Source organism: Chiloscyllium punctatum, chromosome 2 (genome assembly GCF_047496795.1).
Source record: "Chiloscyllium punctatum isolate Juve2018m chromosome 2, sChiPun1.3, whole genome shotgun sequence".
NCBI lineage: Eukaryota > Metazoa > Chordata > Chondrichthyes > Orectolobiformes > Hemiscylliidae > Chiloscyllium > Chiloscyllium punctatum.
The window spans coordinates 38,660,549-39,143,589 of NC_092740.1; the positions used below are offsets into that span (position 1 = coordinate 38,660,549).

General features: G+C 41.7%; 4 protein-coding genes and 1 non-coding gene across 6 annotated transcripts; 2 read left to right on the plus strand and 3 right to left on the minus strand.

Annotated features, from left to right (window-relative positions):
* Positions 1-28,082: 28,082 nt before the first annotated feature.
* On the minus strand, positions 28,083-144,726 carry jmy (junction mediating and regulatory protein, p53 cofactor). The gene is made up of 10 exons (XM_072596183.1): positions 143,569-144,726; positions 129,399-129,572; positions 84,711-84,861; positions 76,940-77,109; positions 71,666-71,831; positions 69,927-70,114; positions 51,403-51,489; positions 45,558-45,650; positions 35,293-35,857; positions 28,083-33,840 (listed from the first exon to the last, which is right to left on the minus strand). Exons 1-10 carry the CDS (start codon positions 144,478-144,480, stop codon positions 33,530-33,532), a joined length of 2,817 nt encoding a protein of 938 aa, XP_072452284.1. The 5' UTR covers positions 144,481-144,726; the 3' UTR covers positions 28,083-33,529.
* On the minus strand, positions 51,014-51,116 carry LOC140453550 (U6 spliceosomal RNA). The gene has a single exon (XR_011952428.1). It is a non-coding gene; the product is annotated as a U6 spliceosomal RNA (small nuclear RNA).
* A 40,260-nt stretch (positions 144,727-184,986) lies between the features above and the next one.
* On the minus strand, positions 184,987-200,186 carry bhmt (betaine-homocysteine methyltransferase). Its single transcript, XM_072596231.1, has 8 exons — positions 200,060-200,186; positions 198,698-198,830; positions 197,586-197,704; positions 195,724-195,915; positions 190,426-190,573; positions 188,634-188,816; positions 186,384-186,612; positions 184,987-185,254 (listed from the first exon to the last, which is right to left on the minus strand). The coding sequence occupies exons 1-8, from the start codon at positions 200,099-200,101 to the stop codon at positions 185,062-185,064; spliced, it is 1,239 nt and encodes a 412-aa protein (XP_072452332.1). The 5' UTR covers positions 200,102-200,186; the 3' UTR covers positions 184,987-185,061.
* A 151-nt stretch (positions 200,187-200,337) lies between these two features.
* On the plus strand, positions 200,338-349,976 carry dmgdh (dimethylglycine dehydrogenase). Of its 2 annotated transcripts, XM_072596204.1 has the most exons (17): positions 200,338-200,567; positions 201,480-201,657; positions 207,572-207,670; positions 209,929-210,093; positions 226,021-226,225; positions 288,405-288,653; positions 293,372-293,570; positions 299,218-299,387; positions 304,790-304,943; positions 314,151-314,316; positions 315,857-315,987; positions 317,522-317,739; positions 322,245-322,402; positions 327,964-328,023; positions 332,546-332,680; positions 347,211-347,322; positions 348,956-349,976. In XM_072596204.1, the coding sequence occupies exons 1-16, from the start codon at positions 200,449-200,451 to the stop codon at positions 347,277-347,279; spliced, it is 2,475 nt and encodes an 824-aa protein (XP_072452305.1). In that variant the 5' UTR covers positions 200,338-200,448; the 3' UTR covers positions 347,280-347,322; positions 348,956-349,976. The 2 variants fall into 2 exon arrangements, with proteins under 2 accessions (XP_072452305.1, XP_072452298.1); XM_072596197.1 differs by lacking the exons at positions 347,211-347,322; positions 348,956-349,976 and adding an exon at positions 337,855-339,779 and having other exon boundaries at positions 200,339-200,567.
* A 113-nt stretch (positions 349,977-350,089) lies between these two features.
* On the plus strand, positions 350,090-430,532 carry arsb (arylsulfatase B). Its single transcript, XM_072596216.1, has 8 exons — positions 350,090-350,450; positions 364,970-365,156; positions 367,737-367,927; positions 373,187-373,394; positions 390,607-390,850; positions 399,190-399,260; positions 426,350-426,478; positions 430,230-430,532. Exons 1-8 carry the CDS (start codon positions 350,202-350,204, stop codon positions 430,493-430,495), a joined length of 1,545 nt encoding a protein of 514 aa, XP_072452317.1. The 5' UTR covers positions 350,090-350,201; the 3' UTR covers positions 430,496-430,532.
* Positions 430,533-483,041: the final 52,509 nt, after the last annotated feature.

Genomic DNA, 483,041 nt, shown 5'->3' on the forward strand with positions numbered 1-483,041 from the left:
ATTAACTGTGAAGGAGGAGAGTAGAATTGGAAGCAAAAAAAGACAGTAGGTGCTAGAGAAACTCAGCAGGGATGGAGAGAAAAACAGGGTGGATATTTCAAATCCGGTACCCTTCATCAGAACCTTCTGACTTGAAATGTGAACTCTGTTTTTCTCTCCACACCTGCTGAGTTTCTCTAGCACCTACTGTCTTTGTTTGCTTCCAATTCTATTCTCCTCCTTAAAGAAACTAGACGGTACCAATATCCAACAATAAAGTCAGAGTGGTTGCCAGGCAGCAGAAGCTCACAGCTTTCTTCTGCAGGTTTTCATCCAACTCTGTCTCCATCACAACATCACGCCTGGTCTTGGACTAGCTGACACACCTCTTCATTCCCTCAGGAATTCGCTTAGAGCCTACAACTTGCATGCTTCTGCCAGGTTGCTCTGTGCACAGGGTTACATACCTATTTCATACATCTTCACAGGATGCATCTTTTGGCTCTTATCATTATTTCTTAAAAGACACTTGTTTTGCACATACTTGAAGGCTGCCAGCCTCAATGGCATGCATTGCATTTTAGTGCAAATGCTCTTCAGAGCTTTATTACTTGCTGTGAGCCAATGTGGCTACAGTCAGTCCTGGAGGCTCAGGCATTATTGGTGCCAGTGGGCAGTTTAAAGTATGCCAGGAAAAGTGGAAACCTCCAAGTCTGGGAATAAGCATCATTGGACCAGGCCATCGAGGGAATGATTAGAGTGAAAAAGACAATTCAGGATAGAAGGATGAGATCTCATACGGTCTAGGAATGGACAAGGACCTCTGGAAGTGAGGGTGTTGGAGTAAAGTGGAGGTGAGGGGCAAGGGGTTGGATGGGCGGGGGTGGTGTTTCATAATTCATACCCACTCTGGCCTCTAAATGCAAAGAATGTATGGCAACAAGAACATGATGGTTTGCAAAACCAAAGCTCTTGAGCTTGTTCACTGGTTATACAAAGGGACTGAATAGAAACATGATGGAGAGACTGAAAGGTGCTCCCAGGTTGTATGAGCTGGACTTGAACTTCCTTTAATTGTCTCACCTTCTTTTAGTGTTCTGGCAAGCAGCCTCTGCTTCAGTTAAAGAGCATGTGAACCTGGTTACTTTTGCATTATTTGACCTTTTCTGTTGTTGAATAAATGTTTTCTTACCCATCTGACGATACACTTGAGACCTTTGGGTGATCTCACTTTCAAGTATCTGCATATTACAGGATCTATTGACCATTTGGGAAAAAGCAGCAGGCAGTGAGAGGGTCCAATAACTGTACATGATGCTAAGGTTAAGTAGTTCTTAAGGCTTCAGTCAACACCATAATATTTAGATATTGTGCAGTGAAGTGTCTCGTAATGGGCGGCAGCTTGAGAAGAATTCTGAGACACCTCCGTTGACCCTTCCATCACCGGTAAACTCTCCATGTTTTGCGTGTGCATAGACTCCTGAATTGTTTGAGCATCTGTAGAGCAGTGTTGAACCTGAGAGAGGCAGCCCTTTGTACAACTTTCTCAGCACTATGAGGGAGAGTGGACAATGTGAACTTCTCATTGTGAATCTCCCAGCCGTGAATGGTAGTGTGCTCCCTTGAAAAGCTAAAACACAAAATAAACCTTGTCCTCAGAGACATTTGAAATCATCACTGATTCTGTACTCACTATCTCACACAAGGTGGATATAACTCTGAGATAATGTGTGCAGGCCAGGCCCTAGCACATGCTTTTATCCTCAGCATTGTCAACATTAATGTGCAATCCCTTGGCTGTAGTCCTCACTGTAATGTTCAGGGATACCTGATGTCTGCTGTAATCTGGAGATAAGAAGTCAGTTGTTTGGTAGAAATGACCAATCTTTGGCCATTACAATGTCATTCATACTTGAGCTGTCTGGAGGATATTCAACTCTCAACATTGACAAACTCTCTGCAGCTGACATTTTAAGAGAGCAAGTGCATTTACACTTACAAAAGCTCAAAATTATTTACAATAAAGTCTTAACTGTGCAAATTTGCCTGTGCCATCTATGTGCCCAAAGTAAATTTATTTTTTCTTCTGTTCTCTCTAACCGTATCTAAATGGGGTGGAGGGAGCCTGCTCTGTTGTTGGCCCTGTTGCTTTGGACCCAGAAGATGTTTGACTAAGAGGCCCCAGACGTACTGAGATTCTCCTGCCCAGGCACAGCCTCACCATCTTTAGCTTGGACTTCTGCAGCCTTTGACATCATTAGAACTGGGGAGTGGAGGGTCTGTACAGTGACCTGGGAGTGTATCCTGTGTGTGATCCCCCTCCCTATGGGTGCCAGCTTGTACCACTCTAACGTTTCTTTGTCCCAATGGCAGTAGGTCACCTCCACCTCTCCTGTCACATGATGTAGAGCCCGGATACATAAAAAATGAAGGGACACTTGGAGTGAGGTCAAGACCTCTCAACCCCACTTGAATCTTGTAATTAATGCTGAGCAGTTACTCCTGGAGTAATGGGCTGCAGTTCTGTGCTAATATACAGGAGCCTCTGAAGGAGCAACACCTTGCATTCCGTGGTGGTTGCCAGTTTCTCCTTGGAGACAGCCAGACATACACATGCCAGAAGCAGTATATTGGTGTACTACTCCATCTTTTGATCCAGTTTACCAAATGCTTCTGACAAATCTTCCTGTGCCTGCACATTTTGATGAAGTCGTTAATGGCTGAGACTATGGGATTGTTTTCTGCCTGGTCTCTGACAGTCTGCTTGGTGTCAGAGAGCTGGAGGGTTTCTTCCTTAAACAGGTACAGAGATGTGTCAGTGATGTGCTCACAAGATTGTGCCCACAAGACTAATGAAGATAAAAATATCCACCAAAGTGAAAATCTCGAAGCTAGTGGACAGCACAGGTTGAAAGGCTTGCCATTGCATCCTCTAAGGGCTCGTGGCTTTGTTCTCGATGGTGGAGGTGGAGCTGAGGGTCTCTGCCACTAGCCTCTTAGGGTGGACATAGCTGGGTGCCAATAGTGCTTATATAAGCGAAGACTGAATTGATTGTGTATGAGGGATAGAACAAAGTAAGAATGAACAAACGCTGGTAATGGGAGGGCAGGGCAGCACTGCATAATGGGAAATACTGGTTGATTGTCCATGCAACTGCATGTCCATGTGTAAATCCCATGTCTGGTCCCTAATCACCTTTCCCCTTCCGTTTACCAGTTGTTTTTTACTGTTTATGGGCCAGTGCAAAACTTAGGCATTCCCTTTTATTTGAGCTGCCAATGTGATAAACGTGTTTTTCTTTATTCACTTGTGCATCATTCTCAGACCTGTATTTATCGGCCATCCCTAATTGCCATTGAGAAGGTGGTGGTGAGCTGCCTTCTTCAATCACTGCAGTTCTTTTGGGTGGGAGGGAATTCCATAATTTTAATCCAGCAACAGTGAAGGTACAGCAATGTGTTTCCAAGTCAGTAGCTTGGAAGGAAACTTGTAAGTGGGGTGGTGCCCCCATTTTCTGCCACCCCTGTCCTTCTAGATGAAAGTGGTCAGTCATGGGTTTGGAAGGTGCTGTCTAAGGATCCTTGGAGAATTTCTGCAGTGCATCTTATAGATAGTACATGATACCAACTACTGAGCACTGGTGGAAGAGGAAGTGAATATTTGTAGGTGTGAGACCTATTGAATGGGCTTCTTTGTCTTAAATGGTGTCAAGCTTTTTGAGTGTGTTGGAGCTGCACTTATCCAGGCAAATGTGGAGTATTCCTTCACATTCCTACCTTGAAGATGGTGGACAGGTTTTGCAAGTCAGGAGGTGGGTTAATTGCTGTAGAATTTCTAGCCCCTGAGTTGCTCTTGTAGCCACTATTGGTATAACTAGTCTGGTTAACAATAACTCCCATGAAGCGGATAATAGTGGAGTCAGGCATGGTAATATCATTAAATTTTAAGGGGTGATGGTTAGATTGTCTCATTGGACGTGGTGATTGCTTTGCACTTGTTTGGCATGAACATTACTTCCCAGTTTTCAGCCTAAGTCTCGATATTTTCCAGGTTTTGCTGGATTTGGACCTGGACTGCTTCAGTGTCTGAGGAGTTACTAATGATGTTGAATATTATGTAATCACCATCCCCACGTCTGACTGTATGAGGGAGGGGTGGTCTTTAAAGCAGCTGACGATGGTTGGGCCTAGGACACTGCCCTAAAGAACTCCTGCAGAGATGTCCAGGAGCTGAGAGGACTGACCTCCAACAACCATCTTCCTATGTGTCAGGTTTCACTCCAACCAGCAGAGAGTTTTTCTCCCTGATTCCTATTGTCTCTGATTCGGCTAGGACTCTTTGATGCCACTCTACTGTGAGTTGAGGAAGTATAGCAGATATCAATCCAGTGTTCTTCTGTGGACTACAACTGCAAACGTGCTGCTGTTGAAGAAAACAACAACAAGTCTGCCTCTGGAGACCTCTGTGATACTTCACTTGTCCTTAATTTGTGTATTTAAGAGATTACTGAGTCTCAATCTGCGAAAGCATCCAGTCCCACCCCCTACCCCCAACCCCCAACTGCTCTAGTAGTCCCCAGCATCACAGATACCAGTCTTCAGGTAATCTGATTCGCCTCACATGATAGCAAGACACAGTTGGAGACACTGGATTCTACAAAGGTTACAGGCCCTGACATCATTCTGGCAATAGTACTGAAATTGTACTCCAGAACTTGCTGCTGCACTAGATCATAGAATGGAATCATAGAATACACTACAGTGTGGAAGTAGGCCATTCAGCCCATCGAGTCCACACCAACCCTCCAAAGGGTATCCCACCCAGACCCACTCCCTAACCCTGTAATTCCCATGACTAACTCACCTTACCTGCACACTATGGGCAATTTAGCATAGCCAATCCACCCTAACCTGCCTGTGGGAGGATTCTAGAGCATAGGAAAGAAACTCACACAGATATAGGGTGAATGTCCAAATGCACACAGTCACCCGAGACTGAAATCGAACCAAGGTACCTGCCACTGTGAGGCAGTAGTGCTAACCACTGAGCCACTGTGCTGCCTTAAATGTCTATTCCCTCACTGGGAATCAAACCTGGGCTGCAGTGGTGAGAACATCTAACCACTAGTCGACTAGGGAAGCCAGCCAAGCTGTTCCTGTACATTTATAACACTGGCATTGACCCAACAATATGGAAAATTGCCCAAGTATGTCCTGTATATAAAAAGCATGACCAATCCAAACCAGCTGATTACTGTCCCCTAGATCATCAGTAAAGCAATGGAAGGTTGGCAAGTGTTATCAAGCAGCACCTGCTCAGTGACGCCCAGTTTGGGTTCCACCAAGGCCACTCAGTTCCTGATCTCATTATAGCTTTGGTTCAAATATGAACAAAAGAACTGGTTGCCAGAGGTGAGGTGAGAGTGACAGCCTTGACATCAAGGCTGCATTCAATGGAATGTGGTATCAAAGAGCCCTAGCAAAGTGGAATCAATGGGAATCAGGGTAAATTTAAAGGGAGGAGAAAGTGAGGACTGCAGATGCTGGAGATCAGAGCTGAAAATGTGTTGCTGGAAAAGCGCAGCAGGTCAGGCAGCATCCAAGGAACAGGAGAATCGACGTTTCGGGCATCAGCCCTTCTTCAGGAATGAGGAAAGTGTGTCCAGCAGGCTAAGATAAAAGGTAGGGAGGAGGGACTTGGGGGAGGGGTGTTGGGAATGCGATAGGTGGAGGGAGGTCAAGGTGAGGGTGATAGGCTGGTGTGGGGTGGGGATGGAGAGGTCAGGAAGAAGATTGCAGGTTAGGAAGGCGGTGCTGAGTTCGAGGGATTTGACTGAGACAAGGTGGGGGGAGGGGAAATGAGGAAACTGGAGAAATCTGAGTTCATCCTTGTGGTTGGAGGGTTCCCAGGCGGAAGATGAGGCACTCTTCCTCCAACCGTCGTGTTGCGATGGAGGAGTCCAAGGACCTGCATGTCCTTGGTGGAGTGGGAGGGGCAGTTGAAGTGTTGGGCTATGGGGTGGTTGGGTTGGTTGGTCTGGGTGTCCCAGAGGTGTTCTCTGAAACGTTCGCAAGTGGGCGGCCTGTCTCCCCAATATAGAGGAGGCCACATTGGGTGGATGTAGGCAGGTGCTGAGGAAGGAGATGGATGTAGGCAGGTGCTGAGAAAGGACGGAGACAGGCCAGACACGACCAGCTATCCTTAGTAGCCACACACACAGATGACAAGCAACATGAATTCGACTGGGACAACACTGCCATTATAGGGCAAGCCAAACAGAGAACAGCCAGGGAATTCTAGAGGCATGGCACTCATCCACAGACTCTCTCAACAAACACATCGACCTGGACCCAATATACCGGCCACTACAGTGGACAGCTGGAACTGACAACCGGAAGCGGCAGAGACAGGCCACTATAAATGCCGGAGGAAATAGCACAGAAGCGCTTCACAGGAGGCTCCCAAGCACTGAGGATGTCACCTAGACAGGGGACGAAACGTTTGCAAGACAAATTCCCAGCTCGGCGAACAGAACCACAACATAGATCAGTTGGGCCAAATGGTCTCTTGCTATCCTGTATAACCTGTGTAATCCTATGATGGTGATCTTTGTAATTTGGTGTTTTTTGATAAGTGAAGAAACATGATGAAAGGCAGATAGTGTTGTTAATGTGAGCATGTATTTTCCTAAAAGCACACTATCCCAATGAAGGCTAAAAAAAAGGTCCATTACAAAACAATTGTTTACACTATTCCTCTAGGTTTTAAACTGTGCAATTGCTAAAGGTGATGACATCTGGAGAAAGCTTAAAAAGATCTGTTCTTGGCTGTAAATGATATTTCAAAAAGTCTATTATGTATGCATTTCTGTATTTCAATCTGATAGATAATGTCGAACAATCTCCAGTGAAATTTAATGGTTACTTTCATTTTAATTCCCATACATTGATCTAAGTGTTATAGTAAATTAGTCCATCTATAAAAGTGGTGACTTTTGTGACCATACCATAGGTTTAAGAGGTATATTTTGTCCTGTTTCTTTTTAAGTTGTTTTTTCCCTTCAAGCTTTTTTTTTAAAAATTGGATGGGTGGAGTCAGGTTCCCACGGAACCCGGGTTTTAGTTTAACTTTCAGCAGTTGTCTTTTGTCTGTGTTCAGGTTATGAGCAGCTTTACCATGGTCTTCATGACCAAGAAGGCAGTGCCATTGAGACATGGCTTCCTCCATTTCTGTGAAAGTGCTTGCAGGTATCTTGGAGGATGCACCGGCCTGCACCCTACTCCAACTCAGGTACTGACACCTTGGTGGGTATTTTTCTCAATGCGAGTTGTGAGCGCAAGCTGGTGAGCACACCACTGCCATGTCTTTGGAGATGGGCAAAGGACTAAAGGCCCTTGGAGGATGGCAGGAGAGTAGGCAGATACTCAGCCCCAAGCAAGAGTGGACTCCAGGGTGCTGGCAATTCCTGACTTCACTGAAATGTGTGAACTGACACAGTGGGCAGATTTCTCAGGGACACTGGGCAAGTTATTACACAGGTTTCAGGTATGCACACATCTGTCTGTCTGTATGAAGGACCTGCTCTCATCACTGTAACCACAGGTGCTTAGCACCAACAGCAAGGTGACAGGATGGCATAGGACCTTGAATTCAATTCAAGTGACCTTTCCTCACAAGGTGATAGGGTGATGCCAATAAGCACCCCACCAGCAACCCCAAAAAGATTCTCCCTCCCACCCCAGCCAGATAGTACTCAGTACATTATGGAGTTCGACCTCTAACCTGCTCCTTTTCCCCTGTGCGAATTCATGCCAACAAGGATGCCTTTGTGCCAGAGACACTCAGCATGTCCTCAAACTTACACATCCAAAACTCCAAGGCCAACTTATTTGACTGTTGGGCAGGCTTTCTCTGGCCTGGCTCTGCACATCAACCTCATGGGAGAAGAGATGACAGGATTCTGAGAGTGCATATAGGTCACCTCATTACAAATATGAAAATGTATTCACAATTATATGTTGGATTTTCTTCATCAGCTTTGTGAACAAATGTCTTTCTATCCATAACCGCAACATGAAAGGTCCAGATCCTAGTCATCTTTAGCATTGCACAATGTTTTATTTGCTAAGGTGTAAAGTGAACAGCTTCTATGCCATGTGTGAGCAATGAAAACTTTTTTAAAAATATTCTTCAATCGTGGGATGTGGGTGTCACTAGTTGGGTCACCATTTGTTGCCAATCCCTAGTTGTCCTTGAGAAGGTGGTGATCAACTGCATTCTTGAACCACTGCAGTCCATGTGTTATAGGTGGACCCACAATGCCCTTAGGGTGGGAATTCCAGGATTTTAATCCAGTGACACTGAAGGAATGCTGAGATATTTCAGGATGGTGAGTGGCTTGGAGGGGAACTTGCAGGGGGTGGTGTACCCATGGGAGTTTGGTTGACAACTAGAGTCAATCTTTACAGACCCTAATGCATCACTGGTGCATCACTGCCATTACTGGAATTGATAGGATTGATCCTTGATGCTGCATGATGTGGTGAAGAATGTTTGAGGGAAGGATTTGGACTATACCAGCAGGTTAGTACCTAAGGTTCATACACACCATGTAGTGCCTGCAGGTGTGTATCAGCTACAGTTAGGGGATCTGTGTAATGCTGCTATCCTTTGAAGGGCCTCATCACTCAAAATTGAATCCTCTTCCCTCACAGAATGAAACTCTTAGCCCTCCCACACAGGGTGTGATTGCAGCCATTTTCACTCCCATTCTGCACTTGCTATTTCCATCACGATGGAAGCAAACAGCAGTCGCTCCTCATGCAGTGAGTGTCAGGCTCGATCTCTTACCCTTGGTAAAACCCCAACATTCATTTCACAGAAGCCCTCCTCATAAACTACTCAGGATTTGAATTTCCCATGTTCCCACCCAACTCTTTTACCTTAATCTATATCTGCCCACTTTATGCCCCTCCCTCCTCAACTCCTGGTACAGCGAGTGAACATACCTTTTCTAGAATGGTCTGTCTGCCATGGAAGCCAGGGCACTACTGACCCTCAATGATCCTTCTTTCTGCACTATCTCCCTCCACATTATCAATGCTCTGTCATCGTCCCCTCCTTATATATATATATCATCCCCCTTCACTATTGTAAGCTGCTCTGCATCAGAGCATTCTGCCCCAATCCCCTCCAATAAATTTCCCAGCTTTCCCCTTGCAGTACTGGCCCTCTTACAACTGCCAACCACCCCCCACCCCCCAGGACAGACTGTGACCCACTCCATTGAAATACCTAGCTAGACAGCTCTGACAGATGAATGTCCAAACCGATGACTGATATCTGTACAAACTCCCCAACTGTCTCCTTGCAACTCCCTGAACTGATCATAAATCTATTCTGCGGATTGCAGAAGTATGGAGTTCCTGACCATGACTACCTCAAGCAGCCAAGTAACCATGCCCAAGCTGCTCGACCAATATTGAGGCTGCCCTTGACTTACTGTGCTGGGGGTGTCTCCATGGACTTGACTGAGGTCCACTACCTGTAAAGTTTGACATATGATCACTCTGATGCCCATTCTGCGTGTTGGGCATGTGATGCAAGTGCATTGATACAGCACTGTGGTGTAAAGCCACATGTCCACTCCCTGATCACTGCTGGCAACTGTAACCAACTGCCTGGCTTTTGTCTGCACTGGGCCTGGCTTTTGTCTGCACTGACCAGCAAGGCAAGAAAATGTAGTGAGCTTTTAATTTCTAGCTGCAATTAAAAGACCATCAAGGCAAGGCAGAGACGCTGTCAGCTTCCAAGTATATGCAAAGTGAGTGACTGAATGAAGAGTGCTGAGCTGGGTACTTGCCTGGAAACTATCCTGGCAGCAGCACTGCAATAAAAAGCACTGTGTTCCAAAGTGCAGCTGTAAAGTGGTCTGTAAGTGGTTTGGAGATGTTCCATGATGGTGTAGTGAGGTTGGTACATGTTAGATGTCAATGTCTGTGGACGTGGGGTTCCTGTGGGTGTTGCCCATGGAGAGTGCCCTGAGGTGATGGTGCCTGTTGTCCATGACGGAGGTCTGGAGGAGCAATGCTGAGCTGGAGTCACCAGGTACCCACTCTGAAATCTCTGTCAGGGATTCTCAACATCTAGTTTCTATTGGGCAGAAGTGAGTACTGCAGATGCTGGAGATTAGAGTCAAGATTAGAGTGGTGCTGAAAAGGTTCAGCAGGTCAGGCAGCATCCAAGGAGCAGGAAAATCGACGTTTTGGGCAAAAGCCTTTCATCAGCCCTTCATCCTGCTCCTTGGATGCTGCCTGACCTGCTGTGCTTTTCCAGCACCATTCTAATCTAGTTTCTATCAGGCAGGTGGAGAATGGGAAACTGTATATTAACAAGGCGACAGTAGGTGATAATGAGTGATACTGCATTAGTGGTGCTGGAAGAGCACAGCAGTTCAGGCAGCAAGATTTCGCTGCTCGTTGGATGCTGCCTGAACTGCTGTGCTCTTCCAGCACCACTAATCCAGTATTTGGTTTTCAGCATCTGCAGTCATTGTTTTTACCTTGATAATGAGTGATAATTCATGTAGATACACCTCCCACTGCTCAGTAGTGAGTCTCACTTGGTCTCAACATCAGGAAGGTCGTCATTGGATATATCACCCAATTGTCCTGAATTTCTTACTGCAATGACCCACACTGTTCAGGTGAAATACCATCCATTGTTACTGTCAGCAATTATAAAAGTTAATGGGTGGAATATTGAAGACCTGTGAAAGTATAAAACCCTATGGGATTCAGGGATGGGCCACTATGAAGGGGATGGGGGTATTTTGTTGCTCACTGACTTGGTCAGACTGAGGCTACTGGAGGAGGAGGAGGAGGAACACTCACTCTCACCTTCCATCTTGCTGCAAATCTGGTATGGAATGGGTGTGGGCACTTGGAATCGACAGGGTAAGTAACTCACCCTGTGAACGGGGTGGCTGCAATAATGACAGCGCATTGGGTTTGGAAAGGAGAACAGCATTGGACAGAGGCCTGTGAAAAGTTGATGACACAGGCAGGGAGGCAGGCTGCCTACTCCATGTCTATCCTACAGCACTGACCTCTGGGTATTGCACCTCCCTGGCACAGCCACTACTGGACAATGTTCAGTCACATCTTTGAGCACAGAGTAAGCTGAACATTAGGAGCAGGAAGATGGGACAGCTCATGTACAGCCTTCCTGGAGGTAGAGGTGGAAATGCATTTGGTGCCTAGACGGAGAGACTCTCAAACACATGCAAGTTAGTTAATGTCATGAACATCTATGGAGAAACAGCTATTTACAAAATAAAACCTCCTTAAGCTATGCTTCCAAAGTGACATTTTCATCTTTCTCTCCCTCTCACTACAGCGCAGTGCACTCCCTGGTTCCGTAGCTGGGGGCATAGTACATGCAAATGGCATTGGTTCCTGTGAAATCTTGCCCCCTCTCCTCCTCAGTCAGAATCCTCTTGTAAACCTTTCTATCCACCAAAACTGGAGTTGAACCATTCATCTGGAGAACCAGCAAGAAGTATAATCACAGACTGTTTATCACCAACAGATACTTTCAACCAGTCAACCAGTCAAAAGCGAATGTGAGAAACAATCCCAGGTTAAAGGAGGGGCTCCTGTTGCAGTCTTCTAGTTACACTGACCTGTTTTCTTTAAACAAAGATTCAGGAGCTCACATCAGAGCCCTCGTGTGCTGTCTGTTGGACAAATCAACTCTCTGGTCAGTCAGCACCATTATCACAGAATTGTGACTCAAAGGAAAAGAGATGGTGTTTCATATACAGAGGTGTGCTCTTCATCATACCCTTCTGCCTGAGGTCACACGCACTGATCAGGTACTGATCATGTAGAGCCATTGACTCTGTTAAAGCCTAAAACTGTAAGGGAAAGGAAGAGGTGATCAAAGAGAGATGCAGTGTCCATAGGGAAGGAATAGGAAAAGATCTCATGGTCATTCCATTTACAGGTCCCATTTCAAGATGAGAAGGAAGACAGATTGGAGTGGGTGCAACCTGGGTAATCTCAACCCTCAGACATTTAGATTGCCACTGCTGTGTTGGATTAGTACTCACTATCTATTGACTATCCCTCCAGGACATTGAAGGTAGGTGCATTCTAGCCTTTTGGGTCTTCTGTAAATTGTTGACCACCTGCTAGTGTGAGGGCAGCATGGTGGAATGATACAACTATTCAGCTTTGGCAGGTATATTTTTGGAGAGAGGTGTGTGCACAAAACCCAGCCATTGGGTGAGTGGTGAAGAGTGAGTGTCATGTTATAAAGACAGTACAGAAACAGACTTTTCGGCCCAATTAGCCATGCCAATTAGGTATTCCAAACTAAACTCGAATCATTTACCTGCCTTTGGGCAGCTATCCTTCTAAATCTTTCCTACAGATGCCTTGTAAATGTTGTAAATGTACCAGCCTCCACCATTTCTTCTGGCTGCTCATTCCAAACACGCACCACCCTCTGCTTGAAGAAAATTACCTTTCAAGACCCTTTTAAATCTTTCCTCTCTCACTCTAAACCTCTAGTTTTGGACCCCCCCCCCCCCCCACAATACCACCCTGGGAAAAGACCTTTGACCAATCATCTTATCTATGCCCCTTATTATTTTGCAAATCTCCACAAGGTTGCCACTCAGCTTCTGATGCTCCAGGGAAAGTGTCCCAGCTTTTTCCTACAACTCAAATGCTCCAGTCCTACCAACATCCTCTGCACCCTTTCAAGTTTAACAACATGCTTTCTATGGCAGGGTGACCAGAATTGTACACAATATTCTAAAAGTGGCCTCTCAATATTCCTGTACAGCTGTAACATGTGTCCCAATTCCTGGACTCAATGCTTTAACCAGTGAAGGCAAGCATACCAAATGCTATCTTCCCCATCCTGTCAACCTGTGATGGCACTTTTAAGGAACCTGCACCCCAGGTCCCTCTGTTCAACAACACTCCTCAGGACTCTACCATTAACTGTGTAAGTCCTGCCCTGGGTCGTCTTACCAAACACTAACACCTCACATTTATCTAAATTAAAATCCCCCTGTCACTCCTCAGTCCATTGGCCCATCTGATCAAGATCTCATTGTACTCTGAGGGTGGCAGTGTGATGCTTGAACAGTGCGAGATGTGAAATAGAAATGCATGTAGACACCTTGAAACCCAAATAAGCTCATTAATTTTTTCCGAGCAATAGCCAAGTTCTGGCAGCTACATTCTGGCCATAAACCACTCCTGCCATCTGCTCTCATCCCATTTAGAGACCTGGGCTTGTGTGCTCCTAGCACTACCCACACCCACCCCTTTGACCTTCTTATTCCAGGGATACATGTGCAACTGGATCTATATTCATCCTAATTCATTAGATTGAATGGGTCAGAAGCTTGAGCTAGAAATGTTCAATAACATGTTCTCCATTACTGTGCCTTGAAGTAGTTACATTCATAAAACCCATTAATTTTCACTCATTACAGTGTAGACCACTTTTCTACAGCTGGCCTGACTAGTTTGTCTGAGAATTGTTCTCTATCTGACATTCTCCTTCGAAAGGTGGAATCCATTGCTGCAACTGTCTTTTTTTCTTTGTTAACATTCTCCCACACTACCACCGAACAGCGGAAGTGCTTATATTTTCCCCAGCACCCATGTTGTGTGCGTGCAGGTGTAGGACACAGTGAGGAACAAGAAGTGCATAAATCTTTATTTCTATTTCACCAACACCCACCAGGAAACAAGGAAACACCAGTGTGGCCAGTGACAAGCAGCACCCTTCTCATCAAAGGGTAATACTGTGTGGCAGTGTCTTTTATAGGGATTGTGAGGTGGACTTGAGGGGCTGAATGGCTTAATCCTACTCCTGTATCCTATGGTCTTATGGACTGCGCTTTTTTTTAAAAGGAGGAATAAGCCTACACGGGGTGCAGTTTCTTCACAACATGGTTCGACATCCTGTGGTGCACAGAGGATGGTGCAGTGAAACAAAGTGCAGTATTGATTGGCCCCAAACTATCGTCTCTGAAGGGGATTAAAGCAAACATAAACTTCCCAGCACTGTATTGCAGAGCCTATAACAGGGACTGTGTGAAAGTGAATGGCCTTTGTAATAGAGAGGAGATGGTATTTAAAGCACAGATCATGACTGAACAAGGAACCACAGTTTATATTTAATTTAAACCTTGATAAGAAAATAAGTCTGATTGTGGCTGAGGAACAGATGAAATCAGTGACTAGAGAGAAGTGTTTGTGGAGGAGCTGCCTCTGTCTTCATGACTTCTTTTCCTGATGCTACCTGAAAAAAAAAACTGATTCATCTGAGACGTCACGTTAAACAGATTGTCGGACAGCTTGGAGGTGTCTGGAACAGTGGTTCTCATGCTTTTTGACAGAAGTTTTTAAATAAATTTGACTCCCTCACTTCACATCTAAATTATTGTGTATAAAACTTAGGGTATAAAAATGCTGCCTGCGAAGAATGCTTCAATAATGTTTTTTAAGAAAACCAGAGCTTATTTAGCTTATTTCCAGATTCAGTAGTATTTATGCTATTCACAGAGCTCCTTCATGCACACTCTCCTCTCGATGGGAAAACTTACTTGTGGGGACTATGCTCTGGTCCTAACTCACCACTGGTAGTCCACCCATACAGCAAGCTGCCTGCAGGCACTTACCAATGCTCACACCTTCACAGAACCCATTTTGAGAATCACCGGCTTAGAAATGGTGGAGTGGTCATCAATGTCAGCAATCCCTGGTGTTGGAGAGGCTACATTTTGAGGCTGGCTGTATTGAGGTGAGATGCTCTTAGCTGTGGGTTCATAAGTAATGTATAAGCCCTACTTGAGTCTTACAGGGCCTTTCCCAGAGCAAAGACATCAGTTATACCAGATATTGTGATGGACTGTTGTCTCAATTGCTGTCTCTCTTACTGGTCTCTCTATGTCTGCTCTTGTTGATTGGAAGGTTGTAACAACCATTTTTGATGATGAATTGTGGTCATACTGGTCGTAACTGGACATCTCTTACCTAGGGACTGATGTTAATGGAAAGGCAGATTTTCCTCATGGCTTTTGCATAGTCTTTGGATCATTTTCTTTGCACCCCATTCCTCAGAGGCCTCCTGGCATAGTTCTGGGTAGAGCAGCTATTTGGACATTTGAGTTGGGCACCCTGATATTTCCTGCCCATCTCAATTAATATAGCTTGTTTTTTTTGCAACTGCAATTAGAGACCAGGTGCAAATGTGAGAAAGCAACAAAAACCTGCATCACATAAGTACCTATTTACAGCAGGAGTCCAAAACCTTGGCCAAAAATTTAAATTTTAAGAAGCATCTTAATAGAGATGAGAAATTGAGATGGAAAGGTTTAAGGATGCAATTCTAGCAATGGTCTTCCATAATGAAGACCATTAAAATTAAAATGAAGACGCTCAAGGGACAGATGAGCAGATATCTTGGAGCTGTGGAGGGATAAGGGAGGTATGAAGCCATTGAGAAACTTGTGAACAAGGAATGAGAATGTGATATTTTCTAGGCTGTGATCAAATGCATTCAGTCAGCATAGGGGTGATCTGTAAATGAGACTTGCTGCAACTAGGGATCTAGGCAACAGACATTTGGATGACATCGAGTTTAGAGGAGGTAAGATATGGGATATTGGCTCAGAATGCCTTGAAACAGTCAAGAAGTAACAAACAAAATTGATGTTTCTAATGATGTGATGCAGGATCCAACTTGGATGAAATTACGGAGGTAGATGTAGATTTGTAGGTGGCAAGAATATGAGGTCTCATGATCAGATATGACAGCAGGTTTGGGTTTAGCTTAAACCAGGGAGAATGTTGGAGTGACAAGCCAGGGGACAAACTAGGTTCATAGTAAGGAACCAAAGCCTAGATTTTCCTGATGCTGTGGGACATGGGGCAGGTCGAGAAAGCCACCCATTCCATTGATGTGGGCAGCAACTTAAAGTTCCAACTGGAAGCCATATTCTAACACTTCCAGATCTTCTGTGAGCCACTGCATTTTAACATTTTCAGGTGTTGGAATTCATATTGATATACTGTAGTGCTTGCCTCCCTACCTTAGCAGTGCCCACCCATTGCTGGATGCACATAATACTGGCCCTCTGTCTGAGCCTCCCACTTGTTAGTCAGCCTGCTATCCTTGGTTGGCCACCTCCAGGAAGTATGCAACTGAAATCCTGTCACAGTCACTTCTCATTTTCTGACCTTGGATTAAAGCGGATGTCAAGATTCTGACCCAACCTGAATATTTCCAGCATTACTCAACTGGAAAGCATCCTGGTTGTGTTTAATTGGAAGAAATTGTACGTCCTCCAGTACTACAGCAGCAGTGCAGAGTTGAAAGTAGTAGTGATTAAAGTAGATGACAAATAGGACAATGGCCAAGGCCAGATCTTTGGGGTTATCAGAGGTAATAGAATAGGAACAAGAAAATAAGCAATTACAAGTGATGCTTTAGCTACAATTAGACTGCGAAAAATAGAAACGAGTGACACCAGGCCCAAACAACTAAAGAGGGAAAGCACTGGAAGAGGATAGTGAGGTCAACCATGTCGAAGACTACAGTCAGACCAAAAAACGATGGAATTACATCCATAGCTTAGTCAATGACATGTAGAAATTATTTTTATTAAGATCCATTAAGGGGATATGGGCTTTGCTGGCTGGGCCAGCATGTATTAAGACCATACGACATAGGAGTGGAAGTAAGGCCATTCAGCCCATCGAGTCCACTCCGCCATTCAATCATGGCTGATGGGCATTTCAACTCCACTTACCCGCATTCTCCCCGTAGTCCTTAATTCCTTGTGACATCAAGAATTTATCAATCACTGCCTTGAAGATATTTAGCGTCCCAGCCTCCACTGCACTCTGCGGCAATGAATGCCACAGGCCCACCACTCTCTGGCTGAAGAAATGTCTCTGCATTTCTGTTCTGAATTTACCCCCTCTAATTCTAAGGCTGTGTCCACAGGTCCTAGTCTCCTCGCCTAACGGAAACAATTTCCTAGCATCCACCCTTTCCAAGCCATGTATTATCTTGTAAGTTTCTATTAGATCTCCCCTTAATCTTCTAAACTCCAATGAATACAATCCCAGGATCCTCAGCCGTTCCTCATATGTTAGACCTAGCATTCCAGCGATCATCCGTGTGAATCTCTGCTGGACATGCTCCAGTGCCAGTATGTCCTTCCTGAGGTGTGGGGACCAAAACTGGACACAGTACTCCAAATGGGGCCTAACCAGAGCTTTATAAAGTCTCAATAGCACAACGGTGCTTTTATATTCCAACCCTCTTGAGATAAATGACAACATTGCATTCGCTTTCCTAATCACGGACTTAACCTGCATGTTTACCTTTAGAGAATCCTCGACTAGCACTTCCAGATCCCTTTGCACTTTGGCTTTATGAATTTTCTCACTGTTTAGAAAGTAGTTCATGCTTGTATTCTTTTTTTCAAAGTGCAAGACCTCGCATTTGCTCACATTGAATTCCATCAGCCATTTCCTGGACCACTCTCCCAAACTGTCTAGATCCTGCTGCAGCCTTCCCACTTCCTCAGTACTACCTGCCTGTCCACCTAACTTCGTATTATCAGCAAACTTCGCTAGAATACCCCCAGTCCCTTCACCCAGATCATTAATATATAATGTGAACAGTTGCGGCCCCAACACTAAACCCTGCAGGACACCACTTGTCACCGGCTGCCATTCCAAAAACGAACCTTTTATCCCAACTCTGCCTTCTGTCAGACAGCCAATCCTCAATTCATACCAGTAGCTCACCTCGAACACCATGGGCCCTCACCTTGCTTAGCAGCCTCCCATGTGGCACCTTATCAAAGGCCTTTTGAAAGTCTAGATAGACTACATCCACTGGGTTTCCCTGGTCTAACCTACTTGTCACCTCTTCAAAGAACTCCAATAGGTTTGTCAGGCACGACCTCCCCTTACTAAATCCATGTTTACTTGTTCTAAGCCGACCCCGCTCTTCCAAGAATTTAGAAACCTTATCCTTAATGATGGATTCTAGAATTTTACCAAGAACTGAGGTTAGGCTAATTGGCCTATAATTTTCCATCTTTTGTCTTGATCCTTTCTTGAACAAGGGGGTTACAACTGTGATCTTCCAATCATCCAGGACTTTCCCTGACTCCAGTGACTTTTGAAAGATCTCAACAAACGCCTCTGCTATTTCCTCAGCCACCTCCCTTAGAATTCTAGGATGTATCCCATCAGGGCCAGGAGATTTATCAATTTTAAGACCTTTTAGCTTTTCTAGCACTTTCTCTTTTGTAATGGCAACCATACTCAACTCAGCCCCCTGAGTCCCTTTAATTGTTGGGATATTACTCATGTCTTCCACTGTGAAGACTGACGCAAAGTACTTATTAAGTTCTCCAGCTATTTCCTTATCTCCCATCACTAGGCTTCCAGCATCAGTTTGAAGGGTCCAATGTCTACTTTTGCCTGTCGTTTGTTTCTTACGTATTGAAAGAAACTTTTACTATCATTTCTAATATTACTAGCTAGCCTACCTTCATATTTGATCCTCTCCTTCCTTATTTCTCTCTTTGTTATCCTTTGTTTGTTTTTGTAGCCTTCCCAATCTTCTGATTTCCCAGTGCTCTTGGCCACTTTATAGGATCTCTCTATTTTCTTTAGTATTTTCTTTAATACATTTCCTGACTTCCTTTGTCAGCCATGGCTGTCTAATCCCTCCCCGGATAATCTTTCTTTTCTTGGGGATGAACCTCTGTACAGTGTCCTCAATTATACCCACAAACTCCTGCCATTTTTGCTCTACTGTCTTCCCTGCTAGGCTCTGCTTCCAGTCTATTTTCGTCAGTTCCTCTCTCATGCCCTCATAATTACCTTTATTTAACTGTAACACCATTACATCAGATTTTGCCTTCTCTCTTTCAAACTGCAGACTGAACTCTACCATATTATGATTGCTGCTTCCTAAGTGTTCCCTTACTTTAATATTTTTTATAAAGTCTGGTTCATTACATAGCACGAGGTCCAGAATAGCCTGCTCCCTTGTGGGCTCCATGACAAGTTGTTCCAAAAAGCCATCCTGTAAGCATTCCATAGATTCCCTTTCTATGGATCCACTGGCTACATTATTTACCCAGTCCACCTGCATATTGAAGTCTCCCATGATCACCGTGACCTTGCCTTTCTGACATGCCTTCTCTATTTCCCGGTACGTGTCACGCCCCTGGTCCTGACCAGAGTTAGGAGGTCTGTGCATAACTCCCATTATGGTTTTTTGCCTTCGTAGTTCCTCAATTCCACCCACACAGACTCCACATCATCCGACGCTATGTCATTTAGTACCATAGATTTAATTTTGTTCTTAACTAACAAGACAACTCCGCCCCCCTCTGCCCACCTTCCTGTCTTTTCGATAAGTTGAAAATCCTTGGATGTTTAACTGCCAATCCTGACCCCCCTGCAACCACATCTCTGTGATGCCTACCATTGCCCATCCCTATTGTCCTTAAGAAGGTGAGCTGTCTTTTTACGCCAAATGGACTGCAGCAATTTATGTACAGCCCCAGTATTGTTCCATGATTTTGACCGAGCAACATTGAAGGTTATCGTTCTAAGTCAGGAAGGTGAGTAGTTGAAGGGGAACTTGCAGATGGTGGAGTTCCCACATATCTGCTTCCCCTGTCTTTCTAGATGGAAGGACACACATACATACAGCATGGAAACAGGCCCCTTGGTCTAACTTGTCCATGCTGACCAGGTTTTTCAAACTAAAATAGTTCAAATTGCCTGCATTTGCCCCTCATCCCCCTAAACCTTTCCTATTCATGTAGTTGTCCAAATTTCTTAAATATTTTAATTATACCTATATTTACTTCTTCCTCAGGCAATTCATTCTATATATGGGCAGTCCTGTGTGTTAAAAAGTTGCCTCTGTGGTCCCTTTTAACTCTTTCTCGGCTCACCTTAAATTATGCCCTCTAGTTTTATACTCCCCTATTCTAGGGAAAAGATGGTGGCTCAGTGGTTAGCACTGCTACCTCACAGCGCCAGAGACCCAGGTTCAATTCCCACCTCAGGCAACTGACTGTGTGGAGTCTGCACATTCTCCCCGTGTCTGCGTGGGTTTCCTCCGGGTGCTCCGGTTTCCTCCCAGTCCAAAAATATGCAGGTCAGGTGAATTGACCATGCTAAATTGCCTGTAGTGTTAGGGGCAGGGGTAAATGTAGGGGAATGGGTCTGGGTGGGTGCGCTTTGGCAAGTTGGTGTGGACTTGCTGGGCCGAAGGGCCTGTTTCCATGCTGTAAGTAATCTAATCTAATCTAATCTAAAAAAACCTTCACTATTCACTTTATCTATGCCTCTCCTGATTTTACAAACCTTTCAGTTCACCTCTCAACCTCCTACGCTCCAGAAAAATATGTGCCAGCTTATCACGCAAACACTCCAGCCCCAGTAACAGCCTTGTACATCTTTTCTGCACTCTTTCCGATTTAATATATCCTCCCAAAGGGAGGGCAACCATAACTGTACACAGTATTGCAAAAATGGCTTCACCAACGTCCACAATATGACATAGGTAAAAACGAGGACTGCAGATGCTGGAAACCAGAATCTGGATTAGAGTGGTGCTGGAAAAGCACAGCAGGTCAGGCAGCATCCAAGGAGCCTCTATTGCTCCACAATATGACATTCCAACTCAATAGTCTGACCAATAAAGGCAAGTGTACCAAATACCATTGTCATTACAGAAGAAATTCAAAACAACTGCAGATGCTGAAAATCAGAAACAAAAACAAAAAGGTCAGCAGATCTGGCAGTATCTGTGGAGAGAAATCAGAGTTAACATTTTGGGTCCAGTAACATTTCAGTATGGACATTATTTATATGGCTGGTCTCATTCTGCTTTTGGTCAATAGTAATCCAGCATGTTGATTGAATTTCCCTTCTATGATGCCAGCTCCCTTGAATGTTAAAGGACTCTGGTCAGATTCTCTCTTGTTGGATTTGGTCATTGCCTGAGATTTGTGTGACATGACTTTAACTTGTCACTTATCAGCTAAAGCTAGGTTGTTGTCTCGGTCTCACTGCATTTGGACAAGGACAGTCAATACCTAAGAATTATGAATAGTACTGAACATTGCAGAATTATCAATCTACATCCCAGTTCTGACATTATAATGGAGGGAATATCACTGATGAAGTAACTAAACATGATTGGGCCAAGGTCAATTCTGATGAATTCCTGAGTGATGTCCTCAAGTAGAGAAGACTTTAAAAACTACGATTAGTGTGAGTTATTATTCCAACCAAAGATTTTCCCTGACTCCCATCAATTCCAATTTTGCTTTCGCATTAAATGCAACCTTAATATCAAGGACAGTAATTTTCACCTCATATCTGGATTTCAGCTCTTTTGTCCATGTTTGGAACAAGGTTGCACTGAGGTCAGGAGTCAAGTGGCCCTGAGAGAACCCAAAGTTGTGCTGTTCGATAGGCTAATGATTGAGAGTAGATGATGGGGCAGTAATTGATTGGGTTGGCTTTGTACAGGACATACCTGGGCAATTTTCTACATTGGTTGGTATAAATTGTTATAGGTGTACTGAAGTAGCTAGGCTAGGGAACACAGCGGGTTTGGAGCACAAATCTCCTCTACTATATATGACCTTTACAGATTCCCTGGAGACTATTCCCTGTTACCACATGGAGTGAATTAATTGGCTAAAAACCGGTATGTGTGATGCTGGGGGCTTCCTTTTGCAACTTTACTCGACCATCATTTCAATACTACGAAGGAAAGATGGACACCGAGATCTTTCAGCTACTTGGGCCAGCATTTTCAGACTCTCAATATTTTCAATCTCCACACATTTCTAATATGTAGTACTACAGTTCATCTAAATGAAACACATTGCTACCACTGTTGATGATGGTGCTCGTATTGAATGCTGAAGGTGGTGGATAGGCTGTCAACCAAGCTTTTTTGTCTTGGACATTGTAAATCTAAGTGTTCTTGGTGCTGCATGCATTCAGTCAAGTGGAGTGTATTCCATTGCATTCCTGGCCTGCGCTTTGTAGATGGTGGACAGCCACTGGGAAGTCAGAAGACAAGTTACTCAAGAGAATTCCCAGCCTCCAACTTGATGATGACTGATGTTTGGGACTAGAACACTGCTGTCTAATGGAATAGTGATAAAATTCTGGGCCGAAACTATCTTTTCTGAGAGATGACACTTTAAAAAAAACCTTTTGGTATTGTGAAAAAAATTTCCTTTAATCTGTTAATTTGTTCCTGAAATCCAAAATTAGTCACAAAGAAAACTGGTCATAGCTGTGGACACAGCCTCAATGAAATAAATTATGCTCTAAGTCTGATGAAAGTAATGGGTCAAGAAAAAGTTCAGAGGGTCATTTTTTATAAATAAATCTTTGCTATCAAAAATGTTCAAAATGTAGCTATTTTAACACAAAAAGCACAATTTAGGGAAATATGAATAAAGCATTTAAATGTTCAAGAGTCTAGATTGTTTAAATCATTCAGGTTACAATGTACATGTACATAAGGTACAAACTCTTTCATTAATTCAGATTTCAGGAATTTGCTCTCTGCGATGACTATTGTTGGTTTAAGAGTTGATTCAAATACTCAAAAAATGTGAATTTTTTAAAACCAACATCACTAAGCAAAAGTTAGGCAGTGTTTGTTTTGAGAGAATCTTTCCAGAATTATTTTTCTCCTTATTTGGTTGCAAACTTTAAAAACAAATGTCACTTTTAGGAGATCAGGTGAGGCCAGTGAACAAGTAGGTCTTTCTCAAATGCTTGGATGTAACCCATTTACATTTTGGCCTTTAGGTTAGCCAGGCTGCTTTCCTGGTCTGCCTGTTGTTATTCCAGCATCAGTGGGATGTGCGCACAGACAGCATGTGAAATCTCCATAAATACACTGACGGAAAAAGTGAAGATCCATTTGGCAGTTCCTCAACAGATGGAAGCCTCCATAAATTCCGTGGAATTAAGTAAAATAGTTACTCAAGAAAAGCTAGACTATGGAATAACAGTCTAACTCTGAGTATCTATTCAATTGATCACTTTCCTCTCATCCCTAACTACACCCCTGCAAGACTATTTACATCCCTCAGACACTTACCCGAGACCCCATGGGATTCTCCTTCATTCTGCATCAAAACCCCCATTCTCAACCACTATCATCCCTTCAGGACCTGATCTCCCCCTTCCATGCCCTCAATCCAGATGCAGTGAGACTGACCCTCTTCCTCCAAGTCACCCCTGCTAAACCTGATCCACCCAACGCAGAACCTCCACTGGAGCTGATGTTTCCTACCCACTCCAAACCACTTAAACATTGCACTTGCCTGTCCTGTCCCCCCATCTCCTCCCAACTTGGCATCCTGTCTGGTTTCTTGCATTCCATACCTTACTCTCCCGAAAATAGCTGTCTGGACCTTTAAGTGTTAGAATACTGTGAAAAAGGAACATTGCCTCCTATGACAGTTCTGCACAACAAAAGAGTTGTCAGAATGGAAGAATGGCTGGGCAACTGCAAATATAGTGTAAAAATATGTGGTGCTCCTCCCTCTAGTAAAAAAGGATACTACATGAGATTGTCACTTTTCTCCATCCTATAGTTAATTTGTTTGCATTTTGGTCCTTCAGTTTCACCTATATTCTTGCTAAGAGAATCTCAGTACTACAGTTACTGAGGACAAGTTCATTACCACAATGTCAGAAAGACGAACAACTCCTAAGAATCAACTCCAATAAGCACAGGCAGTTTTACAGATGTACATCACAAACAGGAAATAAATATCATACTTTATTGAATGGAACAAAAAGTAATTACTTTCAGCACCAAAATTGTGAATACAATGTTAAAAGAAATGAATGCAATTATTGAGGCTTTCAGCCTTAAATATGCCAGTAAAATTTAATAAGAAATATTACTGAGGTTAAAGTGACAGAAGTCAGTCTTAAAGCATAAAGAAGCTAAATAAAACAAGATAAAAGACAGTAAGCAAATCAGTCAGAATAAGTATTTTACATTTCATTATATTTTTATATAAATGCTTAAGCTTAAAAATTCACTTATACTTTTTTGTTGCTCAATAAATACTTAATTATTTAGGATTAATATTTAAAGCAACCTTTTTTTTGCAGTGGATGTTTTAATTATAACCAGAGTATAATTTGCTCTTTAAATATGATGTTAAATTATTTAAAATATTGTGCTCGTGTGTTTCTTTGAGTGAGTTCAAATATTGCACAAAGCCAGTCAACTCTGTCTTTTCTCATTTCATTAGCATCTGAAAACTATAGAACCAAGCAGCTTTTAATTGGCTGGATCTGAAAATGCTGTACCCTGGATATTACAATAATTATGTAGAACTGCATCATACAAGTTATTGTTTCTTGGAAAGTTATATGGTAATGCATAAAACAAAAATATTAAATCATAATGCCAACAGGTGGTCTAAGTCTGCGTGAGGCAACACCATAAGAATACTGTACCTGCTTTGTGAACATGTCAAAACAACTCTAGAAGGGAATAATGAAACCACACCAAGTCGTCTACTCCAGCCACAATTAAAAACAAACGCAAAATAATGCCGACCAGTTTTTCAACTAATTTGTCAACTATATGAAAAAGACAATGTTGTAAAATGAATTGAAAAATGTCATACTTTAGAATAATTGCATTACAGTATCTTGACCTAGATTTGTTACCTAGATTAACTGCTTACAAGTTGCTTTCATTGTCAGTCAAAACACTACACATTTTGTGCTAATTTATGTATGACAAACCTTAGACATGGACATATCAGAAAGCATTTGATTATTTTAAACCTGTGATAAGTCGAAGTGCCAAAAGAATTTTCTTTCTCTCGGGGCATTGCCATATTTGTAAACTCCAACAAACTAGTATGTTCACAGTGAGCATGAGTCAAAGAGAACACATATTATTTCTAACAATACATATATTTCCAAAGGATTCAGCTTGAATTACCGGTCCTAAAATTCTCAGCAGCCTTTAAAATTTATTTAAATTGGTTAATAAATCCATGACAAAATCTAATTATTATTAAGGAATATTACTTCATCTGAAATGTTAGTAGTATCATACTTATACATATGTTGCTATGGAACTGAATTTTAATTTTTTTAGAATGTGAAAAGAGGAATAATGAAGATCTGTCATTGCATATTTTTCTTCCTACTCAACACCAAATTATCTGAAGGGAAGTAACAAAATACAAAAAGAACCAACATCTACATAATCTACTATTGCAATGCTCTTAGCATTAAAAGAGAAAATCAGTGGCCACTATCTAAATATGAATCCACCAGTCTTTCTTCCAAACTATTACATAATATGCAAGATCCAGGTTTTAAGGTGCATAGCACGAAGCATACAATTTCATATTATTGTCTCATATTTCCTGAAATCAGTCTCAGATAAATTCACAGGTACTCGCAATACTGCAAAAATAACATTTCTGCATTTGTATCTTGATGCAAAGTATTTTATTAAACATGCAGATATATAACTTTTCAACTATTTAAAAAAGACCAGGATTTATTTCTTAAAGTATTAAAGGAAAATGCACTTGATATTGTTATGGAAAATAACTAAATTAACTCCTAAAATTGTCAAGACATTTAGGAGACAACCAATCCTGCCAGTCAGAAGTTACGAATCATTTTAAGGTGCCAGAGAAGATCACCTTATATTGATGGATAAATATACAAACACATCTCACACTGGTTTTAGTTTCCTAATAGTAGCCTGAAGATTATTTTACTTAACTTATCTGAATACTTAAAATAAACACCTGTTTCTACAGAAGAAATAAATTAATTTTGATTTTTATATGAATAAAATCAATGATTCATTTTTGTGGGGCTGATTATTACAAAATGAATTATTTCATTCATTGTAATATTGTCACCTGAATCCTGTTAATGTACTTCATTATTTGTTCATGTTTGTAACTATAATTTGACATATCAGTACACACTGTTAAACAGCAATAATACTAATCAGTGTTTTTAAGCTCAGCTGTTAGATAAAATTTATCATTTCATTTCAATCTTAAAGAATACGAAGAACAAGGACCTTAGAATTAAATTCCGATGCCTACTGTTTAGTAAAAGTGAAAAATACAGTATGTCCACATGTAAAAAAAACCCATCAAAAGCACCATCAGATTTAACAGCACAAGTCTGTAAACTTGGTATACTTTCAAGCATATGATTGTGTTTTTTCTTCATTCATTCTTTCCCCCAGTGAAATTTTGTACGTTGCCCCAGATTTTTAAATGTTATTAAAATAGTGTTTCATGTGTCTTGGGAGACAATGTGACAACTGCAGAATGCTTCATTCGACAATGGACTTTCTCCATACTGCATGTCCATTGCAGTAAGATAAAGATGCAAGTTTAATTCATAACATATTACCTCCAGATAGCTCTGCATGTTTCTAGTTCTATGAAATGCACTTATTGACACTACATGCTAAATAAGCCACCTGATGACAATTTTATTTCGAGCCAAGTGGTTCACAAAAGATATTACATGAAATATTAAGTTAAAAATCACACAACACCAGGTTATGGTCCAAGAGGTTTATTTGGAAGCACTAGCTTTCGGAGCGTTGCTCCTTCAGCAGGTGGTTGTGGGTTGTCCAGGTTATAACCTGGTGTTGCGTGATTTTTTAAAACTTTGTCCACCCCAATCCAACACCAGCATCTCCAAGTCATGAAATATTAAACAATAACTAGATGAAAAGCTACCATTTATTCCATTTGTATAACAAATATTTCTGACCCAGATGGTTGCTAACAGTGGGAAATGTAACCAGAAGAATTCATTCACTTCTTTGAGATATTAAAGGACCTCTTCCTACAGGAAAAGTAGCAATTCAAAAGGAGACTTGCTCGCTAAGCAAGTGACATAGTATCGGTTCTGTTATTAATATTTAATAAGTCAATTTATTTACCCATCATGTGATGTCACATATAATTAAACAGTCTGAGATAGTTATGCATGTAGAACACTATTCATTCTCTCCTAGTTCATTAATCCATAGAGTTCCTACCATCACTAATTCAACCATTCATTAAATGTAAAGCTTTTTGTCTTCACTAAAGAACATTTCAGATAGCGGAATGGGACTATTTGGCACCGCCCTTTTGGCGCCGATCATTTGGCCCCGCCATTTTGGCGCTCATTACTTTAGCGTTGAGCTGTTTTGGCACCAATTCAGAATTTAAAGAGAGTTTTGTAGCGCCCGTAAGAAATTCGTTTTTATTGCATTGTAAGAAATAAATCAAATTCTTTTTTATTCATTATTTTTAACCTATTCATTATAAAAACGAATTTCTACATTTTGCTACATTTATCAAACACATATAGATAACCATCATCTATAATTTTGGTTTGTCTCTCTTGCTTAGATTGTTTTCAGCCATTTCTGGTATGGGCTCTACAAGAAAATTATATTACAGCTTTCCAAAGTGAAGACAGAAGGGCTTAAGTATCATCAAGGCAGTAGATGACTATTAACAATTGTTAAATGAGAAAATGATTACAAAACGAGATTTGAAAGTTGAGAAAAGTACATTGGGTTGTTAGTCATCCTCTCTTCTTTAACCAAACAAGACTTTTTTAAAATTCTGAATTGGCACCAAAACAGCTCACAGCGCCAAAACGGCAGGGCCAAATGATCGGCGCCAAAACGTACCCAATTCTTCAGATAGTGATTATTCTTCGTTTAAACAAGTAACATGCCTAAAATTGTTTCTTGCCAGCTTGAACCTGTGCCCCTTTCTACTAACCCAAATATATATACATAATTTCAAAGCTTAAGAGGCTGCCTCTTAGCTCAATTCTTTCTCCAAGGCTAAAAAGCCCATGTTTTTACAGATGTTCTTCATAACTTAATCCTTTGTTGCAGTGAAGGTTCTTTATGTCTCTTAACTGCTCTGTCATTATTTCACCGACACAAAATACACACAATGTTTAAAGGAAGCATTTCTCCTTTCCAAATTTATTTAAAAGTACAGCCCAAAGCAAAAACATTAAACCAACATCTGATAAAAAAAACTCAGCATCACTCATCCAGGTGTACACTGATATCAAATTATAACTGCAACATGCTGACCTATGACAGGCAGCAAGTGGAAGCAGCAAAATAGGAATTTTTCTCTCTAAGGCAATGAATCTGTGGAATTCTTTACCACAGGAGGTTGTCGGGGCAAGATCATTACGTACGTTCAAGACTGAGACAGACAAAATAGTAATCAGTAAAAGAATCAACGATTAGGAGGATAAAGCAGGAAAGTGGAGCTGATGATCATCAAATCAGCCATTATTTAATTGAATAGCCTACTTCTGCTTCGATGTTTTATGGTTATGCCACACATGGAATATAATTCATATGATTTAATTGAGACTCAATTTTAATGTCGTACAGCCATTACTATAAATACTAAATCTGTTTCTATTTCACATTTACTAAATGCCAAAGATTGTTTTTAAATGATAAGTTGTAGGTTTTAAAAAGGAATCTGTTAAATACCATTGAACAAATGATAAGAGTGTCTTTTTTTTCTGCCAATTTGCATCCCTTTCCTCTATGCAATTATTGTTTTACACTGAAAAATAATGAATTAGCCCATCATACAAGATATGGGGCCATATTTGTAACTTTGGTTCAGATAATCTAAATTTGTTCTTTTTATGGTTATAATGATAAATTATTGCTGGTTGAAGTGGAACATTCAATGTTTACCATGTTTGAATAATAAGCCAATTCATATCATTGATCAAATCACATACACAAAGATAGAAACAAGCTTCTTCGAAGCCAGCGATATATCCCCCAATTTATTAACATTTTCAGACATGGGACATTTTTATTGAAGTGTTATCATACGTTTATCTAAGGAAGGCTGCATTTAGTGAATTTACAAAAAAAAGCTTCAACTAGTAACCGTACTTGACAGTTAACAGATTAGGAAGCAGGTTTAAACAGCCTGAATAGTTTGCAAGAAACTATGATTTTAAAAAAGTGAGGGAACAACACTGAGAGAACCCAATACCCTGAGTTTTATTCAATCTTGACCAGAACACTGTCTCCACTTAAAAGGGGTATTTTGAAAAGGACACTGCAGAAAACTACATCTTGACAAAAAATATGGTTAGAGTACAGGCTCCTTATGCTGATGACAGAAGGAATTAGAAATTATGTACTCAAATGCAAATTAGCTAGATTTCCTTAAGAAAATATGTTGGAATTGTATTGACAAACTTGAGAAATGACAGGATAAGTGTTGAATATAGATTAACCGGTAACTTTGGGCCCATGGTTTCCAAAGTTCTCCAACCAGGTGTTCTCATCATCATAAGTTTGTCTGTCTCAGATAACTGTTAGAGATCTACTGCTATGATTAGTTATCAATTTTATTATCATACTATCACCCAACTATCAGAAGGTGAACTAAAAAGATTGCGGTCTTTGTTCAGCATTTGCATATTCTCTTTGGTTAATCAACTTTATTTTTCTAGGAAATGATCAGTTTAATGTTTGGAATTTTACTTATTAAAACTATTTGAGTTCACTTAGTTTTATCCAGTTTGAAATTTGCTTTACATGGCATTTCAAAACAGGAAACAGAAATGAAATATATACAAAGATTTAACCGAATTGTGGGAGTTTTAAAAATTAAAGCTCAGATGGAACACAGTCATTAATGGAAAAATAAGCACTAGCATAAACAAAATATTAATCAAATAGTGATAAGGTTTATTTAAGCCTCATCTCTCTGCAGTTAATTTTGCCCTCTTACACAAACCCACAGATTACTACTGCAATCCAATTCTTGCATGTAGTTAACGTGCAGCACTTTGGTTAATTGACAGAAATAAACTAAAGGATTAGAACACATGCAAGTAATTACTAACCAAACAAATAAATTGTAACTATTAAAAATGTCAGTCAAACCCAAGCTATGTCATAAGCATTGAAAGAACTGCATATGCTGTAAATCAGAAATAAAAACAGAAGCTGCTGGCAAAGCTCAACTTATCTGGCAGCATCTGTGAAGAGAAATCAAAGTTAACATTTCAGGACCAATAACCCTTCCTCAAAACCTATTTTGTGCTGGACAATGGAGGTGCAAGAAAAGCTCGCTTAATTTAAACTAATACAAATGAATACTGTACTGGAAAGTATCACGCAAGTGAACCACACCACTGCAAAACTTCAAAATGCTTAAAACTGCATAAGTACCTGTAACTAAAACCTAACAATTGCAAAGTTAATATTACGAGAAACCAAATTATGCAGTCATTATGGTTAAGTCTGAATTTACGCCAGATACACATTTCAAATGATTTAATGCATGATCCAGGCTTTATTATGGAAGTTAAATTAATAGCTTTCCTTTCCCGTCTTGAACTGTCCCAAGCGGTGTTTGTAAGCCGTCAGTATTCTCAAAGTCCCAAGTTTGAATGTAATTTCATAAATTTTAAACCCAAGATAATTGCACAAACTCTTCTACTAAATCTAGGATAGTATTACAAAGCATGCAAAAAAAAGCTATATAATGATTCACGTTGACAGAATAAGCAAAGCAACTTTCTATAAAGTTGCTTTTATGTTGAAACTGCTAAATGGGCATTTTCAAATGTATTTTTGGTAAAGAAAGATCTTATCCTTATGGAAATAATCCTATGCACAGTATTCGTCAACCATCTCTGAAGTCAGTCAATTTGCTTTTAGAAATAGGATAACCCTGGCTGAAACTAGACAGGGGCTTAAATCTATAGATATAAATTTTTAAAAAGACAGTAGTGTCAGGAACAGTTTAACATGTCGAGTATTTTAAAATACATATTAAGAGCTAATAATTTAAATTGGTTTTGTCATGAATAAAATGAAACCTGATTTAACAAGCAATGTATTTCTTAAACATACAGAATGCTTGTGAAAATAAATAGCTATGTCAGTTTTATGCTAAATGATCAAATGATTCTTGCGTATACAAACACTGAAACTATAAAACAAACTCGAAATGCGTTCTTAGTACTAATGCCGAACTCAAAGTATAAATTAAAAACTTGTAAGAAGCTACAACTTATCTTTAGAGATAAAATTAATAGCAAAGCAACTGATACTTTTATATCCACATTTCAGAAATTGTTACGTTTTCTTCATTTTTAGTCTGGGATGTCTTTAATCAGTGCATTAAAAGTATACAATGTGGCACAACATTTACTTTGTTTGGATTCACAATTCATTGCAACTCTGTTCAATGCCCTGACAAGATTGTGGTTATTTCTTCCTCCCTAGTTGGTTGTTCATACTAATTTAACTGATAATTATTTATAAACACACTGTTTTCAATATTTTACTTCCATGTATAACCAGAGATAATTTGAAATCATGCCCTTTTTACAAAACATAAGAATTCTATTTGAAACCACATCTGCAGTAGTTTATTTGGAAAGTCAGAGATTCTTCTTCTTCATACATCATGGTTTATTGTCCACTATTGGTATGTAAACGTCTATATCAAAACTCCCAGATAATCTAAATCAGAGGAAAAAAAACTAATTTTAACTGATCAGAATTCGATTTACCCAACATTGATCCCAGTTTTCCTTCCTTGACAACAAAGTAGTTCTACAGTCTACGGTATACATATGTAATAAATAAAATAAATACAAATCTCAGTGTTACTTAAAACCTACATTATAGACCAGCAATTCCTATTGAATCTAAATTCTCCTCACATATTTTCACACATTTTCTGAAATGATTTAATTCAATGTCATTTAAATTAGGGCTATACAAAAGCTCATTCTCTAAGATTTTCTGCACTTAATGCAATGCTGATGTTCACTGATTATAGCGGAATTATTCTATCTTAACCATTTTACACTTTCCTCTTTTTGGTCACACCTACATTTTGCTCCATCCATATGGGATCTGACTAAAGCTTCAGTCCTCAAATAAATGGTTTACACCCACAAGAGGAGTATCAGTAAGGAGCCCTCTGAGTAAACTTTTAGATAATTAAACATATATCAAGGAAACTGATACTGTAGGTCAGCACTCAATTGAACACAAGGCGTAGTGCTTTACTAGGTACAAATTAAGTGCATTCTTCCTCTGTAACAAAATTTAGCACACAGTAGGAACCAGAATTCTGCATTTAAAATATCCACATAGTGCACTTTTGTCTCCAGCCACACGACTGAATGTTTCAAAGCCATGCTTTTTGTTGTATAAACTAGAAGCCTAGTGAAGGACTGAGGCACACAGCAAAAGACATGGCCAATTTTGAAAGTCATAAAGAAAACCATAAATCAAGATGCAGTTGCCAAGCAAGACCAAGCTTTAGAAAGTTGGGAATTATCTGAATTTTTTTCACCATTGAATTGACTCAACCGAAACTCCTCAAAAATATTTTTCAGGCATACATAAGGCAATCTGTTCATGCACATACAGATGATTTAAACAAACCTACGTTAGTCAGCCTACAACTTATTTGAATTAATTTACATGACTTTTCTGTATAAATTGCTTTTAAAATCAATTTGCGATGTAATTTTATATAACTTTAATTTCTGTAAAAACTATTAATTTGCAGTAAATCATTTTATCTGCTACCCCTTTTGGCCCATTTTATTAATTTCTACAATTTTAAAGTACCAACCACAGTAAACTAATGACAAATGGTAAACTACTCAAATATACTTTTGCAAAGGTCAACCTAGGGGTATAAAGTAAAATACACGAAAGCAAAAATGTGTAACTTTACAGTGCACAAGATGAAAGACTCCAATTTGCAGAACAAACAGCTAAAACTAACTTGCATGTATACTTTGTGTCCATTTATTAAGGCATCTGGACTCTCACCTTCCAAAATTTTGCTGGGTGTACAGAAATCTTTTTCTAAGACTTTGATGAAAACTCCTTTGGTAGAGGGAGACTGAGAATAAATTTACAGTCAGGCCATGTTTTAAGGTCAAATTGTACTCTCCCTTATTTGTACAGAAGGAAAGTGGAGTGTTTTCAATTATACTGATATTTTCTTTAGCATGCTCAATGAACATATTAGATGGTAACAGTTAAACCTTCATGCTGATTATGCTTAAGTGGGATCTGAATAAAATTTACTGTGATACTCTGTCATAATTACAAAATAAACTTACATAATGTCACCTTTCATCAACTTGTGAAGAGGGTTTTGGAAATTTTAAACATTATTTAGTATACATACTTATTAGTTTAGATATTAAAATATTTCATTTTAGGCACAGCTTCAAGGGAAATACCTCTCTACCACTCATTGACCACCAGCTCTGCCACAGGACCACGAACAATTAATTGCACAGTGGAAGGAAGGACAAGGTTATGTTTAGAACACACAGGCCTTTTAAACTTGGTCTGTAAGAGTTAACTCTCCCAGTCAGTGTAAGTTAAGCCTTCATCCTCATCATCCTCAGATTCTGGTGACGCCTCTTTAATTCTCCGTAAAGCTTCATGGATGCTGCGTGTTAGAGGATCAGCATCATGCAAATCAATGGAGGATTCTCTCAGGGCTTCTTTCCGAACCTTCTTCAACTTTACGCCTTTCCTAATTTGTGCAAGTATATTATTGCTGTCATCTTGATTTGGAAATGGAGGCAGAGAACGCAGGTCAACTTTTCTCAAATGGAAGCTGCCTCGCTTCAGAGAAGCTAGAACTTCATCCATTGGTGAACTCACTGCAATAGGATCAAGTTGAAACATCATTGAGAAACAATCACCCAAAAATCATATGAATGTCTTCTGACATATATCCTCACTAAGCAAACATTTTTAAACAATGAGTGAAGAAAATGCAGTTTCTTTTGTTACACAGTCAATATCCAGTGAACAAATATGCAACTATATGGTTTTGCTGAGCAGAATACAATGCAGTGGGATAGAGAATCATCCAAGTATCTGTGCATACCTCTCGTTATCTCAATAAAAGAGAAAAAGATAATAACTCATCCTCCTCCTAAACTTTATTTGGTTCACCTAGTATTCATTCAGGCATTTAAATGGTATGTTGTCTCAAGCTACAAGAATGATCCCAGTCTCATCAGAATCTGTTACTTTTCAAAAGGTATACAGGCCACTTGGGTAATACAGGTTGTTCTGCTATAACATGCAGAATTTGCTATTCAGGTAGTCCTAGGATAACACGCGTTTCAGCAGTGAGATTTGGCTATAACTGATGAATTAGAGAACGGTATTTTTGAGAAGGCTTACCTCCATTAGTAATAGTGTGATTCCAGCGGGGATCGGTACATGTGCTTCATTCTGTGCATGTGCCGATGTCCGTGCCGTCCTGCGCCTGCGCTGGTGCTCACATAACATCTCCATGCCATTCCACACATGCACAATGCCCGCGCAAAATTTCTGCGCATGTGCAATGTCAGCGCCAGTCCTTGTGCTGTTCTGCACATGCATCGATGTCTGTGCTGCTCGCGCATGTGCCGGTATTCACCGGAAGTGTCTGCGCTGTTCCGCACATGCAAAATGTCTGCACTGGTCTTCGTGCCGTTCTGCACATGCACCGATGTCAGCTGCTGACAGAGCAGCTTGCTGAGCAAGATACTGTACATACAGCAGCATTCTTACATTTTTAAAATGTACTGTGTTAAATTTACTTTTGTTTCATTAATAAATATGATTTCAACCTTCAATCAGGGTGTGCTAAACTCTGCATTAGAAGTTTGGGTGATTTTTGAGCAACTATGAGTGATTTGTTTGCTGGTCTACTTTAACCGTACTTTTCCCATAGGCCCCACTATTTCTATGGAGCAATTTTGTGTTAAGTGAGGTTTCGCTGGAACGCAACCACGGCGTTTATAGGAGAACTACCTGTAATGGGATTGATTAATTGGGGTCACAGTTTTGAAAAGTGCGAACTTTTAAAGCGTGTCCTGGCTGTAACATGATTACATCGCCAATACTTTAAACATTATTTCTAAAGCACGAGTTTCCTATGTTGCAGGGCTGTACAAGAACATAACCATCGTGTCATAGAAGAACTACCTGCTTATACGCTACCCAACTGTAGTACGATAATCTCAGAAAGCATTTATTCATTCTAAAATAGAGGATGATTGCAAAGTAAAAATAAAAACAGGTGGTTAACATTTTGAACTGTAAAAGCCAATAATTACCTCTCTGTTTTTTCAGCTCATCACTTGATGCTGTTTTCTTCAATTTTTTTCTAGCATTTAATAGCTGCTTGCTGTCAAATAAATGAGGTATCGGTGAACTAATAGGTTGTGCTGTTTCTTTGCAGTCACCTGACTGAACAGGTTTCTCTATTTGTTGCTGAACATTGACTGATTCTTCACAAACTGGCATCGGAGGAGGTGGAGGGGGTAGAGGAGGTGGTGGAGGTGGTGGTGGAGGAACTATATCAATGTTACTGATTTCTTCTGTCGAAGGGCTTGGAAGTGAAATAGGTTGCAGTAGTTCAGGGGTGGCATCATCTCCTGACTGTGAAGAAAAACATTCCTCTTCTTGTAATACGCTTTTAAATTCTGTTGCTCCAGTGGACCTTGTTCCCTTCTTTACAGTTGAAGTTTCTTCTTCAGTTGTTTGTTGTACTTGTAATGTTTCTGGAAGAGTGTGCGTTTGGTCTTTGCCAAGGTAAGCCACTGGACTTGTATTATCTTTTCTTCTGACATTTGTGAAATGGAGTCTTGTGGATTTAAGTACAACTTGCCCAGGGTACCTCTGAATGATGAATGAAAAGAGAAACCAGTAATTTCGTGTGCCATGAAACTAGAGAATAACTTGTATTTTCAAGCATCTTCAATGTAATAAAACTGAATTCACAAACCCTTTATTATATCTCTCAGATTTTCAAAAAGTGCTCTAGAAACAATGGAGTCACTGTCGCTAAGTAAGTGAATTTTGTCAACTGCAAGGTGACAAAAACAGCAATCGCAGTAACGTCATGAACAGCAACGGATATCAAGTTTAGATTTTAGATTAGATTCCCTACAGTATGGAAACAGGCTCTTTGGCTCAACAAGCCCACAATGACCCCCCCCAAAGAGTGACCCACCCTCCATATTTACCCCTGACCAATGCACCCCACACTATGGGCAATTTAGCATGGTCAATTCACCTAACCTGCACATTTTTGGATTGTGGGAGGAAACCAGAACACCAGGAGGAAACAGACACAGGGAGAATGTGCAAACTCCACACAGACAGTTGCCTGAGGCTGGAATCGAACCCGGGTTCTTGGTGCTGTGAGGCAGCAGTGCTAACCACTGAGCCACCATGCTACCCCAATTAAGTTAGCTTTTTTTGGTAGTGACTGAGGTAGGACAATTTGCCAGAACAATTACTACTCTTTTTGTATAGTGCCACCTGACTTGCTGAGTATTCCAACATTTTATGCTTTATTTCATGTTTGCAGCATTCACAGAATATAGGAATAGACAAGTTGGAAAGCGCACCCCATACCCTCTCTTAATCATGTCACACAATATCTCGAGGCAAAAATATAAAAAACACCTGTAGATCATTTAGGAAAACTCTGGGAATTTCATTTCCAATGCTGAAAGTGATTAGGTTCCAAAAGACCACAGTAACTGGACAATACAATCCCAAAGTGTTCGGTCTTATTTCTATACATACAAGTTTATCTTCTATGATATCAAGTCGAGATTTCTCTTGAAAGCTTGCAGTAAATTAAGATTTTTGCTGTATTTTCTACAACGAGCAAGGAACTAGACTGGGCTACTCAGCCCTTCAAGCCTAATTCACCATTCAATAAGAACATGGCTGCTGATTTTAACCTGAACTCTACATTCCTGAATATCCCCAAAAACCTTTCATCTCTTTGGTAATTAAGAATCTATCTACCACTGCAGTAAAAATATTTAAAGATTCTGCATCCACTGCCTTTTGGGGAGGGGAATTCCAAAGATTCTTAACTCTCATAAAAAATGTTTTCTCATTCCAGTTTTATATGGGCAACCCCTTTTAAACTATGAACCCTAATTCTAAACTTTCCCCACAAGGGGAATCATTCTTTCAACATCCATCTGGTCAAGTCCCCTCAGGATGTTAAATGTTTCATTTATGTCACCTTTTACATTCCAGTGGATTTAGGCCTAGTATATCTAACTTTTCCTCATAAGGCAATCCAATAATTCCAGGTGTTAGTCGAGCAAAACTTCTCATAACTGCTTTCAATGCATTAACATAATTTTGTACGTGTGGTGACCAGTACTGGACACAGTACTCCAGTTGTGGCCACACCAATGACCTGTACAGCTGAAACGTATGCCCCCCTACTCTTGCATTCAATTTTCGTCACGATGAAATATAACATTCTGCTTTCTTAATTACTTGCTGCCCCTTGCACACTAACCTTCTGTGATTCATGGACTAAGACATCCACATCTCACTACACCTTACAGCTCTGCAATCACTCATCATTTAGATAACATTTCTTTATTCTTCCTACCAAAGTGGACAATTTCACACTTTTCCATATTGCACTCCATTTGCCAGATCCTTGCCTATCTGGATCCCTTTGTGAACTCCTTATGCCCTCTTCGCAATTCACTTTCCTACCTACCTTTCTATCATTAGCAAATTTTGCTGTCATACTTTTGATCCCTTCATCCAAAATATTCATATAAATTCTAAACAGTTGATGTCCCAGCACCAACTCCTGTGGCACACTACTGGTGATATTCTGACGACCTGAAAGGCCCACTTACTCCTACTATCTGCTCACTATTAGCAAGCCAATCTTCTGTACAGGACAATACGTTATCCCCTACACCGTGAGCTTTTATTTCCAGCAATGATATTTGATGTGGTAACCTTATCAAATGCCTTGTGGAAATTTAAATACATCCACTAGCTCTGCTTGATCTACAACACAGGTTACTTCTTTGACAAAACCCTGTTGACTCTGTCTGATTACCTTGAACTTATCAAAGTTATATCCTTTAAACTATAATTTTTAATAATAGCTTCTATCATTTTCCATTTGAAAGATGTTAAGCTAACTAGCCTACAATTCCCTGTTTTCTGCCACCCTCCCTTTTTGAATAAAGGACTTCCTTAGCGAGTGTAAATTAACCTTCCTGAATCCATCATTTTTGTAAAATGAACTAATATCAACGATCTACTGGTTACTTCTTTTGAAACTCTAGGATTAAATCCTCCCAAACCTGGGGACTTGTCAACTCTTAGTTCCAACAATTTACTCAGTAGTACTTCCCTGGTAATTGTAATTTTGGAATTTCTCTCACCGTTTCAATTTCTGATTTATGGCTTTTTCCAGGATACTACTTGTATTCTCTCTAGTGAAGACAGACGCAAAATATCGGTTTAATTCGCCTGCCATCTCTTTACTCCTCCATTACAATTCATTTTCCACATGAACAACACCTACTTTGTTAACTTTTCCATTTTAAAGGTCTGTAGAAACTTTTCCTACCTGTTTTTATATGTTTGCTTAGCTTTCTCTTATACTCTTTTGTCCCTTCTTATTCATCTATTAGTCATTTTTTGCTTTTTAAAAATATTCTATCCAATCTTCTAACCTGTCACCCATCTTTGCTGAATTAGGTCTTCTTTGAATTTGATACTATCTTTGACATGTTCAGTTAATCATGATGGCCGGTCCGTCACTTATAACTATTCATATCTGTTGGAATGTGTATCTTTTCTGGAATATTCCTTCAGACGTTTGCCATTGCATCTCTATTGATTTATGCCTTAACCCAAATCGCCAATTTACTTTCACTAGTTCTGTTCACGCCCTTGTTTACATGCAAAATAACCATCTTGGACATACTTCTCTAATCCCTTAAACTGTACATAAATTTCAATCACATTATGGTTGCTATTACCCAGGGGCACTTTCACTATGAGCTCAGTCATTAATCTCCTCTCACTGGTCAAATTAGATATAGTATAGATTTCTCTCTGGTTGGTGCTATAGCATGTAGGTCTAAGAAACTGCCCTGAAAACATTCAATGATTCTTTCCTCTAGACTACTTTTGATCATATGATTTTTTTTCCAGTCTACATGCAGGTTAAAATACCACATGATATTTGCTGTATCCTTTTGACAAACCCCCATTATTTTTCCCTAGTTACCCTGTCCTACCATATGATTTCTGAAGATGCGCTTAATTCTAAAAATGATGTCCCCATTAAGTGAATTTCCTCTGGACATGACAATTAAATGAATTTAATGTACTCCCTCCAAATATACATCATTGCCCCAGTATTGGAGCAATATGTCTCTCAAGACTGCAGTGGGGCTTTTTTTTGGTGAGGGTGAGGATGAGAAGATCAGTGATATCATGTGAAGACATGAATATATAGGACCATAAGAACAGCAGTAAACTATGTAGCCTGCATGCAGACTCCAATTACATCATGGCTAATCATCTACCTCAATGCAACTTGCTTGCACTGTCCCCACATTCCAATGACATTAGTACTCAATCGGTTACCACAGTTGGCTGGACAGCTCATTTGCAATGCAGAGTGATGCCATCAGTGTTGGTTCAACTCCCATAATGGTTAAGTTTACCATGAATAAATCTTCTTTACAACCTTTCTGCATATCTGAGGCATGGCGACTCCAGATTAAACCATCACCAGTCATCTCTCTCCAATGAGAAAGCAGCCTTATGGTCCTAGAGGGCTATGGTGACTTGACCTTTATCTATTCAGAAATGATTTCAGTCGCAAACATGCCCAATAATTGAGCTTCTCCCCTTTTTTGGATAGAGAATTCCAAAGATTCACTATTCTGAGTGATCAAACACTTTCCCACCTCAGTCTTAAATGGTTTACCCGTTATTCTGAGACAATGACCATTGGTTATAGACTCACCCTACAGGTAAAACATCTGATCTACATCCAACCTAGTGCTCTGTAAAAATTGAGAATGCCCTTTTTGTGCATTCATCTTCAATAAAAAGTATAATCGAATATTCATTTCCCAACTTTGGTCACCCTTTAACAGAGTCTCTGTAATAGCAATTACATGTCACACATTTACCTCTATGGATATCTTCAAATGATCCATAGAATTTCCTAAACATTGTCTTTTTAATAGCATTCCACATTCTGATCTTGTTTCCTAATGGCCTTCAGATTGTCTGGTTTATAATTTCACTTACTAATTTTTCATTTTCTGTTAGCAGTTTTGCTTTCCTCCAATCTGAAATTTCTGAGGCTCCCATCCCACTGTTAACCTAGCTGAACTGCTTCGCAAGTGCAGCAGCAAATTTCCCCACAGAGATGTTAGACCTGGGTCCTGCTACACTGCAATCTGAAAATCTCCTACAGGCTTCAACCTACCCCAAAATTAGGTTCCAATTCCTCAGAAGTAAGATGTCATCCTTCCTACACTAATCTGCAATCCACGTTTTCAATCCTATGGTAACTAGGACTTGGCACTCAAGAGAAATTTGGAGATTATGCAGTTTTTTAGGTCCTTTTTAACCTCACTCATAGCTCCTAAGAATATGCTTTCAAGGTTTCCTACCTTCATTGGTGCAACATGGACAATGACCTTTGAAGATTGACCCTCCCTCAGAAGAATGTGCTGCAATCATTCTGTGACTTAATGGTATGAGGGAGGCAATAAATAATGAGAGTCACATAGCCTTTGCCTGTCTATTTCAAGAGAGATACAGCAAAGATTACAGATATAAAAGGTCACCATTTAAGAGAAGATTCAACACTGGACCAGGGTGTCAACTAAGCCTTCTATAGAATACAATGGGAATCTCTCAACAACAGGTTGAGAGTTCTCGGCCTTTTCTCGTTGGAACGGCGAAGGATGAGGGGTGACTTGATAGAGGTTTATAAGATGATCAGCGGAATAGATAGAGTAGACAGTCAGAAACTTTTTCCCCGGGTACAACAGAGTGTTACAAGGGGACATAAATTTAAGGTGAAGGGTGGAAGGTATAGGGGAGATGTCAGGGGTGGGTTCTTTACCCAGAGAGTGGTGGGGGCATGGAATGCGCTGCCCGAGGGAGTGGTAGAGTCAGATTCATTGGCGACCTTTAAGCGGCATTTGGATAGGTACATGGATGGGTGCTTAATCTAGGATAGAAGTTCGGCACAACATCGTGGGTCGAAGGGCCTGTTCTGTGCTGTATTGTTCTATGTTCTATGTTCTATGTTCTAACAAAAGGACTGAGAGTGTCCACAAATATCCTCATGAATAAGGCAGCTGTCATCACCACACTCCTGCACTGTAGTGAAACATAGACTGCGTCAGTGACACAGTGCTTGGGCAATCCAATAGGAATATCTGTGCCACATCCCCAGATTCAACAGAAAGAATGCCAATCAAAAGCTAGTCTCATTCTTCAGGCCAGCTCCTTGAATCTTCAGGCAAAACCCTGACAAAATTAACTTTGGGTGTTGAGATGCTTCATAAGCATCTTCCTTGCAAAGTGTTGTTTTCTCAACTTTAAAACAAACAAACAGTCAGTCAATGTTCCAGGGAAAGGTGTAAAAAAAACACTTCAAAGACAGACTGAAGTTTTCCATGAAGCCAGACAGGACAGACATTAATAACTGGGAAGAGCATGCTATCAACTACTCAAAATGGCAGCAATCTGCCCTTGAAGTTACATCATGAGTTGCATGACAATGCCTTAGTGATGAGGGAAAGTAGCAGCATAGAAAGCAAGAAATCTGCACACCAGATGCCACTACTTTGTGGATGTCAAGCTCAATGTGCATGAATATATCTGGGTCAACAATGAATTTGTCAGCCACATGAGGACCTATGGCAGAAACCTGGGACCCAAAATTAGTCGCAAACTGAACAAGCAATGAAGGCTCAGAACATAGAAAAATACAGCGCAGTACAGGCCCTTCGGCCCTCGATGTTGCGCCGACCGAAGCCTACCTAACCTACACTAGCCCAATAACCTCCATATGCTTATCCAATGCCCGCTTGAATGACCATAAAGAGGGAGAGTCCACCACTGATACTGGCAGGGCATTCCATGAACTCACAACCCGCTGAGTAAAGAATCTACCCCTAACATCAGTCCTATACCTACCACCCTTTAATTTAAAGCTGTGTCCCCTAGTAACAGCTGACTCCATACGCGGAAAAAGGTTCACACTGTCAACCTTATCTAAACCCCTAATCATCTTGTACACCTCTATCGAATCTCCCCAAAACCTTCTTTTCTCCAATGAGAACAGCCCCAAGTGCCTCAGCCTTTCCTCATACGATCTTCCTACCATGCCAGGCAACATCCTGGTAAACCTCCTCTGCACCTGTTCCAGTGCCTCCACATCCTTCCTATAGTATGGCGCCTAAAACTGTACACAATACTCCAGATAAGGCCGCACCAGGGTCTTATACAACTGCAACATGACCTCAGGACTCCGGAACTCAATTCCTCTACCAATAAAGCCCAGTACGCCATATGCCTTCTTCACAGCACTATTTACCTGGGTGGCAACTTTCAGAGATCTGTGTACATGGACACCAAGATCCCTCTGCTCATCCACACTACCAAGTAGCCTACCATTAGCCCAGTAATCCATCTTCTTGTTACTCCTACCAAAGTGAATGACTTCACACTTAGCTACATTGAACTCCATTTGCCACCTTTCTGCCCAGCTCTGCAGCTTATCTATATCCCGCTGTAACCTGCCACATCCTTCTTCGCTGTCCACCACTCCACCGACTTTCGTATCATCCGCAAACTTGCTCACCCAGCCTTCAAGCCCCTCCTCCAGGTCACTTATAAAAATGACAAACAGCAACGGTCCCAAAACAGATCCTTGTGGAACACCGCTAGTAACTGCACTCCAAGATGAACCTTTACCATCAACTACTATCCTCTGTCTCCTTCCAGCCAGCCAATTCCTAATCCAAACCTCTAATGCACCCTCAATGCCATACCTCCATAATTTTTGCAGTAGCCTACCATGGGGTACCTTATCGAACGCCTTGCTAAAATCCATATACACCACATCTACTGCTTTACCCTCGTCCACTTCCTTGGTCACCTTCTCAAAGAACTCAATAAGGTTCGTGAGGCACAACCTGCCCTTCACAAAACCATGCTGACTATCCTTGATCACATTATTCCTATCCAGATGTTCATAAATCCTATCCCTTACAATTCTCTCTAAGACGTTGCCCACAACAGAAGTGAGACTCACTGGCCTTTAGTTACTAGGGCTGTCCCTACTCCCCTTCTTGAACAAGGGGACCACATTCACTATCCTCCAGTCTTCTGGCACTATTCCTGTAGACAACGACATAAAAATCAAGGCCAATGGCTCCGCTATCTCCTCCCTAGCTTCCCAGAGGATCCTAGGATAAATGCCATCAGGCCCAGGGGACTTATCTATTTTCACCCTTTCCAGTATTCCCTCACCTCTTCCCTACATACCTCAAAGCCATCCATTCTAATCACTTGTAACTCAATATTCACATCAGCAACAACGTTCTAACAACAATACTGATGACCTGTGCTTCAGACTAGCCATACACTTAGCAAATCAGCTACAATACTGGCATCTACTTAATGCAGAAAATTACTAATCCAGCAATCACAAATGACATAACATCATACTCTTAATCATCAGTAAAGTTTTTTTTTAAATTTGCTTATTAAATGGGAGTGGATGAGCAAAACCAGCACTTATTGCTGAATGCTCTTGAACAAAGAATCTTGCTCAGTCATTTGAGAAGACATTTAAGAGTCAACCACATTGCACTGCATCTGGAGTCACATGTACGCCAGACCAGGTAAGGATTGCAGATTTGCTTCCCTAAAGGATATCAATAAGCCAGATGGGCAATATAGTCTCCACTAGACTAGCTTTTTAATTTCAGATCTTTGTTGAATTCAAATTTCACCATTTGCCATGTTCCCAAAATAACAGTCTGGTACCCTGGATGACTAGCTCTGTGATACACCACCACCTCATCTGAAAGTGATGGAAGGTGGAGTCAACAGTCATATAGAAGTGCATTTACAGAGCAATAACTTGCTCACTAATGCTCAGTTTGAGTTTTCCTGGGCCTCTGAGCTCATTATACTTTGGTTCAAACTTAACAGTGTTGAACTCCAAAGTGAAGGGAGAATAATGGCTTTGATATCAAGGCAGTATTTGACCAAATGTGGCATCAAGAAACCTGAATTACAAAATGTACTGAGTAACTCACCTTCTGACTTCCAAACTCCTTCCACCATTTGAAAGGTGCAAGTCAGACTACTTACCGATCACATGTAAAAGCGTAGCTCAAACACCAAAATGCTTGACATGATTGAGGACAAAGCTACCTGCTTGTTCGGAATCCATCCACTACCTTAAATGTTCACCTCACCATGACTGCTCAATTCATTAATAAGATACACTTCAGAAAACTGCTAGGCCTCATTGACAACATCGTTAAACCTGCAACCTCCATCATCCAATAACAGAAGGGCAGAAGACACACTGAAACATTACCACCTACAAGACCTGCACCTAGCCACATACAATCCTGACTTAAAACCATAACTGCCCTTTTTTTTCCACTGTCACTAGGCAAAAATCCTGGAATCCTTTCCTAACAAACTGAGAGTGTAACTACAGAAGGAATACAGAAATTCACAGCAACATGGAAAATAGGAGCAGGTATAGGCCATTCAGCCCTGCTCTGCCATTCAATATGATCATAGCTGATCATCCAATTCAGTACATGTTCCTGATTTTTTCCCCATACCCTTTGATTCCTTTAGCCTAAAAGAATAATATTAATCTTCTTTTTGAAAACATTTCAATATCTCGATCTCAACTACTTTCTGTGCTAGAGAATTCCATTGTCTCACCACTTTCAGGGTGAAGAAATATCTCCTCATCTCAATGTTAAATTCCATATCCTTAAATGGTGATGCTTGTTTCTAGATTCCCTGGTCATTGGGAACATGTTTTTTGTGCTTATACCGTCCAGTCCTGTTAAAATTCTATAGGTTTCTGTGAGATCCCCTCTTATCCTTCTAAATTCCAATAAATATAATCTTTACTCATCCAATCACACATTTCAGGTTTGGCTTAAGGAGGCAACTATCATCTTCTCAACTGCAATTAGGGGTGGACAATGAATGTTAATGAGGCGCACACACCATGAAAGAACAAACAAAATATACTGTGTGGGATGTGATATGCACAGTGATACCACTGCAATCAAAGTCAAAGTCAGTCAGTCAATGGAAGTAGTCTCCTTTCCTTCTTTACCCTAGATGAACAATTGTGTGTGAAGAACATATGTTATACAGAATAAGAACTTCACAATTACCAACACTATTAGTTGTGTTGCCATATTAAAAACCAGAAATTAAAGATGCTTGAGAGAAGAGTGCAATACAGTCAAATACTTCTTTATGCTCATGCTCTCCTCACCTGTTTAAAGTTACGGAGCCTGTCCAATGTTTTCTGTCGCTCTTGGCTAACCCATTTACTGTTTTTCTCTTCCTCTTGTTGCTGATTACGCATCTGAAACAAACCAATGCACAAATGTATAACACAGAGCTCAGACAATAAGCAGAAATTTACTCATCACATAATCCAATCCACAACTCCTAAAATAATCTTACTAGTATATATGTCACTGAACCTGATCTTTAAATCCTGAAGAGCTTTTCTAAAAACAAGAAAAATGCTTTGAAATAGAATTTTTGTTCAAGATGATGAAAGTTCATGAACTAAGGAAGAGGCCTGTCTCTATAGAAGTAGAAAAAGGCTTGGTTTAGCACTCATCATCAGCATGAGCCACACTGAATTCAAATAAAATCTCACTGTCTTCAGAGTAAAATAGCATCAGTTCTCCCCACAGAATACGTCAGAAATGCACTGATGGGACATTCTTCCCTTTTTAAAAACAGCCAAGCTATGAATGTCTTGACTGTGAGCTGCCAATTTAACACAATTAAGATTCAATTATGGGAATTCTTCAACAAAACCATTTTAGTTAGTAGACTACGGAGATTCTTATTCCATTTGCCTAGGTTGATTTTGAACCAGAGACACGCTAACAAGATAGCTGTTTTTGGATTAGCAATCTGGAAACTTGGTCAAATGATTTAAAATTCCATAATTGGAATTTAAATTCAATTTGATAAAGTCTGGAGTTTTAAAAAAAATAAGCATCAGTAATGGTGACAACACTACTGGATTTTTTAATAACGTTTAAATTATTTTTAAAAATAGCTTTGACTTGATTAAGGAAGTAGGAATTTAATTATATTATGGTTTGACCGTAATTATCAAAGTTTCTGCAAGTGCTACATGGCTAGGTCAAAAATAGGGTTGATGATTTTATTTGCTGTTCTATGGCTCAAGCCAATGCTTACTTAAACTGAAAATGTTTTTGAAACAAACACAGCTATACATTAAAATGTTTCAGATCTGTAATGTAAATTAATAGGCATATCTGTATCAGTTTATGTGACTATTTTGAGTTTTAATTTATTTCAGGTATCAACAGTTACTGTGGAAGCACATTTGATTCTTGTAGGGAAAGGATACTGATATTTTCCCAAAGTTCCAGTAACATCTGAGCCATTTGAGATTAAAGTTAACCATTAGGAGGTGACACTAATATGTCTGGTATGCTGTATACAATTATTCATTGCTGCCATTCTTGACTTTGATAATATTTTTGGAATTCGTAAACTAATAGGGACTAGCTGTTACAAATGGAACTACCTTATAAAATGACTGGTGTGTCAAAGAATGAATGTGATGTTCAGTAAGAAGCAATGTCATTAAGTTGACTGTTACAATGAAAGAAACCAATCAGGAATGGACACATATTGTTTAGCCAATCAACTGACTATAAACTGTTATTGCACTTTCATGCACCAATGGTGATACTCCACCGATGATACTACGCTCAGGAGAATAGTGAATTTTGAGGATGATCCTGAGTGACTTCAGGGGGATAGTGACAAGTTGGCCAAATGGGCAGACATCTGACAGATGAGTTTCAATGGAGAGAAACGTGAGATAACACATTTTGACAGAAGAAACAGAAACAAAACAGGCTCAAATGGTAGAACTTTTAGGGGAGAACAGGAGCTGGGTTATCTTGAGGTTCATGTACAGGATTCTCTGATGGTGGTCAGACAGGCTGAAGGAGTTGTTCAGAAGGTTTATGAGATCTTTGGGTTTATAAGTAGAGGATTAGAGTACAAAAGCAAGGAGGTGATGCCATACCTCTACAAGTCATTGGTCAGATCACATTTAGAGTATTGTGTTCAGTTCTGGACATCTTATTTAAGGAAGGATGTCAGAGCCTGGAGAGAGTTCAAAGGAGATTTACAAGAATAATTACAGGAATGAGGAATTTTAGATGCCAGGAAAAATGACAGAAATTGAACTTATTCTCTTTGGAGTAGAGAGGAGACAATATTCAGGTATTCAGTATTATAATTACGATTTTAACACAGTAAAGAAGGATATTCTGTTTCCACAAGTTGGTAGTAACTAGGGGTTGCAATTTCAAGATCATCAGCAAGACAACTAAGAGTGAGAGGAGAAGAAATATGTAATTATTAGGATTTGGAGTGTGCTACCTGGGAGAGTTGTGGAGGTGAATTGCATAGGCGGTTTCAAAATGAGTTTGTTATATATTTGAAAGTGATGAAGTTAGAGAGCTACAGAGATAGGGCCAGAGAATGGGACTAGCTGGGTAGCTCTTTTAGGAGTTGCGCAGCTACATAGGTCAAACGGCCTTCTTCTGTAATGTAAAACTCTACAATTCTAATAAGACACTTGGAGTTCAAGATGTCTCTGATCATGCATGGTAGCAATATATAGTTAAGATTAACAAGGTCAGGCACTTAGAGGTTTGATGCACAAGGAGGAACATGGAAGACAGACAAGACCACCTGTCAGTAGAACAAACAAGAGACCTTAAAGCGACTTACATCCAGTCAAAACAGAGTTGCTATCTGACATCCCACTATAAACTATAAAACTACTGCTTTTACTAGGTATCATTATTTTGTTTTTGTAATAAAGTTATGAAGAATTCTACAAAACTTGTGAAAAATATTTGTTCAAAGTTTGAGAAGATTTGTAGCTCGGGTGCTCGTTGTTGTGGTTCTGTTCACCAAGCTGGGAATTTGTGTTGCAGACGTTTTGTCCCCTGTCTAGGTGACATCCTCAGTGCTTGGGAGCCTCCTGTGAAGCATTTCTGTGAGGTTTCCTCCGGCATTTATAGTGGTTTGTCTCTGCCGCTTCCGGTTGTCAGTTCCAGCTGTCCGCTGCAGTGGCCGGTATATTGGGTCCAGGTTGATGTGTTTGTTGATCGAATCTGTGGATGAGTGCCATGCCTCTAGGAATTCCCTGGCTGTTCTCTGTTTGGCTTGTCCTATAACAGCTGGAACTGACAACCGGAAGGGGCAGAGACAAACCACTACAAATGCCGGAGGAAAGATCACAGAAGCACTTCACAGGAGGCTCCCAAGCACTGAGGATGTCACCTAGACAGGAGACGAAACGTCTGCAACATATATTCCCAGCTCGGCAAACAGAACCACAACAAAAATATCTGTCCTTACGTTGTGTCATGTAACTAATCAGGTCTAATGAACTTTAGTTGGCTCTTTTGAAAGTCAATCAAAATTAGAATTCACATAGGTCTTACAATTAAAGTTGAAGTGTATCCCAAAATCTTATACAACTGTTCCAGGACCCATCAGTAAAATTCTTTAGGTGAAAAACAGTCTATGATCTTTATCCAGTCTGGTCTCCAGATTCACAGCAATTTGACTGCCTCTTAACTAACTTTTGAAATGGCAAGGAAGCAACACAGTTATAGCTCAACATATTATAGAATTGTTACAGCGCAGAGACCATTCAGCCCATTGTGCCTGCACCTGTTCTATTACCTAATAGCAATCTTCTTCCTTTTTCCTACATCCCTGCCTTCCATTTTGATCCAAATCATCATGCAATGACCTTTTGAATGCCTCAAATTGAACTTGCTTCTACCACATTTCCAGGCAGTCGATTCCATTTTTTAACTACTTGCTGTGAGAAAAGTCTCTGCTACACATCACTCTTGCTTCATTTGCATATCGCTTTAAATTTATGCCTTTTCTTTTTCCTTATATGGGAGTACGGGAGCTTTTCCTCATCTACTCTGACCAGCCCTCTCATGTTTTTGAAAATCACCATCAATCTCCTCTCAGCCTTCTTCTCTCCAAGGAAAACAGGCCCAACTTTTTTGATCTATTCTTATAACAAAGTTTTTCATTAATGGAACTATCCTTGTAGAACTCACATTCTTAAGGGCAATTAGGGATGACTAATAGATTTTTTTAGTGACATTCACATCTCATGAATGGACAAAAAACAAAGTAAGCTAACTTAATTTTTTGTAATGGGAATAAGTTAAGCAGCATTTCAGTCTTTTAAACAGTTTTGGAACAAATTTATTACTCATCTGTCATTTCATGTTTAGATGTTAAATTTAACTGGTCCATCTAGTTGTTTTAATTTCAAGTAGCACAGGGCAGATACACAGCAGATTAAGTGAAGGATAAAACCCTCCTTGCTGTTTTCTCAACTCAAAATTTGGAACAACTTGCATCAATTTTGCACCTTTAAAGGAAGTAAAATGGTCCAGGATGCTTCACAGGAGTGTTAGCAAACAACATGACACCAAGCCATATCAAGCTCCCACACTAGAGGTGTGACATTTCACCTCCCACATTAAATTTTGAACAACCTGCCAGTTTCAAATCCGTAACCCATCACAGCCCCAAGGAACAATCTGGAAAAATCTACTCCAAACAATTAAAACTGCAATCCTACAAACACTCACAAAGATTGCACCTGCATTTTATTTCTTTAAGATCATGCAAACAAATGTATCTTTGCCATACATATTAACATTTTCAAAATTTTTCTTCAGTAGCATAGAGTAGCAGTGAGAATGAAGAAAAGCTATTTCCTAATCAACCTATTATGATGCTCTGGAGCAGGCAAGACTTCAACCAAGTTATTCTAGTGCAGAGTTACACTACCACTGTTCCACAAGCACCCGCTACTCAAAAGAAGATATTTTTCTAATTAACCTGTTCAGAGATGTTATTACAGAAGAACCTCCATTACCCGAACGAGATGGGCAAGCACTATTTCGTTAGGTTAACTGATTTCCTCTGGGGCTCGGAATTTTCTGTTAAGTATGCTTCCCGTTTAGGAGACTAGGCAGCAGCATACCGTGTGCCAGCTCCCGCCTGCACCCCTCCCAAGCCCGTCCAACCTCGCACCCCCCCGTCAATCCCCCCAACCCCGCCCCCTTTCATTCCCACCCACCGGCTGACTCACCCCCTTCCCCACCCCAGACTGGACTCCAACAGTAAGACTCCTGCTGCCTTTGTGGGGCAAGTCTCCAAAAAGCGCGTGCGCACACACACACAACTGCAACCCTTTGACAAGTTCCACCTCTGCCCTGTCCAGGATAATGCTGGAGAGATTATCTGTGGAAGGGGGTTTAGAGTTCACCCCTATGTAGAACTCCAGGGAAAAAGTGTGGGAGGAGAGGGAGAGGGCAGGAGGTCAATCATTTGGAGACGGTGCCTGGGCTCCGATCCATGTCCAGGACTGTTCTCGGCAGCACTTCAGTGAGCCAAGTTCGTTTTTTATCATTGTAGCTGTAACCAAAAGACGCTACCAGGGTTGAAACAGCTCTTGGATGTAATGTTTCCATCGGGACCTTGAGATCTCCTTCCGATAATCCAAAATTCGGATAATTGATATTTGGATAATCAAGGTTCCTTTGTATACACTGCCAAAGCAGCTGGGACTTCAACCAGGTGTCCTAGCTCAGAGGTAGGACACTTCTACTGCACCATCAGAATCCTTCAAACTTGCATGTTATCTTTACGAAGAGGCCATGCTAATCTCTGTATCCTTCCAATTTTAGTATATGTTCTGCCAAAGGAGCACAGGACAACATTCCTGGCAGCTGCACGTGCATGCTTGCAGTGATAACAAGAACACAAATAGCAGAACAGTTTTAATCCATTGACCTCTGGATAATGGGCTCAGCACACTCCTGCTACGCCATGTGTGCCGATATATTTTCTAAATTAACTGAATGCAGATGCGATTACACATCCTTGGAACAGGTAGGACTTGAACCCAGGTCTTTTGGCACAGAAGTAAGGATTCTATCACTGCACCACAAGAGCGCCTACTACACAGAGAATATTACAATGACAATTTAACACACCTGCTTTATAGCATGATGACTCCTGTACTCCTCTTCATTTTGTCTGTGCTGCTTCATCTTGTCTTTATGGCTTTCGATACAGATTTCCTATAATATTGAACATTAAGGAAAAATGAATAAGAAACTAAAGATCCGATCCTAAGTAATCTAAACTAATACCTTCAAAGACATTGTGTTATGCAATCTTTAGGAAGGAAGAGGATTCTAATATAAATATCTTGCTTGAAGCAATGGTCTTTATCTTGGAAATTCCTTTAGCTGTAAATAAGAACGAATATCAATATGTATGAGGCAATCACAAAACCAGCAATGCTTAAAGCAACAAATCAAAAGGGATTAACTTTAATATTTATACAGATTTTCTTTTAAAATCTGGCGGACCTAATTACAAAGCTAACAAGCCATTAGCAAAACTACAACTGAGAGAAACATTTCTATTTCACAAAGCAATGCAACAGATAACGGAGAGATGTGGAAGAATTTCATCAATCAGCTGATCTAATAATCTACAGTGAGGTGAGAAATTGATTCAGCTTGCAAATCTTTGCCAGATCTTGGACATAAGAGTAGAAGTAAGCCATTCAACCCATAAAAAAGCTTCACCATTAAATGAGGTCAGTGCTGATGGTAATCCTTAACTCCATTTTTCTGCCTCCCTGCGCACCCCCCCATAACCTTTGATACCTTTACTCAATTAAAAATCTGCCTCACCTTGAATACAGAGGGCCTCAATTATCCGAAGAATAAGGGCAGGGAGTATTTTGTTTGGTTAATCGAATGTCAGATAACATAGTTTAGCCAAGCATCTGGACTTTGCCACCTTGCCAGATAATCCAATATTTGGATAATCGAATGCCAGATAATCAAGGTTCCTCTGTATACTTAATGGCCCACTCTTGACAGCCCTCTGTGGTAAAGAATTCAACAGATTTAATACCCTGAGGAAAGTTCCTCATCTCTTAAATGGGTGATTCCTTACTCTGACATTATGCTTTCTCATCCTAGCCTCTCCCACAAAGAGAACAACCTTTCAGCACATACCCTATCCAAACACCTAAGAATCTTGTATGCTTCAGTAAGATCTCCTCTCATTCTTCTAAGGGGTAGTTGAGGTCGCTGTAGTCCTAATGAATAATAGGGCTGCTCTCTCGAGACAGAGAGAGAGAGATGACTGGTGGGGATTCAAACTGAGAGTCACCATACCCTAACCAAGGGGAGAGGGTGAGAAGGAGAATCCTTCATTGTAACGTCAGCCAGTGAGGGAATTGAACCAACACTGTTCGCATCACAAACTAGCTGTCCAGCAACTAAACTAATTAACCCCCTCAACTCCGAAGTGTATGGGCCCAAACTATTCAATCTCTCTTCAAAAGAAAATTCTTTCATACCCAGAGTCAACCATGTGAAACTTCTCTGGATAGCCTCCAACACCAGTATATATTTCCTTTGATAAGGGGGCCGAAAGAATTCACAATATTCTAGATGTGATCTGATTAGTGCCTCGTACATTGTAGATAGACTTCCATATTTTTTATACTCAATTTCCTTTGCCTTCCCTATTACATGCAGAACTTGGAAGTTTTATTATTTTTGTATAAAGATCCACAAATCCCTCTGTGTTGCAGCTTTTTGCAGTCTTTATCTATTTGTTATATTCAGCTCTTCTACTCTTCCTGCCAAAGTGCATAAGCTTACATTTTCCTTCACTATAACCCCTACCACAAGGTTTTTGTCCACTTACTTGATCTGACAGACCCCTGCAGACACTTTGTGCTATGCTCATCATTTGCCATCCCATGTTATTTTTGTGTCAACAGCAAACTTGGTAATAAACACATACACTTCCCTCATCCAAATCATTCATATATATTCTAAAGTACTGTTGCCCTGGTACAGACCCATGTGGCACTCTACTAGTTACCAGCTGCTATCCTGAAAATGCCCTCCTTATCACAATTTCTACTTTCTTTTATTTAGCCAATCTCTATTCTAATATTCTACCCCCAATACACGGGCTCTTACCTTACTCAGTAATATTACATGCAACACTTTATCAAATGCCTTTTGGAATTCCAACTGTATTAGATCTATTGATTCCCCTTTATCTATCCTGCTTATCAACTATTCAAAGAATTATAATAAATTTGTCAACTAGGTTTTCCACTTCAGGTGCCATGCTGACTTTGCTAGATTATAAATCTGTGTAACTTCGCAACTACATCCTTTATTATAGACTAACATTTTCCAATGACTGATATTTACCTAACTGGTCTCCATTGATTCTTTTAAATAACAGTGTTACATGAGCAGTTTTCCAATCCACTGCGACTCTTCCAGAATCATGTGAATCCATTATCTCTGTAACGACTCCCTTTAATATCCTCAGCCACAATTATCAGTCCTGGAGACTATTCATTCATCAGTTTCCTTATTTTTCTTCTCTATTGACTCTTATTACATTCATTTCCTCCCTACCTTTTGCCCCTTAATTTAGTAATTTTGGAATGTTGTTAAAGTCTTCTATCATGAAGACTGACGCAAATACTTACTTATTCAATTCCCCTGCCATTTCTGGTTTCCATTGTCATTTCCCCAGCAAGCTTTTCAATTTGGCTTCTCACTTCCTTTTATATATTTTTTTAAAAATCTCTAAGTCTGTTCTTATATTATTTGCTAGTTTGCCCTTATTTTTTTCTTCTCCTCAATTTTTTTGATCAGCCTCTTCTGGCATTTAAAACTTGTCTAATTCTCCTGGCTATTAATCTTTATTGCATCCTGTTTTTTTTCAAATTGATACTATCTTCAACTACTTTGGTTAACCACGGTAGGCTTATCCCTTCCTAGAATCCTCTTTCTTCACAGGGATATATCTTTCTTAAGAGGCATGAATTATTTTGTGAAATATGTGCCATTGTTCATAAACTGCCTTTGCTTCTAAAACCCTTTACTAGTTCACTCCAGCCAACTCTTCCCTTATTCCTTTGTAATTAGTCTTATTTAAGTTTAGCTCAGTTGAATCTAACTCAAGCTTCTCACTTTCAAACTGAAAACCAAATTCTACGATGTTATAGTCACTATGTCAAAGGGGATCTTTTACTCTGAGATAGTTTATTAAACCTGCCTCATTACACACTACCAGATTTAAAACAGTCTTGCCCTTGGTTGGATTGGCAATATTTGTTCTAGAAAACTGTCTCAAACATACTCAATAAATTCATCTTCTGCTAATTTGATTGTCCAAATCACAAGAAATTTAAAATCACCCAAGATTACTGTAATGCCATATTTACACATCTTTAATATCACCTGGGTTACACTCTATCTACAGTATAGCTACCACAGAACAGTTAAAAAACCTATAAAACTACTTCCACCAGTGTCTTCATCCCCTTGTTATTTTTTAAATTCCACCCATATGAAAACTACAGACTCCAATAAAGACCATTTCTTACTATTATGCTTCTACAATATCATAATAAGAAAGCTACATTATCACCTATTCCTTCCTGCCTGTCCTTTTGAAAAGTAACATTCTTACCTTTGATTTCCTTATAACTATATCACTTTATTGGCTTAAGATCATACCCATTAAGGAGACAAAAGTGCAAACACAAAAGACACATCAATATTTATATCAACAAAATGGATTTCTATATTCAGAAAGTAACCCTTAGCTACATGAAAGACATCCAGAATGTCTCAAATAAAATCTTTTTAAACTGCCATTACATCTTGTGACTGGAAACAAACATTTCCTCACAGAATGTGTCAAATTTTAACCTAAAAGAAATGAGTACAGGTGAGACAGAGGATCAAAGTTTGAAAAATCTATTTGTGTACACAAATCTGCATCTGTTACCCCCACTTCTGGCTTTAAACAAGCTAAATACTTTATCAACAGCCAACCCAATTAAGCAGCAGAGGTTGGCCATTTGGTCCGTCAGGTCTGCTCTGGCCATTCAATAAGATCATGGCTGACCTTTCCATGGGTTCAGCTCTTTTTACCTACCTGCTCACTATAATCCTTAATTCTTTTACAGTTCAAAAATCTATCTTAGCCTTAAGAACAATGAGGTAGCCTCAACTGCGTCACTGGTCACAGAATTCCACAGATTCACAAACCTTTGGTTGGAAAATCATAGAATCCCTACAGTGTGGAAACAGGCCATTCAGCACTGCAAGTCCACACTGACCCTCTGAAGAGCAACCCACCCAGACCCAATCCCATATGACTTGACATTTACCCCTAACTAATGCACATAACTTACACATCTCTGAACACTATGGGCAATTTTAGCACAGCCAATTCACCTAATCTGCACATTTTTGGATTTTGGGAGGAAACCGGACTACTTGGAGGAAACCCATGCAGACACGGGAAGAACATGCAAGCTCCACACAGTCAGTCACCCAAGGCTGGATTCAAACCCGGATCCCTGACACTATGAGGCAGCAGTGCTAACCACTGAGCCACCGTGCTCCTTAACTCAATCCATTTTTTTTTTGAGACAATGCCCCCTAGTTCTAGTGGAAATAACCTCCCTGCTTCTATCTTATCTATCCCCTTCATAATTTTGTGAGATTCTTACAAGATCGCCCCTCATTCTTCTAAATTCCAATGAGTATGGTCCCATTTTACTTAATCTCACCTCAAAAACCAACCCTCAATTCCGGAATTAACCTAGTGAACCTCCTCTGTACCACCTCCAGTGCATCCTCTCTCAAGTAAAGAGACCAAAATTGTACATAGATTTCTAGATGTGGCCTCATCAGCACCCTATAAAGCTGCAGCATAACCTCCTTATTTTTAAATCTCATCTCTCTAGCAATGAAGGGCAACATTCCATTTGGCTTCTTAATTACCTGCAAACCAAATTTTTGTGATTCATCTACAAGGATAGTCAGGTTCCTCTGCACATCAGCATACTGTAATTTTTCATCATTTAAATATAGTCCACTTTGCTGTTATTCCTACCAATATGGATGACCTCACATTTACCAACATTGTACTTCATCTGCCAGACCCTTGCCACTCAACATATCTATATTCCTCTCAAGACTTTCAATGCCCTCTGCATATTTTGCTCTACCACTCTTCTTAGTGTCATCTGTGAACTTTGACAAATTACACTTGGTCCCTTACTCCAAATCATCTATGTAAATTGCAAGTTATTGCAGTCCCAACACTGATCCTGCAGATATACCAATAGCCATTGATTGCCAACTAGAAAAAACACCCATTTATGCCCACTCTTTGCTTTCTGTTAGTTAACCAATCTTCTATCCATGTTAATACATTACCTGTAACACCATGCACCTTTATCTTGTGCAGCAGCCTTTGCGTGGCACCTTGTTGAACGCCTTCTGGAAATCCAGATACACCACATCCACCAGTTCCCCAATGTCCACCACACTCAATGTCCTCAAAGAATTCGATAAGTTAGTTAAACATGACCTGTCTTTCATGGACTCTGCCTGATGGGACAATTTCTATCCAGATGTCTAGCTATTTCTTCCTTGATTATAGATTCAATCATGTCCTCATTACAGAAGGTAAGATAACTGGCTGATAGTTACACGCCTTTTGTCTACCTCTGTTTCAACAGTGACGACATTTGCTGTTTTCCAATCTGCTGGAACTGCCCAGAGGCGAGTGAAATTTCGTGATACATTGTGTAGACAAGTTTCCTTATTATTTTAGCAGCTTCATCAAAAAAATGACTTGGTGAAATCAATGCAATGTCTTTACATCTATCTTAAGTGCTGACCTGAGAGATTTCAATATCAGGCACCTCCACTGATCTTCCCCGCCACACCGAAAATCTCCGATCTCAACACAGCATTTCCCGAACCCTTTCCGAATTATAAGGGTTCCCATGATGAGGCCTCCCATCTCCCTTGACCACCACCTGAGATTGCCCCGATGACTCTCCAACTTGGACATTTATCCCATACTTCTCTTCCAATCAAGGTATCAGATTCAATTTCCAACACTACACACTCATAATTTTCATTACCTCCTGCCAGATTTACCGATTGTTAGATATTCTGTATGTGGGTCAATAATTACCTGGCCTGTCCTCCTGCCCCATTCAGGTTTCCAATCTTCCCTTTGGACTCAGCAGTTCACTCAACCGACACTCTTGTTCATCCCCAGTCTCCACACACCATTCTTCCCATAGTCGTACCTTCACTGATTGGCTTGTCACTGAACTGGATGACCAGTCCATCAATAGTGTTTACAGGCTAGAAAGCGTCTATGACATAATTTCCTTGTTGCAGAGCTATACTACATAATATGTAGGTGAATCCATAATTACAGATTTCCCCATGACTTTTCCATTGACCACACTGGTTTGTCTCTGCAAGTTCGTGCCACATAAAGAAGTGAAACGAAGAAAAGGGAACAAATGGCAAAGGAAAAATTAGAAATGCACAGAATAAACAATTTGATAAACTGAGAAACTAATTAACCAGGAAACAGAAATTAGACAGCAATAGAATCTTAGATTAAGTTTGTTTGAAAGTAAAGGCCTAAAACAGGAAACCATCTCATATGGTTTGTTAAAATGGGGGAAAAAAAACAGCAAATGCTGGAAATTTAAAGAAAAGAAATTGTTGGAGAAACTCAAGAGGTCTGACAGCATCTGTGGAGAGAATGCAGAATCAACACTTCAGGTCGAGTAACCCTTCTTTGGACCCGAATTTCGCCACATATTTCTGTTTTTGATTCACATGGTTTGTTGTTGCATTCTCATTTTATGGACACTGGAAAACAGAAATAAAGTTAAATGAAGAAGAATGTTGGACAACGATAATGGAAGTGTGATATCCATAAATTAAGAACTGTGAAATGAAGTATGTACTTCACAGTAAGAAAAATGTACCAATTCTGAATAGTTGTGCTAATGTCTTTCAGGCACATCCTTAACACTTGCAATATGAAGTTTCAATTTCTCTTATGGAATTCTGCTTTGATTAAACAAAAATTAAAAATGTTTTCAAGATTATGAAGGCATAGAACGGGCCACTTGCAGTGGTAATTGGGATTCAGAGAAGAGAACACATATATAACTAAATTAGGATAAGAGAATTATTTTAAACAAATAGTGCTGAGACACTATGGAATGCATATTTAATAACCGAGATCAAATCAACATTCATAAATAGTTTTTAGTTGAACACACAAATATGAACAGAGTAAGCTAATGAGTTTGGAACAGCTGCGCACGTGGAGAACTCACACAAGCATGGATTGGCAGATCTAAACAGTGTGCTCCTGTGTCCTACTTTCTATGCCATTTCATGTCATATTCCATCATTTGTAGCAGAACCTTCTTAAACAGTATATGATTTTTAAAAATAAAATGGCTTCCAATGAAGATTAGTATTGGACATAAAAAGGTTAACCTGAGTCATACAGTCCACATTCAATAAGAGCAGCATATTTCCTTCCTTAAGGAAACTAAGGTGCTGTTTGCTTTATTACATCTACGTCACAAGTCACTTTCACTGATACGTGCCTTTTGTTTCTACTTTCTTTAGAAAATTAATTCAAATTTATAAAATGCTATGTTGGAATCTAAACTTGCACTTCTCATAATCATGTCAGAATCCTGACATAGTGTGCACATTTCAATTTGCAATTTCAAAATTTGATTTTTTTTTAAAGAAAGCTGACATTGCCAAAAACAGCTTCTTATAAATGAAGTGTCTGGATAGGGAGACCCATGGAATGTCACAACTGAAGATCCAAAGTGAATGTCAAACAACTTCAAAGGGAGAAAGAGGCAAGAGAAAGTAGACTGGATTGTGATTTTGTGTGACTACAAAGGTTACAAGGGGCTGATGACCCCTAACAAGCCAAACTCTTTGCCTAATAGACTGTCTCAACTGTAGACATAGTTTGTGGTGCTCCTTTAGAAGGGTACATGAGGACAAGGGTTTAAAAAGCCAGCTTCAATTCCACTGGCGTCTGCTAGTGTGATTGAACGTTCTCACATGCACCATCCTAGGTTTGAGCATTCGCATGCTCTGAAAGTCATAGTTGAAGAACTACCTCCCTAAGCCATACACGTGAAACAGAAAAATAGATTTTTTTTTAGATTAGATTACTTATAGCGTGGAAACAAGCCCTTCGGCTCAACAAGTCCACACCGACACTCTGAAAAGCAACCCACCCATACCCATTCCCCTACATTTACCCCTTTACCTAACACTACGAGCAATTTAGCATAGCCAATTCACCTAACCTGCACATTTTTAGACTGTGGGAGGAAACTGGAGTACCCGGAGGAAACCTGGAGGAGACACGGGGACAGTTGCCTGAGGTGGGAATTGAACCCAGGTCTCTGGCGCTGTGAGGCAGCAGTGCTAAACACTGTGCCACCGTGTCGCCTTAGATACCAACTCGCAAACTGGACAAGAAATAGAACAATAAAAGAGCTCAGTTTAACCCAGAATTCTGGAATTTACTCAGAATCAGAACTGCAGAACCTCAACTGGTTATCTCCACTGCATGCGCTGCAACATTCAACTATAAGCTCTTCACGAACCGTCCAGAGACAGATCCTTTTTAATCACAAAATTGTTTCAAACTTAGTAATTATCAACCTTGATTCTAGAAAACCTGGTTAAATTTGCTCCTTTTAAAATCTGGGAAAAATATATCCACAAGGGAGGGATCCAGTTTTTAAAAGCTAATTTTGTTAAGACCAAGCAAGGTAAATAAAGAGAGGAGCCAGTTCATCCTTCCCCACCTGGGTGATTGAAGTTTGAGGCTTCACATCTGGAAAGGTTAACAAAGTGGACAGTAAAGTGGCATAACAAATTGCAGCTCATCTGGGATCTGGTCGTATCACACACTTTAGATTACAAGTCTAATTAGCCATCACAGGGTATGCAAAGTATAATCATTTTCCAATGTTTAATTAATGAAACAAAGACGTTGTCTTCGTAATAATACAATCAGATTGATTCTGTCCTTGAGCATGAGAAACTGATTATTTATATTCTTAGTGGAAACTTCTTGTACAAAAGATATTTGGCTAAAATTTTCTCAAGTAAATTGCCCTTTAAGTTGCTTGGAACTTGTACTTTACAGACCAGTTTGTCAGTGCAAAATACTTCAGCTTCATATCAGGGAAAACCTTGCTTTATCACTCAGGAATGAGCATCTCGAGGAAGCAGCAATGAATCACTTTTGCTTTGCATTTGTTTCACTACATTCACACACTGCCATGCAAACTTTAAATAGTTTCCAGGTTTGATCAGATATGTTCTAAGCTTTATTTTTAAACTGTTGTGTGTTGGCAATGAGTCAAGTGCTAGTTGGCTTTCAATAACAAAAATAATTTCAAACACCACATGGAATACCAGTGAATGTGCGCCTGACGTGACTTACTTGGTTAAAAAGCTGAATTCATGTCGCAACTTGGCTCAGTTATCTACACAGCACTTTAAGTACCTACTAGTCTCAAACTAGTACATGCAACTATTATTGAGCTGCAAGTTCCTTGTTGTGGATGTTCAGATTTGTTGTTATTAATTTATGTAATTAATTGTCAACACCATGATGCAGTTAAATGTCTGCACGGTACATTTCTTAAACCTTTTCATAGAAAACAGAAAATCATTTATAATGCTAAAGCTTTCTCTTCCCATGCACAAAATTCCAATCAGTACTATATACAAATTCAGAATTTTGTCAGTATTATATACAAACTCAAAAGTTATATGTGTCTCTTGTACATTACAGTATAATTCAATTGAAGTCTATCAATCTGAGAAAGGAATCTAAAATCTATCTGCACTTTAATATTTATATATAGCACTTCAAATTTCTTCTTAATTACTGGGTGCACACCTTAGATCTTTTGAGAATTCTTAGTTATAACCTTTTAACTTGATTGATTTCAAGAAGCTAGAAGTTCAGGCTGCAGTTGTTGCCCATGCAAATGCAGAGGATGCACTCACTGCAATGCATGCAACATCACCGAATTCCGCCAGTAACTTTGCAATAATAACTTTTGTTTTCATTCAAGGCATGTGGGCTTCATTGACTGGGCCAATATTTATTGTCTATTCCTAGTTACATTTGAGAAAGTGCTAGTGAGCAGCCTTCTTGAACTATTGCAGTCTACTTGTAGATATTCTCACAATGACATCAGGGAGGGAGTTCCAGCAATCTGATCCATTGACATTGAAGTAATGATTGAGTGTGGTTCGGTGGAGAACTTGCATGCTGTGGTGTCCCCATCTAGTTGCTGCCAAGTCCTTCTGTATTTTGATGTATTCTGTATTTTTCTGTATTCTGCATGTTTGGAAGTTGCTTTTAAGGGGCCTTGGTGAATTTCAACAGCATTTCTTGCAGGTGGTACACACTGCTGCGACTGTGTCAAAGGTAAAGAGAGTAAAAGACTGAGGATGTGGTGCCAATCAAGCAGACTGCTTTGTCCTGGATGGTACCAAGCTTCGTGAGTGTTGTAAGAGCTGCACTCATCCAGGTAAGTGGGGAGTATTCCATCATACTTCTGACTTGCTTTTCAAATGGAGGATTCCTAGTCTCTGACTGCTTTTGTAGCTACAGTATTTATATGAATTGTATAATTCAGTATCTGTTCAACAGCAATGCTCAGGATGTTCACAGTTGGGGAAATCAGTGATGGTAATACTATTAAATGTTATGGGGTAATGATTAATTTTTTTTTGTAGATAATCATTCCCTGGCACACGAATGGCATAAGTATTACTTGCCACTCACCCAGCCCAAGTTGGGTTATTGTCCAGGTCTTTTATCATGAACTGTTTCAGTGCCTGAGGAGTTGCGAATGGCACTGAACACTAGGCAATCATCAGCATGCACACTCACTCACTCCTAACCTTATGTTGGAAGATCATTCATGAAGTAGCTGAAGAGGTCTGCGCCTAGGACAACACCCTGTGGAACTCCTGCAGCTATGTTCTGCAGTGGGAATGACTAACCTCTAATAATCATAATCAGATACTCTTGGGCTAGATATAACACCAACGGGATTACAGGGTGACCTGGACAAGTTAGGTGAGTGGGCAGATGCATGGCAGATGCAGTTTAATGTGGATAAATGTCTGGTTATCCACTTTGGTGGCAAGAACAGGAAGGCAGATTACTACCTCAATGGTATCAAATTAGGTAAAGGGGCTGTTCAGAGAGATCTGGGTGTTCTTGTCCACCAGTCAATGAAGGCAAGCATGCAGGTACAGCAGGTCGTGAAGAAGGCTAATAGCATGCTGGCCTTCATAACAAGAGGGATTGAGTATAGAAGCAAAGAGGTGCTTCTGCAGCTGTACAGGGCCCTGGTGAGACCACACCTGGAGTACTGTGTACAGTTCTGGTCTCCAAATTTGAGGAATGACATTCTGGCTATCGAGGGAGTGCAGCGTAGGTTCACGAGGTTAATTCCTGGAATGGCAGGATTGCCTTACACGGAAAGACTGAAGCGACTGGGCTTGTATACCCTTGAGTTTAGAAGACTGAGAGGGGATCTGATTGAAACGTATAGGATTATGAAAGGACTGGACACTCTGGCAGGAGGGAACATATTTCCGTTGATGGGGGAGTGCCGAACCAGAGGACACAACTTAAAAATACGGGGTAGACCATTTAGGACAGAGATGAGGAGAAACTACTTCACCCAGAGAGTGGTGGCTGTGTGGAATGCTCTGCCCCAGAGGGCAGTGGAGGCCCAGTCTCTGGATTCATTTAAGAAAGGATTGGATAGAGCTCTTAAAGATAGTGGAGTCAAGGGGTATGGAGATAAGGCTGGAACAGGATACTGATTAGGAATGATCAGCCATGATCATATTGAATGGCGGTGCAGGCTCGAAGGGCAGAATGGCCTACTCCTGCATCTATTGTCTATTGTCTATTGAGTGGGGATTTAGCCCCCTAATTCCCAGAGACTTGAATTTTGCTGGAGCACCTTGGTAGCACACTCGGTCAGATGTGGCCTCTCATCTCATCTATGGAATGCACCCCTTTTGTCAATATTTGAACCAAGGCTATTATTAGGTCAGGAGCTGAATGGCCCCAGCAGAACCGAAACTGAGTGCCAGTAAGCAGGTTGCTAAGCAAGTGTTGCCTCAAGGAACTACCAATGATCCCTTCCCATAGTTTATTAATGATCAAGAGTGGATTGATTGGGCAGTAATTGGCCAGATTGGATTTGTCCTGTTTTGTGTGCCTAGGCAATACCTGCACAATTTTCCACATTGACAGGTATATGCCAGTGTTGTAGCTATATTAGCTGCGACAAGCTCAGGATCACAAATCTTTGATACTATTGCTGAATGCTGTCAAGGCCCATAGCAATTGCAATATCAAGTGGCTTCAGCCATTTCTTGATATCACATGGAGTGAATCAAATTGGCTGAAGACTGGCCTCTGTTGTGAGAATTACGCCAAGATGGATCACTCATTGGGCTCTTCTGGCTCAAAATGGTTACAAAAGTTTATTGCACGAATGTGCTGGGTTTCCCCCTTCACTGAGGTTAGGGATATTTGTGGAGCCTCCTCCAAAGAGTTGCTGAACTATTTACCACCATTCAGTTTTGGGAAACATTAGAAGCAATTATTCAAAAAGAAAATTGTCACGTGGGAAAAGGTGAGTTTATTTACAGGAGTCAGTGTGGATTTTTAAGGGAAAATCTAATTTGTCATTTTGTTTTTTGGAAAGATAACCCAGAAGCCTGACGAGGGAAAAGTTGATGTGGTGTACCTGGACTTCCAAAAGGCATTTGATAAGAGTGCCACACAAAAAGCATGTGAGGAATATTATAGATCATGGAATTAAAAAGGCAGAGGAGAAATGTGGAAACAGGATTAGCTGATGGCTATATTATGACACTGTGGTAAACACTTCTGCTAATGAAACCAAGCACACAGAAAAGCTGACCTTGCCTCATTAAAGTATGAGTGACAGAGAACTACCCAAACGCCTCTATTTAACAAAAAAATCAATTTTATTCTTTAATTCTAAAGTGAACATTAAACAACTATTTATAGCTCTAAGCCTCCCTTCTCTCAAAGGTTTGTTATCTACCTCCCACTGTATAACAAAAATACTGATCCAATAAAGCCCCTATTAAATTTACAGCAACTCAATTTTCAAATCCAGACAGTAGCTGTCAACTCTGGTGTCAATATTCCTCTCTTCGTAGATCACCCTGAATCGGCTTCTGTTTTCAGCTGCAAACATGTTTCAGACTAAAAGGTACCTTTGATAGAGTGTGTGGTGAATAGCAGTCTTTCAAATGGCAGATGGTGCCCGTTCTGGCTACCTGTCCAAAATGTCTGCTTTTTACACCCCAAACAACAGATCATCTCATTGGTTCGATATTGTCAAAATAGTAAAATTCAAATTTGATTGGGTTTTAGTATCATGAGGCATAATTTTAACTGATTGGTTAAATTTGAACTGCTGTGAAAACAATTGAGGTATCTAGGTTCCAGTTAAAGGATACATCTTTCACTTCTCCAGTACACACTGTGCCTGCTAGTCAGTCACATGAAGGTGCTTGCCAACCTTCACTCTCTCTTAGAGGTACAGTACATGCCTTCAACTTCATAACAGTTTGGAACTAAAGAATGACATCTAAGGGTATTTTTGGGATGGAAGGAAGTTTTTAGAGGAGTTCCCTAGAGGTCTGTATTGAGACCCTTGCTGTATATTAATGATCTAGATTTTAGTGTGCAGAGGACAATTTCAAAGTTTACAGATGACAACATTTGGAAGACTTATAAACTGTGAGGATGACTGTAGAATTTCAGAATGACAGACAAGCTGGTGAAGTGGGTGGATAGGTGGTAGGTGAGTTTCAATGCAGAGAACTGCAAGGTGATGCAAAGATGTATTAGCCCACAGAACATGAAGAGACCGTATAAAACAGAGGATATTTTTCTAAAGGGTGTGCAGGAGTAGAAAAAAACTGAATGTGTACATGCATTGAAAGATAGTGGGACAGACAGAGGGGGCTGTCAATAAATAGGGGATTGAGAAACAAAGGACACAGCAATAAAGCTTTTAGAAAACATTGAGTACTCAGGATAAGGCATGCATTGCCTCGAAGTGTAGAGTAGGCAGGTATAATTCAGGCACTCAAGGGACATTGGATGATTAATTAAATAAAAATAATGTTCAGGATATGGGGGAAAGGGCAGGAGAGTGGCACTAAGGTAAAATGCTCAGACAGCCAGTGAAGACCCAGAAGGGTGAATGGCCTCTTTTTGTACGATAATAATTCTATGATTCTCTGATGTGGCTTACAGCTGATCTGTTGATTGTGGAATTGCTTAGCTCCATCACTTGCGGTTCATGCTATGAGGCACACAAGTAATCTTGTGTTTGTTATAAACTCACCAGGATAACCCCTCATTTCTACACTTGCCTGGTGCTGCTCCTGGCATAGCCTCCTGCACTCTTTTACTGAACCAAGGTGATCCCTTGGCCTAATGGAAACGGCAGAATGGATGCTATGCTGGGCCAGGAGGTTGTAGATCAAGTACAACTTTGTTGCTATGGTATCTCATAGATGCCCAGCCTTCAGTTGTTAGATCGGTTTGAAATCATTCTTATTTAACATAGTGGTATTATCACACAACATGACAGAGAGTATCCTTAGTGCGAAGATGAGATTTTGTAACTACAGGAATCTGTGATGGTCACACTCATTGTTAGCTGGGGACAGATGCTTCTATAGCAGGCAGATGGTGAGGATGAAATTGTGCTTTGCCATCTTTGTTGGTCCCTTCACCCATAAGCTGCTGAACTAGTCCAGCAACTATGTCCCTTAGGACTTCACCAGGTTGGTTGGTAGTGGTACAGCAAAACCGCTTTTCATGATTGACATTAAATAATTCCAACCAGCACACATGCTGATTCCTTGTCACCCTCAGTGCTTCTTCCAAGTGGTGTACAACACAGAGTAGTAGTATAGCAACGAGTCACCAACTCTGATGGGTCTGAACTGCCAGTGTGACAGGACACATCAAGAGACAATGATGGCGTTGTTATCTGTAAGGTATGGTTCCTCGAGTAGGACTACACGAGTCTGTTTAGGCTACATTGTACCTGTGGGTCTGTGTTCGCTAAGACCAGAATTGAGACTGCCTGATTCAAACTCAAATAATATACTGGAGAAAATCAAGAGACCTGACAGCATTTGTGTAGAGAGAAACAGAGTTAACATTTTGAGCTTGGTATGACTTCTTCAGGACTTAAACTACCTGATCTAGCTGGACAAATGACCTTTAAAGGTCATTAAGGAAAGAAGAGTTTTGCCCATCTGTCTGGGATAGTCACATTTAAATCCATGTTCCAGAGATGAAAGCTGATAGCTCAAATCTATTATCTACCATTTTCCAGCATGTCTCTTCTTTATGGAAAATATACTGATTTTCAGAATGCCAAATTTTACTGTCTTACTAAAGGTTGCTCTATATGCACAGTGAGGCCGATGCAGCCTAGCTGATTGCAACCTATACCACTAGGAATCCTGTTAGCTTAGCAAAGCCACATGCATTCTCCTCAGGATTTTCTTTGAAAGACTCTGGTTTCTTTGGCATAAGACCACTCTCACTTTCTTGATTTCAGTGATAAATGGCACACTGCTGTATGTTACTAATTTTGTCTGCTCTCACTGACAAAGTTAGAGTGACAATGACCTTTAAAGCCATTGGCAGGACTGTCGACATCCTATTGGGAGGCTACAGGTTAGAAAGAAGTAGCACAGTTCAGTCACCCCATGGTGAAATACAGGAGCCTCACACACTGCTCCATGCTGCAGGCAAGAGAGCTGCTTCCTAAAAAACTTTTGTGGGTAGGGTTTTATTGAAACTATTCCTCCTCCTCTGCTTTGCACATGGCTGTCCAAGACAACAACTGGCACTTATTTTTCAAGTCATGCTGCAACTCAAAAGATATGGCATGACAGCCTCCATTTCAGCATTTTCTGAAATGTCTGGCCTGCCAACTCCTGGGACTTCCTTGTCAAGATCTAACAGCATTCTCTTAAAAACCCAAAACGATTGCTTAATTTCTCCGATAATAATGAGCATAGATCTACCACTATATCTGCACCAGCAAAAGAAACTCAAGAGTACTTCATCTGAAACTTTTAACAGCAGGAGGCAGAACTACTCATGCAGTGGAAGACAAATTCAGTCAGGAGTGATTTTGAAAGGAGATTGTTAACTGCACCTGCAGAGACCAAATATCAGCTTCTGCTAAATAAATGTTAGAAGTAGAACAATACCAGAAGTTGCTGGAAAAGCACAGCAGGTTTTCCAGCATTTGTGAAGAGAAATGACAGTTGCATTTTGGGTCTTGTGACCCTTCCTCAGAACTGATGGTAGCTAGGAAAATGTTGGTTTGTGTGCAGAAGATGGGATGGGGAAGGGGGTAAGGAGTAAATGATAGGTGGGGATAGAGCCCAAAAAGAGAGAGAAGAACAGTTGAACCGATAAAGGAATGGATAAAATCCACAAACAAGACTGCCTGGGGTTATTCCTGATGAAGGGCTTTTGCCCGAAACGTCGATTTCGAAGCTACTTGGATGCTGCCTGAACTGCTGTGCTCTTCCAGCACCACTAATCCAGAGCCATGGTTTCTGCCTGCCCCAGCCCCACACAACTTAATTCTTCCTACTTTGACTTGGACTTTTCTCCCCAATCCAGTCCCTGCCCACTTATGTCCGTGATTCCCCTGATGTTTTGCCAGTTTCAGAATTTGCAGTTTGCAGATTCCAACCACCTTCTCCTTACCAGAGATGTACAATCCCTTTACACATCCATCCCCCATCAGGATGGTCTCGTGGCTTTCCGCTTCTTCCTGGACCAAAGGCTTGAACCATCCCAACTACGACCACCCTCCTCCGCTTGGCCGAGCTCGTCTTCACCCTTAACAACTTGTCTTTTCACTCCTTTCATTTTCTTCAGGTCAGAGGAAGGGTCATGGGTTTGCGCTTGGGCCACAATTATGCTTGCTGCTTAATGGGGTATGCGGAACATTCCTTGTTTCAGTCGTATTCCAACCTCACCCAAAACTCTTTCTCAGACATATCTATGATAACATCAGTGCTGCTTCCCTCTCGAAGCCAGAATTGGAAAAATTCATCGATTTCACTTCCAATTGCCAACCCACCTTCACTTTCACCTGGTCCATCTCTGACTTCTCCCTCCACTTCCTCGATATCTGTTTCTATTTCTGGGGATAGACTGGCCACAAATATGCACAATAAATCCACCGACCCCCACAGCTACCTGGATGATACATCCTCACGCCCTGCTTCCTGTAAAGACTCCATTCCATTCTCCCAGTTCCTCCATCTCCGTTGCATACGTTCCAATGAGGCCAATTTCAACAAGGGACACTCCGAAATGTCACTTCCTTCCTCAACCAATGATTCCCCAGCACCATTGACAACAGGGTTCTCAACCAGGTACGACTGTTCTCCCATACTTCCGCCACACCCCCTTACCCTGCATTCACCGAAGATGTAACACCTGCCCATTTACCTCCTTCCTCCTCAGTACCCAAAGCACCAAACGTACATTCCAGGTGAAGCAGCATTTTACCTGCACTTCACACAATCTAGTCTACTACATTCACCGCTCACAATGTGGTCTGCAGGGTCCCAAGTGGAAAATGAGGTGATGTTCTTTCAGCTTGCGCTGAGCTAACCGGGTCAACATTTCAGACTCAGGCTTGCTACAGTGCTCCAGCAAAGCTCAGCACAAGCTGAAAGAACATCACCTCATTTTCCACTTGGGGACCCTGCAGACCCTTGGATTCAATATCGAGCTCAATAATTTTAGGGCATGAATGCTCCCATTACCTCACCCCCAAACTCCACACACAAGGCCTTATCACATAGCCTGCCATTACATACTACCTATTGTTAGCTACTAACAGTTTCCATTGACAGCTATTCACTCTCCTAGCCAGATCCGTTATTCATTCCATTGTCTGTCGAATTGTTCTACTCTCTATCTCCCCCTTTTACTCCCCTCCCACCAACTCTATCTTCTACATATAAAACAACATTTTCCTAGCTACCATCAGTTATGAGGAAGGGTCATCGGACCCAAAACATTAACTCGCATTTCTCTTCACAGATGCTGCCAGACCTGAAGCGCTTTTCCAGCAACTTCTGTTTTTCTTTCTGATTTACAGCATCCACAATTCTTTCGGTTATTAGTGTTAGAGGTGCGTTTGATGCGAAAATTCACCACTTGACATGCTTCTAGTATACATGTCAGGCACATGTTAGCATCTCTGCAGTCAGTACATGCCCGATGAATAACACCAGAGGTAACCAGATGCTTTACAGCCAACCTTTTTTTGCAATTCAGGCATCAGAGTAATATACACCCAATTTTGCCTTTTAGAATCACTTTCAATAAAAAAAACTAAACTTGCACAGTATTAAAATAGCAAATTCAATTTGCAATGAAACTAAGCCAGCACTGCTGCAAGTGGTATATTCACCTTCTTGTTTCTGAGGTAGGCCTTCTTGGCTGAAATGCGACTGCGCCGAGCCTCCAGTTGCCGAACCTTCTGCTGAAGCTTCAACAGTTCCATTTTCTGTGGGATCACTGATGCAGTCATATCCTCTGTTGCTTGCATGGCTTCCATGCTTTCATAAGTGTCATAGTAAACAACTTCCTCTCGTTTTTCTGCAATGAATGCCAATAGGTGTCATTACAAATGATTTACTCTCAAACTGGATTAGGAATACAAGAGCTTTAGTTTTCCTCTGATAAAGATACTATCCTCCTCTATTTCAAAGTCAGCTTTGTCAACCCTTCCTCAAGAACCTACTCTCAAGCTCTCTTTCTTTACATGCTTCTGTCAAATCTCCAACTTCCCTTCACGCTGCAAAATCCTCGAACATCTTGTCACCTTCAAAATTCATGTGCAACATTGCTGTAGCTCATGCTTAAAATCCCAAAATTAGGCTTTCAACCCTGCCATAGTACTAAAATGGCCTAAGTCAAATTCACAAATAATTATGTTGTGTGACTGATCATGGTGCCACTATTCTTCTTGACCTTCTTAAATCCTCTCCCTAATTTGACACAGTCAAGCATCCATTCCTCACCAATGCCTGGTGGACAGTAGTTGCATGCTTCAACTCTGTTACCTAGTCTGTCATAGCCAGGGTATCTCTAGAAATGTTTTTTTCTTGCTACCCTTGGAGTCCCCATTGGATTCATTATTGACCCTTTATTCACTGACATGAAAACAATATTTACTAATCGAATCTGGGTGCTACTGGTATAGCTAACATTTATAACCTAGCCCTAGTTATTCTTGAAAAGGTGGTGCTGAGTTTGGTTTACTGAGTTAAAGACCCTTGAAGTATAATTACCAAAGTTGCATTATGAAGAACACTAGTAGGAATATTCTTTCTGAACTCTTAACTTGGCCTGCAAACTATATTCTCATGCCAAACTGTAAAACCATTTCCAGGGCCCATTTTCTCAATCAAACCTCCAATTCATTTTAGATACACTTCATACAAATGTGACTCTATTAATTTTGAAGGAAAATCTATATTAGATTGGCATCTCTAGCATATCATATGCATAATTTTTCAAATATTTTGAAAATATCAGCGGACAGCAAGTATAATGACTATGTTAGATCATTTATTCCAATTATATTGAACTGTACCATTATTAAAATGTAAGTCAACAATTGTGACTCTCTTAAAAGAGAACATTTATCATTTTATGAATCAAATTTCAACCAAATAAAACTTTAAAATAAAAATGCCATTTTACATGTTTCATCCTCATTGTTATGTTCACTCCCACCAAACAAAATTAATTGTCAAGGTCGGAAAACCTCTGCTTTGCACTTTTCTTAAAAGCAAGATAGACATAAGGGGAGAAAAGTTTGATATATTATCCCATGCCTTTGCTAATGCTAGCATTTGTGAGATAGGCAATAGAGCTGTGCTAATATCTCTCTTGTTTGTTCTCTGCAACAAGGGTAAATATTTTCTACATAGCAAAGCAACTATAACGAGCAATTTAGTAGTGTGGGACTTATGGAAAACAAATCCATGCACTCAAGAAATATGTCTTCCAACATGTGAACTCAGTTAATTTAATTATTTGAAAAGGCAGTAGCAGCATTATGAGAACCAATAAGATGGTCCCAACTATTTAAATCATTTTACTTATACTACACAACCTAGTTCAAGTCATTTTCCACCACACCTGCAATGAGCCTCTTAATGCTTTCAAGTTGTGCTGTTAATAGCAGCTCCTCACATTTCAGAATCTCAAACTGCACCTCATACAACTGAAGCTGCATGTCGTAATAGTCTGCCTCCAGCTGGTCCAGCCGTGCTATGGCATCTGTGCCACTCTGAAGGCTCTGCATCTGTTTTAAAGAATATGTAAACAGACAAAAATGTTATACTCTACTTTGCAGCAGTGAAATGATTACAAATAATGTTGATCCAACATTCACAACACTATGCTCAACCATGCTAGCATAAGTCCGCAAGTAAACACAAGAGAAATCAACTAGGTTTCTTAATGCACATTTTGGGCAGAATTTAATCAAGATGGTTAGGAGGGATATGCCACGTATGATGAGGTTGCCACATAAAAATTTGAATTTGACTGAATGGCAGCATTTGGAGCAGGGAGACCATCTTCTCATGGCACCTGAGCACTGACAGGACAGTTAAACCTAATTTCTCAAATCGGATTGGGGGTTCTCACTAGCAATCAAGGTGGCGTTTATCCATCCTGCCATTAGGACCAATGTCACCCTTAAATATTCTATTCCTTTATGTTTAAGAAGATGACTCCATATAAAAAGCATCACAGATGTACTGACAATGAACAACAATCGAACATTATAGCCAACATGGTAATCACTTCAGGGCGAACAATTACATTTGAATTAAACAAACAATGTACACTTTACCAACATTACAATCATATTGCATGCTGAAACCATAAGTTTTAAATACAAATCTGCATCAAGTTCTCCCTCTTTTAGTCAGTTTTTACTGTACTTCCTCACTCATCAGACAAAGCTGGCTTCAATCAACTATCATATTAACATCCTTAATTATGATCACATATATGCTTTTCTGCCTCACTGTTAGACATATTTGTAACTAATGCATCATCAGTTTCATCACCCTCTATTTTCAGAATAACATGGTTTCATTAGGACAAAATTGTCTCTTCTATTGTACACAACTTCAGAATCACTGACTGTAGGTATCAGGAAAATTTAGATTAAATGAGACTAGATTAGGTTCCCTACTATTTCAGCCCAACAAGTCCACCTTCTGAAGAGTAACCCACCCAGACCTATTCCCCTACCCTATTCACCCCGGACTAATGCACCTGACACAATAGGCAGTTTAGCATGGCCAATTCACCTAATCTGCACAGCTCTGGATTGTGGGAGGAAAACTGAGCACCCAGAGGAAACCCACGCAGCCATAGGGAAAATGTACAAACTCCACACGAACAGTCACCTGAGGCAGGAATCAAACTCAGGTCTCTGGTGCTGCTCTTCACTTAATATTCCCTCCTTCCACTTTTTGCGCACAATTTACATTTATTTTTATGAACAGATCGTTTTCACTTAAGATAGAGGTTGCTTTCCTGAAAATCACAACTTTACATGAAAAAGTGTTAAATAAAGCACCAATTTGATTAAAATCAATATTAAAACTGGAGTTTGGTTCCAGGATCGTTTTACCAGAGAAAAATATTAAACCATTATACCTGTATCCTGTTAGTTGAAACACAGTATCAACAATTGCTAAATTCATATACTTCCTACATAAAATAACTTCTAATATACTAAATTAAAAAAGTATAAAAATGTATGATTCCACAGCACAGTTAGAGTGACCATCTAATGACAAATTATTAGTTGGTACTTGCAGTGACAACCTGCAGCCATGAGATGGAGCCCATGACCTCAGTTCAAATTCACAAGGGAAGCAAAGACTGAGAAGCAAATGAGCACTGCTGAAAGACCAAACCTGCAGCCTAAATGCAAACATTTCCACATAGGAGTCTTCAGACTTCATGGTATTACACAAGTTTCTTTTCCACAAATGCTGCTAAACCTGGAGTTTTTCCAGCATTTTCCCTTTTCATTTCAGATTGCAAACATCCTCAGTATTTTGCTTTTACATTGATGCAGTACTAGATAGAGTCACAGAGCTGTACAGCAAGGAAACAGACCCTTCAGTCCAACTCATCCATGCCAACCAGCTATCCTAAATTAATGTTAGTCACATTTGCCAACATTTGGCCTATATCCCCTCAACCCTCCATATACATATATCTATCACTTTAAAATGTAGTAATGGTATAAGCCTCCACCATTTCCCCTGGCAGCTCATTTCATACACACACCACCCTCTGCATGAAAAAGGTGCCCCATTGGTCCATTTTAAATCTTTCCCCTCTCACCTTAAACCTAAACCCTCTAGTTTTAGACTCCCTTACCCTGGGAAAAAAACACCTTGCCTTATTACCTGTCCAAGCACCTCATGATTTTGTAAACCTCTTTTAGGTCACCCCACAGCCTCACATGCTCCAGGGAAAACAGCCCCAGTCTATTCAGCCTCTCCCTATAGATCAAACTCTCCAATCCTGGCAACGTTGTTTTAAATCTTTTCTGAACCCCTTCAAGTTTCACAATATCCTTCTGATAGCAGTGTTTCAAAAGTGGTCTAGCCAATGTCCTGTACAGCTGCAACATAACCTCACAACCCTTATATTCAATGCACTGACCAATAAAGGCAAGGGTACCAAACATCATCTTCACTATCCTGTCTAACTGGGACTCCACTTTCAAGGAACCATGAACCTTCACTCTAAATTACATTTGTTCAGCAACATTCCCAGGACCTTATAATTAAGTACATAAGTCATGCCCTGATTTGCCTTTCCAAAATGCAGCACCTCACATTTATCTAAATTAAGTTTCAACTGCCAACCCTTGGCCCATGTGATCAAGATTCTGTGGTACCATAAGGTAACCTTACAGTTCACTGCACCTCCAATTTTAGAATAGAATCCCTAATGTGGAAACAGGACCTTTTGCCCAACAAGTCCACACCGACCCTCCAAGAGTAACCCACCCAGACCCATTCCCCTATTCTATTACCCTATATTTACCCCTGACTAGTGGGAGGAAACCAAAGTACCTGGAGGAATCCCACGCAGACATAGGGAGAATGTGCAAACTCCACAAAGACAGTCGCCAGAGGCTGGAATCAAACCCGGATCCCTGGCACTGTGAGGCAGCAGTGCTAACCACTGAGCCACCATACTGTCCCCGCACGTTTGGTGTCATCTGCTAACTTATCAATTATACCTCTTATGTTCACATCAATACATTTATATAAACGACAAAAAAAATAGTGGACCCAGCACTGATCCTTGTGGCATACCACTGCTCATGGGCCTCCAGTCTTGAAAAACAACCATCCACTCTCTTTCTACCTTTGAGCCAGCTCTGTATCCAAATGGCTAGTTCTCCCGGTATTCCATACAATCTAACTTTGCTAACCAGTCTACCAAAAAGAACTTTGATGACACCTTACTGAAGTCCATACAGATCACATTCACTGCTCTGCCGTCAATCAAGCATACAAATGACGCCAAAACAAGGGGAGAAAGTGAGGACTGCAGATGTTGGAGATCAGAGTCAAAAAGTGTGGCCTTGGAAAAGCATAGCCAGTCAGGCAGCATCCGAGGAGCAGGACAGTTGACGTTTCAAGCATAAGCTCTTCATCAGGCATGTGGGGGGGTGCTGCATGGGAACTGTGAAACAAACAGAAGGGGGATGGAGCTGGGGGCAAGGTAGCTGGGAATGTGATAGGTAGATGAAGGTGGGAGTGACGGTGATAGGCTGGAGTGAAGGGTGAATCGGACAGGTGGAAAGGAAGATGGACAGGCAGGACAGTTCAAGAGGATGGTGCCAGGTTAGAAGATTGGATCTGGGATAAGGTGGTGGGAGGGGAGATGAGGAAACTGGTGAAATCAACATCGATCCCGTGTGGTTGGAGGGTCCCAAGGCAGAAGATGAGGTGTTCTTCCTCCAGGTGTCAGGTGGCTAGAATTTGGTGGTGAAGGCGGCGCAGGATTTGCATGTCCTTGGCAGAGTGGGAGGGAGCACTGAAATGTTCAGCCAAAAGGGAGGTGGAGTTGATTAGGGAGTGTGTTCCAGAGATGTTCTCTGAAACATTCCACAAGTTGGTGTCCTGTCTCCCCAATGTGGAGAAGGCCACATCAAGAGCAGCAGACACAGTAAATGATGTGTGTGGAGGTGCAGGACAACCTCTACTGGATGTGGAAGGATCCGTTGGGGTCTTAGATGCAGGTGAAGGGAGAGGTGTGGGTTTGAGAGTGGAGGGTGTTTGTGGGGGGGGGGGGGGGGGGGGAGATGGACCTAACAAGAGAGTCACAGAGGGAATGGCCTCTGTGGAATGCAGATACGGGTGGGGAGGGAATTGTCGCCAGAGATGTATTTCCCTCCCCTGCGTTCCAACCCAATACCTCTCCCGTCACCTCCATCCAAGGCCCCAAAGGATCCTTCCACAGTCGACAGAGACTTTCCTGCACCTCCCCACACATCATCTACTGTGTCCATTGCTCTCAATGTGGTCTCCTCTACACTGGGGGACAGGACGCCAACTTGCAGAACATTTCAAAGAACACCTCAGGGACACGCACCGAACTACCCCACTGCCCAGTGGCCAAACACTTCAACGCCCCCTCCCACTCCGCTAAGGACGTGCAAGTCCCAGGCCGCCTCTAGCCACCTGACACCTGGAGGAAGACTACCTCATCTTCCACCTTGGGACCCTCCAAACCTCACGGGATCAATGTTGATTTCACCAGTTTCCTCATCTCCCCTCCCATCACCTTATTCCAGATCTAACCTTCCAACCTGGCACCATCCTCTTGAACTGTCCTACCTGTCCATCTTCCTTCCTATCTATCTGCTTCACCCTCTACTTCGACTTATCACCACCACCCCCCACCTTCATCTACCTATCATATTCCCAGCTACCTCACACACATTCCTTCCCCCTTCCTCCCACCGCTGCCTCGAAAGCTTCTTCGCAAAAAGTAAACTCTCCTGCTCCTTGGATGCTGCCTGACTGGCTGTGCTTCTGCAGCACCACACTTTTTGACACCAAAATGAAAATGTCAGCACAAAATATCAAACAAAAGGCCCCAAAAAGCAAAGGGTATTAAAACAAAGTAACGTTAAGCAGAGTAATGTTAATTGAGGACTAGCTGTACCATCAACATTACACTGCTACAAAAAAACCAAGAGAACTGCGGATGCTGGAAATCAGAAACAAAAATATAGATTGTTGAAAAAAAACTCAGCAGGTTTGGCAGCATCTGTGGAGAGAAATCAGAGTCCATGTCTTGGCTCCAGTGACCCTTCCTCAGATCAATTTTTTTGCTACAATGCTACAAACTTACTTCATCTTTGAGTGTTCGTTTTTTCTGTTCCAGACAGATCTCTTTCGCTCGCATCAGCTGTAGTGTTTCCTTTGCAACTGCGTACCGAAGTTTTTCCATCCTCTCAACTGCCACGGCCCAGGCTGCCTTCCCACATTTCTTCTGGTCAGCACGCATCCGATCATACACAGCTAAAAGAAAATCAGTTCATTCAAAATAAGATCAACTAGGTAGTGAAGCATCTACTGTTTGTGCCTCATTTTGGACCACAGCCTAAAATGACAGATCTTGTCTAATTATATTGCAATTGTCAAAATGCTGTTTACACCACTAGCTTCTTTGGCAACTCTGATATACCTTTTATTATTCATTCATAGGGAAATGGGCACCGCTGGCTGGACCAGCATTTACTACCAATTCGTAAATGCCTTTGAAAAGGTGATGGCAAGCTGCCTTCTTGAACTGCTGCAAGCTATTTGGTGTAGGTACACCCATGTTTCCATTATAAAGGGAGTTTGAGGATTATGATCCAGCAAATTTATTCAGTGATTTGTTCAGACTGTACACATTGCTGCTACTGAGCACTGGTGGTGGCGAGAGTGAATGTTTGTACATGTGGTACCAACCAATCAGACTGCTTTCTCCTGGATGAGGTCAAGCTTCTCAGATTTGTTGGAGCTCCACTCATACCCAGCCAGTGAGGAGTATTCCACCACACTGCTGACTTATGCTTTGCAGATGCCAGACAGGCCACAGGGGAGTCAGATGGTGAGCTACTCTCCACTTATTTCTTAATGTCTGACCTGCTTTTGTAGCCACAATACTTGTATGTGTGATCCAGTTCAATTTCTGGTCAATGCTATTCCCAGATTAGTCAAAAGGTAGAAATTGTTATCAAAGCAGAATATATTAAAATATCTTAAATTTTATTTTTGCCTATCTTAACTTCAATTTATACTAATGCAGCATTTTGAAACAGACAGACATTTCTGCAGCTGAGAATGTGACTCGAATGGTTTTTGCCTCCATGATACTGTGGGCAAGGATGGCACAAATCAGCTGTGGAACATTCTTTTGAGAACACGAATAGCCAGAGGATGCAGTCCATAGTGGTACCAGGCACATAGGTACAAAGGGTATGTGGTCCTCCAAATGGAATTTAGGAACTAGGTAGAAAATTGGCAAGCAGGATCTCTAAAGTAATATTATTTAGATTATTCCCAGTGCCACATGCAGGTGAGCACAGAAAGAAGTTAAGTCAGATGAATGCATGGCTCAAATAATAGTGCAGGAAGGAGGGTTTTAGATTCCTGGCATAGTGGAACTGGCTCTATGGGAGATGGCATCTGTACAAACTGCAGAGGATCTAGACACTTCGCTTTTGCTGATGGGAAGAGTTAAAATTAATTTTGACAATCAGCAATGGTTTCAGGGTCACCGTTAAGACTCATAATTCCAGAATTTTATTGTATTTAAATTCCACCATCTGCCATGGCAGGATTCGAACCCAGATCAAGAATATTACCTGGGTTTTTGGATTATTAGTTGAGTGATATCATTAGGACGTTGCCTCCCCAGGTTAAACTATATGTATGCGAATGCACAATACTATTATTTTAAGCAACCTCTTAAAGCATGTTATGACACATGTCTATGACAGGTAGGACTTGAACACAGATCTTCCAGCTTAGAGGTAGGAACACTACTTCTGTGCCACAAGACCCTCTAGGTACAGTGTATAGTTAACAAGAATGGGAGTTACAGGCACTGATTGCTTTGTGGGTGTTGCAGTGAAAACAGAAACTGGTTTAAGGGAGGGCCTGTATATATACTGGGACAGTAGTAACATAAGAAGCAGTGAGAAATAAGTGTTCCTAGACTGTGTTCAGAACTTCTTACAGCAGCATATACTCAGTCTAACAAAAAAGGAGACACTGCCAGACTTGATTGTTGAGAATGAGATGGGTCAAGTAGGTCATGTGACAATGGAGGAACATTTTCAAAACAGTGACCATTCTATCATTAGGTTCAGGATGATAATGGAAAATGACATCGCCAATTAATTATTCTTAGTCTGGATTAGCCGAAGAGATGACTTCAATGCAGCAGACAGACTGCAACTGAAGTTTAACAAGAGAAACAGTAGCTGAACACTGCACTACCTTCAAAGAGATGAATCAGGCACAGTTAAGGTACATTCCCTCAAAATAGATAGTTAGATCGGGTAGAGAGATGTTGATAAATCATATGACATTTTGAGTTTCATTAGTAAGAGTATAAAGGCAGGGAGGTTATGATTTTATCACATAGGACACATTAGATATTAGCTGGAGAGTTGTGCATAGTTCTGTGTACCGTATGAGAAGGGTATGAATGCACTGGAAAGAACACAGAAGAGATTTACAAGAATTGTTCCAGGGATGGAGTCATACAGCATGGAAACAGACCCTTTGCTCCAAATCGTCCGTGTCAACCATGCAGGGTGACTGCCACTGAACAAAGTACTCCAAAAGCAGTCTCATCAACATCCTGTACATCCACAATATGACATCCCAATATAAATCAATGCTCTGACCAATGAGGGCAAGTGTACCAAATGCCTTCTTCACCAAACAAAACAAACAAGCCCAAAAGAACTGCAGATGCTGCAAATCAGAAACAAAAACTAAAATTGCTGTAAAAGGTCAGCAGGTCTAGCAGCATCTCTGGAAAGAAATCAGAGTTAACCCCTCTTCAGAATTGACATTATTTATTTGGCTTTTTTGCTTTATGTAAATCATTGTACTTATCCCATTATTTCAATGTTAAGTTACAAATCTACCTTTTCCACACCATTGTATACCTTCCCAAGGTCACTTCACAGCTGTCTCTTTTGACGGCTTAAAAGCTCAGTTTCATCCACTGTTTGTTTCCAAATAGCTTGACCTTTGGTCATGAGGGATCAAACCAGAGGCTTTTTTTCTGAACTGCCTCTGGGACCTAAACTCCATCTTTGTAATTTGGCAACCAAATTAGTTACAATACTTATTAACGTTTGGTCAGAACAGAGCAATTCTCAAAAGTTAACAATTTTGCTGAAGCTTAGCATGCTTTATATTTTGTTAAATGCTGCAATATCGCGATCAGACTGGAGAAAGTTTCAACTACATCTCAAAGTACATTGGAACAAATTATCAACGATTTATATCACTTATTTCATCCTTGAACGGAGTGGCTCACCAGGTCATTTAAAGGAGCAGTTAAGAATCAACCACATTGCTGTGGGCTGTGAATCACACGCACAGCAGACCAGATAAGGACAGCTTACTTTCTTCTAAAAAGGGCATTAGTGCGCTTCTACACAGGAACAGGAGTAAACCATTCAGCCCTCCAAATCTGCCTTGCCATTCAATTAAATCATGGTTAATCAACTGCTCGTGTTGTCTCTCCTACAGCCGGGTTATATTTATGTTGGCCCTCATTTAGATCAGGCAATGGTCTATCCAGCAGTTGTCAGCTCCTGTCATGGCATGGGTGATTTTAATGTCCTTCCAATCTCTGGCTCTGATGATGATGTAGTCAAGATGGTTTGGTGCACTGGTGCTGCCTCATGCGTTGTCTGCATGACCAATACGAGACTTTCCTAGCAGGTGCTCTACTCCCATCTTAAACAAGAGGCAAGACCCAGGTGGTCAGAGGAAGTACTTCAGGGATACTCTCAAAGCCTCACTGGCAAAGTGCAGGATTCCCACAGACACCTGGGGATCACCGACCCAAGACCACCTCAAATAGAGAAGGAGCATCCAGGAATGCATGGGGCACCTCGAGACTTGCCTTCAGGAAAAAGCAGAAGCTAGGTAAAAACAGTGAAAGGAGTGTGCTGCCACACCAGTGCTCCACCCTCACCTTCTTGTGACCACTTTCTGCCTCAAGTGTAACAGAGCCCGTCATAGCTGTACAGCTACCTACAGACTCACTCCGCGAATCATCCTCATCTGCGAGGGACTGCCAATGCTGATTAATCAAACACTTCATTGTCTTTTACTCACACTATCCTCATAACTCTATACACCACTGTAGAACTAGCAATCTCTACCTTAAACATACTCAAAAACTGAACCTCTACTGCCCTCTGTGGTACAGAATTCCAAATGTTCACAATGTGTTGTAAAGAACATTATCCTCATCTTGGATTGCAAAGCGGCATTTTTGTATTATACCCCCTGGCTCTAAACTCTTCAAGTAGGCGAAACATCTTACCTGTATCTATTCGGTCTATCACTTTACGAAGTTTGTAAGTTTCAATGAGATCACCGCACATTCTTAGAAACTAGAGAATACAGGTCCAGTTTGCCTAATATCTCTTCATAAGACAGTCCCCCATCCTGGGAATAAGTCTGGTGAACTTTTGTTATACTTGCTCAATGCCAATAATGTTTTCTTCTGAGAAAAGTAACAAAAACCACAAACATACTCCAAGTCTAACCAAGCTCTTAAACAATGAGGGAAGGCTTCACGACTCCTGCACTCAAATCTTCTTGCAATAAAGGCTAATATTCCATTAATCTTCCTCATGGTTAGTTGCAACAGCATATTATGCTTCAGTGACATTTTGACAAAGCCACTAGGTCCATTTGTAGACCTAAATTTTCAACCTTTTACTATTTAAGAAATACTCGGCCTATATGTTCTCCTAGCTAAACAGATAACTCCACATTTTTGCCATATTATATTCTACCTGCTATTTTATTGCCTGTTCAGTAAATCTGCCCAAATCCTCCTGAAGCCATTTTACATTCTCCTCACAACACACAATCCCACTTAGCTTCGTATCATTTGTATGTCAGTCAGTAGTGATCAGAGGTCGAGAGCACAGAAGAGGCCTCTCAGCCCATCAAATCTGCATAAGTCAAGAATAAGCGCGTAACTATTTTAATCCCATTTCCCAGTACTTGGCCCGGAGCCTTCTATGCGATGTGTGTATCTAAATACTACTTAAAGGTATAGAGACTCTGCCTCTACTATCATCATTTGCAGTGAGTTCCACACACTGCTTTCTCACATATCCTCTAAACTTCCTGCCCCTTACCTTAACAAATAAGCACAAAACAGATAAATGGAGGCTAGCTATCCCAATCGTGATCCCAGTTCAAGTCTCTGTCCTTGCTTCTACCAGGGCCCCAGCCTCTCCAGGTCCTTCTTCAGAAATGCATGCATTTATGATGATACCACTGTACATGGAAAACTGCAACATCATTGGCACATGCACAAATGCTTCCTGTCACAGCCAACTAACATCACGGATAGGGACTAGTATTTTTCTAACTGTTTAGATGACCTGACAGCCCAACGAGTAAAATAGTAAAATTACACCAAGGTCTTACAAAGTGGGGAAACCTCAATTTGCATAATTAGTTGGTTCCCACTTACTTCAAATGGAAATACTGATCATGTATTTTCTGTACAAGAATGCCCATCGTATTTCTGTTCTAAATGTGGCATATACAAATCCATGAGTTCTCTCTACGTCCCTCTATCATTTAAATGAGCTTCTGCTTGCTCTTACATTAGTCCCAATTAACCCTTTCCCTATCTCCCTTCAAGATTGCTGGATCTGATCAATTATAGATCATAAGAACATTTTTTAAAAATTGAACTGGAGTAGTCCATTTGTTTTTTGAGTCTCCTCTAGAATTCTGCTAGATCACGGTTAATTTTGACCTCAACTCTAACAGCCTTCACTATTAGAGAGATTACAGAATGAGGGGAAACTAACAAGAAACAAAGAAGGACAGTAAGAACTTTTACAAGTACAGTAAAAAGACAGTAGGTAAAATAAATATTAGTCTCTTAGAAGAGTGGTCTTCAAACTTTTTAAGCACAAGATCACTTTTTGAATTTAAGTTCAACTCGATCTATTCCAGAGAAAATTTTAAAAAAAGAGCTTTATAAACCTAAGACTAAGTATATATAAATATTCATTTTGTTCTCTATTCACCAAGTCTATGACTGCTCATTATCTGTCAATGCCTTGAAATTTGAGTTGTAGCTTGAGCCTGCTAAGTGTATTCAGTCCATAAAAATGGGAATTTATTTCCTTGCAATACTTAATTATCTTCATGTGGGAGAATGCTGTCTCAGAGGTCTGTGAAGTCAAAGTAAATGACAGGATATTAGGACAAAGTTTTTTCCTCTGTTTACAAGTCTCCAAAAATTGCTGCCCCTTGTTCTGACTTTCAGCTCAATATCATTTTGTGAAGCAATTAATTGCATATCAACTCCATTGTTTTGTAAATCAAACACCTGATGGAATTTGGTAGCCAACCCACCAATGTCCACGTGAAGGAATGATTTAAGATAAACCATGATGATTTGTTCCATCACATCGAATTCCTGAAACCACCTGAATTACTCTGCTAACATCCTCAGATGTGCACATAAGTTTTCTGAGTGGAAACTTTTTTGCCTTTGACTTATTGTAGCATTTTCTCCAGATTCAGGAAGTGTTGCAATGTTTTATTTTTTAAACTGAGAGGACCACAGACTCAGTTTCAATTTAAATTCATTCCCAGCATTAAGTGTATGTGTTAAGTATAGGAAGCAAATAACATGTTGGCCTTTACTGTAAGGAGTCTAGTGTACAAGAATATTTGAGGAAATACAGCAAACTTTGTTTTAACTGGCACCTAAGTACTGGTACTCTTGATAAACTGACAAAAATTATATACCGCTAAGTTTACTGTAACATTGTTCTAATGTCATTTGTTTTCATCAATGTAAATAAACTTGTTCAATCGAATAGTCACACAAAATATCAACAGTTGATTCAATTCCAAGACAATTTCTTCTCAAATACCACGATCTACCACAATGTTTTTGTAATCAGTCAAGGGTGCAAGTGAGAAGCTTTTTGCTGATAAATTTTACTTAAAGCAAAGTGGTATTCCTATTTAAGTGATTTAAACTGTAAACAAAGTATGATAGCAATATGTGTAACTCCCTTATTATGTTTCTATTACTTAGTGTACATTTTTACATTGATCAATCAGCACACCTCTGGTCTCAGAGTTTGGTTACTGCTGTATGGATTTACAATAGTACAGGTTCACTAAAGTAGTTCCTGGGATCAGATGAACTTTAATCATTGATTGAGTAAATTGGGTCTGTATTCTAAGTAGTTTAGCAAAATGAGAAGTGGTCTAGTTGGGACAGACAAGATTCAGAAAGAGCCCACCAAGGCAGAAACTGAGAGATTGCTTCTCCTGCCTTGGGAATCTAGAACACAGGAGCACAGTCTCAGAATAAGGAGCTAGTCACTCAGGTGAGGAAGAACCTCAAAAAATTGTGAATCTTTGGTATTCTCTGCCTCAGAATTATGGTTGCTCCATCACAAAATATATTCAAGACTGACAGATTCTTGGTATCGATGGAGGCCAAGAGAAATGGGAAAGGCATGGGAGAGTGGAGTTGAAACCACTGATTGTACTGAATAGTCAGTAGGCTTAATGGGCTTAAAGATCTATACCTACTCCTATTAAGTATGTTCTTGTTACTCTCATCAATTCTTCTGTTACCTCACAAAAATAATTTATCTCTAAAACATTTCCTATGACAAAGGTTAGACAGACAGGATGCAAAACTTATACTTCCCCTAATTTTGAACATTCAAAATTTTTAAAAAAGCATCTAATATGCATCTAACATTGGATATCTTGATTCAGAGTATCGGTCTAAATTCACATTCCGATTAAACACTAGTATTGCTGCTTAAATTGCAGGATGCACCTATATTTGCAAAACGTAGGTACATCACCTTTCTGCGCTTTAGCTGTGATCTCAAAGTACTTCACTGTCAAATCCTGTATAGATAACACAGCCCTGTGGGCTTTCCTTTGCCAATCAGAATCTTCTTTCTTCAGACTCTCAATTCTGCGTGGACCAAGGTAATCATTCTCCATTGAAATCTGTATAATAAAATAAGCATATTGACGTTTTAAATTATAAAATGCATACCAATGCCTAGAATCACTCATCAGCACAACTGCTCATTGAACTAAACAAGTGTGAGCTAAAAGTAATTTAATAATTGCTACAAAATTCTATGACACTGATATGAGCTTTGACATTTCAAAATTGTATGCACACAAAGTCCTCCAATCATGGTATTCCTAGTGTTTTTAGCTCAAATTTTATCTTTTATAAAAAATATACAAACCATATTTGGAAAGGTAAAATCTCAGCTTATAAAGCATGCATGTCTTTCAAGGTTTAAAGGAGATGAAGGAGCGGTGCTCTGAAAGCTAGTGCTTCCAATTAAACCGGTTGGACTTTTTAAAATTTGTACATCCCAGTCCAACACCACCATCTCCAAATCAAGGTTTAAATGGATATGGTAGGAAAATTTCACACAATTTATACCTTAATTAATCTATATCAACATGACAAAAATGCAAGTATAAATTTTCAATCCATGCCACGGTTTCAAAATCATACAATATTTAGAGAGATTGGAGGATCAGTAGTAGAAGCATTCAAATCCTCATCAGAAGGTTGAGAGTTGCAGTACCAGGGCAGCTTGGATTGATATAAATATCGATCATCATCAAATTACTAACAAATCAAAAGTAACTTTAAGTGAGGAACAAACTCACTAGAGAGAAAGTGGTCGGGCAATGAGTAATAATCCAGAGTCCCAAGTTATGGATGTGAATCCGACTTCTGCAAATGGTGAAATTTGAATTCAAATTAAAAACTGAAATAAAAAAAAATCTGGAATAACAAGCTAATCAAAGGTTGCAGACACCCAATTGGTTCACTAATAATTTCTATGAAAATAAATCTGCCATCCTTGTCTATCTGCCTGACATGCGACTCCAGACCCACAACATTGTGGTTGACTCTTAAAACCCTCTGAACAAGTCACTCAATTATATCTGACAGCTATGTAGTCCAAAAATGAAATGAAACTTGATGGACTACCCAATAAATAACAAGGCATTGGAAATGAAAATGGCACACACAGCCCTGTCATTAGTCCTTCTTACTAACACCTGGGGGCTTGTACAAAAAGTGAGAGAGTTATTCCACAGACTAGTCAAGCAACAACCTAACACAGTCGTACTCAAAGAATCATACCTCACCATCATCAGATATCACCACCATCATCCCTGGGAATGGCCTGAATGACTGACCAGCAGGAAAGATCCAGCAAAGGTGACACTACAATAGATTATACTTGGGAGGAAGTTGCTCTGGAATCCTCAACATTGACCCCAGGCTCCATAAAGTTGCATGGTATCAGTTCAAATATGGGTAAGGAAACCCCCGATTATCTCCTACCTCTTCCCTTCGGCTGGCGAATCATTATTTCTACATGTTGAACATAACTGGAAGACAGATATTGAATATACTCTTGGATGAGGTCATCAACGTCTATTAATAAAAGCCACCAAGTGGCACCACTCTTGACCAAGATGGCCAAGTCCTAAAGGAAATAATGCTAGACTAGGTCTGAAACAGGTGGTGGGGAACTAACAAGAGGGGGAAAAGTAGTCCACCATATCTTCATCAACCTATTTTTCTGCAAATGTGTTTGTCTATGGCAATATCAGTGACCACCACACAGTCCTAAATTCAATTTATGCCAAACATAAATACCAATTCAAAATGGGCTACCTCTGAGCAGCATCAAAACAGAATTTAGTTAAATGATAAAGTTAAAGTCACCATAGTCTTATAAGACCATAGGGCTGTGTTGACTTCTCCACCTCCCTGATGCTGCCTGGCTTGCTCTGTTCTTCCAGCCTCTTGCTGTCATCCTCTGATTAGAAACTGACGGCCTAATAGTCACAATTCCTGAGGCAAAGAGAGAGACTGAGAAGGAGATTCCTTCAAATGGTAACCTCAGTCAGTGCAGGAACTGAACCCATGCTGGTGGCATCACTCTACATTGCAAACCAACAACTGAGCTAACTGTAGTTGAATTTCATGGCGTGGCATATATCTCTGCGCTCTGCTATTACTATCAAGCCAGGGGATCAATTCTGGTTCAATTAAGGAATATAGAGAAGCATGCAAGGAACAGCTCCAGGCATACATAAAAATCAGTTGACAACCAAGTGATGCTGTATAGAACTATCAACAGTAGAAACAGCATGCAATGGACTTGGTTAAGTGATCCCACAACTAACCAATCAGATCTAAGCTCAGTCCTCTCTTGTTGGGTGGCAAAGTGGCTTAGTGGTGAGCACTGCTACCTCACAGCACCAGGGACCTGACCTTGATACCACCCTTGGAGTGACTGTGTGTGTAGAGTCTACATGTTCTACCAGTGTCTGCATGGATTTCCTCCGGGTGCTCTGATTTCTTCCCACAATGTGCAGATTAGGTGGACTGGTCATGCTAAGTTGCCTGCAGTGTCCAAGAATGTGCAGGCTAGGTGAATTAGCCATGAAAATGTACGGTTACAGGTGTTGAGTCAGGGTGGGATCCCCTTCAGAAGTTGGTGTGGACTCCATGATCCTGCTTTCACACTGTAGGGATTCCATAATGTTAAGGTGTGGATGGTGGAAGACAAGTAAATGAATAACAGGAGGATGCGACTCCACAAATAACCCCATCCCCAACTCTAAGGGAGGAACACATTACCCAAAATGTTAACTTTGATTTTTTTCCACAGATGCTGCCAGACCTGCTGAGTTTTTCCAGCAAATTCTGTTTTGGTTTCCGATTTACAGCACCTACAGTTCCTTCGGTTTTTAATACCCTTGTCTTCAATGGCAGGAGAGCCCAGCATGTCCATGCAAAAGACAAAGCTGAAACATTCATATCGATCACCAACACGAAGGAGCAATAGATGACCAATTGCAGCTTCCTCTTGAGGTCCCCAGCATTACAGATATCAATCTTTAGCCAATTCAATTCAATTCACTCCACGTCATATCAAGAAGCAACTGAGGGCAGTGAATACTGCAAAAGCAATTGGCCTTCACAATATTGCAGCAATGGTATAGAAGAGTTGGATCTAGCCACACTGTTCCAATATAGGCAGTTCTGTATAAAGTGTGTTTCAGTAGTGCGATTTGGCTATAACATCGCTGAAGAATTAGGAAACGGTACTTTGAGAATGCTTAACTCTGTTCACAATAGCACAATTCCAGCAAGGATTGTTTCACATGCTCTGTTCGGCACCAATTTCAATACCAAAGCCTCCACATCATTCTGCACATGCGCCACCGTCAGAGCATGTGAGAGGTATTATACATTCAGCAAGTTCATCTCAAAAATTAAATCTTTGAAGGTTCATTGCTTTCTCTCTGAGAGGAGAATATTTTTGAGGGAAAAGTGGAAGCTGGAGATGAAAAAGATGAAGTCCAAGATGCAGCATGAGAGCTTTCTAATTCTCTTTTGTCTTCTATCCTGAGAAGATAGTAAGAATTGCAGATGCTAGAGAGTCATAGAAGATAGTGTGTGGGGTGCTGGAAAAAGCACAGGTCAGGCAGTATTTGAGGAGCACGAGAGTCGACATTTCAGGCAGGACCAGTCCTGATGAAGGGTCCTGCCCAAAACGTAGACCCTCGTGCTTCTCAGATGCTGCCTGACCTGCTACGCTTTTTCCAGCGCAACACTCTCCTTTCCTGAGGGGAACTGAGAGGCAGTTGCAGCTCTTAGCTTTAATGATTACAATGCAGAACACAGCAGGGTAGCAGTTCGTTCAATAAGCTATTACCTGGCACCCTATGAACAGCTTCTTCAAAGGCAGAAGGAAAAGGGCAAAACCAGATGTCTTCTTTAAACCAACCCTCAAACAATCAGAAGAAAATGAAGCACAGCCATCCACTTCTGCAACCACAACTGCACCTGAAGGTAGTGATGGTGATGACCCTCTGTCTCTGCTTTAACAATACATTTTCAATGTAATGCATTAAATTTAGTTTTGTTTTGCTAATAAATATGATTTAAACCATCATTCAGGCTGTGCTATATTTTGTTTTAGGCCTTTGGGTGATTTTTGAGTGATTGAGTGTGACATATTTTGCTGGTCTGCCCCAAAACCCACTTTTTCCATAGATGATTTTATATTAAGCGAGATTTCACTGTAACGCCATTATAGGAGAAAAATCTGTATAGCTAAAACACTGGCATCAACTCAGCAAATCTAGAAAACTGATCAATTATTTACTACGCACAAAACGTAAGACAGGTCCAAACCAATCAAACACTGCCTTATCAGACTACTCTCCATTATCTGGGTTGTTAACAGTTTACAGCAAAGAGTTCTACAAATACACCACCCTCGAAGACAAAAAAATAATCATCATCTCTACCTTAACTCATAGATCATAGAATCACTACAGTGCAGAAACAGGCCATTAGGCCGAACTCGTTCACACCGACCCTCCAAGAGTATCCCACTGAGAAAGTCGAGAGCCTTAAAACTTGTCTTTAAACATTTAGACTAAAATGTAATGCTGAATTATAGAAGACATTTGTTGCACACTAGAAAACAGACAGGCAGGAAGGCTCTGAAAAAGGGGGGAACCCAAGGAATGCAGAAGATTAAAAAAAATGTGCTCACCAAGTGATGACAGGATGCTCTAAGGCAATTAAGAACATTTGCCTTAACATCAGTGAATCTGCGTAAATTGGACACCAAGTGATAACATTGACGATTGTTCCCTTGTGAAATTAATGAAAGTGCTTGATTCTGACCCTGAAACAAAACCGGTACTATCAAAAGCCTTGTAATTGACGGTCAGGTCCTGTCAATTATAATGGATTCTTATTACGCCTTGCAGAGGGAAAAACATCTTTGGTATTACAAGTCCCTGACCCGAGTGTTCAGAAGGACATGAGAGAGAGCGAGTGAGAGGGAGAGCAAGACAGAGGGAGAGAGCAAGAGAGAGATGAGGCCGTTGAACCCAGTAGAAAATGAACTCTTAGTGCCTACCTGCTATGAATTGAATTTAATTTTGGAACTTTATGATGATATTGAGTGGGCATTACCAGTTATTAAATACTAAAAAATGTCATATTGATAAAGCTTTAACTTACTTGCTGTTCTTGCAGACCACTCTACAGACTTTATAGACTGCCCCACTGTCAATTCTAACTAATTAGATTTATGTCTTATTTGAATTTGAATCACAACCCTAAAAAGAAAGCATGTTTAATTCAAAGACTAATGAATCAGTTTAAATGCAACCTTACAGTAACATCTCAGCCTCAGGTACAGAATGATTCAGTGCTTAAAATGCAGGAGTCTGCTCCTAGCTTAGAAATTATTCTAGGCCTAACACTGAAGAGATGCTGGCAATGTGTCAGGAAGCCATTTTATAGTCAAATGTTTTCCCTCCCTTTAAGAAGCCATTTCTTAAAAGAATTGTATTTGACATGTGAGCTGTGCAAAGTTACCTTATGAACTCTCCAATTAGCTCAGACTGGTACCTCTTTATAATAGGAATTTATCTCACTAGCAGGCGCCTAACTCAGCTGGGTATGTTTTTCCCACCTGATGAATGGCTTAGGGCCTGTAGTAGTGATTACTCAAGCATACAAAGACCTCACAGAGTCATAGAGATGTACAGCATGGAAAGAGACCATTCAGTCCAACCTGTCCATGCCGACCAGATATTCCAACCCAATCTAGTCTCACCTGCCAGCACACGGTCCATATCCCGCCAAACCCTTCCTATTCTATACCCATTCAAATGCCTCTTAAATGTTGCAATTGTACCAGCCTTCATCACTTCCTCTGGCAGCTCATTCCATGCACGTACCACGCTCTCTGTGAAAACGTTGCCCCGTAGGTCTCTTTTATATCTTTCCTCTCTCACCCTAAACCTATGCCCTCTAGTTCTGGACTCCCCGACAACAGGGAAAAGACTTTGTCTATTTATCCTATCAACGCCCCTCAATTTTGTCAACCTCTATAAGGTCACCCCTCAGTCTCCGATGCTCCAGGGAAAACAGCCCCAGCCTGTTCAGCCTCTCCCGATAGCTCAAATCCTCCAACCCTGACAACATCCTTGTAAATCGTTTCTGAACCCTTTCAAGATTCACAACATCTTATCGATAGGAAGGAGACCAGAATTGCACGCGATATTCCAACAGTGGCCTAACCAATGTCCTGTACAGCCGCAACATGACCTCCCAACTCCTGTACTCAATACTCTGACCAATAAAGGAAAGCGTACCAAACGCCTTCTTCATTATCCTATCTACCTGCGACTCCACTTTCAAGGAGCTATGAACCTGCACTCCAAGGTCTCTTTGTTCAACAAACTCCCTAGGACCTTTCCATTACATGTATAAGTCCTGCTAAGATTTGCTTTCCCAAAATGCAGCACCTCGCATTTATCTGAATTAAACTCCATCTGCCATTTCTCAGCCCATTGGCCCATCTGGTCAAGATCCTGTTGTAATTGGAGGTAACCCTCTTCGCTGTCCACTACACCTCCAATTTTAGTGTCATCTGCAAACTTACCAACTGTACCTCTTATGCTCGCATCCAAATCATTTATGTAAATGACAAAAAGTAGAGGACCCAGCACCGATCCTTGTGGCACTGGAGGTCACAGGCCTCCAGTCTGAAAAACAACCCTCCACCCACACCCTCTGTCTTCTGCCTTTGAGCCAGTTCTGTATCCAAATGGCTAGTTCTCCCTGTATTCCGTGAGATCTAACCTCACTAATCAGTCTCCCATGGGGAAGCTTGTCGAATGCCTTACTGAAGTCCACATAGATCACATCTACCGCTCTGCCCTCACTAATCCTCTTTGTTACTTCCTCAAAAAACTCAATCAAGTTTGTGAGACAATTAACTTTTCTTCCTTACGAATTATTGTCTTTCACTGTTATCTGTCTAATTAAGAACATGCAATGTTTTTGTAAACTTTTATATAAAGGAAGCCACTTTGTATCAGTACATCAGAGTAGCCTGCTCTGGCACTTGAAGACCTGGTACCCTACTCTCCTGGGCTATTAGAATCTAATTGTTTAGCTTATAGGCATCAGTGTTATGTTGTAACAATGATGTTATTGGTAAATAAAAGGGATAAATAAAATTAAAATCTGTAAGAAGTTTTTAATTCCAGACTTCCAAAGAGTATGATCTTCGGCTGAACCAAGAAAGAGAGGCTTACAGGTCTGAGTCCATAAGGGTTTCCCTGGGCCATCTCAAATCTATATTTTAACACCACCCAGACACATTCCCCTACCCTATTACCCCACATTTCCCCGACTACTGCACCTAACCTACACATCCCTGAATACTATGGGCAATTCAGCATGGCCAATTCATCTAAACTGCACAACTTTGGATTGATGGAAGAAACCAGAGAACCTGGAGGAAACCTATGCAGGCACAGGAAGAACGTGCAAATTCCAAACAGACAGTTGCCAGAGGCTAGAATCAAACCCAGTTCCCTGGTGCTGTGAGGCAGCAGTGCTGACCTCTGAGCCACTGTTCCAGTGGACAGTCTCTTACTTGTCAATTTCAAACCATCTGTACAGGTTTGCTCCATTAACATCTATACCTACGAATCACAAGTCAAAACACAACCACACTGTCAATAAATTACCAAAAAGGATCAAGAGCTCCCAATCTGCAACAACAGCCACTGAAAGAATGGAAAGAGATAGAAACAACAGCTGCTTCTTGAATCAGCAATCCCGTCACCTCTACTAACTGATAAATTGATGCATTCAATATGAACTAATTGCATTTCAGTGAGTTGCATGGTAAGAAGTGATAAACCATCTGCAAATTCAGTCACCGATGACATCTCATTTCTAAAGCCAGCTAGAAAGCTTCATTCTAGACATGAGGGATTACTGATAGTCATGCATCTTTAGAAGTTGCCGATCAAAATAATGAAATGAGTGCAAGGTCAATAATTATTTTGTTGACATATTATACTTAAGATTAGAAACAATGTTGGGTAGTCTCAAATACAGCCTCTTTAAAATTCTCAATCACTGTTATATGATGGTGTTAATGTAATTTGCCCACTATAACTCTTACACTAATTGTACTTTTTAAAAAATATAACCTATAAAAAGGTAAACAATGTCTGCACTGATTTGATACTGCTAACAGAATTGAACATTAAGCTAAGGTTTACTCAACATTTGGGAATTATTGAAACTTTCAGATATCAGGTACCACCTTAGTAAATTGAAGCTACTTAGCCTCAGTTTCCCCCCATCCATCGCACCCCCACCCACCCCACACGTTTGTTAATCAACAGCTTCAAAATTTCAAAAGTATTGGCCAATATCACTTTAATGTCATTATGTAAAATAATTGTGTTTCAACGAAATGCAAAATGCTGACTGAACACTTGTACCTGTCTGAACCAACCGATTTGCTCAACATGCTATAAGTGGTGACACTGCAACTGATGCACAGCTAATAGGCATAGTTGGTGGTTGGTGCTTTTTGCCCAATTTCAATGTGGGCAGTTTTGATGTTGAAATCTATGGTTACTGATTTGTTCATACAGCACTACCATTTTGTCTTGTTAATTGTTACTCTGGGGTGTCAGGTCATGTCAGTCTGCATATATTGCCACCCCTTCTCCCTAGGTCATTTTATATCATTAGCAATGTTTCCCTTTTTACTTGTACAGGCTTGAAGTGAGGTAGATTATATGGAAACATGCATTTTCTTAAGAAATTCCATGCTGAATAACATGTACAGAAATAACCATGCGTTTCAGTTCTCAGCTCATTTATGTTATCATATAATGTTATATGCTATTGTTCTGTCAGCTAAGAAACAAAACTATGCACCTGAGATATTCATTCACAGGATGTGGGCATCACTGGCTATGACAGCACTTACTGCTCATTCCCAAGATCCTACTACGTTGCTGTGGGTCTGGGGTCACATGTAGGTGAAATAAGGTAAGAATGGCAGATTTCCTTCCCAACAGGACATTAGTGATCCAGATGGGTTTTTACAATAATTGGAAGGGATCATATTGGAGGCATTTGGTCAGCTCTCTCTCCCCCCATGTTTTATTGAATTCAAATTTCACCATGCGGACTTTAAACCTATGCCTCAAAACATCAGCCTGAGCTTTTATGTTATTACTTCAGTGACATTCCTTCTCTGTCACTCTTTTCAGCCAAAACCAGAAAGAGAGTTAGATTTTCAAATCTGAGAATGAAGCAGTTGCACAGCACAAATCAGTTTTTAAACAAATGTCATGGGTATGTTGTTACTGGCCTTACTGCATTGGAATGCAACTTCCAAAGACAATATGTTCAAGTATACTTATTGTTAAATTGTAAATTTATGCAAAGTTCGTTAACCAATCATCTAAGTTCTACGGTGGCAAAGAACAAAACTTCAAAATATGTAGATATGAAACAAAACTTGGAAACATCGACAATGAGGAAGATAAAAAGGCATAAGCAAGTTGGTGAAACATTTGGACAAGTTACAAAGGAAATTTAATGCAGAAAAATGTGGAGGATTCATTTTGTACAAGGCATGCAAAAACAAAAGGAACACTTCCAAAAGGAATAAAACAGCAAAGAATAACAATATACACATACATAAGCCATCAAAAGTGGCAGAGCAGGTTGACTGAGGGCTTAACAAAGCAAAAAATATCCTTGGGCTTAGTTAACAAAAATATAGATAATGGTGTGGCTGTCATGTCAGTGGATTGGCGATCCAGAGGTCCAGGCTAATGTTCTGGACATAAGGTGGTCATGGACTCGAATGCCACCAAGGCAGTGAAATTTGAATTCTATAATGATCTAGAATTAAAAGCTAGTCTAATGGTGACCATGAATTCACTAAAAGCCCATCCGGATCACTAAGGCAATGAAAACCACCACCCTTAGCTAGTCTGCACTGCATGTATCTCTTTACTGCCCTCTAGACAACTAGAGATAGGCAATAAATGCTGGCCTAGCCAGAGCTGCCACCATTCCCTGAATGAATTTTTAAAAACCTTCTGTAATTCTATTCAGCACACAGCCATTTTCATTCACCTTGCTCCCAATATATGAGCCAATATTGCACTGATTTTACTTCTTCTCTCAATATTGTATTGCTAGACCATAGTTTATAGATTTACAAACTCCAGCTTCACAACCTTCCATAATGGGATCCCACTTCACATCCCAAATTATCAATGGAATATCATCACAAAGCTCAAAATATGCAATCATTTCTCCAAGCGCTCTTCCTTCAATCTCCATTCTAGAAAAAAAATAAACTTCCCTGAACACTGACCCTCTGTTTGCCTCAGTTCTTCAAAAGCATTATGTTCTTGTTCCTCAAAGTCTTCATTCATTTTTAATTTTCAAACTTATAATGAGCCTGCTCAAACAGAAGAACTTCAGATTAAATGCTCCCTTTCCCCCTAGCATGTCTTGTGGGTAAGCCAGACATTAGTACAGACTAAGTAAATCAGCAGTACAAATTAAATAATACTAATGCTGAAGAAAAACCTAAAGAGATGATTGTATATTAGATTCTCTAAAGAGGACCTATATGGATAAAGCTCATCATTGAATTTTTAAGTTCAGTAAAAGGAGTCAACAAATTTAACAGATATCCCTAATATTAGGTATTGCGAATTATGTTGTGCAACTGCGATGCATTAAAATAACTAATTAGTAGTTTAAATAGATTACCAAAATGAGGTTTATCTATATTGTGTGCAATGGTAAAAATGATAAATTCAAAGCAAAGAACATACATCATTTATAATATAAAGAGAAATGTTGCTAGTTCTTTAATTGGTGTAGAAATTATCAGAGGGACGTTGCAAAGACATATATAGATGTGATCTTGTATCTTTTTAGATAAACACAGGAACAGGCCATTCAGCACCTCAAAACGATTCTGCCATTTAAGAGATCATGGCTGATCTGTGGCCTAACTCCATATCTTTAATACAATCATGGAAATCATAGATGAAAATGTGTTGCTGGAAAAGCGCAGCAGGTCAGGCAGCATCCAAGGAACAGGAGAATCGACATTTCAGGCATCAGCCCTTCTTCAGTGTGTCCAGCAGACTAAGATAAAAGGTAGGGAGGAGGGACTTGGGGGAGGGGCGTTGGGAATGCGATAGGTGGAGGGAGGTCAAGGTGAGGGTGATAGGCCGGAGTGGGGAGGGGGCGGAGAGGTCAGGAAGAAGATTGCAGGTTACGAAGGCGGTGCTGAGTTCGAGGGATTTGACTGAGACAAAGTGGGGGGAGGGGAAATGAGGAAACTGGAGAAATCTGAGTTCATCCCTTGTGGTTGGAGGGTTCCCAGGTGGAAGATGAGGCGCTCTTCCTCCAACCGTCGTGTTGCCATGGTCTGGCGATGGAGGAGTTCCGAAAAGACCACTCCCTCTGTGACTCCCTCGTCAGGTCCACACCCCCCACCAACCAAACCTCCACTCCCAGCACCTTCCCCTGCAACCGCAAGAAATGCAAAACTTGCGCCCACACCTCCCCCCTTACTTCCCTCCAAGGCCCCAAGGGACACTTCCATATCCGGCACAAATTCACCTGCACCTCCACACCCATCATCTATTGCATCCGCTGCACCCGATGTGGCCTCCTCTATATTGGGGAGACAGGCCGCCTACTTGCGGAACGTTTCAGAGAACACCTCTGGGACACCCGGACCAACCAACCCAACCACCCCGTAGCCCAACACTTCTACTCCCCCTCCCACTCCACCAAGGATATGCAGGTCCTCGGACTCCTCCATCGCTAGACCATGGCAACACGACGGTTGGAGGAAGAGCGCCTCATCTTCCACCTGGGAACCCTCCAACCACAGGGGATGAACTCAGATTTCTCCAGTTTCCTCATTTCCCCTCCCCCCACCTTGTCTCAGTCAAATCCCTCGAACTCAGCACCGCCTTCCTAACCTGCAATCTTCTTCCTGATCTCTCCGCCCCCCACCCCACTCCGGCCTATCACCCTCACCTTGACCTCCCTCCACCTATCGCATTCCCAACACCCCTCCCCCCTACCTTTTATCTTAGCCTGCTGGACACACTTTCCTCGTTCCTGAAGCCTGAAACGTCGATTCTCCTGTTCCTTGGATGCTGCTTGACCTGCTGCGCTTTTCCAGCAACACATTTTCAGCTCTGATCTCCAGCATCTGCAGTCCTCACTTTCTTCATGGAAATCATCGAGTAATACACTCTAACCCATCAAGGCTAAGCTCCATAAAATATACTAGCCCTACTTTCTTGTAAGGGGCTATAACTTTGAATGTTATGGTAATTCATTTCCTTTGCTTAAGAAAACAAATCTCTCAGATTTAAAACTAACAACTCGCATCAATCAACTATCATTTGTGGAAAGAAAAAGAGTTCCAACACTCTCCCACCTTTTGTGTAAACAAGTGTTTCGTAATATCTCTCCTAAACAGTCTGAACCTAATTTTTAGATTATGCCCCTTTGTTCTGGAATCCCCAATCTTTATCCACCCTATCTTTTCTTATTAATATCTTGAGGACTTTGATCTGATAACTCCTTAAACTTTTAAACACTAGAGGCCTAATTTGTATAATGTCTCCTCATAATTCCACTGCCGAAGTCTAGGTATTCTGGGGAGAAAACAGAGTGAACATTTTAAGCCTAGTATTGTGATATCTGGGGTCCAAACAGTTCTGAAGAAGAGTCAGCAGACTCAAAACGTTAACTGTTTTCTTCACACAGATGCTACTGGACCTACTGAGTTTCTCCAGTACTTTCTGTTTTTGTTTCAGATCCCTAGCATTTGTAGCTCTTTGTTTTATTTTGTATGGCTGGCTGTGATTAGTCACAAGTAGTAATGTATGAGCCAGCTTCAGAATGCACAGAACCTCTGACCCTTCTATTTATATCTGACAGCTAGGGCTCCCTGATTGGGCCAAATTAACAGCCCCAATCAGGGAACTCATTCTATGGGGTCCACCTAGCTGACCTTGTTACAATCAATACCACCTGTGGCTTCAAACAAAATTCAGAAAACACTGCTAGTGGAAGCAGCAGGCAAGGAGATGACAGGAAACATATCCTTCTTACTGCTTACAGATTGAATAAAATTACAAAACTTCAATATTAATCATCCAATTTAATTAAAATAAATTGAGAATTTTAATAAATACTCCCAAAACGAATAAATGTAGGCTATGCATGTTTAATGTGTTGGAATGCTGATGTAGTGGTGATGTCACTGGACTAGCAATCACAAGACTCAGGCTATTGTTCTAGTGACATGAATTCAATTCCCATCATTCCACCTACAAGTAGAATTCCAATTCAATTGATAACTCTGGAAGTAAAAAGCAATTCAGTAATTGTGACAATGAAAACATCACTGATCATTGTAAAATTCCATCAGGTTCACTACTGTCCTCTGAAGCAGAAAGTTTGACATCCTTTTCTGTTCTGGCCCAGGTTACTGGGATATTAGTCGACTCACATACTGCTGCACAACTATGTTCCCTGTATCAGTGTGGTTTTATGGATGTTTATACTTTATTTTAGCTCTAAGCCTTAAATGACAAGAAACAATAAACTATGGAAAATCTGGTCAATGTTGAATGCAAGATGCTCAGGACTACGTTAAGATTGAGTAAAATGACCTTTTTGTCTGGTCAAGTTTGAAAAGGAACTTTGGAACTTTTCCTAAATTGAGCAGTGATAGCATGACAACTAACCATGATTTTCACAAAAGTTGAGCGAAAAGAAATGTGTTAAAAGGTAACCTTACAGATCTTTTTAAAGTAACATTGTAAACCATGAACAATCTCCATTTGTCAGGATTTCAGGAACATACAGCTTGCAAAAGAGCAGTTTGCAACTAGTTACATTTAATGCCTAGAGGTTAAAATATTTCAATGAATAAAACTATTATACTAAAGTTATTGAAAGTTTATGGACCTGAAAACAGCCATTTGGCCCAGTGTGTTTGTTGAACCGATTCTGCAATGCCCAAAAAAAACTGAACTCAGGAAAACCACTGGTCACACACATATCCTGTGTCCCACACAAGTTGATAAACACCAGCTTTCAGCATCCCAACGTGCAGCTCAAGGAAGTCGAGCAAGATGACGATAGACTAAAATCAACAAAGACAACATGAGAAAACATGTCGCAATTAGGTAGAAGTCACAAGCTAATGCTCTAAACTGATGTCTCCTCTGCTTTTAAGAACTGCTTTGTATATTCAAGACACATCTTTTTCAAAGATCTTTTGTCTCACACACATCAGGACATTTTGCAAGAACACGGTTTCAAGAGGAAAACCAACTATACGACAGAAGCGTGCTGACTGGCTGACATATGAACTCTGATTGGTAAAGGCATTTCCATGGAGAATGCACTGATTAATGCTAATTGAACAGCCGGGCTTTGTTCACTTATTTCCAGCAATATTCATATTCTGTATTACCAAACAACTATCATACTGAACTTACTGAATTCTAAGAAGCTTGTGACAACATATTCTTACGGAGTGTGACCAACAGCTAGTTTGAAGTAAAAGTTCAGAATTCATTTAAAGAATCAAAGTTACAAGGCAAACCCTTACATAAGAGCTGATCAATTGCCACCCTGACAGAAAACTAAAAATCAGTCACAAATGCTGTAATTCTTGATCATTCAAAGTTGTTAACTGCATTGAAAATAGTCTTTCACAATACTTTAAGCTTAAAAAAAAGCAATGAGAATTTATTGCTAAAAATAATTGCTGAAAACAAGAATAAATTCCAATCTTAAAACACTTGAGTTTAATTAAAATTATTGATTAATACACTTTTTAAAAGACATTAAATATATGCTGAACTACCTTTGTTTTAAGGTTATTACTGATTCATTTAGTGTCAAGATTTTAAACCTAACTGTTCCACAGTCTGCAAGTCTAAACTGATGATTGCAAGAACATGTTTAAGGTTACTGCAGGTAAAACTTTTTTTTAATCAATGCCAAATTTTGAATACACTGCAAGGACACTGGTGAGACACAACCAGAAAAGAAAAAACACGTGTCAGAACCCCAAAACTCCACAGCAAAACGATAAGTGGCAGCTACTGACATCTAGAGCAGCAGCTCCTCTGATGACAACGATGTTGTAAGGGGGATGGCCACCAAAAAAAAAGTAGCATGGGAGGGAAGGAGAGGAGCACCTCCCAACCTGGCAATGTCAGACCTCCTGAGGAGCCCAGTGAAGCCAAACCTCTAGCTGTTGGGAACTATGGGGTACCCAACGCACCACAGCCCCAGGCAATCAGGAGCAGCGACTTTCTGATAATCAGATTCAGAACCGGACCCTGCTAGCTTCATTCCTGCCTCAACGTCACCGAAGTAGGGAAATGCCCCTATGGAGGAACAGGACAGCTACCTCCAACAATTCGCCCACTCCATGGGGATGCAGGGAGTCCTCCAGTGACAAGACTGTAGGTGAAAAGACATTGGATAATTCTATAAACAATTAAAAATGGGTGTTAGTATTAATGTGCATAGGTGTTAAATCTACTACGTGATGGGTTCCCACATTGGCTTACCCGACCAATGTCAAAGCAGACCTCCTGTTTCTGTAGGAGTGTGGGATACCACACCTCAGCAGCTGGAAGAGATGGTCAAGCTAATGGACCCATGGGCCTTCGATTTGGTCAGGGGAAAATGATAGCCCAGTGGGTATTCTGCTGCGAGGAGGCAACTTCATCATCTCACAGGTTAAGGTGGTGGTGGGCAGGCACCTCCTTGTAGAAAAGGTTACATACAGAAATGCTCCCGAAATTAATTAGTGAGTCCACCCCAATGGTGCCCACTGCTGCTGTTGACTTCCAAGCCAATCACTCTGGCCGGAGACTTCAATTACATCATCAATGCGGATGGAAGATCGAGAGAGGCTGACAGCAAACTGCGCTCCACATCCAGATTCCTGATGGAAATGGTTAAAATTAACAAGCTGTACAATATTTTCAGCACCCCTGTAGGTAGAGCACTGCAGATCATCGAATCCTTTTATGCCAGACTATGTGATATGAAGCCCACAGACAGAACGGCCTCCGAGTTGTTCCTATGGTCTAGAACAGAGGTCTTAAGACAACAGTACTCAGGAGAGGCTAAACTAGTCTTTATCTCTGGATGATCTAATAAAGGCTCTCAAGTCCTTAGAAAAGAATAAAATTCACAGAAGCAATGGCTTACCAACCAAGTTGTATTTGGCTCTGTGGGACTTGATTGGCCAAGACCTGCTGGAGGTGTATGACAGTATGCTTATGGCAGGCAAATCCAAGAGAAAAATATTATCACCCTCATCTACAAGCAGAAGAGAAGATGGAGGAAATTCAAAATTGGCAGCCAATATCATTGCTGAATGCAGACTACAAAATCCTGTCTAAAGGTCATCGTCAACCAAGTCAGGTCTGCTCTGGGTTTGGTGATCCACCCCAACCAAACTTGTGCTATATCAGCAGAACGATCTTGGAGATCCCCATCTTAGGAATATGGCCATCTATGTGCAGGACAGGGGTGTGGCCAGCTCCCTCATCATCCTGGGCCATGAGAAGGCCTTTGACGGGATAGCGCACACTTACTTTGTGGGCGGCACGGTGGCTAGCACTGCTGCCTCACAGCGCCAGAGACCCGGGTTCAATTCCCGACTCAGGCGACTGGCTGTGTGGAGTTTGCACATTCTCCCAGTGTCTGCGTGGGTTTCCTCTGGGTGCTCCGGTTTCCTCCCACAGTCCAAAGATGTGCATGTCAGGTGAATTGGCTATGCTAAATTGCCCGTAGTGTTAGGTAAAGGGGTAAATGTACGGGAATGGGTGGGTTACGCTTTGGCGGGTCGGTGTGGACTTGTTGGGCTGAAGGGCCTGTTTCCACACTGTACGTCATCTAATCTAATCTAATCTGCCCACATTGCCCTCACCTTGATGGCCACCTTAGCATGCAGTTGGATCAAGCTGTGTGTAGACCCTCAGTAGGCAAATAGCAAGTGTCACTATGTACTGAGGTTCTACCTGGCCCTGATATTGCAAAGGATGAGACTGGCCTTGCTACAGCAGAACGCTGCAGGTAGGTGGAAAATTCCGTTCCACATGTCATTCATTGAGAAATTTGCAAATTTGACCACCAGTCCATCAGAAAGTGGTTAGCAAACAGCATCCTCAAGGCCCTGAGGAAAAGGGAGAAGGTGTTTCCTGTGAGGTGGTTCCCCGAACAGACTGTCAAAAGTCATTTGGCAGAATACCTTATCATCAGAAATTTCTAACAATCTCCAAGACATCGCTTGGCTGGTGGCGAGAAGGGCACAACCTGTGAGATCCTTTACGTACATCCAGTCGGTCCAGCTACCATATGCTGCCCTTGAAGTGACTGCAAGGAGAGTCGAGACTGTCACACATCTCTTTCTGGAATGTGCCTTTGCAAAGGAAGTCTGGAGGAAGATGCAGTAGTTGTGTTGAGGTTCATCCTGAACAACTCTGTAACACGGAACTCTACAGTCTGTTCCCTGGAACACACACCAAGACAAACATCAACTGTGCCTGGAGAACCAACAACTCAATGAAAGATAGTTTTAGGTCTGCCCAAAACTTGTTGGTTTTCCAGAACAAGGACTTGACCCTAAACAAATGTTGCAGATTGGCGCATTCCAAGGGCCAGCACTGTGTGCTAAGGGAAGCACTAAAGCTTGAGGCAACTGCCACCAAGGCACAGTGGAGAAAGACCATCATCGGAGATCTTCCTGAAAGTAAATGAGGGTCTATTCAGTTATGGGACGCTCCCAGTGTCTCAAATGTATGTAAATATTAGTGTTAAAGAGTTGTTCAGGATGTGCAAGAAAGTTCTTCAGTTTTTTGCTTAGAGTCAAAGTCCAAAGTTTTATTTATTTACTGGACATGCAACTGTATAGAATTGAACATGCACTTGTGACAATGTATGTACATATGGAGTTTTTTTTAAAATAAGGTATATTTTTGAAATTAAAGAAAATCCTTCTGAGGAGACCAGCATGGCAAGAGGCAAACACCAGCTAACCATCCAAAGACAGAGGGGAAGAAAGCAGCTTCATAGACCCAAAGACAGAGCCAGAAAGACAGCAATCGTGTAAATCTACAAGAGACTCACAAAGTACTGTAACCTTAAGGAGCCAAATAGAATAGAGATATTATGTTTACATAGGGGAACACAGAACATAACAGTGCAGTCCAGGCCCTTCGGTCCTCGATGTTGCACCAACCTGTGGAACCAATCTGAAGTCTATCTTTCGTACACTGTTCCGTTTTCATCCATATGATTATCCAATGATCATTTAAATCCCTTAAAATTGGTGAATCCACTACTGTTGCAGACAGGACGTTCCACAAAGGTTATTGTAATTTTGTTCCTAATAAATTTGGGATTTTTTATATTAGTACTCGGCTTGAGTTCATATTGATTTAATTGCTTTAGTATTGTGAGACACCCAGCAAATTCATTCATAACATTCTGGTCAGAGTTGTCTGTAACCTATTTAAAGAGGAACCAGAAAACAGCCTGCAATATGACTGTGGTTGATATCCAATTCAGTACCCTGCTTCCACTCTGGCCCCAAATCCTCTGCTGTCTTTAGATCTAAGAACTGTTTCTATGTCCCTCTTGAAAACATTGCCTTTTGGCCTCAGCTGCTTTCTATGGCAGAGAATTCCACAGGCTTGCCACTCTTTGGTGAAAACATCTTTCCCTTATCTCTGTCCTAAATGGCCTACTCCATATCCTTAGAATGTGATCTCTGATTCAGGACATCTCTTAATTGGGAACATCCTTTTTTACAATTACCCTATCTAGTCGTTAGAATTTTATAGGTTTCAAACAGATATAAGGTTTCCATGCCGACCAGATAACCCAACCTAATCTAGTCCCACCTGCCAGCACCTGGCCCATATTCCTCCAAACCCTTCCTATTCACATACCCATCCAGATGCCTTTTAAATGTTACAAATGTACCAGCCTCCACCACATCCTCTGACAACTCATTCCATACACCTACCATCCTCAGTGAAAAATTTGCCCTTCAGTTCTCTTTTATATCTTTCCTCTCTCACCCTAAACCTCTGCCCTCTAGTTAAGGAATCCCCCACCTCCAGGGAAAAGACTTTGTCGAGTTATCCTATCCATGCCCCTCATAATTTTGTAAACCTCTATAAGGCCACCCCTCAGCCTCCAAGGCTCCAGGGAAAATAGCCCCAGCCTGTTCAGCCTCTCCCTATAGCTCAAATCCTCCAACCCTGACAACATCCTTGTAGATCTTTTCTGAACCCTTTCAAGTTTCACAACATCTTTCCAATAGGAAGGTGACCAGAATTGCATGCAATATTCCAACAACGGCCTAACCAATTCCTGTACAGTCACAACATGACCTCCCAACCCCTGTACTCAATACTCTGACCAATAAAAGAAAGCATATCAAACGCCGCCTTCACTATCCTATCTACCTGCGACTCCACTTTCAAGGAGCTATGAACCCGCACTTCAAGGTCTCTTTGTTCAGCAACACTCCCTAGGACCTTATCATTAAGTGTATAAGTCCTGCTAAGATTTGCTTTCCCAAAATGCAACACTTTGCATTTATCTGAATTAAACTCCATTTGCCACTACTCAGCCCATTGGCTCATCTGGTCAAGATCCTGTTGTAATTGGAGGTAACCCTTTTCGCTGTCCACTACACCTTCACTTGATGAAGGAGCGGTGCTCCGAAAGGTATTGCTTCCAATTATACCTGTTGGACTATAACCTGGTGTTGTGTGATTTTTAACTGCAAATCAGGAAGTTTGATAAATAATCTTGAACATTTTTGAAAAATTCTTAACAAATAATTTACATTAATCAACTTTGATGTTCAAAAGGTTAGTTGCTTGGTAATAGAAAGCTCAAGAATTGTTGAAAAAGGGAGACATGCTGTTGAAGCTTTTTATTTTGTTTTTATTAGGAGAAACACAAGTCAAATTTCAAATGGAGCAAGAGTTCCCCAAAAATAAAGTGCTTATGGGTGGCAGTCAACTCTGGTCGAAGTTTTGCCGTGGAGATCTCCACCATGTTTTCATTTAATTTATAAATGGTACACATTCCTTCTGCATGCAGGAGGTCAGATCTTTGTAGATGTTGCTTCTAACAAGCATTGATAAGCCACATTGAGAGCCTGATAGATCTGAAATTGGTTGTTAGTGCAGTTCTTAACACACACACACACACACACACACACACACACAAAATTGTGCAACAAGTACTGTCCAACTGTGGAATTGTATCTCATAGAATGGTATAATCACTACAAAGTGTGAAAGCAGGCCATTTGAGCCCACACTAACCCTCTGAAGAATATCCCACCCAGACCCCCTTTGCTACCCTATCCCTGAAACCCATGGCTAATCCACCTAGCCATCACAACTCTGGACACAATGGGAAATTTAGCATGACCAATCCACCTAATCTGCACATGTTTGAACTGTAGGAAGAAACCAGAGCACCTGAAGGAAACCTACGCAAACACTGAGCACATCCAAACTCCACACACTGTCATCTGAGGGTGGAAATGAACCTGGATCCTTGGCACTGTGAGGCACAACTGCTAACCACTCAGTTACCATGCCTCATCTAATATCGAAGACTCCTTCTCGTGTAGGTATCTTCATTAAGTGTTCACACTAGAAAAGCCAAATTTATTTTTTTGACACTATTTCTTTGTTGGTGGGCAACTAACCTAAATTCTTACTTATTCAATACCTCCCACTTAAAAATGTAGGTGTGATTGAAATTGTAAGACTTCAGAATTAACCCACATTCCTCCACTGCAACTTCCAGATTTAGTGGCTATTGTGCTTCTATTTCAGAAGCTGCTGGGTCTTTATGTTTATTAACAAAGGTGAATGCTCATGGCATCACCTTTATTAGCACCACAACATCCGTGACAGAATCAATTTATTTTATGTCCGTAAAGCTATAATACTACCTAGTTAGGAAAAAAAGGGATTTGATTGAGAAATAAACATAACTAATTAGGCATGACATGCACAGATATAAAAATTGTTTAAAGATAGAAATTCACATAGGAGTTAACCATTAAAGACCCCTAACACAGCTAGCCGGGAAAGAATATACTTAAAAGGGAACATGAAGCTAACACACACATGCAATTAATTTACTAAGTACTTGGCACAGACAACAAGATGGTGTAAACAAATGTTAATCATTGAAAAGGCGGCCTGAAAAGAGACATGGCAACATAACACCTAGGCATGAAAATATATTACTTGCAGGAGGAATACTGGAACCATCCAACTGATAAGAGATGGTCAGGCTCATTATCACAGGAATATGATTAGAAAACCAAGATTAAATAATACTCAAAGGCTTAGATATGAAGCATTATTCTTACTGATAAATCTTTAACGTAAGATTCTTTTAAAGCTGAAAGAATGAGGGACAGTCAATCCTCATACCAATTTAAACACCACAAGCAAATTGACTTGATAAACGCTCTCAACTTCATACAGGGATCTTTACTGAATAACTAAAGATGAATGTTAAACAATACAGCATCATGTGAAAATGAGGGGAATCTGTGCAGAGGATTAATATCAACAACTGCAAAGCAGGAGGAAACCAAGCAATAAGACCCTTTCACAAACTTCAGAAGTATTAGAAACTCTAAGATAATACTTCTCAAAGGTATCTTCTCTCCAATTTATACTTGGAAGATGTTAAGTAATCAAAACACACTTATTTTCATCCATTTTAAATAAAGAACTTATCTTTTCTGAAGTTTCCTTTTCCTTGCTCTGCCTGCCGTGCTCCCTCTCTCTGTCTCAGGGTTTATTTCTGAACAGACACATACTTGTGTAAGGGACCTGCAGCGCTGCTGAAGCCTCCCGCCCCAATCAATTCAAAGGGATTGACACAGCGAGTACTTGCTAAGTCTGCTCCCCGTTCAAAAGGCTAGGTAGCAGCACACTACATGTGAGTATCCCTCTCCATCCACACCCCAACCCTGTTTTCCCCAGCCCCCATCAGCCTGCCCAACCCTGCAACCCATCTGCAGCCCCCCCACCCCACCCAGTCAAATGCTACCCCCCAACTGCGCCCCCATCTTGTTCACCCCGCCGCCTGTCCTCCCAAACTCCGTTCAACGCTGCCCCCCAGTCCACACTCCCAACTCCAGCCTCTGCCCACCCCCTTGACACCTCTTCCATTCCCACCCACCATCCATGTCCCCCACCCGCCCTCCTAAACCAGTCCAACCCTGGCCTCTACCCACCCTCTTGACACCCCTTCCATCCCCACCCACAATCTGCGCCCCTGCCTGTGCCCTGACCCCGCCTGGTCTCAGCACCAACCCCTCCCATGCAGCCGGACTGGATAACAACAAGACGACTGCCGCTGTCTTTGGGAGATGATTCTCAAAATAGTGCACACACACCTTTTTTTTACTGCAATATTTTGACAGGTTCCACTTTTGTCCTGTACAGGACAATGTTGGAGAGATTATCTGGGGAAGGGGGGTTTAGGGCACACCCCTGTGTATAATTCCAAGGTAAGTGTGGGGAGATAGAGCGCGCGCACAGGCAGTCAGTCATTTGGAGACAATGCCTGGGCTCCCCTAGATGTCCTGGACTGTTCTCGGCAGCATTTTAGTAAACCGGGTTCATTTTTGATCACTGTAATCAAAAGACATGAACAGTGTTGAAACACCTCCTACTGTGACCTTGATATCATCTTCGGATAATCTGAAATTCAAATAATTGACATTTGGATAATTGTGATTCCTCTGTATTCGTATACGCTCAAAATGTTTCCATTTCACACTATTGAACTTGGCAGTATAAATTTGAAGTTAGGGTACAACTTAAGTCTGGAATAAATGGAGCATCGGTGGAGGTGAAAGCATAATGACTATAATGAGACTGTTCAGCCGGACCTCTAAGAATATGAGTTCCCTGCTTGGAGCTATTAATCTTGTGCAAATCAGGGAGACCTGGATGACATAAAAGGACAAAAACCTGGGATACTAAGTCTCCTGAATGCCTGACTCATGACAGGCAGTGTTATTATTAAAAACTATGCACTTGTCGATAAAAGGCAATTGGCAATGGGTGATTGGATGCCATTGAATATTTATTTCAGTGCTGATGAGAGTAAAGCACGATCCTGAAGAAACTAACATACAACATACGTTTTGAAGTTGGGGTTAAGTATTTTCTTAGATCATACCTCTTGGGAAGTTTTACTCATTCGAACCTGTCATCAAGGACTGGGTGCTGTATGTGGCAAGAATGAGCTATTTTTCCATAAACAACATTGTGGCAGATGAAATGCAAGGAGTAATTTTTCTGACAGCTTGTGGAGCTGCAGCTTTTTCTGTCATTAGGAGTCTTTCTTTACCTGTGGCAAGAGATACTAAAACCTTTCAAAAATTGATTGACCGAGTGAAGAAATATTACAATCCCAAGCCTCCTTTAATTCTGAGACACAATCACTTTTACTCGGCCATTCAAAAACCAGGGAAATCTGTATAGGGGTTTTCGACAAGTTAAGATGACTATCTTAAGCTTGAGGAATTTGGCTTAACACAATGAAATGCTCAGAGACCATTTGGTATTTGGGATTAACAATGAGATTATGCAAAAACACCTACTGGCTGAAGCTCAACTGTACTTCAAACAGGCACTACAACTGGCTTGATCATTGGAAAATGCAGCAAGTGGAGCATGTGAGTTGCAAAGGATTGCCAATGGAAATGGACACCCTTGCAAGTCCACCAAAACTTGGAGAACACCACGTGGTGCAGGCAACAGCATAGGTTCACTCAGGAAATATCGTGACAGGAGACAAATTTGTTAGAATTTTTTGAAAACATGATCAGTGTGTAGCTGAAGGAAGATCAGTTGACATGGTTCATATGGATTTTAGCAAGTTTTGACAAGATCCTAGAGACTGTGGGGGACTGGTTGAGAAGACTAAAGCACATGGAATTCATGGAAACTTAGCAAGATGGACTGGAAACTGGCTTAATTAGAACACAAAGGCTAGTGAAAGAAGGCTGTTTGAGTGACTACAGGCTGGCTAATAGTGAAGAAGATGGTTGTAGTTTACAGGAAAATATAGATGGGTTGGTCAGATGGGCAGAGCAGTGGCATATGGTATTTAATCTTGATAAACGTGAGAGGATGCACTTTGGAAGGAGAACCGAGGTAATGGGATATTTAATGAATGACAGGGCACTGGGTAGCTCGGAAGAACAGAGGGATCTTGGGGTAATTATTCATTGATCCCTAAAGTAAGCAAAGGATGTGAACGGGACAGTTAAGAATTGCATATGTAACACTTGCTTTCATCAGTTGTGGCATATAGTATAACATTGGAGCTGTACAGCATGTTGGTTAGGTCAAAGCTGGAGTACTGTGTAGCAGTTCTGGTCACCTCATTACCAGAAGGATGGGATAGCACTAGAGAAAGTACAGAGGAGGTTCATCAGGATGTTGCCTGGAATGGACAACTGTGTTGTAGTGAGAGATTAGATAGGCTTGGATTGCTTTCTTTAGACTGAGGAGAAATATGGGGGTATGGCAGGGTGAATAGGACAGGGTGAATAGGGAACAGCTGTTCCTCTTCATTGAGGGGTCAAAGTTTTAGGGTGGTGGTAAGATATTGAGAAGGAAACTGAAAAAAAAACCTTTTCACTCAGTGGTGGGAATCTGGAATACACTGACAGGGAAGGTAGTGGATGCTGGAAAACTTGAAACCTTTAAAAAAAAATTTACATAAGCACTTGAAATACCATAATATTCAAGGATACAGGACAAATGCACAAAATTGGGATTAGCACACCTTTAGTGGTAGTTATTGTCGGTGCTGACTCAATGGACCGAAGGGCCTTTTCTGCACTGTAGCACTCTGCGATAGAAATTAACAAAATTTAGCAAAACTGCAGAAGTCACTTTTTCACACAGAGAGAGCTGTACAGAATGTGGATTAGGCCACAGCTGGAGTACTGTGTGCAGTTCTGGTCATCTCACTACAGGAAGGATGTGATAGCACTAGAGGGAGTACACAGGAGGTTCACATGGAAGTTGCCTGGTAAGAAGCAATTGAACTATAAGGAGAGACTAGGGTGTTCAATTGGCCTCCTCCATCCTTAAGTTCTCTGCTTTATGCATTTCAGATTTCATGCTCAGTGCACCAGTCTACCTAGTGCCTCAACTGGATAACATATAAACAAGCTATTAACTCAACTCATCCTCACTGGTACTTACGCTCAATATAAGCACTTGTCCTAACCCCATGCGTCCACCCTGTTTCACTAAGGCATCAATATGAATCACTGCTAGTGACATTTCCCATGGAAAAGAGAAACTTACCCATCACAATTGTTTGCTTAGCACAGAGGCTGTCAGACCTGAAGTATTTCGAGCTTGCACAGTGTTTTACTTTTAGATTTTATAGTGGAAGTTTACTTTTGTTCATTGCTGTAATATCAAGTTAAAACACATAACTTTTATGTCAGACATCCAAACAGCACCTCCAGGTCTATGGATGATTATAACTTACACAACGCTGTGACTGAACCAGAACATTTTTTTCACAAAGAGTCTGACAAGATGCAACTAGATCATAGATAGCCATCTCACAAAATGTCAGCAATTATAAGGTAACAACACAAAATCCTAAGGAAGTTGCCATTATGTCATGTACACATGGAAAACTATGATTTCAAAAACCGTGGTCAAAAAACGTCCACTCGTTTGTTGTTGGCTAGATTTCAAAATTTAGTCACAATCAGAGTTAGAACGTGTATTAAGGTATAAGCAGGTAGAGAAAGAATTAAGTTTTGTGAAACAAAACGTTCAACTAAGCATGACTCAGATCAGAATAAGAAGCTGCAGTAAACAATGAGGTGATGGAGGCAAGAGTAATGGATTAACAAGTTGGAAAAGCATTCATTATACACAGCCAGTTAACAAGATGAGGTAGCATTCAGTATGTAAAAGTCAGTTAACAAGGTGAAAAGCCTCCATTATGTGAAACCAGTTATTCATTGTGTAACAGCAGATGGCTTAACCTCGACTACTGACACTCGCTGATTGTAACGGTCACCCAATCAATATGTATGTTGCCTTATCTGGATGCTTCTCCCTGTAAATGACTATATATTTCATTAAGAATCTGCTGTTCCAGAGAAGACCGAAAGCTCATGGAGGGCCTGGAATAAAGATGAAGGTGGTAAAACTATACTGCATCTCTGAGCATTTCTCTGCGATTCAGTAGGGAATCGGGACAATACTGGTATACTCGGCAGGATCCAAACGAATAGTTACAATGGTACAGTGTCAGCGATTGCTTGAAATATTGGTACCTCGAGACGGACGAGCCTGCAGGGTAAAATTTTTAAACCTTGGTCCCTTTAGATGTTCCTGTGTGCCGGAGATGGTCCCCTCACTCGATTGCTCTCTACTCTACAGACTTCTCGAACAGTAATTAGTGAGTTAAGCTGAGGTTTGAGACCTCCATGCTGTATTGGGGTTAAAGTCCCCTGGGTTGGTTTAGTTGAGGTTAGAGTCCTCCGCGTTGTATTGGGGTTAAAGTCCCCTGGGTCTTACTGAGGTTCTAGTCCTCAGCGCTGAATTGGGGTTCGAATTCTCTGTGTTTAACTAATATTCGCATCCTCTGTGTTTAAGTGGGATTAGAGTTCTCTGTGTTTAAGTGGGGTTCGAGTCCCCATGAGGAGTTAAGTGAGAAAGGGGTTAAAGTCCCCTAGTTGCGAAATTTGAGGCTTTGTCCTGAGGAGAGGGAGTGGTTTGGACTGCGATGCCAGATGGTCTGCTGCATGGGCTTTCTCTTTTTGTAAGTGTAATTTCAGTGAGAGGATGTAAAAACATAAAACAAGGTACTATGAAATTAAAGTTGTACTAATACTTGGGCTGTAAAAAGAAAGTTTCAATGTAACTTGCGCCACTCTTAGTGTGCTTGATATTTAAAACTTTTGGTTTATTAAAATACTGGTTTAGAAAATCCTTTTAAGTAACTGTTTGCCTTGTTTGAATTAGGCTCTCAATTCAATGTGTTTTGCGGGTTATGTAACCGGGCAGATTGTGTTTTTAAATTGAAATTGTACAACATTATGAGCTGGAGCAGACACAGCAAAGAATGCTGCATTCATCTAACCTGCTGCTGAAGCCGTATGCTCTGACACGCTGGTATCCTCCATCTGAAGCATTTCCAGAAAGATGGAAGTCTCGTCAGTTTTGTTAAGTATTTAACTGCCCTTATCCATGAATTCAGTTTTCTCTGTGGAGTGATGCAGAAAGACTGATTGAATTTTGTTCTCAGGCTGGACGTTACTGAAGGAGATTTTAGAGAACTGGCTTGTTTCCACTCAACTTGGGAGGGATGGAGTGGTGACTAAGGACTGTGGATTTAAGAACTTTTCTGGTGAATTTTTTTCCCATATGGCAAGATCCTTCAAATTCTTTTTACTCTAATGGACTTTTTTTTTGTTATAGTCATTGTATGCTATGTCAATAACTTGCTTAAAGGCTGTCAAAGTCTGATGAAAGTTATCACGAAATGATAAAAGGAGAATGTGTATAGAGTATGAACAGGTGGGGAAAGAGTTCACTTTTCAGTTTTGTGAACCAAAAGGTTCAGTTAAGCATGACTCAGATCAGATAAGAACTTGCAGTAAACAATGAGGTGCTGGAGGCAAGGGTTAACAAGTTGGAAAAGCATTCATTATGTACAGCCATTTAACAAGATGAGGTAGCATTCAATATGTAAAGTCAGTTAACAAGATGAAAAGTCTCCATTATGCGAAACCAGTTATTCATTGTGTAACAGCAGATGGCTTAATGTCTACTATTGACACCTGCCGATTGTAACAGTCACCCCATCAATAGGTATGTTGCCTTCTCTGGATGCTCCTCCCTATAAATGACCATATAATTCATTAAGCATCTGCTGTTCCAGAGAAGACAGAGAGCTCATGTCTCTGTGTACATGGGTGATTGTTCTCTCTCCCTCCAGGGCCTGGAATAAAGATGAAGGAGGTAAAACTATACTGTATCTCTGAGCATTTTGCTTCGATTGAGTAGGGAATCGGGACAATACTGGCATACTCGGCAGGATCCAAACGAATAGTTATAATCGTACGGTGTCAATGATCGCCTGAAACATTGGTACCTCGAGACAAATGAGCCCGCAAGGTAAAATTTTAAACTTTGGTCCCTCTCGATGTTCCTGTGTGCTGGAGATGGTCCCCTCGCTCAATCGCTCTATAACTGTGTCTCTGAGCATTTCGCTTTGACTGAGGTGGCAATGGGACGACAAGGAAGGCAGAGAAGCATCACTTTATATTCCATAGCTAAAGAAATTAAAAACCAAATAAGTTTCTAGGAGCACCAATGAGGGTTAAAAGGTTAGTAATAAACAGAACAAAAGCAGAATATGAGAAACCAAGAGAGGTAGAGGAGATCCAGCAGATGTAATATATTTAGATTTCCAGAAAGCATTTGATAAGGTACCATAAGTTTCAGCTCTTATCTTATTAAGTTTCCTGTGCATGAGGGCAGTATATTAGCAAGTATAAGATCAACAACTGACTAACTACAGACATTACAGTTGGGATAAGGAGGAGCATTTTCAGGATAGCAACCTGCAAACAGTGGAGTGCCATTGGAATCAATCCTTCAACAATTATTTACAATATGTATTAATGACAGAATGAGGAAAGTGAATATACTATGGTCAGGTCTGCAGGTGACAAAAATAGGTAAGAAGATAGTGATGAGGATGACTGAGTTTATACAGGAATGAAACTGAGTGGGCAAAAGCCTGGCAAATGGAATATAATGTGGGAAAGTGTGAGGATATGCAATTTTGCAGCAAGGATAAAGTAGCTGAATATTATTTTAACAGATAAAAACTACAAAAAGCTGCAGCACAAGGAGGATTTGGAGGTTCTTATGCAATAATTACTAAAAGCTAGCATCCAAGCTCAGTGGGTAACAGGGAAGGTAGATGGGATGCTGCTTTTGTTTCAAACGGAAACAAAACCGAAGGGCCTGTTTCCGCACTGTAAGTAATCTAATCTAAAAACATTAAAATAGTGAACCACCAGTTTCTGGAAAAGGTCAGTAGGTCTGGCAGTATCTGTGAAGAAGAGACATCAGAGTTATCGTTTTGGATCTGGTGGCCCTTCCATCAGTATTCTGAGGAAGAGTCAACAGACCTGAAACGTTAACTCGGATTTCTCTTCACAGATGCTGCCAGACCTGCTGAACTTTTACTGCAACTTGTGCTTTTGTTTCTCATTTATAGCATCCACAGTTCTTTTGGTTTCTATTAAAATAGTGAAGTCCAGCACTAGTCAGACCACTGCTGGAACACTGAACAGTTTTGGTCCACTTATCTAAGGAAGGATATGTTGGTATTGAAGGCTATCAGAGGCAGTTCACTAGATTGATCGGGAATAGAAGGAATTCCTTATGAGAGACAGTACATTGGGCATGCACTCACTGGAGTTTAGAAGAATGAGAGATGGCCACATTGAAACATGAAAGATTCTTCAGGGGCTTGACAGGGTAGTTGCTGACAAATTGTTATCCCTTGTGGGAGAGTCTAGAAACAGAGAGCATAATCGCAAAATAAGCAATCACACAGTTATAATAGCAAGAGAAGAAATTTCTTCTTTTAGAGCACTGCATCTATGGAATTCTTTATACAGAGGCATGCCAAGGCTGGGTTGTTAAATATATTCAAGGCTGAGATTTACAGGTGTTTAGTCAGTAAGAGAATTGAGTTATGGGGAAAAAGACAGAAAATGCCACAACTGGAGTATTGTATGCAGTTCCAGAAATCACATTATTCCTTCACGTAGAAGAGACTGACGAGGGAAAATGATTGAGATGTACAAAATTATAAGGGGCAAAGGCAAAGCTGACGTGAAGAAACGTTTCTCCTTCGCAGGGGCAATAGATTTAAGGGAAGGCACAGGTGTTTTAGAAGAAAAGTGAGGAATTTGTTTTCACCCAGAGGGTGGTGGGAACCTGGAACTCATTGCTTACTGACTAAACACCTGTAAATCCTACCCAATACTGGTCTTGACCTTGCATCGACCAAGCCCCTTAACCATGTAGGGCCATTTCTCTGGTTCCTACATCAAACTTTGTCCCCTGTAGTAAACTGTCACTCTTGCGTGGCCGAGTCTGGCAAACAGTTCTTACACTCATGATACCATTTTACCCGCGCCCCAGTGCAGAACCTTCTTACCATGAGCACTTCTGTTAGAGCTATCCTTGTAGCTGTGTGAGGGCTGGTCCTACAATCAAATAGAAACTGGGATAATTTGATATCTGGCAAAGACATAGGCGGTTTCTTCAAGTCTACCTTCAAAATATAGACTGCTCTTTCTGCCAGGCCATTTGATGATGGATGGTACGACGCTGTCCTTGCATGTCAAATCCCATTTGACTAAGAAAACTCAGATTCCCTGCTGGTAAACAATGGCCCATTACCTGGCCAGTTCTCTTCCATGTCAGGAGGCTACCTCTAACCCATAGTGTTAATATCTTTCTTTGATCCATTTAAGATAGGTGAAATTTCTATTTTCATATTGTTCCAAGTTATGGAGGGTAAAGTGAACAATTCTAATGATGGTGCATATATATGGTTAGATGCTTCCATCAAGATTTAAATATGCTACTTAAGCTGCAAACTGGTTGTTTGGTTTAGTTTAGTTTCTGTTAGCTGTTACAGACACAAGTGAGGTCAACATCTAGAAAATGGAGTTTGCAGGTCGGAAATCTTTCCTAAATTGAATTTGAGAAAGGAAATTCTGATCCTCCAGATTGGGACGTGTGGCTTTCTTGAGACTGAGGGATCAAGAGCGAAACTCGTGATGTCATCGTTGTCTATTTGGAAACTGACAGCGTTGTTTCAGGTATTATTACTTTGAACAGCAAGTAAACAATATGATGTGGGGGTGGGGGGGGGGGGGGGGGGGGCGGGAAACAAAGACAGACCTGAGGGACATCTGTGTAAATGTGGAAGAGAAGAAGGACAAAAGCTATTGCAGAGATCCAAAATGGTTCCAGATGAGTGTAGCCCCACCCTGTGGGATGACGGTGGACAACTTTGCAGGAGGGTAGGTTGACTAATTGCGTCAAGAACTGCAAACAGGATGTAGAAATGTTGTTTACATTTTGCATGGCCACATTTGGAGATCAATTCTGATTTTGAACAGAGTTATTTTGTTATTATAGCAGCGTTGGGAATCTATATGGAAGAATTCAAATATGGTGTTCCAGGAAAGATTAGGGAGGCAATAGCACATTCTCAGACTTGTGGAATAGAATCATAGAATGGTTACAGATGTGTTGAAAGCCACAATTGTATCTGCCTCCATCATACACACAGATTTAGATCCTAAAAAACTACTGTCTTTAAAAAAAGTTTTTTTTTCAAATCATGCCATTGATTCTTTTGTTGTTTACCTGAATTGGTACCTTTTGGTTCTCAATTCCCACCAACGGTAATAGTTTCTCTTTAGCTATTGTCTGTTTCTCAACTTTTTATCAAATTTGTGTCATTAACTTCCTTTTAATCAGCATTTATTTGCAATTAAGCTTGTCAAGGGCAAGAGGGAAAAAAATTTAAAAGGGACATAAGGGGCAACCTTTTCGCATAAAGGGTGGCGCGTGTACGGAGTGAGCTTTCAGTGGAAGTGATTAGATTCCATATAGTGTGGAAACAGGCCATTTGGCCCAACAAGTCCACAAAGACCCTCCGAAGAGTAACCCACCCAGACTTATTCTCCTACATTTACCACTGACTAATGCACTTAACACTACGAGCAATTTAGCATGGTCAATTCACCTGATCTGCACACCTTTGGATTGTGGTTAAAAAAAACTGGGGCAGCTGGAGGAGCCCATGCAGAAACGGGAGAATGCATAAACTCCACACAGACAGTTGCCCGAGGCCGGAATCAAACCCGGGTCCCTGGTGCTGAGAGGCAGCAGTGCTAACCAATGAGCCACCGTGCTGGTACAATTACAACATTTAAAAGGCATCTGGATAGGAATATGTTAAGAAAGGTTTAGAGGGATATGGGCCAAGTCTTGACAAATGGAACTAGATTAGGTTAGGATGTCTGATCGGTATGGACGAGTTGGACCAAAGGCTCTGCTTCTCTGCTGTACATCTCTATGACTTTCAGCTACTGTTCGCGGTTGGCTGTGACCAACTAACTGACCATCTTGTGATAAAATGTTTCACTCAGATAAATAACACCTGCTTTGATTTTAAAATGATAACTTCAGCTAGAAGACTATCCGGGCTGTTGTGGTACAATGGTTGTGTCCCTACCTCTGAGCCAACAGGCCTGGTTCAAGTCCCATCTGCTCTCGAGGCATCACAATATCTCTGAACTGTTTGATTAAAAATACCTCTGCTAGATGACTGAAGTTAAACTATGTTTCATTCTCTACCTAACCAGTGTCAATCTCTATATTACTAGCCCTCAACCAACAGACAAACAGCCAATGAGATTAGAAGTAAGCTTACATTTTAATGCTAACTCCCAGCTTGCTTTGAATGTTATGCATGGCATGACCTAAGAATGACTAGTCACAGAAATCTGTAATTTCCTAAAATTACTGACAATTCAAATGCCTTCAATTCTCTCAGATCTCAAATAATTACTTTGGCATAATTTACCAAGTTCCAATACAGGTACAAGTTTTGCCTTGATATGTATACTGAAAAATGTGTTGCTGGAAAAGCGCAGTTTCCTGAAGAAGGGCTATGCCCGAAACATCGATTCTCCTGCTCCTTGGATGCTGCCTGACCTACTGCGCTTTTCCAGCAACACATTTTTCATCCTTGATATCTATACTTGTATACTATCAATGTGCATGGAAACCAAATAAGACAAATAAACTGGGGTTTAAATTGTGTCTGCATTGGAGGAATACCACGCGAATCATACTTACTTCTATAAGAATTGTAACTGCCACAAATCTTATAATCCTCAGAACGCAACCAGTAACCCTATAAATTCAAGCTTGAAATTCCATAGTACTATCTACTAGAAGAATATTGTGTGGTTATACAAACTGCATTACTTTCTTTCAAAACGTAGAGATCTGATGTGCACTCTATCCAAGTGTGTTCAATTGGATTTTAGACAGCTCAGAAGCATAATCTGATATCAAAATTACAATCTTACAAATTATGAAATCATAGCTAAGGTTTTGAGTAAATAAATACTAATTTTAAAAAATTGCTCTATTGATCTATCAAAACTCAAATGAAGAATTTTTTAAAACTGCATTATTGAAAGGATAAAAGAGTTCTATCACAAATCTGCAGATGTGCACTATTCTGGGCATCTAAATTGCTTTGCAAAGATTCTAAGAATTGCTGCCATTGCTCACATCAGTGGATGCTGGCATGATAAGAGTGATCCATGATTCCAATAGAGCAACGTAATCTAATCATAGTTGATAAGCTTATTTGATCACTACACTTAGTCTCACCTCTATAATCTTTGCACAAGATAACCAGTTGTGCAACTAAAATATTAAGTATATTTATCTAATTGTTTATCAGAAGAAATATTAACTTCCAAAATTTCTAAATCATTGCATAAATCACTGAACTATTCAAACGTTTATTTAACATTTAGTTTAATACAATAAATCAAAAAATGCATTAAACAGAAAAAAAATGCTATTTTAAAATCAATGAGAAAAGTTAGGTCCAATAAAATGGAGGTAGAAAAATGGTGGGGCAGAGATTTAGAGAACTTAATGGAAAAATGGGATTTTGTTTAAACACTGCCTTAATTCCTGGCTACAGTCTGATAGACTGGGCAAACTAGGCAGATAAGCCTACAGCTCAAGGCCACAGATATGGAACTGCCTGCACAGGACAGCAGTCAATGGTATGAGGCTAAAAAACATAAGATCTGACATTAGGAGGGAGCAGAAATTGCAATCATTGAGGCATGAGATAATAGAGCAGTGGGGAGATATTTTCTGATCATGCTGGTTAAAAGATTTTATTACACACCTCTAGGGCAGATAAAATTTGAAACCAGACCTCCTGGTCCAGATGTAGGGGTAGTAGGGATGAGAAAGTGTACAAGGTATGAGCAGTTAGGGAAAGAGTTAAGTTTAGGGTTGCTTGACAAAAGGCTCAGCTAGCATGACTTGGATGAGAGAATAACTTGCAGTAAACAATGAGGTACTGGAAGCAAGGGTAGTGGATTAATAAGGTAAAGAAGCATTCATTATGTGAAGCCAGTTAAGGTTAAGAATATTCATTATATAACACCAAATGGCTTAATCTCTACTACTGACACTCGGTGATTGTAATGGTCACCCAATCAATATGCATGTTGCCTTATCCAGATGTTCCTCCCTGTGAGCGACTAAATAATACATTAAGAATCTGCTGTTCGAGACAAGACTGAGAACTCATGTCTCTGTGCAGATAGGCGATCATTCTCTGTCCCTCCAGGGCCCGGAATAAAGATGAAGGAGATAAAGCCATACTGTGTCTCTGAATGTTTGCTTTGACTGACACGGGAATGGGGAAATGGGATGATAGGGAGACCACACCACCATGACTGATTGCAGATAATGAATTCAGTAATTTTATTTTGAGGGAGGGGTGCCAAATGCAGAAGCTCTCTTGCTTATCCTGACCCACAATTACTGTCATAAATGATCTTCAATCTAGCTAGTCACACCTCTTTCAGTAATTGGACATCACAAACCTCAAGAAACCTGATCCGCTAGCAGGTGGTCAAAAATGGAATACAAATCCATATTAAAGGAATTACGAATTAATTTGAACTCAGAGCATTGGTCACTTTGTTAAGAAAGTGTCTCCCACCTACAACAGGGGATTAAAATTATCCCCCCATACACGTAATAAGACTGCAGCAACAGTATTTTAGATGACGCTGATTTTTTTTCCCACACATTAGATGAGAGTGCTGTTGACTGAGCCAGCATTTAGTGCCTGTCACTAGTTGCCCTTGAGAAGATGGTGGTGAGTTGTCTTGCTGAATCACTGCAGTCCATGTACCGTAGGTAAACCAACAATGCTGTTAGGGTGGCCCAGTGACAGTACCTCTGTACTGTGTCCTCAATTACACCCCGAAACTCCTGCCATTATTGCTCTACTATCTTCCCCGCTAGGCTCGGCTTCTAGTCGACTTCCTCTCTCATGCCCTTGTAATTACCTTTATTTAACTGTAACATCAATACATCCAATTTTGCCTCCAGTCACCTGGCATTATACCTGTAGACAATGACGACATAAAGATCGAAGCCAAAGACTCAACAATCTCCTCCCTGGCTTCCCAGAGAATCCTAGGATAAATCCCATCCGGCCCAGGGGACTTATCTATTTTTACACTTTCCAGAACAGCTAACACTACTCCTTGGTGAACCTCAATCCTATCTAGTCTAGTAGCGTGTATTTCAGTAATCTCAACAATGCTGTATTTTTTTTTTAGTGTGAATACTGACAAAAAAATATTCATTTAGTGCTTCCCCTATCTCCTCTGAATCCATGCACAACTTCCCACTACTATCCTGATTGGCCCTAATATTACCCCTGTAAAAACACCATCCCATATTCCCAATTCCTGCACATCCGCCTCATCTGCTCCCAGGAGGACCAATTCCAATACCGAACAATCCAAATGGCCTCCTTCTTCAAAGACCGCAATTTCACCTCAGACGTGGTCGACGATACTCTCCACCGCATCTCCTCCACTTCCCGCACCTCCGCCCTTGAACCCTGCCCCTCCAATCGCCACCAGGACAGACCCCAACTGGTCCTCACCTTCCACCCCACCAACCTCCAGATACATCGTATCATCCTCCGTCATTTCCACCACCAAGGATGTATTTCCCTCCCCACCCCTATCACTGTTCCGGAGAGACCACTCCCTCCGCGACTCCATCAGGTCCACACCCCCCCACCAACCCAACCTCCACTCCCAGCACCTTCCCCTGCAACCGCAAGGACTGTAAAACTTGCGCCCACACCTCCCCCCTCACCTCCCTCCAAGGCCCCAATGGATCCTTCCATATCCGTCGCAAATTCAGCTGCACCTCCACACACATCATTTACTGTACCGTTGCACCCCATGTGGTCTCCTCTACATTGGGGAGACAGGCCACCTACTTGCAGAAAGTTTCAGGGAACACCCCTGGGACACCCGCACCAACCAACCCAACCGTCCCGTGGCTGAACACTTTAACTCTCCCTCCCACTCCGCCAAGGACATGCAGGTCCTTGGCCTCCTCCATCGCCAGACCTGGCGACCCTGACCACACGACGCCTGGAGGAAGAGCGCCTCATCTTCCGCCTAGGAATCCTCCAACCACACGGGATGAATGTAGATTTCTCCAGCTTCCTCATTTCCCCTCCCCCCACCTTATCTCAGTCCCAACCCCCGGATTCAGCACCGCCCTCTTGACCTGCAATCTTCTTCCCGGCCCTTCCGCCCCCCCCACCCCCTCTCCGGTCTATCACCCTCACCTCCTTCCACCTATCATATTCCCAGCACCCGTCCCCCAAATTCCCTCCCCCCTACCTTTTATCTCAGTCCGCCTGGCACACCAGCCTTATTCCTGAAGAAGGGCTTATGCCCAAAACGTCGATTCTCCCGCTCCACAGATGCTGCCTGGCCTGCTGTGTTTTTCTAGCACCACATTTTTCAACTCTGGTCTCCAGCATCTGCAGTCCTCACTTTCGCCTAATATTACTCTAGTCATTCTTTTATTCCTGATATACCTATAGAAGGCCTTCGTGTTTTCCTTGATCCTATCCGCCAACCATTTCTCATGTCCCCTCCTGGCTCTTCTTATCTCTTTCTTTAGATTTTTCTTGGCTTACATGTAACTTTCAAGGGCCCTGAGCTTCCACATCTCATCCTAACATAAGCCTTCTTCCTCTTGACAAGAGATTCAATTTCCTTAGAAAACCACAGCTCCCGCACTCGACAACTTCCTCCCTGCCTGACAGGCACATGTGTATCAAGGATTGGCAGTAACTGTTCTTTCAATAAACTCCACATTTCAATTGTGCCCATCCCCTGCAGTTTCCTTCCCCATCCTATGCATTCTAAATCTTGCCTAATCACTTAATTGCTTTTCTCCCAGCTATAACTCTTGCCCTGCAGTATATTTGGCCTTCAGTATATACCTAGCCCTTTCCATCACTAAAGGAAACATAACTGAATTGTGGTCACTATCACCAAAGTGCTCACCTACCTCCAAATCTAACAACTGGACGGGTTCATTATCCAGTACCAAATGCAATGTTGCCTCGCCCTTTTTGGCCTAACTACATATTATGCCAGGGCACCCTCCTGCACAAATGGACCCATTGAAAGCGCTTGAACCATAGTATTCACAGTCAATATTTGGAAATTTCAAGCCCCCAACTGCCCTCTCACTCTTGCTCCTATCGAGAATCATCTTTACTATCCTATCTTCTCCATCTCTGGAACTGTTCGGAGGCTGATAGAAAACTCCCAACAGGGTGACCTCTCCTTTCCTGTATTTAACCTCAGCCCATACTACCTTAGTAGACGAGTCCTTTCTGCAACCGTTATAATGTCCTTGACTAACAATGCCACTGCCACCCGCCAACCCCCCCTTTTGTTTTACCATCTTCTCTCTTCTTACCGAAACATCTAAATCCTGGAACCTGCAACAACCATTCCTGTCCCTGCTCTACCCATGCCTCCAGAATGGCCACAACATCAAAATCCCACCAACCCATGCTGCAAGTTCACCCACCTCATTCCAGATGCTTCTGCTATTCAAGTAGACACACTTCAAAACAACCTCTTGCTTACCGGTGCCCCCTTGCAACCTTGAAACATTAGATTAGATTAGATTAGATTACTGACAGTGTGGAAACAGGCCCTTCGGCCCAACAAGTCCACACCGCCCCGCCAAAGCGTAACCCACCCATACCCCTACATCTACATCTACCCCTTACCTAACACTACGGGCAATTTAGCATGGCCAATTCACCTGACCTGCACATCTTTGGACTGTGGGAGGAAACCGGAGTACCCGGAGGAAACCCACGCAGACACGGGGAGAACGTGCAAACTCCACACAGTCAGTCGCCTGAGGCGGGAATTGAACCCGGGTCTCTGGCGCTGTGAGGCAGCAGTGCTAACCACTGTGCCACCATGCCGCCCATTATTTCGGGCCTCACTACTCTCAACCTCCTGTATACTCAAACTACAATTTGGGTCTCATTCCCCAGCCGAATTGGCACATTTAAGCATTTCTGAAGATATCCCAAAGCAGACCTGCTGTCTGCCTGGAAATTTTTTGACCTGGTTTAATTCAGTAATATTGAGTGTATTGCTGGAAAAGCACAGCAAGTCAGGCAGCATCCGAGGAGCAGGAAAATCGACGTTTCAGGCCAGAGCCCTTCATCAGGAATGAGGCTAGGAGCCTCAGGGTGGAGAGATAAATGGGAGGGGGGATGGGGCTGAGGAGAAGGTAACTGAGACCCCCACCTCCATCCACCTAATACAACGTATTGCAATTACCCTCATCTCCATCCACCTATTGCAACTTATCACCTTTACCACACCTCCATCTAACTATTGCAATGTCCCACCTGTCAATCTTCCTTCCCATCTCTCCACTCCACCCTCTTCTCCAACCCATCACCTTTACCCCCACCTCCATTCACCTATTGCAATTTCCCTCCCCCCACCTTACCCCAGTTCCAACTTTCCAGCTCAGCACCTGTCCCACCTGTCAATTTTCATTCCCACCTATCCACTCCACCTTCCTCTCCAACCATCTATTGCACGCCTAGCTACCTTCTCCCCAGCCCCAACCCCCCTCTCCCATTCATCTCTCCATCCCGGAGGCTCCCAGCCTCATTCCTGATGAAGGGCTCCTGCCCGAAACGTCGATATTCATGCTCCTCGGATGCTGCCTGACCTGCTGTACTTTTCCAGCAACATACCCTCAACTCTGATCTCCAGCATTTGCAGACCTCACTGTCTCCTGAAATCAGAGTACAGCAGTTACTTCAGGAGTCTGGTGTCATGCATAAAAACGACAAGTCTTGCTCAGTGGACTGGACTTTGAGTGATCAGCACCCGCTGGATATGTTAAGACTGCTTTCTTGTCACTAACATTAGAGGATCTTCCAAAATAATCCCTGGTGGCATTTACCCAGCATATTAACATGCCTGCTGCAGACTGTGCAGGTCTGTGCATAAAGGAGTATGGGACCTAAACTGGCAGACTGGAGACAATGATTAATTTTGTCATGTCTTCCTGTCAATAGCAAGGAGAGACTGTCTTAAAGAACAAGACATACTCAAGCATCTTAGACATACTGTTTTTAAAACAGTAAGAACAGCTCAGCAATAAGGCAAAAGAAATTTTCATCAGTCAAATTTAGATGTTATAAAACACAAGTATTTTGCATCAAATAAAATTGAATTATAAACTACAGTCATTAAATTCATGATATTTTGATCATTTTACTGGTACAAGTGACTGAAGGAAAAAAGTGAGGACTGCAGATGCTGGAGAGTCAGAGTCAAAAAGTGTGGTGCTGGAAAAGCACAGCAGGTCAGGCAGCAATTGAGGAGGGAGTGTCGATGTTTAGCCATAAGCCCTTCATCAGACTCTCCTGCCCTTCTGTGCCCATAAGACACAGAATTTATAGCAAAAGATTACATAGTGTCATGCAACTGAAATGATATATTAAACAAACCCATGCAACTGAAATGATATATTAAACAAACCTAGATTGTTGTTGTCAAGTCTTTCATCTTTTAAATTTACTCGACAGACTGCACTAGGCAATGGAAAATTATTCTGTTGGTACAATAAGGATATTTTTGTGAGGGTGAAGCTACAATAAGCTATAGAACAATCTAGACACACAGCACTTGGCACTAATCCATGCCCAAAGTAGATCAGCAAAACTGAATACCAACCCTAACTGCAATTATCATGTATTAGATAATGTCGAACATGATTATTTATTTTAAAAATCATCAGCGCAGCACAATAACAGAAGAAACACAAAATGGAGATTTGATCTCTAATTCACTCCAAAACAAATCAGGATATGGCAGACATTTAGCATTTTTAAAAAACCCATACATAACTGTTTGGATACATAGCTTCCAAAACTGCAAAACAATCCATCTACAAAGACAATCTCCTTCCACCTCCGTAATATGGCTTACCTCCGTATCTACATTAAAAATCACACAACACCAGGTTATAGTCCACAAGGTTTATTTGGAAGCACTATATGGACAATAGACAATAGGTGCAGGAGTAGGTCATTCTGCCCTTCGAGCCAGCACCATCATTCATTATGATCATGGCTGATCATCCTCAAATCAGTATCCCATTCCTGCCTTATCCCCAACCCTTGATTCCACTATCCATAAGAGCTCTATCCAACTCTTTCTTGAAAGTATCCAGAGACTTGGCCTCCACAGCCTTCTGGAGCAGAGCATTCCATACACCTACCACTCTCTGGGTGAAGAAGTTTCTCCTCAACTCTGTTCTAAGCGGCCTCCCCCTTATTTTTAAACTGTGTCTTCTGGTTCGGGACTCACCCATCAGCGGAAACATGCTTCCTGCCTCCAGAGTGTCCAATCCTTTAATAATCTTATGTGTCTCAGCGTTTGGAATGCTCCTCCTTCAACAGGTAGTTGTGGAGCAAGACCATAAGACACAGAATTTATAGCAAAAGATTACATAGTGTCATGCAACTGAAATGATATATTATACAAACCTAGATTGTTGTTGTCAAGTCTTTCATCTTTTAAATGGGTTGCAGGCTTCGGTTCATTAATATGTAAATCCCAGAACTTCGTTCAAGTCACCTTTTTGGGATAACTTAAGGTTTTATTAAAAAAAAAGTGACACCTCAGCTTAGGCAATGCATTAAAGGTGTGAGGTTAGAGTCTGTACCCCAATCTTGAGTTAGACTGGTTTTATTTCCAATGGGTAATTTACAAAATACTACATGAATTGACTGCCTGCAGACTGCACATTTCGTTGAGCAAAATAGAATGCATCTGCAAATACATATAAGTCTATGGGGTGAATTTGTATTTGCAGATGCATGAGTGAGTGTGAGAGACAGAGAGGCAGAGACGGAGAGACAGACAGAGAGAGAGCATGTGAGTGCACGTTAGAGAGTATGTTTATGTAGGTGCAAGCTTGGTAAAGTGTGTGAGAATAAGTGTAATGGAGCATAAGCCTGTGAGAGGGTGTGCGCGTGGGTGAGAGTGTGGGAGGTGTATGAGAGATAACAGAAGTGCATGTTTGTATTTGTGCTTGCAAGAGTGTGAGAGAGTGAGAGAGAGAGAGAGAGAGACAGACAGACAGACAGACACATGTAGTGTGACATGAACCCAAGGTCCTGACTGAGGCTAACCTAATGGGTACCAATCTTCGCTATCAGCCTCTGCTTGGCTACTTTGCGTTGTTGCATAATCTGAAGTCCGCCTTGATGGATGGTCACCCAAAGGTCAGAGGCCGAAGTCCTGACCGCTGACATGCTCCCTGACTGGGAGGGAACAACCCTGTCTGGTGATTGTTGCACAGTGTCCATTCATCCATTGTTGTGGCGTCTGCTTGGTCTCGCCAATGTACCATGCCTCGGGGCATCCTTGCCTACAGCATGAGATAGACAGCGCTGGCTGAGTCACATAAGTATCTGCCATGTACATGGTAGGGGGCGGCCCCACACGTCATGGTGGCATCGGTGTCAACACTCTGACGCGTCTTGCAATGGTTATCATCATGACAGGATTGTACAGTGTTGTGGTCTATGTCGTCCTGAAGGCTAGGCAGTTTGCTGCGAGCAATAGTCTGTTTAAGGTTTGGCAGTTGTTTAGAGAGAAGTGGAGCCGTAGGGAAGGTCCTGGTGAGGTGCTCACCCTCAACAATAACGTGTTGCAGGCCGCGAAGAACATGGTGTGGTTTTTTTCAGCTCCCATGAAGTACCAGACAACGAAGGGTACCCTATTATAGAGTCATAGAGATGTACAGCATGAAAACAGACCCTTTTGGAGCAAACTGCCCATGCTGACCAGATATCCCAACCCAAACTAGCCCCACCTGCCAGCACCCGGCCCATAACCCTCCAAAACCTTCCTATTCATATACCCATCCAAATGTCTTTTAAAATGTTGCAATTGTACCAGCCTCCACCACTTCCTCTGGCAGCTCCTTCGATACACGTTGTAAACCACGTCTGTCTCTGGAGGAGGTCATTACGGTTTCTCGCTGTGGCACGATGGACCTGACGATTGATGAATTGAGTATCATACCCAGTTCTTATGAGGGAATCCTTGAGCACCTTCACATGTCCGTCACATTTCTCCTCATCTGAACAGATCCTGTGTACGCATAGCGCTTGTCTGTAGGGGATAGCTGTTCTAATGTTTAGGGTGGAAGCCCGAGAAGTGTAGCATTATGAGGTTAAAAATAGGTTTGTGGTAGAATGAGGTACTGAGGTACCCATCCTTGATGGAAATGTATGTGTCCAAGAATGAGACAGACACAAATAGTCATCCATAATATGTCTGACGGTGAGATGAAACTCATGAATATCACTGTGTAGTTGTTTCAGACGTGTTTAAGCCGTGTCAGTGTTGACACAGATACCACCATTACACGTGAGGACATCATCCATAGTGTACGCCATAGGTACTCATATGACTCAGCCAATGTTGTCAATCTCAGACGCAGCAGGCTAGGATGCCCAGAGGCACGGTACATTGGTGAAACCAAGCAGACTCTACAACAACAGATCAATGGACACCATGCAACAATTACTAGACAGGGCGTGTTCCCTCTCAGTTAGGGAACACATCAGCGGTCAGGGATTTTGGCCTGGGATCTTTGGGTGACCATCCTCCAAGGCAGACTCCTGAAGATGCAACAACGCAAAGTAGCCGAGCAGAGGCTGATAGCCAAGTTTGGTACCCATGACGTTGGCCTCAATCGGGACCATGGGTTCATGTCACACTACAGGTGACCCCACTACACCATACACACACTCATGCAGACCCTCTCTCATTCACCCCAACACACACCCCCTCTCACAGGCCTATACTCCATTTTTCTCTCTCTTCTTCTCTCCACACACACACACACACACACACACACACACACACACACTCTCATGTGCACTCACACACACACTCATGCATGCGTACACACAAATCTATGTGGTGAATTTGTATTTGCATAATTATATTTGCAGATACATTCTATTTTGCTCAACAAAATCACACCATGCAGGCAATTCATGCAGCATTTTGTAAATTTCACATTGGAAATAAAACCAATCTAACTGATGCACTGCCTGAGCTGAGATGTCACTTTTCTTTTTAAATAAAACCTTAAGTTATCTTGAGAAGGTGACTTAAAAGTAGTTCTGGGATTTACATATTAATGAACCAAAACCTGCAACCTATTCTAAAAGATGAAAGACTTAACAACAACCTAGATTTGTTTAATATATCATTTCAGTTGCATGACACTGTACCCTTTTACTATAAATTCTGTGTCTTATGGTCCTGCTCCACAGCTACCTGACGAAGAAGCAGCATTCTGAAAGCTAGTGCCTCAAACATACCTGTTGGACTATAACATGTTGTCGCGTGATTTTTAACTTTTTCCACTCCAGTCCAACACCAGCTCCTCCACATCATGGCTTCTATATCTACATTATTTCCACCACTATCAGAACCTTATCCATGTCTTTATCACCTCCAAGCACAATTCTTCAAATATTCCACCATTTGGCTTTGGCCTCACTCTCCAATCCTACACTCAATAGCACTAATCCATTATTTCAGACCTCACCTGGCCTACACAATGGCTGTATATCTGCAAATAGATGAATCAAAATCCACATCCCAGATCTTTATCTTCTCCCATAAGTTTTTTCACCCTACTTCAAACTTGTATCACCACTCACATCCCCTGGCTCTGGTTATCCATGTACGCATCTCATCTCTAGACTCCATTACTTGCCAGCAAAGCTCAGTCTGCACTCTGTTTTGGAATTCAATACTTAAATTCCTCTGTCCTTCAACCTCAAGTTATACCTTTAAAACTCATCTTCAAAGCCTAATTCTTGTTGCAGTATTCAGTTATTTCTTGTACTTCTTCTACAAAAGGTTAAACTTTCTTTCCCTTTCTTCTCATAAGAAAAGCACCTTGGAACATTTTTTCTATGATAATTCAATAAATGCAAATAGTTATGAATAGAACACAAAATGGAAATCAGTGAACAATGCGGTGGATTTTATTCAAGACAGGTCAGTGTAAAGCACAACATTAGGTCTTATATGTGGAGTAGGTTATGCCTTTCATTTCAACACACACAATCCCTCCAAGTACTTCCATACATAAATGCCAAGAAATAGAATTAAACTGCAAACTCTTACCTTTATCTGCTGGCGTCGTAGCATAGCCAATTCTCTCATATCTCGAAACGGTTGGAGTAGATATTGGTAGAGTTCTGTAGTTGCTTCAGATAAAGCAATATAAGCATCATCTTCCTCCTGGTAAAGTTCCAGCAATTCTACCATAACCTCTGTGATTTTGTGTTTCTCCAAAAGCTGTGTACAAATCAGGATTTGATCTACTATTAGAATTTCTCACTCAGTCTCAATTCTTTATTGTACATGTTAAATTTTGTACATGGACTTTGGCAAACATTCAGGTGATTAATACAGCACATTCGAACATAAATTTCAGTCCAAGAAATGCAAGCAGTGAAACATGTAATGCCTGAAATGTGACACTTCTATTTTGCATAAGCCTGTGCTTTGCATAAAATGTAAAGTATTAGGGGTTTCTGTTATGGGTAATTTTAATTTTTACTGGTGAGACTAGAGACTCTGATGGATGCCAGAATCACAAGGCAGAATATTTAAGACAGGGCAAAAGTGAGGACTGCAGATGCCAAAATCCAGAGTTTAGATCAAAGTGGTGCTGGAAAAGCAGGTCAGGCAGCATCCGAGGAGCAGGAAAATCGACATTCCTGATGAAGGGCTTTTGCCCAAAATGTTGATCTTCCTGCTTCTCGGATGCCCCAGAATATTTAGGACAGATAACAGATGTGGTTGAACCAAGGTGTACTATCAGGCTTGACAGAAATGAAGGAGACAAACGAAACACATAACAGATATGAGAAAGCAAAAATAAAAGATTAAATGTGTGAGACCTGCATCAAAGAGCAAAAGGAATTTTGTCTCACATAAATGAGTAGTTGTGGAACTCATTTCAAGAATAAGAGGTCAAAGCAAAAACAATAGCAAATTCAAGATTTATTGGATGGAGTTGAAGGGATTATAGGGATTTAGGAACAGGGTAGATAAGTACGATTAGAACCAATGGCTCATGCAGAGGGTAAACATTGTCACGTACTATTTGAGTTTAATGACCTCCTTCCAAGTTTTAACTACCAAGTTTTTTTAAACGTATGAAAAACTTTGTACCAGTTATAATATCAGTTGCTTCAGTGACCATAATGGAAAGATGAAAAAACTAGAAAAACTGGGCCCAGCAAGAAGCAGCAAACAGCTTTGTGAAGACCACAAGTTACTAGGCTAAGTTAGCCACCTTTAAAGAAAAAAACCCTTATTGTTATAAAATCTTAAGCAACGCGACCTTTAGCATTCTGCTATCACTAATCAACTGGTTAATTCAGCTATTCTCCTAGGCCCACTTTGTAATCTGCTATAAACCACAATCTGATGCCAGCAGCGAAATTTAAAACTCATTCGTCAATTCCCAAGACCATTACAACATACAATCCTTCAAAATACTAAACATGATGCGTTCCCAGTTCAAGAAGCATCGTTTAATATTATCCTTCATATTCTGTCCTCAATTCATTTTGACTCTTCATAGGCACATCCACCTTGCTATCACATTTTAATGCTTTTGCTATAGATGCTTCTAGAAGCACCTGATGAAACTGCTTCTAAAAATTAAAGATCATTAGGTAGTACAATTTAACGTAATTATTTTAAAGAAATAGAATGTAAAACATTTAGAATTATTCATTCATTTACAGACCTGTCTTAAATTATAGCTCAGCTATCAGTCATGCCTTGCTCCCATCAATTACACTAATATAAAGAGAAGAACTTTAGCAGAATGAAGGAGAACAAGCACTATCATATAAAGACCCAAAAACACTGATCAAACTGGAATATGTCAAACAGAAACACACATACCGAAAAAGTTGCCAAAGACCACTGAATCGAGTATCATTAATATGTTCAAGACGCAGGTAGCTTTGTAGTTCAAAAGGATAGAGGGCTAAGGTGAGAATGGTGAGTTCAGATTAACTAAAGAAATATTACATCTAATGTCAAAGCTTACTAAAATAAATTAACTCTTCATTACTTACAAATTGCAATAAGCACTTTTCCTGTAATACCCTACTTCAACTCTTCAGACTCAAGGCAACTTCAAAGTGAAAACTGGGTGAGAAGCTTCCATCATTGACTATGGAGTTGGAGTCCAAATGTTAAGCATGGGGTGAATTGACGAAAGCTTATTTTTCTTAAATGGAGGTGGAAAATGCCAGCATTTGTTGCCAATCCTTTATTATCCTCGAACTGAACAGTTTGCTCAGCCATTTGTTACAAAAACGGGTAAACTTTTCTGCTTAATTTTAACCAGCAACATAGAAAACATTTATCCCATGCAGTAATCTGTGAAAATTTGAAAGGCCTAGAACTATCCCAAAGGTCACAGTTTAAAGTAAAAATTAACAACTTTATTTCTTAAAGTATAAGAGAGAATAATTAACTAACTATCTACAACTCCTTTCACCTTCCTCTTCTACAATGCCAGTCTGATAAAACCCTCAATTAAGATTTACCAAAAATTCAAATTTCAAAACCAGCCAGGTGTTGAATCTTCTCTTTGTATCTTCCTTTATCTTCTTTTATTCTTCTGAGGGATTGTGTTTCACAGGTCACTGATCGATAAAGGTACTTTCCAGAGAGCTATTCTATGGGCAATCTGTATGTGTTTCTGGATTAATGGTGCTGGAAGAGCACAGCAGTTCAGGCAGCATCCGAGGAGCAGTAAAATCAACGTTACGGGCAAAAGCCCTTCATCAGGAATAAAGGCAGAGAGCCTGAAGGGTGGAGAGACAAGCTAGAGGGTGGGTGGGGGTGGGGAGAAAGTAGCATAGAGTACAATAGGTGAGTGGGGGAGGGGATGAAGGTGATAGGTTAAGGAGGAGGGTGGAGTGGATAGGTGGAAAAGAAGATAGGCAGGTAGGACAAGTCATGGGGACAGTGCTGAGCTACAGGGCAGAGGAAATGACCTGGGAGTTGCAGTGGGAGAGGGACTCCCTGAGATTCTTGTAGAGGAGGAAAACTTCTTCCAGGCAGACATCCTTGCAAGGGGATTAGGAGCAGGGTTAAAATCAACTTGGTAAAAACAATGACTGCAGATGCTGGAAACCAGATTCTGGATTAGTGGTGCTGGAAGAGCACAGCAGTTCAGGCAGCATCCAAGGAGTAGTAAAATCAACGTTTCGGGCAAAAGCCCTTCATCAGAACGAAAGGCAGAGAGCCTTTAATCTGTATATATTGCTGGTTTGGCAGTTCTCCCTCAACTGTTCGATTTTTCCCAGTCTTATACCCCCAAAAAATCAGATTGTGTCATTGGCTTTTAATATTGTCACTATGCTAAGTACAGATTTGATTGAAGTTTGGTAGTTTTTGGGATAGAATTTAAACTGATTGGCCTAATTCAAATTTGCTTAAACTTTCTTAAAGGTATAGTACACCCACATATTCACAACACCTCCCCCTTTAAGAAAAAATGAACCAACATAATGAAAAGATGGTTTCATTTTTCTGTTCTTTAAACACATTATTCTAACACATTACTTTAATATAAGTTCACCTTAACCTCTTCCCTTATACTTGTATATACATATAACATTAAACAAATACAAATCTTATCTAAACTTTATCCAATCTGAAACAAGGAATTAAGAGGGCTAAAAAGGATTGAGATATCCTTAGTGGGCAGGGTTAAAGAAAACCCTAAAGCCTTTAATTCACATATAAAGAGCAAGAGAGTAAAGAGGGAAAAGGTTGGCCCACTCAAGGACAAAGGAGGAAAGATATACATGGAGTCAGAGAAAATGGGTGAGGTTTAAGGAGTACTTTGCATCGGTATTCACTGAGGAGAGGGTGGATGTTGAGGCTAGGGATAGATTTTTGATTATTCTAGGTCAAGTCGGCATAAGGAGGAAGTGTTACTTAGGGCAACAAGAGAGGAAATAGCTGGGGTTTTAACAGATATCTTAGCAGCATCCTTGAAAACAGCTGAGGGCCCAAAGGACTGGAGAATTGCTAATGTCGTCCCCTTGTTTAAGAGTAGTAGCAGGGATAATCCAGTTAATTAGAGACCTGTGAGCCTGATGTCAGTGGTAGGGAAGCTGCTGGAGAAGATACTAAGGGATAGGATTTATACCCATATGAAGGAAAATGGGCTTATCAGTGATAGGCAGCATGGTTTTGTGCAGGGAAGGTCATGTCTTACAAACCTAATAGAATTCTTTGAAGAGTTGACAAAGTTGATTGATGAGGGAGGGGACGTATACATGGACTTTAGTAAGGGGTTTGATAAGGTTCCTCATGGTAAACTAATAGTGAAAGTGAAGTCGCATGGGTCCAGGCTAGATGGATAGAGAACTGGCTGGGCAACAGGAGACAGAGTAGTAGTGGAAGGAAACTTCTCCAAATGGAGACCTGTGACCAGTGGTGTCCCAAAGGGATCCGAGCTGGGACCACTGTTGTTGGTGATATACATAAAATGATTTGGAGGAAGGTTAGCAAGTTTGCAGATGACACTAAGATTGATGGAGTGGCAGATAGTGAAAGGAACTGTCACAGAATACAGCAGAATATTGATAGATTGAAGAGTTGGGTGAAGAAATGGTTGGTGGAGTTCAATCCGGACAAATGTGAGGTGATGCATTTTGGAAGATGCAATTCAAGAGCAAACTATACAATAACCGGAAAAGTCATGGGGAAAATTGATGTACAGAGAGATCTGGGTGTACAGGTCCATTGTTTCCTGAAAGTGGAAATGCACGTCAGTAGAGTGGTTAAGAAGGCATACTGCATGTTTTCCTTTATTGGATGGGTATTGAGTACATTGAGGTCATGTTACAGTTTTATAAACTTTGGTTTGGCCACATTTAGAATACTGCATACAGTTCTGGTCGCCATATTACCAAAAGGATGTGGATGATTTGGAGAAGGTGCAGTGGTGTTTCACCAGGATGTTGCCTGCTATGGAGGGTGCTAGCTATGAGGAGAGGTTGAGTAGATTAGGATTATTTTCATTAGAAAGGAGGAGGTTGATGGGGACCTAATTGAGGCCTGCAAGATCATGAGAGGTGTAGACAGGGTGGATAGCAAGAAGCATTTTCTCCAGAGTGGAGGACTCAATTACTAGGGGCCACAAGTTCAAAGTGAGAGGGAAAAAGTTTAGGGGAGATATGTGGCAGGTTCTTCATGCCGAGGGTAGTCTGGAATGCGTTGCCACTGGAGGTAGTAGTAGTGGGAAGGGTAGCATAATTTAAGATGTATCTGGCTAGATACGTGGATGGACAGGGAGCAAGGGGATACAGATCTTTAGAAAACAAGCAGCAGAATTAGATAGAGGATATGGATCGGTGCAGGCTTGAAGGGCCTGTTCATGCGCTGTAATGCTCTTTGTTATTTTGTTCTATAACAGAGAATAATTAACTAACAACTATTTACAACTCCTTTCTCCAACCTTTTACCTTCCCTTTCTACAATGCTCATCAGATAAAACCCCTGATTAAGATTTACCAAAAATTCAAATTTCAAAACCAGCCAGGTGTTGAATCTTCTCTTTGTATCTTCCTCTATCTTCTTTTCCTCTTCTTAAGGATAATGTTTTACAGGTCACTGATCGATAAAGTTACCTTTAAGAGAGCTATCTGTGGGCAGTCTGCATGTGTTGCTAGCTTGGCAGTTCTTCACCCAACTGTTCAATTTTTCCCAGTCTTATACTCCCAAAACAGTTGGATTGTGTCATTGGCTTTTAATATTATCAATATACTAAATTCAAAACTTGATTGGAGTTTGATTTTTTTGGGGATATAATGTAAACTGATTGGCCTAATTCAAAATTTGCTTTTTTGTCTCCAGGCAACCAGCTACACCAGCTGTTGGACCAAACAATTCCATTATATCGTGTTCAGAACACTTGGTGCTGTCAGGTACTTCTGCTAGCTTTTAACTTTCTTAAAGATACGGTACACCCACATCTTCATAACACATTTCACAGGATGGTTCAAAGTCAAAGTCAATCACATTGTTCTGGGTCTGGAGTCTCATACGTAGGTCAGACTGAGCAAGCATGGCTAATTTCCTTTCCTAAAAGATATTACTGGACCAAAAGGGATGACAGCTGTGAAACTATTAATCAGACTTTTTTTAAATTCCAGATTTATTAAGTGGCAGAATTTGAGTTCAGTTATCATGTTGGAATCTGAAACCACATCCCATTGCCTAGCTTCTGGATTACTAGCTCAATGCAATGACCACTGAGTCATTATCACATCAAAATATGCAATAGTAAACTAGAAACCTCATTACTATTACAAAATCCTGATTAATAGGACTCTAATGTAATAGGTTTCACATTACTGATGCAATGGACCATTGATTAACGATCAGTTTAAGAAATATTCACAATCAAAATCCAAATAAATTAATGTAATAACATTCCGACTATTAACCACATAAGATCATGATTATTGACAAAATTAACAAATGATTTGATTATTCAAGAAATAGACTTTCTACAAAAAACAATGACAATGTACCTACTCGCAGGCCTTTTCCTACAGTAGTTGCAGCAGCAAATGAACCTCAGACCATTAGGTCAAGCCCACCAATAAAAGAAGTCTCCAGCATACTGATTCTATCATGCACTGCGACAGACATGGTAGTTTTTAAAAAGCAAACATAATTAACTAAAGCTGAAAATGTGTTGCTGGAAAAGCGCAGCAGGTCAGGCAGCATCCAAGGAACAGGAGAATCCTAGATTCTCCTGTTCCTTGGATGCTGCCTGACCTGCTGCGCTTTTCCAGCAACACATTTTCAGCTCTGATCTCCAGCATTTGCAGTCCTCACTTTCTCCTCGAAGGTAATTAGCTAAAGGTAATATACATGTATTCAAAAGAAATGTTGTCAAATCTCGCTTCTTTAAAATGGCAGCAAATAAAAGGCAATGATGTGCATAATCACTGCACCAAAAGCCAACCTGCCCACTCAGTTACTTCACGTTGAAGATCATTACAGAACAGGACCCACTGGAGTGGGAAAACTGCAGTTTGCATTCATCTAGTATGAATCACAACCTAAAAAACCATTGCAATTAGGGAATCACTGGTAGCAAAGCAATTGGATAGTCTGGTATTGGAATTCTCATCTTTATTTCTGTTGTCACATCATCTGCTTCTTCTACTGGTCATGTTATCAGATAGATAAATGTCTTTGTTGTGCTCCGGTTCTAATCTTTCTCCTGCATGATGACTTTTCATGGCAGACCACTGTCAAACAGGGCACACACAATGTAAAGTATTAATTGCACCTCCAGATTTACGTAGGCACCAAAACCACAGCTTCAACATGCCAATGGCTCACTGGATGAGATCATCTGTATTCATGACAGGCTTCTGTACCACTCTCTTGACTCACAGGTGGCTCTTCTCTCAGAAGTCATGAGGCTCGTTTGAAAGGGATATCTCTGATCTCCCAGAAGTTAGCAAACAATCCCTTTGATTATTTAATGGGATGTGGACATTCCAGGCTAGGCTACCAATCTCTAATTGCACACTAGAGTGTGGCCTTGAACCACGTTTAGTTCATTACTAAATTTAAAATAATGATGGAAGATAGACCAGATCTAAAAGTTGAAGTTCTAATTTGGAGAAAGGCCAATTTTGACAATATTAGGCAAGAACTTTCGAAAGCAGATTGGGGACAGATGTTCGCAGGTAAAGGGACGGCTGGAAAATGGGAAGCCTTCAGAAACGAGGTAATGAGAATCCAGAGAAAGTATATTCCTGTTAGGGTGAAAGGAAAGGCTGGTAAGTATAGGGAATGCTAGATGACTAAAGAAATTGAAGGTTTGGTTAAGAAAAAGAAGGAAGCATATGTCAGGTATAATAAGGATAGATCGAGTGAATCCTTAGAGTACAAAGGAAGTAGGAGTATACTTAAGAGGGAAATCGGGAGGGCAAAAAGGGGACATGAGATAGCTTTGGCAAATAGAATTAAGGAGAATTCAAAGGGTTTTTACAAATACATTAAGGACAAAAGGGTAACTAGGGAGAGAATAGGGCCCCTCAAAGATCAGCAAGACGGCCTTTGTGTGGAACCACAGAAAATGGGGGAGATACTAAATGAATATTTTGCATCAGTATTTACCTTGGAAAAGGATATGTAAGATATAGACTGCAGGGAAATAGATGGCGACATTTTGCAAAATGTCCAGATTACAGAGGAGGAAGTGCTGTATGTCTTAAAACGGTTAAAGGTGGATAAATCCCCAGGACCTGATCAGATGTACCCGAGATCTCTGTGGGAAGCTAGAGAAGTGATTGCTGGGCCTCTTGCTGAGATATTTGTATCATCGATAGTCACAGGTGAGGTGTCGGAAGACCGGAGGTTGGCAAACTTGGTGCCACTGTTTAAGAAGGGTGGTAAGGACAAGTCAGGGAACTATAGACCAGTGAGCCTGACGTCTGTGGTGGGCAAGTTGTTGGAGGGAATCCTGAGGGACAGGATGTACATGTATTTGGAAAGGCAAGGATTGATTAGGGATAGTCAACATGGTGTTGTGCATGGGAAATCATGTCTCACAAACTTGATTGAGTTTTTTGAAGTAACAAAGAGGATTGATTAGGACAGTGGTAGATGTGATCTATATGGACTTCAGTAGGCGTTTGACAAGGTTCCCCTTGGGAGACTGATTAGCAAGGTTAGATCTCACAGAATACAGGGAGAACTAGTCATTTGGATATAGAACTGGTTCAAAGATAGAAGACAGTGGGTGGTGGAGGAGGATTGTTTTTCAGACTGGAGGCTTATGACCAGTGGAGTGCCACAAGGATCGATGCTGGGTCCTCTACTTTTTGTCATTTACATAAATGATTTGGATGTGAGCATAAGAGGTACAGTTAATAAGTTTGCAGATGACACCAAAATTGGAGGTGTAGTGGACAGCAAAGAGGGTTACCTCAGATTACAACAGGATCTGGACCAGATGGGCCAAGGGGCTGAGAAGTGGCAGATGGAGTTTCAGATAAATGCGAGGTGCTGCATTTTGGGAAAGCAAATCTCAGCAGGACTTTGACACTTAATGGAAAGGATTAGTGGTGCTGGAAGAGCACAGCAGTTCAGGCAGCATCCAATGAGCAGCGAAATCGACGTTTCGGGCAAAACCCCTTCCAGCACCACTAATCCAGTATTTGGTTTTCAGCATCTGCAGTCATTGTTTTTACCAACTTAATGGAAAGGTCCTAGGGAGTGTTGCAGAATAGACCTTGGAGTGCAGGTTCATAGCTCCTTGAAAGGGGAGTCGCAGGTAGATAGGACAGTGAAGGCGGTGTTTGGTATGCTTTCCTTTATTGGTCAGAGTATGGAGTACAGGAGTTGGGAGGTCATGTTGCGGCTGTACAGGACATTGGTTAGGCCACTGTCAGAATATTGTGTGCAATTCTGGTCTCCTTCCTATCGGAAAGTTGTTGTGAAACTTGAAAGAGTTCAGAAAAGATTTACAAGGATGTTGCCAGGGTTGGAGGATTTGGGCTATAGGGATAGGCTGAACAGGCGGGGGCTGTTTTCCCTGCAGCGTCGGAGGCTGAGGAGTGACCTTATAGAGGTTGACAAAATTATAAAGGGCATGGATAGGATAAATAGGCAAAGTATTTTCCCTGCGGTCGGGGACTCCAGAACTAGAAGGCATAGGTTTAGGGTGAGAGGGGATAAGAGAGACCTACGGGGCAACTTTTTCACACAGAGGGTGGTACATGTATGGAATGAGCTGCCAGAGGAAGTGGTGGAGACTGGTACAATTGCAACAATTTAAGATGCATTTGGATGGATATATGAATAGGAAGGGTTTGGAGGGATATGGACAGGGTGCTGGCAGGTGGGACTAGATTAGGTTGGGATATCTGGTTGGCGTGGATGGGTTAGACAGAAGGGTCTGTTTCCATGCTGTACATCTCTATGACCCCATCTCTGTTGTTAGAAAACCATGTTACTAATTTAGCGAGGGATACAGGAATGATGCAGAATAAAAGATCAGCCATGATCTGAGTGAGTGGCAGAGCAGAGCTGAAGGACTGAATTGCTTATTCCTGAACTTATTTCTTAAGTTACATTCAGGAGTTTCAGCATTTTAACCCAGCAACAGCTGTGATGATATAAGTCAAAATCATGTTCGTTGTTGGGAAGTATTATCCAAGCAGCTGCAACTGTGCATGTTGTAGTTAACATGCAGTTCTGCCACCATGCATCAGTTGTGGACAGAGTGAATATGATATTTGTCAGGCAGGCTGCTATGCTCTAGATGGTGTCAAGCTAGTTGAGTGTTGTTGGAGAGGCACTCATCCAAGTAAGGCAGAGTATTCCATCATGCTCTTCATGTGTCTTGTAAAAATGGATAGGCTTTGGGGAAATCAGGTGGTGAGTCACTTGACCAGCCACTGACTTGCTTTTGTGGATGCAGTACTTAAATGGCTGATTCAGTTTCTTGTGAATGGTAACAAGATGTAGATAGTTTGTAATTCAGCGACAGTAAAGCCATTGAATATCAGGATTTTGTTTAGATTAGTTCTTACTGGAGATGGTCACTGCCTGGTACTTGTGTGGAACTGATATTACTTGCTTAAAACCTTTCAGTTCTGAAGAAACATATCAGATTTGAAACGTTAACTGTTTCTCTCTGCACAGTTGCGGTCAGATCTAAGTTTCTCTAACATTCTCTGTGTTTAATGTAACTTTCTATTGATCAGCCTAAGCCAAAACACTGCCCAGGTCTTGCTGCATATGAATATAAGCTGCTCCGGTATCCGAGGAATCACAAATGGTGCACTTGGATGATCATCAGCAAACAGCTCATTTCAGAGCACAGTCGATGATGAAGCAACTGAAGTGGGTTGGGCCTGAGACATTAACTTATAACAGTCCAAGGAGGAGGCTCAACACCACCTTCAAAGGCAATTATAGATGGGCAACAAATGTTGGCCTTTCCAGTCGAACTCAACAAATTCTACTGTTTCACATGTGGTCACTATAGGAACATAACAAATTGTTCCGAGATGAAACTTCAGTTCTTTATACTTTAGGCACCGCTGATGGCAAAAGGCATATTCTGTACTGGCGTACTAAATTAATAAATTAAAATGACAGTGCTATTCATCCATAGATCATTATATAAATTTTATACTTAATATGGCAAGTAAAGGAGCAGACACCCAGTTAACCAAATTGTTAATTGATGTAACAAAGCAAGAGTTTTCTCAATATATGCTGAGAAAAAAATGGAAATGTTGAAAATCTGAATATAAAAGCAGCAAGTTTTCAATTTGACAGATGCTATTGTTAACAAAAATAAATTTGGATTAAGCACTGTTCAGCCGCATTAACTATGATACTAAAAGGAAACATCAATGGAATTAAATTAATTCTAGTTAAATAGATCAAAAAACAGTGCTTCAGAATCTCAGAAATTACAGCACAGAAAGCCAGCACCTTGCCTTTAGTTCATGCATCAAGTTTTCTTTAAACAAAGGCAAATTTAGCCTCTTGAATTCAGCCATCTGACATGATCAATTCGGCCTCAAGTCCACTTTCCTGCCCATTCTCAATAACCTATCAACCTATTACCAACTAAAAATTTGTTTTTCTCTTTCTTAAATTTTCTCAATGCCCCAGGATCCACTACACTAAGGTAGTGAATTCCAGATTCATGACCCTGTGAAGGAAGTAATTTCTCTCCATCTGTTTTAAATCTGATGTCCATTATCCCTAAAACTATGGCCCCAGATGAGGAAACATCTTTTCTAAGTCTACTTTGTCAATCCCTTTATACCTCAATTAGGCCTCCTCTAATTCTTCTTTGCTCCAGAGTGCATCAGCCCAAACTGCTCAAGCTAACTAAGACGAACCCTTTATGTGTGGAATCAATCTACTAAACTTCATCTGAACTGCCTCCAATGCAACTACATCCATCCTCAAGTGAGGTAACCAAAATTGTGCACAATGCTGCAGGACCTGCCTCACAAATGCCTGGTAAAATTGCAGTCATATCTCCCTACTTTTATACGCTATTCATCTAATAATAAATACCAAAATTCCATGTGGCCTTCCTTATTACCTGCTGTACTCTCATGCTGCACATTTCTGCCATTCTTCCATGGGTACACCCAGATCTCTCTAAACTGAAGCATTCCTGAGTTTCTCTCCATTTAGATAATAAGTCACTTTTCCATTCCTCCAACTAAAATAGATAACCTCATTCTTATCACATTATATTAAAAGTGCCAAATCTTGGCCCAAGATGATTTGATACTCTCTTCCTGAGAAGGTGGTGGAAGTAGCTTCCTTGAATTTTTTTTAAGACACAGGTGGATAGATTCTTGGTAAGCAAGGGAATGATAAGTGGTAGGTAGGAATGAAGATTTGAGTTTATCAAATTAGCCATGATATTATTGAATAGCAGAATGGGCTCAAGGACAAAAGGCCTACTCTTGCTCCTAATTCTTATGGATGTTCATAAATTGAATGTGTTTTTCCTGCATGAATCAAAAACAGAAAAACAAAATAATTCAAGTCACAAAGATAGAGAGATATTTCTGTGAAACAACTATTAAACATAAGCAAATGGACACATCTATATATGAAGTATATGTATTTTTTCTTTTAACAATATAAATTTGACACATTTAATGCAAGAAACTTTTAAATGCATCAACTCATCACTGCACTTCAATTTAGTGCTGAATGCAGTTTAACACCAGTATAAGTCTATCCTCAATGGATAGTTAGGAAAGGTGAACAATAATGTTAAGATACTTGTCCATTTTAAAAGGAATACAGTAAATATTAAAAGCTACCACCATGGTTGAACCAATCCACATTAATTCATCCCCAAGATCGTAGAGGTAGCACGCACCAATTGCCAAAAAGAGACAATGTGTTTGTTGCTGAAGTTAAGAAGTTGTGTTCTGGGAACATAATGTCTAAAACAGGATATTTTAGTAGTTTTTTAAATTGTAAAATTCTTGTATTATATGGTAAAAGTACAAAATTAAACTTAATTCCACAACATGATAAATTCTGCCCTACTGATAAGGGTAAATCAATGAGACAGTGCAACAATGCAGGGAAAATCAGTTTGCATATGCTTGAAATGCAAAGTACACTACATAATATTTAATATATCATTCTTCATTCCTTCGTAAAAGGGTTAAAAACATGATGCAATACACATTTCACAGGTGGTCAGAATAGCTGGTTTTACTTGTCACTGCCAGCCTTGGGCTATTCTCTGACAATGTGGTTGTGTTTGCAGAAGAGCTTGACCTATTAAGGTTGTAGATCACATTTCCATCATGTAAATCAACAGATGACAGGCAGAAACAATTTAAAACAAAGAGATGTAAAGGTTAAAAAATGTCCACACTGGTTTGATAGAAATTAAGATTGACTTCCACAAACAATCTGATTACTTGTAAAATTTCAGGGCCATCTCCACTTTACTGGCAACTAGACCTTAAAAATTAATTTAAGATCTTCAATTTATGTAGTCCCTCAACAGAATTTTTCAAAGCACTTTATAATCATTAAAGACTTTTTTTTAAAAAACGTGTGATTATTATAATTCAGGAAACACAGGAAATAATTTGTGCCCATCAAGGTTCCACAAGCAGCAACATAATAATGACCAGACAATTTGTTTTTGGTATATTGTCCAAAGTACAAATACTGGCCAAAAGACCAGAAAATTTCCCTTCCTTTTCTTGTTAATGGTGTTTACATCCACCTAAGAGGACAAGCAGACTCTCGTTTAAACATCTACTCTGAACTACAGCATGCTTCACACTCCCTCAGGACTGAACTGGAGTGTTAACTTCTATTTTTGGGCTTATGTCCTGAAATAGAACTTGAATGCACAGCCCCTCGATTCACAGGTTTGAGTGTTACCAACTGAGCCATGAATGACACTCTTAATAGCAGACATTAAAGAAAACAAAGAAGTAGCTTGCTTTCCAAGTATAACAGCAAATATAGCAGATTGCTTTTGACCTAATTAGTAATTCATTAAATGAAAGTTGCACAATCCAATACAAAGATATATCTCCATTGTAACCTACTTGGATGGCCATTACTCATCCAACTATTAAGCCAAATGCAATAGCATTGAGAAACTAAGATTAATGTTTAATAAAGATTAAATATAATTAAGTTTTATCATATAAAATGTAATATTCTGTTATATGAAATCAAGTAGTCTCACCTCTTGTAAACGTTTTTTTGCTCTCTGCAATACCTCTTCATATCCTTTCTGCCTCAGCTCACTCAAGCTCTCATAATACTCATCCGGGTTATCGTTTTCAGTGAATAGGAGATGAGAAAGAATTTTCCACCCACAGACATCCAGAGCATGGCCAAGGTAAACTTGAAGTTGTAAGCATAGCGAGTCCATCTCTCCATCGATCACTTCAGATGCACCAAACAGGACTGACCACATCCCTGAGGGTTCCTCAGGAAATACTGGCAAACAAGGTTCTAACTCCGAATTCACGGCACAAAGTTGCTGATGAATGGATCTCAAATCCTGGAAGGAGAACAGTCCGGCCCAGCTACAATCATCCGGTATCACAATATCCTTTTCTTGGTCTTGGTCCTGATCCCTATCCGCTGCCGTGGCAGAATCGTGAAGATGAATAGTGTCCTGAACTGGGCCTAAGATATCAGCCTCACTCGGAGGAGGACCCATCGCTCTTGTATCGCCCAAAGGAACCGCAGAGAGCCCCGGTTCTCCTTGAAGTGGACTCCTTACTCCAATTTCCTTTGCTGTTGGGCTCTTGATGCTGGTCCGTCCTCGGGCTGGACTCCTGAGTGTAGCCGCTCCACTCCGGGTCGGACTCTTGATGCCAGCATCCCCTCGAACTGGGCTCCCGGCCTGGGGCCCTTGTGATTTCCGGACCCCCTCCTCATCTTCCTCTCCCTCCCGCCTTATCCGCTGGTCCCTCGCCCCGATCCTCTTCCTCTGCACCGTCCTGTTGTGGCAGGTTATGGCAAACTTTCCCTCCACCTCATTCCAAGCCACGATGAAAACAAACTTGTGCTTTTCCTTCTCGTCGAAGGCGTTGGGTCTCACAGCCACCCAGTCCGACTCCAAGTTGTCTTCCACGGCGAATGACATCGTCGATATTCTCTCTGCCCACCAAGACAACGGACGGTGGAAAATAAGGAGAATATTTCCCCCACCACCACCACGCCAGGAGACAAGAGCCGCCACACCATCCGTTACAAGTTCAGAGCTGGACCAGCCATCTTGGCTCACACCGTTCCTCCTGCACCTCCTCCTCCACAGCCTCCTGCCCCCCTGAGCCCACCATCCAGACCCGCGGGCTGCCGCCGGCTACTGCTAACTCCTATTGTAAATCGTTTTAGCTCTCGTTCCCCCCCCCCAAACCCAACCCCCCGGCTCAGGCTCGAATCGAAGTCCTGAATTCCTCCTTCCCTCCCCCCACTCTCCCTATCCTCCTCCTCCTCTTCCTTCTGTCGCTTCTCCAGAAAGATCTCCGAGACAATGCGGACTCCTCACATCACGTGTCACCATCTGTTTACAAACGGACGCGGCAGCGCTCGCGACGACGTATAACCCCAGCAACCTCGCGCCGGCAATGGAATGTTGCCGCTCCCGCCGTTCGACTGCAGGTTCCCCCTCCTCTGGCGACTGACTCGCCTCGTGGGCGCCTTTCGAGATAGCACCCGGGGGGGGGGGGGTGGGTTAGGGATGTAAGGCTTGCGTCACAAAAACCCCGTTTCCTCCCTCTACAATGTTGTTGTCTTTCCAGCCGCTCTCCACCCCCCCACACATACACACACATACAGACGTGTGACGTATGGCGCACACGTATACACGCCGAGCTCGTGGACGTGAGAGCGCCGCGTGGACACTGGGACGCGCGCATGAAGAGTTCCAATCCGCAGTCATCGGCATCAACAGCGCACCCTGTTCTGAGCTAAGCTGGAGGACCTGCGTTGGGGAAATCATGTTCCAAATCTCATGCATTGGGATAATAGGGAATATCTGTATGAGGGTGGGTGTATGTAAAAGTTACCAAGTCCACATTTAAGGACATGCAAAAGTCTTAGTGGGAATGTGAGGCACCTACAGATAGATTTGGACAGACTTAGTCAACAGGGCAGACAGAGCATAAACAAAAGTTGTTCGAGAAACTCAGCAGGTGTGGTAGCATTTGTGCAGAGAAAGCACAGGTAACATTTCAAATCCAGTGAGCCTTCTTCAGAATGTAATGTGGAACACTGTAGAACATAACTTGAAAACGTGAGAGCTTATCCATTTTTCTGGGAGAAACACTTGTACAGATTATTTCTAAAATAGTAGGAAAAACTGCACTGCTGGGGCACCCTAAATTTGAAATCTTAAGGCAGAGAGATTAGTCACCTGATTTTGAAGATATTTATCTCAATTACTATTTTGCTCTGCAGAGATATTTGTTTTTTTTTTCTTTTCCTAGTTCTAAACCAGAACTATTTGAAATAATCCAGCCAGAAAATCATCCAGCTGTACAAGTGAATTTTGACTGTCTTCTATTCAAGGTCAAAAGTCACACAACACCAGGTTATTGGCAAACAGGTTTATTTGAAATCACAAGCTTTTGAAGCGCTGCTCCTTCATCAGACGAAGTGAAGAAATGCATATAGGCACAGAATTGGTGGGCAGAGAGTTCAATGGACATCAAAAGATCATACAGATGGTGTGAGTGGAGTGTTGAATAATAAGTCTCTGCAGGTGATCAAAAGTGTCAGATGGTGTGAGTAAAGTATCCATAACTGAATAGTAAATGAAAGAGATTATTTATAATCCAATCAATTGAGGCAGAGAGATAATTACAAACAGTTAAAAATAAAGTGGTGCTAGAGACAAACCAAACGGCTGGAATAACATGACGTTTATCAGAGTCACATGCTGAGTGTCTAATCAAAATAACGTGATTCAAAATTGTACAAACTTATTAAGTAGAAAGATCATAACAAGATATCAAGGCGATTGTTTTAAAACAGGACAGCAAGGAAGTTCAAGTGTAATAAACTTCATATCATCAGTATTTGTAACTGGGCACTCTGCTTCTTTGTCAGATTTTAACAAAATCAATTTTTCTTTGGTTCAGTTTCTTGAGCTGTGCTGAATTTTCCTAAAAACATTGACTTCAAACTATTGCTGAAAATTGTTATTTTATGATTGACTACTCTATTTTTAGTCATGAGAAGTGAACAACCTGTTCAATTACTGGATCTTAAATGTACACAGCTCAGTAAGTTGAAGGCCAAAATTATGACAAGTTGTATTCATGGTGGGCAAGATGTGCAGAAATCATAGTCTGAACAGGGATTTGGAGTTATATTTGGAATACTACATCAGAAAGTGGCAGTGTGTTGAAAAACAAGTGCTTTTTTTTCAAATATGCTTTCTGTTTTTCTATTTAAGCTTCTTGAGAGTACATGTAAATTCTTCAAACAGATAACTGTCACCTTAGGAGTTTGACTTAACGCAGTAAGTGTTCCTCAGAAAGAATAGAATCCCTACGGTGTGGAAGCAGGCTATTTGACCCATCAAGTCTACACCAAGTCTCAAAAGAGGAGCATTCCAGCCAAACCCACCCCATCCCTGTAACTCTGCATTTCCCATGGCTAACCCACCTAGCCTGAAAATTCGTGGACAGTATGGACAATTTAACATGGTCAATCCACCTAACCTGCATATTTTTGGACTGTGGGAGGAAACCCACACAAACACGAGGAGAATATGCAAACTCCATACAGACAGTTGGTCAAGGTCCCTGGTGCTATCAGGTAGTAGGACTAACCACTGAACCACTGTGCTGCCGAGAAGAGAGGGACGAAAAACTATTTGCTAGAAGTAGTCAAAGTTATGAGTTTTGATAGAATAGCTGGGAGGGGGAATGTTCCTACTCACAAAAGGATTGAGAACAAGAAGGCATTCTTTTAAGGTAATTGGTAAAAGATGAAAAAGTGATGTGACGGAACCTTTTTCACAGAAGTGGTTGGAGACTGTAATTCACTGCCAGAGAGTGTAGTGATGGCGGGTTCAATCACAGTAATCAAGGGGGATATTAAGATTTCTAAGGTTTGCAAAGAAATAGCCAAAATTCATTGTTTGTGATATGCATTGTATCATTTTATGCATTTCTAGCACTTTCCTCTGAATAGAGTTTGTTTGCAAAAACGCCCTATATGTTCAGAAACAAGATCACAGAATTATAGAATTGTTATGATGCAGAAGGAGGCTATTCAGCCCATTGTGCCCATGTCAGTTTTATTATCTAGTGCCAATCTTCTGCCCTTTCCCCATATCAGTGCACACTATTTATATTCAAATAATCACCCAATACCCTCTTGAATGCATCAAATGAACCTGTTGCCATCACATTTCCAGGAAGTGCATTTAATAATCTAACTTCTCATTGCTCACTGTATGAAAAGGTTTTTTTCTGACATTATCCTTGACTCATTTGAAATCACTTTAGATCTATGCCCCCTCATTCTTTTTGTTTTTACAAGCAGGAACAGCTTCTCCCCATCTAGACCAAAGGTGTGCAGGTCAGGTAAATTGGCCGTGCTAAATTGCCCATAGTGTTAGGTGCATTATTCAGAGTGAAATGGGTCTGGGTGGGTTACTCTTTGGAGGGTTGGTGAGGACTGGTTGGGCCGAAGGGCCTGTTTCCACACTGTAGGGAATCAAATCTATCTAACTCTGTCCAGCCCACTCATAATTTTGAAAACCTCTATCAAAGCATCTCTGTACCTTCATTCCAAGGGAAACAGTGCCAAGTTTTTCAATTTATCCTTATGACTGAAGTTTCTCATTCCTGGAACCATTCTTGTAAATTGCTTCTGCAGTCTCTCCAATGCAGTCACATCTTTTCTTGTGCTCTTGTCATCCATGCCCCTATTAATAAAGTTCAGAGCATTTTATGCTTTATTAACTGCTCTCTCTGCTACCCTTCCAACCTCAATAGTCTGTGCACATCTCCACCCAGGACCCTTGTTCCTTTCCTCACCCCCACCCTTTAGAATTGTATCCCCTATTTTAAATTGTCTTTCAATGTTCTTCCTATCAAACTGCATCAGTGTTGCATTTCCCTGGATTAAACATCATCTGCTACTATCTGGAAGAAAGTGAGGACTGCAGATGCTGGAGATCAGAGGCAAGAATGTAGTGCTGGAAAGGCACAACAGGCCAGATAGCATCCAAGGAGCAGGAGAATCGACGTTTCGGGCATAAGCCCTTCATCAGGTTCCTCAACATTGATTCTCCTGCTCCTCGGATGCTGCCTGGCCTGCATCTGCCACCTATCTGCCTATTCCACCAACTTGTCAGTGTACTTATCTCCATAAATGTCCTGGAAAAGTAGTAGTGGTCAGTCTGTAAATTAATTGCTTTCAATTTCCATAAATTATTTCTCAGTTGCTCGAAACAAATGCTGACAAAAAACACTGCATCTTTCTCCAGAACTCCTTTGATTAGATTCCCTATAATGTGGAAACAGGCCCTTTGGCCCAACCGACCCACCGAATAGTAATCCACCCAAACCCATTTCCCTCTGACTAATGCACCTAACAGTATGGGCAATTTAGCATGTCCAATTCATCTGACCTGCACATCTTTGGACTGTGGGAGGAAACTGGAGCAAACCCACACATGCATGGGGAGAATGTGCAAACTCCACACAGACAGTCACCCGAGGCTGGAAACAAACCTGAGTCCCTGGTGCTGCAATGCAGCAGTGCTACCCACCGAGCCATCATGCCAGTGTAAAGGCACATTGCAGGAGATATTTGACTGTCTCTACCCCATAACATCCACCGCAGTCACTCAAGGGCAGCATGTCATGGCACAGACATTTCAGGCTTACATGAAGGATCTGACAGGAAGTGCCCTTCTCACTACCATCAAACAATGCCTTGGTGCTTATTGGAATTGATTTTGACAATCTGCTAAGGGAACAACTTGACAGAACCTACTGTCTCCTTTTCCCGCAAGGTCACGAGGACACTACGTACTGACCACTTCCTGTTGGACCTGTGGTCAGATGTGTATTTCTTTGCAAATTTCTCTATGAATGACACTTGATACAAAATGGTCCAACTACTTGGAGCATTCTGTGGCAACAAGGCCAGTGTCATCCTTCACAACATCATGGACAGGTAGAACCTCAGTATATAGTGACAGTTGTTGTTTGCACACCGAGAGTATATGCACAGTTTGATGCAGTCACACACAATGGTGCCATCAGGATGAGGACAGCGTTGGATACGTTCTTCCCATTCCCCTCCATCCAGAGTTTTGTATATGGTGCCCCTGCGAACACAATTCATCTAAGACCTCCAGATGAACTGGACGATTGCTCAGGTGACTGCAATGGTGCAAGTTCTGGGAATGGGCCAGACCTGCACCATGTACAATAACAAGAGTGCCTCACATCGCAACGAGAGGGAGCAATGCTCCCAAAAGCCCAGTTTTTGCCTCCCCTTGGTGACACACTCCTCCCAAGATTTTGCTCAGGCACCAGTCCCTGTGAGCCACCTTCCCAGCATCTTCAGGTAATTGACCTGATGGTGAAGGGTCGTAAAGGATCGGCCAGCCCAGTTCCCAAAGAACATGGTCTTGCCCTTGCCTCAATTTACTTTGGCTCCTGAGGCCAGTTCAAGCTGGTCGCAGATGCTCATGAGTCTGCGCATGCACTGATCTTTAGGAGGCCGTCATCCATGTACAGGAAGGCTTTGATGTGCTGTTTTCTGCTGCCTGGAATAGTCACCCCACTCAGGCTCATCTGTAGGAGTGTAACCCCTGACAGGGATGAAAACTCGGGAGGCAGGCAGGATTGTGGCAAGTGGAAGATTTTTAATCATGCAGAATCTAGTTAATGCAGGGAGAGGACAAAATGGGCCACAACGTGAGAAATATGTTTTTACCTTACTCTTTGGCTCAGATTAGAAGAGAGCTAAATGACACACTCTGATTTTTACGGTGAAAAACCGACGTGGTCACTATGTCCTTCCCTCTTGCTCCATATACCCAATACTATCAGACACATAATCAATGATGGGCATTCCAATGAACAGTCCCAGGTTCCCATGATCTTATGGTGTTTAACATATACTATAATCTCTAGGCCTTGGGATCTTCCTAAGCATTCTTTTCATTCACATTCCAAAGTACTCCAAAGGATCTGTCTCAGGCTGGCTTATCTCTAAGGACGGCTTAAATTCTGTTATTCATTGTATTCCATTTTTTCAAATTCAGTTACTCTTATATTTCCCATTATCCTAATTATAGATGTAAAATACAAAGGACGGTTAGTTTTAATTTACTTGCTATAAGTTTTGTAATCTTGATTTATGTTATAAAGTTAGTCATAATGTGTAAAATAGTACAGCTACTTCTACTGTCAAGACTTTGATTAATGGGCTGTGAACAATCTATTTTTTTCAAGGTGTAAAATTCTTCCTAAACCACTTCCTAAAGCTGGTTAACTTCACATCTAGGTTTAAATGCTTTTCCTTTAATATCTATTTTTAGGTTGAAAACTACCCCTTTGATTCTATGAAGAATCTTTAATAAAACCTATTGTTTAATATTGAGAGTAATTAATTTCAAAGAAAGAACTATTTACTACAAAATAACTAACTCCCTAAGCAGCTGCACTGACAAAGGCTAATCTAGCTGGTTCCTTATCAAAACTGTCCGGGATGGTTGCTGCTCAAAGCCCTCTTTGGAGTAGCTCTGTTCAAAGGTACCATTGTTCCACCTAAAGGCTAGAAGAGGCTGTTTGTCCTGTTCATCTCTTTTCAACTATTTTGCATTAAAACAAGCTGTTTAATTCTACTTTTCCCAGCTATTTTGTAAATGTGGGCATGGGCCATTTTGGTATAAGCAGGTCTGGGCCATCCCTACAGCATCCTTCCTGACGGACCCAGCAAAGGGCTGTATACAACACACAGACAAGGCAGGAGGAGGTGTGCAGCCCTGCCTGACTCCGGATCTGAATGGGAAACCTTCTAATTCCCACTCATTGATTGAGACTGCACTAACAATGTTGGTGTAGACCAGTCAGATCCAATTGCAAGTTCCATCCCCAAAGCCCATTTTGGAGAGCATGTCCCACATGTAGGTGTGTGAAATCCTGTCAAAGGCCTTCTCCTAGTCCAGGCTGATGAAGTAGGCATCCACCCCCTTGTCTTGCACATAGGTGATTGTATCTCTGAGGAGCGTGAGGCTCTCAAGAGATCATCCTGCCCAGTAGACCACAGGTTTGGTCAGGTGATTCACTGATCCCAGAGCAGACCTGACCCGATTAGCAATGATTTTAGACAGGATTTTGTAGTCTTGCAGTCAGCAGTGAAATTGCTTGCCAATTTCTAATTTCCTCCCTCTCCTCGTTCTGCTTGATACCTTTACTCATAGATTCACACATGCAGGTGTCGATACCTTTACTCATAGATTCACACATGTTACCTGCCGGAAGCATGCTGTCGCACACCTCCAGCAGGTCCTGGCCAATCAGATCCCACAGAGCTGAATGCAACTCTGCTGGTGAGCTGGTGAGCTGGCACTTACTGTAAGAACTCAAGAGCCTTGGTCAGCTCATTCAGAGGTAATGACTGGTCCAGCCTCTCCCACATGCTGTTGTCTAACAAGATACATGGTACAAGATAGGAACAACTGAGGCCCTGCTGTTTGTGGGCTTCATGTCATACAGTCTGGATTAAAAGGATTTGCTGACCCTCAGGATGTTAGACTGAGATGACGTTATGAAGACATCTCCTTACTTCGGGCTGTTGAGCACCAAGCTGTCCTTGTGCGCCTTCTGGAAGAACAAATGCGAGCACCTGTCATCCTACTCCACGGTACAGGACCCTGGACTGGAAGATTATTTTGAAGGCCTCTGAGGCAAGAAGTGAGACCTGCTGGCTCTTCACCCCCATGATATTGACCCCATCATCTGAAGCAGGAGTAGGTTCTGCATGGTTGTCTAGAGTTTGGACAATTTTCCCTGTCTCTCTCCCCCTTGCCTTCTGAACTCCTTTGAGAATAATAAAGAACCTCTTGATACTCCTCTTGACTGTTTTCCACCAGACCAATGGAGACTCAAAGAGGGGGTTCATGGTTCTCTAACCTGTGTACTCCCTTTTGAGCCCCTCACTTCTTTTTGAGGTTAACATTTTCACATTCAGCTTCCATGTTCCCTTGCCAACCAGCAGGAGACAGTTGTCAGAGAAGAACACTGTCTTGACGAGAGTGGATTTGACTGAGAACATGCGGGATAGGAAACAGGAAATCTTTCCTTGAGCAGATAGATATGTCTGTCCATGACCAGGTATATCTATGCTGCACTCTATCTGCAAGAAGGCTGAAAATGTTGTGCAGCTTGGCAATTTTAACCATTTCTGTCAGGAATCTGGACATAGTGTCCCATTTGCTATCAGTCCCTCTGGATCATCCATCCACGTTGAAGATGCAGTTGAAGTCTGTGGCCAGAATAACCAGTCTGGACAGCCAGCCATTCACTCTTTACCACTGAGATGTACATGTTAATGAGTTGTAGGGGATGCATTCCTGGACCTAGTGTTTGCTACAAGGAGGTGCCTGCCCACCACCTCCTTAATCTCAGATATGGGGAAGTTGCTGACTTTCAGCAGAATACCAAGGCTAGAGGAACGCCTATCATTCCCCCCACCCAAATCAAAAGTCCGTGGGCGCATAAGCTCGACCATTCCCTGTAGCTACTGAGATTCGGTATCCCGCACTCCTACAGAAACAGGAGGTCCACTTTGACATTGGCCAGGCAAGCCAACATGGAAGCACATTGCAGTTTTAAAACCCATTTTGAGATTTTATAGAATTTACCAGAGACCCATTGTCTGTTCACCCACGGTCTTGTCACTGAGGGGACTCCCTGAATTCCCATGGTGTTGGTGAACTGTTGGACACACTCCATACTGAGGGTGTAGCTATCTTGTTCGTCCGTGGGGTGATTGTCCTGATCCAGTGTCATCAGGACCAGGACGAAGCCAGGAAGGTCCAGTTCTGAGTCTAGTAGGAGAACTGTCATGCTGTGCTCCTGATTGCCCAGAGCTGTGGTACAGTGGGTACCACCAGTTTCCAATGGCTGGAGGTTGGGCTTAACTGGGCCCCTTGGGACATCAGCATAACTGGGTTGGGGGTTGCTCCTCTCTCCCCCGGTGCTCTGCCTCTCTTTTTCTTGACGGCCATCTCTCTGCACAAATTTGTCATGAGAGGAGCTTCTGGTGTGTCCATAGTGCAGCTGCCTCTTTCCATTTTGCTGTGGGACCATGGGGGTACAACATATTTTTCTTCTCTGGTTGTTTCTCACTGGTTTCCACTCCCCCGCCTCCTTCGTTTCCTTCTGCTCCATTGACTCCATCTGTTTAGGTAGAGGTTTAGGTGGTTGCTATGCCTCCACATTGGCTAACCTTTCCTCCTTTCCAGCCTGTTCCTTCTTCTAGTTGCCCCTTGTTTCAGTTTTCTTGCTGGAGGTTGACACTTTACTGTCCTTTGGGGGCCCTCAGCTCACATTGCCACTTTAGTTCACGTAAGCATATGTGACACTGCCCGCACCCCCCCCCCCCCCCCCCCCCACTCCCCCATCTCCCCCATCTCCCCCATCTTGGGCAGGCCCTCCCCACACAGGTTGCAGCTCTTGGACTCCTTGCAGTCCTTGGTCAGATGGCTGTCCTGTTTGCAGTTCCTGCTGAGAGTCACTTTGCAGTCCATCGCCATGTGTCCATACAGAACCCAGTCGGTTCTCCAGCTTAACAGTCCAGACCTGATGAGTGCAAAACATGGAGCTTTATCTTTGGATTCCTTTTTAGCAATATTTAAATTCACATCATCTAACAATCGTCTTTTCAAAAACTTCAAGGAATGTTAGTAATGTCACAGCACATAAACAGTTAAACACTCACTGAATTGGCAAGCATATCCTTTACTTTTAAAACAGCTGGTTAACTATGGAGTGGGAAAAGTGAGGAGACATCCTATTTCTCCTCACCCAACCATAATAAGAATCTTCAAGGCAGTGTGAAAGAAGAGCCAATCACATTCTGACAGCACATTGCGGCAAAACAGACTGGCACCAGGCCATCATATTTTCATGTTTACTCATTTAACATCAGACTGCAGTTATTAACTACTTAGCTAATTTGATGATGCTGGCTGTATTATTATTATGGTGATAGTTACATTTTTGTGTCAAGCATGCAAGCATCCCTATAATTATGGATTGTTATCCTCCCTGCCTGCAAGATATTGCATCACATGTAGACTGAGTGGTTAAGAAGGTGTTTAGAATGCATGCCTTCATTGCTCAGACCTTTGAGTGTAGGCGTTGGGACAGCAAGTTGAGGTTTTGCTCCTTCTCTAGTAGGTTCATCCACATTCTGAATAAGAACATTTTCTTGTACACACTTAACAAATTCCTCTCCATCCAAGAACTCAACACTGTGGCAGTCCCAGTCAATGTTTGGAAAGTTAAATTCCCCTACCACATCAGCCCTATCATTTTACAGATATCTGAGATCTCTTTACAAATTAGTTTCTTAATTTCCTGCTGACTATTTGGAGGCTTATACTGCAATCACAATAAGATGATCATCCCTTTCTTATTTCTCAGTTCCACCCAAGTAACTTCACTGGACATACTCCAAGGAATATCCTCCCTAAGTGGTTAGCATTGCTGCCTCACAGCGCCAGAGACCCGGGTTCAATTCCCTCCTCAGGCGACTGACTGTGTGGAGTTTGCACATTCTCCCTGTGTCTGTGTGGATTTCCTCTGGGTGCTCCGGTTTCCTCCCACAGTCCAAAAGTGTGCAAGTTAGGTGAATTGGCTATGCTAAATTGCCTGTAGTGTTAGGTGAAGGGGTAAATGTAGGGGAATGGGGCTGGGTGGGTTGCGCTTCAGTGGGTCGGTGTGGACTTGTTGGGCCGAAGGGCCTGTTTCCACACTGTAAGTAAGTAGTCTAAGTACAGCAGTAATGTTATTCCCTAATCAAAAACACCACTCGGCCTTGTCCTTTGCCACCCACCCCCTTTCTATCCTCCCTATAGCATCTATACCCTGGAACATTAAGCTACCAGTCCTGCCTTTTCAGCAAAACTTGATCTTCTCTTGAGAAGTAAGGCAGGACAAATTACTAGGGTGTCAGTGGGGGAACACTTTGGGGCCAGTGATCATAATTCTATTAGTTTTAAAATAATTATGGAAAAGGATTGACTTGATCTAAAAGTTTAAGTTCTAAATTGGAGTAAGGCCAATTTTGATGGTAGTCGTCGAGAATTTTTAAAAGTTGATTGAGAGAGGCCATTCACAGAGAAAGGAACAGTTGAAAAAGTGGGAGGCCTTCAAAAATTAGATAACCAGAGTCCAGAGGCAGACTGTTCTTGTTAGTGTGAAAGGCAAAACTGGTAAGTGTAGAGAATGCTTGATGACTAGAGAAATTGAGGTTTTGTTTAAGAAAAAGAAGGAGGCAGGTATAAACAGCTGGGATCAAGTGAGTCCCTTGAGGAAAAGAAGGGCAGTAGGAGTGTACTCAAGAAGGAAATGCAGAAGGCAAAAATAGGACATGAGATAGCTTTGGCTAATAGAGTTAAGGAGAATCCAAAGAGATTCTATAAATACATTAAGGGCAAAAGAGTAACCAGGGGAAGAATAGGGCCTCCTAAAGATCAACAAGGCTGTCTATGTGTGGAACTGGAAGAGATGGGTGAGATACTATGTGGAGAAAGATATGGAAGCTGGAGAACTTGGAGAAATAAATAGTGATATCATGAAAAGTGTCCATATTACAGAGGGGGAGGCACTCTATGCCTTAAAACACATAAAGATGGATAAATCCCCAGGACCTAATCACGTGTATCCCAGAACTTTGTGGGAAGCTAGAGAAGTGATTGCTGAGCCCCTCGCTGAGATATTTGTATCACTGACAGCCACAGGTGAGGTGCCAGAAGACTGGAGAGTGGCTAATGTGGTGCCATTATATAAGAACGTGTTTAAGGAAAGGCTAGGAATCTATAGACCAGGGAGCCTGCATTGGTGTTGTTGGAGGGGACCCTGCAAGAAAGGATCAGCATGTATTTGGAAAGGCAAGGACTGACTAGGAATAGTCAACAGGGCTTTTTTGTGTGTGGGAAATTGTCTCACTAACTTGACTGAATTTTTTGAAAAAGTGACAAAGATGATTGAGAGGGCAGAGTGGTAGATGTTGTCTAAATAGACTTAAGTGGGACGTTCAACATGGTAGACTGGTTAGCAAGGTTAGATCACATGGAATTCATGGAGAGCTCGCCATTTGGATACAAACTTAGCTTGAAGGTAAGAGACAGAGGGTGATGGTGGAGGGTCGCTTTTTGGACTTGAGGCCTTTGACCATTGGTGTGCTGCAAGCATTGGTGCTGGGTCCACTGCTTTGTGTCATTTATATGATGTGAATATAAAAGGAGTGGTTAGTAAGTTTGCAGATGACACTAAAATTTGTGGTGCAGAGGACAGTGAAGAATGTTATATCAGAGTACAACAGGACCTTAATTAGATGGGCCAAGGAGTGGCAGGTGGAGTTTAATTTAGATAAATGTGAGTTGTTGTATTTTGATAAAGCAGTTCTGGGCAGGACTTATACACTTAATGGGGAGTATTCCCAAACAAAGAGACCTTGGGGTGTACATTCATAGTTCATTGAAGGTGGAGCCAGAGGTAAACTCCTCCTCTGGGTAGTGAAGAAGGCATTTGGTACACTTGCCTTTATTGGTCAGTGCATTGACTATAGGAGTTGGGAGGTCATATTGCAGCCATACAGGACATTGGTTAGGCCAGTTTTGGAATACTACATTTTGGAATTCTGTTCTCCCTGCTATAGGAAAGATAGTGTTAAACTTGAAAGGATGCAAAAAAGATTTACAATGATGTTGCCAGGGTTGGAGGGTTGAGCTAAAGGGAGAGGCTGAATAGACTGGGGCTATTTTACCAGGAGTGTTGGAGGTTAAGGAGTGACCTTATAGAAGTTTAAAAAATCATGAGGGGTAAGGATAGGGTGGAAGGCCAAGGTCTTTTTCTTAGGGTGGGATCTCCAAAACTAGAAGGCATAGGTTTAAGATGAGAGAGGAGTGATATAAAAGGGACCTTTTCATCCATGAGGAGCAACCTTTTCATCCAGAGGGTGATGTGTATATAAAATGAGCTGCCAGAGGACATGGTGGAGGCGGATACAATTACAACATTTAAAAGACATCTGGAAGGGTACATGAATAGGAAGGATTTAAAGGGATATGGGTCAAATGCTGGCAAATAAGATAAGATGAATTTAGGATATCTGGTCGGCATGGACGACTTGGATGAAGGGTCTGTTTCAGTGCTGTTTCCATGCTGTCCAACTCTGTGACTTTGGGTAGTGAAAGAATGCTAACCAGAGAATGCTGTGTAGAGAAGACAAGTTTAATAGGAAGTATTGCATTATTTCTTCTTAATCATTACTCCAGAATCACTGGAGTCTAGAGTGAAAAAATATTTCAGAACATATTATATAAAATTGTGTTGTATGTAACTAACAAATTGATCACTTTGAAGTGCTCGTAGGAACCCAAAGCAGGCTTTACCTGAGCTGTGGGGATAACTTTCATTAGTTATAATACAAGTGAGTGCTGATAAAGGAAAGTAAGTTTCAATAGCATTCTTCTCTTCCTCATGCACCTGTGCGGCTTTGAAGATGTATTCTTGTAAGTACCCTTTGAAAGCAAACAAACAACATGTCATTACTTCAAGGTGTGGAAACAATAATGTTTACTGATCATATCGCTGAATGAAATTTCATTTGGAATGTACCATCTGCCCAAGTAAGTAAAAACTGTCACCATATTAACTCTGTAAAGACTGTGTCTTTTTATTTTGGTGGGTTTTTCTCACTGAAATGAGAAAATAAAAAATCAAGGATTTCTGCATGGTTTAAAAGCAAGTAATTTGAGATTTATTGTGAAGACAATTTGTGCAGTGTTTGCAGATGAAACGAAGCCAAGGATTGTGTGCAGATTGAGTTTTGGTTGGAACAAGAAGCTTATTCATTTGTGGGCAAGTGACCAGTCATTGATGACAAAGGCCTTCTACCTGCTAACAATCATATGATTGGATCTCAAGTAACAAAACAGCTTAAGTTTGGGAACAAGATACAAAGAACACATCAGGCCTCCACCAGCCAGGAGCTCTCTCTCCATTCTCAGCAGTAAGCCACTTTAAACCTGAATGAAAACAGTTTATTATTCCTCCAGAATGTGCTGCAAGCTATGACTTTTAATTGTTAAGTCAGAGACATTTTTATAAGTGAACCAACCACCCTATGCCACTTGAAAATTAGCTGAAGCAGTCAGGAAAGGATGGTTGAGAAGCGACATTCTGAGCAGTGCAAAAGTCATAAGAATCATCACAGCAACTCTTGTGAACAGGAACTACTGAACTGTTTTTCTGATTTTTTCCTCCATCAAAACACTGTGTGTGTGTATGTGTGTGTGTGTGTAAGGGGGACTTTATAAGAAGATGAGAGTTTAAATTTGTATTGTAGGACCAACAGGTTTTAACCATTGGTCTATAGGTAGTGTCTAATCACTTGTAATAAACAATAATTCTTGTTAAGCACAGAACCTTGATCCATGTTTTCTATCATCCTAGTTCTAAAAATTGGGTAACTTGGGGATTCTTTGCATACTTTTGAAAATCTTTAATTTTTAGGACAAATCCAGGAATAGTGGGGCTTACTTCCATGTGCACTATCCCAAAAAAGTTATGACAACCATTATATTAGAATCAAACGTGGCTTTACTGGTTCCAGTGTCCTTCAAAGAACCATCCTTTCCCCCGCCTTATTTCTCATCATTTTGGTGCCCTTCAGCAATATCACGTTTGCAGCCGTAACGCTTTTTATTAGATTAGATTAGATTACTTACAGTGTGGAAACAGGCCCTTCGGCCCAACAAGTCCACACCGCCCCGCCGAAGCGTAACCCACCCATACCCCTACTTCTACATTTACCCCTTACCTAACACTATGGGCAATTTAGCATGGCCAATTCACCTGGCCTGCACATCTTTGGACTGTGGGAGGAAACCGGAGCACCCAGAGGAAACCCACGCAGACACGGGGAGAACGTGCAAACTCCACACAGTCAGTCACCTGAGGCGGGAATTGAACCCGGGTCTCAGGCGCTGTGAGGCAGCAGTGCTAACCACTGTGCCACCGTGCCGATCTGCCTGAACTGCATGCAAACCAAAGAGGTACAGTGACAATAATAAATCAAAATGTGAACTGAGTATGTCTGAGTCAGTTCAAGCCTTGAAAATCATCCCTGTTGCAGGACAGTGTGAATGTAAAGAACACACTAGGTAGATCTCATGGGCTGTCATTGGCCGGCATGGTCATAACTGGGGTAGGTGCACCCTGAGGTTACACTCACATCTCTGTCAACCTGCAGGAATTGAAAGCACATCATAATAGCGAGCAGACAAAGACTGGTGAAGGTGTCACACAAAGAATTGATCTTAGAGAAGAGGAGGCTGCAGAGTTATCAGGTGGGAAAGATAGAGAATTCTGGATGACATTGACGCTCTGTTCGAAGACACAGCTTTCCTGCGATTAATTCCTTAAATTCTTCTGCAGGGCGATTCTTGTCCTTTGTGGCCATAAAGCATCCAGTTTATCAAGCAGGTGTCAAAGCAGTCTTATTTATGCAATCTCAACTCCTTTTTTCCAGGACATGGTTAATTGGATTCAGCCTCTATGTAAGTTTGTCCTTGTCCTTTAATAGTTTATTCCAGACAGAGCTATTGCCACTTCTTTCCATGTCTGGGTTTTTATTTTGTTGATTCTTTCAATCTATGAATAGTTATTAAAATTCTGAAGTCTTTTATATCACAAAACTTGATGGGCTCAAGGGTCTCTTCTGTATTGAATGATTTGATGATTATATGAGCACCATGCAGATAGCTTGTCTTTGGAAAGGGCTACATTAAACCTGAAGGAGATGCAAAGACAGTCAGGGGACATCTGGTGGAGCTGGGCACTATTGAGAGAAAAGCAGTCCATCTAAGGCCTAAGTACTATCATGCATCCAATATGTGACAGCATAAATCCTTCCATGGAGAAGATAGTCATTGCCATGTCCAGCAAGATATTCAGCCAAAGCAGGATAGGTGCTTAGAGTTGCATTCCATTATTCTGACCAGAGACTCAATACAGCAGTGGTTGGTGAGGAAGGGTCAAGTTGACTCAATCTCCTTCCAGTTGGTGCTTTACCTGGAGTCAGCAAAAATCATTATGCACTGACTGGGAGTGGGACCATCAGCAAGGTGCCTCAAGGATGTTATCTCAAGACAGTCCAAATGTTAACTGTGGCTTCTCCATTAATTCTACCATTGACCCCATGTCTACAGTAGCTGAGGATGAACAGGGTGCAACTTCACCAGTTCAGGAGAGCCTCAGCAGACTTTTATTTTCTTCACTTGTGGGACATTGGCAGCAGTTGTTCATCAGCATTTATTGCCCATCCCAAGTTCCCCCAGAGCCTCTAGGCTTTGGACCACCAGAGAACAGTTGCCAAAGTCATCTCTGGCAATGAGATAAAGCATTCAAAAGCAAAAACAGAGATTTCTGGAAAAGCTCAGCAGGTCTGGCAGCATCTGTGAACAGAAATCAAAGTTAATGTTTCGGGTCCAGTGATTCTTCTTTACACCATTCAGAATAAAGCATTCAAAAGACAGCTTTCACTTCAGCTGTGGGTATTGGGGTAAGCACCAGGTCAAAATAGAAAAAACGCATAAACCTTAAAAATTATACAGCATAAATACCTAACATTTTCATGGGTGATGTCAGTTGAGTTTGAAAATATAATTCGATCATTATGTTTGTTTCATGTTCATGATATTTGAAGCTTTGCCTGGGGCATGATGGGACTTTAAATGGGGAAGCACTTCACTGACTATCTGAGAACACCATTTGTTATGAAGCCTCTGAAGAAGTGACACATCTGAATTGTTTGACGTGTGCCAATTTCCATGTTTGTCATTCCAGTTGGTTCAGGTGTTTGGAGCCAGCCTGGAAGCCAGCACATCTTCATCTCTTTAACATCCACCACAAGCTGTTATCGAATCAGGATCTGTAGCTAAGGCATACCATGTACTACAGGTGAAGACGAAAACTTCTTTGCAAAACCTCGATTTGGACCGTGTGTCACTGAGTCATGTGCAGCTTTCTTCCAGTTCAGAGCTATTTGTGGATTTGAAAGAAGTGTGCCTAAGGGGTTGTTGATGCCAAGGGCCTGCAGCATCAATAGGTTGGTCTGGAAGGATTATGAAGGATATGGTGGCATTTTTTTGAGGACATCAAGAAACTTTGCATGGTCCTCGATCTGACAAAATCTGGATCAATGAGAGTGTCAGAAATTTCTTTGTGGTGTAGTTCTGTGACTCTATGGCATGCAGCACAACACAGCACATCACTTGAACGCTCCAAGCAGCAGATATTCATCTTCCACAATCTAATGGACTATTCTATTGTCACTTTTGCCTGGTTGACATTATACCGCCCCTATGCTAGACTTTACAGGTGCCAGACAGGCCTATCCTCTGTCACCCTGGAGCCATCCCTGCAGTTGCTGAGGGAGATCAAGCAGTTGTAACTAATACTTTTCATGTTAATACTGGATGTTTTTAGATGGGGATTCTGATCCTGGCCCTTCCAGAATTGCAGAGTGTAGCTGAAATCAACACAGTTCTGCCATAGTGCAGGATAATCATAGAAAATCAAACCATACCTACTTTTGCAGGTGTCACCCTATCATGCTCTGAGAATTAACTGTCCAGCAACACAGTGAGGTACTTTAATAGCTGCTGTCCAGCAGGATCTCATAGAAATCTATAAAATTATAACAGGAGTCGACAGGGTAAACGCAGGAAGGATGTTCCTGATGACCAGTGAGCCTAAAAACAGGGGTCTCAGGATACGGGGTAGGCCACTTAGGACTGAGATGAGGAGAAATTTCTTTACCCACAGAATGGTAAATCTGTGGAATTCTCAGTCAGAGATAACAGCTGAGGCCAAAAAAATTGAAAGTTTTCTGGAAGGAGTTATAGCTAAAGGAATCAAAAGAAGTTAGGAGATAGACGACACAAGGTACTGAGTTGGTTGACCAGATGTAATGATATTGAATTATCATTTAGGGGCCAAATGGTCTCCTGCTCCTATTTTCTACAGTCCCATGTTTCTTAGTTTGTAGTGTAAGTGTGGAGTTATGGTACCAAATAAGTAAGATGCCAGAGTGCCAGGCAAACTGGGTACCTGCTGGATAGGGTATCTGGTAAGTCATGTGGCAGATGGGTAGTGTGCCATGTTGCCTGGTGGATAAGGTGCAAGGTGGATATTGTGCCAGGTAGGTGATGGAGTGTTTGGGGGCGGTCAGTGTGTCAGTGTGTGGGGGCGGAGTGGTGAGAGGTGAAAATGTCAAGATCAGCAGCAGCAGTGGGGAAGGGTTGGTCAGGACCGACAAGGTCAGGCTCTGCAGATTCAGGCCAGTTCAGGCAGGGAGGATTATTGGGGCAGGCAGGATTCAGGGAGTCAGGGCTGACAGGGCTTCACGCCAGTGATGGTGCAGGGAAACCATGAGGGTAGGGTGGAATTGTATCAGGTCCAGGAGGTTTGTTTGGGGATGTGGAAGAGTGTTGTTAGGAGTGTAAGGGGTCTTCTGAAGTGCAATTAGATGGTTTGTGTGGTGCATTGTTGAGTCAGTTTAATAGTCACCCAAGAATTAGATATTGTTTTTGGTTGTCTAACATTTCATGGGTAACAAAGAACCTAACAGAAGTAGAACCTTTTAAATTCTCTGGTTTTAAGGGGTTTTTTTTGGATGTTACCAAAACCAGAGGAATTGGTCTTTGGAGTCTCTTACATCCCTGTCAATTCCCAGGGAGTCTGCTTGCATCTGAGATTCTGCAGGGTCCCGATGTGTAACTGTAATCTGCATTGCCTCAATACTATCTGGCTATCAGAATATCCAAGCCAATGTTGCTCACTATCCCAATTAGGCTCAAGATGGAATAAAAGTTAAAGACAGCCATAGTTAATCAACAGTCTGCATTGAAAGATTGCTGGGCTGAAAACGTGTTTCTTTTAAGCATTTCCTCATATTATATCCTTTCCTGAATGCTAGGTGGGAATTCACCCATAAAAGGACTAAACTACATACAGCCAGCTGGGTTTAGAACAAAGGATTACAAGGCATAGTCAGTGGCCCGGAATTGGGAGCTAAAATACAGATGGTCAATTATTGCAGTTGGAAGTTATCCAAAAGCAAGTAACCAACCCTTAAATAGGTCAGGACTGAGATTTATTATTTCAGTCCATTTTTCAGAGATAAGTGGGGCTAAGCTTTGGGTAAATGAAATTTGATTTGACTGTTACTCTGTATATTTATGGACTCTCTGTGAAATGATGCACTTAATAATTTGTATCTGACCTTATCTCATTAAATGATTTTTCAATGAGTGTCTTGTCAAAAAAAGGACATTTTGGAAAAAACTTTCTGCCACAGAGGGTGATGGAGGCTTAGTCATTTGGTATGTTCAATATTGAGATCAATAGATTGCTACATGTGAAAAAAAAATCAAGGCGTATGGGGATAGTGCAGGGGAATAATGTTGAAAGAGAAGATCAGTCATGATTTAATTGAATAGTAGAGTGGACTGAAGGGCTGAATGACCTCCTGCTCCTATTTCTTATGTTTTAGAAAATGCAAAAGACACATATTACATTCAATCACAAGGTGGTCCGATTGATACAAGGATTGATTGTGGTAGATACTGGGCAGGGCAGGCCAGTCTTCTGTAGTCCTCGTCACCTTCAAATCCCTCCATGACCAGTTTCCCTACCTCCACAATCCCATCCAGTTGTAAGTTCCTGTTCACACACACTAAACTTAAGAACAAGAGAACTAGGAGCAGGAGGACGCCATCTGGTCCATTGAACCTGCTCCGCCATTTAATAAGATCTTGGCTGATCTTTTTGTGGCCTCAGTTCCACTTACCTGCCCACCCACCATAATCCTTAACAACAAAAACAGAAGTCGCTGGAAAAGTTCAGCGGGTTTGGCAGCATCATGAAGAGAAATCAGAGCTAATGTTTCAGGTCATAGAGATATACAGCATGGAAGCAGACCCTTCAGCCCAACTCATCCATGCCAACCAGATATCCCAACCCAATCTAGTCCCACCTGCCAGCACCCAGCCCATATCCCTCCAAATCCTTCCTATTCATATACCCATCCAAATGCCTTTTAAATGTTGCAATTGTACTAACCTCCACCACTTCCTCGGCAGTCGTTTCCACATATGCACCACCATCTGCATGAAAAAGGTCTCTTTTATATCTTCCCCCTTGCACCCTAAACCTATGCCCAGTGAGCCTTCCTCAGAACTGGTTCTGAGGGAGGATCACCGGACCTGAAATATTAACTCTAATTTCTCTTCACAGATGCTGCCAGACCTGCTGAGCCTTTCCAGCAACTTCTGTTTTTTTGTTTTTGATTTGCAGCATCCACAGTTCTTTTGCTTTTTATGCACCATAACCCTTAATTCCCTTACTGTTCAAACATCTATCTACCTTTGCTTTAAAAATAATCAACGTGGTAGCCTCAGATTCACAACCCTTTCGGTGAAGAAGTTCCTCCTCAAGTCAGAGCTAAATCTGCTCTCCCTTATTTTGAGGCTATGCCCCTGAATTTTAGTTTCACCCACTAGTGGAAACAACCTCCTGGCTTCTATCTTATCTATTCATAATTTTATATCGTTTGATAACACATCCCTCATTCTTCAGCATTCCATTGAGTTTAGTTCCAGACTACTCAATCTCTTCTCATAAGCCAACCCTCTCAACTTTAGAATAAACCTACTGAATCTCCTCTGCACCCCCTCCAGTGTCAGTATGTCCTTTCTGAAGTAAGGAGACCAACACTATACAGAATATTCCAGGTGTGGCCTCACCAATACCCTATACAGCTACAGCATACTCTCCCTATTTTTAAACTCCATCCCTCTAGTGATGAAGTACAATATTCCATTTGCCATCTTAATTATCTGCTACACCTGCACACTAAATTTTTGTGATTCATGTATAAGGATACCCAGGTCTCTCTGCACAGCAGCATGCTGCAATTTTTCACTATTTAATTAATAGTCCATTTTGCTGTTATTCCTAGCAAAATGGATGACCTCACATTTACCAACATTATGCCCCATCTGCCAGATCCTTGACCACTCATTAGAAAGTGAGGACTGCAGATGCTGGAGATCAGAGTCAAAAAGTGTGGTGCTGGAAAAACGCAGCTGGTCAGGCAGAATCTAAGGAGCAGGAGAGTTGACGTTTTGAGCATAAGCTCTTCATTAGGAATGGGGAGGGGCACCCAAGGGGGCTGAGAGATAAATGGGAGGGGATTGTGGCTGGGGGGAAGATAGCTGGGAATACGATAGGTAGATGAAGGTGGGGGTGTAATGGTAGTAGGTCAGAACGGAGGGTGGAGCAGTTAGATGGGAAGAAAGATGGACAGGTAGGACAGTTCAAGTGGGCGGTGCCGAATTGGAGGGTTGGATCTGGGATAAGGTGTTGGGAAAGGAGTTAAGGAAACTGGTGAAATCGACATTGATCCCCCATGTGGTTTGAGGGTTGCAGGTGGAAGATGAGGTGTTCTTCCTTCAGGTTTCAGGTGGCTAGAATTTGGCTGTGGAGAAAGCCCAGGACTTGCATGTCCTTAGCGGAGTGGGAGGGGACATTGAAGTGTTTGGCCACCGGGTGGTGGGGTTGTTTAGTGCCTGTGTCCCTGAGGTATTCTCTGAAATGTTCTGCAAGTTTGCATCCTGTCTCCCCCATGTAGAGGAGACCACATTGAGAGCAATGGACACAGTAGATGAGGTGTTTGGATGTGCAGTAAAATCTCTGTCAGGTGTGGAAGGATCCTTTGGGGCCTTGGATGGAGGTGAGGGGGGGTGTGGGTGCAGGTTTTACGCCTTTAGCAATGGCAAGGAAGGTGTCGGGAGTGCAGGGTGGGTTGTTGGGGGGCGTGGACCTAACAAGGGAGGTGCGGAGGGAATGGTCTCTGCAGAACGCAGATAAGGGTGGGGAGAGAATAAACCTCCAGAGATGGGGTCGGTTTGTATGTGGTGGAAATGGTGGAGGATGATGCATTATACATGGAGGTTGGTGGGGTGGAAGGTGAGGACTAGGCGGGTTCTGTCCTTGTTGCAATTGGAGGGGTGGGGTTCAAGGGCAAAGGTGCAGGAAGTAAGGAGATGTGCTGGAGTGCATCAGTGACCATGTGAGAGGGGTAATTGCGGAGAAGAAAGCCTTCTGCAGACTTTCTGTGCCCTCTGTACACTTCGCTGTACCACTCTTTTAGTGTCGTTTGCAAACTTTAAAACACTACATGTGATCCCCAACTCTAATTCATCTATGTAAATTGTAAACAATTATGGTCCCACACTGATCCCTGAGGCACACCACTAGCCAAACCCATGGTGGATACTGGATGAGTTGTCGTGGAGATTTGTTCGAACAAAGAGTGATGGGTGGGAGGACAAGATTGGCATGAATTGGCACTAAGCTGGCATGGGGCCTGTAAAGGTACATTTGGGTTGTAGATGGGGGCATGTGTAGGCATGGGGGTGTGTGGGCCCATATGGAGTTGAGGGGCATGATGTGACATGAGTTGCCATAGACTGCGCATGTTGGGTGTAGGATGGTGAAGGGTTATGAGGGGAGAGGGCTAGAGACTTATTTTTTTACATCACTCCTTTTCTTAAGAGTCTAAGAGGACCAAGGTGAACCAATCTTACAACCTGCCTGGGCTCCAGCAGTCCACATTGCTGCCTCTGTGTTGTTGCTGAGGTTAGCAAGCCCAGTTTTAGTTAGTATCTCTCCTCCTCCCCAAATTAAAATCCGATAATCTGAGGCACATTCTCCTGAGTCGGGTTTGTGGAGTTGGGAACTTTTATCCAATTTGCAATTCCAATTCAGGATAAAAGTTGGCCCCTTAATGTCACAAAAGTCTAAAGATTCTTTTGAGAAAGAGGGACTTGAGGGTCAATGTGCATTGAAATCTGAAGATGGCAGAAGGATAAATTAGAGCGTAAGTAACATAAGGGGTAAGTTAGCAAAGCATATGGGATCTTGGGCTTCATAACTAGAGAGCATTTGAGTATAAAAGCAGCTAGGTTGTGCTGAGTCTTTGTAAAGCTCTTGTTAAGCCACAAATAAAGGGTATTACTTCAAATTCTGGTCATTACATGTTTGGAAGGATATGAGGGTCTCTGAAACAGTGCAAAGGAGATTTATAAGAATAATTCCAGCAATGAGGGACTTTAAAACTACAAAGTTCTCATGAGGTCCTCAGCATCACAGATTCTAGTTTTCAGTTCACTCCATGTGATATCGGGAAATGGCTGAAGGCACTGGCTACTGCAAATGTATGGGTCCTGACAATAGAACTGAGCACTGGTGCGTCAGAATTAGCTGTGTTCCTAGTCAATCTGTCCAGTACAGCAGCAACATTCATCCAGAGAAGTGGGGATTATTCTGTGACATTCTTGACTTGTGCCATGTAGTTGATAGACAGGCTCTATGGAGTCAGAACGTGAGTTTCTCTCTACAGTATTCCTAATTACTGACCTGCTCTTGGCTGTCAACACATTGTCGGGGGTTGTTGAATTGATTCAACATCAAGCCCATTGAGGGCCATCCTTCGGGATGTTGTCACTTTATCAGCAAAGGAACAACACTCAGGTGGAAGCTGTCAATTTCATGGAGCCAGTTACTGTGGAGGTTTTACATCTGAGGGCTCTATTGTCAGAGAAGGGGACCTCAGACAGTAAAAGGCTGATCTCCCAAATTCCCATAGGAAGAACTTTCTTTCAAAGATCAGAGAGCTTGGTTGCCTTGCCTTGGTAGTGCCTTGCAAGGACACTTCAAGTTGGAGGCACCCTCTGCTTCTCCCAGCGGCCTCAACAGTAGATACCTGAGCTGTTGCAGTGGACATCCAGTCTGCCCTTTTTCATCACTGTCTAGTGGTGCTATCCCTGGACTGTTAATCCAGTGACTCCAGCTAATGGTCTGAGGACTCGGGTTTGAACCTCACCACTTCAGATGGTGGAATTTAAATTCAATAAAAATCCAGAACGAAGAATTTAATGATAACCATGAATCCAATGCTATTAAGTCGGAAAAAAAAAGTTGTTAACTAATACTCTTTAGGGAAGAAAGCTACCATTGTTACCTGGTCTGGCCTACATGTGATTCTAGGCCCACAGCAATGTGATGGACTCTTGACTGGGCAGTTAGGGATGGACAATAAATACTGGCCCAGCCAATGATACCCTCACTCTTTGCATGAATATAAAAGGAAGTCAAATAACATGTTCATAGGCCATCAGTTAGGAGACTGTTGCTGAAAAGATTGTGACATGACTGTAGTTCTGACATTAGGATTTAAAACCCTTTTGAAAATATCTCAACCTAGATAATGGTTTTGTATTTTAATCTTGCAGTACTCTATCCCTGCCACTAGAGGATGTTAACTTGATTATAAAGTAAAAAGTGTCATAAAACTACATAAATACAAATTGTTATTGTTAAGGTTCATTGCTAAACTTCAACTATTAAACTAATAATCTCAAGACATGAGTGCAGTTACAAAAGGAAAGAATGAAAAGTATAACAAAATAGAATAAAAATGCTAAAAAGTTAAAGAAACATGAATTGAGGAACTTACATTTGGTGAGTATTCCTACGTATCAGCTATCCTCATCCTTCTAAGTGGTGGAATTGTGAGTTTAGAAATGTTTCAACATTATAATTACTTCTGGACATTTGCCTGTTTGAATCTTGTTTTTCCACCTTTTTGCTTTTACAGAGCTGTTCATTATTCTGTGCTGCATTTACATTCCACCAACCTTCTGACAACACATAGACAAAAGAGCTGATTTCCAGTGGTGAGGTGAGAGTGACTGCCTTTACTAACAAGTGAGCATCTGACTGAGAAAAGTATTAGTAAATGGGAAACAAGGGAAAATCTCTTTTCTGATTGGAGTCAAACCTAGCACAAAGGAAGATGGTTGTGGTGGTTGTTGAAGGTCAGCCATTTCATCTGCAGGACACATCTGGAGAATTTCCCAGGGAACTATCCCAGACCCAACCATTTTCAGCTGCTTTGTCAACAAACTTCCCTCCATCATAAGGTCAAAAGTGGGGATATTCATTGCACGATACCAACGCCATTCATGATTCTGCAGATACTAAAGCAGTCTATGTCCAAATGCAGCAAGATCTGAGGACCATTGAGGCTTAGGCTGATAAATGGGAAATAACATTCACACAATGACCATCTCTGACAAGAGAAAATTCAACTATTACCTCTTGATTTTCAATGTCATAATCATCACTGAATCCTCCACAGTCAACATCCTGAAGATTTTTATTGATCAGAAGCAGAACTAGACCAGCCATGTTAATACAGTGTCTACATTAATAGGTCAGAGGCTAGGAATTCTCTCATTCATGTCCTGAATCCTTCAAAATCTGTGTACTATCAACAAGAAACAAGTTTGAAGTGTTGAGGAATGTGTACTCCTTGTCTGGATGAGTGCAACTCTAAAAACACACATGACACCATCCATGACAAAGCAGCCCACTTGTTTGGCACACCATCTTACACCTCAAAATTCACACATTTGAAGTAGTGTATATCAACTGAAGATGCACTCCAAAAAAGTTTCTAAGCCTTTTTAGACAGCACCTTCCAACCCCACATCCTCAACTACTTAGGACAAGGGCAGCAGGTAGGTGGCAATATTCATCACCCGCAAGTTCTCCTCGAGGCCACTACCCTGCTTGAAAGATATCACTTGCTTTCGGTATCACTTGGTAAAAGTCCTGGAGCTCCTTCCCTAACTGCACTGTGGGTGTACCGCTGCCATATCTACAGCAGTTCAAGAAGGCAGCTCACAAACATTCTCAATGGCAATTTGGGCAGGCAATAAATTCTGGCCTATCTTGCAATGCCTAAGTCTCATGAGTGAATAAAAAAATCCATATGCCCATGAGTCCCAATTTGTCTGGTAACTAGTTAAAATAATAACTACAAAAAAAAAGTAAGAGCAGAAATTGCTGGAGAAACTCAGCAGGTAGAGCAGATTTGGTGAACAGAAAACAGAGTTTGAAACAATGCTGCTGATTTGGCTTGCTTCTTCCATGACTGGGGTTTCCCACCCGCTGTGGTTGACAGGGCCTTCAACCGCATCTGACCAGTCACCCATGCTTCCGCCCTTGCCCCTTCCCATCATTCACAGCAGTGTGATCGGGTTACCCTTGTCCTCACTTTTCATCCCAGCAACCTCCGCATTCAAAGGATCATTCTCCAACATTTGAGACAACTCCAATAGAACACCATCACTAAATACATCTTCCCCTCACTCCTCCTGTCTGCATTTTGCATGGATCATTCACTCCAGGATACCCTAGTCCATTCCACAACCACCAACACCAATGCCTCTTCTCCATGTAACCTCAGTAGGTGCAACATCTTCCTCTTCACTTTTTCACTGTTCACCATCCAAGAGCCTAAACAGTTATTCAAGGTGAAGCAGCATTTCACTTGTACCTCCCCCAATCTTGTGTTTTGTATTCACTGCATTCAATATGGCCTACTCTACATTGGAGAAACCAAACGCAGACTGGGTGACCGCTTTGTAGAACACCTCTGGTCTGTGCGCAAGCATGACCCCGACCTTTCTGTAGCTGGTCATTTTAACACAGCATCCTGCTCACATGCCTGTTCTCGGCATGCTGCAGTGTTCCAGTGAATCACTGTGCAAACTGGAGGAACATCTCATCTTCAGACTAGGCATTTTACAGCCTTCTAGACTTAATACTGAGTTCAACACCTTCAAATTGTGAACATTTCTTCTCTTTCTTTTAGCCTGTTATCACCTCCCCCCATTCTACTTACTGTCCTTTCAAGTCTAGTAGGAGACACACCACCATGCTGCCATTCTCACATTCCAACCACTTAAATTGAACTATCAACCTTTTCTCCACCAGCATCCTATGCCTACTTACCACCCCTTCGCAAACTATAGCATAAATGCTGTCCCCTCCACACTTCAGCTCTGACGAAGAGTCATTTAGACTCAAAATATTAGCTTGTTCTTTCTCCATGGATGATGTTTGACCCAGTATTTGCTATTTTCAGTTTGAAATGTACACTCTGTTCCCTTTTCATAGGTACTTTTTTTGTTTGTTTTAGATCACCAGTATATGCAATATTTTGTTAAAATATTAATACTTGCAAAGTACTTTAGAAACAAAGATTTTCATATTCATAGGTTGATCTGTTTAATATATGCAAGCTTTAATAATTATTACTGCATGTGATTGTGCTGTTTAATGGATTTCCTTTTTGGCATCTTGTGTTTAAATAATTGTTCAGTGTTAAATGGATTGTGTTGGAATATGATTTGGGAAACATTGCACCACCACTTAATGTAACTTAAGAGAGTGTCAGCATCGACCTTGGGTGTAACCAACGAAACTTTAGTAACCACTATGTTAAAACTGCAAAATGTTACAAATATTCAGAACTAGTGAAAGTTAGAAATTTAAAATGATTTGAGTAGAGAGCAGGAGGGACAAGATCTAACGGAAAGTCTGTGACAAGGTGAAAGATAGAGTTTGAATGACACAAGAGTTGGTCTTAAACTGCCAAAGGCAATAGAGATAGTGCAAGAAAAGCAACAAAGAAACAAATGTGTACCTAGAGCAGGTGTGCTGCTGACTGAAAGCAAAAATAAGACAAAAACTGTAACAAAGAATGATAATGAAACAAACAAAGGGGAGGGTTGCAGTTGAAGTCTGTAAATGAAAGTTGAGGTGCTGTTTGTCAAGCTTTTCCTGAACTTTCCTGGGGTGGTGCAACAGGCTGAGTGCAGAGATTTAAATGTGAGAGCAAGATGGAGAATTAAAATGGCAGGCCACTGGAAGCCTAACTCCATAGCCTACTATGCCCTGGCATTTTAAGTGCTCATCCAGATGCTTCTTAAATGTTGCAAGCGTACTTGCCTCCACCACCCTTTCAGGCAGCACATCCCATATTTCTCCCACCCTCTGGGTGAAAAAATGTCCTCAGATCCCCTCTAAACCACTTGTTCCTCACCTTAAACTTGTGCCATCTGCTCTTAGACATGCCTGCCATGGGGAAAAGTTTGTCATGATCTATCTTGTCTATGGCACTCATGATTTTGTACATCTCAGTCAGATTCCCCCTCAGCCTCCTCTGCTCCAAGGCAACCAAACCTAGTCAGTCCTCATAACTGAGACATTTCATCCCAGGCAACAGCCTGGTGAATCTCCTCTGCACCCTCCAGTGCAGTCACCCTTCCGATAGTGTGGTGACCAGAACAGTATTCCATCTGTGTCCTAACGAAAATTTTATAAAGTTGTAATAAGATTTGCTTGCTCCTATATTCTATGCCCCAACTAATGAAGGCAAGCATCCCATGTCTCCTTTACCGTCCTAGCTACCTGTGCTTCAGTGATCTATGGACTTGTACACCACAGTCCGTTTGTTACTCAGTAGTCCCTAAGGACCTGCCAATTCCTTCCCTTATTAGATGTCCCAAAATGTTTCAACTTCACTTATCATGATTAAATACCAAATGCCATTGCTGTGCCCAATTTACTGGCTGATCAATCTCAAACTGTAGCCTCGCCATTCTTACCCTTGACAATACTACCAATTTTCATATCATCTATACCATACAAGTTAAAGCTTCTACATTCACATCCAAGTCATTAATGTACATAAAACAGCAACGGTCCCAGCAGTGATCCCTGTGGTACACCATGGTCACAAGCTTCCAATTACAAAAACAATCCTCCACTATCACTCTTTGCCTCCTATTTGGAAGTCAATTTTGGATCCAGTTTGCCACATATGTTGGATCCATGGGCTCTTTCCTTTTGGACAATCCTTCAATGTGGGACCTTGTCAAAGGCATTACTAAAGTCCATGCAAACCACATCAACTGCATTGCCCTCATCAATATATTTAGATAACTTTTCAAAAAACTCAAATAAATTATACAGCATCTCCCTCTAACAATCCATTCTGATCATCCCTGATGAATTTCTGCCTCTACAAGTATTGACTAATCCTGTCCTTCAGAACTTTTTCCAATAATTTCCCTATCATTGGCGTCAGACTAATTGTCTGTAATTACCTGGCCTACCCCTGCTGCCCTCCTTGAACAAAGGAACCACATTAGTTATGCTCCAATCATCTGGCACTTCACCTGTGGCCAACAAAGTATTAAATATCTCTGCCAGGGCCTGAATAATTTCCTCTCTGTCCTCCCATAGCAGCCTGGGATACATCTCATCAAGCCCTGAGGATTTATGCACCTGCGTGTCCACTGAATCATCTAATACTATCTCCTTATTAATCTTAATGTATACTAGAACCTTACCATTCCAATTGAAATTCCTGAAACAATGTCTTTCTCCTTTGTGAATACAGTGAAAAGTATTCATTTCAGACTTCACTGATGTCCACTGGCTCCATGCACAGGTTGCTCTTTTGGTCTCCAATAGGTCCCACTCTTTCTATGGTAATTATCTTACTGTTAAGATACTAATAAAACCCATAAGGTTTTCCTTAATCTGCCAAAGATACTTCATGGCCCCTCTTAGCGCTACTCATTTCTTAATTGTATTAAAATAATAGAAATTTAGCTTTCCACATTCCCGTGTGCCTTATCTTACCCATGTCTTCTCCACCTACTAGACTGTCCTAGCATTTCTGATTGGGCCTTACTCCCTACCTTTTACATTTACTCTGTGCCCCATGCCCCTGTCAAACAGCATGAGCAAATCTCCTGGCAAAGATATTGGATCTATTCCAGTTCAGATGCAACCTGTCCAACTTGTACAGGTTTCACCTACCCCAGAAGCTGTCCTACTGATGCAAAAGTCTAAGGTCCTCCCACATACACTATTACTTTAGCCACACATTCATCTGACCCATCTTCCAACTCCGAAACATTAGTTTGCACGTGGCACTGGAAATAATCCAAAGATTGCATTTTTGTAGTCTTCCTCTTTAATCTACTACCTGACGCTCTAAATTCCTGCTCCAGAACCTTACTTAATTTTATGCATATGGTTGGTGCCAACATGTATCATGACTGATAGCTGTTCACTCACTTTCAGAATGCCCTGCAGGTGCTTTGAGACATCCCTGACCTTGGCATCAGGGAGGCAGCATACCTTTTGAGAGTGTCGTTTGTTGCCACAGCACTGACTGCCAGTTGCCCTTACAATTGAGTCCCCATTGCTAAAGCTCTCCCGGTCTTTCTCCTCCCCTGTGTGTAGCAGAGCCAACCATGGTGCCACAAACCTGCTACTTTCCCTAAGTCAGTATCCCCCACAACACCACTCAACATGGTGTATTTGTTTTATACCATCAGACATTTCTTTCGTACATGTCACGGTCACTCTTTTTTACTAAGTCTGGATAATTTGGTCAAGCAATTCTTGATCTAATCACCCACCTGTTTGAAGTATATACCATTGTGTTAGCTTTTCTGTGTGATAGTAACTGTAACCTGGTTTCTGCCTGACTGATAGTTTTTCACGCTGCTTTAGGCTAACGTCTTTAAACACTAGCTACCTCTACTGCAAACTGGTTAATTTGATTAAACTAGAGCTGCAGGAAACATCTCAACGGTCCTTATAAGTAACCACTCTGGTCTATTACACCATTGTTTAAAAATCACATTTGGCAGACATGGCAGATTTGTCCTAAAGTGCAGTTCAAAAAAAGGTGAAAAAATGTTAAGTAAGTTACCACAAGTGTTTAAATCCCCCGCTATCTTTGAACTATAAAATGTTATTACAGTGTGCGATAGTTTAATCCTTACAACCAATGTCTTTGCTTTCAGGCTGGATATATGCAGAGCTTGTCATCTGACCAAGTATGCAGGGAAATCCTTCCTTTTTTTTATGATTAAGTTCCCTACAGTGTGGAAATAGTCCCTTTGACCCAACCAGTCCACACCAACCCTCCAAAGAGTAACCCACCCAGACCCATTTCCCTCTGATTAATGCACCTAGTACTATGGGCAATTTAGCTTGGCCAATTTACCTGGCTTGCACATCTTCGGACTATGAAAGGAAACACACATAGACTTGAGAAGAATGTGCAAACTCCACACGGCCAGTTATCTGAGGCTGAAATTGAACCTGGGACCCTGGTGCTGTGAGGCAGCAATGCTAACCACTGAGCCCCACGGTGCAGGGAGGGAAAGGTCAGGACCATGGAGAAGAAAATTCCAAACAATGTGGGGGTCTTAGGACATGGTTCAGTTTGACACATTATTATTCAACCTGAAACTGTCAGATGTTGTGCTATAAAATTGTATTGCACTGAATACTGACATGAAATGGAATTCATGAAGTAGATAAAATGGAAGAATTTTGATAGGCACCCAATTTTTTCCATGATCTTATAGACTGCCCTGCAGACAGGTTTGGGTACTGACGTCAACAAAAGTAGGGTAATGATATATCCTGTTTTTTACACTTGTCTTTCAGCTAAAAAAGAAATTCAAATCCACTGTAGATGGACCAGCCCAAACCCCACACTTCTGAATACCTTCAATATGCAATGATGTGGAGAAGCTGGTGTTGGACTGGGGTGGACACACAACACCAGGTTATAGCCCAACAGGTTATTTGGAAGCACTAGCTTTCAGAGCACTGCTCCCTCTTCAGGTGGCTGTGAAGCAGGACAAGCATAAGACACAGAATTTATAGCAAAAGATTACAGTGTCATGCAAGTAAAATTATATATTCAACAAACCTTGATTGCTGTTAAGTCTTTCATCTTTTAGAATGGGTTACAGGTTTCTGTTCATTAATATGTAAATCCCAGAACTTCTTTTAAGTCACATTCTCAAGATAAGTTAAGGTTTATAAGAAAAAGATGACATCTCAGCTCAGACAATGCTTTAAAGGTGTGAGGTCAGAGTCTGTCTGTATCCCAGTCTTGACTCAGACTGAAGCTTCTCCTGCTTCACAACCACCTGAAGAGGGAGCGGCGCTCCAAAAGTTAGTGCTTCCAAATAAACCAGTTGGACTATAACCTGATGTTGTGTGATTTTTAACTTCAATATGCGAGGTGATGTTGTCTTATAAGCATGGCCTTTAAAAAGGCATTCCCAGTACTGCTAAACCTTGACAGCTGTTGTAATCTCCTTTGTCATTTTTATTATTGTACAGACAGTTCCCGAGTTGTGAGTGGGTTCCATTCATGAGTTTATTCACAACTTGGTTTGCATGTAAGTCAAGGACAATACAAAATAGCATAAGTACAGGAAATGTTCTCATGTTGAATCTTTACAATTACATCCTTGTATGAGATTGTATTTGTCAATATGAGCAATTGTAAGTCGCACATTGATACATCAGGAGTCCCCTGTATAAATTACTGTTTTGTATCATGTAAGTGCTGTGCAAGAGATTCTCTCTTCCAACAGGGAAAAAAGAGGTCATGAGATGCAACAGTAGATGAAACTTTCTATACTTTAACAGATTGACTGAAATTCTGTCCTTGCTGAGTGCCTTTATGCTTCAAGTAATCTTTTCAAGCTCAAGTGATGAGGATGATGAAAGCACAGCAAGTCTTAATCAGGGAGTTTCTCACAAATATGATGCTGTGTTAATTACTCACAAATGATCTCAGTTACAAAGACAGATAGATTGTCTCTATTTTTAAAACTTTCTTTCCGTAACTCTATCAGGAAAACCATATTCACAAGCTAAGATGTTACATCTCTATCCTTGATCAAACTAAATAATCCATACCTAGAAAAGTTTCGCACATACTGCTGCCTTAATGATCAACAATTTGTCTCTTGATGTGGAACTTAATACACGCATAAGGAAAAGTATTATCATCTTTGGTCTCCTTTTGGAATGTGCTGATTTTCATACCCAAGATATTGGTTCATGAGGCCTTTTCTCTCACCACAGAAATCTATATACATCAAGAAAGGAATTTCAACAACTCTCCCAACTTTTGCTGTTTGTGGCACATTCTGGGCATCTCATGGAAGGAAAAGAATCACAAATATAGTAATCCTCTCAAAGACTAAGCTCCCAAGTATATTGGTAGTCATCCAGCAGAGATCAATTTATTGGCTGGGTCACATTCATGGAATGGAAGACAAAATAATATACAAGGGCTTTCTGTATGGCAAGATAGCCAGAGCCTGGTCAAAAATGTGTCTAGAAACCTGCTTTGAGGATCCTTGCAAGGGTAACATAAAGACCCCAAAATGAAAAATTCACACCCAAAAGAAACCATCCAACAACAAAGGGAAATGGCAACATTATCTGGAAGCTGGCATGAACCACCATGGCTATCAGCTGACTACTGTGGCTTGACAATATATATCAACATTGAAAGACCCAACGATACCTGAAAACCATTTCAAAAGAACCAATTATGGCAGAATACCTCTCAATGTCTGGACTCTTCAGCAATTGGCAAAAACTCCTATGAAGCTTAGCCCAGCCCCAAGAGACTTGCTATACGTATAGATGGAACAATGTCAATGATAATGAATATCTTTAAAACTCATGCTCTTCTGTTTCATTTTTTAAACTATTTCAGTCAATGTTCCAGATTTTATAACGTTTACTTCTCATCACAAAGCTTTTCCTCAATATTCAGGGCTTATAATGAAACAGAACTTTGAAAATCATATGACAATGGAAGGAAAAAAAGGTGACAAGGGAATCAAGAAAATGTTTGTTCCATCAAAATTAAGACATTAACTGGATAAATGGATTTTATTACACATATTCATCCCCAAGTGCAATTTTAGGACTGTGGGAAAAAGTTCACTTATTGAAATAACAATGACAAAATTACAAAGTCTCTGGATCTAATTAACAAATATATTGATTCTGGCATTCAAAAAAATTGAATACCTGTTACCCAAATCACTTGGAATTCAATTATTTAAATGGTATATTAAACATTTTACAAATAGTTGAACAAAGTAGGATAGCAATGAATTTGTTATATTTGCAAGTATGTACAAAAAAAACATGGATTAGTGATGAGAGATGGTTTGCAGCCACATCATATAGTTTTTGTTAGTAAGAAATGTTATATTGCATATGTTAGGGCTCTAAATATAAAATGATGTGTACAGTCTCCAGCAAAGGGTAAAGTTCTTAATCGTAATTACTTAGGCATTTGTCAGCTATTAATAATCTTGTTAGTTATGGAACTGCTGCAAGTATGTAATGACTTGGTGGCTTCATATAGCACATTGATGACCTATAGCCAAGTGCATTTGCACAAATATTTTAAATATTCTCTTCTTCATCCAGGAAATTTTTAAAATTTGCCTAAGTTCTAGTATAATAGAAAAAATATTTTTTGGGGGTTCTTTTTAAGAATCCCCATTCAATAGAAGTTTTAACATACATTTAAATTGTCCACTTATAAGTAAAAGCAAATAGCTCAACAATCTCAGTGCAGTGGAAAATAATCTTTTAGAAGATCAAAATATGGTATGCCCTCAGCTGATTAGAAATATATTTCAAAGTTAGACAGCAACAATCAATTTTACTTTTAATTGAGAAATGTCTGAGAGATTCAGAGCTTTCCTTAAAAAAGCAGCATTCCATAAAGTAAGAACGAACCAAAATGAATGATTGTTGTAACATATGTCTGGATTTCACATGTGTTTGGGAATGGGGGACCTATTCCTCACCCCCACCCCCAAGCTCCAGAAGGAAAGAGGTTGAAAAGAGCCACCCTGCTGTTAAACTGTGCTAAAGGCAGCCTTGAGGAGGTGCCACCCCGAGTGAAGGAAGTCCTGCCCTTGAGAGCTGTTGGCCATTCAGATAGGCTGGAAGCTGTTGTAGTCCTAAAAGTTCTAGTATTGAGTAAAGGCATTGTAAGTAGAGGCATTGTAAGGCCCTGAGATGAAGATAGCCATGGTGTTTGGACTCAGACAAGTCTCTTGGTTTGGACTGGGAGGGATCAGGGTTGAGGGCCTTGGGAGGGTCGAGGGGAATGGAGTAACAGGTTTTGGAGGTAGGGTGGGGAGAAATGAGGGGGAACAGAATAACACTTTAAAGGGTGGTGCCCCAGATGTGCATAGACTATCATCTGAATGCTGTGGCCCCCACTCTTCCTATATTTCCATGGAATTGGTTTGGACAAGGCTTTCTGTTACTTGTCGATTTATTCACACCACCATATTATCAGCACTATTGTTAATAAGCTCAGCTACTCATTACATATTTTTTTTAGAAAATGGGTGCCCTTGTGTCTTCTGCTTGCATATCATCTGATGGGAACCAGGTCAAGGATGGGTGGGAAGCCGATGTGTTCGCCACCAACATATTTTAACTCCTCATCCCCAGTACCTCCACTGCTGAATCCATAACAAGTTAAATACAGTTCATTAGGAAAAGTGAAATAGTACATGTCCTATTCACCTCAAACATAATCCAATATCCTTTGTGAGTATAAGCTTGTGTTTAGCTTTATTTATGACAACAGATTCAGAAAATGCAAAACTGAAGCATCACTGAACAGACATCTTGTGAACATGGGATGACCTGATTTTCCAGAAATATTTGCCTAATTTTACTGCAAAAATGAAGGGGTACAACACAGTTTCTGAAGAGTCAGTCAAGTTTGTGTTTCAAGCATTCCCTAAGCCCAGTGATTACAAGACACTCACCAATGCCGACATCCAGATTAAAGCCCAGACAAACATTTGGGTCAATAAAATTATGGAAGTACATGTTCAACTTGATGCTTACTATTAGTTATGTGATTGATTTTACAACAGCTGGGGAACACAAATATTTACTGAAAGTGAAATAAAATTATTAGGAGCACCTTGGGTCCTTTAATCAATTAGTCCCTCAGTTCTGCTTACACATGATTTCCACTGAGCCTCTCCATGCAAGTGTTATATTTGGGCTGTTCCCTGTAACCTTCTTAGAATCCATTTCATCTAATTTGGTCAATTCATCATCGAGTGGGACATAACATTTGTTCCTTTGAAGTAGAAACTAAATATAGAGCCAATGCTGAATTGCATTTCATAAGCTCAACTTGTTCAGGCTGTTTTAAACTGAGTTTGAATGCAAACCCTATTGAGTCTAAGTGTTAACTTTTCCCAAGTTCTGGCTTCTTATAATGGTTAATTAAAGTGACAGTGATTGTTTGCGTTCCTCATCCATTTATGCAAAGTCCTCAATGTTAGTTTGCTAAACATGCATTAATGATGATAATTATATTAATTTATTATCTGGATAACTGCTTATAATCTATGATTAATCACAAAGCATCCAGAGCCATTTACATGAATAGTTTTTAATGATTGAAGAGTTGATAGGTAGAAAATCTCCAATAACAACTGAACAGAAAGAGCAGATATAGTGATGTGGGCATCCCACTGATTTATGTTCATATACTATAGATTAATGTATCATAACCTCTTCAATCCAGAAATTTATTGCTCAGGAACACCAATTATCCAGAAATATTTTCAGAAGACCCAAGTCATTTACAGTTTAATTTCAATATAGTACCTTGGAGTAGGGGCATTGAAAATACAGTTTCTATTTCTGCATTATAATGTTAAATCATCATTTTATGGTTCAACTAAATGTTTGTGTCCGCAGTGTTTTCCAGTTCATACCCTTGTGGTTTGGCTTTCAAATACTTCTCCATATTCCAGAAATGACTTGGTCTTAGACATTCTGGACTGGAGAGGTTACAATTTATTTTCATTCTTCAGGATAGATTGCCATCTTGTCATGAAGGAATTGTGTAAAATGGGAGGAATTTAAAAAATAATATTCTTCATCAAAATATAGAAAGGATCATTTTCATTTTATAATATCGAAGAGGTAATTTCAAATATATTAATACTAAATGTGGTACAAGTACTCCAATCTTTTCATGTGTGATACATTCTCTATCAAATCTCCTCTCCCCATTGGCGATACTACATCGAAGTTTTCATTATAGTCTGGCAAATCGCAGAAACGTAAGTGTTCCCCTGTGTGTACTAGGACCAGGGAATTGCTGTCTGCCAATTACACTCACTTGTTGTTGTATTTGTAATCTGTGCACTGCTTTCCTCTCCGTGATGAACAATACATTCTCTTAGAATATGTAATTCCTCATTAGCATTGCAAATCGATTCTGGAAAACTGAAGGAATGGGAAGCTTGCAACTTTCCTGATTTCATATACTGCATATGGGCCATATCAATGCTACCTACTGCAAACTTACATTTTGGGAACTAAAACATAACAGCCAACTCTACATATTTGCTTGTAAATGTTTAAATGTTCCATTAAATGTTTCTCTCTTCCATCCATTAATGAAAATGAGTGAAGAGGAAGAAACTCAGATAGCAAAATCAACCTGCTGATATGTTCTGATATATGTCACCATCAAATCTGCAGGCCTAACTCCTGTGCACTGATATAAGGAAGCAGTTACTGTGCAAAGCTGTCTGCTCTAAGGAATCAGCCTCCAAGTCCCATCTTGAACAGACAGACAATGGCATTTAGGCAGACCACACCTGTCAGTTTTTTTTTTGTTTCCATTTTCTTTCAGGCAAGAACTATGACTTAGGCAGTATGAATCAATTTGTTGTACAAAAATGTGTCAAGCAAGTGACTGATAGCTTCTGCAATTAGACAAACACCATTATCTCCTTGCCCACTAAATACCAAGATTTTTTTTGGGTTTTACTCCATTAGAATAGCTAAAGGAGGTTAGAGGGATAGGCAAGGCAGGCCATTGAATATACAGAGGGGAGAAGATCATTGCTGACGGACTGTTAACTGGACCGGGGTGACCAGCTAGCTGAAAAAGCAGGGCACAAGCTGGGTACACTGAAAGGCTGCAAAATTTATTTTCACCGTTTCATTCTTAAAATTTAAATTTATTTTCTGGACACCTAAGCTTTGATTCCTTTTCATTCTTCAATCTGCCTTGGCAGTGCTCACCTCTCCCGATGGGTTTGCTGTCGCACACAGGCCTGGGGGAGCTCTTCAATGTATAGTATTACTGCCATCTTTAATTGAATTGTGCATATTCCAGGTGAGGGATGCTGTTAATTGACTGCATCTGTGAAAATTGCTGAGACCTGTTTAAGTCCAGCACAGAGTACTGGTCCCAGCTCTCATTTAAAATCAATTTCAGTAAAAACAATCCGCCCAAAGTGGCAAATAACAGAGTTTAGGATAATGCTTATGTACAGAGCGCAGGTACCTGATGGGATGCATCCTAGAATATTAACGGAAGTATCCACAGTGATAATGGATTTACTGGTAGTAATCATCCAAGGTTCCTTCAATTCCGGAAAAGTCCCAAGGGATTGGAAAACTGCCAGTGTGAAGCCTTTTTAAAAAAGGAAGGAGGCAAAAAACACAGGTATCTGCAGGCCAGTTAGCTTAAAATCTGTTATTGGAAACTGTTAGACTCTGTTATAAAGGATGTACTAGCACAGCATTTGGAAATATATAAATTATTAGGTAGTCAACATGATTCCATAAATGGGAATTCTTTAAGAAGGTATCTACCAGGATTGATAAAGAGAAGCAGTGAATGCTTTGGATTTCCAGAAGGCATTTGACAAGATACCACACATTAGGCTACTTAATAAGAGCCCCTGGTGTTGGAGGTAGTATATTAGTATGACTAGAGGACTGGCTAACTAATGGAAGACAGAGAGCTGGGATACAGGAGATATTTTCAGGAATGAGAACCTTTAACCAGTCGAGTGCCACAGGGACTGTGGGGCTACAATTATTTACAACACATATCAGTGACTTGGATGATGGAAGTTAATGTCCTGATGAAGGGCTTTTGCCCGAAACGTCGATTTTGCTGCTCGTTTGATGCTGCCTGAACTGCTGTGCTCTTCCAGCATCACTAATCCAGTTAATGTACTATTGCCAAGTTTGCAGATGACACAAAAATAAGTGATAAGACAAGTGGTGAGAGTGACAGAAAATGTCTACAGATGATTATAGACAGGTTAAATCAAAACCTTGGCAGATGGAATACAATGTGGGAAAATATGAGGATATGTACTTGGGCATGAAGAATAGAGGAAATAAATATTATTGAAATGGAGAAGGACAGCAGAAAGTGCAGCACAGAACAAATTATTTGGCAGCTTTTGTGCATGAATCACAAGAAGCTGGCATACAGTTTCAGCAGGTCACAGGAAAGGCAAATGGAACGTTGGCCTTTATTTCAAAGAGTATAAAATAAGATCTGATAAAACTGTACAAGGCATTCATCGGCTAACACCTAGAATACAGTGACCAGTTTTGGTCCCCTTATCTAAAGAAAGATACATACAATTGGAGGCAGCCCAGAGAAGCTTCACTAGATTGATCCTAGGCATGGATGAGCCAAAAAGCACAAATCTTTGAAGATGACAGGAAAAGTTGAGGGCACAGTTAATGAAGGAAATTCAGTCACATACAGTAATTTGATTGGAGAAGTTGAAGAAAGCTGAGGGATTTGTTTGAATCATTCAAAATCAAAAGAGGTTTGGAAAGGGTAGAGATGGGGAAAAAATCATTCCCATTGACGGAAGGATATCGACAAAGAAGTCAGATTTAAGTGATTGGCAAAAAAAATTAAGAATCATGAAGGTAAAGCTTTTCATGTAACAAGTTTCTAAGATCTGGAATTTACTGGAATGGGAAGCATGGTGGAAACAGGTTCATTTCAGGCACCCATTCTTGTGTGAAATAGAAAAATGCACACGTTTATGGGGAGAAGGGAAAGGAATGTCTCTAGGTGCATCGTTCCTCCAGAGATCCAGTGCTGACATGATGGACTGAATAGCTACATGGAGCCATAATGATAAATTCAAAACATCCTGATAAACCAAGAATGGAGGAAAACAGGAAACCACAGTGGTTGAATTCCCTATTACTTTCAATCCAAGCTTTGAGAATCCTAAATGTTTAAGTTTTGGAAGCAAAGCATAGTGTCTTTTCTAGCTACCAGTCAAATGAGCAGGCAGCAACCAGAGCCACTTCAGAATGTGGTAAAATCACAATTGACCTAGAGGGTTGTTCTCTTATTAGACAGATGATTGGTGGTGGTTTAACCAGAGGGTCACCCTGCCTTACTTGAGGGGACAGTTTGGTACACTGTCACGTTTTGGTGATATGAGCACACCTATGAGCTAAGAGCCAGGAAAATGCCATGAAGTTTTCAGCACTTATTTATTACGTGGTATTCTAAGACTTCTGGGGCAAATGACTGACCCCATCCTTCACCAGAACTTGGGCAGAAACTCTTATATACAGGTGCAGCTTGGCAATTTGCTTAAATTTCATATCCCAAGTAGCAGAAGTCACAATTAATTTTTTCTTCTGCACGTCAACAATTTATAGAAGCTCTTTGAAAGTAAATACAAGACCACTTATTTACTGGATTCAAACTTTATTTACTCTATTTGGTAATTTTCAACAGATTTTGGTGATTTTTGGCAGATACATTATGCAACTAATCCAGTAACATTTTTCTGCTTCTCAAACATCTCTTTCAATTGGTTTTCAGTTGTCACTTCTCTTTGTTGCATTAAGTCTTTGTCTCCCTTGGTCACACCCCAGCTATCTGGCTTTGAGAAAGAGGCTGAATATGGTCGGCCAGTTGCAGGAATCAGTTTCTCCCAATATGCCTGCTGAGCTCTGGAAAACAGGGCAAAGAAAACGCTTTACTTTCCGATGCCATGTGCCACAGATTTCTGCAAACGTGGTTGACAACTATCTCTGTTGGTTAATGAATGGTCAGAAAGAGATACTAGCTCTGGGTCATTAGGAAAGCAGTGGGAAATCTTTTGACTTCTGTCTTCTTGAAGGCTCGATATCACACTATACAGATTTAAATTCTGCACATGTTCTACATAAGCCATGACACTCTGGAAGGAGACCAACAGATTTATAGCTTCCAGGAGTTTCAGTGGAAATTAAAAATAATGTCTAAATTATTAAAAATAATGTCTAAATTGGGGCGGCACGGTGGTACAGTGGTTAGCACTGCTACCTCACAGCGCCAAAGACCCAGGTTCAATTCCCGCCTCAGGCAACTGTCTGTGTGGAGTTTGCACATTCTCCCCGTGTCTGCGTGGGTTTCCTCTGGGTGCTCCAGTTTCCTCCCACAGTCCAAAGATGTGCAGGTTAGGTGAATTAGCCATGCTAAATTGCCCGTTATGTTAGGTGAAGGGGTAAATGTAAGGGAATGGTTTTGGGTGGGTTGCTCTTCGGAGTGTCGGTGTGGACTTGTTGGGCCGAATGGCCTGTTTCCACACTGTAAGTAATCTAATCTAATTAATACAATAACAGGATTAGATGATAGTTAATAATAGTTGAATGGCTGATAAAGAACAGGCACAACTAGCCTTCTGAGTTTTAAATTCCTAAGCAGCTCAGTTTTGAGCAAATGTAATGAAGACTTTTGAAATGATTTTATGGTAAAAAAAAGTGTACTAACAAATTTTTTTAAAGTTTTATACTGAAATGTATTGCCTAAATTATGGTTATGAATTGCATATTTATTTTCAGTCCCACTGCCATAACAATTATCATACATTATCTGACTTTATTTTAAAATTTGTTTCAGAAACAGGAAAGTTGAAATGTTAGCACCTCAGTTCTTTAAAAGCATAATTCTCATTTGGAATAATTTTGATTTTGGGCAACTGACAATGTAAGCTGCCTCTTATACATCTCTCCTGATATCTTTCTGTTTTACACTGATGGCCAAGGTGAACATTACTACCAACAGATTGGTATACAGGAAAGTTCCAGTTATTCATACCTTGCTCGCACCCAAGGCTTTGTGTGCATTGCCAAGCCACCTCCCCAGGCGTCATGTTTCTCTGAAGCTTTTGGAAGGAAGCCCCTTTCAGCTGCTAGCTCTTCTGCTATAGCCCTAATGTGATAGGGTTCAAATCCACAACAGCCACCAATGTAACGGATTCCCAGGTTATATGCATCTCTTGCATATTTGTGTGTGTCCCATCTGGTGGCAATTCGTGGCTCCAGAGCTTTTTAAAAGAACAGATTAGGGTGATAAATCACATGCTCAAACTGCAACCAAACAGTTATGTTGCTTTCAAAATAAAATCAAATGGAAAAATCTTTGGTTGTTTCTGCCCTGAATATACATGCCACAGAAAATGGTCTTAGATTTATAATTCGGAGCTTATTTTTGAACCATACTGCAATTCCTTGGGTGAGTTGTTGATGGGAGGGGTGCGGGTACTATGGTGGCTCCACCAAATTCTCACCATAACCCTATAACCAGAGGTGCCAGCTCCTGGCACTTTCTGATTTGCCTTATTAGGGGTCCCTCCTTTCGGAGACAGGAGTGGTTTTGTGTTAGAGTCAGGCCTCTGCCCATATGTGCATTTCTGGAGGGAAGGTGGTGCACCAAGATGAGGTGATGGGTGCATTTTCACCTGTGAATGGATGGTATGGAGTTGCCGGTGTTAGACCGGGGTGGGCAAAGTTAAAAATCACACAACACCAGTTTCTAGTCCAACAGGTTTATTTGGAAGTACTAGCTTTAGGAGCTACCTGATGAAGGAGCAGCATTTCGAAAGAGAGTACTTCCAAATAAACCTGTTGGACTATAACCTGGTGTTGTGTGATTTTTAACTATAAATGGATGACAGTGTACCTCCCCCTGGTAATTTAGGTCAGGAAAGCTCCTCCTCCTTCCTTCACAGCTTCGCCCACAATGTCATGGTGTCTACAACCAGATGGTCCATGCAACTTTAATACTCTTCCAGTGATTCTGCAAACTCCATGCAGTCAGCTCTGGAGGGGTCACAGAATCATTCAACATGGAAACAGATCCTTCAGTCCACTTTGTCCATACCAACCAAGTTTCCCAAACTAAACTAGCCCCACTTGCCTGCATTTAGCCCATATCTCTATAAATCTTTCCTATTCATTTTAAATGTTGTAACTACCACATATCACTTTGTGTAAAAACATTGTCCCTCTATCTTAAGCAGCCAGGTGTACTCCAGAGAATTTCAGAAGTTTGATTTCTATATTTTTGTTCAGTTACAGATTATGATAGAGAACAGAAATTTACCATCTCTTCAATGGAGTTCCTCACTGTAACTCAATCCTCGGTCCACATTCGTAATTAACATTCATGAAAAAGGATGGTCCCTTATATAGCCAATACAGATTTACTGAGGGGCTGCTGGCCCGGCTTATTCATCCATTACTCCAAGGTGGGAGTACAAAACTCACTGGAATTAGAACTTCAGTTCCCATCTGTGGGCCTGAGCTAAAATCCAGTACCGACAATTGGATGATCCACATCACTGGAGGTGAGCAATGAAACTTCAGAGTTTCTGAAGACTAAATGAGCTGGAACTGAGTACTTTTTGGACTTCTGTCTGAGTTTATGGGCCAGTAGCAAACCCTTTGGGCAGCACTGAAGAAGACTTTACCCTTGGAGAGCTTTTGACACAATATGATTAGAGTTTGAAGATCTATTGCAAATTCAGAATATTGAGATCAGGGAGAAGCATTGTTAACAGATCAGCCAAATCTGTGCCACTACTTGGAAGATCCCTGTTGTCAACCAGATTCAAGGATTCATTTTGAGTTTAATTTGTCATCCTGACCGCACTACTTGTTGGTTAGAAGGCTACAGTACTGCTGTAGAGGATACTGAAACTTAGGAGTTCACGCATTCAAAACAGAAGTTATTTTCCTGAAGATCACCTTGTAAGAGTTGATTAAAATCAAACACATTCTCAGTAGCAGGGCGAGAATATGATTTTGCTGATGCTTTCAAATGACTGGACACCATTTCTATATCTACTAGCATAGATCTTATACATTTTCCTGCTCAATCTTTTCTCTTAACTGTCACTTCTTATCTGTTACAACTGAAGTCAGAAATGCAGAGTAACAAACAGGAATGGCCTAGGCTTGACTTGAGGCCTATCAGCAACTACATACAAATAGAGAAAAGAATTCTAAAATTCCAATAAATCCAAACTTTACAGAAGGCATTAAAGCAGCAAATTAAAATATTTACCAAATGGAAATTCTGGAAGATCAATGAATCCCTGCTTGTTGCAGTCAGGTGTGTGCAGAGCTAAGGGCTGCACCATTAAGTGCGCTTTTAGTTTTGCAGCTTCTAAACCTTCTTTCATAAGCTTCATAGTTTTGAGGCAAGTAGCTGGGTCGAAATGGCAGTTCACTCCAACAATGTCAGCACCTACAAAATCAGAATGCAAAAATCATCTTTACTTTGTTTGAGAAGTGAGAGGCTAGAAACATTGGCATACAAAGGGACATGTGTGTCCCTGTGCTTGAATTAGAGGAATTTTACATTTAGGTAGACCAAACAACCAGGAAAACAAATGGTACATTGGCCATTTACTGCAATTGTACACAGACCAAACCGGGAGTGTTTTGCACAGATTTAGTTTCCTTAGGGAAGGAGAGATGTACTTGCCTCAGAGAGTGCTCAGCACTAGGTTAATTGATTGATTCATTTGATGAGAAGATTGCCCTTTCAGGTGAAATTGAGTAGATGAGGTACATATCACTTAAGGTTTGAAGAATTTGAGGTAATCTAATAGAAATAGATCAAATTCTTTAAAAGGCTTCGTAAGGTATATTTCCTTGGATCAGAAGACAAGAATGAGTGACCAGAACTTGAAAGCTAGTATTCTTTCATTCAAGTCTGAGATGGGGAAAAAATTCTTCAGGGATTGTAAATCTTTGGAACTCTCCATCGCAGAGGATTATGGATGCTTTCAGTTAGTTAGGAATAATTAGTTTAAATTAGAGATTTTAAGTTAAATTAATAATACTTATGATCGAAGAGGAAACTTTAGCTGCATATGGATTACTTCAGGCTCAGGGGATACAAAGCCTTGGTTCATTCAACATCTTCAAGAGATAGGTTGATGGGATATTTTTGAGTACTATGGAATCAAAAGAAGCAGGATAAGTATGGGGAGGGTGGAGCCACGTAGACCATCATCATATGGAGTAGCATGCTTGAAGGCTGAATGGCCCTCCCTGCAGGAGCCAGAAAACAGATTCACAGAATTTCTATTCTGCGATAATCTAGTTGGACTGAATACACTTCAATTCCTTTAAACAAACCTACTGTTTTGCAGAATTCTAAGCTTGCATCCACTAAAATGCTTCAAGTTTTTAACAATAAGTTTGAAAGCTAAGCAATTAGTGAACTGTCAGACAGAACTGAAGCTCATGGCTGATGGCAATAGCAGCAAACTCTACAGCCTTCCAGTGAGGCAGTCACTTCTTCCACAAGCAAGCAACTATCCCACTCCTACAGTAGCTGAAGACAAGGGATCAAATAAGACAGAACTGAATAAAGGTCTTCACTCAAAAAAGTTATTTTGTTGAAGATCACCTGTGATTTCTGACAGGGAGAACCATCAGCCAATTTGGAGAAAATCAATTATTACCAAAGTGACTTGAATGTATCAGACAATGGCCCAGATGTTCTAGTCAAGAGCCCAAAGGGAGTGCCTGCTGTTGACCTCAATTTAACTGCCTAGTTATCACTTTATTGATTGTCCAATGCCTACTTCAGCCGGGAGGGAGTTACAGAGTCAGCTGGTGGCCTGGTGGTGAGTGCAGTTCCAATGCAGTCGCACTATCGGTCATCATGAAGAAATGCCCTTTAAAAGACCATCTTCAGTTCAGTGACTGTTCGTACACTGTTTTTAGATGAATCTATTACCCCACCCCAACATACTGAATAATCTCCCCTAGCTTACAGTGTTTAAGTCCTTCAACAATACTCAAACTCCTCCCAAGCAAGAAAGTTGGATGAATTGCCTTACCAGCCTTTACAAGTCTAACTGCACAGTCCCCTGCTGACACTCCACTCAAATCACCCTCAGGACCAATGCACAGGGTGGCTCCAACTGGTTTGCCGGATTCTTTCAAAACATGAACTGCCCACTCTGCTTCTTCCACATGTTCAAAGTACTGCAAGAGACAGAGTACCAGCATTTAGACACCAGTAATACTATTATAAATCTTCTCATTTGAAGTCTCTTCCTGGAAAACAAAATAACAAGCTATTAATTTTCCAAAAAAGGTTTTCCAATAAAAACATGGGTCCATACTTTCCACTTTGTTAATTTTATCTGAAAATTAGATACAAGTATGTAATGTCAGTAGAAAGCACCGATTATTCATCTTTGCTTAATATAATTTTAAATACTGAAATGTGGGAGAAAATTATGCAGGCAGAGAAACTTGACTATCTGTGTCATCCTTTTCAGGCTGTGGAAATACCCAAGATGATTTTGAGAGCAGAAAACTCAATGGTCATTTGGGAGGAGGCCAAAATAAAACATAACATTGGAGCAAAAGGCTAACTTTTACATTTGGAGCTCTGTAATAGATTGCAGAAATGCAAGATTGTTTGTCGTATATTTCTCATTTCTTTTTTATTTAGTCCAAATTAGCATGCTTTGTTCAAAACTGATTCCTAGGATATGCTGTCATCGCTAGTTAGTTATGTCAATAAAATCTAAAAGTATAATTGTTTATTTTAATTGACAAGTATTGCCAAGAACATCCATATCCATGTTGGTTAGGTGAACTGGAAGATTGAAAGGACACTGGTTTATTGGAAATATTCATGTTAAATTTAACATGTTCCTAAGAAAAAGAAATCAAAGAAGAGTATAATTTATTGTACTAAGATAACAGAGAGAGATTTGGAACAATTTCAATATTAACTAATGTGTATTATTTTTCTTTGTCAGATATCTAACAAGCTGAGCAAGTATTCAGGTTCACATAAAGCCTAGTCTAAATGAAAATGATTACTTCTTCATATCTCACATCATCTCCTGTGATTGCTATGCTTTCATTTTTTAATTAACTTACAGATATTTATTTTCATGCTCCAATTCTGTATGTTTGAATTGTAGACTGAAATATACTCAATTGCATTTGTGTGTGGCAGAACTGGAAATATGGTGCTCCTTCAAGTCAATTTCCAATATCTATTTTATGACAAGAGGTCATTATTTGACCTCCAGCAAAATGCTTTGGTTCACTCGAAGCAATTGTATTAAGTACAAGCAAATGTAAACAAGGTCAAATTGAAATATAACTCATCATTTTGTCTACATGCAGTCAAACTGAATAGAAACCAATGTTTTTTATTCACTTATGGGATGGGAGTATCACTGGCTAGGCCAACATTTTCATTGCCAATCCAATTAGGCAGTTAAGAGTCAATCACATTGCTGTGGGTCTGGAGTCACATATAGTCCAGACCAGGTAAGGATGACAATTTCCTTCCCTAAAGGACATTAGTGAACCAGATAGATTATTCTTGACAATGATTTCACTGTCATCATTAGACTCTTAAATTTCACCATCTGCCAATGGCAAGATTTGAACTCAGGGCCCCAGAACATTACCTGGGTCTCAGGATTAACTGCCTATGATAATACCACTAGGCCATCACTTTCCTCACTTCACCTTACGAACAATTAGGGACTTTCACAAAGAGATTTCAAAATATCACTGCAGCAACAAAGGTAGCGCCTAATATGGAAAGGACATGATAAAGTTGCTGCTTTAGTAACTATACAGCAAGTGTGAAGGAGGAAGTTGTGAAAATATCTATGGGACCGAAGGAGAGTTATACATTATGCAGCAACTCTATGGCAATTAAAGACTGAGAAATTTGAAACAGGCAGCTCAAATTGCAAGGAAGGTCTGTTTGAAAAAAAGGCCAAATGGCCAGCAATCACTATTTGTGTAAATATAGTCACAAATCTCTCACCACTCATATCACAGGGACCCTCCAATCATCTATAGAAGTTGGTCACTTTTTTGACACAAGATCTAACATTTCCTTTCCCTGCCCAATGAAAACACGGAGATTGCAAGGTAATGAAAGTAAATTTATTTTATTAAATCAAGCAGTGCAAGTAGTGTAGGGCTGTTACCATGTTTGATCTTTTAACTTCTGAGTGAGGTAGCACTCACCACCAATTGTTGGGTGCATTGTCAGTCACTGACCTGCAGTGAATATACAAGGTTCACTGCGTGCATCAGTGCTGAGAGGCTGCTGTGCTGTATAATCACAGATCGCTTGTTGCTTATGGAGATAGCAGCTGTTGTCTTCTATTACTGTTAATTATTCCTGTTAATTATGTGCTAAATGATTGCTCCTATGCTTCTCCATGAAATCTCCTTCCTGGAGAGCATTTTAGAATAAAAACGGATATTTGTAAGCATAGAACAGCTCATGTGATACAACAGTAGTATTCTTTAGCTCTGAGCCAGGAGGTATGTGTTCAAGGTACGACTTGCTCCATGTGTCATAACATGGCGGGTTAAAATAAATTTTAAAACATCTGAGCCAGAATTTCCAAGCAGCAGGCCAGTCCATCATCAGAATGGACCTTATGCTCATTAATGTCAGGACGGGTCAGGATGGATGACTTACATCTGAGGGACAAGAGGAGGAACTACTCAGTAGGAATTTTTATCTTTCCTGGTCCTAGTAGAACAGCGACACTACTATTGTGATCGGGTGCCATCTCCCTCTAGAACCAATTCCAGAACCTGTCTGAAATGTGCCCTGGCCCTGACAGGTCATCTAGGTCCTTTGAATTCCCTTCTTGGATGCATTCAACATTTAGCCCAGTAAGCTGAAACTAACAAAGACAGTACTCCAGAAACTGAATCCCAAAACCTCCATAACAAAAATGGCACCAGTCTTGAGCTGCTCCTATGATGCCTATTCCTTGCTCAATTGTTTCCATTGATCTTGTTAATGGCTCACTGGGAAATGTTGGTAAAGATAATTACTCTTGCAGCATCATAACATCTTCTAGTGCTTTGTACAAGTAGCAAATTACCATTCAGCATCTTGTTTCAAGAAACCTTAACACGCAGGACACTCAAGGCATCCATTATGTATCTGATGGCACTTGTTTGGCAATTATGTCAAACGAGGAGTCGACCTTTCAGGTTGGAACCTTTCATCAAGACTGGGAGAGGGGAAGGGGGCTGCGATCTAAATGGGGGTGGGTGGTGTGGGGTTGAATCCCAGGCCCAGACCTCCCTCTCCACCCTGCCCCCTTAACGTGACCCTACCTGTCCATCTTCCTTCCCACCTATCCATTCCACCCTTTCCACTGACCAATCACAGCCACCTCCTACTTGCACCCACCTATCTTTCCCCCAGCCCCATCCTTCTTCCTCTTTCGCAGCCCCCCTCCCCTCCCCTAGACCTTATGAAAAATTCTGACCTGAAACATCAGCTCCCCTTCTCCTCTGGTGCTGCTTGACCTGCTGGGTTTTTCCCAGCTCCACTCTTTATCCACTCTGACTCTTCAGCATCTGTAGGTCTCACTATCTCCAATGGTGTCAAATGATTTGACAAATATCTCATCCTATACTTCCTCCTCAATATCACTTCTCATTCTATATACTAGTACCTTGTTCAGCTGGGAGAACTAATAGATGGCACACTCAGGTAAAGACAAGCCCTTCAATTCACCCTGAGGATTCTCCTCACAAAAGAGGCTTATTCAGATGACAAGCTCAACTACTATTTTATCTGTGGACCAGAGATGCTGGTCATACCGTGCTTTCAAATGAGGCAATGTCCTTCATTTCTACTCATTTCTGCAGCATAATGCATGACAAGCTGGCCGTGCCAAAGCCAATGAAACCTTCAATGTTGCAATTCACTCCTTCACTTCCATTACAGGATTGCGCCTGTTGAGGCAATACAAAAGGGCATTATCAGCCCCTCACCATCCACAGAAATGTGGATGTAAGACTCATGAGCATATTAATCTAACACATGCTCTTACAGACACCAAATCTCTCCATACTCACCTTACTGAATAACACTTTGCTCCACTGTGGCAAGTTGTTTTTGATCACAAGGATCTATGTTATGCTCCCCTATAATGTACTGGATTGCCATTAAACATGAGATCATGTCGTCCAGCAATTTCTGCTTTTGTTTAGTTCAGACCATTAGGTGGTATTTTGGATAACAGCATTTTAAAATGTACTTTCTTTGCCATGGTAATGCATATAATGAGGCAATAAAACTGTTGTTCCGCTTAAAGCAACATTGCTGACATTTCTCTGCGACATTACAGCAATTTTGGGCCATACCTTTCAACAATTACTTCCCTTCATGTCCAGCTATGGCCTATGCTGTGCGACTTTACAGGATTATTTGTACCTTACCTTTTTACTCTTCTTTAAGTTGTGCAAATTCTTCTGGACCTCGTGTAGGTCCTTGAGTAGTTGATATGGAGCTCTCCTTCAGTGGGAAATTGCCATACTTGCTTACTCCTTAGCATATTTGGGATCATCGCCCCCACCAAAAATCTGATAGGTATGCTTCATTCCAGAGGTTACCAGTACCTGCAGGACTTGGGCACTAAATTGTGCTTTTCCCAATCTTCGTTAAGCCGTTTTGCACAAATACTGTGCACTTCACAGCTGAAACTTTAATATTTATATACTGGTTAAGTAGCTTGTTAACTGCTTGTCTGAGAAGTTTTAAGTGTATGGTGACTGGCTTGTTGTTATATTAAACTACTAAATGAAAATTGACTAAATAAAAATCATATAATTGTTAGTGGACTGCAAATAAATGGCAGAAATGGCACTTTGTATTTTCAGGTCAATAGAGAAAGCAACAGCTTTTATACTCAAAGCCCCTCTATGAGAAATCTGGAGCTTGGTTGGAACAGAGAATAACCGAGGAAACTGATACATCCTTACCAGAAAAGGGAGCAAGATAATTAGATATGAATAAAATACATTCCAAATCAGTTTGCTTTAGGAAACATAAGATAGAAGAAAATAAACAGAGCAAGCTGCAGTCATTTGCCTGGCATGACTCCCACTAGACTAACATAAACTAATTCGTTAGGCAGCTTGGTGCAAAATAAGTACTGCCAAAACTATTAAACATGCCAAAGCCAAGTAATCCAAAGCTTCTTGCACTTTTTTCTTCTCTGCTCTATTATCTGGTTTTAGATTTTTTAGGCATGCAGACAATGTAAAGTTATTTTTTTCTCTTAGATGTGTTAATAAATATTTAGAAATAGTTAATTGCAAAGACACTATACCTCAGCAAGCATGAAGTCTACGTTTTTCTTGATAAAGACATCCAGTTGTTTCCTGAAGATAGCCTTCACCTCTGTCTCACTTTTGCAGCTGAGGTAGGAAGGGGTTTGGCTGACTCCCCCAGCAACGAGGGCATCTCCTTCATCAGCCACCTCTCTAGCAATGTCACAAGCAGCTTCATTCACTTTCTGGCCCTGAAAAAAAGAGATAACACATGAAGCTACAACATTTTACAGGCCAGCTTTAATGACATAACAAAACATCGCAACTTGTGAAGTAAAAGACAATTTTACTGGCCAACTCATTTCACAAGTTTATAGCCAAACGTTGTATCAAGAAAGCCAAGGACTTACTGCTTGATAGTTCACAGGCTGAATGCACTGAATGTCATGAATTTAGGCCCAGAAGCCAGTAGGTTTTCTTTATTAAAGTTTGATAGAAACTATACAGACCATAATCCATGCGACCCAAAACTCGAGCAAGAGCAGGTTCTGGGGTTGGGGTGGGGGTGGGATGAGTGAAAGACAGAAGAGAAGAGACAATACGCAGCATGTCTAGGACTTAGTCTGTTTGTGCTGTTGTAAAGAGATATGAAGATAAGAGTTCAGATAATTCAACACTATGTTGCCAGTTTCATAAAGCTCCAAGCCAAGAACATATAATTGAATCAGAATTAGAACAGACACAACACTTACATATATATAAAGAGATATTCTGACAGAAATAAGATTAATTCTTAAGTTAATATTAAGATAACGAGACCCAGACAGACTGTATTGATACACACATTTGTTGGTATATATGTCTGAAATACATTTTGGCACAATAAGATTGCTTTAATTTCTTTGTTCTTGTCAGTGAATGGAACGAGTTATTATGTATGCTGACTTTTGCCATAGTGTAGGATAAAAGTTATTACTAAAGCTTCTTTTGTAAACTTCAGGCAATTTAACATCATACTGTTTGTTTCCAGCTTAAACGAGTCCTCCTTACCCTGCACCATGTTCTGCTGGATTTTGTATATTGATTCTCAGTGTCTTAGCATCTGAAAATTAAAATTCTCTTCCTCAACTATAAAAATCGATCTGCCTGACTTCGCCTTTTTGTACATCTTTGCCTCCTTATTCCATCATTCAACCATCTACTCCTTGTAGAAGAATACCACACATGGCGTACTTCATTGCCCCTCCTTAATTCCCCCTCTTTAGTCACCATTCCCACTCTTTCTGATACTTGTTCCCATTTTGCCTGTGACAGACATTTAAGTTCAAACAATGGCTCCAGCAAACAGGGGTTTCAGTTCCAAAGATAAACTGAAGAAGCTGGAGTGTTTCCCTTGTAAAGGTAAAGGCCAAGAGGAGATTTGACAGAGGTATTCAAAATCGTATTGATCTGGACAGTATAGATGGGGAGAAGCTGATCCCACTCCTGAAAGGATTGTTAACACCAGAGTAAAGATGTAAAGTAATTAGTCGAAGTGAGAGGATTTTTGTTTCACATGGTGAGTGTTTTACACTCTATAATACATAAACTTTGATATGGAGACAGGATCAACTCAGACATTCAAAAGAGAATTAGACTGTTGTTTAGAAAGGATCAATGTGCAGGGATACAGAGAGAAGACAGGAGAAACAGTAAAATGCTAATTCAGAGGGCTGCTGCAGACACAACAGACCAAATGGACTCATCCTATACTTAATTATTACATACAAATGAAAGCTTTTATTGTAAAATGTTGTGCTTTATTGGGCACATCTATTGCAGTAAGTTATTTACTTAGTAGTAAGGTCTCTGTACCTTTCTGTGAAAATGGACAGAAACTTACAATGAAGAGATGGAATCAGAGTGAAAAATCAAGACTTACTGAAAATTTTTGTTCCACATAATTTCCTCTGTTTTCCAACTTGTCTTCACTTGCATAAAAAGTGAAAGTCTGCATGACTGTAGAGCCTGCTCTGAGGAACTCACGATGTAGCTGTCTCACTAAAACAACAGCAAACAAAAATCTTTAAATAATTAATTTAAGGCCATACCAAGAACACCTGCCAATTGGCTGGATATTACCCTGTAAGTTCAGTTCTTGAATGGCATAGAATGTGACTCTGCTATTATTAATACTTAGGTATCTGACTCACATCAGTCAATCAAATCAAACCCACCAAACTATACAATGTATAACAATGCTCACACCTGCACACTGAAAAGAAACAGAACGTTGGAGTTGTACTCACTTTTTTCAAAAAAAGGTCCACTGCAAACTATTTTCAAAAGAAAACAGTCCATTGGGCAACATGGTTGCTCAGTGCTTAGCACGGTGGCCTTACAATGCCAGGGACCTGGGTTCTACTCCACTCTTGGGTAACTGGCTGTGTGGAGTTTGCACATTCTCCTTGCATCTGCAATGGTTTTCCTGTGGGTATTCCAGTTTAATCTCATAGTCCAAAGATGTGCAAGTTAGATAGATTGGCCAAGTTAAATTGTCCATACTGACAAGGAGTGTGCAGGCTAGGTGGATTAGCCATGTGGAGTTATGGGGACAGGGTGGGAGCTCTCTGGAATGGTTGGTGCAGGCTTGGTGGGCTGAATGGAATTTAATGAACTTCATCTAATTGGATTAGTCATTTACTTTTCATATTTGGATGACCAACTTTCTGAAATTGCCCAAAATATCAAGATTCTGTTGCAATCCTGATCACAACATTAAAACAAATGATCTATCTTTATTAACTAGCCCACCCAGAGATATCTGTCCCTGATGAATCAGAAATCATAATGAGAAATAGGTGGGGCTTGGGTATGTCAATTACTTCTTCAAAATAAAGATTTTATTTTAGTGAATTTATCTGATTTCACTGTGAACCTGCTAAGATTGCACCGCAATAAGTCAAGTTAAAGAGCAGAGTTTTATGCAGCATAAGCATTATTGGCAATGTGGCAATTGGCAAAGGACTATGTCAGTGGTTGCTTTGGTCTTACCAGCCTCAGGATGCTCTATTGTTGCTTCTGGTGTCCAGGGTCCAGCTTTGACATATCCTCTCTTTTCAAGAGCAAACACAAACCCTCCATCTCCAATAATTACCTCCCCAGAGGATAAACGCTCCAGAAGTCCCTGCAATAAAATGTTTTCTCAGTCATAAAAATAAATAAGGGTGGTAAATAGCAATGATAGTTATTAAAAATGTGTTTGTTAGAATAGTCAATAGGATTCATTAGACAGGTTCACTGCATTCAAGAACAGAAACAATATTTTACAATCATGCCCCCATCATTTAAGGCATGGACAGACAGACAATTGAGACTTGAGTCCTTAGATAAATATACCCATAAGTGGTCCATTACTCAACTGCAATGTGCAGTTGGCTCAAGTCTAACACTGGGAGCACATCAACAGCTTGTCTTAAAAGTATAATATAATCAGTATGAGCACTGACAACAACAGCCCTACAAGTATTCCCCGGAGATTCCCTTTTTGAAAATAGTTCTCAACTGGCTAAGTTAACAGAGCCAATGGGAAATCCTTTTACTTTTGAAGGTGGGATAATGTAGTGGGCTGGGGAGATAAGACAGGGAAGAGACATTAGATCCATGGTTAAATCAAAGTTCAGGATAAAAGAAAATGTAGCTATTATTCAAACATTTCAGTTGGAACATTACTAGACTTGTTGGGAGGACTAAGAAAAGGCCAATGCTGTTGGGAACTGATGGCTTTCCTGTTCTAACCAGCATCACACTGAGGAAAGACAGGTCACAGGGGCAAAGGATGTAACCTGGCATATCACCAAACCAAGTGGCCAGTGTGCTAAAGGAATGCATTCATTTGATATTTATTGCAGACTGAGTGTTTGGAGGGAACATGCAAACCCCCTTCCCAGGAGAAGGAGGGAGCAGCCAGGCAACAGCTGGGCTTAAACCCATGGATTTGCAATGTGCTTTTACTACCAGACATGTGTCTGTGCCAAGGGCAATAAGGACAGATGGGTGAGGGATAACAATATTTAGGGAGAGGTAAAGACATTAAGGATAATAAGGACAATGGTCTGAAGTAAGAAAGATATTTGTTGAGGGGTAATAAGGACAGTTGTCAAGGAGCAAGAAGGGCAATTAATGAGGGACAAGAAAGCCAAGAATAGTGAGGGGATTTCTCCAGCGATGGAGAAATCTATGTTAAGCCAGCGCCGCTTCTTCCTGCAAGAAAGAACGTAACAAATCCATTATTATTACATGGCGGGACAAACGTTTTGCAAAAATCAGAAAGACTTTTCAGAAAAGAAATTAAAAGTAAATCAGCGCATCAGCATTAGAAACGAAGGTGAAGAGGGTGGGGAAAAAAGGTGTTACTCTTTTGGCAGCGGACTTTCCGTCTTTCCCGACTGGTGGCATTTCCAGGTCACTGGCTCTCACTGTAAACTCTGCTGTACACTGCGTCCCAACTCCTGCTGACTGCTGGCTCCGCACATTCTTATAGAGAGGAGGAGAGCTTGTCATCTTCCCTGTAGCCACCTCCCTGTCTCTCTCATTGGTCTCCCAAGCGAGGTGAGAGGAGTGGAGGGGGGGGGGGGGGGGTAGAATGGTGCAAACGGACAAGGTTTCGCAAAAGTTGCAAAGTGTTTTGGGAGAGCGTCAAAGTTTGGGTAAAAGTACAGCAGAGAGGGAGGGTGGGGGTGGAATTATATCGATTTATTTCATGCAATTTTCTATATTCCAACTGGATCTTTTAGGATCTGGCCATGTCGAGGCTGCTAAGGTGCTTCCCTTCTGCCTTTCTCCGTGGAAAGCTGCCCGTGTTAGCGGAGTGCTCCCGCTGGATTCCTGTCCGTCTAATAGGCAGCGCCCCATCCAAACAGGGGTGAGTGCTTTCCGGAACCTCTGCACTGTGTGCGCAGAATGCACCTTCTGCTGTTCCAATGTATCGTTGTCTTCATTGCATTACCATTGCAATGTATCGTTGCAAATCACGACGGCCGTTCAGTGAATCAATGTTGCAAAAATCCTGGGGGCGCCGATTACAGTGGTTTGGAGACTGACTTTTAATATATATCCTTCGTCTATATCACTTCCTCCATACCTAGTCTTTTCCAATAAATTCCAAACAAATTAAGACACTGCGAGTCCAGTGTGGGCATTGTGTACTGAATGTAAATGCACCGTACCCTATTCTTTGGATGTAATGTGGACATTGTTGGTTCCTAATTTCTCGGCTATTGCAGAGGACAGTCAAGAGCCAACCCCTTGCTATGGGTCTGGATTCACTTGTGTGTAAAGATAGGAACTGTCATTCCCAAAAGAGATGTTAATAACTGACTCTATATTTTGGATTTCATTGAATTTTTAAGTTCGGCAGTTGCCTGGTGGGATTTGAACGAGAGAATCAGCTGAGTCTCTGGATTAGCAGTCCAACAATGTTCCCATCGCACCACAGATTTCCCAATACAGGTTCGCAGTTATTGCTGATAATCTGATCAAATAAGACAGTTAACTTTACATGTGCATTTAGCATATACTCACAGATATACTGTGATTCATTAAAAGAAATCAAAGGTTACACATAACAGTAGGGGTATTTGAACAGAGTATGGTTGGGAGCATATTAAATAAAGCTTTTGTGATATCAAAGTGCGCACAAGCTTTGTATAAAGCATATCCAGTATATTCTATATGTAAACATATATACCAATCCTATAACTGTTTATGTGTGCACATTTGCAGCCAGTGGCACAACTAGAAATAAATAGCTTCTTTGTGTTCTTCTGCATATTAGCAATGAAAATAACCGGGCACAATCCCCTGTGAAAAGGTGGAAAGATAATGCGGAGACAGTGATTATCGGAGGTGGCTGTGTTGGAGTTAGCCTGGCTTATCATCTTGCCAAAGCTGGAATGAAAGATGTGATATTGCTGGAAAAGTCGGAGCTAACAGCTGGCTCTACATGGCACGCAGTAAGGAATTAACATTATTTGTTTTTTGTCATGTGATCTTTATTTTTCTCATGAAAGCAATTGTGCTTGGTATAAAGTGCTCAGTACAATAGTTTAGTTGGCATACATTACAAATTGGTGACAGTTTCGGGGTGCATGCAATATAACACAAATTTCATCAGAGAATCTCAGAATTCTTACGGTGCAGAAGAAGGCCGGTCAAACCCATGGAATTCTGAATCAGTATTATGAGCATTTCCGATGTCATACCTTTTCCATATGACCCTGCACTCTGTTTCTATTTGAATGATCATCTAACACCCTCCTGAATACTTTAATTGAACCTGCCTGCACCACACTTCCAGGTTGTGTGTTTTAGAGCCTAACTACTTGCTGTGTGAAAAAAACTTTGATCAAAGCTCATTTTGCAAATTGCTTCAAGTCTGTACCTTCTGCTCAATCTTTTTATGAGCGGGAATAGTGTCTTTATATCTACTCTTTCCAGACCCCTCATGATTTTGAAAACTTATATTAAATCTCTTCTTAGCCTCTCCAATGAAAACGGTCCCAGCTTCTCCAATCTATCCTCATGACTGGAGTTTCTCACCCATGGAATTAACCTTGTAAATCTCTTGTGCACTTTCTCCAATGCTCACATCGTTCCACAAGTGCGGTGCCTAGAACTGTACATAGTACTTCAGATAATGTCTAACTGGTGTCTTATACAAGTTGAACATAGGTTCCTTGCTCATGTATTCTATCCCCCTGCAAAACAAAGCCTAGTCTCCTGTATGTTTTATTAGCTGCTAACTCTTTCTGAATTGCCCTTTAGTGACTTATGCATGTGTACACCCACTCTTACACATCCTTTAGGGTAGCGTCCTTTATTTTTTGCTGTATATCCATGTTCTTTTTATCAAAATATGTCACCTCACACTTTCTTTCCATTGAATACCATTTGCCACTTACAGTCCAATCTTTTCATTTTCGTACTTTTTCCAATCTTCCACACAATTTGCAATGCTTCCAATGTACTGTCAGTAAACTTGGAAGTTGTCCTGCACACACCAAGATCTAGATCTTTAATATAATCAAAAAAAGCAAGAGTCCTACAACTGACTCCAAGGGAACTCCATTGCTAACCTTCCTCCAAACTGGAATTTTCTGTTCACTGAAGATGATATGATTATGTTTGTAAAACTCTCTGAATGATTGAAGTGCAACAGGCAGAACTGAACAGAACTGGCCTTCATCATAATTCATGTCCCCAGGGCATCCTAAGGAGCTTTTTGTTTAGATTACTTACAATGTGGAAACAGGCCCTTCGGCCCAACAAGTCCACACCACCCCACCGAAGCACAACCCACCCATACCCCTAACCTAATACTACGGACAATTTAGCATGGCCAATTCACCTGCCCTGCACATCTTTGAACTGTGGGAGGAAACCAGAGCACCCGGAGGAAACCCACGCAGACACGGGGAGAATGTGCAAACTCCACGCAGTCAGTCGCCTGAGGCGGGAATTGAACCCGGGTCTCTGGCGCTGTGAGGCAGCAGTGCTAACCACTGTGCCACCGTGCCGCCCACCAGCTTTGTGGTCAATAAGTTACTGGAGAAGTGAGGTCACTGTTGGGCAAGTCAACACACAGCTAAATTGTTTACAGAAAGTTCCTACAAACAGGCATCAAGTTATTGAACTGTATTTTTGGCCATGATAACTGTCAGGTGAACATTAGCCAGGACACAGGAGAACTCACTGTTTTTCTTTGGATAAGTGCCAGGAAGTCTTTCAAGTACCTGATGCTGCAGCACTTTAACATCCAGAGTATATTGCCCTACAACCAGTATATTGTGCCATGTATCATCTTCAGATATAAAGGGATTCTTGAACCTTCATAATGTTTGAGAATGGGTTAAGAATCCAATGGGTTTAGCTGGCACTAATTCATATCTTTAGTTTGTGCTACCATGAACAAATTCCTGTCTTCTGGCCCAGAGCTTTGTACTTGGGTAAAAAGAAGTCTTCACTGAAGGAGGAAAGACCAAGTAATTTTTTCTAGAGTGTAGCAGGGCTATGTTGTGCAGTTGAAATGACATTGCAATGACAGTAGAAAAGCCTGAATTTGTGTATAATGCTATTTTGTTCACAAGATTTACTTTGAAGAACACTCAAATAGAATTCTATATAACTTTAGAAAGAGTGATTTCTTTTGCTTTCTGTTAACTGTTTTCCATTTTTTTTGGAGAGGGGCAACGGCAGACAACAGACTCCCCTGAAGGAATCATGCGATTTGACGATCATTAATATTACACGATTTAACAAGCATTGATAGCTGGATATTTTATTCATTAATTTATTATAAAAGCTGTAACATACTGCTGTGTTTTATAAATATGTACATATATATTCTTTTGTACTTAATGCATCTTTGTTAAAGTGTACTACATTTAGCATAGATATGTTGTAAATGTACAGTTTCTTAAGATTCATTTTGATGTCAAATGTACAGTGTAAATTGAGATTATTTTTTGTAGTTTTGTAGTATGTGCATGTTGCATGGCTCTGTGATATGTTAGATGCTCTATTGCTATTCCCCAATTACTAATCCATTCTAATATGTGTTAATTTTCTTGAACATTGATATTTTTAATGTATTTTTTCTATTTCAGCTTATGTCATAATCAGGATAAGTTATACTTCTGAAAAAGCATTTCAGTGTAATATATATGTATGTATTCTGAAATATTATCCATTATTTGACTTCCCATTTTATATACAATTGAATCTATATTCAGTTGTATTCTAAAATTCCAGTATGATGGCCAGTTAAATAAATACATGTAAATAAAAGCTGCTGCGAATAGTGCAAAAAGTGTTTGGTTATTTCTGAGAAAATTGCCAGTTCCACAATACAAAATTTCTACCAAAATGTGCTTTCTTAAAATACAACAAACATCAGTCTAGCAAGATTAAACTTGGTTTGATTCAGGGTGAGGAATTTTTATTTGATAATTGAAAGCAAAATCAAAAATTTATGATGTGTTTGCTCTAAAATTGTATACAAACATTTTCCTCAATTATTGGAAGGCTAACCAATGTTTACACAAGTCGATTAGAGAGTGTGCTCAAACCTCTTCACACGAAGGAATGGAGGATTGGAATGCTAATAATTCTAGAATCGCTTCAATTTCAGCACAGACTCACTGGGCTGAGTGGCCTCTTTCTGTGCCATGATTGCTCAATTGACTCTATATCACCATATGATTATAGGAATGAATCGGGAGAGGCTGAAGAGCAGGTCATCTGGATATGGTGAAGAAATGTGAGGGAAGTAATAAGGGAAAGCTAGCAAAAATAAATCTCGAATATAAGTGACTGATTTGCGAGGCCAATTCAGAGAGCAATTAAGAGTCAGTTACGTTGCTTTGCATCTGGAGTTACGTACTGAACAGGCAGGCAAGGACAGTCGATTAATAGATTTCATTTGCAAAGGATCATCAGTGAATCAAATGGATTTTTATGAAAATTGGGTGATCTTTTCAGCACCATGTTAGCTCCATATTTCTAATATATTTAAATACGGTAGTTACATGATGGGATTTGAATTCAGGTTGCTCACTTAGGAGGCCTTATTACTTATCTACTAACACAAACGCTATGGTTCAGAGAGAAGCCTGTTTTCAGATCCAGATTCTAAAGCTGGATTCTGAACATGTCTAATTTTCAAGAACCTAATTTTCAATTTGATGTTTTTTAAAAAAAAGTTGGAGCTTTGGTGATTTTCAGCATATTTACAAATATGATGAAGTATCGTTTACTAATTGAGCTATTGGAATATAGCATGATCTAAAACTGGTGATACAGGGTTAATGAGACCATTAAAAATAACAAACAAGCCACTGGGAGCAATTCCTAAAGGGACAGAATTGAAAAGCAGCAAAGTCATACTAAACATGTACAGAAACAAATACAGATAATGCTGGCGAACCTCAGCAGGTCTGGCAGCATCAGTGAAGAAAGAAACAGAGCTAACGTTTCAATTCTGATATGACGTCTGCAGTATAAAACCTTGATCAGAACACTATTGTACATAGTTTTGATCTCTAGAATATAAAACAAAACAGTTACACTCGAGAATGTGTGCGATAGATTAACGTGTGTGATAATCGATGAGATTAATCAGGCTTGGGCTCGTTTCCCCTGAGCTAAAAGGTGGGCCAACGGTTTGATACAGGTCTTTAACATTATAGAGGCCTTTACTCAGCAGAAGTTGAGAAATTGCAAAGAGACCAAGACTAGCATCCACCAAATAAAGGAAAATAATATAGAGTTTGGAAATCTGCAATAAAAGTGAACATACTGGAATTATGTGGCAGACTTGGTATCATCTGTTGACAGAGAAACAGAGTTAACATCTCAGGTTGATTACTGCTATAACCAATGCTGAGGATAGATCATTGACCCCAAAAAGTGACTTGGTATCTCTCTGCAGATGCCACTAGCCATGTTAAGTGTTTCCGGAATGTTCTGTTTTCCGGCTATTGATGAAAGATTGTCACCAGAAATTCAAACAAGGAATTCAGAAAAAGCATCTTACTCAGTGTACTTGAAATATGGGATGTGATTGAGTTGAGTGAATTTAAGGGAAGATGGATAGATACATAAAGGAGAAAGGAATGTGCTATTCTGACAAGGTGAGATAAAAACAGGTTGGAGGAGGATCATGGTGTCTAAACATATTGTACATTCCAGGTCATTCTAAGTAATTACAAACCATCAGTGGATGAGAATCTTTTTAGTTTTGTACTTACTTCCATAATTAATTTAACGGTCCATTAGAGATTTAGTTACATAGCTAGATTAGAAAAGTGTTTGAATTGTTCAGGTACTTTAAATTTGCTGTTCTGAACCCTTGGGATGAGCTATTGTTTGTTTTGAATGTGATCAATAGTTTTGAGAGTGTCTTTTTGTTGATGAACTTTCATCTATTTCATAGTGTTAGAAAACTGCAGGTTCATCATGATCTTCTCCTGATAATGGTGTTTCCTGTTTTTATACACTAGAGCAAGTTATTGGATCTACGTACTGCCATTCACATCCACAGAACATCCCAAAGTGAATTTCTTTTTGAAGTCTGGTTACTGTTTTGTAGGCCAATGCAACAACCTTTCATACAGGAATGTCCCACAAATAGGAATGAGATAACAGCCAGAGGTTTTTGTGAGATAAACAATCTGTTGTGAGGGTGGTGATATTGATTGGGGGATAGAAACCAGCAGGACTTCTCTTTATTTACTCAAATAATATCATGTATTATTTTACATCTACGTAAACAGACATATATGAGCTAAGTTTAGCATTTCTGAAAGATGGCACCTCTGACCTCACAGTACGCCCCTAGTACTGCTCCAAGGTATCAAATGTGTTGAAGACTTGAAGTGGGCTTTCAGATTGTAAACTGAGAGGCTCAGAGATGAAAGTGCTACCACTGAGTGGGTAGATCAGATTTTACACTATGAGTAGTTTGCAAGTTAAAATTGTGGCTTATTTTCAATCATGTTACAGTTCACAAACTAAATTTCACAACCTTCACTGCATTTTCAAGTCATTTTGGTACATAGTCTCCCAACATGGAGTTTTAGCTAATTGAAACATGTAACAACTCAATAAATTCTTTGTAATATATAATAAAAGTTGATGCAAAATGGAGTGAGGCCCTGGCTTAGAATAATTAATAGTGGCCAATGCTGTACATTTTCTGCACTTTAATAGAAATAGTTGGAAAATTCCTTCTCATACCAATAAGTCTTCACTAATCCCCTTTAAATTAGATGTCTGTCCTTGTCCCCTTAGGTAAAGATTTTCAGCCAAATTCATTTCTGCTTTTTTTTAACTTGCATCTTAATTCCAAATATTTGTTTTTTTGTTTAGGCTGGTTTAACAACATATTTTCATCCTGGGATCAATTTGAAGAAAATTCATCACTACAGCATCAAACTTTATGAAGCTTTGGAGGAAGAGACTGGACAGGTAGGTGCCTCCATTAACCTGTATGTTCACTCCACCATCCATCACAGTATATTCAAACTAGATTTCTCATTGCTCATAGCAAACTGATTGGACATTGTCAACTTTATTTAGAGAGTTTGGAATGACCTAGTATGCCAGGGTCATGGGGAAAAGGCGATATAAGAGACATTTTAGCTTCACCAGGAGTAATCTGTAAAACTATGTATTTTCATTTATTTTTAGAATGAAGAAAACCCAGTCGAGTTCTGTAGGACTTTTTAAATCAAGAGATCAGATAAGTGAGGTCAGCATAGAAGGAAAAAGGAAAAGAAATGTTAGGCCAATTTGAAAACAATGGCAGATAGCAAGAAGCAAAGGAAAACATGTGTTTGATCATTCCATAAATGCAGCGTATGAAACAGACAATTAATCAATCATCAATAGTTTGAGGAAGGTAAAAGCTCCATATATTTCATGCATGAATACCTAAAGTAAGCATCAAAAAATTAATCTTGTCCTTATCACTGAGATTAAACATATTGATGTATTGTTAATGTGGCAGCAGAGTTCAGAAAGATGCAGAGGGTCTCTGGTGAATAAAATATTCATGCATGAAATCTTGCATCAATTATGGCAAATATAGTTGACAGAAGATACAAGCTCATTTTGAGCTAGAGTTGTACTTCCCATCATATTGGATTAGGCTTTTGTGTGGCCATTTAGAGTCCGCACCAGATATCTAAAAATTACTGATAATTACTGTTTCTTGGAGAACCTTTTCGCATACCTATCACTTGACTCAGCAGAACACATGGAGCAGCTCAAGGTAGAAGCAGACAGAAGGAACCCCTTACCAACATTACTGAAAGAGATCAAGTGGTATTTTAGGATTAGTTGCTGGTTCATCATTTCAGACAATTAGCTCACTTTATCATATTTTTTGATGTCTTTTATTAGTGTAGCGAGTCTGATGAGAAGAGGACCTTGGTGTTTCACATTTTGCTAACTGTCTTGTAACTGCATTCTGGGCCAGAGGAGAAGGACAAGTAGCTTGGACGACAGCAGAGAATAGGGCTAGAAAACTGCTCAGGGAGGAAGAGAAAGACACAGCAAAGGAGGTCATATTGTCCTTTGTATCAGAAGCATGCTGAACCAAATAGTTGCCATAGGGATTTGACTAGACTTGAAGGATGGTTAATTTCAAGAGACTTTTTGTGATGGTGGCATCCATACCCTATGGGAGAAAGCCACTGTCTGTGCTACTTGTAACGCAGTATTTTGACTTGGATAGCAATATAAAACTGAAATTTTGGATTGGTTGGATTTCTTTTCCAGTTTTTTCTACATGGGAAAGTATTGATCACCATTAATGTGCAGCACATAGTAAGTCCAACTCCCATTTTAGTGGCCTTAATGCCCCAGAACAGATGATAATTCATTAAAAAAATCCAGATCTACATATGATAATGCTAAGTCATTTCTGCTTGAGAGGAATATTTGAGCCCAGTTTAGATTTATTTCTTCACAGGTTTTAGCACTGTATTTGGGACAGAGACAGCGATAAGACCAGGTTCCACCCTGTCATGTGTTTGACCCTCAGTAAGATGCATGGGAAGTATTGCTTTTCAAGTTCTTAAGTGTAATTTTTCACTAACTCTGTATGATCTTATTTGCTCCAATGTAGATGCCAGCAATGTTCCCTCAAAGATGTATGGTCAATGTGGTTGTGCAGCGACCTGGGCTGAAGCAGTGAATGTGGTGGTACAAAAAAAAGGAATTGCAATATTAAAGAAATTGCTTACTCATTCTAAAATAAAAAATGAGAGGGGCACAACGGTTACAAGTTCTGTGAATGATATAAAAGCAGAGCATATTCACAGCCGCAGAAGCTGTGGAAAACATTCACATGGCCTAATGAATTAGGTTGATCATGAAACGTAAAACCAATCCTGCAAGTCCATTCATTTCTGTCATTGGAGACGCAGCTTACTTATAACTTGGTTGCACTTAAAATAGCAGAGAGCTTGCCTCTTACAGATGGGTAAACAAGCTAATGGTAGGACTGGTGAATATTTGCAGCATTAAATTCTTCATGTAGTTGTGTAGGTACTTCTCCAACAAACAGCAGAGACCTCCTGAATTTAACAGACAAATAAAGCAAGGTGGAAGTGAAGTTGGGCCAGAGAAGCTTTGCTAATAGTCTTACCAAAAACGTTTGTGACATGCCAGAATGAACCACAGAAACATTCTCAGTCATTACTTTGGATCACTTTCCACAGGCAGTTGGCTTTCACCAACCTGGCAGTATTCGGATTGCTACCACCCCGACCCGAGTGGATGAATTTCATTACCAGATGACCCGGACACGGTGGAATGTCACACCACAGTTTTTGATTGGGCCCGAAAAGGTGCAGGAACTCTTCCCTCTGATAAATATTGACAAGGTAAACTGGCGTTCGGTTGACTTCATATTAGTCGATCATTTTGCTGACGTATCATTTATTTTCTTTTACCATTTTACCTTGAACTACTTATGTTATGTAAGCAGTTTGGATATTATTGCCAATATTTATAAAAGCTTTGCCTTGAACAGTGTTTTGCAATATATTGTAGAACATCTTCCACTTACCCTTGTAAGTTCTTGTCAAAAGAAATGTGTTAATATTTAATACCGGTGTTAGCTGCATGAGAGTTCATGAGTATCACCCAAACAAGCAGAACTTCCTCTTATAGTCAGTTTTAGTTTGCATGTAAATCTTAAGCAAGTATCAAATGTTTTGGAAGCTAGGCTTGTGTAGCTATTTTTTGTCAAACAAGGCTTTGCTAGTTTATGGAAAAGCACAGCAGGTCAGGCCGCATTCAAGGAGTAGGAGAATCGACATTTCAGGTATGAGCCCTGAAGAAGGGCTTATGCCCGAAACGTCGATTCTCCTGCTCCTTGGATGCTGCCTGACCTGCTGCGCTTTTCCAGCAACACATTTTCAGCTCTGATCTCCAGCATCTGCAGTCCTCACTTTCTCCTTTGCTAGTTTATGTCCATTTAAGTATCTAAAGCTTTCTTGACAGGGTGGATATGGAAATGATGGGGAATTCTAGACCTGTATATATATATATATATATATATATATCTGGGCTATTCTATCAGAGACATTGGGACTCTTTCCTTGAAAGAAGATGGAAGGAAAGTCTTTGAATATTCTTCAGACAGTAATAGATAGATTTTTGGCAAGCAAGGGGATGAAATGTTGTCATGTGTAGCAGGAATGTGGAGTAATCAAGATCAGCCATGATCTTATTGAAGGGTAGAACTAGCTCAAGGGGCTGAGTGGCCGACTCCTGCTCCAAATTGGTATGTTCATGCAAAACAAAGTGGTCCAATAATTTCAGCCACTGGATTGTTGGAGATCACGTGTATGACAGAAGATGCACATCAACACCCTGTGGAAGTGCAAAACGGAACAGACTTTGAACAGACTGAGCAACTCAAAACCCAGGATGCTGTGTCCATCAGCAGCAACTTCATGGTCTGCAATATCCGTCACTCTACCATTACCATCAAGCCAGAATCAACACTGGAGGGTGCAAAGGTAGATGGCTGTGGTTGTTGGAGGTCAATCAGCTCAGCTGTAGGACATCTCGGCAGCAGTTCCTTAGAATAATGTCCTTTGCTATGATATAGGATAAACCGCTCTGCTAATTTAAACCAGCAACACAGAAAAGATTCACCCCGTAAAAATCTGTTAAAATTCGAGAGGGAAAGAACTATCCCAAAAGTAATTATTTAAAGTAAAATTAACAGCTTTATTCCTTAAATCTAACAGAGAATATTAACTAACAACTATTTACAACTCCTTTCTCTTAAACCTATCTTATACCTCCTCCTCCACAATACTAGTCCGATAAAAAATCCCTATTGCGATTTACAAAAGAAACAATCCCTTTTCAAAACCAGTTAACTTTGTCGAGTTTCCTCTTAGATTTTTTTCTGTAGATGTTCTGTCCAGATCGGTTTCTATGTTCTGCTGTACAAACTTCTTCCACAGACAGGTACCTTTATGAGAGCTCTTAATCTAGCAGCCTACATCTGTTGGCCTTTTGGCAGTTCTCCCACTCTCGCTAACTGTTCAAAATGTCTGATATTTATACCCCAAAGCATTGGATTGTTTCATTGATTTTAATATTATCAAAATACTAAATTCAAACTTGATTGGAATTCAGTATCTTGGGGCATAATTTAATCTGGTTGGCCAAATTTAAATCTGTTTTTGTCTCATAGCAATCCAGCTACCGTTGGCTGTTTAGCCAAATGTTACATTTTAAATTTTCCAGTACTCTGTGTGCTTGCTAAGTCTTTGCCAGCCTTTCACCTCTCTTAAAGGTACAGTACACCCACAACATCATAACACCTTGACCCAATCGTTTTCAGTAGCGTCTTCAAAGACCCTCCATCATCACATTGTCTGTAACATAAGACTCCAACAAAATTGTCTCATATTCTTGTCTTTAAAGCATTCCAAGAATGTAAGAGGATTGTGATCCATGTACACAACCGTCTCCGACACATTGTTTGTGACATACACATTAAAATGTTGTAAGGCCGGTGCCAAACTCAATAGTTCTTTCTCGATCATAGAGTATTTCTTCTGGTGGATGTTGAGTTACTTTGTCCCATCATCATCTTCCTGTGGTGGTACAGCTCCAACTCCTATGTCATCAGCATCGATGGCAACTTTAAAAAGGCTTTGAAAAGTTTGGTGTAGCTAAAACTGACGCAGTGGATAATATTGCTTTGAAATGGTCGAATGCCGCCTGGCATCGTTCTGTCCACTGAAACTTTGTGTTCTTCTTCAGCAAATCAGTTAATGGTGTCACTACACTGCTGAAATCTGGAATAAACTTCTGATAGAATCTGCTGAGCCCTAAGACTCGAAGCACCTCTTTCTTCGAAGTTGATCATGGAAATTCCTCGATGGCCTTCGTCTTTGTGTTCCGTGGGGTCAACCTTCCATGACCGATGTTATGTCCCAAGAACGTCACCTCTGCTTTCGCAAATTCAGTTTTGTTTAAGTTTATTACCAGTTTTGCGTCTCATAGTCATTCAAAGAGCACTGCCAACTGTACCATGTGATCTTTCCAGGGCTTACTAAAGATCACTACATCGTCCAAATAGACTGCACAGTTTGTTAATGCAGCCATAACTCTGTTCATAAGCCCTTGGAACGTGGCCGATGCGTTCTTCATTCCAAAAGGCATCACTTTAAACTGATATAGCCCACTTGGGGTTATAAAGGCAGAAATTTCTTTTGCCGGGTCTGATAAAGGTTCCTGCCAGTAACCAAGCATGAAGTCCAACTTAGTGATGTAACTGGCTGTCCGACTTTCTCAATACGATCCACCAATCTAGGAATTGGAAATGAGTCTGAGTTTGTAACAGTATTGACCTTCCAATAAACCACGCAAAATCATTGAGTCCCGTCTGATTTGGGAACTAAGACAATTGGCGAACCCAACTCGCTCTGGCTCGGTTCGATGATGTCCTTGTCGAGCAAGGCCTCCACCTCCATCTGAACCTGTCTGGCTTTGAAAGGATTATTTGGATGCTGCCTGAACTGCTGTGCTCTTCCAGCACCACTAATCCAGAATTTGAAAGGATTAAGCCAATAGGGGTGTTGTTTTATCAGAGCAGTATTCCCTACGTCTACTTCATGTACAAAAACATTAGTCCTCCCCATCTGACTGACATACGTCCTTATACTGCAGTAACAAATCTGTCAACTGCATTCTGTGCTCCTGAGATAGATAGCTTACTAACCTATTCCACTCCTCAAGGACTTCTTCATTTTAAAATCTATTTTGAGGCATATCGAAATCCACATCATCTGGATTTGATTCCTCACTCTGTGGGACAGTTACTAATACCTGTTCCTCCGGTTCTTCCTCTCTAGTATAATATGGTTTCAACATGTTCATACAGGTGGCACGGTGGCACAGTGGTTAGCACTGCTGCCTCACAGCGCCAGAGACCCGGGTTCAATTCCCGCCTCAGGCGACTGACTGTGTGGAGTTTGCACATTCTCCCCGTGTCTGCCCGGGTTTCCTCCCACAGTCCAAAGATGTGCAGGTCAGGTGAATTTTAGTTTATCTGCTGCCTTTGAAAAAGGCCCATCTAGTTAAGGGTATGTGGTCATAGAACCCCTTTTTATGGCTTTTGCCCGAAACATCGATTTCGAAGCTACTTCGATGCTGCCTGAACTGCTGTGCTCTTCCAGCACCACTAATCCAGAATCTGGTTTCCAGCATCTGCAGTCATTGTTTTTACCTCTATATGTCTTTTATTGTCTTGCCTTGCTGTTGCAAGTCTCTTAGCCTTTCAGGACTAAACACTTCTGTCTGACCCTCTGCCTGTTTAGGGTTTTCCTGCACCATTACATCAAAAGGGTGTCTGCTAACTGAACCTCAACTCCTTCATCTTTCTCTTTATTTTTTGCTTTGTGCTATGACTTATGACAGTGTGATCTGGTTACTACACAGTCTGGGAAAATAGCAGGATATTTCTGTTTTTTAATAATATATTTTTGTTAAGAAAAAATAGATTTTTAAATATTACAACAAATACAAAACAATGCAATTCAAAACAGTACAAAAATAGTACAAAACTAAACCCAAATAATAAAAAAATTCCCCAACCCACCCTCCTATACGAATGTATAAACATATATAGAGAAGTATAAAATTTTTAAAAAACCTGAACTAGCTATTGAACTAACTAAATAAATACCTAACAACAAACAAATAAATAGTAATAACTCAGCCCAGCCAAACAAAACACTCATACATTCACAGTTCCTCCTCCCTGGATATTGGACTCATGAAACACAATCGTTACAGCTATATAAAAGCCCTTATTATTGTGGCAGATAAATCTGTGTCCAGGTATTTCAAAAAAGGTTGCCATATCTTGTAAAAATTCTCAGTTTTGTGGTGTACCATATTTGTGAGAAACTCCAGGGGAATATGCTCCATAACAATCTTCCGCCAATCTGACAGGCCTGGGTGGGGGGGTTTCTGATATCCAACCTAGCAAGATATTCTTCCTTGCGCAGAACGTAAGAATATTGAAAAGTTTTTTCTTATGCGAGTCTGCAGGAAATACAATGGGTAGGCCCAAAAGGAGAGAAATAGGATCCTTCTCCATCCCTACACCTAAAATCCTCTCCATTGCACCCACCACAGCGCTCCAATATGTTTGAAGCCTGTCACGACCAAAGACAATGGGTAAGAGTGCCCGTGCAGACCTTGCACTTGGGACATGCTGAAGATACCCCTGGTTTAAATTTTGACAAATGGTCTGGGGCTAAGTGGACCCTGTGGAGAATCTTCAACTGTAAAGCATGGGTCCTATTGCAAATTGATATCTTCCTTGCATTCTCCCAAACATCCTCCCATGCCTCTGAAGAAACTTCAACACCCGGCTCTCTTTCCCACATCTTGCAGAATCAATCAGACTCATCTGAGTTGGCACCCCCCAATTGGTGATATAAAGTACTAACAGAGAGTGTACTCTTACCCCTTAGTACCCCTCTTTCTATGTCGGATTTGTAGGGATCAGTCAAAAGTGTGGTCTTTTTTTGAATAAAATCCCTAACTTGATAAAAACGAGAGGTCTCTATTAGGTAAATCATACTTCCGTACTAACTGATCGAAGGACATCATTACATCTCCCTCAAATAAATCACCCATGCAAGATATACCCCTAGCTGCCCAACATTTAAATCCTGAATCTATCATACCCGATTGAAAACCCGGCATACCCACTAAAGGTGTAAACAAAGATGTTTTGCCAATATTACCTTCCCTCTGCCAAATTGCCCTCCATGCTTTAACAGTATTGATGACTATTGGGTTATGGCAATATTCCCTAACTGTCCTCACCTTGTCCAAAAAAAAAGGAAGGGGGCACCTTGCCTGGGAGGCTTCGATATCTAGCCATATTGAAAGAGGGTCCCCACAAACCCAATCACTCACGTAGGTCAAAAGCGAGCTTAATCGGTAATTTTTAATGTCAAGAAGGTCTACTCCCCCAATCTGTGAGGCAACTGAGTTTGGCTAATTTAATGAAGGGACTGTTTACGGTGCCAGATAAAGGAGCTGAACCAACTGTTCAGTCTCCTGAGTGTTTGTTTATTGAAAATCAGGGGGAGCATCCGTACAGGGTATAGCAAATGACGGAGAATATTCATCTTAATAAGCGCTATCCGACCCAACCATGAGACTGGAAGTGCCTCCCATCTTTGGAGATCTTGTTTAATTTTTTCAAATAATTGAGTAAAATTGGCTTTGAACAGCCAATCCAGAACTGGAGTAATGAATTTGCCCAAATACACAAAACCCCCCTGTGACCACCTAAATGGGAATCTATAGTCACTCTCAAGAGCCAACTCTTTCGTAAGACCACCCATAGGCATAGCCTCAGATTTAGCAAAATTAATCTTATACCCTGAAAAAGCGCCAAACACGTGAATGCACTGTATCAGGCAAGGCACTGAGACTGCTGGATTTGTCAAGAAAATTAGAACATCATCTGCATACAGCGAGATCTTATGTAATTTTGACCCCACTTCTGGAGCTGATATATTGAGATCCCCACGAATGGCCTCTGCCAACGGTTCAATCACCAATGTAAAAAGTAATGGTGAAAGGGGACAGCCCTGCCGGCTGCCCCTAGAAATATTAAAATTGCTTGATCATACCCTGTTGGTAATGACCACAGCGAAAGGTACACTGTAGAGAACCTTTACCCATCTTATGAAAACTTCGCCCAGCCCAAACCGGTCTAGAGTATAGAAAAGGTACGGCCACTCAACTCAGTCAAATGCCTTCTCTGCATCTAAAGAAATCACCAATCCCTGTGTTGACTGCTGTTGGCATGCTTGAATTATGTTAAGCAGCCTCCTAACGTTATTGGAGGATCTGCGACCCTTTATGAAGCCTGACTGTTCCTCTTTAATAATAGAGGGTAACACAGTCTCCAACCTTAATGCAAGAGCCTTGGATAGGATCTTCAAGTCCACATTTAAGAGTGCGATGGGCCTGTATGAAGCACAGTCTTCCGGATCCTTCCCTTTTTTAAGGACAAGTGAAATATGGATCTCTCTCAGAGATGGTGGGAGACAATCATGACTGCATGAATCATTAAACATACTCAGGATCGGGCCTGACAGTATACTTATAAATTCCTTATAGAATTCACTGGGAAGTCCATCAGGACCAGGTGCCTTTCCACTCTGAAGCTGCCTCACAGCTTCCTGCACTTCTTGCTCTGATAATGGGGCATTTAGAAAGGACTGTTGTTTGGGAGTCACACCCAGGAGCTTCAGATCTCTAAAAAAGGATTTCATTTTGGCCTGCCCCTCCTTACAATTCTCAGACTAATATAACTTAGAGTAGAATCTCTGGAACGCCACATTAATCTTTTTAGAATCACATGTTAGGTTCCCAGACCCTTCCCTAATCACTGTAATGGTTTGTGGGGCACTTCTCTTTCTGGCAAGATATGCTAAGTATTTGCCTGGTTTGTCACCATGCTCGTATAACCTTTGTTTTGCAAAAGCCAGCTCCTTCTTTGCCGTCTGCGTGAGCACGGAATTTAGTGCAGACCGCAGCGCCATAATCCTCTGTAGTTTGACCAACGAGGGTCTGTCAAAATAGGCCTTCTCGGCTGCCTTTAACCATGCTTCAAGGAGATGTTGCTCCTCAACCTTCTGCTTCCTACTGGCAGAATATGAAATAACTAACCCCTGGCATAAGCTTTGGCAGTTTCCCAGAGAACAGATGAGCTATCAATCGAACCTATGTTGATGTCTAGGAATGCCCAACATTCCCTAGAGAAATACTCCACAAACTTACTGTCCATGAGAATAAAGGGGTCCATTCACCAGTACCTTGAATCCACTGTAACATCCTTAATCTTAACCGTGAGGTACACTGGAGCATGATCAGAGATGGCAATATTACTAATCGTACAGGATGCTACCAGACCCAGGGTTACCGCAGGGGTCAGAAAAAAATCAATCCTCGTGTGACATCTATGCGGATTGGAGAAAAACATGAAATCCCTACCTGTAGGATGGAGACACCTCCAGACGTCCACCAATCCTAATTCCCCACACAAACCCAATAACTGTTTAGTTTGTGCAGAGGCTATCGAGGGACCTTTAGGCAACCTGTCTACTGTGGGGTCCATGAGGCAATTAAAATCTCCCCCTATAATGATGTGCCGAGACTTGAGATATATCAGTTTAGAAAAAGCATCTACCAAGAATTTAAGAGGATGAGCTGGGGGACAATAAACATTTAAAATGCCATATTCTTCCCCATTTATCAAGGCTTTAAGAATTACAAACCTCCCATATGTGTCTTTAACACATTCCAGCAATTTAAATGAGAGATTTTTCCTAACCAATATAGCCACTCCCCTACTTCTGGTATTAAATGATGAAAAATAAACTCGGTCAAAGCCATTCTGCTGTAATTTCAGATGCTCCTTGTCATCCAAATGTGTCTCTTGTAACAAAGCAATATCCACCTTCTCCTTTCTCAGACTCAAGAGTACCTTCTTCCTCTTAATTGGTGAGTGACTTCCCTTGATATTCCAGGTACACCATTTAATCAAATCATTAGCCATAATCTTCTGCAATTACATTTAAATTCCAGAGAGGAGGAACCCGAACCACAAATTGCTGAGCCTTAGTGTCGCAAGGTCCACCAAATATAAAAACTACATAAACTAAAACCACTACATTTAACAAACATACAAAATTATTAAAAATAAAAAACAACAAAAACTAGAAAACAAACCAACATATAAAGCGCCAATAGTGCTGAGTAGGGGAACTCACCCCCTGCCCGGAAAGGGCACCTACCCATCCCGAACTACCCATAAATAGGCATCTAACTATCTCAACCACCTTCACTTCTCCCAGCTACAGCCGCATCGCAAGCACAAATTAAAAAGAATAAACACCCCATAGAATATCGATATGAATGAAAAAATATTCTTTTATATAAAAAAAGGGGAGTAAATACTGCACCCATCCTTTGGTATGTCCTAACTTAGAAATTTAAAATGTAGATCTTAACCACCGCCAGACATAGTTTGAACCAAATTATTATCAACAGAGGAAAAAAAAGTGGAAAAACAAAGCTCCAACCGGATTTCCTCCATTTCTTTTACAGAATGATAAACGCATACCCAAGCAACAACATTTATACATACATACAATTGTTTAAATTAGGTTAATTTATCCACAAAGTCTCTTGCCTTCTCTGATGTGTCAAAGAGATGCATGGATCCATTAAAGGTGATCCGAAGCACTGCCGGATATCTCAGGGAGTACTGAATCCCAAGCTCCTTCAATCTTCTCTTGACACCATCATACAATTTTCGTTTCTGGATCACCGCCGCTGAAAAGTCCTGAAAAAAACATGATCTTAGACGCTTCGTAAATTAGGGCCTTTGGATCCTTCCCCTGGAGCCTGGAAGCCTTCATGACTCTCTCTTTATCCCAGTAATGATGGAACCGCACCAGGAAAGGACGAGGGTGTTGGCCCAGACCCGACCTCCGTGCTGTGACCCGGTGAGCCCTCTCTATCTTCGATCCTCTCATGCCAGTCTCCAAGTCAAGGAATTTCGGAAGCCAATCTTCAACAAATTCTGCAGGCCGCTCACCTTCCTTACCCTCAGGCAGACCGATGATCCGAGTGTTTTTTCTCCTGCCCCTGTTTTCAAGATCATCCACTTGGTCACACAAATTACGAACCTGTGTCTTCAGGGCTTGGATCTCTTCCTTGAATGAACTGGCATCAGCTTCCACCACTGTGACCCTGTGCTCCACCTCATCCATCCTCTTCTCCAGGTCTCCCAGCTGCTGCTCATGCTTCTGCAGCATGAGAGAGGCTGGAGTCAGTTTCTCTTCAATCTGTTTCACCAACATCTCATGAGATTTCGAGAGCTGGTTCACCAGGCCCTGGAGAGTAATCTGCTCTGAGGCTGCTGCAGGCTGAGCTGCAGGCCCGGCCTCAGATGCTCCTCCTCCCTTTTTAGGCATTTCTGGTCAGCTGAAAATACAGGTAAGTCAATTTTAAATGTTTCTTGAGGCTCCACAATCTTTCCAACACCCCAAGAAATCCTGATGACCTGGGTTGGGCAGGTTGAAGGACCGTCCTGCTCCTGCTGCGATGCGAAGCTCTGCAGTGTGATCTTCTCAGGTTGCCGCTATCATTGATCCCCCCAGGATATTTCTGTTTTAACTCCTCAGTTTCTTGGTCTTCCTTGGGCTTCTCCACAACAAGTGGTGTCACTCCCACCTTGGATCCTGCCAAGTCATTGTCAAGAACAAACTGAATTTCTGGAACTGACACTCTCCCACTGTGACTTCCCCAGTCTTGAGTTGGCACTCCAACCTGATTTTACACAGGAGAAATTTCTGTCCTTCTATCCCACAAATTACCACACTCTTGGGTAACAGATCAGAAAGAGTGCACATTCGCTCATCTCTTATTATCAGCGACTGGTTAGATCCTGTTTCTCTCAAAATTATAACTTCTTGTCCTTCTCCCTCTTCTTTGTAAGTAAACTTTACCCACAGAGGTGAAGTCATTGTAGAGATCAGGTACCAACCACATACCCAGCCCCTGCCTAGGCTGCGCATTCTCCTGTAGCTCCTCAGCTCTTGTTGGAGTCTCCTTTACTACTTTGGTTAAAGCTTTGGCTTAGCTTCTTTTACCACATCTTTTCCCACAATGCCTTTCCTTAACGACCAGCACTGTGACTTTACATGTCCCACCTTCTGGCAGTGAAAATGCCTTTCCCAGTGCCCTTCTGAAACCTTTGGCACTGTAATTTTATGTGTCCCACTCTATTACAATGAAAACACCTGAGGCCTTTTGACCTACTCTTGGGAAATAAGGCAGGGCAGGTGACTGAGGTGTCTGCGGGGGAGCACTTTGGGGCCAGTGACCATAATTCTATTAGTTTTAAAATAGTGATGGAAAAGGACAAACCAGATCTAAAAGTTGAAGTTCCAAATTGGAGGAAGGCTAGTTTTGATGGTATTAGACATGAACATTTAAAAGCTGATTGGGGCAGGCGTTGGCAGGTAAAGGGATGGCTGGAAAATGGGAAGCCTTCAGAAATGAGATAGCGAGAGTCCAGCGACAGTACGTTCCTGTTAGGGTGAAAGGCTGGTGGGTGTAGGGAATGCTGAATGACTAGAGAAACTGTGGGTTTGGTTGCGAAAAAGAAGGAAGCATACGTCAGGTAGAGACAGGTTAAATCGAGTGAATCCTTAAAAGAGCTTAAAAGCAGTAGGAGTAGACTCAAGAGGGAAATCAGGAGGGCAGAAAGGGGTCATGGGATAGTTTTGGCAAATAGGAAGAAGGACAATCCAAAGGGTCTTTACAAATATGTTAAAGACAAAAGGGTAACTAGGGAGAGAATAGGTCCCCTCAAAGATCAGCAAGGCGGCCTTTGTGGGGAGCCACAGGAAATGGGGGAGATCCTAAACAAGTATTTTGCATCAGTGTTTACTGTGGAAAAGGACATGGAAGATACAGAATGCAGGGAAATAGATAAGCCTGACATCGGTGGTCAGCAGGTTGTTGGAGGGAATCCTGAGGGCAGTATTTGGAAAGGCAAGGACTGATTAGGGATAGTCAACATGGCTTTGTGCATGGAAAATCATGTCTCAGCATTTTCATTGAGTTTTTTGAAGAAGAAACAAAGAGGATTGAGGAGGGCAGACCGGTAGACATGATCTATATGGACTTCAGTAAGGCATTCTACAAGGTTCCCCATGGGTGACTGGTTACCAAGGTTAGATCTCACGGAGCTGCCAGAGAAAGTGGTGGAGGCTAGTACAATTGCAACATTTAAGTTGCATTTGGATGGGTATATGAATAGGAAGGGTTTGGAGGGATATGGGCCAGGTGCTGGCAGGCGGGACTAGATTGGGTTGGGATATTTGGTCGGCATGGACAGGTTGGACTGAAGGGAATGTTTCCATGCTGTACATCTGTATGACTCCAAGATTCTATGACCTCCTTTCCACCCTCTTGGGCTTCTTTTCTAACCTGTGATAAACTCATACCAGTGTTCTCTACTCTGTTTCTCAGTGTAGGATCTCCCCTTCTCCCAACTTCTATCTCTCACAGGATGAAATTCTGGCCGGATGCTTGTCTTATGCATCTTCTAGTTCTGCTGCCTTTCTCACTTCCTGAACTTTCTATTCCTCCACATGAATTCTTACTGTCTCTGGAAGTGAGTTTTCAAACTCCTTCAGCAGAATAATCTCTCTTGGAGCCTCAAAGGGCCTACCCATCTTCAAAGCATGCACCCATCTTTCAAAATGACTATGTTTAATTCTTTTGAACTCAGGACAAGTCTGACCTGGTTCCTTTTTTGTGTTTCTGAACCGCTGTCTATATGCTTCTGGTGCCAAATCATAAGCAATTAAAGTAGCCAGATGACCTCTTCCTAATCTCTTGACCTCTCACCTGACAGCGCGGCAAATACCTCGCTAGCTCTGCCTATCAATTTAAACTGAACTAGCATTACCCATAAATCCTTGGACCACTCATCTGCCTAGCCAGTTTTTCAAATGAAATAAAGAAGGCTAAAACATCTTTCTCATCAAAATGTGGCAGAGTTTTGACATATTTGTGTATGTCACTACCTTCTCTTCTAATCTCCATCCTGTTAAGTCACAGCTTCTCAAATTCAAATTGTCTCTCTTTTTACTAAGCTAAGATTCTTCTCTCTCTTTCTTTTTCCTCTCTCTGTTTGTCTCTCTCTTCTCTCCTTCTTCCACTCTTCCTTTCTTCTCTCTCTCTCTCTTCCACTCTCCCTTTCTTCTCTCTCTTTTTCTGAGCTAAGAACCTTGTCTCTCTTTGCTGTATCTCTCTCTCTTCTCTCTCTATTTCTCTTTCGCACTCCCTTTTTTCTAACTCCATTTTTCTCTATCGTAATTTAAGTTTTTCTACCTCTACTGCACTTGTCCATTTCTCAGATACACCTAAGTGTTTGAGTAACTCCCTTACAATTTCAGCTTTACTTTTGTCTCTGGTTAAACCCAAATCTAACTTATTTGCTCATTCTAAAAGTGTGGCCTTTTTCTTTCCTTCTAAACTTTCTTGGCGAATTTGAGAATTACCTTCAAATCCCAGAAACTCTTTAGAAATTTTAAGAGCTATTTCTCTCACTTTTAATTTAATCAATCACAAGTCATCTAACTTGAGCAACTTTTCTCACCTATGTTTTATTTAAAGTGTTTAAATCTGCTGCGCTTTATCATACCTCAAATCTATTCAAATCTGTCTAAACCTATTCACATCACGAATCCGAGACCCAAACTATTGAAATTCCAACAACAAGCCCCCACACTGTTACGCCATGGGGTAAACCCCCCTGCTAATTTAAACCAGCAGTATAGAAATGATTCACCCTTGTGCTATAATCTTTAAAATTTGAGAGGCAAAAAGCTATCCCAAAAGTCACTATTTAAAATAAAAATTAATAACTTTATTCCTTAAGTCTAACAGAGAATATTAACTAACAACTATTTACAACTTTTTTCTCTTATGCCTATCTTTTAGCTCCTCCTCCACAATACCAGTCCGATAAAAAAAGTCCTGATTACAATTTACAAAAATAAGTCACGTTTCAAAACCAGTCAACTTTGCCGAGTTTACTCTTTGGATCTTTTCTGTAGATTCTCTGTCCAGGTCAGTTTCTATGTTCTGCTGTACAAACTTCTTCCACAGGCAGGTACCTTTATGAGAGCTCTTAAACTAGCAGCCTACATCTGTTGGCCTTTTGGCAGTTCTCCCACTCTGGCTAACTGTTCAAAATGTCTGAATGTATACCCCAAAACATTGGAGCATTTCATTGGTTTTAATATTATCAAAATACTAAATTCAAAGTTGATTGAAGTTTGGTATCTTGGGGCATAAATTAATCTGGTTGGCCAAATTTAAATTTGTTTTTGTCTCATAGCAATCCAGCTACTGTTATCTGTTTGGCCAAATGTTACATTTTAAATTTTCCAGTTCTCTGAGTGCTTGTTAAGTCCTTGCCAGCCTTTCAACACTCTTAAAGGTATAGTACACGCACAAGTCATAATACCTTGACCCAATCATCCTCACTTGCGTCATCAATGGCCTTCCCTCCATCATCACATTGGGATATAGGCTGTTGATTACACAATGTTAGCATCGTTCACAGTTCCTCAGATACAGAATGAGTCCTTGTCCATTAGCAACAAGATGTGGACAATATCCAGGCTTGGCCTGATAAGTGCCAAGTAACATTTGTGCCACACAAGTGCTAGACAATGACCACCTCTAACAAGAGATTCTAACCACTGCTTCCTGCTATCCACTCTATCATTCTATTCGCCCTCTCTACCAATAACCTGGAAGTTACAATTCATCAAAAACTGAGGTGGATGAGCCAGATAAAGACAGTGGTGACAAGAGCAGGTTAGAGACTCGGAATACTGCAGCAAGTAACCCACCACATTACTTCTCAAAGTCTTTCCACCATCTATAAGGCATAAATGAGGAGTTAGAGAGAATATTTTCTACTTGTTTGGATGAGTGCAGCTCCAATAACACTCAATAAGCTTGACTTCATTCAGGACAAAGTAGCCTGCTTTAACCTCCCTTCCATCCCCCAACTTCCTTCCCAGCCCCTCCCATTCCCTTCCACTCCTCCCTGACACCTACTGGATTCGTTCCTCCTATTAACCAACCAGGTCGTACTCTCTACATGTCTTCATTTATCTCCACTTCACCACCATGCCCCTGCCACTTTGCTTATCTGAAGTTCCCCCACACCCACCCGAAATGTCAACTTCCCCACCTCCTGATGCTGCCTGGCTTGCGATGTTTTTCCAGCCTCCTGCCTGTCTACTTTGGATTCCAGCATCTGCAGTCCTTTTAGTCTCTCACATCACCACCTTCAGTAATCACTCCCTTCACACAGTTGCCCCAGTAGCTGCAGTTTATTCTATTGACAAGATGCACTACAGTGTCTCCCTAATGACTCCTTTGGCAGCACAATCCAAACCCATGGCCATACTATCTAGAAAGACAAAAGCAACAGATACGTGTGGACATTACTACCTACACGTTCCATTCCATGCCACTCACCATCCTGATTTAGAAATATATCGCTGTTCCTTCTCTGCAGTGATTCAAGGAGGTAGTTCACCACCACTGTCTCCAGGACAATTAGGATGGACAGTAAATGCTGGCTCAGCCAGCAATGCCCACATTCTGGGATTAGATTTTTAAAATTCTGCGCCGGTGACCCATATGGGAATTGACAGTAAAATTACAACTTCCGAAAGGCAGTTTCCTTGCTCCTGTGAGCCTCTGCGAATACGTCTGACTCTAGGTTAGACTTGGAGATGTTAGCCAGTTTCCGTGTACTTTCCTGGATAATTACGGACTGAAGCAAAAACCTATACCGACTCCTGGGTAAGCACAGAACTGATCCCACAACCACAATCCCATCAAGAATAACCTCCTGACCCTTCCCTGACTATTCACTTAACCTGCCAACAATACCCCCTGACTACACTGCCTCTGACAGCTGTCTACTCCCCAGAACTGACTCCATGATAATGGCCTACCATTTCATCCAGCTGCCATCTCACTCATCTGGCACCCTACAACCTCAGCCACCTTTCTCAGTTACCCATGTGCCTTACCCACAGCCATTTGTTCATTCATTCACTCGGCCCATTCAGCTATGCTCTAACATTCAAACTGGGCCTTTAACCTGGTAACATACGACAGTAATTGTTGTAAACGCTGTGGGTGGGGGGTGGTTCTTGTTGCTGCAATCATGCTTCATGAGGGACACAGTGTATTACATTTCCATCATAGCTGCGTTCGATAACTATGACAAGAAATGCATTGTGTCAGAGGAAAGCTGAGAGCAAAATCTAGGGATGATCTCGCACAATATCAGGCAAACTTTCAGTGTTATGATCGGATGGGGGCCTCTAACTGTATTCATGGGAACATGTTTTGCCTTTACACTAAAGACATTTTTGCTGAATTATAAGACAATCCTGTATTTGGGATGGGGTTAATGGCCTTTCCTAGTGGTGAGTGTCAATCCATTCGAATGTAGGTCTCCTGGCAGAGTGTGAGCCCAGCAGTTCCACTCGCTGAGTCTGTTAAAGAGAACGCTGTTTGCATTGTCCTTCTGAATTACATTTTTTTAAAAAAGTATTCCACCTGCTGTAGTGTTTATATCTGAAGCATTTGTCATTGATCTAACTGTGTAACGTATTGTGCTCTAGGTTCTTGCTGGGTTGTATAATCCTGGAGATGGCCACATTGACCCCTATTCTCTCACCATGGCTTTGGCAGCTGGAGCAAGGCAGTATGGAGCTGAGCTGTATTATCCTGTTGCAGTAACAGGACTTTCATCACGGTCTGATGGAACATGGGATGTGGAAACACCAGACGGTATTATTCGTGCAAATCGCATAGTGAACTGTGCAGGTATGGGTCTGTCTGCAATCTTACAAACTATGGTCTTTCAGAGTATTTTGGCATGCATTTATTTGAAATGGCACCATGAGAGAATATGCATGAGACAATTTACTTGTGTTACGTACGTACCTGTGGGTCAGTGATTTTGATACTCATGTCAGGGTGACTTCACCAAGGAGATGAAGTTTCGACAATGTGTTGGCAATCACATTTTCTTGTCCTGCCACATGCACAATTTTCAAAGTGAATTGCATTAACAACAAGCTCCATCTGAACAGTCTAGAATATTTGTCTTTAATCCCTCTGGTGTATGTTCCTGGCAGCCCACACACCAAGGACATTTCTTGGACCCCTGCCTTCCCCTGATATCATAGATTGTCTCATCGGAAGAAGATGAATGCTCTCTCTCTTCTCTTGTAAGTATAACTAGATGCGAAGAATGTCTGTACTCACACTGCGACCGAGAGAGAGAGAGAGAGAGAGAGAGCATTGGATCTTTGTGGATTCACTGTTGTTATGGACCATTTCAAGAAAGTAAACTGAACTCTGACTTTGCTAGTTGTTTTAAGCAGGTGTAGAGTGGATATTCCAGGAGTGATGCAGTTTTAAACAAAACAGTATTTTATTTGCATGATTACTGAATAAAACACAAACAAAAGAGAACAGATCACAGAATAACTTAACCTATCTGAAAACCCAACAGATTATCCCAACTTAATGATGCTGTTCCAAATACTTGCAACAATCCCCATAAACACCCCTTTGGAAAAAAAAGGAAAAATCCAACACAGGGTCTTACAGGAGAGATGTCAGAGAGAGGGAGCATCAGCATGGATCTACTTCTTTGGGTCCAGCAGCTTCACAAGCAACTGCCTATTTTCAGAGAGCAGCCACACTGCTAAAACCAAACCAAACCAGAGAAAAGCTGAGCTGGGAGAACTGGCCACTCCCCTTTCATTGCACAAGTTTTTTTTAAACTTAAAAACTTCCTCAAGTGGATCAACCTCAGACATTTCGGAGACTGTGTTTTTACATTCTGAAAAATAAACCAAGAACAACCTAACCTTTTAAAGGGGCAGCATCATCACACCTCCCCTCTTAAATAAAGACCTATCAATATCCAAAGGTGGCTTCATTTTAAAACCCCTTAATCTTAAATTGTTAGTACTGTACAACACGCATATCTATTATGTTGATAATAATCGTACAAATATGCACTACTACATTTTGTTTCAGTCTGTTTTACTCCTGCCACGGAACGCCTCCTTTTCTGATTCAAGTTTCGACAATGTGTTGGCAATCACGTTTTCTTGTCCTGCCGCATGCACAATTTTCAAAGTGAATTACGGTAACAACAAGCTCCATCTGAACAGTCTGGAATATTTGTTGTTAAATTTCTCCACAACCTTCAATGGATTATGATCAATGTTAATTATTGTTTCAGATACATCACTGGTAACATAAACATTGAAACATTGGAACACTAACACCAAGCTCAAAGTCTCCTTCTCAACTATTGAATATTTCTGTTGATGAATATTCAAATTCCTGGAGAAATGCCCAAAGGTCTTTCAATCTTCTTGTCATCTACCTGTAAGAGCACAGCAGTAACAGGCACATCACTCACATCGATAGGACCTTGAATGGCTTTGCATAATTAGATGTGGCTAATACTGAGGCAGTGGTTAACACAGCTTTCAGACTGTCAAATGCCTTCTGACAGTCCGCTGTCTACTGAAACCTCTTACCTTTCTTTAGCAATTCAGTGAGTGGGCAGCCAAACTGCTAAAATTCGGTACAAGATTTTGATAAAATCCACTTAATCCAAGGAATCATAGAAATGCTCATTTTGTCGATGGTGTGGGAAACTTCCCAATTACCTTTGTTTTTGCATTGTGTGGGACCATTTGTCCATGTCCAGTAACATGGCCCAGGAGGGTGACTTGAGCTTTGGCAAATTCACGTTTAGCCAGGTTTATCTCCAAGCCTGCCTCCCGAAGTCAATTGAACAATTCTGATAAATGTTGCAAATGTTCCTTCCATGTGTGAAATCACCAGGTTATCAACATAAACTACACAATTGGGTAATCCGTAAATAACCTTATTGGTTCATCTCTGAAATGTGGCGGGCGCATTTTTCATACCAAATGGCATGACTTTAAACTGATACAGTCCATTCGGCGTTATGAAAGCCAAAGTTGTCTTTGGTCTTTCGGACAAAGGTGCCTGTCAGTATCCTCTGAGCAAGTCCAACTTGCTTATCCCATCTTTCAACGTAGTCTTCCAAATCGGATATGCGTCAGTCTTTTGTAACAGGATTGACTTTGCGATAGTCCATTGGGTACCATCTGGCTTTGGCACCATGACTATGGGTGAGCTGCAATTACTGTAACTCACTTCAATTGTGTTACCTTGGATCATGCATTCAAAATCCTTTTGAGTCTGCCAACTTTAGAGGGTTATGCCGATAGGGATGTTGCTTTATTGGAACAGCATCTCCTTTATCTACATCATGCGTAATTAGGTTAATAATTCCAAACTTATTTCCACATATCTCCCCATGTGATAGTAATAGCTCTTTCAGGTCATTTTGCTTTTCCTCTGGAAGGTAACTCAATTATTTATCCCAATTTTTGACAACTTTGTCATTGTCCAATTTAATTTGAGGAATGTCCAATTCAGAATCCTCTGGACTTGGTTCTTCCTTCTGTGTTGTAATCAATAACACATTGGCCTCTTGCTTTCCTTCCCTGTCAAAATACCTTTTGAGCATATTCACATGACACATTCTGTGGGATTTCTTCCTGTCTGGAGTCCTTGTCAAATAGTTTACCTCACTCAATTTCCTTTTGACTTGGTAAGGTCCTCTAAACCTTGCTTTTAAAGGTTCACATATGACTGGAAATAATACTAACACCTTATCTCCAATAGCAAAATGGTAAGTTTTTGATTTCTTGTCTGTTTCCTATTTCATTGTATGCTGTGATACTTTTAAATGCTGTCCAGCCAACTCCCCCACTCTATTTAATCACTCCCTAAAATTTAACACCTAGTCCAAACATTGTGGTCTCTGAATTATGAGTTACCAATTTCTCCTTAATCAATTTTAGTGGTCCCCTCACTTCATGCACAAAACCTAATTCTGATCACAAAAAATACAAATGGAATTCCCTTATCCCAATCATCTGAATAGTCCTAACTATAAGCCCTCAACATGGTCTTTAATGTCTGATGCTGCCTTTCTAGTGCTCCCTGTGACCCTGGATGGTATGCAATATATTTGAATTGCTTTATTCCTAAGCTGTCCGCAACTTCTTTGAATAATTTTGATGTGAAGTTTGACCCTTGATCTGATTGTATCTCTATGGGTAGTCTGTATCTTATGAAAAATTTGAGTAATTCCTCTGTAATCCTTTTAGCTGTGATATTGCATAATGAATGGCCTCTGGAAATCTAGTGGACACATCCATTATTGTTAACAAAAACTGATGCCTACATTTTGTTTTAGGTAGGGGTCCGACAAATTCAATTAAGACTCTTGTAAAAGGTTCCTCAAATGCTGGAGTAGGTATTAAAGGTGCGGTTTTTATTACTGCCTGTGGTTTTCCAATTACCTGAAATGTATGACATGTCAGGCAAAATTCAACTACATCCTTGTGCAGTCCAGGCCAGTAATAATGTTTCTGTATTTTAGCTTTGGTTTTTCTTACCTGTAAATGACTGCCTAATGGTAGTTCATGTACAACTCGCAATACCTCCATTCTATAACCCACTGGCAATATGACTTGATGAACTTCTGGCCATTTCTCATCTGCCTGAATATGTGATGGTCTCCATTTCCTCATTAAGACATCATTTCTAAGATAGTAGCACTCAGGGATACATTCGGATTCTTTTTCCATGTATGCCTTTTGATGCAATCACTTTAAATTTTCATCTTCCTGCTGTAACTCAGTTAATTTATCTGAGCTAAAGATGTTTCCTTTGTCATCTATCTGCTCCTGGTTTGTATCAACCATCTTGATCAAACAGGGTTTCTGTTCATTCCACTTCAACTTTCTTATCTGTACTCTTTGATCTCTCCTGTTTCAACTGGTGACTTTGTGACCTTGTTACCACACAGTCGGGAAAAATCCCAAGATATAGATAGGATAGTGAAGAAGGTGTTTGGCATGCTTTCTTTTATTGGTCAGAGTATTGAATACAGGAGTTGGGAGGTCATGTTGCGGCTGTACAGGACATTGGTTAGGCCACCGTTAGAATATTGCATGCAATTCTGGTCTCCTTCCTATCGGAAAGATATTGTGAAATTTGAAAGGGTTCAGAAAAGATTTACAAGGATGTTGCCAGGGTTGGAGGATTTGAGCTATAGGGAGAGGCTAAACAGGCTGGGGCTGTTTTCCCTGGAGCGTCGGATGCTGAGGGGTGACCTTATGGAGATTTACAAAATTATGAGGGGCATGGATAGGATAAATAGACAAAGTATTTTCCCTGTGGTCGGGGAGTCCAAAACTAGAGGGCATAGGTTTAGGGTGAGAGGGGAAAGATATAAAAGAGACTTAAGAGGCAACTTTTTCACACAGAGGGTGTTATGTATATGGAATGGGATGCCAGAGGATGTGGTGGAGGCTAGTACAATTGCAACATTTAAAAGGCATTTGGATGGGTATATGAATAGGAAGGGTTTGGAAGGATATGGGCCAGGTGCTGGCAGGTGGGACTAGATTGGGTTGGGATGTCTGGTCGGCATGGACAGGTTGGACCGAAGGGTCTGTTTCCATGCTGTACATCTTTATGACTCTATGACTCTATCTGTCCTACAGTTGCTCAGTTGGATGATTTTCCATTGGCTTTTCAACCACAGTAGGCAGCAGTGCTACCTGTGAACCAGCTATATCATTAGCAAGGACAAGTTGTATTCCTGGAACTGAGAGTTTGTCAAGTACTCCTACCATGACTTCTCCATTCTTTACTGGACACTCTAACCTTACTCTCCTTAACTGAGCCCTTCTTGACTCACTGTGATTCCCGTTACTAGTACCTTTTCTGGCAATAGACCTTCAGAGGTACACATCTCCTCATCTTTCAAAATTGAGAGGATCCTGTATCTTTTAATATTGTAACTTCTTTACTTGATGCTCCTGGCTTATGCGAGTAAATTTACCTTCACACGTATATGGTTTGAGAAGATCTGGCACTTCCTTTTAACCAACCTCCGACCAGTTTGTACACTTTGGTGCAGCTTTCTAGCCTCTACTGTGCTTTCCATTACCACTCCAACAAAATTCACTGCCTTATCCTGTTTTCCTCATCTGGCTTCCCAGTGCTTTTCCTAACCCACCAACATTGTGATTTCACGTGGCCTACTTTATTGCAGTGAAAACACCTGACCTTCTTAAATTCTCTTTCCCCTTCAAGGGTTTCCTTTTTACCCTGTAGTAAGTTATCCTTATATTCTTCACTGAGATCTACCTTTCCCTTTCCACGCGAGGATTTCTCTTTTCCACAATTTCTATCCCTCATGGACTGAAATTGATTTTGGAAGTCAAACTTTGATTTATGGGCCAACTCATAATCATCAGCCATTTCAGCTGCTAACCTTGCTGTTTTAACTCTGCTCTTGCACATGTGTTCTCACTACTTCAGGAAATGGATTTTTGAACTCCTCCAAAATAATCATCTCTCTAAGAGTGTCATAGGTTTGTTCTAATTTTAATGCTCTTATCCACCTCTCAAAATTACTCTCTTTGATCCTTTCAAACTCAGTGGAGGTTTGACCAGGGTCCCTCCTTAGATTCCTGAAACGTTGTCTGTAGACTTCTGACACAAGCTCATATGCACTTAAAATGCTTTTCTTCACCTCCTCATACTCCCCAGATACCTCCTCTGACAACGATGTGAATACCTCAATAGCTGTACCTACAAGCATTTCTTGGATCAACAACACCCATGGTCACTGGCCACTGCATTTGTTTTCAAATGAGGTAAAAAAGGATTCCACAACCTTCTCACCAAACATAGGCAATGCCTGAATATGTTTAAACAGATCCTCACCAGGCCTTTGGCTACCATGGGATTGCTCATCCTCACTCTCTTCCTCAATAAGCTTACCTTCAGCCTTCATCTCCATCCTATTAAGCTGACTTGCCTGTCTAAGTGCCAATTTCTGAAGTTCAAACTCACTCTCTCTCTTCCTTTCCTTCTCACCTGTCTCTCTCTCTCTTCTCTGTCTCTTTCTCTCTCTCTTTCTCTCTCTTTCCTCTGCTTTTAATTGTAATTCAAACCATTTCATTTTTGTTGCCCTCTCCTTGTCTTTTGCCTCTTAACTCAAGCTACTTCATTTTCAATTGAACTATAGCCACCTCTAAAGATTCTGATAGCCTTTCCAGCAAACTTAAATGCTGAGTTCTTGCTGTGATTATTTCTCCTTTCCTTACAGAAGGAGGCAGCTCCAACTCCAGTTTGTCTACCAATTCCAGCAGCTTAGCCTTAATCACCTTTTGCAAAACCCCTAAAGTCACTTCTTTCACCCCGAGAAAACCCTTCGTGACCGAAAGAGCCATTGCTACCCCAAGCACTGTTTAAACCAACTGAAGTGAACATCCGGAACAAAAGACATTAACATCTACCACTCGCTGCATTCGAGTCCAGCAACCCTAATCCCAAATCGGAACTATAGAACAAATCCCGCAAAGAGCCCCCAATCTGTTATGGACCAGGCCAGACCCGCTCAAAACATTTCAAGAAAGTAGCCCAAACCCTGACTTTGTGAGTTGTTTTAAGCAGGTATAAAGTGGATATTCCAGGAGTGATGCAGCTCGCCCAACCACTTATTTTTAAACAGAACAGAATTTATTTACAAGATTACCGAATGAAACACAAATAAAAGAAAACAGAACACAGAATAACTTAACCTATCTGAAAACCCAACAGACTATCCCAACTTAAAGATGCTGTTCCAAATTCTTGCAACAATCCCTATAAATACCCCCTTTGCAAGAGAAGGAAAAATACAACACAGGGTCTTACAAGAGAGATGTCAGAGAGAGGGAGCATCAGCATGGACCTGTTTCTTTGGGTCCAGCAGCTTCACAAGCGACTGCCTACTTTCAGAGAGCAGCCACACTGCTAAAACCAAACCAAACCAGAGAAAAGCTGAGCTGGGAGAACTGGCCACTCCGCTTTCATTGCACAAGTTTTTTTTAAACTTAAAAGCTTACTCAAGTAGATCAACTCCAGACATTTCAGAGCATGTGTCTTTGTGACCTCCTGAAAGGAAACCAATGACAACCTAACCTTGTTAAAGGAGCAGCATCATCACACTCTGCATGATTCATGTCTGGACTCCCACAGTCACTAATGGATTCTCCATAATAGAATCCCTACAGTCTGGAAACAGACCCTTCAGCCCATCAAGGCCATACATACCCTCCGAAGAGTAACCCATGCAGGCCCATTCCCCCTTATCCTATATTTACCCCTGACTAATGCACCTAACCTACACATCCCTGAACACTATGGGCAATTTAGCATGGCCAGTTCACCTAACCAGCACATCTTTGGATTGTGGGAGGAAACCAGAGCACCTGGAGGAAACCCAAGTCAACACAGGGAGAATGTGCAAACTCCACCCAGACAGTCTCTCAAGGTTGGAATCAAACCCAGGTCCCTGGCGCAGAGGCAGCAGTGCTAACCACTGATCCACCTTAATTAGATATTAGATTAGATTACTTACAGTGTGGAAACAGGCCCTTCGGCCCAACAAGTCCACACCGACCCGCCGAAGCGTAACCCACCCATACCCCTACATTTACCCCTTCACCTAACACTACGGGCAATTTAGCGTGGCCAATGCACCTGACCTGCACATCTTTGGACTGTGGGAGGAAACCGGAGCACCCGGAGGAAACCCACGCAGACACGGGGAGAATGTGCAAACTCCACACAGTTATTCGCCTGTGTATAGCAGCTACCAATCCTAATCAGACCTAACCTAGGTCAGGGAAATTGGACCATGAATGTCGTGAATCTGTTGCTACGCTGCCTTTGTGCCCTTGTTTGAAGTGGATGGACATTCCAAACCCAATGTCAGGCAGAGAAATACACGGGTCTTTTCTGGCCTTGGTTCTGGCAAAGCTGCTGGAGATAATGGTGAGCCTTTGTTAGAAAGGCCAAAAATTTAAATTGTTTTGTTAGTAATCTTTCTGGAAGAAAATGTTCCATCAAATATTTTCTGATGATGCATAGAATGGAGTCTTTAGCTAATCATGATATGATACGGTGAATGATTCTTTTTTAAAAAAAATTGCTTTGGCCATGTTTATTTTAACTGATCTAATTGATACAGAGAATCAAAGTTATTGGCTTAGTGATGTCAGCTTATGAATGGATGATAAGTGCCTAATCTTTATTAATGGGACATCAGCACATTTATTTAAATGGATTTTTCTGTAACAATTGGACTGCGGAGTTTCATATTTTACTCCCAGGACTTTAGTTTCCATTACATCACAGTGACACAATTCCTATTGAAGCAAGTAGGATTATCACCAGTGCCCAGAATGTGTTCAGGATGAAAATAGCCATTACAGAGAACTAGAGAGAAATATCAAGTGATCTTGTGGTATTTCTAATGGAAACATATAGTAAAGATTTTCCTCTTTTTGTCTAGAATAGGACACATGGAAAGGATAATTACCAAGAGGCTTGGAGATGCAAGATCTGGGCTAGGATAGGAGTGATCTATAGAGGAAGTAAGGGAAGCAGAAAAGATCCCAATGGAATGATCTCAATGTTAGTGTCAAAGAAGTCCACGAGCTCCTCAGACTTATTGGAGGAAAGGGTGGACAAGCCAGGGGAGTGGAATCAAAGGAAATAATTTGCAGTATTGGAAAGAATCTAGATTTTAATGTTGTATTGTATAACGGTCTTAGAATAGGGAACAATTTTGTCGTAAAGAACTGATATGGATATGTCAGTTGAGTGTCAGATCCATTCAAATTTACATTCCTAGTGTTTGAGGAAGCAGAGCTGAGTCCATACCAGGGGGAACTGCCGCTGGTGAAAATGAGTAATGTCCTTTAATGGGAATTAGGGCATCAAATGTAGAGTAGAGGGAATGGTTGAGCAGACTAATAGCTTGAAAATGCCTTGATGATGGATGAGACACCTCACATGGATCTTCGGTAACAGCAAGTGTGGAGGAAATAATAGCAGATGGATAGATGGGCTGAGGTGACGTCATGGAGGAAGAAGTATATGGTTTTTCTGAACAGGATTAGGTGAGGTTGAAGGCTCCACTTGTTAATTGAGAGGCCAAGATTCAGGTTGTAAGTTTGCTTTCTGAGCTGATAAGTTTGTCTTCAGATGTTTTGTTGCCATGCTAGGTAACATCATCAGTGAGCCTCCGTTGAAACTGGTGTTCTATCCGGCTTTCTATTTATGTGTCTTGGTCTGTTAAGGTGGGTGATATAATTTCCGGTTCTTTCTCTCAGGGTTTGGTAGATGGGGTCCAAATTGATGTGTTAATTGATGGAATTCTGGTTTGAATGCCAGTCCTCTGGGAATTCCCGTGCATGTCTCTGTTTAGCCTGTCCGAGGATGGATGTGTTGTCCCAGTTAAAGTGGTGTCCTTCTTTGTCTGTGTGTAAGGGTACTAGTGATAGTGGGTCATGTCTTTTGGTGGCTAGTTAGTGCTCATATATCCTGGTGGCTAGTTTTTTGCCTGTCTGTCTGATGTATTATTTGTTATAGTCATTGCAGGGTACTTTGTAAATAACATTTGATTTGTCGGTTATTGGTACAGGGTCCTTTAGGCCAAGATTGCAAAATGCCTGCTTTATCCTGAGATAGTGAATGGAAAGGGGAGAGGCTTGTGGAACTGGATGAAAGGTGCTGTAGAACTCTATTAAAGGTTACAGAGCAGTTAAGAATGATGAGGAAGGATAATGTGTCATGGTCACAGGGTGAAGCATGTGACTTTGAGTTGTGACCGTGACAGAAAAAAATTGGAGTGATTTACTTATTGTAATGGCAATTATTGGCACAAATTTAGAAGATGACACAACATGTGCGGTAGCTTTGGAAAGTTTGGTGATGATACTTTGTAAGTAGAGAGCAGTTAAAGATGGATTTCTGAAGACAATGATGGTGGTGATTTTGAAAGGGAAGGAGATACTACCTAATGGGGTCAGAAAAGAAGTTAGGCACTTAGTGGTGAGGACCATGATGTGGGGGAGCTGGTGTTAGGCACTTAGTGGTGAGGACCATGATGTGGGGGAGCTGGTGTTAGGCACTTAGTGGTGAGGACCATGATGTGGGGGAGCTGGTGTTAGGCACTTAGTGGTGAGGACCATGATGTGGGGGAGCTGGTGTTAGGCACTTAGCGGTGAGGACCATGATGTGGGGAAGCTGGTGTTAGGCACTTAGCGGTGAGGACCATGATGTGGGAGAGCTGGTGTTAGGCACTTAGCGGTGAGGACCATGATGTGGGGGAGCTGGTGTTAGGCACTTAGCGGTGAAGACCATGATGTGGGGGAGCTGGTGTTAGGCACTTAGTGGTGAGGACCATGATGTGGGGGAGCTGGTGTTAGGCACTTCACGGTGCGGACCATGATGTGGGGGAGCTGGTGTTAGGCACTTAGCGGTGAGGACCATGATGTGGGGGAGCTGGTGTTAGGCACTTAGCGGTGAGGACCATGATGTGGGGGAGCTGGTGTTAGGCACTTCGCGGTGAGGACCATGATGTGGGGGAGCTGGTGTTAGGCACTTCGCGGTGAGGACCATGATGTGGGGGAGCTGGTGTTAGGCACTTAGTGGTGAGGACCATGATGTGGGGGAGCTGGTGTTAGGCACTTCGCGGTGAGGACCATGATGTGGGGGAGCTGGTGTTAGGCACTTCGCGGTGAGGACCATGATGTGGGGGAGCTGGTGTTAGGCACTTAGCGGTGAAGACCATGATGTGGGGGAGCTGGTGTTGGACTGCGGTGGAAAAAGTTAAAAAACCACACAACACCACATTATAGTCCAACAGGTTTATTTGGAAGCACTAGCTTTCAGAGTGCTGCTCCTTTATCCAGTAGCTGTGGAGCAGGATCATGAGACACAGAATTTATTGCATGGCATTTACACATTTACTGACAGTTTGAGCATACATTCTAAAACTCATTCTAAAAGATGAAAGACAACAGCAATCTAGGTTTGTTCAATATATCATTTCAGTTGCATGACACTGAGATCTTTTTCTATAAATTATGTGTGTAAATAACCTGGTGTTGTATGATTTTTAGCAGTGGGAAGGGTGTGCTGGCAGTAATCAGGTCATTAGTAATGCTAATCATTATTGTTAATACTTCAGGAACATAGGTTCAAATCCTTCCATAGTTGAATAGTAATAGTAAGGAGAAATTAATCATTGTTAACAGCAGCTCTGGTTCACTAAAGCCTTTTAGGGACCTACTTACTGGTCCAGCCTACATTTGCGTCCAGACCCACAGTAATGTGGTTGACTTTTAAAGTACCCTCTTAAAGTATGCTGCTCAGACCATGTATTACAAGCGCTGGCCTGGCTGGGAATGACGTCATTCCATGAAAGAATAAATAAAATGTAGATAAGTGCAAATTGGGTCAAGTAATATGGTGATGACTTGTGGACAAGGTGAAAAAGAGACAGGAACAAACTATGAGCTAAGGCACAAGGGAGCGTGGAAACCTGGGAAGATCTGAAAGGAGTGCAGTGGAAGCCTTCAATATCAGTGACAAGAAAACCTTTGAGCATTTTGCACCTGCACATGAAGAGAACATGGGAGAGCAGTTTACAACGTGGTTAGTAGTACAGTCAAAAAGCTACTCCTTCTTAATGTGAATACTCCTGGAGTAAATGGTGGTGTTGGCAGAGGACAGCAATGCTCCAAAGTGCTTGCTGATCTTGTCAAATTTAGAGGTGGGACACTGTCCAATTGAACAATGGTTGTGTTGACCAGATACTCATCTGCCCAAAGCAAGAAATGCCCCTCTCTAGGAGGAGATCTTGCTGTAGAGAGCTGTGAGATAATTTGATTGTATACAGGCTGAAGAGAATCTCTGGTTAATGCCCAGAAGCAAGTACTGACCACTGCAGGAACTACAGGCAGTTGGAAGAAGAAAAGTGATGAATCCACAATTTCAGGGAAACCAGGGATTTTTGCTTCAGCGCATCTCAGTGAGGGTTCTGAGGGGTTCAGCATTTAGAGTCTGTATGGGAGATGGCTAAAGTGGATGTGGGGAGGGGTATATGATATCTTGACAGGATGGAAATGTAGTGAAAACCGCTGGGCTGTGGCATGCTGTTGTCATTCACTGCACATGTTTTATAGCAGTGGAGATGCAATGAGACCTTTAGGTGGCCTTATAGGCTGAAGGATAGACAATAAGGGGGACAGGTCAGGGGAGAGGGGAAAGTTGTCAGGAAGCCTGCCCAAGTTATGTTATGAACTCCCATCTCTACCTTTAAATACAAAGACAGGGCTTGTAAACCTCACCCCCTTGGTGATTCTTAGATAACTGTGGGATCACAAACATATATGGCCTTAAGGAATATGGACATATACAGCAAAATCCCCATTATCCACTTTCCAAGCATCCAGAATTCCTCTTTTGAATCTCGGACACTGATTGAAAGAGAATTTCAGGTGTTCCTGATCCCGATCACAGGAACTTACTGGTAATGGTGTTGGAATGGAATAATGGATCTGATTCCAGCTGAAATGATATTTTAACAATAAGAACCGAATTATCGATGATGCCCGGATATACCAGTACTTATGGGCACTCCTGGCTGCTCTATTTTTTCAAAAGTCTTGTGGCAGTAAGAGGTTGAGTTCTCCCAGCTGCTGCTGGTATTTTTCATACAACCAGCAAATTCATGCTGAACAGCATCCCCATTCTCCTGAACATCTGAAATACTCTTTCAACCATGATTGAAAAAGGGAATGAGATCAAGAGACAACTGGATGTGTTTCTAGAGTGAGTAGACAAGCTCCTGGTTTGATCTATCAGAAAGGGACAGACTTGTTTTGGCCTTATGGCCTTACAGATAAATACAGCTGAGAGAGCTGATCGAACACAGTTAGCTTTCCCTTTCATTGACAGTTATATTCATCTCTAACTGCCTCCACTATTATAAGCAATAACTATTCAAATATTAATCATTCGGTATGAAGAAATGTTTGATGATATCAGTTTTGCATTGGCTTTTACTGATTTACATCTGTGCTCCTTCGTGCTTGTAATTTACTTTCAAAATGGCACTACACATTTGTTCTATTCCACTTAATACCATTATGAACCCTTAACTAATTAGCTCACACATTCGTCTTGTTACCTTTAACTCGTCGGTATTCAATATCACCTTTACAGATTCAGATACTAACAATTACAGTTAACGTTATAAAAAGGGCACATTTGGTGCAGTGACAATGTCCCTACTTCTGAATCAGAAGCTTGAGGTTCAGGACCCACTTTTTCTAGAGGTGTGTTATAACGTAACTGAACAGGTTAATTGTAAATTCTTTAAGGTTATAGAGGCTATGTTTTCTAATTTTTTCTCCTCTGACAGCAGAAATAACACCATCCTTCAAGTGTGGTTGTTACTTGTCTGTCTCAGTGGTCAGAAATATAAGGTCTAAATGGTTTCAACATACAGTGCTCAGACAATTGTAAGCTTTGTTTCATAATTTATCCTGTGACAGGAATTAGACAGCACTGGCTGGGCCAACATTTCTTGCCCATCCCTAATTGCCCTTGAGAAGGTAGTTGCATTCTTGAACGCTACAGTTCCTAAGGGTGCAAAAGGGTGCATACTATACATGAATGCACGAAGGATTAGAAATAAGATGGATGAGCTTGAGGATCTTTTGGAAATTGGCAGATACGATATTGTGGGGATAACTGAGAAGTGGCTTCAAGTGGACAGGGCCTGGGAAATGAATAGTTAAGGCTACACGTGCTATCGTAAGGACAGACTGACGGGCAGAGGGGGTGTGGTGGCTATGTTGGTAAAGGATGATATTCAGTCCCTTGCGCGGGGGGACCTAGAATCAGGGGATGCAGAGTCAATGTGGATAGAGCTGAGAAATACTAATGGTAAAAAGACACTCTTGGGAGTTATCTACAGGCCCCCAAACAGTAGTCTGGATGTTGGGTGTAAGTTAAATCAGGAGCTGAAATTGGCCTGTCACAAAGATGTTACTACAATTGTTATGGGGGATTTCAACATGCAGGTGGACTGGGAGACTGGTATTGGACCTCAAGAAAGAGACTTTGTGGAGTGCCTCAGAGATGGATTCTTAGAACAGCTGGTGCTGAAGCCGACGAGGGAGAAGGCAATTCTGGATCTGGTATTGTGCAACAAACCAGAATTGGTCAGGGACCTCGAAGTGAAGGAGCCATTGGGAAGTAGTGACCATAATACAATAAGCTTCAATCTGTAATTTGAGAGGGAGAGGGTACAATCGGAAGTGACAATATTTCTGTTGAATAAAGGGAACTATGGAGCTATGAGGGAGGAGCTGGCCAAAGTTCAATGGTGCAATACCTGAGCAGGGATGACAGTGGAGGAACAATGGCAGATATTTCTGTGTATAATGCAGAAGTTGCAGGATCAGTTCATTCCAAAAAGGAAGAAAGATCCTAGGAGGAGGCATGGGTGGCCGTGGCTGACAAGGGAAGTTAAGAAACATATAAAGTTAAAAGAGAAAAAGTATAACATAGCAAAGATAAGTGGGAAAACTGAGGACTGGGAAGCTTTTAAAGAACAACAGAAGATTACTAAGAACGAAATACGCAGAGAAAAAATGAAGTACGAAGGTAAACTGGCCAATAATATGAAGGAGGATAGTAAAAGTTTTTTTAGGTATGTGAAAGGCAAAAAAATGGTTAGGAATAAAATTGGGCCCTTGAAGACAGAAACAGGGGAATATATTACGGGGAACAAAGAAATGGCAGAAGAATTGAATTGGTACTTCAGATCTGTGTTCACTGGGGAAGACACAAGCAATCTCCCTGAGGTAACAGTGGTTGAAGGACCTGAACTTAAGGGAATTTATATTTGCCAGGAATTGGTGTTGGAGACACTGTTAAGTCTGAAGGTTGATAAGTCCCTGGGGCCTGATGGTCTACATCCCAGGGTACTGAAGGAGGTGGCTCGGGAAATCGTGGATGCGTTGGTGATTATTTTCCAGAGTTCGATAGATTCTGGATCTGTTCCTGCGGATTGGAGGGTGGCTAATGTTGTACCACTTTTTAAGAAAGGTGGGAGAGAGAAAGCAGGAAATTATAGACCAGTTAGTCTGATCTCAGTGGTGGGAAAGATGCTGGAGTCTATTATAAAGGATGAAATTACGACACATTTGGATTGTAGTAACAGGATAGGTCAGAGTCATCATGGATTTATGAAGGGGAAATCATGCTTGACTAATCTTCTGGAATTTTTTGAGGATGTAATTCTGAAGATGGACGAGGGAGATCCAGTAGATGTAGTGTACCTGGACCTTCAGAAAGCTTTTGATAAAGTCCCACATAGGAGGTTAGTGAGCAAAATTAGGGCGCATGGTATTGGGGGCAAAGTACTAACTTGGATTGAAAGTTGGTTGGCTGATAGGAAACAAAGGGTAGTGATAAATGGCTCCATTTCGGAATGGCAGTGGGGTACCGCAAGGATCAGTGGTGGGACTGCAGCTTTTTACAATATATATTTTAATGATATAGAAGATGGCGTTAGTAATAACATTAGCAAATTTGCTGATGATACTAAGCTGGGTAGCAGGGTGAAATGTGATGAGGATGTTAGGAGATTACAGGGTGACCTGGACAAGTTACGTGAGTGGTCAGATGCATGGCAGATGCAGTTTAATTGGATAAATGTATGGTTATCCACTTTGGTAGCAAGAACAGGAAGGCAGATTACTACCTAAATGGAATCAATTTAGGTAAAGGGGCAGTACAGAGAGATCTGGGTGTTCTTGTACACCAGTCAATGAAGGTAAGCATGCAGGTACAGCAGGTAGTGAAGAAGGCTAATAGCATGCTGGCCTTCATAACAAGAGGGATTGAGTATAGAAGCACAGAGGTTCTTCTGCAGCTATACAGGGCCCTGGTGAGACCACACGTGGAGTACTGTGTGCAGTTCTGGTCTCCAAATTTGAGGAAAGACATTCTGGCTATTGAGGGAGTGCAGCGTAGGTTCACGAGGTCAATTCCTGGAATGGCAGGATTACCTTACACTGAAAGACTGGAACGACTGGGCTTGTATACCCTTGAGTTTAGAAGACTGAGAGGGGATCTGATTGAGACATATAAGATTATTAAAGGATTGGACATTCCGGAGGCAGGAAACATGTTTCCGCTGATGGGTGAGTGCCGAACCTGAGGACACAGCTTAAAAACACTGGGTAGACCATTTAGGACAGAGATGAGGAGAAACGTCTTCACCCAGAGAGTGGTGGCTGTGTGGAATGCTCTGCCCCAGAGGGCAGTGGAGGCCCAGTCTCTGGATTCATTTAAGAAAGAGTTGGATAGAGCTCTCAAGGATAGTGGAATCAAGGGTTATGGAGATGAGGCAGGAACAGGATACTGATTAAGGATGATCAGCCATGATCATATTGAATGGTGGTGCAGGCTTGAAGGGCAGTTTGGCCTACACCTGCACCTATTGTCTATTGTCTATAAAATGAAAAGTGTATTTTTATTACATTTGTGTCATGGACAATTAAGAGAAAAATACATCCCATTAATCATTGTACAGTTGAGTTCAAACACTGACCTTTTTTCCTTACAAAGCCAAAGATGTTTGCTAAATGTTTTCTTGACCCAAAGAAAACAGATTCCCAATCAAGTTTTACCTTAAAGTACTGAGACCAGCTGCATGCCAATGTCTTGACTGTATTTCTGCCTTCAGCCATTTGCACAGGCTTGGGTTAAGTGGATCAATCAGAGGAGGAGGTAGGAGATTGCTCCAGGATAGTGCACTCAGGTCATGGGTGGGAAAGTGGAGACATGGGAGCAACAGAGAGGGAGCAATGTCCTCCTTCATAAGCCTCCTTTCCTGATCAAGGTGTCCACTATTCCATTGACAGGCCCAGCGGAGGTAGATGTCACATGGCTGTGGCAGGCCAGCTCAGGGACAAATGTATTTCTTGAAAGATCCATCTTTTCAGAAACTCTGATTTTAAATTAGGCAAGAACATTGTCAAATACGGCATAGGAACAACAAATTGTTCTACCTCTTTCCCATCTATCAGCGTCTGTACTATTGTTCTCACAATGTCAGGATCCAGGCGAAGCCTTTTTTCTGTCAGTACATGAACATGTGTATTGTTTTCTGGCACCTTAAATTGCAGCTTTTTCTTGTTTAGCATCAGGTCCATCTGTTTCATCACATCAGATTCTGATTGTGACCCGTAATGAACTTTCCTATTGTTCTTCCACAACAATAGATTTGCACATCATCTGCAACAGCTTCCACTCCTGGAACTCACTGAATATTTCATGCTATCTATGTTAATATTGTACTGGAGCAGTAGACATGCCAGACAATCTTGCGCAACATCTATCTCCCAGATGTCCAGATATTGGTTAGAAAAATGCTGCTCTCATCCAGTCCCTACCAGTCACTTACCAGTCTTTATCTTTCACTCACCACTCTCCACCTTCAAGTACCACTCTCTATTCTCGCTCCCCGCCTCCATCTTTACTGGTCACTCTTTATCCTTCACTCACCAATTTCCATCCTTCACTCGCCACTCTCCATTCTTTACATAGAGGATAGCAAAACCTTTTTGCCTTAAACTACAGAAAAATTTCTTCAATGGTTTGCATAAGGTAATGAGACATCTTCAAAGCTTTATTGAGAGACTTTGAATCTCTGCATGCTCTCAGTTTTTTTCTGTTTATTTTTACAGCTTTAATGCTGCTAATCCAGTCTGTAAGGGTTGTCACTTCCTTGACTACAGCCTACTTTTCCAGCTTTTCTATCCTGTCTTTCAGGCTGCAATTGAGGGCAGCTGGAATTTTCCTCACAAGCTGCAATGGTCCCATACTTTCACCGACTTTATTACATCAACCAGGAAGTTAACTAAGTACTGTAATAACATCATTATAATCTTCTGGGTTTGTAATCTTTGAATGCTCTACGCCTAATGGCCTGTGAAATGCTGCAAATCTTCTCTGGCAGCAAAGTGATTCAGCTTCATTCAGTTAGAGCACTGCTCCCCAGACATGTTTATGTTTTTTTGTACAATACAACTTGCAATCTTTACATCCTGTTGTCTGATCTTGATCTTTCTGCTGGCTTTTCTACATCTTCCTTTCTCAAATTGTTGTTTTTACTTGGTCTGGAATGTCTCTCGGCATAATGGAAAGCCTCATCCATTCTCCCATTAATACTATTTTGTGATTAGTAATTAGCTTTGGTACATGTTGATAGCTTTCGGCCAACCAGTATGCCAAGAATCCACTTACATTTCTGAGGGCTCTTAAAGGCCCAGGCTCAAGTCCCAACTACTTTGAATTTTTTTACTGTCACTGAAGTCTGTAATATTACTATAATCTACTATTGCATTTCTCCAAACAATAGCTGCTTTCCAAATGCAAAGGAAATAAGAGAAAAACAAAGGAGTGAAAATCAAACCAGTGAGGAAAATTGAGGACAGAGGTTACAGTTTGAAATTGTTGAACACAATGTTGAGTCCAGAAGGATGTAAAAGTGCTCACTCAGAAGATGATGTGCTGTTCTTCATGCTTCCACTGAACTTTATTGGAACACATTAGGAGGCTGAGGACAAAAGGTTCAGTATGGGAACATGGTGGAGAATTAAAGCGACAAATGAACGTTTGCTGAGGTGGAATACATTTAATTTCTGAAATGTCAATTAGGCATTTCAGCAATCAGTTTCATCCTCAGACGTTCTCAGATAAGCATTTGTTGTGGAGTAAAGCTCCATTTGCAACCTTTTGGTAATGTACTGCATGCCGTTCCTTTGCATAATTCATTCTGCTGCGCCATTGGCACATTGCTTTCCTCATGAACCATCCTATGGCATCTGTAAATGAAATTCGTAACTTTGGGAAGTTCATGCTGTGCACTATGAGGTTAGGAGTTGGATTGAGGCTGCTCAAGCCAGTTCTTTCTGTTGCACTTCCTGCAGGTAAAATCAATTTATTTTAGATTTATTTCTCTTATACTGAACCGCAAATCTTTCTTGTGATACTAATGTGGATTTAAACACTTTTCAAGACACATATTGAACATGCTTGAGTGTACCTCTATCCTCAGTAGTCTTAGGGTTGTAGCCTGGTAAGATGAGAACATAATTTATTTCAGTTTCCTGTCTTTAATACTGGGCACATTGTGAGTGTCTAAAATGTTGATAACTTTCACTGGGAGAAGGCAGTTGTACCAACTGTGACGAAGGTTTCTGCACGGCACTGTCCCCCAGCTGTCAAAGCCACATCAGTCTAAACATTGCTGCAAACTGGATTTTAAACTAGTGACAGGGCAAAGTGAGACATCCAGCTACTCATATGACTGCTAACCTCTTTAGGTTTCTTCTGGTGTTGGGAAGGGAAATAGAGTGGTGCAACAGTAACCACAACATTGCGATTAATGAAAAAGTACTGTATTTTTGGAAAGCAGAGGCCACAGTATTTTCGAAGAATGTCAGCCTTGATGGCAGAGCTGTGAGCATCAGGACAGTGTCCTCAGGTATATTTGTGTACAGAATACTCTATTTGCCAAATTAGGGGTTTGAATAGAAAACATCTTGTGTAATATATGATAAGAGTGTGCGTTAGGCTACATGAAGGAAAATTGCTGAAGCAGCCAGTACAACCTCCACCGTCTTAGGGATGCCACAGTACAAGAATGTGTTCAGTGTCCTTTTGAGGAAAAGTGCCAAAAAATAAGTTCCCAGTATATGTATGTTGTTAGCTATCGATACTATTCCAACTGGTGCTTTGAGAGTGCTTTGAACACACCACTTTTATATGGCTTCCAATACTTGATAAAGAACCATTTTGTTTATAATGATAATGGCCAAGAGCACGTCTGATCTTGTTCACAATATTAATAAGGTGAAAGACCTGGCTACATATATTTCCAGAAAATGACAGACCCTAATTCCTCCAGCAACAGGATGTAAGGGAATTTCAGACATTGGTCTGACATCTGATGTTGCATACAAAATAGCACTAGAAACTGATTATTCTGAGATAGCTGTCTTACAAAGAGAAAAATAACCTCTGCTTTAAGGCTCTAGAGTCTTGTCTTAGTCAGGAAGTACTTTATAGAACCAATAAATTAGGAGTTAAAGTGTATGTGTTGGCTGGCACAAAGGATAGATGCTACTAAGGATTGGTTACAGATAAAATGTTGATAACTTTCACTGGGAGAAGGCTGTAATACCAGCTGTGACTAAAGTTTCTGCCCGGCACTGTCCCCCAGCTGTCAATGCCACTTCAGTTTAAATATTGCCGCAAGCTGTAAAGCAAACATGATTTGACTAGAGTTCAGAGTTAATTTTAGTATATGATTGCAAGGTTTTGGAGTCCATTATGACAGGGCAGCTTTTAGACTTCTGGATTAGTGGTGCTGGAAGAGCACAGCAGTTCAGGCAGCATCCAAGGAGCAGCGAAATCGACGTTTCGGGCAAAAGCCCTTCATCAGGAATATTCCTGATGAAGGGCTTTTGCCGAAACGTCGATTTCGCTGCTCCTTGGATGCTGCCTGAACTGCTGTGCTCTTCCAGCACCACTAATCCAGTATTTGGTTTTCAGCATCTGCAGTTATTGTTTTTACCCAGCTTTTAGACTTCTGTCTAATTAAGGGAGTTGACAGTAGTCTTTGAAATGAAGGATTGAAGAGAGGCAGGAGGGAAGAGGAGGCAACTGTATTATTTAGCATAGCGTTATTCAGTCATTGTAAGTTCTTTTTTCCTTTTAGTGAATGCTGGCACATGACTTTCCTGTTTGGCCTCTGACTTTCTATTTACCTCCTCATACTGAAAGGTGGAGATCCTTGGACCTTCTTCACACTTTGAAAACAGAAAATCTCCTTAATTGGATCTGGTTTGCATTAAACAACAATAATTTTTCAGATGGTTTCTTGGCCATTTGGCATGGTTTCACCAAAACATATATAACATAAAGATAGGAGTTGTAATAATATTCTTGTATTATCTAAATGCATTGCAAATAAGGTATTACATGGAGTTAATTTACTTGGAAGTCTTTGTTGGTTTGCTATTGTTAAATTAATAAACACAGGACAGTATAATGTCTAGACATAGCCTTGCCCAGAGCACTACAATGCAAAGAGACTATGGTCATGTGACAACATCTGAATACTTAGCTTATTTGCATGACAAGGTCTTAAAGGGAATCACTCCAAGTGTGGTATGACAACATCCTTTTTTCCCAAAGATATCTCTTATATTGTGCAAGTGAAAGCACATAAATATTAGGTAATAGCAAAATTAGTTAAATAAGGGCAGAGATTGTAAACATCACAAGTACAGAAGTCTAGGAGCCTATATATTGTTCTGGTGGTTTTACAACTCTTCTATATCTTGTAACCTTCTGGATATGTGGATTTCATCCTTGTCTATTCTTGGTCCACAGAGGTACTGTATTCATAGTGTGTAGATTATTGTTCCATTACACAGGTCACCTGGGTGTGTTTTCTAGTGTTTGCTGTGGGCAGTTGGCATATTGTATAGTTCCCTTGGCTGGCTTTGGTTGTCCCTCAGCTCTGTTCCATTAGGTACCTGAATTCATACCACCTGGGCTCACTGCACCCTTTGGATGCCCCTCCATGTAATAATGTTCTCACTGTAGGCTGTGTTACTCTGATCTTTGTCCTATGTGCATTTGAGGTCGTTCTACACCTAAATGGCAGGCATGAACCATCTTCATTCTTCCTTGTTTCTTGAGAAATACCTCCTGTATCTCAGAGAAATTGAACAGGTGGAGGTTTGATAACATCACTTTCACTTTCCTTCCAAATATAGCCTCTGCTGCCAGTGGTAACCCAAAATCCAGCGGTGTAACATGGTGGCATAAAATTCTATTTTCATTACCCTACTCTTTAGGGTGAGAGAACATATGGTGTGAACCATTCACTTGGCCATTTGATCTGGGGTAATGTGCTGAGTCTGTCACGTAGTTCACAAGCCATTTAGCACATATGTTCTTGAAAGTTCAGCATACCATTGGATCCAAATGTAATTGGTTTACCGTCTTGCATGATATTCGCTTCAAGCCCTTTTCCGCTTAGTATCTATTTCCAGGATTGTCCTTTTCCTTGTGCCGTAGTATTGTAGTGTGCGGTTTTCTGCTGACAATGCTGCTTGTGGAACTCAAACATGTGCTGGTGGTTCTCCTGCCACACATTTGGGACACCTTTCTTAACTCACTCTCAATAATGATGCTTTGTCAGAATTTGTGTACCAAGAGGCTGCAGATTTCAAGGCATCTCTGCAGGTCTCCTTTGTCGTTGGGGTATGCATTTGTTTTACGTCTTAAACTTCACAATGGATTCCGCAGTCTGAATATTAAAGCTAAAAATAATGTTCTGACTGATAATCACTCAGCACTTCTTGCTGTTGAAAAGCAGCTCTTTGTGATAAACCACTGCCATCAGCGAATGAAGGTTCTAGTCATACTCTTCTTTGGTAATGTGCCATTACTACAACATCATCAGCAATGTATGCAGATCTAGATACATTTTCCATAATTCCAAGTCCATATGTCGCCACAATTGACCTTCACTGACTGACAAGCCAGAAAGATGTCTATGGAAGCAATATCTTCCAAATGGTGTCCTAAATGTATTGACTTTCTGTGAGTCCCTGGCAATGTCTACTGACCAATATCATGTTTAACATCCAATTTGGAGAAGAATTTGTCTCCTGTAAATGTGGGGTTCAGTTCCTTTAGTATTGGAAGCTTGTGAAGGAACCCCTTTAAGGAGAGGTTTAAACATCCCTCATCTAGACATACCCTGATTATACTACCCTTCTGCAGCATGTACACAATTGAACTACACCAGTCTGTGTTGTGATTCACATGCTGAATTCCATATCTTGGCGTTTCTTGTGTGTGAAGGTGCAATTTCGGGGTGGCAAGGTGGTTCAGTGGTTAACACTGTTGCCTCACAGCATCAGCGTCAATTCTATCCCCCACGGGCAACTGTCTACAGGGAGTTTGCACATTCTCCCATTGTCTGCATGGGTTTCCTTTGGGTGCTCTGGTTTCCTCCCACAGTCCAAAGATGTAGAGGCTGAGCCATGGGAAATGCGGGATTATAGAGTCACAGAGATGCACAACACAGAAACAGACCCTTCGGGTCCAACTCGTCCATGCAAACCAGATATCCCAACCTAATCTAGTCCCCTTTGCCAGCATATGGCCCATATTCCTCTAAACCCTTTCTATTCATATACCCATCCAGATGTCTTTTAAATGTTGTAATTGTACCAACCTCCACCACTTCCACTGACAGCTCATTCCATACATGCACCACCCTCTGCGTGAAAACGTTGTCCTTTAGGTGCCTTTTTAAGTTTTCCCCTCTCACCCCAAACCTATGCCCTCTAGTTTTAGACTCCCTCACCCCAGAGAAAAGACCTTGTCTATTTACCCTATCCATGCCCCTCATGATTTTATATACCTCTAAAAGGTCACCCCTCAGCTTCCGACGCTCTAGGGAAAACAGCCCCACCCTATTCAGCCTCTCCCTATAGCTCAAATGCTCCAACTCTGGCCACATCCTTGTAAATCTTTTCTGAATCCTTTCAAGTTTCACAACATCCTGATAAGGTGGATCTAGGTGGGCTGCTCTTCGGAGGGTTAGTGTGAATTTGATGGGCCGAATGGCCTGCTTCCATACTATAGGGATTCTAGGATTCCAGGATAATTGATTGACATTGTCTCTGAAGGGGAAATATAACATCACTCTGAAAATTCTGGTGGCACTAGACCTGTCCTGCTAATAGCTAATCTTGGACTCACTCAATGTGCATATTCTTAGCTGTTTCTGTTAGCAGGGTACCTTGGTGACCTCGTGGATAGTTGCAATTATTGAAAAGAGTACATCCTGGTAGTCCTGCTACTCCTAGTCCACTTGTGCCTACCACATAAAATATTTATGATTTCTGTGCTGAATTGACGCACCTGCCTCACGTCATCAGTGTACCAGTGCAAGGGATTGCCAGTTTATTCATGCATTTAAGTTAGTGGCTATCAATTGTATCATTGTTCCAGTGATTCTGATACATGTCCTTCAGAATTCAAATTCATAGATTTTTGCACCACCTCCCATGTCAGTCTTGGTTCTCGGTGTATGTTGCCAGTTTTCTTTCAGGGTATGTTATTGATTGTGGATAAAGCTTTCAGTTGCCTACTACTATCATATAATGTGATAGATTCACAATGAGGAAAGCCTGTAGTTGGAAGTTATTCCATACTGGCATTTGACTCAGGCCTGGCTTTCTGTGAACTTCATGTAATGGTCTCTGATGTATTTCCTGCTGCTGTTCCATGCTGCTGCACCTGTCTTTTGTTTGGTTATGCCCTGTTTGAGCCTTTAGTTGAACCTTTGGAACCAGCTTTCTTGTATAGGGGAGTCCTGTGCCCCTTTATACCACATTACATTGCACACATCCTGCACTGCATCATCTTACATAGATCTTGGAATGTAGGACATCATCGTGCTGGTTGATAGGCTACACTCATAATAACACCATAAGATACAGGAACAGAATTAGGTTATTTGGCCCGTTGAGTCTCCTTTGCCCTTCGATCACGGTTAACATGTTTCTCAAACCCATTCTCCTGCCCTCACCCCATAACTATTGATCCCCAGACCAATTAAGAACCTATCTACCTCTGTTGTAAATGCACTCAATGACTTGACCTCCACAGACTTCTGTGGCAATGAGTTCCAGAGATTCACCACCCTCTGGCTGAAAAGATTTCCCCTTGTTTCAGTTCTAAAGGGTCATCCCTTTGTTCTGAGCCCTTCAGGTCTTCGTTTCTCCTACTAGACGAAACATCTTCCCCATGTTGACTCTATCCAGGCCTCTCAGTATTCTGTAGGTTTCAATGGAATCCCCCTGAATCCTTGTAATTTCCATCAAGTACAGACCCAGAGTCCTCGACAGCACCTCATATGAGAAGCTCTATACGCCCAGGGTCATTCTTGTAAACCTCCTGTGGACCCCTTCCAAGGCTCGGACATCTTTCTCGTGACCTATCTAAGTCTTTTTGCAGCCCCCCCCGCCTCCTCAACACTACCTGTCCCTCCACCTATCTTTGTGTCATCTGTAAACTTAGTAACAATGCCCTCAGTTCCTTCATCCAGATCGTTATTGTACAATGTGAATAGTTGCGGTCCCTGACCCTACAGAACTCCATTAGTCATCGGCTGCCACTCCGTAAAAGACCTCGTTATCCCCACTGTCTGCCTTCTGCCAGTCAGCCAATCCTCTATTCATGCCAGCACATTGCCCCTAACACCATGGGCTCTTATTTAACAGCCTTCTCTGCAGTACCTTGTCAAAGGGCTTCTGGAAATCCAAATCAATCAGATCTATTGACTCTCCTTTGTCTAATTTGCTCATTAACTCTTCAAAGAATTCTAACAGATTTGTCTGGCATGATCTCCCCTTGATGAGGCTGTGCTGGCTCAGCCCTATTTTGCCATGCACTTCCAAATATTCCGCAATCTCATCCTAAATAATGGGCTCTAAAATCTTACCAATGATCAAGATCAGACTAACTGGTGTATTGTTTCCTGTCTTCTCCTTCCCTCTGAAGGAGATAGCTGACAAGATTGTAGAGGTATTAGAGATTTTTTAGGAATCACTGGAGTCAGGAAGGATCCCAGAGGACTGGAAAATGGCTTATGTAACATCCCTGTTAAAGAAGGAGGGCAATGGTTAGATTGTCTGTCGTGAGATGTTAATTGTCTGGCACTGGTATGGCACTGTGATATTGCATACTGCTATTGTTTGAAAGACCAAGCATTGGGATGATAGGCTGAATTGCCTGTTTCTGTGCTGTATGATTCTATGATTCTGTAATGTCCCTGTAATAATCTAAAGTGATGGAATATTGAAAATATTCTGGGCTCTGGTGACTTTGAGATCTGCTGGCAAGGCATGTTCTCTTGGCTTAGTAGCACCAAGAAGCTAGAGTGATCTGTGTAGAGAGGTGAAACACCTCAGAAATATTCAAATAGATTACAGATAATTACCCTCTGTCAGCTTGGTATAGTGTACTGCAGTCAACTCCCTTTAATTGCAATCCCCCAAAACGTCCAGCTACTGCAGATGGATGGTACTGTTCCTATTCAATATTCCTCCACCTGAAATAGCAAAGCAATAACAATATATAGGTACTATCATAGGTACTTAGTGGTCACTCTGAGAACAAGCAATACAATAGGAATATCTCATTCATCCCTCACTCCTACTCTGACTTTCAGAGAGGTCATACTCAGTCTATATCCCATTGCTAACACTCTATTTTATCTCCACATTCTTTAATATCCAGATGACTAAAAATCTATAGATCTCTGATTTAATGATGAAGAATGTATTGTTGTTTTCGTGGGAGAGAAAGTTCCATACAGCTGTCATCTTCTGTGGAAAGAAATATTTTACAGCTTCACAACTTTGGGGTAGCACGGTGGCTCAGTGGTTAGCACTATTGCATCAGCGTCATGGACCTGGGTTGGATTCTAAACTTGGGTGGCTGTCTGTGTGGAGTTTGCACATTCTCCCCGCGTCTTGTGGGTTTCCTCCAGGTGCTTTAGTTTCCTTCCACAATCCAACGATATGCAGGTTAGGTGAATTGACCATGCTAAATTACCCCTTAGTGTCCGGGGATGTGTTGGTTAAGAGTGTTAGCCACAGGAAATGCAGGGTTACAGGAATAGGTTAGGGCGATGGGTCTGGGTGGGATGCTTTTCAGAGACTTGGTGTGGACTTGTTGAGCCAAATGTCCTGTTTCCACGCTCCAGGGATTCGATTCTATAAAACTGAATAAACTGGCTTTGATTTTAAAGCTTGCGCTAAACCCACCCATTTCAGAAATTGGTTCTCTTTGCCAATTCCCCTCAGACCCCTGAAAACCTCAATCGAATCTGTCTTTAAGCTTCTACAGCCCAGCGAGTACAGGCCTCATTTACGTAACCTCTCAAAATTTAGCTGTGAATTGCATGTAATAGTTTGGTGAGTCTGCACTGCACTCCTTCCAAGGTAAACGTATCCTTTCTAAGGTACAATGCCCAGGGATGTGCACAGAAGTGGCTTTGCTCAACTATAGCAAAACTTTCTTCCCATTAGATTCTCATCTCCTCAATATGTAAGTCAACATTTTGTTACATCCTTTATTTGTTTTGCAACCAATTGCTACATTTATTGAAAATAATTTTGAACCTCCACCGCTCTCAACTAGTCACCATTTAAAACATGGTGGCTCAGTGATTAGCACTGCTGCCTCACAATGCTAGGTAGAGTCATAGAGTCATAGAGATGTACAGCATGGAAACAGACCCTTCGGTCCAACCCGTCCCTGCCGACCAAATATCCCAACCCAATCTATTCCCACCTGCCAGCACCCGGCCCCTATCCCTCCAAACCCTTCCTATTCATCCCAGGTTTGATTCCTGCTTCAGGTGATTGTTTGTGTGGAGTTTGCACATTAGATTAGATTCCCTTACAGTGTGGAAACAGGCCCTTCGGCCCAACAAGTCCACACCAACCTTCTGAGCAGAAATCCACCCAGACCTATTCTCCTACCTGATATTTACCCCTGACTAATGCACCTAACACTACGGGCAATTTAGCTTGGCCAATTCACCTAACCTGCACATCTTTGGACTGTGGGAGGAAACCGGAACACCCGGAGGAAACCCACACAGACACGGAGAAAATGTGCAAACTCCACACACACAGTCGACCGAGGCTGGAATTGAACCTGGGTCCCTGGCACTGTGAGGCAGCGGTGCTAACCACTGAGCACTGGGTCGCCCATTCTCCCCGTGTCTGCTTGGGTTTCCTCCGGGTGCTCCGGTTACTTCCCACAGTCCAAAGATGTGCAGGTCAGGTGAATTGGCCATGCTAAATTGCCCATAGTGTTTGGTGCATTAGTCAGGGGTAAATATAGGGTAGGGGAATGGGAACGGGTCTGGGTGAGTTACTCTTTGGAGGATCAGTGTCGACTTTTTGGGCCAAATGGCCTGTTTCCATACTGTGATCCAAATGGATGACCTGACATGACCTTACATTTACTTAAGGAGGAATGTCATCTTAGAAGGCTCCTCAAATGAAGCCCTATGGTAGGGCGTAGAAACCAAAAAGGAGCAATCACATTGCTGGGAGTGTAGTATGGAACCCCTAATAGTTCGAGAGAAATAAAAGAGCAGATATGGAGGCCAATTTCAGACAAGTCTAGAAGTAATAGGGTAGTGATAGTGGGGGATTTCAACTTCCCCAATATTAACTTGGGTAGTCATAGTATGAAAGGTTTAGAGGGAGAGGAATTCTTAAAATGCATCCAGGAGAGCTTTTTAAATTAGTACGTTGTAGGCCCTACGAGAGGGACTTACTTTTAGGCAATGTAGTATCAATGGGAGAGCATTTTGCAAACAGTGATCACAACTCTGTTAGATTGAAGATTGTTATGGAAAAGGACAAGGATCGACCTGACATCAAACCTCTGAACTTCGGGGAACCAAATTTAATCAGGTCAGATATGATTTGGTCAGAGTGGCCTGGGAGCAGGTCCTTTCAGGGATGTCTGTGTCACAGCAGAGGGAATCAAGAAGGAAATTGGAAGAGCACAGGGCCAGCATGTTCCAATAAAGGTAAAGGATGGGACCAAGAAAATCCTGTGACTCCGAATGTCAAGGAATGGGCAGGATTGGATTAAGAGAGAAAGGGAGGTTTATGGTAGATAACGAGTTCTCAACACAGCGGAAACCCAAGAGGAGGATAGAATGTGCTAGAATGTACAAGGTGAAGCTTAAAAAGGAAACTCGGAGAGTAAAAATGGAGCATGAAAGAATAATGGCAGGTAAAATAAAGGGAAATCCTAAGTTATTTTATAAGTTTATTGAGATAAAAGAGCCTATTAAGGACCATACTGATAATTAGTGCATGGAGCCAGAGGATGTAGGTAAGATTCGATATTAATACTTTGTGTCAGTGTTCATTATGTTCATTGTGTCAGGGGACGATGAGGTATAGAAATTAGGCAGAAGAGATATACTTAGACATAGCATATTAGCATAGAGAAGAGGTGCTGAATGATCTGGCAAGCTTAAATATAGATAATATCCCCGGCTGGATGAAATGTATCTAGGCTTTTGAATGAAGGAAGAGAGGAACTAGCAGAAGAATTGGCAATAAATTTCAATTCCTCTCTGGAAACAGGAGAGGTACCAGAGCCAATGCGGTTTCATTATTCAAGAAAGGAGCAAGTGATAAACTAGGAAACTACAGGCCAGTCAGCCTCAAGATGGGGAACGATTTGGTTGCCAGCATAAGAGGTACAGTTAGTAAGTTTGCAGATGACACCAAAATTGGATGTGTGGTGGACAGCGAAGAGGGTTACCTCAGATTACGACAGGATCTGGACCAGATGGGCCAATGGGCTGAGAAGTGGCAGATGGAGTCTAATTCAGATAAATGCGAGGTGCTGCATTTTGGGAAAGCAAATCTTAGCAGGACTTATACACTTAATGGTAAAGTCCTAGAGAGCGTTGCTGAACAAAGAGACCTAGGAGTGCAGGTTCATAGCTCCTCGAAATTGGAGTCGCAGGTAGATAGGATAGTGAAGAAGGTGTTTGGTATGCTTTCCTTTATTGGTGAGAGTATCGAGTACAGGAGTTGGGAGGTCATGTTGCGGCTGTACAGGGCATTGGTTAGGCCACTGTTGGAATATTGCAGGCAATTCTGGTCTCCTTCCTATTGGAAAGATGTTGTGAAACTTGAAAGGGTTCAGAAAAGATTTACAAGGATGTTGCCAGGGTTGGAGTATTTGAGCTATAGGGAGAAGCTGAATAGGCTGGGGCTGTTTTCCTTGGAGCATTGGAGGCTGAGGGGTGACCTTATAGAGGTTTGCAAAATTATGAGAGGCATGAATAGGATAAGTAGACAAAGTCTTTTCCCTGTGGTCGGGGAGTCCAGAACTAGAGGGCATAGGTTTAGGGTGAAAGGGGAAAGATATAAAAGAGACCTAAGGGGCAACTTTTTCACGCAGAGGGTGGTACGTGTATGGAATGAGCTGTCAGAGGAAATGGTGGAGGCTAGTACAATTGCAACATTTAAGAGGCATTTGGATGGGTATATGAATAGGAAGGGTTTGGAGGGATATGGGCCGGGTGCTGGCAGGTAGGACTAGATTGGGTTGGGATCTCTGGTCAGCATGGACGGGTTGGAATGAAGGGTCTGTTTCCATGCTATCTCTATGACTCTATGTTGGAAGCAATTTTGAGGAACAGAATGCATTTGCGCTTGGAGAGTCAGGGATTAATCAAGAACAGTAAGCATGGCTTTGTTACGAGAAGGTCATGTCTGACCAACTTGATTGAAGTTTCAAGGAGGTGACCAGAAGTGTACATGAGAGCAATGTGTGCGATGTAGACAACTTGTACATCACCAAGGCTTCTAGTAAGGTCCTGCTGGGAGACTAGTAGAAAAGGTAAGAGCCCATGGGATCCAAAGAAAATCTGGCATATTGGATCCAGAATTGGTTGAATGGCAGGAGGCAGAGGGTCATGGTCAAGTGGTGTTTTTGTAACTGGAACTTTGTATCCACTGGGGTTCTGCACGGATCAGTGTTTGGGCCCTTCCTGTTTGTGAGCTGGTCTGTGGAAAATGGAATTCAATCTGGATAAGTGTGATGTGATACACTTTGGACAGAACAACCAAAGCAAGGGAATACGTGACAAAAGGTAGGACCCTGAGAAGCATCAAGAATCGAAGGAACCTTGGTGTGCATGTCCACCAGTTCCTTCAAACAATGTGGTAGGTTGATAAAATGGTCAAGCGGGCAAATGCGATACCTGCCTTTATTAGCTGAGGTGTAGAGTTTAAGATCAGGGTGATTATGCTGAACTGTTATGTGCAGTTCTGAATCTATATTGTAGGAGCTGTGATAGCACTGGAGAGGGCACAGAGGAGATTTACCAGGAGTTTTAGTTGTGAAGAGAGATTGGGCAGACTGGAATTGTTTATCTGGAGCAGATGGGACTGAGAGGGGATTGAGATGTATAAAATGATGAAGGGTATGAAGGGGGTAAACAGGAAGGATTTAAGGTAAGGGGCAGGAGGCTTAGAGAAGATGTGAAGAAAAGAAATTTTCATTTAGAGTGTGGTGGGAATTTGGAACTCACTGCCTGTAAGGGTGGTAGAGGCAGAATCCTTAATAACATTTAAGAAGTATTTAGATGTGCATGTACATACAATGGTACGGCATATAAGTCTATGGGCCAAGTGCTGGAAAATGGGATGAAAACAGTTAGGTGGTTGTTTTTGACTGATCCAAACTCGATGACCAAGGGGCTTTTTCTGTGCCGTGGAATCCAATGACTATGACCATCTGTCACAGTTTCAGCAATTCACTCAATTTGCTAGCCTTCCAGTAATTTTGTGCTCCGGCTACACCAACCCTTGTATCCTCATCAAGCTTATCGTTGAGTTCTCTTATTCATATTAATAAATGTAACATTGATGAAGCCCCAGCACAAATCCTTGTGGTAGGTTACTCTCTTTCAATTCCGATATAAACTTACTCCTGATTCTTTATCTTCTACTGCTTTACCAGTCCCTGAACTAGGTGAGTACTTTGCACCATGGGCTTTAATCTTAGCTAAGATCAAACAATTGTGAAAACGGAACAGTCTGCAGTCTGAAAGTTTTAGACAGCGGATAGACTCTGAACCAGGAAGCTGCAGCTGGGGACTGCTTTCTGTACACAGTCAGCAGTTTACATACAGCAATCTCGACAATCTTTCCTGGAAGATCAAAATCTGATGGGGATTCATTTATTTCAGGCTATAATTATCGGCAGGTCACCATTAATTTGCATTCAATTAAACATCCAATCTTATGGGCAACAGTAGGAAAGGTTTGTTTGATAATTATATTACTACAGATCAGCGTACTTACAGTATATGGGAATAGCTGCTTTTATCAACTCAGAAAGTCATGTTGTTCAATCTATTTGGCATATGTGGGAAGACAAGTGGTGAGTATGTCATAAAAAGAGTCTACAGAGGGATGTAAAACAGGTTAAGTGATCTGGCAAAAAGATGGAATATAATGTCAGGAAATGTGATGTTATGCACTTTTGGCAGGAAGAATAGAAGAGCTGAATATTATTTAAAAGGAGAACAATGCAGAAAGTGACAGAACAGGGAGATTTGGGAGACCTCATCCATGTCTTTAGGCCATTGCCTCCCCTTTTAAAGAGGATGAATCACAGAAAGCTAACAGCTAAATTCATTGGATCATAGGAAGGCAAATTGAATGAGGGCTTTTATTTCAAAGAAAATGGAGTAAAAAGGTAGTTCTTTAAACTATACAAGGCACTGGTCAAATCATGGAATCATAGAACCCCTACAATGTGAAGGAGGCCATGCAGCCCATTGAGTTCATACAGATCCTCCAAAGAGCATCTGAATTGGCCATGCTAAATTGCCCGTAGTGTTGGGTTAAGGGGTAAATGTAGGGAAATAGGGTTGCGCTTCGGCGGGTCGGTGTGGACTTGTTGGGCCGAAAGGCCTGTTTCCACATTGTAAGTAATCTATTCTAAATACCTATAACCCTGCATTTCCCATGGCTAATCCACCTAGCCTGCTCATCCTTGAACACTGTAGGCAATTTAGCATGGCCAGTTCACCTAATCTGCACATCTGTGAATTGTGGGAGGAAACTGATCACCTGGAAGAAACCCACACAGACATGGGGAGAATGTGCAAACTACACACAGACAGTTGCCCAGGGGTTAGAATGGAACCTGAGACCCTGGTATTGCAAGGCAGCAGTGCTAACCACTGAGCAACTCTGCTACCTGTATGCTGAGATTTACATTTGCTCTGTTCTGGAGCAGTATTATGTTAACCATTGAGCTACTGTGCCGCCACCATAGCTGGAATACTGTAAACGTTTTGGACCCTTTATCTAAGGAGAGCTATACTGGCATTAATGGCAGTCCATTGAAGATTTGTTTGGCTGGTACCAGGTTTGAAGGGACTGTCTTATGAGAAGAGACTGTGTAGGTTGGCCCTGTACTCATTGGAGTTTAGACGAATGAAAGGTGACCTTATTGGAACAGAGAAGATTCTTAGGACAGGCTAGATGTGGAGAGGTTGTTTCCCCATGTGAAACCAGAGGCCATATCTCAGGAGGAAGGATCTGCAAATTCAAAACAGAGATGATGAGAATGTTCTTCTCTCAGAGGATAGTGAACGTACAGAATTCTTTACCTCAGGCAGCTGTTGAGACTGGGTTGTTAAATATATTCAAGGCTGAGATAGCCTGATTTTTAACTAGTAAGGGAATAACAGTTAATAAAGCAGGAAAGTGGAATTGATTATCAGACCATCTTTGGTCTCATTGAATGGTGGCATAGACTTGATGAGCTGAATAGCTGACTTCTGCTCCTACATCTTATTGTCTTATGATAATCTTCCCTCAATGTACTTTATGCGGATTAGTAGTTAGTCTCAATGTTTCACCCCACAAATCGATATTTTACTTGCAATGCCTTAGAACTGGTTGCAAGGGACCAAGCAGGTGATACAGCTTGAGTTATAAAGATGCTTGGAGGCTTTAGGCACCCACACAGAACAGACATCTGGGTGGCTAATGACAGGAATGGCACCCATCCACAATGGGTGTTTCCATTGATTTCCCATGTTTTTGGAGGAACTCTTCAAGGCATCAAACATCAACATCTATGCTGAATTGTGTAGATCCTTTCAAGGTGGACCAGGGATATATCTAGAAAATATATAGAACAGATTTGGGGAAAATTTCCATTGACCTGGTGAAGTCATGTATAGTCTGTTAGTTTCTGTCTTGATTTGTTCATTGAATATATTTATCTTATGCTGTGACCCACTCCCCCCACCACCCCCCCCCAACCCCACCATGGTGCTATTTCAAAGAAGGACGAGGGGGTTAACGTCTGTGTCCTAACTAATATTTGTCATTCAATCACCAACACATAAAACAGAATATCTGGTAATTTTCAGATTGCTGTTCGTGGGAGTTTACTAAATACGTATTAGCTGCTGGATTCTCTACATTGCAATAATGACAACACCTCAAAAATAATAAATTGACATTGGATGATCATGACAAGCGCTGTGTAACTATAGTTCTCCTTCCCTTCCATGCTGGTTTCCTCCTTCATGTCCTTCCTCCCTCCATCCTCTGGAAGGTCCCTGATTTTGACACAACATGTATCCAAGAACACATTACGAATCAAAGATTCACAGTCTGGAATATAACACACAGTCACATCTTCCTATAATGTGGCACAGTGATAACCAAGCGTACCTTGTAATAATACCTACTCTTAATTTACAACACTTGTTTAAAAATTCTATTCCTATTCTTAGTATATTCACAATGCATACCAAGATTTAAATCTTGCCCCAAGCAGATAAAGATTTAGCAATATTGACAGAAGAACATCTGAAACCCAAATTAGTGCAATTGGAAACTATGTAAACCAATCGTACTCGATGTAACGGCTCTGAATGTGATGTCCAGAAAACTGAACAAAGTTTGAAATTCTACATAATAGAAATGGAATTTGACTTCTTTGGTAAGTGAATACTGTAGTGCATATTTGTTCCATGAGGTTTGCATCTCTGTATAGTGTGTTGGCAAATCAGGGAGGAAAAACTAGGTTTCCCAAACTTGCTTCTGTTTTCCAACTCTCCTTTAATGGTTTCTGTTGCCATACCGTTCTGTTGACTCTGCGCCAGAAATCTTGAAAAACATTACTTATCAATTTTAGGCTCATTTCCACCCTGCTCTTGCCACTTCTGTTATTTCTTTTGTTGTTCAGGCCAGAAACTAATTGTCAAAGACTAAATTTAACAAATTGACTTAAATTGCAAAATAACAAACTGCATCTCAATTATACTATTTAAAATTCAAGAGTTTCATTGTTAAAACGTCCTTTTATGATGGTGAGCTTTTCTGCTAATTTTGAAAATTGAAGAACTGTACGTAAGTTACCTGATTAAGAATTCCTTAAATGTGGGCCACATGGTTTTCCAGTAATGAGTAAGCTATACATTATTTTCATAGATTTGCAATAATGAAATTACAGAGAAAAACATGCTATGAGGCATGCGGATTGTAATGTATAACCAACCTGTGCCTACTTCTGTTGTGACAAACCACAGGCAAACATTGTGTTGCCTTCTCATCCAAATGGTTTCAGTGGATATGCAGAATGGAATGTACTGCTTTTTCATACATTTGTTCTTGTTCTTGTTCTCGGGATGGAAGTGACACTGGCAAGGCCAGTATTCATTACGCATCCTGAGTTGCCCTTGAGAAGTAGATAATGATGAGCTGCCTTATTAAACCTTGGTAGGTACCCCCACAGTGCTATTCGGAATGGAGTTCCAGATTTTGGTCTGGCACCATTGAAGGAACAGCGATAGAGTTCCAAGTGAGGATTATTGCGGGAACCTGCAAATATCTACTGCCCTTCTTCTAGATGGCAGAGCTTCCAGATTCAGGAAATGCTGTTTAAGGAGCTTTGGTGAGTTGCTGCTGCCCAGCGTCTAGATAGTACACCCTGCTGCCACTACTTGTAAGTGAAGGGGAGAGGGAATGGGATGCCAGTAAAGCAGGCTGCTTTGTCTTGGACAGTGGCAAATGTTGTAAGAGTTGCTGATCTATGCTCACAGAGTCAGAGAGTCATAGAGATGTACAGCACGGAAACAGATCCTTCGGTCCAACTCATCCATACCAACCAGATATCCCAACCCAATCTAGTCCCATCTGCCAGCACCCGGCCCATATCCGTCCAAACCCTTCCTATTCATATACCCATCCAGTTGCCTTTTAGATACTGCAATTGTACCAGCCTCCACCACTTCCTCTGGCAGCCCATTCCATACACATCACCCTCTCACCCTAAATCTATGCTTTGTAGACCTGGACTCCCCGACCCCAGGGAAAAGACTTTACCTATTTACCCTATCCATGCCCCTCATAATTTTGTAAACCTCTATAAGTTCACCCCTCAGCCTCCAACGCTCCAGGGTAAACAGCCCCAGCCTGTTCAGCCTCTCCCTATTGGTCAAATCCTCCAACCCTGGCAACATCCTTGTAAATCTTTTCTGAACCCTTTCAAGCTTCACAACATCTTTCCGATAGGAAGGAGACCAGAATTGCATGCAATATTCCAACAGTGGCCTCACCAATGTCCTGTACAGCCGCAACATGACCTCCCAACTCCTGTACTCAATACTCTCACCAATAAAAGAAAGCATACCAAACGCCTTCTTCACTATCCTATCTACCTGCGACTCCATTTTCAAGGAGCTATGAACCTGCACTGCAAGGCCTTTTTGTTCAGCAACACTCCCTAGGACCTTACCATTAAGTGTACAAGTCCTACTAAGATTTCCTTTCTCAAAATGCAGCACCTCACATTTATCTAAATTAAACTCCATCTGCCACTTCTTAGCCCATTGGCCCATCTGATCAAGATCCTGTTGTAATCTGAGGTAACCCTCTTCGCTGTCCACTACACCTCCAATTTTGGTGTCATCTGCAAACTTACTAACTATACCTCTTATGCTCGCATCCAAATCATTTATATAAATGATGAAAAGTAGTGGACCCAGCACCGATCCTTGTGGGACTCCACTGGTCACAGGCCTCCAGTCTGAAAAACAACCCTCCACCACCACCCTCTGTTTTCTACCTTTGAGCCAGTTCTGTATCCAAATGTCTAGTTCTCCCTGTATTCCATGACATCTAACCTTGCACACCAGTCTCCCATGGGGAACCTTGTCGAACGCCTTACTAAAGACTTATAGATCATATCTACTGCTCTGCCCTCATCAATTCTCTTTGTTACTTCTTCAATAAGCTCAATCAAGTTTGTGAGACATGATTTCCCATGCACAAAGCCATGTTGACTATCCCTAATCAGTCCTTGCCTTTCCAAGTACAGATACGTCCTGTCCCTCAGGATTCCCTCCAACAACTTGCCCACCACCGACGTCAGGCTCACTGGTCTATAGTTCCCCGGCTTGTCCTTACCCCTTTCTTAAATAGCCAACCTCCAGTCTTCCGGCATCTCACCTGAAACTCAGTAAGAGGCCCAGCAATCACTTTCCTAGCTTCCCGCAGAGTTCTAGGGTACACCTGATCATGTCATGGGGATTTATCCACTTTAATGCATTTCAAGACATCCAGCACTTCCTCCTCTGTAATATGGACATTTTTCAAGGTGTCACCATCTATTTCCCTACAGTCTATAGCTTCCATGTCCTTTTCCACAGTAAGTACTGATGCAAAATACTCATTTAGTATCTCCCCCATTTTCTGTGGCTCCACACAAAGGCCGCCTTGCTGATCTTTGAGGGGCTCTATTCTCTCCTTAGTTAACCTTTTGTCCTTAATGTATTTTTAAAAACCCTTTGGATTCTCCTTAACTCTCTTTGCCAAAGCTATCTCATGTTCCCTTTTTGCCCTCCTGATTTCTCCCTTAAGTATACTCCTACTGCCTTTATACTCTTCTAAGGATTTACTTGATCTATCCTGTCTGTACCTGACATATGCTTTCTTCTTTTTCTTAACCAAATCCTCAATTTCTTTAGTTATCCAGCATTCCCTATACCTACCAGCCTTTCCTTTCACCCTGACGGGAATATACTTTCTCTGGACTCTTGTTCTCTCATTTCTGAAGGCTTCCCATTTTCCAGCCATCCCTTTACTTGCAAACATCTGCCCCCAATCAGCTTTTGAAAGTTCTTGCCTAATACCGTTAAAATTGACCTTCCTCCAATTTAGAACCTCATGAGGCAACTGTGGAGCATCCCATCACACCCCTGTCTTGTGTGATGTAGATGGTGGAGTGGCTTTGAGGACCAATGAGGTGCGTTACATGGTGCAGAATCTGTGGCCCACTCTTGTGACCATAGCACCTAAATGGCTGGTCCAGTTAAGTTACTGGTCAGGGATGCCCCCTGAGATGTTGATGGTGTTAATATTCAGCAATGCGAACACCATTGTATATCCAGGACAGGTGATTATTTTCACTTGTTTTACAGGATGGCTGTTGCTATGACCAATGTTACTTACCACTCCTCAATCCAAGCATGAAGAAGCACTGTCACTTTATCCTCAGGCACTGCTCTCAGCTCAGAGACTGGCACCATATATGTCTTTGAGGATAGTGTGGAATCAGGAGCAGCACATGATGAGTCAACAGGAAAGAGTGAGCTATAGTCTGACCAGGAGGATAGGATAGTTTGTGTGCTTCACTAGATGATGAAATTTCAGATAGAAAACCAAAAAACTAGTGGTTTTAGAGTTACAAAAACGGGTCACTGGACCCAAAACTCTGCTTTCTCTCTGTAGATGCTGCCAGACCTGCTGGGCTTTTCCAACAGTTTCTGTTTGTGTGAGAGATTTTGGACAGGTTCTGCTATCGAGGGTTCTGATGTAGATATCTATGTGTAAACAAATAGGAGACTTCTGCTGGATATGCACGGTGGCTCAGTGGTTAGCATTGCTACCTCACAGCGCTAGGGACCTGAGTTTGATTCCAGCCTTGGGTGACTGTCTGTATGAAGTTTGTATGTTCTCCCCATGTCTGCATAGGTTTCCTCCATGTGGACTAATTTCCTAACACAGTTCAAAAATTTGCAAGTTAGTCGTAGGAAATTGCCCATAGTGTCTGGGGATGTGCAGGCTAGTTGGGTTAGCCTTGGGAAATACTGGGTTACAAGGATAGGGAAAGGGTGGTGGGTCTGGGTGGGGTGCTGTTCGGTGGATCAATGTGGACTCAATGGACCAAATGACCAAATTGTAGGGATTCTATTATTCTATACACGTTCAGTGCATTATTAAGGAGAAAGTGAGGACTGCAGATGCTGGAGATCAGAGCTGAAAATGTGTTGCTGGAAAAGTGCAGCAGGTCAGGCAGCATCAAAGGAGCAGGAGAATCGATGTTTCAGGCATCAGCCCTTCTTCAGTGCATTATTAAGCCAACCACAGAGGCCTCCATACAGAACTTGGATATGAACCTTTCCAGCGTAAAGGTGATAGTCCCACGATAGCATTCGCTGATCCATTATGATACAGCATTGAGTGCCTTAGCTTTCATTGTGGTACAGACAGATATCACTCATTCTCCCATTACTGCACTGGATGGTGCCAGAATCCAAGCAAGCTCAGGTTGCTGCTGTCATGGCTACTGTTTGGAGTACTTAGCAGGACTTGGAAGCCATCACAGTGGGCAGTAATCTGGCCTCATACAGAAATGTTCCTGCAGGAGAAGCAGTGGCTCTGTCACTGTTGTACATGAGTTCTGTCTTCTCTCAGGATGACAATAGACTTGCTCAAACTGCTGGTACACCTCAATACCCTTTCTGATGTCTCTCAGTCAGGAATACACATTGCTGCGGGCCTCAGCAAGGTGGAATAGGCCTAGGATTGGCCCACAAAGTCCTGAGCTGCTTGATGACATTCTGCAAGACCAGTGTAGATCAGAGGCCTCCTATCAACCATAAGGGTAACATTCCACCAGTGATATTGCTGGATAAAATTATTATCAAATTCTTTTTGTTGTCGCATTTGTTTCAGAATTCTAATCAGAAGGACACAGTGATGGCTCTTTGCAGATGGATTGAAAGGAGGGGACTAGAGCAGCCGTGCTATGGGAATGAAACCTCAATTGATACTGTGAAGTTGCTGTTCCTTTACCTGCTCAGGATAACATTGTGTCTTTGGTTTTTCTCGAGAGGGATTGTAAAGGCAGAGGTTCCGATATGTCTGGAAATATTAATTTGAAGAGGCTTTCAGGTTTTGTTGAAAACACTTGTAAATGAAAGGGGAGTGGCCAGTTCTCCCAGTTCAGAGCTTGGTCTTAGCAAGCAGTCTGTTTGAAGCTACTAGTCAAAGAAATACCTCCAGTCTGATCCTTTCTCTTTCTGCAATCTCTCTCCTCCAATTTGATTTTCCCTTTTTTTTGCCAAGGGGATGTTTATGGAGATGTTGCAAGTATTTGGAACAGCATTATTAAGTTGCGATAGAGTCGACTGGGTTTTCAGATAGATTAAGTTATTCTAAATTCAGTTCTCTCTTGTTCATGTTTCATTCTGTAGCCTGTAAATAAATTCTGTTTTGTTTAAAACTGAGTGGTTGGGCCAGCTCCTGGAATATCCACTTTATAGCTGCTTAAAACAACTAGCGAAGTTAGGGTCTGGGCTACCTTCTTGAAATGTTTTCAGAAGGTCTGGCCTGGTCCATAACAAGACAGGGTTTGAGTATCTGCTCCTTGACAGCATATCTGGAGCGAAGAGGTCCTGGGCGGCTATGTGAATTTGGAGCAGTAGTAGGCCACTCATCGCCCTGAGTCTGCTCCATTATTCAGTAAGATCCTAGGTGATCTGACTACTCCACATTCCTACCTGCTCAGGATAGCATTCACCCCATTAGGTCACAAGAATCTATCCATTGCTGTCTTAAAAATATTCAAAGACACTGCCTCCACCACTGTTTGAGGAACAGAATTCCAAAGTATTACGACTCTCTGGAATATTCTGGAACAAATAGAGTCAGAGAGATGTCCAGCATGGAAACACACCCTTCAGTCCAGACATCCTGAATTAATCTAGTCCCATTTGCCAGCACTTGGCCCATATCCCTCTAATCCTTTCCTATTCATGTACTCATCCAGATGCCTTTTAAATGTTGTAATTGGACCAACCTCCACCACTTCCTCTGGCAGCTCATTCCATCCATGCATCACTGCATGAAAAAGCTGCCCCTAAAGTCCCTTTTAAATCTTTCCCCTCTCAACTCAAACCGATGCCCTCTAGTTTTGGACTCCCTTGCCCTGGGGAAAAGACCTTGGCTGTTCATCCTATCCATGCCCCTCATGATTTTATAAACTTCCATGAGGTCACCCCTCAGTCTCCAATGCTCCGGGGAATACAGCCCTAGCCTATTCAGCCTCTCCCTCTAGCTCAAATCTTCCAACCCTGGCAACATCCTTGTAAATCTTTTCTGAGCCCTTTCAATTTTCACAACATCTTACCTATAGCTGGGAGACCAGAAGTATTCCAAAAGTGACCTAACCAAGATCATGTATAGCTACATGACCTCCCAACTATATAGTCAATGCACTGATCAATAAAGGCAAGTGTACCAAATACCTTCTTCACCATCCTGTTTACCTGTGACTCCACATTCAGAGAACTGTGAATCTGCACTCAAAGGTGTCTTGTTCAGTAGTACTCCCCAGGACCTTACCATTAAATATGTACGTTCCACCCTGATTTGCCTTTCCAAAATGCAGCGCCTCACATTTATCTAAATTTAATTCCATCTGCCACTCCTTGGCCCATTAGCCCATCTGATCAAGGTCTTGTTATACTTTGATATAACCTTCACTGTCCACTGAACCATCAATTTTGGTGTCATCTGCAAATGTAGTAACCATACCTCCTATATTTACATCCAGATCATTTATGTAAATGATTAGATTAGATTACTTACAGTGTGGAAATAGGCCCTTCGGCCCGACAAGTCCACACCGACCCTCCGAAAAGCAACCCAACCAGACCCATTCCCCTACATTTACCCCTTCACCTAACACTACGGGCAATTTAGCATGGCAAATTCACCTGACCTGCACATCTTTGGACTGTGGGAGGAAACTGGAAGAAACCCACGCTGAACCAGGGAGAATGTGCAAACCTCACACAGAGAGTTGCCTGAGGTGGGAATTGAACCCGAGTCTCTGGTGCTGTGAGGCAACAGTGCTAACCACTGTGCCACCATGTTGCCCAATGTCAAAACGACAAAAAGCAGTGGACCAGCACCAATCCTCGCAGCATACCCCTGGTCACAGGCCTCCAGTCTGAAGAGCAACCCTCCACCATCACTGTCTGTCTCTTACCTTTGAGCCAGTTCTATTTCCAAATGGCTAGTTCACCCTGTATTCCATGTGATCTCACCTTGCTTGTCGAGTGCCTTATAGATCATGTCCACTGCTCTGCCTTCATCAATCCTCTTTGTCACTTCCTCAAAAGATTCAATCAAGTTAGTTAGACATGATCTCCCACACACAAAGCTATGTCGACTGTATGTGATCAGTGCTTGCCTTTCCAAATACATGTAAATCTTGTCTCTCTGAACCCCCTCCAACAACTTGCCCAGGCTGGCAGGCTCATGGGTCTCTAGATTCATGACTTTTCCTTTCCACTTTTCTTAAATAGTGGCACCGTGTTAGCCAACCTCCAGTCTTCCAGCATCTCACCTGTGGCTATCAATGATACAAATATCTCAGCAAGGCGCTCCACATTCCCTCACTTTCCACAAAGTTCTGGAGTACACCTGATCAGGTCCCAGGCATTTATCCTGCTTCCTGCCTATCTTCTGTCCCTCCTGTAGCTCCTCTTCTACCTCCTCTTGAGATGGCAATAAGGGTTTAGCCCTCTTGAACAAGGGCTCATGGGCAGGACTCTGCAGACCACCATGAATATTGGAGACACGTTCTGGTGAGTACTGGAGCTCTCCATCTGAAGGGTTGAGGCAGGAAATTGTTGTTAGATGCTGATGGCTTGCTGCATGATGTTCCTTGGTTACTGCTTCACTCTCACCATGATTGCACTATCATCACATGATGGTTCAGGGCAGGATGGGGGGCCTTGGGTCAGGTATACAATGATTTTCCCTTGTCACCCAGAAGGCACCCTCCAGTTCGTTGTGGTGGCCTGGAGGAAGCATGTTTGGTTGAGTGGTGTGCTAAAAATGCATCAAGCTGCTGCCAAAATAGGGGGTGGTCTTCAAATGGACCTTCTGGTCATGGTCACACATCAACTGTCCATAAATCCAGTGCTAATCTTTCTGATTATCTCCCCCTTAACATGTGGAACCCAGAGAAACACATGTGCTCTTTCCTCCTCCTGCTTTCAGCATCAGTGAGAAGATGGTGAACAGTCCTGTTCTTATGTTTCTTTGAAGACCCCCATGACCTTGGTATGGAGACCTCTGTCCTCCCTCAAATAATGATGGGTGGTAGACTGTGAAACATTGGTAATGTCACCTGTATTCAGCTGGATTTTTGATGTTGACCATCTAGTGGTAGTGCCAACCCCTTACCATGTATCCCTTCCTCCCACCCTTTTGCTACCTGTTCTCCATTTTCAGGTCAATACTGCAGTCCAGGAACTACTTAACTGTTAGTCAGATTGAAATGCAGTATTTTACAAATGCTTTTTCTGGTCTGCTGTCATCAGAGAGCACATCATTCCAAACAATAAACACTGGTGGAAAAGCTGACAAGATGCATGTGGACAGTCACAAAACTGAGACACTTTAATGATCATGAGTGTGCATACATGGATAAAAGTCGGACTAGCCAGAATCACAAACATGAGCACCATTGTTTATATGGTACATAGCCTGAGGTAATTCACAGTTAGAAATAGTGTGTGCAAATTTGATTTTTTTTTCTGTGTGTTGTAAAAAGAGGGATGTTTGGATTGAAATGTAATCATGGACAAACGTACTGCTGTACTCATGTGACCGATACCATGAGGCACACACACTGGAGGCAGCCATCTTACAGGCACTTCAATAAAGGCAGAGTCAACACAAGAATTTGGTCCTGTGAACACTCAACAATTACTGAATGCGAAAACAGAACAACTCAGTCCCTATTACTGAATATGAACAATGAACAACTTAGTCCCTGGTACGAAAGCATTTTCCGTTGACAGGGCAACTAAAACCTCTAATGTCCTTGTTGGAAATCTCACCATTCCCTTGAAAGTCCAAAACACTTGTGAAACTCCATGAATAAAACAACACATCCATTATTTCTAAAAGAAAGTTCAGTGAATCCACCATGAAAGTTGAATGGTTAGCCCTTTTGATAGTACTTTTGGTGATTTTCCCATCTAAATCGAGTGAGATGTGAGTTCAGGAGGCATTAGCTGGAATTGTGGAGTCCAACGTGGCAAAGTGTCCAGCAGAGGCTGATGATCTGCTTACGGTGCATGCTTCCGCAACGTGCATTAGAAACCCAGGCTTACATCCTCAGCCAGGATGTGCTGTGTGGGGCCAGAAGCATTTTGGCTGACCTCTTTGTGGAGTTCAGGATTTCGGTAAGGACCAGCAGAAGCCAGTTATCATGTGTCACTGGAATGGAGCTCAATGACCACTGGCTGCAGCAAAAAACATGCCCCTAACGGTTAAAGCCATACTTGAAGTTCAGAGTCATAATAGAATAAACAATATTTCCAGTCATGTCAAGGCTGTAACCTCAACTCAGGGTTGATGAGAACTGTTCCTGCCGGTGTTTTTTTCTATTGTGTTGCGTCGTGGCAATGGAGCAGGCTGAAACCAGTTACAACTGCAACAAGTCAGAACTCAGGGATCTGACCTTGGTAATTGCTAAATGTACAGAAACACTTTCAGTGTGTATGGCCGCCTTAATCACATCAGTGTCATGCACTTGCTTCCCAGAGTTCATTACATGATTAACAGCATGAACTCATCTATATGCAAAATCAATTGAAGTTTACCATAGCAGATCATACTTTACAACAGAGCTGTGTTATACTTTTGCTACTTTTGTTAAAAGGGCCTTGAGAATGGATTGTTTTTGTTTTAGAGAGGGAAACATTGGGCCAGATCTCTTGGTCAGTGGTGACCTCACATCTTTTTTATGAAAGTAGGGAAGTCCGCATTTCTGAGGGGAGATTCCAGTCAGGGCATCCTTAGAAATGAGGAACCATACTTCCAGCTGACAGTAATCTTGTAGTATAGAGCTGTCAGAGGATAGAAAACCACTTCGTTGCCCCCTTTCCACAGCAGTTAGCTGCCGTACTTTGACATTTAAAGGACAGCAACTTTGACAGCTGCTGTGAAATGGTAACTGCATAAGTGTGTTTCATTTCCTTGTGGCACAGTGGTAGAGTCCCTACCCCTAAGCCACAAGGCCTGGGGTCAATTCCACCTGCTCTAGAGGCATGTAATAACATCTCTGAACAGGTTGATTAGGAAATCGCTAAAAGTAAGTATGATGCCAGGATGCTGGGAGAGTAAGGTGCCAACTGGGTAGGGGTGGACTGCCAGGTAAGTAATGTGTCAGCTGGAATAGGGGTTGGTACTGTGCCAGCTTTGAGGATATCCAGGGAAGGTAATAATCTGTCGTAATGCAAAGTGGCAAGGGTGCCAGGTAAGTGATGGAGAGGGGTGTCCAGGTCAGGCCTGGCAGGGTGAGGACAATGTGTGTTCAGGGCCCAGCAAGGGAATTTGGGTCAGATAGAACCTGATGACAGTGGCAGGGAGGGGAGGATAGTTCCTGAGCACAGGGTCTGTGTCAGGTCCTGGGATGGGTGACAGGTACTGAGTTTTGTGAGATAAGTATGGGGTCAAGTTTAATAGTTACTCAAGTGTTAGACTATATGTTTAACTTGCTAATTTATTCTGAGTGGCTATTATATTGGAACCATTTGAAGTCTATGATTTTTATGGAAACTTTTGGAGGGTTCCAGGCATAGGCGAATTCCCCAGTGGAAATCCAATTTCCTGGGCTATTGCTTTGGTTTGCGCTATATAATGGAGATTCTGCAGGGTCCTCAATCTCAACTCATATCTCCAATGGAGTAAGGAATATCTGGCCAGTGGCAAATCTACCCCAATAAATCTATTGCAAGATTTTGTATTTCCTTTGGTACTCAGTGACACCTTGAGATTACAAAGATTTGTTTGGGTATTTCAAGGTGCATTTGAAAATGCTTTGAGCAGTCCACTCTAATGTCCCATTAGTTTTTCAAAAACATGTCGTGAATGTGATGTTGGCATAGGTGTTTGATGATATGGGTCTGTCTTCCTGACTCACAGGAACATTATCCCAACAGAATGTCGGAAGGATGGGTCTCCCACAGCTTAGCAGTTGTTTATTGTATTTTTGTTCCCATGAGGAGCCTTATGATAATATCACTGAATTGTTAATCCATGAGACCGAGATAGTGTTCTGGGGACCCAGGTTCGAATGCTGCCACACTGGATGATGGGATTCGAAATCAATTTTAAAAGGGTGTGGAATTAAATCTCTAATGACCATGAATACATTTTTGATTGTTGAAAAGAAATCCATCTGGTTCACTAATGTCCGAGAGAGAAGGAAACGGCCCCCCTTACCCTGGTCTGTCTTGCATGTGACTTCAGACCCACAGCAATGTGGTTAGCTCTTATCTGCCCTCTGGGCAACTAGGGATGGGCAGTAAGTGATGGCCTAGTCCATGATGCCCTCATCCTGTGAATGAATAAATAATTTCTAATATTTGTTATCAGAAGACCTTATTCACTCAACTCCACAGAAATACCTTGAGAACACCTGCTACTTAGTGAGCAGGATCAGCGTTTAGTGGAAAAAGAAACACCGTTGTTTACTGCTCAGACCAATTAATAATCATGAATACAACATCATTATTATGTTTCCACATTTCTGATGTACTACTGTGCTGTTTCCCAGACAACTGTTAACAGCTAAATGATACCGCAAGATGACAAACTGGCAAACAACAGCTGGCATGCCCACTTGTGCTCGAATAGTTCCAGATAGTCCTGATATGCTTTCCTAATTTGTACTGTTCACAGTACTGTCCATCCTCCATGCCGTTCCAATGGGGAAAACAGTGCCATGATAATGTTCACTGTCATTTTCCTGTTACTGGCCACACGTTGTCCTTCATCCTTCTCTAGTGTCCAATCTAAAACTGATCATGTTTGGGTCAGACAGCTGCTAATACAATCCGTGCAGCTGATGATTAGATTCCACACAGTATGGAAACAGGCCCTCCAGACCAACAAGGCCACTCGACCCTCGGAAGAGAAACCCACCCAGACTCATACCCCCCCCCACCATATTTACCCCTGAGTAATGCACCTAACACTACGGGCAATTTAGCATGGCCAATTCACCTGACCTGCACATCCTTGGATTTTGGGAGGAAACAAGAGCACCTGGAGGGGACCCATGCAGACACGGGGAGAATGTGCAAACGCCACACAGACAGATGCCCAAGGCTGGAATCAAACCTGGATCCCTGGCACTGTGAGGTAGCAGTGCTAACCACTGGGCTACCATGCCACACAGCTAAATGCTGTCTCCCCCAATCTATTCCAAAAATGCATCCTCTTCCATCTTGACTCATATTGTTTTGCGTACCTTAAAAATAATGTCGTATATACAGAATCTTCAGTGCAAAACACACTCTGTGGTCCTTTTGGTCTTGTCCAGTATTTGTACTACCAGCCTCTTACTACACTGTCACCATATTTCTCAACTCCTCTCTCATGCATGTATACTTCAGGCCTTCACTTAAACCAGGCTGGGCTGAATTGCTGCAAAACTGACTGCTCTTGCCAGTGGTGCCAGAAACAGTCTTTGTGCCCCCGACTTTGAGTCTTCAATCCTCCAAACCCCTGATAATGTTCTCAGCCAAGCCCCTATCCTGAATCTGCTGCTCTAAATTCCTGCTCCCTCCCTTCAGTTACATCCTGACACCACTTGTCTCTCTCATTCCCCCACATCACCGATATTTGTTTCTCTATTGACCTGTTCCTCACGTTCTGATGTCAGTAAGGGGAGGGGCTGACCACTATGTGGCAGCTAGTAATGGAACTGAGAGCCATGAATCTCTTTCAGTGCAAACTGGTTAATGCCTATTTAGAAAATAGAAGAATGTAGAATGAGTTCAATTCTTTTTCACCAGATAACTTCTTGCTGCTTTCCTGATGGTCTTTGGGCTGCTAAAAGTCTTAGCAGTAGTTGAACTTTGCCCTTGTGTGCCATGAATTCTGAAGCAAGCCTTAGAACTGTAAACTGTTCCATTCTTGGCAACTGAAGTGACATGGGCTGTTCTGTGTGACCTGATCAACAATTACAGCAATAATTATTTCAGAAACAGAAGCTCAGTATTGCAAGGATGTAGAACACTAAAACTGAACTTTGGGTTTTCCAAGTTTGAGTGTAATACAGAAAATAAGAATTTTCCTAAACTTGTGCTACTGCAAAAGGGGGACAGGGTTGGGAAAGTTTCAGTCAGCATACATCAGTATTTAACGTACACAATACCATAAGTAAGCAAGCACAAAAGGAGTCTGTCTGAAACATGCTGGCCATTAAGGGTGAAGGAATGGTCCTTTGGCTGAGAATGAAAGGGTGGTACATCAATGAAGGGAATTTCCTGGACTTTCAACAGAGTCTGCAGCTGTAAGTAGAAAATGTGTGAGCAGCTGTAAGTCCTTCTGAAGTTTAAATCAAATGGCATGTGCTGGAACAAGAATAACATAAACATATTAGACCTTAGTTACATCATGGAACAAAACAAGCACATCACATTTTCAGATCCTTAAACAATCTACATTTGCAGATTCTTATCGGGGAAATAGTTTTTAAGTTAAGAGCAATTGTGAAATTTTTTAAGATCTTAATATCAGCCATTCAACTGTACTAACATGGACTGAAGAACTCGACCTGAACTAGGCTCCTATTGAATTAAGCTCCCCCTAACTGTTTTAAATTAATGTGTTTGCATTATAAGAGTGGTGTTGCTAAGTTAGAGCTCAGTCTGTGTAAACAGAAACAATCCATTTAGAGACGGATGATTACACTTCACTATGTGCCTTGGTATACACTTCCAGGTAAAATGATATCTGCTGGTAACTGTAATGTCACAATCCCATTAAAGAATTTCATTAACTATTTCATTTTCCTTAAAAAAATCATGAATTGACAAGGAAAACTAGCTTATACTCTGCTGCAATTTAATATATGTAAAGTTTGGAGTAAGATTGGTGTTTTGATCACCCAGTCAGGAGAGTGTCCCATAGTAGATCCTGACATTATGACGTTTTTCCATTTGCCTTGATAACTTTCAGAATCACCCACCGTAAGGTTTCTAACCTACAAATATTTGCCATCCATCACAGCACAATATTTGTTAAAGGGGTTGAGTAAATAATATTTGGATGAAATGGTTTCCTCCCATGGTGCACAGATGTGCAGGTTAGGTCGATTGGCCGTGCTAAAGATTGCCCCTGGTTTCCAGGGATGTGCAGGCTAGGTGGGTGAACCATGGTTAAAAACCCTATGCGGGGTTATGGGGATGGGGTGAGGGTTGGATCTAGGTGGGATGCTGTTCGGAGGATTGATGCAGACTCAAAAAACCAAATGGCCTCTTTCTTCGCTGCAGGGTTTCTATGATTCTATGAAATGTAATTCGGGGAAAATTCCATTTACATCGCCGCGCCTGAATCTGTTCCTGCACCAAATTGATGCTAGAGGATCTTAATTGATTTGTTAGCTCCTGACGCCTTGCTCAGCGTGTTGCTGGACATTTTCTCATCTCTTATTAAATCTTTTGCCTCGGCAACTCCGCCATTGATTGCATAGCCCATTGGTGATGGAATTGGCTGTTCTGCATGCCATCACCTGACAGTGAAGGCTGCCTGTTAAAATTGGCCATATTTCATTATGTTGATGCACTTGGGTGGTTCCCATATCAGCCCCACAAGATACCTGGATAAGTTGTCAGGTTACACTTTGTGTCTGTGCTCTACATCTGACAGTTGTCACTGCTTATAATGTTTATGTTTAATTGGAATTTGCTGGTATCAGCCACAAGGCCATTATACATTTGAATTAATGCAATTTGAAAGTTGCTGGCAGTAGGGTCTTAATTGCTTTGTTTATTTTGGATAGGAATAGTTGTGTTAACTCACTAGTTTGTATAAGTACATGAAAGAATATAATAACTTGAGAAATTAATTCAATTATAGTTCCCAACTACACTGAAACCAGGAGGCTTTGGTATATATTTGGTTTTGCAAAGCTGTAGCCTGAAACTCTACATTCAGACAAAATTGATTATTTAAAATAATTCATTATTTAGAAGCTCATAAGACTTGTGTCCAAGGATGGTCAGTTAACAAGGACTGGAGCTGAGTAACCCACTACCAGAAAATTGTCAGGGCCCATAACCTGAAAGTATCCCGTTTCTTCAGCCGTTTCTTGATATCACGTGAATGAATCCAATTGGCAGTAAACTGGCATCTGTGAGTAGTTATTTTAATCAGATATGCTGGGATACACCTCTGGGATGGATGGGGATTCCAATCCCTAGATCAACTGATTGGAAAGCAGCAATTCTCAGGAAGAGGCCAAGATGGATCGGCCTTTCTGGCTAAAGATGGCTTTTGCTGCTTCACCTTTGTACTTTGTGCTGGACTCCCACCTAATTGGTGACAGGTATGTTTACAGAGCCTTCTCCTCCAGTTAGTTGCTTGATTGTCCTACAACATTCACAGCTGAATCGGGTGGGACTGCAGACGTGATTTGATGTATTGCTCATAAGTGGTTAAAGTCTGAGAAATCTATTTCCAGGTCCGCATCAACCGCTCATTCAGACTTCAACTAGCTGGGGGTGACTAACTCAAACCAAGAAAGCATGACAAAGGAGTTCATAGAGGATTTTTTATTCATTCACAGGATGTGGGCATTTCTGGCTAGGCTAGAGTTTATTGTTTTTCCTATTTGCCTAGAAGTTAACTAAGAGTCAACCATATTGTTTTGGTTCTGAAGTCACATGTAAGACAGACCAGGTGAAAAGGCAGATTTCCTTTCAGAAAGGCTATTAGTGAACCAGATGGGCGTTTACGACAATCACAGTGGTTACATGGTTTCCATTAGACTAACTTTTTATTCGCAATTTTTATTGAATTCAAATTTCACCATCTGCTGTGGTGATATTTGCACTGTGTCCTCAGAACATTAGCCTGCTGTCCAGAATTACAGGACCAGTGACTTTACCACTAAACAACTACAGATTCCAAAATTGGTGTATTTTGGAACCAACCGTAGGAAAACTGTTTTAGACGTGATAAGGTGTAATGCAGCAAGACAAATTAATGACCTCATAAGAATTGATCCTGTTGGTAAAAATGATCTTAATACTTAATCCTCAGTTGGAGAGTGAGAAATGTGGATCTTAAACTAGAGTCTTAAACTTAAAAAATGGCATTCACCAGGTATAAGTAGCAAGTGGAATGAAAAAAATGGTGAAAAGGAAAGAGAAACAGAGGCGGATACTCAAGGAAATATATCAAAATTGTCGACAAAGATAGATTCCATTGAGAAAGAAGTACTTTATGAGAAGAGTCATATTCTTCTCAGGCAATCATTCAATATAAAAAATGACTTTCTTCAGCTCTAAAGTTGTGGGATGTGAGATGCCTGAACAGTCCAATGCTGCAGTTCCGTGCCTTGACATTGCTGGAAGAGGTGATATTTGAAGAGGGTAAGAGGGAGGGAGAAGTTTTGTTGGGGGATGTGGGGTGGGGTCTGGGGGGGCAGGCTGGTTAGGATACACAGGTTTTTGCACACACTTTCCACTGTGTGTACTTACCCTCTGTCCGGGATGTTTTGGAGATGCTTGAAATAGTTGGCGCCTTCGCTGATGCTTCTTCACTAGTTTGGGCTAGATTCCCATGAGGCTTCAAAAACAGTTTCATTCAATGAGATCAAATGAAATCAGATTAAACTAAATAAACAGATTAAAGGGTGCGAGCTCCTTAAAGAGGCACTGTCACAGAAATCAAATATACAGAATTTAAATGAGCAAAACTGAAATTAATGTGCCATGTTGGAGATGAATTATGCACTACAGCAGTTTTTATGTTGTCCAATTGTCATAGAAGGCCTCCACTGTGCCAGTGGGCAGTGCAAGCTTCCTACCCAAGGATATCAAGGCATGGATATAACTGGGAAAGAGGGACAGGCATTCACACTGAATAAGCCCTTCAGCAGCACAATGTCTGAACCTGTTTATGGCAACGTTGGCCAGGTTCAGGATCAGGCTGATGATCTGCACCAGAGTGGCCATGGATTAGGAGCATGGAGTTGAAGTGCACCAGCTGGTGGGAATACTAAATTTCTTCTGGGAAACTTTGGTGATATTGTTGAAGCATTTCCTCTGCCATCCTAGTAACTAGTTGCCATGTCAGAGGTCAGAGTAGATAACTTGTTTTTGGAAGCCCCATGTAGGCATGCAGAGGCTGTGACCTTCCCAATGCAACTGATTGACTGTAACCAGTGCCTCAATACAGGGCATGTTGCCCTGAGGCTGGAAGCTGATGTTGGAGCGCCTATCCTGCCAGTGGATTTAGAGGATTCTGTGGAAGCGTTGCTGCTGATACTTCTCAAGCTATTTGAAGTGTTTACAATATATTGTCCATGTCTTTGAAGCAAACAGGGGATGGCTGCCAACTGTGATGCCCAGTCAATTATGAGCTTGGTGCCAAGTCTGAGGTCTTTGCCATCAAGCACTCTGTTTCTTAGATGGCCAAAGGCTGTGCTGAGGTGATGTTAGATGTCATCATCGATATCTGCCTTTGCTGAAAAGGCGTTCTCAAGATTTGCAATTGATCCACATTGTCTGGTGATCACTATGGATCATGACAATTTTGAGGTAACTTTGTATGGTGGACCAGGCTGATATAAGACTTCTGGGTGTTTAGCCTCAAGCCCATTCTTTTATATACATCCATGATGCATTGATGATATTTTGGAACTTGGCTCATGACTGTACAAATACACAAGTTTCGTCTGCAGCTCAGAGAAAGGTTTTGGACTGGAGGTAATGCCAACTGCATGTAACAATTGGCAATTGAAGAGATTGAGGTGCGACTGCACTCCAGTGGGAGCTTCATAGACATGAGGCAGACTGCACTGGCCAAGCAGATGGGGAAGAGCATTGGTGCGATGAGGCAGCCTTGCTTGACTCCAGTTTGCTCCATCTTGGCTCTGTGCTGGACATGTTTCCATGAGTACAATGGCTTGCATGCTGCCATGCTGCAGGTACATGACAGTGATGAATTCCTGCAGGGAGGCAGGTTTAAAGAGGATGCTGTATGATCCATCCGGGTTAACAGAGTACAAGGTCTTTATGAGGTCAAGAAACCATTTGTTGAGGTTGCTGCTATTCTCAGCAGGACGGATGCACCATCCATAGCTCATCAAAGAAGTTAAAGATGGTATCAACTTGAAAGAAAAGATTTATAATATGACAAAAAAGTAGTGGCAGCTCAAATATTGGGAACATTCTCAAAACCAGCAAAAGATGAAGAGGTTAAAATGGCGCTGAAAATTGTAAGAGAACACTGGCAAGAAATATGAAAACAGACAATAAAAGCTTGGGAAAGTACATAAAAAAAGCTAAAGTGAAAATTGGTTCCTTAGTGAGACTATGGGATTCATAACAGGCAACAAAGAGATGTCAAAAACTTTGACCAAATATTTTGTATCTGTTCCTCACAGTGCAAGACAGAGAAAAAAATTCCCAAGAACAGTGAAAAACCAATAGACAAATGGAAAGAGGAAGTTAAAGCTATCACACACACTTGAGAAAAAGTGCTAGGAAACCATTTGGGATAAAAGGCCGATCAAGTCCCCTGGACCTGATGGCCTGTATCCAACTGTCTGAAGCAATGTGGCTGCAGAGATAGTGAATACATTAGTTGTACTTTTCTGAATTCTGAAATGGTTACAGTGAATTGAAAAATTGCAAACTTAATTCCTCTACTCAATAAAGGAAGGTCACAGAAAGCTAGTAACTCTAGGCCAGTTAGTCTGTCATTGAGGAATGCTGCAATAAGTTATTAAGGAGGTTGGGATAACAATGACTATGGAACCTATAACTAGTTAAGTGCAGGAGACTCAACTCTTTACACAAATGACTTGGATGACGGGTGTGAGTGCATGGTTGGCAACTTTGCAAATGGTATAAGAATACACAGGAAAACAAGTTTGACAATGTATGGAATTTCCAGTGTGTGAGTTACCATTGTAAGTTCACCACTGCATGGGACTGTCGCATTGGAGGTCAGCTGCCAGGCATTGCTATCTGATGCCTTCTGTGCACACAGTGTCTGTGACTTCATTGCAGCCACCAGTATAACATGACAGACACGGCAGCAGGATTGCATCTCGCACATCTGCCACGGTCTGCACTCACTGCTGCAGCCATTGCTGAACAGAGACAGCTTATACGTTTGGATACAGAGGCTGCAGAAGATCGGCATATTGTATGAGAAGGGCCTGACCTGTCAGCAGCACACAATACCATGTGTAAGCTTTGTTCCTCTTGTTTTCAGATGATACAGCAGGCTCTCAGCGTAGGCCTCCATCCAAGAAAAATCGCCTGAGGCCATGAAGGAATGTAAGAGTTAACACTGAAAAACAAACAATGAGATCTCTGGTGAAATCAGTGGCATTAATAAAGAAAGGGTAAAAACCTTATCCTGTACTGTAACCCTTGCCAGCAACATGCCCTTGATAAGTTGTTTCCATCCTCTCCTTCTTACTACATCTATGTTTACACCCTGGTTCCAGCTGTGGGGCAGGGAATCTGCCTGACAGTCCAACCCGTTAGACCTGGAGGTTTGGTTGGAAGATCCCAGGGACACTTGTGCCTGGATGTACCTGATATAACAATGGTCTTCTTACCAGAGACAAGTTGAGTGTTCTTGACTTGAATTTTGAGTGGTCAGAGTGGGGCAAGCAAGGTGGAAGTAGAAGGCCTGGCCACCTCTGCATTGACCTACTGGAGACTGTGGAAGAGGCTGGGTGTGGCTCTTCCTCTGCCTGGTTGTCTCCTGGCTGTTTGTGACTAAGTGTCACCTGGAATAATGACCAGACTCCCCATCCCCTGTACCATGCCTTCAGTCCTGAGTACCAATGGCTGGGGGCGGTGGAGAGTAGGCATGTGTGCCTCTCCAGCAGACTCTGAGAGGGCTAGACTTGGCTCTCTATGGCAACCACCACATGACTGCTGCAGCCTCTGTGCAATGAGGACCATTACTGTTCACATCCCCATCGGCCGTTCCTGTCCCTCCCTGTGTTGGTGGACAAAGGCCCTGGCTGCTGACACCATAGGAGCATCTCCTGCCCCAGGGGTGAGCAGGTACCTGGTCTCTGGCACTTCTCCAAGTGGCAGCGGCCTGGAGCATTTCCTCAGCTATGGAGATGTTGCAGTGTGATGCTCGCCACAGTGTGCTCCTACACTCCCAAAGCCTAGTATACCCACTGTGGTGTCAGTATCTGAGCTACTGGTGGGTGTAGGAAGCCAGCCTTACCAATGCTTCTTTGATGCCTCATTGCTTTTGTCCTTTCGATAAAGTGGGCATTTCTCCACCAATGGTGAGGTGTTGGCTGTACTTTTAAGACACAAGAAAGAGAGAAGTTGTTTTAGTCAGTAGTTAGCAGTGGTGTGCAATGGTTGACACTGACACTGGAGTTCCTGTGAGAGTTGCAGTGGAGTACAGAATGGTACTTACTCAGTTGATGAGATATGATGTCTCAGCCTTCCTATAGGAACAACCCTTGCATCTCCCATGAGGGACAGGATCCTCTTCTCACATTAGGGTTGAGGAGCCTGATGTCGGGCACCCCTTCACCCATAGGGCCTTGCGCTGCTCTTTGATGTATTGTCTTCTCCTCTAATGAGACAAAAAGAGGGACGGAGTGCAATGAAAGTGGCTGGCATTGCTGTTAGTCTTGGTGCAAGTGGTGGAAGCCTTTTGAGGGAGTGAGAGGCAGAGTAGAGGGAGTGGAGAGTTAGTGTTGTTTGGCGGGTGGTGATAGTGGGTGAGGGAGTTAAGAGGCAATGCAGAGGGAGTGTAGGGTTAGTGCTTTGTGAGGGAGTTGAGAGTGGTGAGGGAGTGAGGAGGCAGAGTGGAGGGCATGCACGGTTGGTGGTGCTAGGGGTGGGGGGACAGTGAAAGTGGGCGAGGGAAGATGTTTCCGACATTGGTGAGAATGGCAGAGCATGAGTGTTGCTGGGAGGTGGGTGCGGCAGCAGAGATAGAGTGAGTTTGCAGAGAGAAGACTGTTGCACCCACCCTGGTACAGCAGAGAAAGTTAGAGCACTTCTGGTCATCCCTCTTGGGACTGTGGACAGGCACTGACCCAGATGGTAACCTAGGACCAAGCTACCAGCACCTTGTGGTACTGTACTGCCTTCTATGCCAGTCCTTTTGAGGAGAAGACAGCCCTTCTCTGCACCAGCCCCTCCAGCAGGACTTCCAGGTCCCTGTTGGAAAATCCTGACATGATCCTCCCCTTTTTCGACATGTTTATAATCAGTCTTTGAACCAACAGGGCAGCTTCGGAAAGTCAGTGCTTACCTGGTGCCCATCAGACCTTTAAAGATGGCGTGAGTGCATGATGCTAGTCAATGCCAGGATATCTGCTGAGCAACAGGTTGTTTTGGGAACAGCAGGTGGTGAGATGGGACCAGAATCAGACGTCAGGGTTACCGTAGGGATGGCTAGATCATGAGTGAAGCGAGTTTGGTGAGATACAACGAGAAACTTCACTAGGCCTAATGGCTGGAATCCCTCCAGAAAACTCAGAAATCTCAGAAACTCTCCAGACATCTCTCCAAAAAAATGTAAAGCTCTGCTTGTTATATTTGTCGCATTTGTAACAAAACAGCAGCAAAACTGTGGGGGAAAATAATCTTTTGTTGTCTATTATCTATTTCTTTCTGCTGTGAGAAGATTCCAGAATCTTCATCCAACCAGCCATAAGGCACTGCCAGCTGTTATTGATCCCCATGTATTTATGTCGTGCTGTTTGTGTTGAAGTTGATGAATAAGCATCTTCCTTTTAAAAATTCTCCAAGTAAGTTGCTGTTTCACAAAATAAACAGTTGTCTCTGTATAGGGCTCTGTATTCTTCTGGACCCTTAATTTTTGTCCTTTTCCAGTTCAGGTCTTCCCTTGAAAATGATATGATTTTGTTGGTTGCTTTGTTTATGGGCATAATAAAATCTAAAATTAGATTTTAATAATACAAGGGTTTTGTTATGTTCAGTAAGTTCCATTTAAATATTTTTGACAATTAACAGAAGAGACCACCTGTCTCTTTAATTGAACATTTCTTGAAGTTAAGTTTGGATTCTTAGCTCTTAATGTATTTGTTGCCAGAGAATTTGAAATTTAGCCACTATTGAGACTTGGCTGTACGTTGGTCAGGATTGGGAGTTAAACTTTCTGTATATTCAGAAGATAGGAGCAGGAGTAATCCATTCTGCTGTCCTAGTCTGTTCCACTGTTGGACCAGACCATGCCTGGTGATCTGCAGACGCCAGTTTCTCACACTCCTATTCCTTTATTTATTAGAATCTATAAATCTATTCATTCGTGTCTTAAATATCCTAAATGACAACTTCCGTAACCCTCTGAGGTAGAAAATTCCAAAGATTAACCACCCTAACACAACATCTTTATTCCTGTACTCAAATATTCTTGTGATACCATTTGCCTTATGTGTGCTGCAGCTACATATTATCTTTACGGATATGCTGCCCCTTTAGACATTTTGTCTCCTTCTTACAACGTACATGCCCATTGTGTGGTTCGCAAACTTGGAAGTATTACAAAAGGTTCCAACTTCTAAGTCATTGATCATACATTGTGAATAGCTGGGGTCTAAGCATAGATCTTAACCAGGTGCCGAACTAGTAATTGCATGCTAAACTGAGAATGACAATTTATTCCCACCTTTTTTCCCTAACATCACTTCATACTAGTATATCACCTCCTTTTCCAATTCTAATTTTGTTTACATACTTCCTTTGTGGAATGTTATCAGAAGCCTGCTGAAAATCCCGATAGACTACATTATTTTAGTTATTCATTTCTGTGGGATGTGGGCATCACTGGCTGGGCCAGGATTATTGCCCTCTCCAATTGCCTTTGGTGATTGTGAGCTGCCTCCTTGAACCACTGCAGTCCACCTTCTTTGGGTTGACCCACAATGCCATTAGGGAGGAAATTCCAGGATGTTGACCCAGCAACAGTGAAGGAATGGTGATATATTTCCAAGTCAGGATGGTGAGTGGCTTGGAGGGGAATTTGAAATGAGGATGTGGGCATCTGGGAGGTAGGACAAAATGGCTGAAGGAGCTGCACAAAATGGCTTCTGCATTGTTAAATTACACTGAACCAGACAGAAACAAGAAACCGCAGACTGATGTAGGTCCAATTAATTGCAGAAGTAACGGTTTATCTCTAACCACACGGCAGGACAACTACAATTCTAAGAACAAATTGTTTACAAGAAATTGTGATAAACTAAAGCAAAATTGCAAGAGGACCTCACGCAATTTGATTGGTTGTTACTATACGATCATGCTCCATGTCTGACTATGAACAATGCATATAAACCCAATGCAAACTCAGTAGGTTGTCGGATTCTTTTGGTGGTCTAGGAGTACTCATACTTCTGGGCTGATCGGAGTCTATAGACCCTGCCGAACCCAAGAATACACGATCGCTTGTGTGATTGATGAAGAGTCATTTACAGGAGTGTTTATTGATACCGATTATGGAACTGAGAGACATCCCCCCCCCCCCCCCCTCCCCACCAGGGGTCCAGATCATCAGAAGGTGGTGATATTCCCATATCCACCGGTTCTTCCTTATCCACTCTGCTAGTAACATCCTGGAAATTCAAACCAATCTGTCTAACATGATTTCCTTTTCATAAATCATTGCTAAATCTGCCAATCAGATCATATTTTTCTAAGTATTCAGTTAATAAATCCTTCATAATAGATGTTAATATTTTCCCTATTATTATTGTCGGGCTAATAGGTCTGTAATTCTCTGTCTTCTCTCTTTCTTTCTTAATTAGTGAAGTTACATTCGTTACCTACCAATCTGCAGGCATCTTTCCAGTATCTGTAAAAGTCTGAAAAGTGTCATCAATGCGCCTATTGTCTCCACAGACACCTTTTTCAACACTCTAGCATATGGATAATCAGATCTCAGAGATTTATCAATTTTCAGTCCCCATTCATTTCTCCAATATTACATTTCTTTTATAAATACTAATGTACTGATCTCACCCCTTATTATCAGCATTATTCAAACTCTTATGCTTTTTTTCCTGTCATTTCTCAATTTTAAACATTCTTGAATAATCACCTTGCAGCCTTGGTCACCTTGCAACCGAATCTTCATAATGGTACTGAGGTAATGCCCACTTTATTTTTGTGGGTCATTGGTTCACCTCTCATGTGGTGAATGCTATGTGCATTGAATTCTGCATTTTTAACAATATTTGATGCTGAGATTTGTTTTTGATGCCTTCTCCACCCATTTACTGTTTTTCTATCTCCCATTACCAACTTTTGGAAAGCTTAGGGAAGTGGAAAGAAATTGAGGATAGCCTTATTGATGATGACACTTTAGGAAGAAAAGATGTAATAAAAAGATAATAACCAGAAGTTAGAAGTGAGGTTGAAGAGAGTGTATTGGAAATTGTCTATCGGCATTCTGATAGCAGCAATAAAATAATATAATTTAGAGAATCGAGCAGTTTGCAGTTAAGGCAGAACTCTTTTGCTTGTAGACTCTAAATGTCAAATAAATGAAGAGGAGCAAAGTAACTAAAGGCAGAAAGATAATGGATTTCTTGATTCCATTCACAGTAGTTTAATGGAACATTTTTTTTCTGAAACAAACAAGAGGCAAGACATACTTAATTTAGTAATGAGCCAGACATAGTTAATAATCTACAGTAAGTAAATGTTTCTCTAATAATGACTATAATATGATTGAAAACAATGGTTTGGAAAGATGAAATGTCACAGATTTTAGATATTGCTTAAGGCTAACAACAACAAACTGGTCAAAACTATCAGGAGATGAAAATACATGGGATCAATATGAGTTAGACATTGAGCTTAAAGAGGAACCAGTATATATTCATAAGAGCCAAAAGCTTGACAAAAAAGCTCTAAATAGAACAGTCATGGTTGATAACTCGCAGCGAGAGATAACATAAAACTAATTGAGTTTTTCTGATATATGTTAATAATTATTTCAGGAAAAATGATTTTTGTGTACAAGGAATGATTTCAAAGTTTGCACATGATTTGAAACTTGGAAATATGGTAAACTGCAAGGAGGACAGTGTCGAACTTCAAAAGGACATGGACATATTGGTGCAGTGGGTGGATAAGTGGCAGATGAAGTTCAATGCAGAGAAGTGTGAGGTGAAGCATTTTGATAGAAGAACATGGATAGACAATATATAATAAGGGCTATGATACTAAAGGGTGCAAGAACAGAGGATCTGGCAGTATAAGTGCACTGATCCTGGAATGTGGTAGGATAAGTGGTATAAGTCATAAGCAAATAATAAAGCATGCAGTATCCTGGGTTTTATTATTAGGGCCAAAGAGTACAAGAGCAAGGAGGTTATGCAGAACTTGTATAAGGTACTTGTTAGATCTCACCTGGAATATTGTATAAAGTTTTAGGTGCCACACCATAGGAAAGATATGAACATGTTGGAGAGAGTGCAGGAATAAGAGACTTCTGTTATGAAGGTGGATTAGAGAGATTGGGATTGTTCTTATGGAGATGAAGGCTAACAGAAGATCTGATTGAAGTCTTCAAAGGGGGCTGGACAGACTGCACAGGGAGACACTGTTCCCGCTTCAAAAAGGATCAAGAATGAGAGGACACAGATTTAAACTGATTTGCAAATGTGTTTGGAGAAAAATCTTGTTCACACAATGAGTAGTTTGGGTCTGGAATGCACCATTTGGAAATGTGGTGGAGTCAAGTTCAGTTGACGCATTCAAGAGGGCATTAGATAATTATTAATGCCCTCTACAAGGGTAAGGGTAAAAGGCAGGAGAACGGCAGTAAGTGTAGTTGCACATCTGGGGAGTCAGAGCAAACAGAAAGTACGAAAAGGCCCCCTTCTGTGCTGTAACATTTCTATAAAGTACAAAAGCTAGTTAAGAAGCCAGAGACCTTTGCAAAGAACATCAAATGAAGACAAAACAGTATTAATAAACTTAAAAATGAAGGACACAAAGATGCTTGTGTAAGAATTCACGATTAACACCAATTGTTTTACAATTAGGAACATTCTCTGAAAGTGACCCAGGAGAATTTGTGCAAGCTGTGCACAAAATCAGCCCCTTTAAGTTATTGCCTCTGGCTTCATAAAATAACTAAAGGGACTGTGTGGTTAGAGATGAATATTTTCTGCTGTTCAGTATCTATTAAGATAAGTGGACATAATGTTAAAATTAGAGCCAGTCTGTTCAAGAGAGAAGTTAGGATCATGTCTTAAGCAAATGGTGATAGAAAATGGGGCTGTATCTCTCACAGGTATCAGCAAGCATTAATAAATAATTTAAAACTTGAGATCAATAGATTTTTGTCAGTCAAAAGATTAGCTGATATGGAGCTAAAGCAGCAAATCTGGGTTAGGTTACAGATCAATCGTGAGCTCATTGAATGGTATACCAGGCTCTAGGGACTTGAATGGTCTGCTCCTGTTCATATGCCCTCAACCTTCCTCCTAGTACTGTGGAGATATGAACACAACTCTAATCAATGAGATTTTTCATCCTGGAGCAGCTTTTATCTGTCTCACATCACTATTTATCAATTATGCTTATCTAACTTCCCTACAAATAATCATTTTCACTTCCACTTCTTCAACAATTGAGTTGAAAATCAAGTTTTTTTTTCTGTTTTCTGTTTGATTCTACTCTTATATTTGTGTGTGTTTTTGCTGCCCTTTCGCTTCTCTATTGATGATAATGGAGATTGTGATCCCTTCGAACTGCAAGAAAGGTATCCAATTCGATTTAACATGACTTAAAACTACAAAATGCAATTTCATAAATGTTATTAAGATGGTTTTGAAGCTTGTTTTTGATTTGAAAGTGGACTCTTGTTTGCTTGCTCAAATTTTATTATCAAGTTGGTTCTGGTGAAGGAGTGGATAAGCCTCATTGTACCTGTTGTGTTTGCTGCAGGATTCTGGGCCTGTGAAATTGGAAACATGATTGGTTTGGAGCATCCCCTTATCCCTGTTCATCATCAGTATGTCATCACAGCAACAATTCCAGAGGTGAAGTCACTGAAACAAGAACTTCCTGTTCTTCGTGATTTGGAAGGTTCATATTACTTACGGCAAGAACGTGATGGTCTGCTGTTTGGTCCCTATGAAGTTCCGGAGAAAATGAAGATACAGGAGTCTTGGTTAACAGATGGCGTCCCACCAGGTACAAGGATGAGATTGGAACTTCATTTAAAAGAATCTGATTTGTGTTGTATTTCATGCAAGTATTTACACATTTTTACAGGAAATCTTAATAAAGGAGAATATGTTCTCTGCACAAATCAAATATGTTCTCTGCACCAAATCATGATGAAATGCTAATGCTGCTTATAGTGAACAATATATAATTGTTTTTGCATTGAAAGTGGAAAGGAAGTCTACTTCGTCATTTCTGTGGTCTTGGTATTAAACCTCACTTAGAATCCCACTTAGACAGGCAGGAAGGACTTCAGAGATGGGAGTGAAATCTGAACAATGTGACCTTAACTCACTGCACATGTGCCCTTATGAGATAAAGGGGGCATCTAAGTGTCTTTCTGTGAAAAGGGATTTGGGAAACTTGACAGCAAGTGGGAGACAGGAGCTGCTGCTAATCAAGATAAGTGTTCCTCATGGGCTGAAGGGAGCAGGAAGACTTTGCTAGGCAGTTGAGGGAAACCTTCAGCCTACCCAGTCTATCTCCAGCATCCAGCCAGTCACAAGGCCTGAAGTCCGGTCAGTGCTGGCTGCCAACCTGACACATGGCAGGGTCACAAACTGCACATTGGGTCCAGGTAAGGGTTCGGAATTAGGAAGCTCGATGTATTATCAGGGCTGAAGGATTGTGTAACAAGTGGAATCCATATGTACTGTGGAGACAGGTGGGTTCTGTATCAGATTTCTTGTGGGTTTGTTTCCTCCTAAAACAAAAACATACAGTAAGAGTAATCTCTAGAAACATCCTTGGCCTACGATGCTGCAATGCAGCGTGTCTGTAGCCACTGGTAACGTGACGACATCCTTGTCCTTCGTCTATTTGCATATGGAGCTTTTAAAGCAACACTGCTCTTAAAGCATTAATGAAATAGCAGAGACCAAAAGGTTTCTAGTGAGGCATGACAGGATCATTCCTGATCCTCCTTGATCCTTACAAGATCAAATCTTTGGCATTTGCCTCCAGTAGTTGCCTGATCACACCTCAGTTCAGTTACCTGACAGCTCACAGCTTAAGTACCTCCATCATTCCCATTTAGACTTAAGTAATTTTGTCACTTCTTTCATGGGAGGTCGGTGTCACTGGCAAGGCCAGTATTTACTGCCCATCCTCATTACCCTTGAATACGGTGACTTTCTAGAGCTTAAAAATGTGTTGCTGGAAAAGCGCAGCAGGTCAGGCAACATCAAAGGAGCAGGAGAATCGACGTTTCGGGCATAAGCCCTTCTTCTTCCTGAAGAAGGGCTTATGCCCGAAACGTTGATTCTCCTGCTCCTTTGATGCTGCCTGACCTGCTGCGCTTTCCCAGTGACACATTTTTAAGCTCTGATCTCCAGCATCTGCAGTCCTCACTTTCTCCTACGGTGACTTTCTAACCCGTTATAGTGGGCAGCTGATTGTTGCGGATCTGGAATCACCTGTAGGCTAGAACAGGTGAGGATAGCAGATTTCTTTCCTTAAAGGAAGGAAATTGTTATTGATTGAATATAAATTTCTCAAGCTGCCACAGGTGTGATTTGAACCAGAGTCCTTGGAGCATTAGCCTCAACTTCTGGATTATTAAGCCACAACACCACCGCCTCTGTCAAGTCATTCAGTTGCAACTTTGAAATACTAATTTGGCCCCTGCTTTTTGGTCCCTGCCTCCACCACTTCTTCTGGCAGTTCATTGTTAAAAAAAGACCACAACGTCAGCTCTCACACAGATGACACTAGGCTTAGCTTATAATCCTCCTTCTATGTCCCAACTTCCTGGAATTTTAATATTGGCAAAATCAAAGCAATTTGTTTTGGCCATCACTAATATCTACGTTCCTCTGACTATCAGCCTGGCTACCTCATTGGTTGAATCATGAAACACTGAACTGACACACACTTTGCATCTTAAAATGAGCCTTTTCCACAGACTGTGTTGTTACTGAGATAATTTCTTTCACTCCAGAATATCATCCAGCTCCTTTTCTCCCTCTGATGTTGAACAAATACTTGCATCTTGATAAGTGGTTGTACGTGGCCACTCAAGTTATATTATCTCAGCTCATTTTGCTCAGCCTCCATGTAGCCATGATCTTGAACAACTTCGTTTCTCTCTTCCAACATTTCTCCTCATTTGTTCCAGTACAATAAGATTTTGTTCACTTTCTTCCATATTTAAACAATCTAATCAAGCTAGATCCATGTACAACAATAATTTTTCTTTCTTGCTGCATACTGCTGCCTCTGGATTACTTCAAGGAACTATCCTTGGTACCTTCTCTTCTTTGTCTGCACATGAGATCACTGTATAGTGCCTTTAACAAAGGACAACACTTGACCATTATGATCAAGCTAGGCCCATTTCAAGCAGTTTTCAAATTTATCAGGTACAAGGATTTCCTGTCCTGTAACCCCACAGCCATTTAACACCTGAGGGTTAGGGGTACGGGGAGAGGGTGGAACTGAGAGATTGGGAAGGGAGGTTAGACCTGGAGGATTGGAGAGACTGAGTTAGGAAGAGCTGTAGGGTTGATTGGGGTGGGGTGCCAGCCTTAAAAGGTGAGCTAGAATGCAGCATAAGTGTCGATGAAGGTTTCAGTGGCAGAGGGGCTAAGGCAATAATGGCACACACATGTCACAGGGGTGAAAGTGGTTGGCCTTTGTGATGGGGAGGATGTGGACTTGGAAGCTCAGCATCGGGGTGGATAGGACACCAAGGCTGCAAACAGCCTGTTAAACTAGAGTCTAGGGAGAAGGATGAACTCACTGTGGTGTAGTATGTGGTAGGACCTGATATAATGTTAACCATGTCTAATTCATTCAAAACTGAGAACAGAGTTTGTCATGGCTACTGAGAACAGTAGCTTCAAAGTCTTTCATTGAGGAAGTGATGTCTAATCCAGGACTCAATTATGAGAAAGTTCTTCAGCCAGAGAACAGTGAGCCTGTGGAATTCACTGCCAACAAAGAAGATTGAGACCAAAACATTGTCTGATTACAAGAAGGTGTTGGATATAGCACTTGGGCCTAAAGGTATCAAAGGATATGGGGGAAAGCAGGAACAGTCTACTGAGTTGGATGATCATCATGATCATAATGAATGGAGGAGCAGCCTCAGAAGGCTGAATGGCCTAATCATGCTTATGTTTTCTACGTTTTGTAATTCTGTGGATGTGAGGCAACACAGAGGTAGTGAAGGGGTCATAGTGTTGGTAAAGTGAGCTGGAGCTTGCTGCTATCAGAGCATATATGAAACATGACGTGATGTCTTTGGATAATGTAGCTATGGGCAGAGTCTAGTCGAAAATGGAACAAAATAATAATAAATCCTTACAGGACTCCAGTGGTTATGGGAGAAAGTGAGGACTGCAGAAGCTAGAGATGAGAGGCGAAAAGTGTGGCACTGGAAAAGCACAGCAGGTCAGGCAGCATCCGAAGAGCAGGAGAACCAAAGTTTCAGGCATAAGCCCTTCATGAGGAATGTTGGGGGGAAGGGGGCTGCAAGGTACATAGGAGGACGGGTTGGTCCTGGGGGGAAGGTAGCTGGGAAAGCGATAGGTGGATGCAGGTAGGGGGTGATGGTGATGGTGATAGATCGGAGTGGAGGGTGGAGCAGATAGGTGGGAAGGAAAATGGACAGGTAGGACACTTCAAGAGGGCAGTGCCAAGATGGAGGGTTGGATCTGGGATGAGGTGGGGGGAAGAGTGATGAGGAAACTGGTGAAATCCAGGGGTAGTGGTGGAAGACAAGTAAGGAATACATTGGATACCGTGAAAGTGGCATGCACCTTTTCTTTTGCTGACTGCCCAAGATTTTTTTGTTGAAGAATATTTTTGGTTTCATTTCAGAACAAACTCTCCAGTCACTCAGTCCCATGACTCTGGCCTGCAGTGGTAATTCTATTTCCATCCACAATGTAAGGTCTAACAGGGACATGTGCCAGTACAAAGATGCAACAGGGGCCCAACTCACCATAGACTTTCTCAGGCCTAGGCAGGTGGCACAAACTTCATGTACATTGCACTTACCCAGCATCCAGCCCAGAGTTGTACTGTACATTCAGCTGTATGTATTTAGGAGAGACTTGCAAAGGATGGTGAAGGATTTCTTCAATGCCACTCGTGATGACTTTGTGCAATTTGCATTGGGGAAATTGAAATGGCAAGTGTGTCTTCAAATCAGTGATTACAAAGGAAGATCAAGTTCAACATAGCTAGTTCTTATTTAAAAATGGTGCATGGCGGATTTGGGATAGAGTGAATAAGGAGTTCCATAATTTTGACTCAGCGATGCAGAAGAAATGGTGATATATTTCCAAGTCAGGATGCAGCCATGTTTCACTTATCCACTTGAATTTTACACACAGTTCCATCCAGACTCCGGGTGGAAAATCTGATTTGACCTAACATCCATAGTAACCCTCCGTTGGTATTCTAACCTGAGCTGGCAACCTTAAGTCAAACCAGCTGAGGTCCACTGTCAATTGTAGTGACCCTGATTTAACAATGTATTGGTAGGCATTTTAGAGGGTTACTTATTGCTGGGATCCATCAACCTGAGAATATATAAACTGCATAAAGACTTTTTGTTTTGTCACAAGCATGTCAATTTCCAGCAGCATTTGGCCTTCTCTCTGGCACTAATCACGTGCCAGAATCACCACAATCCAGGCAGTTTATTAACTCAAGGTTTATATCATGGTCTGTTTCAGGATTTGGCAAGGAGCTTTTTGAATCGGATTTGGATAGAATCATGGACCATGTTGAAAGTGCTATGGAGATGGTCCCAGTCTTGAAAAAAGCAGACATAATTAATATCATATCAGGTCCTATCACATACACCCCAGACATTCTTCCTCTGGCTGGACCATTCCAGGGTGTGCGGAACTACTGGGTGGCTATTGGCTTTGGGTAGGTACAATTTTCTGTTCTTTTTCAAGTGGCATCATCAATTGTTTCAATCCTTCATCCATGACTGCAGATACGACGAGGGCACTTTTCTGTTTCTGTAAAATCCTGGCACATCTTCAACGGGGCAATTATTAGTTCCTGCCTGGTAATGAGTAGGGGCAACTTATAATAGCTCTTCTGGATTTGAGCTCCTAGATCTGTCACTATGTGTTAAGTATTTGTTGTTTTGATTGATTGGGCAGTCGCCAGGTCCATAGATCTTCATCGGTGTGAGGTCCAGGTGAGTTTGACTCCTGCTTTCTATCAGTTTGAGCCCAGTCAGTCTCCTGTTGAAACCTGAATACGTCAAACGACTTAGTCAACCATGAGACAACCAACAGAGGTGAACTTGCTCTGAGATCAGCAGAGAGGAACAACTGAAATGGAAGAATTAGAGGCCAAATTGGTTGAAGTCAAAATTGCAGTCAATCTTATGTCTAAAAATGAGAAATTTCTGAAGCATAGATTGACAATCTTGATAAGATAGAATGGCATGATAATCTCAGTTTGTCCAATATGTAAGGAAAGAATTGAAACTTGTAGAGTAAGACCTTCACGAAGCTTTGCATTTTGAAGCTTTGAACAGGAAGGTATATATCAACCGTCAAGCATATCTCTATTTGTCTTAATTTAGCAGCAGACTGCTTTCACAGGTCCAGGCAATTTGTATTGAGTGACATGAATCTTAAGTACACATTTCTGACTGAATAGATATACATATATACTTACTGAAGAGGGCGTTTGATTCCTGAACTCAAGTGAGAAGGCTAGTGAATGTTTGCTGTCAACTTATCCTTCACCAGGGAATTCCTGACATGAATGGGAAAGACAAGAGATAAGTTCAGGGGAGGGTTGAGTTTGTTTTTACATTAGCTATTTCCTTTCAGCTCATTTCAATATTTGCATTATATGGCATTGTGCATAACTGCAACAGTCGTGTGTGGAAAAAATGTTGCCTTCACAATCCCAGATGTGATGAACATGGTTGTGTGATAGCCCCATGCTATTTACAAATGACTACTATCAGTTAGAGTGGCTACTCACCTCATAATCTGCCTCCTGGTGTGAGTACTAAATGTTGCATGGATGGAAAACCCTTTATCCTTGTTGGATTAGAGTGGTGCTGGAAAAGCACAGCAGTTCAGACAGCATCCAAGAAGCAGGAAAATCACCTTCATCCCCACCCCATTCACCCATTGTACTCTTTGCTACCTTCCCCCACCCTCCTCCCTGACCTATCACCTTCATCCCCACCCCCATTAACCTATTGTACTCTATGCTACTTGCTCCCCACCCCCAACTCCTCTCACTTATCTCTCCACCCTTCAGGCTCTCTGCCTGTATTCCTGATGAAGGGCTTTTGCCTGAAACGTTGATTTTCCTGTTCCTCGGACGCTGTCTGAACTGCTGTGCTTTTCCAGCACCACTCTAATCCAGAATCTGGTTTCCAGCATCTGCAGTAATTGTTTTTACCTACTTTGTCCTTGGTGACTTTGTGTCAAAAGTAAATTGCCTGTTGCAATTATTTATGATCTGTGGTTTACAGATGATTGTGGTGCACTCCCAATCTCTTCAATTCTTCAAACAAGAGCCTGCGCCTATCCTTGGATTTTGTCAAAATAAAGCTCATATTAAACTGTATCTGTTCAACCACACATGCTGAAGGAGAGACTTTGGAATCCATTGAGCATTTCCAAGCCCTGACAAACACCACTCTCAAAAACATACCATTGATAAAGTGACCCAACAGTGGATTGGCTGTGCCACTTCAGCCTTTTACAAACTATAGCAGCTTGTGTTGACAACAAGAACCCTCAGAAGTCAGAAAAAGTCCTGATGAGCTATGCTATTGCTCTTATAAACACCAGTGGATATAAGTCGATAGTGTGATGCTGGAAAAGTACAGCAGGTCAGGCAGCATCCGAGGAGCAGGAAAAGCAACATTTTGGGCAAAAGCCATCTGATGAAGGGCTTTTGCCTGAAACGTCGATTCTCCTACTCCTCGGATGCTGCTGGACCTGCTGTGCTTTACCAGCACCACACTATCGACTCGAATCTCCAGCATCTGCAGTCCTCACTTCCGTCCAGTGGATATAAGCCTTGCCTGTTCAACCTTTCCTCACAAGACAACTTGCTTTGCCACACTATCAGCATCACACTCCTGCATTGATCTCCTTCTTTAAGGGAGGTCGTAAAAGTGTTGGATGCAGTTTACCGAATGCTCAGGTGATCTTATAAGGAAAGGTTGCTGAGACTAGACTTGTGTGTGCTGGGGTTTAGAAGCAGGCAACATGGCTGAAACATAGAGTTGCAGCAGGTCTTAACAGGGTGGATGTGGAAGGGATGTTTACTCCTGTGGGAGAATCTAATCACTGTTTAAAATAGAACTATGGAAATGATACAGTACAGAAGAGAACCATTCAGCCTATCTTGTCCAAAGTGACTGAAAACACCCAGATGCCTTTTCTAATCCTATCTTCCTGCACACGGCCCATAGATGCAGATTCAGGCACTTCTTGAAAGAATTTAGGGCCTTTGCCTCCACCAGTAACACAAGCAGTGAACTCCAGACACCCACCACCCTGTGCATCCTCACATCCAGTCTACTCCTTCTGCCTCTTAGCTTGAATCTATCGCCCTGGCTTTTGAACTCTCTGCCAATGGACACAGGTTCCTCCTGTCTACTCTATCTCTACCCCTCACAATTTTGTATACCTCAATCATATCATCCAGCAGCCTTCTCTGTTCCAAGGAAAACAGCCCCAACCTCTCCAATCTCTCATCGTAGCTACAATTCTGGATACAACACCTTCTAACATTCTAGTAAATCTTCTCTACACTCGCTGAAGAGTTATTACATCCTTCTTGTAATTTAGTGACCATAACACTACACAGTGCTTCAGTTGTGGCCTCACCAATGTCTTATACAGTTTCATCATTGTATCCCCACTTTGTATTCTATACCTCTGCCAATAAAGGAGAGCATTCCATATGCCTTCTTTACAGCCTTATCTACCTGTACTAATACCTTTAGGAACCTGTACACTTGTACACCAAGATCTCTAACTTCACCTACCTGCCTCAGTATATTCCCATTTATTGTGTATTCCCTTTGACAGTTTGACCTCCCTAAATGCATTATCTCACGATTATTAGAATTGATCTCCATCTGCCATTGCCACTTTCCTGCCTACTACATAACCCATCGATACCATTTTGGAGCTTACAGGTATCCCCTGCACTATCTACTATGTAGCCAATTTTGTATTGTCTGCAAATTTCCCAATTGTGGCCCCCATATTCAAGTCCAAATTGTTAATGTATAAAACAAACACCAGGGGTCCTACCACATTTGCAAGGGCAGCTGTCAGCCATTACCATTGATTTTCTGTTACTTAGCCAACTTTGACTCTAATTTCTGTATCTCATCGGTTTTTACTTTTTTGACCAGTCTGGCATGTAGGACACCTTGAATCAGGAGTTAACAATTTAAAGTAGAGATGAGCTAGAGCAGAAATTGGCTAGCTGAAAGAAGACAGAGGGTGGTGATTGATGAGGAATGTTCATCCTGGAGATCGGTTACCAGTGGTGTGTTACAAGGATCTGTTTTGGGGCCACTGCTATTTATCATTTTATAAATGATCTGAATGTGGGCGTAAAAGGATAGGTTAGTAAATTTGTGGATGACACTAAGGTAGGCAGAATTGTGGATAGTGCCAGAGGATGTTGTGGGTTACAGTGGGACATAGATAAGATGCAGAGCTGGGCAGAGAAGTGGCAAATGGAGTTTAATGCAGAAAAGTGTGAGATAGTTCACTTCAGAAGAAATGACAGGAATGCAGAGTACTGGACTAATGGTAAAATTCTAGGCAGTGTAGATGAACAGAGAGATCTCAGTGTTCAGATGCATAAATCCCTGAAAGTTGCCACCCAGGTTGATAGGGTTGATAAGAAGGCATATGCTGTGTTGGCGTTTATTGGTAGGGGGATTGAGATTTGGAGCCATGAGGTCATGCTTCAGCTGTACAAGACACTGATAAGGCTGCATCTGGAGTATTGCATACAGTCCTGGTCACCGCATTATCGGAAGGATGTGGAAGCTTTGGAAAGGCTTCAGAGGAGATTTACTAGAATGTTGCCTGGTATGGAAGGAATGTCTTATTAGGAAAGGCTGAGGGAACTGAGGCTTTTTTCGTTGGAGAGAAGGTTGAGAGGTGACTTAATTGAGATGTATAAGATAATCAGAGGGTTAGATAGGGTGGACAGTGAAAGCCTTTTTCCTCAGATGGTGAAGGCTAACACGAGGGGACATAGCTTTAAATTGAGGGGTGATAGATTTAGGACAGATATCAGGGGTAGTTTCTTTACTCAGAGAATACTCGGGGCGTGGAACGGCCTGCCTGCAACATAGTAGACTCACCGATGTTAAGGACCTTTAAATGGACATTGGTCATACAAATGAATAATAACGGAATGATGTAGGTTAGAGGGGAATCAGATTAATTTCACAGATTGGTGCAACATTGAGGGCCGAAGCACCTGTACTGCACTGTAACGTTCTATGTAAAACATTTATTTCTCAGAATGTCCTGAGTCTGTGGCACCTGCTTCCTGAAAAGATGGTGGAAGCACAGTCTTTGAAAATATTTAAAGTAACAGGAGATCGATTCTTGATATGCAAGGGGGTCAGAAATGTCAGGAATAGATAGGAACGTGGAATAATCAGATCAAACATACTCTTTCTGAATAGCACAGAAGGTTTAAGGGACCACTTGCACTAATTGAGCTCCGAATTGTACGATTGTATGATACAACTGTGTGGCTTGCTGTGCCATTGTATAGTACGTTGCCATGCTGTAATTTTAACCTGTGTCTCCAGTGCATTTGTCCTGTGTCATTGTCACACCACAAATGCCTACCCACGAATCATGTCTCCACATCATTAGACTGGAACTCTGGATAACTAATTAACACAACCATTATGCTACAATATCTCATAATAAATGCTGAATATTAAATGAAAAATATTAAATCTATCAAATTAATCTTGACTTTATTTATTTTTGGAGAGTAACCTTCTCTCGTATCTCTATGTAATAGAAGCCCCACATATGTCTGGCTCTTTAGTTAATTTCCAATGCATTATCTATAAATCATTGATGTCTTTCCTAAAGTAAGGTGCTGATAATTAGCGACAGAACATTTCATCAGTCTGTTCTGCCCAGTGTGCTATTTAGGTATCTGGTTCCCAAATACTCTGTAGGGTTAGCACTTGTGATCACGTCAATGTACCTCCTCCACCAGTCAATGTTTTCTGAGTTAACTGGACACCATTCATGCTTACGGTTTAAATAGTTTAAAAATCCCAGCTGAATAGTTTAGGCCTAAAGTATAATTGTTATAATCTTAAAGAAAGTACACCAGTGATTGATTAACATTAGACATGTCTAGGTCAATCTTCTGTAGAATGTCATCACTTCTATTGTTGGAATTATCTGCAAAAAAAAATAACCAGTTTGTTGGCAGAAACTAAGAAGATGGAAAACCATTGTAATTCATTCTAGAAAAAGCCGCTGTAGACTTCTCTTCTGTTTTAATGTATTTTCAGATATGGAATCATTCATGCGGGTGGGATTGGAAAATATCTTAGTGACTGGATTATGGATGGGGAACCCGATTTTGACCTCATTGAACTTGATCCCAACCGCTTTGGAAAATGGACAACAACCAAATTCTCATTGGCTAAAGCAAGAGAATCATATGGGTTCAATAATGCTGGTAAGAAGGACTGGGGGGAATTGAGTGTACTTTAATCAATATATCAACATTTAATAATTTGTTTCAAATTCTGCTTAGATTACGCAACATACACACATACTAGCAAGCAAATGGAACAGGTTACAATATGAAGAATGTTTGAATTGAAAAAAAACTATAGTTTTTAAGTGAAAGAGTTATATATTTTTATTTGATCTTGACGTTCAGTTGGAATTGTTACATAATTTGTTCTCCTGTAGACAATCTTTACTCTTAACAGTCATTTAAACTGTGAGAAAAACTTGAGAATTGCAGATTAACAGAGATATTGATATTCCATTTTGGAGGCCTTCTTGATGTTACTGCCATTCTGTAACAAACAGACAAGTTTATGAAGCTAATTCCTTCATGGTGTTTTAGTAATATGGTATCATGCTATTAGCTCACTATGGAAGCAGTCTACCTTACTAAAGGTTTGAAAAGTGTGGTGCTGGAAAAACACAGCAGGCCAGGCAGCATCCGAGGAGCAGGAGAATCGACGTTTTGGGCGTAAACCCTTCTTCTCCTGAGCTGCCTGGCCTGCTGTGTTTTTCCAGCACCACACTTTTGAACTCTGGTCTCCAGCATCTGTAGTCCTCACTTTTCCCTATCTTACTAAAGGGTCTATCTTACCATAGTCAAACCTATGAAGATGTCATTAAACAGGAGTGTTCAGCAGCTTTTCCTATAATACATGTCACTTACTTACTTCGTCATAGAGTCATTTCATCATACAGCATGGAAACAGACCCTTTGATCCAACCAGTCCATGCTGACCATGTTCCCAAACTAAACTAGTCCCACTTGCCTGCGTTTGACCCATATCCCTCCAAACCTTTCCTATGCATAGACTTGTCCAAATGCCTTTTAAATATTGTAACTGCACCTGCATCCACCACTTCCTCTGGCAGTTCATTCCACACACTAACCACTCTGTGTAAAAAAGTTGCCCCTCATGTCTTTTCTAAAATCTTTCTCCTCTCACCTTAAAAATAGGCCCTCTAGTTTTGAACTCCCCACCCTAGTGAAAGGCCCTTTGCTATTCACCTTATCTGTGCCCCTCATTATTTTATAAACTTCTATAAGGTCACCCTTCAACCTCCTACACTCCAGTGAAACAATTCCCAGCCAATCCAACCTATTTTATATCTCAAACCCTCCATTCGCAGCAAAAAAGTTTTACAAACAAGTTGGCTTTCTTTTTGTGGATAGTTTTAACAATGGCAAGAATGACATTCTACAGGAGACTTTAATCAATCACTGAATTCCCCATTTTCAACATCCTGGGGGTACCATAGACTAGTTACTGAACTGAACTAAGTATTGTGGCATATAAAGCCTGTCAGAATCCTACAGCAAGTAACTCACGTCCTGACTCCCCAAGATCTGCCCACCATCCACAAGGCACAAATCAGGAGTGTGATAGAATACTGTCTACTTGCCTGGATGAGTGCAACTCCAACAACGTTCAAGAAACTGAGAAAATATCCAGAACAAAGCAACCTGCTTGATTATCACCACATTCACAAATACTCACTCCCTGCCCCTGTAGCAGCAGTGTTTACCATCTTCAACATCCACTGCAGCGATTCACCAGCGCCTTCTAAATCCATCTCCTCTACCATCGAGAAGAACAAGGGCAGTAGATACTTTAGGAAAAACAGTATGTTAACATTTTTGCAAGGAGAATTGAATATAAAAATAGGGAGGTTATCCTTCAGTTATACAGGGCACTAGTGAGACCACATCTGGAGTGCTGGGCACAATCTTTGCAACATTATTTAAGGAAAAATGTAATTGTATTGGAGGAAATTCAAATAAGGTTTACTGGATTAGTACCTGGAAAAGGTGGTTTATCTTTTAAGGAAATATCCGGCAGGTAAGCTTGCATCCACTGGAGTTCAGAAGCGCAAGAGGTGAATTAATTGAAAGAAATAGAATTCTGAAGGGGCTTGGATACGGAGAGGATGATACCTCTTATAGGAGCATCTACAACTAGGGGTCAGTGTTGTCCATTTAATACAGAGATTTGGTGATATTTTGTTTCTCTCAGAGGGTCCTAAGTCTTTGAAACTCTCTTCCTGAAAAGTGGTGAAATGCAGTCCTTGGATATTTTTAAAGCAGAATTGGGTGGATTCTTGTTAAGAATAAAGTGAAAGATTATAAGAAGTTACTAATGCAGATTGAGGTTACAATCAGATTCACGATGACCCTGTTGAATAGCGGACCAAACTTGAGGGGCTGGATGGCCTACACCCACTAATTCATATGTTTGTATACTCCCTGAGAATTTGACAGGTGGGAGTGGTTAGGTTCTCATTATCTCACATCGGCAAGAATGGTTTGTGTGAGAAGATTGAGTTTCGTTATGACAATCTCTCTGATAGAAGAGTCTCACGATGTTTAGCTCAGTCAATGGGTATTGGAGACAAAACCTCTGCTGTTTTGAGTCATACCTGGCCTATAGGAAGATGGCCGTGATTGTTGGAGGTCAATCATCTCAGCTCCATGACATCTCTGCAAGAGTTCCTCAGAGTAGTGTCCGAGGCAGGACTACTTTCATGTGAAACAGCATAAGCAGCATTTGATAGATCAAACCTAAGCTCTGCAGTACTGCCGCATCCAATTGTGAATGGTGGTAGATAATTAAATAACTCGCTGGAAGAGGAGGGTCCACAAATATCTCCATCCACAAATTTGGAAGAGCCCAGCAAACCGAGGCAAAACATAAGGTTGAAGCATTCATAGCAATCTTTAGCCAGATGTGCCGAGTGAATGATTCCTTCAGCCTCCTCCAATGGTCTTCAGCATAACAGATACCAGTCTTCAGCCAGTTCAATTCACTCCAGGTGTAATCAAGAAATGGTTGGAGGTACTGGATTCTGCATAGACTATGGTCCCGACAACATTCTTGCAATAGTACTGAAGACTTGTGCTCCAGAACATGCTGCTCCCCTAGCCAAGCTGTTCTAGTACAGTTACAACACTTTAATCTACCTGACAGTGTGGAAAGTTGCCCAGAGATGCCCTATACACAAAAAGCAGAACAAATCCAATCCAGCTAACTGCCACTAAATTAATCTACCCTCGATCATCAGTAAAGTGATGGAAGGTGTCTTGAACCATGCTATCAAGCAGCACCTGCTCAGCAATAACCTGCCCAGTGATGCCCATTTTGAGTTCTGCCAGGGCCACTCAGCTTGGACCTCATTACAGCTTCAAAAATGAACAAAAGAGCTAAATTTAATGGATGAGATGAGAGTGACAGCCTGTGACATCAAGGCTGTATTCAGCTGAGCGTGGGCATCAAGGAAAAACAAAGATTATCAGGGGCAAACTCTCTGCAAGTTGGAGTCATACCTGGCACAGAGGAGTATGGCTGTGGTTGTTGCAGGGTCAGTCATCTTAGCTCCAGGATAACTCTGCAGGAGTTCTTCTGGGTAGTGTCCTAGGCCAAGCTATCTTTAGCTGTCTCATCAATGACCTCCTCTCCATCATAAGATCAGAAGTGGGGATGTTCACTGATGACTACACAAGTTTGCTACTCTTCAGATACTGAAGCAGTCCATATTCAAGAACAACAAAATGGCTAACCGGTCGAAGTCAGAGAGTGGTGGTAGATGGTAAATATTCAGCATGGAGTCCAGTTACAAGTGGAGTTCCGCAGGGATCAGTTCTGGGTCCTCTGCTGTTTGTAATTTTTATTAATGACTTAGATGAGGGAGTCGAAGGGTGGGTCAGTAAATTTGCAGATGATACAAAGATAGGTGGAGTTGTGGACAGTGAGGAGGGCTGTTGTCGGCTGCAGAGGGACTTAGATATGATGCAGAGCTGGGCTGAGGAGTGGCAGATGGAGTTCAACCCTGCCAAGTGTGAGGTTGTCCATTTTGGAAGAACAAATAAGAATGCGGAATACAGGGTTAATGGTAGGGTTCTTGGTCAGGTGGAGGAACAGAGGGATCTTGGGGTCTATGTACATAGATCTTTGAAGGTTGCCACTCAGGTGGATAGAGTTTGTAAGAAGGCCTATGGAGTATTGTCGTTCATTAGCAGAGGGATTGAATTCAAGAGTCGTGAAGTGATGTTGCAGCTGTACAGGACTTTGGTTAGGCCACATTTGGAGTACTGTGTGCAGTTCTGGTCGCCTCACTTTAGGAAAGATGTGGAAGCTTTGGAGAGGGTGCAGAGAAGATTTACCAGGATGTTGCCTGGAATGGAGAGTAGGTCGTACGAGGATAGGTTGAGAGTTCTCGGCCTTTTCTCGTTGGAACGGCGAAGGATGAGGGGTGACTTGATAGAGGTTTATAAGATGATCAGAGGAATAGATAGAGTAGACAGTCAGAAACTTTTTCCCCGGGTACAACAGAGTGTTACAAGGGGACATAAATTTAAGGTGAAGGGTGGAAGGTATAGGGGAGATGTCAGGGGTGGGTTCTTTACCCAGAGAGTGGTGGGGGCATGGAATGCGCTGCCCGTGGGAGTGGTAGAGTCAGATTCATTGGCGACCTTTAAGCGGCATTTGGATAGGTACATGGATGGGTGCTTAATCTTGGATAGAAGTTCGGCACAACATCGTGGGCCGAAGGGCCTGTTCTGTGCTGTATTGTTCTATGTTCTATGTTCTAATAAGATCTGAGCAATATACAGACTCGGTCTATCAAGTGGCAAGTAACATTAGTGCCACACAAATGTTAGGCAATGATGATCTTGAATAGTAGACATTGTAACCATCACCCCTTGTCATTCAATGGTGCTACCATCACTGAATCCGCCATTATAAACATTCTGGGGATTACCACTGACAGAAACAGAATTGGACTTGCTACATAAATAGAGTGGCGACAAGAGCAAATCAGAGGCTAGGAATACTGCAAAAAGTAACTCAACTCCGGATTCCCTAAGGCATGTCCATCATCTGCAATGTACAAGTCAGGAGTGTGATGGAATGCTCCCCACTTGCCTGGTTGAGTGCAGGCCCAACAACACTCAAGAAGCTTGACAACTTCCAGGACAAAGCAGCCCACTTGATTGACACCACATCCACGAGTATTCACTCCCTCCACCACCAATGCTTAGTAGCAGCAGTGTGCACTATCTACAAGATTCACTACAGGAAAGAGACTCTAAACAACAAATTGAGGGGAGAGGGTTGTGTAATTTGAGGTCATTTACAAAAGGAGCAAATGCTGAAAATTTAAAAGGAAACTAGAAAATGCTGGAAACACAAGGCAAGTGAGGCAACATCAATGGAGAAAGGGCATCATTGGTAACATCTCTGGTCCATGGCCTTCTGTTAGAACTTAAAAGGTAGACAATGATTGTCATTAGGGGCTGAATGGTAGTTGCATTTACAAATTCCCTGACTTTGGTTTTCTTTGCTTAAGTTGGATATCCCAAAGAAGAGAGGTTTGCGGGAAGACCAACAGAAAGAGTAAGTGGAATATATGAAACCTTGAAAACTAAAGGATCCATGGGGTTCCATGCCGGCTGGGAACAGCCACACTGGTTCTACAAACCTGGAGATGACTCTGGATACAGGTAAAATCGAACATTGTTACTAAGTGTTACTGAAATAGTAAACCACATGTGACTAGAAAGCCATTAGTCCATCTCAAAACCACTTTGTTCATGTGAACTTTACAAATCTCAGTATCATATAGAACTCTGTTAAGAGTCCCTCAAAAACACCTTCAGATCTCAAGATTTTTGCCACCTTTAACAAGAAGTTCAACAGCATATGGGAATACTAACACCTGCAAGCCCCCTTCCAAGTCACACATTGTCCTGACTTGGAAATACAGCAAACTTTGTATTAACTGGCATCTAGGGGACCAATTGATCAAATGTTCCGGATAATCAAGAGTTATGCCTAACTATGGTAAACCCTGAACAAGCGAAGATTCGCGGCATGTCTCAAAAATGTTGATGTAAAAGCATCAACAAACCTCTTAAAATCAGTGTAACAACACACAACGGAATGCAAGGAATTTACATCATAACTACTCAGACATCACGGTAGATCACAGTATTTGAGGTATATAATTTTTCTGTATTTATCTAGAGTGTTGGTTGATTAAGGTGCCGATTAAAACAAAGTTTGCTGTACACCAATTTCTGCAACTCTGTCCCTGCCAACGTTTTGAGTTTATTAATGTACATAGATCACAGTCGTTCAAGAGGTGCTAGTTCTCAAGCACATTTAATGATGGGCAAGAACTCCAACCCATTCTCCCAATCCTCCAACTCCGCTGCATCTGCTCAGATGAGGAGGCATTCCACTCCCAAGCATCCCAGATGTCCACCTATTTTGAACAATGTGCTTTTCCTCCCTCTGTCATCCAGACAGTCCTTCACCGCTCTGCCATCTTTCCCAATTCCACTGCTCTAAACCTCTCCACTAAACACAATAAAGACAGGGTCCCCCTTATCCTCATATACTACCCCACCAGTCTCTGCATCCAATGCATCATCCTTAAACACTTCCCGCCATCTCCAATTAGACGCCACCACCAAGAACATTTTCTCTGCCTTCTGCAAGGACTGTTTCCTTCACCCATCCTTGGTTCATGCCACCCCCCCCCCCCCCCACCCCTCCCACAAACCCCCAGTATATTCCCCTGCAACTGGAAAATATGCAAAGCCTGCTGGTACACCACTCCCCTCATTTCCATCCAGGGCCCCAAACGGTCCTTCCAGGTGAGACAGAGGTTTACCTGCCTCTCCTCCAACCGAGTTTACTCTTTCCAGTGCTTCCGATATGGTCTTCTCTACATCAGGGAGACTGAACATAAACTAAGGGAATGTTTTGCCGAGCATCTGAGCTGGGCCCGCAGGGACTATCCTGACCTCCCATCATGGCCCATTTTAATTCCCCTTCCCTCCCCCTTTCTGTCATGACCATCCTTGGCCTCCTCCATTGCCACAGCGAATCAGATCACAAATTGGAGGAACAACACCCCATTTTGCACCTCGGCAGCCTACAGCCCAGAGGACTCAGCATTGATTCCTCCCAGCCATCAGCCAGACTCATTCCTCCCATCGACCAACCAGGCCATACCCTCTACTTGTGTTCACCTATCCCTACCTCACCACCCTACACCCCTCACCACCCCCAGTCCTGAAGAAGGGTTACACCCGAAACGTTGACTTCTCCACCTCCTGATGCTGCCTGGCTTACTGTGTTCTTCCAGCCTCCTACACGTCTATCTTTAAGGACAGGGAGCAGACAGTGAAAATCACATCTCAAAATCCCCCTGAAAATTCTATACTGAAAATCATTTGAATATCATAAAGCCCACATTTACTGGCCGCATGTACATGCATGACTTAATAGTTACAGTATTAATTTTTAAAAAAAATGTTAATAGAAAGGTTAATATTGTCCTAAAAATAACATGTAATCAGAAAACTGAAAGAAAATTTTGACAGTAAATTAATTTCAAACATACATTTATTTATTTTGAGAATACTATAAACTGCGAGATGTTACTGATTTTTGCAATTCTGCTTTTGAAGCAGAGAGAAGCGTATGTATTAATTTTGAAAGTTTTGGCTAGTTCTTTCTTTTCTGGCAGAAATGTGTGATAGGGCAGCGCCACTTAATCCATTTGAGTGACCTGGTGATGACCTAGAGAGTTTAACAGGGTCTGCTTTCTTTAAGATGTTTTAAGCAGGATTTTGGAAGGATGGCTTGTCACTGGCTGGAAGGCAGGAAATATTGCCGTTCCTGTTTTGTTGCTAGTGCACTAACAACAATAAATGCGATCAATGATGTGACAATATCGTGGCATTTCATGAAATCACTGACTCACATTTGGGAGCAAGCTTGAGCTAGCTGCCATTCACAACGTCTGACAGAAACTATGAGGTGAACTTTATGCCTCCCCTGTTCCTGGTTGGAATTGGAGGGGAGCTTGGGAGTCTTAAAGAATAAGACCTAGCCCACCACAGTCTTGCTCAACCTAACGCGCCTCCCTGTTCCAGTGAACGGGTAAAGGATCTGGTAACACACCAATCTTTGAGCCAGTTGAGGTATTTAAATGAGCAACTAGTAACCATTTAAGGGCCTCATCCCACCTTGACTGCTATGATACTTACAATAAGGGAAGGTGGAAGCAAGGCTGTCAGTCTGGTAGCTGTCGTTGTGTAGCTTGCTGCTGGCTGGTTGCCTTTTTATTGATGCCTTCTGAGGGAAACAGTGACACTCAAATGGACAACAGCAGATCCAGTAAGCTGGGGTGGCAATGCCAGCCCCTGAGAGTTGCCAACCAGCTGGAGGTGAGTTCTGTGCATTGTACGCAGCACCAGCTTGTTCCTTTCTCTTGTAGCAGTTAGCACTAGCTTCATGTACTTCTTCCATGTGTCTTCCAAAACAGGAGACAATCCCTTGCAGGATGCCAAGCAGTTCCCTTCTCTTGGCAACTTCTTGTAGGTGTTCAATAAATAGCTTTGCTTATCATTTACTCTTCTTACGTGAATCCCTCAAAGAGTTTCTGAAATAAATGCTGATAGACTATTCATGAAATCTTACCAAAGTGTCCCAGAGAATCTGTATTCTGGACATCCTCAGCAACAAGGTAACATGAAATGGTGAGTACCATTTTAAGAAATGCTTGTAACACAATTTGACGCCATGTTTGCTCTTAAATGGTTAGTCACTATTAAGAGAGCATATTTTGACAAGCCAACCACCAAACTTGTGTATGACCTCCTTAACGGGGCTTGCAACATCCTTACTGGCAGTGACCCCCATAATGAGTGTCCAGCTAACTCATTCTTCAGCTCCATTACCAAGGTGAAACCATGCACTAGCTGCGGAATTAACTTATGCTTTTGCTGAAGTCCCAATCTTGGATATTTCTGAATCAATCTGTTTTCAGCGATGTTATTACACACCTCTCGAACAAGTGGGTATTAAACTCCAGGCCTCCTGGCTCAAAGGTAGGGACACTATCACAGCACCACAAGAGAACCCTAAAGTCCCAGTCTTGGTCACTCCTGAGGTATTTTTAGCTTGTGGACATATTGCCAAAATTCATCCCTATTCATTCTTTATGGAGTTAGGAACCCACTCTGCAGGCTGCTGTGTTTCTGATAATTCCTTCACTGTGCCATGTCAGTCAGCACAAAGCAATGCACCCTCCAATGGTTCAGTTCATTTAATGAGCTGTTGAGCTGTCTAGATGATGGAGGGGTTAGATTCAATTCCCAAACTTTGTTGAACTAGTTGATTACATTAGGGGAACCAGTTCCAGTGGATGAAGAAGGAAGGATGTTGGCCAGATTCCTTAACTCTGATCTCTATCCAGTGAGATGCACAGGGGCCTTAGATATAGGTAATGAATGAACAAACTGCCAACAGTTACATTTGGCTCAGGCCTGAACAATGGCCCCTCAGGTAAGGAACCTCATGCTTGTAGAACCAAATTCTGTCAAGGAGTCAAGTGATATGGGAAAGGGAAATATTTAAAATTATTCTCCCTACTTGGTATCAGATAACATAAAAGGCAGTGCCACTTCTTGATGGTGTTTTTACATTTGTTTGTTCCTTGCTTTATATCGACAGTCCGTGATTATGAACTTTTACTGAGGTTCAAACATTACATATTGCACTGATCTTTTAAGGCTATAAATTTATTCTTTTCACATTTGTGTGTTTACAGCTTTATTCCAAGGCAGGGATGTACGCACTGTGATCTCTGAGGAGGACAGAGAGAGAGAAGCAGAAGAGGAAGAGACAGAAAGAATGAAAGAAGAAGAGAGGGAGAAATCCTTTTTTTTTGGAGAATGATCAGGAGTAGTTTTCATAGTTAGGGGGTTGGGGCTCATGAGCCTAGAGGTACAAACTAAGTTGGGACTCTCCCACGTAAAATGTAACAATCCTGACTGAAAGTGTGATCAATAACATTTGGATATAGATAGTTTGTCATTTTTGAATTATCCAATTATTTCATCCTGAGGGAGGAGAGGGAAACAGTGAGACATGTTGGTGAGAGGAAGAGGAAAGAAGATGAAGACACTAAACAGGCACCAGGCTTCAAATTGGGTAGAGATCAAACTAGGACCATCAGCTTCATCCTTGCAACGGAACTAAATTCCAGCCCCATAACACTAGCTAAAGGTGAATGTAAAGGATACTGTATTTAGGAAGGACGTAAGAGAAAAAGTAAGAGAGACTATGTTAATCAGAGGATAAGCACAGGAAGTGAATCCCTTGCACCTGATTACTTACATCCTAAAAGTTGTTATAAGTTGCAGACATGTTAATATTGATCCTGAAAAACTCCTGAGACTGTGAAACAGCTCTGCAGCTTGTAAACTCGCAAATGATATCGTAATGCTCAAAGAAAGAGGGAGACAGAAGACAGAGCAAATGAGTAATTGGGAAAATACTAGAGTCTATTATTTAGGACAGAGCAGCAGTGTATATCATAATATGCCTCCAATATATATTATATAGTAAATCATAATATGCCTCCAATATATATTAGACAGGGATAATGTGGTTCTGTGAAAGAGCAATAGTGTTTGACAAATCTATTAGAATTGTTTGAGTGCAAAACTACCAATGAATTTGGTGTATTTAGATTTTCAAAACAGGTTCAATAAGGTGCCACACAACAGCCCATTATGCAAGAATAGGTCTCTTGAGATAGGAAGCAATATAGTATGGATTGAGGATTGGTTAAAAGACAGACAACAAAGTATAGGAATAAAGGGTCATTTTTGTGTTGACAGACTAACTAATCGAATGCCTCAAGGATCAATACTTAAACCTTGGCGACTTACAATCTATATCAACTACTTTAATGAAGGGACAAATTTCAACACACCAAAGCTTGCTGCCAGCACAAAGCTAGACTGGAAAGTAACCTGCATGAGGAGAACATTCCAACTAAGGAATACAGGCAAGACAAGTTTATGGGCAAGAATATGACAGGTGGAGTATAATGTGAGGAAATTTGAAATTATTCATTTTAGCGTGAAGACTAGAAAAGCACCCTTCTTTTTTAAAGATGAGAGTTAAGCTGTTGGTATGCAGAGGGATGTGCGTGTCCTTAATCTTAAAGCCAGAGGCTAGCGTACAAGTATAATAATCAATTAGGAAGCAAATAGCATGTCAGCCTTTATTGTAATGGGATTGGAGTGGAAACCAAAGGAAGACTTGCTGTAATTATATTGGGTTTTGTTGAGACTAACCTGGAGTACTTTGTACAATTGTGGTCACCCAACCTAAGGAAGTATATACATAGAGGAGGAAAACAAAGGTTTACCATATGGGTGCTGTTGATGGTACAGTGCTCATGTTGTGAGAGATATAGCAGGCACACTGGCTAGTTCAGCTGAGATGATTTTTCAGGAGTTTTGCTTGAATTCCTGTGAGGTTGGCTTAAATAAGGCCAGCAGTGTATGTTTGCAGGTGCTCCCTTTCAATTTGGAGGATGTGATGGAGCCCTTTCTCTGGCTCACTCATGTATTGCTGATTCAGAGTTCAGCTCTCACTGCAATAATATCAAAGTGTGATGGTGACAGCTGCTCCATACCCCAGGATTTTTGTTGTCTTGAGGAAGATTTTGTCGTTAAACACTCACTTCCATGGTTTGTAGATGTCTCAGCTATTGCAGCTGATGTGCTGGTGCTGGAGATCCTCATCAATGCTGACCTGTTCAGGGAGGATGCTGCAAAGATGGGGAAGTGCTCGAATATTCCAGAGCCTTTCCCACAACATATGTGAGAGGTGAAGCGTTTGGCTGAACAGGTGTGGGTTACTATGAGGTTTGTTTCGGCAACATTCAAGGGCAGACTCAGTCTCTTGTACGCAGAACTAAAGAAATCGAGACTACTGAGTGGACAAAGACACCACATTCATCCATAAACAGTAGATTATGTATGTCCATGGCAGTCAGTTTAGTTTTGGCACTGAGGCAACTGAAGTTAAAGTGTATCATCTAGGTGGTCTTTGGTACTGTTTTCAGAGGGCAGTTAATCTTTAAGATGAATAACCTAATATGTAGATTGTAAATAGCATGGGAGCTTAACACCAGTCTGGACTTGGAAGATGATTGTTTCTGATCTCTAATGCATTGCAATCATATCATCAATTGCATAATGGGGCTACCTTTCTTGAACATCTAAATCTTTGGAGTATGGTCCACAGAGCCTCATGAGTTACTGAGTCAAATGCTTTGGTCAGGTTGATGGATGCAGTTAAAAGTTCTTGATGTTGTTCTTAACACTTTTCTTGAATTTGTCTGCTAACAGAAGCCATGACAGAATTTTTTCTGAAAGATCTTAAGTAACAGTGTCCCTGGAGGAGATTTCCTCAGGTAGGCAATTCAGGAGAGATGTGTGAGGACTTTCCCTATTGTGGATGTGGGAATTGTCTTGAGTTTCTCGAATTATCTCCCTTTTTGAAAATAGTTACAGTTGTCATATTCCTATAGTTAAGGGGAGTTCTTCCTCCTCCCAAATTCATTGAATGAGTGCATGAAGTCTTGTGGTGAGCAAAAGACCACTGTGTATTGATGACCTTGACTGGAATACCATTGGAGCTGTCAGCTTTGTTATTTTTCTTTTGTTACAGTGTGCTCATTGATGCTGTTGCTTTCTATTCACTCGTGGGATGTAGATGTCGTTGGGTGGGCTAGCATTTATAGCCCATTCCTAATTGCCTTGAGATTCTAACATAGGATGTTGAGGGATAGCCTGGAGAGTGTCCTACTATTCTACAGTTGAAATGGATGTTGTAAAGGGGGCTGAGAGATAATTGGGAGGGAGTGAGGCTGGGGGGAAGGTAGCTGGGAATGCGATCAGTGGGTGAAGGTGGGGGTGAAGGTGGGGGTGAAGGTGATAGATCGGAGAGGATGGGTAGAGGGGATTTTGAGGCTTTGATCGTCTTCCTGTTGGACTTCTGGGTCTTGTGATGTCTTGGCATCAGGTGAATGACCATCAGGGATTGAACAAGTCAATAATCTGTTCACCGTGGACCAGCTGACTGCATGGATAGAGTGACACAGGCGAATAAGACATTTCCTGGAGGTGTCAATGCTTTGATCGATGATGCCTCTACATGTATTTATTACTTGTCTTCCTGGCAGACTAGGGAATTTATTTTTATAGTGACACCATGTTGAACATACTTTGTCAGTAGGAGGAAGTCACTTGTGATTACTTTTCCCACCCTGATTTGCCACATAGTTCCACTGCAGATATTAGGATCACAGCCGACTCTGGTGTTGAAGCCTCGCAGAATGATAGTCAAGGAAAACCCTTTAGCATGTCATTGATCATGATCAGAACAAAACTTTTTCTTAATACCACCACAGCTCTGTATACCATGATCTTGACGTCAAATCTGATGTTATTGGCCTATTCCTCAGGCGGCCAAACGCTGCAGTAGGACACTGGAGGTGATACTGGGTCTCTTCATCAATAGCTGCTTTGGATGACAGGACACTCCTGAGGTATTGGATGTGGTCAATATTACCTAAGGACTCCCTGTGGACCTTGATGTTCAGGGGTTTGCTCCACTATTCCCTTCACCTTGCAGATGTTCCGATTGAGACCCATGCTCTCATTTGTTTCTGTAAATGTGCTGACGATTGTCCGGAGTTCATCCTCTGAGATTGCACAAAGGCAAGCATCTGCGTGCTGCAGCTCGATGACACTGACTGGGGTGACTTTGGTTTCAGCTTGAAGGCAGTGAGGGTTGACTAATTTCCCACAGGTTCTGTAAGTTAGCAACACTCCAGTAGGGAACTTGTCAGCGGTGACGTGAGCATTGCAGCAAGGTAGATCGAGAACTATGTTGGCACGATGATGCAGCCGTGATTGACACCGGTCTGAACAGGGAGTGGGTCTTCAATACCTTACCAGAGCATCAGCCACTCCATTAGAAAACAACAATTAGCAAGGACCAAGCAGAGTGAGTTAATATTGATGATTGTGATCTATTAGTGAAAAATGTACGGCCATATTTTCCAAAGTCCCTCTCTTTATTGAATTATACAGCACAGATTGTGGCCATTCAGCACATTATGCTTTCATGGCCTTTTGAATGACTAGTCCAGTTTCCTTGCTCGTTTCCCATTGTCCCATAAACTCAAGCATTTATTGAATTCCCTTTTTTTAAAATCATTCTTTAATTGGATGTGATACCTAATTGTCCTTGAGCTGTGTGGCTAGCTCAGAGGGCAGTTAAGCGACAGCACAGTGTTGTAGGTCTGGAGCCACATCTGGGCCAGATCAGGTAAGGAATGGGGGAGTTTCTTTCTTGAAGTGAAGCTTACAAAGTGCACAAGTAAATTTGATGGGTTTGTAACAATAGTCATTGTCATGCAGACAGTTGCTGAGACTAACATTATATGGCAGAATTATTGATTAAACTTAAATCTCACAAAGTGCCATGGTGGGATTTGAACCCCATGTCCTCAGAGTACAAGCCATGCCCTTTGGGTCACTAGCCCAGCAACATTCTTACAGCATCACCATCACTCCCTCTTGCTAACATTATTGAAGCTACTTCCAGCACCTTCTCAGACTTTGGATTGCAATTCATGACAAGATGCTCATCAGAACAATTCTCTGCAACTCACTTCTGTTCTGCTTCAATTTAATTGAAGTGTTTCAAATCACACCTTTCTACAGGGTGACTGCAAAAGAGAGCATCATGATTAATAAAAGCAAAATGCGATTTTCTTTTGCAAAACAAAGGATTAATTTAACAAACTTATTCAATCATGCTAGGCCAAGTTTTCGTCGCACAAACTGGTTTGAACCAGTTGGGAGAGAGTGTAAACAGGTCATGGAAAAAGTAGGCGTGTTTGATCTAACACCCTTTGGAAAGTTCACTGTGAAAGGAAAGGACTCTGTTAAACTTCTGGACCACCTCATTGCAAATGTTGTTCCAAAGGTAAGAGTATGCTGGTATTAAATGGAAAAATGAAAAACAAATGATAATTTTCAAAGTAAATGCCAATTTTTCAAGGTTTTAGGTGGGATGTCCTGAGGTAATAGAATTCCAAACCACCATTTCACAGAATGAGTGGTAAAGGAAAGCTTGGAATTTACATCATAGCACATCATGCTGGTTGATTGACTCTCACATCATTTACACTTTTCATTATGGAAGTAACAAGTGGATTTCCAATACAGAGTAAATAATTTACAGCTGCTTAATTTCAGCTCTTAAGCCCCCAAATGCCACCTCCATTTTCCTTTCCAAGATTTGGAAGGAGTTATTACTGAGAATCTCATGACTTTCATCTCGTAATGCTCTTGGCCAAAACTCGAATGACATTCTGTGTGTCTGAAACCATGATGTGTTATCCATTTTCAACCAAGAATATAAATAGGAGCAGGCATAAGTTATATAGCCTGCCAAGCTTGTTCTGAAATTTAATACAATCATGGATGACCTTCAGTTTCAACTCCACTTTTCCCATCTCTGATCTCAAGAGACTAAAAGTCTATCTTTGCCTTATATATATTAAATCTTGTGTATTCACAACTCCCTGAGGCAGAACATTCCATCAATTAACAACTATTTGGTCCCCCTCATCTCAGTCTTAAATAGTTAGTCTCTTATCCTGAGACAGTGCTCCTGTATTTTAGATTTCCTGAGCAGCAGAAATAATTTCTCAGTATCTCCCCTTTCAGAAGCTTCAACAATACAATGAGATTGCCTCTCCTTCTTCTACACTGGAGAGAATATAAACCCAATTTACACAGCCTTACATCAATGGACAACACACTCATGTTGGGGACCAATTTGGTGAACCGTTGCTATATTTTTCCCAATGCAAGTACATCCATCTGCAAATGAGGCGACTAAATCTACATTTGGTATGTTAGAAGTGGTCTAACCAATACCTTGTCCAATTTTAACAAGACTTTTTAAAACAAATTCCTGTACTCCACTTCCCTTGCAACAAAGGCCAATGTACCATTTACCTTCTGAATGCTTCGTGTGAATGTCTGAACTTTGCCACCACATTGGATATAGTCACATAGGCTCTTTTCCTCTGCAGCCACTGAGATTGTGCCTCATGTGGTTACGTTCCCACTGTAGTGAGCCTATTCCTATAATAGCTTCTCTTCCAGTACCCACATGAGCATCGAGCTGGGAATCAAGGCTCCAACTGAGGCTGTCTTTCTGTTTCTCAGCAGTGTGTCATGCCATCATTGAAAACTACTCATACCCAGCTTCAGTCTCCAGTAATGTTTTTTTGATAGAGTTTCTGTCACCTGACCTCAAATCTGGCACCAGCTCATTGTTGCAGCGCAGGTACCACGATTCTTCAGTTTGGCTTTGGTGATCATTCCCCCAAGTTTGGTGGAAAGCTAGAAATATGAAATATTGTTAAAGGGTTGAAGTTCCAAGAACATGCAGATGACTCATATGACATTTGCAATGTGTGTCCCCTGTTTATTCTCCCTCTCATTTCCCACAGGTGGGCTCTATAAACATCAGTCATATGCTTACACAAAGGGGGCGTGTGTATGCTGAGGTAACAATCAGCCACTTGTCAGAAGAGGAGTTCCTTCTGGTGACAGGATCAGGATCAGAGCTCCATGACATACGGTGAGCTCAGTTCTTTTTTAAAGAGTGAAACTGCTGACTTGAATTTATTCTTTGGATTTACATTTTCTTCACTGGGTCAATATAATGCAAACACATTAAAGTTCATTTTGTAAAAAATTAAATAAATGAAGAGAATAGATTGTGCAAATTTTTAAAAACGAAGTAGTTTTTAAGACATTGCACCTTTATTATTTTCCTTCCTTAAAATCCCTTTCCAGTACCAAGAAAGAAAATGGGAGAAAGTGAGGACTGCAGATGCTGGAGATCAGAGCTTAAAAATGTGTTGTTGGAAAAGCACAGCAGGTCAGGCAGCATCAAAGGAACAGGAGAATCGACGTTTCGGGCATAAGCCCTTCTTCAGGAATGAAGAGGGTGTGCCAAGCAGGCTAAGATAAAAGGTAGGGAGGAGGGACTTGGGGGAAGGGGCATTGGGAATATGATAGGTGGAAGGAGGTTAAGGTGAGGGTGATAGGCCGGAGAGGGGGTGTGGGCGGAGAGGTTGGGAAGGAGATTGCAGGTCAAGAAGGCGGTGCTGAGTCTGAGGGTTGGGACTGAGAAAAGGTGGGGGGGAAGGGAAATGAGAAAGCTGGAGAAATCTGCATTCATCCCTTGTGGTTCCTAGGAACCCTCCGCCCCCACCCCCTCTCCGGCCTATCACCCTCACCTTAACGTCCTTCCACCTGCACTTTTCCAGCAACACATTTTTAAGCAAGAAAGAAAATGGACAAGATTAACTGGAGAAGCCAACAGCTCAGCAGTACAAGGGTTAAGGCCTATGTCTCCTAACTGGGCTCAGGCAATTATCTTTTCACTTAGTCATGAGAACACTATCCATTCTGATCTTGTTTGTAACTACTACTCAGTCTTAGAATTGGATGTTGCTAGCAAGGCTGTCATTTATTCTTTATCCCAATCTGCTCAAATTGAATAGCCATTCCAAAGAGTCATTAAGAATCGCTTACACTAGTGAGTATGGGACTTAAGTCCCGATAGGCTACATCAGGTCATCAAGTTCCTATCCTGGAGTGAGATAATTTTCCGCTGGCATTTGTGTCACACAGGCAATATTGGATTGGCTGTCTATTGTGCATTGCTGCCCATTTTTTGTCTCCAGTGAGCTTAATGGAGACAGAAACTTGAAGGGGTGTATTATGGAAGGTGGATCCAGTTTTCCTGTTTTACTCTTATCACCAAAATTAGTGAAACTAATTTTAAGTTATTGGATGAACATCGTGAACCCTCAGTATTGTTGGCTCAGCGATAAACTGATCTGTGAGTGATATGCGACACTAGGATATGAATTTATACCATGCAGTGCATGGTTGTCTATCCTTTTGATTCCACTATGAGGGAAGGAATAATACATGTGCTATAAGTTGGATGTGCAGTGCCAACCAGATTAATAAATGCCAAAATGTTGGCAGACAATGCCTTGATTGAAACAAGCCTTTTGCACATTTACTTATTTGCTATTACTTAAAAAGGGAAACAGAGTCTGAACTCTTCACCTGACTTATCACTTTCATTTATCTAGATACATAGAGGAAGAGGCGGTAAATGGTGGCTACGCAGTCGAGATTTGCAATGTCACTGATGAGATTGGAGTGCTGGGTGTAGCAGGGCCGTTTTCACGGAAGGTCCTTCAGAAGCTCACAACAATAGACATGAGTGGGACAGCGTTCAAGTTCCTGCAGTGTAAGCCTGTCACTCTGGCTGGTATCCCCCTTACAGCTATGAGAATCTCATACACAGGTTAGTCTTTGAAACTGATTCACCAGTGGTTTGTTCTCAGCAGTGCCTTGCAGATTTTCACAAAAATAAAGCTGAGCTTGAAGCCAGTAGAAATTCAAAATGGGAGCAATTTTACAAATTTGTGTTCCTGGAGCAGAGCTTCACACAGCGGGAATGCTCATTAGGATTCTGGACACACATCAATTACTGTCTGTTATGATTGACAAAGTTATAAAGATTGGGAAGAGACAATGGTGGGCAAATAGAGATCAAAATAATCAATAGTTGGACCAGATATCAAACCTGACATACCACCTTGGAAGAAGTACAGTCAGTTTTGCTGTCAGGTGGTAGTTCATTTCTTGTGCAGTCCCCTGTTATAAGAAAATTGTGCAAAAGCAGCACCATTTCAACTAATGGGCCTGAATTGTCTTATAACCAATACGCACTTTAAAACTTTGCGCTTTAGAAACAGTGTCCCCAATTCATCAATCATGTCACAGTGAATTTGTGTTAATGACACACACATTATAGCAGAACGACCTGTATCTTGGCAGGATTTGGTTACTGCCATAAAGAAATCTGAGCTCGAACAGCATTGGTAAAGAGTACATTCTCCAGACATAAAGATTTGCTCAGTATACAAAGAATTAACATTCTTGTGAAAAGAATGGTCAAAGCTGGGACTTGGAATGTCTTGTTACATGGGCCTAAAACAAGAACCTTGTGAAAAGCAGACATCCAGAGGTTAAGCAGTTGTGAATTGCGTTTCTGGGGAAGTGTGGAGTAAGTCAGAGTCATAGAGTCATACAGCACGGAAACAGATCAAACCAGCCCACGCTGACCATAATTCCAATCTGAACTAGTCCCACCTGCCTGCACTTGACCCATATCCCTCCAAACATTTCTTATTCATGTACTTATCCAATTGTCCATTAAATGTTGTAACCGTACCTGCACCCACCAGTTCCTCTGGAAGTCCATTCCACATATGAACCACTCTCTGTAAAAAGTTTGCCCCTCAGGTCTTTTTTAAGTTCAGAGAAAGTACCAGAGGCTGGTACAATTACAACATTTAAAAGGCATCGGGATGGGTATATGAATGGGAAGGCTTTAGAGGGAAATGGGCCAAATGCTGGCAAATGGGATGAGATTTATGTAGGATATCTGATTGCCATGAATGAGTTGAACCAAAGAGTCTGTTCCATGCTGTACATCTCTATGACTCTGTGACTCTAAATTAAAGTATGATTTCCAGCACATTTTTTAACATGGACAGCTTCTGAAGCCATTTTGCATTCTGGTTGGTTCAGCCTCTCAAATTTGTGTGCCGTGTCCAATTTCTTTCAATGCTCTTAAAACTCAGATTGTACTTTATCCCATTTACCTTTGTACCTTCAATATTTTCTTGATCTAGCCATAAGTGAGTTTGTCAATTTCAAAACCCCTGACCATTCTTGCTGTCCTGTGATTCCTGTAAATATTACCAAACTGTATTGAAGATAGAAACTCAAGCATTGTGCTCGATATTCCACATGTAGTCTCTCCTAGAATCTGTAAAAGCTTGGATAATTGTTTTCAACTTCTAAGAACATATTCTTGCAGGACAGTCTAGACATTAATAATCATATTGGCAAGAGAGAGCATTATCTACCTACCTTCCCAAGTAAATTACCACAAATATGCTCCAGTGCATTTGCAACTCAGTTGGCTTTATGTGTCTCCAGTCAAATGTAATAGCCCAATTAGCACATCATAATTGGTCTCATAACACTGCTGTCTTGCTACTATTTTGATAAAGAATTAATACTGTCTGATATGTGACTTATAATCGTAAATGTGGGCTGTATTTTCCTGGCCCCATGGAAACAGGATTCCTGGTAGGGTAGTTGAAGGCTATTCAAAGGGATGCCTCCCAAATGCATTCTTGCCACTTAGAGGCTTCTCCAGGATTGGCAGGGAACTGGGTCATTTGCTAACTTTATGGAGATGGGCAGTCAATTACTCCCATAAAGACCCCAATTGAGGTCAACTTAGCAACGGTGCTGTTTTTTCCCAGGTGCATTCCCACCCCGACCACATATGGAAATCATTGCCCCATTTGAGGTCACTTCTTGGTTGATGCCGGGCTCTAGAATTAGAGTTTCTGTGCCTCAATGACAGGGCCATGGAGATGAAAGGCTGAGGCCCTGACCATGAATAGACCAACAGAAGGGTATTTCATCCATTCTGGTGCCCCTTTCATCTATGACTTCTCCGTTGGTGGGTGAGGCATTAGCATGTTTTGCCTCAGAAATTTTCTGCACTGCTGCTTGTAGATGGTGCTCACTGCCACCACTACATGCCTGTAATGGAGGGAATACATGATTGAAGAGGATGGATAGGATGATAATCAAACAGGCTGCTTTTTCCTGGATGGTGTCAAGCCTTCTGAGTGTTGTTGGAAATGCAACCATCCAGGCAATTGGGGAGTATTCCATCACACTCCTGACCTGTGCCTTGTAGATGGTGGCCATGTGTGGAGGTGCCATGTTGGACTGGGCTGGACAAAGTCAGAACCCAAGGTTATAGTCCAGCAGGTTTATTTGAAATCACAAGCTTTCATAGCACTGACCCTTCATCAATTAAAGTGCCACTTCACTTGATACAGGAGCAGCACTCCAGAAGCTTGTGATTTCAAATAAACCTGTTGGACTATAACCTGTTATTAATTTTCGAGGAGAAAGTGAGGACGGCAGATGCTGGAGATCAGAGCTGAAAATGTGTTGCTGGAAAAGCGCAGCAGGTCAGGCAGCATCCAAGGAGCAGGAGAATCAACGTTTCGGGCATGAGCCCTTCTTCCTGAAGAAGGGCTTATGCCCGAAACTTTGATTCTCCTGCTCCTTTGATGCTGCCTGACCTGCTGCGCTTTTCCAGCAACACATTTTCAGCTATAACCTGGTATTGTGTGACTCCTGACTTTGTAGATGGTGGACAGATGACAGAAGTGAGAAGGTGAGTGATTTGCCACAAAATACCAGCCACTGACCTACATCCCCCCCAAATAATTTGTGGCTGATTCAGTGAAGCTCCTGGTCATGGTGACCACCAGGAGTGGGAAATTCAGTGATAGGACTGCTATCAGATGTCAAGGAATTATAGTCAAATTCTCTCTTGATGGAGATGGCGTTTGTGGGGCACAGTATTATTTTCCAGTTTTCACCCCAAGGATGAACATTGTCTGGTGCATGCTGCATGAGGCACATGCTGTGCCAGTGTCTGAGGAGTCACTGACAATGTGCAATCATGGGCAAACATCCCCACTTTGGACCATTTGATGGAGGGAAAGTCATTGATGAAGCAGCTGAAGGTGGTTGGGCCTAGGACTCTACCCTGAGGAACTCCTGCAGCAATGTCCTGGAGCTGAGATGACTGATCTCCAGCAACCACAACCATTTTCCTGTGTGCCAGGTATGACTCCAGCCAGCAGAGAGTTGTAGGGCTTTCTGTTCTTCAGTTTTCTTTCTCCAAGTTGTTTTCAAGAGGCACAGGTCAATTGCTACACTAACCACAGAGTCTTTTAGTTAGTGGTTAAAGGCAAAGCCACCAGTGGGAATAAATTCTTTGAACATCAGGTAATTTTCTGCAGAGAGAGACAGAGAGACAGAGAGACACACACATGGACCACCTACCCCTTTCAGCAGTCCTTACAGCTCAGTGTATTGTTCACACCCACCAGCTTTTCAGTTGTCCTGGAACCAATCAGAGAGTTGTCCTCTGGCTGATTATCATTTGCATCCATGACTGGTCGCAGTTGCAAAACTCAATCAGCTCCTTGTTGCTGGCCAGGTCTCAGTTGGTGCAATCACTGCTCCTGGTGCTCTACCTTCGACAAACAGCCTCGAGAGCAGCCAGAGCAGCAGTGTAAACATCACTCACAATGAGTTTGTGTAGCTTGTTTTAGAAGTACAGCAACTCCTTCCACAGTCATTTGGTTTTGAAACTGTGTTTGTTCCCCCATTTTAATCCACAGTCAATAATACAGAAGTCAAATATTTACACTTGCCAAATCTGTATAAAGGCTGATAGAATAGTAGAGGTTATTGGGGTTAGGTGGGAAAGTGGAGATGAAGCCACAAGCAGATCGGCTGTGATCTTATTGAATGGCAGAGTGGGTTTGAGGGGCTGAATGTCCAACTCCTGCTGCTATTTCATATGTTTATAAAAGCTGGAATTAATGTATGCAGTGCCTGAAGTTCCAGTAAGATAAATTCTCATCAGTGTTATTAATACCAACTATTCCAATATATTATATGGGGCCTACCTTGGAGCAAGTGTATGTGCATTTTAATGTACTGCTGTCAATAGAATTTCATTATATTAGGTGGTAATACTGATATGTCCTAGCTGTATGTCTCCATTTATATCAGCTTTAAAGTGTACAAAATGAAAGGGAATATCTCTGTACACTACTTATAGTGTGAAGCCTTAAAATATGATACTTCTGGCATGGTTTAAGCTTGTTTGACCTCTCTGTTTCACTCTAGGTGAGCTTGGGTGGGAATTGTACCACAAACGACAAGACACTGCTGCCCTATACGCTGCCATCATGGAGGCAGGGCAGGAATTTGGAATTGACAACTTTGGAGCGTATGCTATGAACTCCTTACGGCTTGAGAAAGCATTCCGAGGCTGGGGAGCAGAGGTCAGTAGCTGTGAGAGGTCATATTTGCTCCTTTGCTAGGACTGTCCCATTCAGCAACACATAAAGTGACAGTCTTCAGTCTGTGCTGAGTTCAAATGAAAAGCAGAGTGGGAGCAGGTTTCAGGTGGGCACAATACAGGTCGAGTTTAGGCCCAGGCTCTTTTACATCCAAGCCCTTATTCACATTCCACTGAGGAGAATCCAGCTTTGTGCAGCTCATAATGACGAGGCATGGTGACTGCACTGCGGTAAGTCACAAGGGAGAGGAACAGGGCCACTTTCTGGATGCATTAACCCTGATAGCCACACTTTCTCAGCAGTTAATTGGAGTTGTAATGCTCCTCCACACCCTGCTGAAGAAGATTATTGACTTTCTTGCCAGGTCTTCCTGATTGGGTATTAAATTGATACTTAAGTGGAATTACTTTAGAAAAACAGCACTGAAACTAACCATCAACCTAGCCAATCTGTCCTGGTGTTTGGACACTACACAACTCTCATCCCATTCCACATGCCTCAGCCTTTCACCTCTTTCTACCAAACTCCCTTCTGGATCTCCCTTTTGAAAGCTGCTAAGCTATTTGCTTAAATCACTATCTTTATTGGCAAGTTATGCATTCCAGCTACTTTCTGAGTACAGAAATGTCTCCTTATTTCCTTATTTTAGTCATTGGTAGCTATTAATGGCCCCTGGTTTTGGAATCTCTGACAAGTGGAAACATTAGTTAGAAAATTTGGCTCATTAGCAATGGAAGTTATGACAAAGGGTCTTAAGCACTGCACCATGTTTGGATCTACAGATGTATAAACTGAACTGGCTTGAATATCCGCATTTGCTGTAAGCTCAGCACAAAGCCTTGGGCCTGACGTATCCCTGACAGTGACTGTAAGCTTTCTCCAGCCCACCAGGCATCCACACAGCAGGCTGGTCCATCATAGTAGATTAGATTAGATTAGATTAGATTAGATTACTTACAGTGTGGAAACAGGCCCTTCGGCCCAACAACTCCACACCGCCCCGCCGAAGCGCAACCCACCCATACCCCTACACCTACCCCTTACCTACACTACGGGCAATTTATGATGGCCAATTCACCTGACCTGCACATCTTTGGACTGTGGGAGGAAACTGGAGCACCCGGAGGAAACCCACGCAGACACGGGGAGAACGTGCAAACTCCACACAGTCAGTCGCCTGAGGCAGGAATTGAACCCAGGTCTCTGGCGCTGTGAGGCAGCAGTGCTAACCACTGTGCCACCGTGCCGCCCACTTGCTGACCTCACTAATAATCTTCTGCCTGAGATACATTTAGGATCAGTTTCTGTGCTGGTGACTGTGAGGATGAAATCTAGGTGCTGTGTCATCATCATCACCATCATCATCAGTCTCTCACATCCCAGCATGGTTACACCACCTGAGTCTTTGAGAAAAGAAGGTGAGAAGGTGATTGAGAATGTGGTGCAAGGAGAACAGGGCACACTTACAGCATCCATGGGATGTGCCATATATACTCAAGTAATATTCAAAGTCGTTTAAATGTCGATCCCTTATTTTCGGCTACAAAAATCTGGAATTTTCCATATATCTCAAGTAAAAGTCGATCCCAGTTCTTCACAGATAACTGATCAACATTTATGAGTCGATGTGTTCCACTTCAGGTTTTCAGAATTACTGTAATTCCTTTTTTTCTTTATTCGTTTGGAGATCAGTTGGGCTTTTGCTAATGATACGGTATGAATTTTGACTGACATGTATTTCAGCCACTCAAAAGTAGTATCCATATAATAGTCAACCCCATCAATTTTATCGTAAGAATTAGCCAAAAAAAATTGACTATTACTCGAGTATATCCAGTAAATCAAAAATGCATGCGATGAGGAAGAAATGGGATGTGAGAACAAGGATTAGAAATGCCAATACTTCATCTTCAGTGGTTTCAGCTACAGGCTATGTCCTTCTTAATGGCCTCCAGTTCTGCCCCACATTGTCATGCAACAGAGATGCAGGGGTATCAGTGAATGCAATGCTAGCTGTTTGATGATGTGACTGTCAGGGTTGAGTATCAACATCCTCAGTGTTACCATTTGCCCAGAAACTGAACTGCTCCGTCTCAACAAATATTGTGGCTGCAAGAACAGCTCAGAAGTTGGGAATTCTGTAGCAAGTAACTCACTTCCTGATTCCTCAAAGCCTTTCCACCATCTACAAGTCAGGAGTGTGATAGAATACTCCTCATTTGCCAGGATGAGTGCAGCCTCAACAACACTCAAGAAGCTTGGCATCATACAGGACAAAGCAGCCCACTTGATTGGCACCATATCCACAAACATCCAATTCCCGCTTCCACCATTGACCCTCAGTATCAGCAGTGTGTATTATCTACAACATGCACTGCATAAATTTACCTTGGCCAGCACTTTCCAAACTTACAACCACTTCTACCTAGAAGGACAAGGGCCTGCAAGTCCCCCTCCAATCCTATCATCACCATGACATGGAAATATATCATGGCTGCTTCACTGTCGCTGGATCAGAATCCTGGAACTCACAGTCGAAAGCACTGTTGGAGTTGCTACAATCTCAGGACTGTGTGGTTCAACATGGCAGCTCACTACTGCCTCCACCAGGGCATTTAGGGAGGGGCAATAAATACTGGCCTAGACTCCACACCGATATCCCATGAAGTAACGGAAATATTAAAACCATAAATAACTGACAGTGAGATATGATGATCAGATTGCAGCACCTAATACGGGTGTATGTATAAAAATAGCTTAACAGAATCAACATGTCTAATGGCATTAATGTAACATTTCTGTTTGTGCGAAGCTGCTTCTGTAGAACTAAAGTGACTCTGCCCCACTGTGGTCATTTTCAGTATTGTGCATATGTTGGTGCTTGTGTGCCTCAAGTCACTGAAGGTAATTATTGAAGATGTGTTTTTATTTTGTAAAATTATTAAAAGCCTGACTTCAACCCAGTTTGGCAAGCAAGAAGACAGAGGGCTGGCTGATGGTTAAATTAATAGACAATAGACAATAGGTGCAGGAGTAGACCATTCTGCCCTTCAAGCCTGCACCACCATTCAGTATGATCATGGCTGATCATCCTTAATCAGTATCCTGTTCCTGCCTTATCTCCATAACCCTTGATTCCACTATCCTTGAGAGCTCTATCCAACTCTTTCTTAAATGAATCCAGAGACTGGGCCTTCACTGCCCTCTGGGGCAGAGCATTCCACACAGCCACCACTCTCTGGGTGAAAAAGGTTCTCCTCAGCTTAGTATCATCAGCAAATTTGCTAATGTTATTACTAATACCATCTTCTATATCATTAATATATATTGTAAAAAGCTGCGATCCCTGCCGTACCCCACTGGTCACCGCCTGCCATTCCGAAATGGAGCCGTTTATCACTACTCTTTGTTTCCTATCAGCCAACCAACTTTCAATCCAAGTTAGTACTTTGCCCCCAATACCATGCGCCCTAATTTTGCTCACTAACCTCCTATGTGGGACTTTATCAAAAGCTTTGAAAGTCCAGGTACACTACATTTACTGGATGTCTTCTGCTGTGTCACTCACCTTCCTCCTCACTGCCTCTCATCATTGGAAAGATACCAGCAACATGTAGACCATGGCCTTCAGTACCAGTTATTTATCAGAGCCCATGACACTGTTTACACCTGACACAATATTCACTAAAGTGTGAATAATGACAGCAGACAGGATCAGAGCCAGGAAAGGTTCAGGATCAAAAACAGAAAATTGCTGGAGAAACTCAGCAAATCTGGCAGCATCTGTGGAGGGAAAGCAGATCTAGTGATTCACTTTCACTTTCAGATCTAGTGATTCTTCCTCATAACTCATCAAGGTTCGGGTGTGTTTCATTGTCTCTCCTACCTCAGACTAACCTCCTTTCACCCTACCATATTCATATCTAGACCTTGCCAAGGCATAGTTCTACAGACCCTTCTTCGATTTCCTTCTGACTGGCATTGACATTGGGTTTGGTTGAGAGACTGTCCCTCCAAAATGATAATGAAGTGCAAGATGCACAACTGCCCAAGCCTCCAGCTGGTTGTGGCAGTACCACTGCTCTCTGAGGTGACTGGGATTTCTTCCTTTTCCCTTCCAGGTTTCCACACTTTACACATCAGACCACACAAATTGGTCCAGTATTGGCGCGATGGGCTGGAAGGCCGCCTTCTGTGTTGTAATAGTTCTTTGATTCTGTGCTGGTTTGACTTCACAATTAAGGAAGTTCTTGCCTGTAAGCAAGGTTACAAAGAGGTTCTTTGAATGTAGTGCTCTCAGCTTGGCTCATATACACAATCTCCAATCCTTTACCACTGCTTCCTCACTTAGTATTACATTAGATGATTAGATTAGATTACTTACAGTGTGGAAACAGGCCCTTTGGCCCAACAAGTCCACACCGACCCGCCGAAGCGTACCCACCAGACCCATTCTCCTACATTTACCCCTTCACCTAACACTACAGGCAATTTAGCATGCTCAATTCACCTGACCTGCACATCTTTGCATTGTGGGAGGAATCTGGAGCACCAGGAGGAAACCCATGCAGATACTGGGAGAATGTGCAAACTCCACACAGACAGTCGCCCAAGGTGGGAATTGAACCCAGGTCCCTGTCGCTAGGCGGTGCTAACCACTGAGCCAACATGCTGCACGCTAAATGGTTGGTTCTTAACTGCCATCTGGGCTAAAACATCCTGGTTGTTGCTGAGTTGGCTGATTTTATCAGGAACAGTAGTTATTTTCTAGAGCAACATACTTACTAACCCCAAGGTATATTCACAACACTTCAGCACTGTCGCATAATTGAGCGATTTTCAACCTGTGTGTTGCGAGAACTGTCCGAGTGTGCTGTGAAATCTTCTTCATGAAAATTAATGTAAAATAAACATTGTTTAATCTTAACCACATTATATCCAAAATTGCAACTAAGCATCAAATTAAAAGTGAAGTATCGATCTTTCGATTTTAAAATGTGAACATTCTAAACACAAGTGGCCAAAGGACAAAATTGAAATAATGTGATAGCTCTTACATTAGCATAAATGGCCGAAATTGACCATATCCATATTTCTTTGCGAAATCTATCGCATGTCTCCTGATCTAGGAAGAAAAGGATGTTTCTTGTCAAAAGAGGTGATTCCTCTGCTAATTCAATCATTGATGAAACATCTAAGCCCAAAGACAAAAAAAGAAACAACAGTTCAGTTGATTAATAAGGGGTTCTGCTATCTAGCCTTTGGATTTGAATGGATGGGAGATGCCACGAGAAAGTGGATGTGCTATGGAATTGAAGTGTGCTATGTTACTGAGGTTGGGATCCACTATTGTAATCTATAATTCACTTTGTCTCCGGCAGCAGTTCAAGAAGCCAGCTCACTGCCACCTTCTCAAGGCCAACTAGGCACAGGCAGTCAATGCTGGAGCAATGCCCACACCTCACGAGTGAATTTAAAACAGCTTGGCTTTGCTGAGAGTTCAATCTTATGAAGGATTGATGGATTCTTTTTCTGTTCTCCAGATGAACTGTGACTCAAACGCCTTTGAAGCTGGATTGGATTATTTCATCAAGTTGAACAAGGTACGGGGATTTTCAAACAGCCTGTATTTCCACCAAAGAAACAGGAAATAAGAGCCAGAGCAACCATTCAGCCCTTCGAGCCTGCCCCTCCATTTAATAAGATCATGTCTCGTCATCCTAATCCATACCCTGTTGCTCCTTTCTCCCCAAACCCTTTGATCCATAAATCCATAAGCTTTAGGAGCAGAATTAGGCCGTTTGGCCCAGCGGATCTGTTCAATCACTTGATACTGCTGATATGTTTCTCAGCCCCACTCTACTGCCTTCTCCCCATAACCCTTGATTCCCTTTTTAATCAAGAACCTATCTATAAATCACTAGACTGCAGCAGTTCAAGAAGTCAGCTCACTGCCACCCTATCAATGTATCTGTCTCAAATGCACTCAATGACTTGGCCTCTACAGCCTTCTGTGGCAATGAGTCCCACAGATTCACCACACTCTGGCTGAAGAAATTCCTCCTCATCTCAATTATAACGGTCGTTCCTTCACTCTGAGGCTGTGCCCTTGGGTCCTAGTCTCTCCACATCCACGCTATCCAGGCCTCTCAACATCCCGTGAGATTCAATCAGATTCCCTTCTCATCCTAAATTACAGTCATAGAGATGTACAGCATGGAAACAGACCCTTCGGTCCAACTTGTCCATGCCAACCAGATATCCCAACCCAATCTAGTTCCATTTGCCAGCACTTGGCCCATATTCCTCTAAACCCTTCCTATTCATATACCCGTCCAGATACCTTTTAAATGTTGCAATTGTACCAGCTTCCACCACATCCTCTGGCAGCTCATTCCATACACGTACCAGCCTCTGCATGAAAAAGTTGCCCCTTAGGTCCCTTTTATATCTTTCTTCTCTCACCCTAAACCTATGCCCTCTAGTTCTGGACTCCCCCACCCCAGGGAAGAAACTTTGTCTATGTATCCTATCCATGCCCCTCATGATTTTATAAACCCCTATGAGATCCTCTATGAGGTCACCCTCAGCCTTCAACGCTGCAGGGAAAACAGCCCCAGCCTATTCAACCTCTCCCTATAGCTCAAACCCTCCAACCCTGGCAACGTCCTTGTAAACCTTTTCTGAACCCTTTCAAGTTTCACAACAATCTTCAATAGGAAGGAGACCAGTATTGCATACAATATTCCAAATGTGTCCACTACACTGTCTACTTCACTGTCCATTACACCTCCAATTTCGGTGTCATCTGCAAACTTACTAACTCTAATTTATATCATTTATCAATTATTTATATAAATCATTTATATAAATGACAGAAAGTAGTGGACCCAGCACCGATCCTTATGGCGCTCCACTGGTCACAGGCCTCCAGCCTGAAAAGCAACCCTTCACCACCACCCTCTGTCTTCTACCTTTGAGTCAGTTCTGTATCCAAATAGCTAGTTCTCCCTGTATTCCATGAAATCTAACTTTGCTAACTAGTCTCCAATGGGAAACTGTGTCCTTACTGAAGCCCAATTCCATTGAATACAGGCCCAGCATCAGCAAATGCTCCTCATCATCACAAGTCCTTCATCCCGGGATCATTATTGTAAATCTCCTTTGGATCCCCTCCAATGCCAGCACATCCCTCCTTAGATAAGAGGCCTGAAACTGCTCACAGTATTCCAAATGCAATCTGGCCACAATCTTATACCCCCTCAGTGGTACATCTCTGCTGTTTTATTCTATTCCTTTTGAAATGAATATTAACATTGCACTTGTCTTCCTAACTGCCAACTGAAGCTGTGTGTTAACCTTAAGAGAATCTTTAACCAGAACGTCCAAGTTCCTTTGTGTCTCAGATTTCTGAACCTTTCCCCATTCAGAAAATAGTCTATGCCTCTATTCTTCTTCCCAACGTGCATAACTCACACTTACGGGCTTTGTATTCCATATGCCACTTCTTTGCCCACTCTTCTGGCATATCCAAGTCCTTCTGCTGCCTTCTCGGTTCCTCAACATTACCTGCCCTCCACCTTTAGATAGTACTAGAATTAGAATTAGAATCCCTACAGTGTGGAAACAGGCCATTTGGTCCAACAAGTCCACACCGACCCTCCAAAGAGTAACCCAACCAGACCCATTCCCCTACACCTATTCCTCTACTTTTCCCCTAACTAATGCATCTAACCTACACATCCCTGAACATTATCCGCAGTTTAGCATGGTCAATTTGCCTAACCTACACATCTTTTGCATTGTGGGAGAAAACTGGAGCACCCAGAGGAAACACATGCAGACACGGGGAGAATGTGCAAACTCCATGCAGACAGTCGCCCAAGGCTGGAATCGAACCCGGTCACCTAGCACTGTGAGGCAGCAGTGCTAACCACTGAACCACTGTGCCTCCCTAATATATATGATGAAATATATAATGTGAATAGTTTTAGGTCTCAACACTGACCCCTGTGGAGCTCCATTAGTCACCAGATACCATCTTGAAAAAAAATCCTTTATCTCTACTCTCCGCCTTCTGCCTGTCAGTCAATCCTCTATCCATGCAAGTACCTTGTCTGTCACACTATGGGCTCTTATCTTATTTAGCAGTCCCTCTGCTTCATCTTATCAAAGGCCTTCTGGAAATCAATAGATCATGTCTATTGGCTTTCCTTATCTAATTTTCTTGTTACTGCCTCAAAGAATTTGAACAGATTTGTCAGGCATGATCTCCCCTTGATGAAGCCATGCTAATTCAGCCCTATTTTACCATTCACTTCCAAGGATTCTGAAATCTCATCTTGAATAATGGGCCCTAAAATCTTACCAACAACCGAGGTCAGGCTATAGGCCTCCCTCCCTTCTTAAACAAGGGCTGTTACATTAGCCATTTTCCAGTACTCTGGGACCCTCCCTCATATTTCATCTTCACCCCCTTATTGCTTTTTACCTCTCCTGTGCTGGTTTTTGAAGATTTCCCAATTCTTTGGCTTCCCACTAATGTTCACCACATTGTATGTTTTTTCTATTTGCTGTTATGCTGCCCCTGGGATGTATTTCTGCTGTGCCTCCTGAATTACCCCCCAGAAACTCATGCCATTGCTACACTCCCCTTCCAAACAGCTCTGACCAGTTCCTTCCTCATGTCTCTGTAGTTACCTTACTCAGTTGTAATACCACTATGTCTGATTCCATCATCTCCCCCTAAAACTGCTGGGTAAATTTTATCATATTATGATCACTGCCCCCTAGGTGTTTTTTTTTACCTTAAGGTCTCTAATCAAGTCAGCCCCCTTACACATCACCAAATCCAAAATTGCCCGTTCCCTAATGGGCTCTACCACAAACTGCTCCAAAATACCATCTTGCAGACATTCCACAAATTTCTTTTCTTGGGATCTGCTACCAATCTGATTTCCCAATCCACCTGAATATTGAAGTCCCCCATGATTATTGTAATAGAGATTTGCTTACGCCTTTTCCAACTCCTGATTTATTTTCTTCTCCACATCCTGACTACTGCTAGGAGGCGTGTAAACAACTCCTATTAGGATATTTCTTTACTTTGCGGTTCCTCAACTCTACCCACACAGATTCTATGCCTTACAACTATGTATCACTTCTTGCTATCAATTTAATTTCATTTCTTATCCCCTTCCCCAATTTATCACCATTCAGCTAATAATCTGCCTCACAGTTATGCACATTATACTTCATCTGCCATGTATTTGTCCACTTACTCAGCTTTTCACAAATCAAGTATCTCCACATCCTCCAGGAGAAAGTGAGCCCTTCTTGGCTGGTGCCCGAAACGTCGATTCTCCTGTTCCTTGGATGCTGCCTGACCTGCTGCGCTTTTCCAGCAACACATTTTCAGCTCTCCACATCCTCCTCATAGCTCACTCTCCCACCCAGCCTTTGTGTCATCTGCAAACCTGGAGATATTACATTTAGTTTGCTCATCTATACCATTTTTAAAAATTAATTCACGGGATGAAGGCATTGCTGGCTGTACCAGCATTTATTATTTATTATCCAAGTATTATACCACCATTAATGTATATTGTGAGTAGCTGGGGTCCAAGCCCTGATCCCTACCCCACTAGTCATTGCTGGTCACTTGGAACATAACTCTTTTATTCCCAGTCTGCCAATCTGCTATCCGTGTCAGTGTAGTATCCCTATTCCATAATATTCCAAACTGTCTGAACGTGTTGAGTAAAATTAAATATCCTCTCGCAATCCAACCCTATTATTTTTTCTCTGACTCTGACAAAGGCTAAATATATCTCAAGTTCTGAACCTTTGATTAACAGTGGGCAGTTTGTTTGGCAACATTTCATCTTATCTGCTCTCTTTCCAGCTAAACTTCTCTGTTGCAACATCAAAACAACACATTTCACACTAAGTCATGTTTAATATGAACTGCAGTCTTAAAATTAAAGGGACCTGTGAAAGTTAGGTCAATTTAAACCTTGCCTCATAGTAGCTGAAATAGTTTTCTTCAAAAGTGTGTGCCATTTCTTGACAAAGCCAACGGTAGTTCAGGTGTTTATGATAGGTTGATGTATTTGTCTCACTCAGCCAGTCGATTTCATAGGAAAACAGGCTTTGATGAACATCAAGAAGGAGGGTGTTAAGCGCAAGTTGGTGTACCTTACCATGCAGACTGACGATGTGGATCCTGAAGGAAATGAAAGCATTTGGTATGAAGATAAGGTAGGCCCAAAGAGATTTAATTAACTTGAAAAAGAACCATTGACAGCATAGCACTCCTTACTGCTGAGACCATGTGTCTCCAAACTATATCCCTTTGTCCATCTTCCCATAAGGCCTGACTGAGGAACCCATTTTAATTAACGCTACAGTAAAATCACAGACTAATTCCTATGTTGGATTGCCTCCACAATTCTTTCTTGAGTGTTTCCTTTGCTCCAGAGTTTCAGTCAATGAGATGAATTCTGTTGCTACTGTGGGTATGGAGCAAGCTGCACTCTACTGTCTCCTGAAAGGAGATGGCTATGGTTCGTTGATAGTACATAGCACCAAGAGAGATCTCTAAGAAAAGATTTACAGCAACAACAAAAAAAAAGTAAGCAAAATATTGGAAAGCTGAAATAAAAACAGAAGTACTGGAGAAAACTCAACAGAAAACCTTGCAGGCAGTATCTGTGAAGGGAAAGAGGGTTAATATATCAGGATGATGATTGCATGGATGCACTGAGTTTTAAGTAAATGCAGAGGCAGGAAATGGGACGAGAAAGGAAAGAATTAACGGGAAGGTCTATGATAAATTAGAAGGTATGAGAGATTAAATAGTGAACAACTTAATGAGATGAGGCCAAAAGAAATTGTTAATGGGATTCAGCCACAGGTTGATAAGTGACAAATAACATTGGTGCCCTAGAAGGTCCACTATGGACCATCCCCAACAGGAGAGAATTTTCTTGACATTCAATGGTGTTACCATTACCCAGAAACTGAACTGAACCAGCCATACAAATAAGAGTAGATTGGAATAAGAGTCCTTACATGAAGTGAAGTGGGAAGAAATATGAAGTTAATTGTCAGAACCCGTTAGTTTATCGTAGACATTGATTGACAGACAAAATCCAGAATGCAAGAATGGAAAGGGAAAAATCACAGTTGGACCCTGTGAATGTAAAGAGTTAAACTTGAAAAAAGAGGTTGTAATTTTCCAAGTTTGGAACAGAAATCCACACTGAGGCAGTCAACAATGTTCTGGATGTGAGCTGAGGGAGTGGTCCTAAGTCAGATCAGCACAAGAGAGATGCCAAGTATTCCATGGAATTTTATTGGTTTCAGGAAAACTTTCAACAGCATCCATTGGCAGTCACTCTGGTATGTAATAAGACGGCATGACACCTCAAAGAGATACATGACTATTTTCAAAGCCTTATACCATGACTTTGGAGTATCTGCTTTATCCAAACTAGCACAGCCACCAGAAAGTCCTTCAGCATCATCACAGGGATATGGCATGGCTGTATACTCTTCTCATTCCTTTTCTCTTGGTTATTGATTACGAGAAAGGTCTTCAGACTTTGACATTATATGGAAACCCCACCAGATAACAGATGAAACCTCCTTACTGGCTGAAGAATTGCTCGTGCTTCAAGATCACTAGTTTTGAGAATAGTGACATCAACGTTAGTCTATACATCAGATGCAAGAAGACCAAGGTAACAATGATTTGACAGTAACAAGGTCCTCCCATAACCATTAGGCAACAGAGTAGTGAATACCTTCTCTACCTGAGAAGCAACATCATCAGGAAGGGCTTTGTAGGAACCTGATCTTCTGTCATGACCATGGGTCAGAACCACAAAGTAATACAGATATTTTTAATGTGTTATTCAAAAATCTGGGGTTTTTTTGAAAGGAGGGCTGATACGTTCAAAAATGGCTGTCTGGAGGCAGAGAGAGAGAGAGACTGAGAGCGAAAATAACCGACTAATGAAGGAATGCTACATAGGACTGCTCAGAGATATTAATGGGTCATTGTGACAGCCCACACTGCCAGGAGATGTATTTTGCCTCCTGAATGTATGTACTACCAATATGTCAGTGGAATGGGCAACATCAGATGGAAAAAAAATCTGGAGCTGATCAAAGAAGACTTGGTGGAGCACATTTAAAGAGGACTTTGAGGAACAGTTTGTAATTTAGAGCAAAAGAGCAGCAGTGGATTTGGTCCAGTCGTGGAGTCTTGCTGCTCATTGTAGGTTCACCCAGGCAGGAGAGGGTGCAGAGGATGACAGTTTGTTAAGCCTCTCTTGAAGGGAAAAGCAAGGAGCCTCGGTCTGTCTTTGTGGGAGATGAAGAACTGATGTCTGTGGTGAAAAAGAGCTGGTCAGGGCCTGGTAAATGTTTAAGCAGTGGAAGACCTTGGGAAGAGTTCATGAATGGAGGGGAGAAGAGGCTGGACAAAGGGAGAAAAGAGAAGTAAAGGTAATATGAAATATCTTCTGTGGGCAGGGACAGGTTGAAATAGTTGATCTAGCAGAGCAATATTATTTGTGGAATACCGGACATAAATGGTATTGACATCACTTGGGCTAGCAGACAATACATTTGACAGCCATGCAGCTAAAATCATTAGAAGAGAAGAGGTTAGCAATGGTCTGGGAGGTAAGAGCTTGCTTCTTAGTGGTGGGATCAGAGGATGCATGAAGAGGTGACAGAGTTAGCATTACGCCTCAACAACCTAGATGGCAGTTTACTAAACAATAATAATGTCATTCTTATCAGCAGGTTTAATAGAATGTAAGAGCTGGACCGAAGAGTAGAGTGGTTTCTAGTGCAGAGGAACGTAGTTTATGATAGGTGTAGGGAGCCAAGAAATTGAGGCAACTGATTTCATGCCAGCAGTGCAGTGAAAAGATCTTGGAAAGCTAAAAGCTCAGAGGGAAGAGTTCAGGTAGAGGGAGAATACAGGAGGTGGGAGGAAGACTCTTGACCAAAGACGTGGTCGCTGAGACAAAGACGATGGAAGAGGACAGCAACATGCCAAGATCAGAGTTCATTGAGGTGACATTGTAAAGGGGTGATGCTGAGGAAGAATCATGAGGAAAAAGTAAGATATGCTTTTGTTCAGTAGCAAAGCATTTTGTGGCACTGTATTGCAACCAGAGATCAAAGTTCATTGTGTAATTAATCCCAGATCAGTGAAAATTAACAATGAGGAACAAAAATTGACAGCCCTGAAGAAGGGCTTATGCCCAAAACGTCGATTCTCCTGCTCCTTTGATGCTGTCTGACCTGCTGCGCTTTTCCAGCAACACATTTTTTAGCTCTGATCTCCAGCATCTGCAGTCCTCACTTTCTCCCAGCCCTGATTTTAACCCTATCTGCCCAGTGGGTAAATGACCTGTCAAAATAACCCTAACCCCAAATTAGCTCAGCACCTTATTAGCACTGCCACGTCTCCAATCATGATTTCATCTAAATGAGTATAGAAATAGGTGAGTACTTAATGAATGTGTTGAAATTGGATCTCATAACATCATTGGAGCCCCAATGGTATTTTCACTGGAAAGGATTCAATAGACAATAGGTGCAGGAGTAGGCCATTCTGCCCTTCAAGCCTGCACCACCATTCAATATGATCATGGCTGATCATCCTTAATCAGTATCCTGTTCCTGCCTTATCTCCATAACCCTTGATTCCACTATCCTTGAGAGTTCTATCCAACTCTTTCTTAAATGAATCCAGAGACTGGGCCTCCACTGCCCTCTGGAGCAGAGCATTCCACACAGCCACCACTCTCTGGGTGAAGAAGTTTCTCCTCATCTCTGTCCTAAATGGTCTACCCAGTATTTTTAAACTGTGTCCTCTGGTTCGGCACTCACCCATCAGTGGAAACATGTTTCCTGCCTCCAGAGTGTCCAATCCTTTAATAATCTTATATGTCTCAATCATATCCCCTCTCAGTCTTCTAAACTCAAGGGGATACAAGCCCAGTTGCTCCAATCTTTCAGTGTAAGGTAATCCTGCCATTCGAGGAATTGACCTCGTAAACCTATGCTGCACTCCCTCAATAGTCAGAATGTCTTTCCTCAAATTTGGAGACCGGAACTGCATACAGTACTCCAGGTGTAGTCTCACCAGGGCCCTGTACAGCTGCAGAAGAACCTCTTTGCTTCTATACTCAATCCCTCTTGTTATGAAGGCCAGATCTCTCTGGGTGTTCTTGCCCCTTTACCTAAATTGATTCCATTTAGGTAGTAATCTGCCTTCCTGTTCTTGCCACCAAAGTGGATAACCATACATTTATCCACATTAAACTGTATCTGCCATGCATCTGACCACTCACGTAACTTGTCCAGGTCACCCTGTAATCACCTAACATCCTCATCACATTTCACCCTGCCACCCAGCTTAGTATCATCAGCAAATTTGCTTATGTTATTACTAATACCATCTTCTATATCATTAACATATATTGTAAAAAGCTGCAGTCCCAGTACTGATCCCTGCGGTACCCCACTGGTCACTGCCTGCCTGCCATTCCGAAATGGAGCCATTTATCACTACTGCCAAGATGTAAAGGGGTGATGCTGAGGAAGAATTATGGGGAAAAAGTAAGATATGCTTTTGTTCAGTCGCAAAGCATTTTGTGGCACTGTATTGCGACCAGAGATCAAAGTTCATTGTGTAATTAATCCCAGATCAGTGAAAATTAACAGTGAGGAACAAAAATTGACAGCCCTGAAGAAGGGCTTATGCCCAAAACGTCAATTCTCCTGCTCCTTTGATTCAAATCTCATACAGCACTCAGTAAAATCTGATATATCTGAAACTGACTAACATGACTAGGAAAACTTTTTGAGGGGGCTAAAAAGGCATTACACTAGTGTTTGTGCTTCAAGGAAGCTTCCACTTCATTTCAGCTAATCCTTTTGCATATCCTTCTTCTATCCTTCTTCTCCTTCATTTGGAGTTAAGGGCAGCTAGGTATTCATCTCAACCATTCCATTTGGTAGCAAGAGCCACATTCCAACCACTCAGTTAGTGTCAAATAGGGTTAATTAGGTAACACTGTTACCTGAAATCAGAAGATTATAGGCTCATGTCCCACTCCAGAAGTTCACTGCATAAGCTAGGCTGACCCTCAGTGCAGAGTCAAGAAAGTGTTGCTTTATTGGAGATGGCATCTTTCATGACCTCAGATGCCTAAAGTATTCTACAATCAGCTTGGAGGAAACAGTGCTTACTGCTATCCTTGGGCATCTGAAATAAGAATTTGCACCATTTCTTAGTTCTAAATGAGTCACTTCAAACAGCATAAATTTCATCCCCACAATAGAAACTAATGCTGTTTCCTTAACTGCAAAGTTCAGCCTGTAAAGCTATATTTTTGTCTATTAAGGTTGTAGGTAACACCACATCTGGAGCCTACAGTTATAACACTCAACAGTGTGTGGCCTTTGCATATGTGCCTCTGGAGCTCAGCAAAATAGGACAACAGCTAGAGGTGGAACTGCTGAATAAAAAATATAAGGCGGTAATCATCCAGGAACCACTGATACTGACAGAGCCAACCAGGACTCGAATGAAGAAGAAAAGCTCAAGTGCTTGACGGACAGTATTGTGTAAGGAGAAAACAGCTCTCCGTCATGTTTCAGTAGGAGATTAACCATTTTTATTAAGCCCTATTTCACCTGGGACCAAGGTTCTATTTACTCAGTCCTCCCTGGGTGGATATGCGGACCTCAGTAAAATGGCCTTGCTGGAGAAATCATTAAACAGTTACTGCTGTCCCACAGTGTGAGTCCAGAACTATTCAATACTAAGCACAGTGGGTAAATATGTCTGTGTTTATACAGCACCTTATAGCTCTGATCCCTATCATGTTAAAAGAAGACATTACAAATTTCAATCTCAGCATCTAATGTGAAAAAATAAATAAGGCTGATTACAAAAACTTGCTGCAATTTTAGGATCGGGACTTTTTTTAAAATGTGAATTGACTGGTGCTTTAAATAATTTTTACTTTTAATGTGTCAGTCACTTGCTGTGAAAATGCTTTACCCCCAAGTGGAAGTAATGCAATGAAAGTTAGTTCAGTTGTTTTATAAAGTCACACACATTATTAGCATCCCTTAATTGAATTATCCAACTAATGCTAGTTGGTTAGAAATTCTTTTGGCTTTACAGAAAAGAAAAATTTCAAAGCAATATTTGATTTTTATATTTTATTACAAGCTGAAGTCATGACTGAATAATGTAAACTAAATCTCCAATTATGTTGCATCAATTATCCATGCTCAGTGACAAATATAAATATCAGATCTCGAATTTCAGTTCTTCCACTGGGGTGCTGAGATTCTGGAAGTTGATCAGGTACCTCTAAAGACAGTTTTCACTTCTCTAACCATGACTTCAGATACCTCAGTGTGCTGTGAAGAGATATAGCAAAATAGCAAAAACTTCTGTAAATGAAACCATTTGTTTCAAGCTCCGAAGTTTTCCAAGTCAAACATTCACTGCATCAACATGATCAACATGATCAAGAAGAGTTTTGAACAAGTCAGGAAATGGTTAATGAACATCGAGTGATATTGTTGAACTTGCTGGTGTATTTTTCGGTTTCAAAACTAAAACATTGAGTTTGATATGGGCCTTGAACTGGATGGGTGATAGATGCAGTTTGAAATCCACTCCTTGCGCATTCATTTTTGCTTCAGCATGAGTGCAACAACGAATGGAAAGGAATTTCAGTCTGAGTATTGCAAGCGTTGCAGTAAATCCATCCTGTTCTGAAACAAAATAATGCAATCCACAAATATCCTGATATCTTAATTGATATTTGATCCGAAATGGACTAATGGTGTGAAAACAAATAGCCTGTCACCTTCCTTTAGATAAAATGCTGGCAGTAAGTTAGTCTGAGCAGGAAGGTTTGAGAGATACCTCATAGCTCCTCATTGTTAGACAAAGTGCGTGGTAATAATGTGATGCTTACATCGTCAGCAACAGATATTTAAAAGCCAGAGGACTGAAAAATGATAAGAACAATTTGTAGGCATTCTGAACAGTGTCCCTTTAGTACTACACCAAGTAGTTTAGTACTACACCCTTACTCGTGTGAAAATGGTAACCGTCATAATTTTTGAAAAAACTGCTGTGAATGTTTGTTTGATTTAAAAGGAATAGCATAGGAAGTGATATGGGAACAAATGTTTCCTTGTAATATGAAACATAAAATGTGAACTAATTTGTATGAAGGAGAAGATTAATTACTTAATCTGTATTAGTGTATTTAATTAAAACAATTCAACATAATTGCACTTATACCATACAAATAAACTTGTTTTTTGGAACCCCTTGGGAGATTTTCTGTTTCTTTTTCATAAATAGGATTCAGATTATGTTACAATTATACATGCCTTTTGTTCCCAGAACAAATACATAAATAGCATATCATTTACAGGAGTTAGTTGGAATAGTTGAATAATATACCCTTGTCCTTTCTTTTGAATAGTTGATCTGATGACCTAGCTTATCCTGGTGTCCCTAGAGCAGTGGTTTGATTGAAGGTCATTAAAATTTTCTCTTTCTCCAACACAAGTTTTTCTGATTCACATCTGCATTCTTCAGTTCAGATGCTGACTGGTGCCCAATATGTGGAGAAGGTACAACAGAGTAGGACGGGTTCTTTTACGTCCCTATTTGCAGATACCCTGTGCTTAAAAACATAGATGCAGGGAAACTAAAGGACACTCAGCCTACCACATCTCTTCCACCACAAGAATAGGTACAATATTGCTCTCATCTTGGACAGCAAACTTGTTTCATTATTGCCAGAAAGGAAGCCCCTCTCAATAAGAGTACAAACAGGTATTAGAGAGAGCGTAGTAATACTGTAACCTGATTGTCCAAACTGTCACTGGGAGATGGGAGTCACCTGTCATATTCAACAGTGCCTGAGAGATTCCCAGAAAAATTCAAAAATTGAAATCATAAAATACTGTGAGCTGTGTTGTTAGGTGATGCTGGGCGGATATTAATTCAATATTACAACGTTACTATGCTACACTGCACCAGATATACAGCACTCAGTAAATGATGTGCAATCTGATCAACAGCGTGTGTCCTTACACTTAAAACATGAAGGACTGTAAATTCCATGGGAGATGTTCTGCCTGTAAGAGCAGGGGCGGGGGATATGGAACTATTTTCGTCGCCTTTATGCTTGGTCTCCAGCCATTTACCAAGTCTAGGGAGGCTCAACTGCATGGACTGAACTACCAAACCAATCTGAGATCAATTATCTCAGTCTAGATTCAGTTCAGTGCCTTTGTAAACGCCTCTGGGAACCCACACAAGCTCTTGGATCTTCTAACTTCCAAGTGACCTCCCCCCAGCCCCCTCCAGAAACATATGTTCCCTTGGTCCAATTCTGATTGAAATGTGGAAGACCCAACACCCTTTTGCAGCCTGTGTATTAGGTGTAAGTAGTTTCATCCAGATACTTCCCCCTTCCATTTAAAAATACTCTAATTGAGCTTCTTAAAAACTCACCCATAACCCCTAATTCCCATCTGACTCCACTTCCTTCTCTGAAACAACTGAATGTTGCCAGGTTGCTCCTCCCACAAATCTCTGTTCATCTTTCCCACAACTTCATGTTGAATCTCAATCCAATCTCAGGGTTCATTTCTTCCACTGCACTGAGTTTTAATCAATGGTATAAATGTATCAAAGTTATGATAACTTTCTCTCCTTGTTCTCCTTGATGCTATTCAATATTCAGCAGTGTTTTGTTTGATGTTAAGCTTACAGAGCATAGAAAGCTGCTCAGGATTGTATTGAAATAGTCAAATCTACAGATATCAAAAGCATGGGTGGGGGTTTCAATGGAGATAAGCTGAAGTGGGGCCAAGTTACTCGACATTACAGCAGTGTTCCTACTGACGGCTCAAATATATGATCAGAGCCATAAATGTCATCAAGAGCAATCAGATTCAGAAAGAGCGTTAGTGCCTGGAGCTATGGAAATGGAACCTGTAGCAGGGATCAACAGCAATTGCTTCAATCTCCCAAATATTCAGCTGGAGGAAAGTTCTGTTTGTCCTGCAGTGAATGTTACACGAGCGGTTTTATAACTTTAACAGTAACTACATCAGGAAAGATGTGGATGAGGTAAATCAAGATGTAATGAGCATACATGTGGAAACTGGTGCTATCAGCTGGATCATAGGCTGAAGGCATGCTGTCCATACCCCAGTGTAAGTTTCAGGAGCAATTCTGCCTCTGCTTATCCTGTTCACTCCACTCGAGCATTTCAATGACGGTCATTTAATTAGTAAGATGCAGGATCTCCACACATGTCCAGGAGGGCATCCCACCTTTTGGAGATGTCTGGTGGTCTATTGGTGATCGGCAACTCAGCAGAGCTAACCAAAAGTGGTGGCCGCTCTCAGTACTTCAGGTAGGCCCAGAAAATGCTGTACAGAAATGGACCAGACATTCAGTCAAGTTGAGGTCTCACTGGGGCCAGGCAGGCAGGCCGTAATGAAGGAAGTTGGAGACATGTTAGGGGAGAGTAGAAAGAGAAAGCAAAACTGGTGTTCCAATTGCACAGAGAGCCCAGGAGGAAAGTTGCCCCTACCCTCAATCCTTTCACTGACCAGCAGTCAGCAGGCTTAAAGCTGCTGTCTTACACAGGCCTTTCTTAACCTGCATTTTATTGGAGGATCACTTGGATGAAGCACACAATTAGCCATTAATTGTCTGCTTAAGGGCATTAACTGGAATAAAGAGCTGGCAAGCCACCCAACACTTAACCTCTGGGCCCACCTACTCATTTCCTTTCTATCAAGCGACCACTGAAATTCATCCGAATCTTTTAGAATGATATTGCTCAAGATATAGCTGAGGAATCAGAGGGACCATCAATGAATCCTTGAGAGATATCAGATGCAATCTTTAGCCATGACCTTATATATTCACGACTTACCCAACACCAAGACTTCCTTGTTTCAAAAAGCAACTTTAACGCTGCGTTGTTGAGCAACACAAATGGACAAACGATTCTCCTCACCACACTATTGCAAATCTTTTTGTAACTGCTTTTTTTGTTCCTTTCCATCCAGCATTTGTTTCTGATCAGAATTGTTGGCTATTCCTTTATTTGAGGTTTGCCCACCCTCAGTTTCTGATTTCTCTGCTTCAAAATATCACCTTAACTTTAATCGGTAAGGAAGCTGATGGGGAGCATAGCTCAATCAATGATGCACTGTGTTCGGCAAACTTCAGGTTTGGAAAATGCCTTTGATGCAAGTTCAGCCATTGTAGGGTGATACATCACATGCAAAATACAAATATCGTTTATTCCTTTTTTTTATTCATTCACAGGATGAGGGCATCACTGGCTAGGCCAGAATTTATTGCCCATCCCTAATTGCCCTGAGGGCAGTTAAGAGTCAACCACAGTGCTGTGAGTCTGGAGTCAAGTGTAGGCCAGACCATCCTTCCCTAAAGGACAGCAGTGAACCAAACAGGGTTTTCTGACTATAATGGATTCATGGTCATCATTAGACTCTAAATTCTAGATATTTATTGAATTCAGATTCTACCGTTTACTGTAGTAGGATTCAAACCCAGCTTCCCAGAACACTGCCTGGGCCTCTGGATTAACAGTCCAGCAATTATACCACTAGGTCATTTGTTTATCATTTGTGTAAACTGCTGTCAAGGTTGTGTTTAGTGCACTCATGAAAGTAGCCAGCCTTTTTCTTGCAATTAGCTTTATAAGCTTCCCAGTCCACTTCAGCTATTATGTGTTAGTGTGGGGCTGAAGTCATGTGTAGGGCAGACTGGGGTGTAATGCCATTTATCCATCCGTGGGGATATTACTGAATTGGGTTGGTTTCTTCAGTATTAAGTAGCTTTCTTTGATCATTTCTGCTCAAGCTGTCAACCTGTAATTGGCTGTCACATTGTTAAGCAGTGATATGCCTCAGATATGTATGCACCTTGAGGTCCTATTATAATTAATAACAATCTGATGCAGTTCTCCATGGGAGCTGAGTGGGAATGGAGCTTCTGCAGCTGTTTTATTGATGTAGGTTGAGGGATAAATGTTAACAAAATCTCCCCTCTTTGAAATTGGGTCATGGGATCTTTCTGTCCACCTTACAGGGCAGGCACAATAATACCAGAAATGCTCCCTCATTACAGCAGTGGTGCATCAGCCAAAATTATATATTCAAGTTGCTCAAACCTGTGACCTCCTGATCCATAGAGAGCCAAGTCTCACACCAAAATGTATGGAAATCTATAGTCAAATAAACAGCTACCTGCTGCTCACTAAGTTGGCAGATAAAAAAACCTCTGTGTTCTTGCCACATTGAGTCATAAACGTTGGTGGACAACTGTACAACTAAAGGAAGAAAAGGCTCCATGAATACCACATCCTCACTGGTGATAGAACCTACGATATAAATGCAAAAGTCAAAGCTGAAGCATTTGCAACCACCTTCAGCTAGAATTGCTGAGTGGATGATCCATTGTGATCTCTTAAGGTCCCCAGCATCACATATATCAGTCTTCATCCATTTGATTTTCTGCAAGTAATGCCAAGAATGTATTGAAGATACTAGCAATTACAAACAGACATTGGCAATATCTGTCTGTAGTGTTGAAGGCTTGTGCTTCAGGACTAGCATTAACTCTCACCAGTCTGATCCAGGAATGCTACAACATTGCTATCTACTCAACAATGTGGAAAATTGTCAGGTAGTTCCAATCCACAAAAGACAGGACAAATCTAATCTGACCAATTATTGTCCCTCTGTCTATTCTCATCTTCAGCAAAGTGATGGGAAAGGTTATTGGCAGAACTATCAAGTAGCACACAACTGATGCTCAGCAGATAGAATTTTCTCCATTTGCCTGGGCAAGTATATTTCAACAACGCTCAAGAAGCCTCAACACCATCCAAGTCACAGCAGCCCTGGCAATTGCCATCCCATTCATTATCTTAAATGTTTCATCCGTCACTGGCATACTGCCATTGTAATCCATTTACAGGAGATCCTGAAGCAATTCATCAAGACTTCTTCAATAGCATTTTCCAAACCTGTCACCTGCAGCACCGGCTAGGACAATACCAGCAGGCACATTGGAACACCACCAGCTCCCAATTATTTTCTTTGCTGTATTAGAAATATATATATTCTTTTCTTATTCATTCATGGGATGTGGGTGTCACTGGCTGGCCCAGCATTTATTGACCAGAGAACAGTTAAGAGTCAACCACATTGCTGTGGGATTGGAGGCCAGACTATGTAAGGATGTCAGTTTCCTTCCCTAAAGGACATTAATGAACCAAATGGGTTTGTCCTGTCAATTAGCAATAGATTCACATTCTCCTATTTATTGACTTTGGCTCCACCTTCTACATCATAATTCCAACAAAACTCATCTGAAAACTCCGAGACCAAGGACGCTGTCCCTCCTCTGCAACTGCATCCTCAACTTCCCGATCTAAAGATTACAATCAGTAAGGATAGCCAACAATACCTCCTCCAATAATCCTCAACACCGGCACCCTCCAGCTTGCGTATTCAACCCTTTAATATAAGCTTTATACACTCAAAACTGTGTGGCCAAATACAGCTCTAACTCCATTTACAAATTTGCTGATACTGCCACCATAGTGAGTCAGACCTCAAACAACAATAAGACAGGATACAAGAAGGAGATAGACAGCTTAGTTGCATGGTGTAAAGATAACAATCTCTCCCTCAACGTCAGCATAGTGAAGGAGATGATCATTGACTTTTGGAAGTGGAATGGAGGACACACCCCGTCTGTATCAATGGTGCTGAGGTAGAGGTGTTCTAAAGCTTCAAATTGCTAGGAGGAAACATCACCAACAATCTGTCCTGGTCCAACCACATGAACACTACACTAATGCCTGCACTTCCTCAGAAAGCTAAGGAAATTCGGCATGTCCACAAAGACTCTTACCAATTTTTATAGATGCACCACAGAAAGCATTCTATTCAGATGCATCACAGCTTGGCGTGACAGCTGCTGTACTCAAAACTGCAAGAGATTGCAGAAAGTTATGAACGCAGCCCAGTCCATTACGCAGACTAGCCTTCCCTCCATTGACTCCACTGCCTCAGGAAAGCAGGCAAAGTCCCCTCCCAATGCGGCTATACTCTCTTCCACCCTCTTCCATTGGGCAGAATGTACAAAATTTTGAAAACATATACCAACAGATTTAAGAACAGCTTCTTCCCTGCTGTTTTCAGACTTATGAGCAGACCTCTCATATATTAAAGTTGAAATTTCTCTGCACTTGTAACACTGTACTCTGCATTTTGTTCTATGACCCTGTTTTACTAATAAAAAAGTACGGTTTGTCTGGTTACCCTGCAGTACAATACTTTTCACTGTATCTCGGTACATGTGACAATAATAATCATATTAAATCATCATTCGACTCTTAATTCCAGATTGTTATTGAATTCAAAGTCAAATTGCACCCAGCTCCCCAGAATACCACCTTGTCTCTAGAATAACAGTCTATGATTATACCACTAGGTCACCACTTCCCCTCTGTTCCTGCATCAACCCTGGTTTGAAATTCTTAAACTCCCAACCTAATACTATTGTGGGGAGATTATTTTCACCAAATGCATTGCAGTGGTTCAAGAAGGCAACTCATCATAACTTTTGCATTCAAGAATGGGCAATAATTGCTGGCTTTAACTCCATCAGTATGTCCCTTGATACCATACCCTCAAATAGTTCAGGGGTTTTCTCAATTCAACTGTTTTCAAACGCAGACAACAGCTGAGTCATCATCATTCCACCATGGAACCTCTGACTTTATACTCTTCTTTATTATTAGAATCTATGTCTATTGCCCCATTACTATTGTATTTCTATATCCTTATTGCTATGTGACTAGTCTACAGTGGTGTTGTTCTTGCGTCCATTCGTGTGCATATTTTGGCTGCCACCCTGGACTCAAACCAATCAATCTACCTTTTGCTCTTTTAACATCTTTTCTGCTTTCCCTCCCAGACTCTCTTCTGTTGCCGAGCATCCTTTCACTGCACTGTTGTCAGGGTGTCTATCTTCCTCATTGCCCTTCCCAATCCATCAATACACCTGACTCTTCTTGCTCTCTAACCGTCATCCTAGGCTTGACTGCCTGTTAGATAAACCTACAGTTTTCCTCTATGGCTGAGGCACTTAACACTGGGTCATTAGGAACATTGCCCCAGCCCACTTCTCATCAATATAACCACCAGTGTGCAAACTCTGGGCTAGCCTTGTCAAGCCATTTCCCGTACAACTCAATCCTCCCACTACTGACTCTGCCTACTTTGAAGGTGAGTCAACTCTCTGATCATAGCGGTAAAGTCACTGGACCAATAATCCAGATACTGAGGTTTATGTACTGAGAACATGAGTTCAAATCTCACCATGGTAGATGGTGAAATTTGAATTCAGTTTAAAAGGGAAAAAGCTGCCTTGATGGCAACCATGTAACCACTGGTGATTACTGTAAAAACACGTCTGACTAACTGATGCCCTTTAGGGAAGAAACCCTGTTGTCCTTACTTGGTCTGGTTTACATGTGACTCCAGATCACAGCAGTGTTGTTGACTCAATCAGGCAATAAATGCTGGTCTTGCCAGTGATGCTACATCCCATGAGCAAACTGAAAAAAGCCCTCCTCTCCATATCTCCCTCTAGAATGCCCATTCAGTCTTGAAAGAGGCCGTTTCTATCCAGGGACTGATTGTGTCAACATCATGGCCTTAAGGAAAACCTGGCTGAGAGGAAGAAGGAACACAGGAAACCACAGGTCAGTTAACTTGACATCTGTCAAAAAGAAAATGCTAGAAAATTAAGGGTATGGTTTTGTGAAAGAGAAAGCATGTTTCACTAATTTATTTGAGTGAATTCAGAAATTAATGTGCCACGTGGATAAAGGGGAACCTGTGGTTATGGTGTACTTAAATTTCCAACATGCATTTGGAAAGGTTTCACATCAAAGGTTATTACACAAAATAAGAGTCCATGATGTGTTGGGTAACATATTAGCATGTATAGAGAATGTGTTAGCCAACAGGAAACAGAAGACCCATAAATGGGTCAATTTTGTGTTGGCAAGAGGTAATGGTTACAGGGTTAGGGCTGTGACCTCAACTATTTGCAATCCAATACAATCCAAATCAATGACTTGGTTGAACAGACCAAATGTAGCTAAATCTGCTGATGACACAAAATATGAAGAGTACAAAAGAGGTTTGAAATGATATATAAATATGTTAAATGAGTGGACAAAACTTGTTTAATTTAGGAAAATGTGAACATGTGAACTTTGAGTATAGGAGTTGAGATGTCATTGTTGAGGTTTTACGGGTCATTGCGAGGCCTCCTCTGGAAAACTGTGTCCAGTTCTGGTCACCCTGTTAGCAGAATGATATTATTAAAATGGAGAAGGTTCAGATAAGATTTTGGAGGGTTTGAGATATAAAAATAGACTGGAAAGATTAGGATATTTTTCACTGAAGTGTATGAGGTTGAGGGGTGACTTTACTGAGATTTATAAAATCATGAGGCACAGAGGAATCATAAGATGAATGACAAGGTTGGGGGAATTCAAAACCAGGGGACATAATTTAAGGTGAGTGGAGAAAGATTTAAAAAGGACGTAAGGGGCAACTTTTTTTACAGAGAGTGGTTTGTGTGTGGAATGAATTGCTAGAGAAAGTGGTGAGTGCAGGTACAGTTACAACATTTAAAATACATTTGGATAAGGACACAAAAAGGAAAAGTTTGGAGGGATATGGGCCAAGTGCAGGCAGGTGGGACTAGTTTTGTTTGAGAACATGTTCAGTATGGACTAATTGGACCAAAGGGTCTATTTCCATACTGTATGACTCAATGCTGGCTTTGACAGTAGAATGGAAAACAGCTTGGATTTAAATGGAAGGAGATTGCAGAACTCTGAGATAAGGAGTGATGTGATTATCATGTAAATGAATCACAGAAAGCATAGGGACAGAAGCAATGTTGGTGAGGTCACATCTGGTATACATTCTATACTATCGGTCTCCTTATCTAAGGAAGGATGTAAATGTGTTAGCAATTCAGAGAAGATTTACTAGGCTATCACTTGGAATGGGGAATGGGGGTTGTTTTATTTGATACCCAAGATGAGATTGGTGTTGGTGGTAGTCTCTCAGAAGGAAAGATTGGACAGGATGAGTGTGGGCCAATGGGGTTTAAAAGAATGTCATTTGATCCTATTGAAAAACATAAGATTTGGAGAAAATTTAACAAGGTGGGTGCTGAAAGGACATTTCACCTTATAGAATAGAATTGAATAGCAATTTATTGTCAATTGTATTTATGAAAATAAGTTGCCACGTACAGAAATTATAAAAAATAAATGAGACAATGTTAGGACACAACTTTTGTTTCCTCTACAGCTGCTGGGTTACTGGAGTGACTAAGGGACATTGCCACCGAAGCTGCCCTTGAGGCCACCAAAGCAAAGATTTCCAGACCAGGCCCACCACGCTGCCCAAACCGACAGTGAAGGGGGGACAGACCAGGCCCACCACGCTGCCCAAACCGACAGCAAAGAGGGGATAGACCGGGCCCACCACGCTGCCCAAACCGACAGCAAAGAGGGGATAGACCGGGCCCACCACACTGCCCAAACCAACAGCAAAAAGGGGATAGACCGGGCCCACCACGCTGCCCAAACCAACAGCAAAGGGGAGACATACCGGGCCCACTACGTTGCTGATGCTGAAGTTGCCGCCACTTCAGCTGCCGCCTGAAGCTGCCACATTGCCTTCATAGCAATAAGGAATGAACCGGAACCACCACTGAAACCGCCACAACATCACCACTGCCAGGAAGGACACACCACACCCACTGACCACAAAGCCTTTGTTAAAGCTGCAGCCACAACGGCCACAAGGAACAGACATTCGGATCCACATTCCACTGCAACAGGCCCTCACATGCCTCCCTTCACCACAGCCACAGAAAAGGCAGGCCCTCACACAGCCTCCCTCAAAGGCAGCCACAGGAAGGTGGAAGGCCATTTAACAATGAGAGGACATGTGTTTAAAAAGGAGAATTATTCACTGAAAGCCTGAAATTCTCTACGTCACAGAAGTATCAGTCATTAAGAGTGTTCAAGGCACACTGTTAAAGATGTTAAAGATTTCAAGTGAGTGTGCAGAGGAAGTGGCCTTGAAGTAGAAGACATGATCTAGTTGTATGATAGGGCATGTTGGAGTCCAACTGCCTACTGCGACTGTTTCTCCCTCCTATTTTTAATCAGCCTGTTCAGATATTGTGACACACCTCTGGAGCAGGTGAGACTTACACCAGGCATCCTGGCTCAGAGGCAGGGTCTCTACCACCGAGGAACCAAGAGCCGTCCCATGTTGCTATTCAGTTATAAAGTTTGTTTCATAAGGGACTAAGTTACAGTAAAAGTTACAGTGCATCAATGGATGAATTAATGCACGGTGTGGATTATTTATTTTAAAAGGGGCATTGGCCTCGCAAACACAGCAACATCGCTGTCAATCTTTGGAGTTCATTTGGATACATGAATGAAATATGAAGCGATCACGGGACCCAGTCATGTGACAGTGCAGCTGGAAGTTGCTGCCTTCCGGGTGTTGGAGGCGGCTGAGGGTTGGAGCTGGGTCAATGGGGTTGTGTTTAGGGTTCCGCTTGCTTGTCCTTTCCACCGCCCTCTGCATCTCGGGGGCTTCCCGGCCGCACATCATCTTCGTTCTGGCCGACGATTATGGCTGGAACGACATCGGGTATCACGGCTCCCAGATCCGAACTCCGGTCCTGGACCAGCTCTCAGCTCAGGGGGTCAGGCTGCAAAACTACTATGTGCAGCCCCTGTGTACACCCTCACGGAGCCAGTTACTGACTGGCAGGTACCAGGTAGGGATAGATCAACCACCTTCAGCAGACGCGCTGCTATTAACGTCCACATCTAATTAAGTAGGGACTTCTAACATTTCCAACGGGGAGATCGTATAGGGATCTTGTGAAGAGAGGATTAGGGATGATAGTAATAACTATCTAAAGCGTAACTTTGCAAAATTATTTGATGCTGAGGAAGATGGGAGTTAACTTACGGGCTTCTGATATTGTAAAGCCCATTAACAAAATCCCTGAATGCGTGTGAAAGCAAAAAGTGTTGGAGAGACCACACAGCCGGTTAGGCAGCATCCATTCAGAGAGAGCAAGCTAATGTTTCCAGTCAGTGAAATGTTAAGATGTTGTCTGACCCACTGTGATCTCCAGCATTTGCTGTTTTCAAACTCCAGCATTTGCAGTAATTTGCTAGTTTCCAGAACGTGTGTGTTTTGCCCATCCCCAGTGGGTGAAGAGTAAAGTTGGCATTTAGTGCAAGAGAATAAAGGATTTTTTAAAATGCAGAGGATGTGAATCAGTTGAAGGGTAGTAAAGATAAGGGTCATGGTTGTGGTAAGACTTTATTCTTAAATGTGTAGCTGTTTAGAAAATATCAGTTTAGGAGCTGAATGGTTTAATTGAGTGAAGGGGAACAGGATATGTTGGAGGATGTGTGATAGGGCTCAGAAATGTCATGGAGGTGATGAGAGTGATGCTACAAAAGGACTTTAGTGATGGTTTGAGAATTTCATAACTTTTACCTGTTAGGGAGTCAGTGCTGGATGGGATAACTGAAATATAACACCGTTTTGAGCATGGAAAATAATTCTCCTTGTTTTCAGTGTGCAGTATCTTAAAATGTTTTTATGAAGCCACACACATACACACAAAACAATTTTGAGAACAATCTGTATGGTGCTAACAAGGCAGGCAGCAGAGTTTTGGATGAGCTGATATCTGCAGAGAGTTGTGACTGAGAGTTCAACTTGACAGCAGCAAGGGACCCGAGACAACAGTGGGTCATTTCTGGTCATGGAAGCAGACGCTTTCACTATGACAGAGATCCTGTGGATCTGGAAGCACAGCTCAGGATTAAATGGGGTAACAAGTTTGCAAGTGATCTTGCTCAATTGTTGGCAATGGAGAAGATTTGAATTGATGGCAGTGTTGTAATCCTGTGGTTGGTTAGAGTGTTCAGAGCAAATGGCAGCTCTTCCTGCACTTGCTGTTGCACAAGAGACTGATGATACAGTGACAGTGGAGGATCAGACTGTTGATGGTGGATCTGAAGGGTCAGGGGTTTTAATGGAGAAGAAATTATTTATGGCATCTATTTTCATTTGGCATCATATAATACACCCTGTCACTGTCAGTGGTAGAGAGGGGGACTATTTAAAGTGGTGGTTGAGGTACCAGTCTAGTGGGCTGTGTTCACCTGGACGCTGTTGAACGTTTTGTCTGTACCCATTCGGGTGAGTGGAGGGAATCCATTACACTCCTGACTTCATGAGTCAGCAGGTAAGGTCAAAATTTCAAGTTTCTGACCTGCCTTATGCGTTTATAGTAAGTGTTAAGGGCTAGACCATCATAGTTGGAGGTTTGCACAACATGAAAAGAGACAATGAAGGTAAAGCTGTCTATGAGGCAGCATGGTGGCTCAGTGGTTAGCACTGCTGCCTCAGCACCAGAGAACTGGGTTTGATTACACCCTGTTTGCACACTCACCCCATATCTGTGTGGGTTTCATCCGGGTGCTCGGATTCCCCCTCACGGTCCAAGTAGGTGTACATTGGCCATGGGAAATTACCCATAGTGGCCACGGATGAGCAGGCTAGGTGAATTAACTATGGGAAATGCAGGGTTACAGGGATGGGGTAAGGGGGTTGGGTCTGGTTGGGATGCTGCTCAGAGGAATGGTGTGGACTTAATGGGCTGAATAGCCTGCTTCCACATTGTAGGGATTTCATGAGCTGGCAGTGATTGATCTTTGCATCCGGTGGGTGGTGGCTGGCCGAGGTAGTAACAGTGGTGCCAATACTGCACAAAGGAGCTGTGGGACTGAAATCAAAAAACCAGGGAAGTGAGTAAAGATGAAGCAACAGTACTAGTGTAGTTGAGGGAGACAATGTGATGGCTGAGAGGCGTCCACAAGATCAGGAAGCAGTCAAACCTGAAAGAGCAAATTCCAGTAAGGGTAGCTGGAATAGTTTTACAGAATAAATGAAGTTGAAGCCTAAAGATTATCAATAGGACAGTTACTGGCAGTCAGGGAGGAAGTGAGGACGGCAGATGCTGGCGATCAGAGTTGAAGAGTGCGGTGCTGGAAAAGCACACCCAGTCAGGCAGCATCCGAGGAGCAGGACAGCCGCACCCCAGAGGTGAACAAGTAGACCAGCCTGTCCAACCCAGCGGTGAGTGTTAGCAAGCTGTTTTTCTACATGGGAATAGAAAAGAATACATGAACAGTATTAAAAACAGTGAAATGCATAACCTATTTAAAAATAAATAAATAAATGAAGTCGATGTGATACTGAAGCAGCAAAGCAAAAGCCATTCATCAGCAGTCCAGTGCAGGATAGGAGTGAGCAGGACCAGATCAGCTATTTTTGCATCGTCTGAAACAAAGTTTGATCAGATTAGCAAAACCTGAGGCTCCAGATGGAGACCAAGAACCAGAATAGACACAGTCTGAGATTGAATGCAGGAAGTTGAAAAATATGATGCTGGAAAAACACAGCAGGCCAGGCAGCATCCGAGGAGCAGGACAATTGACATTTTGGGCATAAGCCCTTCTTCAGGAATGAGGCTGGTGTGCCAGGCGGACTGAGATAAAAGGTAGGGGGGAGGGGATTTGGGGGAGGGGTGCTGGGAATACGATAGGTGGAAGGAGGGGAGGGTGAGGGTGATAGGCCGGAAAGGGGGTGGGGGAGGAGAGGTCGGGAAGGAGATTGCAGATCAAGAGGGCGGTGCTGAATCCGGGGGGTTGGGACTGAGATAAGGTGGGGGGAGGGGAAATGAGGAAGCTGGAGAAATCTACATTCATCCCATGTGGTTGGCGGGTCCCTAAGCGGAAGATGAGGCGCTCATTGAATGCAGGAAGTTTACCACGAGGACCAGAAGTGGATGTAGCCCAGGGAACCTAGTTTTGTGACAGCAATACGATAAAAGTGAGGTGGCAGTAGAGCAGGGTACTACTGTTCTGTGGGTAAAGCAGGATTTCTCTGTAGGCCAGAACAGGTTACTCTTAAAACCTGAAATGACAGAGTGCTATTTGAATCTTAGAGCGTGTTTTAGAGAGTTTGCCTTATCAGGCCTTTATTCCTAAGTGTCTCTGTGACGTTATGAGCCAAGGACAGTCTTGATTCTGCTCCCACAATCTGCTTCTAACTGTACTTTTAAACTGCAGGTAGTATATTGATAGAAATAAAATGTAGCTTTATTAGCTGCTGAATTAATAATTCCTTACTCTTCAGTTATAATATTTGTGCTGTCTCTATTCAGATGTCTGTTCCTGACTGCCACATAATTTCATAATACTACTGCATTATTGTTCTGAAGTTGTTACATCATGTATAAACTCAATGGCTTAATTTAAAGCCAATGGTTTGTGTATAAAATTGCATCTTGACTGTAAAAAGCCTCTTATAAACAGCTAGGTAGGTGCGAAGGGCATTTAGGGAAGTCGGAAGGTGGTGGGTTTAGGGAAGCAGGGTGAGCTGTCCTAGAAGTGGTCGGAAGGTGTGTCAGGGTGGACCGAGAGCTGGAAGGAGCATGGGGTGGACTGAGAGCCGGATGGGGTGTAGGGGCGGGCTGCCTTAGAGTTGCCGGAAGGTGGGAGGGATGGGTGACTTGATGGGTTGCTGGGGATCTGTATTGTATGCACTGTTTTTATGTAATTGGACTGTCTTATATGTACAAATGTCCTTGTTACTGCTTTATAATGATTGAAACTGGGATTTGAGGTTTATCCTCATTTCCCTGAGAACTGGTTGAACATTAGGGTTTGGGGCCTGGCTTTGCCATTCCTCTCCCTTGTAAAATTGCTGTTTCTCTGTATACAGCCGTTAATGTTAATTGTTTTGTAAATTGTATTGTTTAATAAAAATTTAATAAAATTTTTTAAAAAACAGCCAGTTGAATGAGTAAATCTGTAAAACTAAAAACCTAAAACCTTGAGTCTGCTTACAATTGGAAGTAATTAGTAATGGCATTATTTCTCATTGGATAGCACACAGAAGTGTGACTTCAGAACAATGTATGTAAACAAGCTATTTGGCCCAACAAGTCCATACCAACCCTCTGAAGAGTAATCCACCCAGACCCATTTTCCCTCCCCTATATTTACCCCTGATTAATGCACCTAACACTATAGGCAGTTTAGCATGACTGATTCACTTGATTATGGATGAAACCAGAGCACCCAGAGGAAACCCACACAGACATTGGGAGAATGTGCATACTCCACACAGACAGTAGCCCACACACCACCTTCCCCCCCCCCCCTCACCAAGGCAAATGTATAATGACTCTGCATGTCTGAACATATGCCAGAAGAAAAGTGTGTTACTTTCCCACAGCAAGATCCCACAAAATCTGAGAGTTGAAAGATCAGTTTTGTTCTGTCTGCTGTTGGTTGAGAGAAAAGTCTTGGTTTGATCTCTGACCAGCAGACAGTCAAAATTCTTACAGTGCAGATCAAGGCCTTCTGGCCCATCGTATCTGTCTCCTTTGAACAGTACCAATAGAATAATAATAATGTCATGCCTAACCTGAATAGGCAGATGCGATTTCAGTGTCTCATCTCAATTATGATAGTTGAAACTCCGAATAACTCCTTCCATCGAACACTGAAGTGCCAGCCTAGGTTATGTACTCAAGTTCTGTGGTTGGAATAAGACCCACAATCTTCAAGGGATTTATTAACATTGTGCTTCTAAAGTATATTGCTGACTTTGTAATTGGGAGGTGAGGTATTTTGTTGTCAGTGAACTACATCCTAGCAATTATGTGTGGATCCTGGAGGAATGATTTTTGCCAGAGAGCTGCCCCTTTTTTGGTGCAAGGCGGTCACTGTGCTGCTGCCGAAGACTGGACTTTTGTTCACTTAAGAACTGGTATCTGCTCTCCATCCTCAGCACAGATTACAAAATTTTCACGAGGGTGTTGTCATCTCGCCTGGAATCAATGCAGAACCACACGATCAATCCTGACCAGTCGTACATGGTCCTGGGCTGGAGGCACCACAACAAGGTCCATCTGGTCTGGATCCTGATCCATTTCTCCCAGAGGACTGGTCTATCAAGCATCTTTCTATCCCTCAATCAGGGTCGATCATGAGTATCTGCTCAGGACTCTGCAAACATTTGGGTTTGGGACACAGTTCGATGCCAAGATCTGACTTTTGTACACCGCTGCAGAGTATCTGATTAAAGTTAATGGGTCCCTGACATTGCCCCTTTCCTTTGGGAGAGGAGGACATCAGGGCTGCCCCTTGTCTGGCCAGCTATATTCCCTGTGCATGGAGCCTTTCCTGTGCCCCGTGCGGAGGATGTTGTCAGGGTTGGCTGTGCCCGAGCCGGGCACTGGGGTGGTTCTTTCAGCTTACACTGCTCCTCACGCTCAGCGACCTGGCTGGCTGACCTGGGGAAGAGGCACAAGTGCCAGGTGGTGTACTCAGCAGTGTCTTTTGTCATGATCAAATGGGCCAAATGTTCCGGCCTCACGGTTGGCCCATGGTGAGTAAATTTCTTGCTGGAGGAGATACGGGAACTCAGAAGGAACGCATCTCCCCTCCACTATCTGAGGTCTGATTCAGCTCAGCTGAGGAATCCAGGAATTGGCAGGAGCTGAGGCCAAACTCTTGGCTGCCCTGGGCTCCAAGAGCTAGCTTCTACTGGTTTTGTCATAAAATCTACAGGATGTTGGTTTTTTTCTTCTGGGACAAGAAGATACACAAGGTCATGGCAGAGGTTCTGAGTCTCCCTGTCGAGGAGGGTGGTCAGTCACTGACGTGCCTCTGCACCCAGGTGGCGACTTTCAGTCTTCAGGCCCTGTAGTGTTACCTTTTGCGTCAAGCCATACCCCCTTCGCGGGTGGCGCACTCTGGTGACAAATATTTTCAGCTGGCTGCGTGACCTCATTTACGACACGAGTGGATGCCTGCCTTTTACCAGGACCTGATCAATGGCTGGAGCATGTTTGACTTGGGCCGTGCCTACCCTCTATCGGCGTTGCAGCTATCAACCGAGCTGTTGCTCAGGAATCTGGACCTCCACTACTACCACTGGTTTGAATGGCTGGCGGAGGGGAAGGCAGTGGCAATGGGTGTGACCAGGGTGGGGGACATGCTGGGTGATGGGGGCCTGGGCTAGGTGCTGCCTCAGGAATTGGTGCACACTGCAGTGGTGGGCATCCGGCTCAATGCCAATTCCGTCCAATGCCTTAAAACGGCAGTGCTCAGACCTGACATCGTGCACTAGTTGGAGGATGTTCAGGTGTGTGATAGGATCCCGTCTGCCTTTAATGGAATTTTACATTGGCCCCAGGATCCCATACCTTCCCCCGATACCTGTGCCCCATAAGCTGAGCTGCCTCCTGAATATGTGTTGTGTGTGTCCTTTCAGCTTGTGAAACGGTGAGTTTTGTATAGGCAGATGCTGCACACCATCCGCCTTGACTCTACCATCCACCGGCCAGACACACCTTGATGTGCTTGTTCACTGCCGGGCAATGGGGATCCCCAGTGGAGAGTTCTGTCCGTGTCTGAGTCCTCCCTCTTTTCCCTCGGGGACCTTGGGTGGAGGATGTTACAATGCCTTTGAAACTCTTGTGTTGATCAAGAACAGAAAATGCTGTGAACATTCAATAGGTAAGACAGAGAGAAGATCCAGAGAGGTGAAGGTCTACCTTGTTGGGGATGTATGGGGTGGTCCATAATTCTGGGATTCACCCACAATCTCCATTTACAATCCCAGGTTACAGGAACCTGTTCCACTTTGCCTGATTTTTCCCAGCTTTCACCTCCTGAACTGTAGCGTGAGAGATGAAATAATTGTGATCCAGAAACTTCCCTCCAATAACTGCACTGAGCTGGACTCTCCGGATAATGGTGGAATTTCTTCCTGATGAGGTGAGCAGATTTGTTACCAAGCCATTAGCAGCAGCAGCAGTTTAAAAATAAAACACTAGGTGGTGCTGCTACTGCACAACTCTTTCCCTGTTCCTCGCCAGTGTCTCCCTGATGCTTTCTCCAGTCAGCTACAATGGAAAACTTGTGCAATTTACTTTGACCCAGCAATGACCCAACTACAGATCACTGAAGCAGTACGAATCTTTTCATTGCACAGTTCAGGCACCACCACCCTGAAATTAAATGGTAATTTGATGGCTATTTGTATTGAATTGTTCTTCCTTCTCTGCTCTTTATTTAACTTGTCTAGGGCTGAGGTTAAGACTGTTCAAAATTATTTCCTTATCTAAACTGCACATTCATGTGCTTTTTTTCCAGCTTTGTAACATTGCCCAGTGTTGTCCAGTCCCAGCTCATCTCCTGAAGCTTTCTTGCCTTCGTCACCTCGAGATATAATTCCTGTGCACCCCTAGCTGGTCTTCCAAAATGTACACTCAATAATTGGGCGGATATCCAAAACTCTGTTTTCCACGTCTAAACTCTCACCCAGTCCTGCTCACTTTTAGCAACCCTGTGTTTGCTTGACTGAGAGCCAAAAGAAGACAGTAACATCTTGATTTTAAAAGTCTCATCCTTATTTTCAAAGCCCTTCCTGTCTGTGTCATTCAGCCCCACAATCCTCTCGGGAGATCAGCACTGATCTAACTCTGAGCGTCATGAGTGTTCCCAGTGATGTATGTTTAACAACTATGACAGGCACAGGCATTTGCAACAGAGCTGGAAGTCACATGACTATGGCAAGTCAACTAGGGGCAACTACATTTCTCCAAACTTTTCCCCTTTTTCATAGTTCATTTTAGAATTTGGTATTACAGGTTACTAACACGTGGTCACAGTTAGAATGATGTTTTATTAATACATGATGTGTTAGTAAAAGTTTCACTTTTTATTAGTTTCTGTATGTATATTGCATGGATAACCTTTAAATACTGCGGGTTTCCTAATGGCACACCTGCATGTAGTCATTGAAATTTCTCTGGTATTTGTCATTTCTCGCAGTGAGCACTGTTATTGTGGTAACTTGTTGCTGACCCATTGCTGCACAGGGGACCTCTAGAATAGATGATCGTTCTACCTTCTGTGCAAGTGGTGATGTATCTCCATCCTGATCTATTGCCTTTAGTACAGGGCCAGTTTCTCTAGTTATTTATAAATATCTGTGGTTGCAGTGATATATGTGGTCATTCATACAAAAGGAGGAACGTTATGCTTCAGTTATATAGGACACTGATGAGACCACATCTAGAATATTGTAAGTAGTATTGGTCTCCTTAAGGAAGGATGTTAATATGTTGGAAACAAATTAGTGAAGGTTTACTCACCACTATCTAGAATGATAGGTTGTCTTATGAGGAAAGTTTGGACTGTCTAGACTTGTATCTCTTGGGGTTTTGACGAATAAGAGGTGATGTGATTGAAACAACTAAGATCCTAAGGTGGCCTCATAGCCTTGCTGTGGACAGGATGTTTCCGGTATTGGAACAATCTCAAACTAAGGCATGTAGCTTAAAAATAAGAGGTTACCCATTTAAGACTGGTTAGGCAAAATATTTTCTTAATTGATTGTCAGTCTCTGGAACTCTGTTCAAAAGGTGCATAATTGAAGGCTTTAAATATTTTTAAGACAATAAACCATAGAAACAGAAATAGGCCGTTCAGCTCATTGGGTTTGCTCCACTATTCATGGCTGATCTGATAATAATCAATTCCACTTTCCTGCCTTTTCCCCATTACCCTAGATTTCCTTGCTCATTGAAAATTTGTCTACCTCAGCCTTGAAAACACCTTCTGACTCAGCCAAAACAGCGCTCTGAGCTGATGCCCTCTGGTTCTAGATGTTCCCACAAGGGAATTAGCATCAATTGGGTTCTTTAATGCTGGGATTTATATATTAAAGAACCTAAACCACCATATCCCATTCTAAAAGATGAAAGACTCAATCTAAATTTAAGAACTGTAACCTGGTGTTGTGATTTTTAACTGAAGTTGTTTAATATATCATTATAACTCCATGATACTGTAACCCTTTCGCTATAAGTTCTGTGTTGTATGGTCATCTTCCACAACCACCTGATGGGGAGGCAGTGCCTCGAAAGCTGGTGCTTCCAACCTGTTGGACTATAACCTAGGGGTGGTGTGATTTTTAATGAGTACCAATCCGTACAAGCTCAATCGATTCAAACTTTCCTCATAAGACCATCCGTCCATACCTCGTATCAACCCAGTGAACCATTTATGGACTGCCTCTTATGTCAGGATAGATAAGGGGCCCAAAGCTGTTCATAATATTTCAGCGGAGGTCTGACCTGCATCTCGGACAGTTTTAGTAAAACCTCTCTACTTTTATACTTGTTTCCTTTTGAAATGCCAACATTCCATTGGCCTTCTCTATTACCCACTGAACTTGGAAGATTGCTTTTTGTGATTCAAGGACAAGAACTCCCAAATCTCTCTGTCCTATAGCTTTCTTCAGTCTTTTTCATTTTAAATAGTTTTCAGCTCCCCTATTCTTCCTGTAAAAAGTGCATAAGCACATGTTTTCCTACATTATATTCCATGTGCCAAGTCTGTTCTCTCTCACTCAACCTGTAAACATCCATTTAAAGCAGAGGTGGATATCTCCTTGATAAATAAGAGGTAATAGGTTATCAGGGTGTATGTGTTGAGGATTCAATCACGTCAGCCGTAACCTTATTAAATTGTGGAAGAGGCTTGAGCCCATGGTCCCACATTTCCTGTGGATGATCAAGGTAACCACGGCTGTACACAGGTCCCAAATTGCCATGTGAACTGACTTTTGTTGAGGAGGGCTGATTGTTTGCACTCTGACAGGTTCTCCAATGCTCAGGTCAGACAATGACTTGGCAGTTTTATCAAACTGACATTTGGTTTTATTGTTTCACCTTAGTTTTGACAAACCTATTCCCGCATCTGGCTTCGATAATCTTTTTTCACTATTGGAAGAGTAGTTTAGGTGCAGTGCAACATTAGTCTTTGGACTGGACTACATTCCATGTCTTCATTGGGCCTATTTCTCCATTCAAGGATTGGGTTATGTAAGTCTGTAATGGAATTGCTCAATTTCTTTATGACCACTTTGGCAAGTTCCACTGCTGCCTCAACCTTTCCATTTGACCGCAGATAGTGTGGAGGTGAGGTATGAGGTTGAATTACCCAATCTCTTATGAAGAGACTGAATTCTTCATTTATGAATTGAGGGCCATTATAATTTCATGGTAATGTAATGACTGAAGTGGCATTCAGGCATTCTACAATCTCATTGGTAGTCATTGACATTGTTGATCTAACTCTTATATTCAATTGTGTCAGGACAATTAGTTCCAAATTAGATCCAAACAAATCCTTTTGCTGTCAGTTGGTGATCCTATACTTGAGGCGTCTTCAATTGGATCTTTTTCCTGTTCAGCTTTGGCTTCATCTGGTAAGTGCTCTCAAGCAGATTCTTGTACCAATGACTTCTTTCATTGGATCTCGACGTCTATGGACCAACAGATCAAGTGCAGTAGTTTCCACCCTGGATAGATTGCTAATTATCTCTGGCTGTCTGTGTTATATGTCAGGTGAAATGCCAAATGGCATGGACTAGCAACTGTGCCTCTGGTATCGTTCCCAGAATGTAGTTAGCATACTGTTTTTATCCAGATTCACTTGCCAATAGCCAACTTTCACAGAGAGTCATGATTTGGAGATGCCGGTGTCGGACTGGGGTTACAAAGTTAAAAATCACACGACACCAACTTATAGTCCAGCAGGTTTGATTGGAAGCTAGTGCTTCCAGTTAAACCTGTTGTATAACCTGGTGTTGTGTGATGTTTAACTTTCCACAGTCAAGTCCTTTGTCTTGGCAAATTGTCGCAAAATGTCTTCAGCAGTTGGCATGGGATAGTGAGATCTCTACAAAGTTTCATTGAGATCTTTTGAATCTCTGCAAATTAGTACAAACATGCGATGTGTTGTTTGACTGCGTTATATAAAGTGTTCTCCTGTCCTGCTTTACTCTGCTCTGCCAAATAAAGTAAAACTGTAGGAGGTGAACACATCAAAGAAATTGTTAACAGTAGGAGAGGTCAGGTATCAATGGTATTGCCAGAAGATAACATGCTGCTGGCCTGTTGTGCGTAATGTGAGTTTATCAGATAAGGGTTATCTGTGAACATAGTGTGATCCTTCTTTCCTGCCCTGAGGGAATTCTTCTAAAGATTATTGTGCATCCTTGGAGATGAACTGTGGTGACTCCAAATAGGCTTCACCTACCAATCTTTCAGCCTAAGGGGTCTGCAAGTTAGAGAAAACAAATCGTCCTTCAAACAAAGGAAAGGCGTGGGCATTGTGTCTGTGAATCTTGGGGAAAGATTGGAGTTGGTGTGGTCAGGCTGAGCTGGGGGAGGTCAAAACTGAAATCGCTAGAAATCAATGAGATGTGTCCGGTCTGTTACTCCATCTTTGTGCTACTCTTCAAGCAACATATAACTTTGAAGTTTTATGAACTAATTGCAATGATTAAACAAAATGGTGTTTGTGGCACTACTCACCTGCAAACGTTTCAAACTCCGAAGAGGTTTTGTTGTTGTTTGTTCTTAGAAACATAGAAAATAAAAAAAAAACAGCTGTTCCCTTTTGGTTGAAGGATCAATAACAAAGGGGCATAATTTCAAATCGGAATTTGAGGAAATCCTTTTCACCCAGAGGGTAGCGGGGGTCTGGGATGGTAGGAGAAGCAGAAATATCAAACCTTTTGGCGGCACGGTGGCACAATGGTTAGCACTGCTGCCTCACAGCGCCAGAGACCCGGGTTCAATTCCCGCCTCAGGCGACTGACTGTATGGAGTTTGCATGTTCTCCCCATGTCTGCGTGGGTTTCCTCCGGGTGCTCCAGTTTCCTCCCACATCCAAAGATGTGCTGGGTCAGGTGAATTGGCCATACTAAATTGCCCGTAGTGTTAGGTAAGGGGTAAATGTAGGGGTATGGGTGGGTTGCGCTTCGGCGGGTCGGTGTGGACTTGTTGGGCTGAAGGGCCTGTTTCCACACTGTTATCTAATCTAATCTAATCTAATCTTTTAAGAAGTACTTGGATGAGCACTTGAATTGTCATTAATATTCAAAGGTAGTGTGAGAAATTGGGACTAGTGCAGGTGGTAGTGCATTTTTTGTTGGTACAGACTCAAAGGGCCAAAGGGCCTTTTCTGTTCTGTATGGTTCCATGAATATGCCATTTGGCCCCTCGAGGCTGCTTAGCTTAGTTGGCTGAATGGCTGGTGTTGATGCCCACAGTATGAGTTCAACTCCCACATTTGGCTGAGGTTACCACGAAGGACTCTCCTTTTCAAACTGCCCCCCTGCTTGAGGCATGCTGACTCTCAGGCTGAAGTCACCACCACTTGTCTGTGTGTGTGTCTCTCTCTCTCTCTCTCTCTCTCTCTCTGTGTCTCTCTCTCTGTGTCTTTGTGTCTCTCTCTGCATGTCTCTCTGTCTCTCTCTCTCTCTCTTTGTCTGTCTGTCTCTCTGTCTCTCTCTTTGTGTGTGAGGGTGTCTCTGTCTCTGTGTGTGTCTCTCTCTGTGCATGTGTCTCTCTCTGTGCGTGTGTGTGTCTGTCTCTCTGTGTCTCTGTCTCTGTGCGTGTGTCTCTCTCTCTTTGTGCGTGTGTGTGTCTCTCTCTCTCTTTGTCTCTCTGTCTCTCTCTCATTGTGTGTGTGTCTCTCCCTCTGTCTGTCTGTCTGTCTGTCTCTCGCTGTGCGTCTCTCTCTCTCTTTCTCTCTGTGTCTCTCTTTCTCTCTCTCTGTCTCTGTGTGTGTCTCTCTCTCTTGCTGGTCTCTCTCGCTGTGTGTGTGTGTGGCTCTCTGTATGTCTCTCTCTCTCTCTCTCTCTTTCTTTCTCTCTCTTTCTTTCTCCGTATGTGTCTCTCTGTCGCTCGCTCGCTCTTCCCTCTTCCCTCTGAGTTGGTTCTCCGGACCAACTGGACCCTTACCTGTCCTTTGGTAGCAGTGATGTGGGATCAAAGATTTTGGTCGCAACAACTTCCAAAATAGGGGTTCTTTTGTTCAAACTTTTCAAAAGGCCCTGGAAAGTAAATGGATCAAGACTAGACAAATGAACAAAACATACCAGAGGGATATAGTAACAAGAAAAAGGAAGACTTGCAAATAAGATTTTCTCTTGCATAACAAAATTGCTTATAACCAGGTACCAAGATTCCTAGTAACATTTTTTTTCTCTTTGTTGGGCTACTGAATAGTGCATGATGTTCAGCACCATTTGAGATTCCTCGGGTCTTGAAACAGTTTGTGTTCCGATTCTGTCGACATCATGGGGGTTGCCATTGACTAGAAACTGGACTGGACTAGCCACACAAATGTCGTGGCTGCAAGAGCAGGTCAGAGGCTGGGAATTCTGCAGTGGGTAACCTGATCTGCTTACTCCCCACTGACTCCCATGCTCAAAAGTCAGTAATGAGCTGGAATATTCCCCACTTGAGTAGATGAGTGTTCGATCTAACAACAGTGAAGAAGCTTGACACCGACCAGGACGAAGCCACACACTTGGTGGAACTTCATTGAGCCCATTCAGTATCACCATTTACTCCCTCCATCACTGACACACAGTGGCAGCAGAGTATACCTTCTGCAGCCACTCGCTACAGTCGGAACCTAAAACCAGTGACTGCAGATGACACTGGCCTATTAGTAATGACTAAGATGTGGATGTAAGGGCCTCAGTCCTCCATTAACACCCACAGGGAGTTGAGAGAGTATGGTGCTGATCCTGTTCCTCCTGGTGAAACCAAACTGATGGATTCTGGGGTCACAGTCTGACTCCTTTTTTCCAGAAGGAAGTGCATTCTCCCCTGGCCTCCATCTGCTGCCTGTCCACAGTGAAGTGGGTGTTGCAGAGCTCCCAGGTCACTATGACTGTTTATTGCTCAGGGTGAACACATTGGGTTGCCAACAAGTATAGTCCCATTCCAGGTTCTGAAGCTTTTCATCATTGTTCCATAGAGGTACAATAAATCTTAATGCATGAAACCACAGCAACTTTACATTTATGCAAAACTCTTCACTTAATAAATGCTGCAAATCTTCCACATACAGATATGAGGGCAATCAGCCAGGAGCTTGAATGAAAGATTTATTTTAAGACATCATTAAAATATTGTCGAGTCCTCTAGCCTAATTTTCTTTGCATTGTGAAGAAGACAATTGCTGCATCTGCTGGGCTCTAATGTGTCTGAGCAATTTCGAAGCACTCTTTTTATCATACAGTGGTGTCATGTGTTGCATAGCAACCGTGCTTTCACGCTCGGCAGCTGCAGATTAATGTTTCATGGTTTCTCTCCAGATTCACACAGGTCTACAACATGAAATTATCTGGCCCTGTCAACCATACTGCCTCCCGTTGGATGAGAAGCTACTGCCTGAGCTACTCAGGGAGGTTGGCTACAGGACTCACATGATAGGCAAGTGGCACTTGGGCATGTACAAGAAGGAGTGCTACCCAACGCAGAGAGGATTTGATTCTTTTTTTGGTAATTACTGTTGATTCTTTCGGAGCATCACATGGTTTTAGTGGTCAGTACATTCTTCCTGCCTGAGTGAAGTTAGTGCCCCTACGGAGCCCACTTGATGGGCAGTTTCACCACCAGTGGTGCATTCAGATGTTCCCTCTCCCACCTCCTCCCAACAAATATTGTTTCCATGTGATGATTGTCAGCTGTACTTGTTTGATTTTTTTTGCAGGATACTGCTGAGATTCTAAATTCTGAAAATGACATGGTTTCAACGGTGCCCAGCCATAACACATTGTCATCACCTGGTTTCAGTGTGCCACTGTCCCACCATGAGCTTCACGCGAGCTTTTTGCTGACAACTTTGATTTTTTTGTTTGCTTGTCTCTTTCTCCTGCATGTTTCCTTATACGCTGTTCACAAAACCCAAGGCTTTTGCTGGGGGTCTCGTTCTGTTAGCGTCTGCCACCCTCTACTATCTCGCATTGATTACTTCTAATGTGAGGCCACAGTAACTGTGTGAGCAGGCTGCTGAATTATAGTAACAATGCAGCACAGCTCAATTCTGCTCTCTCTGGTCATCCACACCTGTGCCCTCACCAGTAAGAGTGTTACATATGTCTATATGAATAAGCTATTTGACTGTGGCCTCAACTCTACTTTCCTGCTGACCCCGATACCTTTTGGACTTCCTTGTTAGTCAAGAATCCAGCTACCTCTGCCTTAAAAATGTTCAGTGCCCCTCCACCATTGCTGTTTGAGGAGAATTCTTCAGACTCATGGCTCGCTGGAGAAAAAGAAATGTTCTCCTTAACTTCATCTTAATGGGAGTCTCGTTTTATTTTTAAATTGTATACTCTCGCCCTGGTCTCTCCCACAAGGGAAGCAACCACCCTGCAAAGTCTCCTCAGGACCTTTTATATATTTCAACATGATCATTTATGAATCTTCAAAACGCCGATGGATGCAAGGCCCAAACTTGCTTCTGTGGATAACTCCCTCATCCCAGGAATCTGTCAAGTGAATCTTCTCTGAACCGCTGCTATGCACTTACATTCTTTCCTAAATAAGGAGATGAAGCCTACACATGGTGGTCCAGATGTGGTTTCACCCCTACTCTATGTAATTCCTTGTTAATTGCAAAGTGAAAATGTTCCATGTTGCAGGAGTGATGCTGAATTGAGCACATCACCTTGAACGACCTTTCTCTTCCTGTTACGAAGAAGAGTCTCTGGATGTGAAACATTAACTCTGTTTTGTCACTTGTCAGACCCGCTGAGTTTCTCCTTGTCGTGTCTTTCCTCTTTCTTTCCTTATGTCCTCCCAGCCTCCACCTCTTCCTGCATCTGTTTAGGGGACACTCAGATCTCCTCTGGCTAATTCATAGACCGTACAGCAGAGAAGAGACCCTTTGGCCCATCAAGTTCTGCACTGGCAAAGATACTCTTGATCTATACCAGCCTCATTTTATAACACTAGGCCGAAATTCAGGACAGAGCAGCGATTACCCCTAATTAGTGTGACTCACTTGGGTGCCCATTTTGCCATTGAAAATGCTACCAATTAGAGGCAAACTTTCCCCTTCCATTGACTCATAGAGGTATACAGCACAGAAACAGACCCTTCAGTCCAACTCGTCCATGCTGACCAGATATGCTAACCTAATCTAATTCCATTTGCCTGCACTTAGCACATATCCCTCTAAACCCTTTCTATTCATATACCCATCCAGGTGCCTTTTAAATGTTGTAATTGTACCAGCCTCCACCACTTCCTCTGGCAGATCATTCCATACACGTACCACCCACTGCGTGAAAAAGTTGCCCCTAAAGTCCCTTTTTATATCTTTCCCCTCTCACCCTAAACCTATGCCCTCCAGTTCTGGACTCCCCCACCCCAGGGGGAAAAAACCTTGTCTGTTCACCATATCCATGCCCCACATGATTTTATAAGCCTCTACAAGGTTACCCCTCAGCCTGAGACCCTCCAGACAGAACAGCCCCAGCCTATTCAGCCTATCCCTAAATCTCAAACCCTTCAACCCTGGCAACATCCTTGTAAATCTTTTCTGAACCCTTTCAGGTTTCACAATATCCTTCCGATAGGAGGAAACCAGAATTGCACAATATTCTAAAGGTGGCTTAACCAATGTCTTGTACAGCTGTAATATAGAACATAGAAAAGTACAGCACAGAACAGGCCCTTCGGCCCACAATGTTGTGCTGAGGATTATTCCTAATCTAAAATAAAATAACCTAACTATGCACCCCTCAATTCACTGCTGTCCATGTGCATGTCCAGCAGTCGCTTAAATGTCCCCAATGACTCTGCTTCCACCATGATAGCTGGCAATGCATTCCATGCATTCACAACTCTCTGCATAAAGAACGTACCTCTGACATCTCCTCTATACCTTCCTCATAATATGACCTCCCAACTCTTTGTACAAAGCAGAGCCGTCAATAATTTTATCAATATATTCATGTGAGATTTGTTAAATATAATTAATCTTTCAAAAGTTGATTCACCTTACAGATAAATACCAGTCCCCTCAATTTTCCATATTGTGTTGCTTTAATGCCTGTTTATTTTGCATTTTAGGTTACTTGTTGGGCAGTGAGGATTATTACACCCACAAGCGCTGTTATTTCATTGAGAAGCTAAATGTCACTCGCTGTGCACTGGATTTGCGTAATGGGGAAGAACCTGCTGCTGAATATACAAACATATATTCAACCCATTTATTTACAAGGAAAGCCATTGATCTTCTATCTAAACATGACCCTGCAAAGGTTTGTACAAACTGTTTAGAAAAATACAATAAAGCCTGTGCTGTTACTGCCTTGTTCTGGCGGCCAGAAATAGGGCTGAGAGCAAAGTTTCAAGAATTGAATGCTTCAGCTGAGAATTGTCCGTTGTCATATATTAATATCATCAAGTTGCAGTTACAAAGCAAGTCAGGAAAGTGACATGGTGTACTAAATAAGAGAGGTAAAAACAACGACTGCAGATGCTGGAAACCAGATTCTGGATTAGTGGTGCTGGAAGAGCACAGCAGTTCAGGCAGCATCCAAGATAAGAGAGCTGATCAAAGTTTTAAAAAAAAATGACCTGCCCATGTAGGAAGGCAGCCATGAAGGAATATGTCAGAAAGAAGCTGTGAAACAAAAATGCACAAGAAAAGGTTTGAAGTTTAAAGAATAACGTTTGGTCTGACATCTGAAATGAAACAATCTTGCTCTGAAATGACTAATCCTGATTAGCTGAACATTATATTGGAGTCAGTAATGGGAGGTCAGGGTGACTGCATGGAACAAGATAACAAAGGAGTTCAAAGGGGAGCCACACAGTCGAGCCCAGCTAGGGTTAAAGATTCTTCTTTGTTTTTGGTTTGTGTTTGTTGGCAGTAAACCTTATGTAAATAGTAAAACATGGTTTTGTATTATATATTTGAAGATAGGGTCCCTACACCACAGTGTAAATTTTGAGAGTGAACACACCTTTGTTCAGCTGTCTCACACCATGTTAATGTTTCGAGTGAACCAGCCCTGTATAAGCAGGACATTCCATCAGGATGGTTGGTCACCTGGGAAGGCGGTAATGGGGCACACCAGACAACATGGTGTGGGTTGGGTGTGCAGGAAGGTAAAACTGTAAAGGGGCTTCCACTGGCACAAGACACACCCATTCGCTCTATCCATTCACTTACCAGCAAGGGTTAAATGTTGGCTGCATACCTCTCCCATTGCCAGTTATATTGGGACGGCAGTGGGACAAGGCCCTTGATTGAGAATCAATTGCTCCTTGAGTCCACGTTGGACCAGAATGAATAAACGAACGATTTGATTGTCATGTGTCTTTTCCAGTGAGAAAAACCATAAAATACAGTGAAAAGTTTTTCCACTGTCGCCATGATTGGGTGCCATTTTGAATAGCTTAAGAATAAGAAAACAGATAGAAAGACATAGCTTAAAGAGAGTCCATCAATCCTGAGCTAGCTCATCATCAAAGATGCCTGCGCCACCATCCTCCTCCACAGGCACGCAAGTGGGTGCTGAATAAAATGGTGGTAGGGACTGGGGGTTAGGTGGCATGGTGCCAAAGGCACAGTGCCCTAACTTATGGACCTAACCATGGAACCCATAGACTCAGCTCATGAACTCTCAAAGCCCTAAAAGTTATACTTTGGAGAGAGAGCTGGTGGGGTTGGGGGTGGAGGAGAGGGGTAATATCGGGACAGGAGCTGCTCTTCTAATGCACATGTATTGTTCATATGCAGGGCACCTGTTGCCTGGAGGGCTGTGAGTGAGGTATGGCAGAGCTAGGAAGTTTTAATCTAGTTCACTGAGATTAAAGGACCTCCAACTCACCAGAAAAGAAAAATTTGAAACTTCAGATGCTTCATTTGTTTAAATAGTATTGACACAAATATAAAATATTGAGTTTGTCAGTTGTTCTGCTATCTTCCTGTTCTCAAAAAAAGTTTTGTTGCTTTATATTTTAAAGACATGAAAAGAAATAGGAAATTCAGACTAGGCAACAAACTCAGTTTGCTACAGTTCAGTCTGTAGTGGAATGAACATTTCTCGGTTATCTGACTTGATTTACTGCTTTATCTGTTGGAGTTTAACAGTTCAAGTTAGTAAGTTTTCTTGATCACCTTTCCTTTACTCGTTTCTGAAATGGTAGAATTATTAGTCTGTCTGTGATGTTCCTTCAAGTAACATTGTCATCTGTCTGGTTTTCAACTGGAAAGTCTAGTCACTGAGCTAACTAAACATTCTGTAAACAAGCACTGATCTGCCTTTTTGAACTAAGGAAGTCATTTTATATATTTTTTCACTTCTGTCTTGTACACTGTGATAATCTAAGTTGTAAATGCAGCCCATTTTAAAATTGCACAGAGTGCTAGTGTAGGCGTTTACATATACTAACCTTTGATGGCAGGTCGAGAACACACGAAATAGGAGCAGGAGTAGACTATATGGTCTGTTGAACCTGGTTCAGTATTCAGTCCAATCATGAACTTTAACTCCATTTTCTTGTCCATTTTTGCATGTTCCTTGATTTCCTAAAAGACCAAAAATCTGTCTGTCTCATCCTTAGAAGAGTTGAATGATGGAGCATCTACAGCCCTTTACGGCAGAGAGTTCCAAAGATTCTCAGTCTCCTCAATGAAGAAATTTCTCTTCATCTCAGTCCAAAATAATCTGCTCCTTATCCTGACACTACACCCTGCTATTTTAAATTCCTGGATAAGTGGAGCCAATCTCCCAGCCTCGACCCTGTCAACCTGCTTCAGAATCTTATACATTTCAAAGAAATCACATCTCATTCTTGTAAACTGCAGAGAATATGGATCCAGTTTACTGGGCCAGACATCATGGAATAGTTCCTCATCCCAGGGACTCATTTGGTGAACTTAGTTAATTTAACAAGAAGTTGACAAAGCCTGTTTAACAAAGAAGACGTGAGATCATAGCTCTGTACACGGAGGACTGGAATACAAAAGAAAATAACTTGCACTAAACATTTCTAAATTGCTAAAAATAAATTTGTGGATGCTGAAGATCTGAAACAAAAATAGAAATTGCTGGAGAAACTCCACAGGTCTGACAGCATCAGTGCAGAGAAAGCAGAGTTAACATTTCAAGTCTGGTGTTCCTTCTTCAGTTATGATTAATTCAAAATGATGGGGGCCAGTTAACTCAGTTGGCTGGACGGGTGGCTTACCATGCAGAGTGGTGTGGGTTCAGTTCCAGTAAATGCTGAGGTTATCATGAAGACATCACCTTCTCAACCTCCCCACTCGGGTTAAACAACCACCACTCGTCTCTGTCTAATAAAAGAGCAGCATGTGTTCTACTAGGACTATGGTGTTTTGACCTTTACATGACACTAAACCCAGCAAAGTGGTTATCTCTTAACCATGCTCTGAAATGGTCAAACAGTGAGGATTTAGCCACTTCCAATGGAAGAATTATGAGGAAAGAGTTGTTCTAAATCATGAAAGGTTTTATTAAGAAGAAAAAAAGAAGGACTGCATTTCAAGGCAGAATGGTTTGAAAACAGATTGTCCTCTTTCATCAGAAATGCACAAAACTATGGAGGGTTTTGATCAACTCAAAGGAGAAACTGTTTCCATTGGCAGGAGCATCACTGACCGAGCACAGTGATTTAAGAGAATCAGCTGAAAAAAACCCGAAGGATGATGAGAATTTCTTGCATTGCTGGTCTGGAATGTACACACTGAAAGAGCTTTGGAAGCAGATTCAGTTGTAACTTTCAAAAAGGAATTGGGTAAACATCAGAATGTGAACAAAATTGTTGCCAGTGGAGCAGGAGATGAGCACATTAATTATACTGACTGTGGAAGACTCGGCAAACTCCAAAATTTCCATTAGTAACCTGCCCTTCTGGTTTTAGTCTCGTGCTAGCATTTTTGTTTTTATTCACTCGTGGGATGTGGGTGTCACTGGTTGCCCAGCATTTATTGCCTGTTTCTAGTTGCCCTTCAGGAGGTGGTGGTTGAATCACTGCACTCCCTTTACCATAGGTAGACACAAAACGTTATCAGAGGAGGAATTCTAGGATTTTGATCCAGCAACAGTGAAGGAATGACAGTATATTTCCAACTCACACTTCCTATCTTGTGCCTTCTAGACAGGCTTTGGAGAAGATGTGTTAATTGCTGCAGTTTTCCTAAACACCAAGCTGCTTTTCTAGTCATACAGTTACACGGCAACTTTGGATCAGTTTTTAGTCAACCCCCATGATGTTATTGGTGGATTCAGTGATGGTAGCTCATTGAAGGTCAAGGGGCATTGGTGAGATTGTCTGCTATTGGAGATGGTCATTGCCTGCCATCTGTGTGGCATGAATGTTACTTGCCACTTGGCTTAGATATTGTCAAGATCTTCTTGCATTTGGACATGGATTGCTTCAATGTCTGAAGAGTCACAAAGGTACTGAACATGGTGTAATCATCACTGAACATCCCCACATCTGACCTTATGATGGAGGGAAGGGCATTTGTGAAGGTTGTTGGGCCTAGGACACTACCCTGAAGAACTCCTGCGGAGGTGTCCTGGAGATAAGATGACTGATGTCCTAACAACGTCAACCATTTTCCTTTGTGCCAGGTATGACTTCAACCAGCAGAGTTTGCCCCTGATTCTCATTAGTTGACCTAAATTAAAATGTCCACTTGCTGGTCAAAACTAGGTTCGAGGAAGCTATTGAACATAGTTTATTCAGATCATCTGCTGCACTTGAGAAACTTTCTAGCATACAATTTTAACTGAGTTTTGATACTCGTGTCCAAAGTACCAGTGAATTTTAGAAAGTAGTAACTTAGATTGCATGCAAGAATTTTTCCAAATGGGAATTTAAGGTCAATGTAAATAATGCAAAGCAGCAACCTTGTAAATTTTAAGTAACAATAAATAGGTTGGAATTAATTAATGCAATAGGTTCAGATTCTAGGTTAGAATCAAGTGCAGATTTTGATTTATGATCTTATGCATTAATAAGATATGGACAGCACGGCTTAGCCAGAACTTGCAGCTCACTGCTATTTGTCAGAAAACCATTAAGAGCCAGCCACATTGCTGTAGGTCTAGAAATACAGAGGAACATTCATTATCCAGCATTTGATTATCCGAATATCAGATTATCCGGCAAGATCGCAAGGTCCCGATGCTTGGCTAAACTGTTATCTGGCATTCAATTAACCAAACAAAATGCTCCCCGCCCATGTCCTATGGATGATCAAGGTTCCTCTGTACATGTAGGCCAGCTCAGGTAAGGACAACTGATTTCCTTCCCTAAAGGACATCCTTGAATTATAGATTTTACAACAACGAGGTCACCATTTTAGATTGTATTGAATTTCAATTGAACCACCTGTTGCTGGAATTCGAATGTGTCCCTGGAACAGTACTGAGAGGTTCTATGTGACAAGTCCAGTGATCGTCCCAATATAACACTGCCTCTCAGTAATTGCCCTTCACAGTCCAAGTAATCTTTTCACACCATGTGCTCTGTTGCAGCCTCTATTTCTGTACTTGCCCTTCCAGTCTGTGCATGAACCACTCCAAGTGCCTGAGGAGTACATGAAGCCATACAGTTTTATCCATGATAAGGCTCGGCGCCAGTATGCGGGAATGGTGTCCGTAATGGATGAAGCTGTGGGGAACATCACTCACGCTCTGCACAAGTTTGGATTCTGGAACAATACTGTCTTCATCTTTTCCACTGGTAAGCCCTTTGCTGCCAGGTTATTACTCCATGTAGTGTTTGTGACTCAAGCTGCCATATTTGTGCCGCTCCAATTTACATTCCCAATTTAAAGCTTTGCAATTGTGGTGTGAATGGGCAAACACGGTCGGCTTAAAATAACTAGGTATCTGAGTTAAAATTGAAAATATTAGAATGAGAAGTTTTTGCAGATCTATGATATCTATGTTTCTATAATTGAATGGTTTCTTCCGTGGAAAAAGGCAGCTGTATCTTCCATGGTGCAGATTATCTATTGTGCTAGCTTTTGTGGGATGGCGGTGTTGTTGGCAACAGAATTTGTTACCTGTCCCTATTTGCCCCAGAACTGATTGGCTTGGTAAGGCCATTTGAGAGGACAGTTAAGAGTCACCCACATTACTATGGGTCGACAATGGCCAGCCCAACCAAGGACAGCAGAGTTCCTTCCCTGAAGGGCATTACTTGAAAATTGTGAATTCAGTAAACACACCAAACTAAAATGTCATGGGAGTCCAGGTACATATCTGTAAAATGAGTTGAAACTCACAGTTCAACATAATCAAGAATTCTCCTTTTTATTTTGTTGTTAGACTACATTGACTGGTATCAATGTACATTTGCTATCCACCACTTTAAATTCACAAATGAGCATCTGAGCTAGGGGAGGCTGCTTAAAATTAGGGATCACCGTTTTAGGTAGAGATGGCAATCACCTTTTCACTGAGGGTTGTGCAACAATGAAACTCTGTTGAAGGCCGTGGACGTGGCGGTCATTGAATATTTTTAAGGTGGTGGTGAATAGATCCTTGTTAGAGAGGAGACTGAGGGTTTTCTAGGGTGGATGGGAATGTAGAATTTGAAACACAAGGATCAGCTGTGGTTTTATTGAATGGTGGAACAGCTTTCAGAGACCAAAAGGCCTACCTGTGCTTTCATCTCACAAGTCTGTATGTGTTTAGGTGCTCTAGAAATGCAAGTTTCTTTCATTCTTTAAGTATTTTGCCATGGTCTTTTGTGAAATTATTGTCAAAGCATTTTTTGTAGTTTTAAACCAACTTGTACTTCAGAGTTGTTCTACTGACTGAGTTCCCATTGTATACTTTATTCTTGATGATACTAAGCCAGTTATTTCTGATACTAGAGTACATTGGCCCTGGTTCGATTGTTTTATTACTTTCTTGAGATTATGTGGAGGGCAGAAAAACAGCAACTATTGTGGTTCTCCTGGTGGCTAAATACATAAAACGATTTACAATGGACTCCCAAAATACACCCAAGGGATTCTTTTACCAGGACATTTTTTCAATCTTCCTGCTTTAGGAATTCTGAACCTTTTAATCTTGTGTTTATATAGTCTGTGTTCCCATGTTGGCAGATGTCCTAGACAAAGCAGCGTTTTCATTGGATGAACACGTTGTTATTTTAGAGACCAGGAGCTGTCTGCCATTCCGTCTGTGCATTCTTCCTGTAAACTTGGCTGTTGTGCTTCAGAAACTATTGTTCACATGTCCTTTCTTAGACCCTTTCCCATCTGCATCCTGATATGAAACTTGTTGTATTTGCTTAATTTCTGCTTGTATTTTTTTCACTAGACATCTAAGTGCCCCACTCTTTACTACCATTCTTCCCACTCCATCTTCTGATCCTGAGTTCAAGGTAAACAACCTACAAACATTTCTCAGGAATCTCCCCAGCACAGAGGTTGAAAATATACCAAAATGCTTCTTACACTCCATAAGAATGTGACCTAACAAATGGGAGCAGGCATAAACTATATGGCCCACCAAGCCTGTCCTACCTTTCAATCGTCATTGCCACTTGACTGCAACTCCCTTTTCCTACTCTCTCGCATGCCCCTTGTTACCCTGGGAGACCAAAACTTATCATATCACAGACTTAAATATTTTCAATGATGGCGCATTTGCAATGTTGGGGAATTCCAAAACTTCATACCCCTTTTGAAAGAAAGGTCTTCTCATCTCTGTCATTATCCTGAAAGTATGCCCCCTTGTTCTAGATTCTCAGTCTTTTCTATCGTGATCTTTTAATATAGTGTACCACCTCCAAAGCAAGTCCTCAAATATGGAGACTAGAAATCTATGCTGTACTCCAGGCTTGGTTTCACTAGAGCCTAGTACAATTGATTGCTGTGACTGTCTGCATGCTGGCGTCGCAAGAGTGATTAATGAGTGACCATGACCCAAGTGTGCATTGAACTATGAGTTGTGCTAGAGTGTGACAATGGTGGGAATTGTCAAGTGGCTTGATGTATCAGGACTTCGCCTTCAGCAACCTGCTAGAATTCAAGGTCTCACAACTGAAGGCTGTGTGCAGACAGCATACCCTAAATTGAGCTTCTAATCACAGTTGCTGCAGAGTGCAGACTCTCGATACGATGGCAGTGCCAGCAAGGTCAAACCGTGCTGAACCAGGGTTTGACAACAGGTGCAAATGTGATAAGAACTGAAGGGAAGTGATAAAGGGCTTATGCAACTACATTAATCAAGCGCATGAATTCTCCCTCTTTGCATCTTTCATTTTTTTTTCTTTCCAAAGATATTGCCCAAACTGTTGAATATTTCAGGCATTTTCTGTTTTAAAGTTCCAATTTCCTGCATTGATTGTATTTTCATAGAATCCATACTGTGTGGAAGCAGACCATTCTGCCCATCAAGCCCACACTATCCTGCCAAAGAGCATCCCACCCAGACCTACCTCCCTGTAACGCTGCATGTCTGATGGCAAATCCCTGGACACTATGGGTAATTTAGCATGGCCAGTCCAACTAACCTGCACATCTTTGGACTGTGGGAGGAAATCACAGCACCCAGAGGAAACCCACGCAGACACGGAGAGAATGTGCAAACTCCACACAGTCACCCAAGGCTAGAATTGAACCCGGGTCCCTGGTGCTATGAGGCAGCAGTGCTAACCACTAAGCCACCATGCTGTTTTGCTTTACTTTAAATCAGCTGTTTGCGTCCCTAATTTATAATAGGTAAGCTCTGAAATGCCATTATGTAGTAGAGTGCCACATTTTCTTTAATGCTATAGTCCATTCTCAACTGATTTTCTTTCCTCATAGTTGCCCAATTTTCTTTTAAGGATATTATCAACCATTATCTCCTTGACCCCATTCCAAGCAGTCACCATCTTCAATTGAAAACAGTTGATAGTCAGTCCATTCACTTTCCCTTTTTTGGGCTTCATTTAATATTTCCCTGAAGCAAAGTACCTTGCGCCACTTTCTTATCAAATATCGCATAATATTTATTGCACAGAAACAGTCATTCTTCACGCCTTAAGGTCACAAGTTGTCCCCTATTATTCTGCATATAAACTAATCAATCTACTCCATATTCTCCAACATGTATTTATCATGTTTTCTCTAACTTGATGCTAGTTGCCTCATGGCACTGTTGTAAAGAGTTCCATATTCTAACCATCCTAATCCATTTCCACAATAAATAAGACCTGGACAACATTCAGGCCTGGGCTGATAAATGCCAAGTAGTATTTGTGCTGCACACGTGACAGGCAATGACCTATCTCTTATATGTAAGATGTAATCATCATTCCTGACATTACCATTATTGAATTTCCCCATTATCAATACCCTGTGGGTTATCATTGACCAGAAACTGAACTGGGTGAACCATATAAATACTGTGGTTACAAAAGCAGGTCAGAGGCTGAGAATTAGGAACGTAGGATCAGAAGTAGGACATTTGACACTTTGAGGCTGCTCCATTGTTCAGTAAGACCATGGCTGATTTGACTCCACTGTCCTATTTGCATCACAGAACTGTCAATTCCCATATCCATCAAAATTCTTGCTCCGTTTTGAATAAGGTTTCAAGGACCCAGCCTCCACTCGAGTAACTTATCTTCTGATTCCCCAAAGCCTCTCTGTTCTGCAAGGCATAGGTCAGGAGTATGCTGGAATACTCCCCACATGCCTGAATGAGTGCAGCTCCAACAAAGCTCAAAGCTCAGCATCATCCAGGGACAAGTCAGCCCATTTGTTTGGCATCCCATTCATCACCTTCAGCATTCGCTCACTTATCCACTAGTGCACAGTGTGTACCATCTATAAGCTGTACAGCAACAACTCCAGGCTGCTCCAACCATGACCACTTCAAGTTAGAGGGTCAAGAGCTCCAGAGGCATTGGAACACCATTACCTACAAGTTCCCCACCAGCCACTATCTATTCAGACTTGCCAATATATCACCATTTCTTCACTGTCTCAACATCCTGGAACTCTATACCTAACAGCACTGCAGGTTCCCCTATACTACATGGACTGCAGTGGTTCAGAGGGTGGCTCACTGCCATCTTCTCGAGGGCAATGGGAATGGTCAATTAATCCTGGTCTCCCCAGTGATGCCCACATCATGTGAAAGAATGAAATTTTTAAAAGGCAGGAGATAATTCAGCCTCTCTTTCTCTATGCCACCTAATGAAGAATGGATAAACTTTGCAATGAAAATGGTTTTGGTTAATTTATAAAACTTAGAGATATTATGAAACCTGGGGAGGATGGATGGACAAAGATTCAAAATGGCATAACTTTACTAGAATTGACGAACAAGTGATGGATGAAATTTAATACGGGGAATTGTGTTTTGATATGGCAGGGAGAACGGAGAAAGACAATGTAAAATAAATGATGCAATTCCAAGGGTGTACTGGAGCAGGGACACATGGGTCTATGTCCATTTGTCATTGAAGATGATACATTGAGTGAGAAAGCAGTTAAAGAGACATGAAGTTTTTGGAGTAATATATCCAGGTCTGGGCTATACACTTTAGTAAGGATGTGGAGGCATTAGAGTGTGTACAGAAGAGATTGGTTCCAGGGAAGAGGGGCTTATGTTTCATTGTTAGATCAATGATGTTGGGACTCTCTCTTCCTTTTGAGAAGATTAAGAGGAGATTTATTAAAGATGTCATAAGTAATAAGGGAACTGGACAAGGAGAAACGGTTTCCAATAGGAGCAGGGTGAAGAACAAGAGGGTGCCAATGAAGGTGATTAATAAAAGAAACAACATTGACGTAAATATTTTTAGGCAGTGAGTGGTTAGGATCTGTAAGGCACAGTCCGAGTGTGTGGTGGAGGTGGTTCAGTCATGGCTTTCTGAGAAATAATCTGAAGGGAAGAAAATTTTCAGTGTTGCCTGGGGAAGGCTGGGCAGTAGGATGAGGTGGATTTTCTTGCAGACAGAATGGGCGAAAGGTCCACCTTTTGTACTATAATCATGTCATGGTTTCGTATACCATGGATTAACTGGTGTATCTCGTATCATCATCACTTCATCGAAATGCTCATCAGTTTGTCTTCTGTAAAATCAGATGATGTGTGAAGAAAAGTGCTGGAGGATCAGAAAACTGCCAATGTAACATCTTTACCGAAAAAACGGAGAAAAATGGTTAAGTAATGGCAAGATAGCTGGACGTCTGTTATTGGGGAAAATGTTCGTCTATTATAGGGGATGTAGTAGCAGAGCATTTCAAAATACAATAATATGATCAAGCAGAGTAAACACAACTTCATGAAGAGGCAATCATACCTTAACGCATTTATTAGAGCTCTTTGAGGAGTTAACAAGCAGGACAGAGAAAAGGGAATCAATGCATGTAATTTACTATCCACTCCCTCCACCACTGATGCTCAGAGCAGCACTGTATACTATCTACAAGATGCACTGCAGAAATTCACCAAAGATTCTCAGACAGCATCTTTCAGACTCTCAAACACTTCCATCAGAAGGACAACGGCAACAGACACATGGGAACACCACCACCTTCAAGTTCTCCTCCAAACCACTCACCATCTTGACTTGGAATTATATTGACATTCCTTCAGGGTGACAGGGGGATGGTGGGGGAAGAAGAAATGCCCTGGAATTCCCTCCCTAACTGCAGTGTGGGTCTCCTTACAACATATCAATTGCAGTGGTTCAGGAAGGCAGCTCACTACCATCTTTTCAAAGGCAACTAGGGATGGGCAATAAATGCTTGCCAGCCATTGATACCAACATCCCACAGTGAATTTTTTTAAAAATGTGGATCTCCAGAAGGCGTTTGATAAGTTACCACAGATGAGGCACCTTTAATAAGATAAGAGCCCATTGGGCAGAGGGGTAACATATCAGCATTGGATAGAGAATTGGCTATCTAATACAAGACAGAGCTGGCTAAGGCTGAGTGGCCACTGGGGGCGTCTGCGCACAGAGTGCCAGTACATTAAATCCTGCATGTTGAAGTTGCTGCTGCACAGGGACCTTGGAGGTATGCACAGTGTAAGAAGAAATGGAGGGGAATGTTGATAACTAAAGGAGTGCCATAGAAATCAGTGCTGGCAACACAATCATTTACAATGTGTATTGGAAACATAGAGTACAGCATGGAAACAGACCCTTCGGTCCAACCTGTCCATGCCGACCAGATATCACAACCCAATCTAGTTCCACCTGCCAGCACCCAGCCCATATCCCTCCAAACCCTTCCTATTCATATACCCATCCAAATGCCTCTTAAATGTTGCAATTGTACCAGCCTCCACCACTTCCTCTGGCAGCTCATTCCATACACGTACCACCCTCTGTGTGAAAAGGTTGCCCCTTAGGTCCCTTTTATATCTTTCCCCTCCTCTCACTCTAGACCTATGCCCTCTAGTTCTGGACTCCCCCCATCCCAGGGAAAAGACTTTGTCTATTTATCCTATCCATGCCCCTCAATTTTGTAAACCTCTATAAGGTCACCCCTCAGCCTCCGACGCTCCAGGGAAAACAGCCCCAGCCTGTTCAGCCTCTCCCAATAGCTCAAATCCTCCAACCCTGGCAACTTCCTTGTAAATCTTTTCTGAACCCTTTCAAGTTTCACAATATCTTTCCGATAGGAAGGAGACCAGAATTGCACACAATATTCCAACAGTGACCTAACCAATGCCCTGTACACCTGCAACATGACCTCCCAACTCCTGTACTCAATACTCTCACCAATAAAGGAAAGCATACCAAATGCCGCCTTCACTATCCTATCTACCTGCGACTCCACTTTCAAGGAGCTATGAACCTGCACTCCAAGGGCTCTTTGTTCAGCAACACTCCCTAGAACCTTACCATTAAGTGTAGAAGTCCTGCTAAGATTTGCTTTCCCAAAATGCAGCACTTCGCATTTATCTGAATTAAACTCCATCTGCCACTTCTCAGCCCATTGGTCCATCTGGTCAGATCCTATTGTAATCTGAGGTAACCCTCTTCGCTGTCCACTACACCTCCAATTTTGGTGTCATCTGCAAACTTACCAGCTGTGCCTCTTATGCTCGCATCCAAATCATTTATGTAAATGACAAAAAATAGAGGACCCAGCACCGATACTTGTGGCACTCCACTGGTCACAGGCCTCCAGTCTGAAAAACAACCCTCCACCACCTTAATGACTTGGATGAGGAAAGTGAGTAACCCTAACCTTATCGCGGAAATCACAAAAATAGGTGGGTAGGCAGGTGATGAGGGTGACAGACTCTGCAGGGGGCTATAGGCAGATGAGTGGGGAAAAAAAAACTTTGCAGAAGGAAAATGTGAGGTTATCTACTATGTCAGGTAGAATAGAGGATCCGAATATTATTTAAATGGAGAAAGACTGCAGAAAGCTGAAGTTCTCGTCCATGAGTCATAAAAAGCTAGCATCGAAGTTCAGTGCATAATAAGGAAGGCAAATGGAATGTTGGCCTTGATTTCAAAGGGAGTGGAGTATAAAATAGGTGTTGCAGAAATGATGTAAAGCAGTAGTTACACCACACCTAGAACTTTGTGTGCATTCTTTACACATTATACATTATGCTCCCATTTGAGGCAGTACAGAGAAGGATCACCAGCTTGATCTGGATATGGAGGGGTTTTCTTACAACGAGAGGTTGATTAGGTTGAGCCTGTACTCATTGGAGTTTACAGGAACCAGATGCTTCTAACATTCAGTGCAGAAAAATCCCAGTGGTCATTGAGAGGACCTGATTAAATTACACTGCAAGGTAGTTGCACATCTTGAGACATTTGTCCAGAACAACTACCCGTGCAATAATTTAAATCTAAAAATTGATCTTTCACTTGTGTTCATAATTACACAGGAATTTGCTGATGATTATTCAGGTTTCAAGACTGTAATTAATGATGAGACTGCCATTCTAGACAGCAGTAAGAGGAATGTTATTGTGATTAGCTAACCTGAATTGTGAAGGGCTGTCGATATGTGGCTTTTGAACCAATGAGAAGTGGTTCAAGCCTGCACAAACGAACCAAAATTACTTTTCTTCACGGCATTCACATATTTGGTTTGAACTTTAGCTAGTTGAAACAGTCTATCTAAAATGCTAATTCTGGTGATTCATCCCTTTTTGTAAATAAACACGGAATTTAAGCATTAGGCTCAAAGTATTTGTAGATGTACGTTCAACTAAGCTGAGGATGGGCATATTGTTCAACTGGTCACAAGGTTACCCATCTTTAATGTTCAGCCATCAGCACCCTGGAGATTTAGGTTTGAGAATAAAACAGGGAGCACCATTATTATGTATGTTTGTCACTAACATCCATTAACAAACTTGACATCACTTAGCTCTGTTGCTAAATCTTTATTTCCTGTCGAACAGGGAAGGCTGAGAGGTGTATAAAATAACGAGGGGCTTGCATAGAGGGGACTGGGAAGAACCCTTGCCCCCTGGCAGAGAGGTCACTTTTTGGGGCCACAGATTTATGGCAGCTGGCAGAGTATTCGAGGGGACTGCAGGAAGAATGTATTCACACAGACGGTGGTGGGTGTTTGGAATTTGATGCCCTGTCTGAGGGTTGGGGCAGAAACCTTCAGCTCATTTAAAAGGAACATGGATCTGTACCTGAAGTACTATAACTTGCAAGGGTTACCTGGTAAATGGAATTAAATTGGGTGGCTAGTTTATTCAACTAGCTCAGACACCATGGGATAATGGCCTCTTCCTTAGCTGTAACTTTTCTCCAGTTCTATGTTTAATTTGCATCAAGTCCTGTTCTCCTATCACACTTTTCCTTACTGACTTGTATTAACTCTCACTCTAGCAACATCTTGATTCCCATCCTTGTTTTCAAATGCCTCCATAATCTACCAGTTTCTTTCACACTAATCTCCTCAGTCTCTTCCAATTCCCTCATGTGCTCCTCTAGTTATTGAACATTCCCAATTTTAATCATTCCACTATTTAATGGATAGACCTTCAGTTACCTGGGTCCTAAGCTCAGGAATTCCCTCTGTAACCATGTCTACCTCCCTTTCCTCCTTTTAAGACATCCTTTTAAGATCTTTTCAAAATAATCTCCTTCTGTGATTGTGTCCTAGTTTGTTTTGCAATGCACCTATCAGATGCCTTAGGAAGTTTGATTGATTGAATGATGTTATATGATAACAAGTTGTTGATGAAATTTTAGAAGAAATATTGATCACCTGTGATTTTGACGAAACACTTCTGTGTAATAAACATTTCCTGTCACTAGATGTCCTGAACATACCGTGAAAGTGTTCTAAGAGACCTATTTACTGAATGAATTTGTGACATCTGGTAGCTGACAGTTGTGCTCTGCTATGTTCCACATTACAAAACTCTGTGGATATCTGTTCATAAAAATGGGAACTGTGATCTGTAGTCCTTACAAGATTGTTTTTGGCCAGTACCTTAATAATTTTAAGGTTACCAGCCCATTGCTATGCTTCATAATACAAAGAATATAGTTCCTTTCTTCTGCATTCTGCTAACTGGCAAGCTATGGTAAAGCAAGGGCCCTGAGGGGTTTCTCCATAGCTTTTATATAATTGCGGATTGTAATGTTTCTTCCACAAAAGCTCTACTGTTCTCGTAAAAGCTCTTTGCACAACACTGTCTCCAATTGGTGCCAGCAGAGAGACGGTGGTCATGTACAAATAAATTGCATGCTGAGAGGATGGCAACATCTTTACTCTTTCTTCAACAAGAATCCAATATAACCAGGCAGCCAGCCAGTGAGCTGTACTCACTCATTTTGCTTCAATTGTAACATTTTTCCAAAGCTATGAACCTATTGTATGAGGCATTTTCTTGATTTTTGTTGAACAAAATATTTTGTTGTTATCTCCGGATTTGACCGGGGTGGCAGGATGGCTCAGTGATCCGCATGGCTGTGTCACAATGCCAGGGACTCCGATTTGATTCCAGCCTCTGGCAACTGCCTGTGTGGAGTTTGTACGTTCTCCCGGTGTCTGTGTGGGTTTCCTCCCACAGTCCAAGATGTGCAGTTTAGGTGGATTGGCCATGTTAAATTGCCCATAGTGTCCAGGAATGTGCAGGTTGGGTGGATTAACCATGGGAAATGAAAGATTGTGTTAGTGTAGAGGGGATGGATCTGGTTGGATAATCTTTGGAAGGCCGGTGTGGACTCAATGGGCCGAATGGCGTGCTTCAACACTGTAGGGATTTTATGATTTTATGATAACTGTTCCCATATCATTTAGTGACTATACATTTAGCTGAAATAGCCCTAACTTCCAGAATTCCTTTCCGACATTTCTCTTCCCTCTCTACCAAGATGCTCCTTAAAACCCTTCTTTCACCAAGTTTCTGGTCACCACCTTTTAATATTTTCTCATGTCATTTGGTACGAAGAGCCTGGAGCCATTTTACTGTGTCATATGTTTTATAGATACACAAGTTATTCTAATTATCATGCATTTAGAGGATAATTTAATTTTTTTTATAGCCTAGTATTTATTAAAGCCAGTTCTGAGGAAGGTTCACTCGATCCGAAACGCTAACTCTGATTTCTCTCCGCAGATGTTGCCAGACATGCTGAGCTTTTCCAGTAATTTCTATTTTTGTCTATTATTTACAGCATCTGCAGTTCTTTTGATTTCTATTTATTACAGCCCTTAAATATCCTTTCATCGCTTATATAATTGGTATCTTTTCCTTTGTCAGACTGAATGTTGATAGGGTTGGCATCACGATTATAGAATGTTTTGTCTGGGTAATTTTCACATGATGAAATCACTTTATATTTAATGATGATATATACATGAATCCAGGAATACTTCTAATTGAATTCTCATAACAAATTACACAGTGAATAACTCAGTTTGTACTGAGTTCAAAGAACCATATAATCTTATCAGTCTTCATTTCGCAAAGGAACAGAATCTCCTGACATATTAATGGAGAGATAGGAATGGAGGACCTGCACTTTCTTTTGATTTTCATGGTACAGCCTACATATTTTCCTTGAGTTGAGCGTCAGTGGACCGCTTGTCATCGCTAAATCTTTATCTGCCCAATATCCAGATAATTATCGGGATACAGGGGTGTCAAGACAAATTAAATTATATTTGACACCAGAAGATCATTTCACCTTTCCTCAGAACTAGAAGGCATTTTATCAATAAAATGTTTAAAATGGACAAGTGAACAGAGTTTAATGTCAAGAGTTTACTCTTAATAATCATAAAATTTGTACTTCCCTCTGTCAAAAGACACACCTTGAAACAAAATGACCCTCGTATCTCAAACTAACAAAGCAAGATGTTACTCTTGAGTCTGTGAATAGTTAATCCTGTATCTCCACTGACTGCAGACTCTGCTTGAAATTTAGCAAAAGAAGTACCAGGAATTCTTCAGAAGAAATGCTAGGATAAGGAACATTGAAGCCATATAAAAGTTCAGCTCGGCTGCCAAGTAAAGAAAATTCTTTAAAAAGATCCCCCTGGGATTTCAGTCATGGAAGATGTTTGAATTGAATGAAATGACTAGATATATTAATCCATTTCCAATACTTGAATTAAGTTGCAGCTACAGGATATCCACTTTTTTGATCCAGTACTTGAGGCTGTCACTTTGGCAAAATAAAGCCCGACACTTAATAAATGTTAATGTGTTAAACCTCCTGTAGTGAGACAGAAATGAACTCTAGTCTCACATTCTGGTATTTGGCATACCAGACCATATTTATCCTCCCTGCAGCTTGATAAATCAGCAAAATATGTTAAAATACTATCTCATACCCATGTGCATTGTAATCAGCAAGTGAGAAACTAATAGCAATCTGTTACAGACAAAAATGCTTCATTTGTAAGAAACAGAGCAAGTGTATTTCTTCAACACAAACCATGTTAAATTGCTTGCTCACACCTGCTATTGTTGTTATGAGGTGAGCCCCACAATGGGGATTAGCCTGTAACAGCAGGGCAACAGCCTGGAGAAAGGATATACCAAAGGAAAGCTCTAGATCCAACTTTTCTTTTACAATGTAGGTAATCAAAATAAAAGTCTCTACTACTGAATAGTAAGTGCATGTTTGCCCATGGAGGCAGAGGACTCCAAGTTTGGTTGCTCATGTTACCATGACAACAGTAGAGATGTATCACGGTTAGGTTCTGCATCAAGTGATGAAAGTGGACATGCTCCTGATCACTGCCCTGGGGATGGTGCTTGAAAGTCTGTCCACATGCTGAGTTTTCCCAGCCCCTGACTGGGTTGGGTGAGTGAGATAGTTGGGAAAATATGGTAAGATCAGAAAAATGCGATTCTCCAAGTTGAGAAAGAAGATGCAGGTCTTGCATCCATGCTTTGGCAGCACAGGAATCTCGCTGGTGAGTAGTAAGGGGCTTATTCATGTGCATGGACAGCTCATTGTCACGTTGTCTCACCTTGTTTACTATTCTTCAGTATGATGCTAAGAAAGTAGATAGCAGAAGTTTCTGACTGGAAACTCTCGAGTGTGCATCTTGCAGCTCCAGCTCCTCTGGGCCTCCCTATGGGCTGACTGCCTGCATTGTCACCACCCTCTCCATCCACAAGACTTGTACCATCCTCAACACACCACCCTGTCACACCTCCGATTCTCTTAGACTATAGTTATCCACTTCACTGGCACACATAAGAGCACAATAACTTATGCCAAATCAACTTGCATGCATCCATCTCGCAGTTTGGAGCAGGTGCATCTCTGAGCTCTTGGTGCTCGTTCATAGAGTGGAAGCAAATTGCACCCATTTGGATGCTTATACAATCTGTACCATAGCTTGCCTTTTGCCTCATCATTCAGAACTCATAATCTTGCTGTACTTCTGGCACTCCTCTCAGCCAGGCAGCTTGCCATGTTTGGCAGCAGTGAGGAGTTAAGGACATGTTGCTGTACAGGATGTTGTTACATCATGGTCACGCCCATGCCATGTGCCAGCAAGTTGTGTGACACAAACATAATGTGCTTCAATCAAATAGCTAAGTCTCAAAATCTAACAGGATTGGCCCTTAATTAAGTCAAAGGGAACCAGAGTTGTAGCATGGTACTGCACAAGAAGAGGCTCATTGGCCCATTATGTCCACAATAGTTGTCTAACATTCATTTGTTCTAATCTCATTTTCGAGCATTTGGACCATGGTGTTTCAAATATCCGTTGAAATGTTTCTTAAATGTCTTGAGGGTTCCTACCTCTACCACCCTTTCAGGCAGTGTGTTCCAGATAACCCCCAACCCTCTGATTCTTGCTCCTTACCTTAAAAAAAATCTGTGTCTCTCCTACCCTTGAGCCTGCTTCATCATTCCACATGGTGATGGCTGATCTGATTTATGTCTGCTGCTAATATCCTTTCAGCCCACCTTGCTTATCAAGAAATTATCTGCTACTTAAAACATACTCAAGGGCTCTGCCTCCACCACCTTTCCAGGAAGAGATTTCTAAAACCTCAAGATCTTTTTGATGAAAACAAATTCTCCCAATGTCTGTGTAAATGGGTAACCCCTTATTAAACAGTGATTCCCCCCCCGCCCCTCTACAAAGTTCCAGATCCTCAACAAGTGGAAATATCCTCTCTGTGTGATCCTTTGGAATCTTATGGCCTGGATTTTCCAGTGGTCAGACAGATGGGCAATTAAAGAATGCAGTGAACAATTCTTTTATTCTAGGAGCCCTCCTAAAGTTTCCATTAAAATCAGACAATTTGGTGGGGGGTTCCAATGAAATTAAGTAAATAATCACTTGGGAAAAGTGAGACTGTTAAATACATTGTCTAATTCCTGAGTAAATATTCAACTGACACCATACCCGTGTCACAAGCCTCCTTTACTACAATTCTACCAGACCTTGACCTGACGACACCCTATCCCCAGACCTGATTTCTCCTGCCCACCCTGACCAACACTCAACATTTCATCACTTGCCTGGCACCTAACCCATCAGGTACGCTACTTCCCAGTCCCTTACCTTCACACTTACATGGTTACCATTTAACAGCAGCAGTCAAAATGGCTGACCTTTCAAAATCCAGAATACAGTAGCTGACTGCAGGTCTTTATAATGCAGGACAGTCAGAATGGAAATATGGCTCCACCTTTCTGAAGGAGCTTTGATCTGAATCTTCTGTCAGAAATATGGAGCTCCTTCTTTTTCATAAAAAGGGATATACTGACAAGCTGTGTGAGTTTGCCACTGTGGGAAATCTGGTCCTATGTGTTTCAATCAAGTCACCTCTTACTTTTCAAGACTCCAGCAGCTATAAGTCTACTGTGTCCAATCTTTCATCAGAAGAGAAGCCACCCATTCCAGCTATTAGTCTAGGAAACCTCTGAACTGCTTTCCCTCTGCACCTTGGAGATCTGCAATTTCTCACCATTTAGCTAAGATACCTTTTAGTTCTTCCTGCCAAAGTGGGCAATTTCACATTTTCCCACATGATAATCCAATTGCCAGATTTGCACACTCTCACCTGACCTACCTATGATCACATTATAGCCTCCTTGTATTCCCTTCACAACTTTCTTTCCCACCTAAGTTTAGCACCAATAGCTTTCAGCCCCTTATCTAAATCATTTAAAAACATTGCAAGCAGTTGAGGCCTCAGCATTGATCCCTGTGGCACACCACCCATTGCATCTTGCCAACCCAAAAATGACCCATTATGCCTACTCCCTGCTTCCTGCTAGCTAGCCTATCTTCTATTTATTGCCAATACTTTGCCCACTATACTATGAACTTTTATTTTTCATCATAATCTTTGCAGAATCCTATCAAATGTCTTCTGGAGGTCTACGTACAGTACCTCCATCAGTTGTCTTTTATCCAGAGCATGTTATGTCCTCCATGAACTCCAGTAAATTGGTTAAACACAATTTCCCTTCCACAAAACCATGTTGCCTCTGCTTTATTACCTTAAACTTTTGTATGTGTCTGGCAATAGCATCCTTAATAAACAAGGATGAGTGCTGGGTCCCCTCTTTTTCGACATTTATGTGAATGATTTGGATGTGAACATAGCAGATATAGTTAGTAAGTTTACAGACGACACTAAAATTGGAGGTGTAGTGGTTAGCAAAGAAGGTTACCTCAGAGTACCAACAGGGAAGATCCAGATGGGCCAGTGGACTGAGGAGTGGCAGATGGAGTTTAATTTAGGTAAATGTGAGATGCTGCATTTTGGAAAAGCAAATCGGAGCAGAACTTATACACTTAATGGTAAGGTCCTGGGAAATGTTGCTGAACAAAGAGAACTTGGAGTGGGTGTTTAAAGTTCCTCAAAAGTGGATTCGCAAATAGATAGGATAGTAAAAAAGGCTTGGTATGCTTACCTTTATTGGTCAGTGCATTGAGTGTAGGAGTTGGGAGGTCATGTAGCAGCTGTACAGGACATTGTTTAGGTCACTTTTGGAGAATTGCGTGCAATTCCAGTCTCCCTTCTATGGGAAAGGTGTTGTGAAACTTGAAAAGGTTCAGAAAAGATTTACAAGGATGTTTCCAGGGTTGGAGGGTTTGAGCTTTAGGGTGAGGCTGAATCAGCTGGGGCTGTTTTTCCCTGGAGTGTCAGAGGTTGGGAGGTGACTTTATAGAGGTTTATAAAATCATGACAGGCATGGATAATGTAAGTAGGCAAGTTTTTTTCCCTGGAGTGGGGGGGTCCAAAACTAAAGGGCATAGTTTAAGGTGAGAGGGGAAAAACATAAAAGGGACCTAAGGGGCAGCTTTTTCACGCAGAGTGTGGAGCGGGTATGGAATGAGCTGCTGGAGGAGTGGTGGAGGCTGGTACAATTACAACATTTAAGAGGCATCTGGATGAATAGGGTGTGTTTAGAGGGATATGGGCCAAATGCTGGCAAATGGGACTAGATCTAGATTGGATATCTAGTTGGCATAGATGCATTGGACTGAAGGGTCTGTTTCTGTGTTGTATAACTCCATGACTAATAGCTTCTAACATCTTCTCTTTGACAGATATCAAATTAACTGGTCTGTGATTTCTTGCTTTCTGTCTTCCTTTGAATAAAGGAGTTACTTCTGCTATTTTCCAATCTAATGGAACTTTTACTGAAGTAGGTGGCCTTTGTGATGGAGAGGAGTTTGAGTCAGCTCAGGGTCAAATCTGGGGTAAAGCTACAGTTGGGGGTTTATTCTGAGACAGTAACCAGTGAAGGAAATGGAATCAGTGATGAGAGAACAGAGTTTTTAGCAGAAGTAATGGCTTTGAATCCCAATGTTGAAATTGAGGGAATTACTTCCTATCCAGGTTGAGTGTTCGTTAAGCAGCATGACAACACCAAGGCAATGGAAAACTTTAAGGAGGTAGTGATGAGCATTCAACTGTATTGCTGCTTTAATTTTCACCACAGCAAGATAGTGTTCAGGAAGAGTAAGGAGTTCTCCTATCATGGTGGTCAAAACCAAATAACAAAACCAAGAAACGGATTAATTGCTCTTTCATTTCCTTTCTCTGGGGCCATGCTGGGTGTAAATTAGATTTCACCCTTTCCCATGTAACAGTGACTACACTTCAAAAGCAGTCGTTATAAATCCAGTGTGTTTTGGGATGAACCAAATATTAGAAGGGTGTTAAAGACAGATTTTCGATGTTAATTCAAAGGCACTTTTTATGTGCTGAAATATTTGAATTATCCAATAATTTTATTTAACCACTATAAATAACAATAGATTGAAGATTTAGTGCATCAAAATGTTGAATAAACAGCATTTAAATCAAGTAACTATGTGAATTAAAAATAAACATTTAAGCGAGTCCTTTACTTTGTTCCCTGTACATTTCCTTATTTTAATGTCGTGCTGTTGTGATTTTGCAAAATGAATGGTTTTGACAAAACAAAGTGACTTTATTTTTCACTATTGACATCTCCAGAATTTCTTATCTTTTTTGTGCTCCCTTTTCAGACAATGGAGGACAGACCTTGGGGGGCGGAAATAATTGGCCATTGCGAGGACGGAAGTGGACGCTGTGGGAAGGAGGTGTTCGTGGCGTGGGTTTTGTCACTAGCCCCCTGCTAAAGTGGAAGGGCAGAGTAAATCGTGAGCTGATTCACATCTCTGACTGGCTCCCTACGTTAGTGTCTTTGGCCAAAGGAACCACTAATGGAACCAAACCACTGGATGGCTTTGACATGTGGAAAACCATCAGGTAATGTATACCTCAAATCATAGAGCTAAAAATGTTCAGTGCTGTTTTGAAAAATTTGGAAAAGAGTGCTCTGTCTCTATTATTCATGTTGAATCATCAATATTTCCACCTTTTTACAGCAACAGCCATCCTCACAGCTCAAAAACCTTGCCAACAGATGTACCAGCATTTTTGGTGCTGTGACCTGATCTTATCAATTGAAAAATTATTGTTTATTTGTTAGAATTTCAATTTTTTTCAGCCCACTTTGACTCAACAAGTTTAACTTAATGTTGACCTAGGCTCAATAATGCTCTTGGTTTGAAATCAGAAGATCACTGGTGTCAGGTCCTACTCCTGGTACCTCTGAGCATAGTCTAGAGTAAGGCTACAGTACTGATCGTGTTGCACCATGCCACAGACTGTTTTTCAAAAAAGTGATTAAGCCCAGCTGTCCCCTCTAAAAAAACAATCATGTGTGTTATTTGAAGAGATTAGAAAGCTGGAATCCTGGCGAGCATTTATCCCTTGACTAATAAGACTAATATAGAATATCTGGTCTTTGCTGTTTGTGGGGCTTTGCTGTTAGCAAAATGTTGCTGTTAGCTCAGGACTTTAGCCTTGTTGGTCTATGTGACACTCTGAGCATTCCTCTTTATTCAGCTTACAGGCATACCCTTCTATTCCTTCAAGTTAAATTCTTTATTTTTTATTCTTTATTCTTTTATTTTATTCTATATTTTATATGTTTGTGAAAAGTAACGGTCAGATTTGCCTGGAACCTTTTACGGTCCTTCTGATTACAATCCCTACCCAATAGCGATAGGTGGCCAATTCTCGCTGTGTTGGAGGACAATGGTATGTGTCCACGTTAGGATGGTCTATGGCATTGGAGCTGTTGGTATTCCTAGAGCAATGCTATTCATAGCCTGCACTGGTGAAGTGGATGGAAATGCAGTCTGGTCAGTGGTGCCTACAAACTGACAACATTTAAAAATACTGAGTTCAAAGTGATACATGTTTCCATGTCATTCGAGTTATCAGAGGAAACACATTTTCATTTCAAAAGTTGAACCTTTTGAATTGCCATGGGTCAGAGGCTACTGAGTCCTAACGTAAATAATTTTGTGTGTGAAATATTAAATTCTCAGTAAACAATAGTTGAACCAAAACCTAATATTCCCATCGAAAATCAAATATACATGAACTATCTTCTAGTGAACATTTAGGAATGCACAACAAATATTAGTCTTGCTGATGATGCTCACATCCCAGGAATGAATGTAAAAAAAACTCTTGGATTTATTAGAGGCAGAAATATAACAGGATAACCTTGAAAGCAATAGATAGGTACTAGCTCAGTGCTATTCACAGTACAGGAGCCTTGAAAAGTTGCTTTTGTTAATGTATTAGAAACATAAGGAACTAACTAGGAAAGATGCGAGCCTAAGAGGTACAGTTAGTAAGTTTGCAGATGATACGAAAATTGGAGGTGCAGTGGACAGCGAAGAAGGTTACCTCAGATTACAACAGGATCTGGACCAGATGGGCCAATGGGCTGAGAAGTGGCAGATGGAGTTGAATTCAGATAAATGCGAGGTGCTGCATTTTGGGAAAGCAAATCTTAGCAGGATTTACACACTTAATGGTAAGGTCCTAGGGAACAAAGAGACCTTGGAGTGCAGGTTCATAGCTCCTTGAAAGTGGAGTCGCAGGTAGATAGGATAGTGAAGAAGGCGTTTGTAATGCTTTCCTTTATTGGTGAGAGTATTGAGTACAGGAGTTGGGAGGTCATGTTGCGGCTGTACAGGACATTGGTTAGGCCACTGTTGGAATATTGCTTGCAATTCTGGTCTCCTTCCTATCAGAAAGATGTTGTGAAACTTGAAAGGGTTCAGAAACAATTTACAAGGATGTTGCCAGGGTTGGAGGATCTGAGCTACAGGGAGAGGCTGAACAGGCTGGGGCTGTTTTCCATGGAGCATCGGAGACTGAGGGGTGACCTTATAGAGGTTTACAAAATTGAGGGGCATGGATAGGATAAATAGACAAAGTCTTTTCCCTGGGGTTGGAGAATCCAGAACTAGAGGGCATAGGTTTAGGGTGAGAGGGGAAAGATATAAAAGAGACCTAAGGGGCAACCTTTTCACGCAGAGGGTGGTACGTGTATGGAATGAGCTGCCAGAGGAAGTGGTGGAGGCTGGTACAATTGCAACATTTAAGAGGCATTTGGATGGGTATATGAATAGGAAGGGTTTGGAGAGATATGGGCCAGGCGCTGGCAGGTGGGACTAGATTGGATTGGGATATCTGGTCGGCCTGGATGGGTTGGATCGAAGGATCTGTTTCCATGCTGTACTTCTATATGACTCTATGACAAGCCATGTTGAATCGAATACTTTGTAATGAGACAGGGTTAATTAATAATCTTGTAATCTCAATGATATTAAGGGGACGGGGAAAGAGTAGTTACTATACAGTAGAATTTCATTTTGTTTGTAACTGGTAGGTTACATACAAAATCGGGTCTTTAAATTTAAACAAACACGGGTACGAGGGAACTGATAAACTGGCTGAAATCAATTGGGAACTCAGATTAAATTGTGAGTTGATCTGAATAATTTATTATTCTCAATACGCATTCAATCACTGGAAAAGTGCTCAAAAATTTGAATTTAATGAAAATTATTAGATTAAAAGAAGTGGATTACAATTTTGTCCAAAGTGTGGCAAAAGAGGCACCCTCTCCTGAGGATGAGGAGGTCCTAAAATCAGCAAGACAATGATCAAAAAAGAGCAAAGAGGTAGAATTATGAGTGTATTCTTGCAAATAATAAGAAAAATCTTCATAAGTGTGTAAACATGAAGATAACAAAGGTAAACATGGTTCCCCTGCAGACAGAGACAGGAGAAATTATTATAAGGGATAAGGAAATGCCATGGAGATTAAATAAATATTTTATGTCTGTCTTCACAACAGAAGAAACAAAGAACATGTGGAAATTGTGGGGATTCAATGAGCCTGAAGATATTAAGAAAGGAGAAAACATTGGAGAAATTAATGAGAATAAGGTTTGACCTTGTGGCCTACACCCCTGGGTTTTCAGATAGCTGGCTATGAATATAGTGGAAGCCTTGGTTTTAGCCTCTATAATCCCTAAGATCCTAGAACGATCGAATGATTTGAAGGTTAGCAAATGTAACCGGCCTATTCAAGAGTGAGGAAACTGGAAAATGTAAACCTAAGCAAAAGCAATGGGGCATTATAGAAGGGAAATTGTAGAATCGTCAAATTCCTACAGTGCAGGCAGAAGCTATTCGGCCCATTGAGTCTGCACCGACCCTCAGAGTAACCCACCTAGACCCACCCCATCCCCACAATTAGCATGGCTAGTTCACCTAGCCTGCACATCTCTGGACGCTACAGGACAATTTAGTCTTTGGATTGTGAGGGGAAACCAGAGCACCTGGAGGAAACCCACACAGACAGAGGGCAAACATGCAAACTCTATACACAGTCACCCGAGGCTGGAATCAAACACGGGTCCACTGGCACTACATCAACACCAACCACTGAGCTGCTGTGTGAATGACAGGAGATTTTTGGGGACGTAACTGATTTACGAGGTAAGGGAGAGTTAATGAATGCAGTATGTAGAATTTCAGAAGACATTCACTCTGGTGATGCACAGCAGGTTTTTGCCTGAGATGTGAGATGAGAGATTGTAGGAATGGAGTAGTATATCAGCATGGACTAAACAACAGAAAACTAAGAGAAACAAGCCAATTTTGGGATAATACGGTGTAACTAGTGGAGTGTCAGAGGGTCATTATTATGGTTTTAGCTCATTATAACCAATATAACCTAAACGAGGGGATTTAGTGTAATATATCCAAGTTTACTGAAGATTTAAATTTAGATAGCAAAGTAATCTGTGAGGAGACAAAGAAACTGCAAAGAGAATTAGACTTGTTACAATGTTAGGCAAGAAGTTGGAATATAATCTGGGTAAGTTTGTAATTACCCACTTCGGAAAGAAGAATAGAAATGAGAACATTGTTCAAAAAGTAAGAAGCTGAGTGTACTCATGAATCTCAAAAAGGAAAACTGCTCAAACAGCAAGCAAATAAAAATTTATTTTTATTCATTCATCATTGACTAGGCCAGCATTTATTGTGTATCCGTAATTGCACAGAGGGCAGTTAACAGTCAACAACACTGTTATGGGTCTGGATTTACATGTAAACCAGACCAGGTAATGATGGCAGATTTCTTTCCTAAAGGAAATTAGTGAACCAGATAGTGTTATTTTTATGATAAGTTAACAGTGGTTACAGGGTTGCCAGTAGGCTAGCTTTTTATCACAGGTTTTTAAGCAGAATAATATCTTAGGTTCTGAAATTACCAATGACGTTGTCACTACATCACTGCCTTTGTTATAAGGGGATTGAAGTAGAATGAGGATTTTTTTGCAATTTTACAAAGCTTTAGTGAGACCACACCTGGAGTACAATGTCTAGGATTATTCTGTTTACCCAAGAAAGAACAGATATATTTAAACAAGTTGCTGTGACATACCTTTGGAGTAGCTGAGATTTGAACCCAGACTTTCTTGTCCATAGGTAGGTTCCCTACCACTGTACCAGTAGAGCACTCCCAAGAAAGAGCGTTGCCATAAAGCACAGTTTCAGCAAATGGATTTCTGGGATAAGAGGGCAACCATTCAACCAAGAGCACAATGGCCAATACTCTTTGATATTGAGAAGAAGGTAATTTCACAAATCTATAAAATTCTCAGAAGGCTTGGTCCTGTAATTGTTGAGAAGTTGTTTCTTTTTTAAAACCTGGGAAATTTGGGACAAAGTGTCATAATCTTAAGATAGAAGGTTGCTCATTTTGGACTAGAGATAAGGAAACCTTTTTGTACTGTTCAGAATTCACTATCCCAAAGGCCTGTGGATACTCAATCAGTGACTAGTTTCAAAAGGGTGTTGGGCAGAACTTGTGGTTAATAAATGTGTAAAGTAAGCTACCATGAAGGGCAGTTGGAATGAATAATATAAAGTTGAGCAAAATAGATCTTTTAATCCCAACAGTTACAGGGCTGATAGTTAAATTTCGGTGGTGGCGAAACTTCTATAAACAATTATTCGTGTTAGACTTAGTAATCACGTGGAAACAGGTGGACTGATTAGGAAGGATTGGCATGGATTTCTAAATATGTTTACGAACTTGCTGGATTCTTTTTTTAAGGTGATAACAGAAAGGGTCAATGAGCATAATGCAATTATCGTGGATTTCCAGAAGGCGTTTAAACAGTGCCACACAGCAGACTTAAGAAAAATTATAGATTGTCGGATAAAAGCAACATGGGTTCAAAATTAGCTGATGATCGAAAACAGAGTAATAATCTATAGATTTCTTTTGGGCTGGAGGAAGTTGGGACTGTTCTCTTTGAATAGGAGGCTGAGAAGAGATTTAATAGTGTCTAAAATCATGAACGAGCCAGACAACGTAATGAGAGACAAGTTGTTCCTGCTCATAAAAGGAAATAAAAAGGCATAGATTTAAAATGATGGGAGGGGAAAAAACTTTTCCACACAGCAAGTAGTTAAGGTATGGAATGCACTGCCTGGAAATATGGTGGAAGCAGATTCAATTGAAGCATTCAGGAGGGCACTGGATGATTATTTGAACTGAAAGGGTGTGCAATAGTATGGGGAAAAGCACTCAACAATAGAACCAGTAAGGCATGATGGGTCAAATGGCCTCCATCTGTGCCGTAACAATTCTGTGATTCCATATATCAAAATAAATGACCCATAAAAATAAAGGCTACTTTGACAGTTTCTTTTCTGTTTTTCATACTTTCAAGGTCTGCTGCATTTATTTTACTCAATGCATCCTCTGTATTCAACTTGAATTAAAACGTGAAAGAAGATTTTGTTTAACCCCTTCAGCTGGGAGTCATCACGCAAATGAGAGAGACCCCAGCGTTAAAGGAAACAGGAGGGAGCAGCAGGAAACAGGCTCATCTAATTTGTGCCCTGTTAAGAATTAGGTATCTCTTGAAGAACATGTTTCAAATTCAGACACATTTGACTACACAGTGTGAACAAACAATTGCATTGGAGGTGGCTGGAAACTCCATGCACTGTCATTGAGTTGAGGTTAATAATTTTGCTTCAATCTTGTCTCTGGATTATTTTAGGATTATGCAGGAAATGCATCAGAAAAATGGGCCATCTGATCCAATCCATTTATGCTGTAGTTTATGCTCCATTCAAGATTCTCCCAGCTTCCTTCATCTAATCTATCATCATAACACTCTCTCTTCTTTCTCCCTCATGTATTTGTCTCGCTTCCCCGTAAATTAATCTATTCTACTGACTTTAGCCACTCCCTGTATTTGTGAATTCTACGGTTTCATCACACTTTGGGTAAAGAATTTTCTTCTAAATTTCCTATTGTATTTTTCTTTGTTGATTAACTTGTATTTTTAAAAACACATGAACGAGGAGCAAGAGTGGGCCGTTTTGGTGTTTTGAACTGGGTATGGCTTTGGATAAGATCGTATGATGTTAATGCCATATTCCTGTCCAACCCTGATTAAAACTTTTTACTTCCTTATTGGTCAAGAAATAATCTACTACTTCATGAAAATGTTCAATGACCCTGTCTTCACCACTCTCTGGAGAAGAAGTCCACAGATTCACTATGTTGAGAGAAAAAGATTCTCCCTATCTCCATCTTAACTGGAAGGTCCACTTATTTTTAAATTGTGTCCTTGCTTCTAGTCTCTCCCTCAAAGGGAAACATCTCTTCAATATCCAACCTGTCAAATACCCTCAGGCTCATATATCTTTGAATAGGATCACACCTAATTCTGCTAAACTCCAATGGATATATCTCAAGGCAGGCCACCTTCTCCTCATAAAGTAACCTTATTTCATCCCAGGTATCAGTCAAATTGATTGATGTGTTAATATTGATATCTTCTAGTTCTGCTTTTCACCATAAGTATCATTATCTTAGTATCCACTCTATAAAATGTTCCAAATTTATAAAGACCTCTTACATCACCCCTCAGCTTTCTCTTTCTAAAAGCAAAGAAATGCAGCCTGTTGATCCTTGTCTTGATTTATATATCCTCACATTTCTGGTATCATCCTTGTAAAGATTCTCTGGAGATAAATAAAATGGTCAAAAGAAATGAGGCACTTTACAGTTTCAAAAAATGTTGAGGTAGGAGATCATTAAATTAACAACTTGTTTTATTATCCATTAACTCAGTGCCTCTCCTCAGAAACTGAGAGTTCAAATTGATATGTGATGACACACTGAGAAAGTGAGGGCTGCAGGTGCTGGAGATTAGAGTCAAGAGCGTGGTGCTGGAAAAGCACAGCAGGTCAGGCAGCATCTGAGGAGCAAGAGTTTCGGGTAAAAGGGGCTTCCTGATGAGGGGCTTATGTCCGAAATGTCGATTCTCCTGCTCCTCTGATGCTGCCTGGCCTGCTGTGCTTTTCCAGCACTGCATTCTCAACTCTAATCTCCAGCATCTGCAGTCCTCACTTTCTCCATGTGGTGATACACAAGTGAAAGTTTTAAAATATCCCCTCTGTTGCAGTATATGAGTAGCTGTGTTTTGTAATGACCTAGGAATATGTGAATTAACCTTGTTCCACTGAGGTTGACTGTGCTGTAAATAACCTGCTTGGATGCATAGTGTGAGCTTGTTTCTGAATAAGTTTAGCATAGATGCTTGCTTGGGTAAACTGTTAGGCATCCGTTGATTTTGTAATTTACTTTTAACTGATTGTAACAATAATGTAAAACATGACTAATTCTGTTGTGAAATTAACTATAAACTTTGCCTTGTGGCAAAATTGGTAATGCATCTGAAAGTACATGATTGACTTAATAGCAAATTAAACTCCATTTTCCTTTCAGTTTGAAAAATTCTTATTTAATTTTAGGAATAAAGTCAGTGAATTACTTCAATGAAGACCGTGCAGTAGTTTTGAGGCACCACCTTGCAGATGTGATATTAAACTAAAGCTTTGATTATCGCCTTGCATTGATACAAGAGAACTGTTCTCACAAATTTTAAGCAGAATAGTGGAGTTCACCACCAGTATCCTGACCAATATTTATGTCTCAACCAATATCATTAAACAGTGGCCAAGATCAGATTTGTTTAAATCGCAGTTCTTCGCTAGTAGAGTTTCTTGCTCTCATAAATATTTTCCCTTCACATCCCATAAATTGTGAATGAATAGCTTGAAGATTTAACAGGTTTTTTTTAAAGCACTTGCTTGTCCAGGAAGTTTTAAAGTAAATTTCTTTGTCTTTCTTCCAGTGAAGGACATCCCTCACCCAGAACTGAATTGCTTCACAACATTGATCCGTTGTTTGTTGATAATTCTCCATGTAAGTGTAACATTCTGATATTTACTGTTCTTGCTATAATTCAGTGTGCAGTGCCCTCAGCTGTGAGGGACTTTACACGGGCTAATAATTTCCTGCCAAGGTGAACTTTAGACTGCATATTTGTGCCATCGCTAAGATGGCCTATGTCTATCTCTGCAATATTGTCCAACTTCATCCCATCTTTGCTCATCTGCTACATAAACCTTACATCGTGCCTTTGTCACCCCTAGACATGGCTATTCCCACACACTCCTGGTTGGTCCATATTCTATCCTTCGTAAGCTTGAAGTTATCCAAAACTCTGCTGCTGTGTCTTAAGTCACACTCCGTCTGTTCACCTGTCACTTGTTGCTCATAGACTCAAGGTCACGTGATAAGTGATTTCCGAATTCTCATCCTTTATTTAAGTTCTTTTTTTCCCATGGCCTTTGCACTCCCTATCTCGGTTCAGTAATTTTCTGCACCCTCCAAGAAATCTAGTTCATCTAATTCTGGCCTCTTGAGCATCCCCAGTTTGAAATTCTACATCATTGGTGACTTATGTTTAGTCTTTGCACTTCAGAATTTCCTTTTCTGCCTCACATTCCTCTGTTAAAACTCTCCTTAAAATGAAGGTTTTTGGTCAAACAAGGCATCTTTAGTCTGTCCTTCTACAGTTTATGGCTTTTACAACATCAGATTTGTGTCGCCAAATTGAATCACTTATGGTTATTAACCTCATTCACTATGTGGTCTTCGTATGTTTCCTATATTGTGGCTTTCCAGTTCCCTATCTCAAACCTTCACTTTGATTCTACAATGTGTATTTTTGGTTTGAAATAACTACTTTATAAGATGTTTGGGGTTTACACATTAGGACAATGTTGACCTCAAACATGGCTAAATGTAGCCAATTTTAGTCATGTCGAGAACTTCAACTTTGCCTTGATTTGTACCTGTTTACCCTACAACTCTGAGGAAAATGGTCCGGTTTCCCACTTGTAGCATGTTACATTGATGATGTATGAGTACAGTCATGCTCCATCCATATATTCAGGACAGTAGGGGAATGTTTACACATCTGATTGCTTCCTATCAGATGTTCTAAGCTTGTCAAAATAAGTCCGGCTCTCATACAGAGGGAATAGTATGAATTGAAAGTCTCTTTGGGATCTTTAGATGCAAGTCATTGGGTACATCTCAACTCACCCATTCAGGACAAACATAATGTAATTGTTTTAAGGTTATTCTTTGCTATTAGAATAAATAAATTTAATAGAATGTCCTGGCAAATTCCAGATTTAAATTACACTACTGAATCTATTCCATTACTATGGAATCGGAAAGTTAGGAAGTATGAACTTGGAAGTAGTATCCCAAGTGAACCTTTTTCTTGTATTTTTTTTAACTCAGACACCAGAGACATTTTTAAAAAAGATTTAAAGGGCAGGAGATTTAAATACCTTGGCACCTTAATAGTTACAAAGATACGCACCTTTTGCAAGCATTCACATCTACTGTTTTAAAACGTGGAGTTCACAAACTGCAGGAAAAAGCTCTTGCTGCAGTGAAAATGGGATCAGCTTGAACTTGGTGCATCTAAGATAAAGTATGCTTTTGAATGATGTTAGGTGGACAATTGAGAATACTTGTTTGGTAATATGCAATTGAAAATTGCTGAGAAAAGATCCGTTTTGTTGAAGCTTTACATCTTGCACCCATCCATGATTACAAATTAGGGTGAATTTACAATTACACTACATGAGGAGAAAGATGATTAGCCAGCAAATGGACCCTGCTTGGTAATCGCATTGTCATGGAAAGCACAGCCATTAATGCTGATTGACAGTTAACTGCCAGATTTTGTTTTAATTTTAAAGCAGACAGATTAACTCTGGTCAGGGCATTACCCTGAGAAAGTACCCAGTGAATACTTGTCATTAATTTTATTGAGTTGAAACAGTTACAGTGCATGTACATGTTCTTTGTGTTTGCAAAGAACAGAAAGTTGAATATAAGCCCATGGCTGTTAACTTGGGAGTCTTCGTTTAGGATTCTAGTGAGGTAAACAGGCAGGTTCAATCAGCATTAATCAGTGCACTTCGTGGCAACACGTCTATCAATGTGTGTCCATTTGCCAGCGAATCAGCACTCTTCATGTGCAGTGGAAATGTCAGTTTTCACCTTGAATCTGTATACTCATTAAATGTCCTGATTAATGCAAGACAGAGCTTCAACAAAATATGTAAAACAGCAAAACCGTTGAGAAGCAGGTCATATATAGGAGGTTCAGAAAATAAATTAGAAAGTAAATAAGAGAAGCAAAGAGTGAGAATGAGTAGAAACTGGCAGCCAACATATGGGGAATTCCAAGATCATCTACAGGTATGTAAATAGTACAGCTGTGGTGAGAGGAGGACTGGACCTGATTAAAGGGATTAAAAAGAGCATTTACTCATGAGTCAAGGGGCATGACTCACATGTTAAATGAATAGATTGCTTCGACCTTTGCCAAAAAAGATGATGTTGCCCAGATTATGGTGAAAGTGGAAAAAACTTCCGAAACATTTGAGAGCAGCTTATAGATCCCACTTGGGAACAGGCAATTCTGGATTTGGTGATCTGTATTGAGACAGACTTGATTAGGAGGCTTTAGGTAGAGGAATCCCTAGGTCTCGGTGACCATAATACGGTAGGATTCACCCCGCAGTTTGAGAGAGAAAGGGTGGAATTAAATGTAACTATGTCACAATTGAGTAAAAGTAACTAGAAAGATATATGGGAGGAGCTGGCTAGAAGTGATTGGAAGAGGAGCCTAGCAGAGAAGATGGTGGGAGTAACAGTGGCTGGGGTTTCTGGGGTTAATTTGGGAGGCACAGCAGAAATTCATCCTAAGGAAGAAAAAACAGAGTGGGAGAGGACGAAGCAACTGTGGCTGACAAGGGAAGTCTGGGACAGCATAAAAGCAAAAGAAAAAGTATACCGCGTGATAAAGATTAGTGGGAAGCCAAAGAGTTAGGAAGCCTTTAAAAACAGCAGAGGATAACTACAAAAGGAATAGGAGGGATAAGATGAAATATGAAGGTAAGCTGGTTAGAAATATAAAAGAGTATTGCAAGAGTTTTTTCTAGATATCTAAAAGGTAAGAGTGAGGTAAGAGTGGACATTGGACTACTGGAAAATGAGGCTGGAAAAGTGGTAATGAGAACTAAGGAGGAAGGTGCTGGGGAAGCTGAGGGCCGGAGTATGGATAAATCACCCGGATCAGATGGATTACACCATAGGGTTCTGGAGGAGATAGCTGAGGAGATTGTAGAGGAATTGGTGTTGATCTTTCAGGAATCACTAGAGGGTCCCAGAAGACTGGAAAATAGTTAATGTAACGCCCCTGATTAAGAAGGGAAGGAAGCTGAGGACAGGGAACTATAGGCTGGTCAATCATTGATAAGATTTTAGTGTCCATTATAAGGATGAGGTAGCAGGGTACTTAGATATGCATGGTAAAATAGGCCCGAGTAAGCATGGTTTCACCAAGGGGAGGTCATACCTGACACACCTGTTAGAATTCTTTTGAAGCACTAATGAGCTAGTTAGACAAAGGAGAGTCAGTGGATGTAACCTAATTGGATTTCCAGAGGTCTTTGACAAGGCACCGCATATGGAACTGCTAAATAAGATAAGAGCCCATGATGTTAGAGGCAACATACTAGAGGGTTGGCCAACTAACAAAAGGCAGAGTGGGGATAAAGAGATCTTTTTTCAGGATAGCAGGCAGTAACTAGTCAAGTTCTGCAGGGGTCCATGTTGAGACTCCAATTATTCATTAATGATCTGGATGAACGAACGGAGGGCATTGTTGCTAAGTTTGCAGATGATACAAAGATAGATGGCAGGGCACGTAGTGTTAAGGTCGAGGGGCTGCAGAAGGATTTGAACAGGTTAGGAGAGTGGTCAAAGAAGTGGCAGATGGAATACAATGTGAAGTCATGTACTTTGGTTGGAAGAATAGAGGCATAGGCTGTTTTCTAAATGGGGAAAAGCTTTGAAAAACTGAGGCACAAACTGACTTAGGAATCTTAGTCCAGGATCCTAGTGAGGTAAACAGGCAGGTTCATTTGGCAGTCAGGGAAGCAAATGCAATGTGAGCATTCATTTTGAGAGGATTAGAATACAAGAGCAGAGATGTACTGCTGAGGCTATATTATGTAATATTGTAATATTGCAATACCTGAGCTATTTTGGGCCCTGTATCCAAGGAAGGATGTTCCGGCCTTAGAGGGAGTCCAGAGGAGGTTGCAAGAATGATCCCAGGGATGAAGGACTTGTCATATAAGGAGTGGTTGAGGACTCTGGCTGTGTATTCTGTGGAGTTTAGAAGGATGAGAGGGCATCTCATTGAAAGTTACAGAAGACTGAGAGGCCTGGATAGAGTGGATATGGAGAAGATGTTTCCGTTTGTAGGAGTGACTAGGTCCCAAGGACATGGCCTCTGTTAAGGGACAATCCTTTTTAGAGCTGAAACAAGGAAGCATTTCTTCAGTCAGGGGTTAGTGAATCTGTGGAACTCATTGTTGCAGAAGACTGTAGAAGCCAAGTCACTGAGTGTATTTGGGACACAGATATAGGTTTTCGATTTGTAAGGAGATCAAGGATTACCAGGAAAGGCAGGGGAATGGGATACATATCCGCCTTGATTGAATGGTGGAGCAGACTCAATGGGCCAAATGATCTAATTTTGCTCCTATATGTTATAGTCTTATGGAAACTTGAAGAGTTTAAAATTGATAAGGCAAAGGTAATGAACAGGTTGTCTGTACTTAACGTTGAAAAAGCACCAAGAACAGATTTAATATGTCTGAGTACTCAAGGTCATGAGAGTGAAAGTTACAGAAGCTCTGGCCAAAATTGTCTGATCTTCCTTAAACTTGTTGGTGCCAGAAGGTTGGAGAATTGTAAATGTTCCAGCCTCATTCAAAAGGATATAAAGATAAGCAGACCAATCAGTAATTTAAACTCTGTGATGGGAAAGCTTATAGAAATGATAATTTGGAACAAAATTAATCGTCACTTGGGTAATTATAGTTAATAAGGAGTGCCAGCATAGATTTAAGGGCAATTCAGGTTAAACTAAGTTAGAGAGGATGGATGATGCTAGTATTGTTGATGTGGTGCTCACAGAATTACAAAAGGCATTTGATAAAATGCTGGATAGTGAACATATAAGCAGTATTATAGTTCATGGAATGTACAGCACAGAAGCAACATTCTAATGAACTTAGCTCAGTGGGAACAAAGTAGCAATGTTTTCCAGACTGGGGAAAGATTTATAGAGGAAATCCCCAGAAGTTTGTGTTAGTTTCTTGCTCATCCTGATGTATATTAATAGTCTGGACCTTGGTGCACAGGGCTCAATTTCAAACATTGTAAATGATTTGAAACTTAGAAGTATTGGTATAAAACTTGAAAATGATGTATACTATGCCATAAAATGGGTGAAAAAATACAGAGAAATGAGAAGTCTTTCAATTTGGTGAAAGATTACAGAAACAATATAACTTTTAAGGGTACAATTTTAAAAGGGAAGGTGTCAGTTGGAAATCCTGTTGCAGGGTGGTAGTGTCCTCTCGGTAAGTGGGTGCAGTTTCAAGTCCCACCTGCTCCAGAGATGTATCGTAACACAATCTGAACAGGGTGATTTAAAGTATCTGCAATTTTAAGGCGGGGATGCAGAAACGGAGGGGCATGGCTGTCTGTGTATGAGCCATTGAAGTGACGGTACAGTTTGAAAGTGCAGTAAAAAAATGTATGATTGTGTTCTGACCAATCTGTGTTACTGTAATTCTTCTGAATTTGAGATGTGTGAAGTTCTGAACTATGCGGAGTGGAAAGGCAGCAGCTTGTTATGGCAGCTGTAAGCTGTCTAGACAGCAAGCAGGTGCTTCTCTTTTCCTCCAAAGACAATCCCTCTCCCTGGGCAGAGATAAGAGGTTTGTCTTTATTCAGTTCCTAATTTGTCTTTACTTAACTCTTAGTTAGCTGTAGGCGTCTGATGACTGACCTCGCCATATCTCTCCTAGAGTGGGCAGTGCTACTTTTTTTGATCATTACATAGTGGCTGTTGCTGGAAAATGTACATCAGTGGACATTACTAAGACAGGGATCAACTCTCCTCACGTTGGTATGTAGCATAGCATGAAGTCAGGAGGCTTGTGATCCCAAACAATACCATGTTTAGGTTATAATCTCAGAAGAGATCAGCAACTTTTCTTCAAAGTAGGCAGAATGTGAGGTCCAGGCTGTACAAAGAGAATAAAGCTACACAATTCCAATTTTGAACAAACAGCAATAACTTTGCATTACTGTTTTAAGTTTGTATAGTAATCTACATATAATATACAACTTGTATTCTAACGTTCCAAATTTAGCATGAGGCAAACACCCCATAAAACACATCAAATAGGAAATGCAATTGTGACAGATCCCAGAGATGTCTCAGTAACCACCCCTGTACTCCCCCACCTTCTCCCAGTCCCATATCTGCCAACATTGGTGACACTCTGAGCCATCCAATCATATCACAGCTTTACAACACATTCCACTTTTCTGTTTCAAAGTCTTAGCTTCAGAGTTTGCTTAAAACCCACTCCACCACAGATTGCCTCAACAGCTGCTCCCCCTCGAGTTATTTCCTGGCATACACTTCCCTAGATTCCGGATCGTACCCTCTAACACTGACTCCTATCTGCACATCTGCAGCATTTCACGGACACCTAGCTTGAAGTAGTACCTCTCGTACGTTCTTTTTTCCCTGAGTACTAATCTTGCTGAACTGCGGAAGCAAAAAATGCTTATGGACCTTTTAAACTACTTCTCAGCAGTACAACCAATAGCACTTGCCCTGATGGACCCTGCTTCTGGCTCTCGCTCACAGTAGGTTGAATTTTATCAGAAATCAATGCTGCCAGTTCTGGTGAGTCTTATGAACGGTTTCTCTGTCCGAGACCAAGCAACATTTCTCACACTAACTTCACAAACTTTATCGCTGCGTGATTACACCCAATTTGCCCCACTCTCCTAACCCCGCGTGGCCTCTGTGCTGCCTCCTCACACACTCGCTGAGGACACTTCACTATCATTCCCCGACCTGTCCCAGCACTAACAGCCATGCCAGCCCCATTTGTGTCACTCACTCCCTCCCTATGTCTCATCCGAGAAGAAAAAAAGCCCACAACTGAGCACAAAGAGCCAAGAACAGTGGTGGGCTACCTGAAATTCAACTCCTCTTTTCCCCCCTATGAGGATATCAGTGACCAAGTTCCTGAACTGACATCGAAGGCTGCTATTGACTTATTGTGTCAGACCCCAAGACTGAAGGAGATCTCCCTTGACTTGACTGAGGACTATACCCTGTAGACTTTTGAGAGATGCCCTTCTAGTGGATGCAAGTGCAATATGTTTGCCATGTAAGCTGCTGGCATGTGGTGTGGTTATTACATAGAGATACACTGTGCAGTACTGAGGCGCCCCCTTGATCGATGACTTCTACCAACCTTGATCAGCTGCCTGGTTTTGTGGCTGTGCTAAAAGGCAGTCGCGATTGAAATACTCTGAGTCACTGAGCTTTGGCAAAGGGGACCAGCACAAAAAGACAGGACAAGGCATGGCACAAACAAGGCAAAGATCTTATGAGCATCTGAGTCCAAAGCCTGCATGCCAGCAGCCCTGAGATGCACCCTGGTCAAATCCTTGGGATGGGTGTCTGTCCTTAAGTGCAAAATGTCTTTGAAGCAGCATTACAATGATAGGTGGCAATGCACTCCAGATGTGGCATTGAAGTGAAGAACCGTATTGGACATGGGTCAGAGATGTGCCCTTAGGGTGCGGTAAACCTGTTAATGCCAATTTCTGTGGATGGGGGATGCAGGTGGTTGTTGGATGTTAGTGACTGCTGTCTGCTGTGGAGAGCTGGAGGAGGCAGTAGAGAGCTGGAGTTGCCAGATTATCACTCCCAACTTTCGGGAATTGTCACCGTTGAGTTTCTATCAGGCAGCTGGGAGAATGAGGGGAGATTAACCAGTAATGAGATACTAAAACATGTAAATTGGCCAGTTACAACTCACTAGTCAGAATCTTGTTTTGCCTTTCATTACTTAGGTTAGAAACTGGGACTTAGTTCTCTCAATTATGAGAAGTTCCTCACTACCCATCTCACACGGTTTTCCCAAGTGTCTCCTAATGCCCGAGTTGTTCAGGAAGATTCTGCCCATTCTCCTTCTCCCTCCCTCCCCTCCCTTCTCTCCCTCCCTCCCCTCCCTTCTCTCCCTCTCTCTCAATGACTCTGTTACCCTTGTGCTGGTCTTTAGTGGTCCTTGAATGTTTTTCGTAACCTCTTGAAACAAGCCCCACCGTTATTGCTAGGCAGAATTGAACTTAACAACCTACCAGCCAAATGTAACACCTCCTTGTAACTGTCTATTCACTTCCATAATTCTCAGATTGCTGACTCTTAAAACAGGATGAAATCGGTATAATAAAAAATGGCACTAATCACTCTACATTCTTGAGAGAAATCTTCACAATAGTACAATCAACTTGATAATACAAGTTCTCATAAACCCCAAATAAATAGCTGATATGAATAGTAGGATTTAAACATTTGTAGCGTGAACACTGTTCAATATCAATAATTTCTTGCGCCCTGTCTCTAATCTCTGGAAAAGACATCAACAGTTATGCATTTTTTTCATAATCTTCATGTGGTCAATCAAATGCAGTGAAGGTGCAAAGTTTTCCTGAGTAACATCTTGGCCAGCTTGTACATCTATTTTCTGCCCTTGGTTTTCAACATTTCTGGCGTGACTGAAAAGCAATACCCTGATGACCTTCTTTTCTTCACACATGCAAGTGTTTTTGTCACGTTATATGATACAAAAGACATTTCCATATGTTTTACAATTTCATATGTTTTTCACCTCCATTTAAAAAAATAGATTTCTTCTTACTTCTCTCCTCTGATGATAAAAATATTCTTTCACTGGGTCTTGAAATGTGAGGAAACTATGGCTTTAAAAGGTATATTTTGTCCTCTTTTTGTGAAGAAATGTTGAGATAGAGGTAACGAGCAGTTCACTCAAAGCCAAAAAAGTAACCAGCTTGTGAGGCCTTGAGTTTTTTTTCTTAAAGTTAGAACGCTAGAAGCAGCCTGAATGGGTGGGGTAATGCTCCACCGAACCAGAATTTTAGTTTTAGCTTTCTGCAGTTGCTCAGGTCTTGAAGCCGGATGTGAAAGCTCTTATTCCTCTTTGTTACAGCTAAAAGCTGGGATTCTCTTCCTGTTGCTAGAATTGCACATGAGACAATCTATTTTCCTGAATTTTCTTTTGCCAAGGGATAGTTATGAGATGTTACAGTATTGAACAGTTAGTAAGTAGTTAATATATATTCTTTTGTTAAGCATTTTGATAGTGTTACAGTTAAGCCAATTTTCTTCTATTTTCATTTTGTCTGTATTTTAACTGTAGTATAAAAATAATGTGTGTTTTGTCTAAAGTTGAGTAGTTTGACCAATCAAATTGCATCTGGAATGCAAAGTCTTACACCTACCTTTCACATCAAAAAAAAAGTAAAGGTCTAGCTAGCTTCTAAATATATTTTGAGGTGGTTTGGTCTGGTCCCATTACAAAAGTTTACTGTGGAAATTTACAGATTAGATTACAGATTATATTACAGTGTGGAAACAGGCCCTTTGGCCCAACAAGTCCACCTGACCTGCACATCTTTGGACTGTGAGAGGAAACCGGAGCACCCGGAGGAAACCCACGCAGACACGGGGAGAACATGCAAACTCCACACAGTCAGTTGCCTGAGGCGGGAATTGAACCCAGGTCTCTGGCGCTGTGAGGCAGCAGTGCTAACCACTGTGCCACTGTGCTGCCCCAAAGAGCAGGAGCAGGTATACCTGTGGAGAGCAGGTATATCTGACAACCCACTTCAAAATCATCTTCCTCAATTTTGTTGTTTCAGGTGAATAAAGCTTTAGGAATTGAATTGTGCTGTCTTTGCTAGAATCATTTTCTAGTTTATCTGACCATTCTGCACACTAAATTTGTTCCTACTGAAAAGTAGAGTGTTCAGTTCCACTTTATACAGTTTTTTTCCCAAATATTTTTTACCCTCATCCTTTCTAATTCCTTTTCAAATTTGATGATGTTTTTATTCACCTTAACAACTGGCTGATTGTCTTGGTTTCAGAGTCATCTGCAGATTTTGGCATAAGTTTAGAATCTCTACATTGACCTTCTGTTCATTTCAGAATTTTTATTTCATGGTTACTGATAGCTGCTCAGATACTCTCTACCATCAGTTCCTCAGTCAGTTCTGTAAAACTTTCCATGGCTTCTTTCAAAATATGAGATACGCAGTACAGAAGAGCAGATCCATCTTTCATGTTCTTCACACTGTGTACCAGAGTTCAAAGCTTCAATTGCTCTTTTCAAGAAAACATTCCTGCAGTTCATCAGTCTGGGTTTTTAATTCTGCATTCAAACAACTGTTCTGATTCATCAGCAATTCCTTCTACTGTTAAAGACATTTTTCACAATATGCTTATTACTTGAAGTTCATCAAGCTTTACCTGAAGGTGTATCTTGGTTGAATTTATTTCTTAAGTTTATCATTTAGACCTTTCAGGCTCTCATTCAAAATGTTTTATTTTTGATGATCTGTGCTCGTGTTGTCACAGTTTGTGTTTTGCATTAGCAACTTCTCAGTCAGAGTCGAAAAGTGTGGTGCTGGAAAAGCACAGCAGGTCAGGCAGCATCTGAGGAGGAAGAGAGTTTATGTTTTGGGCATATGCTCTTCATCAGGAATGTGTAGGCGGAAGGGGGATGCAAGTTGGTTCTGTACACTGATCCGTTTTCCTTTAGCAGAGCCTAGTTCCTGATGCCATCATTGACATTCTTTACTAATCTTTCCTTATCCGGATTTAGTCCTTTGTCCACTTCATTCTATCTACCTGCAAAATCGGTTTCTCACGCCTCCACTGGCTCCCTTGAACCTATCAGAGATGCAAAGAATTTCAAACCTGCCAAATGTTGCCTGCTATATAATCCACCCATTCAAAATGTAAACTTGCAACTACTCACACAGTAACAATTCTGTTTACTAAGTCCCTTCTTAAAGTAGTAGTTAATAAATCTCAAAATGACCTTTAATACTTTCTTTCATCAAACTATCTGAAACACAAACTGTATCATCAGCTATTATTCGTGACTAATATGCTCAAAATATTAATTTATTTGTATTGTTGCAGTAAAGGAGCACTTTTCCCTCAGAGACAAAACCTCAATAACCTCCAGTAACCTGACTAACTGATAGTACTCAATGAAGAATTCCCTTGATTATTCACAGCCTCATTCTAGCTTTAGAGGCAACACGGTTCACATGTGCCATTGTTATTGTTTTAAAACTATTTCTTTATTCGTGTTCCTTCGGTATTTCTATTATTCCCATCAGTTTACTACTCTGCAGCCAACAATTTGTTTTTATATTCCTTTTTCATGGTAATGAAGACATACTGGTTTTCTAATATCACTCTTATTTTCCGTGTTATCAGTTCTATTGAGTGAACTAGTTTACTTAGTCATATTTGCAAAGCTTTTATTTGGTCAGTTCACACCTTCTAATTTCTTCCTGTCTTTGACCTTCTCTTTCCCTTTCCTTCTCGCTTTCCTCCACTGCCAACGTCTCTGTCTGAAGTTCAAGTCCGAAGATTCACTTTGCTCTTTCAATTTAATTTATGCATTTCTGTTTCCAGCACACTGTTTCTGCAATCAAGCCTGCTCAGGCTTTGTTCCACCTGGGTTAAACTATTCTTCAAATCTCAAGGACTGTACAACTACCTTGACTACATCTGCTTTCTTAGCCTAGGCTCTTCTTCTCTGACTTTTTGTGCTTCGTGCACAAGGATACCCAGGTCCCTCTGCACAGGAGCATACTACATTTTTTCACCATTTAAATAATAGTCCGTTTTATTGTTATTCCCACCAAAATGGATGACCTCACATTTTCCAATAATGTACTCCATCTGACAGACCCTTGCCCACTCACTTAACCTTATCTATATCCCTCTGCACACTTTGCTGTACCATTCATCTTGTATCAAATTCTGCAAATGATACTACTACATTTGGTCCCCAGCTCTAAATCATCTATGTAAGTTGTACACAATTGCAGTCCCAACACTGATCCCTGAAGCACATCATTGGCCACAGAAAAAAAAACCTTTATCCCACTCTTTGCTTTCTGTTAGTTAAGAAGGAGTGAGAACTGATGTACTGGCATCGGAAGGGGTGCAGAGGGGCTTCACTAGGGTTGGTTCTGGAATGGAGAGGGTTGGCTTATGAGGAGAGATTGAGTAGACTGGGACTATACTCATTGGAATTTAGAAGAGTGAGGAGAGCTCTTAAAGAAACACCTAAAATTATGAAAGAAATAAATGAGACGGAAGCAGGGAGGTTGTTTCTACTGGGGGGTGAAACTAGAACTATGGGGTATAGCCTCAAAATAAGAGAAGAGCAGATTTACGACTGAGCTGAGGAGGAACTTCTTCACCCAAAGCGTTGTGAATCTGTGGAATTCACTGCCCAGTGAAGCAGTTGAGGCTACTTTGTTGAATCCACGTAGAAAATCAGCCATGCTCTTACTAAATGGTGGAGCAGGCTCAATGGGCCAGATGACCTACTCCTGCTCTTATTTCTTATGTCCTTATGTTCTCAAGTAAGGAGACCAAAACCGTACACAATACAGTTCAGTGATGGTAATGCTATTGAGTGTCAAGGGTGATGGTTCAATTATCTCTTATTGGAGTTGCCTGGCATTCATGTAGCACCTTTCAAAGAACAAATCAGCACAGGAACAGGTCTTCAGTCCACCAAGCCTGCACCGATTCCTATTCCTTATTTAGACCGCTACTTATTGTGCATACACAGTTTGTGTCCCTGTTTGTCTCCCATTAATATGTCTATCAAGGTACGCCTTAAATGTTGCCAACATGCCTACTTCCACTACCTCCACTGACAGTGCTTTCCAGGCACCCACCACCCTCTGGGTGAAAGATTTACCCCACACTTCTCCCCTAAACTTTCCCCCTCTCACCTTGAACGCGTGCCCTCTTGAAGTTGGCCTTTCAACCCTGGGAAATAGCCTCTGACTATCCACTCTATCTATGCCTCTCATAATTTTGTAGACCTCTGTCAGGTTGCCCCCTCAGCCTCCATCTTTCCAGTGAATCCAACCTCTCGTCACAACTAAAACCCTCCAGATAAGGCAATGTGCTAGTAAATCTTCTTTAAACCCTCTCCAAAGCAACCACATCCTTCTGGTAGTGTGGCGACCAGAATTGCATGGAATATTCCAAATGTGGCCTAACTAAAGTTTTATAAAGCTGTACCATAACTTGCCAAGTTTTATATTTGATTCCCCAGCCAATGAAGGCAAGCGTGCTATAGCCTTGTTGACCACCTTATCCACCTATGTTGCACTTTCAGGGGTCTGTGGATCTGTACACCCAGGTCCTTCTGTGAGTGCTCTGAAGGATTCTGCCATTTATTGTATAATTCAAACCTGAATTTGATTTTCAAAATTATCATTTTTCAACACACGCCTGGATAATGTCCAGATCTTGCTGTATTTAGTCATCGACTACTTCAGTATCTGAAGAGTCATTAATGGTGCTGAACATCGTACAATCATCAGGAGCCACCCTATTTCTGATCTTATGATGGAGGAAAGGTCACTGTTGTACTTTATCTGGGACAGACAAATTCTCACCTCATTCAAGTTGGCTAACTCGTCCAATTGATTAGAAAATCAAAAGAACTGCAGATGCTGTAAATCAGAAATGAAAACAGAAGTTGTTGGAAAAGCTCAAGAGGTCTGGCAGCATCTGTGATGAGAAATCAAAGTTAACGTTTCAGGTCCAGTGACCCTCCATGTTCTGAGGAAGAGTCACCGGATCTGAAATGTTAACTCTGATTTCTTGTCACAGATGCTGTCAAACCTCCTGAGATTTTCTGGAAACTGCTGTTTTTGTTACCCAAGTGATTGCTTTTTGTATTTTCTCATAGCCAACCTAAAATCAGCAAAGATTCATCAATAATCATATAAATAGTCATCTTCATTTGTTCTGCCCTTGGTATCCTGTGTATACTTGTTAATTTCCTGGTTTTGCACTTGTCCTAATTCACCTCTTCCCCCTTAATATCAAAAGGTAAAGTATAGTTAGACAGCATTTCCACAAGGAAATAAACTGAGAAATTCAACCTGTCCAATAAGATGTATATGAAGGTCACACTGATGTGCTGAGTTGTCTTCTCTTTTGAGTTGAGGATCACATCAATAAGAGCAACTAGATGTAATTCATTGACTCCTATTCTGTGCACAGTGTTATTCAAATGGGTTTCAATTTTTCAGTAGACCCCTGCTTCCTGTATATAAAAGCCATGATGTGGAGGAGCCAGTGTTGGACTGGGGTAGGCAAAGTTTAAAAATCACACAACACCAGGTTATAGTCCAACTGGTTTATTTGGAAGCACTAGCTTTCAGAGCGCTACTCCTTCATCAAGTAATTGTGATCAGGCAGCTACCTGATGAAGTGCTTCCAAATAAACCTGTTCAACTATAACCTGGTGTTCTGTGATTTGTTTTTTAACCTTCATCAGGTAGCTGTGGAGCAGTGCCATAAGACACAAAATTTATAGCAGAAGATTTCAGTATCATGCAATTGAAATGATTTGTTGAACAAACCTAGGTTGCTGTTAAAAAAAATCTTTCATCTTTCAGAATGGGTTGCAGATTTCAGTTCATTGATATGTAAATCCCAGAACTCTTTCAAGTCGCCTTCTCAAGATAACTTAAGATTTTATATTAAAAAAGGTGCAATGCATTAAAGATGTGAGGTTAGAGTCTGTCTGTGTCCCAATTTTGAGTCAGACTGGTTCTATTTCCAAAGTGGAATTTATAAAATATTACATGGATTGACTGCCTGCAGACTGTGTGCTTTTTGAGCAAAATAGAAAAGATCTCAAATATAACTCTGCAAATAAAATTCACCCCATAGACTTAGGTGAGTGTGCATGTATGTGTGAGAGAGAGGGAGAGCACATGAGAGAGCAAGAGATACAGACAGACTTTAACCCCACACCTTTAATGCATTGTCTGAGCTGATGAAGGAGCAACACTCTGAAAGCCAGTGCTTCCAAATAAATCTGTTGGACTATACCTGGTGTTGTGTGATTTTTAACTTTGCATACAAAAGGGTGGATTTTCCAACTTCCCTGCAATGTGTGTGTGTATACCTGTATAATATGGAACTTATTTGTAGTGGGGCAATTTCAGTTATTTGCTGACACTATTATCCCAACAGAATGTGGATGATTTGAGTTTTACCCTGTGAAATGGGTAAAAATGGAGTGATTTAATGTATGCATAAAATTTGTGTGGTACTTTATATTTGTACTTCTCTGAAATCATCTTACTTCTTTTGAGGGACGTAATCACTGTGCTCATGAATTCTGCTCACTATTGTTTCAGGAGTCTCTCTTTATATTGACGCTGTAGATTTGTTAAATAGACTTTATTTGCTGAGTAAATAGATTTTGTTTTCTGTAAGATAGACTGTTTACTGAGTATTCTACCCTGCTGCCAACTCACTCGCTGACTGGTTACAGTGGAATCACATGCATTCCCTATCCTGTATATCTGTCTAATTGCAAAAATCTGGGTGGGAAACTTTTCTTGATAGTTAAAACATTAAAAACAGGGTATGTTGAGGTGTCCGAATTGACTCCGTGTTACTTTTTCTTTTATCAAACACTTTTTACGAATATTTGACTAAGAGCAGATGAATATTGTCTACAAAATTATAAGACTTATCAGCCCACAATGGCAGCTGCTTCATATGACTCTTGGGCCACAATGATGTAAATCAGTCTTCACTGTCCTCTGCAGTGCCGTTCAGGCCATTCAGATCAAGAATAATTCAGGATCGCCTTCAAATAAGAGTCTTGCTACTGACAGCCCATTCCCCATCCATCCCCAAAAGAATAAAGAAAAAGAGCAGCAGATGTTGACACAGAGCTTGCTGTGCAGGTATAGTACCAATGGCTTCAGGAAACATAAATCCCCCTCAATCATCCTAAATTATATTTACAATTTCCAGCACTGCTGATGTTCATTTTTAAATGTTGTACATATTGTGTTTAAAATCAATAAATGTGACTTAAAATAATTGAAAAAAGTTATAAATCTTGCAAACTTTAAATTAATGCCAAATCTGTTGCAGGAGAGAAATCTAATTTTCCCAAGTTGGGATAGAGAATATTTGTGCTTTAGCAGCTCTTTCGATAATGGGACCCCAATGCATTTCAGCATAACTCTCATTTTTGGTTAGGAAATGTTAAAGCATGGAATGTACATGAACTAGATGAGTGCAGTTCTCATAAGTAGTCAAGGCCCAATATAAACAACAGTGTTGGTCAAAGTGCTTCTGAGGTGGACCACCCTTCGGTATTCGATATAGATTTTAACTTGATAGCAAAGACTCCAAAACTATAGATTGGAGCAGATCTGTTACAAGCACATTTACCCAATAATATCTCATCAGGAAGGAATGGTTAAAAAGAATGAAGATGGAAATTGAGGCTAGGTTTCTCAATGTTAACCTAGGAGTAAGGGACTAAATCATCTTTCAAAACGACAATTTAAATGTTGACAAATTTGAATCTCTGGACCTGGGTTTCAATATAGAATATAAATCAGGAGTATAAAGTTATCCTGGTAATGTTGATCAAAATCTACCATTGATTGTTATAAAAACTCATTTGGTTCACTGTTCTGAACAAGGGTCAATGGACATGAAACATTAACTCTGCTTTCTCTCCAGGTACTGCCAGACCTGCTGAGTTTCTCCAGCAGTTCCTGTTTTTGTTTCGGTTCACTAATGCCTTTTTTAGGTATGGTAATCTGTCATCCTTACCTGGACTGCTCTTGGCATGACTCTGGACTCATGGCAATGTTGACTCTTAATTGCCCTTTGAAATGACCCAACAAGCCACTCAGTTCAAGAACAATTAGGGATAGGCAATAAATGCTGATTTTCCAGTAGAGCCCACATTCCAAAAAAGAATAAAGAAAACAAAAGTAGGAAATAGTTGTCCAAATCAAATCTATTAGGAATTGCCATTCATGTGCAACTGAAGAAAAATCAAAATATATAAGAGTGTCCTGAGACTTCGAATCATAGAATCGTATTGTACGGAAAAGACCCTTTTGTCCATCAAGTCTGTACTGTCTGCACAAAATCTACATTGCCCCACTTTCCCACACTAGGCCCATTGTCTTCAATGTTATGACACTGCAAGTACCTTTTTACTTTTAAAGGTTAAGGTTACTCACCTCAATGACCCTCCCAGGCAGTGCATTACAAACCCTCGCAATCACAGAACCATAGAAATGATACAGCTCAGAAGGGGGCCATTCAGCTCATCTTGTCCATGCCAATCCAAAAGACACCAAGATGCCCTTTCTAATCCCATCTCCTGAATATGGTTGTAGCCCTCCAGCTTACAGCATATGACGTGCAGATCCAGGCATTTTTAAGAGTTTTTAGGATTTCTGAGCTCTCTGTCAAGGGAAGCTAGTTCTCCTGTTCCTACCCCCTTCAACATCTATGTCATCTCTCAACCTTCTGTGTTCCAAGAAAACAGCCCTAATCTTTCTTCATAGCCACAACTCTCCCATCTTGCTAACATTCAAGTAAATCTTCCCTGTGCTCTCTCCAGAGTAATTATGTCTTTCTATAATGTGGTGACCAGAACACGACACAATATTCCAGTTGTGGTCCAATGTCTTATACAGTTTCATCATTGCATCTCTACTTTTGTATTCAACACCTCTGCAAATAAAGGACACCATTCCATATGCCTTCATGACAACTTTATTCACCCGTACAGCTCCCTTTTAGGGGCTAGCACACCAAGACCTCTCACTTCATCTACCCATCTCTGTATATTCCATTTATTTGTGTATTCCCTTTTACAGTTTGACCTCCCTAATTACATCACTTCACACTTATCAGATTTGAACTTCATCTGTCACTTTCCTGCCAACTCCTCCAACCCATCTATGTCATTTTGGAGCTTACAGCTATCATCTACACTATCCACTACACACAATTTTTGTCTGCAAATTTTCCAATTATGTCCCCCACATTCAAGTCCAAATTATTAATGTATAAAACAAACAGCAGGGGTTCTAACACTGAGCCCTGTGGAACACTATTTGAAACAGTTTTCCGTTCTCCAGGGCAGCAGTCAGCCATTACCATTTGTTTACTGTTACTAAGCCAACTTTGGATCCATTCAACACGTTACCCTGTATCCCATGGCTTTTATTTTTATCGACCCATTCTGCCATGTGGGACCTTGTCAGATGCCTTACTAAAGTCCTCAGGGTGAAAAATCTTTTCCTCAAAACCCCTCTAGACCTCCTGTCTTACACCTTAAAAGTGTGCTCCCTTGTTATTGATCCTGTTGAATAAGAGTAATAGCTGCTTTCTTAGAGTCATCGAGATGTACAGCATGGAAACAGACCCTTCAGTCCAACCCGTCCATGCCGACCAGATATCCCAACCCAATCTAGTCCCACCTGCCAGCACTTCGCCCATATCCCTCCAAACCCTTCCTATTCATATACCCATCCAAATGCCTCTTAAATGTTGCAATTGTACCAGCCTCCACCACTTCCACTGGCAGCTCATTCCATACACGTACCACCCTCTGTGAAAAAGTTACCCCTTAGGTCTCTTTTATATCTTTCCCCTCTCACCCTAAACCTATGCCCTCTAGTTCTGGACTCCCTGACCCCAGGGAAAAGACTTTGCCTATTAACCCTATCCCTGCCCCTCATAATTTTGTAAACCTCTACAAGGTCACCCACTCAGCCTCTGACATTCCAGGGAAAACAGCCCCAGCCTGTTCAGCCTCTCCCTATAGCTCAAATCCACCAACCCTGGCAACATCCTTGTAAATCTTTTCTGAACCCTTTCAAGTTTCACAACATCTTTCCGATAGGAAGGAGACCAGAATTGCATGCAATATTCCAACAGTGGCCTAACCAATGTCCTGCACAGCCGCAACATGACCTCCCAGCTCCTGTACTCAATAGTCTGACCAATAAATGAAAGCATACCAAACGCCGCCTTCACTATCCTATCTACCTGCGACTCCACTTTCAAGGAGCTATGAACCTGCACTCCAAGGGCTCTTTGTTCAACAAACTCCCTAGGACCTTTCCATTACATGTATAAGTCCTGCTAAGATTTGCTTTCCCAAAATGCAGCACCTCGCATTTATCTGAATTAAACTCCATCTGCCATTTCTCAGCCCATTGGCCCATCCAGTCAAGATCCCGTTGTAATCTGAGGTAACCTTCTTTGCTGTCCACTACACCTCCAATTTTGGTATCATCCGCAAACTTACTAACTGTACCTCTTATGCTTGAATAACTTAACAAAAGCACTATATGACTTCCTGCTGTTTATATTTCTGAGGTACTAGTGATTAAGAATTGGAATACTAACCATTTTGATTCCTAACCGATGGGTTATTTCGAGTGCAGAAAATTTTCCAGACCAATTTTTTTTTCAACTTTTGAGGTTTTCCTTGTTTCATCCAAAATTACTGTGGTTGCAGAAATGATTCCTTATATTTCTGTAGCTGTACTCCAGCACGTGATTTGTATTACACTTTTCCAGATGTTATTAGAGCTGAGCTACATTTTAAGAAAAAGTCCAATACCAAAAGGGAGTAGAAAGAAAGAGCAAACACAATGAAATTTATATCATAGCTGGTCACATCTTTGGGGTATCCTCAACTGTTTCCAGTCAATTAATTAGAGTTTCAAAGTTTTGTCTTTACATTTAAAGGAGATTTATGGATTAGGCAGCATAATGGTTAAAATGTAACTGAAATGTAAAATCTGGTGCTTTTTCACTGACTGGTTGATTTCTTGCTGATTTCTATGTAGTTCCACACTGTCACATCTGTAAATGTACAGTAGAGAATGAAACTTCAAAGTTTAAGAAGGTTAGATGGTATTGAATGCCACAAGTTCAAAATACAAATTTGTATTTTGTGTAACCTTCTGTAAAATACATTATTTTGTAGTTTACAAATGCTATTTGCAGATGCCCATTTAGTAATATTATGACACTAAATCTATAACTTAAAAGAAATTAACTTTTCTCCACTCCCTGTCCTTGTAATAAGCACATAGAAGACTGGTAAAGACAGCAACTTACTATTCAGTCTTGCTAATGTCATGGTGTGACCAATCAGTCATTACTAATGATTGTTCCTTCCGCCCCTTCATGTTCTACTGATTTTTATTTTTGGCGAGTAGCATGTAGCTCCCAGTGAGTTTAAGTTTACTGCCAGGCTCTTTTAGATCATTAAATTTTAAACTGAACAAATGCTACTGTGCTGTACAACAGTACACTGCTAGTATATTTTCAAAAGTAGGGTGGCAATCTAATCTCTCTGAGAGGATTGTGGCAGGTCTGACGCGATGCTTTGATCTGAAGGCAACACGTGGAGATGTAAATCTGGCAGAAATACTTTGTTTATGTTTGCTGCTCACGTTCCTATTGTCATTCCCTTGGAAAACCTGCAGCAGCACTTCATCAATGTTCCTTGCCCTCAGTACTGCCTTTTTGTGTCTTGGAACATGAACTATGTTCTTACTGTGGAAGTGTTTAGCTGCAGAGTTAATCGTAGCTTTCCGAGCCTGGGTTTTGGGGGCACGCATTAATTGTTGGAAGTATGGACTGTAGCTTTGCTTCCTAGTGACATAGTCTCCCACATGAATTAAGTCTCAGTAACTTCAAGGGCTAAATTCATGATGTCTTCATACTGTCACTGTTTCTTCATTTGTGGTTGTACTCTGAAGGATGTGGGGGAGGGGAGAAGCAAAAGTGTCTGTTAGCTGCTGTAGAGAGCTACAACGTTATTTGATTTAATAACCTTGCTGTAAAATACCTTTGGTTATTTACTTTTCTTAAGACGCTATGTGACTGCAAATAAGAAGGTTAACTACTTGCCAATAGATCAAACCGATAGCTGAGCCACTTGTATGGAGACATAGCCCAAGGGTTAATATTGCCCAGGCCACATGCTGGCAATATTGTAAAGGTTTTACTGTTGAACCTGTTCCTACTACATTGTCCACCTGACTTGTAGAGTTAAAATTGGGAAGTCCATCCCCAGGGGGCGATGTCCTAGTGATATTATTACCAGACTATTAATTCGGACAATAGAAAATGTTCTCGGGTTTAAATCTCAACATGGCAGATTGTGAAATTTGAATTCAATGAAAATGATCTGGAATTAAGAGTTTGAAGATGACCATGAAACAATTGTCGATTATCGGAAAACCTTGTCTCATTCGTGAATATCCTTTTTAAGGAAGGAAGTCTGTAGCCTCAACTGGTCTGGTCTACATGTGACTCCAGACCCACAGCATTGGGTGACTCTTAACTGTCTTTTGGGCAATTAGGGTTGGGCATTAAATGCTGGCTAAGCCGTTAACAGTGGCACAGTGGTTAGCACTGCTGCCTCACAGCGCCAGAGACCTGGGTTCAATTCCTGACTCAGGCGACTGACTGTGTGGAGTTTGCACATTCTCCCCGTGTCTGCGTGGGTTTCCTCCGGGTGCTCCGGTTTCCTCCCACAGTCCAAAGATGTGCAGGTCAGGTGAATTGTCCATGCTAAGTTGCCCATAGTGTTAGGTAAAGGGGCAAATGTAGGGGAATGGGTGGGTTGCATTTCGGCGGGTCGGTGTGGACTTATTGGGCTGAAGGGCCTGTTTCCACACTGTAAGTAATCTAATCTAAAAAAAAGCCATTGATGCCTACATCATATGAATGAATAAAAATAAAAGTTCAGTTATTGTTCAAAGTTTTTTAGCTATGGAGCTTCACAGTTAAACATGATCTGATATTAACCTGACATCCATATGAGTATTTTACAGCTTGTGTCATTGGGCAGCGATAAGACATACAGGAATTAAAGCAAAATACTGCTGGAGTGAACTTGGAGTGCAAGTTCATAGGTCCTTGAAAGTAGAGTCACAGGTAGATAGGATAGTGTTATTAAATCAAATAATGTTGTAGCTCTCTACAGCAGCTAACAGACATTTTGGTCAGACAATTGAGTACAGGAGTTGGGAGGTCATGTTGTGGCTATACAGGACATTGGTTAGGCCACTGTTGGAATAATGCCTGCAATTCTGGTCTCCTTCCTATCACAAAGATGTTGTGAAACTTGAAAGGGTTTTAAAAAGATGTACAAGGACGTTGCCAGGGTTGGAGGATTTGAGCTATAGGGAGAGGTTGAATAGGCTGGGGCTGTTTTCCCTGGAGTGTCGGAGGTGACCTTATAGAGGTTTATAAAATCATGAGGGGCATGGATAGGGTAAATAGACAAAGTCTTTTCCCTGTGTTGGGGAGTCCAGAACTAGAGGGCATAGGTTTAGGGTGAGAGGGGAAAGATATAAAAGAGACCTAAGGGGCAACTTTTTCACGCAGAGGGTGGTACGTGTATGGAATGAGCTGCCGGAGTGAGTGGTGGAGGCTGGTACAATTGTAACATTTAAAAGGCATCTGGATGGGTATATGAATAGGAAGGGTTTGGAGGGATATGGGCTAAGTGCTGGCAGGTGGGACGAGATTGGGTTGGGATATCTAGTCGGCATGGACGGGTTGGACTGAAGGGTCTGTTTCCATGCTGTACATCTCTATGACTCTATAAATGTGAAACAAACACAGAATACTGGAAGAACTCAACAAGTCTTGACTTTACTGTTTCCATTTCCACGGTTAGGCTGTCCATCCATATCCATGACAAGCCCACTGACTCCAACTCCAGTCACCTCGACAGCAGTTCCTCACAGCTTGCTTCCTGCTAGGATTCCATTCCATTGCATCTGATGATTCCATTTTCTACTGAGTTGCCTCCAATATTACCTTCTTTTTGCTCAACCATGCCCCCCCCACACCCTGTCACTGTAATTGACAGGGCCTTTCACCATGTATCACCCATCTCCAGCAGTTTGACCTCGCCCCCACCCCGAACAACGAGAAGGTTCCACATGTTCTTATTTTCCACTCCACTAGTCTCCACATCCATCATTTTTGCTACCTTCAGAAGGGTGCCATTAACAAACACATGTTCCCTTCCCCTTGACTGTCAGCATTTCACAGGGTCTGTTCCCTCCATGACACCCTGGCCCACTCCTCCATCACTCCTAAACATTCTTCATTCCCCCATGACACCTTCCCATTTCTTTAGGAGATGGTGTTACATTTATCCATTCACCACCTCCCTCCCCACTGTCGAAGGCCCCAAACACATCTTCCAGGTGAAGCATTGTTTCACTTGTACGTCTTTCAATCTCATCAACGTGATCCATTTTACATTGATGAGACCAAATGCAGACTAGGTGACTGCTTTGTGGAACACCTTTGCTCTGTCTGCAGGAATGACCCTGATTCCTAGTTGCTTGCCATTTCAATAAACCATCTTGCTTTCATGCTAACATGTCTGGCTTGGGCTTGTTGCAATGTATTAATGAAGCAAACAAAAGCTCACAGAGCATCTAATTTACCATATTTACACATTGCAGTGTAAAGGTTGAATTTACAGCCTCCTATTGAATTCAATAACTTCAGAAAATGACCACATAATGTCTGTTTTTTGATTTTTTTTTTACGTCCTCCCTCTTTACCACCACCCCTATCCATAGCTGTGTCTTGTTTACTCTCTGTTTAGTAGAGAATACCAATTCTGTCCTTCTCGCAAATTAATTTATACCCATTCTATACCTTTCCCCTTCTTTCTTCGCCAGTAATAACACCTTTTGTCTTTTGCACTTAGTCTCTACACCATTTTCCTTTTTGTTCCTCCTCCACCTCTATTAAACACGTAAAAAAGGACCTATTTTCCAACACACTTCGTTTCTGAAAAAAAGTCTCAAGACGTTAGCCCTGTTTCTGTCTCCTCAGATGCTACCAAGCCTGCTGAGTTTCTCCAGCATTCTATTTGTTTTGTATAAATAATATAGATTAAGCCTTTACTCATTAGCATTTAGGAAAATGAGACGTGATCGTTTTGAAATATCCAGAATTCCAAGGGGGCTTCACAGAGTGGATGTTGAAAAGATGTTCCCAGTAGTGAGGGAATCTGAAATGAGTGGAAATAGTTACACAATAAGGGGACATTTGAGTGGCGAGGAAATTTCTTCTCCCATATATGGAATTCTCTACCCTCGAAAGCTATGGAGGATAGATCACAAAGATTTTAAAGAGGAGTTGTAGAGTTTTTTTTTGAAATACTGGGTTGAGAGTCGTGAAGAGCGGGTAGATGATTTTGTGTCTGGGGTAGAGCAGCCATGATCTTGTTGAATGGCAGGACGAGCTTGAGACTTAAATGGCCTACTCCCACTCCTATTTCTTATGTTCATGCTCTGAAATGGGAACCACTGACAGACACTATTCCCTGCATCACTCAGTGGTGCTGTGACCAATTCCCGCAGCTAAATGGCTGTCTAGGGCAAGATCAATTCACTAAGCAAAAAGCTGGGATCAACCTTGGCTGGAGACCACAGTTCAGTATTCTATGAAGCAAATAACTTAATTTTAAACAGATGAATTTTACTGTTGTGGAGTCCTAAAAATTTGTGGGTGCAAGCTTAGAAAAGTATTAGGCATTTTTCAGAAAATATGATCTGTCCTGCTATTGTGCACCAGAAAGAAATGCTCTGCTTTTTCTTCCCATTAATCTTTGTTACTCTAATAAGGCAAATTCCCACTTAGTGAAGTACTGTATGATTGAAATCATTGTGCTCCTATTTTGCAAGCTGCCAAAACACTTACTGTAAGATGACTCTTACAGCAGTCACACACTGGATAATGTGTTCCATAATGTAACTTCCCTTTTCCCAAGGTATTGACCTCACAGCTTTCAACAGCTAATATCTTAAACAGATCAGTTTGAAAACGCCTTAGGGAGCCTTACTGGGGAAGGAGAAACCCAGGCTGTCTGAAACATGTAAAAACAATAAAATGTAGACAAAGTCAGCATTTTCCAGGGCTTTGTACAATTGTGTGTTTCAAACAGTACAATTTTGCACATTTAAAACTACCTCATCCACAAATTCTTAATACCTTATTTGAGCCACTGCAATATTGCTATTTATACTTCCCATAACAACAGAATTCTGATCAACTGGTTTTCTGTCTCCTGCCTAATTTTCCCTTTTGTTGCCTTGTAGCACCAGTCCTTGCTCTTCTAATGCAAGGAACTGTTATTTTTGGCTTTCCAACATTCATTTAATTCAATCGTAATTCACTGTCTGATTCATCCACCTTTTTATCCCCCAAGCTTGTTAATGTTTCCCTGTGCTCAATATTAAATCTAACATCCCAACTGCATTGCTTTACCTCGTGTTAAGCACTGTGCTGTTTCTCTTAATCAGTAGTTAGGGTATTTGCTTTCATTTGTTCCTGGGATGTGGGTGGCACTAGCAAGAACACATCTATAGAACATCTCTCAGTATTCTGACAATTGACTGTTTGTCATCACTTAAGGGAGGTTTGGAGTTGACCTCACAGATGTAGGCTGAAGCTTAGGCATTGATAAGGCAGACCAGGTAGAAGCAATAGATTTTATTTCCTAAGGGACAGTACCAAACTAGTTGGGTTTATGTTATTTTAATGCTGTTGTATTATTATTTACTTTGATATTATGGCAAGGTAATGGGTCAATCTGACTGTGGTGTTTGAAGAGAAGCTATGGATAAGCTTGTTTGGGTAAGGCAACCAGAAAAAAGAGCTTTGGAGTCATCTGGGTAGGTGATGGGGGAGACGTAGACCAGGTTGAAATGGCCCCATCAGCAGCATTTAACACTGTCAACTGCTCTTTTAAAAAAAAACAAAGCTGGATAGATATCTGACTAAGGATGGGAACTATTCATCATAAGTGATGAGCAAATTAGACATTGTGTGGAGTTTTATATTGCCAATTCCATTGGATGTATAGAAATACCATCAGAAGTGGAATACTTCTGGTCAAGGTGAGGACAGGGAGAGGTAGGACTGAAAAATATCCAGTGCTTGTAGCCAAACGAGAAGTCAAGAAAATGAATTGGAGGCACAGAGAAAGGAAAAGGAAAGAGTGCACTTGTGTATGATCGTAGAGTACTGTTGATCTTGTGAAAACCTTTGTGAAATTGACAGTTAATTGCCAGGATCATCTTCGAAGTACTATCTTTAGTTATCTTTTTGCTGGAAATAGAAGGAGCAAGTTCAAGAGTAGAACATTTTCACAGAATCCCGACAGTGTAGAAGCAGACCGTTCAGCCCATTGAATCCATACAAATCCTCCAAAGACCCTCTACCCAGATCCATCCCCTTACCCAATCACTGTAACCTTGCATTTCCTATCGCCAATCCACCTAGCCATCTTTGGACTGAGAGGAAACCCACACAGCGACGGGTCAAATGTGCAAACTCCACACAGACAGTCACCTGAGAGTGGAATTGAACCCGGGTCCCTGGCACTATGAGGCAGCAGTGCTAACCACTGAGCCACCCTGTTTTCCCCCCTTTTTTTAACCTTGTTATATTCATATGACGTGAATGTCTATGTTAATTGTCTGTAAACCATTGCATAGGAACCTTAAAGATAAAAGAAAAATATGAATGTAATCTTTTTTAAATTAGCTGTGAGATATATGCCCTAAATGGGACGCATGCCAAGATAGTGAACTATCAAATGAATCACTTAATACAACTGTACAAATTATTCTTCTCTGTAGCATTCATAAATTGCATTTCATGCCACTTTTGTTCCTTCCAATGGAAATCCCATCTGTGTGTATTTGAGTGCTGCAGACAGTGTTTTGTTTGGTTGCTTTAAAGCCAGATTAAAATGGTTTATGTCCAATGTGATCTGTTTATTCCATACTCTGTTTCAACTCTTCTCTTCCTCCTATAGGTCCCGTTTTGCACAAAGGAAATGCTGCCTCCAGTATTGAACTGACTAAGTGGCAAAATTCCACCTTTAATGTGTCCATTCATTCTGCAATCCGATCTGGGAACTGGAAGCTATTAACAGGATATCCTGGTAGGGACTTTTAAGGAAATTGCACACTGTATAATATTTTGCTGAAACTGTGTTTTTCATACATTTGTGGGTGTAGCCAGTAATTATTGCCCAGCCCCAATAGCCCCTAAGAAGGTAGTGAGCTGCCCCCATGAACACATGCAGTCTGTCTGAAGAATGGAGTCCTATTGTGATGTTAGGAAGGAAGTTCCAGGATTTTGACCCAGTTTTAGTGAAGGAGCTCAGGATGGTGTGTCGCATGGAAGGGAGCTTGCAGGTGATGTTCTTATGCATTTCCTGGCCTTTTCCTTCTAGGAATGTTGTGTTGTGGGTTTGGAAACTGCAACCAAATCAGCCTTGATGATACATTGCACCACTGTGTGAAGCATATCCAGTGGCTTCATGAGCAGATCAGGCTCGGAATACTGCGGCAACTAACCTCCTGACTCCCCAAACCTCCTGTCCATTCTCTACAAGGCACAAGTCAGAAGTGTGATAATATATTTCCCATTTGCCTGGATAAGTTTAACATCATCCAGGGCAAAGCAATCCACTTGATTAGCATCACAGTATCGATAAAGGCCTTTTGGCATACCATGTCTATGCTGACTAACAAACACCAAACTACTCTAATTCCATTTACCTTCACTTAGTCCGTAGCCTGCTATGCCCTGGCATTTTAGGTGCTTATACTGATGCTTTTTTAATGTTGCAAGAGTATTTGCCTCCACCAGCCTCTCAAGCAGTGTGTTCTATATATCTACCACCACCAGGGTGAAATAAAATTTTTCTATCTCCTTACCTTAACCTTATGTCATCTAGTCTTAGACATCTCTGCCACTGGGAAGAGACTCCCAAGATTAAGTATCTATTGGCACCAAATCCGGAAGCATCCACCCCCTCCACCATCAATGCTCAGTAGCAGCCTTGAGTACCATCTGGAAGATGCACTATAGAAAGTCACCAAAGTCCCTTAGATAGTATTTCCAAACCCATCTCGAAGGACAAGGGCAGCAGCTGCATGCAACACCACCACCTGAAATTTCCTCTCCAAGCCACTCACCATCCTGACTTGGAAATATATCACCATTCCATCACTGTTGCTGGGTTAAAATCCTGGAATTCCCTCCCTTTGGGCATTATGAGTCAACCCCAGCATGTGAACTGCAGCAATTCAAGAAAACAGCTCACCACTGCCTTCTCCAGGGAATCTAGGGATGGGCAATAAATGCTGGCCCAGTTAGTGACTCCCATGTCTCACAGGAGAGTAAACGTCCATAGAAAATGGAAGCAGGAGCAGACCATTTGGCCCTTCAATTCTGTCTGCCCTTCAATAGGAAGTGAGGGTAGAAATGGCAAATGTTCAAAAAAGATTGTGAGGCAATAACAGACCAGTTAGTTTAACTTTGGTAGTGCAAAATCATTGGGAAACAGTTATTCAGGATAGGATCAGTAGTCATGTGGGTTTGTTAGGAAAAGTCAGCATGAATTTCTAAAGGAGAAATCGTATTTAATTAACTTGCTGGAGATTTTTTTGAAGCATTAATGGAAAGAGACAATGAGGGTAACACTTTTGATGTGGTATACGTTTGATACAGTGCCTCATTACAAACTTGAGAAAACGGTTGGATATGTTACAAAAGGGACAGTGGCAACATGGATACAAAATTGGCTGAGCGATAGAAGGCAGAGAGTAACAATCAGTGGATATTTTTTGGCCTGGAGGAAGGTTTGTGGTGAAGCTCCCTAGAGGTTATAGAATATAGAAACAGACCCTTCAACCTACAACTTCCATGCCAACCGAACTATAATAATCCCTTTTACCTGCACCGGCAGAGAGTTCCACAGACTCACCACTCTGGGTAAAGAAATTCCTCCTCATTTCAATCATAAATGGCCTACCCCGTATCCTTAGGTTGTGCCTGCTAGTTCTGGACTCCTGGATATTGGGAAGATCCTTCCTGCATTTATCCTGTCTGGTCCTTTCAGAATTTTATAGGTTTCAACGTAATCCCTCTCCTCCTTCTAAACTCCATTAAATATAATCCTAACCAATGGAGTCTCTCTTCATGCGTCAATCTTGCCATCCCGGGAATCGGTTTGGTAGGCCTTTTGGGAAAGAATGTATGCAGGTACAGCTGACAGTGCAAAGGCAAATGAATGTTGGTCTTCATAGTGAGAAGAGTTGAGTACAGGAGCAGGAATGTCTTGCGATCGGTGAGACTACCCCTGGAGTATTGAGTGCAGCTTTGTCTCCTTATCTGAGCAAAGATGTTCTGGACACGGAGGGAGTGCAACAAACATTTACCAGAGCTAAAAGTGATTGTTGGGAACAGCATTATCATACACAGAAGTGGCTGCACAGCTTTGAGGGGATATTGCTTCCAACCACATACTTGTTCCATCTTCTTTCATTCTCTTTTCCAAGCAATGTAATTTTCAACTCCCATAAAATTAGCTAGTTACATCCCTGCCTCAGCTCATCTACTGCTGAAACCCTCATTCATTTCTCTGTTTCCTCCCGTCTTCATTATTCCAATGCACTCCTGGCTAGCTTCCCACCACTCAGCCCAATCATTGAAGCTAGCCGTTGTGATAAAAGCTGAAATTGTGCAGCTAATTGGAGATTTGAAATCAGTCTTAGGAGTCTTGGTGGTGTTTGGTCCTGGAAAAAGACAACAAGTGAATAGGATTTTACAGGCTTTTAAAGTTTGCTGAATGTGTTTAACCAATTTAAATTTAATTACCAAAACACAAGCAATTGTTGAGGCAATCCAAATCAGAGAGGCATTGAGGTTGTTTCCAAATCTGGAACTTTGAAAATGAAGGATTGGATTTTTTTTGCAAAGAAGACAACATCTTCTCAAAAGTCAAAGATGGTGCCCCACAGATTCACTAATAGCTCGTGGGCTCTGATTCAAGGACATTGATCATTTAATGTGCAGCTTGTGGGATGTTATGGCTACAACTTTTCATATTTACCTAATTAAGCCTCAAATGTTAGAGTATAAAATGTATAATTTGTAGCTTGTGCTACTTTTCAAACTTTATATAGTTAAATTTAGTTTGTTCAAACTGTGGAATCTTGTAGCTTTATTTCTTGCTAAGTACCTGGTATCTTAAACTTCATCTACTTTAAACAAAAAAATGTTATTAGTCCCTAACTGGAGCATAACATTAATTTGGCAGTCGCATACAGGATCGTAACACTTTCAGGAAGTTGTCCAGCAGAAAACCACCTGCTGAATAAACCCCTGAGCAGTTATTACAGTTTAGATTATTGGAATGTGAGAATTCTGTCATTAAGTCGATACAACTTCACTGTACTTCATTCGTAAAGTATTTGGGGATGCTCTTTTAAAATCCTGTCTGTCACTGTGTCTATGCATATGTCCGTGCACATACATGTAGTGCTAGTTCAGACTTTCCCATTGGCATCCGTCAATCCATCCTGTGTCCTGTTACATCATGACACTTACTTAAAGGATTATCATTTTCAAAATAGTTATTATTTATTGAGCAGGGTGATGCATCTGTAGTTGATTACAGTGGAGTTTCTGTGTGGACAATGTGTTGTAACAAATTAACTGTGCAGTCCTTAGCATATGGAAAGTGCATTTTTCCCTCAGCAGCTGTCCTTGTTTGTATAACGCATGCCACTGGTGTTTTGAATTAGTCATTGCAGTGTACCACATCATTGAGATGTGATATGATCCTGTGATTCAAATGAAGGATTAGATTGTACTAATGAGAAATGTTCTGTTTACTGTAGGCTGCAGTTACTGGTTCCCGCCACCATCATTGTCCAAACAAATGGAGCCACTGTCCACCGAGCCACCAAAGAAAAACGTTTGGCTTTTTAACATTGCAGCTGATCCAGAGGAGCGAGTTGACCTTTCAGACCAATACCCTAGCATTGTTGAGAAGTTACTGTCAAGACTTCAATATTATCAGGACAGTGCAGTGCCTATAACTTACCCAGCAGAAGATCCAAAGTGTGATCCTGGCAAGAATGGGGTTTGGGGGTCTTGGGCCTAGGAGCCAAGATTGATTTGATTAAAACTAATAACGCTTATGTTACTGTTTCCACATGTCATTTTAATAGTAGGTGATGGTAAGCACTATGTTTGATTTCTGTAAGTGCCTTTTAATACTTCTGGTGAATTCTCCACTAGCTCACCTTTAACTGAATGCCAGGTCAGTGTTCTTTGGGACAGTGTCACTTGCCAATACCCCTCACAGTCAGGGGAAATATTTCCTCATGTTTTAACAACAATTTCACTATTTTTCAGTCCTCACAGCTGTCTGAACTTTCAGAGTTACAACATCTCAGAGGTGCAGGCAGCTGAGCAATTGGCTGAGACTCCGTGCTGTTTGATTTAAAAAAAACAAATAGCCGAGTCTCGGAACAGAATGAAGTGCAGCCGGATCTCAAACTGCGGGAACAGAATGGAACAAAATTTAACAGCTGCCACTTCAATTCAATAATCTCTTTACCTGATAGCACTTCACTCAGCTGTGAAATATGTCATACTTGCTCACAAAGTTGAGCATTAAAGTAATGTGTTTTCTGTCTTTAAAGTTAAGATACAAGTAGAAATGCAAGTTAGGTTTTTTGCCATATCTCGTGCAGGTATTAACAGTGTAGCATGTGTTTAGTAATGACCTGCTCACTGTTACTTGGTTTGGATGCTGTCAGAGTGACTCAGCTCCTGAGGTCAAGTGAGCCTTGACATCAAAGCAAGGTTTGACCAAATGTGGCATCAAAGAGCCTGATTGAAACTGGAGTCAATGGGACTTGGTAGGGACTGTGCTGGTTAGAGTCATACCTAGCACAAAAGAAGGTGGTTTTTGATTGTTGGTCAGTCATCCCAACTCTACTTCTGTGGAAGGGTCACCTGACTTGAAACATTAACTCTGATTTCTGTCCACCGATGCTGTCAGACCTGCTGAGCTTTTCCAGCAATTCCTATTTTTGTTTCAGCTGTAGGACTTCTCTGCAGAAGTTCCAGAGGGTAGTGTCCTAGGCCCAACTATCTACAGCTGCCTCATCAATGACCTTCCCTCCATCATAGGGTCAGAAGTGGAGATGTTTGCTAATGATTGCGCAATGTTCAGCACTATGCGTTGACCCCTTAGACACTGAAGCAGCCTGTGTCCAAATGAGCAACACCTGCACAGTATCCAGAGAGAAGTAATATTTGTGCCACACAAATGCTAGGTAAGGACCATCTCCAAAAGGAAGAAATCTAGCTAACACCTCTTGAAGTTCAACAGCAATAAAATGCTGAAGCCTCCACTATCGTTGTCTTGGGGATTACCACTGACTAGAAACTGACCTGGACTCACCATATAAATACAGTGGCTATAACAGCAGGTTAGATGCTGAAAATCCTGCAAGAAGCAAGTCACCTCCTACCTCCCCAAAGCCTGACCACCATTAACAAGGCACAAGTCAGGTGTGTTACCATCTGATTGGACAAAGGGAGCCTATACATGGACCACCATTATCTGCAAATTCCCCTCAATGCCAGTCAATGCCCTTACTTGGAAATATATCACTTTTTTCCTTTTGGTGGCATTGGTTCCACAGCCTTGAACTCTTTCTCCCCTCTTCCCCCCGCCCCCCACCACCACCACCACCACCACCACCACCAAAAAAAAAGCATTAGGTGCACCTACACCAAATTGAACAAAATAAAATGAACAAAGAACCTTCCCTTACAGCACAGGAACAGGCCCTTCGGCCCTCCAAGCCTGCACCGATCCAGATCCTCAATCTAAACCTGTCACCTATTTCCTAAGGATCTGTATCCCTCTGCTCCCTGCACATTCGTGTTTCTGTCTAGATACATCTTAAAGGAGGCTAATGTGCCCGCTTCTACCACTTCCGCTGCCAACGTGTTCCAGGCACCCACTACCCTCTGCGTAAAGAACCTTCCATGCAGATCTCCCTTAAACTTTTCATCTCTCACCTTTAACTCATGGCCCCTAATAATTGAGTCCCCCACTCTGGGAAAAAGTTTCTTTCTATCCACCCTGTCTGTACCTCTTGTGATTTTGTAGTCCTCAATCAGGTTTCCCCCTCATCCTCTGTCTTTCTAATCTACTCAACCTGTCTTCATAGCTAGCACCCTCCATACCAGACAACATCCCAGTGAACCTCATCTGTACCCTCTCCAAAGCATTCACATCCTTTTGGTAATGTGGCGACCAGAACTGTACGCAGTATTCCAAATGTGGCAGAACCAAAGTCCTATACAAGTGAAACATGACCTGCCAATACTTGTACTCAATACCCTGTCCAATGAAGGAAAGCATGCAGTATGTCTTATTGACCACTCTATCACCTTCAGGGTACAATGGACCTGAACACCGAGATCTCTCGGTACTTCAATTTTTCCCTGGGCTTTGCTATTTACCGTATAGTTCATTCTTGAATTGGATATTCCAAAATGCATCACCTCGCATTTGCCCTGATTGAACTCCATCTGCCATTTCACCACCCAGCTCTCCAAACTATCTGTATTCTGCTGCATTCTCTGACAGTCCCCTTCACTATCTGCTACTCCACATAGAGTCATAGAGATGTACAGCATGGAAACAGACCTTTCGGTCCAACCTGTCCATGCTGACCAGATATCCCAACCCAATCTCGTCCCACCTGCCAACACCTGACCCATATCCCTCCAAACCTTCCTATTCATATACCCATCCAAATGCCTTTTAAATGTTGCAATTGTATCTGCCTCAACCACTTCCTCTGGCAGCTCATTCCATACATGTACCACCCTCTGTGTGAAAAGGTTGCCCCTTAGGTCTCTTTTATATCTTTACCCTCACCCGAAACCTATGCTCTCTAGTTCTGGACTCCCCAACCCCAGGGAAAAGACTTTGTCTATTTATCCTATCCATGTCCCTTATAATTTTGTAAACCTCTATAAGGTCACCCCTCAACCTCCGACACTCCAGGGAAAACAGCCCCACCCTGTTCAGACTCTCCCCATAGCTTAAATCCTCCAACCCTGGCAATGTCATTTTAAATCTTTTCGGAACCCTTTCAGGTTTCACAACATCTTTCCGATAGGAAGGATACCAGAAGTGCAGGCAATATTCCAACAGTGGCCTAACCAATGTCCTGTACAGTCGCAACATGACCTCCCAACTCCTGTACTCAATCCTCTCACCAATAAAGGAAAGCATACCAAACGTCATCTTCACTATCCCCTATGTACCTGCGACTCCACTTTCAAGGAGCTATGAACCTGCACTCCAAGGTCTCTTTGTTCAACAAACTCCCTAGGACCTTTCCATTACATGTATAAGTCCTGCTAAGATTTGCTTTCCCAAAATGCAGCACCTCGCATTTATCTGAATTAAACTCCATCTGCCACTTCTCAGCCCATTGGCCCATCTGGTCCAGATCCTTTTGTAATCTGAGGTAACCCTCTTCACTGTCCACTACACCTCCAATTTTGGTGTCATCTGCAAACTTACTAACTGTACCTCTTATGTTCACATCCAAATCATTTATGTAAATGACAAAAAGTAGAGGACCCAGCACCGATCCTTGTGGCACTCCACTGGTCACAGGCCTCCAGTCTGAAAAACAACCTTTCACCACCACCCTCTGTCTTCTACCTTTGAGCCAGTTCTGTCTCCAAATGGCTAGTTCACCCTGTATTCCGTGAGATCTAACCTTGCTAACCAGTCTCCCATGGGGAACCTTGTCGAACGCCTTAACAAAGTCAACATAGACCACATCTGCCACTTTGGCCTCATCAATCCTCTTTGTTACTTCTTCAAAAAACTCAATCAAGTTTGTGAGACATGATTTCCCACGCACAAAGCCATGTTGACTATCCCTAATCAGTCCTTGCCTTTCCAAATACTGTCCATCCAACAACTTGCCCAACACCGATGTCAGACTCACCAGTCAATAGTCCCCTGGCTTGTCCTTATCACCCTTCTTAAATAGTGGCATCATGTTTGCCAACCTCCAGTCTTCCAGCACCTCACCTGTGACTATCGATGATACAAATATCTCAGCAAGAGGCCCAGCAATCACTTCTCTAGCTTCCCACAGAATTCTTGGGTACACCTGATCAGGTCCTGGGGATTTATCCATCTTTAACTGTTTCAAGACATCCAGCACTTCCTCCTCTGTAATCTGGACATTTTGTAAGGTGTCACCATCTATTTCCCTACATTCTATATCTTCCATATCCTTTTCCACAGTAAATATGGATGCAAAATACTCGTTTAATATCTCCCCCATTTTCTGTGGTTCCACACAAAGGCCACCTTGCTGATCTTTGAGGGGCCCTATTCTCTCCCTAGTTACCCTTTTGTCCTTAATGTATTTGTAAAAACTCTTTGGATTCTCCTAAATTCTATTTGCCAAAGCTATCTCATGTCCCCTTTTTGCCCTCCTGATTTCCCTCTTAAGTATACTCCTACTTTATCCTCTTCTAAGGATTCACTTGATCTGTCCTGTCTATACCTTACATATGCTTCCCTCATTTTCTTAACCAAACCCTCAATTTCTTCAGTCATCCAGCATTCCCTATACCTACCAGCCTCTCCTTTCACCCTAACAGGAACATACTGTCTCTGAATCCTCGTTATCTCATTCCTAAAGGCTTCCCATTTTCCAGCCGTCCCTTTACCTGCGAACATCTGCCCCCAATCAGCTTTTGAAAGTTCTTGCCTAATACTGTCAAAATTGGCCTTTCTCCAATTTAGAACTTCAACTTTTAGATCTGGTCTATCCTTTTCCATCATTATTTTAAATCTAATAGAATTATGGTCGCTGGCCCCAAAGTGCTCCCCCACTGACCCCTCAGTCACCTGCCCTGCCTTATTTCCCAAGAGTAGGTCATGTTTTGCACCTTCTCTTGTAGGTACATCCACATACTGAATCAGAAAATTTTGTTGTACACACTTAACAAATTCCTCTCCATCTAAACCCTTAACGCTATGGCAGTCTCAGTATATGTTTCAAAGTTAAAATTCCCTACTATAATCACCCTTTTATTCTTACAGATAGCTGAGATCACCTTACAAGTTTGTTTTTCAATTTCCCTCTGACTTTAGGGGGTCTGTAATACAATCCCAATAAGGTTATCATCCCTTTCTTATTTCTCAGTTCCACCCAAATAACTTCCCTGGATGTATTTCCAGGAATATCCTCCCTCAGCACAGCTGTAATGCTATCCCTTATCAAAAATGCCACTCCCCCTCCTCTCTTGCCTCCATTTCTATCCTTCCTCACTAATTTCAGTGTCATCTGCAAACTTGCTAATCAGACAACCTATTTCTTCCTCCAGATCATTTGTGTGATCCCAACACAGTGGTCCCAACACGGATCCCTGTGGAGCACCACTGGTCACAGGTCTCCATTTTAAGAAACTCCCTTCCACTACTACTCTCTATCTCCTGTTGCCCAGCCAGTTCCCTATCCATCTAGCTAGTCCATCCTGGACCTCATGCGACTTCACTTTCTCCATCAGCCTACCATGGGGAACCTTATCAAATGCTTTACTGAAATCCATGTACATGTCATCTACAGCCCTTCCCTTATCAATAAAAATTGACTGTAGCAATTTAGGAAGGCAGCTCGCCACCACCTTCTCAAGGTTAACTAGGGATGGACAACAAGTGCTGACATAGCCTGCGATGGCCAGTTACCTGAATGAATTTTAAAAATAAAGTAATCTGGTATCACACATAAGCCAGGCTGGGCAAAGGTGACAGATTTCCTTCCCTAAAGTATGTAGTGAACTAGATGAGTTTTACAAAACATATTGTAACACTGAAACAAACTTTTTTTATTTAATGAATCTACCTTCCCCAGTTAGGGTAGAGTTTTTGTTCTTGTGTCTCTATTCATTAGTGTAGGACTTTCAGTTACTATGTTGACAATAGCATCAGACCGACAGTGATAAACAACCTGAATCTCCCAGCTACACAATTTAGCAGCTATGTACAATAGCAGTAGGTGATCACTGACTTGTGAGAGGTAACGGTTGTAAGTAATTTTTACTGTATTTCCAGCTCACCTCATCCAGATTAAGAAATGGGGCTAGAAGTTGTTGATTGTCATTTCCAAACTAGAAAAGATGAACAACTTTTATCAATATACCACCTTAAAGCTAAGAAAACATCCACAGTGTTTCTCAGGGGTGTTATAAAGCCAAATGAGACTTCAAACTAGAGAAGCAGTGATGAGATCAGTTGACCAGAAGCTTTGGCAAAGAGATGGGTTTTAAAGGACGTTTTAAAGAGTAAATTAATCATAGAATTGTCATAGGGCCAATGGAAACCATTTGATGACCATACAGTGTAGCAAGGGTAAGGCTATCAATGAACAAAATAATGGTTTCAGTCTTTCCAAGAATTAATTCAAGGGCATTTTTACTCATCCAGTAATCAATCCCAGATAGGCATTCTAATAATTTAGCAGTAGTGGACAAGTTGGAAAAGGTGGTGGTGAGGTAGAGCAGGGTTTCATCAGCATACATGTCAAATCTTACATTGTGCCTCTGAATGTTATTGGCAGAAAGGATTATGAGGAGGTTAAAAAACAAACCATTTGGAATAAGTGGCAAAATCTGCAACAGCACTGTCCACTTCCCCAGCAAATCAAAACTCACAAAACCAAATAGTCAACATTAAATGAACGTCTGGAGTACCTGAACTTTTCAGCAGGGGAATTATAACCCTGCAGAATGATAATGGCTTTAAACTGAAGGCTACATATCAGTGCAAAGTTCAGAACAAAAGAAAAATCTCAATATGATAGAAAATATTCTTAGAAGCCTAATTTACCTAATAAGCCTAATACTATTCAAAAAGAATAGGTACCCTATGAACACAGTCCGCCGATTTCTCAGCAACACACCCAAACGAGCAGATAAAACACATTCAGACACCCTAGCCACTCTCCCCACATCAAAGACATCTCAGAAATGAGTGCCAGACTACTCAGACTTCTTGGCATCATGGTAGCCCACCAACACACTAAAACAACAGCTAATGAACTCAAAAGACCCTATACTGACAATGAGCAAAACTAATGTCATTTATAAAATAGCGTGCAAGGACTGTAACAAACACTACATTGGACAAACAGGCAGAAAACTAGCCATCAGGATACATGAACACCAACTAGCCACAAAAAGACCTGACCCTCTCTCACTAGTATCCTTACATACGGATAGGGAAGGACCCCACTTCGACTGGGACAATACATCCATCCTAGGACAAGCCAAACAAAGACAAGCACAAGAATTCCTAGAAGCATGGCATTCCAACCAGAACTCTATCAACAAACCCATTGAGTTAGACCTCCATCTACCACCCCCTGAGAAAAGGAACAGGAAGTGACTTCATCACAGGAAATGACATCGCCAACCCAAAGAAACCCAAACATATAAATAGAAAGTGGGAATTTTCAACATTACTTCGCCTGAGATCCACTGAAGATGTTAGGTAAAAACAATGACTGCAGATGCTGGAAACCAAATTCTGGATTAGAGGTGCTGGAAAAGCACAGCAGGACAGGCAGCATCCGAGGAGCAGGAAAATCGACGTTTTGGGCAAAAGCCCTTCATCAGGAATACAGCATGGTTGAAGCGCTTCAGTGCAGAGGAAATGACCTGGGAGTTGCAGTGGGAGAGGGACTCCCTGAGATTCTTGTAGAGAGAGGAGGAAAACTTCTTCAAGGCAGGCATCTTTGCAAGAGGATTCGCAGTAGGGTTAAAATCAATGAGGTAAAAACAATGACTGCAGATGCTGGAAACCAGATTCTGGATTAGAGATGCTGGAAAAGCACAGCAGTTCAGGTAGCATCCGAGGAGCAGTAAAATCGACGTTTCGGGCAAAAGCCCTTCATCAGGAATCTACTGAAGATGTTACCTAGTAAGGAAATGAACCTTTCAGCTCAGCGAGCAAACCTACGTCCAGAATAACTTGCTTAGTTTGCATTCTGCTAGACAACTCAGCTCCTGATGGTCATTTCAGTCTTGGCATAAACATTGACAACAGAACTCAGCTCCAGAGGTGATGTGCAAGTGACCTTCCCTTAAATGGAATCATAGAATCCTTACAGTGTGGAACAAGGCCATTCAGCCCATTGATCCTGCACTAACCTTCTCAAAAGAGCATCCCACCCACACCCAGCTCCCAACCCCCACCTGTTGAGAAAGCATGTCAATCAGTGGATGCGAGCAAATTGTCAATGGCAATCAGCAGGAAACCTCTGCACTGGTTGGAATCATACATAGCACAAAGGTTGTGGTTATTAGAGATCAATCATCCCAGCTCCAGGCTGTCTGCACGAGTTCTTCAAGCTAGTTTTTTTTTAAGAAAACTTGTTCGGAGATGCCATTACAGAGTAAGTGGGACTTGAACCTTGCTCTATGGATCAGAGAGGTAAGGCCACCACTGTCACAAAGCTTCCAGTGTGAAACTAACTGGCACTTTGGAGTTCTCCAGAGTAGTTTTCTTAGCCCTACAACCTTCAGTTGTGTCACCAGTGCCTTTGTTCCTTCATAAATTCTGAAGTAGGGATGGGCAGCCATCAATAAGCAATGTATAGCACCATTCTTGACTCAGATGCTGAAGTTGTCCATGTCCATATGTAGCAAGATTTGGACTATTCAGATTTGGGCTAATAAGTGGTAAGTAACATTCATACAAGGGATTGACTGTCTTCCAAAATTGGGAATCTTAATTACTGTTCCTTGACCTTCAAAGACATGATGATCGCTGAATCTTCCATTATTAACATCCAGGTGGTTACCCTTGACCAGAAATTAAACCCTATCTGCCATATATATATTTACTATGACTACAAGAGCAGACCAGAGGCTATGAATTCTGCAATGAAAGTTCACCTCCTTTTCCCCTAAAGTCGGAAATGTGATGGAATACGTTTCTCTTGTCTGGATGAATGCAGCTCCAATGACACTAAAGAAGCTTGACACCATCCAGGCCAAAGCAGCCAGTATCGTTAACGTCCTCTCCATCATTTTAAGAACATAAGAACAATCACTGCTTTCAGCACTGACACACGATGGCAGCTGTGTGTGCCATAACAAGATGCACTGCAGTAACTCACCAAGATTCCTTCAACATCCTTATATTCCAGACAACTGACCACTGATGTCTCCAGGTCAATCATTAATGCACAGAAGCCATGGTGTCTGTAATATGTCAGTCACATTTTCTTTACTATGAACAATAGTTACATTCTGGCCAGAAGGAAACAAAGGTTCACCTTAACATCAGAAAATAAACTAGCAAGCAATAGAAAAACCGAGGAATAAAGCCCCTGAACATGATGGTTTGCATCTTAGGATTTTAAAGGGAGTAGCTAAAGAGATATTGGATGCACAGGTAGTAATCTTCCAAGATTCCTTAGATTTGGGAAGTCCCAGAAGTCTGGAGAACTGTCAATGTAATACCTTTTACTCAAAAAGGGAGACAAAGATCAGAACTCGGATGGAGAGTCATCTAGACTTGAAACGTTAGCTTGCTCTCTCTTGACTGATGCTGTCTGACCTCTGTGACCCCCAGCATTTGTTGGTTTCAGTACATATTCCAGCAATGGCAGTAATTTGCTAATATTTATATGTACATTTGTTTATGGCTTTATAGCAACCCGGTGAAGCACATTGATTTGAGGATCCAGAGGAAATTTATCTTTTGAATCCTGATAATGATTTGGGAGTAAAGTCTGTCTGATCCATCTTCTTTGGCATAGCTATTCTCTATACGTTCCACTGTATGGAAACAGGAAGCTGACTGAGTCCTACATTATGAACTCATAAGCACACAAACTGAACACTAAACTTTTCCTCATGAATTACATGCTACGGATGCTCTTTTTTTCATTCTTTCACAGAATGTTGGTGTTGCTGAGTTGGGCCTGTACTTATTGCTCATCCCCGCCTTCTTGAATCACTGCAATCCTTGGAGTATAGGGATTCCCACAGTGCTGCGAGGAAAATTTGACTCAGCAACAAAGTATGGTCCTTTGCACAAACATGTATGGTTTACATGATTCGGAGATGCCGGTAAGCTAGTGTGCTTCCAATTAAACCTGTTGGACTATAACCTGGTGTTGTGTGATTTTTAACTATGTATGGTTTAGATCTCTAATAAAATTTGCAAATGCTTTTTCAACTTTCAAAGTCAGAAAGTTTCACTGAACCAGAACCTTTTGTTCCTCTTTCATGCTGAATAGCTACCTGAAGTAACCATTCATCTGTATCGTTTTCCTTCTGCCACTAATATGGTTTAACATAATATTTTGTCCCAGTTTATTAGCGTGTCTGTAGTCTGTCTCAAAAACAAATGCACAGACTTCAATGGTGCCTAGTCCATAGATAGGATTTGCTCTAAGGAACAACTGTTTAGTTTTTGGTGAAAATGGCAGATCCTGGAATTTTTTAAGGATCAGTTAACATTGAGAATAGGACAGATTAACTGATTTTTAAACAGTGGGAGACTTGCTTAAGGTGTTGATGATTTTTTCTGGAAAGGTACTGTCATGAAACTTAACACACTGTCAAGATGTGAGCTGAGGTTTTAGAGAAGATTGTTGGATGTGAATTGAGTTGAAGCCCCTTTAAAAGATGGAACCTCTGAATAAAGAGATTTATATTTCAGGTTTGTCGTAACAGGGCATCAACTAGGCAAGAAATGAACTTCACAGAAAAGATAGGTAATTGAAATAATAGTTAATACAGCATGGTAGAGAGCTCACAAAATTCCAACAAAACTCATCTCCAAACTCCGAGACCTAGGACTCTGCAACTGGACCCTTGATTTCCTGACCTACAGCCTACAATCAGGAAGGATAGGCAACAACACCTCCTCCACAATAATCCTTAAAACCATTATCCCGCAAGGCTGCATACTCAGCCCCTTATATACCCCTTATACACTCACGGCTGTGTAGCTAAATTCAGCTCCAACTCCAGTTATAGATTTGCTGATGACACCTCTGTAGTGGGTTGGATCTCCAAAAAATAATGAGACAGAGCGTAGGAAAGAAATAGCTTAATGGCATGTGAATTGAGCTGAAACTCCCTCAAAAAGTTGAAACCTCTGAATAAAAAGATGTATTTTTCAGGTTTGAAAGACAACTGTCTCTCCCTCAATGTCAGAAAAACGAAGGAGCCTGGTTATCAACTTCACGAAGCAGAGTGGAGAACATGCCCCGTCTGTATCAATGGTGCTGAGGTGGAGATAGTTGAGAGCTTCAGGTTCCTAGGAGTAAATACATCCAATGATCTGTTCTGGTCAATCCACATCAATGTTACGATCGAGAAATCATACCAATACATCTACTTCCTAAGAAGGCTAAGGAAATTTGGGATGTCAACAATGATTCTTACCAATTTTTAAAGATGAACCATAGAAAGCATCCTATCCCGATGCATCACATCAGTAGTTATTACAACAACTACTCTGCCAAGGCTGCAAGAAATTTCAGAGACTTGTGAATACAGCTCTGTCCATCACGAAAACCAGCCTTCCTTCCACTGACTCTCTAAGCTTCCCACTGCTTCAGGAAAGCAGCCAACAATATCAAAGAGCCCTCCCACCCTGGTTATACTCTTCCACCCTCTTCCAACAGGCAGAAGATACACAAGTTAGCACTGCTGCCTCACAGCGTCAGAGACCCGGGTTCAATTCCCGCCTCAGGCGACTGACTGTGTGGAGTTTGCACGTTCTCCCCGTGTCTGTGTGGGTTTCCTCCGGGTGCTCCGGTTTCCTCCCACAGTCCAAAGATGTGCAGGTCAGGTGAATTGGCCATGCTAAATTGCCCCTAGTGTTAGGTAAGGGGTAGATGCAGATGTAGGGGTATGGGTGGGTTACGCTTCGGCGGGGCGGTGTGGACTTGTTGGGCCGAAGGGCCTGTTTCCACACTGTAAGTAATCTAATCTAATCTAATCTAATCTAATCACATGCTAACAGATTTAAGAACAGCTTCTACCCCACTGTTATCAGAATTATGAACAGACCTCTCATTTATTAGAGTTGATCTTTCTCTGCACCTTTTCTGTAGCTTTATCAGTAGCATTCTGTTTTATTACCTTGTTTAGTCTGGATAGCATGGAATACAATACTTTTCACTGTGTCTTGGTACATATGACAATAATAATTCAAATCGGACAGAGGCATGTGCTCCACTAAGTGCCATTTTCACATGTCAATATTTTGTCCTTTTAATGTTGTCTTCATTTTCCCTTTCAGTCCTGAAGCAGTTGGCCATGGTTGTAGTATTGTTTTACAGGCGTTGCCAGTTGTTCCTTACAGAATCGCAAGGCTCATATCTAATTATTCCCTTTGAGGTTAATAGGATCATCAAAAATCCATTATAGTTCCTTTAACTCATACTGCATTAGCCAAGCTACTTCAAACTTCTACGTTAGATTGACCAATAAAGAAAATCAGAGGTTGATTTGGCCACACACATCCAAGTGAAATGTTAATGCAGATGCATTTGAGGTGGGATTTTCAATGATGTCTTTTTGCTGTACATAGATTTAAAACAATGATTTCCATTTGTACCATCACTGGCTATCTCATGCCTTTTGCTGTCAGTGAAGTGCATTTAAAGTGTGGTCACTGTTGTTAATTTTAACAATGAATAGACTGTCTCACGATATCTTCAGACAAAATTTGCAAGTGCAGTGTGTATGAAATCTTTAATCTGTTTTCTGACATTGTTCTTAAAGTAACCAACCAATTAAAATTCTAATAATCTTTAACTTGTAAAGAAGAGGATTCTGAAAAGTTGTTCATGAAAAGCCATACAATCCAATACTTTGTTTCTTTAGCTTGTTCTGAAGTATATCATCGGTGAAAATTTCAGGACTTCCTAACCTTTCTTATTGTACGTATCCCATCTTGCCATCTGCTGCCAATAGATAAAATCTAATGATCTGAACTCTCCAGAATTTGAGAGGTCAAAAATCAAAGTATAAATTTCAAAGAAGAAAACTGTTCAATTAACCACTGACCTCTGAAGATAACCAAGCAAAAATTGCCAGATATTATTATCTTTGTAATCCGCATGAACACAAATGGAACACATTCTACAGATTCCTACAATTGATTATAAGTTATGGAGAGAGACAGTTACATTTGAATTCAGTTCTGAAGCATTAGGTATCTTTCTATTATCATTTAGCAAACAGAAAATTAATTGTCATTAATTGTGATGATGCAGGAATGTCATTGTTTGCACTTTAAATGCATTTGAGGTTCTTTAATATTGTTAAAGTTAAATAAAATGGTTACATCAATATGTTAAATGCTTTCAACATTTTGGACACATGTTTTTTAACCTTCTGTTCTCTGATGAGCGTGTTGCATTCAGTAAAGCACTTACAGTCATAAGATCATTAGACTTTGGAGCAGAAGCAGTCCATTTGTCTCATCAAATCTTCCTCAACGAGATCATGGCTGATCTGATCATTCTTAACTACTCCTTCCTTCCTTATACCCATGACCCTTAATTCCCTTACTAATTAAAAATGTTTACCCCAGCCCTGAATATATTTAATAATCCATATCCTTTGTGGGAAAGAATTCTATATTTTTAATATCCTCTGAAAAAAAGAATTCCTCCTTGTTTTTGTCTTAAATAGGTGACACTTAGAGAATGTGTGCTCTGATCCTAGACTGTCCCATAGGTTTACATGGGCTTGAGTCTTGCATGGCAGATTGGTTAAGAAGCTAAGAGCCTGTGGGATCCAGGCAGCTTAGCACTTTGGATCTAACATTGGCGTAGGTGCTGAAAGCAGAGGATAATCATCAAAGGTTGCCTTGTGACTGAAACACTGTGTGCAATAGTGTATCACAGGGTTCGATGCTGGGTCCCTTGCTGTTTCTGCATGGTGATGTGGTAATAACAAGGAGGAAAGCTTTAGACGACAGGATGCTACAAAGGATCAGAGGGACTTTGCTGCACATATCTACAGATCCTTTGCTTAAATAGACACCATGCTGGTATGGCTCATAAGGTTCCTGTTTATTGCTGATTAAGTTGATTTCATTTAAACAGCAGAAACTAGACAAAGAGAAAAACAAAATCAGGTTGCTGACCATTAACCTGCAATCTCTTTGGAAATATACAGCTATGTTGGACAATGACAGAGCCGGATTCAGTTTCCCATGATGGATTGTTAATTGCATAGCTCTACAAGGAGCAGATATTGGAGAATTGGTAATGGAAAAGTGGAATTGGGTGACTGAATGTTTGGCTGAAACGATTATTTTTGAGGAGTGTTTTCAGGGTGGAGAGATAAGACTCTTCAACGAATAGTTGGGTAAAAGTCAGCAGAAGAAAAGGTTGCATATACGCCCACAGTGGGAGAATGGAAGAGTGCTGGATTGGGAGTTAGTGTGGGAGTGTTGTTACTGAAGTCTAGAAAATATTGCAGAAATAACATGGGGAAAATGAGAAAGAAAGGGAGATGTTTCTTCCAATCTATCCTGTCAAAACCTTTGGTAGCTGCTCTGAGTTTCTTTTTCCTTTTTATCTAATCCTGTACATCCCTTAGTATTCCAAGGTTTTTGGTCTGACACATTACCTTCACGGGAACATGCTGGTCCTGAACTCTCACTGTTTTCTTTTTGAATGGCTCTCATTGCTCTGCTCTATATTTTCCTACAATGAACTGCTCCCAATCCACTTTGGCCAGATCCTGCATTTTGAAAATCAGAACTTCAGATATTCAGAGCCTTTATAGAGTCATAGAGATGTACAGCATGGAAACAGACCCTTCGGTCCAACTTGTCCATGCCAACCAGATATCTCAACCCAATCTAGTCCCACCTGCCAGCACCCAGCCCATATCCCTCCAAACCCTTCCTATTCATATACCCATCCAAATGCCTTTTAAATGTTGCAATTGTACTAACCTCCACCACTTCCTCTGGCAGCTCATTCCATACATGCACCACCCTCTGCGTGAAAAAGTTGCCCCTTAGGTCTCTTTTATATCTTTCCCCTCTCACCCGAAACCTATGCCCTCTAGTTCTGGACACCCCCACCTCAGGGAAAAAACTTTATCTATTTATCCTATCCATGCCCCTCATGATTTTATAAACCATTTTATTGGACCGGAGTGTCTGTTTCTGTCCTGTACATCTCTATGACTCTACAAGTTACTTATATTCCATCTTTACTCTTTTTCATGACCACCTTAAATTATAGTCACTGTTCCCCCACTAACATTGCTTTCACTTTCTTGGCTTTGTTCCCTAAAATTAGGTCCAGTACTGCCTCTTCTCTTAACATCCTCTCTGGATCCCACCCCCTAGCAAGTAAGTTTAAACCCTCCCGAAAAGCACGAACAAACCTCCCTACAAGAATGTTGGTTCAGTTGGAACCCATCTGACTTGTACAGGTCCCACAACCTCCAAATACAGTCCAAATCTCCCACAAATCTAAAGTTCTCCCTCCTACATAATCTCTTCAGGCACACATTTATCTGGACTAACCTCCTTTTCTGATACTCACACACACATAGCAGAAGTAATCCAGAGATAACTACCCTTTGGCTTCTGTTCTTTAATCTACTTCCTAGCTCCCTAAATTCTGTTTCAGGACCTCATGAATTTCTCTAACTGTGTCATCAGTACCAATATGTACCATGATCCTAGTCTGTTTGCCCTCCCCTTTCAGATTGCCCTGCAGCCATTCAGTGACATCCATGACTCTAGCACTGGGGAGGCACAGTGAGACTCTGTGGCTGCAGAAACACCCCCTGTTTCCCTTCAATTGAAGCTCCTACCACTATAGCCTGCTGTTGTTCTTCCTCCCCTCTTGTGCAGCAGACCCACCCATAGTGTCACGAAGATGCCTCTCACCATTTTCCCCCTGCATAGTCATCCCCCCAGCAGTTTATATGTTGAAAAGGGGAACAATCACAGGGGACACCTGCACTACCTGCCTTCCTCTACTCTGCCTGGTGGTCACCCTTGCCATTTCTATCTGCACCTGTGGTGTGACCACTTCACTGAACCAGCTCAGCATAGTGGATGCTCCACAGTGAATTTACTCTCAGTGCCAGCTACAAAATCTGGTTAGTCAGTAGCTACAGATGGACTCATTTGCTGCACAACTGCAAACCAATATCCTGCAGATGGTGGAAATTTGAAATAAAAACAGTGTTGGAAATGTTAAGCAGGTCTGGCAGCAGCTATGAAGGGAAGATACGACAATGGCTGAGTGACAGGATTAGTGGTTCATGGATATTTTCCTGGCTGGAGAAAGGTTTAGATCGCCAGTGGTTGGTGTTACAACTCCCAGTTTTCCTGCAGAGACCTCAGTGTACAGGGCATAATTTCAAAATTTGTAGATGATACAAAATTCGTTAATGTTGTGAACTGTGTGTAGGTTAAAGTATGACTTCAAAAGAACATAGGTTAAGGGAATGGACAGGCAAATGGCAGATGAAGTTCAACGTGGAGAAACGGGATTATATTTTGGTAAGAAGCATGTGGAAAGACAATGAAGTAATGGGTACTCCTCCAAGGGAGCACAGCAACCTGGGTTTGTATGTACATGGGTCGTTAAAAGTGGCAAGACAAAGCATACAGTAGCATAGTCTTTACAAATTATAGAATCATACAGTACTGACGAGGGTCTTAGCCCATCGAATCTGTACTGCCAAAAATACACTCCTACTTAAACAAGTCCTACTTACCCCACTAAGTTTTCTCTGCTATGGCAATTCAAGTGCTCATCCAAGCACTTTTTAAAGGTCAGGAAGCTTCCCACCTCAGCTAACCCCTCCTGGGCAGTGCATTCCATACCCCTGCCACCCTATGGAAGAAAAACATTTTCCCTAAATCTCCTCTACTGAAAGAAGCACAGAGTACAAGACCAAGATGATTATGTTGAACTTGTAGAAGACATTAGAGAAAGTGCAGAAAAGATTCACTGAATAATTCCAGGGATGTGGATAGATTGAAGATGCTGGGACTGTTTGCCAAAACATTTGGGAAGATGTTTGATCGATGTGTTGAAAATCATGATCATCTGAGCAGTGTAGGGAGGGAAGAAATGTTCCGTTGATGGAAGGATCAAAACTGAGAGCCAACAGAATTAAAGTAATTGGTAAACAAAGCAAAAATAATATAAGAAAATAACTATTCTATATGAGTGGGTAGCGTCTGGAATGTGTTGCCTGAGACTGTGGTGGAGAAGGTTCAACTGAAGCATTCAAAAGGGAGTGAGATGAATATTTGAAATGAAGAGTGTGCAGGTTTACAAAGAGAAGACACAGAAATGGCAGTTTCACTTGTACATCTTTCAATTTGGTCTATTGCATTTGTTGCTCCCAATGGGGTATCCTCTATATCGGAGAGACAAAACGCTGACTGGGTGATCACTTTGCTGAGCACCTCCGGTCTGAACGCAATCAGGTCCCGGACCTTCCCGTGGCTTACCACTTCAACACACACCCTTCAGGTTCTCTGCCTGTATTCCTGATGAAGGGCTTTTGCCCGAAACGTCGATTCTCCTGCTCCTCGGATGCTGCCTGAACTGCTGCGCTTTTCCAGCACCACACTTTTCAACTCTGGTCTCCAGCATCTGCAGTCCTCACTTTCTCCTGCCTCTTCTCTGACAGAACATTGGCTTAAAAAGCTGTCCCTGATACATTTTAATAATTCCACCTCTCTAACCCTCTCATATTTTGTTTATCCCAGTTAGCATTAACTTAGATTATAGTCCAACAGGTTTATTTGGAAGCACTAGCTTTCGGAGTGCCAGTCCTTCAGGTAGGTGTGATGAAGGAGCCTGATGAACCATCTGATGAAGGAGCAGCGTTCCGAAAGCTAGTTCTTCCAAATAAACCTGTTGGACTATAACCCAGTTAGTATTGGAGGAGTTAAAGTCCCTTCTTATTTTTATTACATTGTTTTTACACTTCTCTGCTGCTCTGTATGTTTAGGAGTTTCCAGTACACTCCTAGCAATGTTATTGCCCATTACTGTTTTTACGTTTAACCCATATGGCTTCATTTGAGGAACATTCTAAGATTCCATGCCTCCTTATTGATGTAATTGACTCTTTGATCAATATTGTATCACCACTGCCTAGAATACTGAGCTGGATTAGTGGTGCTGGAAGAGCACAGCAGTTCAGGCAGCATCCAACGAGCAGCGAAATTGACGTTTCGGGCAAAAGCCCTTCATCAGGAATAAAGGCAGTGAGCCTGAAGCATGGAGAGATAAGCTAGAGGAGGGTGGGGGTGGGGAGAGAGTAGCATAGAGTACAATGGGTGAGTGGGGGAGGAGATGAAGGTGATAGGTCAGGGAGGAGAGGGTGGAGTGGATAGGTGGAAAAGAAGATAGGCAGGTCGGACAAGTCCGGACAAGTCAAGGAGACAGTGCTGAGCTGGAAGTTTGAAACTAGGATGAGGTGGGGGAAGGGGAAATGAGGAAGCTGTTGAAGTCCACATTGATGCCCTGGGGTTGAAGTGTTCTGAGGCGGAAGATGAGGCGTTCTTCCTCCAGGCGTCTGGTGGTGAGGGAGCGGCGGTGAAGGAGGCCCGGGACCTCCATGTCCTCGGCAGAGTGGGAGGGGGAGTTGAAATGTTGGGCCACAGGGCGGTTTGGTTGATTGGTGCAGGTGTCTTGGAGATGTTCCCTAAAGCGCTCTGCTAGGAGGCGCCCAGTCTCCCCAATGTAGAGGAGACCACATCGGGAGCAACGGATACAATAAATGATATTAGTGGATGTGCAGGTAAAACCTTGATGGATGTGGAAGGCTCCTTTAGGGCCTTGCCTTAGAATACTGAGCTGCCAATCCTGTCTCTTACATAATCATACTTCTACGATAGTAATGATATCATATCACATTGTGTTAATCAGTACCCTCAACTCATCTGCCTTACTCACAAGGGTCCTTACATTAAAATAAGTATTTCCTGTGCTTTAACTTGACTATATTTACACTGCCTTTCAGGCTGACATTACCTTTCCTCTATGTTTGTCTGTGCATCATCCAATAGTGGTGTACCTTTACATCACACCTCATCCCCTTGCCACATAAGTTTAAAGGAGAAAGTGAGGACTGCAGATGCTGGAGATCAGAGCTGAAAATGTGTTGCTGGAAAAGCGCAGCAGGTCAAGCAGGAGCAGGAGAATCGACGTTTCGGGCATAAGCCCTTCTTCAGGAATGAGGAAAGTGTGTCCAGCAGGCTAAGATAAAAGGTAGGGAGGAGGGACTTGGGGGAGGAGCATTGGAAATGCAATAGGTGGAAGGAGGTCAAGGTGAGGGTGATAGGCCGAAGTAGGGGTGGAGCGGAGAGGTCAGGAAGAAGATTGCAGGTTAGGATGGTGGTGCTGAGTTCGAGGGATTTGACTGAGACAAGGTGGGGGGAGGGGATATGAGGAAACTGGAGAAATCTGAGTTCATCCCTTGTGGTTGGAGGGTTCCTAGGCGGAAGATGAGGCTCTTCCTCCAACCGTCGTGTTGCTATGGTCTGGCGATGGAGGAGTCCAAGGACCTGCATGTTCTTGGGGGAGTGGGAGGGGGAGTTGAAGTGTTGAGCCATGGGCTGGTTGAACTCCATCAACAGCACCAGCAAACCTCCCCTCCAATCCCACAAGGGGCTGTTGGTCCTGTTTCAGTTCAGGAGAAACCCATTGGACTTGTACAGGTCTCATTTTGCCCAGAATGAACCAAGTAATCCAAGAATCTAAGGCCCTCCCTCCTGCTCCAACTCTTCAGCCAGACTTCCATCTGCTCTCTTTGCCTATTCCTACCCTAACTAGAATGTGGCACTGGGAGTAATACAGTGACTACAATCTCCTAGGTTGTGCTTTTCAATCTAGATCCTTATTTTTTTGTTGCAGAACCACATGTACCATTGATACCCACATGAACAACAATCTATGCCTTTCACCCTCTCCCTTCAGGATGCCCTACAGCCGTTCAGTAATGTCCTTGACCCTGGCCCCTGGGGAAGGCAGCATCCATCCTGAGTCATGTCTACAGCCACAGGGCTGCACCTCTTACCAGAAGTGAATCTCCTACTACTATTGTTCTCCCTACTTTTGGGCGGCACGGTGGCACAGTGGTTAGCACTGCTGCCTCACAGCACCAGAGACCCGGGTTCAATTCCCGCCTCAGGCGACTGACTGTGTGGAGTTTGCACATTCTCCCCGTGTCTGCGTGGGTTTTCTCCGGGTGCTTCGGTTTCCTCCCACAATCACAAAGATGTGCAGGGTAGGTGAATTGGCCATGCTCAATTGTCCGTAGTGTTAGGTAAGGGGCAGATATAGGGGTATGGGTGGGTTGCGCTTCGGCGGGGTGGTGTGGACTTGTTGGGCTGAAGGGCCTGTTTCCACACTGTAAGTAATCTAATCTAATCTCTTTTTGCTCTCATTTTTAAAGTTAGGTTCTGGCTACATTCCCCAGAGAAACCATCACTCTCACTGTTTACCAACACATACATTTGAGGCACTGGGAGGGTCTGAATACTGAACGGACCTCCATTTAACTTCAGCAGAAAGATCTTAGACAGTGGTCTTTCCAAGTTTTCCCACGCAATGCAGGCCATGCAAAATACAGGGCTGAGCTCTCCTGCCATACTCTCATTAATCAAGAAGAATTTTTTCAAGTTTCTTTTCTAAAACAAGCACTATAACTTTTACTTTTCCCTAATACAGCTTTAAAGTGGCGAGAAACAACTGACCCATTACCTAACAATTACCTTTTAGCACTGACATCACTTTAGTCAATCTTTCGGAATACTGGCAGGGATTTCTACATATGTCATTGCTACCTGTATGAACTACATTAAAAATCACACAACACCAGGTTATAGTCAGGTTTAATTGGAAGTACACCAGCTTTCGGAGCACCGCTCCTTCATCAGGTGGTTGTGACACTAGCTTCCACTTAAACCTGTTGGACTATAACCTAGTACTGTGTGATTTTTAACTTTGTACACCCTAGTCCAACACCAGCATCTCAAACCATGTATGAGCTACAACAGCTAGATCCAACCCCTCCCACTGCCGGTTCCATTCCTGAGCGGAGCTGATGTCCAAAACTCTGGCACCAGGTGGGCAACACAGTTTTTTGGTCTACAGTGCAAGACCCAGATTGCTGTGAGCATATTTTGACCAATGAACAAAAATTGAATTCCATTTGTTTCCCATCATCTCCACCATGGCAAGGCTGGACACAGGGAAGCACATTCATGATTTTAATTCCACAGGCTGCTTGCCACACTATACCACCATTAATCTCCAAACCCTCCAGGCAGATTCCCCAGTAAACATCCAGGATCACCATAGTGGATGGATGTCACATCTCCAATCCTGAGCTTTGATAGAAATTCCATTTTAAATTGGTCACACACTAGGTCCATGCTCTGCTTTGAGTTTGCTGAAGTTGCAATGGTTTTTGCTGATGTAAAATGTGTCCTGCTCACATTGTTGGGTGAATTCTGCAGCATCGACAAGATGAGACTTAACCACACATCTGCATATTTGTGTCTGCAGTTGATTGAAAGTTGTCATTATAACTTTCATTCCTGTCTACCAGCAGCTAGAAATGGTCTGTGTAGACTGGAATCACTCAGGAATTGATCCAATATGGCATTCCCTGGCACTGTTACATTCTACAAGATGGCATAGATTACCATGTGCTCCTATTTCTGTGTTCCTGGTGACAATATTGACTTTTGTTTTCTTTTTTATTTATGTGGGTGCTGTTGACAAGACTAGCATTTGTTGCCCATCCTCGAGAAGATGAGTGCTGGTGAGCTGTCTTCTTAAACCACTGCAGTCCATTTGGTGTAGGTAGATCCAAATTGCCATTAGTGAGTGAGCTCCAAGAATTTGACGCAGTCACAGATTTGCACCCCAATTTCTTTGCTTTTCATTATTGTGCTGCCTCACAGTATGTGTGTGTGTGTTTGTGTGTGTGTATGCATGTGTGTGTCTGTCTGTGTGTGTGTGCGTTCTTGTGCGTCTTTGTCTGTGTGTGTGTGTATATGTCTATATGTGTCTGTGTCTGTGTGTATCTGTGTGTGTGTCTGTGTCTGTGTGTCTGTGTCTGTGTGTCTGTATGTGTGGGTGGTTGTGTGTGTGGGTGGTTGTGTGTGTGCGTATGTGTCAATGTATATCTGTGTGTGCGTGTCTTTATCTGTGTGTCTCTGTATGTGTGTGTGCCTGTGTGTGTGTGGATGTGTGTGGGTGTGTGTGGTTGTGTGTGCGTGTGTCTGTGTGTCTGTGTGTGTGTGTGTGTGTGTGTGTGTGTGTTTGTGTATGTATGTGTGTGGGAGTGGATGTGTGTGTGTGTGTGTGTGTCTGTGTGTGTGTATGTGTGTTTGTGTATGTATGTGTGTGGGAGTGGATGTGTGTGGTTGTGTGTGCGTGTGTCTGTGTGTGTGTGTGGTTGTGTGTGTGTCTGTGTGTGTGTGTGTGTGTGTGTGTTTGTGTATGTATGTGTGTGGGAGTGGATGTGTGTGCGAGCAAGCGCACGTGTTTAGTTTCCATCTCTCCCTTTCCTTTGTTTAATTTTTTAATGCCATTTAAAATCAAGAGTGCTCAAGAGAGTGTAGATTTGGAAAATCACTTCCCATAGGTGGAAGGTTCATGAACAAGAGGCATTTGATTCAACATAACTGATAGAAGAAGTAATGGTAACACAAGAAAAATCTTTTTATGTAACAATTGGTTAGGATTTGGAAACTCTACCTGAGAGTATTTTTTATTCACTCATGCTACATGGATGTCACTGGCTGGGCTAGCATTTATTGTCCATCCCTTGAGAAGGTGATAGTGAGCTGCCTTCTTGAATCACTGCAGTCCATGAGCTGTAGGTAAACACATAATTCTTTTAGGGAGGGAATGGTGGCGGTTGATTCAATATAGGCTTTCTAGAGGGAACTGTATTGTTATCTGAAAAGGAATAATGTACAGGGAGAAGGCCGGGGAGTGGCACTTGGTGATAAATCCTTTGGAGAACTAACACACAAACAGCTATTTAAGGTTCTGCTCCAGCCCAGCATTGGTATTCCAAGACCTAGCACTTAGTAGGCAATATAGCCTTTTGGCCTTTGTGTAGACCTCAGCTGGTGTTGTTTCCATGGTCACTGCTTGTCCTATTGAATTTTCCCAGCAATTTCTTCTTTCTTGTTCATGTTCTGTCAAACTGACATGTTTTTCTCTGTGTCCCTTTTGAATAATACAAGTGCTATGCAGCAAATGCACGGCCAATTATGTGCTGTGTTCCCACCAACTTTAAACAGCTTGAGAACAACAGTTCTCTGAGAGTTCTTCCAATTCCTTCAATTACTGGTTCAAAACACCATGCGAAATTAGTGGACCACTTGTTTGATTCAGTTCCAATGACAGAAAACACAAGCAGATTGCTAAAAATGAATCTGCTGTTGTTATAGTGGATTTCATGGCCATTGAGTCATTCAGCATAGATGAGGGCATTCGGCCCTCCAAGTCTGTACTGACCTATCTACCCTAATCCCACTTCCCAGCACTTGGCTCCTAGCCTTGAATGCAATGACATTTCAAATACTTATCCAAGTACTTTTCAAAGGTGCTGAAGGTTCCTGCCTCTACTACCCTCCCAGGAAGTGCATTCCAGATTCCCACCAGCCTCCGAGTGAAAAGCAATTTCCTTAAAACCCCTTGAAAACTGCTGCCTTTCACCTTAAAAATATGTCCCTTTGTTATTCAGCTAAGGGGAACAGCTAATTTCTATCCACCAGTCCATGTTCCTTACATCGTAGACACCTCCATCAGGACCCCTCTCAATCTCCTCTGTTCAAAAGAAAGCAACCTGAGCCTATCCAATCTCTCTTTGTAGGTAAAATCCTACAACCCAGACAATATCCCAGTGAATAGACAGGGAGGTCATCAGGTAACTCTGCAACTGCAGACAAGAGCTCCAACATTGTGTTGTCTCCTGGTACTTGTAAAGGATGCACTTGTAAAGGTGCCAGACACTTTGTGAGTATAAGGAGACCAGAAAATGTGTTGCTGAAAAAGTGCAGGAGGTCAGGAAGCATCCAAGGAGCTGGAGAATCGACGAATCTTCAGGAGAATGATTCCTGAAGAAGGGCTCATGCCTGAAACGTCGATTCTCCTGCTCCTTGGATGCTGCCTGACCTGCTGTGCTTTTCCAGCAACACATTTTCAGCTCTGATCTCCAGCATCTGCAGTCCTCACTTTCTCCTATAAGGGGAGCAGCCAGGAAGTGTGAAACTTTGGTATAGATAGGAAAAGAGTGAGGTTCTATGGGCAGAGTTTCAGTAGCTGGATAAAAAGGTTACAAAGCTGGATCCCAGAGGTGGTTGTTTCAATTCCCCTTTCCATAAAAAAATTGCCTGTGCTAACATTTGTTTTTACAATGTCACAGAAGTTATTAAATATACATGGTCAACAAAGAAAATGATAACTTATTAACAAAACTTTGATAATGCTAGTCTGTCTTTCTTGAACCAACATTTCATTCATTTTCTACAAAGCATTCAGGTCTTTTAATTACATTGTAATTGTCAACTTACCTGTCAGTTTCATGTGCCCATTCCTGTGGTGAGTAGGTATTCATATCCTTTGGATTTTTACATATTCTCAGTTTTGTTAGATTTTCTCATTGTTCATTAGCGCAATCACTGGCAAGGCCAGCATTTATTGTCCATTCCTAACTACCATGGAGAAGGTGGTGGTGAGCTGCCTGTGGAAACTGCTGGAGACTTTGGGATATGGCATAGACATCCATTGTACGGTTAGAAAGGGAGTTCTAAGATTTTGACTCAGTGACCGTGATGGAATGACCATGTAGCGCCAAGGCACAATGGTGTGAGACTTGGGATGAATCTTGCAGATAGTGGTGTTCCCATGCATTTATAACCCCTTTTATTCTTGGTATTGGAGGTCTTCGTATTTGGAAGATGCTGTCAGAAGAACATTTGTGCATTACTATAGTGCATCTTGTATATGTTACACATTGCTGCCACTGAGCATTGGTAGTGAGAGAAGGGGTGATTTTGGATTTGGTGCCAGGTAGTGGGCTGCTCTGACCAGGATGGTATCAGTGTTTTGAGTATTGTTTGAGCTGCACTAATCCAGGAAAATGGGAAGTTGAGTTGTAGATGGTAAATAGGCATCTGGGAGTACAGAAAATGAGCTACTCATTGCAGATTTCCTAGTCTTGAGCACTACCATTTAAAGGGACACCACCAACTGCAGGTTGCCCTCCAAGCCACTCACCATCCTGACTTGGGAATATATCACCATTCCTTCACTGTAGCTGGGTCAACATCCTGGAATTCTCTGCCCATTGGCATTGTGGGTCAACCTACAGCTCGTGAACTGTAGTAGTTCAAGAAGGCAGCTCACCATCACCACCTTCTCAAGGGCAATTAGGGATGGGCAATAAATGCTGACCAGCCAGCGACACCCACATCCCATGAGTTAAGTTTTAGAAATCCCTAAAGGTAGCAAAGCAGGTCAATAAGGTAGTTAAGAAGACATGTAGAATTATTTCCTTTATTAGCCAAAATACAAAATATTAGTGAGGCCACAGCTTGAGTACTAGGTGCAATTCTGATCATTTCATTACAAAAAGGATGTAATTGCCCTAAAAAACAGCACAGGGGAATCGATGAGGATGTTGCTGGGATTGGAAAACTGCAGCTTTGGGGAGAAAGAAGTTGCTCGAAAGGTTAGTGGGGAGGTGAGGAAAAGTGTTTTGGCCCAGCGAATGGAAGGAGTCAGGGATTCACTGCCTGAAAGGAGAGTAGAAACAGAAACCCCCAACTATTTAAAAGACGCCCAGAGCTGCACCTTGAGTGCTGTAACCTGCAGGACTTCTGACCAAATGATGGAAAGTGGTTCGTTTTCAACCGGCACAGAAAAGATGGCCCAAGTGGTCTCCCCCCATGCTGCAAACTTGTTAGAATCTCTGTGTAAAGCAATGCAATAGGTGGTAGGCAAGTTGTTGGAGGGAATCCTGAGGGACAGGATGTACATGTATTTGGAAAGGCAAGGACTGATTAGAGATAGTCAACATGGTTTTGTGCGTGGGAAATCATGTCTCACAAACTTGATTGAGTTTTTTGAGGAAGTAACAAAGTGGATTGATGAGGGCAGAGCAGTAGATGTGATCTATATGGACTTCAATAAGGCGTTTGACAAGGTTCCCCATGGGAGACTGGTTAGCAAGGTTAGATCTCACGGAATACAGGGAGAACGAGCCATTTGGATACAGAACTGGTTCAAAGGTAGAAGACAGAGGGTGGTGGTGGAGGGTTGTTTTTCAGACTGGAGGCCTGTGACCAGTGGAGTGCCACAAGGATCAGTGCTGGGTCCTCTACTTTTTGTCATTTATATAAATGATTTGGATGCGAGCATAAGAGGTACAGTTAGTAAGTTTGCAGATGACACCAAAATTGGAGGTGTAGGGGACAGTGAAGAGGGTTACCTCAGATTACAACAGGATCTTGACCAGATGGGCCAATGGGCTGAGAAGTGGCAGATGGAGTTTAATTCAGATAAATGTGTGGTGCTGCATTTTGGGAAAGCAAATCTTAGTAGGACTTATATACTTAATGCTAAGGTCCTAGGAAATTTTGCTGAACAAAGAGACCTTGGAGTGCAGGTTCATAACTCCTTGAAAGTAGAGTTGCAGGTAGATAGGATAGTGAAGAAGGCATTTGGTATGCTTTCCTTTATTGGTGAGAGTATTGAGTACAGAAGTTGGGAGGTCATGTTGTGGCTGTGTAGGACATTGGTTAGGCCACTGCTGGAATATTGCTTGCAATTCTGATCTCCTTCCTACTGGAAAGATGTTGTGAAACTTGAAAGGGTTCAGAAAAGATTTACAAGGATGTTGCCAGGGTTGGAGGATCTGAGCTTCAGGGAGAGGCTGAACAGGCTGGGGCTGTTTTCCCTGGAGTGTCGGAGGTTGAGGTTTACAGAGGTTTACAAAATTATGAGGGGCATGGATAGGGTAAACAGACAAAGTCTTTTCCCTGGGGTTGGGGAGTGCAGAACTAGAGGACATAGATTTAGGATGAGAGGGGAAAGATATAAAAGAGACCTAAGGGGCAATTTTTTCATACAGAGGGTGGTACGTGTATGGAATGAGCTGCCAGATGAAGTGGTGGAGGCTGGTACAATTGCAACATTTAAGAGGCATTTGGATAGGTATATGAATAGGAAGGGTTTGGAGGGATATGAGCCATGCGCTGGCAGGTGGGACTAGATTGATCAGGTGTACCTTAGAACTCTGTGGGATGCTAGAGAAGTGATTGCTGGGCCTCTTGCTGAGATGTTTGTATCATCGATGGTCACAGGTGAGATGCCGGAAGACTGGAGGTTAGCTAATGTGGTGCCACTGTTTAAGAAGGGTGGTAAAATCTAACTGTGCTCTTCTTGTACGTGTTTACAATGTACTGCATATAGGGTAGGGGAGTCTTCCCCAATATATATAGTTGGATGTAGGTATACATATAGCTCATGCACAAGGAATTGTTTTATTGGGACTAGGTATAATGTGATCTAGTGGCTATCACATTGGAATTCTTTGGTTGGAGAGGAAATTTAAATAATTGTTTAAGAATTAGAAACTAGTGACTGGTTCATTTCATGTTGTGAGAGTAACTGTGATTGATGTTAGGCAAGAAATTAACCTGATCCTGCCTGGTTTCCACACTGTCAGCTATATTAGGCTTTCATGTGGTACACCCTGCCACAAATCCCTTACAGTCAGTGATGGTAGCCTTTTTACTGCCTCCTGACGTCCACTGGCAATGTTTAGACATGGGCTCTCCCACTTAGGCCCCTTGTCCCTTCCCTTCTCTTTCTGATGCACGAACCATTTGAAATGTTATCTAATTTTGCTTCAGTCCAGTTTCTTTCTAATGATAACAAGATTGACTGACCCTATGTTGTCCCATTCTCCAGTAGTTTTACTGCACAGTGTGGATCGGTCAGTGCTGATTAAAACAAAATTACCCCACAGTTTAAAGAGACTTCTCAAAGAGCAGGAATCAATGCTCACTAGCTGTTCCAATTGCAGCAGGATACTGGGAGTTGAAATTATTGTTATTAATCTGTAGAATGCAAATCTGAATATTTTCTTCCAAAATGGAACACAATGCAATGTAAAAGATAGTATTATCTTTTGCAATCCCTTGGAAGTATTTGATCAGTTGGGCCGATGGGCTAAGGAGTAACAGATGGAGTTTAATTTAGGAAAATGTGAGGTGCTGCATTTTGAAAAGGCAAATCAGGGCAGGACTTACACACTTAATGGTAGGGTCCTGGGGAGTGTTGCTGAACAAAACAATCTTGGGGTGCAGGCTCATAGTTCCTCAAAGGAGTCGCAGGTAGACCAAATAGTGAAGAAGGCATTTGGAATGCTTGCCTTTATTGATCAGTACATTGAGTATAGGAGTTGAGATGTCATGTTGTGGCTTTACAGGACATTGGTTAGGCCACTTTTGGAATACTGCAATTGACTCCGGTCCTCCTGCTATAGGAAGGAAGTTGTGAAACTTGAAAGGGTTCAGAAAGGATTTACAAGAATGTTGCCAGGGTTGGAGGTTTGAACTATAGGGAGAGACTGAATAGGCTGGGGCTGTTTTCCCTGGAGCATTGGAGGCTGAGGAGTGACCTGACAGAAGTTTATAAAATCATGAGGGACTTGGATAACTGAATAGTCAAGGTTTTTTCTCCAGGATAGATAAGTTCAAAACTGGAGAGCGTAGGGTGGTGCGTATAAGGAACAAGCTGCCAGAGGAAGTGATGAAGGTTGGTACAATAACAACATTTCAAAGACATCTGGACGGGTACATGAAGAGGAAGGCTTTAGAGAGATATGGGCCAAATGCTGGCAAATGGGACTAGATTAATTTACGATATCTGTTGGCATGAACAAGTTGGACTGAAGGGTTTGTTTCCCTGCTGTATATCTCTATGACTCTAAATGAGATAAGTTGCAGATCTGCACTAACATTAAGTAATACTGTGACAGTGTCATGGTTTTGATACTGGATTGATAACCCTATGGTTGTGAGTTTAAATCACTGAGGTAAGGTGTGATAAGTAATGCAATCAAACTGGTCATTCGTAACCTGGCCTAAGGAATTACTAACTTGTTGTTACAAACTAACCACTGTATTACTATCCTTCAGGGAGAGAAACTGTCACCGGGGCTTGATATAAACTATTATTGACTTTTAATGTCCTTGAAATTTACCTAAAATAAAATAGATTATACAAATTCAAGTGAAAGGATACAGAAGCTAGAAGCACCATCTGACACCATTCAAAAGAGCACATTTTTAAATCCAACAAAGTGCCCCTGACAGATAGGCCCACAGAGGTATTTGCACAGTTATATATAATCAGCAGGGAGTGACCCTAGGTGTCTGAAGATTAACTCTGGACCGAATGGGGTCTCTTGGCACAGATTAAAGGGAAACAGGGGAGCTTCCTGTTGTTTAGTACTTCGAAGCCATAGTCACTGATGAACTAGTATTCCTCCTTGTGGAACACTGCTTTGGAGAAACACTGAGAATAGCATAGCATGTACCCTGCTTCGAGGAGTTCAACATCCCTTTGCCGGGAATGATTCACTGGCACCACTACAGACCAAGCTGGCAGAATCCTGAGGAAAGATCTGCCAGAGTGGGCCTGCATTGGAAACCAGCATGAGAGAGCAACTTCCATGATCTCATCCTGACAGATCTAATGTTACAGATGTGACAATAATGGGTCAAAGTGTTCTTATTCACTTATGGGACTCCATTATTGTCACAACATTCTAATCTTACACAGCTATCTGCTTCACCAATTTTATTTGCCATACCCCATCCATTTATATATGTTTACTTTAATCTAATTCACATCTTACTGTACTATCTTTTATTCTGACCCAATCTAATACTTTACTTATTTCTTACTGTTGTGCTATCTGTCTCCCTCAATGTTCCAAGCCACATCTTGATGCTCATTATCCTTCCAAGTTATGTTAAGAAAGAACTTGAGAGACTATGTCATCAAAATGTGTTAGTACCATGGAAGTCATTGGAAATTTGGAGAACTGCCCAGAATCATTGCTCGCACAAAGGAAAATAATTGTGGACATTAGAGGCTGCTAATTTCTCTCCCAGGACATGGCTAGTTCCACAGAGTAATGCCGTCGGCTCAATCATCTCCCTGTATCTTATTAATGACTTTCTTTGAATCATAAGATTAGATGTCCTATGTTCTGTGGAACAGTCTTCAGTTCCATTCTCAATTCCTGAGGCAATGATGAGTTCACTTCGGCAGTTAGACCTGGACAATATTCAGCTTTCATCTGACATGTGCTTAGTAACATAACTGCCACAAAAATGTCAGGCAATGACCACTTCAAACAAAACAGAATCTCACCATCTTCCCTTGATGTTTGTCAGCACCCCGCACCTCTCACCATCAGCACTTTGGAGTTATCGTTGACCAGAAATTGAATTGCAGCAGTGATGTAAGCCCGAATCAGGAGCTGAAATTGGCTTGTCGCAAAGATGTTACTACAGTTGTTATGGGGGATTTTAACATGCAGGTAGACTGGGAGAATCAGGATGGTATCGGGCCTCAAGAAAGAGACTTTGTGGAGTGCCTCAGAGATGGATTTTTAGAGCAGCTGGTGCTGGAGCCGACCAGGGATAAGGCGATTCTGGATCTGGTATTGTGTAACGAACCAGAATTGGTCAGTGACCTCGAAGTGAAGGAGCCATTGGGAAGTAGTGACCATAATACAATAAGCTTCAATCTGCAATTTGAGAGGGAGTGGGTACAATCGGAAGTGACAATATTTCAGTTGAATAAAGGGAAATATGGAGCTATGAGGGAGGAGCTGGCCAAAGTTCAATGGTGCAATACCTGAGCAGGGATGACAGTGGAGGAACAATGGCAGATATTTCTGTGTATAATGCAGAAGTTGCAGGATCAGTTCATTCCAAAAAGGAAGAAAGATCCCAGGAGGAGACATGGGCGGCCGAGGCTGACGAGGGAAGTAAAGAAACATATAAAGTTAAAAGAGAAAAAGTATAACTTAGCAAAGATAAGTGGGAAAACGGAGGACTGGGAAGCTTTTAAAGAACAACAGAGGATTAGTAAGAAGGAAATACGCAGAGAAAAAATGAGGTACGAAGGTAAACTGGCCAAGAACATAAAGGAGGATAGTAAAAGCTTTTTTAGGTATGTCCAAGGCAAAAAAATGGTTAGGACAAAAATTGGGCCCTTGAAGACAGAAACAGGGGAATATATTACTGGGAACAAAGAAATGGCAGAGGAATTAAATGGGAACTTCAGATCTGTGTTCACTGGGGAAGACACAAGCAATCTCCCTGAGGTAACAGTGGCTGAAGGACCTGAACTTAAGGGAATTTTTATTTGCCAGGATTTGGTGTTGGAGAGACTGTTAGGTCTGAAGGTTGATAAGTCTCCGGGACCTGATGGCCTGCATCCCAGGGTACTGAAGGAGGTGGCTCGGGAAATCATGGATGCGCTGGTGATTATTTTCCAGAGTTCAATAGAATCGGGGTCGGTTCCTGAGGATTGGAGGGCAGCTAACGTTGTGCCACTTTTTAAGAAGGGTGGGCGGGAGAAAGCAGGAAATTATAGACCAGTTAGTCTGACCTCAGTGGTGGGAAAGATGCTGGAGTCTATTATAAAGGATGAAATTACGGCACATCTGGATAATAGTAACAGGATAGGACAGAGTCAGCATGGATTTATGAAGGGGAAATCATGCTTGACTAATCTTCTTGAATTTTTTGAGGATGTAACTCGGAAGATGGACGAGGGAGATCCAGTGGATGTAGTGTACCTGGACTTTCAGAAAGCTTTTGATAAAGTCCCACACAAGAGGTTAGTGAGTAAAATTAGGGCGCACGGTATTGGGGGCAAAGTACTAGATTGGATAGAGAATTGGTTGGCTAATAGGAAACAAAGGGTAGTGATTAACGGCTCCATTTCGGAATGGCAGGCAGTGACCAGTGGGGTACCGCAGGGATCCGTGCTGGGACCGCAGCTTTTTACAATATATGTAAATGATATAGAAGATGGTGTTAGTAATAACATTAGCAAATTTGCTGATGATACAAAGCTGGGTGGTAGGGTGAAATGTGATGAGGATGTTAGGAGATTACAGGGCGGCACGGTGGCACAGTGGTTAGCACTGCTGCCTCACAGCGCCTGAGACCCGGGTTCAATTCCCGCCTCAGGCGACTGACTGTGTGGAGTTTGCACGTTCTCCCCATGTCTGCGTGGGTTTCCTCTGGGTGCTCCGGTTTCCTCCCACAGTCCAAAGATGTGCAGGCCAGGTGAATTGGCCATGCTAAATTGCCCATAGTGTTAGGTAAGGGGTAAATGTAGATGTAGGGGTATGGGTGGGTTACGCTTCGGCGGGGCGGTGTGGATTTGTTGGGCCGAAGGGCCTGTTTCCACACTGTAAGTAATCTAATCTAATCTAAAAGTTAGGTGAGTGGGCAGATGCATGGCAGATGCAGTTTAATGTGGATAAATGTCTGGTTATCCACTTTGGTGGCAAGAACAGGAAGGCAGATTACTACCTCAATGGTATCAAATTAGGTAAAGGGGCTGTTCAGAGAGATCTGGGTGTTCTTGTCCACCAGTCAATGAAAGCACGCATGCAGGTACAGCAGGTCGTGAAGAAGGCTAATAGCATGCTGGCCTTCATAACAAGAGGAATTGAGTATAGAAGCAAAGAGGTGCTTCTGCAGCTGTACAGGGCCCTGGTGAGACCACACCTGGAGTACTGTGTACAGTTCTGGTCTCCAAATTTGAGGAAAGACATTCTGGCTATTGAGGGAGTGCAGCGTAGGTTCACGAGGTCAATTCCTGGAATGGCAGGATTGCCTTACACTGAAAGACTGAAGCGACTGGGCTTGTATACCCTTGAGTTTAGAAGACTGACAGGGGATGTGATTGAAACGTATAGGATTATGAAAGGACTGGACACTCTGGCAGGAGGAAACATATTTCCGCTGATGGGGGAGTGCCGAACCAGAGGACACAACTTAAAAATACGGGGTAGACCATTTAGGACAGAGATGAGGAGAAACTTCTTCACCCAGAGAGTGGTGGCTGTGTGGAATGCTCTGCCCCAGAGGGCAGTGGAGGCCCAGTCTCTGGATTCATTTAAGAAAGAATTGGATAGAGCTCTTAAAGATAGTGGAGTCAAGGGTTATGGAGATAAGGCTGGAACAGGATACTGATTGGGAATGATCAGCCATGATCATATTGAATGGCGGTGCAGGCTCGAAGGGCTGAATGGCCTACTCCTGCATCTATTGTCTATTGTCTATTGTCTATTAAAAGCTACAGGAGAGGGTCAGAGACTGGGAATTCTACATTTAAGCAGGTTATTTTCCAATTTCCCAAAATTTCACCATCTCCAAAATCAGGATTTTGAATAGAATATTTTACATGCCCAAATGAGTGGAGCTCTAACAACACTAAAGAACCTTAACATCATTCAGGACAAAACAAGCTTCCACTTTCCTGTTTCTTGTTGCTGGATTGAAATCCTGGAACTCCCTCCCTATCAGTGCTTTAGGTACCTTCATCATGTGAACAGCATCACCAACACTTTCCCCAGGGCAACTCAGGGTGGGTACTAAATACTGGCCTTGCCATTAACTCTGATGCATTGTGAATGAAAAGGAAAAATAATTGTCCATCAAACATGTTTGACACCCCAGTACAATTAACATTAACGATTAGAAGTTTGGTTGGCTGTGCAATGTTGAAGCAGAGTTGAAGTGATAGTTCCAATATCGATTCTATTAAATAGGTCGGTTGTCTTATATGTGAGTATATGTGATATGTGCTTTACCAGGTCATTGCAAGCTATTATTTTTATTGTTACCATGTATCTTTCTTCTGGTTTTTATCCAATAACTCCTAAAGGGATATCTGAATGGCTGAAGCCTGGGTGAAGACAAGGTTGAGCTCAGCTCTGATACTCCCCACAGTAAAAGAGCTTCCAGCGCAGAAACCTTAAGTATGTGGGTGAGGCACCAGATGTTTGCCAAATCCTGTCAAGCTGCAGACCACCATGACTGAGTAGCTGCAGGAGAGGAGGCCAGACACCTGACTAATAAAGGATTGAATATGAAACGTAGCTATTTTTAAATTTTAAAAAACCTTTAGTCAGCAGAAGCAATGCAAATCTGTCGGAGCTTTAGTGAAAATTAAGTAGGTTACACTAACAAAGATGGGATGTTGACTGTGTCCCTTCATTTTCCCATCTCTGTAACTATATTTTCTCATGCTGGAAATTACATCTACTTATTGAATTTCCTAAATATGCTCCAGTTCTTACAATAGCTCTTGCATGTTCACAAATTGGAATGGCTCTTGCGCCTTCCAATTCATTTTTTTTTAGATTACTTACGAGGTGGAAACAGGCCCTTCGGCCCAACAAGTCCACACTGACCCACCGAAGCACAACCCACACAGACCCATTCCCCTATATTTACCCCTTACCTAACACTACAGGCAATTTAGCATGGCCAATTCACCTGACCTGCACATCTTTGGACTGTGCGAGGAAACTGGAGCACCCAGAGGAAACCCACGCAGACACGGGGAGAATGTGCAAACTCCACACAGTCAGTCGCCTGAGGCGGGAATTGAACCCGGGTCTCTGGCGCTGTGAGGCAGCAGTGCTAACTGCTGTGCCACCGTGCCGCCCACATTTTAGCCTTTTGTATTAGTCTGCAAGTTTGAGTTGCCCATTAATCCAAACTTCTACATAGTTCTTGTGCCAATTATTTGACATATATGTTATCAATGGATAGTTCAAATTGTGCATTTGTTAAACAGATTTGATGGGCCAAATGGCCCTATCTGTGCTGTAGACTTAACTATTATAGAAAAAGACATCTTGATTCATGATAATTACTAAATATGCAAAAAGGAACAGTTAATATATGAGGGGGTCTAAGTCAATAATTCTCTTTTTCATTCAGATTTGCACAATGTGGGTTTTCACAATACATTTGGCTTTGCAATGTGGTAATCCCCTCACTAACTCCTCCCCATATTAGATAACTGCTCAAATGTAAATTCAAATATGTTGCTAAACTCCGATGGAAATAAAATTCAACTTGAAATTCTGTGGTCAGTAACCATTCTTGCCTAACCACCCTTGACAAGGTACAATTTAGAAATGGAATGGGAATGGAATGCTCCCCCCCCCCCCCCCCCCCCACCCCCACACCCAGATCAGTGCAACTCCAAAAACACTCAAAATCATGGCTTGGCATCTCATCCACCAGCTTCTTAGAACATAGAACATAGAAAAATACAGCGCAGTACAGGCCCTTTGGCCCTCGATGTTGCGCCGATCCAAGCCCACCTAACCTACACTAGCCCACGATCCTCCATATGCCTATCCAATGCCCGTTTAAATGCCCATAAAGAGGGAGAGTCCACCACTGATACTGGGAGGGCATTCCATGAACTCACGACTCGCTGAGTAAAGAATCTACCCCTAACATCTGTCCTATACCTACCACCCCGTAATTTAAGGCTATGCCCCCTTGTAATAGCTGACTCCATACATGGAAAAAGGTTCTCATGGTCAACCCTATCTAAACCCCTAATCATCTTGTACACCTCTATCAAGTCACCCCTAAACCTTCTTTTCTCCAATGAAAACAGCCCCAAGTGCCTCAGCCTTTCCTCATACGATCTACCTACCATACCAGGCAACATCCTGGTAAACCTCCTCTGCACCTGTTCCAGTGCCTCCACATCCTTCCTATAGTATGGCGACCAAAGCTGCACACAATACTCCAGATGTGGCCGCACCAGAGTCTTATACAACTGCAACATGACTTCAGGACTCCGGAACTCAATTCCTCTACCAATAAAAGCCGGTACGCCATATGCCTTCTTCACCACACTATTTACCTGGGCAGCAACTTTCAGAGATCTGTGTACATGGACACCAAGATCCCTCTGCTCATACACATCCCAACTATCCGACCATTAGCCCAGTACCCCATATTTTTGTTACTCATACCAAAGTGAATCACCTCATACTTACCTACATTGAACTCCATTTGCCACCTTTCTGCCCAGCTCTGCAGCTTATCTATATCCCGCTGTAACCTGACACATCCTTCCTCACTGTCAACAACTCCACTGACTTTCATATCATCTGCAAACTTGCTCACCCAACCTTCTAGCCCCTCCTCCAGGTCATTTATAAAAATGACAAACAGCAATGGTCCCAAAACAGATCCTTGCGGAACACCGCTAGTAACTGCACTCCAAGATGAACCTTTACCATCAACTACTACCCTCTGTCTTCTTCCAGCCAGCCAATTCCTAATCCAAACCTCTAACTCACCCTCAATGCCATACCTCTGTATTCACTCTCTCCACCACTAATGTATAATCACACCATCTTAAATAAACACTGTAGTAGCTCATTAAAGTTCCTTCAACAATACCTTCCAAACCCATGACCTGTACCACCTGAAAGGACAAGGGCAACCGTTATAGGAAAGACCTCCACTTGGAAGCTCCCTCAGACCATCCTGACTTAGGACAATATCATCTGTGCATCACTGCAGTTGAGTCAATATCCTTGAACTCTCTCCTTAACAACACTGTAGATATATTACTCTTATGGACTTTAGTGTTTAAGGAGGCAACTCACCACCACTTTCACAACTGTGAGCATAGCCAGTGATACCCACTCCCCATGAATCTATTAACAATTTGTCTCTACATTGACCAATGGAAAGAAACATTGTGTGTGGTGAATAACAAACAATTTGCTATTGCCTCATTGTAGTCCTGCTGAAGTTATTTTCAAGTTGGAAACGTGGACACACAATCCATTGAAGATTTCCCGGTGAATATATTTCCTATGCAAGCAAGTAGAACAGAGCATTTGGAAATGCACCCTGTACCCTCTGGCTTTATAAATAGAAGGTGCTCAGAATTTGGTTATGATTTGGAGGAGCCAGTGTTGAACTGGGGTGGACAAAGTTAAAAATCACAGAACACCAGGTTATAGAATTTGGTGAGACAGTAATGTGTGGTCGATCTAATATTTCCATCAACCTATACTAGGATTGCAACCTCCTTAAAGGCTGATGTAATATCTGAATACAGACATCAGGGATTATTACTCACTACTTGGACATGCATTAGTAAGGTTGAAAGATGCTTATAATATTGTCTGGGGGATTTCCTGCTGATTTTTGAAATCTGTGAACAGATTGTGTGGGTGTACACTAGTGAGATTTCAGCCTGAAAACTGAGCTATCTTAATTCAGTTGATTCAGACACACTATGGATTGTGGAAGGTCGTATCTGAGTCATTATTCAATAGTTGACCTTTACACAATACAATAAATATATTCTGTGATGGTTGCAATTCCTGAATGCCTTTTCCCAGGAGTTCAGTACTCACTTTAATATTGATTTCTAACAACAGAAACCATGTTTAACCCTGTCTTGAAATTAACTTCCCCATAGATTCTCTGAAAATAGGTTGCCTGCTCTTACTGAAATTAGTCATTTCATGTAAGTGTGCAGCAAAACAATCAGTATCTCACAATCTCGACGCATTAAAAACACTTGTACTGATACAGAGGAAGAAGACAAAGAATACACATTTGAGATTGCTGACACATCAAGAGGATTGGATATGTGAGAATGTTTTCCTATTCTTTCACAGACTGTAGAGATTGCTAGCTAGGTCAGCATTTATTATCCATCCCTAACTGCCCTTGAGTACAATCCAATGCCCTACATTGTTAAACTACTGCAGTCAATATGGTGTAGATGCAGCCCCAGTGCTATTGGGTAGAGAGTTCTGATATTTCAACCCTGCATCAGGATTGTGTGGCTCAGAGGAAACTTACTTCATGGTGCTCCCTGTGATCTCAGTATTTGAAATCTTGCAAAGGTTTGTTCACTAGTGGAAGTAACTTTATATGAGTTCCTTTTCCCTAATCTGAATTTCCAAGAAACAGGAGGACTTATAATGCTGAGTGGAATTCATGCCCAGTGACATAGCAAATGCTGGGAACAGGGAACTGTGTGGGGAATAAGGACTGAAGTGATCCATAGTTGTCAACCACTTGCTTTTCACACTGAATTTAATTTTCTTCCTGGTGATTGCACAATTGATATGAAGCCCCAAAAACAGCTTATTTTGTTGCTTTCTCAATCAACCAATGCCATGGGAAATAACCACTCAACTTTGTGCCAAAATTTTATCTGGATTTATCAATAATTCATTTTCTGAAGAGAAAGTAAAGTAACATATTGACATGTTGTGGTTCTGTTCGCCGAGCTGGGAATTTGTCTTGCAAACGTTTCGTCCCCTGTCTCGGTGATATCCTCAGTGCTTGGGAGCCTCCTGTGAAGCCTGTGACTGAGGATATCACCTAGACAGGGGACGAAACGTTTGCAAGACAAATTCCCAGCTCGGCGAACAGAAACACAACAACGAGCACCCGAGCTACAAATCTTCTCCCAAACTTTGAACATATTGACATATCATTTGGAAGCAGAAGGAGGCCATTCAGTTTCTTGAGGCTGCTTCACTATTCAGTAAGATTATGGCTGATCTGTTTGCATTGTGAATTTCTTTTCCCATTTAGCCCCAGTAACCTTTGATTTTCCATTGTCAAACAAAATTTATCCAACTCCACTTTAAAAGTATTCAATGGCCCCATCTTCAAAGTCTTCTGAGGCAGAAAATTCCAAAGTTGTACAATCCTCTGAGAGAAAAAAACTCATCTATGTCCTAAACAATGAATCCACTTTGTAAATAGCTCCCCCTTTGTTCTGCACTTATCCACAAGATGAAACACTCTTTCCACATCCACATTGTAAAGACCATTTAGGAACTTATACACTTTAATCAAGTCACCCCACATTCTTCCAAACTCCAGTGAAAATAGGCCTGGCCTCTCCAACTGATCCTCATAGACAATCCACTCATTCCAGGTATTGATCTAGTTAACCTCCCCAACTGCCTCCAATGTATTTACATCCTTCCTTAAGTAGGGAAACTAAAATTGCACAAATATTTGAAACATGTTCTCACCAATACACTGTGTAACTGAGGCATGATGTGAAGGTGCTGGTGTTGGACTGGGGTGGACAAAGTTAAAAATCGCACAACACCAGGTTACAGTCCAACAAGTTTACTTGGAAGCACTAGTTTTCAGAGTACTGCTCCTTCATCAAGTAGTTGTGGAGCAGGACCATGAGACACAGAATTTATATCAAAAGATTAGTGTCATGCAACTGAAATATGATAACCTTTTTGTTAAATCCTGTCATTATAAAGGATAGCATGTAATTATCCTTCTTAACTACTTGCTGCACCTGTATACTAACTGCTTGTGATTCATGCACTTAAAACACCTAGATCTCTCTGTGCCTCAGAATTCTGCAGATTTCTCCATTTATGTTTTATTCTGATTTTTATTCTTCCTGCCAAGTGAATAAATAGACATTTCCCCACTCTGTCTGCCCACTCAGTGAGTGCCGGCTCACTCAATTTACCTATCGCCTTCTGGAAATTCCTTCTGTTCTCTTCACAACATACTTTCCTACCTATCTTTGTGTCAACTGCAAATGCAGCCTTATGCGTTCACTTGCATCATCGAAATCATTGATGATTCAAAGAAGCTGGTACTCCATTGCCTCTGCAGCCTCCCGAGTCGGCACTAATCACGATGTGCTGAGACCCTACTGATGATTTGCCGTAGCTGCAGGAACAGGAGCCCCAGCTGAAGACACAAAACTGTGTTGCAGACAGGCTGAAGGACTCTCTGCAGGCCGTGTACCTGCAGATGGTCAGCTCATCCAGATACCAGCATGATTGCCTCACCATAAGGAGTTGTAACTACTGTCTCTGAACTTCTTACACCCTGCTTGTCAGTTTCTGTCCGTAGCCCCTGCCCTTGCACAGCATGTTATTCTTTGTGCCTCTCTTAGCTGGAATTGCTTTTCTTTCTGCAAGTAACTCAGTTTTTTAAGAAATTTGTTATTCTCTGAATATTTATGTATCCTCACTATTCAATCCTATAACCTATCTGTTTCAGGTTCTGCCTTTCTCCCCTTTGCATCAATCTATTTCATTCTTCATGCCTGTTTTTCCTCTGCTTCTATTCATTTTCATCAAACTGTTCAGCACAGATCTGGAACAAGCGTGACTTGAGCCTGGGTCTTTTGGCTCAGAGGTAGGGACACTACTACTGCATCATGCGAACTCCCTTCTCTTTTCTATTATCCCTTGGTGATTCCTGTTTCTCTCCCCTTTTCATTTTCACAGCAATGAACTGGGTACTAGTTCTCATTAAACACTCAGTGAGATTCAAGCCTTAAAATGTTTCCAGCCTCCCAGTCGTGTATTTTTGAGGAGGCGTTGCAGTCTTTCCAACAATTACACATTTGTTCTGAGCAGAATTTGAGAATCTAATAAAGCGTTTAATAATCTGTTCTTGGGGTGTGAGCGAAGCTGGTGAGGCTGTATTTGCTGCCTGCTGTAGAGCAGAAGGTGGCAGTGAATCTTGTAGTAATTATTGCTACAATAGAGTGACTAACTAGGCCACATCAGAGAACACTTATAATTAATCATGCACTCTGAGATTGACATCAATGTAGGCCTGACAAGACAGGAGTGACAAGCTTCCTATCTGACGGATATTAGTGATTCACTTGAGTTTTTTCTCCCCCCAGTATCATCCCACAAGTTGTCAAACTTATTAAATGCAATTTCACAATTCACTAAATTGGGATTTGAAATTAATTACAACCACGAGTTTGTAATTTATTTCTATTACACTGCCTTGGTCATTGCATCTTTTTTTTTGCACAAGGATGTTTCATAGGGTCTCAATTTCTACAGGAAAACCTGAATTCTGTAATGTGGCAACAAATCACAAACAAAAATCCTGGAATCTGGTTTAATGAAAAAGTGTCAAATTTATTCAGTTGCCGTGAAACAGCATTTTTCGTCATTGGCATTTACTGTATTCTTTCACATGATGTGGCCATCACGAGGGAAGCCAGCCTTTATCATTGATTTCTCTTGAGGAGGTGGCAGTGAGGCACTTTCTTGTGTGCAGGTGTGCTAGGCCTCTTCAGAGGGCAGCTAAGGGTTTAACCACGTTACTGAGGGTCTGGAGTGACAGACCAAGCCAGTAGATGTCCTTTTCTGAAGGGCGCAATTGTGAACCGGATGGGTTTTTACATTAACCCTGTAGATTCATGGGACCATATTGTGCAGTCCCCTGCCATTAAACTTGCAGGCAAAGGTGAGGCCTGAAAATTCCATGGGTTGCCATCCCATCCCCTACGTGCACACTCCTAAGCTGCCATCACCTTACAGCAGTGGGGGAGGAAGGCTGTGGATTGAGGCTAGACACATGGTGGTCAACTTGTCCTTTGTCTAACTGAAGCCTTTAGGGGCTGCTTTCTGCTGGCCTCAAATGTGAGGCTAACCTGAAGGGTTCTGGGTAGAGGGGAGCCAGGCAAGCCACTCTGCATAGGTCCTGGACGGGAAAGGGACCAACCCTCCAGAGTCCCTTTTCCACATTGGGCAGCCCCCCAGCCTAGGGTTTGGGGAAACCCCAAAAAGAGACAAATCCTCTTCACGATCACCATTACTGAGATTCACATTTCATTTCACTAACACCTAACAAGGAGGATTGCCTTATGAGGAAATGCTAGACAGCCTTGGCCTATATGGGGGTCACCCATTTAAAACAGAGACAATGAAACAGTTTTTCTTTCAGAGAGTTGTCATTCTTTGGAATTTCATTCCTCAAAAGGCAATGATTGCCCTTCCTCAAGAAAATCAACTCCTCCTCCCCATCTTCCCCTAGTAACACCCTCCCCACCATCCCAAATAAACCCTAGTGACCCACCACCCCTTCTCCAAGTAACCCTCCACTGTTCCAAATAACCCCTCATAACCCACCATCCCTTCCCCAGGTAACTCCCACTGTCCCTAATAACCCCACTGCCCCCAGTAACTCACCACCCCTTCCCCAGGTAACCCCCACTGTCCCAAATAATCCCCAGTAACTCCCATTGTCCCAAATAATCCCCACTGTCCCCAGTGAGCCAGCACCCCCATCCCCAAGTAACCCCCACTGCCCCAAATACCCTCCAATGACCCACCACCCCTTCCCCAGACAAATCCCCACTGCCCCCAGTGACCCACCATCCCTTCCCCAGATAACCCCCACTGTCTCAAATAATCCCCACTGCCCCCCATAACCCACTGCCCTTCCCCAGAAAACCCACAACCCCTTCCCCAAATAACCCCCACTGCCCCCAGTAATCCACAATCCCTTTCCCAAATAGCCCCCACTGCCCCCAGTAATCCACAATCCCTTTCCCAAATAACCCCCACTGCCCCCAGTAACCCACAATCCCTTTCCCAAATAACCCCCACTGTCCCCAGTAACCCACAATCCCTTTCCCAAATAACCCCCACTGCCCCAGTAACCCACAATCCCTTTCCCAAATAACCCCAATGCCCAAGGTAGCCCACAACCCCTTCATCAAATAATCACAAATGCCCCATATAGCCCACAGCCCCTTCCCCACAGAACCCCCACTGCCCCAAATAACCCTGACAGCCCCACCACCCAAGAAAAGGTAATGATTGCAGAATCTTTAAATATTTTTCAGAAAGAGGTAGATAGATTCTTGATTACCAAGGGGATTAAAGATTATCAGAGGATGTATGGGAATGTAGAGATAAATTAAAATCATATCAATCATGATCTTATTGAATGGCAGAGTAGGCTTGAAGGGCCAAGTGCCCTACTCTAGTTCCTTGTTTGTCTGTCCATATGTGTATATTTTAAATTTAGTGACTTAACTGGAGTTAAATTCGCTAGCTGCTAAAGTGTGATTTGACCATATGTCTCTAGATCATTACTTCTGGCCTGACTTATTGATCCAGTAACATGGCCACTGTAATCTGCATGTTCCTTAAATGCACATTTGTTTTTAAATTGTGGGATATTGATGCATCATATTTGTACTTTGGCATGTTTCTGTGCAGGTTCAAGAAAATATTTTAAAATTTGATCCTTGCCACTTTAGAAAGGGAAGAAAGAATAACAGCACTTGTTGTCACAGACATACCAAAGAAAATCACAGTGAAACATGAACAGGCAAGTGGTATGTGGATAGCTGTGATTTGTAAATGAGGCATGAAGGAAATGGATGGACAAGATGCAGTGCACAATCTTGGGCACTACACTTCAGGAAAGACTTTAGAAAAGAGGAGATTCGCCATAATGTTACTAAGGATGAGGAGATTCAGTTGGATAAGTTTCGAAACAGTTGAGAGGTGATCTTCCTGAGATTTTCAATATAATGACAGGTTGCAATAGAGAAATTACAGATAAACAATCCTTCTCAGGTTAGGTCTACAACCAGAGTACCTAGATATAAAATCATTGGCAAAAGATCGAGAGGGGAGATGAGGAGAAATGTTTGCTGTCTTGTTGGATGCTGGAAAGCATCATTGAAAACATGTGACAGTTGATTTCATAGCTAGGTTTGAGAGGGAGTCGGAAGAGAAAGTAAGGATTGCAGATGCTAAAGATCACCGTCGAAAGGCACAGCAGGTCAGGCAGCATCCGAGGAGCAGGCGAGTCGACATTTCAGGCATCAATTTTTCATCAGAGGGAGTCAGCCAGGTACTTGTGAACGAAGGAGTCCGGTGGTCACGTACAGAAAGCAGGGGTGTGGAACTACATAGACTCCTCCCTTCCCTGGCATGATAGACCAAATAGCCTCTTCTGTGCCATATATTTCTATGATTCTATAAAGAAAGACACATTTACAACAATGCACTAGTCATGTTCAAAACCTCAGGCAAAAAATAAACAAACATCTTGGTGCCAACACTAATTACATCCCAATTTGCAGCACGAAAAAATATGCCAAACATCACTGATGAAATATGATGTAATTTATGAGAGGAAACATGTCTGCTCAAAGAACTGTCAACCGAGGATAGGTATTGAGCTGTAGGGCATATTGAGAAGAGCTATTTGGAAAGATAATTATTCAATCCCTTCTCTGCAGTCATTCAATCTTTCCCAGCTACGCAAGTGACATATTCACTTTGGCTCAAGTTCATTGATGAAAATCAGGGGATTATAGCATTCAAGCCAGAGTGGATCTTACCAATGATGTAAAATTAATGTGGCAACTTAGTGTAATTTATTTCTTTCGTACTCAAGATGATTCTATTGTAACTGGCAGCACTGAGGTAAAAATGTCTATGGACTACTGTGTAGGAACACTAAGAACACGAGATAAACTGGATTCATGTAAAACCTTCAAAATTGAGCAAGGGGTTTGCTGTACACTATTAACCTGGGCCTGTTGAATTCATTGTAGACATATTAAAGTCATCTGCCTGCCACCTGACATGATTGTTAATGCTACTCATCCTGTTCACAATGGTATTTATCAGCATATTGTAATTGGCTTGTGCTTCCTAAGAGCATCCGGCATCTTTTAAAGGGGTCATGCTAGAAGTAGTGTGCATTCCCTGAAAAGTAATTCTCGACTACAATAATTTGAGGGAGGCTGACCATGTGAGAGAACGTCAATGAATCTTTTCTAACAATACTTTGGAGGTCATGCTGCATGATATGGAAACAAGGAACAACGTCCTGAATGCATGGTGGGCAGGGGGTTATTGATGTTACAGTCACATATATCTAGGAAGATACAGTGAAAAGTGTTTTGCAGCCACAATCTGTACAAATTCCCAGAAGGCATTGGGATGGAGTATTAGCCAAAGGCCATTGCCAGCAATGATGCTCCTAGATCCATTGACAGAAGTTTAATCATGTGACTGAAGGTGTCTGGATGAGTGAATTCATCCTTAAATATCATGTTCTACCAATAGCATCACTAGCCTCAGCTACCAGTACACCCCAGCTGCCTGCTGTGCAAGGTAATAAGGGTTAATTAGAACAGGGGTCCTTCAGAAGTAGAGTCCCTGGATCCGAAACGTTAACTCTGCAGCTTCCTCTCCACAGATGCTATCAGACCTCAGGGATTTTTCCAGCAATTTCTGATTTTGTTTAATATCTCTTACCAGTTGTGCTCAAAAGGGGACAAAGGAATGAATGAATAAAAAAAAGAGGAGGGTTTCAATAGGCCATGTTACAGAAGAAGGTTGATGACCCTACAGACCCAAATGTTTCAAAGCCTGTGCACAGTGTCAGCGATTGCAGAGGAGGCTGGCTTTAACACGACACAAAGCTTTGCAAGGAGCTTGGAGTCCATTGTTTCGGAGATGGAGATGGTGGTTACCTTCATTAACAGCTGTGAAATGCAGAATGATACAGAGCCTGATCCCAACGCTACAGCTTGTTGACGTGTAAGTTAAGATGAGCCACCGTGGTAAATCCGGAAGGTACGGAGTCCAACAACCTGTTCTCCCTAGGGTCACTGAGGCATTGAGCATAAAGCTGCTGCCGTCTCTCGGACTGACACCATTGCAGATCCCAACCTTTTGACTCTGCAATGTGCTTCCTGTACCCTGTCAGTCAGCTGCTGCCCATGCTGTGATTGTTTGATCTAAAGCTGAACCGTCTTGGCCTACATCTGCTTGACTTGGTCCAAGGCCCACCTGCAGGCTTCTCAACTGAAGGTCAACAGATTTCTCCAACTGTACCTGCATTTACTGGGGAAGCTTGTTGTAGGAGCCTTAGAGGAGGCAAAAGCAGGAAGGGAATGCACAGGTGGAATTTGTTTCTATTTGTAAGCAACATGTAATTTTTGCACTGTTGGGAAAATTATGAGGTGGCGTAGTGATAGAAGAAAGGTAATGCACGAAGGACTGTTAATGAATGGAGAACTCTTGTTAGATTTCAGTCATGACCTCTTTTGTGAAGTGAGGATGTTCCATGAATGTTCCTTACTGATGTTAAGGTAAGACAATTGCTCTCTCAAGACTCCCTCCCACTGAGAGACCTTCTACACTTCTTCCTCTTAAGTAGTATTTCCTGCTTTGCATGGGCCTCTCTTCACTTTCTCAATTCTTAGAGGAAGGCCTAAAGGCTCGTGGGTCAGGAAGTAACTTGTTTCAGCACAAGTTTTCAAAGGTACAGAAAAGTACTTCAGTACCAGGTAGATATAGTCGATATTTCCCATATACAATTCAAACCTTAGTCAAGCATGAGTAAACCCCAAAACCAACTACAACTAACTAGCAGTTTGATGGAATATTCCAGAATCTAACCTGGACGCAATACATGATTCTTTAAAAGGTGCTGGCAGAGATGATGGGGGAGGGAAGAAAATTCCTTATTCTGCTTAATGCCATGTTCAGCTATGTAAGGCTAAGGCAGGGCATTGGAAATAACAGTAATAAGATCATATCAAGGAAACACAATTACGTCATGCTCACGATCTTGCTGCTCTGCAAGTTTCTGGGTTCACAAACGTTTTTACCACTGAAGGTGTGCTCATATATATCGGACCCTTTGTTAAGTGTTAAGAAGTCAAGTGAAGATTAGAACATTGATCCTGTGGAGTGAACTTAATGCCAGGGGCTACTGCCCCATTCTGATCAGGAGCTAGATTGCTATTTCTTTACTGTCAGCCTTGTGTACTAATTAGCCACGGTAATTACATCCCTGTATATAATTACAGGGAATGCAGTTCAACAACAGTGAAAGCATCAAAGTTACACATGTATGGATGAGGGAGTCAATGTGGGGAAGGCTGAATTAGGATCAGAGACAGATGATATTACAGAGGTAAAATCAGGCAGTCTATGTGGTGAACTTGAGGTTGGCGATCAAATTCAAACAGAATGAAAACTTCACAAACGAACCAAGCTCACATTTTTTTTGTTGCATAATAATGAAGTGAGATGTCTGGCTAATAGGGTGTTTCACAAGCAATAATCCTCTTCATTGGCAATTCACTGTCGTCTAGAGAGAAACTTACCTCACTGTCTGGCAGATACATAAAAGATGCAGCAACCCGCTCCTGATATCGAGATAAGCATCACTGGAAGTCTCACACATTCTGGCACAAATTTTGCCATAATCCACATTGTACAGGCTCCCAGATGACCCTGTCAACATTTCAGAACTCTAACATATTCAGAACCAGAACTTTTCTAACGATAGATCATAGTCTAAAAGCATTAACTCTGTTTTGCTATACACAGATGTTACCAAACTAGCTGTGTGTATTTTATTTCAGATTTCTACTATACGCAGTGTTTTGCATTTTTGTATTGAAAGGTCTCTGGCTTTTGCAAAAGCTATATGGGGAATGGAGTAAGAAGTAAGAGGCAAGACAACTCAGTGGTGAGACAGAAAATGAACATTGAGCAAGTGTCGGGCTGGCAGTTCACTGTTTGTTTGGCAAAGTGATGATCAAAGTCAGTGTTCGACCCTTGTTTGCATTCTGGATGGCAGCGAATTTTTATGTCCATTTAGCCTTCCTTGAGCATCTCTTTTGTCGTACACTTGCAAATTTTCCCACTTCTTCTTTGCTCATCCCTCCTGCTTTCCTTACCTCTGTACCTGCTTAAAGCCTGTCACATTTCTAAAATTTTTCAGTTTTGATAAAAGGTCATCCTTCTCCATAGATGCTGCCAGATCTGCAGAGTATTTCTAACATTTTGTTTATTTTTCCATTTAAATTATATTTTGTAATGTACAGCTGATTTGTGTAAATGCCCAAACCCTTTTCCAATCATTTGGCATAGACGTGCACAGTAAGTTAAAGGGGCCAACTTGAGCTCAGCCTGTGCCAATGTCTGGGCTGATGTATGGGTTGCACAGTTTCAAGGGAGCACAGCCACTCTTCCTAAATGGCAGTAAATGGCTCTGATGGGTGGGTTTCTGGAAACTGCTCACACTGTAACTTCATGTGATGGAAAGTGTATGCATAAAGTAAGTCACAGTAACAGAGAAGGTACAGGCATCCCAAGATAGGCTCCATTCCCCTTGTTTTATGTTAGAATTTGAAACTTTTAAGTAGAGCAAAGCGCTTAATTGCACTTCTTCCCTGTGTTGTGTCCTTTGCTGAGTTGAAAATCACACAACACCAGGTTATAGTCCAACAGGTTTATTTGGAAGCACTAGCTTTCAGAGCGCTGCTCTTTCATCAGGTAGCTGTGGAGCAGGATTATAAGACACAAAATTTATAGGAAAAGATTACAATGCCATGCAAATGAAATTATATATTGGACAAACCTAGATTAGTGTTAAGTCTTTCATCTTTTAGAATGGGTTGCAGGTTTCTGTTCATTAATATGTAAATCCCAGAATTTCTCTTAAGCCACATTCTCGAGATAACTTAATGCATTATCTTTTTATAAAACCTTAAAGGTGTGAGGTTAGAGTCAGTCTGTATCCCAATCTTGAGTCAGACTGGTTTTATTTCCAAAGCGGAATTTATAAAATGTTGTATGGATTGACTGCCCGTATTGGCTGGCTGCAGATTGTGTGTGTGAGTGTGATGAATTATAAGCCTGTGAAAGGGTGTGTGCATAGGTTTGCGTGTCTGGGAGCATATGTGTGTGTGTGCATTAGAGAGACTGTGTGTATGACAGAGGGTCCTTATGCGTGTGTGAGAATGTAAGAGTGTGTGTATATGTGTGTGTGTGTGTAAGACCATAAGACCATAAGACATAGGAGCGGAAGTAAGGCCATTCGACCCATCGAGTCCACTCCGCCATTCAATCATGGCTGCTGGGCACTTCAACTCCACTTACCCACATTCTCCCTGTAGCCCTTAATTCCTCATGACAACAAGAATCTATCAATCTCTGCCTTGAAGACATTTAGCGTCCCGGCCTCCACTACACGCTGCGGCAATGAATTCCACAGGCCCACCACTCTCTGGCTGAAGAAATGTCTCCGCATTTCTGTTCTGAATTTACCCCCTCTAATTCTAAGGCTGTGTCCACGGGTCCTAGTCTCCTCACCTAACGGAAACAATTTCCTAGCATCCACCCTTTCCAAGCCATGTATTATCTTGTACATCTCTATTAAGTCTCCCCTTAATCTTCTAAACTCCAATGAATACAATCCCAGGATCCTCAGCCGTTCCTCATATGTTAGACCTACCATTCCAGGGATCATCCGTGTGAATCTCCGCTGGACACGTTCCAGTGCCAGTATGTCCTTCCTGAGGTGTGGGGACCAAAACTGGACACAGTACTCCAAATGGGGCCTAACCAGAGCTTTATAAAGTCTCAGTAGCACAATGGTGTTTTTATATTCCAACCCTCTTGAGATAAGTGACAACATTGCATTTGCTTTCTTAATCACAGACTCAACCTGCATGTTGACCTTTAGAGAATCCTCGACTAGCACTCCCAGATCCCTTTGTACTTTGGCTTTACGAATTTTCTCACCGTTTAGAAAGTAGTCTGTGCTTTTATTCTTTTTGCCAAAGTGCAAGACCTCGCATTTGTTCACATTGAATTCCATCAGCCATTTCCTGGACCACTCTCCCAAACTGTCTAGATCCTTCTGCAGCCTCCCCACTTCCTCAGTACTACCTGCCTGTCCACCTAACTTCGTATCATCGGCAAACTTTGCTAGAATGCCCCCAGTACCTTCATCCAGATCATTAATATATAATGCGAACAGCTGTGGCCCCAACACTGAACCCTGCGGGACACCGCTCGTCATCGGCTGCCATTCTGAAAAAGAACCTTTTATCCCAACTCTCTGCCTTCTGTCAGACAGCCAATCCTCAATCCATCCCAGCAGCTCACCTCGAACACCATGGGCCCTCACCTTGCTCAGCAGCTTCCCGTGTGGCACCTTATCAAAGGCCTTTTGGAAGTCTAGATAGACCACATCCACTGGGTTTCCCTGGTCTAACCTGCTTGTCACCTCTTCAAAGAATACCAACAGGTTTGTCAGACATGACCTCCCCTTAGTAAATCCATGTTGACTTGTTCTAATCAGACTCTGCTCTAAGAATTTAGAAACCTCATCCTTAATGATGGATTCTAGAATTTTATCAACAACCAAGGTTAGGCTAATTGGCCTATAATTTCCATCTTTTGTCTTGATCCTTTCTTGAACAATGGGGTTACAACCGCGATCTTCCAATCATCCGGGACTTTCCCTGACTCCAGTGACTCTTGAAAGATCTCAACCAATGCCTCCGCTATTTCCTCAGCCACCTCTCTCAGAACTCTAGGATGTATCCCATCGGGGCCAGGAGATTTATCAATTTTAAGACTTTTTAGCTTTTCTAGCACTATCTCTTTTGTAATGACAACCATACTCAACTCAGCCTCCTGAGTCCCTTTAATTGTTGGGATATTACTCATGTCTTCCACTGTGAAAACTGATGCAAAGTACTTATTAAGTTCTCCAGCTAGTTCCTTATCTCCCACCACTAGGCTTCCAGCATCAGTTTGAAGTGGCCCAATGTCTACTTTTGTCTGTCGTTTGTTTCTTATGTATTGAAAGAAACTTTTACTATCGTTTCTAATATTACTGGCTAGCCTACCTTCATATTTGATCCTCTCCTTTCTTATTACTCTCTTTGTTATCCTCCGTTTGTTTTTGTAGCCTTCCCAATCTTCCAATTTCCCACTGCTCTTGGCCACTTTATATGATCTCTCTTTTTCTTTAATACATTTCCTGACTTCCTTTGTCAGCCATGGCTGTCTAATCCCTCCCTGGATAATTTTTCTTTTCTTGGGGATGAACCTCTGTACAGTGTCCTCAATTATACCCACAAACTCCTGCCATTTTTGCTCTACTGTCTTCCCAGCGAGCCTCTGCTTCCAGTCTATTTTTGTCAGTTCCGCTCTCATGCCCTCATAATTACCTTTATTTAACTGTAACACCATTACATCTGATTTTGCCTTCTCTCTTTCAAACTCCAGACTGAACTCTACCATATTATGATCGCTGCTTCCTAAGGGTTCCGTTACTTTAAGATCTTTTATAAAGTCTGGTTCATTGCAAAGCACTAGGTCCAGAATAGCCTGCTCCCTTGTGGGGTCCATGACAAGCTGTTCCAAAAAGCCATCCTGTAAGCATTCCATAAATTCCCTTTCTTTGGATCCACTGGCAACATTATTTACCCAGTCCACCTGCATATTGAAGTCTCCCATGATCACCGTGACCTTGCCTTTCTGACATGCCTTCTCTATTTCCTGGTACATGTTGCATGCCTGCTCCTGACCACTGTTAGGAGATCTGTACACAACTCCAATTATGGTTTTTTTGCCTTTGTGGTTCCTCAATTCCACCCACACAGACTCCACATCATCTGACGCTATGTCATTCAGTGCCATACATTTAATATTGTTCTTAACTAACAAGGCAACCCCACCCCCTCTGCTGACCTCCCTGTCTTTTTGATAAGTTGAAAATCCTTGGAGGTTTAACTGCCAGTCCTGACCCCCCTGTAACCAAGTCTCTGTGATGCCTACCACATCATAATCATTCACTATGATCTGTGCCATTAGTTCATCTGCTTTGTTATGAATGCTACGCGCATTCAGGTAAAGCACCTTAATGCTAAACGTCTTGAAGTGTGTGTGTGTGTGTGTGTGTGTAGTTGGGGTCACCTGTAGTGTGACATGAACCAAAGATCCCGGTTGAGGCCATCCTCGTGGGTACCGAACTTGGCTATCAGCCTCTGCTTGGCCACTCTGCATTGTTGTGTATCCTGAAGTCCGCCTTGGAGAAGAGTCACCCAAAGATCCAAGGCTGAATGTCCCTGATCACTGAAGTATTCCCCAACTGGGAGGAAATATCCCTGTCTGATGATTGTTGCATGGTGTCCATTCATCCGTTGTCATAGCTTCAGCTTGGTCTAGCCAATGTACCGTGTCTCAGGGCATCCTTGCCTACAACATATGAGACAGACAACATTGGCTGAGTCACATGAGTACCTGCTGTGTACATGGGTAGTGTCCCCATGTGTAATGGTAGTATCCATGGTGACACTCGGACACGTCTTGAAGTGGCTACCATGACAGAATTGTATGCTGTTGTGGTTGATGTTGTCCTGAAGGCTGGGCAGTTTGCTGCAAACAGTGGTTTGTTTAAGGTTTGGCGGTTGTTTAAAGGCGAGAAGTGGAGGCATAGGGAAAATCTTGGCGAGGTGCTCATTCTCATCAATAATGAGTTGCAAGCTAATCGTGTTACATGACACTGTAATCTTTAGCTATAAATTCTTGTGTCTTATGATTCTGCTCCACAGCTACTTGATGAATGAGCAGCGCCCCGAAAGCTAGTCCTTCCAACTGGTGACTTTCAACTTTGTCCACCCCAGTCCAACAGCAGAACCTCCACATCCTTTACTGAGATAAGCCCAACGAGAGGGTTATTTGTTGCATGGACAAACACAGGGTTGTGGAGTTGGCTCTTGGTATGCTTGGATAGTCTTAGTGAATATTTTAAGGTGGGCCACCTTTTCTCAACTCGAATGCTAGGAAGTACCATCAGCTGCA

Coding starts and splice junctions, on each gene's coding strand:
- jmy (XM_072596183.1), bottom strand. CDS start 144,480: ATGTCATTCGCCGTGGAAGACAACTTGGAGTCGGACTGGGTGGCTGTG. Junction 129,573..143,568: donor CAAAAAAACGTTTACAAGAG/GTGAGACTACTT, acceptor ATTTGTACACAG/CTTTTGGAGAAACACAAAAT. Junction 51,490..69,926: donor CCTACCTCAGAAACAAGAAG/GTGAATATACCA, acceptor TCAATATTATAG/GAAATCTGTATCGAAAGCCA.
- bhmt (XM_072596231.1), bottom strand. CDS start 200,101: ATGCCACCAGTCGGGAAAGACGGAAAGTCCGCTGCCAAAAGA. Junction 197,705..198,697: donor AATAGAGCATCCTGAGGCTG/GTAAGACCAAAG, acceptor CTGTTGTTTTAG/TGAGACAGCTACATCGTGAG. Junction 186,613..188,633: donor TCTTCCAGAATTTCCATTTG/GTAAATATTTTA, acceptor TCTTTTAAAAAG/CTCTGGAGCCACGAATTGCC.
- dmgdh (XM_072596197.1), top strand. CDS start 200,449: ATGTCGAGGCTGCTAAGGTGCTTCCCTTCTGCCTTTCTCCGTGGAAAG. Junction 200,568..201,479: donor AGCGCCCCATCCAAACAGGG/GTGAGTGCTTTC, acceptor TCTGCATATTAG/CAATGAAAATAACCGGGCAC. Junction 322,403..327,963: donor TCCGAGGCTGGGGAGCAGAG/GTCAGTAGCTGT, acceptor TCTGTTCTCCAG/ATGAACTGTGACTCAAACGC.
- arsb (XM_072596216.1), top strand. CDS start 350,202: ATGGGGTTGTGTTTAGGGTTCCGCTTGCTTGTCCTTTCCACCGCCCTC. Junction 350,451..364,969: donor TACTGACTGGCAGGTACCAG/GTAGGGATAGAT, acceptor GTTTCTCTCCAG/ATTCACACAGGTCTACAACA. Junction 426,479..430,229: donor GCTATTAACAGGATATCCTG/GTAGGGACTTTT, acceptor TGTTTACTGTAG/GCTGCAGTTACTGGTTCCCG.